The sequence below is a fragment of the Ochotona princeps genome, chromosome 2, assembly GCF_030435755.1.
Source record: "Ochotona princeps isolate mOchPri1 chromosome 2, mOchPri1.hap1, whole genome shotgun sequence".
Taxonomy (NCBI): domain Eukaryota; kingdom Metazoa; phylum Chordata; class Mammalia; order Lagomorpha; family Ochotonidae; genus Ochotona; species Ochotona princeps.
The window spans coordinates 5,734,422-6,299,331 of NC_080833.1; the positions used below are offsets into that span (position 1 = coordinate 5,734,422).

General features: G+C 52.0%; 8 protein-coding genes across 17 annotated transcripts; 5 read left to right on the forward strand and 3 right to left on the reverse strand.

Moving 5' to 3' along the window:
• The first annotated feature begins 390 nt into the window (after positions 1 to 390).
• KIF1B (kinesin family member 1B) lies at positions 391 to 147,488 on the forward strand. 6 transcript variants are annotated; one of them, XM_058674961.1, is made up of 48 exons: positions 406 to 789; positions 20,242 to 20,423; positions 44,409 to 44,485; positions 45,548 to 45,727; positions 48,345 to 48,410; positions 52,389 to 52,567; positions 53,109 to 53,220; positions 56,456 to 56,533; positions 57,546 to 57,611; positions 62,201 to 62,276; positions 62,984 to 63,062; positions 64,126 to 64,268; positions 65,125 to 65,166; positions 67,856 to 68,067; positions 76,848 to 76,927; positions 77,931 to 78,006; positions 81,151 to 81,230; positions 81,719 to 81,825; positions 82,615 to 82,698; positions 83,408 to 83,588; positions 84,652 to 84,724; positions 102,211 to 102,304; positions 103,863 to 104,011; positions 105,321 to 105,499; positions 106,383 to 106,520; positions 108,856 to 109,104; positions 114,552 to 114,670; positions 115,821 to 115,906; positions 116,378 to 116,507; positions 116,669 to 116,831; positions 120,741 to 120,831; positions 122,300 to 122,418; positions 123,464 to 123,519; positions 125,460 to 125,568; positions 127,037 to 127,103; positions 128,196 to 128,280; positions 129,976 to 130,081; positions 135,994 to 136,108; positions 136,645 to 136,778; positions 137,542 to 137,603; positions 140,035 to 140,180; positions 140,288 to 140,527; positions 143,123 to 143,194; positions 144,490 to 144,611; positions 145,678 to 145,827; positions 146,510 to 146,702; positions 146,849 to 146,967; positions 147,393 to 147,488. In XM_058674961.1, exons 2-48 carry the CDS (start codon positions 20,318 to 20,320, stop codon positions 147,433 to 147,435), a joined length of 5,433 nt encoding a protein of 1,810 aa, XP_058530944.1. In that variant the 5' UTR covers positions 406 to 789; positions 20,242 to 20,317; the 3' UTR covers positions 147,436 to 147,488. The 6 variants fall into 6 exon arrangements, with proteins under 6 accessions (XP_058530937.1, XP_058530944.1, XP_058530913.1 ...); XM_058674930.1 differs by lacking the exon at positions 65,125 to 65,166; XM_058674937.1 differs by lacking the exon at positions 65,125 to 65,166 and having other exon boundaries at positions 407 to 789; positions 67,934 to 68,067.
• A 10,922-nt stretch (positions 147,489 to 158,410) lies between these two features.
• Positions 158,411 to 161,002, reverse strand: LOC131479644 (PRAME family member 12-like). The gene is made up of 3 exons (XM_058661007.1): positions 160,844 to 161,002; positions 159,727 to 160,299; positions 158,411 to 158,994 (listed from the first exon to the last, which is right to left on the reverse strand). The coding sequence occupies exons 1-3, from the start codon at positions 160,966 to 160,968 to the stop codon at positions 158,418 to 158,420; spliced, it is 1,275 nt and encodes a 424-aa protein (XP_058516990.1). The 5' UTR covers positions 160,969 to 161,002; the 3' UTR covers positions 158,411 to 158,417.
• Positions 161,003 to 182,665: 21,663 nt separating this feature from the next.
• Positions 182,666 to 481,495, forward strand: PGD (phosphogluconate dehydrogenase). 2 transcript variants are annotated; one of them, XM_058675047.1, is made up of 14 exons: positions 182,666 to 182,812; positions 182,970 to 183,045; positions 183,304 to 183,483; positions 185,973 to 186,038; positions 186,512 to 186,630; positions 188,743 to 188,812; positions 190,959 to 191,093; positions 192,251 to 192,440; positions 194,021 to 194,151; positions 194,334 to 194,467; positions 195,030 to 195,129; positions 195,261 to 195,383; positions 195,468 to 195,590; positions 481,485 to 481,495. In XM_058675047.1, the coding sequence occupies exons 1-13, from the start codon at positions 182,805 to 182,807 to the stop codon at positions 195,585 to 195,587; spliced, it is 1,452 nt and encodes a 483-aa protein (XP_058531030.1). In that variant the 5' UTR covers positions 182,666 to 182,804; the 3' UTR covers positions 195,588 to 195,590; positions 481,485 to 481,495. The 2 variants fall into 2 exon arrangements, with proteins under 2 accessions (XP_058531030.1, XP_004596118.1); XM_004596061.3 differs by lacking the exon at positions 481,485 to 481,495 and having other exon boundaries at positions 195,468 to 195,896.
• On the forward strand, positions 202,327 to 215,368 carry CENPS (centromere protein S). Its single transcript, XM_004596060.2, has 5 exons — positions 202,327 to 202,418; positions 204,075 to 204,198; positions 206,542 to 206,575; positions 213,270 to 213,336; positions 215,187 to 215,368. Exons 1-5 carry the CDS (start codon positions 202,371 to 202,373, stop codon positions 215,316 to 215,318), a joined length of 405 nt encoding a protein of 134 aa, XP_004596117.2. The 5' UTR covers positions 202,327 to 202,370; the 3' UTR covers positions 215,319 to 215,368.
• CORT (cortistatin) lies at positions 221,060 to 222,253 on the forward strand. The gene is made up of 2 exons (XM_004596121.3): positions 221,060 to 221,173; positions 222,065 to 222,253. The coding sequence occupies exons 1-2, from the start codon at positions 221,060 to 221,062 to the stop codon at positions 222,251 to 222,253; spliced, it is 303 nt and encodes a 100-aa protein (XP_004596178.2).
• On the reverse strand, positions 223,330 to 244,115 carry DFFA (DNA fragmentation factor subunit alpha). Of its 2 annotated transcripts, none has more exons than XM_058675078.1 (6): positions 243,945 to 244,115; positions 241,394 to 241,555; positions 240,509 to 240,651; positions 237,698 to 237,887; positions 237,343 to 237,494; positions 223,330 to 223,479 (listed from the first exon to the last, which is right to left on the reverse strand). In XM_058675078.1, the coding sequence occupies exons 1-6, from the start codon at positions 244,078 to 244,080 to the stop codon at positions 223,471 to 223,473; spliced, it is 792 nt and encodes a 263-aa protein (XP_058531061.1). In that variant the 5' UTR covers positions 244,081 to 244,115; the 3' UTR covers positions 223,330 to 223,470. The 2 variants fall into 2 exon arrangements, with proteins under 2 accessions (XP_058531061.1, XP_004596116.3); XM_004596059.3 differs by lacking the exon at positions 223,330 to 223,479 and adding an exon at positions 236,224 to 236,661.
• Positions 249,215 to 403,337, forward strand: PEX14 (peroxisomal biogenesis factor 14). Of its 3 annotated transcripts, none has more exons than XM_058675056.1 (9): positions 249,215 to 249,311; positions 267,840 to 267,884; positions 304,011 to 304,095; positions 378,804 to 378,932; positions 392,982 to 393,067; positions 397,280 to 397,382; positions 398,448 to 398,545; positions 401,851 to 401,942; positions 402,312 to 403,337. In XM_058675056.1, exons 1-9 carry the CDS (start codon positions 249,276 to 249,278, stop codon positions 402,754 to 402,756), a joined length of 1,119 nt encoding a protein of 372 aa, XP_058531039.1. In that variant the 5' UTR covers positions 249,215 to 249,275; the 3' UTR covers positions 402,757 to 403,337. The 3 variants fall into 3 exon arrangements, with proteins under 3 accessions (XP_058531039.1, XP_058531046.1, XP_058531052.1); XM_058675063.1 differs by having other exon boundaries at positions 397,283 to 397,382; XM_058675069.1 differs by lacking the exons at positions 249,215 to 249,311; positions 267,840 to 267,884 and adding an exon at positions 294,261 to 294,309.
• On the reverse strand, positions 410,522 to 458,597 carry CASZ1 (castor zinc finger 1). Its single transcript, XM_058675030.1, has 19 exons — positions 458,428 to 458,597; positions 457,882 to 457,920; positions 432,052 to 432,540; positions 428,041 to 428,875; positions 427,061 to 427,129; positions 425,603 to 425,693; positions 424,732 to 424,896; positions 423,637 to 423,809; positions 422,576 to 423,411; positions 420,473 to 420,608; positions 420,227 to 420,290; positions 419,014 to 419,168; positions 418,801 to 418,923; positions 417,735 to 418,076; positions 416,196 to 416,394; positions 415,355 to 415,526; positions 413,956 to 414,107; positions 413,698 to 413,839; positions 410,522 to 411,621 (listed from the first exon to the last, which is right to left on the reverse strand). The coding sequence occupies exons 1-19, from the start codon at positions 458,474 to 458,476 to the stop codon at positions 410,528 to 410,530; spliced, it is 5,325 nt and encodes a 1,774-aa protein (XP_058531013.1). The 5' UTR covers positions 458,477 to 458,597; the 3' UTR covers positions 410,522 to 410,527.
• Positions 481,496 to 564,910: the final 83,415 nt, after the last annotated feature.

Sequence of the window (564,910 nt, forward strand, 5' to 3'; positions counted from 1 at the left end):
TGCCGCGCTCGGCGCCTTCAACGCCCGAGCCGTGCGTGGTCCCGGCGGACAATGACTCCACACTCGGCCGCCTCCCGCCGCCAACGGCTGGGCCTCGGCCCGCGGCCGCCACCCCGCCCCTCAGCAAGGCTTTTGTCCGCTGTCCAAGGCGGATTACCAGCCCGGCGAGGCGCGACGCCCTTTGGGGGTCACCCCGGAGGGAGCTGTGGGCGTCGCCTTGCCCACCACGCACCCAGCCCCCTCACCAGGGGGCGCTCTCGGGTTTCCACAGATCTTTTGGCGCATCGCTCCCCGCCTCGGCTCCTCAGCTCCCCCTGCGATTGGCCGGACGGCCCAAGATCTAAGTTCTGATTGGCGGCCTGCCGCGTCAGTCGCGGGCGCTGGGGTGGGCCCCGCTGACGCGCCGCGGTCCCGTTCGGGGCGGTGTCCGGCGCCGGCGACTGCGGGAGGAGTTTCGCGAAGAGCGACGCGGGGCGCTCAGAGGGTGGCGGTCCTGGGAGGTGCCCGCTCGAGCCCGACCCGGCCGCTGGCGCCTCTGCGGTAGCCACCGTCGGCCACCCGGCCGCCGCGCCCCCGACTTCCCGCGCTGCCCTGTGCCTGGCGCCGTCGTCTGTCGGCCCTCCATGCGGGGCCGGGTGGTTGCGTGATGGGGCTGCGGAGCGGCGTCCTGCGGCTCGCGGCAGCCGCTGCTCGCGCTCCGGTGCGTCGCTGCCAGGCCCTCCGCGCCCCCGCGCGCCGCGGCGCCTGCTGACCCGGCCTGCTTGCCCGTCGGTCCGCAGCGCGGCTGAGGTGAGACGGCGGCGCTGGCGGCGGTTGGCACCGCGACTGCGGGGCGGGGGCCGCTCCCGTGGGAGGGGGGTCCGGGCCGGGGTCCAGGGCGCCGGGGCAGCGGGTGGGCGAGGCTGCCAGGCACCGACGAGGGAGGGGAGAAAGGAATGCCCTCCCGGGGCCAGCAGCGAGCCTCCGGCTGGCGTCCAGCGGCCTTCGGGGTGCCCCGCAGCGGCCCGCCCCGGCCCTGGGCTGCCAGCGCCGGCTGTGCCCGGGGGTCGCCCGGCTCTGTGCGCGCATCCCCCGGCCCTGTTATGCTGGGGAGCCATCCTTTCTTGTCTCTCTTCATCCCTATTGTGATTGGCATCGGGGCTCGGGCTGGCAGTGTGCTGCTGTGCCAGACGATGACGATCTGAGAGGGACGTGGTTGGGCACCGAGAAGGCGCCGCGGGGGTCGGGGGCAGCAGAGGGTGCCAGGGCCGAAGGGGCGCGATGGGTAGGGAGTGGGCTCGTCGGAGGCTGGCCAGCTCGACGTGGGCTGCTGTGGTCAGGCGGTCGGCACAGCGGGATTACCCGGGCAGCCATATTGGGAGGATGATCTGACAAATCCTTTAGGAGGCCAGTCCGAGTGACAGCCCTGGCAGCTTTCAGGGTGACTGGCCGCGCCGGCAGCCAAGTGTGGGGGGTTGGGAGGCTGCCGGAGCAGGCTGGTCATTGTTCAGGCAACACAGCCTTCCCGACCCTGGTCCCAGATCGCTTTTATTTATTTATTTTTTCCTCCTGGCTCCTGGATTCCATTCTTGCCGGGGTGGATTCCGAGTGGTATTTGTATTCCTCTTTTGCGGCCGGGGGCTGGTGGCTGCCAGGCGTGGGAAGGCCCCTTTGCCAGCGTGCAGGCCTCGGCTTGGTGCTTGGCCTGGCACGCAGAGGTGTTAAGTCGATTCCGAGCGGGGCGGAGGCTCGGGCTGCCGTCCGTGTGGAATCTCCAAGCAGCCCACATTGTCAACAGATTCTTCGCTCGGGTCCCTCTCGGCTCCAGGCAGCTGTTGGGCTGGCGCTGAACATGCTGCTTTGTGCCCATGCCAGTGAGAGCGTGCTGGTGGGGTTTGAACGACTGGAAGAAGTGATATCATGGTGGATATTTTAGTTAAAGGCTGGCATTTTGTCCCCGTGGCTTAGTCATGATAACATCTTCGCTTGTGATCTCGAAGGAGGGAGGTAGTGTGCCCTGAGTCAGTGCGATGCTTGGGTAGGGAGGCAGGGAGTTGGGACTGGAGCGTTTGGGATGGGATGTCTGCTGGCGTTGGAAAGCAGAGCTGCAGAGCACAGGTACCTGGGCTCCGTTTCGTCCTTGCTGGTATGGGCAGGACCCCGAGAGAGGCCCGCCTGCCCTGCCTGCCTGCCTGCCCTGCCTGCCCTGCCTGCCCTGCCTGCCTTGCCTGGGCCCTTTGCCTCCATTCAAACCCTGCTCATGGATACGGTCTTCTAACTTGGAACAGCAGTAAAAATTCTTTGGGGCAGGATTTTCTAAGAAAAGCTTTCATACTTTTTTTTTTAAAGATTTATTTATTTTTATTGGAAAGGTGGATATACAGAGAGGAGGAGACAGAGAGAAAGATCTTCCGTCCGATGGTTCACTCCCCAAGTGACCACAGCGGCCGGTACTGCGCCTATCCGAAGCTGGGATCCAGGAGCTCTTCCGGGTCTCCCACGCGGGTGCAGGGTCCCAAAGCACTGGGCCGTCCTCGGCTGCTTTCCCAGGCCACAAGCAGGGAGCTGGATGGGAAGTGGAGCTGCCGGGTTAGAACCGGCGCCCATATGGGATCCCGGCGAGGACTTTAATCACTATGCTATCGTGCTGGGCTCTGTTTTTTGTTATTTTTATTTATCACATGTTGCCTTTAAATTTTGATCCAGTCAAATGTGGCGTCAATAAAAACTGGTGGGTTTGATAATTACATTAATATTGGAAGAAATACAGAATGGCTGTTGTAAAATTTCATTCCCCAAATAAGGGTCACTTGAGTCTTTCATGCTTAGTGTGAAGATCGGGGCCTGGGGTTGTGGTGCTGCCTAGGTGGACTGCACCCAGACTGGAGTGTCTAAGTCCTGGCTACTGCTTCCCATTCTGCCCCCTGGTGATGAGTCCTGGGGGCAGTGGGAGATGGCCCTGGGGCTTGGACCCCTGCCACCGTGGGTAGATGAGGAGGCAGTTCTGGGCTTCTGGCTGTTGAGAGAGTATTTAGGCACATGGGAGAGCTCTCTTTTCCCCTCTCTTGTTCTCCCTCTTTCTTTCGTTGCCTTTCAGGTAGATAAATACACTAAAAAACAAACCGACCTTGAGAGCTGTGATGTCACGTTTGGTCAGGTCAGGCCGGCGCGGTGCTCCCTGCTCAGCTGGGTGCGTTCACACAGTTTAGCCAATCAAGTCCTAATTCTAAACAGACCGTTTTTCCTTTTCTGTCTTTCCTCTTTTCCATTTTGAGTTTGGGCAGAGCAAAGACAGCTCAGGTCTGCCAGCGGAGTCACTTCAAGGCCAAGGCTTTGCAGCCCGTTTCCTGGCTCTGCTCCTGACTTGGGTGCAAAGTGAGGCCAACAGTGGCCCTTTCCTTCTGGTCAGTGAGCCCCTCCCCCAGCTGCTGAGCCCAGCGAGGAGTGAGCCTTGGGGCCTGCGGACCCGGATCACAGGCTCTGAAATTCTACCAGGGTGCTTCCTGGAGTTTTTTGAAAGATGACTTTGTTTGAACACCTGCTGAAGTATTTCTGGACTCCATTAAAGGGTGTGAATAAGTTATGCAAGTTTCCAGGACTTTGTGTACAATGTGTGAGGATAGAAGAGAAGTTAAACATATGGGACCATGCTAGGAAAACCCTGAGCAGGGTGCCTGTGGTACTAGGCTGGTGACTGCTGTGTGTCCCTTCCCTGTGGTTAGCAGCAGTTAGGGCACAGCTGCCCGGGAGTGCCCCATTGTGTGGGCGTGGTGAAGTGGCCACCCGGGGCAGCTTCGGGAACTGCCTGGCGGGCTCTGTGGTTTTCATGAAAGCCTCCTTCCTCCCTGTGGTGCTGCACACTGCTTGCTGTCTAGTGGCCAATGAGGATTTTAGGATTGTTTTGGCACCTGTTTGAAGTCACAGGTCGTGAATGATTTTTAGATTTTTAAATCTCGATTTACTTGAGAGCTAGATAAATAGATATCTGCTGGTTCATTTCCCAAATGCTGGCAGTGGTTACAGGCTGAGCTGTGCCATGATGCCAGTCTGGGCTTCCCACAGGGGTGGCAGGGACCCAGTTCCCTGGGCTACCACCTGCCGCCTCCACAAGAAGTTGGGTCTAGAATCCAGCATGCTGATGGGGATTTGGGTATCCCAACCTGTGATTTACCCACTAGGCTAACACCTGCCTACCAAATTTTAAATACATCTATTTGTTTATTTTTCTTAATTTTTAAAAAGCTTTATTTAAAAAAGCAGAGTTAGAGCGGGAGGTCTCCCATTTGCTGGGTTCGTCCTGCACAGCTGTCCCAGGCTCATTCATAGGGAGCTGGATCAGAAGTGGAGCAGATGGGTTTCAAACGGTGCCCGTGTGGGATGCTGGCAACGCAGGTGGTAGCTTCATGCTTTATGCCACAATGCTGTCTCCCATGACATTGATTGTTGTGTTATTTCTCCCCTCTGTCCAACTTTTGACATCACATTGGCAGATGTCAATGACTGTATGGTTAAATAATAATAATGAGAATGTTGGAATGAATTGATGTTGGGTTCTTCCCTTTATGTGCTGGGAGCTTTGCAAATTTTACATTATCAATTAATTTAATCTTATAAAACAGATTGTTCAGTTCCTATCTTACAGAGGAAGAGACTTAAAATTCTTTGATTTTAGCTCAGGAGTTGGCTGCTTCCCCCACTTTTTTTTTAATGTTTATTTGAAAAATATTTACAGGGAGAAAGTCTTCCCTCCGCTGGTTTACTCCCCAGATGGCCACATTGCCTGGAGCTGGACTGATCTGAAGCCAGGAGCTTCATCTGGGTATCCCACGTGGGTGCAGGTGCCCAAGGGCTTGGGCCATTTTTATGGCTTTCCCAGGCACATTAGCAGGGAGCTAGATGGGAAGTAGAGTAGCAGGGACTTGAACCAGTGCGCATGTGGGATGCTGACACTACAGGTGGCAGTTTTAACTTCTGTGCCACAATGCTGGTCCCTGTTTTTTTTTTTTTTCCTTTAAAGTGAGGTTCATTTATTTATTTGGAGCAAGAGGGGAGTGAGTGCCTGCAATTGAGCTTCCATCTGCTGGCTTGCTCTCAAGTAGCTACAGTGGTCAGGATTGGGCAGGCAGGAGCCAGGAGCTTTCCTCTGAGTCTCCCACAGGGATAACAAGGGCCCAGGCACTCGGACCGTCCTCTGATGCCTTCCCAGGCATATCAGCAGTGAGCTGGGTTGAAACTGGAGCAATCTGGACATGAAAGGAAACCCATTTGGGATACAGTAGCTTCCCTTTGTATCCCATAACACTGGCCTCATAGCCACACGTTCTGCAGTGACATCACCTTCAGATCCCAAACTCACCTTTAAAGCTTAAACCGTGACACTTGACAGCTCTCACTTGCAGGTATCTAACAGCCTCAGAGGGCTGTTGCTTGCTCCTCTTGTTAGCATTGCAGTTTCTGTTCTTCCAGCCCCATCAGCCCAGCTGTCCATGCTGTTCTTAGCTCTTTGTCATGGAGAGAGCTCACACTGCCGGGGGTTTGTACCCCTCTTAATGTGCAGTCTCAGGCCTCGCCTGAGTGTGTGTTGGGTGAAGGGAAGGTTGGACTCCTTGAACTTCCGCTTTTTCTGCTTAGAAACTTCTCTGCTCTCTCATCTAGAAAGAGGCCACTCTCATTGACTCCAGCTAATCCCTTGGCCTTGCTGTAGGTGCCGCTGCCCTCTGATCTCCAGGGATGTGCTGTGCTGGTTCTGCGTGGGTCCCTTTTCCTGATTTTCCCCACTGTTGCTGGTAGTCCTAGCTGAGGGTCCTCATTCTGATTTGCACCCAGATCTTCCTCCGAAATCTGCTCGGCTGGCCTCTCACCCCTGTCTAGTTTTCAGTCTTACCAGGCACCTGCTCAGCTTTCTTCAACGCTCCTTACAGCCTCTGCAGCTTCTTGATTGGTGTTGCTGTCCCTCCTCCCCTTCCTAGGCTGTAAGGAGGTTTATCTGTTTTGTTCATTGATTTTCCCAGGAGCTGCCTGTGACGTCATGGGCTGCCAATATATAACTGTAAAGTAGAGAAACATTAAAAAAGGGGAGGTAAATCCCTACTTCATTCCCACTCCCTGCATCCCTGTCACGGTCAAGGCAGTATGTTTTCATGTCCTCACCGAACCCTGACTTTGGATTCTACTTGCCCGGCGGTGGGTGGGTGGCTGCCGCTCCCAGCTGGCGGGCGCTCACTCTCTCTCTCCTGGCCTTCGGACTGCTGTTTGCTGAGCTCAGCCTCCATTCATATAGCTCTCAGATTCATAAAACAAATTTTGTGTTGCTTTTAAAAGCTTGCTTGTGGTTGATTTTTTTAAAATTGGTTTCCAACATTAAAAACAACAATCTATCACAGACAATTTTTTATTTGTTATGTGCCATATACTGCTTCTAGAAAGCATTTGCACCAAAATATACCATATAGATAGTAAGGCTATTAAAAGAAGAAAAGGTGAATACACACATTGCCTCATGTTTATTTATTTGAGAGGCAGAAACGGAGAGCTGCCATTTGCTCGCTCACTCCCCAGCGCGCACGAGAACTGGGCTGGACCTGAAGCAGGAACACGGTCCACGTCTCCCACGTGCGTGGCAGGAGCCCAGCTTCCTGCGTGGTCACGCTGCCTCCCCAGCCTGCGTTCCCAGGAGGGCGTCAGTGGGCCTTGTAGGGATGGTCCGCACGGCAGGGCTGAGGGTTTCCTCTGGCCGCTGCAGTTCTGTGGAAAGCTGGGCAAGGCAAAACAGAAGACAAGACAGCATGTGGAGTTTTCACTCTGGCGGAGGGATGAGAGATTCCTTCAGAGAACCCTTTCCCTGTGTCACATTCCGCAGAAATCAGCAAACCTGTTACAAATATCTGCCTGCTTCCCAAATGGAGAATATAATATTAAAATATAGTCGGACTCTTTGCTGTGAAGGATATGTCTAGCACGCATGGGCTCTGTGACTTCACGTAAAGCTGAGGCCACGTGCCCTTGCAGAGAGCTCGTTCCTCAGCTGGGATGAGAGCCTGCGCTCCTTGGGTTCTGTGTTGTCATGCTGATGACACTGTGAGGACTGGTCTGTCAGGTGGCCAGATTGACGCATTGTTGACACATCGGAGTCTGACCTACATTCCTGCCCAGACACGTGGTTGGAAAGGTGTGGTTGGGGCAGATTTCGGAATGAATCTTGATTGATGCCTGACTCGAATTTACCTATGATTGAAGGTTACTATTGCTATGCCATAGCTGGGCTAGGCTGAGTTTTCTTTAGCCTGGATAATCCCAAAAGTAGAGGTGGTCGCTCATTTTGGCAATAGAAGAACTTCAGTAGAATGTTGGGGTTGGTATTTGAGTGGCAGAGTTCTCAGTGGGTCTACATAGAAAGTGGTTTTGGATATTAGAATTAATTCACTTACTATATCAAATTTAGGATAAACTACTCAAACTTTGGATTTGGACTGGCCTTAGAAGTTAAAAGATGGGGACAGGAGCCCAGCATGGTAGCCTAATGGCTGAAGTCCTCATTTTGGTACACGTTGGGATCCTTTTTAGGCACTGGTGTGTGTCCTGGCTGCTACACTTCCCATCCAGCTCCCTGCTTATGGGCTGGGAAAGCAGTGAAGGACGGCCCAAAGCCTTGGAACCCTGCACCTGAGTGGGAGACCGAGAGGAGGCTCCTGGCTCCTGGCTTTGGATCAGCTCAGACTCAGCTGGTGAAACCACTTGGGAAGTGAACCAGTGGATGTAGTAACTCTCTCTCTGTCTCTTCTCTCTGTAAAATCTTCCTTTCCAATAAAATAAATTAAGTCTGCTTTGCGATTGCTTTTGAACTTTCTTTGGCTTATGGCTAACTTGTTCTTTTGCATATTTGTTTTGTTTATTTATCTGAAAGGCATTGAAAGAGACAGCTCACCTACCTGCTGGTTTATTTTTTTATTTTAAAAAAATATTTATTTTTATTGGAAAGATATACAGAGAGGAGGAGAGACAGAGAGGAAGATCTTCCATCCAATGGTTCACTCCCCAACCGTCCGCAACAGCTGGAGCTGAGCTGATCCAAAGCCAGGAGCCAGGAGCTTCTTCCAGGTCTACCACATGGGTACAGGCTTTGGGCCGTCCTTCACTGCTTTCCCAGGCCACAGGCAGGGAGCTGGATGGGAAGCAGGGCTGCCGGGATTAGAACAGAGGCCCATATGGGATCCTGGCACATGGAAGGGAGTTTAACCACTAGGCTAATGCACCGGTCCCCATGTCTATTTTTCTAGCTCTGTCAAAGAATAAATAAAAAAGTAGGAGAGTGGTGAAGGAGCCGGTATTGTGTGTGGGAAGACATTTTGGCTGTGGTAGTGGTCGCTTGGTGACGTGTTGGCGTGATAGGCTGAGGATGCAGTGATCTGTTCTAAGGACCTGAGGACAGCAGATGTCAGATGCGTTAGTATCCTCGTAGCTGGAAGTGTGGTACTTTTCTGTTTTTTAGAAAATTTATTACCAACATGTTCTGTTTTTAGAAGTGTGTTGTACTTTTTACGTAAGATGTAGAAGGGTGATTTCTCCCTTTGTCTTTTTGTTTGTGAGTCGGTCAGAAGTGTTCAACAAGTTGTTAGACTTGCAGTAGAACATAAAAAGTTTCATTGTGGTGCAAATATCTACAGTATTCCATAATTGGCAGTGTTTTAGCCATCCTGCCTCTTCTGTGATCCCTTAACATCCTTAATGCCCAGTCTGCGACCAGACTTCCCTGCATCCTAAAAAATGTGGCCCTAAACATGAAATTACTGCATCGGATCGACGAATAACCCGACTTCTCTCTATCTCCTCTGCGGTTGCTTGGTCGTGTCTTCCAAGAAGCTGAGTGTCCTGTGCTGTAGATGTTTCCATTTATTAGCTTTGATTACATGGTTGAAGTGTCATCCCAGTTACTTCTGTACTCTAGTCCATGTGTCTTGTAAACTTGTAGGCAGAGACAGGACTATTGTTAACCTATTTTGTTTCCATTTTTAAGATTTTTTTTTGAAGGGAAGAGTTGTGGAGAGACAAATTAAGTCTAGAACTGAGGTTGTGAGGATGACTAGCGAGTGTACTTATCCATTCTGCCTTTTCTGGTTCTTAAAAACTTGGAGACAGTGGCTGAAGTCCTTGCCTTGTAAGGGCCAGGATCCCATATGGGCGCCAGTTCTAATCCCGGCAGCTCCACTTCCCATCCAGCTCCCTACTTGTGGCCTGGGAAAGCAGTGGAGGATGGCCAAAGCCTTGGGATCCTGCACTTGTGTGGGAGACCCGAAAGAGGCTCCAGGCTCCTGGCTTCAGATCAGCTCAGCTGTAGCCGCTGCAACCACTTGGGGAATAAACCAGCGGATCTTTCTGTCTCTCCTCTCTGTAAATCTGACTTTCCACTAAAGATAAATAAATCTTAAAAAAAAAAACCCTACAACTTGGAGAATGTGCTTTTATGCTGATTATTAAGAAGTGTTGCTTTCCTGTAACTTTTAAAAGATAGTCTTTCTTTATTTGAAAGACAGTGTTGGAGAGAGGGAGGGAAGGAGGAGGGGCCCTTCCGTCCATTGCTTCAGTTTACAGATGGCTGCAACTGCTAGGTTGAAGCCAGGAGCTTCTTCTGGGTCTCTCATGTGAGTGGCAGCGACTCAGAGACGTGGGAGCCATTTTCTGGTGCTTTTCCCAAGCCATTGTCAGGGAGCTGGATCAAAAATGCAGCAGCGGAGAGAATCAAGATGGCGGAATAGGGTAAGGACACGTTTAAATGGATGGAGAAACACTGAATCAGGATGAAGCAGAGAGGACACATTCCAGGAAATATGAGAGGATAGAACAACAGCAGAGGGGCACCCGGAGACTGACAGACACAGGAAAGGATAGAAACAGCAGAGGGGCGCCCGGGGACTGACAGACACAGGAAAGGATAGAACAACAGCAGAGGGGTGCCTGGAGACTGACAGACACGGGAAAGGATAGAAACAGCAGAGGGGCACCCAGAGACTGATAGACACAGGAAAGCAGTGGACACAATGGTGTGCTGTTACAGTGACTGATACCCCAGTAGCATTCAGCTAATGACTATCTGACCCCCACCAGCAGCCAGAACTCCACCAGCAACCAGGTGGGAAGGGACTTTCACCAAGAGCACAGGAAGTGAACCCAGACAAAGAACTGTCCGTCCTGCTGGTCTGTTTGATTTGACTAGGAGCAGAGATAGAGTGACAGATCCTAGATGGGCAGTGCGGGGACAAGATAGATTTCATAGCCCAGTCAGCCTTCTAGCGCTGTATTGGGTGCCATTTTGTTTAGGGAGGCAAGGGCTATGGGGCAGGACTGAGCATATGCTGATCTGGGAGTGAACTCACTTCTGACTCAGTGAGCTGCAACAACGTGGTATCATACAAGTTCCACCCAAGGTAAGTATGGGTAGCCCTCAACCTGACAGCCAGCAGATCAAGAACACTAGTCGTGGTATGTTGGGCATTTTATACACTTTGGCAAACACTTTAGGACTGCAGGGGTCAACAGTGAACTGCGCATGTGCTGAGCTCACGAGAACTCACTGAGCTCAGTGGATTGCACTGGTCCCACAGGAAAATAATACTGATTGTGGCATCGTACGGGTCAAAAGAGGTCCATGTGGCACCCATATCTAATGGCCAACAGGTTCTGGCAAGATCAGTGCCACCAACAACCTAGCTATATAGGACACCTGGTATCTCCCTAATCCTGGGACCCGCTCCAGCCGGAAGTGGGAGAAAGGTTGTACAGACAGTGGTGCAGCCTTAGCACAGTATCACAGGAGGTGGAGACTGGTGAGCCAGGAGCTGGGGCTACGGAGTTCTTTGTTGAAATCTAACAAGAGAACCCAGACCTGGAACTCACTGGAGGAAGTGGTACAATTGGCTGCAAGCAAAGAGCCGTGTACCAACTGCAATAAGCAAAATAAAACTGTAGGCCTGTGGGTGACAGAGCTTAGAACCCTGCCCCAAGGAGAAGACTCTGCTAAGCAGAAGTGCAATGACCAAGAGCAAAAAGAGACAGAGTCACAGTGAATATTACTGAAGACTTTCCTGCAAAGGAACAAAACCCTATGCCAACCTCAGAGTTAACTGAGGATGACATTGAGAAAATGGGGGACACAGAATTCAGAAAACTCACTTTAAAGCTTCTGATCAACAATGAGAAGCACATACAAGAGTTCAAAAGAATTTAAGGAATATTTTACACAAGCAATAGCAGCAATAAAGCAAATCAAGACTGATATATCAGAAATGAAGAACACAGTAGAGCAAATAAAAAGTACAGTGGAGAGTCTCCAAAACAGAATGAAGCAAGCAGAAGAAAGAATCTTAGAATTAGGAGATATTTGCTGTCACCAGGGGAAACAAACAAAAAACTGGAAGCAGAGCTGGGTCTAACTAAAAAAGTGTTCAAGAATTGAGATACTACTAAAAGGCCAAATCTAAGAATTATGGGAGTCACAGAGGTGCAGAAAGAGAGGCTGGTTTTACAGCTGTGTTTAATGAAATAATAAAGGAAAATTTCCCTAATCTAGAGAGAGAATTGGGAAGCAAGATCCAGGAGGAGCACAGAACTTCCAACAGGCCTGATCAAAAGCGATCTTCACCACGACGCATGATAATTAAGTTCTCTTCAATTGAACATAAGGAAAATATCCTTAAATGTGCACGTGAAAAAATCAATTGACATAAAGGAATGCCAATTAAACTCACAGGAGATCTCTCACAGGAAACTCTACAGGCTAGAAGAGGATGGAGTGACATATTCCAGTTTCTAAAAGCAAAAATTGTTGGCCCAGGATAACATATCCAGCAAAGCTTTCTTTTGTCTTTGAAAATGAAATAAAATTCTTCCACAGTAAAGTTAAAAGAATTTGCCTCTTCCAAACCTGCCCTACAAAGGATACTTCAAGACATTCTCTTGACAGAGAAAAGGAGTAGTGCCTACCAAAACCAAAGGCAAATGTGAAGAACATTCCAGTAAAATGACAACAGAAAACTAAACCAATGAACAACTGCCGGAGTCCAGCTCCAGCTCAGTTCGGAGCTTGAGAAGGATGCTTGAAACAGGTGTAGAAAGAAGAAGAGAGATGGGCCACTACAATTCCAAGATCATTGTGGGCAATGCGAGAAAGCTGTCTGCTTTATTTATACAGAAGCAGTACACGATTTTCTTTTGGGGGCAATTTGACACAGCTTCAAGGGGGGCACAATTTACTACAGCTTGAGAGGTGAATGAGGAAGGATTCCACATTCCTTGCTTATCTCGGCTTGCCAGCCCCTACCTGCTCTCCTCAAGTCTGGATTCTATCCTTGGCACACCTGTGACAACCGGACCCCTACCTTGAATTATGTATGGGTTAGTAAGTCTGGGATCTTGGTTTATGGGCATTAGGGGCCATTGGCACCAAAGGCCATTAGGCCTGCAAGCTCACACAGTTTGTTAACTAAACAAGTAACGCAAGAGTTATAACAGTGGAAAGAATTGCAATTAGCGATGAGCCATGTTTACTCCATTCAAGTTTCAACTCTACAATGGACAAGTGAATGTTTCCAAAGACAGTTCTACAAATTGTTTCACCTTAAGACAGGGCATTATCCATTCTGACGTTGCAGCCAAGAATTTCTCAGTAGACAACACATCTTATTCAGTAATACACTCCTACTACAATTCTTATTCTACAACTTATCCATCACTTAATGGGAGAAATATATCGAAAGAGAAAAAACATAAAGACCTAAGACAAAAAGTTTCAAACATTAAATCCCTCTACAACTGCAGGTTCTACAACCTCATAAATGATCAAACAATAATCAAAAGTATATAGTGTTAGTAAAATCACCCTATACTTCCTCTAGTAAAAAAATTATGAAAGCAGCTAAAGCAACTACATTTTCTATGTTCTAAAGAGTTGCAAGGACAGGCTAACCTTTAAGGTCACAGTAACTATATTTTTTGCCTTAGCAGGATAGCCTTTAGGGTCACAGTAGCTATGTTTTTTTGTCATAGCAGTTTCAGCTCATACTCTCATTACTTCCGCTAGTTTGCAAAATTCTTATCAAGCCATTTCCCAGAAAGCATGCTAAATGTCTGGACCAGATTTTGTGGCAATGGGTAGGCACACAATAAGGTGTCTAGAAACAGCATGGGCTTAATCGTACTCCTGTGTGCAGTTAAAGGCCCACTCACCAAGACATTATCGATAACATTAACTCTCAAGCTCATGTTGGTTGCAAAAGCCATCTCACAGGGGCAAACAATGCCTCAATAGTTAAAAAATTCTTAGTGGGGTGGTTGAGTGTCCATGTGAAAAGGGCTGAAACTGTGTCAAGGTGGTCAGAGAGAAATCTGCCAGGTCCTGCCAAGCAGCTGGAAGCTCCCCCGGGCCCTGCCAAGCAGCTGGAAGCTCCCCCGGGCCCTGCCAAGCAGGGGAGCTGTTCTCTTCACACCTTCACATTATTCACATCTACTGCACGGACCCCAGCAAACAACCTATTCCTGAAAGGACAGGACCAAAGTACCACCCATACATATTAACCCTGAATGTAAATGGCTTACGCTCAATCAAACGTCATAGATTAGTAGACTGGATTAAAAAACAAAACTCATCTCTTTGTTGTCTAGAAGAGACACATTTCACCAACAAAAACCAGTGGAAACTGTATCTCATAGGTTTTGTTTTCTGTTAGTTTTTTCTCTTCATAACACTTTCTTCTGGTTAAATTCTTCAGTGACTCATAGATCATACAGCATCATCATGTTCTTCAAGAAGGTTCTTGACTTTCATTTCTTCAGCTACACGTTAGTCATTCAGTAGCATGTTATTTAACTTCATGGTGTTGTTCATTTCTTTTTTCTTCCTGATGTTGATTTTGTGGCTTTTCATTTAAGGGGATGTAAAATAGCTGTGTAATGAAGACTTTTGTATCTAGCAACATGTTATTTAACTTCATGGCATTGTAAATTTCTATTTTTCTTCCTATTGTTGATTTTGTATTATGACTTTTCATTTGAGGGGATGTACAGTAACTGTGAAATGGAGACTAACATCCAGATGTGAGGATACAATGTAGTATGCATTTCTACTTCCAGACAAAGATGTACTTAACAATGAAACTGTTTACTATAACTTGACAATAGGATTCTGGACTCTGCCATTGTCCATGCCCGCAATGATGGACATATGACTGTGTATGTAGAACTATACTTTAGTAATGATATAGAGGAACTAGGTGGTGGTGGGGAAATTGGGGCTGGGGTAAGGGAAATACCAGGAGCCTATGGAACTGTATCATCAAATGATAATAATACTAGTAACAATAGTAAAAAGAAGTAAAATGTAAAAAAAAAAAAAATGCAGCAGCCAGGACTTGAACCAGCAGCAGATGGTATGCTGGTGTGTCAACAGGCTGAGGCTTTACCTGATAGTCCACAACACTGATCCCTGAGGGTGTTTTTTTTGTTTTTCTTTTTTTTTTTAAGATTTCTTTTATTGCGTGTGATTCAGGCCTGGGTGTTGGTCAGGCTGGCCAAGGCAGCTCCACCCGTCGGCAAGCTGTGGATTGGTTCTGGAGGGGGCGGGGACTGGGCAGGGCCAGGCCAACCTTACTCCACTGGTAGGTGCAGGGCCAGCTGGAGTGTGGGTCATGCCTGGCTAAGCTATCCTATCTCCCGGGTTACATGGGGCGGGGATGGGAGCAGACTGAGCAGGACCAGGTTGCAACACCTGCCAATGGAAGTTGGGATTGGGGGCTGACTGGGTCAGGCCAGGCTGCAGCATCCGATAACAAAGGCCAAGACACGTGGAAATGAGCTGTGCCAAGCTGGGTCAGAGCAACCACTAACACATGCAAGATCTGTGGCTGGGAGCAGGCCTGGGCAGCTAAGGGGATGCCCTGGCTGGGTTGTGGTTTCACTGGTGAGTGTGAGAGCCAGAATGGGGGCAACGATCTGGGCTGAACATGCCTGTAGTGTTCCTTGGTACGAGTATGGACTGGGTTGGGCTAGACTGTAGCACTCACTGGTGTCACGAGAGCCAGGGTGGGTGTGGGATCTCCTGGGTTAGCACTCTGCCCACATATGAACCATGTCTGCGTGGACCAGGCTTGGCTGGGCTGTAACACCCAACAATAAGAACTGGAATGGGTATGGGCTGGTTGGGCAAGGCCACTGTTCCTGCCAGGACAGGAGGTAGACTAAGTTATGCTGGGTCAAGGACCCACTGGTGTTTATGAGACCTGCCACTGGTAGGTGACCTGATAGAGGAACTTGGAGAATTCCTCTCGCAGGATGTAGTCCCTGCGGGTGAGTGCAGGAACCAAGGCTGGGAGCAGCCCAGCCCAGCCCAGGCCAGGTTATGGTACCTGCTGGCATACGTGTGGGTCAGTTCTGGGTGCAGGATGGGCCGGGTCGGGCTGCAACATGAGTCAGTTCACGTTGGGGCCAAGATTGGGGTCTGGTTGGGCTGGGCTATGCTGCAGTGCTCACCAGCATGAACTGGAACTGGGGTAGGCCAGACCAGACCAGGCTACAGCACCGTTTGACAAATGCCGGAGGTGAGACAGGCCATGCAGACTGGGCTGCAGCACCTACCAGCACACATGAGACCTGGGAAAAGGGATGTGAGCCCTGGCAGGAGGGTTGCAGGGGCCTTCCCTGCTGGACCACTGCTCCCACTGTTAATTGTGAGAGCTAGGATCGGGAAATGAAAAGGCCAGGCAGGCCTGCAGCACCTGTTGGTTGTTGTATATTGCATAAGCCAGAGTGGGTGCAGTCTGGTTGGACTTTGCTGCAGCATCAGCTGGAATGTGTTAGGACTAGGGGCAAATCTGTCAAGCTAGACTGCAGAACCACCTGGAGAGTTTCTCGTAGCATTGCAGAACTGTCGAAGCTCCACACTGGGGACCCTGGGATGACATTGGGTGGCCATTCCCCATTCCCAGGTACTGAGGTGTTTGGGAGGCTAGATGTGCCTTCTCCTTACCTCTCCCCTTCCCTCAAATATAGAAAGAAGTAAAAAGGAAATGTGGAAACAGTGGTATTACCCACTTTCTCCTAACCCTCCATGCTTCGCAAACTAATCAACTATGTAAACATCATATAAAAAGGTCATATAAATATCTTTTAAGTAATAAAATGTATTTATGAAAAATATATGTATCTTATTTATTTGAAAGAGCGAGAGAGAATGCATACACGTGCTGAGTTTTTGCATTCATTGGTTTATTTGGGGCTGGTCCAGGCCTAAACTCATTTGTTCTCCCATGTGGGTGGCGGCCTAACTACTTGGGCCATCTTCTGCCTTTCTAGATGTTTTGACAGGGAGCTGGATTGAAGGAGCAGCCAGGACCGAAACTGGTGCCTCCAGGATGGGCTGTTGGCTCATAGTTGCGGCTTTAGCTGACTGTATACCACAATACCAGTCCACGTCAACTTTTTGTTTGTCCTGAAATATTTTACACAGGATATGTAGGTTAACTGTGTGTTTAATTCTTTTGTTTTATTTGCTAGTTTTTACCAGTTTTAAAAAGTATCGTTTTGAGAGGCTGGCATTGTGGTTCAGCAGGCCAAGCTACCACCTGTGGCTCTGCCCTCCCACGTGGGCACCCACTGGGATCCCAGCAGCCCCACATCGTCCCTGCTGGCCATCTGGGGAGTGAACCAGTGGACAGAAGATCTCGGTCTCTATGACTATGCCTTTCAATTTAATTTTTTTTTAAGATTTATTTATTTGTAAGACAGAGCCATTGAGAGGGAGAGTGAGACAGACACACAGAGATCCTTCATCCACTGATTCACTCTCCAGATGGCCGGAGTGCTTTCGGTAGGGTGGCAGGGGCCCAAGGACTTCGGCCATCTTCACAGGCAGACCGGCAGGGAGCTGGTTTGGAATTGGAGCAGCTGGGACCTGGAATGGTGCCAACATGGGCTGCTGGCAACACAGGCAGCAGCTCAGCCTGTGGAGCCATGATGCTGGTCCTGCAAATAGATTTTTTTTAAAGAAAAATGATCATTTTGAACTCATGCATTTATGTATATTTTTTCAATCCACCTGCCACTTTTCTTCCGTAAATAATCTGATCATCCTGTCTTTGACCAGTGAGCACCTCCATTGTCCTCGTTAAACCTCATTCATTTTTGATGGATTTCTTGGTTTGGGACCCAATGAAAGTATCCTAGCTGGGATCATCTTGAAATTTGCTGCCTGGACTTGAACTTTGCATTTTTTTCAAGGAGACTAAGCTTGGCGAGATCTTTGAAGGGACAGAATTAAACAGGCGTGTAAATTGTCAGCAATGTTCTTGTCATGTGTTTGAGGCTTTCTGTGCTCTAAGAAATACCACTAATTTCTGCAGGTTGGATTAGACATTTTAAGTCTGGAGCTGGGCAGCCAACATGGAAGGGAAGTGAAAACTCAGCAGCCCATTGCAGGAGAGAAATAATGAGGATGTGTGAAAGGACGTGCGTGGGGCATGGAGAGTCCACGAGGGAAGGTTCTTGTGTTTGGAATTGGCTTGGAGTCTTATTTCAGCAAGGTTGATCCCACATGAGGGATAAGCACTTAAAAGAGGGGCTCCTAGTTTAATAGTTTATTCTTTTTGAGATAGCATTTGTTTTTTTTAAAGCACGAGGTTCTCATATAGGAATTTGTAAGATATTTTTGAAAAATTAAGAGACTCGGGCCCAGCACAGTAGCCTAGCGGCTAAAGTCCTTGCCTTGCACTCACCAGATCCCACATGGGCACCAGTTCTAATCCTGGCAGCCCCGCTTCCCATCCAGCTGTCTGCTTGTGGCCTGGGAAAGCAGTCAAAGATGGCCCAAAGCCTTAGGGCGCTGCACCCATGTGGGAGACCCAGAGGAAGCTGCTGGCTCCTGGCTTCGGATTGGCTCAGCTTCCGCCGTTGCAGCCACTTGGGCAGTGAATCATCAGGTGGAAGATGTTCCTCTCTGTCTCTCCTCTGTGTATCTAGCTTTCCAATAAAAATAAAATAAATCTTCACACACACAAAAAAAAGAAACAGAAAAATTAAGAGACTCGCATCTGGGTCCTGTGTCAGAACTGCTGGATGCCTGATTGGTGAGTCTCGGTCCAGTTGCTCTTCAGAAGAGCCCACAGGATTCTGCTTTGTGCGCCTCTGTTGAAGGCCTGCTGGGCCAATGAGTAAAACCAAAGCAGTTCGTTAAGTGTGTGCACTTGCAGCAGTGAGGATTTGTGTTAGAGTCATGCAATAGGGTTGAAATGAAAAGAGGGGCAGAATAATGGAAATCTACATCCTAAAAGTTTTTGTGTAATATTGATGAACAATGTTAACATTAATGCAAGGGTTCGAAGAGGAGGAAACAAAGATGAGTCCCGTGATGGGAGGATGGTGTTGGTGGGCAGATGGGCAGACCTGCTGTTCCGGGGTGGACGGGGGGCTCTGTACCTGGGGGTGTGGAGGCTAGCAGTCTGTCAAAGGGGTGCGGGCTGATGTTTCTGTCCTTGTCTTGCTTTTTTTTTTTTTTTTTTTTTTTTGATGCTTCATTCTTTGTTGGCAAAGCGCTCCACTCCAGTGAATGTGCTGTGCTCCTTGGATCAGGAGTTTGACTGATGTTACCCAGCAGTATCCAGTATATTAAATAATGTAAATGGAAAAAAACAACATTGCAGCAAATTAAAAAATTAGTATCAAAATATACTCATTTGCCACAATAATCAGTAAACTAAGCAAGAAAGATTTATTTATTTGAAAGGCAGGGTTTTAAAGAGGGAAGGAGAGACCTAAAGATAGCTTCTATCTGCTGGCTTACTCCCCACATGCTCAAAATGGCCAGGTTGGGCCCAGCTGATGCTGGGAGCAAGGAACTCCTCCCAGGTCTTCCAGCAAGATGGCAGGGCCCTAAGCACTTGGACCATCTGCTGCCGCTTTCCCAGGCCCATTAGCAGGCAGCTGGATTGGAAGCAGAGCTCCCCGGGCAGTGGAATTAAAGAGGAATAGTTGATTAGTTCATTCCTTCAGCAAACGTTGGGCTCATTCTTCAGACACCAAGTGCTAGCACTCCAGACAGGCCTTCTCTTGCATATTTGGGTGCTGGTGTGAGGGCCAGGCAGCAGCCATGGTCCGAAACTCAAGGATACTAAAAGTGGTGAGGGACGTGAGCTGCTGTTGGAGGTGCTGGCAGATTCTGTGAGGGGGGGCCTGTTCGAGTCCAGCTCCTTTTCTGCTCTAGCTTCCTGCTGCTGTCTTAGGGAAGACACCCACCCAGGTCCTTACTACCCGTTAGGAGACCAGAATGAAATTCCTGGCTTCCGGCTTCTGCCTGGCCTGGCTCTGGCCATGGTGGCCACTGGAGAAGTAACCTGGTGGATGGAAGATCTTTCCTTTTCTGTCTGTCACTGTGCCTTTCAAATAGATAAAAAGAATAATGAGGTGTAGAGGGACATTCTCATTTTTGTTTACTTATTTTTGCCTTTTCTTGCAAAGCATTGGTAGTGAGAGGTTAGCATTCCTAATCTCTACTGAATTACACAGAAAAAAATTAGACTTAAGTTCTTTTAGGTTCTCTGATAGTTTGACTTCTCAGAGTTCTCCCTGTTTGGTTCCTCCTGAAATGTTTACATCATAGGCATTATTTAGATTTCTTCCTGACTAGGGAGATTGTTTGTTTCTGGTGGAAATTACTTGTGCATGTTCTTTTCACAGGATAGTGTTGGTTTTGTTTGGTCGAGAGGGAAACTGTTGCTCTGGAAAATGCAGCTTCATTCAGTGGTGAAGTGCAGTGGTTGGGTTCTGCCGTGGGCTGAACCTTTTCTGCCCATTGTTCTTGGTGTTTGGGGTTCTCCAGGCTAAAGCAGCTGGCTAGATCTCATCGCTTATTGCTATTTAATCCTATGCTGGTATCATGTAACTAAGTATTTCAGTCTTTAATTATAGAAGGCTTGGTGCATTTCTTGAAAAAAAAAGTTGCTTTGCAGATGGGAAGTTAACTGATTGAGGGACATTAACAGTTTTTTTACTGTATTACTAAAGATTGATATGGAAATACAGAAAGCAAGATGGACACTTGCTAGATTGTAGTTATATTTTCCATCAGTAAGTCCAGGGACTTGGTGTGAGTGGTAATGGACGTGGAGGAAGCATTGCGTTCGACACTTGTTCTGTTGGCGGCGTGATCCCAGGGAGGCTGGGCTGGTCATGTATTTCTTCGCTCTGACCACCCTGTATGATTTTTTTTTTTCCTTCTTCTTAAAGGAAACTTGTGCGTCACTGAGCAGAGACTTCACTTCTTTTCTTCTGGACTGCAGCTGTGTGTCCTGAGGCCGTCAGAATGTCGGGAGCCTCGGTGAAGGTGGCTGTGCGGGTGAGGCCCTTCAACTCCCGAGAGACCAGCAAGGAGTCCAAGTGCATCATCCAGATGCAAGGCAACTCGACCAGTGAGTGCACTGCTGCTGTTAGCGTTGTCGGTGCTGTGGCTGATCTGCTCACCGTCACCGCCCTCTCCTGGCGTCCCTTCCTGCCGTGGGCAGTCTAAACGAGTGTGTGTGTGTGTGTGTGTGTGTGTGTGTGTTGGCGCCTGAACTTGGCCACTGGATGTTGTCACTACTGGATATTTGCTGCAGTGTGCTTAATTCTTTATTGTTTACTCTTTACAGTTGTGAAACTGAGAAACTGAATTAATTTGGTGGTAATGTGTGTTAAGTTGAAATCTTAATGATAATGTTGTAAGTAGTGATTTGTGTTAAATCCGGATGGGACCAGCTTTGTCCCTACCTAACCACATCCCTACTAATATATACCTGGGAAGGCAACAGGGGGTGACTCAAGTGTGGGCCTCTATCCCTGGAGACAAGGCTGGAGCTCCTGGCTCCTGTTGGCAGCCTGACCCCTGCTGGCTTCTGTGGCCCTCTGGGGAGTGAACCAGTGGATGTGTGGTCTGCCTCTCTCCCTCTCTCCCTCCCCACCTTGTCTTCCTCCCCCTTCTCTCTTTCAAACAAATAGTCCCTACACAAAATATACTCTATATTTTATAAAGACCCTGGGGTTTGTTGTTTTTCTTTCTTCATTTGAAAATTATTTAGATTCATTTCTTGCTAAAGTACAAGCTTCTGCAGGGGCTTGGGATCCTGCCGGCCACCCCCATGGGAGACCCAGAGATTCCCGGCTCCTGAAGGTCTGGGTCTTGAACCTGTAGCTTTTTAAAACTACATAAATTTACTTATTTATTTGAAAGAGCGAAAGAGACAGAGAGGTTTTTCAGTCAATTGGTTCAGTCCCTAATTGGTCTTAACAGCTCCTGCTGGACCAGGGCAAAGCGGGGCACCTCGGACTCTGTCCAGGTCTTGCATGTTGAGTGGCTAGGGTCCACCTGCTTGGGCCATCTTCCACTGCTGTCCCAGGCACATTCGCCAGTATCCGGATCAGAAGTGAAGCGGTTGGGACTCAAAGCTGATGTTCTGAAATGGGATGCCAGCATCAGCCTGCTGTGGCAGTGCCTGCCTGGTAAATGTATATCTTTTTGGTAAAGTAGAGTTGTTACTTTTATTTTATTTTTTTTTGTTTTAAAGATTGATTTATATATTTTTATTGCAAAGTCAGATATACAGAGAGGAGGAGAGTCAGAGAGGAAGGTCTCCCATCCGATGATCTACTCCCCAAGTGACCGCAGTGGCTGGAGCCGCACTGATCCGAAGCAGGGAGCTAGGAACCTCCATGTCTCCCATGCGGGTGCAGGGTTCCTAGGGTTTAGGAGCCATCCTCAATTGCTTTCCCAGGCCACAAGCAGGGAGCTGGATGGGAAGTGGAGCTGCCGGGACACGAACTGGCGCCCATATGGGATCCCGGCGCCCCTGTGGGATAGCGGCTCGGCCACTGGGCTGGCCTGAATTGTTACACTTTCAGACAAGCTACTACTGAAGTAACTATTTTATCGTCATCTACTTGTGCCAATTGCCAGTATTCTTTATGGAGGAGTCTATCAGCCAGCAATGCTTGTTTCACAAAAAGCTATACTTTGTAGCCAGTATTTCAGAGTTAGTCACATACAGCTTTGAAGTTTTTCTTGTTCAGGATCTTCTGAATTTGATCATAGGGCTTGTAACAATGTTGTTTTTTCAAGATTACAAAGTAGCTGTCTAAGAAGCGGTAACATTGTATTTGTCAATTGTGCCAGTGATTTAGGAAATATTTAGGGATGAAACAGAAGCAAAAACCACTATGTTTATGATAGCAGTCGAAGTACTGCGGCTGGCGGGACAGCATAGTAAGTAAAGCCACTGCCTGCCATGCCGCCACTCCATGTGGGCATTCAAGACCTGCTGCTTCACTTCTGGTCCAACTCCCTTCTGGTGCGCCTGGAAAGTGTTTGGGAGACCCAGAAGAAGCTTTGAGCAGCTGGCTTCAGCCTGCCCCAAGCCCTGGCTGTTGCGGCCATTTGGGGAGTGAAGAAGTGGTTGGGAAATCTTTTTCTCTTCTTGGCTTGCCCTCTCTCTGTAGCTCTGCTTTTCAAATAAATAAAACTGATATTTAAATATTTTAAGAAGAGTGTGAAAAAGTAGTTTATTGATGATCCAGGAAAAAGGAGATTAGAATATGTAGTAAAATTTATAAGCCTTTTTGTAATTCTTGGTGTTTCTGATTTTGGGTGGCCATAAGGAATGAACCCGTTTGCTTCATCTCTTTTTTTCTTTAAAAATTTTTTTTTGAAAGAGAGAGGGAGGGAGGGAAGGAGGGGGAAGAGAGAGAGGGAGAGAGGAGAGAAAGGGAGAGAGAGAGAGATAGAGAGAGAGACAGACAGACAGACACGTAACAGAGACACAGAGAGAATGAGATCTTTCATCTGTTGATTCACTTCCTAAATGGCTGCAGTGCTTGGGGCTGAGCCATGCCAAGGCCAGGAGCCTGGAACTCCGTGTGGGTGTCCTGTGGAGGCCGAAGGGGTCCAAGTAATTGGGCCAGCATGGGCTGCTCTCCCAGGCACATTATGTAGGGGGAGCTGGCAGAGGTGGAGTAGCTGAGATGTGAACTAGTGTGGACATGGCAGGTTAAAGCTCCACCTGTTAAAAGCCCCTCGTTGTGCTTGATTTCTCATTTTGCTATTTATTGTGTATCTGAAGTAAGATAATAATAAATAATAAATAAGGTGTTGAAGTCTGTTTCTAAAATGTGTAATTCTTTTTTTGCCCTATTATTTTGATGTATGCAAACCAAATTGAGTTTAAAATAAACTAAAATAATCCAGATATTATATTCACTTAGGGTGAAGGGTTTTCACATGTTTTCATTTTGGTAGAAAAGAATCTGAAGAAGCTAGGCGTTTAGGGGTGACCTATGGGAGGTCTGGGCGGAGTTCCTGGCCGCGCCCTGAGCCCTGAGCACCGAGGCCATTTGGGGAGGGAACCAATAGATGGGAGAGTCTCCTTTTTACTCTCTCTCTCCTTTTCTGTCACTGTGCCTTTCAAATAAATGAGCAAATATTTAAACAAAAAAGGAAAATATGATGTTAAAAAATAGTGTTCCTAATTGCTTCCTTTTGCAAATAGGGATATAAAATTTGAGTTTGTAAGGATATGTAAGTTACCACCTTCAGAGTGTCTGGGATGTTTAAAAATGGGTGACCTAGTACAGAACTGCTTAATTTTTGCTGACAGTAATTACTCTGGTCCAAATGGGTTCTTTCTAGAACCATGAGCAGAGCTTCAGAAAGTTCATGGGAAAGACACATTTATATATATGTATGCACATACCTGTGTGTGTGTGTGGTATATAGTCATGTCTTTGCGGAGATCTCAGCATCGTACCACTCTTGTTAGTGGCAGACTTAAGGAGCAGATAATGGCACTCCTGACCCTCTTCCCTGTAATGCATTGCCTACTTGCATGTGAAATTTCAGCTGAATTCATATTCGTTTACTGACCTAGAATTCCTCATTGGATAAGTAAGCCTCGGGAAAGCTCTAGCTTAATGCTTTGTTGTGGTGCGCGGGGCTTCAGGCTATTTTGACTCTTTTGAAGGGTAAAGCAACTTGTAAGAAAACTGTCATATCTACTGGACGAGAAACTTTTCCTCTAGGAATTTTTGTACTTTCTGTTTTCAATTTTATGTGGCCATTTCTTAGTAATTTGATTCATCAAAATAGTTTGAGAGATTTTGAGAGGCATTTATAAGGAAGAAGCTATGTTTAGAAAGTATTCGTGATTTATTTTAAAAAGAAAAGCTTTTCACTTAGATTAGTAGAGTGCATGCATTGTGAGCATAGCATAGTTGCAAAAAAAAAAAAAAAAGATGAAATGAATGTGCCATAGCCACATGTGTGAGCTGCCTGATAACGGCTGCTGTGTGGGCAGCCTGGCGGGCCTGCTGCTCCCGCGAGCTGCAGCTGCCTGCAGATGGAATGCCGTGGAATGTTCCTGCAGAAAAGGGGGAAGAGCTCAAAGAACACTTTCAGGAATGTGCCGGAGCTGGAGACCGAGTACTGGCCCTTTATTTAAGAACTTTCTGGAGCAAACGTTTTCCACAGCACAGAGTGATGTCGGCATTTTGGCTTTGTTCAGTAATATCCTGTTAAGAGTCCAAGTTTCTTTCATTTAGGAAACTTTAAAAACATTATTTATTTGAAAGACAGGCAGAGAGAGACACGAGGAGAGACTGAGTGAGAGAGTTCCTGTGAGCTGTGGCCCCTGGGCTGGGGTCCTGGCGTAAACCGGACCCAGGGATGCGCTCCCAGGTGACAGAAGCTCAGTTCCTGCTGCCTGGAAGGGTCTACGTTAGTGGCAGGTGGTTCACACCCAGCAGTGCTGACGTGGGACCTAATTGTCACCAGGCCAGGCAACCAGCCCTGGAAGTATTTCTATTGTCTATTTTGCGAAAAGGAAATTAGGGCAAAGTTAATGATCTAAATGTTTACACTTACGGTTACAGAAGTATTCAACCTTCAGAAATTCTTTCAGTAAAACAAGTGAATAAAACTGGTTTTCACTTATGATGCTTTGTTTTAACTACCTTCTATCTCTTGCTTGCTGGTAAATCTTTATAATAGATTTATGAAAATACCATGCCTCGGTTCTTTTATCTTTCAATACTCAATATTAGTAGGAATAATAATAATTTTATTGCTCATATTGTCTTTTTCAAAGGCATTTTTAGCTCTAGCATATATATTTGTAGACCAAATACTGCATATCAGACTGATATCAAAGATGATTTCATCCCTGAAAATTTGGGCTGGAGCAAAGGCAGGGACGAAACAGAGGTCACAGATCAAGGGACTTAGAGAGGAATGCTTTTAAACTGGTTTGCCTTTTCTAACATACATTAGTGCAACTGCATGAAATAAGTGTAATTGTACATAGACTGTCCTTAGGGATATTCCAGATAATAAAGAAGTGGGGAAGAAAAATGGTCTCCTCTTTCCTCCTTACCATAGCCCGCTGCTGCCTTTGGGTGGATCTTGTTGCTCCAGTTGGTCAAATAGCTGGAGTATTTACATCATTTTGGTATCTATTCCCTTTCCTTCTCGTTAGTCTAACTCTCACTTGTATTTTAGTCTGGATTTCTTTTCTCAGGACCTGTAATTACACTTCTGTGTCTTTTGAGATGGGAGCCTCTTCAGTTCTCTGTAAAATGTGTTTTCCTGGGGAGGGGGTGGTTGTTCAGGACGCCCCTCGGCATCTGTACAAGGCTGAGAATCGGTACGAGGATAAGCCAGGAGGTGATGTGTTGAACCTGTAGCATTTAAATCCAGGTTGTTTCTGCTGGGCCAGCGCTGGGTGGAGCTGGCTCCTGAATTACTGCTTCTCCACAGTGAATGTTGCCATCTTATCACTACCAGGTGTGTGTGTGTGTGTGTGTGTGTGTGTTCCTTAATCTACCCTTAGCAGGCTTCACTGTGTGAGCAGCATATGTCGCTTGTGCCCAGTTGTGTATCTTTTTTTTTCTTTTGAAGATTGATTTATTTTTATTGGAAAGGTGGATTTACAGTGAGGAGATACAGAGAGAAAGATCTTTCATCAGCTGATTCACTCCCCAAGTGGCTGCAATGGCCAGAGCTGAGCCAATCCAAAGTCTGGATCATCTTCCAGGTCTCCCTTGGGGGTGAAGGATTGCAAGGCTTTGGGCCATCCTCTGCTGGACATTGGCCAGAGCTGAGCCGATTTGAAGCCAGAAGCCAGGAGCTTTCTCCAGGTCTCCCACATGGGTGCAGGGTTCCAAGGCCTTGGGCTGTCCTTTACTGCTTTCTCAGGCCACAAGCAGGGAGCTGGATGGGAAGTGGAGCAGCTGGGACACTAACCGGCACTCATGTGGAATCCTGGTGCAGGTACAGCCAGGATTTAGCCACTGAGCCATCATGCTTGGCCCCGGTTGTGTGTCTTTATAGCCTCTTCCTATGGAATATATTTCACTGGTAATAACTAAAGCTAATAAAGATTGTGTATCTCTTTTTTCAGTTCCTAGGCCTATGGCAATATATTGCAATAATTTATTCGTTATTTACATACATACTTATTATAGAGGCAGAGATATAGAGAATGGCAGATTGAGCTCCCAGCCAGCCTCCCAGCCGGCCGTCAGTTAATCCCCCAAGCACATGTTACAACTGTGTCATGCTGCTCTGAGGCCGGGAATTGGGAACTGCATGCAGATCTTTTGTGTGGTTGGCAGGCACCTGTGCGTCACTGCCTCTCCGGGCCTTGCCTTAGCAGGCAGCTGATAGGACGGCAGCCGGGTATTGAATGCAGGCATCCTACCTGGCATCTTCCCTTCCAGGCCTGATGCTGGTCCCTGAAGCACCATGAACCTTGCCCCTTGTGGCAGCTGGAGAACACAGGAAGATGCTTCTGACCCATTGCCTTGCAGTACTTGTTCCCTCATCTTGTCATTGTTTTCTTTATATTTGGAAAATGCTGAACTTGGAGTTTAGGCCAAAAACTTACTCTATATACTTGTCTTGACTATTTACTGGTTTCTCAGTAGAGTAAGTGGCATTGCTGTTTCCTGCAAAGTCCGCATCCCATCTGAGCACAGTTTGAATCTCAGCTGCTGCACTTCTAGCCCGTCTACTTACTAATGTGCTGGAAGAGCAGCAGAAGTTGAGCGAGTGCTTGGGCCCCTTCCACTTACGTGGGAGACCCAGGTGGGGTTACAGGCCCCTGGCCTCAGTCTGGCTCTGTCCTGACCACTGTGGCCATTTAGGGAGTAAGCTAGAGATGGAAGATCCTTCTTGTTCTCTCTGTTACTCTGCCTTTCAAATAAATAAGTAAACCTTAAGGAAACATATGTAGAATAAGTAGTGTGTTTGTGTCTTCTTGAGTGATTTTTTAATCTCATTGTAAGGGTGCTTCTCACTGTATTACTTTAGATATGGATGGTTGCACAAAGTGCTGATAAGCAGCTTTCCACCTTGCAAAAATGTATCTCATAAGGAAGACAGCTTGATGGGGAAAGGAGTTTATTCTGAGACTGTGCCTCCTGTCCCTCTTACTGTCCTAAAACGGTTGTTGGCACATAGTAGTGTTCAGTAAATTGAATTTGTCATAATTTGTCACACATATAATTTTACTTCTGGTTAGTAACTACTTTCTAATAGTACCTGCAGAATAATGACTGGTTTTAGGTCTTGGAAATGGAGGAAAGTGAGGTTTGGTGTCTCAGGGGCTCTTGTTTGAGGAGTGTCAATTTTTTGTAACAAATAATAACATCATTTTCCCAAAATACAGCTTCTCTTTTTTAAAAAAAATTTGTTTTTATATTTTTTCCTTCTCTAAGTCTTGATGGAGAGTTGTCCTCTAGTATTCCCTTTGCTTTTGTTCATCCTCATAGTTCACAAGTTTGTTTAGTAAAGGATCACTAAAGGAAGTTGTTACAGCACAGGCTATCCATATTCTTACTCTCTGTTCTCAAGTCATTTATTGAACATATTTAGTATATTCCTAAATAAATAATATAGAACGATCAGTTCTAAAATTGAAAAACAACATGTAGTAACTCTTAATCTGAAAACAAAAGAAATCTAAAGTTTGAAAAGCACAATTCCGGCCATTTCTCGCCTTCCTCCCGGGAGAGCCCTCGGGTTTGCACGTGTGAGATGGAGGTGTTGCAGATGGCTGCTCGGCGACACTGAGGCTCTTGGGAGGATCAGGTGAATCATGTGTGTCGCATGGGATGCTAGTTTCTTTCTTTTTTTAAAAAAAAAGTTTTATTTTTACTGGAAAGTCAGACATACAGAGAGGAGGAGAGACAGAGAGGAAGATCTTTTGTCTGTTCATTTCACTCCCCAAGTGGCTACAACGGCCGGAGCTGAGCCGATCCAGAGCCAGGAGCCAGGAGCTTCTTCCAGGTCTCCAACGTGGGTGCAGGGTCTAAGGCTTTGGGCCGTCCTTGACCCCTTTCCCAGACCACAAGTAGGGAGCTAGATGGGAAGCAGGGCCTCCAGGATTAGAACTGGTACCTGTATGAGATCCCAGCACGTGCAAGGTGAGGACTTTAGTTGCTAAGGTATGGTGCCTGGCCCACATGGGATGGTATTTTCAAAAATTATCTAAATTGTTGTGATTACTTTTAGTACATACATTATTGTTTCCTGCGGGAACATAAGCTTGTAGACAAAAATCATCGAGTCTGTCAGTTTAACGGAGCTTTTGCCATTGCATATTTGGTCTTGCTTTTTGCTATATTTGGCAATTTAAACTTCAACTGCATAAATTGTTTTCACAGCAGCACAGCTTAGAGGGACCACTGGATGTGATGGTGTCTGCAGCCAGGGTGGGTGTCTGGCACATGGCAGAGACTCTGCCTGGGAGGCCTGCCTTCCCCTTGGACGCCTGGGTTTGAGTCTTGGCTTCACTCAGACTCCTACTTCCTGCTCATCTGTGGCACCGAAAGCAGCAGATGACTCCAGTGCCTGGGTCCCTGCCACCCATGTGGGAAGCCTGGATTGGGCTCCTGGCCCATCTCAGCTCAGCTTCTCTGAGCATTTGGGTTGTGAACCAGTAGATGGAAGAGCTCTGTCTCTATTTCTGTGTCTTGCAGATAAAAATAAATGAGTGAATAATTTGTTTAAAAAAAAAAACAACCTTCTTATGGAAAACTCAGTCTTTGCTCGCTTGCGTTGTACTGCTCTCCCGCCTGTTCTCATGCTGCCGTTATCTGTGTGTGTCGGTCTCAGGGGAGGAGGCAGCTGAGCCCGGTTTCCTTTGCTTTGCTTTTTGAATGGCTTCTTTGCCACTCCCGAAGGATGGTTTGGAGTTCCATTTGTAAAAGTCCATGCCAATAACATGGTGCTGATTGCTTTGGTAGTTGCCCAGTCAAGTGTGAAGCGTTGTAAAGGAAGTTCGTGAGGTCTGGAGCCAGGGTGCCGGACTGTGAAAGGCACTGCTGCTTCCGGCGTTAATGTGGCAAAGCAGGCATTCCGAATTTTCTTTTTGGTGATGCATCCAGGAATGTGCATTGTGCCAGGCTGGAGACAGCCCTTGGCTCTACTGTGAAGAGATGAAGGCTGTGTCTAAGTGGTAGGAGTTTGAATGCTGAAATTAGGTCTGTTTTGTTTATACAGCAAGCTCAGGCTGCCCGAACGCCAAGATTTCAGAGTTTTAGTCTTGTCTGAAATAGAGACAAATCATCCCAACAGTGTGCTGACTGTTGGGAAGGCAGTGATTAACTGAGTGCTGGGATGGGAAAGGGAGGGCATGCTTTCTCTTTTGGCAGAATTATACGGCCAGGGCGCGCAGAAGCAAATCAGGAGGTGAGTTAACTGTGTTTACTGTGTCCCCGCCACGTTCTGTTTTGATACCAGAGAGTTCCCTTAACTGAATAAACTAGAAGAGGCAAATAGGTAAGGAAAAGAGCAGCAGAACGGTGATTGGTAAATAGGCACAGTTAGGCAGTTGTAGAATTTAGCTCAATGAATCTTCCCGGTAATCCTTTTGATTTTTCCATCCCGCAGATGGAGGAAATGTGCGTGCAGAGTGCTGGCTGACTTGCCTGGCCCACAGATTGAGGGAAAGGGACAGAGCACGGATGCACCACTTTGAGACCCTCATTCTGCTGTTGTGCTCCATGTAGCACCTCCCAGAATACCTCAGCTTCACTGTGCTGTGCTGTAAGACTGAATGTCTTGGGCCTGGCGGCGTGGCCTAGCGGCTAAAGTCCTCACCTTGAAAGCCCCAGGATCCCATATGGGCGCCGGTTCTTATCCCGGCAGCTCCACTTCCCATCCAGCTCCCTGCTTGTGGCCTGGGAAGGCAGTCGAGGACAGCCCAAAGCTTTGGGACCCTGCACCCGCGTGGGAGACCCGGAAGAGGTTCCTGGTTCCCGGCATCGGTTGCGGCTCATTGGGGAGTGAAACATCGGATGGAAGATCTTCCTCTCTGTCTCTTCTCCTTTCTGTATATCCGGCTTTCCAATAATAATAATAAAATCTTTAAAAAAAAAAAGACTGAATGTCTTAGGCTAGTTTGAGTTTAACTGTTAAACTTTATTTAGATGTCTGTGTCTTTTTTTTTTTTTTAAACAGTTAAAGAGAGTTACAGAGAGAAAGGGAGAGACAGAGCGCGCTTCCATCCGCTACCCTAATGGCTGCAATGGGCAAAACTGGGCCTGTCTCAAGTTAGGAGCTGAGAGCCGCCTCAGGCTCTCGCATGCAGGTGCAGGGGACTAAGCACTTGGGCCATCCTCCACAGCTTTCCTAGGTCATAAGTAGGGAGTTAGATTGAATGTGGAACAGCCAGGATTTGAACTGGCACTCCTGTGGGATGTCAGCACCACAGGTGGAGACTTACCTGCTTGTGTTATGGCACCTGCTCTTTGATGCCTCTTTTTGATGGGGAGGAATCATGAAGAAAATAATGGGTGTACTTACCAGTGCAGCAGTCTTTGGACCACTTAGATGGAATGTGATCTATCTTCCAAGGTATTTCCCTTTAAAATCATTTAAAATTTGCTTAAGAAGAACAATATTATTGTGAAGACTTTAATTAAAGTTCATTTTATATCAGAGTGACCGTGAAGAGTTGTATGGCTTTTTTTTAATCTATTATGTGTCATTAAAAAAAATACTCTGAGTTAACTCTGTGGTAAAGACATATGTATGTCATATACTCTTGCCTGTTTTATGAGATTAGAAATCTCAGATTATGATTTTAAATGAACAAAGTTGGAGAATCATGATGGCAGGATAGGGTAAGGACATGTTTAAACGGATGGAGAAACATTAGTCATCAGAGAGGACACATTCCAGAAAATAGGAGAAGACAGAACAACAGCAGAGGGGTACCTGCAGACTGACAGACACGGGAAAGCAGCGGACACAATGGTGTGCTGTTACAGTGACTGATACCCCAGCAGCATTCAGCTAATGACTATCTGACCCCCACCAGCAGCCAGAACTCCACCAGCAACCAGGTGGGAAGGGACTTTCACCAAGAGCACAGGAAGTGAACCCAGACAAAGAACTGTCCATCCTGCTGGTCTGTTTGATTTGACTAGGAGCAGAGATAGAGTGACAGATCCTAGATGGGCAGTGCGGGGACAAGATAGATTTCATAGCCCAGTCAGCCTTCTAGCGCTGTATTGGGTGCCATTTTGTTTAGGGAGGCAAGGGCTATGGGGCAGGACTGAGCATATGCTGATCTGGGAGTGAACTCACTTCTGACTCAGTGAGCTGCAACAACATGGCATCATACAGGTTCCACCCAAGGTAAGTATGGGTAGACCTCAACCTGACAGCCAGCAGATCAAGAACTCTAGTAGTGATGCAAAGGGTGCCATTTTGTATGGCGTGGCAAGGGCTTTGAGACTGTGGGGACAGTGCTGAGCTGAGCATGCTCTGAGCTTGGTGAGAACTCACTGAGCTCAGTGGATTGCACTGGTCCCACAGGAAAATAATACTGATTGTGGCATCGTATGGGTCAAAAGAGGTCCATGTGGCACCCATACCTAATGGCCAACAGGTTCTGGCAAGATCAGTGCCACCAACAACCTAGCTATATAGGACACCTGGTATCTCCCTAATCCTGGGACCCGCTCCAGCTGGAAGTGGGAGAAAGGTTGTACAGACAGTGGTGCAGCCTTAGCACAGTATCACAGGAGGTGGAGACTGGTGAGCCAGGAGCTGGGGCTACGGAGTTCTTTGTTGAAATCTAACAAGAGAACCCAGACCTGGAACTCACTGGAGGAAGTGGTACAATTGGCTGCAAGCAAAGAGCTATGTACCAACTGCAATAAGCAAAATCAAACTGTAGGCCTATGGGTGACAGAGCTTAGAACCCTGCCCCAAGGAGAAGACTCTGCTAAGCAGAAGTACAATGACCAAGAGCAAAAAAAGAGACAGAGTCACAATGAGTATTACTGGACTCTCCTGCAAAGGAACAAAACCCTATGCCAACCTCAGAGTTAACTGAGGATGACATTGAGAAAATGGGGACACAGAATTCAAAACACTTGTTATAAAGCTTCTGATCAACAATGAGAAGCTCGCAAGGCAGGCATTCAAGGAATTCAAGGAATATGTCACACTGGAAATAGATCAAATGAAAGCTGATATATCAGAAACTAAGAATACAGTGGAGCAAATTAAAAGTACAGTGGAGAGTCTCCAAAACAGAATGAAGCAAGCAGAAGAAAGAATCTTAGAATTAGGAGATATTTGCTGTCACCAGGGGAAACAAACAAAAAGCTAGAAGCAGAGCTGGGTCTAACTAAAAACGTGTTCAAGAATTGAAAGATACTACTAAAAGGCCAAATCCAAGAATTATGGGAGTCACAGAGGTGCAGAAAGAGAGGCTGGTTTTACAGCTGTGTTTAATGAAATAATAAAGGAAAATTTCCCTAATCTAGAGAGAGAATTGGGAAGCAAGATCCAGGAGGGAAACAGAACTCCTAGCAGATTTGACCAAAAACAATCTTCACCAAGACACATAGATAATCAAGCTGTCTTCAGTTGAACATAAGAAAAATATCCTTAAATGTGCACATGAAAAAAAGATCAATTGACATATAAAGGAATGTCAATTAAACTCATAGGAGACCTCTCATGGGACACTCTACAAGCCAGAATAGAATGCAGCGACGTGTTCCAGATTCTAAAAGCAAAAATTGTTGGCCCAGGATAACGTACCCAGCAAAGCTTTCTTTTGTCTTTGAAAATGAAATAAAATTCTTCCACAGTAAAGTTAAAAGAATATGCCTCTTCCAAACATGCCCTACAAATGATATTAAAGATATTCTCTTGACAGAGAAAAGGAGTAGTGCCTACCAAAACCAAAGGCAAACGGGAAGAACATCCCAGTAAAATAGCAACAGAAGACTAAATCAATGAACAACCCATTGCTAAAATAACAGGACCAAATTACCACCCACTCATATTAACCCTGAATGTAAATGCCTTAAACTCATCAATGAAACGGCACAGATGCACAGACTGGATTAAAAAATGAAACCCATCTATTTGTTGCCTACAAGAGACGTATTTCACCAGGAAAAATCAGTGTAAGCTATATCGCATGGATTTTGATTTTTTTATTTTAGTTTCATCTCTTCGAAAACACTTTTCTTTTGATTAAATTCTTCAGTGACTCTTAGACGATACAGTAGCATCATTTTCTTCAAGAAGGTTCTTGATTTTCTTTTTCATTTCTTCATGTTTATCATTTAGTAGCATGTTATTTAACTTCATGGTGTTGTTAATTTTTTTTTCTTCCTGTTGATTATGTTTTGTGGCTTTTCATTTAAGGGGCTGTGTAGTAACTGTGTAATGGAGACTATCATTCTAGCAGCGTGTTATTTAACATCATGGCATTGTAAATTTCTACTTCCTATTGTTGGTTTTGTATTGTGGCTTTTCATTAAAGGGGATGTACAGTAACTGTGTAGTGGAGACTATCATATTCAGATGTGAGGATACAATGTAGTATGTATCTTTCCTTCCAGACAAAGATGAACTCCCAATGAAATGGTTTACTATACCTTGACAATAAGATTCTGGACTCTCTGCCATTGTCCATGCTTGCAAAAATGGACATATGACTGTATGAAGAACTATACTATAATAATAATATAGGGGGACTTGGGGGGATGGTATAAGGGAAATCCCAGGGCCTATGGAACTGTATCATAAAATGATAATAATAATAAAAAGAAGTAAAATTTAAAAATAAATGAACAAAGTTTATGATTGTAGGTCCTTTGCTCTAATCTGCCTGACGACAGCTTGTTTTATACCATTTACTATGTTTCCAGAAATATGTTTCTGTGAGGAAGGGAGGGCCGCTTCCTATGGATTTTGGTTTTAATGGTTTTGAAATATAAGTGGCATATAAAATGTTTTTGTTGTGTGCTGGTTCTCCTAAGCTTTGGTGTGGGATGCTTTGGGTAACAGGTGACTGTGCTGAAGATGTTGCTAGGAGTTTTTAAAAGCCCCAAACATGCTTTGTTAGATAAGTTAATATGCAGTTACAGTCACCCCCGATATGTTAATTACAATTGCAGGCAAAATCCTTAGTAATTTACAACAACAGTATAATTGCTACATGGAGACTTTGAGATATTAGATAAACAAATTTATTCTGCAGAATAAAGAAGACTTGAAAGTATAAATTTTGTTTTGACTGCCTTATTTTCTGGGACTCACTAATTAAAGTGTTGTTCCTGCATCATTTACACTGAAGGAACAAAGCTATAAAGAAGGCAGAGAGATAGGGGGTAAAATTGAGAAATTTAGTGTATTTTGTTAGGCTGTTGTTGACTTAAAGTCGCTCTGAGAAAGTCAAGATGGTCAGTTGTAGCTTATCAAAAAGTGACACATTGGCATCGTGTGTGTTTAGTTCAAAGCCACTGCTGTGGTGGGCGAGGGTCTGCAGGCCGTCCTCTATGGGAAGGGTGTTGTCCTTTCCTGGCTCCTTGTCACTGATGCAGGAGTTCTGAACATACCTGCAAGACCAGAGCGGATTTGGGTGGCCACTGCACTAAGTCCAGAGGTGAGGGTGAGCAGTGGGAGAGCTGGTGACAGTCCTGAGGTACACAGCAGAGCCTCCTGGGCACCCCGAGGAAGGCCATGAGCACGGTCACTGGCGGTCAGAGTGGAGCTGCCCTGTCTTGGCGACTCTCTGGATTGCCTGCTTTCCTCGCAGGCCATGCTGAGCTCTTCCTCACCTCACAGGTTCCGAGCGAGGCAGGCCTTGGTATTTAGATCTGTCTCCTGAGCATCCTGCCCATGTGACTCAGCGGGCCACCTTGTAGGACCCGAGACTTGTCCGTGTTGCTTCCAGTCTGCTCTACCTGAAGGCCAAGAAGCATGTCAGTCATTTTGCCCAAATGGAGCTGTTGTTCTCCCTTCTCTGTTGGAGTGGCCCTTCCTTCCTCCCCTCCTCCCTCCTTTCCTCCCTTCTGATCCGTTCTTTTAGTTGCTCAGATATGGAATAGGAGAGTCGCCTGGCTGCTTTCACACCCACGGCCCCACTCACTGTATCAGGAGGTCCTGTCACCTCAGCTTTCTCAGTGCATGTCAGTGCGTGTCTTTAAAGCTGCTTTAGTCCGTACGTCAGGACTGCGGTGGCCTCCTGCCTGTGTGCTCTACCCACATTCCCACACAGTGTGTCTTAGCACACTTTCTGTTGCTATGACACAGTGCCTGAGATTGGGTCATTTCTAAAGAAACTAGGTTTATTTTGCAGACCTGGAGACTGGAGGGGCCAAGATTGGGCAGCCACATCTCCCTCAGCTTCTCCTGAGGGACTTACACTGTTTCAGCTCCTGGTGGGAAGCCAGTGGGCAAACAGGAACTTGTGAGAGACAGGGCCAGAGGGCTTGTCTCACTGTCTAACATCCTGCTCTTGCTCCCGAATGAGATGGCAGGGGTTGGACCTGTTTGGCAGATCTGGCCCAGGCAGCACAAGCAGTTCTTGCTGGGATCCACTGCCCAACACCGCTGCTTTGGGGACTCAGACTATGTGTGAGTTTTAGTGAGGAATAACCATATTCAAACTAGATAGCACAGAGGCCAGTCACTGTTTGGACATGTGAATCAGAATCATGCTCCTTGTTTTACTTAAAATCTTTTATTTCGGGCCTGGCGTGGTGGCCTAGCAGCTGAAGTCCTCTCCTTGAATGTGCCGGGATCGCATATGGCACCGGTTCTAATCCCGGCAGCCTCATTTTCCATCCAGCTCCCTGCTTGTGACCTGGGAAAGCGGTCCAGGACAGCCCAAAGCCTTGGGATCCTGCACCTGCGTTGGTGACCCAGAAGAAGCTCCTGGCTCCTAGCTTCAGATCGGCTCAGCTCTGGCCGCTGAGGCTGCTTGGAGAGTGAACCAGCAGATGGAAGCTTTTACTCTGTGTCTCTCCTCCTATCTGTATATCTGTCTTTCCAATAGAAAAAAAAAAAATCCTTCATTTGCTTATCTGAAAGGCAGACTTAGAGACAGGGAGAGACAGCTCTTTCATTACCTGGTTCACTCCTCAAACGGCTGCAACAGCCAGGCTGGACCAGGCCAAAGCCAGGAGCCAGAAGCATTTTCTGAGTGGCAGGGCCCCAGGTACTTGAGCCGTCCTCCACTGCTTTCCCAGGCCAGTTAGCAGGGAGCTGGATTGAAAGTGGAGCAACCAGGACTTGAATCGGCATCAACATGGGATGTTTAGCTGCAGGCAGCAATTCAGTTCCGAGCTAACAGTGCCATTGGATGGCATAACTTTCCTCTCTGGCTGTAGACTGTGCCCTTCTGTTCTGGCTTGGTCCTGGTCCTCATTCAGTTGTCCCCTCCAAGAAGGTAGTACCCACACTCTCTTATCTAAAGTAGCCCCCTCCGCTAACTCCAGCACCATGTCCTCTGTCCAGCTGTCTTATCTTTCTTTCCAACGTTGTGTGTACCACCTCTATTGGTTATGTCCGTCATTAGGATGCAGGCACCAAGACACTAGGAGCTTCACTGCGCTAGGTATCTCAAGGGCGGGCTGTGGAGGACTCTCAAATATATTTGTTAAATGATGGAATATTTTGACCATTTACTTTGTGCTAGGCCCTAGACTAAGACTTTATATGAGTTGGTCATGAATCCCTCGACAGCTCTATCAATTTGGACACTATTATTTTCGCACCCACGTTACACTAAGAAAGTTGAGGTTTGGGCCCGGCGGCGTGGCCTAGCGGCTAAAGTCCTCGCCTTGGAAGCCCCGGGATCCCATATGGGCGCCGGTTCTGGTTCCGGCAGCTCCACTTCCTATCAGCTCCCTGCTTGTGGCGTGGGAAAGCAGTTGAGGACGGCCCAATGCATTGGGACACTGCATCCGCGTGGGAGACCCGGAAGAGGTTCCAGGTTCCCGGCTTCGGATTGGCACAGCACCGGCCCGTTGCGGCTCACTTGGGGAGTGAGTCATTGGACGGAGGATCTTCCTGTCTGTCTCTCCTCCTCTGTGTATATCTGGCTGTAATAAACTGAATAAATCTTTAAAAAAAAAAAAAAAGAAAGTTGAGGTTTACAGAGTTTGTGTGCCCATGCTATAGATGGTAGTGAGATAATATTGGATATGTAGGTGTGGTCAGATTGAATACTTCGCAATATTCCCTGATGCAATTCTTAGAAAAAGTCTAGTAGAAATATTTTTTAGGTCATTTCACATTTATAAGGCAAAGTTCAGTGTTGGATTAAGAGGCACAGTGTTTTTTTTATGTGGGAATAGACATTTCTTTCTCCCCTGCTCCCCAAAACAACACTTAGGGATTTCTGATGCCAGTGCAGTTCTCACGGGAGTCAGGGTCATATTGTGCAAACTGCAAGGGGAGTTTCAAGGCATTCTGCAGAGGTTGGGTTGGTCTCTGCCCATCCGTTCACCCCTTGCCTGCAGTCCAGCCTCTGCATTCCAGTGAGGAGGTACTGCAGTCATCCATCTGGGAGAGATGTTAGTGGTGGTGAGAAGCGTGGAGTGAAGCGCACAGGGTTGGTGGGATGTGCAGTATGGCAGAAGAAAGACAACTCCTGCTTCATTTGTGAGAAGCTGCTCATGTGTGTGGGTGCAGGTCTAGTGGAACTTTAACAGGGTAAAGGCTCTTGGGTGTGGGAAGTTAACAGGGGCCTTGAAAGGTGGCACAGAAAGGTGTTATTAAAGGATGTAAAGCAGTGTGAAGTCTATGCTTAAAGTAGAGTTACGTTCTGACACTAGTTATCAGAAACAGGCCCGAGTCCATTCCTACAAGGGTGATTGGGCCCAGACGGAGCCTGCGTGCTAATGACGCATGGCCCTGAGGTTCGGTGCTGTATTAGTAACAGCTTTTATGTTGGTGGAAATATGGCTTGTATGTTCAGTGAATTCACTAATTACTATAATTTCATTCTTGTGTACATACTTTGAGAAGCAAATTAGAAGGCCTACACACTGTATTTTAGCTCAGTTGACCTTACTACAGGAACCACTGTGTGAATTATTGTCCAGTCTTTCAGTACCATGAGAATACTTCAGAAAGTTTGTGGAAAATTGAATTAGTTTATTTTGTTGTAAATTAATTTTTTTTAATTTGCAAAACAGAGCAACAGAGAGAGAGGGTGAGACAGAGATATTACATCTGTTAACTCACTCCCCAAATGGCTGCAGTGGTAGGGCCGGGACAGGCCAAACACAAGCTCAGACTCCCTCTGCAGAGCAGGCAGGAGCCCAAGCACTGGGACCCTCTGCTTTCTGAGGCACATAAATGAGGAGCTGCATTGGAAGCGAGGCAGCTGGGAGTTGGACGGGGGCTTCCATGTGGGATGCTGAGCTTGCAGGCAGTGGTTTAAGGGACAGAAGGACTATTGCCACGTTCTCCTGCTTTCCCAGGTGCATTAGCAGGGAGCTGGATCAAAGTGGAGCAGCCAAGCATGAGTGCATATAGCACAGTGCGCATGTGCTATGCTGCTGCCACAGGTAGCAGCTTTACCCACATCACCATAGTCCTGGTGCCTCAAATAAATCAATGTAAAAGTGTGTATTGTTTTGGAAAGTGAATGTTTTATAGTGATTTGCTCATTTAGTTTTCTGAAGTAGATATTTCAATTTTAAAGAGAACCAAAATACAGCAAAGTCCAAGGTCACACAAAAATCCCTGCTGTGAGAGGCAGAGAGACAGGTGAGCTGCCATCTGCTGGTTTAGTCACCAGGTGCCCCGCAGTGGGCAGGGGGCCAGGGTCGGAAGCTAGGCAGGGAAGCCGGCTCTTCTCAGGGCAGCAGGAGCCCAGTTCCTTGAACCTGATGTTGTCTGCTGGGAACCTGAGGTCAGGAGCTCTAGATGGAATGTGCGAGGTGGGCATGTTAAACCGCCACTCTTAGACAGATTTCCTGATTCGCCATGTTGCTGATACGAAAGGGCCCTGCCCTGTGCTTACCAGGATCTTATGTTCCTTATATTTCATGTGTTGTCCCTACCCCTGCCCTGCTTTGCTCAGGGGTTGGAAATGTCTTATTTCTTGGGTTAAAGAACATGAGTTAGGTCTCAGCTGTTATTTCAAAAAGAAGCATCCTTTGACATCTCTGAAAACACTGGCTCATCGTCCTTGGAAGTGATGGTGGAGTTTGTAGATTCCAGAAATTTCTGATGAGTTCAAATGCTGTTGTTAACATTTATTTTTTATTTATTTATTTTTAACGAAAAAGAAAAATTTATTGGGACCAGTGCGGTAGCACAGCATGCTGATGCTCCACCTTGTGCTGGCATCCCATGTGGGCACCAGTTCATGTCCCAGCCACTCCAGGTGGGCTGCCTTCTCCTGCAGGTTGCCAGCATCACAAGTGGTGGTTTTACCCACTGTGCCACAACACTGGCTCGTAACATTTGTCTTTATGCAACTCTTATTTTTTTTTTTAAAGATTTATTTTATTTTTATTACAAAGTCAGATATACTGAGAGGAGGAGAGATAGAGAGGAAGTGGAGCTGCCGGGATTAGAACCAGCGGTCATATGGGATCAAGGCGAGGACCTTAGCCACTAGGCCACACTGCCAAGCCCTATGCAACTCTTATTTTTTAAGTTCTAGGATTTTATGGTTGTTTATTAGGAAATAGTTCCTACATTCATAGTAATGCAGTGTGCATCCAGTATAGAATAGACAGCTCTGTAGATGCAGCTTAGAAATCAGCACTGAGGTTTTCACTAACTTCAAACCCCCTACGTCCAAAGAGGGAGCAATGATATTAAATCTTCGTTAGGCTAAAGGGGCTCGTGCTCATGTTTTTCATTTGGGAATTAAATGTTTAAAAATATTTCTTAAATAGATGTTGTATTTTGATTTACCAACTATAAAAATAAAAGAGGCTTGGGGCCTGGCATGGTGGCCTAGCGGCTAAATTTCTGTCCTTGAATGCACCAGGATCCCATATGGGCACCAGTTCTAACCCCGGCAGCTCTACTTCCCATCCAGCTCCCTGCTTCTGGCCTGGGAAAGCAGTGGAAGACGGCCCAATGCCTTGGGACCCTGCACCCACATGTGGGAGACGCAGAAGCTCCTGGCTCCTGGCTTTGGATCAGCTCAGTTCAAGCCATTGTGGTCACTTGGAAGTGAACCAGTGGACAGAGTTCTTTCTATAAATCTCATCTGCCTTTCCAATAAAATTCAAATAAATCTTTAAAAACTTTTTTTGGGAGAAAGGGCTATTGAAGAAGAGGAAAAGGACTTCAAAGGAACCCAGGAAGTAAATCATTATAGTTTTTCTTCATTAGGGAAAAGGGAGCAAAGACGACCAGAGACGCAGTCCTTTGTTAACCTGTCCAGGGTGCAGGTGGCGGCCGGAAGCCTGAGTGGAATGTGGCGGAGAGTTGTGTGGCAACGTGCGTGATGGAGGTTTCAAGTGTGTTTCTCAGGGCCAGCCTGCTTCCTGTGTCCCTGGGATCACCCTCACTGCTAGTCTCTCAGTAGAGGTTGGGTGGTCTTGCATGTCACAGGAAGTATGATCCTCATCCCCCCACACGTTTTTTTAAGATTTGCTTATCTTACTTGAAGGAGTTACAGAGGTGGGAAGTGGGGCCTGGGGAGAGACAGATAGATTGGTCTTCCATCCACTGGTTTACTCCCCAAGTGGCCACCATGACCAGAGCAGATCTGGTCTATCTGAAGCTGGAAGCCAGGGGATTCTTCTAGAACTCTCATATGTATGCAGGGGCTAGGATCTTGGGCCATCCTCTAGTGTTTTCCCAGGCACTTAGCAGGGAGCTGGGTTGGAAGTGGATCAGCCAGCACACAAATCAGCACCCTCATGGGATGCCAGTACTGCAGGTCCAGAATTAACACCCTAAGCCACTGCATCGGCTCCGTAGTTCCCAGTCTTAAATATGTCTGAGGAATAGTTTTTTTGGGGGAGTAGTCATGTAGATACGCAAGTTCATATGAATCTGCATAAAAATGCCTGACTGGTCCCAGCGGCGTGGCCTAGCGGCTAAAGTCCTCGCCCTGAACGCTCCGGGATCCCATATGGGCGCCGGTTCTAATCCCGGCAGCTCCACTTCCCATCCAGCTCCCTGCTTGTGGCCTGGGAAAGCAGTCGAGGACGGCCCAAAGCTTTGGGACCCTGCACCTGTGTGGGAGACCAGGAAGAGGTTCCTGGTTCCCGGCTTCGGATTGGCACAGCACCGGCCATGGTGGTCACTTGGGGAGTGAATCATCGGACGGAAGATCTTCCTCTCTGTCTCTCCTCCTCTCTGTATATCTGACTTTGTAATAAAACAAATAAATCTTTTAAAAAAAAATGCCTCACTGCCTTTAGCCTTGGCAATCACTGTATGTAAGAGACACACATTTAAGTGGTGGGGTATCGGCTAAGGATGTGAGCTCTGTTTACACATCCTGGATCCTCTGCTTAGCTAGCTGGTTCTGTGTTACTGGGTAAGTTACTTACCCTGTGATGCCTTCTTTACGGATGCACGGAGAGTCTTAGCAGGCGTCGGACACTTCTGGCCTCCGGCGAGTGCTGGCTAGTGCGTAGATCTGGTACGTGCTGTCTTTTGGACAGAAGCAACTTCTTTGCTTGTATCACCATTTGTGAGTGGGTAGGGAAATGTTCCTGCCAGAATCATGTCTGCTGGTCACACGGTTATGTGCAGTCTGAGCCTTAGTAATGCTGTCAGCATCTGGGGTTGGAACGTCCACGTGTGGCCATGCCCAGTGGAATCCAGCAAGAGAAAGAGCTAAGCACCATAGCAACGGTTGCTATTTGCATCCCGAGCCACAGTTGCCTGTGACAGATTTATTTTTTAATCCTGATCTCACAGATAGCCTGGGATGTGGCTGTGCTCTGAAGAAGTGGGTTGGTTGATCTGTCCAGGCTTTGAGAATTCAAGAGCACATGTTACAAGGATTCCCTTCCATGTGAAATGTGAGGTGTGCAAGCTTTGTGTGTGTGAGAAAGGAGGCAGTTGGGCTCTGACAAGGTCTGGCCGTGAGGTGTGTAGTGTTACAGGATGGCCGAGGCCAGAAAGCCCTGTTGGTGTGCCTGGGGAGACTGCATGTTTGTTAGTCAGAAAGTGACTTTGCTGTTTGTGGCACTCTACAAGTGATTTTGCAGTCTGCGATTCCCTTATAATAACTCAGAGTATATTACACATCTACACACACACACACATAATTGTGTAACAGCTTCCATACTGTGGTCTGTGAATTTCAGAAATAAGATTATCTTCACAATGAATGTTTTATTACTAAATGTCTTCCTGAAATAGATAACAAGACTTTTAAAAATGATATCTCAAGTAATGGTTAGATTAATTTATTAGTTCTCTACGTTTCATTTCTGATGTATTGAAATATTTTAAGCCTTAATGAGATGCTTTGAAATAGTAACACAGGGCTGGTGCTGTGCTGCCTGTCATGCTGGCATTCCATATGGACTCTAGTTTGAGTCCCAGCTGCTCCACTTCTTTTTTTTTTTTTAAGTTGTTTTTCAAGATTTTTTATTATTTTATTTGAAAGATATAGAAAGGAGAGACAGAGAGAAAGATCTTCCATCCACTGGTTCACTCTCCCAAATGGCTGCAGCAGCCGGAGCTGAGCCGATTTGAAGCCAGGAGCTGGGAGCTTCCTTTGGGTCAGCCTTGTATTAACAGGTGTCCACAGCCCTGGGGCGCCCTCTGCTGATTTACCCGATCATAGCAGGAAGCTGGATCAGAAGTGGAGCAGGACCCAAACAGGATGCTGATGCTGAGGATGGAAGCTTAGCTTGCTGCACTGTGTTGACAGCTCTGCCTCACTTCTGACCCAACTCCCTGCGAATGGACCTAGGAGAGCAGTGGAAGACATCCCAAGGTCTTGGGCTCCTGCACCCATGTAGGGGATCAGAAGAAACTGTGGGCTCCAGCCTGGCACAACGTTTACCATTGTGGACATTGGGGGAGTGAAACAGAGGATTAAAGATCTCTCACTTTCTGTGTCTGTAACTCTAAAATGAATGAAAGACACATTTTAAATAAACAAATAAACAAAAAGAAATAAAAATTCGGAACTCTGAGGGTAACAAATGCTAGTGAGGACGTGTTTGGAACACTTACCCGCCGTTGCTGGGAATGTAGATTACTGCAGCCACTGTGGAGAACAGGGTGGAAAATTCTTAGAAAACTAGAAATCATTTGCCATGTGATTTAGCAGTCCCGTTACTGTGTGTATACCCCCAAATATTTGAACACAGTGAGTTAAAAAGATACCCACGTTGCCATGTGTATAACAGTGTTGCTCACCAAAGCCAAGACCTGGAATCAACCAAGGTGTCCTCAGATGAATGGATAAAGAAAATGTGGCTGTATGCACAGTAGGATATTATTCAGCTATAAAAAAATCATAGAATGAAATTCTGTGATTTGCAACAGAATGGATCTTCATGTTGAGTGAAATAAACCAAACTCAGAAAAACGAATGCCACATGTCTGCCTTGTATGTGGGAGCTAAGATTTAAAAAACAAGCAAAAAAAAAAAAAAAGAAGTGTCTGTTTATGACCATTGCTAGAAATAGAGTTTTGTACCCTTGTCAAACTAATGGTCAAGAATGTTACACCTCTATAGTTTTAGTCTCTGATTACTTTAAAATTTACTGTATCTGAATGAAATGATCATTTTTTGTTCATTGTTTTGATCACTGTGTATAGCTAATACCTGTATCCCTGCTAAACCAAGGTCATTTTGCTTTTTACTTGTTAAACTTCTTGTTCAGTGGTACAACCGCTTCCCAGTTTTGACTGAGTAATCACTCAAGGTGTTAACTGAGTCTGTCCACCAGTTCTCAGTACTGGTACTGCTCACTAATGTTGATTTGATTCTTCTCAAGTTTCACATGTAAGTTGTCTTAAAAATGCAATTTTTGTTTTTGTTTTTTTGATAGCCTTATTCAGGTTGAATGTATTGATATTTTCTGATTTAGATGTTTTGAGCATATGTTGAGTTCAAGAGATACAAGGAGGCTTAAAATTGAACATTTTTGTCTTGTAGGTATTATTAACCCAAAGAATCCAAAGGAAGCTCCCAAATCCTTCAGCTTCGACTACTCCTATTGGTCTCACACCTCGGTGAGTGCCTCATGACAGCTCGCCGCCATCCTCAGGTCTCATTTCCCTGTCCACTCTTTTCTCCAAGTCAGAGCAGGTGCAATTCTGTTTTACGTGTGGTCCCACATAAGCTTATCTTTCATGCAGTGAATACTATCTGAATAATGAGTTATTATTCTCAGTATAGTATTTTGGCTAATGCAAAGTTTATGCATTCACATATACATATAAAACTGATTTCATTTATACTAGATTTATACTGATTTAGACATCCACAGAAAATTTAGCAGTATTTTAGGAATTTTATGATGGATATCTTTGTGCCAAAATAAAGATTTCTTAGTGTGCTATAAATTTGAGTTAAATTTTGAGTAACTGGCTGGCAGAGTTGGAGTGACCATAGCAACAACCTTTGTTCTTTTTTCTGCACTGAAGGAGAACCACACACTTTTTGAACAGTTTGAAGGAACCAACAGATCCATGGAGCCATCAGGTGGCTAAACATCTTGGAAGAGGGAGAGCAGGAGTGGCTGGGTGCTAAGCAGGGTTTGACTCTGCTACTGCACAGTCATCTTTGTTACCCGTGGGCCTCTGTTTCCCTGGGGATGTGTCAACCTGTCCCTAAAGCCTGATTGTCCAGGGAGGCATGGGGGACAGAAGCCCTCCTCACTGGGAGCCGTGTCGACCTGGAGTGGCCATGCTTGCTGGAGTGAGCTCAACAAAGGATTCCCATAGGAGGACTTAATCTTTGATTTTTCGATTCATGTTTTTGGCTTGAAAAAATCTTGAAGTTCCTGTGGATGGAAGGAGTGATATATTAAGATTGTAGAAACAAAATGTAGTTTCAACTAAATAATAAATAAATAAATTCATGAGGATTATTTTATATAAGGCTGACCTAGATAATTCTAATAACACGTGTGTTTAATGAGACAAAGAGACTCTGGGTAGGGGAACTTTGTAAATTGTGTATTGAAGGTGACTATTCTAATTCTAAACACTTGTTTATTTTGAAGGCAATAAAGTAAGCATGGGAAACAATAGGAATAAAATATCTCTTCGGCCTCTCTCTAATCCTGACAGCCTGAAGACCCCTGCTTTGCATCTCAGAATCGTGTGTACAATGACATCGGGAAGGAGATGCTCCTGCACGCCTTCGAAGGCTACAATGTGTGCATTTTCGCCTATGGACAGACAGGTGCTGGGAAGTCCTACACCATGATGGGCAAGCAGGAAGAGAGCCAGGCTGGCATCATCCCACAGGTAGACATGGGACTGGTAGAACCTTTGTGCCTCTTCACTCCCATTCTTAACTTGCTACAGTAAGTTCTTAAAGTTCTGGGTCTGAAGGGACATTCTGTTGATATTTTTGAAGTCTCACTTGTAAGTTATCCCTAAAGAATATAATAACTGTCAGGTTTTGATTTTTTAAATGAGGATCTTTATCTTTATTTGAAAGGCAGAGTAGGAAGGCAGGTGGGGAAGGAAGAAGCAGCAGCGAGAATGAGGGAAAGAACAGCTTGCACAGACAAGTTCATTCTTAGCTGGCCGCAGCAGCCAGGTGTAGGCCCCGCACAGGCGGCAGCAAGGGCTTCCACACTGGCCACCCCGCGTGGGAGGCAGCGGCCCACGTGCGCGGTCCACTCCTGCCTCCCCGGGATACTTGCAGTACAAGGAAGACTGGCAGCTGAGTTACCAGGGTGTAAAGCGGCACTCCCACTCCCAGGTTGCCAGGTTGTAAAGCGGCACTCCCACTGCAGGGTTGCCGGCTGCACTTCACCTCCCGTACTACATTAGCCCTTGGATTTGTTTTCCATTTCATTCAATATTATCGCTTTAAACTGAGATGTCTTTTGCTAAGATCAATTACTATCACTTCTTTTAATCTTCTATTGTTTTGGGAATGGTGAAGAGTTTTGACATTTCAAAGTGACTTTAGTCTTTAATAATAAAACTGGAGTTTTGTTGTATTAGTGATATTTGGAGCTGATTTCCAATTGTTCTTCTATGATATACCTAATGCCACCATTTATGTATTCTGAAAATATAAGGTGGCTTTTTTCTGATTTTTTACTGGACTACAAGTGTAAATTCAGCTACATAATAGAAAGAATCAGTTACCAATAAATAGGAAATTTTCAGGGAAAATTGAATGCGTATGTTTTCTTCTGTTAATGTCTGTGTGAAGACATGTTTGGGAGATATCCACTGTATACAGTGACGGCAAAGAACACCGCACTGATCAGGGCAGACGTGATGTGGCACTCGCTGTGTGCCGGGCGCAGGCCTGCGGGCTTACAGATGGTAGCTTGTCTGGCTGTCCTCGTGGGGCCTTACGAGGCAGGTGCTTTCCTCACCCCGTTCTGTGGACCGTGAAACCAAGGCCCTCTTGCATTTGCTCCAGTGAGAGGCAGGGCTGGGCCCCACCGGCCGCCCCGGGAGCTTGGAGTCTTTACATTCCCCACTGCGTACTACTCCTTTAGCAATAAAGGCATCCACCTTAGAGCGAGATGTAGTGTGTAGCTGGGTTGGTTTTGGCTTATTTTCTCCTGTTCTCCCTTGAATTTTAATATTTTTAATTCTAGTTCTAGTATAGTTTCATACCTATTTCTTGTCTGTCGATTTTTGGATCATTTTATATTAAAACAAAAGCGTTTTTTAAAATTATTTTTAAAAATTTATTTATTTTTATTAGAAAGGCAGATTTTCACAGAAAAGGAAAATAGATCTTCCATCTATTGGTTCACTCTCCAAATAGCCACAACTGCCACAGCTGAGCTGTTCCTGAAGCCAGGAGCCAGGAGCTTTTTCTGAGTCTCCCACGTGGGTGCAGGGTCCCAAGGCTTTGGTCCGTCCTCCTTTCTCAAGCAACAAGCAGGGAGCTGGATGGGAAGCGGGGCTGCCGGGACATGCACTAGCGCCCATGTGGGATGCCAGCGCTGCAAAGTGGAGGATTAGGCAATTAACTCATTGTACTGGCTCTAAGATTTATTTATTTTCATTTGAAAGGCAGTTTTTACAGAGAGAGAGTGAGAGAGAGAAAGGTTTTGCATTTGATGATTTACTGAGACCAACAACCTGGGCCTTGCTGCCTGTGTGGGAGACCCGATCAGACCTGCAGGCTCCTGGCTTCAGCCTGGCCCGACCCTGACCATTGAGGCCATTTGTGTGTGAACCAGTGGATGGAAGATCTGTCTCTGTATTTCTCCTTTTCAAATAAATAAATTGACTTAAATTTGTCTTTTTTAAAGATTTATTTTATTTTTATTACAAAGTCAGATATACTGAGAGGAGGAGAGATAGAGAGGAAGTGGAGCTGCCGGGATTAGAACCAGCAGCCATATGGGATCAAGGCGAGGACCTTAGCCACTAGGCCACGCTGCCGAGCCCCGACTTAAAATTTTTTTTAACATTCTTTCATTTACTTTCTCCTAATAGTATACTTGCATTTATGTATATTGTAAATGATAATATAAAATAAAAAATACTTTGGGTTGTCAGTAATAGTCACATACAAAATATGTAGTACAGATGGAAAAGCCATCTCATACTAGTTTTGTACTAGGAGTTGAACTTAAATAAATTTAAATAAATGCGAAGATTTCTCTTATGTATCCAATGACAAACTCTGTAAGAGATGCAGGGGCCCGTGTTGCGGACCCCGTTTCCTTCTAAGGAGACACTACGAGGTGCTGTTGTTGAATGAGGACAAAGATCAGACGAGAAGAGCATGTCCAAAGCTTTAAAATGTAATCCAGAATATTAACTATTCCTCGGAACTTACGGCATTCAAATTTTGAGAGACAAGGAGGAAAGGGGTTTTGCTAACTTGGTACTTGGTACTTGTTTAATTTGTGACTTCTCTGATTTGCTTCCCTAGTTATGTGAGGAGCTGTTTGAGAAAATCAATGACAACTGTAATGAAGAGATGTCCTACTCTGTGGAGGTGAGTACAGCCCAGGTCGGAAGTGGGGGTCTCTGCACCCCCTGCCCTCCAGGGCTGCTCTCCCAAGGCTTGGGGTCTCCACTGCTGCACGTCCCGTAACTGTGCCCGCAGTTTGGAATTTTGGAACTAAGTGACTGTAGTGAATGATGTTGCAATTAAACTTTGGTTTGTAGTCCATGCTTTTGTTTTTAGTTTTTACCTTCCCATGTGTCTTGGTCATTAGTACTTTTGAATTGTTAAATGACCTTTTAGGAAGAATCTGCGCTAACTGGATGAAGATTTCTCTTATGTAAATCTGAATTTCTTTACTAATGTGGTTGAGCAGCTGGTAGGTGATATATATACCTGACTGCATTTTGGGATCACAGTGTTTTTCTTATTCATTGGTGTGAACCTTTGCCTATTAATATTGTTAATAATGAGTTCTGAGAGATACAGGTTTTTTAAATATGTAGAATCAGAACTGCGCCGCCCGCCGCTGTTACAATCCTGTGTGGGCCTGGAGAGTTACTCTCCAGCTGATGTCCGCAGTGGCCCTTTCAGGGAGGGGTCTGGAGGGTTACTTTGTGCGCATTGACTTGTTGGACAAAATTGCCTCTGTGTGTGTGTGTTTAAAAATTTTTTTTTAAAAAATGTGTCCTGTGAACATGAACCTGCTGTTTTGAGAAGCTAAGTTGCCTTTCAGGCAAATTCTAGACTCTCTGAAATTTTTTGTTCTTCTGTAAGACTCATACAATTCCGAGTTGATTCATTTAATTTCTTTGATATTTTTCTTTATCTGTAAAGTGTTATATATACATTTACAAGTTGTTAAGAGTTATATCTTATTATTATACATCAAAAAGGGAATGTGCTACTTTAAGAATATTTATGCTAAAATGGATTTTGTAAATAGCCTGTTGGCTTTTGAACCAGACGAGAGAATATTTGATTATAGATGATAAAGAGGACACCGTTTTCCTTTGCATTAGCCTGAGAGTACAGGCTTGATTGGAGTTGAGAACAGCGTCTTCGTTGATACTGTGATTTCTTGCCACATTTGTGGGGCCTGTGCTGTCTGCTTTCCTACTTTCTGCCAAGGTACTTGTTGACTTTTGGCTCTGCCTTCAGTGCCCTCGTGTGCAGGGCTTTGCCCGCCAGGGTCTCAGCTCTCCGTTACGCTTGCCTGTACTGTCTCTCTGAGCGGGGCAGCTTTCCTCTGCTCCAGCGCTCCTTGCCCGGTTGTATTTCCTTTCTTTCATTGTGCCAATCGTGTTCTGCCGGTCTTTGCTGTTTGCTGTTTGCTGTCAGTCTCCTTTGCTGGACTGGTAAGAGAATGGGGCAGGGGCCTTTGTTTTAGTTGTTGATGTCTGCCAAGCACTTACAGCAGTGCCTGGAAGATAACGGTTGGCAGGGAGTTTCCTGTTGTAATTGCTTTAAAAGTCAAAGCAGCAGTGATGACTTGGGATAGATTCCCAGAGAGGAGCAGAGCGCAGTCGCCCTCACTTGGGTCATCCGGGACCTCTGGTTCTCCCAGAAGATCCTCTGTCTTACTGGGATTCTGTGTGTACATTTAGGTACAGCAGGATGATGAGGTGTCACATGACATTCTCAGATGACTCGCTGTTAGAAACAGTGTTTGTTGTGTTGTTTTACGCTCCTGATGGATGGCTTTATCTTTTAGGGTTCTCAGTTTTTGTAAATTGACATTTAAGTCCAGTGTGAAATCAGACTTAAAGAAAAGGCAATAGAAATGGAGATGTGGTTCCATTTTAGATGCTCTGTAGAAATTTAAAAGTGTAAAGTGTGTGTTATCTGCTTGAGTGATTCAGAGGGTCAAGTTCCTGGGAGAAGCACTGTGGTGCGCCCTGCGCCCTGCTTTACAAGTCTGACGTTATTGATATGTAAGCAGCAAAGCCACCCTTGATGGTCATGTTCATGAGTGAAGGCCTCTTAGCTGATTCGGTTTGTTATTTACCCAGCAGGAGTAACTGTTACCCCCACCAGTGCGTGCACACTTGGCAAGAGCAGTCTTAGTTTCCTGTGGGCAGACCTCTGGTGGAACCTTGTTGGTTGTTTGGTAATCATGGATTTTAAGGCATGCCAGCTGTTTCGGTTAATTAAATGTTTAATTTCTGTAAGTTAAGAAATGGTCGCCTGGGGTACGTGTGTGGCCTCGTGGTTGAGGCCGCTCGGAGGCCGCCATCCCACAGTCAGGGCCTGGGTTCAAGTCCTGCCTCTGTTCATGACTCCGGCTTCCTGCTGGCGCAGTGGGTGAAGACTCAGGGCGTTGTTTCCCTGCCGTCAGGTCGGGGACCTGGTTTGGGCTCTCAGCTCCTGGTTTTGGCCTGGCCCAGCTCCTGTTGAAATCATCTGAGACATGAACCAGCCGATGGGAGCTCTGTCATTCTGTTGGGGTGTGTATGTATGTGTGTACACTCTCTCAAATAAAATGAACAATTAGTTTAGTTTTTGTTTAAAGATTTATTTATTTTTATTGGAAAGGCAGATATACAGAGAGGAGGAGAGACAGAGAGGAAGATCTTCTGTCCATTGATTCGCTCCCCAAGTTACCACAACAGCTGGAGCTGAGCCGATCCGAAGCCAGGAGCCCAGAGCCTCTTCCAGGTCGCCTATAGGGATGCAGGGTCCCAAGGCTTTGGGCCATCCTTGACTGCTTTCCCAGGCCACAAACAGGGAGCTGGATGGGAAGCGGGGTTTCTGGGATTAGAACTGGCACCCATATGGGATCCTGGCACATTCAAGGTGAGGACTTCAGCTACTAGGCCAACACGCCAGGCCCATTTTATTTTTATTTTAAAGCAATGCTAGTCTAATGTATCCATCACAGTAATAGAACAGTCCTGCTAAGGGGACAGGAGTTTAGGATATACCATTTGAGGCTTCCACTTTGCCTCCAAGTGTTGGGAAGTTCTTGCCACTTTCTGTGGTAAGCCATCGCCCTTCCTGGGGGGGTGCACTTATCTGTAGTTAAGAGACAGTGTGGTTGGAGAGTCGTGGTCTCCAAGCTCGCTCGGCCTCTGTGCTCTGCAGTGTCGATATTATTTGTTAGTTCTGTCTTGGGTAGAAGTCTTACTTCCAAGCTCTTGGAGTGCCCTTAGTGGAAGTGCGTTACTGACAAAGATGAATTTGAGAAAATTTAGATAGCTGGTAAATTGCTACCAAAGTATGTTTCTAATGAAGTAGCAACCACACCACTGTGTGCCAGAGAGTCTGTGTCAGTTCCTTCTTCTTTCTGTGGAAGTGAGAAGGCTATACTTAAAAGCAAAACAAAATGAAAACATTTGTTTGCCAGAGCTGTGGCGGAGCACAGTGAGCTTCCACTTGCAGTGCCCACATCTCGTATGGGCTCTAGGTTGAGTTCCAGCTGCTCCACTTCTGGTCCTGCTGCTTGCTAGTGTGCCTGGGAAAGCAGCTGAAGATGGACCCCTACATCTGTGTGGGAAACAGAAGAAGCTCCTGGCTTTGGCCCGGCCCAGCCCTGAGTGGGCTGTCACTTGGGGATGAGACAGTAGATGGACGAGCTCTCTCTCTCTGTCTCTGAAAGGTGGGGTTACAGAGAGGGAGACCGTCTTCTATCGGGTAGCTTCGTCCCATGCGCTGCCACGGCGTGGGCTGCCAGGCTGAAGCCAAGGGCCTGGAGTTTCATGTAGGTCTCCCACAAGGGTGGCAGGGGCCCAAGCAGGCCACTGGAAGGGAGCTGGATGGGAAATGGGGCAGCTGGGACAGGAATACGAACTGGTGCCTGTACGGATGTGGCATCTTAGCTGGCAGCTTTGCCTGCCTCAGCACTGGCCCTGGGAGGCTGGAGCTTGTCTGCACAGTGCAGTCTCGGCCCCGAGGGCCTGGGAGGGCGGGGCTTCACTTTGTAAAGGATGCCGATCCCTAACTATGAGCTTTTGATAAAGATACAAGAAAATCTTTTACAGTATGTGATTTCTTTTTCCAACACTTGAATTCCCTTTTATGTGCTCCTAGGTGAGCTACATGGAGATTTACTGCGAGAGAGTACGAGATTTGCTGAATCCAAAGAACAAGGGCAACCTGCGAGTGCGTGAACACCCGCTCCTGGGACCGTATGTGGAGGACCTGTCCAAGCTGGCGGTCACTTCCTACACAGACATTGCGGACCTCATGGATGCTGGAAACAAGGCCAGGTATGGGGAAGGAAGTGAATGACTGGGTCTTTGGCGCGTTTGGAGGCCTTTCACCCCTGGTTAGGAGTTGGAGGCCATGTGTGTAACTAGAGACTTGCTTGATTGTGGGACCCTTTGATGCTGGGGCTCTGCTGGAGGGCCAAGGGCTTCAGTGTATCCAGGCCGTTGTGTCTCATCAAAACATTGGATCGCCAAAGCCTGCCAGGTTTACTCTTGGGTTTGATCAAGTTGTGGTAAAATGTTCCTGTTTATGAAAGTAACTGATTCCAGGACAGAGGAGCACCTAATGATAAAATCGAGTGCCTCAGTGGTTTCTACAAGGACTGCCGGAGTGGGAAACCTGGTTCCGTTGGGGCTGTTGCTGGAGTGGGTGGAGCCTGATTGGCTCACAGATAAGGCAGTACTGACAACAGTTGTGACAGTCCTGCAGTCTGCGAATAAATTTAAAACTATTGATTTTGTCATGCTCGTAATGTGAGATTGCTGTCCATTTTAACTCCAACCTGAGCATCCTTTTGTCATATGGTCCCTTTTTATGTAGGACCGTGGCTGCTACCAACATGAATGAGACGAGTAGCCGTTCCCATGCCGTGTTTACCATTGTTTTCACCCAGAAGAAACAAGATTCTGAGACCAACCTTTCCACAGAGAAGGTGGGAAAACGGCAGTCTCCAGGCTTGAATTCTGAAGGATGGAGTTTTCCTAAAAATGCATGAGTTCATTTCAACGGAAGAGAGAAATCTTTGCTCTGTTGGTCCACCCCAGAAACATTCTAGGCCTGGGCCAGTGGAAGTTGGGAGCCACGAGTTTCATCCCAGTCTCCCACATGGCACAAATTGATGTACTTCCCCTTCTTGGGTACAGTAGCAGGAATTGGTTCAGAAGTAGGGGTGTGGGTCCAGCACAGTAGCTTAGTAGCTAAAGTCCTCGCCTTGCATGTGCCGGGATCCCATATGGGCATTGGTTCCTATCCTGGCTGCTCCACTTCTCATCCAGCTCCCTGCTTGTGGCCTGGGAAAGTAGTTGAGGACAGCCCAAAGCCTTGGGATCCTGCACCCATGTGGGAGACTCGGAAGAAGCTCCTGGCTCTTGGCTTGGGATCAGCTTAGCTTTGGCCATTGTGGCCACTTGGAGAGTAATCCAGCCGATAGAAGATCTTTTTCTCTTTCTCTCCTTTCTGTAAATCTGACTTTGCAATAAAAATAGAACAAGTGTTAAAAAAAAAAAAAGAAAGAAAGAAAAAGAGGAAGTGGAGACGCTAAGACTCAAACTGGCATTCCAAAATAGGATGCAGGCGTTTCAAGCAGTAGCTTAATATGCAGTACCACAATGCTGTCCCAAGCGTGGGGATTTTAAAAACTCCCTTTTGCTACTGTCCCTACTAAGTGGAAGGGCGGATGAGGTATAACTCTGTTGATTGGAAGGGAAGGTGAGGTGCTCCTATGTTCATTGTAAGCTGTTTAGTAACCTGTGCTTAGCATTTTAACTCCATTCTACAACAAATTTTCAGCATGGGTGCTTAAATGAGACCACAAGGTAGAAAATAGAGTTAAGAAAAAGCAATCTTTGTGGCTGGCACGGTGGCTAAACAGGCTGACCCTCTATCTGCAAGTGCTGCCATCCCATATGAGTGCTGGTTTGTGTCACAGCTGCTCCACTTCCCATCGTCCCGGTCTGGGAAAGCAGTGGGAGATGGCGTGAGTCCTTTGGCCCCTGCAACATGTAGGACAGCTGGAAGAAGATCTAGGGTCCTGGCTTTAGATCAGCTCAGCTCTGGTCATTGTGGCTATTTGGGGAATGAGTCAGTGGGTGGAAGGTCTCTGTCTCTTCTCTTTCAAGATTGAAAAGTGCATTTCCTAGGGAGAGAGAGATCTCAGTTGTTGGCTCACTCCCCACATGGCTGTAATGTGTAGGACTGCACCAGCCTGAAGCCAGGGGTCAGTAGCTCCAGCTAGGGCTCCTGAGTGAGTGGCAGGGGCACAAGCCCCTGACTCGTTGTCCACTGCCCTCCAAGACACGTGAGCAGGAAGCTGGGTTAGAAGTAGAGCAACTAGAGCTCTAATTGTGACTCTGATTTGATGAGTCAAGCTTGACGTAACCCACTCTGCCCCAACCCCAGCCCTGGTTCCCGTTTTCTCTAGTGGGCATATGTTGTGTACATTACAGGGAGGCTACTTAGGTGCCTTCTGTGTGTGTGTGTTGTAAGATTTACTCGTTTTATTTAAAGATAGGATTCAAGAGAGGGAGAGGGAGAGGGAGAAGTCCCTCTCAATGACCACAATAGCCAAAGCTGGGCCAGGATAAAGCCAGGAGCCTGTGGCAGGCAGGGACCCAAGCCTGGGCCATCCTCCACTGTCTTCCTACGCATGTTTGCAGGGTCCTGGATCTGTAGTGGAACAGCTGGGACTTGAACTGTGCCCATAGGAGAGGCTGGTATTGCAGCTGGCAACTTGATCTGCTTTGCCATACACCAGCCCCTACACTACTTATTCTGAATCATGAAGATTTTAATTGTTGATATTTGAAAGAGTTAGAGGGAGAGAGGAGAGAGAGACTTCCTTCCACTGTTTCACTCCCCAAACAGCCCAAGCCAGGATCCAGGAGCTTCATGCAGGTCTCCCATGTAGATTACAGGGACTCTAGTACTCAGGCCATCTCCCGCTGCTTTCCCAGGGGCATTATTTTTTTTTAAAGATTTATTTATTACAAAGTCAGATATACAGAGAGGAGGAGAGACAGAGAGGAAGATGTTCTGTCTGATGATTCACTCCCCAAGTGAGCGCAACGGCCAGTTCTGTGCCAATCTGAAGCTAGGAACCAGGAACCTCTTCCTCCAGGTCTCCCACAAGGGTGCAGGGTCCCAAAGCAGGCCACAAGCAGGGAGCTGGATGGGAAGTGGAGCTGCTGGAATTAGAACCGGCGCCCATATGGGATCCCGGGGCATTCAAGGCGAGGACTTTAGCTGCTAGGCCACCATGCCAGGCCCCCCAGGGGCATTATTAACAGGGTGCCAGATGGAAAGTGGAGCTGCCAGGACTCAAACCTGTGCCCATATGGGATGCTGGCAATAGCTTAACCCAGTGTGCCACCATGCAGCCCTAAAAGGTTATTTTTCGATTTGTCTGTGTTGTGCATATCAAGAGCTCATTCCGTTTCATTGCTGGTAAATATTCCATTGCTTAAGTACTCCACAGTTTCTTTATCTGTGGGTGAACATCTAAATTATTTCCAATTTTTGGAGCTTTTGGGTTAGGGTTAGGGTTATTTCCAATTTTGGAAGCTTCCATAAATATTTGTGTATGAATCTGTGTGACTATTTATTTTGTTTCTCTTGGTAAATACCTTGTGGCAGGTATACATTTAACTTTTTAAGGAGCTGCCGAAGTGTTTGTATCATTTTGCATGCTCATTAGCAATATGTGAGAGGTCAAGTTAATCAAAACTTCATTTTTTAAAAAGATTGTTTACTTAATTATTTGAAGGGCAGTGAGGGAGCCCCAGGGAGAGATCTTCCATCCTCTGATTCCTTCCGCAAGAGCCTGCAGCAACAGAGCTGGGCCAGCATGCCCACCCTCACAGCTTCGTTTTCCGTGTTCCGTTTAGTGTGCTGATGAGTCTCATACATATTCTTATGATGCTCCGTAGTAAAACACGAAAGTGTTATGTTTGTACTAAAGTTGTTTGTTTTGAATGAAGATACTTGCTGTAGGCGTAGTGAATGTTCTTTAAATCGCAGTGTGTGTTGTCCATCTTCTTGGAACTATCCAGAAACTATACTAAGTATAATTTTCTCCATTATCTTAATCTTTTAAAAATGACTTGCCTTTAAATGTTGTCTGCTTCTTGCTTGCTTGCTTTCCAACTGCCCCTGTTCTTGTTCTTTCCCAGGTCAGTAAGATCAGCCTGGTAGATCTAGCGGGAAGTGAGCGAGCTGACTCAACTGGTGCCAAAGGAACTCGATTAAAGGTATCTGTATTAGCAGACAAGCGGCCTTGTCGGTGAATGTTCTGTAACACGGGTCAACAAGGAGAGCCAGTGGTCCAGAGCCAGGCTGCTTCTTGCCTGAGTACATAAAGCGAAACGCAGCAGCTCCTACTCATTTATGTGTTATCTGTGACCACTTGGGTACCAAATTGGCAGAGATTTGAAAGACTGAACAGCCCCCAGATGTACTTTTAAATTAATTTTATGATTTTTATTTGGAAGGTAGAATTAAACAGAGAAGAAAAAACAGTTTTTCTGTCCACTGCTTCTGTGCCTTAATGGCTGCAATGTCCAGAGTTGGGCTGATTGAAGCCAGGAGCCTGGAGGTTTGTCTGGGTCTCCCATGTGGCTGCGGAGGCACAAGGACCTGAACCTTCCTCCACTGCTTTCACAGGCCATGCTCAGGGAGCTGGGTTGGAAGTGGAGCAGCAGGACGTGAACCGGGGGGATGTCAGCACCACATGACGAGGCTTAGCTCACTATGCCATAACACTGGCCCTCAAACATATTATTGTCTAGTGTTTACAGAAAAAAATTTTGTGAATTCCTGATCTGTAATTTCATGCAAAATTACTGTATAGTACAAACGCTAGGAAGGACTTCATGATCGAGATGAGAGCAGAATTGCATTCTGAGAATTAGGCAAGATTTGGAAGTTGGAGACAGTGATGGGAACAGTCTGCCAAGATCTGGCTGAGAGGGCAGGCATGGACTTGGAGAGACACTGCTTTGCAGGAGCAGAAACTCCCTGTTGGTGGGCGAAGGTGGCCTCTGAGGGAACCCAAAGCTCCAATGTCCTGAAGATGCTTTGGGCATGTGGGTCAGGGTGTGATGCCAGTGTGTGAACAGGCAGAGAAGAGGAGTTTGAGGACCAGAGAACCTGTCACAACGAGCCCATACGAGCATTTGGCAAATGGGCGCTTGTTCTCTAGATAATGCGAACAGCAGTAGACATTTTTCGTCATAATTATTATCATGTTTGCTTTTATTTCAGGAAGGAGCAAATATTAATAAATCTCTTACGACTTTGGGCAAAGTCATCTCCGCTCTGGCAGAGGTGGTAAGTTGTAAACTTCGTCACTGAGGGGGAGTTTGTCCTCAGCAGGCATACTTGGTGAGCTGTCCTTTACAGAGCTCAGCTTTCTACTTCTGCAGCCTTTCAGATGAGATACTAAGTAGCCAGAGTTAGACTTTGTAACGAAAGAGATTAAGGAGAATGAAAGTAAAAACAGAATTATGTAAAGGCTAGAGGGAGAACCCAAAGTTTGGTGAATTTATTGTTTGCAAGGCAGAGTGGCAGAGGAGGTAGGATGGGGGTAGCGGGGAGAGAGCGGGCTCAGGACCTTGGGTATCATCTGCTGTTTTCCCAGGGACATTAACAGGATGCCGGGCAGTAGCACAGACGCCAGGACTTGAACTGCAACTTAACCTGTTAGTGCCGCAGTGCCTGCCTGCCCTTCATATTCCATAAAAACCGAGTGTATTAATTGTGTGTTCTTACCTTAGCATTTGGAGTCCATTGGGCAGTTTGGCCATGGTGAAAGCTGTCAGCTTGGAGGCCAGTTATACAGTCATGGGGCACTCCAGGTCAGGCTGTGCTTTGAGAAATGGGTCTTTGGGCAGGTCCCTCATGTCAGAGTAGACTTGTACAGCCACACTGGGTATAGGATGGTCAGCTGATGGAATACATCCGCTTACGTGTGAGGCTGCTGCCAGTAGATCCTGGCATATTGCCTTTCAGCCAACTTTTATGACCGGAGAGAGAATATTCTACAATGACAGCCAAAAGCACAGGACTGTCCACCAGAAGCAGTCACTGATAGCATCAAGTGTGTATGTGTATGTGACCGTGCTGGCCTGGCAGTGCAGCGGGCTTGTTGACCCTGGAATTGCTGTCAGTGCCTGAGGAATGCGTTGTGCCAAAACGCTGATGTGTGATGTCGTGGCATAGGATGTTTTCGGCTCCGTTGTAGTCTTTGGTACTCCTGTTAGAAGTGTGGTCTGTTAGCCTGTGGAACTGTGTCATAAAACAGTTAAAAAAAGAAAAACCCAAGATGAGACCACTGAGATGTGGAAAGGGATGAAAATTATGTGTAGCAAAAATACTTGGGCAGTGACTTCTATATCCTCCCCAATGGGAGTGCTTTCCACTGCAAAATACGTATGTCGATTCCTATACGTTCTTTTTTTTTTTTTTAAAGATTTATTTATTTTTAGTGGGAAGTCAGATATACAGAGAGGAGGAGAGATAGAGAAGAAGATCTTCTGTTCGATGATTCACTCCCCAAGTGAGCGCATCGGCCCGTGCTGCGCCGATCTGAAGCCGGGAACCAGGAACCTCTTCCAGGTCTCCCACGCGGGTGCAGGGTCCCAAGGCTTTGGGCCGTCCTCAACTGCTTTCCCAGGCCACAAGCAGGGAGCTGGATGGGAAGCAGGGCCTCCGGGATTAGAACTGGTGTGTGCAAGGCAAGGAGTTTAGTTGCTAGGCCACGCCGCCGGGCCCGTATACCTTCTTTCTAATCCCTGTTCACACAACTGGCACAGCTGGGGACCTGGATCACATTGCTAATCCTCAAAGTATCCTTTCTGCTAATTATTCCTTATAAAAGAAGCACAGTCTGCATTATCATGAAATTCACATTCAAGATGAAAAGAACATAGGGATCTGTGTGGATTTAGTGACGTCTCCTCAGTGAGAATTTTAACACTAATATATTTTAAGTATCACATTTTTATCAAATTAACAAAATAACTTTTTTCTTTAAAAAAAAAACAACCCAAAACACAATGTGGTCTGTTGTGTAGTCGAACGTCGTTATAAGGCGCTTGACTGCAGTTTTATTCTGTCTTATTCTTTCACAGAATATTTTTTTAAAGATTACTTATTTTTATTACAAAGTCAGATATACAGAGAGGAGGAGAGACAGAGAGGAAGATCTTCCGTCCGATGATTCACTCCCCAAGTGAGCGCAAAGGCTGGTGCTGCGCCAATCGGGAGCCGGGAGCCAGGAGCCAGGAACTTCCTCCAGGTCTCCCACACGGGTTCAGGGTCCCAAGGCTCTGGGCCATCCTCGACTGCTTTTCTAGGCTACAAGCAGGGAGCTGGATGGGAAGTGGAGCTGCTGGGATTAGAACCGGCACCCATATGGGATCCCGGGGCATTCAAGGTGAGGACTTTCGCTGCTAGGCCATGCCGCCGGGCCCCCACAGTAGAATATTAAAACTAAAGCAGTTTTTCTGTAAGTGGCTTAATCAGACAGCTTAGAAATTGAGAAGTATTATTCACTGTATGCTCTAACTTATTGTAATGCCTTGTTTCATTTGCTGTGACAATTAAATGCTTTCTCACTTGTCTGTCAGAAGTCATAGTTCATGGCTTAAAATTTAAGCAGAACTTTATGTTTCCGTTGGTGGCTTACCCTGCGCTCTGGTTTTCTCTCCTCAATGCTCTCGTGCGCAGGACAACTGCACCAGCAAGGTACGGTGGGCGCCGGCAGACGGGCTGGCCTGTCGGAACTGAGTGCTGGGGGTTCCATCTGAGCAGGCTGTGAATGCCTAAGCAGAAACCAGACTGTGAAAGAATCCTTCTGTCATTTGTTTTCTGGCTCTGGTCTGTTTGGAGTGACCATGAGTCATCAGGCTTCACACCAGAATCAATTTAGGAACATGCTGTGCTTTGGAGAAGGAATTAGCAATAAAGGAACCAGAGAGAAATTGAGGAAGCTTTCTGTGTGAGGACGCTTCTGCTGGTGATGTCCAGGGCTGTCTCTTGGCAGTTCCACAGGAAAGGGCAGTAAACTTAGTGTGGGAAGGGTAGCTTCCCAAAACATAGCTGGATTATTACAGATTTGATTACACTTCTTTATGCTTTGTACTGTCATGTCTTCATGTCTTGTTTCTTACCATGGACAGTCATGGATAATTTTTTTTTAAGATTTTATTTTTATTTTTTATTTTTTTGGAAAGGCAGACTTACAGAGAGTAGGAGATACAGAGAGAAAGATCTTCCGTCTGCTGGTTCACTGCCCAAGTGGCTGCAGTGACCAAAGCTGAGCTGATCTGAAGCCAAGTGCCAGGAGCTTCTTCCGGGTCTCCCACGCGGGTGCAGGGTTCCAAGGCTTCAGGCCATCCTCGACTGCTTTCCCAGGCCACAGGCAGGGAGCTGCATGAGAAGTGGAGCTGCTGGGACACGAACCTTTGTCCATATGGGATCCCGGCGTGTGCAAGGAGAGGACTTTAGCCGCAAGGCTACCGCACCCAGCCCCCTTGTAGTTTCTTAAAGCATCCCAACACAGCAGTCAGTCAGCAGGACATGAATAGCTGTTATCTACACAGCATTTACATTAATTTTACTTTCAGAGAATATAATTTCTTCCATTTGATCACTACCATTGGCACTTTTTGCTTTATCTTGTGGTGTATATGTGACATGCATATATGTATGTGCGTGTAATTCATTTTAGCATTTTATGAATCTCCAGAGTAAGCAAAGCCCCTTCCTTCGTCCCACCTGGTGCTGCGTGTAGTCTACAACAGTTTTCTTTAGAATGTTGCAGATGCGTATCACTTATGAGGGCATGCAACAACCACTTGATGGTTCGATTGCTTATTAAGAAATTGTCTTAAAGATTTATTTATTTAACATGAAAGGCAGAATTATAGAGAGAGGGGGAGTGACAGAAAAAGATCTTATGTCTGCTTGTTCACTCCCCACATGGCCACAGTGGCTGTAGCTGTGATAGTCTTAATCTGGGAGCCAGGAGCTCTTCTCGGTCTCCCCCCTGGGTACAGCATCCCAAGGCTTTGGGGCATTTTCTGCTGCTTTCCCAGACAACGGGTGGGGGCTGCCGGGACTCAGCTGACCTTCGTGTGGGATGCTGATACTTGAATTAGTCAGTTGAGCCATCTTGCTGGACTCCAAGGAACTCCGTTAATTTAAATGACTCGCTTCTTTATACCCAATCTGGGATGAACAGAATTCATTTTGCCCCTCTGAAAAGTAAAATTTATTATGTAGTATTGCTGTGATTAAGTAATTATTCTTATTTGTTAAGTGTGATAATGATTCTTAGGTTTCTTTTCTCTTTTCAAAAAGTCTGTTAAAGATACCTAAAATATTTATAGATGAAGTATTGGACTTGCTTTAAAACACAGATGCTGAAGACATATGAATAGAATATTAAATAATGGTATTGTATTGCTGTGATATTTCCTGTATTTGGTCATTGCAATCTGTATTTGAGAATAGCCATGTCTGTTGAGGTAGGTCCATGTCATGTGGGCAACTTACCCAGAATTGTTTCAGAAATATTGAAGAGTGTTTGGGGGAATAATTGAAAAGTAATGGGTAAAAGAAAAACAAACAAACAAACAAACAAAAGCAAAAAAAATCCTGCTGAAGTGGTTGAATCTGCCTGGTGGGTTTGCCCAGCTCTGAGAACTCTTCTTTTGGCTTTCATGTCCTACCCATTTTTCAGGAGGAAAAATGTTGCATGATTTTAGCTGTTGTGAAGAATTGAAACAACGCTAAATCCTCGTATGACGGGCTTCTCTTGTCATTCAGTTTACTTGGGGATTTTGGACTGATTTCATGTGAATTTCTCTCCTCCCCACCTGCTAGCACTAAGGCCATTCTTTTCTTTTCAACAGAGTAAAAAGAAGAAGAAAACGGATTTTATTCCCTACAGGGATTCTGTACTTACTTGGCTTCTTCGAGAAAATCTAGGTTTGTTGAGTGCTGGGGAAAGCTGCCTGTGTGGTTGTCTTTTTAAAGCCACTTGTGGATTACTGTTGGAGGTTGTCTGGGTCTGTTTGGGGGAAGAATAATGTCTAGGTGTTGATACTACTGACTTGTGTGTCCCATACTTGCTTGCGTTTTTTCCCCTGATTTCGAGTAGTTGGGCTTGCTCCCTATTAAATACTGCTTTTGTTCTGGGGTGTGAACCGCGTGTTTCTGACTCCTCACACCTGATTGAAATTCCTCGGTAAATTCGCGCTCATTGAGGTGCCTGGAGTCAGACATAGCCAGCCATATTCCTTCTGGCGCATGTTTTTCAACTTCATGTCACTGTGCCTTTATTCACTGCTGCTTAGCCAGGAAGAAGCAGTCAGGTCTTGGTGACAGAAGGAAGAGGATGAGAATGGGCTGTTGGGCTTAACCCCGGCACCTGCTGTTTCTCCCATTGCCAAGGGCAGTTTCGGTGGGGTGGCTGAGATCTAGATTGGAGTGAGTTCAGGAGTAGGAGTACAGACGTGAATGGAACCCAGACACCACAACTGGAGGATGGCAGTGCCTCTCAAGGGACCACTGAAGAAAACTGCTGACTTTTGATTAAATAGTAGGATTTGAGATCATGCCATCAGATTTTATACACCAAATGAAATTCATTCTAAATGGAGTGATTTGAGATGTTTGTGCTTCATCCCCCTTAGGTGGCAATTCTCGGACTGCAATGGTCGCTGCTCTGAGCCCGGCAGACATCAATTACGATGAGACCTTGAGCACTCTGAGGTACCCAAGCTTGCTCGTCGTGGCCGAATAGGTCACACTGCCATCACGCGTCATTTTGTTAGACCAAAGTGTTCTTAGGTTGTGTGTAGTCATTCATGGAAATGATAACCTCTTATAACATAATGCATGGGAAAAAGATCTTTGTTATAATGCAATTTACATATTGATAGTTTGTGATTTTTTTTTGGCCTAAGATTTATTTATTTTACTTGATAGAGTTATACATATAGGGAGATCTGCCATCTGCTTGTTCATCCCCAAATGATTGCAGCTGCTAAAGCTGGCTGATTCAACGCTGGGAGTCAAGAGCTTCTTGTAGGTCTCCCCCTTGGATGCAGGGGCCCGCTGCCCTGCCCTCCCCAGCTGCCTTCCCAGGCCGCCAGCAGGGAGCTGGGTCAGAAGTGGAGTAGCTGGGACTCAAACCGGTGCCCATGTGGATGCCTGCAGCACTGGCAGAGGATTAGCTCGCAGTTTGTCATTGGAGGATAGGAACATTTTCACAGGAAATAAGTTAAAATTATTCAAGTGAGATTTTTCAGATAATAATAAAATTGTCTCCGACCATTCACTTCTATAAAAATGAATGTTTCCTTCTTGTGTTTGTAGTCACAGTAGAAATGTTAGTGATGTGCAAGTGGTAGAAAGAAATAGATTTTGAGTATTGTATCATCAAGAAAACAGTGTGTGCACACTGTTCATTCACAGAGCATTTTTTAATGTGAATGGATCCTCTCCCATTAGTCTGGAACTCTGCACTCTTTCCATTAAAGGTGAATTTTATGTAAAAGGAGTGCTGGGTAGGCTGATCATTTCTGTTTGAGTCTCATGTCTGGTGTGTATTTCTGTTGTGATCTTGGAGAAATCATTTAAATTTGTCTGAAAGCTCCAATTACTGTCAAGGGTATACCTTTGAGCAAACATACTGTAGAGCTTAATACAATATCATCGAGGCTCATAAAACGTGTAAATACTGAACATGTTTTGTTTACAAATAACAATATGTCACTCAAAAGAAGCAGAGCATCTGAGAAATGGCAAGAGTGAATTTTCTTTCTGGATCTAGATATGCAGATCGTGCAAAACAAATTAAATGCAATGCTGTGATCAATGAGGACCCCAATGCCAAGCTGGTCCGGGAGCTGAAAGAGGAGGTTACGCGGCTCAAAGACCTTCTTCGCGCTCAGGGACTGGGCGACATCATCGACAGTAAGTAACTTTGGGCTCAGTACAAAAGCTAATCCCTTTCAACATTGTTCTATTGAAGATAAACTTGAATTCAAGGAACTTGAGGAAACTAGGTAGAAGTGAAATGGCTTTTTTTTCTTTAAAAAAAAAACCAATGAAAATTATATCAGGATTCGTTTATATGCAAGGTTCTCCATTTAAACTTAAGAAACTTGCTGTGAAACACAGATGTCACTACTTGTGTTTCTGTTACATTTCAGTTTAGCAGTGAAGTTTCTTTGAAATGTTGGGCTTATTCTCACACAATTGATGACTTCATAAAAAAGTTATATGAAATGTTTTTGTTGCATGGTTTCTGTGGATTAGTGTGGTGGGTGGAATGTTCTGTGGAAAGCCACTGTCTGAGTCTGCTTTCCAGAGACTCACCGTTGAAGGGGAAAATTTTAATTCCTTTCAAGTTTAAGAATTCAACTTCTAGAAAGTATTGTCCTGTATCATGTTTTTAACAAGGTTCCATGATCTGCCTGTATAATGTCTAATCGAAAGATTTCCCCAGGGGGTTCTTTAGCTGCAAAGTAATGTGGTAGAAGATGAGTTGGTTTAATAAAGTATATTTTTATGTTTGAGTGTGGAATTAACATTACAGTTCTCGACGTTCTGATGTCTCCAAGGCCTCTTCTGGTTAGTAGGTGTTCTTGGTTGCAGCCTCAGTCCAGGTGAAGCTGGTTTATAAACATGATAATATGTTCTCCATGTGCACTTTTTTGATTTTCCCAAATGCCAGCTACCGTTCTCTCCCCTTACTGTGTCACTGCTGAATCTGAACTTTGACCCTTCTCCTGTTTTCCCTCCTGCTTACCTGATTCAGTTGATTCAGTTGACCCATTGATCGATGATTACTCTGGAAGTGGAGGCAAATGTGTGTATTTCACATAGTGGTTATTTCCAGTGTTCTGCTGGATCAACCTTAAAATGAGCTTTGCATGCCAGCCATGCTAACTGGGAAATCCCAGACAGAGCACAGTGCATAACCCGCAGGGGTCCTGTACTGGGCTCCCCACTGCAGAGGCCTGGGAGTCGCTGCTACTCCTGCTGTAGGTCAGCTTCCTTGGGTGATAAAATTAAACGCAAAATTATAGATGGTGGTGATAGCAACTTCTAGTTTTGTGTTTTTTGTTTTTAAGATTTACATGTTTATCTGAGAAGCAGATTTATAGAGAGAGGGAGAGGCAGAGAGAAAGATTTTCTATCCCCTGGTTCACTTCCCAAATGATTGCAAAGACTGGGTCTGGGCCAGGCGGAAGCTGGGGGCCAGGAACTTCCTCTGGATCTCCCACATGGTGGCAGGGGCCCAAGCTCTTGGACTGTCCTCCACTGCTTTCCCAGGCACGTTAGCAGGGAACTGGATGGAAGTGGAGCAGTTAAGGATAGGAACTGATGCCCACATGGGATGTGGACATTGTAGGCCATGGCTTAACCAGCACTGGCCCCGCAGCTCAGGTTTTTTGGTTGTCCGTAGAATGTCAGAGGATTAGTTTGCCTGTGTTACCCACTCTAATCATTTTGGGTAGTGTTAAATTGCAGCCCTTCTTTTCAGCCATTTTTGTACTTGCATCTTTTTTTATTTTAAAGTTGTTTAAGTTGCTTCCTTTAGGGTCTGATTATTTAATTTAAAAACCTCTTTTAATTAGCACTATAGACCTGTGCCTTCTTGCGTATATAATGAAAACAAGTGTTTCCATTGGCAACGGCTGTATAGAGGTCCAGTCAGCACACTTGTGCTCATGCTGATTCGGTTTGCTCCATGTTATGGACCGTGGCTTATTAGATGATTACAGCATTTTTTTCCTTTTCATAAATTACACATTTTAAAAAAGCCACAGATGTGTAAGATGTCTAAAATGAAGACATTTTAAATGGGATCACATCTTACTATTCTCTCCATACATATCAAATGGGTGAAGAAATGTTTTATTGTTTCAAAACAATTCAGCCAAGAATTCTTATCTCAGAATAAATGAATCCTGATTTAGTGGTTAGCTGTTGGATTCTTACTGATTTATTTCTCTAAGCCATGTAACAAGGCCTGTTGGACAGTGAGAACACCGAATGTGATCCCAGATGTGGGGGTGAGGTTAGGTCTTGGAGGTGCTGTGATACCCTAAGCTTCAGGTGACTGTTGGACTGGAAGGCTCTGTCTGAGATTTCCAAAGCTGATGATGCCAAGGTGGAACCGATGCCCCCTGTTCTGGCTTCTGTGCTCCAGGTGTTGCTGCTACCAGCTTGTTGCCTACTGCTTTTCTGAACCAGCTTTGCATTTCCTGAAAAGCCATGCATGACCAAGTTTTACTTCTATATCCATGAAGGAAAACAGCCCAGTTGCTTCTCAGTTTCTGTTTTGACTGGCATCTCCAAACTCCATTCAGGACTTGCATGTGTTCGCCAGGCCTTCTAAACCACATCCCTCCCAGCCTTCCCACCTTGCTGCCGTCATCTGGTGGCTCATTTTTTGTTCCAGTTTCTGCTCCCGTTTTAAAAAGTGCCCCTAGCTTGTTTTCCTGTGTTCTAAACTTGCAGATGGTGGTTTTCAAACTGTCTTGAAGCAACCGCCGCCTACAAGGGGCTTCAAGAACTGGCTTTGATTAGATAGAGATTGGCAGCTGCTAAGAAAGCTAGTTTTTTTTCCAGCTACTTGTGTTATTTATTATATCCTTTAAGGAAAACTCAGTTTTGATATGAATTTTAAAAAATATTGATTTTTATCATATTTAAGAATGAAATTTTGTTTAATTAGGAATGCACAATAACTGGCTTTTCTCATTTGAAGTGCGTGACTAAGAAAAGAAAGCACAAGTAGCAAGGAATGAATTTATTTGGGTGACGGTGACTTGTTTGTTACCAAAGCTAAATTTAATTGCAGGATTGATAGTAAATTAGTCTTCTCAGAAAATTTATATCTTATACTAGGAGGTGGATTTACCAGTTCCTCCTTGCTGATCTTTCTGTTAGGCAAAACTAAGGGCCTTTCTTCAAGTGTACAACAGAAGGCCTGGTTTATCTTGCTCTGGTCAATGACTAGAAACTACATCAACCCTGTTTATCAAGTCTTCCTTATTGGTCCTGAGTTCTTAGTCAGGACTTACGTAAAATTCCTATCACATTCACAGTTCCCTCTCCTTTTAATGTAAAGCACATTTCAAGAATCCATGTAGTACAATGAAATGTTACTGTCCAGAAGACATTACTACATGCTCAGCTTGTGAGCATTGTAGACCTGGGGGACAGGAATGTAGTTTGGCTGTTTAGGGAGAGTTCTCAAGGAGCATCTCTGAGGCTCTGGCTCTCCCCTGCCAGATGTGGTGCAGTGGGATTTTTTGTTTCTACATTCAGATGGGGGTGTTGGCCTCTAGGATACCCACGTGTCGGTACTGGAGAGAGACATGTTTCAGAACTGCCATCTAGACTTGTCTTTGTGTTATAACGTGTCTTCGTCTTGGCGCTTTGAAGCTACCCTTTCTTATACTGGTCTTCCTTCCTGTCTTTTTTTTCTTCCTCTGCTCCCTGCCCACCTCTCCACTTTCCTGCCTTCCCTCTTTTCTGTCTCCCAGATCTGAAAGATTTTCAGAACAATAAGCATAGGTACTTGCTAGCCTCTGAGAATCAACGTCCTGGCAATTTCTCCACAGCGTCCATGGGGTCCCTTACTTCATCTCCATCTTCCTGCTCACTCAGTAGTCAGGTGGGCTTAGCATCTGTGACCAGTATTCAGGAGCGGATCATGTCTACACCCGGAGGAGAGGAGGCCATTGAACGTCTAAAGGTGAGCACCACCAGCTGGACGCAAGGTGCCAACTGGGACTGAGCGCCACCAGCTCTTAGGAATGCCCTGAAAGCACGTGAATTAATTTTCAATAAAATGCTTGAGTCTGACATAGCCGGGAAGAGGTGGGAAGACTCTACAGACAGGCAATAGGTTGACCATGCACAGTAACTGGTAAGTGGATATGTGTCTTAATTCTGAGGTACTTTTATTTTTTAGGTTATAGTAAAATTGTTTAGTTAGAATCTTAGTTGGACTTGAGATCTTTTTGGTTTCATTTGAAGATACAATTTGTGTAGAACCATCCTTTCATTAATGAAATTGATATATAGTTAAAACAAAGTTTTAACATTCAAGTATTATACCGGTTTGTTCAGATACATATGGAATGATGTCTTCTAGAAGTTCCCAGGAAGCCCTCCTTGACGTCTTGTGATCACTGTGGAGGAAGGAATTCTCTTCCCTTGCTGGCGCACGTGGGCCTCAGGGCCATGAGTTACCCATGCCACCCGCGACGCCCAGCTTTGCTGCTGGAGAGTCTTCCCATGCTATTGCAGGCTATTGGGGTCTTGCTAGTCCTTCTTCATGAACATGAAAGGACCAGCAAAGCCTCCGCCCCCCCACCTCTCGGTGCCTGCAGTTCTGGGACAAGCTGCCAGAAGTCCTGCCATCCCTCATAGGGATGTGGCATCTGCAAGTAGACCAGGCTCTGTCCCTGCTTGTCACCTCTGGGAGGAGCACTGCTTGCATACCCTCTGACCTTTGTATGCAGGAGTGGTGGGGCAGGGCACACAAAGAGTGTAGAAGATGTTCTCCAAGCTCAGCAGACTTGCAGTCATGCTGCCATGCGGTGCGTGGCACGTTTGCTCAGCCAGTGTCCCCATGAGCACTGCTCACGGAGGATGACCAAGAGGGGGACACTGATGGTGAAGGGAGGACTTGCCACATGTCGGCACCACCACATTAACTAAGTTTGGTAATTGAAGATGTCACAGGCTTTTGTTTGTATTTTCAACTGAGGCTGAAAAAGATCTTATATAAAGAAGAGGCTTCTGTATTTTCGTCATCAATTATCTTGCTTTCACCCTTTACTCACTTCAAAGAATGATCCAGTTCCTTCCTTCAGAACCTCTTAATGGAATGTAGGTGAAATTCTGAAATCTTGGGCAGTGAGAGAACGAATGAGAAATCTCTTTAAGTGTTGCAAGTTGCAGGTGACTACTCTGCTGGAAAAATTGAATTTCCAGTTTTACCAGGGACCACAGGGAAGCCTGAATGGAGAGGAAAGGTTCATCCATGTGTTTTCTCACTGTTGATGTTAGGGCTGTGAGCCTGTGCAAGGCTCTGTTAGAGCCGGAGTGGGAAATAGAGGGCTCTGTGGGAATGAGAAGTAATCCTACAGCTGAGGACCTCAGTAAGATGGCCTCCCTTAGAGGAGTTTGAATCTTACTGTTTGTTTACGCAAAGCCTTTGTGCCCAAATAAGGTTGCCATTTCCTTTGATGTTCATCTGTCATAAAGGAGAAATTTCTTCCTAATAACCAAATTAGACCAACTGAAAATAATATTGGATATCTAGAGTAAAGACATTAACCTTTATTTCCAAGAATTAATTCCCCTGTTGTCTCCTAAATCGTTTCTAGGAAGTCACACTTTGGTTCTTCTGCCAGTTTTCCCTTAAAGCAAAACAAAATTGTGTTACTTCATTTTTCCTTCAATGTTTATGTTCATTGTTATTTGAAAGGCAGAGAGACACAGAAAGGAGGGAGGGAGTAAAGAGTTTCCATCTGCTGGTTCATTCCCCAAATACCCAGCAGGCAGGCCCTGGGAGCCTGGAACACACTCCGGGCCTCCCACACGGGTCTCAGGACTCGAAGTGCTTGTCACCTGCTGCCTTCCAGGGTGCACATCAGCAGGAAGTGGATGAAGAGCAGAGGAGCGAGGCCTGAAACAGGCGTTTGATAAAGGCTACAGGTGGCTAAAGCAGCATCTTAGCCTCCCAAAGTGTCATATTTTGTCAGAAAATAAATTCCTTTTTAGTTTTAATTCTCTGATAAGCCTGCATTAATGAAATTGTCTCTTTTCCCTACGTCTGTTCTATTGAGAAGGCAGCTTTACCATTTATGTCCAGTGCAATTCTTTACAGCTTTACCCACAGTGCAGGGTGGTGAGTGTATGATGGAAATGCTTGAGAATGTCTAGAAGCTGCGTTCCTTAAGGCAAGACATTGCCTTAATAAAACAGTAAAGATTACTTTGTTTTCCTACATTTTATTCTAGTTTTCTTTTTCTTTTACTTTTATGGGAAAGTCAGATATACAGAGAGGAGAGACAGGAAGATCTTTTGTCCGTCGATTCACTCCCCCAGTGGTTGCAACAGCTGGAGCTGAGCCGATCCGAAGCCAGGAGCTTCTTCCGTGTCTCCTGTGTGGGTGCAGGGACCCAAGGCTTTGGACCATCCTTGACAGCTTTCCCAGACCACAAGCAGGGAGCTGGATGGGAAGTGGGGCTGCCAGAAATAGAACCGGCGTTGGGCCCCATTGTTCTTTATTTTTGCTTTCAGAAAGGATCCACTGGTAGGGTACTACTTTTTCATAGGGTGTTATTGCTGTTTTGTTCATTGAATAATTTCTTTTTTTTTTAAAGATTTATTCAGTTTATTACAAAGTCAGATATACAGAGAGGAGGAGAGACAGAGAGGAAGATCTTCCGTCCGATGATTCACTCCCCAAGTGAGCCGCAATGGCCGGTGCGTGCCAATACGAAGCCGGGAACCAGGAACCTCTTCTGGGTCTCCCTCACGGGTGCAGGGTCCCAATGCATTGGGCCGTCCTCGACTGCCTTCCCAGGCCACAAGCACAAGCAGGGAGCTGAATGGGAAATGGAGCAGCCGGGATTAGAACCGGCGCCCATATGGGATCCCGGGGCGTTCAAGGCGAGGACTTTAGCTGCTAGGCCACGCCGCCAGGCCCTGTTCATTGAATAATTTCATACACAAGACATTCATCATGAATATCTTGATCCTTCTTTAAACCTCTTTGACAAAAGACAGTGACCAGAAATTGTTTTCAGTTTTAAATCACAACTCACACTGAGTTAAACTGTTTGTATTATTGGTTTGCTTTCCTGTTCAGTAAAAAGGTTTTAATTCATGTGGCCTGTGCAGTGACTCCACTGGCTAATTCTCCACCTCCTCGCACCTATATCCTGTGTGGGCACCGGTTCATGTCCCGGCTGCACCACTTCCCATCTAGCTGCCTGTTATGACTTAAGAAAGCAGTGGAGGATGGCCCAAAATAAATAAATCTTTAAAAATAAAAAGTAAATCTTTAAAATTTTTACTTATTTTACTTGCAAGTCAGAATTAGAGAGAGAGATTTTCCATCTGCTGATTCATCTCCAAATGGCCGCAATAGCTGGAGCTGGGTCAGTCCAAAGTGGGGAGCCATTAGCTTCTTCTGGGTGTTCCATATAAGTTGAGGGGCCTAAGGAGTTGGGCCATCCTCTGCTGCCTTCCCGAGCCATTAGCAGAGAGCTTGATCAGAAGTGGAACAGCTTGGCCATGAACCAGTGCCCATATGGGATGCCTACACTGTAGGCAGAGGGTTAACTTGTCCACTACCATACTGGCCCCCTCAATAAGATTTTAAACATTTCATCTATAGCCACTATTTGTAATAGTCTGGTGTTTATAGTCTGGAATCGAAGTCAAGACTGTGAGTGCCATTGCTTAGGCTTGGCCTATAAATATCTACAAACATCCATCACAGACGTGGGCAAGGGCAGATGCTGTGCTAAGCAGCCCAGGGCCCTACACTGGAATGCACATACAAAGCAGGCCATGTTCGGTACAGTAAAAACCTTAGTCATCTGATGGCTCTAGGGAATGTTCCGTGTAGGAAGCACTTCATATTTTCAGTATTGACACTTAACACTGTGATTTATTTTCATGGAAATATTAGGGAGTCTCAAAAGTTTTCTGGAAAATTCATGTTACGAAAAAAACTGCATGGATTTAAAAATTTTCTTGGACCAAAAGAAATATCTTTAAATACCATTTTCCCGTGAACTTGTAAAAGTACTCTTAGATTTCTGACTCATGCTATGAATTTCTCTGACTCCTTAACTTGAATCTTCAAGAGGGATCTAAATTGATTAGCTATATAAAGACACTTGATCAGCCAGTGCCGTACAGACAGAAATGGCATGAGACAGAAGTGAATGCCACAACAACCCAGCTGTCCTTGGAGCTTACACAGAAGTTCCTGACACCTCCCTGCTTTCTGGAACCTTTTTAAAGGTTTTAAAGATTAAAGACCATGTCTTCAACTATCAAGTCCCATGAATCCCCATTTCAGTTTTGTCTTATGTCAAGTTCCTGGAGTGGGTCTTGAGCAGCCTTGAAATGTCTCAGAATGCATCAATAGTTCTCAGACTAAATGGGATCCTCCCTTGGCTTTTGTAGTTTTGAAAATATTTTGTTTATTTGAGAGAGACAGATTGTTTGCAACAGAAAGCACCATCTGGTGGTTCATTCCTCAGATGTTTGTAATGGCCTGGGCTGATGTGGCCAGAGCTGCTGACTCAGTTCAGATCTCTCAGGTCAGTGACAGGCCCCAAGTGTTTGAGCCATCACCCCGTGCCAGAGTCTGCACTTACAGAATTGTCCGGAGCTAGAGCAGGCACTCCCTGTGTTCCTCTGTCCCTCCTTTTGATGTATTTATTGGAGCGTTGTTGCTAGAGGAAAGGCGAGAGAAGGAAATACCATGCGTCTGCTGTTTCAGCCGCTGGGTGAGTGCAGTGGGGCTGAGCAAGGCAGAGAATTCCACTCGGGCTCCTAGGTGGGGGACAGACCCAGTTGGGCCATCCACTATGGCTTTCCTAGACCATGCTGGGACAGGGAGACATAAATCAGTGCCCAGATGGAGTACAGGTGTCTCAGGTGGCAGCTTTGTGTGCTATGCCATAATGTTGGATTGGCCACAGGTGTCTTCATCAGTGTCCTAGCTGCTAGGCCAACACTTCACCTTCCATGGGCGCCCAGATGGCCTCGGAAGAGCTCCCAGGAGCAGCAGGCTTGGCTCCGTGCCATCTTCAAGCTCCCTCTGACCACTGAGTCTGCCATGAGGAAGATGGAAGACAGTCACAGACTCTTGTTCATTGTGGATGACAAGGCCAACAAGCACCAGATCAGACAGACTGTGCAAAAACTCCATGGCATTGACACGGTCCTAACTTCTGGCTGTGCAACTTTGGGTGGCACCAACAAAATTAGGGTTATCTGAACAGAGTTCAGCTGAGTAATTCTAAATAGACTCAATATATGTCTTTTCACACACACACATCCTCCAAGCCAAAAAAAATAGAAGCTGCCCCTTTCTGGAGTTCTTCATTAAATTTCTTTTCTATAAAGAGCTCACGTCCTGCGTTGCCCTCAATGTGTGAAGTACAATTTGAAGTCACATTAAAGATGGCAGTAAATGATAAGAGGATTTTGCTGCAATAACTTTGCTTTCTTTGGGTAAGATCTATAGTCAACGTAAAATAAGATGTGGTCAGATAAACCACTGTTCTGAAGTGAGGAAAGCAAAGAGAAAGACAAGTGTTTTAGAGATACCTCATGGCTCAGCTCGTGTTCTGCAGTCACAGTAAGTGGTTTACAGACCACACTGGGAGAGTTCCTTGTTCAGGTGCTTTGATTTGGTCAGATGTATCAATTGCCCTACTGCTTTGTTTTCAGAGTTTTCTCTGGAATTTTAAAGGTTTCTACTCAGGTGTCCTTTTTTTTTAGGAAAAAAATTACTATTTGCAAAGCAGTGCAACAGATGAAAAAACCTCTTCCATTTGCTGATGTGCTCTCTAAACAGCTACAGTAACTGGGCTGAATCCAGCCGGAGCCTGGCATTCCATCTACATCTCCCAAGTGATGGGATAGACCCGAGTCCTTTTAGTGTTCTATTACTCTCATACTATTCTGGAACCAAAAGTTCCAGAAAGCCAAATTCTAGACCCCATAAAATTTTACTCTATTACACTTATTCATGCCTTTCTTCCATGTAGATAGTTAAGTTTGGGGCTTTCTGAGGCTTCTAACATTCTGGTAAATGAACCACACGATCACTATTTTGCGAACTTAAAACCTCTGCTACATCGTGAGCATCTGACTCCCTGGCTAGGGCTGCATTTTCTGCTCTTGCTCTGCTCCTCGCCTTGCCGTGGGTCCCCATCGTTCACCCAGTCACCGCCCTCACCGACCTGGGAGCACTGGGCCCTAACACTTGGCGCAGGTGTCTGCCCTGCTCTGCTGCCGTCCCAGTCCCAGGCTTCCGTCATGCTGTGCTGGCCACAGGCGTGTCTTAGAGAACCCCAGATGCTTTCCTACGTATTACCCACACCCACGTGGCAGCTCCTGCTCTTCATTGTTCCCCGCCCACAGGTAGCCTCATCAGCGAAGCCTTTCTTCACCTGTAATTTCTCCCTCACATACTCTCTTCTGTCACTCTTTCCCTCCCTTGTTTTATTTTTGTCCAGAACATTTTAGTGCAAGACTGGTTTAAATCGTCTCAATCTCCTTACTAGAATGTATGTTCAAGGAGCAGGCATCTGGCATGGGTAAAAGACACCCACAACCCACATCACAGTGCCTGAGTTAATTTCCTGGCCCTGGCTTCTGACTCTGGCTTCTTGCTAACCCAGATGCTGGGAGGGGCAATGATGGTTCCAGTAGTTGGTTCCTGCCCCCTTTTGGGACACCTGAACTGCATTCTCAGAGAATGGATTAGCATTTGGAAGCTACTCACCCTCCAAAAATAAACCAATAAATTTTTTGGTAAGTTTTTTTTTTTTTAAGATTTACTTATTTTTATTGGAAAGGCAGATGCACAGACAGGAGGAGAGGCAGAGACAGATCTTCCCCCTGATGGTTCACTCCCCAAGTGGCCTCAACGGCTGGAGTGAGCCAATCTGAAGCCAAAAGCCAGGAGCTTCTTCCAGGTCTCCCACATGGGTGCAAGGTCCCAGTGCTTTGGGCCATCTTCAACTGCTTTCCCAGCAGGGAGCTGGATGGGAAGTGGAGCTGCTGGGATTAGAACTGGCACCCACATGGGATCCCGGTAAGTTCAAGGCGAGGGCTTTAGCCACTAGGCTACCATGCTAGGCCCTAATTTAATTTTTATAAAGCCATAAAAGTCCCAGAAAGGAAGAGATTTTATTCTATGCCATATCATCAGTTGTCTAAAATCAAGCTCAGCAAATAATGGAAATTGTATTAATAAATTGTCAGTAGCTTCTCTTTTCCTGGTGGAAAGTAAGCTCCTTGACAATAGAAAGCATGCTATAGTTTTATAGTGAAGTTATTTAAGAGCAAAAGCAGGGGTACCTCTGGACATTTTAAAGTAGAAGTGGTTGCCCAAACAGATATCTTGCCTTTTGGAATGCTAGTAGTGTCAGCAGAGATGTGTGGAATCAGAGGTTCTTGCCTGTGAAAAAGAATCCAGATGTGTGACAGAGAGGAGTGGTTGGCAAGGTAAGGGGGTAGGGCATCCTTCAGGATGGATAGGCACTTCTCCACCTGAGAAAGAGCTTAGTTGAGTTTTAGGGTGGGTGAGAAAGGTCACGTAGTGCAGAGAATACGCCTAATAGACCAGGTGTGTATCTCAACAAAGAACTGCGAGACCTGAGAGCTGGCATGCACCTGACAGTCCAGGCAGGTGTCTCAGGAAAGGGCTGAGTGCCGTCTGTATGTCAGAATGGGATCCATTTCTTTGGCCATTTCTGCTTATCCCTACCCTCTTATCCTGGACAGAGTTTGGTAAGATGTGTTAGGTTTTATTACTTGATGTTATCAAGCTGGGTTGCTGCTTTGGCCCTGGGCAGAGGGAGTGCTGGGGTCTCCTGTGAAGTCACTGGGGATGATTTCAGTGGAAAGAACAGGCTGCCTCCTGGGTGTGCCTCAGAGGCTGCTGCCTTCCTTTCTGTGGGTGCTTCCCCACATACGCACAGGCCAATCTAGCTACAAACCTACTGAAGCAGTAGGCTCGCCTCTTACACAGACCACTGAAGTTTTCATTAAGACAGAGTTTGTATGTCTGGGTTGATTGAGTTTTAGGCCTGGGTCTTTATGTTCTTACCTTACAATTAAAAAAGAAGGGGGGAAAATCATGTTACCACATTGCATTCTACCTCATGTCCTGAAAGATCATAGTATGTTTTTGCTTTTCTTTCCCAAAGTTGTATGTTTGTGACTGAGCAACACCCCAAGCTAGTTGGAGGTGTTGCCATAGAACCCCCAAACTATTTCGCTCAACAGAAAGCCAGTCACTTACAGTGGATGGTGGAAGAAAGTAGGTGTTTACTGCTGAGAGCGCAGCGAGGAGCTGGAAGGGTGTCCTCCCCGGCTCCCTGAGGAGCAGCTTAGAGGTTCTGATAGATTCCAGTTGGGGCTTCAAGGCATATGATCAGCTCACGTCCAAGTTCCTGGTCAGCCAGTGGTGCTTGTGATCTTCCTGTGATTGGTTAGCAATGCTGTGTGCTTCACGATGTCCAGGTGGGCTTCAGTTGTCTGGGGGTTTGCTATGTAACAGATGGTGAAGACCTTCTGCCCCAGACCTGGCATTCCCTAAACAACCTCTCTGGACACTGTTGGCCATCGAGGGTTTGTCTATTGGAGAGTAGTTGACCTCTTGGGTCCGGTGTTGAGAACAGTGCTAAAGACAGGCAGGGACACCTTGGGCTGGGGGAAATAGACAACACTGCTGCCTTGACTGTGTGCTTCGTTTCTTAGGAATCAGAGAAAATCATTGCTGAATTGAACGAAACGTGGGAAGAGAAGCTTCGGAAAACAGAGGCCATCCGGATGGAGAGGTCAGGAGGTTGAAATCTGGCAACGTACCTGAGCTTTCTCAGGAATTAGAAATACTTTTATAGGAAGGAAAGATGAAACAGAAATTAGAAACAAGCCATGCCTCCTAAAACACAAAATAGCATGGCAGGGACTTGGGGCCAGTTGAATTTATTCTTTGAAGTGAAATACACAAATTTAAATATTCTCTAGAGAGTCACATAGGTAAAGTCACTCCGTTCTATAGTTTTTGTCTAAGGATCCATTAAAAAATGAAACATACTGAGGTATGGGGTTTTTCATTTGCACAAAGTGGTGATTTTTTAATAAAGGCCCCAATCTGAAACACTACCGTGAGTCCTGTTTGGATCTTCCTTGGCAGCAGGCTGAGTTCTTTCTGTCTCAACTGCTCTCAGTTCTCAGCCTTGCAGTTGCATAGTCCAAGGGAAGACTTTGATTAATGGAATCAATGTGTATTTTTAAAATGTCAATTTATATCTTCCCCCTGTGGGAAACATGAGGCAGAGTGGATTCGCATGTATTGATTTGTTACATGTAATAAAAAACTTTTTTTCTTAATTTGTATGGAAACTTAAAAGCAGTTGTTACTGAACCAAAATGATGATCATCAAAATGTAACATTTGAGAAAATCACATTTATAGACCCAAGTGTGTATAACTGAGTTATTGACTACTGTCTTAGATTCTGAAGGAATAGTTCCTTGATTTTGATGTATAGTCTTAAGAAATCAGCCTTTCTTTCCTTTTTTATATTCATTAATATACTCTGGGAATTATTATCTATTTCTACAGTCCGATGAGACAAAGCTTTTTTCTGGAAGTTTAATTTTTTTGATCTGTGCTCTTTTAAGTAGCTTTTTTCACCAATGAGATGAGCACATTATTTTTCATTTTCATTCTCCACTTTAAATGTGGCCAGTTGTTGTGCACAGCGTGCCTTGCAGTGTGTCAGCCTGCGGGAGTTGGTGTTGGGGTGTTGCTTTTCTGACGCGTTGCTTATTCCAGAGAGGCCCTGTTGGCAGAGATGGGAGTTGCCATTCGCGAAGATGGAGGAACACTGGGAGTTTTTTCACCTAAAAAGGTAGGAGACAGTGTTGTGAAGCTCAACCAAACCAACACCTGGCGCTGCATGGCTTTCAGGGCCAGCCTCTCTTCCCTTTGGTGTTTTGTTCCTTGACATCAGTTCATATTTTTCTGATTTCATGTTAGAGAAGGGATTCAGTCCAAGGGTAACCTATTTCTAACCTCCCTCACTTTTACAAGACATGAAAACGTAAGCAAGGAATCTGGCTTTTGGTTATGATTCAATATCCTTGGCCATCTTCCTTATTGTTGTCTCTCCAACTCTGAACCTGCCTTACCATATTCCTGGCTTCAGTTCTGCTTGCTCTTTCTGTGTGGTTTTCCACAGAATTCATCAACTCTGCTTTGTAACTTTTTGGAACCAGTTTCAGCTATTCAGGTTTGTGTAGCAAAGTATTGCTTCTGCGGTCGTTGTGTTAGGTGACTGTTGTTCTGAGTAACACAGTTCCCTTCCTCCCCTTCTAGTCTCCTCTGCTCCCTGGCTTTTGTTTTGCTTTATCACACCAGTAGTTATTTTCCTGTTTACGTAATCATAGTTGTAGATTGCTTAGGTGCCTTTTACTTAACTAGATATTGAGAATTAAAAAAAATAACTTAGTTGCTGCTTTGCCATTGTTGGATACTGGGAAGTTATTATCAAATGATTATTTTGTGTGCTTATTTAAATGATAGCAGTGGAACGTATATCGGTGTACAAAGCATATATATGTATTTTTTAAGATTTATTTACTTTTATTCCAAAGTCAAAGAGAAGAAAGATCGTCCATCTATAGGTTTACTCCCTAAGTGGCACAGGGCTGGAGCTGAGCCAATCCAAAGCCAGGAGCTTCTTCCGTGTCTCCTGTGTGGGTGCAGGGTCCCAAGACTTTGAGCCGTCCTTAACTGCTTTCCCAGGCCACAAGCAGGGAGCTGGATGGGAAGTGCAGCAGCCAGGATACAAATCAGTGCCCATATAGGATCCCAGCACATGCAAGGCTAGGACTTTAGCTACTGGACCACCACACTGGGCCTAGCAAAGCATGTATTTTAGACCACTAAAAAAATGGTCCTTTATTTTAAATGACTTTAGATTGGCCATTGGATACTTAAGCATTTTCATGCACACGTTCTGAAGGTAATGTCTCCAATCTAGAATAGGAGTATGGATTGATACTTTTGTTTTATGTAATACAGTATGTGATATTTATGTGATTTATTTTTCTAAAATGATTTATTTATTTATATGGAAATCAGATTTAGAGACAGCAAGATCTCTGTCTGCTTGTTGACTCTCCACGTGGCCAGAGCCAAGCCAGGATCCAGGAGCTCTGTCGATGTCTCCCACATGAATTGCAGGAGCCCAAACATTTAAGCCATCTGCTGCCACTCTCTCCAGACCACGATCAGGGAGCTGGGTCAGGAGTGGAGCAGCCGGACACACGTGGAGTGCTGGCATCTCAGACACCTTCACTCACTGTGTGACAAGGCCAGCTCCTCATGTGATTTTCGCTATTGCTTATTTTGGTTAGGCTTTTTCTAAGAAATGCTCATGTAACTTTTTAAAAAAAAACTTTTCATTGTATTTTCAATAGGAAATATTGATTTAATGACATTTTAGATGCATGTTTTTGAAAAATTACACTGAGATACTTTATGCTATTATAAAGCCACTAGGTTTCACTGATTTTATTTTTTATTTTTTTTTTGTAATTTGTTCTTAAGGTTTATTTATTTATTTATTTGAAATAATAACAGAGAGGGAGAGATAAGTAGAGAATTCTTTTCCATCCATTGGTTGACTCCCCAGAGTACTTGCACAAGCTGGGCCTCAGCCAGGCGAAAGTCAGGAGCCAGGAGCTCTCCCGGGTGCAGTGCAGACATCACGTGCTGCTTTCCAGCATCCTTAGCAGGAAGCTGGATCCGAAGTCTGACTGATCTGACTGAATCCAGTACTTGGAGATGGGATGCTGGCAGCCCAAGCAATTGGCTTAATTCACTGCTCCCAAGTCCTGTCCCAATACTTGTGGTCCTGCCTTGGCTTGTTATCTGAAGACATTTTATAACATCTTTCAGTATTTTAAAAATGTAGGAAACAGTTTTGTAACGATTTGTGATACATTGTGGAATTGAGCACAAATTGTAAATAACGTGAACAAGTGTTGTGGTAGAAAACGCACAGAACTCCAAACTAGGATCTCTGCCTCCAAAGCTTTCTGCTTAGTTTTCCCCTCTGCTTTAACGTGGTACCCTGCTTGGTGAGCGGCGGGGATGTGCCACTGAGCACGTGCAGGCGTGGGTGAGAGAAAGCCTGTCCTGGTCCTTTCCCTTGGCCGGTGCCCTCAGGAGCTCTCCAGGCCCCCGCCATCTGGGTTCTTAGCTCCCAGGTCCCTGCCGTGGAGGACGGGCCGGCTGGCCTTGCGTCTTCACCATGGTAACAGTGTCTTGCGACCCTTGTTCTTAAACTCCTCATCTGACTCTGTTTTCATTTTCCCACATCTGCTGGCACGATCTTGGGTAGGTTTGGGCCCCAAGACCATGTGACTTATTTTTGGATTCCAGTGGGGTATTTTCACCAAAACAGGTTGGTTTTTCAAAGATTTTTTTAAAATATTAGAGTTAGAGGAAGAGATTCTTTAGAAGATATTTATTTTATTGAATGTCAGTGTTTATATATTTTTTTTGTTAAAGACTAATAAACTAAAGGTGGTAACTAGAACTATGTAAAAACTATTGAACATTATAGAGGGAAATGTAATTAAATTAAATAGGGGGAAAGTGGGGACATTTTAATACCAGTCAATTAAAAATTAAATCATTCTTGAGATTTTTTTTTTGCCTAGGCATTCACAAAGATTATAATTAACTTACCCTGAGAATTGTCCTGTCCCTATTTTCGCTTTGTGCTTGCTGTATTTTGCTTTTAATCAAGAACTGTGCTTTGTTCATTATCCCAGAATTCATGTTTTTACTTAGAGTGCATTGGCACATGCTGGGGAGGCCTGAAGAGGGTCTTTTGTCTTGGTTACAGAATTCCCACTGTGAGTGAGAGTCTGTCTTTAGGCTCTGTGAGCCATGGGAGCAGCCTGGGCCCTGGAGGCCCCTGTTAGTGCCACATCTTCCTCATGGGTCCTTCTAGGAACTCATCATCCATAACCTTTTTCAGACCCCACATCTCGTTAACCTCAATGAAGACCCATTGATGTCCGAGTGCCTGCTTTATTACATCAAAGATGGAATTACCAGGTATATTTGTTTCTTAGTTAAGCCACTAGCTGTTCTCTTTTCTCTTAGATTGTTAGACTAACTAATAGGAATTTTTTGGTTGATAAATTTTGGTTGTAATGTAATGATTTGCTGTTTCTTCTGTCTTAAACAATTACAAACTGTCCTCCCCTTCCAAATTGTTTTAGTCAGTAGAAATAGTTAACTGAGTAGTTTTTCTCTAAAAGACTGAACATTTTTCTTTTAGCAACTTACATGCAAGCATTAGGGAGTTGACTTTTGCTTCTGTCTTTTTATAGTGCTGATGTATCACTCACTGCTCCTTGGCTTATTGTGATGTAGGGAGGTTGAGCATGTTTAAGAATAAAATTTGCAGCTGAAAGCTTGATACAAAAAGGCGATACCTTTTTTGCACATTCCAAAGGATATTCTTTAGGAAAAAGGGGCTCATTGTTGACCATGCTCTTTGTGTCTGAATTTCCCTGGGAAACACTTTCTCTTGTGTTCAGAGTTGGCCAGGCAGATGCGGAGCGGCGCCAGGACATAGTGCTGAGCGGGGCCCACATTAAAGAAGAGCATTGTATCTTCCGGAGCGAGAGAAACAACAGCGGTGAAGGTGCGAGTTTGAGCTTCTCCAGCCTCTCCATTCCGAGAAATCCTTCAGCTTTAGCAGTCCCTGTCCCTGTCAGTGGCACTTGTTTTGTATATTCTAATATTGAAAAATGGGAAAAAAACAAAAAAGCAAAAAAAACCTGGGCTGCTTGTAAATGCAGCTATTGCCACAGCTACTTTCCATGAAAATAGCCTAAACGAAAGGAGCCCTTTTGTTACTGCCAAGAACTGAGCTGGACATAGGCAATTAGGCTTGGTCCTGCATGTTAATTATTTTACTAGAAAAGTAAGGGAAGAACAGATACTTTGTGTAGTGAGAGGCTTATAAAGGGCCTCAGGTCTTAACCCAGTAGAATGTGTTTAAGTCTGAAAGTGAAGAAGTCAGTCTGATTTTTGCCTGGGTTATTGACAAAACATCAAGAATCTAGTGCATTTTAGTAGTGTGTAGTTTACACCTATCTTAATCAAAGTACTAATGTCTGGTCTTCAGTTTCAGTTATCACTTTTACCTCATACTGAGGATTTCTGAAGGTTTCAGTTCAATATTACTGAAATTAATACTTCCCATATTTTTCTTGTGAGGTTTGTTAAACTCAGTGCTTTTCTTTAGCCACAGTTCCTGATAACCTTTTATGTTGGGACTAATTGTGTTTTCCTGAAATGAGCTCCTGTGTGGGTTCTCTCATCACTGGATTGAGTAATGTAATGTGTAATGACCCTGACTCCGGATGGGTGGCTGTCTTCCCTGCCTTGATTCCTGTGGCTCATGATCGCATGTTTGTGTTTCTCTTAGTTATTGTGACTCTAGAGCCCTGTGAGCGCTCAGAAACCTACGTCAATGGCAAGAGGGTGGCCCAGCCTGTTCAGCTGCGCTCAGGTGAGCCCAGGAGAGGTTGGAAGTCCAGCAAAGCACCTCAGCTCGTGTGAGCCACTCTAATTTCTGATTCTGTTAGAGGCTCAAGTAGTTGGTAATTGACATTATAATTTGTTCTTGCAAAATTTCTAAAACTATCTTTCTGTTGGGGGGGTGGATTGAGGTTATTAAACTGTTGCGAATTGACCAAATCTATCCCAGAAATGAGTTGGAGGCAGACTATTAGAAACTAGGAGTTTTTAGTCAGCTGTGTTCAAGGGCTTTTAAGCAGTGATCATCCAGTCAGCTAGGAGAGCACAGGCACATTATGCCAGTCAGTCAGTCAGTCAGGCTTACATCAGTGTGGAAAGCAAATGATCCAGTCAGTATCCAGTTACATCATGCACTTTAGTGTCTCACATAGTAGCGAATAGCAGAACCAGGCAAGCAGGACCTTCCAGTTCTGTTTATAGGAAACAACATGGGTCAGTCAGCTTACTGCTTACTGCCTGAGCTGTAAGAGAAATGCAAGATCTCATCACGGAATGAGATAAACACTCTCATTTGTCTTTTGGGACTTTCTAAGAACTCAAAGTTATGACAAAGGTCAGGTTATGGACATGTCCCAGAAGTGCTTCAGAAGCTTTACTGTTGCCATTTTCTATAGTTTGGGCACAAAACTAGATATTATACATTTAAAAACATTTTTTAATTCAATTTTTGATTTTGCTAGGAAACCGTATCATCATGGGTAAAAACCATGTCTTTCGTTTCAACCACCCGGAACAAGCTCGCGCTGAACGAGAAAAGACGCCTTCTGCTGAGACACCCTCAGAGCCTGTGGACTGGACGTTTGCCCAGAGAGAACTTCTAGAAAAGCAAGGAATTGATATGAAACAAGAGATGGAGAAAAGGTAATATACAAATATCGTATGGCTCACAACAGTCCCTTCTTTTTTATTGTTTTTAAAATTGAGACACAGAGAGCAAATGTATGTGCACGAGAGCAAGCAAGGGCATGCTCCTACTCATTGGCTTAAACTCCTACGGGGCTAGACAAGGCTGACGCTATCACCCAGGAACTCAGTCCACATTTCCCACATGGTTAGCAGGGACCCAGATGTTTGAGCCAACACCACTGCCTCTCAGGGTCTTCTCGGTAGGTGCTGAAATTAGGAGCTAGAGCTGAGTGCCAAACCTAGGCACAGGATGCATATTGGCCATAACATCTTTTTTTTTTTTTTAAGATTTATTTTTATTGGAAAGGCAGATTTACAGAGAGAAGGAGAGACAAAGATCTTCTATCTGCTAGTTCACTCCCCAAATGACCATGATGGCTGGAACTGAGCTGATCCAAAGCCAAGAGCCTTCTCTGGGTCTCCTATGTGGGTGCAACGTCCCAAGGCTTTGGGCTGTCCTCTGCTGCTTTCCCAGGCCATAAGCAGGAAGCTGAATGGGAAGTATAGCGGCCAAGACACAAACTGGTGCCCATGTGGGATCCTAGCAGTGCTTGTAAGGGGACGATTAGCTAGCTGAGCAATTGCACTGGGCCAGGGTCACAAGATTGTAACCGCCAGGCCCAACATGCTCTCCTATGTCTTTTTAAAAGCATGTTGTGCTGGGGCTGGCGTTGTGACATAGCCAACTAAGCTACCTGCTGCACTGCCAGCATCCTTTATAGGTGCCTGTTCAAGTCCTGATCAATTTCTGTTCCAGTTCCATGTTAAGGTGCCTAAGAAAGCAACAGAAGATGGACTAAGTGTTTGCGCCCCTGCCCCCAGTATGAAGCCTTGATCTGGCCTTGCCCTGGCCATTGTGGCCACTTGGAGAGTGAGTCAGTGAATGGAAGACCTCTCTCCTTCTCTAATTCTGCCTTTCAAAAACAAACGAAATGTGTTTAAAAAAAAAAAAAACCAAACAGTTGTAGTAACAACGCAGTGATTCTGAAGTTTGTTCATCCGCATTTGTTTCTTCCAGGCTACAGGAGATGGAGATCCTATACAAAAAGGAGAAGGAGGAAGCAGATCTCCTCTTGGAGCAGCAGAGACTGGTAGGAATCCATCCTAAGCCTGCTCACTAGGAATAGCAAAAGGGCAGCTACTGCAGTGCATCGACTTACCTGACGGCTCTCATGGCCCCACACACTGTCCTTTTGTTTCTTAATGGAAAATGAACTCAAGTCCCCTGGTAGCCTTAGTCTGAACAGCTAGCTGTCCAGAGAAGTACTGTTTTGTGCCTTTTATGTAGTAAAGTCAAACCTTTATTTCTATCAGTCAGGTGCTTTCTGAGTAAGTAGTCAGAGCTTTTGTGGTGGCCCCTCCTCCGGATGGTCATTTCTGAATTTGTATCAGTGGTGGTTCTTTTAGTGATAATTGCTCTGAATACTGAATTTGGTGGAAGTTTGCCTTGGCTTTGTTTCTGATCACCTGATAGTACTAATTCTCTGCTCTTAGGCTGAAGTGGGGGTTGTTCCTATGCTGGGCAGGTTTTTTATTTTTTTATTTATTTATTTTTTAAGTCAAACTGTGTCTAAAAGTGTTGCTGCACAGTTGCATGTGTTAATCCTTTTCTGTCCCCTGCATGGAGTCTGAATTCTCGATAAGGATCTCATTGGCATGTGTGATAGCTGTGGGCATGGTAACGTGTGCCCAACCCCGACAGGAGAGGAGAAAGGACAGACAAAAGGATTTTGGAATGTTAACAAGTTTCCCAGGTTTGCTAGAAAATGAATCTCATGAATAAGTAGGTTGCTCCATTAGTCAGATTTTCATTTTAACAGCCAACCAATTTTGGTTGACAAAGCCTGGTTCTAAGAAGCTTCTGTGCATTCATTTAATTCAAAGAAAAAATGTGAAACCTGCGGGATACTGTGCATACAGCTTAGGAAGGTCTCCTGTCAAAGCTGGATGTTCTTCTCTGAAGTGACGGGAAAGCGTGTGGACCGACAGCCTGATTCTGTGCACCGGCTCCAGACAGGGGCTCGGGCAAAGCAGCCCCTCTCAGCGCCCTCAGTTCTTGGCCTTGACAGGGAGTTCAACCAGTTAGTTAGTTAGTTCTCTTGGAAATTATGGTAAAGCCTGGATAAGTATGGAGTGTAACAGTCAATCCAGTGTTTGGGGCAAGTTAGTAGTAGTGTTTTACCTAGGGATTCCTCGGGACACCCGTTTGGCATTTAGCCTTTAATGAAAACAAAGATTTAGCTACCATATGATTAGGCGCTTTAAATATTTGTGATACCTGAAGGAGCCTTTTATCTTAACAATGTAGTGTAACCTAATAACTTGCCTTTCTTGGTCTGAGAGAGCAGATGAGGACAGGTGTAATAAGGCTCTGTGTGCTATTAACAACAGTGCCTTGCATTTCTGTGGAACTTTGTAGAGAGATTTAACATCATCACATTTTTTGATCTTCTGAACAGTCCTCTTCCGTTGATGGTGTGCGAGTCAGATGTGTAACACTCCCTCCAGTTTGTAGGAGAGGAAATCAGGGCTACAAAAAACACAGCCTTGCCCACTCTTGGGACAAATCCTCGGCCAGGGACTGCAGCCTGGGGCTCCTGCCTGGGTTTGCTGTTGTGCCGTCGGAGCACTGCTGGGGTCTGGAGGTCTGGGGTGGGGACTGAAACTGCACTGCTCACAGGCTGCTGGGTGTTTGCCAGTGCTGCTGGTCTTAAGACCACACTAGGGTAGCTAGAAGCGGATAACAAGGCTGCCGAAAACAAAGTCATTGACCGTTAAATAACTGGCAAGTAAATACATGCTCTATATCAGATATAGTGTCTAGGGGGCAAACACAGACTCCAGGGAGTGGGGTTCACATTTGCTCTGTGTGCCTAAAAATCAACGAGCTCTTGAAAGCAGGGAAGCTGCGTTCCTCGGCAGAGTCCAGGTACCTGTGGTCGTTACTGTTCTTAACCTCAGGAGGGACTGATTTCTGACCCTTTCACCTGCAGAGTGTGTATCAGTTACCTTACTGAGTGTCAGCCGACGGAGAGACTCCTAATGCACAGTGAGAGAACACAGAGCAGTTATTTAATCAGTATGAAATGTAATCTTTATACATGCCGCATTAAAATGGCATTCGGTTCACGCATTCTGTGACGGCAGTTCCTCAAATGCATCTCGTTTTTACGCTGCTGAGCACGGTTCCCTCCTGGTCAGCGCTCAGTCCTAAGCTGGTCCTTTCTCTGCATGCTTTTTCACACTGCTGTGGGTGCCTTCTCTCATTTGCATTCAGTTCCTTGCAGAGGCCCCTCAGGAGGCCTGTTTTGCATCTGGTGTTTGATGAAGAAGGAAGGATCTTTTAATGCCATGTGAACTGTGAACGGCCAAAGCTGAGTAGTTTTTCTGACCCTGTAATGAAAGTCTGTAAATATCTTTAAAAAACATTTTTGGCATGAGATATACATCTTGGGACATTAACTTTGTATATAGAATTTTTAGTTTCATAACATATGAGAAAGAGTGATACACTTGAAATGTAAAAGAAATATTCTGCAGAAGAAATGTGGCAGCATTTTATAAAGAAAATTACTTGATTTTATTTGAAGTCTTTGGATTTGTTTAGATTCTTTTATGTTTTAAAGTTTTTAAAGGTACAACTTTACTCTCTCAAGCATGGATATTAAAGCAATGATTCAGGTATCATTTCCTAAATTTAAACAATATTAGTTTAATCCATGAACAATTTTAAGGGGAAAACAGAAACAGTAAAAGAAGTGGTAGTTGTTAATTATGTGACAAGAATCAAGTAGGTTTTTTGGTTGTTCTGTAAACTCAGTTTAAACACTTTTGCAATAATAAAAAAAAAAGATTTAGGCGTCAAGCATATTTTTGCCGTAGTGGTTATTAACGTCATCTTGTATCCTGAGGATCAGCCATTCCAGTTTTTAAAACTACGAGAAGTGAAAAGAAAACCAATGCAGATTATACATTCAGCTCTGTCTGCTCTTTGTTGCCAAGTTTTTAAAACATTGAAGATTATGAACGGGTTTAGTATCTATTATTTATTTATTTTTCTAATTTCACTTTATTACTTTAAAGACTTTCAAAATTTATTTGAGTTACAGACAGAGGAAGAGAAATAAAGATCTTCCATTCGCTGAGTCACTCCCCAAATGGTCAGAGTGGCTGGGGCTGTGCCAAACAGAAGCCAGGAGCCTGGAGCTTCTTCCAGATCTCCCACATGGTGCAGGGCTCCACTCATCTGGGCCGTCTTCTGCTGATTTCCCAGATGCATTAGCAGGGAGTTGGACCAGGACCTGTTTTTTTAAAGGCCAATAGAAATTAGGGCCCGACGCAGTGGTCTAGCAACTAAAGTCCTTGCCTTGAATGCGCTGGGATCCCATATAGGCACCGGTTCTAATCCCGGCAGCTCCACTTCCCGTCCAGCTCCCTGCTTGTGGCCTGGGAAAGCAGTCGAGGACGGCCTAGAGCCTTGGGACCCTGCACCCGCATGGGAGACCTGGAGGAAGTTCCTGGCTTCTGACTTTTGATCGGCACAGCACCGGCTGTTGCGCTCACTTGGGGAGTAAATCATCGGATGAAAGATCTTCCTCTCTGTCTCTCCTCCTCTTTGTATATCTGACTTTGTAATAAAAATAAATAAATCTTAAAAAAAGAAATTATATATATATATAATCAGTAACATCCCTTTTTAAAAAAAGTCTATTTATTTGCACCAGTTACAAAAGAGAGCAAGAGCTTGCAGTATTTTCCATTTTCTGGTTTACTCAGAGTTGGGTCAGGTCAAAGCCAGGAGCTCCATCCTGGTCTCCTACCTAGATGATAGGGACCGTACACTTCCAGCTTCCACTGCTTTCCTAGGCTTTTTATAAGGAGCTGCTTTGAAAGTGGAAAAGCTGAGACGGAACCCTGCACCTATATGTGATGCCAGGTACCACAGGTTGTATGGCCTTATCTCTGTGACAGCATCTTGAAATCCACAGACCATTATTAAGGTCTATTATTGGTAAAGTTGTTTTTTTTTTTTTTTTTGTCTCCTGGAACTTTTATAGAACTTTATTCCGTAAAGCAAAATACTATTTATCAGTATCAGTTCCTTTAAAAAAAGATAGAGGGGGGCCTGATGCAGTGGCCTAGCAGCTAAAGTCCTCACCTTGAATGCACTGGGATCCCATATGGGTGCCGGTTCTAATCCCGGCAGCTCAACTTCCCATCCAGCTCCCTGCTTGTGGCCTGGGAAAGCAGTCGAGGATGGCCCAAAGCCTTGGGACCCTGCATCTGCGTGGGAAACCCAGAGGAGGCTCTTGTCTCCTGGCTTTGGATCAGCACAGCACCGGCCATTGCGCTCACCTGGGGAGTGATTCATTAGACAGAAGATCTTCCTCTTTGTCTCTCCTCCTCATTGTATATCTGACTTTGCAATAAAATAAAAAAAGAATCTAAAAAAAAAAAGAGGTGAGAAAATACCCTTTACAGTTGATATTTTTGGTAGTCCTGACCAGGTGAAACATTAAGTCACAGTGTTTCCTTTTACCACATTCTTGTACCACTCATCCAGCTAGCTAATTTTCTTTTCCCAGCAGCTACTATTTCCTGGATAGAAAGTCTGCCTAATTTTGTCTTTTATGTGGAATTCTAAATCCAACTTGTTCTCGTGCAGATTTGACTGTGTCAGAAAAGAACGATTGATTACTCAGATAGTCTTTGAAACTGCATTACTGTGAAGCCAGGCTGCAATTTGATCTGAAGCAATGATGCAAAGACAGAAAACCGGAGCAACAAAGATACATTTTAAAGTGGATCCACTTTACACATTAGAACACTTGTGTAAGCTCTGCTTCGTGAATTTACTGAAAGGCTGGTCACCTAAAGTGGCATTCTTCACCTCCCAGAAACGCCATAGGTTTTCTAAATAGAAAACTTCTCTATGGTGTACTTATTAGACTGTATTGCTTGGGACACTTTAAACTATCTGATGGAGGTTTATTTTCTTAGATTAATTTTTCTTCTGGTAATTTATCAAAAACTTAGAGGTGACATATTGAAGTGTTTGGGAAAAATAGGAACAACTCATTACAATGATCCCTTTTTATGCTTTTATTGACTCAGGGATAACCAATCGAATTATACAAATGAACTGGAGTGACTTGATAGAGAAAAAAAGCTTAATAGCTGTGCATGGAAAAATTAGTTTGAGAACCCACTTGTCTTGAGGGAAAGAAACATTGTGATAAAAAGCTCACATGATCTTGAACAGGGTTTCTTAGCACTGTTAACATCATCCCTGTTTGACTGCTTCTTTTTCTACTTTCTTATCTAACTCTTCCCTAGGGCTGCTCTTTTTAGTAAAGCTAAACCACAGTTGCGTCTCCTACAGCCTTACTAACCTTGTTAACCCGCCTGCTCGCCACGTCTCTGTATGGCATCTGTGCTCACTCTGGGGGAAGGAGACTCTGGAGGAAGCCACAGCAATAACCAAGGCAAATGGGGCAGCGGCTGCTCGGGTCGGTGCGGGTCACAGGTGGCTGCTCACTTTCCTTGAGGGAGCAGAAGTGTTGTATCACACCGTTCTCTGTGGCCCAGGAGTGAGAAATCATTCCCTTTGTCCAGCCTTTGCAGATTTCATCACTTAAACTATAAAATGAAAAATTTGGATTAAAGATTATAGCTGACATATACAAGCATATGTCCGAATAGACTTCCACAGCATTTAGGGCTTTGGTTTTTGCTTTTTGTTTTGTCTTTAGTTTTTGGTTTTCTTTTTAAATTTGGTTACACTTTTTTTGCTTGCTTTTTTTCAATTTGATTTTCCTTTTTTGCATTTTAATTTTGGTTATTTGGGGGCCATTTTTTGATTTTGTTTTTCCAAAGGACGCGGACTCTGATAGCGGGGATGATTCAGACAAGAGGTCCTGTGAAGAGAGCTGGAAACTGATCACCTCTCTGAGAGAGAAGCTCCCTCCCAGCAAGCTGCAGACCATTGTGAAAAAATGTGGCCTCCCCAGCAGTGGCAAGAAACGGGAGCCCATCAAAATGTATCAGATCCCCCAGAGAAGGCGTCTGAGTAAAGATTCCAAGTGGGTCACCATCTCCGATCTTAAGATTCAGGCCGTTAAAGAGATCTGCTATGAGGTTGCTCTCAATGATTTCAGGCACAGTCGGCAGGAGATTGAGGCCCTGGCCATTGTTAAAATGAAAGAGCTTTGTGCCATGTATGGGAAGAAGGACCCCAACGAGCGGGACTCCTGGAGGGCAGTGGCCAGGGATGTCTGGGACACCGTGGGCGTTGGGGATGAGAAGGTTGAGGACATGATGGCCAGCAGTAAAGGTGGAACCGATGTGGATGACCTCAAGGTTCACATAGACAAGCTGGAAGATATTTTGCAGGAAGTCAAAAAGCAAAATAACATGAAAGATGAGGAGATAAAAGTCTTAAGAAACAAAATGCTGAAAATGGAGAAAGTCTTGCCACTAATTGGATCTCAGGAACAGAAAAGCCAGGGAGACCACAAGGCCAAGGAGCCCGGCAGTGCCGGGGTTGGCGGCCCCTCTGACAGGGGCACGGGTCGGGCAGACAGCGGAGAACTCGGGAAGGAAGAACGTGTTTCCCAGCTGATGAATGGAGATCCGGCTTTTAGACGTGGGCGTCTGCGTTGGATGAGGCAGGAGCAAATTCGGTTTAAAAACCTGCAGCAGCAGGAAATAACGAAGCAGCTGCGTCGGCAGAACGTACCTCATAGGTTCATCCCTCCGGAGAACCGGAAGCCCCGCTTTCCCTTTAAGAGCAACCCCAAACACAGAAACTCTTGGAGTCCTGGGACACACATCATCATAACGGAAGACGAGGTTATAGAGCTCCGGATTCCAAAGGAAGACGATGGAAGGAAAGGAAATAGAGATGAGAACCAAGAGGAAGGGGGGCAGGCAGCTTCCAAGGACCCCCAGTTAGCATGGGGCTCTCAAGGCCTGCGAAGTCCGGATCACATCCAAGTCATCAAGCAGCACATCAACGCCCAGCAGCAACCTTCTCCGCTGCGCTGGAGAAGCAATTCTCTCAACAACGGCCAGCCGAAGAGCACGCGCTGCCAGGCCGCTGCCTCTCCCGAGTCGTTGCCCTCGCACAGCCAGCCCAGCGCCGAGGTGCAGACTTTCCAGGCCAAGCGTCACATGCACCAACACCGCCAGTCCTACTGCAGTTCCAGCCCGGGAGGACAGCTGGAGGGCAGTGCGGCCAGTTCTTGTCAGAAGCAGACTGACAGAGCCAGCCACTGCAGCCAGTTTGTGACACCTCCACGGATGAGGAGACAGTTCTCAGCACCCAATCTCAAAGCTGGGCGAGAAACCACAGTTTAAATAACTTACTGGACATACTTGAAATCATGGTGGTAGAAAGAGGCCATGTTAGAATTGGAGTTGGGTCTGCCCTTGATTTTTTTAGTTCCTACTATTTGCATTCTGATTGTGATGTTGTCTCCCTACAGATATTAACTGGTCCTATATTGTTAAAACATGAAACACTGGTAAATGTTTGAACACCCTTTTGCTTGATGAATGGGCAGTTTCTGGGATTTTGGATAAAACATTGAGGCCTCTTCCCTTGGTGCCTACATAATGAGTATACTTCCTAACACCAGCTTGTCTTGTGTTGGCGTCAGTTGGTGTATGTTTTCCTAGTTCTGTATAGTGGTCAGATATCCAGAAAGACCTGCCTCTGAAGTTTTGGCAGACTCTGAAAAGGGAAGATGAGATATAGAAGTAGATGTCTATTTTTTCCCCCACAAATTTTAGAGATTGGCTTCAAAGCGACAGCATGCAACTATGTGGGGAGAGCTTTGCAATCCCATGCATGTCTGCTCGTTAAATGTCACTCGTCTTTAGAAGCCAGAGTTGGATGCTGTCGAAAGTATTTTGTAGTGCACAGCTTTATAGCATCCACATCTTTCTGAGTGATATTTTACTTAGTACTGAACCGATATTTTTTTGCTTTTAGATGTCTCAGAATAGATATGAAACTTGCCATACTACCGAAGTCTTTAAATTGGCCCTATGTCAAGGTTTGTGTTGGTGGTTTACGTTTTGAAGTTTGTTGTATCATTTGATACATACATACCCATACAGAACAAACTGTTCCCCAAAATCATGCCAGCAGGAATGCCAACAAAAATCTTATATGTCGTGAGTGGTGTATGTTGGCTCACAAGGAGTTTACTTGTTGGGTGAAGGCAGTGGTGGGGCACGAAGAGCATGTGGCTCTGTGCTGCTTTTTTCAATAATCGATGAAATAACAGTTGCCTTTGGGTTTGGAGTAAAGGTGGTGATGTAATAAACTGTTGCTTAGTTAACAATAGTAATGCAGGAAAGAGAAGTCCTGATGAACATTTATTTTTTTCAATACCTCATTGTTGTGCTGTGGTCTCAGTTTGCCACACTGGGGCATCCACTGAAAAAAGGCGGACTCAATGGAAAGCAAAGGATCGTTTTCTGCATCCTTCCTCATCTCTTGAACTTGAGAGAAACTTTCTGAGAGACGTGTGAAGAGCCAGCGATGTCTGGGATGGCTTGACTTCGTGCTGTTGAAGTAATTCTCAAGTTACACTGAATCATCTGTCAACCACTTGTCTTCCACGTGGTGTGAAATAATGCAGCCAAAATAGCAGAATTAGCATTCAAGGAAGCCTTCAAGACTGCGATTATGTGGTGATTTTTTTTTCCTTTGTGTGTGGGCACTATGCTTTATTAGAACACATTATTTTTAATCATGGTATTTTTTTTCTTTGCTTTAAAGAAAATGCTGTCTTAATGCACAGAAAAGTGCTTCCTATGAATTTGAATTTTTCCCCTTAGAAAAGAGGGGTGATATTGGGGGTGGAGTTAGTTTTGCTTCTGCAGCTGGAACCGCTGTATTCTACAGTTGAGGTTTTCTGGCAGTGTAGACTGAGTGGACGTTGCTTGTGCTGGGTTGAATAGAATTGAAAGGCTACTTCAATTTCTTCACTTCAGTGTGTCTCATGTGAATCTGTTGCCCTCCTTTTTACATCTTTAGACGTAAATGTGCTAACTGTTCCCTTTTGCCAAAAAAAATTCATTTTCTAATATTAAAGAAAACACAATTTCTGAACTTTCAGCTATCTAGCTTATATTATCTCTCACTTCCCTAAGTGGAGGCTGTCATTTTTGTGTGAGCCCTTTCGTCTTGCTCTAGACAGGGGCCTGCCTTCCCCACCAAGTGGTGGCAGTGAGTCACTCTACTCTGGTGATGGCCAGGTGGCAGTGTGGCAGGAAGACTTCTGTCACCTGTCCCTTACAGAGGCAGGTTGTGATGAGGACTCTGCCCACCGGCTGTGCTTCATCAGCCCATCCAGATGTCCTCATTTTCATATGACCAAGAAGACGTGAAGGCGGGTGCCGTCAACTGCTGTAGAGGTTCCTTTCGCGCATTCCAGACTAGATAAGTAGGGTGCTTATCTTAGAAAGTAACTGTGCGGATAGCATTGCTTCTTTTACTAAGCAACCAATGTCATGCTTTTACCTGTATTACTGTTTTTAAAATTTGACAGTATCTCTCCCTAATGTCAAATATTGTAAGACCAAAGAGAAATGGTCATTATTAAACCATTATTATATCATGAAGTATTCGTAACTGTTATTTACTGTTATTACATTGAAAGGAAAAAAAAGGTGGTTTTGCTATTGAAAAGTCCTAATTATAATTAATTGGTGTAGTTCCATAAACCAAATGGTAATCCTTGGAGAGTTATAGACATTTTGTTTATCTACTTAATCTAAACCAAAGGGCTTTTTCTTTATTTTTTATTCTAATTCTTTCTAGCACAGTGAATTATTCTGCCTTGCACTGGTAATGCAATAAATGAGAATTGTCAATTACACTGAAGTGACTTGAAGTAACCTTTTGTGCTTTTCATACAGGTTGATGTTAGAAAAACAAAACAAAACACTGAGTTTGTCGCACTGATGACCTCATTCAAGGCTGTCAGACTACAGGAAGTTGCATAGACGTCTAGGTCAGCTGCTGGTCCCCTGTGCCTTACTGGTCCTTTGTAGACTTTGCCTTAGTGGTTTGTACAAAAGACTGGAGGAAGGGGAAGCTGCCTGTGTCCTGGCACACCTGCAAGTTACACGGCCTCCTGAGGGGCAGTTCAAACCATGCGTATGTTCTACACAGAGCCCGAGTGTTATGTGTGATCTTGATAGTGTCCAGGTCTTGCCCCGTTTCCCAGACTTTCATATCTGCTTGAGGTGTGCTTAGTTTGAAGCATTTTAGTTTGTGAAACATGTTGTTTTTCTTCCCATGATTACTGTAAAAGGAATTATGATTCTTGCTGATGAACTGTGGATTTTCCCCTCGGTTTCTTAAGCCAATGAAGTGCTTGAACATTGTCTTTGGGTAGATGGTCTGCCTTTTCAGAGAGTGAGAGTGTTTTGAAAGGCTTCATTCAATAAAAACGGAAGTCATCTTTTGAGAGTGTACTTTCCCTCAGTATGTGGAAGGGGGGATGCCAACTAAACTTGGTCTTTGTTGCTTTTTCACCTGAAAATGATTACAAATCAATCTTTTTTCACATTTCCACATGAACTTGATTAAAACTTTTGCTCTCCTCTTTAACAAATTGCTGTCTTAAATGGAATCTTTAAACTCTAGTTTGTGCTATATTTCACGTAAATAAAACCATTTCTCATAAATAAGGTTATCACTTTTTAATTTTTTTGAGTACCTTAAACTGTGATTATTGTTGTGTAGTCTTATATGGATGTTGTGTTCCTTATATGGATATAAACTAAATCTTTTCTTTCTGTAAGATTATGTAGTTGAAGGTAAAGTGACGGAAGGGGAACTGTGAGCACACATGCACATACACACCACAGGAGATGTGAGCATGCGAACACACACACACACACACACACACTTCCTCCTCCCTCTCTCCCTGAATCCCTCCCTCTTTCCCTTCCATTGCTACGTCATTCCCCAGTGGCCATGATAGCTATGTCTGGATCAGACCAAAGCCAGGAATTAAAAATTCCATCCTGGTCTCCAACATAGGTAGCAAGGACCCAAGTATTTGGGCCATCTATCTTTCACAGCCTTCCTTGACATATTCAGCGTGAAGCTGGCCAGGAAGCATGGTAAGTGGAACTTGACCTGCTGCTCCAGGATGGGACCTCAGTGTCACAAGCAGCAGTTTAATTGATTGGGCCCCAACACCAGCACCAGAACTGAATTTCTAAAAAGCTTTGAGTAACCTAATGTGATTTTCTCTTTTCTCCTTTAACACCTGCTTTTCTTTACCCAGTGACTGGAGATACATTGGGGAGGAAACAGGAGGAAGTGAAGTGGACCATTAGTCTCATGACATCATTTTTTCTGTAGCGAAGCAATGCAGTCATACATCACAGTAGTAGAATATAAGATGTGTATGGGTTTGTAACAGGAAATTCAGGCCTTAGAGCAAGCTGTCCTTGACCTGACCCCTGCAGGCTTCGGAACCTTCCCAGCCAGGTATTTGCACTCTACCATTGGAGAAACTGGTGGAAATGTTTTCATGACCCTGCCACTGACAGGGAGAAGAGAGCATGCTAATGCAGTGTGATTTGTGTAGGAATCACTGCATGTCCCCCACATCTGAAGGGAGGGGAGATGGGAGAAGGTTTTTCTCTTTTTAAGTTTTATTTTACTTTTTATTGGAAAGGCAGATTTACATGAAAGGAGACAGAAAGCTCTTCCTGTCCACTGGTTCACTCCCCGAGTGGCTACAACAGCAGGAGATAAGCTGATCCGAAGCCATGAGCCCAGAGCCTCTTCCAGGTTTCCTACGTGGGTGCAGGGTCCCAAGGCTTTGGGCCGTCCTCCACTGCTTTCCCGGGCTACAGGCAGGGAGCTGGATGGGAAGTGGAGCAGCTGGGACACTAATCGGCACTCTTACGGGATCCTGTTACATGCAAAGCAAGGGTTTAGCCACCAGGCTATAGCACAGGTCCCAAGAAAAGATTTTTGAAAGAGGAAAACCTGAGCCAAGAATAGTTCGAAGTCTAATGAGAAATTCATCCAAGTGAAGAACAGCAGGGGGAGGAAGGAAGCGTGTCGGACTCCAGGTAACGGGTGGCTGATGAGAGCCTCAGGTGTTTTGGGAGGGAGTGGATAAGGAGGGGGCACAATGACCTGATCCTGGTATGGTAAGGAGTTGGGATTTTATCTTGACTGTGCTGTGCAGCTGCCACATGATTTTAAATGGGGAGGTTGCATTGTGACACTCACCTTTTACAAAGTTCACTTTGCCCAAAATACAGAGCATAGATTGCATGGAGGCAAATTCAGAATCAAAGCTGCCAGTTGAGAGGTCTCTCTTTGAAACAAATGTTAAGCAGTATCTTTCCAAACTAGGGGCTGCAGGAGGCGGGAGAAACAGAAGAGGGAATGACCCTGATTTGAGTATTGGGAAGTAGAATCAACCAGTTTGTGGGTGGGACAAACTTGCTATGTATAGTAAAGGCTCTTGCTTGGGTTGTGGCTGAAATGGGAAGTAACCGAGACCACAAGTCTTGATTCAGGGGTCTCCAAATAGGTGTTGGGGCCACAGGAGGGGGAGAGAGGAGACTAGGGCCACACAGTTGGCTGCTGGTAATGAGAAGCCGCATTGAGGTGTTGACAAGAACTTGGCTGCCATCTTGAGTGTGGCTATCCTCCCACCTGTTGCTCGCTAATTATAATCTGCCATGGAGAGCCATGACTAATGTCCAAATGGCCTAGCCTGAAAACTGAACTGTCACATTGATTTTTACCTGCTCACAGTGCCTTGATTCTGCCCCTGTCGGCTCTCACCTGGACTGCTGCAATAGCCTGACTTATCTTTGCTTCTGTTCTTGACCCTCATAATCCGTTATCTGCCTAGCACCCAACATTGTCTTAAAAACACAAGTCATAGCTCTCAGAGGCCTGAAGGGCTACCCACAAACATATACACCTGGACCTTAGGGTAGGCTTCGGGGCTGTCCTTGTTTTGACCTCTCTAACTCACACCACAGACACTCTGGTTTTTTTCCCCCACACATGCTAAGTTTGTTTCCACCTCGGGTCTCTTGCCCTTCCTCAAGACTGGAATTCTTTCCCGTCATCGTAGTTCTTCCGTCAGAGTGAGCTCTCCGTGCCACTCTCCCTGCCTGCTGCCATTGTGTTAATAACCGTAACCTGCACTTACCTGTTGTATGCTTATTTGGTTCTTCTGTGAGAATGTAAACTTATCTAGAACAAGCACCTCATCTGTCTTATTTCTTTCACCATTTATCTATATACCTAGAACCCAGAAGAATGATTCTGAAAACTGCAGTTTGCCTCAGAATCCCCTAGACATCTGCTGAGTCTTCAGGCTGTGGGAGTTTCTGATTCACTAAATCTAATAGGAAACCTCATTGTTAGATGCATCTCTGCCAAGTTCCCAGGCGGTACTGTTGCTGTTGGCGCAGCCACCACCTTGGAGAACACTGACCAACACATGCAGTTGACAGTTTTCTATAAGAAGGTAGAGGGTAAATAGCTCAGGCTTTGCAGCATTTGGTTTCTGTCACAGCTGGTAAGCTCCACTGTTGCTGCTTTGCAGGAAGGCAGCCATAAACCATAAGCAAACGAAGGGATGACTGTTGGGATCAGTTGTATTTACAACAGCAGGGTGTGGCTGAATCCAGTCAGATCTAGTACATGCAAGTATTCACTTTTTTTTTTTAAAGATTTATTTGTTTTATTACAAAGTCAGATATAGAGAGAGGAGGAGACAGAGAGGAAGATCTTCCGTCCGATGATTCACTCCCCAAGTGAGCCGCAACGGCTGGTGCGCGCTGATCTGAAGCCGGGAACCAGGAACCTCTTCCAGGTCTCCCACACGGGTGCAGGGTCCCAAAGCTTTGGGCCGTCCTCGACTGCTTTCCCAGGCCACAAGCAGGGAGCTGGATGGGAAGTGGAGCTGCCGGGATTAGAACCGGCACCCATATGGGACCCTGGGGCGTTCAAGGCGAGGACTTTAGCCACTAGGCCATGCCGCCGGGCCCATCAAGTATTCACTTTTGAGAATTGTTGCTGTGGAAGATCAGTACATGGCTGAGGATCAGGTCTGGAGGACAGATGTGGGCCAGCTGCTGGAGAGCAGTGGTGAATGACAGAGACATTGGTACTCAGATAACTGCATCCTTCAGATAAACACCCTGGGGTGCGGGTTGGGGAGTACAGGATGCCCTGAAAGGTGTTGACTGGCACCTCTGGGAAGCAAAGGTGCCTCTTCTTCCCAACTGCTGGATGGTCTTTGTGTTTCACTGAGGAAGCAAGAATCTCACAGAAGGAAACTCCCTTTCTTCTCACTTGTGGTTGTGCACGCACTCCACTGCAGCACTCCTGCGGTGGATGCACCGTCCACGGCCCGGGCCGCTAGCCTGCACTCCACGCCTGATCAGAGACCTCACTGGACATTGACCCTTGTTCGCATCGTTAGTCTCCTTGCTTGTGGATCTTTGCTTGCACTGCATGCACAGTTGACACACATGTTCTTTTCAGCAGTTTCAAAAAAGCCCTGCGTCCCCTGGGGCCTGCTATTCCATTTCTCCTTCCTTTTCAGACAACGGCTCCCTGAGAGCGTGGTCTGTACCTTTGGGTTCCCTCTTGCTCAGTCCCATTCTTCCCTTTTCCCTCCCTCCTCCCCATTCTTGGTAATACTGGAATAAGCCTGGTAACATGAGGAATAGATACACAAAATAGATCTAAAGACAAGAATGGGTGTCAAGGAGAGAATATTGCAGATGAGGGGACAGTTAGTGCTGTGCCTTTATAAACATGGTGTGTGTGTGTGTGTTGAATATGGACTTTTTGGAAATATAAATGACAGCTGAAAAACAGGATTATTTTGTTAGTGTGCTTTGCAAATCATCTTGGTTTTCACCCACCAGATGAATAGAACAATATGTGCATGAGCATGCATGGATTGAAAGAAAATCTTGTTTTTCTGGGGAAATAATGAATGTCCTGTTGAAAGCTCCTGTTAGGAGAAGGGGATCGCAACTGGAAATGGCGTTGATAGTTGGACTGTCCATTACTGGTTAAAATGCAGTCCAAGTTTTTAGGTTCACGGGTGTTGGGGATTCTTAGGTTAATTTTATTGCCATTAAAGGGCAGTCTAAACTTTAAGCCTCATTCCTGAACTGATCAGAGTCTAAAGCTTTGTTTTCTTCAGTAGTTTGATCAGCTTGTCAATTTCTTCTGGAAGAAATCCTCCCATGTAATACTAGTGTGTTTACCACTTGGTGATTTTTGAGTAAATCAGCAGCCTTTTCTATTTTTACTGAAAGAAACCCAGACAATATAGAGCTTCTTAGAGGGAAAAAAACCACCCTCTCCTATCTGAGACATTTCAAAGAATAGTGAAATGAACATTTATATATTCAGATTTACTGTGTTTTAAAAAACCACTTGAAGTTAACACATCATGACATTTTAGCCCTACATGCTTAAAATCAGGAATTATCTTCAGTACCATTTATCCCATCCATTTAATATACAGTATATACCATACAACCCATTTCAAGTTTATCTAATTATCTCAATTTTTTGGTAGTAGTATAAGAGAAGGTACAGCCTTGTGGTACAGTGAGCGAAGCCAGTGCCTGCTATACTGTTACCTAGCTTCCCATATGTGCTCTGCTTCAAATCCAGCTCCCTGCTAATACTCCTGGGAAAGTAACAGAGGATGGCACAAGTACTTGACCTCTGCTGCCCACGTGGGAGACCCAGAAGGAGTTCTGGCACATGGCATCTGGCTGACCCTGAACCAACCATTGTGGACATTTGGGGAGAGAAGCAGTGGGTGGAAGATCTCTTTTTCTCTTTCCCTTTTCTCTCTGGAGCTCTGCCTTTCAAATGAATTTTTTAAATCTTTTTTTTTAATTAGAATTTAATCTAAGATTGATTTGAAGTTAATGCATTATATTTAGTTAATTTTTGCTAAAATCATTTTTATTGCTGAGGAGAGGGAGCATTCCCATCCTTGGTACACTTCTCTTTGATACACAGTGGTTGGTGGGTGTGGGAGCACGGGAGTGCCGGAATTGGAAACTCAACCCAACTCTCAAATTGAGTGCTGAAGACCAACCCCTTAAGCCATCTCTGCTGCGTCCCAGGAGATGAGATGAGAATCCGGGCACTTGACTGTCCTAACCAACATCTTAACTGCTAGACTAAATGTTTCTTCTCTGAAATTTTAAATCTTACTATGTTGATATTTTTGAAGACTATAGGCCACCTTTGTGTCATTGTTTCCTCAGTGTTAGATTAAATGTTTTGTTAAGAATGCTGTAAAGGTGACCTTGAGTATTTTCCATTGAATCACATTGATATATAAAAAACATGAATTTGTCCTATTGACAATGTTGAAGTTTAATAAATTTACTTAATGTGGTGATTATCACTCTCTTCCTTGTAAATATATTACTGTCCTGATTAATAGGTGTCTGGGTAGACTTTGGATCATTTGAATATTCTGTTTTACATCTACTTTTCACTTGATTAATTTAGTATTTTTTAAAAATGATCCTTGCCTGATTCAGCTCCCACATCAGGGCTTGTAGATGTGTAAGTGTGATTTCTCAGTTGTCTTTTGCATTGATTTCCTGGCTTAGAAAGAAGAGCTTTCCCTGTTCTCTGCTTTTGTCACCGTGGGCTCATGGGTTCTTGCTTTACTTAAATGACCTGTGCGATCTTTTCTGCCAGAGGGTAGTCTCTGCTCACCTGGTACCTTCCTGGCTCTGAACTGGGGCATTGGCCATTTTTCCAAGGAACCCTGGGTCCTTTCAGTGGCGAATGCTGTTTAGAAACCAAATCTGGATGGTTGATATGCTTATAACATAAACTTTTAAGAAACATTACCTGTTATTTTGATAGTGTGTTGGAATTTAAGAAGGCTTTCAGGTGTTTTTGAAGTAGTTCATCTGTTGGTCCTTCTGTTAGGTAGGGAGTTAATACTCCACCAATCTCACCTGATGTAACCACATTGAACCTAGAAATTATGTCACTCGTAATAGCATCAGAAGCTTCCTGTTCCCGGAGGTTATCCTCACCAGTTCACTATTCCTCTGCAGAGCTAGTCATTTGACCACGGAGCGCTGCAGAGTCTACATTCCTAATTTTTGTTGTGGGTCTCACCTTTCCCAGTGTTGTCTGACTGTGAACTCTTCAGTGTGGACAGTCTGAGTGAAGTATGTCTCATGCTTGATAGGCACGCCCTTTTCTCCTTACCACCCCCTTCTCTGTCCGCAATGCCACTGAAAGAACACTGAGACAGGATGAACAGACTGCAGTTAAAAGCAGGTTTCCTCGCCTTTCACCCAGTCCGTGCTGTGACGTGAGCTCCTGTGTTTTCTCCTGAGCATTTCTCTACGTTCTGTCCTCTCACCGTGGTTTTTCCACCTCTTCTCATTCTCCATCTTTGTTTTTCTCTCTCCTTCCTTCCTTAGTCCTCTCACTTCTGTTTCTCCCTCGTAGTTCCTTTCTCTGCTACATGGCATCTCCTTTCTTTTTATTCAGGACTATGAAAGTAAATTGCAGGCCTTGCAGAAGCAGGTGGAGACCCGGTCCCTGACTGCAGAGACAACGGAAGAGGAAGAGGAAGAGGAAGAAGGTGAACTCTAGAGACTGCGAAGTTCTTTTGTGTCTTCTGGGTCCTGATTTTCAAATTTGTTCTTTATTCTGTGAACAAAGCTGGCCCTTCATTTCTAGTGACCAGTGAAATAAGGTTTGAAAGGCGGTTGGTGCTGAAGCTCCAGGTTCTGTGCTGTGAGGTGGGGGTGAGGTGGATACATTCCTTGGGGCTTCCCAAGGTTTCTGAGCACAGTCTTCATGCAGGTCACCTGGAAGTTTTATATGCACCATGTTAAATTACTGTAAAACGAAGTTCCTGTGTTCCAAAGCAAAGCAGAGCTGAATCGCTGAGCCAGTGTATTCAGTTTGCTGGTGTGTATCAGAGAGTCCCTCATGATGAGGACTTTAGAATGTGCCACTGGGGTGCTTTTGGCAATTTCTTAATTATACGACTTAGTTCTTAGCTGAGTTGGGGTTTTCATTGTTTTTAGTTTATAATTTAGTGCTCTTACCACACTTTTTCGGTAGTCTCAAGACTTCAGATCAACTTTGAAGGAACTCATAATTTGTGTATCAAATTGTTTTCTTTTTCATAAATGTTTTTTCGTCTTATTTCATCTATTTGAAAGAGCATCTACTAGTTCACCCCTACTAGTTACTAGTTCACTCCCTACTAGCTCACTAGTTCACTCCCTAAATGCCCACAAATAGGCCAAGCTGAAGCCAGGAGCCAGGAACTCCACCTGACTCACCCAGGTGGTGACAGGGCCACGTATTTGAGTTGTCAAGATGCATTAGCTTCCCCAGATGCCTTAGTAGGAAGCCAGATTGGAAGAAAGAGTAGCTGGGACTAAAACCAACGTGCCGTTATGGGATGCACATGTCCCAAGTGATAGCTTGACCTGCTACACCACCATAACTGAACCCAGGTTCTTTATTTTGAAATATCTGACTGATACTCTTGTACTAGAAGAAAAACAGAAATATACCAAACTATGCAACCTACAAAGGATGGGGGTTACTATTAAATATAATCACTCATTAAAATTATAGCCTTAAGAAAAAGAGAAAATCTATTTCTGCGATAGCCTGTTTAAAATAAATAGGACTTTTTCTAAGATTTTCTGAAATGTATATACTATCTTCATAAGGCCAACAAAATGTCGTGAACCTTTAAAATGGAAGAAAAAGAAAAGCAAAACGGGCAGATGAAGGTGTTGTGGGATGAGCTGCCTTCTGTGACTCCAGCATCCCATGGGGACTCCATTTTGTGTTCCACCTGCTTCAGTTTGGATCCACTTTGCTCATGGGAAGAGCAGGAGATGGCATCCGAAGCGTAGAGGCCTCTGCCACCCCGTGAGAGACCCAGATGCAGCTCTTAGCTTTGCCCTTGTATAGCATTGACTGTTGCAGCCATCTTTCTGCAACTCTAACTTTCACGTAAATAAATAAATAAAATCTCAAATGGCAAAAAAAGAAGGAAAACAAGCAACTGCATGAAGAAGAAACTGGAGAAATCCCTTAATGTGGTGAAAGTGCCGAGGGTAGAGGAGGGCGATGTGGGGTCCTCACTGAATCCACCCCCTGTGTCCTTTCAGTTGCTTGGACGCAGCATGAATTTGAGTTGGCCCAGTGGGCCTTCCGGAAGTGGAAGTCTCACCAGTTTACTTCATTAAGGGACTTACTCTGGGGCAATGCCGTGTACCTGAAGGAGGCCAACGCCATCAGTGTGGAATTGAAGAAGAAGGTATGGGCGGTGGGGAGGCACAGCTTTGTCTGCTGTGGGTTCATCCAGGCTCTGTGTGGACCTGGGTCTCCTTCGGGAGAACTCGGCTGCTAGGAGAGAGCCTCTCATGTTTGCCCAGAACGTAGGGAGCACTAATTAATTTTTATCTTATAAATATTTATCTCATATTTTGCATGTAGACGTTTTCTGTTTTTATAAATGAGGAGACTTATTTCTGATAAGTTGATGAGAACTAGAGAGGAATATTGGCAAAAGAATGCCTTTCTTGGGTTTCTGTACAAACAAAGCAAACTCAATTTTCATTTCGTTTTCTCCCATGAAGCTCGCCTCTGCAAGTCCTATGCCGGCCATTGCCACAGATTGGCTCCTCTTGGTAGGACCTGAGGAGCCCATCACATGGTGGACAGGTCCATGTGTTCTGGCCAGCCACAAGCCTCCATTCCCCCTATGAAAGGGCTTTCATCAGGACCTGCCACCTGGCAGGGTAGGGAGGGTGGTGGTAGCTGGGTGAAAGAATGAATTGACACAGCAAGTACCTAGAATAGTGCCTGGGCCAGGTCAATGACAGCAGACATTACCTGCTCTTGTAATTGTACCTCAGCTGCGCATGCGGCTGTTGAGTCCTCCTTCTCTGTGTCCCTGTGACAAGCAGCCTGTTGACTGGCGACCCAGGGGCAGGCACCATTGTGCGGGGCTAAGCACAGACTGCCCACCTGTGGGCAGAGTGTCCTCCTGGGCCTGTGCTCTGGCTCTGTGAGCTGGAGATGACTTTTCATTCATAATTTCAGTAACCCTTATTACCGCTGTGCCTTGCATTTTATGAATAGTTGTTGGTGAGAATGCAGGATAGTAGAGAGGAGAAGTTGACAGGATGCATGAAGGCACTGCTCAGATAGGAGCCCCTTTTCAGAGCAGTGCTTGGAATGCTTGGTGTTTCAGATGGGAAACCCAGAATGTGTTCATTGTCTCATTGGTGAGTGACTAGAGACCCATTCTTGGTCCGCCTTGTAGGCTATTGCGTGAGTTCTGCAAAGGTCTTCATTTAGATGACCAAAGTGTACTTACTGAGATGTAGTTTGTTCAAAAACAGTTTGCCAGGCTAGGAAAACAAAATCTATAAACAGTTTAATATGAAATTCAGCTTATTCCCTATGATTGCTATATAGACGACCTTTCTTTCCCCGCAACTAGGCACAGGCTGTTGAGCTCTTAAAACAGTTTGGCTACCTTCCCATGGGGCATGATTGCATGAGCTGGTCTTGAAGCCTTCCTGCTGGCAGCCACTCACTGGTCTATTCTTTCCACTCAGGTGCAGTTCCAGTTTGTCCTGCTGACGGACACGCTGTACTCCCCTCTGCCCCCTGACTTACTTCCCACCGAGATGGACAGAGCTCACGAGCACAGAGCTCTTCCCCGCACGGTAGTGGCCGTGGAAGTCCAGGATCTCAAGAACGGAGCCACACATTATTGGTCTCTGGAGAAGCTCAAGTATGCCCGTCCTCGTCCTGGCTGAGTGTTCCATTTGGGACTTGGAATGCAAGGCTTGGGTGGATTCCCTTGGGCTCTGCCCTCTGCAAACACCGTAGCTTTCTTTTCTGTGGTTTCCAGATTGCCATTGCTGGCTGGGAGTAGCAGCATTCATCCACACATTTTCAGTGAACAAATTCCACTCCTCAAACACCTTTGAAATTGGCAGATATTTAAATGTACTCTTCATTGACCCTCTTACATTTTAAATGTTCCAGTTCCATGATGTTAGATCTAGAAATTATTCAGATTTTCGGTCCTGGACCTCGCAGTGACCAGTAATAGAGGAGGAAATTGCAGACTGTCTTCCTTGGCATTCCATCTGGGGAGGTAATTCCCAGTGTGTCGGTGTGGCTGCGGGGTTGCACACTGTTGAACTGTGTCTTCCCTGCGAGTCAGCGAGGAGAGAGCAGGTGCCCATTCTGGTCTCTTAGTCACTTGTCTGTAGTCCCTGAGGTTTTAATTCCTGGGCATTTTAGAGCCTTCACTTTTGGCCTCCATTCTTTTTAATAATATTAAATGGAGGGAGCAGGTTCTTTTTTTGTTATTATTTTATTTCGATAATCTTTATATAGTTGATTAGGGCACAAAGGGTCAAGGGCTACAGGAAAGTGGGTAAGACTATTGTTTCTACATTATTTTTTCTTCTGTATCTGGGGTAAGAGGGGGAGGTAAAGGGAGAAGCCCCACCCAGTCTCCCACCCATCCCAGATCCCCAATGTGGGGCATGCTCCGGGGAGCAGGTTCTTTTAGGAAGAAAATTTGGTACGGAAAACACATTCTAAACAAGTGTTTATTGCAAGTTCATGGCATTAACCAAGTGCACTGTATGCTTACTGAACAGGCAGAGGCTGGACTTGATGCGAGAGATGTATGACAGGGCAGGGGAGATGGCCTCCAACGCCCAGGAAGACAGTGAAACCACCATGACTGGCAGTGATCCTTTCTATGATCGATTCCACTGGTTCAAACTTGTGGGAAGGTACGTGATAATTTTGTTGATGGTTCCTTTTTAAATAATGAATATGTTTAGTTTAAGTATCTAAAACCTCAGGTATTATAGGAAACTGTAAGAATAGAGTGATGAATCGGTCCCAGGTATAATCGACATAGATGAAGCTGGGTCACGTGGCGTAGACGCCCTCAGAGTCTCTCAACAAGCGTGTTGTTCCGATCTTCAACCAAATGTCCTGCCCAACCTCCCTGGCTCACTCATCCTGCTCATGAACACAAGTCTTTACAGCTGATGGAAGTAGATTTAGAAGAGAAAGGAAACTTGTATCAGCATCTTGCAGGTTGAAATCGTAGTATTGCCTTATCAGACTGCAATGTTGTCGTGATCTGATTTGTTCTTATTCTTTATTTTTTTAAAGATTTATTTATTTTTATTGGAAAGAAAAATTTACAGAGAGAAGGAGAGATAGGGAGACAGATCTTCCAGCTGTTGGTTCACTCCCCAAGCGACCACAACAGCCGGAGCTGAGCCAATGTGAAACCAGGAGCCTCTTCCAATCTCCCACATGGGTACAGGGTGCCAAGGCTTTGGGCCATCCTTGACTGCTTTCCCAGGTCACAAGCACAGAGCTGGATGGGAAGCGGGGCCGCCGGGATTAGAACCGGTGCCCATATGGGATCCCGGCATGTTCAAGGTAAGGACTAGACTACTGCGCCAGGCCCAAAGGTTTAGACTTTTTTAAAGCGGAGAGATTTTCAGTTGCAAAAAGCTTTTGATCTCTAAGGGGCTGGATAAGTTGCTGAATTTAGCACAGGAGTCAGCTTCTAGCTGCTCTGCCTCTGTCTGTTCTCTTGCAGTGAGTTCAGATTATACTAATAAATAGGAAAATAGTTATTGTAGTCAATATTTTGTATAGATGTAGTATGTCTTTTTCACACCATTCTGAAAGCTTTTAATTTTTTTTAAAAGGTTTAGTTATTTATTTAAAAAGGAGAGAAGAGATGAAGAGAGAGAAATATTCCATCTACCAGTTCACTTTGCAGACAGCCCCAATGGCTGAGGCTGGAACAGGTTAAAGCCAGGAGCCTAAAACTCCATCCTGGTCTCCTGTGTAGGTAGCAGAGATCCAAGCACCTGGCCCTTCTCTGCTGCTTTCCCAGACACATTAGCAGGGAGCTGGATGGGAAGTGGAGCAGCCGGAACTCCAGCAGTCAGTACAGGGTGGTGATGCTGCCCAGTGGCAACTTAATCTACTGTGTCACCACACTAACTTACTATTTATTTATTTATTTGATAAGGTTTTTTTGCTTATTGGAAAGCCAGAGTGACGGAGATGGAAACAAAGAGATCTTCCTTTCACTTCCTAAAGGGTTGTGTTAACCAGAGCTGAGCCAGGCCAAGGCTTAGCCAGGTCTCCCACATGAGTGGGAGGGTCCAGGTAATGGAATCACCATCTGCTGCTGCCCAGAGGTATTAAGGACACTGGGTTGGAAGCCAAGTAGCCGAGAATCATCCTGTACTCTGACATGGAAAGTGGCCATCCCAAAGGGCATCGCAACCCGCTCTACCATAATGCTGGCCCCTGTATTGGTATTTTTTTTAAAGATGAATTGGCCAGCCATGTCTGCTCTAGGTTATACCATCTCTTTTCTTTTTTGAAAGATTTGCTTGTTTATTTGAAAGGCAGAGTTAAAGAGAGGGAGTAACACAGATCTTCCATCCACTGGCTCACTCCCCAGATGGCCACAATGGCCAGGACTGAGCCAGGCTGAAGCCAGGAGCATCTTCCATTTGTGCCCACATGAGGGGCAAGGAATCAAGCACTTGGGCCATCCTCTGCTGCTTTCCCAGGCCGTTAGCAGGGAGCTGGATGGGAAGTGGAGCGTCCAGAACTCAAGCCGGAACCACATGGGATTCTGTTGTTGCTAGCAGCAGTTTTTACCCACTGTGCCACAGTGACAGCCCCCATCCGTTTTTTTTCTGCTCCAAGATGATGGAAGAATTTAAATAAATGCATAAAGAACAATTATTTTGTGTTAGTGTTTAAATTGATTCTTTTGAGGTCTGGAGGCTGACCTGTTGTATGAACTAAAGAATACAAATGTTTTACAGTGTGAGATTTACCAGATCTCCTTTGCTTTTCTTGTCCTAAGGATGCATCGTTGTAGAACCTTTTCAGATTGCCCCACTGCCTTTTACCTGATGCCGATGATTTAAAGTTATTTTTATCCTTTTGCTTTCTCAATTGCTTTTACTGTGTTAATTCTCCCAGTGGGTTCTGTCCTGTTGGCACGTGCAGCTTGTTTAACCAACTATTCCTCTCTCCTTGGCTATGTTAATTGGCATCTCACCTGGTATCTAGCTCCCCCATTTTCCACGGCTGTGTGAATGAGCGCCTTGCTGACCGCACACCCTCCCCTACCTTTTCCACGGCCGATTCCGACATCACTGAGCTGGCTGACGAGCAGCAAGATGAGATGGAGGATTTTGATGAGGAGGCATTCGTGGATGACACCGGCTCGGACGCAGGGACGGAGGAGGGGTCCGACCTCTTCAGTGACGGGCATGACCCGTTTTACGACCGATCCCCTTGGTTCATTTTAGTGGGAAGGTTGGTGAGGTTCTTGTGAGAAAGGCTAAAAGGGACCAGCTCTTGCTCTAAAGGCCTCTGCGGTTTTGGGTAACCTTGCTTCAGATTTCCATGAATGCTGACGGGGACATTGTGTGTGAGGTGCCCAGTCTGTTCCGTGCAAACGTCCACCAGGCTATGAGAACTGCACAGAAGATTCCATGTCCTAAATAGCCGGGTAATTTTGTTCTCAAGGAGAAAATTCTAAAGGAGAAATTAAAGCTAAGAGTTGAACATAATGAGTCCAGGGGTGGTGTTGTGGCCTAAATGTCTCCTTTCCAGTAGAGTGTGACTGAGGAAGCAAATGGGGGCGGTGTGAGAAAGCAGGCAGAGGAAGGCCAAGGCCGGACTTGTGACTCCTGAGGAGTCAGAGCAGAGTGGAGTCAACCATGGGGTGGGGGTTACTGTTTGCTTAGTCTGCCGAGTCCCAAGACAAAGCAAGCAAGCCAGATCTGCTTTTGGTTTGACGTGGCTGCCTTCCTCTGGCAGGTCCATGACGCCTAGCTTTAGGTCTCTGGATTCTGCTAAAATTTCACCTATAGGCCTTAGAATGATGAATCTCAAAAAAATGATCTATTGATACCTTCAACAATGAATATTTGTTCAGCACTACATGAAAGTGCTTTGTGTTGAGCTTGGGTCACCAAACTGGGGCATTGTCTGGCCCTTAGTCTGTATGTCCATCTGCAGTGACGCAGGCCTCTCCGGGCCCCTGCTCCAAAGACTGCCGTCTTTGTCTCAGTCCAGTCTTCACACTGCAGGAATTTTACTTACAAGTTCAATGGGAGAGCAGTTGCTGGATTAACCAAAAAGCATATCCAGGTTTCACAATATTAAATTTAATTGTGCATTTGAAAAATCACATATTTTTTAAAGATTTATTTATTTTTATTGCAAAGTCAGATATACAGAGAAGAAGAGAGGCAGAGGAAGATCTTCATCTGTTGATTCATTCCCTAAGTGACCTCAGTGGCCAGAGCTGCACCAAGAGCCCATAGCCTCTTCTGGGTCTCCCATGTGGTTGCAGGGTCCCAAAATTTTGTGTTGTCCTCTACTGCTTTCCCAGGCCACAAGCAGGGAGCTAGATGGGAAGCTGGGCTGCTGGGATTAGAACCGGCACCCATATGGGAGCCTGAGACACGTTTAAGGTGAGAATTTTAGCTGCTAGGCTACTGTGCCGAATCCAAAAATCACATATTTTTAGGTCTTTTAAAAATAAGAGAGTTGTGTCAGTGTTGCCTGGATGAATATGTTATCTAAAAATTAAAGCGCCTCCAGTCTCCTGTCCCAGTAGGGACTTAGATTCTAAAAGTTAGCTCTTAATTTGATGTTGGTCATCTGGTTAGGGGAATTTCATAAATAATGAAGAATGATCACCACCATGGAAAGGGGTAAGAAGAAACGGTTCTTGATCAAAGGTCTAAGTCATCAGAGACTCACAATACCGTGGAGACTCTGCGTTTTATAGTGGCAAGAGATGTTCAGAATTTGATATTTCTATGAATGAAAGGATTATATAGCAGTGAGCATTATTCTCTACTGTTCTGTCACCAGGAAGAAAGGCTTAGAATTTCAAGAAAACTGATTTGTATTAAAAATCAAGTTAGGGCCCGGCGGCGTGGCCTAGCAACTAAAGTCCTCACCTTGAACGCCCCGGGATCCCATATGGGCACCGGTTCTAATCCCGGTGGCCCTGCTTCCCATCCAGCTCCCTGCTTGTGGCCTGGGAAAACAGCCGAGGACGGCCCAAGTCTTTGGGACCTTGCACCCGCGAGGGAGACCCGGAAGAGGCTCCTGGTTCCCAGCTTCGCATCAGCGCACAACCGACCGTTGCGGTCACTTGGGGAGTGAATCATCGGATGGAAGATCTTTTTTTTTTTTTAAAGATTTATTTATTTTTATTACAAAGTCAGATATACAGAGAGGAGGAGAGACAGAGAGGAAGATCTTCCGTGTGATGATTCACTGTTGGAATGTTCTACGCTATCACCCAGGAAGCAGGAGGCAGCTTTCTCTTAGCGTGACAGGGAGTGCCCTGTCTGGAAGAGTGTTGGATCCTGGACCGTCTCTAACACCCGTTTGGCTCAGGGACTGTTCAGTTGTGAAAGGAAGAGCGGGAGAGGCGGCTTAGCGAGGTGAGATCCTGCGTAGGACTTCTCAGAAGCGTTCTTGTTTGAGTCCGTCGTGTGGAGACTGGAGTCAGAGTCCTGCCAGTGTGGACAGTAACTGGCACGGGAAATAGTGCTGTGTTCTAACCGTGCCCACTGTGATTGTGTCAGATAGCAAATGCGTGAGATCGAGTCTACCTTGACTTGCACGCAGCACACCTATGGAGCTATTTCAGGAGCTGGCCTTTCCAGGAATTTGGATTTCCAGGTTCTGGAACTGACTTCACTTGCATGAAAGACTGGGGAAGGAAGTGACATCATGACAGTCAGTGAAATGAAGGCTAGTGATCCAGATTTGCCCTTGGCCACATTTCTCCCCCACAAATAAAATTGACAATAATGCGGCATTGCCCAGTTGTGCAGTAGTCTAAGTGGAACGACTTCCTTCCTGCCTATGTGACTCACCTCATTGGACCCCTCCTCTTGGCACATAACTTCAAATATATTTGCCTGTAAAAATGTCTAGTTTCTTAGGAAATTCCGTTTGCGGGTTTCTGGGCTGTGGCTGCCTCTGGTGGATCTTTACATGCACTCGATAAGAGCTTGTCCCTTTAGCTGTTCTCTTAATGGCATGCTGGGATATCGTGGACCATCTACCATTCTGGGGGATGAATGTAAAATGGTTAAGCTAGTCTTCTGGGTTGAAAGGGGACAAAGGATGTAATTCTGTGACCTCTTAAATATCTGAACTGGCATTCTTTCTCTGAGTCTCCCCATAATCATAGTGTTTCTCATACCTTTATGTTGACAAATTTGTTTCTCTTTTTGGTGTAACCTCACCGAATTTCCTGCTAATATGTCCTTACATCTTCTCCCCTCATCCCTGTTCTCCTTCAGTCTGCTAGATCAAAATCTCAGGACTCAGAAATAGAAAATATGAAAATTCCAGTTTAAAAAGCTTCAGAAGAGACCTTTTTACCAAGCACTGATTTGGGGCTGGGGGCTGGGGTCTGCGTACACGACAGGGGCTGCCCGCCGAAGCTGTCATTGTGCAGATTCAGAGAATGCTCCTGTGGTCTTGCCATGGAATTGCAGAATTTTCTTTTCTCAGAAGGGGCTGTCTGCAGTGATGTCTTTAGTACTTGCGCATGTGGAGCAGCCCTTGCCACAGCCAGAAAAGAAATTCGTATCTTTGCTCTCAGAACGTCCTTCATTGTAATGTGGGTGAATTTGCTTTGTTTAAACAACACTTCTGCTTCTGAAAAGCTATTTGAAAGGTAACAAATTAGGTACAGTTAAGGAATCTAAATATGTTCCATGTAGGTGAGAACCACCATGAGTATGGTTTTGAAAAAAATGAGCATTAAGTTAGATGGCTTTACTATTCATTGCCTCTGATGGAACCCAATTATTGTTTTCTGGGCTATCTTCCAGCTCTGTGTAAAGTTCAAGGATACACCACTTTTGTGCTTTTTGTGTACATGGTTGTTCACGCACTAGCTGTTTACTAAGTGTGTTATGCCAAGCCCTCTACAAACTGGTGAGCAAAGCCAGACACAGTTCCTGCCTGCACTTCGGTGGGTGACACACGAGTTACAGCCGTGATGAATGCTGTGAGCTGCTGAAATCTTGCACCCTGGGGGGCCTGGCATTGTGGGGTTTCAGATGACACCCGCGGCTGGGAACTCTGAAGCCATGAGGTGGCACTGAGTGCAGAGCGTGCCAGGCCGGGAGCTTGCACTGGCCGAGGCGGTGAAAGAGGGCAGATTGGACTGCAGTGCCCTTCAAGAAGGCAGTCCACACCTGTATGGAAAGTGAAATTATACCTTACACCACAGTCTTCGTCTTCCAAACTCGGATAGTTGGTGTTTGATGGTTTTATTTGTCGTGCTTTTTAGGAGAATATTCATTTTCGCTTTGGGGGCCTGGACGCTGGTGCCCTCCATTTTGTACATGGCCTTCTGGCCTGCTTTGGCGCAGACTGAAGGGAAGCAGGCATCACGACCTGGTTCGATGTTCTCTGTCAATTATTTTTGTTGTAACTTTCATTCATATTTCATTTATGCCATAAAAGTTTTATTAACATTTGTTTTTTCCGTGTCACATTTTATCTGTTTTCAGAATTATTTTCATTACTTTGAGTTGAAGTCCCTACATCCACTCCCATCTTTCTTCTGTCTTTGTTTTAGAGTAGATTTCAGAGCAAGAACGGCAGGCAGGCATGTGTGGCACATTTAGTTGTGTTTGATTTCCTGATGCAAGTATTCATTCTTTGTCTTTTGTCTTGTGTTCAAAGATCAGCATATACCAGTGGGAAGACAGGAGTAACAGCAGGAACTAGATTCTGTTTCACATCTGCCAGTTGCCGTGAACATTCTCAAGCTTTGTGATTACCAGTTTCTGTTGCTAAGAAAAAAATTCACTAGGAGCAAAATTATGAAAGCAGAAAAAAATATGATAGGACTTTGGTAGTTTGATGATACATGGAGGTTGACATGTGACTTAACCTTTTTTTCAAAAATGATTTCTGATTAGTATGGAAACAATGATATTACCCACGTTTCTGTAGCCCTTGACCCTTTGTACCCTAATCAATTAAGTAAGCTTGTTTAAAAAAAAAGTAAAAAATAAAAAAAAAAAACCAACAATGGTTTCTGAATTAGGGTTTGTACTCTGGGAACAAAAGCAAAGCCTTTAGGGACCATCTGCTGCCCTTCCTCTCGGCTGTTCGTCTTGGTGCCCAGCCGGTCTTCTGTATTCTCGCAGCTCAGACGTTCTGGCTTGCAACCTCCGCTGTAAGTGTGTTCTCCTCACTCTGTCAGCCGCCAGGCCTGGAGATAATGTCTCCCTTTCCTGTGAGTGAAGTGGTGACCTGGAATGCTGGGATGGAATTTGGAGTTTGGAATCATTTGCTGTGCTCCAGTCACATGTTCCTGCCTCTGTCTCCTGATTTCTGTTTTCTCTACTGGGAAAAACGAAACATAACTTCCTTAGAAAACCTCTCTTTAAACTCCCGAGTGGGCTTCCCACCACGGCAGCAGTTGTCAGGACGCATTGTCTTGAAAGTCTACTTCCGATTGTTACTCTTCTCCCTGCAAGCCTAACTCTTGTAGAGGCACTTGGTGTAAGTTGGTCTTTGTCAACCATTGTGCCAAAGATTGGCATTTGTTCATCTGTTGCCTGTGCTGCAAAAGAGTACAGAACCAAGAGTGGTCCTAGGGCCCAGACGTCAGCTCAGTTGCAGGAAGGTGTTTTCAGTGAAGCTGGGTGGGCTTCCCTCTCGGTGGGTGCTCTGATGGTGGTCCCGGTTTCTGTCTCCAGGGCGTTTGTTTACCTCAGCAACCTGCTCTATCCTGTGCCCCTGATCCACCGAGCGGCCATCGTCAGTGAGAAGGGTGAAGTCCGGGGCTTCCTACGTGTGGCCGTACAGGCCATTGCAGGTGGGTGCCCTTCTTCTGAAGCGAGCCCTGTGGGTTCTCACTGGAGACGAGCTGAGCAGGCCCGTTCTGCAAAGGCCACACTGCACTGAGCCTACACTTGGTGGCAGGTTTGTGTGGCGTGAGGGAGGCCGCGGTGCTTCTGTTGCAGCTGCTGTTCTGAGTGATCGCAGAGTCTGCTTACTCACCTGCCGACATTTTGAAATAGTGAGGTAGAGACTGTCTTAAGCATGACTAGATCAACTTTGCAAAACACATTGGCATTTTAACTGCTTTGGAAGTGAAAAGAAAAGATTTTCAAGACTTTCCTGCCTAATTTTTTCCCCCTCTGGGTACTTCTAATAGACATTTTATTTTAAGATTAAATAAAAATAAATAATTTTTATTTCAAAGTCAGATATATAGAGAAGAGGAGAGACAGAGAGGAAGATCTTCCGTACGATGATTCACTCCCCAAGCGGCCACAACAGCCAGAGCTGAACCAATCTGAAGTCAGGAACCAGGAGCTTCTTCCGGGTCTCGCAAGCGGGTGCAGAATCGCAAGGCTTTGGGCCATCCTCCACTGCTTTCCCAGGCCACAAGCAGGGAGCTGGATGGGAAGCAGGGCCACTGGGATTAGAACCGGTGCCCATATGGGATTCTGGTGCATTCAAGGCAAGGGCTTTAGGTGCTAGGCTGCTGCGCCATTTTTAAGCTACTATTTTTTAATGCATTGATCAAAATTCTGTTCTTTTCCACTTCTGCATGCTCCAGCCTATATCTGGGGAAAGAATGTAGCTGTTTCCTATGATTCTCCTCTCCTTTGAAACGCCGTGCTGTCCCTGTGCTGACCTTTGGCCTTTCCTCCATGGAAGCCCATGCCACAGTCTCCACACGACAGTCTGTAGAGGTCTTTCCCACAGTCCGATGGAATATGTTCAAATACATGTGTCTTACGGAATGTACTGGCTCAAGCAGGGAGCGGGTTAGCATGCCTGCATACGCCATTCAAACTACCTCAAAAAGCCTCATTTGAGCCAAGGCGGTCGGTGAGGCTCCAGCGGCAGGGCTGCCTTTTCTTCTATGCGAAGAGACTTTTGCATTTGCCTTATCGTCCAGGAAGCGTCTCTGCACATGTGGTCTCATTTGATTCTTATCACTTTTTCTGGTTTAGCGGATGAAGAAGCTCCTGATTATGGCTCAGGAATCCGACAGTCAGGAACCGCTAAGATATCTTTTGACAACGAGGACTTTAATCAGGTGAGAAATCTTCAGGAAGAAAAACCTGTGGAAAGTGAAAGAACTAGATGGGTTTCTAAGGCACATATTCAGCATGAAAGTCCAGTGTTCCAACCGTGAATATTTTTGAATTTGGTAAACTGGTAAGCACAGCCCTGTCCAGCGGAGTACAGAATATGCCTGCTGCTACAGTAGTCAGGTCCCCCGGCCTCCCTGCCGCTATAGTAGTCAGGTCCCCTGGCCTCCCCACCGCTACAGTAGTCAGGTCCCCCGGCCTCCCCGCCGCTACAGTAGTCAGGCGGGCCTCTCTACTGCTCCAGTAGTCAGGCCTGCCTCTGTACTTCACTGCACTGTGTCTTCCCAGGCAGCTGTTACTTTGCATAATTTTGCAGTCACTGTTATTTTCTTGGCCAGGTATGCAGAAGTAAAGAAATTGGGGGGAAGTGCGTCTGTATGCTGCTGTCTCATGTGCCCTCCCTGCCATGTCCTCAGAGTGACTTTTCTTCTGTGGCCATGACACGTTCCGGTCTGTCCTTGGAGGAGCTGAGGATTGTGGAAGGCCAAGGTCAGAGCTCTGAGGTCATCACACCTCCAGAAGAAATTAATCGGATGAATGACTTGGGTACGTAGGCAGAGGGCCCTGTGGTGTGGGATGTTGGGAGACAGAGAGGACAGCGACTGCTGCCAAGGGCCATAGTTTATAACTAATGCGAAGGGAAAGAAACCATGACTCTCCTCTTTGCATTATTAGAACCATTTGTGTGTGTGTTTGCTCCTTTTTAGACTTGAAGTCAGGCGCTCTGCTGGATGGTAAGATGGTAATGGAAGGATTTTCTGACGAGATCGGCACCCACCTGAAACTGGGCAGCGCCTTCACTTTCCGCGTGACGGTGCTGCAGGCCAGTGGGATCCTCCCCGAGTATGCGGACATCTTCTGCCAGTTCAAGTAAGCCGCTGCCTTGCTGTGCTCCGTGCCTGTGAGCTGCTGGCAGGCTTGGGGACTACAGACTCCCGTTGCTGAAGGAGAGGCCAGAGTACAAACAAGAGACTCCACTGGGATGAGTGCAGGTCCTGGGCGCAGTGTGCCCGCATCCTGCTAGAGGGCTGTGTTGTGGCCCGCCCCCTCCCGCAGGAGCAGAGCCTCCCAGCCAGGCATGCCTGTCTTCTGAATGCCCTAAAACAAAGACAGATGGCGAGGTTGACTCATACATCTAAAAGCAGTGAATCATGTGGCCAGCATTTAAGCCTATTGTTTGCTCACTCCTGGGGAAAGGAGTGTCCACAGGACATGAAGAATCAAGTCTCCTCCCGTCAGAGCAGAGCTGCTCTCTAGAGTTGTGGCTGGCTTTAGTCCCCTTGGGAACTGCTGCTTCTCTGACCCTCGGGCCCCCTCTGCTGAGGGGGCTTTCCCAGATCCTCAGTGTGAATAGCTTCACATAGCCTAGTGTCTTTCCAATACTGGGAGAGGGCAGCAGTGCCAGAGGGAAGCTTCTAGCTTCGTGCCAAAGCCTCTCTGCCCGGCCTCGGCCTTGCTGAGCGTCCTAATGTGGTTTGCACAGCGATGCTGTGATACAGTCTTTAGCTACATCCTGAATGAAACGTGATCACTGAATTGTAAGCCAATGATGCCATTTGTTGCAACTCCTAGCTGTTGAAATCCTTCCCATCAATAGTTACTTTCTCTGTTTAGTGTGTTCTTGCCATCAGCTCCAAGTTTAGGGGAGGATGGAGTTGGCTAAGTGAATTCATTTTTTGGAACTTTTTGCTATTGTGTTCGGACAACTGATAGGTGTTATTAGGAAAGTCGTGCTCGCTTTACTGGTGTCTGCTAACAGTGATGTGATGTTCTCATATCTCCTGAGAACGAATTCCCCTCTTTGTGTTGGATTTGGAGGAGAGGACATGTGAACTTACAGAAAGACAGTCTCCCTGAGGGCAGATCTGGCCTAGCAGCTGCTACGCTGGTGCCGACAGCCCAGTCCAGTCAGGGCCTGGCTCTGAGAACACCAGCTCCTGCTAGTGCAGACTGTGGGAGGCAGAGGGGTGGCGCCAGTGAGTGGGTTCTGGCCAGCTGCGTGAGAGACCTGGACCGAGTTCCCAGTTTCTGGCTTCTGCCCGGGCAGGGTGGGGGAGCCTTTGGAGTATGAACCAACAGATGAGGGAGCTCTTACTGTCTGTCTCTCTGCCTGTTAAGTAAATAAACAAACACACTTAGAAACATCTGCTTCATATGTTTTCATAAACTCCCATGTGGCCTGTGTGTGCCTGAGTAGAGCTCCAGGGTGTTCGTGCCTCCTGCAGTGGCAGAATAGAGAGGAGTGTATAGGTGAGGTGTGCACTAATGCCCACGGTCAGAAGGACAGTGAGGAGGGAAGATACAGCTGGAAGGAGGGATGAGAAAGAAGGAGATGGGAAGGATGTGTGTAATCCAGAGCCCGCTGCACCAGCCGTGTGTGGGACCCGCGACCCAGAGCGCAGGTGACTGTGCCTCTGTCCCCAGACTCAGTGGAGCCATTAGGAGGACAAGGGGTTCATGCTGCTGTGGTCTCTCTCCCACACGAACAGTTCCCCCTGCCTTGTGTCGCTCAAGGGGGAGTTCTGATATCAGAATAGCAAGGGTCTTTTATAAAGTTCATGGAAAATGTGTGTTTTGAAAAAATTGCATATGGGCCCAGCGGCATGGCCTAGCGGCTAAAGTCCTCGCCTTGAACGCCCCGGGATCCCATATGGGCACCGGTTCTAATCCCGGCAGCTCCACTTCCCATTCAGCTCCCTGCTTGTGGCCTGGGAAAGCAGTGGAGGACGGCCCAAAGCATTGGGACCCTGCACCCCCGTGGGAGACCCGGAAGAGGTTCCTGGTTCCCGGCTTCGTATTGGCACGCACCGGCCATTGCGGCTCACTTGGGGAGTGAATCATTGTACGGAAGATCTTCCTCTCTGTCTCTCCTCCTCTCTGTATATCTGACTTTGTAATAAAATAAATAAATCTTTAAAAAAAAAAAAGAAAAGAAAAAACTACATACATTTCAAAATTCTTTTGTACCATCAATAAATTTAGCTTTTAGCAATCATTTTATTTGAAAAACAGAGAAAGAGAGGGAGAGATAAAGAGATCTTCCGTCTGTTGATTCACTCCCCAAATGGCTACAAGGTTGAGCCAGGACCAGGAACCTTGTTTGGGTTTCCCACATGGATGAAGTAACCGCAGCCCTTGGGCTGTCTGCTGCTGCTTTCCCTGGTGCATTAGCAGGGAGCTGGATCAGAAGTGGTGCAGCCGGGACTCGAACCAATGCCCACGTGGGATGCTGGTGTCACAGGCAGAGACTTACCCTGTTATGCCACAACACCAGCCCCTAAATTTACCTTTTAATTGCATTTGTGTACAAACTTCTTGAAGTACCTTTCTGTTTGTATCTGGCAGTAAATCTTCCTGTTGGATTTTTTCCCTCTGCTGTGAACAAAGAAGGAGAGCAGGCAGTACAAGTCACTGTGACAGCCCACCTAGCCTGTCAGTTCAGCAGGGACTTCTGGAGTCTTTGCTGCGTAAGCCCTGAGGGAAGACAGTTGCTGTTTGTTAGGGGGACAGCCATGTAAACATGCTACCAAAAGCAAGGAAGTCATTGATGCTGAGCAAAACTAGGTTCCCAGTGCTGTGAGAAACAGCCCTCTCAGGGTAAGGGAAGATGTAGTTCCCTCAAAAAAATGTTGACTTTACCCTTTTTTTATAAAGATTTATTTATTGGCTGTTGTTCTAACTCATATCAGTTGTTGACCTTGTTTCATGGCTTCTCAATTATGGAAATTTATAATGATGGACTACTGGGTCCACCATATCCAGATGTGGGGGTATAATACAACATGCATCCCTGCTTCCAGACGAAAGATGGATTCCCAATGAAACTGTTGGAAACGTGTAAACAATGGGATGCTGGACTGTCTGACTCCATCTGTACCAGCAGTGTTGGGGGACACTTAAATAAGAGACTGACGGAATTATGATTCCTTATGAAGGACTATACCATTGTAGTAAAATGGGGAAAATCTGTCAGGGGTGCGAGTTGGGGGGGAATCCCAGTCTATACGGAAAAATAAAAAATAAAAGGATTTTAAAAATTATTTATTTATTTATTTGGAAAGGCAGATATACAGAGAACGGGAGAGACAGAGAGAAAGATCTGTCCACTGGTTCACTCCCCAAGTGGCCACAATGGTTGGAGCTTCTTCTGGGTCTCCCACACAAGTGCAGAGTTCAAGGCTTTGGGCCGTCCTTGATTGCTTCCCCAAGCCACAAGCAGGGAGCTGGATGGGCAGTGGGGCAGCTGGGATATGAAACGGCGCCCATAAGGGATCCCGGGGCGTGCAAGGCAAGGATTTAGCACCAGACTCCAGTTGAATTTACTTCTCAACTGTCTTTAAGGCCTTCTTGTGCACACACCCGCACGGCTAAGCAGCAGTCAGATTTCCCAGCCCTTTATGATAAGAGCTGGAGTCAGTGTCACCATGCGCAGGTTAGGGCAGCATTCCAGACCAGAGTGCCAGCTCCAGTCCTGACCCGTGTCTGAGGCCGTGCTGCCCACGCACATCACATCTGAGTTCCACACTCCTGGTTTTGGCCTGACCCGTCCCTGGCCATTGTGACTTGGGGAGCTGAACCAGCAGAGGGGAATCAGTTCTCTCTTTTGTGTATGTTTCCTTTTCTCTTTCTCACTCTGCCTGTTAAATAAAATAAATCTTCAGTCTAAAATATGTGACACTACATAATGTTCTTGACAAGGAAGAGTAAATAGTTTAGAAGAATCTGCTTGAGTCAGACTCCTCTCCTCTCACATTGTTCTCATGTCTTCTTTTTATAAAGCTTTTTGCACCGCCATGATGAAGCGTTCTCCACAGAACCCCTCAAAAACAACGGCAGAGGAAGTCCCTTGGGCTTTTATCACGTGCAAAACGTAAGTCACAGGGCTGTTTTTGCCAAACCCGCCGGAGGGTGTGGTAAATAGGTTTTGAGTGAGTTAAGAGGGTACATTCTGTGAGGCCCCAGGAATTTTCTGTGTTGGGGAAGATCGGGACCAGTATGGACAATAGAGGGAGTAGCCAGAGCTGGGAGGTAATTCTCAAAGAATGAGCTGCCAGCCTTCTCTGGGTCATGGTGGGCCAGGACTCTGCTGGTAAACTCGCTCGTCAGCTTGAGTAAAGTGAATAGTTTTTATGTTTCTGGGGTTTTTTAAAGCAAAAACGTATTTAATACGAGTTTTGTTAACATTGCATTGTCCTTTAAGGCCTCAAATGCTTCTGTGGTGGGATTGCAGTAAATACCTCAGGTTCTGTAGAGTGATGCCGTAATGAACCCATTAGTGCCCCTTGCAGCTGTCCCCATCCTAGGATAAGGAAATAACCTTCTTTCTCATACCACATATCACTCAAACTCTAGGCAGAAGTCATCATTCATATCACTGAGGGTTTATTTAGTGTCACTGTTCTGAGCATTTTTATCTAATTTAATTGTCACCTTTGTACTGTAGATACTCATCATCTCTGTGCCACAGCTGGGATAAGTGAGAGATGGAGCATTTAGAGTTACTCCCAAGTTACAAAGCTGGGAAGATGCAGAGATGGGTTTGGAAGCCAGGATCTTCAGTGCTGTGTGAAAGGGTCACCTACTCTCTCGCTGTCCATGCTTCCTGCACAAAGAGAGCAAACATCAGCACCGTGACTTTAGCAAACACAAAACATGCTCTTCTCTCTTATGTTTAATATGAGCTTGCATATCCATGGCAAGTGATCACCAAGGTCTTCCTGAAACCTTGGGGAATGCCGGGGACTCAGATGCCCCCCAGGAACTTAGAAGGATGATGGTGGAATAAACTCCATACGTAATCAAGAGAGACGACATGAGAAAAGGGAAGGACCCAGATGCTGTAGGCATGGAGAAAGGGAATGTTACTTCCATATGGAAAGAGGTTTTAAGCATATTGTTTTTGCTGGGGACAAAGGTGAATGTAGAAGGGAGATGGGGGTTTTCTGGAGGAGGTTGTGTTAGTAAGAAAACATGTACCTGGCCTATAGTCCACAGTCAGTACTTGTTTTTCTTGTTGCTATGAAATATACAAATGGCTCAGGTGCATGGATGTCTTTATGGAAGGCCCTTCCAGGCTAGGATGCAGTGTGGCCTAACAGAAGGAGAAGCAGGTGTGCTGAATGAAAGCAGGAAGAGGCCTGGGTCAGTGGGGCCGATTGTGGAGCGGGGTGGAGTTACTTCAGAGTGAACACCAGAGGGAAGCTTCGACCTCTCGGTGCCTGTGTTCTGCGTGGCAAAATGCCCAGCATGCATTGGTGGTCCACCACACTAACGTTACGATTGAAAACAAAAGTGTTCACACTCTTTTAACAAAGCTTTTCTTTGGGCGTTCTGCTTAGATTGCAGTGGAGGTCACAGAATCCTTTGTGGACTATATCAAAACCAAGCCAATTGTGTTTGAAGTCTTTGGCCATTATCAGCAGCACCCGCTACATCTGCAAGGACAAGACCTTAACAGGTTTGGACCAGATTGCAAAGATTTTTGTTGTTATTACTGTTGATTTTTAGTTCGTCACTTACTGGAAAGGATTAACAGAACTTAGGTAACAGTTTTGTGTGTTGCCCTATATTTCCTCTTTAGAAATATCACCATGTTTCTCTAGTCACCTAACCAACTCAGATTAGATAGAGAAAATTGAATTTTCCCCAGGCAGCCTTTAATACCATTATTTTGTGGGAAGAACCAAATCAGGTAGAAGGTTGAGGCTCTAAGGCGAAACCATGAAGATTGTGTAGTTGTTATTCATGACCCACAACTTTGGGAAGCTCTGAGTGGATTCATCAAAGCTGAGGAGGATGGGTAGGCATTTGGCGTAGTGATGAAGACACCACTTGGTACACTCACATCCCGTATTGAGGGCTCTGCTCAGCGTCTGCTTCCAGCTTCCTGCTGATGCGTCACCTGCAGGCATCAGGTGGTGACTCAAGGACTTGGGGCTCTGGAAACCCAGGTGGAGATCCAGACGCCCGGCTGCAGCCTCACCCTGGCCCAGCCCTTTGGGGCATGGGAAAATAAACCAGGGGGAAATTTTTTCCCATCTCTATTCCTTTTAAATAAAATATAAATTTAAAAAAATAGAAAAATAGGGCTCAGCAACGTGACCTAGTGGCTAAGGTCCTCGCCTTGATCCCATATGGCCGCTGGTTCTAATCTCGGCGGCTCCACTTCCTCTCTATCTCTCCTCCTCTCAGTATATCTGACTTTGTAATAAAAATAAAAATAAATCTTTAAAAAAAATAGAAAAATAGACTAGCAGTGGAGACTTTGATGACAGCAGGATTGACGAGAATTTTCGTATTTCCTTTGTTAGATGGAACTTGTAGAGGACTTATCAAAACCTTCCAGTCTGTTAGATTGTATAGACCGTGTCTAGTATCTGATACACTATTCCAGAGTTAAAAATATAGGCAGTCTCTTCCCTTAAAGGCAATTTAAACTTGCCATTAATATCAACATCTGCTTTGTTTATGTGCTAAGGAAAATTCCCTGCCTTTCTTTGCAGCCCCCCTCAGCCGTCTCGCCGGTTCTTCCCTCCACCTATGCCGCTCTCCAAGCCAGGTGAGTACCGCATACACTCCTCACAGGATAGATGTGTCCCTGTGCACACATCTCCAGCTGTGAGTGCACACCCACTTCTCTGCATAGCCTGACTCCAGACTGCTCCAGAAAGCTCTTGGAAAACGGAAGGATCAATGTAGGGGCGTTGTTTGGCCTGGAGGTTAAGAGGCTGCATCCCTGTCGGAGAGAGACATACAGAGATCCTCAATCCATTGACTTACTCCCTAAATGTCCACGATGACTAGGGGCGGGCCAGCTCAAATGGAACCCTAGAGCTTGGTCTGTTCTCCCATATGAGTGGCAGGAACCCAAGTGCTTGGACCATCTTCCACTGCTTTCCCAGGTGCCTTAGCAGGGGGATGGGCAGGAAGCAGAGGAACCAGACCCCCAGTGTAGCCGTGCTCGTGTGTGTGTGTGTGTGTGTGTGTGTGTGTGTGTGTGTGTGTGATTAATGAATCACAGTTGGACATGTTTATGAGGTACAGTCGGATGTTACACATGTATGTATGTATGAGGGTAAGCACATACCCATCACCTTGCACAATCTCCGTTTTGTTGTGGAAAGGACATCCAGAATATTCTTTAGAAATGATTCGTCACTGTTCACTGTAATGGCCCTGCTGGGCAGTAGAACACCAGAACTTGTTCCTCTTCAGTTACCTTGTTTTGCTTTCTCTTTGTTTATTTCTACCCTTTTCCCTCATGGCCCACTTGCCAAATTCCCACCCCACCCTGTGCTCACTCTCCGCCCTCTGGATTCCTCACCTCCATCTGCCTTCAGACCATGAAAGAAAGATTGAGCTCATTCGGTTTCTCGTGTCTGGCTATGTGACTGTGCATGTGTTGGACACATTTTCTGAGCACGCCCGTGTGCTTGCGTCCTCCGCCGTTGCCACCTTCCAGAATGAGGCTGACCCACTGCTGCCTTTTCTCTTTCTGCCAGTTCCAAGCTGCCAGAGCGAGAGGGTGCCCAAACGAGATGGTTAGTAGTTCAGCTGGCTGTTAGATGTAGATCCAGCCCTGAGGGCTTGTGCCAAGGCCTGGCTCTCTTCCTGCTCGTTGAGCTGATTGTAGAGTAGCACACTGTGAGGGTGTATCCCATTTCCTTCAGAGGTGTTTCTCTACTTGGACCGCTGTCACGTCAACGCAGGGGTGAGGCGCTCTGTGTGTCTGTCTGAATTCTTTGCCACATTGTTTTAATTTTGAAGATATTTTACTAGTAGCTGGTTTTGTTGGGGTTCGGTTCCTAATACTCCTGACTTTGCCCTCTGACCCTCAGACATTTACCAGAAATAGTGAGACTATTCTCCTCTCCCCTGGCACCACTAGCTGAGGTGACATGCAGCTCGAGCGAATGCTACTGTACTTTTGAATGTACTATAGATTTATCAAGCCCACGACAGGTGTGATGTTAGTGGATCTTTGAGACAGCAGGCTACATATGCTAATCTACATCTTAGGAATGAGGAGACAGGTCACAGGGATTGAACACACGAAGTCACATAGCATCTGATTAATACGGATTTGGTGCCTGGGCTTTGGTACCTGTCACGTGCACAGAGGGCTGGAGGCGAGGTCTGCCGGCCGCCACTGGCTTGTGCTGTGTGAGGCTCTACCAGGCACTTCCCAAGCATGGTCTCTCCCACATGCCACAGACGGGGAGGCGCTAGCAGGGAACCGGTTAGATGGGACACTCTGCATTCTCATCTCTGGAGGCAGTGTGCAAAGAGGGAAACAGGCGTTGGCTCTTGGCTTTCCTTTCCTCTAAGTGGAGGTACCGAGGCAGTTCATGTGGAGGTTTCCCTGTGTCTCCCACGTTGAGACTTATCCCCAACTTGCTGCTTTCCCAAGTGCCTCTGTGAAAATTGACATTAGACAAGCTTGTACTTTTGCTAAGTAAACTTGGACCAGATTTTGACATTTTCTAAAATCTTTAAAAGTTCCAGCTACCAAGTTAAACACCATGAGCAAAACCAGCTTTGGCCAGAGCATGAGCAAGTATGATCTTCTGGTTTGGTTTGAGATCAGTGAGCTGGAGCCTACAGGAGAGTAAGTCCAACTTTCTATGTTTTTTAAATTTTATTAAAGATGTGTTTATTTATTAGACAGGCTGTGTACGTATGTGAATGAGAGAAAAGATCACTTCATCTACCAATACACTCTCAAACTTCCCCAAGCACTCGGACCATATTTTATCTCCCAGGCTCATTACCAATGATGGGACTAGAAGCAACAGAGACCCAAGGTGGCCCTCTGTCACAGGCAGCACTGACCCCCTGTGTCACCATGCTCCAGCCTCTCTACGTTCTTAAATAAGCCAAAGTAGTTCAATACTGGGGATATAATGCTGACTAAGTCTTGTGTTCGGTTTCATGAATCTTTTGCCGTGTCAAATTCCAGTTTTGAATTCAATTTTGATGATCTTCATATTTTTCTTTAAATTAGATGTTTGTTAGAGAACCAACCAGCATGGTATAAAAATTTGCTCTCCTGTTAGCAACAGCAAGAGCAGGATCATGCTGCACTTTGTCTCAAGCCCACCCGCATGATTTGCTTGATCAGAACAGGAAGCAGGTGGTGTGGGATGGAGTGTAGCCTGCAGGAGGAAGGAGGAAGCAGAGTGTCCCCCAGACCAGGGCTCTGCCGCTCAGCCCTGTTTCTGAGTTCATCGTTCCTTGTTGGGATGAGGCTGGAGCTGTCTCCTGCTTTGTCGGCTCTTTCATTCACAAAAGCCTTGCAAGCGTGGCCACCACAGATGTCTCCCAGCACCACCAAATGTTCCCTTGGAGTCGAAAACCACTGTTCTAGATCACAGTGGTTGACAGCAGCTCACTTCTCCCTGTGAGCTATGGTGTGACAGCGCGTGCTTCATGTGCGTATCGCTGTCGCCATCTCTGCCACGCTTTTGGAGAAACAGAGAAAAAGGAGCTGCTCCTAAGCAGCCAAGGGGCCGTCTCAGTGGTGTGCGGGGCGGCAGGCAAGCGGGTGCAGCCCCGAGAGATCCTGCTAGTGTCATCGCCAGGGGCTGCCCAGCACAGCGTGACGCACACATCCTGTGTGTAGCTGTCGTTAGTGAGCTTGCCTTGAGGAATTTGACTTTTCAGAGGCAGATCTGTAGCAAGATAACTAATTAGATAACTTGCATTATGATGAAGCAGTAATTACAGCAGTGGTTTCCACTGAATTAATTGTTGTCTGAATCCTAAAAAAATAAACCACAAAACTGTCTGGAATCTGAAATTGTGTCTGTTTCTTCTCTCCCGCCAATTGCTGCTGCAGTTACACACTATTTATTGAGTAGTAGCTCTGTTAGGAGCTGGAGCAGAACCGCAAGTCAGGGTCACAGGCCTGAGCACATGAGTCGGGTGAGGATGATGAGGCACGGACGTGCTGAGAAGCGCCAGGCTACAAGAGGAAGGCCGGTGCTCAGAGTGTGGAGAAGCACAGAGCCCGGGGCCGCGGGGCCTGATGGGTGAAGTAGCACTCACTGCTGTCTGTTGCATCTCTGTTTGTGTAGGTACATCCCAGCTGTGGTTGACCACACAGCCGGCTTGCCCTGCCAAGGAACGTTTTTGCTTCACCAGGTACTAATATGGGGACAAACTAGCACATAGGAGGGAATACCAAAGAGAGATTAGAATAGGCTAGGCTGTCATCCACTGCCTCCCCAGTCCGTTAGCAGAGACAGAGATGGGAGGCATGGCATCCTTCGGACTCCAGTTAGACACTCTGATATGGGATGTGGGTGTCTCTAGCAGTAGTTTAGCCCACTGTGCCACAGCAGCTGCTGCTATATGTGTGTTATTGGTTTCCCCCTAGACCTTGGCTTAGATCCACCTTGCTTCTGTATTTAAATATGTTTAGGAATAACTTTTGAAAAATAGTTTGTTTCACTTAGTTACTATCATGTGTACAGCTCCATATGATTTTTTGATGTTTTTCCTGATTTTCTGGAAGGTCTTTGCTTTTAGTCAGAAGTTCTGATTAGTGGGGGTAGAACAGTGATGCTTCCGGTGTCCTGAGCTCTGGTTTGAGATGTAGGTCCCCAGGTTGGGAAACCCAGAGTTCAGTCTGTCAGCGCTCAGAAGGGCTTCTGCCCTAGGCAGAGGTGGAGCTCGGGCTCCCACACTTCGGGGTATTCAGTCTTGGTTTCTAACCTGAACCTGTATCAGACTCTAATTCTTCCTCGGTTCATGACCCCTTCCCCCCTTAAAAAAATATTTATTTGTTTGAGAGATTAGCGAGAGAGAGGTAGAGAATTCTTTTATCTGCTACCTTACTCCTCAAATGGCCACGCACCAGATCTGGGAGGGTCTGAAGTCAGGAACCTCCCTGGAGCAGAATCTTCTGGGTCTCCCATGTTGGTGCAGGGGCCCGAGGAGTTGGGCCATCCTCTGCTGCTTCTCCAGGTATGTAACAGGAAACTGGTTCAACAATGGAGCAGGCAGAACTGGAACAAGCACCCATATGGGATGTCAGCACTGCAGGAAGAAGCTTTACCTGCTGTGCCACAGTGCTGCCTCCCACCCCTACCCTTCCCTTTGTTTGGAATGACAGTGTGGGCAACACCCACCTCTCCTGCCTGCCCATCCTCACACTGTCCAATCCAGAAAGCAGCCAGCAAAGGGAAATGATAGCTGGTTGGTGCTGCATTGCTATCCTGCCCCGTTCTCTAGGGTATCCAGCGGAGGATCACCGTGACCATCATCCACGAGAAGGGGAGTGAGCTGCACTGGAAGGATGTCCGGGAGCTGGTGGTGGGTGAGTACGTCCCTGCTGAGGAGCTGGTGGTGGGTGAGTACGTCCCTGCTGAGGAGCCTCCTGAGAGGCCCAGTCCCTGCGGGAGGACAGCCGGGCTGGGAGGGAGTAGAGAGCGTGAAGGTGGAGGCCTGGAGTTGGGAGCTCCACGTCTCTGGCTTAATTCCCGTGGAGGTCTGTGCCGGAGGCTGTGAGGGGCCTCTAGGAGCTTGCTGTTCAGTGGCAGAGACAGAGATGGCATTTGTGTGCAGAGTAATTTGAGGAATATGTGTGAAAAGGCTCAAGGTAACAAGAATGATCCGTGAACACTGGGTTAACTTTTGGGGAAAGAGTCTGCATAGGTTTGAGAAAAATGGGTAGGCTTTGATCTTACCCAACTTTGTGTGTACGAGTCTCCGGCCAGCCTACTAGCTAAGTTGTGTGAGCCTTAGAACAGGGGGCAGGATCAGAGCCCCTGTTTCCTCGACACCCCTGGGGGTGGGGAGGCCTCAGAATATGTACTTAGATATAGAAAATCAAGTGGGACAATAAAGGAAACTAGTAATTTGGAGTACAGTTGTCAAAATAGCAAACAGATTTGCAATGTAAGCTCTCCTGTATTGGTGCGATCAGTAGCAAGCCTCAACAGTAGGTCCAGTTGCCATCACTTCAAAATGGTGATAAATAAAAAAGATTTTACCTTCTTGTGATGGGGAAACCTCTGTGGTTTCTGCCTGATGTGGAGGCATGGGTTCCTACTCTTGTCTGTGGTTTATTGCTTTCCTTAATGAGAAAGGAAATGCCAACTTTCAGTTAAGGTTTATGAAAATAAAGACTTCCTTCTCCCCATCAACTGGGGGGGCCCTTGAGTACTGTGCACAGATTTCTTGTGGCTCAGTGGACAACTGACCCCAGCAAGGAGACCACTCCTGCCTGGGTGGTTTTCAGGCTCTTTCCAAGTTTCATTTTATAGGGAGCACTAATCTACAGAGCCGAAGAGATGCTCAGGCGGGTGCAGCGGCAGCGTGGCCTGGGCTGCTCTGCAGAACCCTCTGAGATCTGGCTGTTATTTTACTTAACATACTGTCAGACAATGTTTGCCATGCACCAGAGGCCTTTCTGAATGCTCTGGAAGGTTTAATCATCACATCACAGATGAGGAAACAGACCCAGGGGTTGTGCCCCTCTACCCAGGTGGCAAGAACAGTCCCGTGTCCCCCTGCGCAGTGCCGTCTCCCTAGGCTCAGTCTGAAAACAGCTGCACGATGAGATAGAGCCAGTGGCTTTGGAACTGTTAGGTAAGTGAGGATCAGGTGGCTGGACAGCAGGGAGGCCCGTCACATACCTGGCTGCTGCAGGTTCCAGAGCAGAGGGGAACGCGGCCCTCAGGAGCGACACCATGCTGCTGGCAGTGTGCGCTGCGATGCATGTGAGAGACTGTACAAAGAATCTTCTGGTCAACGAGAAGGCCACAGGCTAATCCAGCATTTTCCACCTGAGTTTAAATCTCCATCCTTTGGCTTAACCCACTCAGACCCTAATTCTCACTTCTGTGAATATTTCAAGATACAGTGTTTATTTCATAATTGTCATAAGTGGTATATGTATTGTTCAATTTGAATCTTTATGGATAGCCTGTAGATAGGACAGTGGGCCACCTGGGTTCATGCATCTGGTTATCAATGTGCTCATACCTGGTTTCTTGATCTGTTCCTGTAGGCCGGATTAGGAATAAGCCTGAGGTGGATGAGGCCGCCGTGGACGCCATCCTCTCCCTAAACATCATCTCTGCCAAGTACCTGAAGTCCTCCCACAACTCGAGCAGGTGGGCTCTGAGGCGCATGCGGGGTCTGCCCCAGTGGGGAGACCAGGACACCCCACGTTCCTTGTCAGTTAGTGACTCCAGGTGCCCTGAGGAAGCAGCTCCCTTCTCACCTCAGAATTGCACCTGTCTTCCCTCCACCCTGAGCGCCAACCAAAAGGAAAGAAGCAGACAGTGTTCTGTCTGCTGTGGAGTGTTGAGAAAGCCCAACATGCCCCCCGGAGGCTTGTCGCTGAGAGGAAGTGCTGTCCTGGGCAGTGGCCGCTGAGGAGAAAGGCCCCGGGAACACGTCCTGCAGCGCGCCAGTGCGGCTCTGGCATTTGGTCTCCCTGCTGCCACTGTGGGCTCATTCTCAGGGCTTACTGACTTGCCATTTATGTCTGAGGGGGACCAGGATGGGCTGCTATAAATAATTGTTTTTAGTTTTTACTTTTGGTTGATTCTGGCCAGGGTTAATTTCTTCTCTTGTGTGACAGTTTTGCATAGGAAGGAGAAAAACAAACCTCTGCTTGTCTTTTTGTTTATTTACATATTTTTTTGCATGTTTGAGAGGATGTAAGTGGCGGAGCCAAGAGGGATACTTGGGTGTCTGGGCGACATCAGGGACCATCTCTTTCTCAGGCTCCGCAGCAACTCCATGTGGCCACCTTCTGACAGAGATTCGAAGCCAGTGTTCAGCTGGAATTCATGAGAAACATCTATCGTAAATTTTCTTTTAGAGTAGTTTAGCATAACACATGGGGAAAGATGGTGTTTGTCACACTGCCGGCTGCCTGCCTCGGGTGACTGTGAGAAGTCCTTTGACCATGCCCAGCAGCAGGTCAGGAGCTTGGGCCGTGCCCAGCAGCAGGTCAGGAGCTTGGGCCGTGCCCAGCAGCAGGTCAGGAGCTTGGGCCGTGCCCAGCAGCAGGTCAGGAGCTTGGGCCGAGCCGCCAGAGACAGATTGGCTTTGTCAGAGCAGTTTATCCTGCTGAACAACAGTCAAATCATCTGAAAGTTGACTGAAGTAAAAAAATCATTATAGTTACCTTAAACATTTTCATTTTAGTTTCAACGAAGCATGTGCACATTTCTTAAGATCTTGTTACACAGCCAAGACCTTTTCTTTAACTGTAGGGAATTCTGATTGCATTTCTTATAAAACCTAAGCCATAATTCACCATCTGGTTTTCAGTTTGGTGGACCATAAACCACAAGCTTGTCAAAAAAATCTTATAAACTTCTGATCACTTATCATTAACATTTTATCATTTTCTTCTTTTTAAAAATAATTTTTATTTGAAAGACAGAGGAAGAGGCCGTGATCTTCCATCTGCTGGTTCACTCCACAAATGCCTGCAATAGCCAAGACTGAACCACGCAGAAGCCCACTCAGTCCAGGACTCACACGAGTGGCAGGGTCCTGAGCACGTGGCCCGTCGCCCGCTGCCACCCGTAATGGACATTAACAGGAGGCTGCAGTCAGAAGCAGAGCTGGTTCAGCCCTAGGCCCTCCGAGATCAGATGCTGCCGTGTAAAGCCACAGAGACTTAAATGACAGCTTCACTGCTACACCAAATTCCCCTCTTTTTCTCATGTTTGTCTACCTAAACTTAACAGCTATTTAATTTTGTAAGAAATATATTTGAGAGTGATCATACTGTCTGTTGATTCATTCCCCACATGCCTGGATGGGGCAGAACCAGAGTTTATTTAGTTGTTTGAAAGGCAGAGTCACAGAGAAAGAGACACAAAGCCAAGGAGAAATCTTACGTTGTCTGAGTCGCTCCCCAGATGGCTGCAGCTGCGGAAGCTGGGCCAGGCTGAAGGCAGGAGGCAGGAGCTCTTCCCTGCGGGTCCAGGAGCCCAATCACTTGGGCTGTTTCCAGTTGAGTTCCTAGTCCCTCTAGTAGGGAGCAGGATCAGAAGTGGAGCAGTGGGACCTGAACTGGCTCCCATGTGATCCAGCGTCACAGGCGGCAGCTTGGCTCAGAACACCCACATGGCCTTCTGCGGCAGCGTTTTCTTTACCTGGACGTCTCAGAAGAAAGGCGCACGTTGTTGTACGCCCTCTAGCAAACTGTGTCCCATGGAGTTCTCTCTCTGTTATCTGTCTGTCTGAATTTGTGTTGCATATTAGCAAATTTGTCCTTTTATTAATTTTTCCCTTCTGTCTTTTCCCTCACCCCTTTTGCCCTCTCTCTGTTTTATTTCTTACTGTACTAACAAAAGCCTTTTCTATGTTTTTTGCAGGCTCTTTCTTGATAAGGATATTCCTAGGTATTTTGTTTGTGTTTTTGCACATAAAGATTCTAATTTATCAGAATGCTTTATGTCTTCATTGCTTTGATAGCTTAGCGTCCTGTCGCCTGCACCCGCCTTCTAGAAAGCATAGTCTATACTGGAGGGAGATTGCTGTCTTCTCCTTGTCCCTGGCGTGTTCCCGTGTGGGTGTAATTTCACATGTAGCTTCTTAAGAGTTCTTACAATTCCGGATCATCCTCTCCTTCCATGAACCTTACTAGGCCTTCTTAGGCTCTCCGGTCACTCCTCTCCTGTTTTCTGTTTTCTCTGTCTGCCCCTCTTGGTCAAGAGTGTAAAAGGCTTGTCACGCTGAAGCTTTGCGTAACTGTTGACTTTCTTTGCTTTTTCCTGTGTGGTGTGAAAACCAAATTAGATTGCAGTCTCTGTGAGGACTCTTTGTCCTGTCAGTGTTTGTCTTCTATATTGATTTTGTTCTTTTGAAGTAGAAAAGAAAAAACCAGCTTTGGTGGTAGAGGTAGTTTTTCTCATCTCTGTCTCTGATTTAGGGAGAAACTCCAGTAAGTCTAAAATTATAACTATTTATGTGTTTGATGAATATTATTGATATAACGCATTTCATTCTTTTTTTATTTCAATTGCCTTTTTAAAAAATTTTTGTTTCTCATGATACAGTTCCATTGGCCCAGGAGTTTCCCCTTCCACCCTCCCATCCCCCCCACTGTTTTCTCCCATAACAATAGTGTAGTCCTTCAGCAACAGTCACAAGTCCATCACTGTGCTATTTAAGTGTGTCATGACGTTGTATAGAGACAGTTGTGTGAAGTCCAGCATCCTATTGTCAGGACATATTTAGCAGTTTCATTGGGGATCCATCTTTTGTTTCTTGATCCAAGCTCCACTTGGTTCACTGCAGAGAGTCCAGCTAGTATGACCACAGAGTTCTTCAAATTATTCACCATTAGCAAATCCCAGGGCCTGTCTGCTTCAGAGTAGTCACCCTCAGACCTCTTGCTTCCCCGGTGCTGTTGCCGCTCGGGACATGCCGGGGAATCCTCTCTAGCCAGCTTAGGTGTCACGGAGGGCTCGCTCCACTGCCAGGCCTGAATCCCCACGCAGCTTCGTGTGGTGGACACGTCACTGTGTGACTTACACCTGCCACTAAGAATCCCTGCTTCTGGTAGTTGCTCAGCAGGGCGCTGCAGCAGCTCCACAGAAAAACAGACAGGAAACTTGCTGTTCCAATTCAGGGATATTTTATTTTATTTTATATTTATTTGTTTGCAAGGCAGAGTCACGGAGACAGAGGGAGAGACAGGCAGAAAGAGATCTTCCATCTACTGGTTCACTTTCCAAATGTCCACCATATTCTGGCTCTTGGCCAGCCAGGAGCCAGGAGCCTGGAACTCCGCCAGGGTCTCTCAGGTGGGTGACAGAGGCCCACCTTGGGCCATCTTCCGCTGGTCACCCAGGTGCATTATCAGGAAGCTAGATTGGAACTAGAGCAGCCAGGGCTCATAACTGGCACCTCAACCTGCAACCCTACAACACTGCCCCCTACAGGATGGTTTTAGTGGAATTGGAATTTCCTTTCTATGAGCTAGGCTTCTGCCGGTGACATGCACTTTTTGAGTTAAATGAAAACATAAGATAGAAATATGCAGAGGTTTCCTATGCAAGTCCAAGCTCCCACCTCAGTTTGTGAACAGTGGCCTGTGGTGGCCCGTGATGGTGTTCACGTTGGGTGTGCAGCTTCGTGGCGCACAGGGATTGGGAGAGGGATTTATGTTGGAGAGCAGCACCCACGTTAAGAAAAAGGACTTACTTCACTTCCATGTCCAGCTGCTACAGTGAGACAGGCCAGCCACGTTCCAGGTTCCCGCCGAAGGCGGAGGTGCGAAGAGGCTCTGAGAATGGCCGTGTTCTCAAGGACTGCTCCTACACTAGCTCATGCTGACACTCAGCATTGCCTCAAACCAATCCGAGTGAAGACTGGCACTAAACAGGGCTTTGTGGCTGCAGGGTGCCAAGGAAAGGCTTCCTCTTACTCCTCTTACCTCCTTTCCGTCGCTGTTTGGGTTGCTTGGTGACTGCCTCATCGGTTGAATCTGTATTTCTTTGATGCCTTTGTGGAGAATTTCTTGGCCCATGCTCACTGCCCACAAGCTAGACATTTGAGGAAGTACCATTTGCTTGGACAAGACAGCAGGGAAAGGATCAGATCTGTACACTGGCCCTTGGAAGGTGAGGAATGACCGAAGCATTCCGGCTCAGAAATGGACTGTTTTTCTACTGGGAGAAGCAGCATAGGACTGTGTTGAGAGAGGGGATGCGGCAGGTGTTGGCCGTGGTAAGGCAGGAAAAGGCATCAGTGGGAAGCTCCGTGGGAAGGTGTTGGGCTGAGTGTTGTACAGGGAGTTCTGGGCAGTCTTGTGAGCCCTCTCTGCAGCGGGCAGGGGTGCTGGCTAAAGGAAGCGTCTTCCCTGAGAAGGGAAGCACGGGCTGCCAGCTGGACATCATCGCAGCTACCACTCCCTAACTCGCTAGTGTCAGCTGACACTTGGCTGCACTGATGGTTGAATGTCAGGGTCTGTGGTGTTTTACTAGTGGTAAAAGCAAACCACACTTATCACAATGGTTCAGAAAAGTCAGTTGGAATTTATTAAAATAATTTTATGGTTGTTATTTTTTTAAGATTGAATTATTTTTATTGGGAAAGTAGATCTTATAGAGACCGAGAGGGAAAGATCTCTGTCGCTCGTTTGCTGTCCAGGTGGCTGCAGCATTCAGAGCCGAGCTGATCCAAAGCCAGGAGCCAGGAATATGCTTCCAGGCCCCCCACATGAGTGCAGGGTCGCAAGGACTTGGGCCATCCTCTGCTGCTTTCCCAGGTCACAAGCTGGGAGCCATATGGAAAGTGGAGCAGCCAGGACTAGAACCAGCAACCATACAGGATGCCAACATTCGAAGACAGGATTAACCAGTTCAGCCTTTGCGCTGGTCTCTCTAGTTTGTTATTTAAATATAAGATTGGTTTTCAAATAGTTTTTCTTGGAAATTATCAAATGATAATTGTCAGGGTCTGGTGTTAAAAAAAATCACTTTTTTTTTTAACTGAAACATTAATTAAGAATCCTGGTTTATCTTATTACTGTATTTAGATCAAGACTCCTAGACTTAAATTCTGCCCAGGTTTCCAGCATTCACCTCCCATGGACATGTGCGGCGTTTCTGAGGCTCAGCAGAGCTGGGTAACGACCTCGAGGCGGCTAACGGCAGGAAGGCCCCAGTGCTCGGTCCTGCTGACTTCCTGCTCTCAGTGTTGACCGAAGGGAAACTTGCCGTGTTCATTCTTTCTTACACCTCTGTCCAACCTCACTGTCCTTCTCATCCTAATCCCTTGGACAGAGTTCACCATTCTTACGTTCATAGGCAGACAGAAGCGCATCAAAAATTTACCAGAGCAAATTAATACATCTGAATATTCTTTAAGGGGGGGCAGCAAGAGGATGGAGAGGCGCCCTTTTCCCCAGGGCGATGCTCCCCGCTGGGTGCGGATCCTGGCAGAGGCTGCAATAGTGGTTCGAGGGGACCTGGAGGATCCTGAGGGGCTCAGCGGGACTGTAGTCGCTAGAGCTGCTTTTGGGCGACTCCTCGTGTCTCTCTGTCCGTAGAACCTTCTACCGCTTTGAGGCTGTGTGGGACAGCTCCCTGCATAACTCCCTTCTCTTGAACCGAGTGACGCCCTACGGAGAGAAGATCTACATGACCCTGTCAGCTTACCTGGAGGTGAGGAACGCCAGGCGCCGCGCACAGCCCTGGGCAGTGGGCGATCAGAGACCCGCTTCTTCTTGGCATACCTGCCAGTACATCCTTACATTGCTTCATCTGCTTGTACTTTACTTACTGTTCAGATCATGTCACGTTCTGTTCCTGGGCTATAGTTAGTCAAGTCATCTGCTTTTTGTTTGTTTTACTAAGGCTTCAGCATTAGTAGCCTACTCAGCATTCGTGAAAGCATGTACAATTTTCAGAAACCCCTTCTTGTTTCTGAAGAACAGAGCTTGGTGGGGTTAACAGCCCAGCCCCTGCAGCCAGCCTGAGTTCAGGTCCCTGGGCTCCCCATCTCTGCCTGCTCCTCTCTGCGTGCCTCGGTTTGCTCACCTGTTAAGCAAGGATGACAGTCATTCCTCATTTCTCTGAGGAATGCAGCCTAATCTTGCATGTGGTGTCCCCTGAGTGGCTGTGGGAGTCCTTGCTGCCCCGGGATGCAGGCTCACAGCACAGGTCTCGCGGCGTCAGCACCCCTGCCTGTCTGCTCGCAGCTGGACCACTGCATCCAGCCAGCCGTCGTTACCAAGGACGTGTGCATGGTCTTCTACTCCCGTGACGCCAGGATCTCCCCGCCGCGCTCGCTGCGCAGCCTGTTCGGCAGCGGCTACTCCAAGTCGCCGGACTCGTAAGTTTCAGCACACAGCATGTGCTGCCCTTGGAGGTGCCCAGCGTGCTGCCCACAGTGAGTTCACAAGGAGCCATTTTGGTGACTGTTACGTGACTGTCATGGGATACAGTGCATTTAGCACGGTGTGGCTGAGTTAAGCAGGGAATGAAGAAATATCACCTGTGAGCTCTTCCAAGACAGTGTTGGAGGGACTGAATATTCTTTCCAATGACACCGTTACAATTTACAACAGTTGACTAGAGGAATTTCCCCTGTATAAGGTTTATTGTACATATTTCGGATATACCAGAATATGCTAAGAATAATACGGTAAATGCTTGTGCACACAGTGTTAGGACTGTTAATGATACAAAGGAAGGAAGGTTCCTCTTCCCTCGGAATCCCCAGAATTTGTTTGTCTTTTTATTACAGTCAGACTTTCCCTCTCGTCTCTTCTGTCTTATGGGAAGAAAATGAATTTTTAGATGTGTGTTTAATTTTTGTATTTGTGTTATAAATTTCCCAGTTTCTCATTCTAGCTTATTTATTCTGTTGAAACACCAGTGGCCAAAAGATTGAGATGAGAACAGCTCACTGCAGGGAAAAAAAAAATCTAGTGAAGTCTAGAATAGGAATAGAATAGTGACTGATAAGAAGTGTCTGCAGTTAAATCTTCAGATAGGTAGCAATTTTTACAGAGGAGGTGGTATTTTAATTTAGGAAGAATTGAGGTTTACCTGTTGTTCTACAAGAAATTGAACAATTGTTTTATTTTTAATAGCAATCGAGTCACTGGAATTTATGAACTCAGCTTATGCAAGATAGCAGACACAGGTAGTCCAGGTAAGTTCTTAGGCAACGGGGAGGTGCTTAGCCACCGCTGTGTGTTATGAGTGTATTACAGAAGATCTCAGAGCGTCTAGCTGAGGAGGCATGGGTGTAAAATCGCATAGGAGCTAGGTGTGTTTTACAAGTCAGATTTTTTTTTATTAAAGATTTATTTATTTAAAAGGCAGAGTTACAAAAAGAGAAATCTTGAATCTGCTGGTTCACTCCTTAAGTGGCTACAATGACCAGGACTTTGCCAGGCCAAAGCCGCAACTCCAGCTGGGTCTCCCACGTGGCCGGCAGGGCTCCCTAGCACTTGGGCTGCCCCCTGCTGCTTTCCCTGGATGGTGATAGGGCCTGAGGTGCTGTGAGCGCAGGCAGGGATTTTTTTTTTTTTTTAAAGATTTTATTGTTATTGGAAAGCCGGATATACAGAGAGGAGGAGAGACAGAGAGGAAGATCTTCCATCCGATGTTTCACTCCCTAAGTGAGCCGCAACTGGCCGGTGCGCGCCAATCCGATGCCGGGACCAGGAACCTCTTCCGGGTCTCCCACGCGGGTGCAGGGTTCCAAAACTTTGGGCAGTCCTCGACTGCTTTCCCAGGCCACAAGCAGGGAGCTGGATGGAAAGTGGAGCTGCCGGGATTAGAACCGGTGCCCATATGGGATCCCGGGGCTTTCAAGGCGAGGACTTTAGCCGCTAGGCCATGCCGCCGGGCCCAACAGGCAGGGATTTAATCCACTCCACCGCAGCACCAGCCCCTCGAGTGAGGTTTTGGTGGTGGTGAGTCAGAGTTGCAGTAATTTGGTTTCTGATGTGTGAAATAGTTGTAAAGAGGCCAGCCTTGGCACAGCAGGGTAAGCTGCAGCTAATGACTGGCATCCCGTAGGAAGTGCCAGTGTCAGCCCAGCTCCTCCACCCCTGATCCTTGTGCCTGGCAAGGCAGCAGAAGATGGCCCAAGTGTCTGGGTCCCCTCCACCCACAATGGGGGACCTGAGTGGAGTTCCAGGCTCCTGCCCTCACGGGCCTGGGTCTCTTGGGGAGTAAATCAGCAGAAGCAAAATGCTCTCCATAAGGAAGGACCTGGCACAATAGCCTAGTGGCTAAAGTCCTTGCCTTGCATGTGCTAGGATCCGATATGGGTGCCGGTTCTAATCCCGGCAGCTCCACTTCCCACCCAGCTCCCTGCGTGTGGCCTGGGAAAGCAGTGGGGGACGGCCCAAGTCCTTGGGACCCTGCCCCTGCGTCTACCTTTTGCAGCCACATGGGGAGTGAACCAGCAGATGAAGAGCTGTCTCCCTGTATCTCCTTCTCTCTAAAATCTGCCTTAAAAAAAAAAAAAAAGACTTTGGCAGTAGCCTGCATTCTTGCAAAAACGCATGAACAAGTCAGGCTTGTTCGTTTCTGTGTCTGTGAGCTGTGCAGTTCCTGCAGCCAAGTGGGCTTCGGCAGCACTTTGTCTGGAACCAAGAGCGGGAGCAGAAGTCAGGCGTCCTCATAACATTTGGTTAGTGTGAGTTTGAGTCACTTTAGCAAACATATATGGAGCTACAGGGGGGAGTTAGAGAAATGAAGATGACTTTGCATTGGATCCAAGTCCTATTAGCAGCTAGTTGTAAATGTCCACATAGTCCCTTCAGCAATTCTTAGAATCAGCCCAAACTCATGTATTTCTCTTTTAAAACAAGTATGACATTTCAAAAAGCAAATAGAGGGGGCCAGAATTAAGGTACAGTGGGTTAAACCTTACTGTGCCACACAGGGATCCCATGTGAGCTGGGGTTCAAGTCTGGCTGCTCCACCTCTGATCCGTCTCCTGGCATGCAGGGAGTGGAGGGGGAAGTGCTTGCTAATGGGAAGGCGGTGGAGGATGGCCCAGGGCTTGCATACCCCACCACCCGCCTGGGAGACCCCACGGCGTTCCAGGCTCCTGGCTTGGACTGGCCATTGCAGCCACTGGCAGCATGAACCAGCCGACTGAAGATCTCTGTCCTCTTTCCACCCCCACCCTCTTCCATCCTCCCTCCCTCCCTCCCTCCCTTACTCCTCCTTTCTGTGTCTCTCTCACTGTCTATAACTCTGCTTTTCAAATAAATCTGAAAAGCAATAATAAGAAAAACTAGTGGAGTGATGGGGATTAAGCCGGCCGTCACCTACCTACCACTGAGCTCCTGCTAGGGGGCATCTCTTCTCACTTTCTTCATGTGAGTGTATTTTTATGTATTTGGAATCATAGTGTATAAACTATTTAAAACTTAATTTTTAAAATCAGAGTTGTTTTGGGGAGAGGCATGGTTTTTTAAAATAAATGAATAAACAGAATCCCCTGCAGTTGAGACCAGACCGACTTCGTTTGCTGTGTTTGGTAGGAGTTACTAATTCCTTCTCACCGGATATCAGGACTGCATTCTGCTCTAAGAAAAGTGTGGTTCTCCTTTTCTTAGGCATGCAGAGAAGGAGAAGGAAGGTGCTGGACACGTCGGTGGCCTACGTACGAGGCGAGGAGAACCTGGCCGGCTGGCGGCCCCGTGGGGACAGCCTCATCCTGGAGCACCAGTGGGAGCTGGAAAAGCTGGAGCTCCTCCACGAGGTACGGGCCGCCAGCATGGGCTCCACCCTGCGCCCCCACTCCGGCTGGCCCCCGCGGGGTCTCGGTGAGCTCTGTGTGTGCAGAGGCGACAGTGTCCCTCTTCACAGGTGGAGAAAACACGCCACTTCCTGTTGCTGCGGGAGAGACTCGGGGACAGCGTGCCCAAGTCCCTGAGCGACTCGCTGTCGCCCAGCCTCAGCAGCGGGACCCTGAGCACCTCCACCAGCATCTCCTCGCAGATGTCAAGCACCACCTTCGAAAGCGCCGTCACCCCCAGTGAGAGCAGCGGCTACGACTCGGCAGACATCGAGAGCCTGGTGGATCGGGAAAAGGAGCTGGCCACCAAGGTGGGAGCCCTGGCTGCGCTGCCCACCGAGGGGCAGGACCTGCCGAGCCTTCTGATGAGTCCCTCTCGGTGCCTGTCTCGAAGGGCCTCTGGTTTAAGCCTGTGCTAGTACTGTAGATGGAAGTCAGTAGGACCCAGAGGCCTGCACTACGGCACTGCAGGTTCAGCCACCACCTGTGATACTGGCATCCCAGATGAGCGCCAGTTCGAGTCCTGGCTGTTCCACTTCCTACCCAGCTCCCTGCTGATGTGTCTGGGACAGCAGCAGAAGACCTGGATGGCACAGCAGGCTCCTGGCTTCGGCCTGGCCCAGCCCTCGCAGCGGCAGCCACTTGGAGAGTGAGCCAGAGAATGGAAAATGTCTCCATTCCTGCCTCTGTGTGTGTGTGTGTGTGTGTGTGTGTGTGTGTGTGTGTGTGTGTAACTCTGCCTTTCAAATAATGAAGTTTTTTTTGTTTTTAAGAGAAAGGTTTCTCTGGCTGTGAGGATAGATTTGCAGTGCAGAGGGCCCTCCGTGCAGTGGTCCCGTGAGAGACAGTCATGGTTTCCACACAGAGCAAAGAGGAAGTGAAATCGGAAGAGGAGGACACAGGCTCTTTGAGGATGAACGTCAAATAGCAACTGACTAAAAAGGAAATATAAAAACAGGAAGAGTTGTGTTTCTTTTCTAGGTTTTATTTACTTGAAAAGCAGAAACAGAGAACTCCCTCTGCTGGCTCACCCCCCAATAGCTAGTGAATGGCTATGGCTGGGCTAGGCCACCAAAGCCAGGTGTCTCCCACACAGGTGCAGGGACCAGGTCCTGGGCCCTTTGTTTGCTGCTGTCTGAAGCAGGAGTTGTGGAGTGCAGCCAAGAGGACCGAGTCCCGGCACTCCCAGTGGAGGGCAGGCATCTTCACTGTCGTACCAACATTTGCTTTTCAAGATTTATTTATTTGAAAGCCAGAAAGAGAGAGTGAGAGAAAGCTATTTGCCATCTGCTGGCTAATTCCTGAAATGGCAACAAGAGCCAAGACTAGGCCAGGAAGCTGAAAGTCGGTGTGCACCTCCCACATGCCTGGAGGGAATCTGGAGCGGAACAGCTGGGGCTTGAACCATTGCTCCAACATGGGATGCCAGCATCATAGACAGCTTAGCTTGCGTACCACAATGCCTGCTCCCCATCTTAAAAAAAAAAAAAAAAGTGACAGAGAGGGAGAAACAAAGAGACCTTCTGTCCAGTGGTTCACCTCCTAAATGCCCACAACAGTTCGGGCTGGGCCAGATGAAGCCAGGAGCCCAGAGCTGCATCAGAGTCTAGCACATGGTCACGTTGTCCCAGGGACTCGGGCCCTCGTCTGCTGCCTCCCAAATGCATGAGCTGGGAGCGAGGGTGCAAGTAGAAAGCCGAGACTCAGACCAACGCTGTGGTAGGGGATGGCGGGGTCACAGACAGCGGTTTAACACATGCTCTGCTCCACTGGCTCCCTCTCTGTTTTCATGGAATGATGGTCCGGTTTATTTGGGAAAATGCATCCTCCCAGAAGGCCCCTCACCTCTAGTACAGAATAGTCTGAGGAGGGATGCTTTGGCATTCTTAGCATTTCTAAACAGTGACATTTGCAGTAATTCACTCTTGTAGCCTTTAGAATGGCTTTTTAAATCCCTTTGCTTGGGGTTGGCATTGTGGCATAGTGGGCAAAGCTGACACCTCTGTTGCTGGCATTCCATAGAGATGCTGTTTCATTCCTTGATGACTACACTTCTGATCCACATTCCTGCTAAAGACCTGAGAGAAGTAGTGGAAGATGGCCCAAGTGGCTGGGCCCGTGCTGCTCACGTGCAAGGCCTGTACGCAGCCCCTGGCTCCTGTTTTGGGCGTGGCCCAATCCTGGCCATTGTGTCTGTCTGGAGAGAGACCCAGAGATGGAAGATCTCTCCTCTGCATCTTCCTCTCTCTAACACTTTCAAGTAAGACAAATAAGTCTTTAAAAAATTCCAAATACGTAAGTCTTTTCAAAATATCCATATGGTTTTATTATCTTTCTTGTAAGTTTTACAAATTTATTTATTTATTTAAAAGTCAAAGCGAAAGGGCAAATTGGAGCCAGCCATTCTGTCTGCTGGTTGACTCCTTAGGGCCGGGCCAGACCAGAGCCAGGAGCCAGGAGCTTCTTCCAGGTCTCTCACATGGATGACAGGGGCCCAGCCTTGGACCGTGTCCTGCTCTTCCCTGACTGTTACCAGGAGCTGGATGGGAAGTGGAGCAAGCAGGCAAACATTTGCTCACATGGGATGCCGGCATCGCAGGTGGTGGCCTTCCCTGCGCCTCCACAGTGCTGCTCCCTGTTGTCTTTCTTGATGTGTACTGGACTTCCCTTGCTATAGGAAACTATTTTGAAGCTACTTTGGGAAAAATATTATTTGATTCTACAATAAAATATATAGGTAAGAATTATCAATAAGCTTGGCCTAGATGCCAGGATTCACCATCCTAGGCACTGCTGACAGTGCACTCTCCAATGCTCAGCACGTGAGCGGCTCTGCTCCTTTGCCGCCTTTCTGCCCATGCCTCGTGTGATGGTCCGTGTGACTCGCTCTTCCCTCTCTCCTCCAGTGCCTGCAGCTTCTCACCCACACTTTCAACCGAGAATTCACCCGGGTGCACGGCAGCATCAGCGATTGCAAGGTGAGCACTTCACGCAGTGAGTGGGTGCTTGAGCTCTCCACAGCAGCTCAGGTTTCTGTTCCCAAATGATGCTGCTTTTCAGTGGCTTTAGAGGGACGTTGCATTGTGTTTGAACAGCGTGATATTTACTGTAGTTTCTCAGATGAGAAGTACCAACTTCTGAAGATAGAGTGACTGGCATGGGGGCCTACTTGGCAGTGTCATGTGGTTCTGGGGGCTGGGGCCCAGGAAAGCCTAAGTTCTTGGTGGCAGGAGGTCGTGCTGCCCTCAGCAAGGTGTGAAGTGAACACTCAGGGAACTTTAGTCTCGCTCACTCCGTCTGATCAGCCTGACCATCCTGCTGGTCCTTCACCACTCATCCTTGCCTGAAGGGGTGTGTATACTGACTGCTTCTTTGCCTGGAGTATCCTTCTTTTATTTTTTTTTTCTTTAAGATTTTTATCCATTTATTTAAAAGGAAGAGGGAGAGAGGTGGAGAAAGGTGGTGGAGAGAGATTCCAGCCACTATTCACTCCCACGTGGCCACAATTACCTGCTCCAATATAGGCCAAAGCCAGAAACCAGGAACTCCTTCCTGATCTCACAGGGGGTGGACAAACTCAACTACATTGGCTATCTTGGGCTGCTTTCCCAAGACACATTGGCAGGGAGCGCGATTGGAAGCATGGCAGCCAGGGCTTGACCCAGAGCTCTGACAGTGAGTGCCCTCCGAGCCCCAGCACTTGCCCTGGAGCAGCCTCCTTCCAGATTTTGCTCAAGGTTGGCCCCCTCTTGGCTTTGAGTTTTCTGCTCCAGTGTTGTCCCCTTGGAGTTGCCTTCCATCCCAACCAGAAAGGAGCTAGAAGCTCCCGAATCCCGAAGCACAGCCTTCCTGCGCAGCCCTTGTGAGGTCTTGGGGGACCAGCCTGTCCTCCGCCTTCTCCAAGCAGGCAGGGCGTCTGCCTTCTTCTTAGGATGCCAGCACCTGCCCTGTGGAGGGTGCTCAGATGTACGTGAGAGGTGCTGCAGCCTGTGCGAGTGGGCAGGTGGGGCAGTGGCCGTATAATAAGCTAGTTTTGCCTCTCATCATCTTGGTCCCTGATGGGACACTCAGGCTGTTAAGTATCTAGAGGTTTGTTTCTCTTTCATTTCTGTTTATCTCTTCATTGTGCTTAGAGGCTTCTTTGCCTGAAGACCTTGTGCGTCTTCATGCAGCGAACGTGTGGCGGAGGAGTGGTGAGCCGTCAGGAGCTGGTGGTGCAGGACCAGAGCAGCGTGCTCCCACCTGGTCTCACCAGCTGCCTCTGTTCTTCCAGCTGTCGGACATCTCTCCGATTGGCCGGGACGCCTCTGTGTCCAGTTTCAGCAGCGCTACCCTTACGCCCTCCTCCACCTGCCCCTCCCTGGTGGAATCAAGGAGCAGCTCCGTGGATCAGAAGTAAGTACCCCCGTTGCACCAGGAAAGCCAGCCTAAGGGGCAGGAGAGGGTCCACCCCCGCTCGGGGTGACACACGTGTTGGAGGCACAGGGCTGGAGAGACGCTCCATGAGTCACTGCTCAGCTGCTCCTCCGCATCCCTTTCGGCTCGGTCTGTCGTTCCGTCCCTGCCCCCACTCCTCACCGCGGTCACATTTTCAGACCTAAGAAACCCCATCTTGGGAAAAATGTTTTGAAATGACTTAAGAGAAAATGATGCCACAATAAAATCAATAAATTAGGCCTCAGTTCTCTGACCCACCATCAGGTCACTCTTCGGCAGTGCCCTCTCAGACTCCTGCCCAGCTCCAGACACTGGAAGCCACCTGTCAGAACCCGCCTGGGTCGCACTGACCTGTCCATCTTACTGTGCCAACCCTGATGCAGTTGAATGTGGCTGCAGACAGAGGAACAGCCCGGCCATTGTGTTAAATTTAGGGTGCCAGCAAATGTAAGGGATTATTTTGTGTGCTACTGAGAAGGAAAGCCAACTAAATTCAACATGCCATTGACTGTAAGATGTGTCCTAATTCAAGAAATAATAAGGTAGAAGAAGCAGGCCTTTAAAAATCAGACATGCCTAGGCAGCACTTCTCTAAGATGCCTTGCTGCGTGTGGGAGTTCACTGTTCACGTTGTAGCCCATAGGACTGGGCCGAGTCAGCAGGGCACCTCTGCCCGCTGGGACTAGGCACCGACAGCCCACCCCATCAGGGTTCTCTAACAGATTCCCAGACAGCCACCTGGCCGCTAGGGAGCACGCTCAGAGAAGCTGACACCCAGCTGGGTTTTTGAGGCTTCAAACAGGAAGGGAGACAGCCTCAGTGGTCATCGGTGGCCACCCCCTATAACTCCTGAAGGAGGACACCTGGGAAGTTCAGCGTGGACTTGGTGATGGCGGCTTGTCCTCTGCTGAGCACTCGCCAGCCAAGCTCACAGCCAACATCCAGGGAGAAACCTCATGTTCCCGCTGCAGGGACGGTGGTGCCCCTGGGCCTCTGTCCAACCTTAAACCTCTCTCTCTTCAAGGACCCCAGAAGCTAATTCGCGGGCCTCTAGTCCATGCCCGGAATTTGAGCAGTTTCAGATTATCCCAGTGGTGGAAACGCCCTATTTGGCCCGAGCGGGAAAACATGAATTTCTCAATCTCGTTCCAGATATTGAAGAAATTAGACCTGGGTGAGTACTGCATTGACCACAAGCACCAGGTATAACACCAACACGAGTCACTCACTTCCAGCTCCTCTATGATGTTGTATATGCGGTCTAGCACACCTTAAAAAATGCATTATTTTGGGATTATTGTTTCAACAGTCATCGTTTATTTAAAAGGCAAAGAAACAGGGAGAAGGAGAGGGGAAGGAAGGAGGGAGGGGGAAGAGGGATCCTCCATCTGCTGATTCACTTTGCAAATGCCTGACAGCCAGGACTGGGCCAGGTTGAAGCCAGAAGCCAGGAGCTCCATGCAGGATGCCCACAGGGATGTGCTGCCCTCCACTGCCTCACAGGTGCATGGCCAGGAAGCTGTGTTGGAAGCAGCACACATACTCAGATTGGAAGGGCAGTAGCCAGGACTTGAACTGGCACTCCAAGATGGTGCTGTGCCGCCACCCTTGCCTCCATCTAACGTGTGTTGGATCTGAGGAGGGAGGGGCTCAGCTGTGCCCCTCCCTCGTGCTTCTCCTGCCTGGGACAGCCGCTTGTGGTGCCAAGGGCTCTCAGCTTCACAAATGACCCTGCTGCCACGGGTCATTCGCCTGCTTGGTGGAACCTGGAGCCTTGACGTGGGAGAGATTTTTTGTTGGTCCTCAGCACGTCATTATTGCCTTTTTGTGAAAAGCTTTGGGGCTGTCTCTTTTAGCTCTGTGGTCTCGAAGAAAGGATACCTGCATTTCAAGGAGCCGCTATCCAGCAACTGGGCTAAACACTTTGTCGTGGTCCGTCGCCCTTATGTCTTCATCTATAACAGTGATAAGGACCCAGTGGAGCGTGGGATCATTAACCTGTCCACGGCACAGGTGGAGTACAGCGAGGACCAGCAGGCCATGGTGAAGGTGAGCCTTTCCCTGCCTTGGATTTCCATTGCCACCTACACCATTCCTTCTGCTGTGGAACGGCTCCTTTACGCAGTGCTGTGTGTCCTGTGGACATGGCCGGGTGGTCCCTGCAGTCACTTCTTTTCTGTCTGTGTTCCTTCCAGACACCCAACACCTTTGTCGTGTGCACAAAACACCGCGGGGTCCTTCTGCAGGCACTCAGCGACAAGGACATGAACGACTGGCTGTACGCCTTTAACCCACTTCTTGCTGGCACAATAAGGTGGGAAGTTGTCCTCTGCTTGCTCTGCTAGTCCTTGGCCTCAGGGCTAGCCAGGCAAAGAGGAAGGACAGTGTTGTAAAGGGTTTGAAAGTGAGGGGAGGAGAGACAGATGCAGAGGTGTGGCTGTAGGAGAGCAGCTGTGTCCCCAGCTACAGGGGAGACTTGGCTGCATTGCAGGGGTGAACCCCCTCTTTTCCTCTTGCAGAGGCCTGCAGAGGGGCTCAGGGGGTCTGAGTAGATAGAAGGTCTGAGTGCCCTGTGCTTCAGCCTCAGGTCCTCAGAGGGGCCTGAGATACTGGCATTTCCAGAGGCCCTGGAGACCTGGGCCTGCTGTGCCCAGTTGGAGGAAGCTGCCAAGGAAAGGGCTGTGAGGAGAGGAGCCCCCAATCCCAAGTTCTAACTCTGCCCCTCGTCTGTCGCCCCAGGTCTAAGCTCTCCCGCAGATGCCCAAGCCAGCTGAAGTACTGAGCGACTGCGGGGGCCCTCACTCGCCTCGGGTGATAAAGAAAGTGTTACCTCTCTCTCTCTCTGTTTCTCTTGCTGGGTTCTCCCGTGTCACCTGTGGCTTCACTGCTGCCCCCTCGCCCCCACTGGTGCCAGCTCGCGTGTGCCGTGGCCACTGCCCTGTGTTCGTTCTTCAGTGCTGAGACTCGTGTTAGTAGCATGTGGCCCAACAAAAGGAACAAGATTCACACACAGACACACAACACGCACAGGACGCCCCGGAGGGGACTGATGGCTTTCCGCATGATTGTTGGTGTCGTTTGGCTTCCTCTTGTACGCTAGGTCTGCCTCACCACCACTCTAATGTCTGTCCTGCTGGCTTTGGAGACCTTTGTGTTCCAAGGCAACAAATGACTCGTGCTTCTTTCCTCTGTGCCGTCACTGTCATGGTTCTTGGAGGGCTGAGAGACTAAGGAAGGACACGTCCAGCTTTGTAAGAACCTGAGAGAACAAAACCTCCTCCTCCCCCGCCCCATCTCTTTTTGCCATGGCCACTTCCTGCACCTCTGTTCAGGGACAAGGCTGCCGTGAGCCAGTCAAAATTGGACTTCCTTAGAGCATAGTCATGGAATGTTCCTCAGTGGAAGGGAAAAGAGAGACCTGCATGGCCCGGGCTACTGGCTGCTGCACTCCTGGCACTAGAAAGAGGACTTGAGAGGCCATGGACCGGGCAGTGGGCAGTGGGCAGTGGGAGCCTGTGACCCCTTCCACGGGGTCTCTGCCCACTGCCCTGCTCTTCAACAGCGTCCTGTTCTGCCTGGCCGCTGGCAGCGGTGCCATGGATTAGTTAGTATAGTGTCACACAAGTCTGCCAAGGGGGCCTGGCGTGATGGCTCTGGCCGATCTTAGAACTGACGTGCTGGGTGGCACCTCTGAGATGGTGTCACTCCTCTCTGAGTGTCTGCTGGGAAGCCTGCCTCCAAACCCGTGGCCGCCTGCAGGGACGCGTGCCACCCCCCAACTCATGAAGAAGCAGGCGTGGCAGCTGTCGCCCCCTCTGCCCCCATCCCGCCCCCACTCCAGGCAAAATCAAACACACGTCCCTGGGGCTGGCACTGTCCCCTGCCTGGAACTCCTCCTCTCCTGCCCCCTCCATCTAGCTCAGAGTGGTTGCCCCAGAAGAGTGGAGGAAGCTCTCCGCTGAGATGCCTTTTTCTTTGCCATCAGTGAATTTTCCAGGATGGGCATGGGCAGAACAGGGCTCCCGGGGTACCAGCTTCCCGGAGTGGTTTTATGCCATCCTGACTTCCCCTGCTCCCCAGTTTGACCACCGCCCTGGCCTCCAGAGGGGATCTGCTGCCCCACCCCTGACACCCACAGAAGGCACCAAGATGGCTTGGACCCTGGGCGGCTGGGGGTGTTCTGCCCTGCGCTGCCCAGGGCTCTGTCCTTGTGTCCAGCTCATGAGGCGGCTCCTTTCAGAAGGGCCGGGCTGCAGCTGCTGCTGGGGTTCTCTGCGCCAGGAGGAGGCAGCACATGCCGAAGCGCAGCGTCCTGATGCCCGTGACTCACACACCCTCCTCACCGGAAGTCGGCGACAGCTTGGGCTAGATCTGTAGACACTGTTGTCTGCTCCCAAAACCACGAGTCCGTAACAGTTAGTTCTTTGCTTCCTAAGCAGGCATGCATGTTTAACGTAGCTGGGAGTTTCCTCCTGTGTCATGGTTACAGTATGCCCTCTGCAGACCACACATGTCCAGCCAGCCTGTCTGTGTCGAGAGGCACTGCTGGCCTAGAATCAGATCTCCTTGCAGAAGGTTGCTTTGCAAGTGAATCACTCTCGATGCTGCTCTTAGGACCCACGTGGGGAGGTGGGAGGCGGAGGGGGTGCGAGGGGCTGTGGCACCCTGCAGGGCCTCTGGCATGTCCTCTGACTCCACACTGGCGGGAACGTCTTTGCTTTGGAAGTGTAAGACACTCAGACACACCACACTGCATTGGCTGCACACGGCGTGCCCGAGTGGGGAACATCGTGTCCTACAGGGACACCCAGGCAGGTGTGCACCCACACACAAGGAAAAGCGTGGCTACCAGACGCAGACCACTCCAAGTGCCCGCTTTTTCTAGGGGCACATTTCCAACATGGAACTGACACGGGTCGTGAGGTGGCACTGTGGGACAGTGGCTGAGGAAACTGCTCTGAGGAGGCTGTGGCTGCAGCCACAGTGACGAAAAAGCAAAGAAGTCCAACCTTCACAGGAACCACCTTTTAAGGTGACTTTTACTTCTATTACATTAATTTTGACTATTTTTAAATTTAATTTTTCTGAAAGCACTCCTTTAATAAGGCAATGAAGTGCATGAGTGATATGAATTAAAGAAAAATAAATGCTAATAAAAAAATCTCCTCCTCCCAACGGCCACTTGCTTTTCTTCCGCCAGAGTTAAACACAGCCTCACAAAATCCGCCTCGAAGCGGAGTGTCACCTGCCCTGCCTCTGCAGCTGCCTGGGAGTCAGCCAGCTCTCAGGCCCCCTGCGGGCCAGCCAGCCCTGCACCCAGAGGCAGGCAGGGCGGCCTCTGCAGGCCAGTGGGCCCTGCAACCAGCCACTGCTCAGTGAGGCACAGGCCAGGGAAGCCGAGCTACCCCAACTGGAAAATGAGTGTCATTGAGTGGAGTTCCACAGCAGCCAGGACTGTTAGAGCCACTCAGATTCCAGAAGGTTCCTTGTTTGCTTAAGAGGAAGAAGGAAATGGAAGCTTTCTGATAGCAAGAGGACTGTCCTGGCAGTCTTCCAGAGCCGTTCAGGTGTGCAAGGGGCATGTGTGTGGGAGTGCATGGGTGTCCGTGTGTGTGCAGGGGAGTGCATGTGTGTGGGAGTGCATGGGTGGGGGTGCGTGCGTGTGGCTTTGGCAGGGCATACTCAGGTACTCTGCCCCCAGGTTGCGTTCTCCCGGGCTTCCCCTGCACAGGGTTGGGCTTGCGTATGAACTGACTTGAGTGTTTCCGTACCCTCTGGATTTCCTTTTTAAGCTGTGATGTTAACCTGCTCCTTACTAAGAACAGACTAACTGTGTACTGCTCTCAGAGGGCCTGCGGAAGTACGTGCAGAGGCGCTGACATGCCCTGCTCCTGTCCCCCTGCGTGCCCTTGCTCCCCTAACCCCCTCTCTGTGGCTGAAGGACTCGCCTGGGTGTGAGGGGGTGTGAGGGCCACAGCAGCCTAAGGGGGGCACATGCGTACATTTTCTGCGTCTGCCTGGGAAAACTGATGTGTCCGCCGAGAGATGGGTTGCTGCTGCTGTTCAAAAGACCATTTATGAAATTAGAATTTGAGCTGAAAACCTTAGAAAAGCCATCAGTCATGTAAAGGAAGAAATTAGAGCTGATTAAAAGTTCATGTTACAAACCCACAGACGGGCTGTCCGAGCTGAGGGCAGTCTCCTGTCGGGCCCTGGCTGCTATGTGCTGTCGCTCATGTCTTCGAGTTCATTTGTTGTCTCCATGCCACTTGTCACATCAGTCACCTGAGGGCTCCACCAGCCTCCTCGTGTGTCAGGCATCGTCCTAGACCCCGTGGCTCTGAAGTCCTTGTCAAGACGCAAGTCTCTCGTCCCGTCCTCGCGCCCTCCCGCGAGCTCGTGAAGCGTAAGTGGCCTTCCGAACCAAGGACTTTGCAACCCACCTCCCCCATGGAGCTGAGCACATTAGCAACAATGTACATGATTGGTTGGGGATTTTCATTTTCATGTTTTATTTTGTAAATACGATCTGATGTTGGGAGCTTGAGTATACAGATTGTAAATACAGTTCTCGTATTTGTACTAACCTGGGTCCTTTGGCTGCACAGCCCTAGTTGTGCAGTGCAGACATCTGTGTGTGGAAACTTGCACCACAGAACTGTTAGGGAATGAGGGACCACTAATAAAGGCAGAACAAGTGCATCTCAGACACTTGTCGTGTTTGTCCCTGCGCCCTAGGCAGACGAATCATCAGGATGTGTTTCTCCTATTGCGAAGATAATGCTTTCTTTTCAAAAGCCATGGTGTCTGACCTAGACGTTCCTTTCTGTATTCAGAACAGATTTGCGCATACTCAGAGATGCTGGGACGCTGTATCTTTGCAAGAGCTTTCCCATCCCACCCAGCTGGTGGCTGGGTGCCCACCACACCACACCACTGCAGGCACCACCCCAACCAGGAGCCCCATCGTGTCACACAGAAGGGGTCTGAGGACAGATCAGAATGGGGGCCACTGAGGGCTTATTTGACATGTATAGGGTGATTTCTGCGTGCTTTCACAGACCAGACTACTGTACCAGCGGGCAGTTGGAAAAAGATGAGAGGGGGCATATTAGAGGACCTCCCTGGAGTGTGCACAGAAGCCAGGGCTGGGAGCGGACCAGGCCAAGCTAGGCTGCAGCACCCACGGCAGGTCTGGGGTCATTCCAACTAGACTACTGTGCCTGCCAGCATATGCATGAAAGCTGGGGCCAGAGTGGGCCAGCCGCAGCACCCATCAACACCTATGAAAACGGATTGGGGATGGGCCACACTGGCATGAGTTGCCACACCCACCAGTACCTGTGGGAATCAAACATGGAGGTGGCCCTGGTAGGGGTTCTTCAGGTTGCCCCTACTAGGCAGTAGCACCCACCAGTACACACAGCTGGAGCTAGAGGTGGGCTGGACTAGGCTGGGCTGCAGCACCTGCTGGCAAGAGTTAGGACTGGGGTCAGGCCAGTCCAGACCAGGTCATACCACCTACCAGCAAGTGCCGGGGCTGCAGGTAGGCCATGCTAAGTTGGGCAGCAATACCCAGCAAGGGTGAAGATCAGAGCTGAGGGCAGCCTTAGTAGGGGAACTTTGGGGAGGCTCCTGCTGAACTGAACTTTTTGCTAGTGCTTGCAAGACCCAAGGCTGGGAGTGGGCCAGACTGGGCTGGACTGCAGCACCCACCATCATGTACAGAAACCAGGGTTGGGGGCAGGTCTGGTGGTTCTTCAGGGTTACCCCAGCTAGACCGCAGCACTCCACTGTGTGTGCTTGAGCTGGACAGGGGATAGGCTGGGATGAGGTTAGGTGCAGCACCCACCAGTTCTGAAAGTTGGTGTGGGGAGCAGGACTGGCCAGCCAGTTGTTCTCAACAGTAAGTGTATTGGCTGGTGAAGGGAACAGGCCGAACCTGACCCTACACCAGCTAGCGCACGTGAGAGCCAGGTCTGGGAACCTCCCAGGGAAGGCTTTTAGGGCAGTCCGCAACAGAACCATCATGCTTGATCCCCGACCTCAGGAAAAATCTCAGACATGTGGTCCAATCCCGGATCGCAGGTTGCAAGGCTAGACCACCTCAGTTTCTGACACCTGTGCAACAGAGAACATACCTGGATACACACTAAAGATAAGACAGCCAGCTCATCTGAGCCAACAGAGGACCTCGAGTGCCTCTTCAAAGCATAAGAAGGGCAGGTTGAACAACACTCCAGGCCAGGCTGTACAGCCAGCACCTAGATTTGTGAGCACATGGAGGTAGACAAGGACGGCCAACAGCCCCTAGAATTCCTCACCTCTGATGCAACAAAGCTGGCAACTTGTCAAAATAATGAAGACCACTCAGGTAATGTCCTTGGAACATTCTTCTCCCCATTGGGTCTCAATGGTGACATCAAATGACCAACTCCATCCCCCGGCACTGCTGTAGTTTGACAGCAAGGAGTAGTGCATCCCCCCGACCCAGCAGACACAGGAGGGAAAATGAAAGCATTTATCTCACCCGCCTTTCCCTCAACCCCAACCCTCTCCATTGTAATCAAAGACTCCCAAAGGTCTGCAGCCTCCTCGCCTTTGTAATAAATACTAAAGTATAAAAAAGGAGAAAGAAAAGTGGTTTCCTCCCACATACGTTAGTGGCTCTTCTACCTGGAAGATTTGTCAGGTTCCTCTTGAAGCCTCTCGTTAAACATCGACCTGTGTGCAGAGTGGAAATAGGAGTTTGGAGAAGGCATTGTGCCAGCTTGGTTTAACCAACTCGTGCTGTGAGCAGAGCACGACCGGAATCTGTGCCCTGGGTGCCTGGGCAAACCCGGCCTCGGGCAGACCGCGGCATCCTTCATTGTACCGAGGGGCTCCGGGGTGCCAGCGATTCCACAGTGAGCAAAAAACCCTACACCTGCGCCCACCCATTCCAGGCAGGAAGGATGGACCTTAACAGCAGGTGGTGAAAAGTACAGAGCAAAACAAAACCCAATAAAAGGCAAGCGAGGAATGGGAAAGATATTTTGGAGCCAACCCAGAATGAAAGGACAGAGTAAGGCACACAGTTCCTGGACAGAGAGGGCTGAGGAGCGGGACGAGGCCGGCGAGGCAGTGGTGTCCTCAGGAGGTTCCAAAGGCACAGTGTGCACACAGAGCCCAGAAGAGGGAGAGCAACCAGGATGTCAGCAGGTAGCCAGGAGCGCAGTGGCCTGGGGACCAGGGTAGGATGTGGAAATCAAACAGTGGAGGGATGTGGAGGCCTGTGAAGGTGCTTGAGTAGTAGAGTCGCATGATTTGTACATTTTTTAAAAAGTATATTCCTTTCATACCTCTTAAATAAGAGGGAGATTTGATAGATCTTCCATCTGCTGGTTCACTCCCCAAGTGGCCGCAATGGCCAGAGCTGAGCCAACCCAAAGCCAGGAGCTTCTTCTTTGTCTTTCATATGGGTGCAGGAGCCCAAGGCTTTAGGTCATCCTCCACTGCTTCCCCAGGCCGCAAGCAGGGTGCTACATGGAAAGTGGAGCCGTCAGGACATAAACAGTGCCCATATGGTATGCTGGTGCTACAGGTGGAGGATTAGGCTGCCATGCTACTGCACCAGCCTCTCAGAACCCATCACAAAATGAAGATTACGGCAGAATGGGAGACCCAAATAATTTGCTGTGTCACCAATCAAAGCGCTCCAGAAGGCTGTGGCCCACATCTGCAGGAAACAGATTTTCTAGTACCGATCTTCCATGGGGCACTGCTCGCACAAAATTCTTTTGTTTCACAGCCAGCTCCCTTGTGCTGAGTCACTGCATCAGAGTCCATGGCGGCCAGAGCTGAACTGAATACAGAGGAGCAGTTGGTGCAGTGTGCCCTGAAGGCTCTGACGGGGAGGAGGAAAGGCCTGTGCCCTCCTGCCCTCGGGTACCTTCCAAGCTCTCAGGAGCAGCCCTGCCCTAGCAAGGCAGCTGGCGGCGATCTGAGCATGTTGGTGGGTGCTGCCGAGGAGAGCCTGTGTGCATGAGGCCAAAGAGGAAGTGGGAGGAAGAGGACAGACAGTTCTCTCGGAGAAACAAGGCTCCTGCAAGAGGTGGGAGTCAATGAAAGGGATTGATTGATTTGTGTAAATGTCATCTGTTTATTTGCAAGGCAGAGTCACAGAGCGACAGACCTTCCAGCTGCTGGTTCACTCCCCAGATGGCTGCCATGGCTGCCGCTGGGCCAAGCTGCACCAGAAGACAGGAACTCCAGGTCTCCCAAGCACTTGAGCCATCCTCTGCTGCTTCCCCGGGCACATCGCAGGGAGCTGGATTGGAAGTGGAACAGCCAGGACTTGAACCTATGTTCATATGAAATGTTGGCAACAGTGGGCTGCCGGAGTCCAGCTCCAGCCAAGAGTTCGGAGCTCGGGAAGGGTGCGTGGAGTCGGCGATAAAGAAAAACACAGACTCTTGATGACTTCTTGCTATATGCTTTATTCTCAAAAAGAAGCTGTCGTTTTTATTTACTTAGACATATCACTAGCCTCTGCACAAACATTTGATTTTTTATCTTTAACTTTAGAACTAAGACAGCATACACAGATGTTTAATTAATTTTTACTTCATGGTCAACCAGGTGCTCTTAAAGATAATTCTGTAAGTTACTATAATCAGTTTCTTTAAAGCAAGCCATTATTCATTCTTCAGAAGTAGCCATTAGGTGACAGCCAGAACTCCAAGTCCGAGGCACAGATGGTCACCTACTAATCAGTAAAATATTCCTACCTACTACATTTTATTTTCACAACTTATCTATCACTTAATGGGAAAAATACATCAAAAGAAAAAGAACATAAAGATTTAAGGCAAAAAGTTTCAAACATTAAGTCCCCCTACAACTGCAAACCCTACAACCCCATAAACAATTAAACAATAATCAAAAGTATATCTCTGTGATGTTAGTAGAATTGCCCTATATTTCCTCTAGTTAAAAAATTATAGAAGCGGCTAAAACAGCTACATTTTCTATGCTCTAAAAGTTGCAAGGACAGGGCCCGGCGGCGTAGCCTAGCAGCTAAAGTCCTCACCTTGAAAGCCCCGGGATCCCATATGGGCACCAGTTCTAATCCTGGCAGCTCCACGTCCCATCAGCTCTCTGCTTGTGGCCTCGGAAAGCAGTTGAGGACGGCCCAAAGCATTGGGACACTGCACCCACGTGGGAGACCCGGAAGAGGTTCCAGGTTTCCGGCTTCGGATCGGTGCATACCGGCCCGTTGCGGCTCACTTGGGGAGTGAATCATCGGCTGGAAGATCTTCCTCCTGTCTCTCCTCCTCTGTGTATATCTGGCTGTAATAAAATGAATAAATCTTAAAAAAAAAACTATAAAAAGTTGCAAGGACAGGCTAACCTTTAAGGTCACAGTAACTAGATTTTTTGCCATAGCAGTTTCCACTCATACTCCCATCAATTCTGTTAGTTTGTAAAATTCTTATTAAGCCATTTCCCAGAAGGCATGCTATATGTCTGGGCCAGATTTCAGGACAATGGGTAGGCACACAACAAGGTGTCCAGAAATGGCATGGGTTTAATTGTACTCCTGTGCGCAGTCAAAGGCCCACTCACCAAGACATTATCAGTAACATTAACTCTCAAGCTCATATTACTTGCCAAAGCCATCTCACAGGGGCAAACAATGCCTCAATAGATTACAGGATTCTTAGTGGGGTGCTTGAGTGTCCATGCAAAAGGGTGGTGAGACTGCATCAAGGTGGTCAGAGAGAAATCCGCCGGGCCCTGCCAAACAGCTGGAAGCTCCCCCGGGCCCTGCCAAGCAGGGGAGCTGTTCTCTTCACACCTTTGTGCCATCCACACCTACTGCACGGACCCCTGCAGTGGGCCATGACACTGGCACTAAAGGAGTGGGTTTTTTTGTTTGTTTGTTTTTACGCTTTATTTTTATTGGGAAGTGAGATATACAGAGATGAGGAGAGAGAGAGAGGAAGATCTTCCATGCATTGAGTCTCTCCCCTTGTGGCTGCAACATCTGGAGCTGAGCCAATCTGAAGCCAGGAGCCTGGAGCCTCTTCCAGGTGAAGGCAAAGCAGGAACAGGCCATTGCAGATGGATTCTGAAACCGGCAGGAAGGTGGAGACAGAATCGGAATACAGATAGAGTCGGATATACAGAGAGGAAGAGAGGCAGAGAGAGAAAGAATTTCCATCTAATGATTCACTCCGCGATAGCTGGAGCTGAGCCCAGGTGAAACCAGGAGCCAAAGAACTTCTTCCACGTCTCCCAATCAGGCGCAGCGTCCCAAGGCTTGGGGCCATCCTCAACTGAATTCCCCAGGCCACAAGCAGAGAGCTGGATGGGAAGCAGGGCCACCGAGACTCAAACCAATACCAATATGGGTCCTGGCGCTTGCAAAGTGAGGACTTCTCTAGTCTACCGTGCTGGACCCTGGATGTAGGTTTTATCCTCTGAAATTCACATGCATGTGGGTTCTCTCCTTAACTCAAATGTTCTATCCTCTGAACTTTTTCCTTGTACTCTGAACTAAGACATATTGATCAAGTGGATCTCAGGGTCAAGCCACAACTTGAAGGCAGAGTTGGAGCAATTAAAATCTGCTGGGGGAGACTGTAGTGTTGTGGAATAGCAAGTTAGGCTCTGGCTCCAGGCTTCGGCTTGGCCCAGGCCTGGCATTTGAGGCCACTTGAGGAGTGAGTGAGCAGATAGAAGACCTGGGGCTCTCTCCTCCAATGCCAGCAGCCCAATGGGTAGTGATTCAGCTCTCAGTTACTCCTCTTCAGATGCCTGCTGATGTGTCTGGGAAAGCAGTGCAAGAATGCTCAAGTGGTTGGGCCCCTGCACGCACAGGAATGACCCAGCGGGAGCTCTTGGTTTCTAGCTTAGCCATGGCTTAGGCCCACAATGCCTGCTTAGGGAGTGAACCAGCAAATGGAACATCTGTCTCTCCATTTTTCTTTCCCTGTCATTGAAACAAATTAATAATTGTCTAAAAACTGTTACAAGTATTTTTGTGGAAAAAGCAGCCAGGCAGCCTGGGCTGGCTGCATTCCTGAGCTGCCCAGGGCACTGATGGCTGGCAGTCCCAAGGCAGGGAGGGGCAGTGCAGGATGGGCACCTCTGGGGCCTCCACTCCCTCACAGACCCTCCTTTGTCACACAGGGGCCAGTGTTTCATTTGGAGCAGTGCAGCTACACCCAGGTGGCCTGGGTCTGAGGCTGAGTGGGGCCTGCCTTGTTTGATCTGGTCAAAGGGAGGCCAGCCCTGAGGCATCGGCTGTGTTCATGGACCTCAGGGTCTCCTGGCCTGGGCTCACTCCCTCTGCACTGGCACTGCAGTGAAGACAGGGATATCCGGCGTGTTGGGCCCCTGGAACACATTGAGGTTTCCACTGGAAAACCAGCTGGGAGCATCCTGGAGGTTGACCACATGAACAACATCAGACTGGCATTATGATGCTTTATTGGTTGCCACTGAGGACGGTGCAATGTTGACGACAGAACATGGAATGCAACACTTAGCCTACTCCACATGAAAACACAAGAACAACCTGGGCTCTGGCCAGATCATCCCATGCCAACTTTCCCAGCAACCCTCCACACTCAGACCAACCCCTGGGCCTGGCAAGCCCTGCTTCCCAGGCTGCTTTGCCCCTGCACGCTGCAGCTAGAGTCTGAGCCTGTCCTGCCCACCCCCATCCCACGTCCTCGCCGCAAGAGTTTGGAAGGAAGATCTGGCTTGTGTACACAATTAGTCCAGCAAGTAGCACTCACACCAACTACGGTGCTTTAAGCCAAACACCATCCATCGTGAACAATTAGAGCAGGGGACAGTGCTAAACAAAACTTGCTTAGGCTGTCTTATTCTTTTCAGCCTGAGCAACAGCTCTGTACAGTGCTGGAAAAACCTCGGCCCATGGGCAATGCCCTGGGTGTGGTAACTCTCCAGGGGAGCTGGGTACTGCTCGACTCTCAGCGCACTGAGGTTGCCTGTGTGCTCCAGCAGCTCCTCCATCATAGCCATGGAGATGCTGTTCCCAAAAAAATTGAAGGTGGTGAGCTGGTAGCACTGGCTCAGGGCGGGCAGCATGGCGTTGAGATGGGAGTCTGTGATCTCGCAGTGCAGCAAGTCCAGGGTCATGAGTGTGGCTGCCACTCTCTCCAGCAGGACTCTGAGCGGCTCCGGGCTGAGGTGGGTCAATGGGACATGACTCAGGTACAGGTGTTGGAGCTCACTGAGGCTTGGACACTGGGACAGACAGCAGACATCCACTTCAGAGAGCAGGCAGCCCGTTACAGAGAGCGCCTCCAGGGGGCTCTTCAGGCACCTGGGGAGACACCAAGAATGAGTCCTGCAGCATGACACCAAGGTGGGAGACATCTGTTTGGGCCAAACCCCAAAGCCCCAGATCCCACTCACGCCCACCCTCACCAACACTCAGTGTGCTCCAGCCCGAGTGCAGACCCATTCTTCGGGTTAACCACTCTCAGGCTGAGGCCTCCCACAATCACTGGAGTGACTGGGTCAAGTTCACAAAACCTCTCAAGGTACCTCTCCTCATCTGTCCAGCAGAGTGCCACATGTCTGGGCTGGGCCTGGCCACGGGGAGACATGAATAAAGCTCAGACCCTGACCAGCTATAGCACCAGCCCTGTGGGTGCCCTCCCAAAAGGACTCACTCACAGCCAGAACCCAAGAACCACCTGTCGCCTTTCACAAGCAGGTCTCACAGGTCACACACCTCCCTGGGGCTCAGGCACCAGACACAGGCTCACCCTGTCCACACAGGTGCTGAGTGGACAGCTGACATGTTACGGTGCCTTCTTCACTGACCTACTTTTTCCGACACACTTCTTGAAGAATTGCCAAACTCACCCTTCTGATCAGAACCTGCTCCCTCCCCCAGCCTGCCAGTTCCTGTCACTGAGCCCTCTGCCTCAGTACTCAGCCTCAGCATGCAGCAGCAGGCCTCGCGTGTGGCTCACTGGCCCGTGGCTGCAGGCTGCCCACGGTCAATGGCCACTCTGCCCTTGCAAGCCAGCTTGCCTTGGTCTCTCACCTGAGCACCTGCTCCAGGTTGTGCTCCAGGAAGCAGACAGAGGCCATATGAAGGCTGCGAAGGTGGGGCAGCTTGGCAAGCTGGGAGGCGAAATGTGAGTTGAACAGCTCCTGGTGCTCTGGGGTGACGTGGTTCAGTAGGCCGTAGTGGGAGACACACAGTGTGTGAAGGCTGCTCATCCCGTCCAGGTAGGGAGCCAACTCTCCCAGGGTGAAGAGGAGCTGGGCAGAGTCCACTTGCACCTCCTGGATGCAGCCGAGCTCCAGAACGTCCAGGACTCTGCTGAAGGTGTGGATGTTCTTCACCGAGATCTTCAGCTGGTGGCAGCACAGGTGCACCAGGCTGGCTCTCTCCTTCACCCACAGGAGCAGGTGGGGGAGGAACTCATCCTGAATGACCTCGGGGAGGCAGATGTTGGCTATGACCTTCAAGGCTGACTTGGGCCGCTTGTGCTCCACTGGCTGCCTCCTCAGCTTGGGCTTCGGAGAGCAGGCATCATCCAGGCTCTCGGCCCACACGTTCCAGATGTTCCGACCAGCATCCCGTAAATCCAGCACGTGCAGCTTCCCTCTCCTGGGGGTAAAACAGGGAAGACTCAGCGAGCAGCAGAGAGGATTCTGAGCTGGGGAGCCCTCACCTCACACCCTGCTGCTGGCTTTCTTCCCCTTTCCCCTTTTATGTATTTGTTTATTGGTTTGTTCATTTCTTGACTTCTTTCTTTCTTTCTTGATGCTGACAGAGGTGAGGGGATGGGGACTGCAGACCCCTGTGGGCCTCTGGTAAGGATGGAGAGGCTCAGGGAGGGGAGGAGGGCTGAGAGCCCTGAGTCTGCAGGGAGGGAAGGGACCCTCCCCTCTCCTCTGTGTCTGTCTTTCACTCATCCCCATTTGCGCAGAGCTCCTGCCTGGTCCCCACTACCCAGTGCCTTCGAGTGCCCCATGAGAACACTAAGGTCCATGTCCCCTCTGTCACCTCAGGAAGCCCTTCCCAAGAGGCACTCAGGGGACCCCACCTCTCTCAGCTGCCTCCCTTGCTATCCAAAGAAACTTCTGCAATGTCCTCGAGCCTCCACCCTTCCTGAGCCCAACTCTCTTGCCTGGACCTGTGTGTCAGTTACCTGAAGTCAGAGTTCTGGGCGCACATCAGGTCGATCCCATCCAACACAGCTTTCAGGTTGTCCACCTGCTTCCTCTTCATGAGGGGGCCCAGCCGCAGGAAGTCGAAGGGCCAGACCCTCACCATGGCCTTCAGGATGTTCAGGAGCCTCCTGTTGAAGGCCTCCAGTAATAGTGCAGGGAACATCTCTCTGGGAAGCTGGGCCAGACTAAGGATGGCCAAGGCCTCATTACCCAGCAGGCTCTTCTGCGCCAAGTGCAGGAGTCTCGGGGGGGGGGGGGGCGGACATGTTGCTCATCCTGCTGAGTCCTGAATGACAACCCTGAGGAAACATCCGGGGAGAGAAGACCTTTCAGGAGAGCTCCAAGCAAGCCCTGAGTCGCCCAGTCAAGGACCCCATCTCAGACTGCCTCATGGATGTGCAGGACTCCTGAGTCACCCCAATTCTCCTGAGCCTCTTGACCACACTTCACACGTCAGCCTCACCTGACACTCCTCAGGTCCTGAGGTGGCCATAAGGGGGCCTGTGGCCCATCTGTACTGACCACTGTGTCATCAAGGTGAGGACCAGTGAGGCAGTCTGCAAATGCCCTCTCCCTGGAAGGAACCTGTCTGACCATCATTCAAGGCCCTAAAGCAACAGAATCAGTCATGCCAGGTGGCCCACACTGCCAATCCACTCAGACACACTTTGGAAAAGGCAGAGTGGCAGAGAGGAAGAGACAGACTTTCCAGGCACTGCTCTGCTCCCCGAATGCCAACAACACTGGAGCGGTGCCAGGCCAAAGCCGGGAGCCAGGACCCACTCCCGTCCTGATCAAGAGGGCCATGAGGATCCAAGCACTTGGGCCTTAAGTTGCTCTTTCCCAGGTGCCCCAGCAGGAGGCTAACTGGAAACGGAGGCACTGAGAGGCATGTGGGCATCCCAAGCAGTGCTTGAACCTGCACACAAGTTCCAACACTTACCTAGAAAATCAAATTTTAAGATCCTCTGAAAATTTAAATGGAAAAAATGAAAAGCCAAAATAAGTTAAGAAGCTGCTTCCAGGGATGTAGTTAAACAGTTTTCCACTCATTACCAGGATGTGTAGAAGACCTGATACAATACCCATAGCATGCATGTTAAATATGTTTGAGTCAAACTGACTGCCAATCTTCCTTTTTTACAGCTTTTATTGGAAAACCAGATATACAGACAGGAGGAGAGACAGAGAGGAACAACTTCGGTGTGTTGATTCACTCCCCAAGTGGCTGCAATGGTGGAAGCAGAGCTGATCCGATGCCAGGTGTCTGAGCTTCTTCCTGGGCTTCCAGGCAGGTGCAGGGTCCCAAGGCTTTTGGCTGTGCTCCACTGCTCTCCCAGCTCACAAGCAGGGAACAGGGTGGGAGGTGGGCCACTGAGATTAGAACCATCACCTAGATGGGATCCAGAGCCAGCAAGGCAAGGACTTTAGCTGCTGGGCTACCATGTTGGACTCCAAATACTAATTCTTGAGCCCCGAAAGGCCAAGGACTATCTTTTCTCCCCATCAGAGCACAGGCAGTGTCTCACGCAGTCTCGTCCATAGAAGACTAGGAGGGAAGTCAATAAGAAAAAGTGTCTATAGCCCATCAGCATGGCGTAGCAGCTAAAGTCTTCGCCTTGAACGTGCCAGAATAACATGTGGGCGCCGGTTCTAATCACAGCAGCTCCACTTCCCATCCAGCTCCCTACTTGTGGCCTGGGAAAGCAGTCGAGGACATCCCATAGCCTTGGGACTCTGCACCCACGTGGCAGACCTGGAAGAAGTTCCTGGCTCCTGGCTCCAGATTGGCGCAGCAACAGCCATTGCAGCCTTGGGGAGTGAACCATCGGAAGGAAGATCTTCCTCTCTGTCTCTCCTCCTCCTTGTGCATCTGCCTTTCTAATAGAAATAAAATAAATCTTTAAAAAAAAAAAAGAAGGTAGTCTAAAAGAAAAAGTGTCTACAGCCCAGTGTGGTGGCCTGGTGGCAAAAGTCCTTGCTTTGCACGCACCTGAATCCATATGGGTGCCTCACTTCCTCCCTTGATCCCTGCTTCTGGCCTAGAAAGCTGTCGAGGATGGCCGAAAGCCTTGGGACTCTGCATCTGCAGGACAGACCTGTGCACACTCCTGGCACCTGGCTCCTGGCGTAGGATCCGACAGCTCTGGACATTGATGCCACTTGGGGAGCGAGTCAGCTGACAGGAGATCTTCCTGTCTCTCCTCCTCTTCTTTGCATATATTACTTTTTCTTAAAATTTATTTTTATTGGAAAATTGTATGAACAGACAGGAGGAGAGAAAGAGGAAGATCTTCCATCCAATGATTAGTTTCCAAAGTAGCTGCAACAGCCAGAGCTGTGCTGGTCCAAAACCAGGAGATTGTTCCACGTCTCTCATGTTAGTTCAGGTCCCAAGGCTTTGGGCCGTCCTCCGCTGCTTGTCCACAGCTCAAGCATAGAGCTGATACGTTAGAGCCGGCACCCATATGGGACCTTGGCACTTGCAAGTCACGGACCTTAGTTATTAGGCTACTGTACTTGGGCCTGTACATTTTACTTTCTAGTAAAAATAGATAAATATTTACAGAAGGAGTGTCTAAAAAATAGGAAGACCTTAAATTAGCCTAATACTGCATAAGGAACAAATCAAACAAAAATGCTACAACGAAGTGATTAAAAGATCCCAGCGAAAGAAGTCATTCGTAAATGAATTCAGTAAAGTTGCAGAATACAGCCCAGCTACTTGGGTCCCTGCCACCCACGTGGGAGGTTTGAATTCCATCCTACTCCAACTCTTCAGGTAGTTAGTGGGGAGTAAGGGACTGAATATCTGACTGTTTTCTCTGGCTTTCAAATGAAACAATGAATAATTAAAATAACAACAACAACAATAAAGTAATGGGCCCAGCACGGTAACCTAGTGTCCTAATCCTTGCCTTGCAAACACCAGGATCCCATAGGGGCACTGCTCTGTATCCCAGCTGCTCCCCTTCCCATCCAGCTCCTTCCTTGTGGCCTGGGAAAGCAGTAGAAGACGGCCCACGACCTTGGGACCCTGAACCTGTGTGAAACCTGCAGGAATCTTCTGGCTCCTGGCTTCAGATCGGCTCGGCCGTTGCCGCTGTGGCCACATGCAGAATGAATTAGTGGTTCTTTCTGCGTCTCCTCCTCTCTGTAAATCTGCCTTTCCAATAAATATAACTTTTTAGAAAACTTGAAAAAACAAACCATACTCTGTCCCGACCTGCAGGACAGGACGCTCAAACCCTGAGGGTGGACTGGGAATGCCGGGCTGCTGGCCCAGGGCTGCTGGCGCAACACTGGCACACATGTACTTGGTGAGAGTGCCTCATATGCTTTACTTCTCATATATATACTTTCTTCTCTAGGGAGGGGGAAAGGGGAGGGGTTTCCTGGAATTAATTATCTTCATTGAAACAGGGAAGGAACTAATTATCTGTTGAAACAGGAGGAACTAATCATCTATATTGAAACAGGGGAGGAACTAATGATTTGAACAGGAACAAGGGTGCAGGTTGCTCTACACAGGATGTTCTGGCCTAACATCCTGCTTGCTGTAGCCCTGCTTGCCCAAGGCAGGCTTTGCAATGCAACAGTCTGTCAGGTAGGCCAAGTCTAAGGCCCGTAAGTCTGTGGCTCCTAACAATACTTTAATGCTCCAAGACCTAAATGTAAGATCAATAATGCCGGACCTGGCGCGATAGCGTAGCAGTTAAGGTCCTTGCTTTGAATGCACCATGATCACATATGGGCGCCAGTTCTAATCCCTACAGCTGCGCTTGCCATCCAGTTCCTGTGTGTGGCCTGGGAAAGCAGTTGAGGACGGCCCAGAATCTTGGGACCCTACACCCACATGGGAGCTCTGGAGGAATCTTCTGGCTCCTGGCTCCAGATTGGCGCAGCCAACAGCCATTGCAGTCATTGTGGAGTGAATCATCTGATGGAAGATCTTCCTCTCTGTCTCTCCTCCTCTCTGTATATCTGACTTTGCAGTAAAAATAAATCTTAAAAAAAAAAAAAAAAAAAAAGACCAGAAATGTCAAAACCTGGGGAAACAATTCAAGGCATAGGATTAGCACTGATTCCTGGATCAATTACAACAACCCAGGCAACAAAAGCAAAAATAGGGCCCGGCAGCATAGCCTAGTGGCTTAAGTCCTCACCTTGAACGCGCCAGGATCCCATATGGGCGCTGGTTCTAATCCCAGTGGCTCCACTTCCCATCCAGCTCCCTGCTTGTGGCCTGGCAAAGCAGTCGAGGACAGCCCAGGGCTTTGGGACCCTGCACCCGCGTGGGAGACCCAGAAGAGGCTCCTGGTTCCTGGCATCGGATCGACGCAGCACCGGCCCATTGTGGCTCAATTGGAAGTGAATCATTGGACAGAAGATCTTCCTCTCTGTCTCTCCTCCTCTCTGTATATCCGGCTTTCCAATAATAAAATCTTAAAAAAAAAAAAAAAAAGCAAAAACAGACAATGGGACTAGAGAAAGCTGGGAAACCTCTGTGTAGTCCAGGAAGTGGAGTGCAGAGAACAGACAAGAAGAAAGCATTTGCAAACCAAAGAGTTACTATCCACTGTGTGAGCATGTGAGACCCCACACTACAACCAGATAATCCAGTTGCAGCAGGGCCAGGGCACAGATCCACCTGCAACACCCTTATCTCATTGGGGGAGTGAACCAGCAAGGACACAAGCCTCTCTCCCCCTCCCTGTAACTGCTTCCAAATGAATGGATCTTTCAAGAAAAAGGGAGGAAAAGGAAGGAGGAAATCTCTAGGGAGTGCTATTTGTTGATAAAGAATGAAATCTTGTCATTTGTAACACCATGGAGACAACTATGATATGAACTTGAAAAGTAAAATAGCCAGACCCAGAAATCAGCTGTGGTGATTCAGGGAGGTCAGTCCAGGTGTGGGAGAGCAATGATTAGAGGCTGGTAGGGGTGAGGGAGGAGGCTGGGGAGCAAGTGCTAAAAGTGAGAGGAGGGGAGGAGTCACAGTGTCCCACAGCATGATGGGAGCCTCGAGTTCAGAGTGAGGGACTCTGTACTTAAGCCCCATAAGAGAAGAGTTCAAGGGCTCCAAACACAGAGAAATGCTCATTGCCTGACCAGGCCAGGCCGTCCTGTACACACCGCTCAATTACTACACACAGCAGCCCTACAAGTGTGCCCATTTGCTATAGCTTAAACAAAGTTTCTCTTTAACATTTTAACAATCCGGGCCCGGCGGTGTGATCTAGTGGCTAAAGTCCTTTCGCTGAACATGCTAGGATCCCATATGGGCGCCGGTTCTAATCCCGGTGGCTCCACCTCCCATCCAGCTCCCTGCTTGTGGCCTGGGAAAGCAGTCGAGGACGGCCCAAAGCCTTGGGACCCTGCACCCGCGTGGGAGACCCGGAGGGGAGGTTCCAGATTCCTGGCTTCGGATCGGCACAGAACCGGCTGTTGCGGCTCACTTGGGGAGTGAATCATCGGACGGAAGATCTTCCTCTCTGTATATCTGACTTTGTAATATAAATTAAAAAGTCTTAAAAAAAAAAAAAGACATTTTAACAATCCAAGGCCCAGCGCAGTAGCCTAGTGGCTGAAGTCCTAACCTTGCACACACCAGCATCCCATATATGTTACTTATTTTAAAAACAGTTCAAGTTCTTACAGTTCTTATGTTATTATGCCAGATAATTCCCACAGACTGGTTCTTTTACCGTGACCGGAAGATACCACAGCAACCAGGCACTTCCAAAAATCCCCAGACAGAAGGAGGCACTTCAGGAGGTTTATTCCAGCGGGCAGGCACAGGACTGAAGCGCTGTTGGGCAGTGAGTGTAAGGCCAGATATAGGTACCTGGGGCTCATTATGTTCAGGTGAGCCCGCAAGGCACGGGGTGGCGGGATTGGGAGGGATTGAAGGCAGGTGCCAGGGGATTGGTGCCTGCAAATGAATGCCTGAGGATAATTGGTAAGATGGGAGGCTCAGGAAGGGGCTGGGAGATGGGGGCGGGATGAGATTCTCAGGTGATGCCAGATTGTCTGATTAATGGGCAGGTGGAATGACTCTGGGTCCAGGTGGCAGGGTCTCCATGCCAACCTTCAAATTGTTCCTTACATTCCTGCTTTTTGCTATATATGTAAGAAAAGGGGCGCTGTTTTCTTCTTTAGCTTCTTCGAGCTGAAATTGGGTGTAGTGTTCTCTAATCAGGGGTCTGGTGGTCGGGGGAGGAATGGGTGACTGGGAGAGACTCGTAACCATGCAAAAGGAGTTGGTTGGCAGTTTTGTTAACGATTTTTTCCATCTGGGTTATGGTAAACTTTTGAAGAAAATTGGTGAGGCAGGGGCCATGGTGAGTCCTGCCATGTGTGCTGTCAGAGGGGTGAAAGCGGGTAAGCGTGAACATCAGAGGAGACCGAGCCCAGGAAAACCAGGAGTTACTGTTCTAGGCTGTTGAAAGTGATCCCTGATACCCACCAGGTGTTGAACATTTTGCTCAACTACCCCTGGTTCTTTAATATAAAACAGGATTAGCAGGGCAAAGAAGGCCCTTTCTTAGCAGGTCAGAAATGATAGGTTTAAGGCCTGTGAGCTTTTGTAGTGAAAGAGGGTATTGGGACTGAACTGGGAATGAGTAGGATCTTCAAGCTGTGTTAGGGCTGGTGGGTGATGGGATGCAATGGAGGGTTTTGTATCCCAGACTGCAGGGTCCACCAAGGAACTGGGTTATGGCCATGGGGGGCTTACCTCAGCAGTTGGGAGATTGTGTAAGCTGAGGATGAAGTGGAGCGACGGCGAGCCGGAGGTGAGGTGAGTGTGAGAAGCAAATGAGATGGACGCTCCTAGCTTACCTAGGAGGTCTCTTCCTAGGAGAGGAACCGGGCAGTGGGGAATGATTAAAAATTTATGGGAGAAGGTTACCGAATTGAAAACACATGGCAAGGGGTGAGGTCTGAAAAGGTTGTTGGGGAATTCCCTCCACTCGACTATGGAGATGGAGGAGCGGAGGCTGGGTCCCCAAAACTCCCTTAACACGGAGTACGTGGCTCCAGTGTCTAATAAGAAGGACACGGGTCTACCAGCCACCGACATGGTGACCCGGGGCTCCTCTGGTGTGGTGAGAGTGATCAGTGGCAAGCTCCCCGGGCCTCCTCAGTCTTCTATCGTCATGCCCAGCAGTTCAGCGTGTGAAGGGATGCCAGTTGACAGCCCAGGGCCACTATGTGCCTGGGGACAATCGACTCCCCAATGTTCCACCTGCTGACATTCAGGACATGGTTTACGAGACTCCCAGGGGCCTGGCAGTTGTTGCCCCAATGTCCCTTCTGGCCACACCAGTAGCACGGACTAGTTAGAGACCTCGGGGTAGGGCACTCTTTGGCCCAACGTCCTCCTTAGCCACACCTCTAGCCTGAGTTGGGAGGAGACCTTACAGATCTCATCACCGGCCTGGAGCCCTTCTGGCCATCGATGTCCACAGAGGCTGGACGGCCTTAGTCAGCATCTGAAGATGTTGCTTCTGGGCCTGCAGGTTCTGTTTCTGCACCCTCGCGTCCCTCTCATTATGGACTTTAAAAGCCACCTGTAAGATCTTGGTGCAGTGGGTAAGAGGACCCCTCTCCAGCTTCCTGAGTTTATTTTGGACGTCTGGCAAACTCTGCGAAAAGAAATGAGACATTAGGAGTTGCCATCCTTCGGTGGTTTCAGGATCTAAGTTGGTATTGAAGAACCTCAGTATCAAAATCCCAACCATTTGTTCATGGTTGCCTGCTACTAAGAAACTGTGTGAGCTTGCAGGCCAAACAGCCTATGTGACCTTTAGCGGCCTATGTGACCTTTAGCACTGATGGGCCCCAATTCTTTTTTTTTCTTTTTTTTCTACTCATTTATTCATTAATTACATTCTATTACATAACACAATTTCATAGGTACTGGGATTCTCCCCTCTTCACCCCAAACCCTTCCCCCATGGTGGATTCCTTCATCTTGATGCATAACCACAGCTCAAGTTCCGTTGGGATTCCCTCATGGCAAGCATATACCATACACAGAGTCTAGCATCCTATTGTCCAGTCAAGTTCAACGACCTCTTAGGGAGGCCCTCTCAGGTTTGAAGGCAGAGCCAGCAGAGTGTCATCCCAATCAATTAGAAGCTCCAACATATCATCAGCAACAGTCCAGGTATGATGAGGCTGGTGCAGAGTCCACTGATTGACACAGTCCATCTTAGAGTTTCCCCTTGTCCAGTATTTCGCTGCCAACATATAGCTGTGGTAGTTGATTGATCTACTCCATCTTCCATCTTTTCTTGGTTAATGTTTTGATTCCTCCATTTTGTTCAGGGGAATCCCCAAAGAAACTTTGAGGTGTTCCCAGTCCAGGCTCCTACATGTACTAGTAAGCACAGTGCCCGCCATCATCCATCACCCTGATCAGCTGGTGGTTGCAACCACTGGGTTGGTTCTATTCTCAGCCCCGACCTCCATTGGAACCAATGAGTATTGCAGCCCTTCCCGGCTCTGCCCATCACACACTCGTCCCTCACCTAAACCAGTGGGAGGTGTGCTGGTTGGGTGCTGCATTCCTAACAGGCACAGGCCATTTCGCCTTGGCATTTTGTGTTTTGTACTGTTTTTATCGCAACCGAACCTGGCCAGACCCCCACACAGTTCCAGCGCTCGGACTTGACAGTGGATGATGCAAGCTGACTCAGCCTGGTCAGCCCCCAACCCGAGCCAAATGTATGCAAGTAGGACACTTTCCATAGCCTCTTCTGGGTTGTTTACCTGCATGCTTCCTGCATTTATTTGTAGGTCAGTGACCAGTCAGAGGAACTGTTCCTCCATCAGACCCCTTTCTGGTGTCAGGCTTCACGCATACCAGCAGGTCCTTGGGCCAGCACCGCTCTTCAACCCATTCTGGTTCCTGCTGTTGGAAGTTTCAGCCCAGCCACAGCTCGTCCATACCCACATATAGCTCATATAGGGCTCAGTTGGGGTTGAAACCTAGCCGAGCCCGTCCCACATCTACCCTGGTCCTCTGTAGCACCAAACTATGCTGCAGTCTAACCTGTCATGGTGCGTCAAGTCCCAATCCATATTTGTGCCAAGGGACTACAACTGTGACCCAACCAGAACTCAGCCCCCTTCCAGTTCCTGCGCCCCTTAGTGATAAGCTCCACCTAGCCAAGGACTCCCCCAAGCTCCCCAACCAGGCCTATTCCCAGCCAGTGTTAAGTATGCCAGAGGTTGCGCTGGGTCAGCCCAGCACGCCCCATAGACGGTCATGTCTCCTGCATAGTCTCCACCAGCCCTCCTAAACCATCCAGTGGGGTCAGAGTTTCCACGGGGATTGGTCCACACATGTCTGACACATTCTAGCCCCGGGTATGGTTCTCGAATGCCAGACAATGTCATAGTCTTGCTTTCTGTGACCCCTCTGCTGATCCCTCATCCTATCAGGTAATGGGGACATCCTGCTGGACAAGCCCGGAATTTTGCCTTTTGATTGAACTGGTGTTTGGCAATCTGCCATTGAGAATCTTAAGGACTAATACACGTTCCCAGAGCACTGTGGGTTCAGCATGGAGCCACTCATGCAGCATATCAAAGAACCCAAATTCCAGAACTTCCTGGCCGGGCGGCCAGCAGGCGCAGCCGTGCGCCAAATGGCGCACTGGCCACCTGGAAGCAGCTCACCCCATGTACGTACCTACGTGGTGGCAAGCGTGGCTGTGCCAGGCTGGAAACCTGGGCCCGCCGGGCAGCATGGCTGCTCAGAGGTTGAGACGCTCAGGCTTCAGCCCCGCCCCTCCTGGCTCCTCCTCCACTCCAGCCGCGTGGCGCACTGGGGAGGTCCAGATCCGCTTCTCAGAGTCCTGGGACCACCCTCCCACCCCAAAAGAGGGCCATCAATCAGGATTCTGGCAGATCTGGAAGCCGGATGGGTCCCAATTCTTATAAATTAAGGTCCTCCCAAGTCTGGTTATCTCACAGGTGGCTCCAAGTAATTAAGGGGGTGCTTGCCTTAGCTGCTGGCGGCATGGGCTGTCCAGCTGAGATAGGTTGGAAATGTGTGATATTTCCCCTCACTTTGCAGGCTATTGTGAATTGTCCCTGTTCAAGCTATTGCAGACTGCCCCTATAAAAACCCTATGAATGTGCTGTCTGGGGCCACACTCCAGTAAGGGGTGTTGGTCCTGGCTGGCTGGATGGCTGGCCAGTCAGTCGGCCAGCTGCCTGCTCTCAACCGAGAACCCAGGCTCGGACGTGCTGAGCTTGAATAAACCATCCTTGTGCACTTGGATCGACTTCTGGGGATCTCAAAATCTGGGCACCACTCTTGTACATGCGAGATCCAGAAAGGAGGTCCAGGACTGGCCCAGCTCCGGCCACTGCAGCCACCTGGCGAGAGCTAGTGCATGCAAGATTGGCTTTCTCTCTCAGTCTCTCTCTCCTGTTTCTGTAAATCTGCCTTTTACATAAAAATAAATAAACTTTTAAAAATAATTCTCCTTGGGCCCGGAGGCGTGGCCTAGCGGCTTAAGTCCTCGCCTTGAAAGCCCCGGGATCCCATATGGGCGCCGGTTCTAATCCTGGCAGCTCCACTTCCCATCCAGCTCCCTGCTTGTGGCCTGGGAAAGCAGTCGAGGACGGCCCAAAGCTTTGGGACGCTGCACCCGCGTGGGAGACCCGGAAGAAGTTCCAGGTTCCCGGCATCGGATTGGCGCACACCAGCCCATTGTGGCTCACTTGGGGAGTGAAACATCGGATGGAAGATCTTCCTCTCTGTCTCTCCTCCTCTGTGTATATCCGGCTTTACAATAATAATAATAAAAAAAAATGTTTAAAAAAAAAATAATTCTCCTTGTCCCCAGATCGGCTTGTCGCACTGCTCAGCAGCTCCCATACGGGCTGCCACTGGCTGCTGACCATGTGGTCTCGGGCCTTTTTCAGGATTGTTCTTCTCTCCGTAGCACGTTTCAACCCATTTGGGAACTGTGCACAGCTGGACTTTGCCGAGCTGCCTCTCCACACCCAGGAGCCTAAGGCTCTGCCCTGGGAGGGGTTGGGATCTGGGCCGGAAAGCCACCTAGTCTCCCGATGAACAGGAAACTGGGTTGATTCTCACGTACGATAAACCCACACGCAGGCTATCTAACTGCTTTTGCAGAAAGCGATGCCCAATCCGTGGTGAATGGCAAATCCAGATGTTTAGTCACATTGACTCAGCAGAATTTCTTCCTTGTTCAACCTCAGACCAGAGCAATCGAGCCCTGTCTGATGGCTGGCCTTCTCTGAGCCGGCAGAGAGGAAGTAGCTGCCAGGAAGTTGAAAGGTCACTCACTTTCTCTTGGGTGTGAAGTTTCACCTGAAAACTACCTTCCATGCTTTTGGGTCCTCACAGCTGGGCTTGGAAAGCTCATTTCAGTTCAGCTCTCCCTGCAAAGTCGCCTGAACAAGTGTCGGGCAGAGAGGCCCTGATGTAGGGTACACGTGACTGGGTCCTGCTAATCTTCTTAGGAGAGAGTGCTGGGTTTGGCCCTGAAGGTGTGGGTTAAAGTTCAGTTCCGCAGCTGACTGGCAGGAGACGCTAGCTTCCCAGGCCCAGTTCCTTTGTCACATCAGATCATGTTAATAATGGCATCTTAACCTTATACAGCAGGGGCTGCTGGTCACCCAGCTGTTGACAGCATTGTGGGTCTCATGTCAGAAGGCCCTGGCTGATGTGGCCATTTGGGGAGTGGAAGTAGTTGCTGGAAGATCTTTCTCTGCTTCTCCATCTTTCTCTATTACCACGCCTTTCAAATAAAGAAATCTATCAGAATAGAAAGATAGATCATGCAACCTACAACCCCATGTCAGTAGGAGCAGCTATTTTATCACCAACGAACGCAGACTTTTTTTCCCCCAAGTACTTCCTCATCCAGGTTACTCAACACAGAATTGAAGAAAAGAAATAACACAAAAAGGAATGCCACACAACGAGCCTGCCAGCCGCTGGGCAGGCGCACAGGGCCCCGTCGGTCCCACGGCAGCCAGGGCAGCAGCCACAGCACGGACAGGACAGACACCTGGCAAGTCGTGGCAAGGGCCAGAGCTTCCCCGAGCCCCAACAAGGCTGCAAGGGCCTAAGCTAGCCTGCCTCCTTAGTGACCAAGCACAGCAAGGGCTGTCTCACCTCAGCAAGTGTTCTGGAAGTTGTGCACTAGGCAAGGAAAATTCAAGACACACCGACAAAAAAGGAAGAAGGAGGACTCCACTCACAGATGACCGTGCCCATGAAATAAAACTGATATCTAAAACTTGCATTTGTGTGTACCAGTAATAGACAATCTGACAACAGAAAGATCTTCCATCCACTGGTTCAATCCCCAAGTGGCCACAGTGTCTTAGAGCAGGGCTGATCCGAAGCCAGGAGCCAAGAACTTCTTCTGGGTCTCCCATGCAGGTGTAGGGTCTCAAAGCCTTGGGCCGTCCTCCACTGCTTTCCCAGGCCACAAGCAGGGAGCTGGATGGGAAGCAGGCTACCGGAATTAGAACTGGCACCCATTTGGGATCCCAGCGCGTTCAAGGCAAGGACTTTAGCCGCTAGGCCACGCCGCCAGGCCCAAAATACATCTTTTCAAAAGTTACCAAAAGGAACAAAATATTTGGAATGTGTTTAGTGAAAAAGATGCAAAGCGTGCATGCCCACAACTCCTGAGTCCTTCGTCCGTGGAACCACTCCCCTTCCTCCGTGGAACCACTCTCCTTCGTCCGTGGAATCACTCCCCTTCCTCCGTGGAATCACTCTTTGTGACGCGTTGGGCACTGGGGGGCGGGGTGGGGGGGAAGACTCAGCATCGCCCCCAGGACAGGTGTCCCCCATCGTCGTCCCTGCTGGAGTCCGCATACTTCCTGTGAGACTCCAGCAGGCTGATATAGACACTGAAAACCTGACCCTAAAAGTTTATTTGGAAACAGAAAAAGATCTAAGAGAGCCAAAACGATGTTGGGAAAGAGGCCAAAGTCAGGAAACTTAAACATTACTTGGTTTCACAACTTACCCTAAAGCATCAGCCATCCAGAGTGTGGCGCTGGCCTGACCTCGGTGGTACCAGAACAGAAAACAGAAGAGCAGTGGACATGGGGCGGGCTGGGTGAAGCCCCTGCCTCCCTTGGGGCTTAGGTCCACCTCCACTTCCCATCCAGCTTCCTGCTAAGACACACAGGGGCAGCTGCTGCCGTCCCTGCATGCACAAGGTCGACCCTCCTAGGGCCCCTGACCCCTGCTTTGAGTTGGCATAGTCCTGGCTGCTTGGGTGCCTGTCTCATCCTCTGACATTCTGCCTCAAATCAACAAATTAAACTTGTTTGAACATGCAGGAACATTCCTATTGGTGGTTGTTTGATAGTAACTGTGGTGTCCAAGGCAACTCAGTGGGGTCTTTTCAAACGAACCTTGTTGAACAACTGATCTCCACACATGAAACCATGAACTCAGGCCTCTCATTACAGTCAAGATGGACTGCAGACATGCATGTCAGAGCTGAGACTGTAAAACATCTACAAGAAAATATCTGAGAAAAAATATCTTTGTGAGCCCAGCGTGGTGGCTGAGCAGCTTAAGTCCTTGCCTTGAACGTGCCGGGATCCCATATGGGCACTGGTTCTAATCCCGGCAGCTCCACTTCCCATCCAGCTCCCTGCTTGGGGCCTGGGAAAGCAGTGGAGGACGGCTTAAAGCCTTGGCACCCTGCACCCACATGGGAGCCCTGGACGAAGTTCCTGGCTCCTGGCTTCGGACTGGCGCAGCACCGGTCGTTGCGCTCACATGGGGAACGAATCATTGGACGGAAGATCTTCCCCTTCGTCTCTCCTCCTCTCTGTATATCTGACTTTGCAATAAAAATAAAATAGAATAAAAAGAATATCTTTGTAACTTAAGGGTTAACCAAGATTTTTTTTGGTGGTGTCATCAAAAACATAAATTAGAATGAAAATGACAAATTTTTGCTCCTTATAAGACATATAAATATATATATTTTATAACAGATTTATTTATTTGAACATCAGAGTTAGAGAGGTTTTCCATCCACTAGTTCACTCCCCAAATGGCTGCAATGGCTGAGGTTTGGCTAGGCCGGAGCCAGGAGCTTCTTCCCGGTCTCCCATGTGAGTACAGAGGCCAAGGACCAAGACTATCTTCTGCTTTTTCCAAAGCCGCTGGCAGGGAGCTGGAAGGGAAGTGGAGCAGTTAGGACTTGGAGCAACACTCACATGGAGCGCCATTGCAGTATATGGAAGCTTTACCGGCAACGCCACAACACTAGTCCCTCCTCAAAAGACACTGAGAACATGAAGACAAGCCGCAATATGGGAGAAAATATTTGCAAATTACATGTGGATACAGAATTTGTATAAAAATAAATTAAAATGTTTCTTTTACCTACTTGAAAAAGCAACAGATGGGGGGTGAAATTTCATCAGCTGGTTCAGTCCCCACATGCCTAACAACAGCCAAGAACGAGCCAGGCTGGTACCAGGAGCCAGGAACTCCAACCAGGTCTCCCCCGCAGGTGGCAGGGCCCAAGCACCCAGGCTGGTACCTGCTGCCCCACGGGCAGCATCAGCAGGAAGCTGGATGTGAAGAGGCACAGGACACAGGTGTCCCAAATGGCCACTCGGCCGGCTGAGTCATAGCACCCACCCCAGAACATGTACAACTCAGCAGTAAGACCAGCAACCCTAGTTCTTGCTTAGGAGACAGACAAAAGGTGCAACTACACACAGCAGGTCACAGGTCGCTTGCACTGTGAGCAGGAGCAGAGCTTGGCTCTGGAGCCCCAGGCCGTTTGCCTGTTGCTGATAAAGTAGAACAGACCCACTATGACATAGGAAACAGAGGTTAGGCCCATGGCTCTAAGGGTTCAAGGCCAAGGGGCCGCATCTGCGGGGGTCTCCAGATGGTCAGAGTACGGTGAGACAAAGCAGTGTCACGGCTGTGACCTCGCGTCTCCCTTCTCGCAGTCACCAGGCATTACTCACAGGCCGCACCCCGTGACCTCACTAATCCCAACCCCTAAGCACTCAGTCAGATTAAGTGCTCACCTTCCTAACACCTGACCCCAGAGATTAAACTGCCTTCTTCGGGGACAAACTTCACCCAGCAGGCACGAGTCACCCTGGCAGGTGAACAAAGCCCATAGGAACTGCCCAGTGTGGAAGCCATCTGGGTAAATCAGTACTTTTGGAAGGATTGCTCTGCACCGTGACATGACAGTCTTTTTATTTTTATTTTTATTTTTTTTAAGATTTATTTTTACTTGGAATGTAGATTTACAGAAAGAAGGAGACAGGGAGAGACATCTTCCATCTACTGATTCACTCCCCAAATGGATGCAACAGCTGACGTTAAGCAGGTCTGAAACCAGGGGCCGGGATCCTCCTCTGGGTCTCCCACACGGGTGCAGGGTCCCCAGGCTGCGGCCCATCCTCTGCCTCTTTCACAGCCCCAAGCAGGGAGCTGGAAGAGAAGTGGGCAGCTGGGGCTCAGAGCAGCTCCCTTATGAGATGCTGGGGCTTGCAGGGAGAGGATTAGCCTGCTGAGCCAATGCTTCACCCCCAACTCACCATTATTACTTTAAAAATTTTTCTTTTTCATTTTATTTTTTGGATACTAGGGGGTGGGAAGAGTCAAGGACCAGGGGAAAGTGGGTGATACTGTTAGAGTCCAGGCCAAAGCCCCCGGACGTCATGGTGCGAGCTAGTCAACCCCCAGAGAACGACAGAGTCTCACTGGTAATGCAAACAGCAAACAGAGTTCATTGCGCCAGCATGCTGGGGCCAGACTGCACTTGGGGCACGCAGGCCAGCCAAGCGGGCGGTCAGACCCCGAACAAGCCCAAGACAGAAGCTTATATAGGCCCTTTTGGGCTGGGAAATACATCAAAAGTAGCAACCTTAGACATATGGTCTTCAGGCACAGGCAACCTGTTCTGTTCCCATACCTATTATCTGTATGGCTCATTCCATTCTCACACCCTTATCTTCCTCCTGGTTTCTGGGACGGAGAAGAATTGCGCCCTTGTCATCACAAAGTTGCAAGGCAGCAAAGAACAGACTTATCCCTAAGGTGGAATCTTCCCAAAGTCCAGGCACCTCCTGGCCTAGCAAAGTAGCAGTTTTTCAGTACAAAGGAATCTCACACTGCCCAACAATAACATTTTACCCACACTCTAACAATACCATTGTTTTCAAATTTTCTTTTTCTTCCTCCTGTATCTGGGGGAAGAGGGGAGATAACAGGATAAGCCACACCCAGCCCCCCAGTTGCCTCCATAACCAGGGATGGGAAAGGGCCACCCAATATCTTCTCAAGGTCCCAATATGGAGCATGCTCCAAGGGTTCTGCTCAAGCAGTTTCAGTAGTTCTGAAATGCTGTCGATCTCGCCGACCCAAACATAAGGAAATCCTTCCAAGGTCCATTGGCTGACATAGTCCACCTTAGAGTCTCCATTCACCCAGTTATTTGCTGCCAACACTTGGCTGGGGTAGTAGTCCCATTTATTCTGTCCTTCCTCTGTTATGGCACCAGGTTTTGGTGTCCACTACTCCATCTAAGCCACTGAGAAGGCCCAGTTCTGACACATGCACTCCAAGGTCAGTCCATAGATCCTAAAATTCTCCCCATGGTTAGAGTTCTGAGTCCAGGAGTTCAGTTGGGAGGATCCCCCAAAGAAACCTCATCTGAGATGATCCCAGACCTGACTTGTGTGTGTGCTTGCTGGTATGGGGTCTGGCTCAGTCCTTCATCCACACCAGCCTACGCACACACTGTTAGTTGCAATTGCTAGCTCAGTGCCATCTCCAGCCCTCTTACGTAAACCAATGGATGTTGCAACCCAGCCCAACCCTGCCCACCACACACTTGGCCCTCACACATACCAGTGGGAACTACAGCCTAGTCAGAGCAACCCCCAATAACCTCACTAGGTCTGTCTCCAGCCCTGGTTCCTGGGCTTGCCAGTATGTGCAGCAGACTGGTCCAGTCTGTCTGTCCCACATCCCATTCAGTTCTCATGCACGTCAATGGGCACAGGAGCCTAGCTAAACCCAACCGACCCCACTATCCAGCCCACACTCATGCTGGCAGGTCTAGCCAAGCCTGCTCCCAGCCCTGGTCTCACACTCACCAGTGGGAGCAGTGGTCCAGCAGGAGAGGTCCCTGCAGCCCCCCTACTGGGTTCACACCCCTCCCCCTGGGTCTCATGCGTGCTGACAGATGCTGTGGCACAATCTGGCATGGCCCACCTTGGGATTTGCCAGCGGGTGCTGTAGCCTGGCCCAGCCCAGTCAGTCCCCAGTCCCAGCCCTAATGTGAACTGGCTGGTGTTGCAGCCCAACTTGTCCTGTCCAGCACTCTGTCCGAACTGACCCAGCCTGGCCTGACCCCAGACCTGAGCCACACATATGCCAATGGGTACCGTAAGCTGGCCTCGTCTCCAACACACTGTTATTCCACTAGGATGCCAATGTGATCCATCCTCCACGCTGGAAGCATATGGAGAATGAAAGCCGTTGTGTTCTCAGCTCTGCCAAAGAACGGGAGTGAGCAGCTCTGCTCAAGAACAGCCACTAAGAACAGCTCTCCTCTGGGCCTCTCGCGGAGAGCAGGGCTGGCCTGCAGCACCGCACCCCATATGCTCCATGAAAGGTTCCAGAGACATGAACAAGGCACACACAGCTGCCAACCTCAGACTTCAGGGTCATGAAGGAGAAGCAGGCAGGAGTGGACAGTGACACGCTCTCTGCTAGGGACACATTGGGGAGACCCACACACACACCCCATGTGGGACACCAGGGGTGCCCGGAATGGCAGGGTCCAGGGGGCAAAAGACATGGGGAGCTTTGCTCCAGGCCTGGGCCTGGCTCAGAAAGGAACCTGCAGGGCGCGGCATCCAGAATGAGACGGGGCCAGGGCCAGTGGACAGAGGGCTGGGAGCTCTGCAGAGAAAGGAACCCCCCCCACACACACACACAATATACCACACATCCTCCCAGCCCTGTCTAATTGGACAATCTTTCAGATCCATGCCCAGCCAGGGTCCTCATTCCCAGACATCAAACGTGGGACGCTCTGGAAACCACAGAAGCAAGGGGAGCGGGGAGCGGAGCCCTGAGCTGTGGCCTGTGACAGCAGCATGCCACGCGATGTCAGAGCATCATTTCCTGTCCCGGCCGCTCTCCGCTGACGCACCTGGGAAAGCAGTGGATGACGGCCCAAGTGCCTGCGTCCCTGCACTCACATGGGGGACCCAGATGGAGTTGCTGGTTCCTGGCTTTGGCCCTGGGCCGGACCTGGCTATTGCAGCCATTTGGGAAGTGAGCAGGCAGGTGGCAGGTTGATCGATTATCTCTGTCTCTCTCCTTCAGACAAATAAATAAACTTCAAAAAAATGTAAAAGTTATAACAGGACATTGCTATTACCCAAAGGAACAAGAGAGACGAGGACTATGGGGAGATGGGGAGATGCTGACATGCTCTTTGGCACGCAGTTGGGACCCTGCCCCGTATGTGCGAATTTCCCATCGCAAAGTCTTTGAGGAATGGCCAGCACCACCCTGGGCTGGATGTGGACTGTGGAGGCCACTCAGGAGAGCCTCTGAAGCACCTGACACCAGAGAGAGAGAGAGAGAGACAGAGAGAGAGAGAGAGAGAGGAGAGCTTATCTACCCATCCACCAACTGGTTCACTCCCTGAATTCTGCACAGCTGGGGCTGGGCCAGTTGGGAGTCAGGAACCAGGGACTCAAACTGGGTCTCCCATGTGGGCAGTGGGAACCAAGGACTTGAGTCACCACCTGCTCCTTCCTAGAATGCACATGGGCAGGGAGCTAGAATCGGAAGCCAAGCGGGGACTGGCACCCAGGCACCTGCCGGGGGACGTGGTCACCACAGCATCTGAGCTGCAAGTAAAACCCACAAGCTGCCTTCTGAATTTGGTACGCAGCTAGAGGGAGAGGCGTTCTGGTACTTTAACTCACTTTGGAGGAGATCAAGGAGTGGGAGGAAGTCGGGGAACCTCTCCTTCCGAGGTGTGTCCAAGCCCCGATTGGCCACAGTGGGGAACCTGGGAGACAGTGCACGGAGGGCCCCAGCAGCAGACAACACTATGTGGATTCAGAACACTATGAGGTTCAGAAGCAAGAGAGACAGAGAGAGAGAGAGAGAGAGAGAGAGAGAGAGAGAGAGAGGCTTCTAGTTCAGGGAAAGGATTTTATTAATCAGGGGAGAGTGACAGACTGCTCCCTGGTGGGAGACAGCCAGGGACCACTTCCTCTTGGCAGGGTGACCCCATGAAGGAGATGGCTGCCCAGGGTTTACAGCACTGGGCTTTTATACACCTTAGGTTCAGGGTATGGGAGAAGGCAGCAGCTCCCTGGTTTGTGCATGCCTGTCACCTATAGCACAGGGTATTCATCAGGGCAAGTGTTGATGTTATTACACTCTGAGGCATGGTCAGGGTGATTCAGCATTCCACATGTGCCTGGATGGGAGTGTCGGCTTTGGCTTTGGCAGCATGGGGAGTCACTTCTGCTGTGTCCAACCTAAAATTTCAGCCTTTGGCTTTAGGGTATTGGTGGGCACTGTTTGGAGCTGGAAAGCAGTGCCTTAGGGGATCAGGATGAAACATTAGTGGGCAACGGCTTATATTATTAGCCTTGGAAGAGTTGATTAAAAGATTAACTAGTGGGCCTGGCATGGTAGCCTAGTGGCTAAAGTCCTTGCCTTGAACGTGACGGGATCCCATATGGGCACTGGTTCTAATCCCAGCAGCTCCACTTCCCATCCAGCTCCCTGCTTGTGGCCTGGGAAAGCAGTCGAGGACGGCCCAAAGCCTTGGGATCCTACACCCCCTGGGAGCCCTGGAGGAAGTTCCTGGCTCCTGGCTTCAGATCGGCATAGCACCAGCGGTTGCGCTCACTTGGGGAGTGAATCATCGGACGGAACATCTTCCTCTCTGTCTCTCCTCCTCTCTGTATATCTGACTTTGTAATAAAAAAATAAATCTAAAAAAAAGATTAACTAATGGGGCTGGCACCATGGCTCAGTGGGCTGGTCTTCCACCTACAGGTGACAGCATCTCATATGGGTGCCGGTTCTAATCCCGGCAGCTCCACTTCCCATCCAGCTCCCTGCTGTGGCCCGGGAAAGCATCAGAGGATGGTCCAACGCCTATGGCCCCAGTACACATGTGGGAAACCAAGAGGAAGCTCTTGGCTTCAGATCAGCTTAGCTCCGGCTGTTGCAGCCCCTTTTGGGGTTAGCCAGCAGATGGAAGGTGTCACTTCTGCTCTCTGAAAGAGAGGACCCTGACACTCAACACCTTGCCCCCACAACTGCCCGGCTGGGAAGATCCAAGAGCAGAATGATTTCCCGGCCCACTGCCCACCATCAACAGCTTCAGACCAGGGACTGGTGCGATGACTCAACTGGCGAATCCTCTGTCTGCAAGCACCAGCACCCCGTGAGGGTGCCAGTTCGTGTTCTAGCTGCTACACTTCCCATCCAGTTCCCTGTTTATGGCATGGGTGCAGGAGCTGTGGCAAGCATAGGAGCCGTAGTGGGGGCAGGGACCATGAGCACACAGAGACCATGGTGGGCACGGGGGCTGTGATGGGCACGGGACCTGTGGTAGACACAGGGACAATGAGCACACAGAGACCATGGTGGGCATGGGGGCCATGGTGGACACGGGACCTGTGGTGGACACAGGGACCATGAGCGCACAGAGACCATGGTGGGCACTGGGGCTGTGGTGGACACGGGGCTGTGATGGGCATGGGGGTTATGTTAGGAGCAGGAGCTGTATTCAGAGCAGGAGCCATGGCTGGGCATGGGGGCTATGGTGGCAGAAGGGAGTTGTGGTGAGCATGATGGCTATAGTGGTCACAAGGGTATGATGGGCACCAGGGCTGCGGTGGGAGCAGGAGCCGTGGTGGGCACTGAAGTTGTGGTGGGCATGGAGGCCATGGTGGACAAGGAGACTGTGGCATGTTTAAGGACCATGGTGGGTGAGGGGACCATAGTGGGTGTGGGATAGGCAAGGGGCCACGATGGGCATGGGGACTGCAGTGGGAATAGTGGCCATGGTGGGCACAGGGTGGGTGCTGGGGCAGCGGTTGGCATGAGGATCATGCTGGGCACAAGCTCTGGGAACCCTTGCTCCAGCCTCTGAACAAGTGTGCAGCAGGAGCCAGCAGCGTGAGGCGCAGGTTACCTCACTGAGGCTCTCATCAGAGAATCCGGGTTCCAGCCCTGGCTGAGGACCCAAGTGCTTGGGTCCCCGCGGCCATGTGGGAGACCTGGTGCAGTTCCTGGCTCCAAGCTTCAGCCAGGCCTAGCCCTGGCTGCCATGGCCATGGTGACGTAAAACCCAAACACACTTTTTTTAAAAAAGAAAAGTTAAAACTGGGCTCTCATGACCCTAGCGCGTCCGGAACACCTTGTCCGCCCCTCGCGGGGACTGCATGTGCCCCCGGAGCCTGGCTGTGCGGGGAGGGAGTCGCGACCGATCCTCTGAGGGTGCAGAGCGCGGCTCCCCACGTCACCTACCGGGCCGGGAGCGGAGTCCGGGCCCTGACCACGAGCCCTCAGGCGGTCGGCCCCGCGACCCCTCACCCACGACTGCCTGGGGCCATCGATGTGCTCGGCTCTCCACTGATCCGGCCCCGCCGAGAGTGGGCGTGCCCGCTCGCCCTCAGGTGGTCTAACAGGCGCCGGAGAGAGCCAATGGCGTGGCGGCACAGCTCCGCCCCTGCTCCGGATTGGTTGGCGCCGGGCAGCCCTGGCTGAAGCCACGGCTGCCCGGGAGGCCAGGGGGACCCGCCGGCGCCGCCCGAGCCCCGCGCGCCGCTGCTCCTCGGACCTGCTCTGCTCGCCGCCCCGCAGCCGCCGCCATGGCCCAGTGAGTGGGTCGCCATGGCCAGCGAGGAGCTGCACCGGGGCCGGGGTCTCCTCGGGGCGCGGGCCCTGGCCGGGCGGCATCCCAGGGGCGCGGGCGGGCGAAAGCGCTGAGAACCGGGCCTGGCGCGCCGACACCCTTGTCTGGTTCTTCCTCCCAGGGCTGACATCGCGCTGATCGGACTGGCGGTCATGGGCCAGAACTTGATCCTGAACATGAATGACCACGGCTTCGTGGTGAGTGGCGGGGCGCGGGTCTCCTCCCCGCTGCCCGGGTTCCTCGGCCCCAGGAGGGTGTGCGCGCTGCAGGTGGCCGGGTCCAGCGGGAAGGGAGCCTCACCCTGGGCATCGCCAGCCAGAGGCCGAGGCCGGACCTGCTGAGCCGGCAGGTGGCCTTGGCCTCAGTTCCCCCCGGGCTCCTGCCACCGAAGGCCGCCCTGGCCCTCCTGGCTGCTGGCTGGCCCCCTGCCTCCTCAGCTCCCCCTGTCCTTCCAGGTGTGCGCGTTTAACAGGACGGTCTCCAAAGTGGACGAGTTCCTGGCCAACGAGGCCAAGGGCACCAAGGTGATCGGTGCTCAGTCCCTGAAGGAGATGGTGTCCAGCCTGAAGCGGCCGCGGCGGATCATCCTACTGGTCAAGGCCGGTCAGGCCGTGGACGACTTCATCGAGAAGCTGGTGAGGCCCGCCCTGCTCTTGGCAGCTGCCTGCCAGCAGAGGGTTTTCCTTCTTTTAGCTGTTTGATTCTTTTTCCCAAGTCGTTGATGTGGCCTGTTCAGTTTTGAGGAAAGAACTGCCTAAATGTTGCACAGCCGCTACCTTGGTTGGCGCTAATTAAGTAGCAGTGTATCCTTCCACATAAATGTCTCAGGGTGCTGATTTTCAGGGCAGGGGACCCAGCTGGGCTCCCCACCCCGGATGCAGGCTGCTACCGGAGGCGCCCTGGGAGCCGCAGGTGCTGCTGGAGACCTGGTTGAAATCTTTGGCTCTTGGCTTGCCCAGAATTGGAAGCCACAGGTGGGAGCTCCTTTTCCAAGGGAAAGACTGGGAGCAGCAGTGGTCTTGTTGGGCGCCAGGCCTCTGACGGGCAGGGTCGTTCCGTGGGGGCTGTGGACAGTACGGTGTTTCAGTCCCCGGAGAGTGAGTGTGCAAAGCCGAGAACACCCTGCTGTGAAACAGCTCCCAAAAGGCCCAGTAAGTGGGTGTGGACGGCAGGAGATCCGCTCAGGGAGTTCCAGGAACTGTGTAGACAGGCACGTGGAGAGAGGGCAGCTGGGGGCAGCAGCGGCTGCAGACCCGTCTAAAGGCACAGCTGCGGACCAGGGCAGGCTCCCCATTGAGAAGAAAGGCGGTGACAGCAGCCAGAGGGAGGGCGTGGTGTCCCAGATGTGGGGTGCTGACCAAGGGGCTGATAGTGCCCGAGGATTAGCGAGCGGGGCGCTGCCGCATTTCCGGTCAGTGACCGCAGAGAAAGCAAGAACACGCTGAGCTTTCTGCGTGTGAGGCACCAGGAGCCTGTGACCAAGTGGACGCAAAATGGCAGGTTTTAGATTTTATTTAGTTGAAAGGCAGAGAGAGAGAGAGAGAAAGCAGGCCTTTCATTTGCTCTCCAAAGGCATGCACTGACCAGGGAAGCGCCGGGCAGGAGCCGGGAGCTTCTTCCAGGGCTCCACACAGGTGCAGGGGCCCAAGGCTTTGGGCCGTTCTCAACTGCTTTCCCAGGCCACAAGCAGGAGCTGGATGGGAAGTGGAGCAGTCTGGACTCAAAATTGGCACCCATGTGGGATGCTGCCGCTGCAAGGCAGTTTAACCTGCTGCACCACAAAGCTGGCCCCAAAATGGCAGCTTCTTTTTCAGCATGGGAAAATATTAAGTAACTGTAACCGTGAACCTCACAGGGGAAGGTGGAGCAATCGGCAGCAGAGCCAGCCTGCTGGGTGTGCCAGGAAGTTCTCCCAGTACTGGCCTCTTCCTTTAAAGAATAAAAAAGATTTAGCTATTTGCAGACAGAGCTTTTCCACCCACTGGTTCACTCCTCACAAGGCTACAAAGGCCAGCCATGAGCCGGGAACCTCATCCAGGTGCCTCCATGTGCTACAGGGGCTCCAGCCCGTGGGTCGTCTCTCTGAGCAGGTGCATTCGCAGGGAGCTGGATTGGAAGTGGAACAGCTGGGACTTGACCTGGTGTCCATATGGAATGCTGGTGTTGCAGATGGAGGCTTCACAGCACCAGCCCGGCCTCTTCCTCACTTGGGGATGAAATAAAACCACGTGGGCTGTCATGTTCTAGACAGGGCCTATGTAACCAGGGCTCTGACTTTTTGGAGCAGGTCACAAGTAGTTGTCACATGATGAAAGTATTAACTCCAAGAAGGTGTTATTTGTTTTGCAAGGATATTTTAAAAACTTTATGGAAAAGTAGACTTAAAAGGTAAGTTTATTTTAGTGCAGATAATGAACATTAGGCCCAGCTTTGTCAGAACATGCATTCTGCAGTAATTTTTTTTTAATCCCTTGTAAAAGGTCTTAGGTTACTGTTGGGCATTTGTCCTCGTGGCCAGGAAGTGTGTAGGCACACTCTAGCCCCAGCTCCTGCCAAGGAGAGAGCAAGTGATAGCTCCAGCCCATGGGACCCTGGAAAGGCAGCCCACACACGAGCCTCCCCCCACCTCGGAAAGAATCTGTAAGCTATCTTGGAGTGGTTGACAGGAATTCTGTTATTTATGGGCCGTTCTGGATTTGAGAGGCCTATGCTTGTAAGAAGGCCGGATTCCTGAGGATTCCCGAGGATTAAGCGTGTCAGAAGGTTAGGGGATTAGTCGGCTTGAGCTCAGATTCCTGGGAGGAGCCACCTTGGTGTGAGCGCACAGTAGGGAGGTTTACAGGCAAGGTCAGGCTCTGGTGGGAGGGTGTGGAGGTGGGACCTCATGGTTAACAGGAAATAGAGGGGCAGGAAGGGACCTTGGCCCCCACATCCAGTCACTTCCCCAAGACCCCACCACTGTAAATGGGCTCACGCCTGTGTTTTAATAACTGTTGTGGTTCTGCCGTCTGCCTGTTTTGGGAACCAGATCCTATTCAATCCACAGCGAGTGATATGTGCTTTCATTAGGCTGTGTTTGTTCTGTTCGCTTGTGACCCACCCTAATGCCAGCATCTGGTTCCAGGTTCCGTTGCTAGACTCTGGGGACATCATCATTGATGGAGGGAACTCTGAATACAGGGACACCACGGTAAGTGGTGCGTGCTCTGGGAACACTCCAGAAACGAGTCCAAACGTCACACGTGTGGCTGAAGGTGCTGGGCCTTGAGGGGCTGAGTCCCAGGCGACTGGGGCCCGCCGTGGGGGAGGCTCGCAGTTGCTCACCAGAAGCAGAGGATCGACTGCGGTGGCTGCTGGCTCACCACCAGTGTGAGCCCGGCTCAGTCTGTGCCTTCGCTGCCAGCTGCACCACTAATGGCCTTGTGTGCGGGTCTCGGGTGGCTGAGAAGTGCCTAACAGTGGCTTGGCCCACAAGGCCACCGCTTGCCTTTCTGGCTGTCCTTTGACGCAGGGTCCACAGCTCTAGGCGCCCACGGGTGTTGGGTTTTATCAATGGAACAATAGCTCCTCAAAGAGCTTCGAATCACTTCCCCCAAATGTGGGCTGTCCCTTCCCCCACCTCATGCCTCCCTCCTCCCGTAAGATTGTTTTTCTCTCCTTTAGAGGCGGTGCCGAGACCTCAAGGCCAAGGGCATCTTGTTTGTGGGCAGTGGAGTCAGCGGCGGAGAGGAAGGGGCCCGGCACGGCCCATCACTCATGCCTGGAGGGAACAAAGAGGCCTGGTAAGTCCTGGGGGGCACCCGGTTTCCGCATGGAGGATGTGGCTAGAGGGGGGGCTGCTGGGGCTGTCGGGGGGCTGGCTGCAGGCTGTGTCCGTCTACACCCCTGGGGTGTGACAGATGCAGGGGTGAGTGTCTGGCCCAGTGTGACAGTACCCGCAGCCCAAATCCCAGGGCCCAGGTTCGGTCCGCAGCTCTGGCTTTTGATTCCAGCTGCCTGACCTTGCAGACCTTGGGGAATTGAGGGGTGGCGCTGGTAATCGGGTTTCTGACGCTCGCATGGGGAGCCCTGGGATGTGTGTCTGGCAAATCACACCCCAAATCTCTCTCTGAGAAGATTGGGAAATCTCTCTGAGAAGAAGTGGGAAATCTCTCTGCCTCTTAAATATAAATATTCAAAAAAAAGTAGTTCTCAGGAAAAAAAATGAAAGTTTTTAAAAGATACAGTTTGTTTTGGTGTGCTACACATATTCATAAACTTTCTGAAGCACCCTCCCGGACCCGTCTGACTTCTGTGGTTCTGTGGGACTGACACAGGGGGTTCTAAGCAGGTATGATGGAAGCAGCTGGGATGGGGCCACACGTGGGAGTGCGGGCGGCCTCTTGCCTGTGACATGTGCCCCACAGATAACTTTAGTAACTGTGAGTCATGGAAAACTCCGGCCTGGGACAGGGCAGAAAATGTGCACTTTGGGAAACCAGGCTTAGTGCTGGCTGGGGGAGCGCCGGCCCCGGGAGGCCACGGGCGCTGCTGCTGCGAAAGCAGGGCCGTGTGGGACCGTGTGGGACCGTGTGGCCGCAGCTCCACACAAGTGGAAAGGCACACGGGACGCCGACGGGGTCCTGCTGGGACTGTGGCAGGCGTGGAAGCTGCCTGGGGAGAGAGGTGGGCAGGCGAGAAGAAATAGCAAGAGGAACGAACCCTTTGAGGGAGCCGCAGGGGTGGCGGTTTTCTCAGCGAGTTTCCGATGTTCTAGAAGCATGCTGGGGGGAAGAGTCCCTGCTGATGTGGCTGCCCAGGCGGCCTCTCTGTGTTAACTCGCACTAAGACTTGCCTTTCTGGGAGAGGGTGGACAGGGTTGATCTTGAGGCGGGTGAAGCTGTGGCTTGTGATGCCCACGTCGCAGTGGTCCAAGTCCTGGCTGTTTTAGTTTACTTCACAAACATCACAGACAGCCAGGGCTGGACCAGGCCGAGGCCAGGAGCCAGGACCTTAGTCAGTGTCGCCTCCAGAAGAAAGGTGGGTGAGGACCCATCGCTCTGCCTCCTCGGGTGTGGAGCAGAAGAACTCTGGGGTGGCCTGCAAGTGCCGCAGGCGGCTCGGCACCCTCACTGCACAGTCCGCACCCAGCACTGTCTTCATGCTGACTTGGCAAGCTGCCGGGTTTTGTGTACAAGGGTGGTAGGGGGCAGGTATCGTGGCCACAACAGCACCCTGCATCCAGGCCCCTGTTCAAATCCTGGCTGTGCTGCTTCCAATCCACTAGCTCCCTGGAAAAGCAGCTGAATGTGGCCTGACACCCTCCTGGGAGACCTGGGTGCCATGCCAGGCTCCTGCCTGTTAGGCCATTTGGGGAGCAAACCAGTGGTTGGAAGATTCTTGCTCTCGCTCGGTTTTTCCCTCCCTGTCACTTTGCCTTAAAGTAAGTAAAATAAATCCTTATCCAAATTAGCTGGACAGGAGAAGGCTCAGTGTGAACACGGCCTGGGGGTGAAAACATGTCAAGGGGCCCCTCCCACACCGCCTGGCTTCTCCCTTCTGCCTTCCTTGCGACCTGAGTGTGAATGCTCCAGCTGCACCTGCTGTGGGCGGCCACGTGGGGATGCGGGCCACTCCCGAGCTCCCCCGTGCTTGCTGTGGGCAGTCAGGCTGCTCCCGAGGCTGCGAGGGCTTCTGGTGCTCGGGTGAGGCCACCGCCCAGCCCCTCCGTGTGTCAGTCACAGCAGGTCTGTGGCCCCGACCTGAAGACGCTCAGAGGGCAGGCCGCTAGGCGAGCGGGGACAGGGGCTTCGCTGAGGCCTTAGCTTCATCCCGGGCATACCCACTCCCGTAGAGGGCCAGTCCTTGAGGTGACGATCTTAACCCAGTGTCTGACCCATTGCTTCATCCCACAGGCCACACATCAAGACCATCTTCCAGAGCATCGCGGCCAAGGTCGGGACCGGAGAACCCTGCTGTGACTGGGCAAGTTCTGGGCTCGTCTTAAGGCTGGGCGCGACCTGGGCGTGGCAGAGTGACATGGCAGAGCAGAGGCCACCTCGGTCGGCGGTCACTCCGTGAGATAAGGTCTCTTGAGCTGCTGGCATAGCTGCTTCCTCAAGTGCATGCCTTTGCCTTAGCCTCCCGTTCCTGACCGTCACAAAGGCCTGAGCTGGGGCACTGCAAGGAAAGGGTTACTCAGCTCCCAATTCGGGGGCTTCAGGGCCATAGCCCTGGCTTCGGGTCAGCTGGGAAGGCCTCCCGGTGGATGCCACCACATCCTGGTGGATGCCACCACGTGGCTAGAGCATGTGGCAGAGGCTCTTGTGGCATTTACCCTCACTCGGGGTCCCTCAGTGACCAGAGGGTTCCCAGCAGGCCCCTCCCTCTTTAAGGACCGTCACCTCCCACAGCACCACATGGGGACCACACCTCCAATGCATGGACCCTTGGGGGACAGACCCTGTCATGCCCAGAGTACCTGGCCTTGTGTCTCAATGGACCCCTCCTAGCCTGGAGGTCGACGCTCAAGTGGCCTCCATCAGACTGTAGGAAAGAAAAAGGAAGGATGAGGTGACGTAAGGTGTTTTTTTAAGCCGTGTTACAACACAGCCCAAGTGAGAATGTCAAAATGGCAGTGGGGTTTGCAGGCTGGGGTGACAGGAAGGGTCCTCGTGGCTGCAGCGTGGCGGGCGCAGGTGGGCAGGCCTGTCCCTGGTGGGGCCCGGCGTCCTGCGTCTGGGGAAGGTGCAGGCCTCCCTGGAGGAGGCGGCGGCCAGGGCTTGTTCCCTGCCTCCTGTGCTGTCCAGAGCGACACTTCCTCCCATACCCCAGCTTCAACCCTCGCACGGGCTGGCTGTTGTGGGTGACGCCAGCAAGCCACTTCCCCCTCTGGGCTCCCAGTTCCTTGTCTGGAAACCATGAGGGTTGGGCTGGCAGTCCTAGGATTTCTTCAGCTCTTGATCCCCGTCATCTTAGACCGTCACTTCAGACGCATTGCTGATGTCACTTGCAGGTGCTGTAAAGGTGGAGGGGTGCAGACACGCTCTGCGACTGCCACACCAGGGGGCCCGCTGAGCTGAGAGTCGGGTGAGGGTGGGCAGGGCTGGAGCTGCTGGGCAGCAGAGGCTGGGGAAGGGACATCTCGTTCTGGTGACAGAGGACTGCAGTGCTAGAGCAGTGACAGGACGGTCGTGCAGACAAGGCAGCACCTGCCCCTGTGGAGCTTGCTCAGTCTCAGGTCCCTGAGGACGCTGCTGGGGTTGTTGTTGAAGCAGCCAGAAGGAGCAGTGGAGAGGGACTTGCTCACCTGAGTGCAGGGCAGAGTGGCCGAGCAGCAGGCGATGCAGGCCAGCGGGAGGAGCCAGCAGAGACAGTGCCTGGTGGGAGGTGGGAAGAAGTGACTCACACAGGCGGCCAGGCAGGTGCATCTCTGTCACAGAGCTGCGTGCACATGGCTGCGCTCATGTCCCGCCGTCCGGGCTGATTCCTTGCCTACTCCTTGCTTTTCTGACAGTCTGTCATCTCAGCTTGTCCTGAGGGCCAGAGCTGCTTATCTGTAACCCCGTGTTACAGAGCACGTGTAACCCCGAGGCTCACTGAGAAACACCGCGGTGCGGGCTCGGTCACCGGGTGCAGGTGTGTACAGGATGCCTGCCCAGGCCAGGGCGAGGACCTTACCCGTGGAGCAACCTCAGAGAAACCTGTCTCTGGGCTTCCAGGGTGGAGGGACGGCCAGACCTCGGCTGTTTACTGACCTGCGGCAACCACACAAACATTACCACACACATTCGTACTTTGAAAAATACCCAAGTGACTTAGTGAGCCAATGTACTTGAACTTCCAATTTGGGGAAAGTGGTCAGGAAAAAAAACACTATTTTCTGGCAGGGCTGGAGATGGCATTGGCTTAGCACCAGCGAGGAGGGGAGCTCTCAGCTGTAGGTCCTCCCAGTGCTGGGGGATTCTGAACGAACCTTTAGGGAATGTGCTGGAATTATTGCAGAAATAGCCTCCCACTGGGCTTGCGTTGGTTGCTGGAGGGTTTGTGTTTCAGAGATACCCTGCTGCCATCATGTTTGTTATTTCTGTGTGGGGAAGGGGCCTCTGCAATGATGTGTGTTGCCTGGCAGGTGGGCGAGGAGGGCGCCGGCCACTTTGTGAAGATGGTCCACAACGGGATAGAGTACGGGGACATGCAGCTCATCTGTGAGGCCTACCACCTGATGAAAGACGTGCTGGGCATGGGGCATGACGAGATGGCACAGGTAAGTGCCCGGACCCATGGGGAGGCCGCCTGGCAGGAAGCTCCCAAGAGCCCCGGGTCACCGCTGCCCCCGTGGCCAGCCTGGCTTTACATCAGGCACGTGTCGCTCGGCAGCCTTCATCTCGCCGAATCCTGCGGTTGTCCACACAGGGCTGTGGGACGCGCTGTGTCCCGCCACGTGGGACGGGCTTTGCCACACTCGATCAATTAGGGAGATAGTGGGCCCTCAGGAAAGGTTCTTCCCTCTGGATTCACTACTTGAATTCTCCGGTCAGCCTCGTGCCTTCCAGCCCTCCTGCCCAGCTGTCCATCTACTCGCGTTCTCTGGATGCTGTGCGCAGCAAATGCAGGACCCGCTGCTTTTGCCCCTAACTGCTTCAGCATCAGCAGGCAAAGCGCGTGCTCGCTGAGAGCTCGCGAAGGCACATCCGGCCGCCAGCCATTTCTCTGCAGAGCCCAGGTTGTTTGCTCAGTTCAGCCCTGCCGATTAGTGGCCTGGTCCTCTTTCTTGTCCTGCAGAATGTCAGATCCAGCCATAGTGCTTCTGGGTGGGACAGCAGCAAACGCCGCCACCAGCGTGCGCCACCAGCTGCTGGGAGGCTCCTTGGCTGAGTCCGTCTGCCTCCTCCTGGCCTGTTAGACCAGCTCTTGTTTCCACGCTTGCTTAGGGTGTCTTCCAGAACACACAGCAGCACTGTCACAGGAGCTGTGCTTTTCTCTTTTGGGGTCGCGTTCCGTTGGTTGACCCAGTACTTAACACATTCATTCCATTGTCCCTGAGCTGGGGAGACAGCCCCTCATCATCTAATATCTAATGTGAAGCTGGTTGGTAATGACCCGTGTAAGAGGTGAATGGGACAGAGGGGGGCTGTGGAGCAGGTAGGTATGAAAGGCTCCTGGGATTGACCAAGGGTAGCCCCAAGACTCAGGGAGGAGAGCGGTTGTAGTGCTGAGCCAAGGTCAGCATCAAGCACAGCCCCATCCCAGTTAACACAGGAGCAGGTGGGCGCTGGGGGGCGGGAATGTGGACACCCCCAGGATGCCTGGGCCACCCTGCCGGAGCATCATGAGTGCTGCTGTGGGTGCAGGAGGGGAGGACGGGGACGGGGCACGTCCTGGGGCTTCCTCACTGCATTTCCTGCGCTGTCCTACCCACAGGCCTTCGAGGAGTGGAATAAGACGGAGCTGGACTCATTCCTGATTGAAATCACAGCCAACATCCTCAAGTTCAAAGACTCCGATGGCAAACAGCTGCTGCCAAAGATCCGGGACAGCGCAGGGCAGAAGGGCACTGGGAAGTGGACAGCCATCTCGGCCCTGGAGTACGGCGTGCCTGTCACCCTCATCGGTACGTGCCACGCCGCCTCTGCTGTCGTGGGCATGTTGGTCTTGCTTGCCAGGGGGACCAGTGGATACAGGATTCTCTCCATATCTCAAATAAGTCTTTTTTTTTTTTTTTTTAAATACCCACCACCCTGGCACCATCTTCCCAACCATGCTCTTGTATTAGTGAAATCAAACTCTAAACTGGGGAGGGAAAGAAGAAAAAGTAGAAAAGAAAATAGAAAGAATGAGTATGAGCAGATAAATAAAGCTGGAAGCTGGTACTTTAAGAGAGAGGATCACGCGGGTGGGCAAGGAGCCAAAAGCAGTGCCGGCAGGTGCCACGCTGCGAGGGCCTCTCCCTCTGAGAACACACCCTCCCTCCCTGGTTTCCCGATTACTGTGGCCTCCCCAAGTCAGGAGCCGTGAGCTGAGGCCCAGAGGGAAGGGCAAGGGCAGTTCAGGGCCTCACTGGAGTACCCCAAGGGCAGGTGGCTGCTTTGTGCCAATCCAAGCGAGCAGGGAGCAGTTCCCCACTCCCGCCCAGACACACAGCAGGCTCAGGACCTCGGCCCTTCCCACCAGGCCTGGGGGGCGCCCACGGCTTCCCCGCCTGAGCTGTGGTCCCTTATACACATGCTCCTTCGCTGCTGGTCAAGACAGCCCTGGTGGGCATGCTCTCCTCCCCCCAAAGCACCGCCTCCCAGGGATCCTACTTTCATTTTGTCGGAGGCGAAAAATGGTTAGAGAGAAATGTATTATTTTTTTTTTTAGACTTATTTTTATTTTTGAAAAGTCAGATACACAGAGAGGAGGAGAGACAGAGAGGAAGATCTTCCATCCGATGAGTCATTCCCCAGGTGGCCACAATGGCTGGAGCTGAGCCGATGCAAAGTCAGGAGCCAGGAGCTTCCTCCAGGTCTCCCACGTGGGTGCAGCGTCCCAAGGCTTTGGGCCGTCCTCGACTGCTTTCCCAGGCCACAAGCATGGAGCTGGGCCACGGGGACACAAACCGGCGGCCATATGGGATTCTGGTTGCATGCAAGGGAAAGACTTTAGCCACTAGGTTAGCATGCCAGACCCAAGAGTAATGTATTCTAAGCCACCTGAGTAAGGAGTTTCTTACCAGGGATCACGTTTGACGATAGTGTTTTACTCTTAAGACGCCATGTTGAAGTGACTTGTTCAGATGTGGAGGCTGTGAATCTGCAGAAGCCATTCTGGACACCCTGGGCACTCTCGGGTGGCAGGGTCCCAGACGATGGGCGCTCCAGCTGACGGGCGCTTAGCGCCTCCACAGGCCCTGTGGAGTCCCGGAAACTGGACTTGAGCTTGCTGACCTGGGCCAGCGCCGAGAAGCTTCGAAGCCCGGCGACTTTAGGTCCGATTTCGCTGCAACCTGCCCTCGGAGGTCCCCGTGGAGCTGTGGGCTCGCGTGCCTGTGTCACTGGAGGCCCCACCTCCCGTTGGAGCTGAGCTGTCAGAGCCCCCGTGTGGAGCGTCTCCCATAGGCTGGCGTGCTGTGGCTAGGCTGGGCACTTGGGGCTCTTGGGGAGGTGGGGCAGTTCCCGCCCTGCGTCCCATCTACATCGCATGTCCCCACAGGAGAAGCCGTGTTCGCGCGGTGCCTGTCATCTCTGAAGGATGAGCGGACTCAGGCCAGCAGACTGCTGAAGGGACCCCCAAAGATGGCGTTTGGAGGGGACAAGGGGGCCTTCCTGGAGGACATTCGCAAGGTGGGGCCTGGGTGGCAGGCGGGGGGCGGGGCTGCGGTGACTGGGGCACAGGGGCCCGCCCCTCCCCTGCCCGAGGGACGGCAGCCCCCTGTGTTTCTGTCCTCCCACGAACGAGGCCTGGATGGCCTGTGGGGTGGCCACTGTGCTGGCCGTGACCCGGCTGTCTCCCTGTCACTGCCTAGGCCCTCTATGCTTCCAAGATCATCTCCTATGCCCAAGGCTTCATGCTGCTGAGGCAGGCGGCTGCGGAGTTCGGCTGGACCCTGAACTACGGCGGCATTGCCCTCATGTGGAGGGGCGGCTGTATCATCCGCAGGTGAGGGAGGGCAGCCGGGGTTACTGGGCCACAGGACTGGGGTCTCTGGAGTTGCCTGTGACGTCGCACTGCTTCCAATCCAGCTTCCTGCCAGTGCCCATCTGGGAAGGCCGCCGGTGATGCCTCCCTCCTGGGCTGCCTGGATGGACTTCCTGGCTCCTGCCTGAGCCTTGCCCAGACCTCGCTGTTACAGCCATCTGGGCAGTCAAACAGCAGGTTAATATCCTTCTGGCTCTCTCTCTCTCTGCCTTTCAATTACATAAAATCTTTAAGAGGCGAGAAGGTGGGGGAGCTGACATTGTGGCATAACAATACGCGTGGCATCCCATGGGGTGCTGGTTCATGTCCCGGCTGCTCCACATCTGATCCAGCTCCCTGCTGATGGCCTGGGAAGGCAGCAAAGAATGGGCCCAGTGTTTGGGCCCCTGCCACTCACAGGGAGACCAGGATGAGCTCCTGGCTACAGCCTGCCCAGCGCTGGCCGTTGCAGCAACCCAGCAGGTGAAAGTATCAGTGAATCTGTCTTCAGAGTCCCTGATCTGTTGCCTTGTGGTCGTTTCAGTGTGTTCCTGGGAAAGATAAAAGAAGCGTTTGACCGGAACCCAGAGCTTCAGAACCTGCTGTTGGATGACTTCTTCAAGTCGGCCGTGGAGAGCTGCCAGGTACGTGGCCCATCGTGGGGCAAGGTGCCTTCCCGTGGGCTCTGCTTCCGTGGAAGCACGGCTGGGCTTGGAGCCGTGGCTGGGTCTCAGGAGAGCAGGGTGCTCACCTCAGCTTCACCCACCCTGTGCAGGCCTCCTGGCGGCGGACAGTGAGCACTGGCGTCCAGGCGGGCATTCCCATGCCCTGCTTCACCACCGCCCTCTCCTTCTACGACGGCTACAGGCACGAGCTGCTGCCCGCCAACCTCATCCAGGTGAGCAGGTGCCGCCGTGCCCCCTGGGTGCCAAGGCCCCCAGGCCCGGGCTGGGTCCTCACCACCTCACTTGCTGTCTTGTAGGCTCAGCGGGATTACTTCGGGGCTCACACCTATGAACTCTTGGCCAAGCCAGGAGAGTTCATCCACACCAACTGGACGGGCCACGGCGGCAGCGTGTCCTCCTCCTCCTACAACGCCTAGGCGGCCCGGGGCCCTCCGCACCGCACACACTCCTCACGAGGCCCTCTCTCCTAGGTTCTGCTCAGGTCTTAGCAAAGCAAGCGTCGTGAGAGACCCCTCAGACAGGCAGCTTCAGGTACAGCAGCTCGGGGGAGCCGCCTGCCCTCTGCCCTTGCGTTTGACTGTGTGTGGGACAGCAGCAGCTGTGGTCACCTCGGCCTGGCAGTGGCCAGCTGTAAGCACACCGAGGGGAGGGGACATCAAGTGGCATCAGGGTCGTGCCGACGCCCCTCTGTGCTCCACTCAATAAAGCTACCTTGGGTTACGGCTTTTCTGCCGACCCGTCGTTGCCCCGACCCTGCTGGCACAAAGACTCGTGGATGTGTGTCATGTGAATCAGCCTCGTTCCAGCCTGGGGAGGCTCGGGTAGGCAGTGTGGACATGTCATCCCTCCCTAGGGTGACAGGCCGGGGAGGTGGCTTCCTTGGGGTGACTTAGACCCTATGCCCAGCCTAGCTGGCCGGCTTCCTCTCCCACACCCGTCTCGCAGTATTGTGGGGTCTTGAGCCGCCCCGCCTGCTCCTTGCACAGGCTCTTCTCGGCCTGCTGTGTGTGGCCTGGGGTCGTGGGACTGGTTCCTCTAGAGGATCAACCTCAGGATGATTTTCTGGAATGTTCCAGAAAGCCCACAGAGCAGCCTGCACACGGTGAGAGCAAACAGCCTCCATGTTTTCGCAGCTGGAGGATCTGTGACCTTGGGCCTCCAGCTCTGCAGGGCACAGGGCGGGCTGAGCTGGCTCCCTCCCGACCTCACCAGCAGCCTGGAGGGACCCGAGATGCCGCTGGAAGGGGCTCTTGCTGGATGAGGCGGATGGTTGTTTCTAGAACTGGAAGCATTCTGATAGGATGTGAGTGGGAGATGGAAGGTGTCGTCAGCTAGACTGCCCAGTGTGTGGAAGTCCTGACCTGAGCGTTCCTCCCGCCTGCCTTGGGAAGCCGTGTGTGCTGGCGTTTAGCTGCATGGCCCGCTCAGCTGTTATCTGTGAGATGGACAGCAGCCCCACGGTGGTCCCGCCTCCGTGGGGCTGTCCTGGGGACTAGCCAGGATCAGCACCTGCTGCTGGACTCCCTGGGGAGCAGAGCTGCCTCCTGCCCCACAGCGGTGTTCCCTGTGCACCCCAAGCTCCGGAGGCTCCTGGCAGGCCCCCTAGGCGCCACACAGTGGGTGTGCAGGCTAAGAATTGACTGGTGGCTCTCAGACTACCAAGTGTGACCCCCATCCCCTTTCTGGAACTCGGAAAAATGCAGATTCCAGGCCAACAGTCTGGGCTGGGGTACCCCAGCTGTGAAGTCTAGGGGCTCGCCAGGAATGGCACTAGAGTGCTGAGCTTCGGAGCCCCGACAGACCTGGGTCGAGTCCTACTTGTACCAAGGAGCCCATTGGCTCGGCCCTACGGAAGCCCTGTCTGAAGTGGGTTCCCAAGGACCTCCTCGGGCTGCTGTGCGGAAGCCGTGGTGCTTTCCACACAGCACGGTGACCAGAAGTCATGCTGCCTGGAGAGAGAACTGAGCAGTCCTCCACCCAGTCCTTAACCAGGAAACCTGTTTTTCCTTCTCTGTGTCATGTTCCACACACTTTAGGGATCCCCGGCTATGCCCCAGCCTTGCCAGACAACTCTGGGTGTGGGAGGAGTTGGAAGCCAAGGCCTCAGCCAAGCCTTAGCACGCGGGGATGCCCCACAGCAGAAACTGTAGGCCTGTGCCAACTGTAGCCACAGCTGCTTTCTGCTCCCTCAGGGACACGGGCGGGAATGCAGGCACGGCTCGCTGTGGGCGTCCAGGCCGGCAGTGGAAGGTGCAGGTCGCCAGGCCCATGCTCCCTGGCAGGGTCAGCGAGCCCAGCTCCCTGCTGCCCTGGCCCCTGCGGCAGCAGCGATGGTGCGGGCAGTGGGCTTCCTGATTCATCTCCACTGCACTCCCAGCTCTCAGCTTTGGCTTGGCGCGGCCCGGGGAGTGAGCCAGCAGACAGGAGCTCTCTAACAGAGTTTAAAAAGGAGGGCTGAGTGCGATAGCATAATGGCTAAATCCTCACCTTGCACGCGCCAAGATCCCACATGGGCTCCAGCTTACATCCTGGCTGCTCCACTTCCCATCCAGCTCCCTGCCTGTGGCCTGGGAAAGCAGTCAAGGACGGCCCAAAGCCTTGGGACTCTGCACCCGTGTGGGAGACCCCAAAGAACCTCCTGGCTCCTGGTTTCAGATTGGCTCAGCTGTGGCTGAGTGAACTAGCAAATGGAAGATCTTTCTGTTTCTCCTCTCTGGAAATGTGACTTTCTAATAAAAATAAGTGACTCTTGAAAACTAAAGTGGAAAGACCTGCTGATGCAGGTGGTTTGAAGAAAAGAGAAGTCTGCTCTGGGCGGCGGGTTAAGCCGCCACGCGCGATACCTGTTCCCGTGGCAGACTGTTGGATTTGCACCTGCTCTACTTCCCGTCCAAGTGCATCCTGGGAGACGGCACGGGACGTCTCAGACACCTGAGTGTCGCCATGCGGATGGAGGGGGCCGAGTTCCAGGCTCCTCAGCCCAGCCCTTGTCCCTGCAGGCACCTAGGGAGTTCATATTTTGGTTCTATTCTCCCATGAACCTTTGAAGCCCCCTTGTAGGAACAGGTAACAAGTGACAGAGTGTGTCCGCTTCCTATCAAGTTCCCTGCTTGTGGCCTGGGAAAGCAGTCGAGGACGGCCCAAAGCCTTGGGACCCTGCACCCACATGTGGGAGACCCCAAAGGGGCTTCTGGCTCCTGGCTCTGGATTGGCTCAGCTCCAGTAGTTGTGGCCACTTGGGGAGTGAACCGTCGGATGGAAGATCTTCCTCTCTCTCATCCTCTCTGTATATCTGCCTTTCCAATAAAAAATAAATATTAAAAAAAAATACATAAGGTGGCCAGCATGGTGGCGTAGTGGGTAAAGCTCCTGCGTATGGTGCTGGCATTCCATACGAGTATTGGTTCATGTTCCGGCTGTTCCACATCTGACCCAGCCCCCACTACTATGAATATGCCTCAGGAAGCAGTGGAGGATGGCTCAAGGCCTTGGGTCCCTGCACTCACATGGGAAACCCAGAAGCTCCTGGCTCCATTGTAGCCGTTTGGGGAATGAGCCAGTGGACAGAAGATCCTTATGTCTCTGTCTTTAACGCTGCCTTTTAAACACATAAATAAATACAACTTCCAAAAGTTAATCACTAGTTTCAAAAAAGAGAGAGAATATAAAAGGTAACAGAGACGGAAGCCAGCATTCTGCTGGAGTAGGTGAAGCTGCCCGCAGGACCAGCAGCCCACAGGGGTGCCAGTTTGAGTCCCGGCTGCTCCACTTCTGATTCAGCTCCCTGCTAACACACCTAGGAACACGATACGAGACGGCCCACATGCTTCGACCCCTGCACTCATGTAGGAGACCTGGGTGAAGCTCCTGGCTTTGGCCTGGTCCAGCCCTGATTATCTGGGGAATGAGCCAGCAGTGGAAAGATCTTTCTGTGTCTCTCCCTCTGTAAATACTTTTTTTTTAGGCATTTATTTGGTTAATTTGAAAGGAAGAGTTGTTCTACCTGCTGGTTCACTCCCCAAATGGTGGCAGTAGCCTGAGCTGGAGCCAGGAGCCAGGAACCTCATCTCAGGCTCCTGGCAGCACACAGGAGCCAAGCGCTCCGGCCATTTTCTGCTTTCCCAGGTCATTAGGAGGGAGTTGGAAGCGAAGTGGAGTGGCTGGAACCCGAACATGCGTCCATATGGGATGCTGGTGGTAAAGACAGCAGCTTTCCATGTTACGCCACAGCACTAGCCCATAAAATACCTTTTTTAAAAAAGTTAACAGATGTACTTTTGAACTGACATTTTACGGTCACACTTTACACATTTACATTTTAAGGAGGAATGAATGTGAGCTGCTGACAGGGTGTGTGACGTAACTGAAAGGACTCAGGGCACCTGCAAACACCTTATTCTTCATGGGGAAGGCAGAGGATGACCTGTGTGCTCTGAGCCCCCTGCCCAGAGCCTCACTGGGCTGTACCCCAGCCAGTGGTTTCACCTCCACGGAATCCCTTCTGCTTGGAGGCTGTGCTGCCTCAGGTATGATGAGGCTGGCAGGGTCTACCTTTAAGGGCAGGTGAGGTACAAAACCAGCACCCGAAACCAAGGCAGGTGCAAAGCAACCTTCTACAGTCGCTCTCCCAAGTGCCTGGCTGGGACCTTGTTTCCCAGGGTGGAGCCATGCTGACATCTAGTGGCTATCTCACACATATGCAGCAAATCCCATAGCTGCTACAGCTGGACCAGGCCAGACTCAGGAGCCAAGAGCCAGAAACTCCAGCCAGGGAGGCCACGGGGGCAGCAAAGGCCCGGGCACTTGGGCCATTGCTGCTGCCTTCCCAGAGGGCATGAGCAAGAAGCTGGATCAGAAACAGAGCAGCCAAGACTCAAACTGGCACCCTGAGGAAGGCAGACGGCAGCTTAGCGCACAGGGCCCCAGCGCTGACCCTGGAATGATCTTCCCTCTCCCTTTAACACGGGACAAGGAGCAGGTGCTCGGTATGGTGATTTAGGTGTTGCCTGGGACGCCGGCATCCCACACTGCAAGTGCCCAGGTTCAATTCCTTGCTCTGCTCCTCACCCCAGCTTCTTGCCCATGGCATTCTGGGAAAGCAGAGATGATGGTTCGAGTGCCTGAGTCCACCAGACAGGAGACCGATCGCGCTTCCGGTCAGGCTTGTCCTTGGGGCTTGCGGGTATGTGGGGAGTGAACTGAGAGATGGGAGGTCTCTATCTGCCCTTGAGATAAAATGAAAATAAATAAAACATTAAAACAAGAAGGCATGCAAGACCCAGAGCATGGACACCGTGTGCAAAGCTGGCGTCCCTGTCCCTCGAGCCCTGGGTGAGGCACTGACCTCGTGGAACCCCGTCCGCAAGGTGCCATCTGCAGATGGCTGCCCAGCGTCACCAGGCTTGCAGGAGTTCTGTAACCCAGGTCTGGCTCCGGAGAGTGGAGTAACAGCCCCGTGCCACCGCTCCGCCTGGCCTCACACATCCTGCCTGCCGCCCGAGGCCCAGGCAGCCCAGCAGCTACAGGGACAGTGGCCACAGAACAGAAGGCACTGCCCAGACACAGCTTGCCTGCAAGGGAAATGTTGACTGGGAACAGCCGAAGAGGCTGGAGGCACGGGTCATCGGTGGTCACCTGATGCCAGGCGGCGGAAGCTGACCAGCCTGGCGAGTCCTCTGCAGACGTGCCGCTGGGGATGCCAGGGATGGCCCTGTGCCCAGCTTTAGTCACAGAGCTTTTTTCATGTGGGAGGAAGAGACAGGGGTATCTCTCTTGCTGGTTTGCTCCCTAAATGCCCACAACAGGCTGGGTCTCCCACTTGCATGGCAGGGCCCCAAGGATGCGAGCGATCATCTTTCCAAGGTATATCAGAGAGGGTAGCTGGGATTAGGGGCAGGGCTGGATGCCGTGACGTGGGAGGCAGGTGCCCCAAGCTGTGACTCAACCATGGTGCCATGCTGTGGGCTTATAAGACATGGACAGAGGGCCCGGCACGATAGTGTAGTGGCTAAAGTCCTTCCCTTGCATGCACTAGGATCCCATATGGGCACCGATTCTAATTCCAGCAACCCTGCTTCCCATCTAGCTCCCTGCTTGTGACCCAGGAAAGCAGTCGAGGATAGCCCAAAGCCTTGGGAGCCTGCACCCGCGTGGGAGGCCCGGAAGAAGTTCCTGACTCCTGGCTTTGGATTAGCTCAACTCCAGCCATTTTGACTGCTTGGGGAGTGAACCATTGGACAGAAGATCTTCCCCTCTGTCTCTCCTCCTCTCTGTATATCTGCCTTTCAAAATAAATAAACAAACAAACCTTAAAACAGGGACAGAGTGAGAGCTGGATGTGCCCTCCTTGTCCTCCCCAAGGCCCAGGAGAGGCAACCATCGGTGGATGCTCTCTGAAGCTGTGCCATCTGCCCCATCTCTCCCAGCGTGGCTCCCCTGCACCCCAGCCAGGCCCGGCACTCAGGACCCTGCTGCAGCCAGGGACTGGCGACCCCAGGCTGAGAGTGGATTGTCTCCAAGAAGACTTGATGGATTCTTTTAAAATAACAACAACAAAGTTTTTTGGTTTTGTTGTTAAGGTTTATTTATTTGAGAATTAGATTTTACAGAGAGAGGAAGAGGGAAAGATCTTCCATCTGCTGGTTCAGTCCCCTGATGGCCACAATGGCCACAGCTGAGCCCATCTGAGCCAGGGGCTTCTTCTGGGCCTCCCACGTGGGTGCAGGGTCCCAAGGCCGTGGGCCATCCTGCATTGCCTTCCCAGGCCACAAGCAGGGAGCTGATGGGAAGTGCAGCAGCCAGGACACGAACCTGGAGTATGCAAGGTGAGGATTTAGTCACTGAGTCGTTGCACCAGGGCCTACGGCCAGAAAAGAGAGAGGAGAGCCAGAACAGAGTTCCTGACTCCTGACTCCAGTCCAGTCACCCGTGGCAGGTGTCAAGAGAGTGAGCCAGTGCATGGAAGACCTCTCTCTTCCTTTCAGTAAGTCACAGGTACTTTTTGAGGAGAGGGGCTTGCTCAGCACGCGCCCTGAGTCGGGTCTGGGGTGAGCAGTGGCCCTGGCCAGGCCCCGCACGGCCTGTTCGTCCCGCAGCCGCCGGCAGGGGGCGCGCGCGGGGCCGGGAGGAGCTTCTCACTGTGTCCCCTCGCGCGCCCCGTAGGCCGGCTCGGCGGCGGGAAAGGCGCGCGCGGCCGCGGGATGGAGGAGGCCGCGGCCGAGGAGCAGCAGCGACTGTCCTACCAGCAGGTAGCACAGGAGCCCAAAACTCCATCTGGGTCTCCTGCCGGGGTGGCGGGGACGTTGTAAGACTGTACCGTGCATTCCCGGGGCGCTTAGGGTGGGTGGCTTGGTATTCAGACATGTTTGCTCTCGGCTCCCTGCAGGATCCGGTCCATACCGGGAACGGGAACCCCTGCCAGGTGATGGCGGAGTGGGAGCGGCCGCCAGGGCCTTGGCTGGCTTGCTCTTTCTTTGTATCATGGGCTGCCAGCAGCAGAGCCTGACGCCCACACTGGATGGAGGAGGCCGTCAGGTGATGCGCCAACGAGCCCATCTTCCCGGCCGGGATTTGGCCTCTGAGTGCAGTGATGTCCGAAGAAGGGCACTCACCCCAACCCAGAGGTCACGGGGAAGGGAACGGGGTGGAGGAAACTTGTGGAGCCACCTGTGCCTAACAAGTGTGGCCCTCCTCCTCCCAGGTTGAAGGGTCGTGGTCCCTCCTACCAAAGGCCCCCGTGTCCTAGTCCTGTGATGTTGGCAGCTAAGGCCTCGCCCACCTACCCGGCCTCGCCCACCTGCCAGGCCGACCCTTGCAGTCCTTCTGGAAGCAGAGCAACCTCCTGCTGCTGCTTTTGCTTTTGTCCCCTGAGGAGGCTGCTCCCCACTTCATGTCGGCACCGCCCCTGCTGCGTGACAGCCCCACTGAGTGAGTGGGACAGGCAGGTGTATGGCACGCAGGCCTGGGAGTGCCAGGAGCTTGCCACAGAGGCCTGGCGTTAAGGTATTAACGTGAAGGGCAGCATCCCGTCTGGTTTCTCATCGTGTTCCCACATCTGCCTTACTCAGTATGACCCTGGCAGACACCTGTGGGATAGCAGGGCCTCGTCTGTCCATGCCCTGAATCACAAACTTTTCCTGAGCAGTGATGTTTCAGGAGCCTGCAATGAGGGAGCAGTAAGGCTGCTGTCTAGGATCCAAACATCCCATGTGGGCGCTGGTTCATGTCCCGGAAGCCCCACTTCCCATCCAGCTCCCTGCCTGTGGCCTGGGAAAGCAGTCGAGGACGGCCCAAGGCCTTGGGACCCTGTATCCTCTTGGATGACCCAGAAGAAGCTCCTGGCTACAGACTGGCTCAGCTCTGACTGCTGTAGTCACTTGGGGAGTGAACTAGCGGATGAAGGATCTTTCTCTCCTTCTCTCTGTAAATCTGCCTTTTCAATATAAATAAATAAAATGTCACAGAAAGGGAAATCAGAGTGAGGTCTTCTCTCTGCTGGTTCACTCTCCAAAAATGCCACAACGGCTGGAGCTGAGTCAGTTGAAGCCAGGAGCCAGGAGCCCCCCTCGGGGTCTTCCATGTGGGTGCAGGGTCCCAAGGCTTTGGGCCGGCCTCTACTGCTTCCCAGGCCACAGGCAGGGAGCTGGGTGGGAAGCCCAGCACGGGACATGAACCAGTGCCCTGTAGGATCCCAGCATGTACAAGGTGAGGATTTAGCCACTAGGTTATCATGCGGGCCCTGAAAGGAAATAGTGTTTGTACCAGCCCTGCACAGGGGGTCTTACTCAGCGATCCGCACACTGGAAGCAACCATGGGGTGGCTTCTCCTGGCCGTGGCTCCCAGCATGGAGAGCTCTCCCTGGCCACCTCACCCTCACCCACTGGACGTGTGGTTCCTTCCGCAGAGGCTGAAAGCTGCCGTTCACTACACGGTCGGCTGTCTGTGCCAGGAGGTGGCTGCCGAAAAAGAGATGCCCTTCAGCAGGCAAACCATCGCGGCCATTGCGGAGGTGACTTTCCGGCAGTGCGGTAGGTTCACGTCTTCATGGGGGTGAGGCAGGGGGCTGACGTGCGGGTGGGTGAGGGTGTGCGTGGCTGGGGGCTGGCGTGCGGGTGGGTGAGGGTGTACGTGGCTGGGGGCTGGCGTGCGGGTGGGTGAGGGTGTGCGTGACTGGGAGCTGGCATGGGAGTGAGTGAGGGTGTGCGTGGCTGGGGGCTGGCATGGGAGTGAGTGAGGGTGTGCGTGGCTGGGGGCTGGCGTGCGGGTGGGTGAGGGTGTGTGTGGCTGTGCCGGAGTCCAGCTCCAGCCGAGAGTTTGGAGCTCGGGAAGGGTGCGTGGCGTCGGCGATAAAGAAAGACACAGACACTGACACTTGGTGCGTTCTTGCTATATGCTTTATTCTCCAAAAGAAGCTGTCCTTTTTATTTACTTAGACACATCACTAGCCTCTGCACAAACGTTTGATTTTTTATCTTTAACTTTAGAACTAAGACAGCATACACAGATGTTCAATTAATTTTTACTTCATGGTCAACCAGGTGCTCTTAAAGATAATTCTGTAAGTTACTATAATCAGTTTCTTTAAAGCAAGCCATTATTCATTCTTCAGAAGTAGCCGTTAGGTGACAGCCAGAACTCCAAGTCCGAGGCACAGATGGTCACCTACTAATCAGTAAAACATTCCTACCTACTACATTTTATTTTCACAACTTATCTATCACTTAATGGGAAAAATACATCAAAAGAAAAAGAACATAAAGATCTAAGGCAAAAAGTTTCAAACATTAAATCCCCCTACAACTGCAAACCCTACAACCCCATAAACAATTAAACAATAATCAAAAGTATATCTCTGTGATGTTAGTAGAATTGCCCTATATTTCCTCTAGTTAAAAAATTATAAAAACGGCTAAAACAGCTGCATTTTCTATGCTCTAAAAGTTGCAAGGACAGGCTAACCTTTAAGGTCACAGTAACTATATTTTTTTTGCCATAGCAGTTTCCACTCATACTCCCATCAATTCTGTTAGTTTGTAAAATTCTTATTAAGCCATTTCCCAGAAGGCATGCTATATGTCTGGGCCAGATTTCAGGACAATGGGTAGGCACACAACAAGGTGTCCAGAAATGGCATGGGTTTAATTGTACTCCTGTGTGCAGTCAAAGGCCCACTCACCAAGACATTATCAGTAACATTAACTCTCAAGCTCATATTACTTGCCAAAGCCATCTCACAGGGGCAAACAATGCCTCAATAGATTACAGGATTCTTAGTGGGGTGCTTGAGTGTCCATGCAAAAGGGTGGTGAGACTGCATCAAGGTGGTCAGAGAGAAATCCGCCGGGCCCTGCCAAACAGCTGGAAGCTTCCCCGGGCCCTGCCAAGCAGGGGAGCTGTTCTCTTCACACCTTCGTGCCATCTACACCTACTGCACGGTCCCCTGCATGGCTGGGAGCTGGCATGGGAGTGAGTGAGGGTGTGCGTAGCTGGGCGCTGGCTTGCATGTGGGTGAGGGTGTGCGTGGCTGGGAGCCGGCGTGGGGATGGGTGAGGGTGTGCGTGGCTGGGAGCCAGCGTGGGGATGGGTGAGGGTATGTGTTGCTGTGGGCAGGTGTGGGAGTGGTGTGTGAGGATGTGTGTGGCTGGGAGCCGGCGTGGGGATGGGTGAGGGTGTGTGTTGCTGTGGGCAGGTGTGGGAGTGGTGTGTGAGGATGTGTGTGGCTGGGAGCCGGCGTGGGGATGGGTGAGGGTGTGTGTTGCTGTGGGCAGGTGTGGGAGTGGTGTGTGAGGATGTGTGTGGCTGGGAGCCGGCGTGGGGATGGGTGAGGGTGTGTGTTGCTGTGGGCAGGTGTGGGAGTGGTGTGTGAGGGTGTGTGTGGCTGGGAGCCCGGGCAGGTCTGACCTGCTGCGACTGAGCATCCTCACCGTAAGGTTGATGAAACTATCCTGGTGTAAGGTTTGGGCAGTTTACAGGAAGAACTGTGTAATTGTTTACACTGGCATCAGGGCACTAGCTGTGCTGCCCACAGGTTTGGCGTTGCGTTGGCTTTTAGGGATCTGTCCTGGTCTCATGTGTCGCACTGCCTGGCAGATGAACCCGCAGCCCCAGTATTCTCTTGAGTTCTGGGAAACAAATGTCCTCAGAGGCCCTAGCTTAGAGCAGATGTTAGAGGAGGATTTACAGGAACCAAAGGTGTGCCTCTGAAGTGGGGGTACAGGGTGCTGGGCGCTGGGGAGCGCAGGAGGGCCTGGTGAGTGCGAAAGCTGTCACCCAATGCCGGGCCGCCTGCAATGCCTCCTGCCACCTTCAGCCTGGCCCCCTGTTTGAAACTGGGCGAACAGTGGCTGAAGTATCTTTCTTTTCTTTTTCAGAAAATTTTGCCAAAGACCTTGAAATGTTTGCCAGGTGGGTGGTGGTCCTGCCGGGTGTGGCTGTGCACGGGGGGGTGGGGGGTGGGCGCGGTCTGTCTGTGGGGCGAGCAGGGCCGAGGCTGGCACTTTGCGGAGCCCCCGCGTGGGCCAGTGGCTCTGCAGGGATGCGGTGTCTGCCTTCACCATGCAAGTTGACTTGCTTTGCATTTTCTCAAGATTTTTCCAAGTGTTTTCTCGCTACAGAACTCGAGTTCTTTAGTTCCGGGTCAGGAGGGCCAGACGTGGGAGTTGGTGTGCAGTGCCCACCTCAGTGTTGGGGGACCTTGGGGACGGTCTCATGGCGAGGGGCCTGGGGGTGCCGGGGGGGTGGCAGTGGGTGTGCAGAGAACGCCATTCGTGGCCCACGCCCCGTGGCAGTGGACCAGCTCTCCAGCTTTCCGCTGCAGCTGTTGCAGGTGATTCATGCTTGGCTCCTCAATTAGCGCCACAGGTAATTGAGAACAATCGCCCGAATTGCTTTTACGGAGCTGGTGAATGACTGAGGCCTGAAAGGGCCACGCGGGCCAGTTGGCCGTGGTTCCTGACGTGGCGCCAGGCTCTCCCGGAGCCCATGCTTCTCACCTTGCTCCTGTTAGCTCTTTGTCTCCCGGATGGAAATCTTGAGTGAATTAGAGCCGTGGGTCCTCTGAGGGCAGGCTCTAAATCTTTGCTGTTCCTGTGTGTATCAGTGCCTAAAACCTGCTTAGCCTCGGCAGCCCGACCAAGAGAGAAGAGCGAGCTGCGGGGCCCGAGAGCCCCTCCGGCTCAGTGTGTTCAAGCCGTGGCCCCCAGCCACCACCCCAGGAATACATCTGTCACTTTTACTTGCCATTTCTGTGTTAACTGTGAAAAGCCACAATGAAATGTTTGTAAAAATCCTAAAATGAAAGAAGGAACAGCACAGCAACATGTCAAGCTCTCAGATCTTCTGTATTTTTGAAGCTTTATTTTTTAATTTTCCTTGAGAGACCAAGACCTTCCATCCGGATTCACTGCCCAAATGTCCCCAACAGCCAAGGCTGGGCCCGGTCGAATCCGAGCAAGAGCTCCGTCCAGGTCCTGCCGGGTGGGTGAGACCGCCATTTGCTGCCTCCCGTGTGTGTTGTGCCGGGTGGGTGAGACCGCCATTTGCTGCCTCCCATGTGTGTTGGGAAGCTATGGCAGACTCCATCGCAGGCACCCCAGGAGAGGACTAGGGGTCCCCAGGCAGTGGCTTATTCTGCTGCACCCAGTGCCTGCTCCTCAGGGCTTTAGTAACCTTAAGATTTTAATATTTATGTATTTTGGGCCCGATGTAATAGTGTAGTGGGTAAAGTCCTCACCTTGAATGCTGGGATCCCATATGGACACCGGTTCTAATCCCGGAGGCTCCACCTCCCATCTAGCTCCCTGCCTGTGGCCTGGGAAAGCAGTCGAGGGCAGCCTGGGCCTTTGAGACCCTGTACCCGCGTGGGGGACCTGAAGAAGCTCCTGACTCCTGGCTTCGGATTAGCTCAGTTCTAGCCATTGCAGCCACTTGGGGAGTGAACCATTGGATGGAAGATCTTCCTCTCTGTCTCTTGTCCTCTCTGTATATCTGCTTTTCCAATAAAAATAAATAAATCTTAAAAAAACAAGATTTATGTATTTTATTTGAAGGGTAGAGTTTCAGAACAAAGAAAGAAATGGATTGGTCTTTGTCTACTGCTCCACTCCCTAAAAGGCCACGGCAGCCAGCTGGAGTCAGGCATGGGCCAGGAACCTCACCTTGCTGGGTGGCAGGGCCCAAGCCCTGGGAACCCGGAGCAGGGCACACACCCCTTGTCCTGGCACAATCAGCAAGTGTCGCCGCCACCCAGCAGTGGCAACACTAAAACGACGAGGCACACTCTTGAGGGTCTGGGAAAAGCCGGAACCACAACCAGACCCCTACTGCCAAAAGCGGCCGCAATTAAATCCTTCTCTCTGCTGCTCCTGTCCCCATTGGTCCAAGCTTTCCTCTTTCCGCTTCTCCAGCCCTCTTTCCGCCACCCTTCTCCCCATATTTCTTCCCGTACTTTCTGCTGCATTTCTCCGTTCTTGTCCCCGTCTCTGTCCTGCTTTTACTGCTTCTGTATCCCTCTTTTCCAGCCGTCTCTCCGCCACCCTTCCTCCCGCCCGTCCTTCTCCCTCGTCCCGTCTTTCTCCGTCCGTCGCCTTTCTGTCTGTCCATCCATTCCTGGTCCCCTGTCGTCTGCGCCTAGCTTTTTTACCGGCTACTTTTATATAGTTCTCCACCAATCACTTCTCCCGTGGGTCCACTTGGCGCTACGTGATAGGCCAGTAATCACAGCGAGGGCATTAGCCTATCCCTGTGACTTCCTGTTTACCTGCTGGTGAGACCAACTCCACCTCCTGGCCCTGGGCCAGCCGCCATCTTGCAACATATGAAGGCATTAAAGAGACAGAGAGATGGGCCTGGTTCGATGGCTTTTATGTGCCAGGATCCCATCTGGGCGCCAGCTCGTGTCCCAGCTACTCCACTTCCCATCCAGCTCCCAGCTTGTGGCCTGGGAAAGCAGTGGAGGACGGCCCAAAGCCTTGGGATCCTGCACCCACGTGAGAGGCCCAGAAGAAGCTCCTCGTCTCTGGCTTTGCATCAGGCCACTTGGGCAGTGAACTAGCGGATGGAAGATCTTTCTCCCTGTCTCTCCTTCTCTCTGTAAATATCCCTTTAAAAAAAATAGAGAGATATCTTCCATCCACTGCTTCACTCCCCAAGTGGCCACAATGGCCAGAGCTGAGCTGGTCCAAAGCTAGAAGCCTGGTCACCCACATGGGTCCAGGGGCCCAAGGCCTTGGGCCATTCTAGCTGCCTTCCCAGGTACATTGGCAGGAGACTGGATTGGAAGTGGAGCAGCTGGGACTAGAACCGACACCCATGTGGGGTGCCAGTAGAGCAGCCAGTGGGGGTGATTGCTGTCTCAGTGCTGGCCTGTTACCTCCATATTGGATTCCTCTCCATGTACATCCCGGGAGGCAATGGTGATAGTCTGGTTACATGAGTCCCTGCCACTGATGGGGGTGATTCATACAGAATTCCTGGCTCCTGGCTGCAGTCTGGCCAGCCCCAACTGCTGAGGGCAATAAACCAATGGATGGAGTGTCTCTTTCAGTAAAGCAATGAATAGGAAGGAAATTCTCTTTTCTCTCTCTCTCTCTCTGCCTCTGCAGTTCTCTATTACTCTGCCTTTCAAATTAAATCAATAAAACTTTATAACTCAGTGGTTACAGTCCGAGCTGTTCCCCACGTGTCTGGCCTTCATTGCAGTGCTGTTTTCCCCTGATGCGGTTCCTCCTCCCCAGACTGTGATGACCTTGGCTCAAGAAATCTGAGATGGGGCCGTTTCAGGCCAGCTGCGGATTAAGTGGTCCTTGTAGGCTGGGAACTTACCAGCATGTATAAAGTTGTTTCCATGTGAAAACCGCATTCCAAATTCTAAATCATCAATTCATCTGCAACCTTTGGAAACCAACTTCCTATTTTGGAGTAAAAATTTCCTTTATTTAGGTATGAACTCTCTAGTCTTTCTCTACTATTATTAATAAATTAAAGATCAAACATTTGGAAGGTGTTATATTTTCTACAGCAGTTACATTTTAGGAACATTTTGGCAATGATCTTTTAATTTATTTCTATTGGCAAGGCAGATTTAACTTTTATGTATACATAGAGAGAAGGAGAGACAAAGAGAGGAAGATCTTCCATCTGCTGCTTCACTCCCCAAGCAGCTGCAACAGCCAGAGCTGAACCAATGTGAAGCCAGGAGCCAGGAGATTTTTCTAGGTCTTCCACACAGGTGCAGGGTCCCCAAGGCTTTGGGCCGTCCTCCACTGCTTTCCCAGGCCACAAGCAGGGAGCTGGATGGGAAGTGGAGCTGCCGGGATTAGAACCGGCGCCCATATGGGATCCTGGCATTCAAGGCCAAAACTGAGCCACTGAACCAGTGCACCACACCCAGCAATGTTCTTTCAAACCTGAACCCTAGAGTGAAGATGAGGCTGATGGTTAGGACTCATTGGAGAGCCTGGTTCAGTTGTAGCCCCAGCTCCTGACTCCAGCCGCCTGCCAGTGTACACCGGGGGAGGAAGCAATGAAGGCCCAGGTACCTGGATCCCTCTCTCCCTTGTTAGAGACCTGTTCCCGGCTGTCGCAGGCATCTAAGAAGTGGGGGAGTGAATCGGTGGGTGGGAACTCGGCCTAATTTGCATATATGTAATGTTTTAATGTAAAAGCCCGAACCTATAACACTAAGGGTGTTTTCTGCAAAGTTGCTTTCTTGTTTTCCCTGGAGTGGTTTTCTGGAGTCAGGCTTGACAGGTGTTGCAGATGTGCAGTGGCTGCCACAGGACGTACCTGCTGCTGTGGCTAGGCGAGTTCCTGGGAAAGCCTGGCACTGGGGCTAGAGTTGGAGCCCAGGTGTGGAGAGGCCTATGCCCTCTGTGGGCATACCCAGCTCTGATGCTGGCTCTGACCCCTGCCTGGCCCAGTGGCATACCAGGAGGCGATGGTGCTGGACTCGTCACCACATCGGAGACTCGGTTTGATTCCTGGCTGCAGCGTCAGCCTGGCCCACCTGGCCTCGGCAGGCACTTGGGGTGGGAACATTCTGTCTCTCTCTTTACTTAGAAAAAATAAAATAGAATGTATATGTATATATGTTTGTATAAAAATTTTATTGGAAAAGCATATTTACAGAGAAAAGGAGAAAGATTTTCCATCTGCCAGTTCTTTTCCCAAATGGCCACAACAGTGGGAGCTGAGCTGATTCTAAGCCAAGAGCCAGGAGCTTCTTCTGGGTCTCCCACATGGGCACAGGGTCACAAGGACTTAGCTGCTCTCCAGGTCATAAACAGAGAGCTGGATCAGAAGTGGAGCAGCTGGTGCCCATGTGGGATGCTGGTGCAACAGGCTGGAGGACTAGCCTGTTGAGGCATGGTGCTGGCCCCGTTTCCACCTTACACATCAAACAGGAGTCAGGGATGAGGGCTGCGCACCAGCAGAGTGGCGGAGACAACTGAGTGTGTTGTTTCCCCAAAACTTGCCGTATGTACAGGTCACTGTTTTTATTCCTGTATTGTAGGAAGAGTATAAACACGTTTATTTCTTCACAGAAGAAATTTATTTATTCACAGAAAATTGCTTAAAGGCCTTGTACACTTTTTTCACAAAGCGCTGTCACACAGGCCAAGCAGCTGGGTCGTGGGGTTGAAAAGGGCCACGTAGTGTCCCTGGCCACAGGTTCTTGTCCTTTGTAGCTGCCACCCTGTCACCTTTTCGTGTGTGTAAATGTATACATTTATTCCAAAGACAGAGTGGGGTGGGAGGCAGAAATGAAATCTTTCACCTGCTGGTTCACTCTCTGAATGTGCCAGGTGGAAGCCGGGTTGTCCATCCTGCTCTCTGCACGGGGGACCGTCCCCATCTGCCCTGCCGGGGACGTCAGCAGGAAGCTGGGTCCGAGGCACACTGACCTGGTGCCCCATGACTGGACACTGGCCTCCCAAGTGGTGGCTGAATCCTTTGCTGGCCACTGTGCCAGCCGCCTGTCACCTTCTGGCATTTTTTTCCGTGACCTTTCTCCTGGTTCTTCTGGGTTGGTGATTAGAAGTCGGCCCTAGCGGTGCAGATTATCTTATGACGAGTGAATGTCGCCAGAATGAGCTGGCACGATGTTTGCACACTTAGCAGGATGCAAATGAGTAACAACCACATGATGGAATTTCCGTGTGATTTTTGGTCTCCGAGTCAGCAGCTGTTCGGTAGGATTCAGTATGTGTGGGTCACTTTAGGTATTCAGGATACAAAAGTGCTAGCGTGTGGTGCCAACAGGTGGAACCACAGCTTGGGACGCCTGCTGCCCGCATCAGAGTGCCTGGGTTTGAGTGCCATCCCCGCCCTGATGAGCACCCTCAGAGACACTGGTGCAGGCTCAGGCACTTGGGCCCTGTACCCACACTCCTGAGTGGCACTCCAGGCGGAGTTTCTGGCTCCTGGCTTCAGCCTGACCGAGTTGTGGCTGTTGGTGCTTATCTGGGGAAGTGAACCAGCAGATAGAAGATATCTCTCTCTCTCTCTCCTTTGCATGCTTTCTCTCTCCTTTGCTCTGTCTTCAAAATAAATGAAATCTTTTTATTTAAAAAAAGATGCAAAGATTCACACTTGTTCTCACCCACCAAGTTCTTAGTGTTTGGGTGGAAGTTGAAAGGCTGTGAGCAGAGCTGTCATTGCACAGAGCTGGTTCTCTCAGCTCGAGGGTGGGAGGGCTGCAGGGGGAGTGGGAGCCCGAAGCAGGCTCCGGTTTGAAGGCTGCTCTTTGTTCTGCATGAACGGCTGGGTGAGCGATGGCGTGTTAGGAAGGGCTCACTCTCCGTGCCGCTCCGTCTCTGGAGCAAGAAGGGGTCTTTACACCCTGGCTGGCTGTGCTGGTTCCTGAGGCCCAGCAGGTGGCCCTGGGGAGGGATGGGCCCTGCTTCCTTTTGGTCTCTCCCTTTAATTGGTTTCTTGGCTGGCAACCCACGTCTGGGTGTCATTTAGCTTAATGACCATAATCTAAAACGAGGGGCTCCTCGGAGACCCCTGGCAGGTGGAGGTCTGGCCATGAACTTGCATGTTCCATGAGAACTTGAAGAGCGAACGTGCTGGTGACTTGTTTCTGCCCTTCCCACAGACATGCGAGGAGAAGCACAATTAACGCGGAAGACGTGAAGCTCTTAGCCAGGAGGAGTAATTCACTGGTGAGAGATGGATTTCCCGCCGCGCTCCCCTCTCCCAGCAGAATACATTATTCCCAATTAATCACTTGGAACCGTGAAGTTAGCCCTCAGGGCACCTTGCATTAAACACTGGAGATGGTTGAACCGTTTCAGACCTGCCTCTAATTTATGGTCTCTCTTGCACCATGATGGATCTTGCTAAGCCAATTTGAACTTTTCTAATCAGCACTCGGTGGATTTCGTAATTTGCCTTTTTTGTAATCCCTCACAACTTTGATCCCGTGCTTCATTCACAACATGATGGCAAAGACCAGTCAGAGGCCCGAGTCCACTGGAATAGCTTCATCATGCTGCCGTGGCCGTCATGACAGGCCAGGGAGAGAAGGACGAATCTGGGGGTCCGGAAGGGCAGGATAAACGTCCAGGTTTACATCTTTCCAAGTCTAAACATAATCTGAGTGACACGCCATTGTCCAGAAGACAGCAAGGTGCCAGAGATGCTGGGATCAATGTCCCCAGCGACAGGGATGTGGGCATGCCCGTGCCCTGGGCACATCCCATGGGCCCTGGCAGCCTTGGACACTGGCGGTTAAGACACCTGACAGCCCTCCCTCCCTGGCGAGAGGACAGGCTCCTCTCTCTCTCTGGTCCTGGGACACAGGGTGGGCTTTTTAAGAAGTTGTTGAGTTTACATAGCACTTCAGGTGGTTGGTGCGCGACAGCTGCTTTAGGTGCTGCTGCTAGAGGGCTCTCACTGCCGCCCTCTATGGGTGCCCACTTGCCAGGTCTACCACGGAGCTTTGTAGTGGATGGCTGCACCTGATCATCACTTCCTCCCTCCCCCCCAATCTCTTCTTCTTTTACATTATTTATTTGAATGGCAGACACACAGAGGGAGATCTCTCATCTGCTGTTTCACTTCCCAAATGCCCCAGGGGCGCAGGCTGGGCCAGGCTGATGTCAGAAGCCAATAGATCACTGCTCGGCTCTCCTGTGGGTGGCAGGGACCCCCAAGCGCCTGAGCTCCCAGTGTGCACATGAACAGGAAGCCTCACTCGGACCCTGTCCGCAGAGCTTGGCCTGCCATCCCAGCGTCTGCACCTGCACTTGACCTGGTCCCTGTGGCCCCAGGGCTGTGTGCATTGCGCTCCTCCTGCCTTACCCTCCTCTCCAGCAGAGTTAGGCCAGGCTCGAGGCCGACGCAAGATTCTCTTGGTGGGCTCTGTCCATGGGGCGCACCCCCCCATCTGGTCCCCAGCAGTGCCGTAGTTGGTACCCGCGCTGCGAGGGGCAGTTTCTGTCTTTCCGGAAGGTGTGACTGACTCAGCTGTCGGTTGGACAGTCATCTCCTTACTGCGTGTGTGTTGACGTCAGAAAGTGGTTTCTGTTTTGGGTTCTTAGTTTTTATTTCTTTCCCAAATGACTTCCTTGCCGAGGAGTGCCTACCGCTCGGCCTGTGCCCTTGACGCCCGTCCTCCATGAGGGCAGCGGCGTCCTGCTTGTCCTGTGGTCTGAGTCCTTGCTGCAGAGTAGCGACCCAGTAGGCTTTAAGTTCATCCACTAACGCCTACTGGCAGATGTGGGTTACGCTCTGTGATCGGCAGGCCTTCCACAAGGATCACGCTTCACACTCTCTCCTTAAAGTGCACACTGGGAAAATCGATGTTTCTAGCTGATTCCTTTTCCAGAAAAAAAAAATTGCAACTGTGTTTAATTTTTAGCGCTATGAGCCACCCAGGCTTTCCTACTCAGACTCACTGGGGGTGGGGGAGGTGACTGGGAAAATGCAGTTACTCTCTCGTTATTGTTGTTATTGTTTTTAATGTAAACATAGGTTTCTAGTCAATTTTGCTTTTCTGTTTTATTGGTAGCTAAAATACATCACAGAGAAAAGCGACGAAATTGCTCAGTTTAACCTGGAACAAAAGGCAAAGAAGAGAAAGAAGCCGGAGGCTGGCAGCAGAGTTTCCGAGGCGGCAGGAGTGGAGGAGAGCGAGAGCTGACGCCCAGAGCTGTGGGGGAGCGGCCGGAAGCAGCTGCGGGCCCGGCTGCCGACTGCCACCAGGCTGGGAGGAGGCCGGCAGCTCTGAGTCCTGACCGGGGCTGCTGCGGCCCCACGAGAGGCCTGGAGCGCCCCACGCCAGCACGGACTCCAGGAGATGAGGCCGTGCTGCAGGGGTGCACGGGGGAGCTGTGCCCACTGCTCGACGTGGCCAGCCCCTTCAAGGGCAAATGTCGGGCCCTGCTTCAATCCCTGACTCAGCTTTCCAGGCTCAAGTCAGTCTCTGGAAGCTGAATAAAGCCCTCCTAGCACTTCTCGGGAATCTTTGTGAGCTGGCAGTGCCTGTGAGCAGCGGGGACGGGGGTTCTAGGAACGCTCCTCGGGACCGTCGCAAGGCCGTGTGGTGATTCAGCTGCTTCTCTTGGCCAAGGCCTGATGGAGGGAGTCAAGCCGCATACCGCCCCCAGGCCCTGGCATCCCCTTACTACCCTCAAACCCTGGCATCCGCTTACTACCCCAGACCCTGGCATCCCCTTACTACCCCCAGACCCTGGTATCCGCTTTCTACCCCAGACCCGAAATCCACTTACCACCCCAGACCCTGGCATCCGTTTACCACCCCAGACCCCGGCATCCACTTACTACCCCAGGCCCTGGCCTGCTCCTCCCGTAGCTGTCCATGGAGCGAGGCTTGCGAGGGCCTCACTTCACTCTTCTTGTGTCAGTGCAGTTTCTTGGAAGCCATTGCCTTTGAGGGCAAGGGGCTGGCTGGCGCAGAGCCGGGCCCTGTGCCATGTGCTGTGTTTGTCGTCTTCCATGTTCTGTAGTTTGCAAGGGAAAGGATCTGTGCCCACGTGACCAATGAGCGAGCAGAAACTTCAGGAAGGTTAACTCACAGCCCGGGAGCTCAGGCTGTGACGATGGGCAGGGATGGAATTCACATTTGGGGGCACAGACTACAGAGTGGACAGGAGAGAAGGGCATGAGTTTTGAGTAGAATTTCTGGCATCTGTGCAGAAGGCACCCCACAACCTGACTCCTGAAGGGAGATGCTTGGCATGGTTAGAGTCAAAACCCTGCACTCAAACATCATGGCTCAGACTCAGCCACTTGTCACTGGGTCCCACATGTGTCACCTCAGAGGGAGGTGTGAGTCTCAAGGCCCTCCTTGCCCCTCTGGTCTCCAGCCAAGGCTCCCCAGTTGTCCTGGGGTCTCTGGCCAAGTCCCCCATCCCCCTGGAGTTCTCAGCCAAGGCCCCCTAACCATCTGAGGTCTCCAGCCAGGACCCCTCATCCTCCTGGGGCTCTCGGCCAAAATGCCCTAACTGCTGAGGTCTCCAGCCAGGACCCCCGCATCCTCCTGGGGTCTCCAGCCAAGGCCACCCGATCCCCCTGAGGTCTCCAGCCAAGGCCCCCATCTCCCTGAGGTCTCAAGCCAAGGATCCACCATCCTCCTGAGGTCTCCAGCCAAAGCCCCCATCCCCCTGAGGTCTCCAGCCAAGGCCCCCCATCCTCCTGAGGTCTCCAGTCAAGGCCCCCTGATCCCCCTGAGGTCTCCAGCCAAGGCCCCCATCCCCCTGAGGTCTCCAGCCAAGGCCCCCATCTCCCTGAGGTCTCCAGCCAAGGCCCCCATCCCCCTGAGGTCTCCAGCCAAGGCCCCCATCCCCCTGAGGTCTCCAGCCAAGGCCCCCATCTTCCTGAGGTCTCCAGCCAAGGCCCCCATCCCCCTGAGGTCTCCAGCCAAGGCCTCCATCCCCCTGAGGTCTCCAGCCAAGGCCCCCATCCTCCTGAGGTCTCCAGCCAAGGCCCCCATCCCCCTGAGGTCTCCAGCCAAGGCCCCCATCTCCCTGAGGTCTCCAGCCAAGGCCCCCCCATCCTCCTGAGGTCTCCAGCCAAGGCCCCTCATCTTCCTGAGGTCTCCAGCCAAGGCCCCCATCCCCCTGAGGTCTCCAGCCAAGGCCCCCATCTCCCTGAGGTCTCCAGCCAAGGCCCCTATCCCCCTGAGGTCTCCAGCCAAGGCCACCCGATCCTCCTGGGTTCTCCAGCCAAGGCCCCCCATCCCCCTGAGGTCTCCAGTCAAGGCCCCCTGATCCCCCTGAGGTCTCCAGCCAAGGCCCCCATCTCCCTGAGGTCTCCAGCCAAGGCCCCCATCTCCCTGAGGTCTCCAGCCAAGGCCCTCCCATCCCCCTGAGGTCTCCAGCCAAGGCCCCCGATCCCCCTGAGGTCTCCAGCCAAGGCCCCCATCCCCCTGAGGTCTCCAGCCAAGGCCCCCTATGTCGATGGCTTCTCCTTCAGGAGACCTGAGGCTCCACATTGGGAAGCACTGAGGGAATCAAGCCGTGCACACCCCAAGGTTGACAGGTCTAGCGCTGCAGCCCAGTTGCTGCTCTGGAGGCTGTGTGGCTTTCTGAACCTGCTCTTACTGCTGAAACGGTCCAAACCCCGGGCAGTGACGTTGTGACAGTGAGAAGGAACAGCAGAGCCACTCTAACGCATCTGTTCCTGTCTCCAAGTGACTCAATGTGATGAACCTGTGTGCCATCTGGTAGAATGGCAGTGGGCGCCTACCAGGTGATGTGAGTTTAAGATTTATTTACTTGTAAAGGCAGAATGACAGAGGGGGAGGAGAGAGAGAGCGATTGATCTTCCGTTCTCCGGCTCACTCCCCAAATGGCTGCAAAGCCAGGGCAGGGCCAAGCCAGAGCCAGGAGCCCCGTGCGTGGTGGGGCCTGAATGTTTGCACTGTGTCTGCTGTCTCCCCAGGGCACATGAACAGGAAAGCCAGAGTGGAAGTGGAGGAGCCAGGACTTCAGCCTGCTGAGCCACAACACCACCCCGCATGGGTACTGCAGTGGGACTTGCTGGCTAACAAAAAAACCAACTTGTGTTGGCGGTCATGCAAGATTTGAATTTATTTGTTACCTACTTATACATTTTTAAAGTGTGTTGTTTTGGGCCTGCTATGATGGCTCAGTGGTTAAATCCTTGCTTTGCACTCACCGGGATCCCATATAGGCGCTGGTGCACTTCCCGTCCAGCTCCCTGCTTGTGGCCTGGGAAGGCAGTAGGGGGTGACCCAAAGCCTTGGGACCCTGCACCCACATGGTAGGCCCAGAAGAAGCTCCTGGCTCCTGCTTCGGATTAGCCCAGCTCCGGCCATTGCAGCCAGTTGGGGAGTGAGCCAGCAGGTGGACGAGCTCTCTCCCTGTCTCCTCTCTGTATATTTGCCTTTCCAATAAAAATAAAATAAATATTTTTTAAAAGGTGTATTATTTTATTGGGAAGGTAGAGAAATACACAGAGGGTCCGAATGTGATTTCTCTTCCACTGGTTCATGCCTTGAATGTCCACAACAGCCGAGGCTGGGCCAGGCTGAAGCCAGGGGGTCTCTAAGTCTCCTGTGGGGGCGCCAGGGGGTGCAAGTTTTGGAGCAGTCACCTGCTATCTCCAGGAAGCTGCATCACAAGCAGAGGCAGGGATCAACCCTAGCACTAGCACTGTGGGTATCCTAGTCCCCTGCTGTGTTATGGTGGCTGCCCTAAGTTCTAACCGAGAGCCTGTCCACCCTAGGGTCTGTGCTGGGCCCCCACCTCCTCGGCAGCTACTGAGCTGTCACGGCGTCCTCCCCAGGCTACAGGCTCAGTCCTGTCCCCACAAGTCCACTTGCCTTTCACTTGGGGGGTGCGTGTGGCTTGGGCTTGGCATTTGCATTCTGTACCAGCTGTCAGGGTGTGGAAAGCGTGGGTTCTTTGTGATGTGCAAACTCTGGGCACCTGCTGGATACACATCCATCAAATAAAGCCTGCACTGTGCACTACAGGTCTAAGAAACTGGCTGAAGTGCCTGGCATGGCTCAAGGGTAAGAAGACCTCAAGTGATATACATGGCATTTGTGGGAGTTATTTCTTTTTATTATTGGAAAGTCAAATATAGAGAGGAGGAGAGACAGAGAGGGAGATCTTCCATCTGCTGATTCACTTCCCAAGCAGCCGCAACAGCTGGAGCTGATCTGACCCAAAGCCAGGAGCCTGGAATATCTTCCAGGTCTCCCGTGTGGGTACAGGATCCCAGGGCTTTGGGCTGTCCTCGACTGCTTTCCCAGGCCACAAGCAGGGAGCTGGATGGAAGTGGAGCAGCCAGGATACAAACCGGCGCCCATATGGGATCCTGAGGCATGCAAGACAAGGATTTCAGCCCGCTAGGCTGCTGCACCAGGCCCTGTGGGAGTTCTTAAAGCCCCCCACAGAAAGGGCCAGGGCCCTCAGACCATGCAAGCTCACCTGGAACGTTACATGAGCAAAGCCCGAGGAGATGACATGGAGGGCTGAGATCGGCCGGCGAGGGAAGCAGGTGGCTTAGAGCTAGAGGGAACTGAAATCAGCCACATTGGCTTCTGGACCGGTTATTTCTTGGTTGGGGTTGTCTTCAATGGGTTAAGGTGGACAGTTTAGACCCTACTGCCCTGTCACCTGGGGGAGGGGCATGCATTTGTAGGAATCAGGCCAGGCCCTGCAGGGAAGGCCAGGAGGTGGCTTGGGGCAGAACTCCACATTGGGCATGTCCAACAGATAGGAGAGGAGCATCCTGGGAGCTGGCCGAGGATGGGTCAGGTAGGAGAACAGTTCCTCTGGGGGAAGGCGTCTCACCCCGGACACTCCACACACTGTGGTCACTGCACATGACACATAAATCCCCTTCCTTCCTTTTTCTTTTCTTTCTTTTTTTTTCTAATTGTATTAATTTGAAAGGCAAAGTTACAAAACAGAACAGGAGAGACAGAGATCTTCCGCCTGCTGATTCATTCTCTAGATGGCCGCAGCGGCCAGGGCTGGACCAGGCCAAAGCCAGGAGCTTCTTTTGGGTTTCCCACAGAGCGCAGGAACCCAAGCACTTGGACCATGCTTTACTGCTTCCCCAGGTGCATTAGTGTGGAGCTGAGAGCTAGCATGGTAGCCAGGACTTGACCTGGCATTCCAATGGATGTCAGCGTCCCAGGACAACGCTGGCCCAATTTATTTCATCTGAATAAAAATCACTGCCCTGAGACCCTTGAGATGCTGGTCAGCAGCAGTGTGGGGACACCAGAGCCCGTGCTCTGGGAGCTGATCAGCTGTTGGGCTCTCAGCCTCCCCGATACCTGCTGTATCCTGAGCCTGCACTCAGGGTGACCTGGGGACACTTCACAGCTGGAGAAGCCAGGGGACAGTGGGCTGGGCCAGCGTCCTTGCCAACAGGTGACTGCATGAATGCTCCCTCTGAATGCTGGAGCCCTCAGCACCCCTTGTTTCCTGTGTAGAGGGCAGGTTCCTTTCCTCCTTGTCATGGCAGGACCTCCCATTTGCAGCCCCTCATCCAGGACTCATTCTGTACTTGGTGAAATCGCCTGCTTTGTCTTGTGGCTTCCTGCTTACGCACGGGGCCTGATGAGGAGGGGAGACAAGCGCACGTGCGTTCCCAATCAGAGCAGATTCACTCACAGGGCAGGAACAGACCCGAGGAGGTGCCAATTAAGGGGCTAAATCCAATCCCGGCACACTTCTGGGGGCCCTGATTGCTCTGGCTCGTGCGTCACTATACAACTGGGAGTGGAGAGGACACAGGTGGGAGACACAGAGACGCAAGCAGCAGCTGGCACCCGAACTTAAAATACCCAGGAGACCCACATCCAGAAGCGCCTCGCCGCCCGCGCAGTGAAGGACCTGCAGCAGCTAAGCCGGAGTGAAGTGTCCACCTGCCTGCGGAATGCTATCTGCAAATTTGCCCCTGCTACTGCTGCTGCTCTCGGGGGCAGCAGCCACGGCCATGGCTACAGCCACCCTTGCTCAGGAGAGTGGCACCGCTGGCCAGGACAGTGGGGTGAGTACAGCCCCGACCCAGCCAGAGGCTGGCCTGCTCTCTATCGTCTTCCCTGCAAACTCCCCAGCATCTGTGAGGCGCTCTGTGTGTGTGTGTGTGTGTGTGTGTGTGTTCACAAACAGAACAGAATAGTGGGCTGGACTCAGTGGTGTTCTGGGGCGTCCCTAACTGACAAGTGATGGCCATGTAGCCTCAGAGGGGACCACTTAGTGACATAAGCCTCTGTAGTCATGGACCACCTCCCTGTAGGGTTACTGCACCTGCCAGCCTGGGAAACCCTAAATGACCTTCCTGGCTATGATGGGGTGCAGCCACAGAGCTGCCGCCAGCATTGGCCACATCATGCTGTCTGCCAGAGTCTTAATTTATTACCTGTGTGGTGTGTGGATCATGGGCTCAGATGAACAGTGTTCGTGATGAGAATTCACATAATTTATTTCTGCCTCCCACCCCCCATTTTGAAAAAGTTCCAAGAAAGAGTATATAAAGTTGACCATTAAAAATGGATTTTTCTCTAAAACTGCAGGACAAGTCTGAGACACGTTATTCATCAGCAAGTTCTTCTGGGCAGATTTCTCTGGCACCTGGAAGGGCAGATGCCAATGGGGCCATCCCCTCCGTCCATGGGTGTCCTGGTGTGGCTGGTGCACCTGCCCAGCTCGGTGCTAGAGGGACAGTGGTGGATCTCCTGACCCACCCAACCCACCCGACCCACCCGATCATGGGTCTCACAGAGAGTTTCCCCTTGAAGGAAATGACCAGCTGTTGCGTTTCCCCGCTTGGGGACCCATCCTGCAGGTCTCGTGGATCCAGCAGGCTTAAGGAAAGGCAGGGCGCTGTCCGGGCGGGCTCCTGATGTCTCTCTCTGTGTCATCTGCTTCTCCTGCGCAGGAAGGCATGGAAACGCAGCCCAGCGGGCCCCAGACCTTTCTCGCCCGGTGGTACGAGTGGACCTCCCAGGCCCGGGGCGGGACCGATGCGGGGGCCGTGTCCCAGCGGCGGACAAGTCCTCCCGTGCCGCCACCCCGGCCTGCACCCTGCCGTACTTTCTTCTGGAAGACCTTCTCCTCCTGCAAGTAGGGCTAGGTCGGTGGTGACGCGTGGAAAACAGAATAAAATGTGAGCAGCATCTCAGTCTTCTCCAGGCACATCTTTCTGGGCCCCCGCATCCATGGACAGGTACTTGTGGCCTCAAGTCCAGGAACACCCGGTGCCCACAGGCTCTTGAGTGGTTTGGAACCCACAGGGGATATTTCTGGTTCCAGTTCCTGTGGGACTAATGCGGGAGGGGAGCCCCTAAGCTACCTCCCTTTCTACCTTCCTGCTCTTAGGAATAGTTGAAGGCCTCCTATGTAAAGAGAGCTCAGAACAGCGCCTGCTTTACATTTTTTTCCAAATGGGGTGTGGGAAAATGGGTTTCCTCGATGTTACAAAACAGGTTTTAAACAGTAAAAAACATTCAGGCATCTAGCCAATACTAAAACTAGTCTTTTTTTTAGAGAGAGAGACAACAGGACTGCTCTCATCCACAGGTTCTTTCCAAGCATTCACAATGGCCAGGGGCGGCTGGACCAAAGCTGGCAGCCAGGAGGCCGATTGGGTGTCCCAGGGGGACCTCAAGCCGTCACCTGTGCTTGCCAGGGTCTGCCATGGTACAGAGCTGGGATCAGGATCCAGAACTGGGACTTGAACACACACACTCTGAAACCAGCTCCCAAATGGGATACTGACCCCGCAGATGGAGGCTACATTCATGGCACCAGCCCCACCAGGGTTCTTTCTTTTTTTTTTTTTTTTAAGATTTATTATTTATTTCAAAATAGGAGTTACACAGAGAGAGGAAGAGAGAGAGAGAGAGCGTCTTCCAACTAGATCACTCCTTACACAGCAGCAATAGCCAGGAGCCAGGAGCTTCCTCCAGGTCTCCACACTGAGTTCAGGAGCCCAAGCACTTGGGCTGTCCTCTGCTGCTTTCCCAGGCACATTAGCAGGGAGCTGGATTGGAAGTGGAGCAGCTGGGCTTTGAATTGGCACCCCTATGGGATGTTGGTGTCACAGACAGTAGCTTTATTTGCTGTGCCACACTGCCAGCCCCAAGTACCAGGTTTTTTTTTAATTTATTTGGTTTTTATTTTATTTTATTTTTTATTGGAAAGGCAGATCTACAGAGAGATGGAGACACAGAGAGAAAGATCTTCGATCTGCTGGTTTATTTCCCAACTGAGCTGATGCGATCCGAAGCCAGGAGCCAGGAGCTTCTTGCAGGTTTCCCATACAGGTGCAGGGTCCCAGCATAATCACTTAGTCTATCAAAAAACAAAACAAAACAAGCATAACAGGATGGGGAGGGGCATGGTGGAGTGCCTGCCATGCCACTGTGAGCACATACCAGCCAAGGCCACTGCACTGCCATCACCACTGCCACAAGCTTGTCAGGCAGTGGGCATTGCTGGGCCATGGGAACAGGTCAGAATGGGGAACATGAGGGCTTGTTTGACATATATAGAATGATTTCTGGGGGCTTCCACAGATGGGGCCAGTGCATCCACAGGTAATTAAGGGGGATGAGATGGGGTGGATCAGAAGGGGGAAAGTTGGCTCAGGCCAAAACACCCACCCACATGCATAAGAGCCAGGCCTGGCGAGGGCAGGTGAGGTTGCAGCACCTGCTGGCACTCACAGGAGCTGTGTTTGGGGGCGGATCTCTGGTCAGGATTCCTAGGCTGCAGCATCTGCCGGTGAGTTTCAGGCTGAGAGCAGGCCTGATAAGGGAACTTTGGGGACACCTCTGCACGGCTGCGGGACCCATGGGTGAGTGTGAGAGCTGGGGGTGGGTCAGGTTGGGCTGCAGCACACGGCAGCACATGAGAAAGCCACTTACCCTTGTACAAGAGAGGAGAGACAAGACAGTTCATGCATCTAACTCAACAGAAGATTCTGAGCACCTCATCAAAAGATGGATAGGACAGACTACAACAGATGCTTAGGTCTGTGGGTGGACGGAGGCAGACAAGGACAGCCAGTGGGCTTTAGAAAGAATTCCTCACCTCCAGTGTAACAAAGACAGCATTTTCTCAAAACAATCAAGACCCCTCAAGTAACACCCTTGGAACAACCCTACCCACTTTGGGACCTGTAATGCCTGTCTCGGCCCCCAGGCACTGAGGTAGTGTGACAGCAAGGAATGGCCCACTTTCCCCCATGTACCCTCTGGCCCCAAACCTTCCCCCATGGACACAGCAAGCAAAACTGAGACATTTGTCTCATCTAGCCCACTACCCTCTCCATTCTGATTGATTTTGTAATCATATTAAAGTAAAGGGCCCGGCGGCATGGCCTAGCGGCTAAAGTCCTCGCCTTGAAAGCCCTGGGACCCCATATGGGTGCCGGTTCTAATCCTGGCAGCTCCACTTCCCATCCAGCTCCCTGCTTGTGGCCTGGGAAAGCAGTTGAGGACGGCCCAATGCATTGGGACACTGCACCTGCATGGGAAACCCGGAAGAGGTTCCAGGTTCCCGGAGCGCACTGGCCCGTTGCAGCTCACTTGGGGAGTGAATCATGGGACGGAAGATCTTCCTCTCTGTCTCTCCTCCTCTGTGTATATCTGGCTGTAATAAAATGAATAAATCTTTTAAAAAATCATATTAAAGTAAAAATTATAATAAATTAACACATTTATGGGGCTGGCACCATGGCATAGCAGGCTAAGCTTCTACCTTATGGCACTGGTTCCCAAATGGCATTGATTCTAGAACCAGCTGCTCTACTTCTGATCTAGCCCCTGCTAATATCTGGAAAAGCAGCCAAGGATAGGCCAGCAGCTGGGGCCTGCACCCATGTGGAGAGCCGAAAGAAGCTCCTGGCTCCTGCCCTAGATCAGCCCAGCTCCAGTCACTGTGGCCATCTGGGGAATGAACCAGCAGATACAACACCTCTCTCTGCCTTTCCTTCTCTCTCTGCGATTCTGTCTTTCAGAGTTTGTTTACTTTAACATTTTATTTATTGGAAAGGTAGACAGCGAAATAGACAGATATCCCATTTCTGGTCCACTTCCCAAACGCCTGCAGCTGGGACTGCGTCAGGTGGAAGCCAGCAGCCTGGAACTCCATCCGGGTCTCCCATGAAGGTCACAGGGACCAAAGCACTTGAGCCACCATCTGTTGCTTCCAGACTGCGCGCCAGCAGAAAGCAGGAGCTGGAAACCAAACTCAGGCACATTGCACGCAGACACCCAAAGTAGCATTTTAACCGCTACGCCAAGTGCGGTTAAAACCTCAACTGCCAGTATGAGGACCTCCAAGACCTCGGGAGCTGATTTGTTCAGGACCAGGTAGATATGGGTTACATGTGTCATGTTCACAGTGCTTCTCTCATGCCCCCATCATTTCCAGGGATCAATCCATTTCCTGTGATGTGACACAGCAGGTGAGCCCCACGTGGTCCAGGACTGTGGTCTGCTCAGGTGGATTCAGAGTAAGCATGTCACTCAACTCCAAAACCTTCATCAAGTGTCAGTTCCTTGTGATAGCACCAACATTGGCTCACGTGCCCATATCTGCTTAGCAGCGTCCAAACTCCCAAGCCCAGTGGTCCGTAACTTCAGCCTCAGTTTCCCAGGGCTAGGCCGTCTTTGCGGGAAGCCAGCAAGGGCTGGCCGGAGGAGGGCCCTGTTAATATCCTGCTATGCTCGGGGCTGCCGGAGTCCAGCTCCAGCCGAGGTTCAGAACTCGGGAAGGGTGCGTGGATGAGGCGTGAAGAGAGAAAGAAGGAGACGGACCACCAGATTTCTTGATCGTAGTGGACAAAACGAGAAAGCTGTCCGCTTTTTTTATACAGAAGCAGTACAAAGTTTTTTCTTAGGGGCATATTAACATAGCTTCAGGGAGGCACAATTTGCAACTTCCTGAGAAAGGATTGAGGAAGGATTCCACATTCCTTGCTTATCTTGGCTTGCCAGTCTTCATCTGCTCTCCTCAGGTCTGGGCTATAACCTAGGCGCCATCTGTATCAACCAGACCCCTATCTTGTATGAGTTAAAAGGACTGGGGCCTTGTTCTATGGGGATCAGGATTATTGACATTAGTTGGCCATAGGTCTGTAAGCTCACAGTTTGTTAACCAAACAAGTAAAGCAAGGGTAAAAACGGCGGAAAGAATTGCAGTTAGCAATGAGCTAAGTTACTCTATTTAAGTTTCAACTCTACAATGGGTGAGCGAGTGTTTCCAAAGACAATTCTACAAATTGTTTCAGTATTAGGCAAGGCATTATCCATTCCAACGTTGCAACCAAGAGTTTTTCAGTAGACAGCACATCTTATGCAGTAATACACTCCTAATACAATTCTTGTTCTACAACTTATCTATCACTAAATGGGAGAAATACATCAAGAGAGAAAAAACATGAAGATCTAAAACAAAAAGTTATAAACATTACATTCCTCCACAACTGCAGGCTTTACAACTTCATAAGTGATCAAACAATAATCAAAAATATCTCTTTATGATGTTAGTGAAATCACCCTATATTTCCTCTAGCTAAAAATTTATGAAAACAACTAAAACAGCTACATTTTCTATATTCTAAAGAATTGCAAGGACAGGCTAACCTTTAAGACCACAGTAACTATATTTTTTGCCTTAGCAGGATAGGCTTCAGGGTTACAGTAGCTATATTCTTCATCATAGCAGTATGGCCTTTAGGGTCATAGTAACTATATTCTTTGTCATAGCAGAATGACCTTTAGGGTTACAGTAACAGGATAACTTTTAGGGTTCCTCTTATCAAGCCATTCCCCAGAAAGCATGATAAATATCTGGGCCAGATTTTATGGCAATGGGTAAACAGCACAGGCTTAATTATACTCCTGTGTATAGTTAAAGGCCCACTCACCAGGACATCCTCAGTAACACTAACTCTTAAGCTCACGTTGGTTGTAAAAGCCATCTCACAGGGGCAGACAATGCCTCAATAGATTACATAGTGGGGTGGTTGAGAGTCCATGCGAGGGGGAGTGAAAACTGCGTCAAGGTGGTCAGAGATGAATCCACTTAGCCCTGCTAAGCAGCTGGTAGCTCCCCGGGCCCTGCCAGTCAGGGAGCTGTTCTCTTCACACCTTCGTGTTATACACACCTACTGCATGGCTTCCATCACGGGGCGCCACGGAGGCCGCCTCGCTGGAAATGACTGCTGACTGGGCTCATATTCATAATCACAGCTGAGCAAAGTCCAGCGGGATGCAAGAGGCTTAATGGGGTGTCGCTGTCGAGCACAGCAGCGTCAGGAGACCCGAAACTGGGTCAATACTCTAGTGGACAATGCCCAAGGATGCTGTGTGGGAGGCCCGCATCCCACATCCGAGGGCCCGGGTTTATGCCTCAAGCCCACTCCCCATTCCAGATTCCTGGTCACACACCCCACCGTGGGGCAGCGTGGGAGACCCAGATTTGGGGTCCTGACTCCCGGCGTGGCCTGGATGTGGTAGGTCTTTTCAGAGTGAACCAGCAGATGGGAAATCTGTCAAAAATCAATGAATCAGTCAATAAAAGGTTTTTATTTTTCCGGGAAGAAGAGTATGTTCATTATTTCTCAGTTTTCTTGAGAAAACTGAGAATGGGTCACTCCCATCTGCCCTTTAACTAGGTGGCAGCTGATGTCTCATGAGGCGCTAATGGCACTGGCAGGACTCTGTTGCATGTTGCCCCACCTTCCTTCTGCAGCCACTGCACAGTAGACTAAATCACTGGGCTCCAGGTGGAAAAATGAGGATGAGGCAGTAATCCTGGACCCCCTGGGGCTCGGTACCATCAGGTGGCAGCCAAGGTCCTGGGGCCCCGGGGTGCCGGCAATCTCAGCTTCCTCCTCTCCATAGTTCCATGCTTGGCCCCCTGTCGTACCCTCAGCTGCTGCCTTGCACCTGCTGGACGGCCCTTCTGGGTTCCTGTGCTCCCAGGCTGACAGTAAACCAGCCCTGGCTTGGGAGACGTCGGCCAGTGAGCTTGGTGGGCACTCACTCACAAGCAGCTCCTGCCAGAGGAAGGCCCATGGCTTAGAGACAGCGGTTCCATCTCTCCTAAACAAATCAGAGGAAAAGCACCCAGAGGTGAGTGAGAAGGAAAGTTGCTGTTTGCAGGCCGGCAAGGAAGGCACAGGTGTCCAGGAGCTGTTTGTAACCTTCCAGTACTCACAAAGGCCTTGAATCACCCGGTCCACGCGGCATCTTGATTATGCAGTTCAGTGCTTAAAAATGCATGGGTTGGTCTTAGTACAACAATTACAGGCTGGAAAAAAAATACTGCTTTAAGATTAATTCACTTTTATTGCAAAGTCTGATAGATATACAGAGAAGAGGAGAGATAGGAAGATCTTCCATCTGATAATTCACTCCCCAAGTGACCGCAATGGCCGGTGCTGAGCCGATCCGAAGCCAGGAACCAGGAGTTTCTTCCAGGTCTCCCACATGGGTGCAGGGTCCCAAGGCTTTGGGCCGTCCTCAACTGCTTTCCCAGGCCACAAGCAGGGAGCTGGAATGGGAAGTGGAGCAGCCAGGACTCAGAAGACAATATGGGATGCAGGTGCATGCAAGGTAAGGATTTAGCTGCTAGGCCACCGCGCCAGACCCGAAAAAGTATGCTTTTGATGACACATTTTAAGATTTACTTTTATTTATGTGAAAGGCAGAGTTACACAGAGAGAGAAGGAAAGAAAAAGAGGCCTTTTGTCTGCTGGTTCACTCCCCAAATAGTCACCATGGTCAAGGATGGGTCAGAACAAAGCCAAGAATTCAGGAGCTTCTTCAGAGCCTTCAACCTGGGTGATAGGGCCTCCGGTACTTGGGCCATCTGCTGCTGCTTCCCCAGGCACAACAGCAGGGAACAGGATGGAAAGTGGAACAGCCGGGACACGACTCAGCCCCCACATTGGATGCCAATGTCACAAGTGGTAGCTTAGCCCATGCCCTGTAACAGTGGTTCCCCTCAAATGGGGATTTTCAAGCAGGAGGAAGGTTTCCTTCTGGAGTGTGCAGAGGCTCAGGCAGCGAATGTCGGCTTGGACAAGGTCTTTTCTAAGGTCCTTAACTGTTCGCAGCAGGAAGCAATGATCAATGTTTAAGGACATGCAAATGCCGGCTACCATGGGCTGGGATGTCACATTACCATCTTAAGGGAACTCAAAACGCAGTAGTGTAAGTTATGTCCAAAATAATTCAGCATAAAACTCTTCAAATAAATCGGAGAGAAACATTTAAGGGGAAAGGAAAAAAAAGATAATTGGGAAATTAAACAGCTAAACAATTTGGTTAGGAAAGGCACATTAATAAGCCTTATAATTAATGCAGTAGGGTTTTTTTATTGTTGTTCTTTTAAAGATTACTATTATTTTATTCCTTTCTCCCTGGAAAATGAAAAATCCATTAGTTTCTTCCTTTTGCTTTTACTCAGAAATTAAAGGTTGGTAAGTGGTAATTAGCATAGCTCCCTTCAAAGCCAATTGCCTAATGGGGACCGACATTTGACTCAAGTTGAAAGAATGGAACACAGCTAATGGAGAGTTCATTAGTCCTGGCTGCTGTCTTTGACTTTTTTTTTTCTCTGCTAGCAGAACAGGCATGCCTGCTTGCCCTCCTCTTTCTACCCAGAATTCTGTGCGCCCAGGAGGCATGCTGGCGTAGGGAACACAGAAGGCAGGAGCTGTGGGACATCGCTCAGTCCACCCATCTGGGCTGGGTTATATAGCTACATGTCTCATCTCTCCACACCATGGCCTCCGCACCCACTGAAAGGGGTCCCCTGGTGGCTCAACAGGCTGATCCTCTGCTCACAATGCTGTTTCGGAGTCCCAGCTGCTCCACTTCCAATCTGGCTCACTGCTTATGACCTGGGGGTATAACGGAGGATGACTCAAGTCCTCCGGCCCCTGCACTCACATGAGAGACCTGGAAGAAGTTCCCAGCTTGGCTTCAAGTCAGTCAGCTCTGGCCATTGTGGCCCTTTGGGAAGTGAACTAGCACATGGAATCTCTCTCTCTCTCTCTCTTTTGCTCTGTAAATCTGCCTTTCAGATAAGAATAAATAAATCCTTTGGAAATTGCTTTTTAAAAAAGAAAGACCCGGGCCCAGCGGCGTGGCCTAGTGGCTAAAGTCCTCGCCTTGAATGCCCTGGGATCCCATATGGGTGCCGGTTCTAATCCCGGCTGCTCCACTTCCCATCCAGCTCCCTGCTTGTGGCCTGGGAAAGCAGTTGAGGACGGCCCAATGCATTGGGACACTGCACCCACATGGGAGACCCGGAATAGGTTCCTGGTTCCCAGCTTCGGATCGGCGCGCACCGGCCGTTGCGGCTCACTTGGGGAGTGAATCATCGGACGGAAGATCTTCCTCTCTGTCTCTCCTCCTCTGTATATCTGACTTTGTAATAAAATAAATAAATCTTAAAAAAAAAAAAAAGAAAGACCCCCTACCCTCATCTTTGCCCCACAAGTTGAGAAGAAACCTGGGAAACAATGGCTCAAGTTCCTGGGTCCCTGCCACCCATATACAAGTTCTAGACTGAGTTCCCAGCTCAGGCCTGGCCCAGCTCCAGCTGCGGGGAGTGAACCAAGAGTGGAAGACCGAGGTCTGTTGGTCTCTCCTTTTTTATTTTAATGTAGATTTCCTCAGGGGTATTATCTGAAGTATCCTGTGAATATTTTAGGTTTATTTACTTTTATTGGAAAGGCAGATCAGATTTACTGAGGAGAGTCAGAAAGGAAGATGTTTCATCTGCTGGTTGACTCCCCAAATGCCTACAACGGCCAACCCAAAGCCAGGAGCCAGGAGCTTCTTCTGGGTCTCCCACACAGTAGAGGAGCCGTCCTCGATTGCTTTCCCAGGCCACAAGCAGGGAGCTGGATGGGAAGTGGAGCAGCTGGGACAGGAACAGGCACCCATGTGGGATCCTGGCATGTGCAGGTGAGGATACAGCTATTAAGTCGTCATGCTGGGTCCCTTGGTTTACCTCTCAAACCAAAAATAATTTTTTTTAAATTTTTTTATTATTTAAGAAAAAATATCAACACTCAGACTAGTCAACCAAACATAAGCTGTACTGTATATCTGACAGAAATAAAAATATTTTTAATTCTGCAACGGCAAGATGCAGGTGTAAAATAATTGATGAGGGGCTGGCATGTTGTATCAAGTTAGGCCGCACTGCCTGTGATTGCCAGCATACCACAGACGCACTGCTTGAGGCCTGGCTGCTCCATTTCCAACCCAGCTTCCTGGGAAGGGGGCAGAAGACGCCCAGAGTACATGGACCCCTACTACTCACATGGGAGACCTGCATGAAATTTTAGGCTCCCGGCCTTGGCCTAATCCAGCCCTGACCACTGTGGCCACTTGGGGAGTGAAACAGCAAGTGGAAGATCTCTTAATCCTGTCTTTCAAATAAATAAATAAATCTTAGAAAAAGAAATAGTAACTGGTGGATCCAGTTTCCGGAACGTATTTCACTGTGTGTGAAGTCCTCACCTTGCATGCCAGGATCCCATGTGGGTGCCGGTTCTAATCCCGGCAGCACTGCTTCCCATCCAGTTCCCTGCCTGTGGCCTGGGAAAGCAGTTGAGGATAAACCAAAGCCTTGGGACCCTGCATCCCCGTGGGAGATCCAGAAGAGGCTCCTGGCTCCTGGTTTGGGATCAGTGCAGCACTGGCCAATGTGGTTGCTTGGGGAGTGAATCATCAGACGGAAGATCTTCCTCTCTGTTTCTCCTCTTCTATGTATATCTGACTTTCCAATAAATAAAAAAAATCTTTCAAAATTATTTATTGTTATTGGAAAGTCAGGTTGACAGAATCAGAGCTGACTGCAGGTAACAGAAGCCACCGAAGCAGTGGGCATGTCCAGGCACTGATTTCTATGTCACTCTATTGGAAACCATTTTGCTTTCGCTTCTGGAATTTTACCTTGGGGCATTTTATCAGTGTTTTTGAAAGCTGTGAGTGTAGGTAGATTATTAGCTAAGGTCTTTGTTTCAGGATAATTGAAGAGGTATTATAAAAAAAACAATAGGGTCCAGCGGCGTGGTCTAGCGGCTAAAGTCCTCGCCTTGAAAGCCCCGGGATCCCATATGGGCACCGGTTCTAATCCCGGCAGCTCCACTTCCCATCCAGCTCCCTGCTTGTGGCCTGGGAAAGCAGTTGAGGACGGCCCAATGCTTTGGGACACTGCACCCGCGTGGGAGACCCGGAAGAGGTTCCAGGTTCTCGGCATCGGATCGGCGTGCACCGGCCGTTGCGGCTCACTTGGGGAGTGAATCATCGGACGGAAGATCTTCCTCTCTGTCTCTCCTCCTCTGTGTATATCTGGCTGTAATAAAAAATGAATAAATCTTTAAAAAAAAAAAACAAAACAATAAAAGAGAAGTGGCGAGGCTACCAAGGGGGAACCATTGGTGGAAGGCGTGGGTCGAGTACGTTGACTGAGCGCACCTGTACCTGCTCGGGGTCCACACTCCTCCACCACGTTAGGCCGCACTGGTTGTGAAGTCACTGCTGAAGTAGCCTGTGGAACAGCATCCTGTTTTTCTCTGAGCATGAAGTCGGACACTTTGGTGGCAAGTCACCTTTCCCCTGTGAGCAGATGGCACCGCGTGGCATGAAGCCAGCAGAACAAGTGGACACAGAGCAGGGACAAGCTCGGCTTCGCGCCTGGAGAGGGGAGAGGCTCGGAGACACGCTGCAAGCAAACTGCTTTGATGGCCCTCCTGCCCCCTGCTGATGGAACATATTAGAAAACTGTCTCACAGTGGTAATGGGTCATTTTACGATGCTGAATGATATTAGAAATGGCGAATCAGACTTTTCCTGTGTCCCCATGGCCTGCACATCTCATGTGTGTCTTTAAACAAATTCATTAACTTGAGAAGGGAGTTTGAAGCCACAATCAAAAGTGCATGGCACTCTTCTACTGTTCTTTGTATTTTAACTTTTGTAGTTCTAGAATCTGTGCAGTTTTTGTCTTTACAACTGATGCGGATGCCTGGCAGGCATTCCAAGAGAGAGGAACGCAGAGGACACCCTGTGTCCAGGCAGGGCTGTACCTAGGCCTGGGGTCTGCAAAGACCTGACCCCAGAGTCTGACGTTTTGTCGTCCCTTGGAATGTTGCCTGATTTCTTCTTCCCACAGGAGAGCTACTTATCTACCCTTTGCTTGGAACTGTTAAGGGCAACTCTGACCTTGTGGACACTCGGCTAATCTGTGCTCTGCGCACCTGCTTTCCCACCACTTGCACTGTGTTATTGTAAAAGTATAAAAACTCTCCCTTTCTCTGTTTCAGCGAGTCATCCTGAGAGATGATGGCCACCACGCTACAGTAAGAAAAACTCAGTGCTGCATGACCTCTCATGTTTTCCATTAATTTATCTCTAACAAGAACACACGTCTTATGCATTGAAATTTTTCTGTTCTTAAGTCCTTTTTTTTTAAAAGACTCATTCATTTTGACCCTGGAACCTACCAGCATGGGGAGGGAGGCGGCAGGACCACACCGCGGGGGGTGCCATCTGGTCCTGGAACTGACTGGGTGCTGTGCATGTGGGGGCTGCCAATTTCCCAGGAAAGGGGGTCTGGAGACAAAACTGGAATAGGTGCTACCAAGGGCTTGACAGGTATGGAATAACATCTTGGGGTCTCCAAGGACCAGGACACCACACTCTCACATAATTAAGGGAGGTGAGATGGGGTGGTTGGGAAGGGGAATCCGGAGGCCATGTTTAGGTCAGGCCAAGGCACCTGCTTGTGTGCAAGAGCTGTGTCATGCTAGGCCACAGCACCACCCAGCTTGGCAGGTGCAAGCCACATCAGGCTGGGCCGCATTACCCACCCATACATGGGAGAACTGGGGTTGGGGGAGGGGGTCTGGTAAGGTATTTGTAGGTTTGCCCCTGCTGGGTTGCAGCACCCACTGCTGTGCCTGAGAGTTGGGGCTGGTGGTGGGCTAGGCTGAGCAAGATCATACCACTTGCTGAAACCCATGAGAGCTGGGCCTGGGAGCAGGCTGGACTGGGCCAGGCTGCAGCACCTGCTGGTACACCCAAGAACTGGGTCCAGGGGTGGACCAGGCTGGGCTAGGCCACAGCAACTGGTAGAACCATGCAAGAACCAGATTTGAGTGGGGTGGGCTGGGCTGTAGTATCCACTGGCAAGCACAAGAGTTCTAGCTGGGGGCGGTCCAACCCAGGCAGGATTGTAGCATCCCCTCAACACATGCGAGAACTGGGCTTAGAAATGGCCATGGTAGGGGTCACCCTAACCAGGCTGCAGCACCCACCAGTGTGCATGATAAATGAGGGGGGTGGAGGGCTGGGCTGAGCTAAACCACAGTACCCACTGGCATCACGAGAACCAGGACTGTGGTGGCTGTTGGTAAGGGTTCTGTGGGCTTGCCTCTGCTAGACTGCAGCACCCGCTGGTAGGCACAAGCACCAGAATTGAGGGGGAGCTGGGCTGGGCCACAGTATCCACAGGCTAGAGTTGGGACTGGGGGTTGGCTAGGCTGGACTACGCTGCAGCACCCACCATCTTGTGCAAAAACCAGGGCTGGGGTTGCCCTGACTAGGCCACAACATCCACTGGTATGCATGGGAGCTGGGTCTGGGTTGCGCTGGGCTAGGTCACAGCAGCAGCCAGTTTGTGTGAGAGCTGGGACTGGGGGTGGGACTAACCAGGTAACTGCATCTGTCGGTACATGCATTAGCTGGTATGCAGGAGATGGACCGAACCTGACCCTGCACTGGCTGGCGTACATAAGAGTCAAGTCTGAGGTTACTGCAGGCATTGGAGGACTCCCCAGCTAGCCTGCTGGACTCAAACCCTGACCGCGGGGAAAATCACAAGATATGTGGTCCTATCTTGGAGTGTCTTTGCTGGGACTGGGCCTCCCCGTGTGCGGATGCCCGTGCAGTGGAGAACATACCCAGATGCACAGAAAGGACTAGTCGGTTCATTTAAGCCAACACAGGACATCAAGTACCTCACCCAAACGGGGAAAGCAGAACAGGTCAGACAACTCTCCTGGCCAGGCTTTGCAGCAAACGTCTACGTCTACAGGTACACCCAGGTACGCCCGCTTAGCAAACAGACGCTGGTGCGACGAAGCTGACCACTCAACTAACACTCCACATCCGGGTCTCTAAGGTGCCACCCAGGGACCATCTCCACTCCGGGCACCGATGCAGTATGGTAGCAAGGACTGCCCTCCTCCCTTCCTCCTCTGCTCCATGGATACAGAACAGACACATACAAAAAAAACTGAAAACATTTATCTCAGCCACCTTCCTCTACACCCTGAACCGACCCCCTCCACCCTAATCAGAGGCCCACATGGGTATCGACCCTTTTAGCTAGGCCATCAATATTAAAAATAAAATTCTATCAAAACAGATGTATTTTTATTTGAAAGGCAGAGTCACAGAGAGGAGAGACAGAAATCTCCTATCTGTTGGATCACTCTCCAAATGGCTGTAATGGCAGAAGTCGGGGTGGTCTGAAATCATGAGCCAGGAGCACCCCTCGGGTCTCCCACGTGGTTGCAGGGGCCCAGGGATTTGGGCCATCTTCTGCTGCTTAGCCAGCCCATTAGCAGGTGGACAGATTGGAAGGGCAGTAGCCGGGACTGGACTAGTGCTTGCACGGGATGCTGGCACTGCCAATGGAAGCTCAGCCCACTATGCCATGGCACTGGCCCATGACGAGTGCTTTCAAACACAGGGTGAGAGTGCATATTAAGAGGTAGGACAGAATTTCTGGAGAGGCATGAAGCCTGGCTTCCAGCCCTGTGCCAGAACATTCTGGAAGGCAATGAGAGACCCATCAGGCTGAAGGTTTCTTTTCTTTTTTTTTTTTTTTAAGATTTATTTCATTTTTATTGGAAAGGCAGATATACAGAGGAGGACAGAGAGGAAGATCTTCCATCCGATGGTTCACTCCCCAAGCGGCCGCAACGGCCAGAGCTGAGCCGACCCGACGCTGGGAGCCAGGAGCTCTTCCAGGTCTCCCACATGGGTGCAGGGTCCCAAAGCTTTGGGCCGTCCTGGACTGCTTTCCCAGGCCACAGGCAGGGAGCTGGATGCGAAGCAGGGCTGCCGGGATTAGAACCGGCACCCATATGGGATCCTGAGGTGCTTGCAAGGGAAGAACTTTAACCACTGTGCTATTGCGCGGAGCCCAGGCTGAAGGTTTCTACCGAGACTGGAACACAAGGCCAGGGTCTTCCTCAGCATCTTCCCTCGGTCACTATGTTGGGTCTGGCCTGGCCCGTTTACTTCCGGCAGAAGGTTCCTCTGGCAGAAGATTCTTCCTGGTTGACACTTTCCTGAGGGCCCGCAGGCTGTGCACCTGCTGCAGGCGCATGGTGAGCTCCCGCTCACAGGCCCGCTGCAGGGCTTCCGTCTTCTCTCTGTCCCAGCTCAAAGCTGCGGCCAGCGCTGTGGGGTCTTCCTTGGCAACCAGCTGCGGTGAGAATGGGAAGCCCTCAGCACCGCAGCTCTGCCCCTTGGCAGCTGCTCTCGGAAGGTGGGGTGCTATCAGCTTGGCTTGCGGCTTCACGCTGACCTGCTGGGCTCCTTCACGGGAAGCCAGCCCAAGCCCTGGCTCACCAACCACAAAGGGTCATGCAGAGTGAGAACAATCGGCCAAGGTCAAGTGCCCGGCTCCTTCCTTTCATCCTCCTTTTGGAGGTCCACGACATAGCAGCAAGGACAGAGAGGCCGCAACACCCACCCACGGGCTTCCCTGGCCTGAGAGGCAGCACCCCATGGGCTCCTGGGGCCCCTGTTTCACACGGTCTCTTACAGGCCCCAGGAAAGGCTGGGGATCAGCTCTGGACTTCACTAGAAGCCCCGAGGTGGTCTGGGACGCCGCAGCCCTTGTGCTCGCAGTCTGCTAGGTGTGGGCACCTCATTCCTGACCCTGCTGGGAGTCCTGTTCTCCTGACGTGTCCCCTGGGGTCAAGGCCCTTCAGATATAGATGCCATGAGGGGTGTGACAGCACTTTGGCATAAAACGGGCAAATAGGCCATTTCAGGGTCTGCAAACAGGGGTAGAAAAATCCCACCCAAGCCTTTGCCTGGTGGTATGATACAAGCAGGGTGGGGTGCTTTTTGTGGCTCAGTGCCCCTGGCCCTCGCCCACCTCCAGCTCCTCACTGGATAAGCTCAGCTCTGGGGCAGGCTTCTCCCGCAGCGTGCAAAGCAGCCGGTCCTTGAGGGTCACCTCAGAGGAGAGCTTGCTGCTGACCCCTGTGTCGACCACATCCGTCTCTCCGCTGCAGGTGGCGCTGGTCTCTACAAAGCACACAGGCCGAGGGATCAGCGCACTGCTTCAAAGCAGAGCTGCTGGTGCGCCCATGCCGTCAGGCGCACAGCAGAAAACACCATGTCCCAGGTGTGGGCAGCACGGGCTTCAGTGCCCAGTGCGCTGCATGGCTCTCACAGGGCAGCCTCCCAGGACCTACATACGGGGTACGGCCCTCTGGGGACAGTCCTACCTTCCTGTCCTGACAAGATGCTGCCCTCCTTCTCTAGAGCCTCGAGATAGAGCTGCAGGAGCTGCCTCGACTGGCGTGCCTCCTCTCTCTGGTCCAGCACCTGCTGCAGCGTGTCCTGGAGTCCCTGCACGGCTGCACAGCTTTGGCGGAGTTCCTGAGCCAGCTCAGCACATGGCACATCCGCGAGCAGCTGGGTGAGCAAACACACCGACCTGGAGTCATCTACAAGTGCCTTCCCAACCTGGGGCTCCTTCCCTCAAACACACTCGGCTCAGAACTTGCTTCTGGGATCTGTCCACTGAACCCGGCCAGGAGGTAAGAGAGAAAAACATCGATTTTTTTCCCCAAATGGTCGCAATCACCAGAGCTGAGCCGACCCGACGCTGGGAGCTGGGAGCTTCTTCCGGGTCTCCCACGTGGGTGCAGGGTCCCAAGGCTTTGGTTATCCTCCACCGCGCTCCCAGGCCACAAGCAGGGAGCTGGACGGGAAGTGGAGCTGCCGGGACAAGAAACGGCACTCACATGGGATCCTGTGGTCCCATAGTTGCAGAGCAAGGATTTAACCACTAGGCCATCGGCTGAGCCCTCGCATCATCATTCTTTACAGAGGAAGGACATGAGGCGAGAGAAAACAGCTTCCAAGAATCATAACCGCCATTCCAGCTGCGATGACCCTGTGCCTGGGCCCCATGCTTGGCCCACCTCTCCGTCTGCCCTCACAGTCCTCGGTCGTCGTGACACAGGCGCTTTCTGCTGCACGCAGGTCAACCTCAAAGGCTTTCCTGGAGAGGCCCGAGCTCCCCCGTGGAAGTTTGGAGGTCAGGGGTCAGCATCGGTCATGCTCCCCTCTCATACTCTGGCACCCCTGTTTCGTTACAGCCCAATGTGCTCTACAATCTAAACACAGCCTGTTAGAGGGATAGGGGACCTCAGGAACCCTTGCTTCTTAAATTACCGTTTTAAACAAGAAATGAATTAATGAGGCTTGCTCCTGCCTTCCCTCTGCCTGCAACATTGGCCCCAACCTTCCCGAGGCTCCAGGTTTCGCGGGCACTCATGGAAGCCTACTACCGTTTTTCAGATGCATATGCCCTCTAAGCAGCAATGGACCTCTAGGAACCCACCCTCCACCCAGGCCTGCGGGCACAGGACCCCAGCGTGAGCCCGTGCAGCACCGCACGGCGACACGGATGCCAACCTGCTGGCGAGCGGGCTCATGACCTAAGTCCTGGTTCATCACGACGGGGGACAGCACGCGGTGGTGCAGACAAGGCTGACCTTTAGGTGCCACGTGAGAAGATCTGCAGACAAAGCGGCTACACCTCCATTTGTACAGAAAAGGAGAAAACATATACAAATTGTCTCTAAAATATCTCTGGAGGGGCTGGCACTGTGAGTTAGGTCGTGACCTGGGACACCAGCATCCCATGTGAGTGCTGGTTCAAGTCCCGGCCAGGCTGCTTCCGATCCAGTTCCCTGAGCGGGGGAAAGCCCACGTCTTCAGGCTCTTGCCTCTCAAGTGGAAATCCTAGCTTCAGTGTGGCCAGATTGGAGGTCACTGCTGTGGCCATTGGGGTCAATCCACAGATACAGGCTCTGTCCCTGCGCCTAGTGATTAAAAAAATGAATCTTTAACAAACAGACAGGGTGGTCGCCTGCAGGAGGCTCAGGGCTCAGATCTCTCTTCTGAGTCCTTTCTGTTCAAGTCTGCTGCACCAGAGCGTGCTGTGCAGTCAGCCCACAGCAAGCTCACACTTCAGTGGCTTTTCCGCTCTCTGGAGCTGTGCAACATTTTCACCACCTCCAGAAGGAAACCTACTGGCAGTTACGCCGCCTGTCTTCACCTTCCCTCCCCCGCCCCAGGCGACCCCTTCTCTGCATTCCAGTTCCGCAGATCTGCACTGCTGGCACACTCACTGGGCAGGCCCGGCCTCCCGTCTGGCCTCCACTCAGCATGGCGTTGCCCAGGCCCATCCATGCCACTGTCTTAGCCCACGGCACGGTTTACACAGACTGCCACCGTCTGCGTCGTGACAGACATCAGAGCCTGTGTACCCACTCTTCTGCGCCTCTTAGGATACCAAACTGTGTGAATACATTCATACTATCCAAACTAGATGTGTAAGTTCTTTAAACAGAGGTGTCCTCCACTTCCCAATGCACACGAGCGCCCAGCACCCACCCAGCAGGTTCACTCCTTGGATGCCTGCAAAGGTCAAGCCCAAGGCAGGAGCTGGGAACTCCATCTGGGACCCTGTGTGAGTGGCAGGGACCCAAGTCCTCGGGCCAGCCCGGCTGCCTCCCAGGGTCTGGTTCAGCAGGAAGTTGGAGTCAGAATCGGAGCCAGGGATGGATCACCCAGAGGCTAAACTCCTGGCTCGAAGCTGCAGTGACCTGGCTGAGAAGTGAATCCAGACCCCACGGCTCACCACTGCTAGCAGCACCCCGAGGCTTCCACAGCAGGCCCGGGGGTGTGTGGTCTCAGCATCTCGATTTGAAAACCCTTAAATGGGGGCAGGCACCATGGCACAGCAGCATAAGCCTTCACCTGTGGAACCAACACCTCATGGGGCACCAGATCGAGTCCCAGCTGCTCCATTTTTGATCCAACTCCCTGCTTGTGGCCTGGGAAAGCAGTAGAGGATGGTCCAAAGACTTGAGACTCTGCACCCGTGTGGGAGACCTGGAAGAAGCTCCCGGCTTAGAACTGGCTCAGCTCCGGCCATTGTGGCCACCTGGGGAGTGAATTAGTGGATGGAAGCTCTTCCTCTCCATAACTGTGGGGAATAGGGCGGTGCGGGGACGGCCTACCTGGAGGTCCCCCTCGGACAGGAGGACGATGCTAGACAGATCTTCTTTCAGCTGCCGGGCCACACTCTTCCACTTGAGCTCCGCTGCGCTGTCTGTCTCATCGACTTCGAAGGACTCCTGGGAAATCCACGCCGTGCCCCCATCTGCGGATGGCAGTGTGTGCGCATGAGGGTAGCTTGGGGCGCCCCTCTGACCTCCTCCCTGCCACCTCACAATCCCCGGCCTCCCGTGCTCCACTGGCTGCTGTCCCTGGGGCTAAGGAGCAGTGGCCTGGCCCGACTGCTGCTCGAGGCTGGGTTCTTCAGTGGGCGGCTCCACCACTCCCACCATCAGTGTCTCCAGGGTTGATGTTCTCCGTGACAAGCAACACTCACCATGCCCTTGCCGGGTGCCAGGGAAGACCCGAGGGCTTCCTGTGAGTGGCCAGGAGCAACTCTGTCCACCCAGGAGACACATGACAGCATCTGGGGACACTCTTGGTAGGCAGAGATCAACAGCAAGCTTTCCGCAACCAAGCCCTGGCACCTACAGTAGCATCACTGGGCGAAGCCTACTGGGACAGGTGCACCAGCGGTCTTTACAGAGCAGGTGCTGTGAGCATCACACCAAGCAGGCACTGAGGGGTTATGCCATGGGCCAGGCATCACCTGGTGAAGAAAGGACAGAGCCAGGACCCGAATCCCAACCGCAGCCTGCTGTGCCAAACTCCCGCCAGCAGCCCCCACCTGCCTGTGAATTCAGAATGGAGCTCGGGTCTCATGGATCCTTATTTCCAGGACTCAGCACATGGCAAGGACCCTTGAGTCAAGGTTTGAGCAGCCAGCTCCCCGTGACTCAACTGTCTTCATGGTGGATACTCTGCGGCTGACGGCCCTGGACTCCTACCTGAGTTGCTGTACGTCCACTTCTCGTTGCTGGCCAAGGCCACGAATTTCGTATTGGAAGGCAGACACAGGAAGTAGTCGTCATCATCCACTATGGTGCCATCCTCAGCCAGGACCAGAGTGACTGGGGTCAGGGACTCGTCGATGGCTAGAATGTCACAGGCTGAAAGAGAAGAGTCTTTGGCAACTGATGACGCCCACTGGGAGACAACATTATCCTTGCCCTCTTGGTATGGCTCTGCCCAGGGAGGGGCTGAACTGCTGGCAGGTGGCAGTAAAACCACTGACAAAGCCAGCAGCACTCGCCTAACACCTGGTGCCTGGTTCTGGTCTAGACACTTCTAGAATGACTGTCTGCCCATTGCACAAATGGTAAATCCTAAACTCTGAGAGGCTCAGCTAACTTGTCCAAAGTCACACAGTTCCTAAGAGGCACAGCTGGGATTTATTTGTTCATTTATGTATTTGAATGGAAAGGCAGATTTACAGAGAAGAGACAGAAAGATGTTCCATTTGCTGGTTCCCTCCCCAGAGCTGAGCCTATCTGAAGCCAGGAACCAGTAGCTTCTTCTCACCTTGATGCAGGGTCCCAAGGCTTTGGGGCGTCCTCCACTGCTTTCCCAGGCCACAAGCAGGGAGCTGGATGGAGCAGCCAGAACATGAACCAGCATCCACAAGGGATCCTAGCGCTTGCAAAGCGAGGATTTCGTCACTGAGTCATTGTGCCGGGTCCCATGCTGGGTTTTAAAACAAGTCTAGCTGCTGAAAATGTGCCTCCTACTGTGTCTATACACACAGGAAGAATTCGAGTCTTCACTTGAACACCAACCAACCAACCAACCAACCAACCACAGTCTGGTATGGTTTGTCAGGAACCAGGAATCATTCACTCATTTCTTCTGACATGCACTGTAACCACACGTGCAGGGTTGTCTTACTTGTTTAACTGGCATCAAACTGCCGTGAACAGAAGCGAGCACATTGGCTCAGCAGGCTAATCCTACCAAGCGCTGGCATCCGTAAGGGCACCGGTTTGTGTCCTGGCTGCTTCATTTGTGATCCAGCTCCCTGCTTATGGGCGGGAAAGCAGATTAGGATGGCCAAGTCCTTGGGACCCCACATCCATGTGAGAGATGTGGAAGGACCTCCTGGCTTTGGACTGGCTCAGGTCCGTTCACTGTGGCCATGTGGAGAATGAACTAGCGGATGTAAGTTCTTTCCTTCTCTGCTTCTATCTCTAAATCCTGCCTTTCCAATAAAAATAAATTAAGAATTAGATTCAAATTGCTTTGGATAAGCAAATTTTTGCTGTGAGCTAATACTATTTAATCATGTGAACATATCATCTCATGTGCACTAAATGTCAAGAAAGAAAAAGGTGGGGAGGAATGAGGGATAATACATTTTTGCTCTTGGTAGCATCTTTTACAAACCTATAGAAAAGGAAAACGGAAGTCCAGGCTCATTCCACTCTCATGACCACTGGACAAAAGGCAGGTCTGTACCGTGGCACTTATGTCCAGCAATTTCAAAAACTCCCATGGGCCGGGCCCGGCGCGGTGGCCTAGCGGCTAAAGTCCTCGCCTTGAACGCCCAGGGATCCCATATGGGCACTGGTTCCAATCCCGGCAGCCCCGCCTCAACTCCAGCTCCCTGTTGGTGGCCTGGGAAAGCAGTTGAGGACAGCCCAAAGCCTTGGGACCCTGCACCCACGTGGGAGACCCAGAAAAGGCTCCTGGCTCCTGGTTGGCTCAGCTCCAGCCACTGTGGCCGCTTGGAGAGTGAAACATCGGTTGGAAGATCTTCCTCTCTGTTTCCCCTCCTCTCTGTATATCTGACTTTCCAAACAAATAAATCTTAAAAAAAAAAAAAAAAAAAAAAGGAAAAATATGCTTCAGCAACACCACCGCCCCACTCAGGCAGAAAACAACAAACCGGGGCAGACTGAGCTCACACAACCAGTGGGTACCAAGACCAAGTGACAGGATGCCAGGAGAAAGCAAACAGTTCAGTGGCAAAAACCATGCCACCCATGCCCGCCCAGGGCCTGCCACTCCTTGGGGCTTTCAGACACCAGTTGATAGCGCCCTCACAGTGCGCCTACAGGACAGGTGCTCGCTCGCAGGCTTAACGTGCAAGAGCAGCTTCAGAGAGCCTGTTGCTACGGCTAATCCTACTTTTAAATCGCTCGAATATTATCATTTCAGAGTCTCGCAGGGCTTGCAGCAGGGACTGGAAGCAGATCTACCCTGCCAAAGAGGAAACTGCGTGTCCCCGTGCAGGTTTAAGCTGCATGGGGTCGGGGTCAGCGCTTCTCCCAGCTCAGATTCCAACCTCCTCCGGTCCTGGGAGCGTCAGCACGCGGCGGCAGCCCTTGCCCTTCCTGACCCATTCAGGCTCGGTGTGACCCCAGTCTCAATCATCTCAGGTAAGATACTGACTGACGACCGCTCTCCCCCATGGGGTCTCGCACCTGCTCCCAGGCGCCCCCCAAGAGCTGCCCGCCTCATCCTGCCCGCACCCAGCTCCCCGGCCCGGCCCCGCGTGCCAACCCTTGCTTCTGAGCTCCTCCAAGCAGGAGGCCGCCACGCCGTACTGCTCGAGGCTGTGGTTGCGGCGCAACAGACACGGTTTCAAAGGTCGCAGCTCGCCGTGCCCCTCAGGACCGGCGACCCCGGGAACCTCCATCCCGTCCAAGGTTGGCGCTTGACGACTCCCGGAAGTTGCGCGGCCTGCCGGGAGATGTAGTTCTCTCTGCGTGAGAGCAAAGCACACCGGGAAACGCAGTTTGGGTCGCTGCTCCCCTGCAAAGGCCCAGGGCAAGGCGAGAGCTGTATTTTCTGGGTGCAAAGTTTTTTAGCTTCTGCTTAGCAGTTGCAACGGCACGTTCACAAGTGGGTCGGTGGCGAGGTATTTTGCATTTGGAAGCACTTACATGTACTCTTTCTTGAAAATTTAGAGCATGTCTGTTTGCACCACTAGGTGCAAAACATTAAGAGTGTCGCTGTATTTTGTTTTTCACTTTGGAAGACGAAAAAGTTCCGTGAGATGTTCCAAGCTTCAAGCTGAATTGTAGCACAAGTCGAATTTGAGTGTAGTCTTCAGTCTACACCAGTCTACCCAGGTTTATGCTGTGGTTGAGCCTGGAACTCTACCAAATGCGTCAATCTACCGAAAACAGCAATCATAGGACACTGTTGTGTTGAGCTAAGCTCCTACACTAGGGCCCGACACATCTGGCAGAAAATCAAAAAGAGTTCTCGGGTCAGTGCTGTGGCGTTGTTGGTTAAGTCTCTGCCTGCACTGTTAGCATCACATACGGACACCACTTTGAGTTCAGCTGCTCCAGTTCCAGTCCAGTTCCCTACTAACACACCTGGGAAAGCGGCAGAGGATGGCCCAGTCTTGGGACCCCACATCCACTGGAAGACCCGGAAGAAGCTCCTGGCTCCTGGTTTTGGATCAACTCAGCTCCGACTATCGTGGCCACTTAGGACTAAACCAACAGATGGAAGATCTTTATGTTTGCCCATCTCTCCGTAAATCTGATCTGCCTTTCCAATTAAAACAAATTAAAAAATCTTTTAAAAAGTAACTTGAACACTCCGTACCTGCCTGTACCCCTGGCTTGGGCTTCTGCGCCGCAGCCCTGCCCCAAGGGACTCTAGGAAACCCAGAGTTGGCTGCTGGCTCAGGCAGGTGCAAGCATCTGTCTGTCTTTCTTTCTTTCTTTTTTTTTTTTTTTTAAGACTTATTATTATTGGAAAGCTGGATATACAGAGAGGAGGCGAGACAGAGAGGAAGATCTTCCATCTGATGTTTCACTCCCCAAGTGAGCCACAACGGCCGGTGCTGTGCCGATCCGAAGCCGGGAACCAGGAACCTCTTCCAGGTCTCCCACGTGGGTGCAGGGTCCCAAAGATTTGGGCCGTCCTTCACTGCTTTCCCAGGCCACAAGCAGGGAGCTGGATGGGAAGTGGAGCAGCTGGGATTAGAACCAGCACCCATATGGGATCCCGGGGCTTTCAAGGCGAGGACTTTAGCTGCTAGGCCAAGCTGCCGGGCCCAGCATCTGTCTTTCTGCCCTACTTCCTACTATTTCCTGTCCTGGGTAGACCCACCCCTTGGGGCTTGATAGGAACAGTCTGGTTATAAGTGTTTATTTACTCCCATCTGCATCTACACTGCTCCATCAATACATACTTAAAACGGGTATAGATAAAAATGAATCCATGGGAGATATGGGTAGTAATATTATCGATAATCTTAATTGTATCCTTAATATTACTACACTTTTATCTGAGATTGATGACCCAGAAATAGGTATAATAATAGACCTTTTATGTAAATTATGCTGTGACTTAATAATGGATATAGTATGTATGTTGGAGCTTTTGAACAGAGGTGACTCCATCTTCCTAAGCTCCCGGTGAAATGGGGCCACCTCTCCTGTCACTCCTGTCAAGAAACCCCAGTGTACGTGAGCGTGTCATAAAAAACAAGTTATGGTAAAAATGATAAAAGAAGAAGAAGAAAATGTGTCTTGACAAATGTGTAAAAAAGCATGTTTTAGAACTAAGAGAAAGCAGATGTTGCTGATAGATAACATGTAATAATCAATCAAAATGTTGTAATGACTGCTTGCTTGGCCCACTGAATTGTATATAAACCCATGCCTTGGTCCCAGTCACTGAAGCCAGCAGGCTCCCGCTAGACCGGAGCCAAACCTCTTGGGCTTCCACCGAAAGCCAGTAGGCTCCCACGAGACCGGAGCCAACGCCCAGCAGGTTCCCACTAGGCCGGAGCCAACGCCCAGCAGACTTCCATGGAACTGAAGTCAAGAGCGCTCTCGGTGGCTTCCCCGTCCTGTTTGGTGTGTGCTCGCTTAAATAAGCGCTTGGTAGCAAGCATCCATTCTCTCAACTCGGGCTTGGTGTTTGCGACAGGGCTCTGGCCGAGGGACTCATGGACAGAGGGAGGTGGCCATGTCCCACTACTCAGCTGCGGGCCCTGGAGCCTCTGGCCCTGGCTGCCCTCCCACCCCACAGGCTCCTCGCCCTGCCCTGGGGGCCTACCTGTTGTAATAAAGAATTCTGACAGCAAAAGAAACAAACAAACCAACCAACCTGAACAGCAACAACAACAACAACAAAAGTAACCTGATTTTAGGGGCCTGGCACAGTAGCCTAGTGGCTAAAGTCTTTGCCTTACATGCACCGGGATCCCACACGGGCGCCATTTCCAATCCTGGCAGCTCCCTGCTTGTGGCCTGGGAAAGCATTCAAAGACAGCCCAAAGCCTTGGGACCCTGCACCTGTGTGGGAGACCTGAAAGAAGCTCCTGGCTTCAGATTGGCGCAGCTCCGACCATTGCGGCTCACTTGGGGAGTGAATCAATGGGCAGAAGATCTTCCTCTGTCTCTCCTCCTGTGTGTTTATCTGACTTTGCAATAAAAAAAATAAATCTTAGAAAAACCCTGATTTAAAAAAAAAAAAAATAATAAAAGGAAAAGAAACAGTTAAGGAAACCAAAAAAAAAAAAATAAATAAATAAAAGGAAAAGAAACAGTTAAGGAAACCAAAAAAAAAAAAAAAAAATAAAAAAAAAATAAAAGGAAAAACCCTGATTTTAACAACTGGTCACTTTTCTACTACTGTTTCTCATGTCCCTATCACAAAGAAAGTAACTTCACAATGACCAATTCACTGTCTTGGTTTTTCCCGTTTTTTTTCAGCCCTTTTCAATCTACAGACATAACATTTCTGCTTGCTTGACTAAAACACTGCTTTTATTTTGTGGAACAATGTGTCACCTGACTGGAAAAAATCAAGAATAAAGCCATTTAAAAAGAAAAACAAAACAAAATATATATAAAAAAGAATAAAGCCATTTAAACTAAATCACCATAAACATATTTAGACAATTAAGGCCTCAAGTCAATCACAGAGGAAAGGGGAACCGTGGGTCTTTGTTGGAATTAGGTCAAACGCTGCTCCGTCCCTCCATCTTGGTTTTGTGTCTGTAAGATTTGTGTATTTGACAGCAGAGTGACAGAGATGGAGCAAATCAGACAGCTCTTCCGCCCTGCATGCTCAGAACAGCCAGGTGCCGGCAGTCTGAAGTCGGGGTTCAGGAGCTGCTCTCTCGTCTCCCACATGGAGGCACAGACCGAGCACTGGGACCACGGACATCAGCAGGAAGCGGGATGGGCAGTGGAGCATGTAGGGTTTGAACCAGCCGCTCTGATTCGGGATGGCACAGCACTAGTCTTCATTTTGATAGACTTCGAAAAAATGATTTATGTATTGATTTGAAAGAGGCACAGAGACAGAAAGAAGAGGAGAGAGATATCTTCCATTTGGTGGTTCACGCCCCAGGTGGATATAATACGAACTGAGAAGAAACTAAGCTTCAACAGGGTCTCCAGCATGGGTATCAGGATCCCAAACATTAGGCCATCTTCTGTGGCTTTCTCTAACCACCAGCAGAGAGCTGGATGGGAAGTGGAGTAGCCGGGACATGAACTGGCACCTATCTCATGTTACAGGTGGTCACTTCACACACAATGCCACAGTGCTGGTCCCAACGCTGTGGCTTAAAATGAAGAAAAGCCCATATTCTTTTTTTTTTTTTTTTTTGAGGCAACAATACCTTCCTTTTTTAAAAAGGATCAATTTATTTATTCATTTATTTATTTTAAAAGGAGGTTTTTTTTAAAAAAAGATTTTTTAAATTGCAAAGTCAGATAAGCAAAGAGGAGGAGAAAGAGAGGAAGATCTTTCATCCGATGGTTCACTCCTCATGTGGGCGCAATGGCCGGTGCTGCGCCGATCCAAATCAGGAGCCAGGAACTTCCTCCGGGTCTCCTACTTGGGTGCAGGGTCCCAAAGCTTTGGGCCGTCCTCGACTGCTTTCCCAGGCCACAAGCAGGGAGCTGGATGGGAAGTGGAGCTGCTGGGATTAGAACCAGTACCCATATAGGATCCTGGTGCGTTCAAGGCGAGGACTCTAGCTGCTAGGCCACCACGCCGGGCCCAGCCCATGTCCTTTATCCTGAAAAACTAACATTTAAGAAAAAAAAGTTATCAACCAGCTCCCCTTGGGGTTGCAACAGTGGAGTAGGCTAGTCCTCTGTCTGCACTGCCAATGGTTACCAGTCTGACTCCTAGCTGCTCCCCTTCGGACCCAGTCCCTGCTCGTGCACCTGGGACAGAGGCACAGGTGGCTCAAGTCCGTGTTCCTGCACTCAAGTTGGGGACCTGGAAGACGGTCCTGGCTTCCAGCTTCCGCTGGTGTGACCATCTGGGGAGTGAGCCTGCAGAAAGATCTCACTCCTTCTCCGTAACTTTCAAAATAAATTATTTCTAGTGTATGCAGCTTTTTAAAAATATATAACTTCAGAGTTCAGGTGCTATGAAGAAATGACAACAGGTAGAAGTTTCTTCCACCACCAGGCCCCCTCTTGTGAACCTGTTGCCAGGCGCACCTGTTACCAGAGACGGGTTTTTGTTAGGGCTGGGCTTGGAAGCCAGGGCTGGGTCTTAGGGCCTCTCAATTTTAGCGCTTAACAAAGTGCCTGGGAAGTAGTGGACACTTAGCTAATTGTACTGAAGTGAATGGTTAAAAAGTCATTTCCAAAACACTTTTTATTTTTAAAAAATTATTTGCCTCTGGCCTCGTGAGGGGACGGGCAGAGAGTTCGTTCAAGAAGAATCATGCGCACGTAGCAATCCCAACAGGATAAGCACTTTGCATCTTCCTGCGTCGACCCAGAGAAAACTCCCAAATCCTAGCCCCATCGACAGGCTCCGCTCCGGCTACTTTAGCCTGGGCGGGAGGGAGAAGCCGCGCGCGCGGCGATCGACTCGTCGGGCCTCACCAAGATGGCGTCCTCGGAGCAGGGAGAGCAGCCGGGCCAGGTGAGGGGAGCGCGACTTCCCCGGTCGGGGTGTCGGCGGGGGGATCCCGCCCGGGGGCCGTGGGCACGCGGCAGGGAGCCGGGCCGGGATCCCGAGGCTCGGGAGCCGGCGGCCTGCGGGCTCCGGGCCCCACCTGGCGAGCCCCGCCCCTCCCGGGTCCTCCCCCGGTGACCCCTCAGGGTGTCGGGGGGCTCGGGTGCCGCTTCTCCCCAGTCCATCTTGGACTTGGCAGGAGTCCCCGGGAGCCCCTCGCCTTGGGGCTCGGGCGTTCGGGGTCTCGCTCCCCATCCCACGACGGGGTCCTGCAGGGGTGGCCCCGCCGCCGGCCTCTGCGTCCTGAGGCACCTGTGCGCGCCGCGCTCTCCAAGTTGCCGGGTGGGAGAGGAGGGCGCAGCTGCCGGCGGACCTGCCGCCCTCGCCGTTGCCTGGGGCTTGGTTTTTAACTTATTTTTTTTTTTTTCTCCTCGGCCCAGGGCTGTACTTTGAGCGTTACACCACAGCTTTAACTGAGTGCCATTCCGGGTCGGTCAGGGCACGAGAGTGGCAGGCAGCGTGGGCACCTGTTACCGGGAGGTGGTGGTGATGATGATGATGATGACGAAGTTGTTTCTGAAGGGGCTTCCAGGCCACGCGTGGGGCAGGTGGGGTGAGGGGAAGGGTGCTGAGAGCGACCTACCGGGTGCCCTGACCCCGAGGGCAAATTTTGATCTCTGGTCTCCTTTCTAAACTTTGCCAAGTAGATAGGCTGTTAGACCCCTCCCAGCCCTCCCCCGCTGCTCTGAAGTGAGGACTAAAGGTAGATCAGAGTTGAAGCCGTGTGAGAACGTGTTCGTGGGCGCACCACTAAGTCAACCGTGTGCCAGAGGACCTGAGAAATTCCCAGAATGTGGAATGAAACAATTCACGTTTTCTGTGAAGTGTTTGGAACCCCCATGAATCTTTTTTTCGGATTAGAGTGAGCAGCTGTGCGTTTGCAGCAGTTCACGCCTTCCCAGGCAGCAGGGCAGTGTACTTAGGGTTTCCTGCCTGTCCCTAGAACGGCACTTAAAGGGGTGGGTGGGTCCCCTGAGAGCTGGGCGACGGTCCGCTCGCTGTGAAGCTCTGGGGCCTGGGGAGTGTCTTGAGAGGAGGGACCCTTCTTTCTCGCCTGTAATATGGGGGCTGCTCAGGGTCGGAGTTTCTCAGGGCACAAGCAGGGAACTGGATGGGAATTGGAGTAATCGGAACGTGAACCAGGGCCCCATTGTGGAACCACAGGTGGAGGATGAACTGGTTGAGCCACTGCACTTGCTTTTCAGCAGTGATTTCCTGAGGTTCTGGGAATTCTATGCCTCCTCCTGTTGACGTGTGTGAATGGGGCTAAGGTTCCTAAGTGGGGGCTAGGCCAGCGCTTGGGCTGTGGGTGTTCCATCCTGGCTGGCCTTTGCCCTGCTTTGTGAGGTTGGCGAAGGTGGGATTGCATCAGAGCTTGCTCCTGGCTGGGGGAATTTGACTCTCCAGGCCAGATTCTGTCGCTGTCAGTGAGCTCAGCTGCCGGCTTTCTCAGGCACCCACTGCGCTTCAGCACTGCCTTGTTCCTAATTTTCCACCTCCCCAGTCGGCATGTAGTGAGAGCCAAAGGACTTGCTGGAATACCATCTCTCCCCCCACAACACTGGTGGGTGTCTGAACGGAGCTGCTCACAGGGGTGGGCCTGTGGGCCTGCGGGCCTGCGTGTGTTTTCTGTGTCTCCCTGGACTTTTGTTGGTTGGCCTTGGGGCAGCCTCTGGTGTCCGTAGATCAAAGGTTAAGATTAAGAGAGCGAGAGGTGGTGGTTGGTTGAGAGCTGTTGTAGCACGGTTACAGGTGTGGGAGCTGAAGGCAGGCCCTCTGGCTTGGACTGCAACCCCACCACTTAGAACTGTGGGATACAGGAGGTGTTACTTTTTTCCTTTAGTTTCTTCATTTGTAGACTAGTGCCGGGTGGCCTCCCAGGGTTGCCCGGAGGGTTACATGAACCAGTTTATGTCAAAGTGCTTGGCAACACACCTGACACAATGTTTCTAGTATTTCATTTAATAAACTTACTTTTTATCTACAGATGGACCTGAACCTTTACACAGGTTCCCTTTAAAAAAAAAGATTTACTAATTTATTTGAAAGACAGTGTTAGAGAGAGAGAGAGATGGAGACAGGGAATGGCAGAGACCTTCCATCTGCTGGTTTGCTCCTCAAGTGGCTGTGTTGATAGGGCGGGAGAGAGAGAGGTTGATCTTCCATTTACTGACTCATTCCCCAAGTGGCTGCGTGGTCACAACGGCCAGGGCAGGGCGAGGCCAGACAGGAGCCAGGAACTCCATTGTGGTCTCCCATATGGGTGGTCAGGACCCAGTTATTGGGCCGTCACCCGCTTTTGCCCAGGTGCGTTCACGGCAGCTGGATTGGAAGTGGAGCAGCCTGGGCTCGAGCCTGTGCTGCAGTGTGGAACTGTCCACGTCTGAAGTAACGGCTCAGCCGCTGGCCCACAGTGCTGGATCCCCTGTTGGAACGTTTTAGCTGGTGCCTGCCGTGCTGCTGTTTTTTCCACATGGCCTGCTTTCTGGTTAATCTTTTCTCTAAGACCATACATATCATGGCACGTAACTTCTCAGTCTTCCACTGGCTTTTTTGATAGCACTGCAGAGCCAAAGCCTGGGTGTGTGTGCCAGGAGCCAGGAGCTCTTCCGAGTCCCTCACATGGGTGCAGGGTCCCAAGGCTTTGGGCTGTCCTGGACTGCTTTCCCAGGCCACAAGCAGGGAGCTGGAAGGAAAGTGGAGCAGCCGGAACATGAGTTGGCACCCATGTGGGATCCTGGCACATGCAAGGCCCCATTAGGCTATTGTGCCGGGCCCAGCTACTTTACTTCTGATCCAGCTCCCTGTTATTGCAGCTGGGAAGCTGTGCGATGGCCCGAGTCCTTGAATCCCTGCCATCTGTGTGAGAGATCCACATGGAGTGCTCAGCTCCTGGCTGTGGCCTTGCCTCACCTTGGCTGTTGCAGGCATCTGGGAAGCCAGATGGAAGGTCTTCCTCTCTCTCTCTCCTTCATATATGTGTGTGTGTGTGTGTGTGTGTGTGTATCGGAAAGCCTCTTCCTGATCTCCCACGTGGGTGCAGGGTCCCAAGGCTTCAGGCCACAAGCAGGGAGCTGGATGGGAAGTGGAGCAGCCAGGATACAAACCAGCGTCCATATGGGATCCTGGCGCATGCAAGGCAAGGACTTTAGCCACTAGGCTACTGCATCGGGCTACCCTCCTCCCCCCCCCCTTTTTTTACACATTTTTTAAAGGTTTATTTTTTTAATTCTTATTTTTATTTGAAAGGCAGAGTTAGAGAGAGAGAGTAGAGACAGAGATCCTCCATTTGCTGGTTCACTCTCCAAATGACTGCCATAGTTGCAGCGGAGCTGATCCAAACTCAGGAGCTGGGGGTTTCTTCTGGGTCTCCCATGTGAGTGCAGGGGCTCAAGGACTTTCCCAGGGGCTGAACGAGAAGTAGAGCATCTGGAACACCAACCTGCACACATGCGGGATCTCGGCACCACAAGCAGAGGTGTAGGCCCCGTAACCTTTCGTATTTTATGGGAGCATTACCTGAGTGACATTGTGTCCTCATTAAGTCAAGAGGCATGTGGTGCCAGTTCGTACTGTCGCTGAGGATAACAGATTTAGATGCTCAGCTGAGGTGGTGTCTGTCAGGTTTCCCCTTCACAACGGCAACTTGGTTCTCTGGCTGCCATCTCTGCAGCTGTGCTGGTGCTGCTAATGCTGAAGACTTGCTATTTTCTCTTATTTTAAAGATTTATTTGGATTTCAAAGGCAGGCTTACAGAGGAGAGACAGACAAGTCTTCCATTTGCTGAGTCCCTCCTGAAATGGCCACATGAGCCAGGGCTGGGCCAGTTTGAGTCGGGAGCCTGGGACTGCGGTTCTGGTCGCTCACGTGAGTGGCCGAGGGTGGCCGGGGCCCGGGCACTTGCCAGCTGGTGTTGCTTTCTCGCTGCAGCAGCAAGGAGCTGGAGCGGAAGTGGAGCAGGTGGGACCTGAAGCAGTGCTGGTGTTACAGGTGGCAAGTGTAGCTGGTTGTACCACATTGCTGGCCCGATGGATGCGTTCTTTTATGTCTCTCTCTCTTTTGTTTAGAAAACTGAAATTTACTCATGTTGTGTATATTAGTAACTTATTGCTTTTTAAAATAAGATTTATTTGTTTTTATTGGAAAGGCAGATTTACAGGGAAAAGGAGAGACAGATCTTTCATCTGCTGGTTCACTCTCCAAGTGGCCACAATCGCTAGAGCTGAGTTGATCTGAAGCCAGGAGCCAGGAGCTTCTTCTGGGCCTCCCACGCGGGTGCAGGGTCCCAAGGCTTTGAGCCGTCCTCGACTGCTTTCCCGGGCCACAAGCAGGGAGCTGGATGGGAAGTGGAGCAGCTGGGATTAGAACCAGCGCCCATATGGGATCCTGGCGCGTGCCAGGCGAGGATCTAGCCACTGAGCCGTCGGGCAGGGCACGAAACGGAGTGTTTTGAAAGGTTGTGCTTTTTCCTTCCTGCCGACACCACGTCAGAGTTCCTGTTGCCTGTATCCACATCTGTGTTTGGTGGTGTCCCTCTTTGGTTTTAACGTCTAGTGAGTGTGTAGTGATGTTTTATATGGTTTGAATTTGCATGTTTGTGATGACTAATCAGCGTTCAGCGTATTTTCCTGAGCTTACTGTGTCTTTCCCCCCCCAGTTTGATTATCAATTCCAGCATTTTTGGTTAAAAAAAAAAGGGCCCTTTCTCCATACAGTCATCTTGATACCCTTGGAAAAAAATCACAGGCTTGTGTGCGCATATGTCCCTTTCTGGACTTGCTCCGCTCGTCTGTGTCTGTCCCAGAGCAGGTGGCACTCAGTGTTGCTCGCTGTGACTTAACAGCAAATCTTGAAGTCAGATAGTACAAAGTCTTCTGATTTTAAGCTCTTTCAGAATAGTTTTAGGCTTTGGTCTTTTGTGTCATCATTTTAGAATCTCTCTTTCAGTTTGTACCAAAATATTTGCTAGAGTTTTTACTGAAATGAGTGGAAGCTGTAGATCAATTTGGGACAGAATCAATGTCTTAATATTGATGTTTCGGTTCCGTGCTGGAGGGGCTGGTGCTGTGGGGTAACTGGCAAAGTTGCAATTCCGTACTGGGCTATATTACATTTACTTAGGTCATCTTTGATTTTTCTTAGAGGATTTTTGTAGTTTTAAATATGTGAGTCATGGACACACTCTGTTAAATTTCCCTCTAAATATTTCAAATTTGGTAATTAGTTTTTTTTTAAAGACTTATTCATTTTATTACAGCCAGATATACAGAGAGGAGGAGAGACAGAGAGGAAGATCTTCCGTCCGATGATTCACTCCCCAAGTGAGCTGCAACGGGCCGATGTGCGCCGATCCGAAGCTGGGAACCCGGAACCTCCTCTGGGTCTCCCACGCGGGTGCAGTGTCCCAATGCACTGGGCCGTCCTCAACTGCTTTCTCAGGCCACAAGCAGGGAGCTGGATGGGAAGTGGAGCTGCCGAGATTAGAACCGGCGGCCATATGGGATCCCGGGGCGTTCAAGGCGAGGACTTTAGCCGCTAGGCCACGCCGCCGGGCCCGGTAATTATTTTTGTATTTTATCTTTACTTGTTGGGTGCTAGGATACAGAAATAAAATTGAGTTTTGTATATCTCCCTTGTATCTGTAGTTGTGTTAAATTCTGCTTGAATTCTGATAGCCTTTGTAAACTATTTTTTAAGTTTTATTTATTTTTATTGGAAAGGTAGATTTATAGAGAGAAGGCGAGACAAAGATCTTCCAACTGCTGGTTCATGCCACAAATGGCTGCAAGGGTCAGAGCTGAATTGATCTGAAGCCAGGAGCCAGGAGTTTTCCTCCTGGTGTTCCACGTGGGTGCAGGGTCCCGAGGCTTTGGGTCATTCTCCATTGCTTTTGCAGGCCGTAAGCCGGGAGGTGATGGGAAGTGGAGCAGCCGGGATTAGAACCGGCGCCCATATGGGATCCCGGGGCGTTCAAGGCGAGGACTTTAGCCGCTAGGCCACGCCGCCGGGCCCTCATTGTTTCTTTTACTTATTTATTTTTAAAGATATATTTATTTTTATTGGAAAGGCGTATATACAGAGAAGAGGAGAGACAGAGAGGAAGATCTTCCGTACAATGATTCACTCCCCAAGTGGGCCGCAACGGCTAGAACTGAGCGAAACCGAAGCCAGGAGCCAGAAACTTCTTCTAGGTCTCCCACGTGGGTGCAGGGTCCCAAGGGTTTGGGCTGTCCTCCACTGCTTTCCCAAGCCACAAGCAGGGAGCTGGATGGGAAGTGGAGCTGCCGAGATTAGAACTGGCGGCCATATGGGATCCCGGTGCGTGCAAGGCGAGGACTTTAGCCGCTAGGCTATCGCACTGGGCCCTAGTTGTTTCTTTTAGTAAGTCACACACCTTGGACGCTGCTAGGTGCTTTTTGGTATTTTCCAGTTGATCCCTTCTTCCCTTTATTCTGTTAACACATGATTGTGTTGATTGGGTTTGCTAATGTTCAAACAGTCCTGATCCATTCGATAAATTCCACTTTGTCATGATGTATTGCCCTCTTAATGTATTGTTGGATTTGATTAACCTTTATGTTTGTGAGGCATATTGAGCTGTTTTGTGTGTGTGTGTGTGTGTGTGTGTGAGAGAGAGAGAGAGAGAGAGAGAGAAAACTTTGGTTTTGGTATCACGGTAATCCTGATGTCACTGAATGAGTTGCAATATTTGACTTTTTTTTTTAAGGTTTCACCAGTGAAGCCATCTGGGCTAAACTTTTCTTTTTAAATTATGTATTTCAATCTTTTTCTTATTTACTTAGTTTAGCAGATGCAGAGAGTGGTGCAGTGGCCCATGGCTGGAGTCCTGGTGACTGCCTTGCAGTCAGCATCCTGTGGAGGACGAAGGCTGCAGCCTTGGACCCCCTCCCCGCGGCCATCCCTGCAGCCGCAGGTGCAGGTTCTCTGCTTGCTCTGGCCTGGCCCGTCCTGGCCTGCGTGAGCATCTGAGGAATGATTCAGTGGAAGAGTTCTGTTTTTCTGCCTCTCATACATAAAACAAATCTTTTTTTTTAAAGATTTATTTATATTGGAAAGGCAGATATACAAAGAGGAGAGACAGAGAGGAAGATCCGCCATCCAATGATTCACTCCCCAAGTGGCCGTAATGGCTGTAGCTGAGCCAATTCAAAGCCAGGAACCATGAGCTTCTTCAGGGCCTCCCACGTGGGTGCAGGGTCCGAAAGCTTTGGGCCATCCTCAAATGCATTCCCAGGCTAACTGCTACGCTGTTGTGCTAGGTCCACATAAAGCAAATCTTTCAAAACAAAACAAAACAAAACAAAAAAATAGGTGCATAGCCATTAAACCTCTTTACTTTTCCAAAGCCAGTTTTGTTATGTTGTGTGTCAAGGTGTTTGTCAATATCATTTCAGTTGTCAAATGCATAGCTTAAAAGGTTTTTTTTTTTTTAGATGTTAATGAGGGCTGTACCTTGCATGCGCCAGGATCACGTAGGGGTGCTTTTTCGTATCCCGGCTGTTCCACTTCCCTTTCAGCTCCTTGCTTGTGGCCTGGGAAAATAGTAGAACAAGCCCAAAACCTTGGGACCCTGCATCTGTTGGGGAGACCCAGAAGCAGATCCTGGCTCCTGGCTTTGGATGAGATCATCTTTGTTTTTTGTGACTACTTGGGGAGTGAACCAGTGGGCGGAAGATCTTTCTGTCTCTCCTTCTCTCTGTGTATCTAACTTTTCAATATAAAATAAATAAATCTTTAAAAAATGTTCATTAAATAGGGCCTGGCGGCGTGGCCTAGCGGCTGAAGTCCTCGCCTTGAACACGCCGGGATCCCATATGGGCACTGGTTCTAGTCCCGGCAGCTCCACTTCCCATCCAGCTCCCTGCTTGTGGCCTGAGAAAACAATCGAGGACGGCCCAAGTTCTTGGGACCCTGCACCAGCTTGGGACAACCGGAAGAAATTCCTGGTCCTTGGCTTCAGATTGGCTCAGCTCCAGCCGTTGTGGCCACTTGGACGGTGAATCAGCAAACAGAAAATCTTCCTCTCTGTCTCTTCTCCTCTCTGTTTATCCGTATATCTGACTTTCCAATAAAAATAAATAAATATTTTTTTAAATAAGACACTGATTTTTCAATATCAAGGATGAAAATCACTATATGTTATCCATATACTTAAAGGATCATTATTTCATAAACTTTTTTTTAAAGATTTAGTTATTTTTATTGGAAAGTCAGATATACAGAGAAGAGGAGAGACAGAGAGGAAGATCTTCATTCTGATGATTCACTCCCCAAGTGAGCCGCAACAGCCGATGATAAGCCGATCCGAAGCCAGGAGCCAGGAACCTCTTCCAGTTCTCCCACATGTGGGTGCAGGATCCCAAGGCTTTGGGCCGTCCTTGACTGCTTTCCCAGGCCACAAGCAGGGAGGTCAATGGGAATTGGGGCTGCGAAGACATGAACTGGCACCCATATGGGATCCAGGTGTGTGCAACTGAGGACTTTAGCCGCTGGGCTACTGCGCCGGTGTCTCTTTTATTGATTATGTTAGCTAGAGGTTTATCAGTCTTGCTGCTTTTTTTTTTTTTTTAAAGATTTATTCATTTTATTACAGCCAGATATACAGAGAGGAGGAGAGACAGAGAGGAAGATCTTCCGTCTGATGATTCACTCCCCAAGTGAGCCGCAACGGGCCGGTGCTGCGCCGATCCGAAGCCGGGAACCTGGAACCTCTTCCGGGTCTCCCACGTGGGTGCAGGGTCCCAATGCGTTGGGCCGTCCTTGACTGCTTTCCCAGGCCACAAGCAGGGAGCTGGATGGGAAGTGGAGCTGCCGGGATTAGAACCGGCGCCCATATGGGATCCCGGGGCTTTCAAGGCGAGGACTTTAGCCACTAGGCCACGCCGCCGGGCCCTGCTTTTTTTTTTTTTAAAGATTTATTTAGTTATTTTTTATTGCAAAGTCAGATATACAGAGAGGAGGAGAGACAGAGGGGAAGATCCACCATCTGATGATTCACTCCCCAAGTGAGCCCAACAGCTGTAGCTGAGCCAATTCAAAGCCAGGAGCCAGGTGCTCTTCCACGCGGGTGCAGGATCCCAATGCCTTGGACCATCCTCGACTGCTTTCCCAGGCCACAAGCAGGGAGCTGGATGGGAAGCAGGGCCGCTGGGATTAGAACTGGCGACCATATGGTATCCTGGTGAATTCAAGGCGGGGACTTTAACCATTACACTATCGCGCTGGGCCCAAGTTTCCTCTTTTTCTTAGCTTCTCCTATTTATATGTTTTCTTTTTAATATTGCTTGTATTGTTGAGAGCTCATGTGGGCCTCTGATTAGGGCGGGGAGGGTCAGGTGTGGAGGAAGGTGGGTGTGACAAATGTTTCAGTTTTTTTTTTTTTTCCTGCTGTGTCCACAGGGGAGGACAGGAAAGGGGCTGCTCCTTGCTGTCAAACCGTCAGCACCTGGGGCTAGGGGATGGTTGTGTGAGTATTCCTAGGGTGTTATTTGAGTGGTTTTGATAGTTCTAAGAAGTTGTTGATTTCGTTAATCCAAGATTGAGAAAATCTTTCCAAGGTCTGTTGGTTGACCAAGTCCATCTTAGGGCATCCCCAGACCCAGGAACACGCTGCGAAGCTTGGCCAGGAGAGTGGTCCATCCTGCCTGCTTTCCACCCTCTGCTGAGGCAGTAGACATCCCCTGCTGGCCCAGTGCACTGGCCGTCGTATCTGCCCTGTGCATCTGGGCATACTGTCCACTGCACAGGCATCAGCAACTGAGGAGGCCCGGTCCTGGGACACGCACACCAATGTCTAGCCACACATCCTGTGATTTTCTTTCCTTTTTTTTTTTTTTTTTTAATTTAAAAAAATTTTTTTTTATTACAAAGTCAGATATACTGAGAGGAGGAAAGATAGAGAGGAAGTGGAGCTGCTGGGATTAGAACCAGCGGCCATATGGACCTTAGCCACTAGGCCACGCTGCCGAGCCCCATCCTGTGATTTTCCTTGTGGCCAGTGTCCCCCAAGAAGCTTCACGTAGGGTGACCTCCAGTTTGACTCTTGTGTGAGCCAGCCAGTGCAGCAAAGGTTTGGTCTGTCTCTTGCATCAGCCAGTGCCTATACTGGTGGATGTAGCTGCCTGGTCAGTTCAGCCTCAGTCCCTTATTTCACTCAAACCGGTGGGTGCTGTGGCCCAGCCCAGCCAGCCTGCCCTAGACCTGGTCCTGTGCATACAAACAGGTACTGCAGCCTAGGTGGGATGGCCCCCTCCCCACCCCATAACTCCCACTGCACCTGCCCCCAGCTGTTTTTGCATGTGCCAGCTTCTGCTTTGGCCTACCCTGACCCAGCATGTATCCCAGCTGGCTCTTGTGCACACCTGTGGGTGCTATGGCTTAGCTCAGCCCATGCTGCTCCTGGCCGGCCCTCATGTGTGCTGGCAGGAGCTACCATCTTGTCCCACCATGGCCCGTCACCAGCCCTGGTTCTTGTGCTCACTAGCAAAATGTGCAGCCTAGCAGTGCAGTGCCCATGGGTCCCCTGTCAGACATGTTCGAGCCCTGGGTCTTGTGCCTGCCAAGGGGCACTGCTGTCCGGCCTGACAAGACGCGCACTTGCCAGCTGATGCTGCGGTCTGGCCTGGCTGGCCTGCACTCATTCTGGCTCTTGTATGCCAGCCTGGCCCACCTCCAGCCCCAGCTCTCACATTCATCCCTGGAAGCAGCCCAGCAGGGAGTCCTCGAAGTTCTCCTGCCAGGCTCCCCTCAGCCCTGGATCTCGTGTGTGCCAGTGGATGCTACAGCCCCACCTGACATGGCCCTCAGGTGAACTGGCAGGAGCCAAGACCTAGCCCGGCCCGTCCAGCCCACCTGCATGGTGACAGCCCTGCAGCTTTGGCTGCTGCTCTAAAGTTAGTATTTAAGCTGTAACTTCTCCTATAAGCACTGCTTTAATTCCATCCCACAAACTTGGATGTGTTGTGTTTTTATTTTTATTAGACTCAGAATATTTTCTTTTCCTTTTTTAAAAAAAAGATTTATTTCATTGGAAAGGCAGATGTACAGAGAGGAGAGACAGGAAGATCTGTCCGATGATTCACTCCCCAAGTGGCTGCAATGGCCAGAGCTGAGCCAATTCGAAGCCAGGAGCTCTTCTGGGTCTCCCACGCGGGTGCAGGGTCCCCAAGCTTTGGGCAGTCCTCGACTGCTTTCCCAGGTCACAAGCAGGGAGCTGGATGGGAAGTGGACTTGCCGGGATTAGAACTGGGGCCCACATGGGATCCCGGCGCATTCAAGGCGAGGACCTTAACCACTATGCTATTGCGCCGGGCCCAAACTAAGAATATTTTCTTAATTCACCAGTATGACTGTTTATTTTAAAGATTCACTTTTTTTTTTTTTTTTTGGAAGGTGGGATTACAAAAAGGAGGGAGAGAGCATGTGCACTTGAGAGAAATTTTCCTTCTGTTGTTTTACTTCCCACATGGCTGCAGTAGCTGGAGCTGAACCAGTTAAAAGTCAGGAGCCAGGAGCCTCTTCTGGGTCTCTCACACAGGTGCAGGGTCCCAAAGACCTGGTCCATCCTCTGCTGCTTTCTCAGGCCATTAGCAGGGAGCTGGATTGGCAGTAGAGCAGCCAGGATTCAAACATGTCTATGTGGGATGCTGGCACAGGGGTGGGATGGACAAAGGAGTAACATGACTGTGCCACCACACTGGCCCTGCAGTATGGTTAGTTAGAAATCTGTTTCATTTTCGAACACTTGGAAGTGGTTCTCTTTTTCTTGGTACCTGGGTTGGTTCCACTGTGGTCAGAGCACATGTTTCGGCTTGTCGGGTTTGAGGTTGGTGTTACGCTCTGTCTTGGTGACTTGGCTCGTGTACTTGAGGATAAGGTATATCCTCTGTCACCGGGTCGTGTGTTCTCTGAGCGTCAGAAGGATCGTGTTTGCTGATAGTTGTTCAAGTCTTCTACGTCTGGATTGATTTTTTTCATTAAAGACAGGGATATTAAAGTCTCTAGTGGCAGTTTTGGATTTTTTTTTTAAGTTCTTCATATATTTTAAAAAGTATTTGGTGTGGGCCTAGCATGATGACTCGGTGGCTAAAATCTTTGCCTTGCATATGCCAGGATCCCATGTAGGCGCTGGTTTGTATCCCACCTGCCCTGCTTCCCATCCAGCTCCCTGCCTGTGGCTTGGGAAAGCAGTCGAGGACGGCCCAAAGCCTTGGGACCCTGCACCTGTGTGGGAGACCTGGAAGAGATCCTGGCTCCTGGCTTCGAATTGGCTCAGCTCTGGCCGTTGTGGCCACTTGGGGAGTGAATCAGTGGATGGAAGATCTTCTTCTCTGTAGATCTGCTTTTGCAATAAAAAATTGTGAAAAACAAAACAAAACAAAATCAAGCGTATTTGGTGGATGCTTGTTGGGGACTGTACGTCTGTTGTATAGGATTTATTGCTGGTTATTACTCTTTCTGTTGTTGATTCTGGTTTATGGCTTTTCATCCAAGGGGAAGGATGGTGACTGTAACAGAAGCGATCACAGCCAGCTGAGAAGATGCTATGCAGTGTGCAGCTCTACTTCCAAATCAAAGATGACTTGCCAAAGAAGCTGCTAAGTCTGTGTTGATGGCACAGTGCTGCACACTCTGCCAGTGTCCATACCTGCACTGTAAGGTTACACTTAAATAGCAGAAGGAGGGACAGGTGACTGTTCATGAAGGACTATACTACTACAGCAATATGGGGAGATCAGTGAGGGGAAACCCGAGACCCCATGGAACCACACTGTGAAAAAGCAAAATAGCAATAATAATAGAAAAGAAAAAAATTATTAGTTGAAAGACAAAGGTAGAAAGAAAGATAAAGAGAAAAATAATTTTCCATCTACCGGTACATTCTCTAGATAGTTGCAATGGCTGTGACTGGGTCCCCAGAGGGGATGCAGGACGGGCCAAAGCTTTGGAGCCAGGAGTCAGGAGCTTCCTCTGGGTCAACCATGTGGGAGGCAGGTGTCCAAAGCACTTGAGCCATCTGCTGCTTTCCCAGGCACATCAGTAGAGGAGCAGCTGGGATTTGAACCGGCAACCGTATGGGATGCGGGGCAGCCGGATTCAGCCACTGTGCCACCGTGCTGATTCCTGCTGTCATCTCCTTGATTTATCTCTTAATTGTTTTGAAATGTGCCTCTGTAAATTTCTTTTTAAAAATGATTATTTTAAAAAAGTTACAGGGACATAGAGAAATCTGCCATCTGCCAATTTACTTCTCCAGAGGCCACTACAGGCAGAGCTGGGACAGGTGTCCGTGTGGGTGGCAGATGCCCCGTAACCTGAGCGGTCAGCTGCTGCCTTGCAGGGTCTGCTCTGGCAGGAACTTGGAGTTCGAAGCCAGAGCCGGGAGTTGCACTCAGGCGTTCCCGTGTGGGACCCAGACGTCTTGACTGCTAGAACAGATGTGTGCTGCTGCGCCGTGGGTCTTCTCAGGGTCACATGTGGAGCCTCTCACGGCCTGCTGTCTGTTACGGCCCTTCACGGATCGGGGAGGACCTGACAGCCGTGTGCGTCCAGGCCCCCTTGCTCGTGGGCTGTACTGGCAGCAGCACGGCTTTCACTCTTTTTTTTTTTTTTTTTTTTTTAAAGATTTTATTATTATTGGAAAGCCAGATATACAGAGAGGAGGAGAGACAGAGAGGAAGATCTTCCATCCGATGTTTCACTCCCCAAGTGAGCCGCAACAGGCTGGTGCGTCCCGATCCGAAGCCGGGAACCAGGAACCTCTTCCGGGTCTCCCACGCAGGTGCAGGGTCCCAAAGCTTTGGGCCGTCCTCAACTGCTTTCCCAGGCCACAGGCAGGGAGCTGGATGGGAAGTGGAGCTGCCGGGATTAGAACCGGTGCCCATATGGGATCCCGGGGCGTTCAAGGTGAGGACTTTAGCCGCTAGGCCACGCCTCCGGGCCCGGCTTTCACTCTTACATGTGTCACAAACCCCCAGCACATTCTTACTGTTTGTTTTGAAATAAAAAATATTTAAAATATAATTTATACACCAACGTATTTGCTGTTCTGGCATTCTTTTATGTACATTCAAGTTTCCATCTGGCATTGTTTTCCTCGTGTGTATAGAAATTCTTTTTTTTTTTTGGCAATGAAGAGACTGTGTGGTGGATCAACTGGCTAACTTTCTACCTCCAAGCGCCAGGATCCCATACAGGCGCTGGTTTATATCCCGGCTGCTCCTCTTCCCATCCAGCTCCCTGCTGGTGGCTTGGGAAAGCGGTGGAGGACAGGCCAAAGCTTTGGGACCCTGCACCCGCGTAGGAGACCTGGGAGAAGCTCCTGGCTCCTGATCGCCTCCGCTGTGTAGTTCACTTTGATTCTGAACTCTTCCGATGTTTTGGATGCCTTTAAGCTTTGTTTGGGTTCAACTAGGGTAATTTAACTCCTTCCCCTCCCCATAAGAGCCAAGACAGAGACCTTCCTGGGGTCTGGAATTCCCACTGGGCTGACTGGGAATGCTGGGAACTTTCGGATCCTAGCTTCTTGGTGCTTGATCTGTACTCCTGAGGCTTCGCCCTGTGTGTGCAGTCATTGTACATTCAGCAAAGACTGGGGGACTTCTAGAATTCTCCTCCGCATTGCCCCTTCCTCTCTGCCCCTCTGGCCCACAGTCTTCCCTGGGCTCTGTCTCCTTGGCCAAGCCCAGGCTCTGCTCTCCTGGGGCTCCCCTCCCTCCGGCAGAAGGCCAGAGCGACGGCCAAGCTCACCTCGGCTGTTCCACCCAGGCTCACGATCCCCCATCTGCAGAGCTTTTAGTTTTTTTTTTTTTTTTTTTTTTAAGATTTATTTATTTTCATTACAAAGTCAGATATACAGAGAGGAGGAGAGGAGGAGAGACAGAGAGGAAGATTTTCTGTCTGATGGTTCACTCCCCAAGTGACCACAATGGCTGGTGCTGCGCTGATCCGAAGCCGGGAACCTGGAACCTCTTCCAGGTCTCCCACACGGGTGCAGGGTCCCAAGGCATTGGGCCATCCTCGACTGCTTTCCCAGGCCACAAGCAGGGAGCTGGATGGGAAGTGGAGCTGCCGGGATTAGAACCGGCGCCCATATGGGATCCCAGGGCGTTCAAGGTGAGGACTTTAGCCGCTAGGCCACGCCTCCGGGGCCAGAGCTTTTAGTTTTTTGCCTAGTTTTCCAGTTTACCGAGGGAGGGCGACACTGGACCCTGTCAGTGCGTCATGACCAGCAGCCGATGGCTGTGGGTTGACCTTGAGCAGAGGCGTGGTGTGGCCCCAGTGGCATTGTCTGCGGTGGGCCTCAGTGTGAGGGGCTGCTGTCCCACAGATGAGCCCGAGGCTGAGAGGTGAAGCGCATGCGCACGGTCAGGCATTCAGCAATGCCCAAGGTCGTGGACGCACCCTGTCCTGCCTCCCGGAGAATACCTGCGCAGTGGCAGTTGTCCCCCCCGTGTGGGACATCGCACAGTGGCGTAGGAAGTGGCCAGCAGGATAAGCAGCCGCAGGCCTGGCAGGGCTGCCCTTTGCTCAGCCTGGGGGCCCTGGGTGCTGCAAGGCTGGTGCAGGGGGCCCGCCTTCCAGGTGGGGCAGGGCGTGGCGTGGCAGCAGGAGCAGAGCGCCTGTGTCTGTCGCCACGTGGCTGGCGTGGTATGGCGTGGTGTGGGTCGCCCTGTTCTGGAAAGCGTTCTTAAGCATAGGGTTGTTCCCTTGCTGTTGTCTCCTCTGGCCCTCGGTGATTCTGAATGTGGGGGCTTAGAGCCTTCTGCCTGTCCCTTCACACCTCATCTGTCGGTTTCTAAGCTTTACTTCTGTGAAGGTCTCCAGGGTCAAGTTTGAGTTCAGTTTGTAGGGCTCTGTCCCAAGCCATGTAACAGACTTGACACGCTGGGGGCCAGCACGGAGTGTTTGAGGCTGTATGGGGCTTCTCTGAGGCCGCAGCTGGGGGTACCCTGGAGCTGCGTGAGTGGGCAGCAGTCTGCGGCCTCCACCCGGCCCTCGGTCCTTCGTCGTATTCACCTGTTTCCAAAGCAGAGATAAATGAACAGGGAGCTCCCCCGCTTGCTTCTCGGATGCCCCGGAGGTGGAGTCGTGGTCCGGGTCTCCCTGTGGTGGCAGAGACCCAGTTATGGGGGCCAGCGGACCTGGGACAAAACCCCACGTCCTCTGAGAGGGGATGCAGGCCTCGCGGCTGGCTCTCACCCTGTTGGAAACGCAGTGACAGCAGAAACACCTCCTGTTTCCAGCTGTGTCCACCCCCAGGGTTAAGTGGTAGGGTCACAGATTGACATGAGGAGGAGACACATTCGGTTCCATGGCCTCTGCTTGCTTTGTTTGGGCTTGGAGATGCCAAGTGGTTCCTTTTAATTGTCTAAAAGCCTGTGGTCATACGTGCTTACTGAGTACCAGTGGCCACGTATGTATGGTCCTGAGGTAGTCAGGTGCCTGTCTGCAGGGGGCTTGGCATCCAGTGGTGGGGAGCGAGCAAGGGAGCGAACGAGTGACTCATGAACTGCCGATGGGATTGTCAGGATGGGAAGCCCGGAGAGGAGCCAGGGAGGAGCCAGGGCCTGCTCCCCAGAAACAGGGCTGTACAGGGCAGTGAGGTTGGGCCGGGCAGAGTCCCTCAGAGGAGCTGGGGGATCTGCTGCAGTGTTGTCAGTGTTGGGCAGACTGCTGAGAAGTCCTCTGGCAGCTCAGCGGGTAAGGCAGCAGAGTGGGAGGGGAGCCCGCTGGGCAGGGGCTGCTTCTCTTGCAGGGACTCTGGGTTGGCTCTGGGGTGCTAGGAGCCAGGGCCCTGCCAGCTGCAGGCTCGAGGAATCGGGACGGCGGTGCTGTTGGGGTTTCCTGGCCAGGGATGTGCGCAGGGGCTCTGCTCCACCCTGGGAAGTGTGGGTGGGGCTCGTGGCAGTCCCAGGGAGAAGCTTTCTGTTCCACTAGTAATATTTTGTGTGCATGTGTCTGTAATAGAATGCATTGACATAACGCACTGTTTCTAAAGGTGCTAACGTGAAGGATGGAGGAGGCCTGCTGGCATTGTTTCCGGTTCTTCCCTCAGGCCGGCCTTAGCTCTAGAGATGAACCAGTCTAAAGGGAAATTCTCTGGAGATAGTGATTCAGCTTTGAGGCTTCCTTTCCTGTGTGTATCTACTCAGATAACCCAGGTTGTTGCTTACTAAAATGTGGCCCCAGCGAAACCTGATTGTTTCAAGTAGAAGTGGAGCAGTTACCCGGTTTGTAGTTTGCGGAGGTTCGTGCTAGCCACGCCACGGGGAGTGCTGGACGGGGGCCTACTTGGCAGAGGGAGAGGACGGCAGGTCCCAGAGTGGGTGGAGGGCCGGTGGGGGAGAGCCGGATGGATCGGGCTGGACGGAGGAAAGCTTGCTCCAGTTCTAACCCACTCTTTGGGGCTGGCTTCTTGCGGCTGCTCTCCGTGTCCTGGGACAGTGAGGCTCTGGAGAGAGGACAGAGTCCTTGCCATGTGCCAGCCATGTGCTGGTAGCTGGGAGTTTGGGAAGCTTTGGGAACCCTTTGTTGGGCAAAGGACTCGCCTCTCCTGCCTTCACCCCTTTCCGGCACTGTGCCCCTCGCTGGCTGTTGAAGTAGCTTGGAGGAGAGCGGAGGCTGGAGGCTGGCTGCTGGCCCCGGGCACATGCGCATTAGCTGCACCTGTCTGGATAGTGTCTGTAGGTAATTGACAATTGGCTTTGAGCACTGGGACCTGGAAGCTGACCCTGAGTCACTCTCTCTGCCTGCTTTGCTCCTGGGGCTTGTGCATTTCTGCAGAGGCTGCTTCTCTTGCCCTTTCTGTGAGTTTTGGGCAGGTCATTCAGGGGTTGAAGGCTCTTGAGTTGTGGAACCAGACTGGTGGGCCACAGTGCTGCCTGCCTACATGGAGGTGGCTCTGGTCATCTGTCTGCCAGTAGCTGGTTTCCAAAAAGGATTAAGCCTAAGGCTTTCTTTCCTGTTGCGGGGCGGAGTCCTTAGTGACCCATAGTGGAAGTGAGATTGGCCCAGAAAATCCTGTGCACAGGAAACTGGCGCCCCGTTGTGCTTAAATCTGGTCCTCCACCTTGGCTAGTCTTGGTCAACTGGAGTTGGGGAGGTGGCCAAAGGGCATAGTACTGTCTTCAAGCCTTTTCTTGCTACTTCACTGTTCCAGGAATTCTGTGGTGGTCTGCAGATCTTGCCTCCCAGAGGCCCGTCATGGACCCTCCCCAGCATTAATGAGCCTTGCTCCTGCTGAGCTGTGATGTGAACCCAGAAACAATCTCTTTATGTTTCTCAGGGAATTCGACTCTCGGGGCTACCTGGGGCAGGTAGCTCGGGCGTTGCTTGAAAGCCGACTGGCCTGGGTCTTTTGCCGTCCATTGGGTGGCACTGTGATCTTATTTTTGTTTCTGTTTGTCTTTGCAGCCCAGCTCTTCTCCAGGAAGTGAAAATGTGTCCCGAGAGCCGCTGGTAAGTACCCGGGACGGTTGGATCCTCCTCTTGTGAAAGTCCCTTGCCCTGCAAAGACTCCTGGGATGTGCAGGTGGGTGTGAGCAGTGCCCCTGAACCATCTGGAAGGTGCCGCGTGGACACCACCAGGTTGTGGCTTCTGACTCCTCACTCTGACCTGCATGTCCTCTCCTTAGAGAAGCTTCTGGAAGCAGAAGTCGTCGTGAGGGAGATGACAGAGTACTTGAATTGAGGCACCTGGTGCTCCGTGTGTCCCCAGCGTCCATGCTCGGCTGTCCATCGCCTTGCATGGCTGCTCAGGGACAGCCAGGGAGGGGATCTGGACGCGCCTGGTTGCTAACTAGGTTTGTGTAGTCTTGACCATTGCTTAGGCTGTTAGCGAGGGGCCACAGTTGCTGCCTGTCCCCGCGTTTCCCTGTATTTTGCAGTTGGGGGCCTGTTGTAGAACCTTTAGTTCTGCACATGGCAGGTGTGTTTTAGCAGAGGGAGAGCTTTGGGTTCATCTGAGTAGTAACAGCAAGCTGCGGTGCACTGCCAGGGTGCTGCTTCCACAGGAGTGTCGCTTCACCCGTGCCTCTGCACTGTCCTGGCCCTTGTGGGGGGCCTGGCTGCTGCGGGCCAGCCTGAATGAGGCAGAGGGGAGCGGAGGAGGGCTGAGGGCACATCTCGCAGAGAGCAGGGTTGCAGCTGGGCCACCCGTGTCCCCTGTGAGAGGCACCCCTCCCCGCCCCGCCGGGCTCCTTGCGTTCTGTTTGCCTTGCCCGGGCTCTTCACGGAGGAGATGGCCACAGCCGTGCCTCGGAGCAGGAGCCCGGTGCCTCCCGTGGGCTCCCTGTGGGCCCTGCCCTTCCGGCGGAGGTTGTGGTTGGTTTTCCACCAAAGCCCGGATTGAGCCCCGGAGTCCAGTCCTTTCTTTCCCCAGCCTCTCCATGAATGCTGACTGACGGATCTGTTGCGGACGAGAAGGGAGGCCCACCCATCTTTGGGCGTGGTGGGAGAGCTCATTGGGAGCCCCCAGCACTTGGTGGGCTCTCTGGTCTCTGGCCTCTTTGCTCGGCTGACATGTTTGTCCACTGCTTTTTTCCTGTGTGCAGTGCATCTGATGTTGGTTGGCTGGTTGTATTTTTATTTTTATTTTTATTTCTGGGAGGCCCTAAGCAGTCTTCAAACCCTGGTGGCCTGTGATTGTCCAGAGTTCAGACTCATTCTCTCCAGGCCAACTCTACAATTACCTTATATTTAATTAATATTTTTCTCTTCTTTACGTACTTGCTGCATAATTGCTCAGAGAAAAGAAAACACATAGCAGCAATTTATATATATATAAAAAAAAAACAATAATTAAAAAAAACCCCTGAAATAAACTCCCATCTCATTTGGGCTGATCCTGTGAGTTGGGTAATTAGGGCCCTATTAAAAGATAGGCCCTTTCTCCTTCCCCCCCTTTTTTTTTATTAATTTTTTTATATTAAACTCCCACAGTCTCTCAGTCATGCCCTTATTGCTTTTGGCCAGCCATTTGCCGCAGCCTGATTAAATGAGGACACTGCCGAGTTGTATGGTCTTGTGCGAACCCCTTGTTGCTCCTGGGAATGGCTGTGAGGGTGTCTGGCGTGCTGGGGCTCTGTGGGCAGGTGGTGGTGAAAGGATGTGGCAGCCCACAGAGAGCGTTGAGCACCCCCACGCCCGCCGCCCGCTGGCTGTGGTCCTGGGGTAGTTTGCGGAGGCACTCGGTGCTCCCCCTGCTCCGTCCACAGGAGGGCGCTGTCGGATGCGTGTGTCGGCCTCTTCCCGGGCACCAGTGGAGGGCTAAGGTTGAACCTTCCTGGTGATTGATACAAACACGTTTAAATTGGGGGCTTAGAAGGGGCCTTTGTGCGCCTGAAGCAGGTAGCAGGCAAGGCCTGGCTGCACTTGGCTGTGGCCAGCAGCCGGCTACGGTTTGGTGCAGTTTACTGGATGCGAACTTAGAGCCGCTAGTGGTTTGGGGCAGTTCTGTGGAGGCTGGGAGGGAGGCCTAGGGCTTTTTCTTTTCTTGCCGGGGCTGAAGCCAGGACTGAAGGAATAAAGGAGACCAGTGGTTTCGGGGGAGGCATCCTCTCAGCTGTGCTGGGTTTTGTTTTGAACGGTGTGTATATTTTCTACAGTGTCTTAATGGAAGCTGTATTAAAACAGCTAAGTCTCTGGCTGCTGAAGGTTAAGAAGAATCTTATCTTATTCTTTATTCCAGAACTAGAAATCTTTTTTTTTTTTAAGGATTTATTTTTTTTTTTTTATTACAGTCAGATATACAGAGAGGAGGAGAGACAGAGAGGAAGATGTTCTGTCCGATGATTCGCTCCCCAAATGAGCCACAACGGCCGGTGCTGTGCCGATTCGAGCCGATCCGAAGCCGGGAACCAGGAACCTCCTCCGGGTCTCCCACGTGGGTGCAGGGTCCCAAGGCCTTGGGCCATCCTCGACTGCTTTCCCAGGCCACAAGCAGGGAGCTGGATGAGAAGTGGAGCTGCTGGGATTAGAACCGGCGCCCATATGGGATCCCGGGGCGTTCAAGGTGAGAACTTTAGCCGCTAGGCCACGCTGCCGGGCCCTAGAAATCTTTTTTTTAAGATTTATTTATTTTATTGGAAAGGCAGATATACAGAGAGGAGGAGAGACAGAGAGGAAGATCTTCCATCTGATGATTCACTCCCCAAGTGGCCGCCACGGCCGGTGCTGCGCCGATCCAAATCAGGAGCCAGGAACTTCCTTCAGGTCTCCCATGTGGGTGCAGGATCCCAAGGCTTTGGGCCGTCCTCGACTGCTTTCCCAGGCCACAAGCAGGGAGCTGGAAGGGAAGTGGAGCTGCCAGGATTAGAACCGGTGCTCATATGGGATCCCAGGGCGTGTTCAAGGTGAGGACCTATTGTGCCGGGGCCAAATTATTCATCTTCTTAAGCCACCACTTGGGACGTCCACATCTCTTATCAGGATGCCGAGTTTGAGTCCCGGCTGCTCCGCTTCTGGTCTAGCTTCCTGCTGATGCTTTTTGGATGGTAGTAGGTGATGGCTCAAGTGCCCGAGTCCCTGCCGGGCGTGTGGGAGAGCCAGCTGGAGCTGTGGGTGCCCGGCTGTGGCCTAACGCAGCTGCGGGGGCGTTGGAGAGTGACCAGTGGGTGCAGGAGCTCTGCCTTGTCTTTCAATAGACAGGTCAGTATAGCTTTAAACAGGAAGTGAGTCGTGACGGCACCGTCTGTGGGGGGGCAGCGGGTGCGGGTGACGTCGCCACGTCTGTATCTGTTCTTACCTTGCTTTCCTTACTCGGGAAGGGAGCAAGGCCTGGCTTTCGTTGCCGCTCTGGGCCCTGGAGCACTGCGGTGAGAAGGGCAGTCCTTCTGAGATGGCACCTTTGTGTTCTTAGCTGTCCGCTGGTGCCCATCCCAGCGTTTCCCTTTCTCTCTTCCTGGCCGGCTCTGCTCGCTCGTCCCCCAGCAAAGCCAGCTCTTGCAGTGGGTGGTTGCCTTCAGGCTGGGCTGTCCTGGAGGCTGCCTCGGTGCTCTGTGGCAGTGACAAGGCCTCTTTATTTTTATTTTATTTTTTTTAAAGGTTTATTTTGTTTTCTTTACAAAGTCAGATATACAGAGAGGAGGAGAGACAGAGAGGAAAATCTTCCGTCCGATGATTCACTCCCCAAGTGAGCCGCAACGGGCTGATGCGCGCCGATCCGAAGCCAGGAACCCGGAACCTCTTTCGGGTCTCCCACACGGGTGCAGTGTCCCAAAGCATTGGGCCGTCCTCAACTGCTTTCCCAGGCCACAAGCAGGGAGCTGGATGGGAAGTGGAGCTGCCGGAATCAGAACCAGCGCCCATATGGGATCCTGGGGCTTTCAAGGCGAGGACTCTAGCCACTAGGCCACAGCGCCGGGCCCGTGACAAGGCCTCTTTGCTAAAGCAAGACCTGCCGCTTGCTCCGTCCCCTCCCTGCACCTCCCAGGGCAAGGCGCTTGGCAGCCCTCCAGGTCCACCTGCCTTCCTCCCGGCCCGGCGGCACAGCCCCTGCCTTTCTGCTGGTTGTTGAGGAAGAGTTGTCTGCCTGGAGAAATTTAGCTCCCATCTTATTTGGATACTGAAACTAGGATTAAGTAACCTGGGAGTTCCTTGCAGTCATGTGATTTTTGGTCATTTGAAGTAGGCAGGAGATAAAGCTTCATTTACATGTTTGCTCATTTCAGCTTGGTTTCCTAACATTCAGCAATACCATTGCTCACCAACTTTACATAGTACTTTGGGGTTTTGGCTAAACTAGAATTGCAACTGTTTGGTTTTTAAGTTGATTAATCAGACGCTGGTAATCAGAAGTCCATTAACATCTTTTTTTGTTGTTTTTAAAGATTTATTTTAAAATTTTTATTGTAAAGTCAGATTTACAGAGAGGAGGAGAGAGAGAAAGATCTTCCATCTGCTGTTTCACTTCCCAAGTAGCTGCAATGGCCAGAGCTGAGCCAATCCAAAGCCAGGAGCCTGGAGCTCTTCCAGGTTTCCCATTCGGATGCAGGGACCCAAGGCTTTGGGCCGTCCTGGACTGCTTTCCCAGGCCACAAGCAGGGAGCTGGAAGGGAAGTGGAGCAGCCGGAATATGAACTGGTGCCCATATGGGATCCTGGCACATGCAAGACAAGGATTTAGCCTCTAGGCTATTGTGCTTGGCCCAAAAGTCCATTCATACCTTGATAAAATTCAGGGAGCTGGTCCTGGGACCCTCTCTTGCAGTGCCTGTGCCTGGTGCTGGCCTCCCGAGGACCCCAGAAGGCCCTCCTGGCGCAGTGTCCCCATGGCTGCATGGCTGGCGGCTGTGGTTCCAGTGCACCTGCTGGTCAGTGTGGCTAGGTGGTCCAAACCCTTTTGAAGGATAGCATTCACAAGCTTGGGGCCTTTCTTTGTGTACACTTGTGTGTGTAAACATGTAGATAGCAGGTAACACTCCCAAGGCTTTAGAAAATCCATGGAAAATAGAATTGAAAGAAAAATTTATTTTGATGCAAAAAAATTTAAATCAATGCAAAGCTTTTCATAAAATAGTCCAATATTATCTATTGGAGTGAGGGGCAGAACATAGAGAAAGAGATGAGAGACAGAGGCAAAGAGATTGCCCATCTGCTGCTTCGCTTCCCAGATGTCGGTGACAGCCAGGCTGGCCCAGGCCACAGCCAGGAGGCCAGCCTCGGTGGGTGTGCCCTGGGGAGCAGGAGCCCAGTCCTGCGAGTTGTCCCGGCCGGCCGCGGCAGCAGGAAGCTGGCCTGGACGTACAGCATCTGGGACTCAGACAGATGAGGCACTGTGACAAGGGACAGGCAGCCGCATGGCACAGTGCCTGACCCATTAGAAACGTCTTAAAGGCCCTGGGATGTGTGTATTTCAGAGGTGTGTTTTTTTTTTTTTTTTAACATCACCATGAACTTAGTTTTTGTCCCAGTTTCTAAAAGACTTCCTTTTTTTAATTGAGAGATATACAGAGAGGAGGGGAGACGGAGAGGAAGATCTTCTGTCCACTGGTTTACTCCCCAAGTGGCCGCAATGGCTGGAGCTGAACCAATCTGAAAGCCAGGAGCCTGGAGCCTCTTCCAGGTCTCCCATGCGGGTGCAGGGTCCCAAGGCCTGGGCCATCCTCGACTGCTTTCCCAGGCCACAGGCAGGGAGCTGGATGGGAAGCAGGGCTGCCAGGATTAGAACTGGCAACCATAAGGAATCCCAGTTCGTGCAGGGCAAGGACTTTAGCTGCTAGGCTACTGCGCAGGGCCCATTTCCTATGGATTTTAATGAAGCGTTCATATAAGCAAGTATTTGTAAGATTCAAAACATTTTTTGAAGAAATGAAATTGATTTTGATTTTTTCCATTTAGACATTTCAGGAAACTCATTTTTTTTCCCAGAAAAAACAAATACATACATGGGAAACCCAATTTTCAAGTATTCAGTCTTCAAAAGTGTGTGGTGGTTGGTTTCTGTGCACTTAGGTTTGCTCAAACTTCTGTACGTCAGTGTCTCTCTCAGGGCCTGTCTGTGGTCAGAGGAATAACCTGAAATTCTCTGCACGTGTGTTTCCAAGTAAATCCTCTAAATTCGTATGCTTCAACTATTGTTAGTGACATATACCTTGGGGTAGTTCACCTGCTCAACTGATAGAAACCTGGACACCAAAATCAGGGGTGAACTGCTGGGGCAGGAGAGGTGGACAATAGGGGAGCCTGGGGGGAGCCTGAGGGGGAGCTTGGGGGGAGCCTGAGGGGATGGGGAGCCTGGGAGGAGCCTTGGGGGGATGGGAGGGAGAATGAGGGGGAACCTGGGAGGAGCCTGGGGGGAGCCTGAGGGGGGAACCTGGGGGGATGGGAGGGAGAATGGGGTGGGGGAGCCTGGGAGGAGCCTGGAGGTAGCGAGCTGTGCCGTGGAGGGAGTCGCTGAGGCCTCCGCGTGTTCTGGGTGGCCGGGCTGCCTGGCCACTCGGGATTTGAAGGCCCCACTTGGTCCCACTATCCTTTGCCATACACCGGGGTGGGTTAGTGAAGAGAGGCGGTGCCCTTGAAGTTGTTTCCTCTTTCAGGTAAATGAAGAGGTTGTTTTTCAGTTTTAAGGTATCCTTTTACAAATAATTATTAGATGAATCGAAACTCTTAGGAGTGATAATTAAAGAAATGGAATTTGAAATAATTATTCACCTTTGTTTATACTCCGGGTTCCTGGCGTTCACAGTAATACTCTACCTTTGCTGTGATCCCTGTAATCACAGGCCCTGCTGGTCGGGGACTGAGCAGCGCCCTGATTTTGCATGTTGTGGGAACCGCGGCCTGAGCCCTCCTGGGCCGTTCTGGGAGCCACACAGTGATTGAGGGAGCTGGGTCTTTAATCTTGTCGCCAGCATCATTCCTTCCGAAGGAAGAGTTGCGTCCCCCGCTTCTCCTCGGGGGTGTTGATTGGCGAGTCCTTGTGGGCGCCCTGCTGGTTCTGCACAGCTCTTACGTGGGCAGAGGCACGCTCTTAGTTTGAGAGACTTTCCACGCGCAGGTGTCTTTGGAGTGTGACAGCAAGGGTAGCTAGCTGTTCCACATCCCGTGCAAGCTCAGGACACCCGAGCAGCACGTGCGCCCTGGCTGATTTCTTTCTCTTTTCTCTTTTCTCTCTTCTCTTCTCTCTCTTTTTTTTTTTAAAGATTTATCTTTTTTTATTAGAAAGGCAGATTTCCAGAGAGAGGGAGAGATACAAAGATCTTCCATTTGCTGGTTCACTCTGCAAATGGCTGGAGCAAATGATCTGTAGCCAGGAGCCAGAAGCCTCCTCTGGGTCGGCCGTGTGGTTCAGAGTCCCAAGGACCAGGACCGTCCTGCACTGCCCTCTCAGGCCACCAGCAGAGAGCTGGATGGGGAGTGGAGCAGCCAGGGCACGAACCAGTGACCATGTGGGATGCTGGCACTTAACACATAGAGGACTGGCCTCTGCAGCCACCACATCAGCCCTGGTAATGAAATCTTTCAGCCCATTGTCGATGCACGCAGGCTGATTTTGCCTTGAGAAACACGGTCTTGTAGTGGACCCCCCCTGGTGTGCTGTGAGGAGCCGCAGGAAAGCTGAGTGGTGCTTGGCAGAAGGGTGTGCTCACTGCCCTCCTCCCACCCAGCTCTCGTTTCTTTTACGGTTTGTAGTTATAGCCAAGATTTATGCCTGTTGCTCCACAAATCTTCACTTCGCCATTGTGAGTTTGTCTCAGCGGTCTCGAGATGGGGCCGACACTGAGTGATTCTCGAGGTAAATCTATCGGGGCCTCCCTGACAGCCGGAGGCTGAGAGCAGGTAACACATGGCCCCAGAGGCAGCTGCGGGTACACGACCCGCTGAGCAGACGTGCTGCCACTGCTGTGGCCTCGGCAGTGACCCTGGCACAGCTTTCCTGTGCCTGGGCACCATGTCCCTGGGATGTACCCGAGTCGGCTAATGCTTCCTGTACCTGGAGGTCAGCTGCGAGGCCTTGCTTTTGGACAGGGCCTCCGCAAGACGGTCTTTGGGGACAGGACCACTTTTCCTGCCTTGTGGTAGCAAGGAGCTGCTCCCAGAATCAAGCATGCAGGAAGGTTATTTGTATAACTGGTTTAGTTTTTGCACTCATGCCTGGGCCTGGGTTTCCCTGGGAAGCGGAGTGGATGCTCTGTGCAGTGCCCTGCTCCTCCCCGGAGCCTGTCTTCGCCGTGCGCTTCCTGTGTGTCCTGTGCACGTCCGAGCGTTGCTTTGAATCCCTTGTGAAATGAAGTGGAAGTATAAACAGATATATATGTTTGTATTTTAAACTTTGTTTCAAAGAGAGAGAGAGAGAGAAGGCCATCCATCTGTTGGTTCACTCCCGTAATGCCATAACTGACCAAATCTGGGCTGAACCAGAGCCAGGAGCCAGGAGTTTCTCCTGGTCTCCCACACAGGTGCAGGGTCCCAAGGCTTTGGGCTTTGGGCACTGCTTTCCCAGGCCACAGGCAGGGAGCCGGATGGGAAGTGGAGCAACTGGGACATGAATCAGCACATCCCTAGCATGCTGGTGCCAGAGATGGTGGCTTTACCCACAATTCCACAGAGCCGGCCCCGATACACTCCTGAAGCAGCTTGTCATTTGAGCAGGAATCTACCCGCCAGGCCCAGGCCTCTCATGCCTCCCCCAGAGGTCCTTGGGCTCTTCTGAAACTTTTGTGTACCGATTTTATTTGCTATTGAATCAGCCTTAATGTAAACAGATAAAATACAAATGTGAAGAGAGGATTCTGCAGATATAATGTGTCCTGTAGAGACCAATGCATGCACTCGCCAGCAGGAGTGCTGTGGGGTGAGGGGAGACAGCAGTTAACGCAGATCGGAAAGCATTCGGGACTTCACTTGCTCGGCCAGTCTTTCAGCTTCTCCCTTTGCTTGGACGGTGCATTCTGGGTGGGGTTTCTGCAGAAAAGAAGGCTGAGAACTTCAGGCTGTGGCCGCACGCAAAGAAAAGGCCTTGGCTCCACATCAGAAGATTAGCAAATGACTGTACCTTTATAGGGTTTCGGTGAATGTAACGTGTTCAGGGTATGTAGAGCAGGCCCCATTTTTAATGATCTTCTGCCGTAACTGATTTTTTGATTAACTGAACAATTGCTAGTGCCGATCACATGAGGCAGGAGGGTCGCTTCTGTCTCCTGCCAGCCCACTGGCATCTCGTTTTGGGGTCCGTGAGGCTACTCTCCACCTCACTTGACAGTGGAAGAAGTGGAAGCCAGGCCCGTGGAGTTCCTGTGGCTCAGGGTTGGCTGGCCTGGGCCCTGCTGAGTCCATCAGAGCAGGTGAGCAGGCCTGGGTCGCCCGTGGGCCTCTGGTGCAAGGCACGTCCTGGTGAGTGCGGGGACTGTGTGCGGGGACTGCGTGCGGGGACTGCGTGCGGGGCGGCAGAAAGCTCCAGCCTTGCCCTGGTTGGAGTCTTTTGTATGCATCGTGGCTGTTGAAAGGGCACCTATTAATTTATCACAGGAGATGTGTGCCTCCTCAGGCTTGGAGGAGGCGTCTGCACCCCTGCACCTCACTAATGACAGGTTAGAGGCTCCACAAGAGATAATAGGATCTTTTCATCTGCTGCCGGTAGAGCGAGGTGCCATGTTCCAGGTGGCTTCTAGGGGGCAGCAGCCGCTTGTCCGTTTGTGTGCCGCCTGCCGAGCCAAGGCTGGGGAGTTGGGCAATTTGCTCTTGGCTTTCGCCATGGAAGTGGTGCTGAATGGTCCCCAGGGACTGCCCTGCAGTCTGCATAAGGAAATGCAGTAACCAGGATCTTTCATTTCCTCCTCTCCTCCCCCTTGATCCGTGTCCCTGTCAACAGCCACGAATTCCTCACTGTGGGAGTTACGGCAGCAAAGTTCACCTGCTTTGAAGATAGGAGAATAGAGACGTCTTTAAGAAAGTAAAATCTTGTCACATCTCCCTCGTTGCCAGCCACTAGATACCTATAGCCCGCTCTGAGGATGTTAGAAGCTTTGAAACTTTGTGCCCTGGGCAGGTAGGTGTCTTTAGTGGTTAGGGAACACAGCCGTCTCATGGTTGATTCCCGTCCGGCTGTTGACCCTCCCTTCCTCCTAGCCAATCCAGGCTTCTAAAGGCTTCCCTTCGGTTCCAAACGACTTCTTTCAGAAGCACCTTGAGGTGAACACTTAGATTTGCCAATGTTTCAGCTTTTGGGGTCCCAGGCTACATAGAGGGCCACCTGTGCCTTGACAGGTATGGGTGGCTACCTGCCTTCCTCCCTTCTCCCCCATAGTTCTTCCTAGTCTGGGTGTCTGAAACAGGTGAGGAAAAGAAGAGTCACTTGCAGGCAGAACCTGATGTTTGCAGTCCACACAGATATGCAACTTGGCCACCACATTTCAACTGTGGGAGCTTTATATAGGATCAGCCAAGAATTCTGGGTCCTGACTAGGCCCATGAGGAATCGGTGGGGACCTGTGGCAACTTTGTATCGCCTGGGGATCCCAGGGAAGGCAGGAGTTTGTTCCCAGCTCCAACCCTGAGCTGTTTGTTGGCAGCCGAAGGCTTACCTCTTTGCTCTCCCCTCCCCTCTCCTCCCCTCACCTCTTCTCCTCTCTCCCCTCCTCTCTTCTCCTCTCTAACCTCCCCTCCCTTCCCCCGCCCTCCCCTCCCCTCCTCCCCTCTCTCCCGTACCCTCTGTTGCTTCTGAAACATGACAGTTAATAGACTCTGTTACCGAACAGGAGGAGTGACTAGAGATGCCGGCGAATCATTTGGCAGTGCAGTGGCTTATGATTTCTGCTTAGTATCATCATTAATGTTGGGGTTCTGGAAATTTCTGCCTGGTCCCCAGAGCCCCATTTATAAAAAGGCGTCTATTCCCCTTTTGCAGCATCCCAGAGTCCCGTTTCCAGTGCGATCTGGACCTGCAGCCTGCCTCCCCTGGTGGCTCTCCGCCTCCTCTCTGCGTCTTTGCCGTGGCCTCACCAGCTGTGTCAGGTGGGGCATCCCCCGCCGGCCAGCCTGACAGTGCCGGGCACTGGAGGAAGACTGTGGTGTTTGTTTTTGCAGTTCCTGGATTTGGTTTAATGTACAATTGATTTTTTAATGTATTTAATCATTTTTTTCTTGCCTCATAAGGATTAACCTGCACAAACCTCGTTTTATCCTAAATGTGGCTTTGGGAGGAAGGGAGAAGAGAATTGAGTTTCCCTAGTTTATTTCGGTCTTTCACTTTTTATTTTCTGAATGGCTTTTCCTGCTGAAGCAGCTCTGTAAAGTGCTACATGTTTTTGTGGCTGTAACTCACTTTGCCCTGGTCTCTGTTGCTTCCCTGTGTCTGTGAGCTAAGTACAGGGGGCTTAACACTAACTGGCAACTCTGTCACACTCGTCAGTTAGGGATCAGAGCCAGGGCAGCCTGGCCAGGGCTTGTGGTTGGCATGGGCTGCCCACCCAGCATATGCAAGTGACCGGTTCGTGTCAGCCATAGAGTTGGAGCCCACTGGGCTGGTCCTGTCCTCGTGGTTTGCCTCAGCTCACCTAGTTGCTTCACACTGTGACTGGATATGCAGATTTTAGTCTCATCTTATTCCTGCCTGTGGCACAGTGTGACTTCATGCCTCCCTGTCTGTACATGCAGTATGACTGCGTGGAGGTTTTCTGGTGCCCAGTTGAGCATCCTGTGTGCATGTCACCTGGAACCCCTCTTGGGCTGTTGCTCTGTCTTGTGTTCCAGCATGGAGGGAGAGCGTCCCGCAGCACTGCTGGCCTTCCAGGCACTTCTCGGGCACCACTTCTAGATGCCGAGGCGGACGGCGGTCCTGTCTGTGTGTCTAAACAGGATGTGTTTTGTGGACGTTTGCTTCCTGGGCACTTGGCTAAGCACTCTTTGGGATGGGTGTGTCCTGTATTGCTTAGCTCCCGGCCAAAGGGAGACACAACGCGCACTTGTGGAGGGCACATAGGAGGGTGCTGCTTCCGCAGGACGGGGCTGAGGGGGCACGGCTGCGGCCTGGCTTGCTGCTAGGGACTTAGGGTGCAGTGTCCCCGTCGGGACGCACAGACGCTGATGCGCAGCGAATCGTTGCCACAATGGCAACATAAAGAGGGCGTTTCATGAGAGGGGACATCAGAGGAAACATTACAGTGGCGACCTTTACAGCCTCTTCCATTGTTAGGGTTTAAATCTTGACAGTCTTTATTTGCAGCGACACTGGGACCAGTAAAAACAGTCCTCACTCCCACCTCCCAGTTCTGTCCCGCTCCTGCTCTGGGCTGGGGTGCACTGGTGGGCGGTGTGCAGCGTGCCACGGAGCTGCTCTCAGTTGTCTGAGAGTCCCCGGCACTCAAGCTGGAGACCAGGTGACTCGCCGTTCTGTTTGTTTTACTGCAAGTGTTGTTTCACAAAATGTCCCGAAAGCTTTAAACTGGCTGCCAAACCAAGGTTTCGTCTTCCTGTTGTATTTAGTTGCCTCTTCTGTGATCTCTGACTTCTTCAATGCGTCTCTTCTCCTTTCCCTTTCAGAATTGTTTTCTCTTTCATTCCCCTCTCTTTCTCTGCCCCTCCCTTGCTTCCTGCTCCCTCTTCCCTGTCTTTGATGATGAAAATGAAATCTGTAGTTGAAGTAGTTTTGCCAACATCATGGTGCATTCTCTCTAGGGCTAATGCTATCTGATTGAGAGTGTATATCCTGAAATTTTTATGTACGGTTTAGAAGCAAAAATGTCTGTGCATATCATAATTTATAAAATACTCATTGAGCTCAGCTCTGGAGGCTGATTGCCAAGTCACATCATAACAGTCATGACAGTAACTCTTTTCTTTCCTTTCTAAGATTTATTTGTATTTATTTGAAAGGAGGAGAGACTGAGAAATCTCTCATTAGCTGGTTCACTCCCCAAGTGATACAACATCCAGGGCCCATTCAGGCTGAAGCCAGGAGCCCAGAATTCCTTCGTGTCTCCCAGTTGGATGGCAGGGGCCCCAAGGACTTGTGCCACCTTCTGCTTTCCCAGGCGCATCAGCTGGGAGTGCGGGTGGAAGTGGAGTGTTTGGGACCAGTGCCCTGGTGTAGATGCCAGTGGTATAAGCAGCAGATCACTTTCAAAAATAATTTCATGTGTTTTATTTTCATTTTATTTGAGCATGGGGTGGGGGATGGGGAGGGAGGAGAATGAATCTTCCATTCTCTTATTCATTCCCCAAACGTCTGTAAAAGCTGGGGCTGGGACCAGGCTACAGCTAGAAAGAACTAGAAACTCAGTTTTCATTTCCCATAGAGTGACAGAACCCACACACTTGGGTTATTCTCTGCTGCCCCCGGTTACATATAGTCTTCCCTTATTAAATTGCTGCCAGGCTCACAAGAAGGTTCAGAATGTTAGAACTTCCTGGAAACATCCTGTTTGGACTGTGTGTGTGCTCTGCCTGCCAGGGCTGCGGGTCTGGGTGGGAGAGGATCTTGGTCGTGTCTGCCTTCTCCATGCCCCCTGGCCTGCCCCAGCCCTCACTTGGAGTACACAGGAGCAGGAAGCTAGAATGGAGAGTGGAGCTGAGTTGGACCTGGGGCCTTTAGTATGGGAGTCAGGCATCCCAAGTTTGCCCACAATGGCAAACACACATCCCATTTTTATTTTAGATTTTACAAAATATTGAGTGCTCCCCAAGTCTTTCTCTGTGAGATTTATGTTTTAGTTGAAATAGCATGAACGAGCAAGCAAGCCAGCTGCTAGTTCAAACTCCAAATGTCTACAATGGCTAGAGTGGGGCCGATCTAAAGCTGGGGGGTGTGGCGCAGAAGCTTCTTCTGGGTCTCCCATGTGGGTGCAGGGGCCCAAGGCCTTGGTCCATCCTTCTCTCCTGCCTTCCTAGGCCATTAGCAGGGAACTAGATCAGAAGTGAAGCAGCTGGGACTCAAACCAGAGCCCATGTTATGCTGCTGCTGCAGGAGGATTAGCTGGCCAAGCCACAGCTCCGTCCGCTCCCAGGCATCACTTACATATAGTCTTCTCTTATTAAATTGCTGCCAGGCTCACAAGAAGGCTCAGAATGTTACAACTTCCTGGAAACATCCTGTTTGGACTGTGGGTGCTCTGCCTGCCAGGGCTGCGGGTCTGGGTGGGAGAGGATCTTGGTTGTGTCTGCCTTCTCCATGCCCAGCCTTACGCTGGGCGGGGTCTTAGGATTCAGGGCCCTGAGTTCTCCGCCCAGATCTGCCAGGATCTTTCTTCCTCATGCCTGTCACCTGACTGATGACAGGAGCATCACTGGGGGTTAAACACCTGGCCAGGATATACCTGAAGGATGGCAGACAGATTGTTGGATGTTAATGAAGTTGGGGTGGGTTCCTGATGTGTGGTTCCTGGGGAGCAGAATGAAATCCCAGCATCCCTTCGGGAATGCTGGTTGGAAACCCGGGCTGGTGTCAGTGGTTATATTACACATTTGTCACATCCCCAAATCCAACCGAACTAATTTTAGAAGTAGTTAGTTCTAATGAAAAAGAACAGTAGCTTCAGAGACACAGGAGCTTATTTGAATCAGACGCTCTGGTCTTTCTCTCCTTTCCTGAAAGGCCTTTGGTCTGTTTGGTCTTCAGAGTAAGTGAGCCCCTGAATTCTATTTCAATACGACTTGCATTTTTAAAATACAAATTTATTTATTTTGGTTACTTACGTATTTATTTACTTGAAAAGTAGTGTTATAAAGAGGGGGAGAGAGTGATTGCTCTTCCATCACTCGTTCACTGCCCAAGTACCTTCCATGACAGACTGGGCCGGGCGGGAGCGCAGGAGCGTCACCCACGTGGTGGCAGGGGCTCAAGCCCTTGTGAATTGTTTTCCTCTGCTTTTCCAGACGCGCCAAGAGGAAACTGGGTTGGGAGTGGAGCAGCTGGGACTTGAACTGGCACCCACAAAGCATGGCAGCATTGTAGGCAGCTCAACTCGGTATGCCACAATACCAGACCGCTAAAGTGGATTTTCTGTGACAGAGGAGTGTTTTCCATGATTTGGTGGGGGGCAGGGGGAGATATGGTGTCATAACGATGTTCATTAGTAAGCAAACAAGTCAATGTATGTATGTATGTATGTATGTTCGTACTGGGTAGTATTCACAATGGAATGCTTTTTTTTTTTTAACGTACCTGTTTGAGTGTCTGATTCTGTCATGGCCATCATCTCTGATGCTGGAAAACAGAAAGCTGCAGGCGGTTAACTCAGTAGTCCAGCCTTTTGGGGTCAAGGGGGGAGCAGAGTTGGGGCAGGGAGTTCAAGTTAACACTCTCACTTCCCACTGCAGGCTCATGTTCCTCTGTTGCAGCTGTCCATTTGAACAAGGATTCCGTTTCTGGCCATTTTAATTAAACCTTGGTGAGGAGCGGCCCTGTAGCCTGGTTACGACCTGGGTGATGGCTGCTGAGGCTTGAGTCATGGCCACCCAGTGTCGCTTGCAGGCCTCCCTGAAGCTCCTGCCTGTGGGGAGTGGCTCCCCTGCCTGGCAGGGCCTCTCGGAGGAGCAGGATCGCAACACACATGGCCTCTTCATTCCTTGGCGTCTGCAGAGCTCTCCAGCAGGGGTGCCAATTCTTCCATTTAGCTGACTATTATATAGCCCTTAAAAGGGAAGAGTTTATTTTAGCTGGCTGCTATATTGATTGCTATAGGGACGTTTCTATTTTCACTGGCTGCTATATTGACTGGGAAAGGGAAAAGGGCCGTATTGCCGGGAGCTGTCATATTGACTGTTACAGAAAAGATGTGTATTTAAGCAGTACCAGAGCACTGGGATCTCCCAGGAAGGATATTAATGCTAATTCATCCGCTCACCCCCTGCTGCGAGTGTTATTTGTTTAAATCTGTAGATTCCCACAGTGCCTTTATATCCTCGCTAGAGTGAGCTCCGCTCCCTGTAATCATTTAACATTATATGCTGATATAAATTGTAACAGTTAAAGAATGGTAATGAGTAGCCAAAAAAGAGAAGAGGAGGGAAAAGGAAAAGGAGACAGGAAAAGCTAGAAAAAAAGGAAGAAAATATACAAGGTGGCATTTACCTATTATCTGTGTATGTATGTTTATATACATGCGCCATGACAAGTGGCAGCATCAAGTCTTAACACAGGGCAGCACAACTCCTGGCATCCTTTTTTCTTTTTAAAACATTTTTTTTTTTTTTTATTGGAAAGTCAGATATACAGAGAGCAGGAGAGACAGAAAGATCTCCCATCCACTGGCTTACTCCCCAAGTGGCCACAATGGCTGCAGCTGAGCCAAGCCAAAGCCAGGAGCCAGGAGCTCTTCCAGGTCTCCCACATGGGTGCAGGGTCCCAAGGCTTTGGGCCATCCTTGACTGCTTTCCCAGGCCACAAGCAGGGAACTGGATGGGAAGTGGAGCCTCTGGGATACAAACCAGTGCCTGTATGAGATCCTGGCACATGCAAGGCAAGGATTTAGCCACTAGGCTACTGTCCTGGGCCCTCCTGATATCCTTTATCCTACTCCCAAGTTGATTGTACGTTGTTGGTCAGCCCATGTATTGGACACCTGAGTGTGTGTGTGCCTGTGTACAGATGAGTTCAGGTGACCTGTACAGAGATGCTACTGATGATGTTTGCCGTGCTGGGCGACCTGTGTATATTACTGTGACTACGCGGGGTGTGCACGTGGTCTGTGGGGTTGGCCGTCTGGTCTCTGGAGGAGTAGCTGGCATCCGGGCTGTTTGATCGTCTGCCTTAGCAGGCACTCTGGGCCTGAGGCTTTCCCGGTGGTGTTGGTGGGAGAGCCTTTGGGGAACCCTCAGCTGGGATTGAACTAATAGGCCGTTGGGTGTCACTGTCGCTCTGCTGCCTGGTGTTGAAAGATTTTTCTGCTGGGGAAATGATTTCCTAAGAAAGTTATTCCTGTTCAAGTTGAAGGTGTTGTCTGTCTGAAGTGTTTATCTGCATTTTGAGACCCCTTTTAAAAAGTAGCTGTTTTGTTTGCTTGTTTTTGCTATGCTAAGCTTCCAGCATGTTTATTGTTCTCAGAAATTGTGTCTGGTGGTGAGCTCTGTTTGGGTATAAACACAGTGAATTCCCGCAAGGACCTTCCTTCCCTGAGCAGAAATCTGTCTCTGTCTCTCTCTCTCTTTTTTTTTAAGAGGGAGTAGTGTGCTGGGAACCTGTGGGACAAGGAGAGCTGATTTGGGCAAGAACTTGAAAAAGAGGAGGAAAGTGTCCCTAGAGAAGTGTGACTCGGCCGGGGCTCCTGCTGCCCTGCGCTTGCCTCGTGGCGGGGAGGAGCGGCGAGCAGCGGCCTGGCTGCGCCCTGCTGCTCCCGCAGGCTGCCTGCTCCTCCCGCAGGCTGCTCGGCAGCGTGGAGCCGTGCCAGGCTTCACCACAATTCATACTGTGTCAGTTTAATAAATGCACTACTTAAATTATGAAATTACAAAAGAAAAAAGAGAATGCACTTATTCAGACTCTTAATACATTAAAAATAAGGCATTAAAACTCTGACTTTTTTTTTCTTCCAGAATCAATAATGAACAGGAAGGGTTGTAGACATTAACAGTCATGGACATTCAAACTCTTATACATAAATTATCTTAGAAAAATGCACATAAGACTTGAATAATGTAAATACATTAATGCATTTAATAATTTAAACATTAAAGCGCAAGCAGGAGCTGGAGGCTGTTCTGAGGTAAGGGATTGGTCCTAGAATGCGTGTGTCCTAGGATCGATGGGTGATTTCCCCTTGGGACACCCTGGAAAGAGAGTGCCTGGCTGGAAGGTTTGGCCTCCAGTGCCAAGAATCCCTGGACATTCCAGACCTCAGCTACTCCCAGCCCTGGTTTTTGCATTTCCTGACCTTCGTCCTCAACTCTGTTTTCCAGCCCTGTTTCTAATTGTTAGAATATGAAATGCTTCCACGCAGGGGACAGTGAACTTCGAGAATGTCTTGAGTGGAAAACCAAGCCAAATTTTTGGACTCCTTTGCTCAGCCTCCAGCTTCTCGGGCTTTGGTGTAAGGAAGTGGCTTGCTTCTTTGAATGGAGCGGCATGTCGGCCTGGTCACTGGGGTGGGTCACAAGCAAGAGACAGCTAATGGGAGAACAGAAATGGTACTTGTGTCAGCTCTTGAGTGTTGGTCAGAAGAATGGCAGGTGGCCATGCCAGGGGACAAGAAAGTAGCTTGGAGTCAGCCTGTGGCCGGGGAGCGTGTCCATCTGTGCCGTGAGCATTACGTTGAGTGGTCTTGTTTGACATCTGCATCTGCACCGTGATAGTCCCTGGCAGGACTGGGAACCCAGTGTGCGTTAGTTCCCATCTGCTGACCCCAGCTTAGTTCCCTGCTTGCTCTGCAGCCTTGTTTTATAGTTCACATCGCACCTGAGAAGCTGGGGCGACTTCAGCAGGTGTGTTGCCGCTTGGTGCTCACTCCGAGAACTCCCTCTCCCTGTAGGAGGAGTGTGCTTCTTGGGTCAACAGTGTGTCCTACGAGTTTGCAGGGGTGGGGGAGGGCGGGGAGGCTTTGAGAAATAGCTAGCATGTGGTAGTGGCCGAACAGAGCCTTTTTCACTATTGTTGGAGGGTTGTTTTGTTTGTTTGTTTTGTTTTTTCCTCCCTCTTTAACCTGATCAGCCTTCTGCCTCTGAGACTCCACCTGGGATCATCTTGACCCGGGCCTTGTCTGATTGGGCAACTGTAACCGTGTTTACAAGTGTTTCCAGACTTGGTTGTGGCCAGAGAGCCTGCTTTCTCAGCTACCATGGTCACAAACCAGTTTAGAACCCTGTTCTGGAAAGGCTGTGGGCACGGGCAGCAGACACCAGCAGAGTGGGCTGGCCTGCCCGCAACAGCTGGAAGAGGAGCCTGTCGGGCAGCCAGGGGTCGGAGTAGAGTGGAGGTGGTGTGGGGCCCTGGCATGTGCTCAGCCCCTTCCCCAGCCTTGTCGGCAGCGGCTTCGCCGCACAGCCCTTCTCCACCTGTGCTTTCAGGCAGCAGAGCCTTTCCTACCAGTTTAATTTCTCGTGTGATGACGGTCACTCCCAAGCCTGTTACACAGCCCAGGCTCGCCTCCCTTGCATCCTGTCTAACCTGGACCAGTGGCCAGCTCTCTCACCTGCGTGCACTCGTCCTCGGTCCCGGCAGCACAGAGGGACAGGTAGGGGAGCACATGAACCAGAGAGAATTGAGCTGTTTTTGGATGTTGCTGTTCACACTCAGGAAATCCTCTTTCTCTTCTCCTGAAATATTTTATGGCCTTCTGCTGGATTAGGCTGCATGGAGCTGGGCAGTGACGTTAGGGGTGGGGAGCACCCACAGTCTGCTGTGTGCTGCGCCCAGCGAGCAGATGGAGTGATCAGAAAGCAGCATCGGGGCCCAGTCCACCCCTGTGATACATCCCGAATGCAGATTTCCTTTGAAGAGAGAGGAGTCAGGTTCATTAATTAAAGGCTCCTGGCTCGAGAGGCCTGTAATTAGAGGTGCTAGAAATCTGCATTTTAAGAGGTCTGTGCAGCTGCATTTTGAGAAACCTAGGGCGGCACTGAGAAGTACAGGCTGTGGGCAAGAATGTGGCTGAACCAGAATGGGGAGGTTCAGGCCTTGGCAGAATTCCCCTTCAAATTCATATTTATTCTTTCTATCATTCCTCCTCCTCTTCTTTTTAATGAGAAGTTGAACCTGTGAAGTTTTTCATTGTAGTTTGGTTGAAGATCACACCCTGTGACAAGAGGCTGAGTTTGTGAGCGCATGTGTGTGTATGAGAGTGTATGTGACTGTGTGTGTGTGTGTGTGTGTGTGTGTGTGTGTGTGTGAGAGAGAGAGAGTATGGTGGCCGTTAGCAGCCAATGTGAGGTGGATGGTGCAGAGAGGATTTTTGGGCCTTGGGAGTACAGCATTAGAAATAGTTACATAATTTCTTTCTTGATGTGAGAGGAGCAGAGAGCAGAAGCTACTTTGAATTCAGTTTACAGAGATGAAGTCCTGGGCAAGCATTGCTTCTAAAATATTTGCCCCGACTTCTCTCCCCGCAGCAGCGCCTCCTCCTTGGTGTCAGTTACAGCAGCATGCACCCGGAGCTGCGGCCGGCCGCGCTCAGGCCGCCATGCCACGTCCCGATCTCCCTGTTTCTCGTTTCCTCAGTGCTCTATAGGGTGACTGTTTCACTCTGTGGGCTTTCTCTCTCCCCCTCCTTTCAGCCTTCCCCATCCTTTTTTTTTTTTTTTTAAGATTTATTTATTTTATTGCAAAGTTAGATATACAGGGAGGAGGAGGGACAGAGAGGAAGATCTTCCATCCAATGATTCACTCCCCAAGTGACCGCAATGGCCGGTGCTGCGTTGATCCGAAGCCAGGAACCTGGAACCTCCTCCGGGTCTCCCACGCGGGTGCAGTGTCCCAATACATTGGGCCGTCCTCCACTGCTTTCCCAGGCCACAAGCAGGGAGCTGGATGGGAAGTGGAGCTGCTGGGACTAGAACTGGCTCCCATATGGGATCCCGGCATGTTCAAGGTGAGGAATTTAGCTGCTAGGCCATAGCGCCTGGCCCCATAATGTCCCTTTTGATTCTTGTCAGGAAACCTTTATTTTGGCCCATGACTGTTTGCATGTCTGCTAATTCACCATGGCTGATTTTGGGTGTAGACAGGAGCTGAGCAGGAAGAATTCAGGGCTAGATGAGTAGGGGTCCACTTCCCTCATCCAAGAAGGAAAGATCAGACTAATAGTGAGTGGGGGCACCCCAAGATCTGCAGCCCCGAGCAAGCCACACACCGGCAGCGGCCCTGATGCTCTCCTGTACCCCATTTTGCCTTCCTGGCGTGGTCTCCCTGAGGTTATTGCAAGGATAACCCATTTCACAGTCAGAACCGTCCGGGAAAGGGCTGTTCAGTTTACTGTGTCATCTTCCAAGCCCTGGTCTCTCACAGGACAGCCCTTAGCAGTCCCATAAATTGTGACATCCAGAAAGGTCGTGAACTGTAGGGTAAAGTCACAGCTGCAGGACTCTGACTTGGTACTTTGACAATATGCAGATTGCAATACCAGTTAGACTGAAGCTGCCATTTAGTAGAGTGGCTTTGTGAGATAACGAACTTCTGGAGAAGGCTGGCTGCATGTAATAAATACAAACATGTCTTGTGTTCAGTTGCATTCAGCAGCAGGCGGAACGCCCCGCCTGCTAGATCGCGCTCTGCCATGCTGATTCCCGAGCCGCCCCGCAGCTCTGGGCTCTTTACAGAGCGCGTGTCCTTCGCTTCCTGGCACAGGGATTTCATCCTTGATTTACGTGCTCAGCTTGTTAGCGCTGCGAAGGGGAGATGGTGTGAAGGTCGTTTTGTCCATTTTGTCCTTTCCGGGAGAAAGTGTGTGTGTGAGCCTGCATGCTTGTTGTGCCACTGGTGGGTTCGAATGCCCCCCGCCCCATCGGCAGTCGGCTCCACTCTTGCTCATCTCCTCATCCTCTCTGTGCGTCTTCCATGGGGTGAACGTTCTGAGCGCCTAATGCAGAATTTCAGGAAGACTAGCACACACCTAGTCAGGGCGCTCCTCCGCCCCCCCACCCCCGCTGCGTAATGTGACAAACTGACGGGTCATTAACAGCACAGGTCCTCCTGCTAGGCGCGTGCGGGTGCTTTCCGCAGGTCCTTCAGCTCTGCGCAGCTCGGGTGTAGCACTAAGTGGTCCGAGCAGAGAGCGCTGAGTGCTTTGGGAAAAGCAAACCCAACACTCTTTGCAAGAGAGTGCTTAAAAGAGCAGGGGCAGCAGGTGCCCGGCTTGAAAGCACCTGGTCTCAGGGTTGCTGTCCTGGGCACCCCCACCCGTCTCCGGGAATGGTGAGCTGGCTTCTAATAGGATGCCCGATTACAAAGAACATTTTGAAGGCCACTTAGTCTCAGGTCAGGCGATGCATTAGGCGCAGTAATCCTTTGCTGCTGCGCTGCACTGGAATTGCGAACGCGGAGCACATGGCCTGTTCTGCGTCAGACATTTGTGCGGGCGGCGCCCTCCTGTGTGGCTTTCGGACCTGCGACTTTCTTTCTGGAGCCGAGAAAAAACACGCACTGCCGGAGTGTTCTCTTCCACCTACCGGTGACTTCCTAAGACTACTTCCTTATCTTATGTGGTCATTTTCCTCCTCTTCATGATCTGAAATATTAACGTGGAAATAAATATAGCAATGTTTGAGGGCTGCACATGGGCTCGGGCCTGGCATGTCGGAGCAGAAAGGAACCGCCTAATTGCATCAAACCGCTCTAAGTTCATGTATGTGGAGCCCATCAAGCTGAAAGCATGCAGACAGCATCTGCCGTGATCAAATCACTCACGAATCCAGCTAATTAAAATAGAGCTTCATTTTTCTGAACCATTGTTTGGCAGGAATTCGAAACGGGTCTAACCCAATTTCTGTGTGTTTATGAGCCTTTATTATATCAGAGATACTTTTCTGTAAATGTACAGGGCAGCCTGAAATGAATTGATCCACACAGAATCACTGTAGACGTACTGTGCACTTGCTAATGATGCTTCCTCCAGCTTTCTGGTTTCCAGACATGCTCCCGAAAGCTGCATGTTCCCACTTCCCATCCTTTGTCTTTCTCTCTTACATTAACTTTTTACTTTTAACTTTCTCTTTTGAAACCAGGCGGCCTCTCTTTTCCTTCCCTCTGCTGGTCTTGCTCTCCCAGCGCCTGCGCCTGAGCCCTGGCCTTTTTCCCTCGTTGCGCACTGTCCTCTCTCCCCTTCTCCCTGGACATCTCCTTTCTTTTGGACATTTTTCGGCCATGTGTTTCTTCTGCTTTTTCCTTTTACTCTTTCCACCTCCTGCCGTTTTTCCCCCCTAATAAAGCCAAGTTCTGATACCACAGTCCCCACAGGGAAGTACAAATCGGAGCAAAGAGGATGCTTGTGCCCCTGGCCCCGGGCCTGAGTGACGGGGTGCCCACAGGAGATGTGGCCGCCCACCTTGCTTCACAGAACGTGCTCGTGTGCTTTATTTTCGAGTTTGAAAAGATTTTCAAACCACATCTACTCTAGTTTACAGTCTAGTAATCCCACTTTGAAGATGAAGAGTATTACCTAAATGCTAACTAATGATGCCTCATAGCGCTCTAAACACTCCAGTGCTGTTTTACAGCCCAGGAAGCAGAAACGGGGAGGCAGGGTGACTGCAGAAGGTCCTGACGCGGCCAGTGATGGGACTGAGTTAAGCCTGGGTCACTTTGGGCTTTGATGCTTGGTTACCGCCTCTGGCAGTCTGTTTCTGTGTCCATGAGAATCAATGTGTCAGGTACAGGAAAGAGGGTCCCCTCCCCCTGCCCCTGCTCTCTGCGTACTTTAAACCTTCTGAAGTTTCATTTGTAGTCTCTGGATGTTAAATGAATTTCTAGCTAATTCCTGGGAAAGAAGCATGCCAAACCACTTATGGGATAGTAAAAACCCTGTCCATTACAGTCTCAAAGCAGAGCACTCGCTTTCTGTTTGCAGCGGCTTCCAGTAAGTGGGCCCACGTCACATGCGCTGGCCCCAGTGACCACAGCGTTGTAGGAAGCGCTGCCATATTTGATTGAATTTAGCCATACTGGAATGACGTGTGTGTGAGGTCGCCTCTTGCATTACTGGGGCCTTTATTATTGCTAATGCATTTTGACATTACAGGTGTAGCCTTGGCTCTCCCTGAAAGGGCATGGCTTCCCTTCCCAAGGCAGGAAGGGAGTTCATGAAACTTGTATGGCGGGGACCAGTGTTTTCGTTTAGTTACTGGGCAGAGTAAGCAAAATGCTTTCATAACCGCCGGGGCCAAATGACAGTGGTGTGTCCTAATTCCTCACCCAGAATGTTTTCCAAAAACGGACGAGTAACTATTGTTCCCCTACTGAGAGCTGAGGCCACTGGATGGAAGGTTCACAAACATGGATTTCAGAGGGAGTGGGTTCCCTGTTGGCAGGGTGCATTTGAGTGGAGGTGGCTGAAGAGGCAAGTCCTGGGCTGAGTGTGGGACCGGGAGGCCCAAGGTTGCTTTTGGCCTCTTTCCTTGCTTTAGTTCGTGACAATAAAAGCCACATTGTCACTGGGTCTGTGTGATTTTGTGAGTGCCTGGTGTGCTGTGGGGGCCCTGTGAATACTCAGTAAGTATTCATTATTTAATCTTTGGCTTCATGCTTCCTAATCCAACCTGAATAAAAACTATTCTTGTTCAGTTTCAGGAAACCCACCATCTCTGGCTGTGGCCTGGAATGAGTCATTCTGGATGGCCATGTTTGCTGGATGGCCATTGAGATCCATCAGAGGACAGAGAAGCGAACTCTTTGCGAAACTTTTGACTGAGGATTATAAAAAATGGGTTATATACTTTCTTGCTTTATTAGGCGAAGAGTCTGGAATATAATTTCATCGTGATGAGTCAGTGTCATGGTTCTCGATGTAAATGTTTACGTCGCGCTCCGAGTGTGGCTCTGTCTTCAAAGCGTGCGGAGCGTGAGCCGTGTCGGGTGTTTGCCCCTGCTCCAGATGACCCTGTGTCCCCAGGCTAACAAGCTTTTTGGATTTTTTTTTTTTTTTTAGATTTATTTTATTTTTATTACAAAGTCAGATATACTAAGAGGAGGAGAGATGGAGAGGAAGTAGAGCTGCCGGGATTAGAACCAGCGGCCATATGGGATCAAGGCGAGGACCTTAGCCACTAGGCCACGCTGCCAAGCCCGCTTTTTGGATTTTTGTTTGCTTTTCATCCATGCTTTCCTTTCTTAACGCTCACCGTTAGGTTTTTTTTTTTTTTGCTTTCCCGTCTCTGGCCTGGCAGGGTCTCCGAGCTAGTTTGTCTCCCCAGTCCCAGCTTTGCCTCTCTCTGGTCTGGACACGAGCTGACGAAGCTTGTGTAGAGGTACCCAGGAAGCAGTGTGAGTGAAACTGCACGCTGTGTAAGGTGTGTGGACTCGTGGTGCCTGCCTTTCTCCTGAGTTGGGTGGGAGCTTGACGTGAAAACTCTGGACAAGCTGGTTCTTGTCCTTGATCCTCCTTAACCGAAGCCTCTCCCTAGTCCGGGACTCGCTTACAATAGGATGCTGGACTCTGCCATTGTCCATGCCCGCAGTGATGGACATATGACTGTATGAAGAAGTATCCTACTGTAATAATATAAGGGAACTCGGTGGGGGAGAAGGGAACTTGGGGTGGGGCTAAGGAAAATCCCAGGGCCTATGCAACCGTATCATAAAATGATGATGATGATAATAATAAAGGCATGGCTGGGGTCTCCTGGAGGTTTCCAGAAGAGAAGGCATCTGGGTAGAGTAGGCACATGAACATGTAGGGTGCAAAGGTTTGTCATTGTCACAGTTGTCTAGTTCCCCGGGGCCTTGTGACCCATCCTCTTTCGATCTTGCCTCCCTATCAGTTTTGTTCCCTACCGACTTGGCGCAAAATGACAGGTATTTGTACAAGGTTTAAAAAAAGAAAAAAAAGCGCAGAGAAAACCTCTCTGCTAACTCATGAGCAGACTGAGAACAAAAGTGCATAAACCAGAAAGCCTTCTGTTTGTGGCTTGTGTTTGCTCGTGTTTGCACTCAGGGCTGATATCGATATTGTGGGAGAAGCTTTAATTCTTTCATTCAAATTTACAAGAAATGCTGTTTCCTTTTAGTTAAAAAAAAAAAAAAGGTCTAAGAGAGCATTTGATTTGAGGAACCAAAAGTCTAGGAAATGTATCCGGAGTCCTCGTCAATTTGGGACATAATGAAATATAAAAAATACTCAATAAAAGCTCCTTTATTACTTTAACTGTTTAAATGTGGAGTTTTTAGCCATCAGGTTAATGTTTTGGTATCATTTTTTTATTTGATTGTGAGCACTTTTCCAGGTAGCTCTGCCACTCCAGCACTAATCAGATTCCCACAGATGAATGGTGCTAGCTGCAGCCTGACATCACTGCGTTTTTGCTTCGACATTATTTTATTTGTCTTTCCTGTAAAAGTTAATAACTCCGTGTTCATGCGTTTAAACAGGCAAGAAGACAGAGGAAGGAAATGCACAGAAAACAAGGAGGGTGTTGAGGGAGCTCAGGCTGCGGACGGTCAGGGAGTCTCACAGCCCCAGGGAGCTCAGGCTGCGGACGGTCAGGGAGTCTCACAGCCCCAGGGAGCTCAGGCTGCGGACGGTCAGGGAGTCTCACAGCCCCAGGGAGCTCAGGCTGCGGATGGTCAGGGAGTCTCACAGCCCCAGGGAGCTCAGGCTGCGGACGGTCAGGGAGTCTCACAGCCCCAGGCTTGCGCCTGGACAGGGTCTGGAGAGGCAAGATGGCTGCAGAGCAAGGTGGTAGCTCAGGTTTCTCAGATGACAGACAGTGTCTCTCTTTCCCAGGCAGCTGGAAGGAATTTGAAGTGAGTTACCATTGATTTAGAGAGGAAGGAGGAAGATGTCCGGCACGACTGATTTTGCTTGATGGTGAGAATTATATAAATTTTGTGTTAATTGTAAATAACTTACATGCTCATTTGCCATCTCCTGGATGACAAGGATTAGTGAAAGCATCAGAGGTGGGGCTCAAGGCCATCGTCCTCTCACATCCCCACCGTGGACAGCACACAGTGGCTCCTGGCCAGCATGGCTCTGGGACCTAGAAGGCCATTGTTGAATCACTTACTTTTTAAAGTGCGTGTTTTGCTCATTAGGAAGTGAGGATTGTTTAGGGTGTGTAGGGAGAGGTCAGTGAAGTACCATTTGCATCTTTGTGTGTAAAAGACTTCCTTGCTGAGCCTGTCTGAAGTGGGCCTTCTCAGAGGGGGCTGATAGCGCGCTGGCTGAGCTCCCCCTTCAGATTGCGCTGTGGACCTGAAGACAAGATTGTGGATACAAATCCCACCGTGGGTGTAGTCGTTATGTCAGTGCCTCTGAAAGATGTGCAGAAACAATTCGAATGTAACTTGCCTCGCTTCTATCACATGCTTTAAAAAAAAACATTTATTTATTTTTATTGCAAAGTCAGATATATAGAGAGGAGGAGAGACAGAGAGGAAGCTCTTCCATCCCTTGTTCCACTCACCTTTTGACCCAGATCAAGTGTAGTATCTGTTCTTGTCAGTTGGCTATCACATGCTTTGTGTAGGGAAGTTGCTTCTACAGCGACCTGCAGAGGTGTGGTCTGTGCTCAGTAGCCTGTCCTTGGGAAAGGGAAGCCGGCCGTGGACTGTCCTGTGGTCGCGTGGTGTATCACTGCCCCCACGGAGAACCTGCTGTTACCCGCGTGGTGGGGAGGGGGACTGTGTCCTGAGAGGACCTGATTGTATTTGGACCATTTGAATAACAGTAGCAGGTCCATGTTATCTCACTGTCAATTGAAAGGTTTTCGAGCCTGTCGGCTTACTCTCCTGAATCATACTTTTGGAACTCACCTCTTTTCACGTTTCCTCCCAGGCCATGACATGATCCAAGCCGCGGCCACAGCTAGGACTGGGTGGCCTTGTGTGGTGAGCAGAGCTTCACTGTTTACCTTCTGCCTCCCAGTGGACCTCAGGGTGACCCTCAGCTGTCCACGTCTGCCATTGCAAATTCTTGTCTTGCTGTCTTTTGATTGGAACCATTCAAAGTCACAACAGATTGTTTTGTTTTGAAATGTATTTGTTAACATGTAATGTTTTTCCCACATTCTTAAGGAATGTCTGTTAGAAACACGATTGAATGACCTCCCTGTGCTGGGCGGATCCCGTCCCCCCCTTTTGTTTTGTCCCTTCATGCGGGGAGATGACAGACACAATGACTTGGCCCAGAGCAGTCAGCCCTCTTCGTTGAGAGACCCTGCCGGCACCCCCTGGTGGACACCTAGTGAGTGGCTAACCCCGGCATGGCTTACTGCCCATGCGCTTCCTGGCTGGCTTGGCTAGAGAGCCCCACTAGCCTACCTGGCCAGAGGTAGGGGAAAGGCTGGGAAGGGAAGCAGCTCTTCAGCTGCTGAGTATCTGGAGGTGCCAGAGAAGTAACTGTCAGGAGGTGTGAAACCCGGCCTGTGAAGAAGAGAAAGGGCCAGTGGAGGCACTGGTGTCACCGGGAAGGGCCTAGAAAGTAGGGCCCGCTGCTGTAGCCTAGTGGCTAAAGTCCTCTCCTTGCATGCCCCGGGATACTATATGCTCACCAGTTTGTTTCCCGGCTGCTCCACTTCCTTCCAGCTCCCTGCTTGTGGCTTAGGAGAGTAGTAGAGTTTGGCCCGAAGCCTTGGGACCCTGTATCCATATGGAAGACCAGGAAGAAGCTCTTGGCTCCTGGCTTCGGATCAGTTCAGCTCTGGCTGTTGCAGCTGCTTGAGGAGTGAACCAGTCCCTCCTTCTCTCTGCCTTTCCAATAAAATAATTTTTTTAAAGATTTATTTATTTTATTACAAAGTCAGATATACAGAGAGGAGGAGAGACAGAGAGGAAGATCTTCCATCCGATGTTTCACTCCCCAAGTGAGCCGCAATGGCTGGTGCTGAGCCGATCCGAAGCCGGGAACCAGGAACCTCTTCCGGGTCTCCCACGTGGGTGCAGAGTCCCAAAGCATTGGGCCGTCCTCGACTGCTTTCCCAGGCCACAAGCAGGGAGCTGGATGGGAAGTGGAGCTGCCGGGATTAGAACCGGCGCCCATATGGGATCCCGGGGCTTTCAAGGCGAGGACGTTAGCTGCTAGGCCATGCCGCCGGGACCCCCAATAAAATAATTTTTAAAAAAATATTTAGATCTGCCTTTCCAAAAAGATAAAATAAATCTTAAGGAAAAGTTTTCCTTTTTTTTAAAATTCAGATTTACAGAGAAAAAGAGCAACAGAAAGATCTTCTGTCCGCTGCTTCACTGCCCAAGATCAGCTGAGCTGATCTGAAGCCAGGAGCCAGGAGCCAGGAGCTTCTTCTGGGTCTCCTGCATGGGCACAGGGTCCCAAGGCTTTGGGCCGTCCTCCCCTTCTTTCCCAGGCCACAAGCAGGGAGCTGGATGGGAAGTGGAGCTGCTGGGATTAGAACCGGCGTCCCTATGGGATCCCGGGGTAGGCAAGGTGAGGCTTTAACCACTAGGTTACTGTGCCAGGCTCAAAAAAGAAATTTTTTTTTCTTTCTTTCTTAAAAAAAATTAAGGTCATAGGAAGAGGAGACACGGTGTCATCTGGAAGGGCCTGGGGACTGAGTGCTGCTTATTTTTAGTGTTGGAGTCACCAGCCTCGTCACCACGTGAGCTCACCGTCGTCCTGGGGGGCATCAGGTCCTCACATTCCTTTGGAGTGATTCAGCGCAACAGCTTGACACCTTCATTAATTTTACAACACGAAGCTTCCTCTCTAACTGTGCAGCGAAAATAGAGAAATATTGAAAATATAAAACCCAGGGAAGCTGGAAGAAGGAGCTGCCAGGGGGCCGTGTGTGAGGAGAGATTGCTAAGAGACCAGCTCCCGGCCTTTAGACCTCTTGGGACCAAGCACCCGCTCGGGCCGCGCTGGCACAGCAGCCTGCGCTTTGCGTTCCTGGCACGCAGGCTGGAGCGCTGGCTGCGCAGCTCGCTGGCCTCCGCCGAGGTCACTGCTACCGGGCGGCCGAGTAGAATGCCATTCCCTCCTCTTTTCAGTGTGGAGGCTATTACAGTTTCTTCTCTAAACAGGACTTCAAACAGTTTGCTGCCAGTTCCATTTCAAAGCCACGGAGAAGGCAAATGTCATCCTTTTTTTCTCCCCGATTGGGTAACTGCTTTGTTGGCTGCATCAAAAATTAGAGGGACTGCCGTCTAAATTCAGGTGGGGGGAGCACAGGGACAAGACATTTAAATTTGCTTTTCTTTCTCCTTTAAGGAGAAAAACCCTTTTCCTTCTCAACCTTTCCTGAAAAGAAACTTTGATCTGCTGGGCCCAGAAGCGTCGGTTTCATTTCCTGCGCAGGGCGTGCTCTGCAGCTCTCGCGCGCTGTCACGGCACAGCCCGCCCACCCGCCCGGCTGCAGCTCTGCTCCTCGGCTGCTCGGGCCACACTTGCACAGCCCTCTAAAGTCACCTTTTCGGCCCTAAGGTCACTGTCACTTGTGTTTCAAGACTCCTTTTATTTCCACATGCGTTTCCGGAAGAACTACTTTAATAAAATAACAACACAAGGGCATTCTGGAAAGCAGTTCCTGCAGCCTTTCTAACTAGGGCCAGGAAGAAAGTAGTCAATGGCAGAGATACCTCACTGTGATAGGTAGCTTTGCTCATGTGGAAGTTACCACGTTCCTAAAGGTTTTCACTGCATATGTCGATGTGTTTTAAGAGAGATTGGGCTCAATATTACACACTTTGAAAATTCCCTACATACAGATGTACACAATAGACCTTAAAGTATTATGTTCTATCACGTCAACTCCTGTGCACTCTACCAGAGGCATTTTTTTTAATGTGAAAAACAAAAGGAGGGAGGAAAATAAAACAAAGGAAATTAGGGCCCACAAGCCTAATTAGTGGAGGGTTGTAACCCAAATTAACAATGGGAAGGACACAAAGACAAAAACCGGGAAATTCCAAGTTGCCAGAGAGACTCCTTCCTTTAACTCTTTGGGTGCTGGGATGCTTGCTAGTGCATGGCTTCTCCAGGTGCAGGATGCCAGCCCAAGTCCCTGCCTTTATTTTTGAACTTCCTGGCTTTTGTTAATTCCTAACTCCTTCTCCCCCACCCTCCCCAATGTAAATGAAACATACTGTGTGTGTGTGTGTAATTGTAGATAAATGGGCTAAAAGTACTTTTTGATTTTGTAACCCTGGGTGGGGGGAAGTACAAAAAAATCCTGTCACTGTCATCTGTTCATTTTTAATGAGCAATTTTAAAAAATTGAAAATAAAAGGGGAAAATGAATAGGTGTTGAACCAGCCCGTGATATGTAAATGCCAACTAGTAATTACCTAAAACCTCAATTTTCATTCTGTTTCATCTTGCAAAACATTTCATTTTCCCTGAGTGAAAACACTTAATTTGGGCTGTGTGAGTGAGCAGAGCGGCCGCTGCTGGCCTGCACCTCCGCAGCATCCGGCTAGGGGGCACTTTGGCTCTGCGTGTGGGCTCCGGCGTGGCTTGTCCACCTCAAGGTTATTCCCCTCTTGCCATTCCAGTGCTTTCGCGGCTTGCCCCTCCCCCAGGCCTGGTTTAGGGGAGCCAGTCCTCCTCCTCCTTGTCCTTGCAGAGGATCCTATTGAGTTTTGGCTGACCGAGCCTTCCTCTGCATATTAACTTTCGCCGCTTTACCTGGCTGTGAGTCCCTGGGCTCCTTCCCCTGAGCTGCGGGCAGCGGCGCTGGAAGCTCCCCACCCCCTGGGAGACTTCACACACTCTTCTGCTGCTTTTTCATTTTATGCACTTGGCGCCTCCGTGGACACTCACGTTGGCACCCCTGGCTGATGCTGGGTCTGAGGTGCCCTCTATTTGGCATGTTCCTCAGCTTTCCTTCTCTGGTTTTGGGGAGCTGTGCCCTTGTGACTGCATTTGGACAGTATTTTGGAGAGTGGCTTGTGGTTGCCTTGTGGCTGACCTAGCGAGAGATCAGACAGAATGGGGAACAGAGAACCCCAGAACTGGGAATGAAAGCTCTGCTAGGAGCCTGGATGCGGAAAAGCAGAATTCTGTTGTCCTAGGACCCTGGCTCTGAGCGCTGCCTGGCGTCTCGGGGAACGCGGCCTCTTTAGTGAGATATATAGCTTCATAATTAGCCCGTTGCATTTTTTCCCCGAGTGCTAGCATCAGCGTTCTACGATGTGTTTCTCTGATTAACAGCTGCTTTGCAACTATTTCCTTGTGCCACCGATGACCGTATTTGTCAAGGAACTCCTGACAGAGAAGGGATTTCTTCCTGAAATGCTGCCTTTCTGTTTGAAGAGGGCCCTCTCCTTCTCGGCAGTGCCCGGCTCTTAAAATCAGTCCTTGTTAAAACCCTGCTTGGCTTTGGTCGAATGCGTGTTAAGCAGAACTCTGGGTATCTACTTTAGAGCCCAAGCATAGGACCCTTTCTTTCACGGGCAGGTTAATGTGAGCGGCACCCTTGCAGTGTCAGGCGCGCACACTGGCCTTTTTGCCATTGCCTTGTGGTTGCCATCTCTCTAGGTTCAGAAGGACTTGGCTGTGGTTATTGCTGTCATTAATTTTTTAATATTCTTAATATTTTAAAATGGCTAATGAATGCTCACATTTGAGGAGATAGATGTGTAGGTAGTACGCGGGAGTCCTGGAATTGGTGGCTTTCCAAACAAATGTCACCGGAGACAATGCGTCAGGTTTACTTGTCAGTGCAAAGCGCTGAGGCTCCCTCCAACCCCAGGTTTGTCGTTGGCAGTCTGTGCTCTGCCGTCTCTCTTGTGCAGAAAATCCAGTGTGTGCTGCAGCTTGCGGTGAGCGGGTCTGCTGTGGAGAGTGGAGGAGGGCACCTGGGTAGCGAGGCTGTCAGGAAGCCCAGTTCCTCCCCCCAGGGCTTGCTTAACCCTCCACCAAGCATTTAGCAGCGTGTGGTTCATAGCAGATACCCCGTGGGTATACAGCATGCCGCTGGTTTGTACAGTTACAAAGCCTGGTCTCTCCAGCACCAGTCTCTTGCAATTGGCCGATCTGCTTAGGTCCCGAGATGTTTTTCAACCTGAAGCCCCCCCCCCCCCCCCCCCCCGCTTTTTCCAAGTTGCTGGCCATGACTCCAGTGTAAGCATCGTCTGAAGGATACAGAAACTAGAACTGACTCCTCTCTGCTCCTGCAGCTTCAGGGGACAGCAGGGAAAATCAGAATATCCCTGAAACTGTAAAGTGGGGAGTGGGTGACATGGAGGGGGCAGAAACGTGGAGCTTTAACTCTACCGCTCTCACTGCTGGTAACCGGAGGCACACTTGTTAAGGACTCGCATGAGAGGAGGGCAGCGGAAAGCTGGTTCTATGTCGTGAACGCAACAGCAAGTGGCTCGGACACGGCCTCAGGAGCTTTGTGCTTGCTGCACTCTTACCACATGTGCAATGAAGTTCCTGCCTGAGTTTGACATCTTCAACACTGAGGCGGAAGATTTGGCCTGAATTTATGTAATTTAGTTGGGCACAAATATAATCCATGAATAGTCACATTCATCTTCTAATTAGACAATCAAACGATAGCACAGGACAGGCCTCAGGCCCCCATCATTGAGCTCAACAAAAGCATGTTGTGTGTGTTGGACCTCTGCAGGTCAGGCAGTTGAGTTGCTTTATGAAGTTAATGAAAAATGTCCAGCGATAGGTGGGAGAAAGACACGCAGGGAGCACCCTGTCAGTTACCTAGTGTAGGAAGATCTCTGCGTTACGGGTGAGGAATTTGGGGCAATCTTTCCCCATCTCTGCGTGGAACATAAGGCTGCAGAACTCTGGATTGGACGGTCCCCTCCCCCTCCTCAGGGCAGTGGGGAGGAGAGAGGTGCTGGCGGAGGCACCTGCACGGAGCTGTTTGCTGGGTATCTTTCTTACTCAGCGCCTTATGCGGAGGCAGTTAGTTTGGGTGTATTTTTGCATCTGGCGTAGCGATATCGATGCTGTTAAATATGTGATTTGCCTGTCGCCTGCATTTTCAGACAGAGATCAAGAGGAACATAAACAAGTCCCAAAGATACTTTATGTAGGTGTTTGGCAGTATTGTTTTATATGACTTGAAATTAGTGAATGGAAACTTTCAAAGAAATTGTTCATATTTTTCCAAGTTTGTAGTGTGCCGGGACTTTGTCAAATTCCCGTTAAAATAAATACGTCAATTTCATCTCCCTTCCAAATTCATTTATCTTGCTTTTTTAAAAGGTGTTTTCTACTTTACCTGATGTTTAAATTGGATTCGCTCGTTGATGCTGTTCTTTGCTATATCCCCCACGTTTTCCTTAAATGAATTACTAATGACAGAACACTCCATCATTCCCTCTCCGCAGCCACTTTAAGGAAAGCATGGTGATCTAAACCTTTTAACCTATTAAAGATGATTTTTCCCAATTGAATCAGACCCACCACAGGTGTAATAACTAATCATTTAAACTACACCTGCTATTATGTATTTTTAAGCCATTATGCGTGTTGGATAGATGATAATTCATGTTTATTGCATTGTCCGATGGATCCGTTTTGCCTACACTAGGCTGATTAATGTATTTAAAGAAATAAGAGATGCAATTTTTAAAAAAAAAATTGATGGAATGCACCAAGCACTGCATTGAGTGCACCATTAAACCCATCAGAACTTTGCTCTCTGACCAGAAATGCATATAGCAAGGACTATATTAAAAAGGGAAGGTGAAACCTGTGCATTTTAGTGGTGGGATTCTGTTTTCTTTTTGTGCATGGAAAATTTTGGAAGGAAGAAGGAAAGGTTTCTGTGGGTGAATGATGGGAGCTGTTCTATTAGCATCTTCTTCTAAAACCTGTTCGCCCACATCGTCCTGACACCCGGGACGCATATCACAGTCCATGGAGCCTGTCGCATGACACGAGTACCATAATTTCCGTGTCTGGGGAAGGTGCATTTTTCCCTCCAGGTGAACGGCAGTTATGCCCAGGCCTTCCGTGGTTCCCCTGACCCTGTGATGGGAGCCTGTCCACCGTGCTCTCTGGGGCACGCGTCTCTCCTCTGTTCCTTGTTACTCCCCTGTCCTTTCCTGTATTCGTGTGTGTGTGTGTGTGTGTGTGCCTGTGTGTGTAGAAGGGGTCTGTGATCCACTTCTGGTTTATCTCCTCTTCTGTTGCCTTCTTTTTTCTCCTTTTCTTTCTTCCATCCAATTCCCTTTTTCTTTTCCCTTTTCTCTTTTTTTTCCCTACTCCTCCTCATCTCCCATCTTTAATGAAACACACTAGAGCTGTAGACATTTGATAGATTTTTCTTGATTTTTGGTGACAACTGGAGGAAATCTGGGTGAAGGGCAGAGGGGACAAGCCTGCAGCTTGGGGCTTCTGGAATCTCAAGCATTTTCGGGGTGGGGGTGCTGTTTGCAGCTTTAGTGAGTAGGTGGTGACCCCTAGGGGGCTGTGTTTGGCTCTCCAGGAACCTGGCGCGTCTTAGGGGTGTCAGACCTGGATCTGAGATGTTGGGGTACCAGTTCCTCCTTTAGGGAGGTGTCTAGGTTTAACTGCCCACAGAGGGGTTACCTGGAAAATGAAGAAGGGAGTTTCTCTGGCTTTTAATTTTTGTTCTTGTTGGGATTTGCCCTTGTGTGTTTTGTTACTGAGAAGTCTGTCTGGTCTCAGGATTAAATTCCTATGAAATATGGGGAAGGAGACACTTTGCAACTTGATTTTTATTTATAGTCACCATACTTTCTGTTTGAATCGCTACACAACCTTAGTTGGAAGGATCTGAAAAACTTCCTGACATCTGGCCCCTTTCAACAACTTAGGAGTGAATCAGAGGGCCTGTTGACTTTCCCTGTAACGTGAGACCATATTATCCCTTTGGTCTTGGCAAGGTGGAAAGTGTCAGTTGTTCAAAATGTGCCCTTGACTCCTTGGGGCAGTTGGAGTTGGCCTCCCACAGGAGCCGTGTCGGGTGGGGCACGAGCAAGCCAACTGCTTCCCTTCCGTCCTCTGCTCCGTGTCCTTGCAGATCTGGAGATTCCGTTCAGGGAGAATGTCAGAGGGAGGGTGGTCACCTGCAGGCTGTTAGAACCCCGAGCTTTGCTGCTTGAAGGCTTTTCAGAATTCAGCCCCATTGCTGTAGAGGGGCGGCGAGATGGGCCGTGTGTGTCTGTCGCTGCTTAGCAGGTCCCTGTGGCTGGCATCCGCTCAGCGCCTCGCCGGGCACTGTGCTGGCAGCGTGGTGCCTTCCGCTCAGTAGTTACACTGTGATTATGTCTTCAGTGGCGCGGTACAGGCCCCTCCATCAGAGAAGGCTGTGGAAGGGCTGAGCTGTGCTGGAGGGGTTGCACATGGGAGGGCTAACATTTAGACAGGTAGAACAGGAACACAGAAGCCCTCGTGGCACCTGCCTAGTGATGCACAGTGAGCCTGGCTGTCCTGCCCCGAGCTGGGATGAGTCGGCTTGGCTAGAGAAGGTAGGATGAAGCTGTGCAGGTCCAAGAAGCTGGGCCAAGGGGACGAGTTCTGATGGACTCCTTCTATTTAGGTAGATCTTGTATTTTCAGAAATAGTTTGACCAGAATGGAAATTTATGTCTCTTCCCTGCTTTTGCTCCCCACCAGATCGCCACCGCTGTGAAGTTTCTGCAGAATTCCCGAGTCCGCCAGAGCCCCCTGGCCACCAGGAGGGCATTCCTTCAGAAGAAAGGTACAGGTTTCTGCGGCCTCGCCGAGCAGGGGCAGGTGGAAGGCGTGGTGCTGAGCACGTGCGGCGTCACTATGGCTGTCCTCTTGCGTGGGGTGGGGTGTGGGGGTGATGCCAGCCACCCACTGAGGGATGCAGTCAGGGGTCGACGATGGAGCCAAGATATTATGTGGTTGGTACTATTACAAGATAGGACCTGACCAGAGGCCAAGGACTTAGCCCAGAGTGTCGTACCAAAGGCACTGTTCAATAGTAAAAGCAGCCCAAGCCCATGGGCTGGAACTCCGGGGCCTTGGCCTTTCCAGGCCGTTTTCCTGTCTGGGACTCTGGCTGCAGATTGACTGGCTCTCTGTTAGGTGGTCAGCTGTTTCAGTAAAGAATGAGGAAGAAAGACACAGAGCAGGGAAGCGAGATGACTGAATAAGGTCAGATTAAGGTCAAGCTTGGGGTCAGTCGATTCACGGATTGAAGTGGTAAATTACTGGGTTTATGGTATTTCTGTAAGTGGGGATAAAATTGGATCCTGACAAATTCAATATTGTCTGAAGCAGACAGAATCTATTCTGGTTCTGTTGGAATTTAGGGTATTTTTCCTTTTTGTAAAATGAAAACAAGTAAGCACCAAAAAAGGAACCTTACTTTCCATTCTGTGTACATTAAATTTTAAGAAATCTAGGAAGTTGTATAAAGACGTGTACGTGCCGGGGATGGCCACGGGAAGGAGTTTTCTTTCCCCACAATAAGTCTTTCCTCTCTTTGCCGGCATGTTGGCCCCTCGTTCTTGGGGTTGAGCTCCCAGTCGAGTTGGGTTAGAATGCAAGTTGGAGCAGCTGCTGGTCCTTCCCGGGACTGCAGGGGATGAAGACCCACTGGAGCGAAGCCCAAGGCCATGTTGGCACTTCACGTGGGAGTGTCGTAGGGCCACCTTCACAGGTTTGGGCAGAATAAGCTAAACCATTCCATCCATGGGCATCTGCTTGGCAGCAGTGTCAAGGCCAGTCCCCGTGGCAGGCTTGGTGAGGGGCTCTGCGCCTGTGCTGGCTGCTCTGTTCTCACTCCCCCCCCAATCATTAGGAGATTATTAAAATTTGGAGTGTGTTGGCTGGCTTCTCTACTCTGTAAGCATCATGCCATAAAAGAGTTTTTCCTTGAAATATGTGTACCTATGGGGAGTAATTAATCATAAAAGCTTAGGGATTTCAGCTCTCTCATCAAAGCATTGGAGCAGGGGAAAGCCGAGCCTAAAAGCTGAGCTGATTACCCGGGGTAACCTGAGACAAAATCTATGGTTGCTGAGAGATCCTCCACCCAGCACATTGTGCAGCCTTAGGACTGCCTGATCTTCCCCGCCGACAGTGACCAGCTAGTCCTCGGTTTCGCTCAAACGCAGCTGGGTTAGAATTTCATTTGCAGAAGGTATTTAGAGCAATTTAGAGACAAATGTCTCTGGTGTTTGCTCGGCACTTCCCCACCGCTGGCTTTGCTGAGCAGTTTAGTATCGGGAGCTCTATCTAATCTGTTTAATTTTAATAAATCCCTGACTGGGAAAAGGAAAGAAGAAAAGAGAGAGAAAAAAACTCTGGACCCAATAATGCTTCTTTTAGTTACTTGGCTTGTAATTGCTGTACAGAGGAAACTGTTTCGTGCAATTATGATTTGTTGTCTAAAAAAAAACCCATCATCAGTCGGCGAATTAGTGAAATCATCCAGGCATTGGATGGAATCCTGCCCTCCAAGAGCTTCGCCTCTGATGGCGGGGAGGCGGGCAGTTAACAAACGGGAAAATGAAATACGTAGTTTGTCAAAGGCAGGTGCCACAGTGGGGGAAAGAGGTGGATAATGTGGGGGGGAGGGGAGGAAGAGGGACACAGGGTGTGATGGGGCTGGATGGCGTGGGTTGTGATTTGAAAAAGGGTGAATGTCAGTGTCCCTAAGAGTGTGAACGGAGAGAGATCTGAAGGGGTGTTCTCTCTTGGCCGAGGGGTCTGGTTCCTCTGCTCCTCTCGCCTGGGTTGGAGTTCAGGCGTCCAGACGCCTGAGTGGTTAGCCTACCCCGCTTCCGCTCAGGAGAGCCACACGCATTCACGCCGGTGCTGAAACCCGGCATCACTGAAGTTAATCACCCGTCTCCATTATCCTCTGAAACACTGCTCAGTCAGTAATTATCCATTTCCGAGTTGAATCCCAATAGGGGAAGTTCTGGCAGGACCTTTTCTGGGCAGAGAATTCCAAGGTTTGATCGGTGTCTGGGGAAGAAAAGCCCCTTCGCGGATTTAAACTTCACTTTTCTAATTTCCTGCTGTTCCTTGGGTCAGGCTCACAGGATCAGCAGAGCCTGGCACCGTTGTGGGTGGGGTGGAGAGGAGCAACCACCCTGTTGCTGACAGTGGTTGTGGAAGGAAGGCGCTTAGGCTGGCTGGGCATGGGGCGGGAGGGACCAGGCCCTGGCTTCCCTGCAGGATCGCCGAGGCTCTGGGTGTGGAGGCCTGGCTGTGGGAGGGTGCTCAGCCCCTGGGCTCTGGCTTCCTAGCAATTGTCACTTCAGGGAATTACAGCAGAGCACTGACTTGAATTATAATCTTGATTTTTTTTTTAAATAAACATCTCTTTCCTGAAAAGGCAAATCCAATTTTGTTTTTCTTTTAATATTATTTAATATTTAATATAGAAGTTGAGGTCCCTGTAGTGCATGTCGGTTTAGTGGAAAATGAGGGTTACTTTAGGCACATCAAACTGAGTTTGTTTTATTGTGGAGCCAGGGCCTGGGGCCCAGGCTGCATCCGGCCTCTGGCCCCGACAGGTGTTGTGCTGTCTGATTTTGGGGACTGGGGCCCAGGCCATGTGAGAGCGAGTGGGTTGGGGAAGGGATAGCTTTGGTTTGCAAAGGTCTCTCCTGCTTAGGCTTTGTGTTTTTTGGTTTGGCAATGTCTTTTGGATGCTTTTGACTCTGAATGTGAAGTCATGAATGAGAAACATGGAGTTATTAGATTCATTTATCATTTTCTTTGAAGTTTGTACTGCCATTTTCTGTAATATACAACATTTTTTCCTTTTATTGGGGATGTTTTGGGATGAGAGAGAAAGCAGCTGTTCACCTTCAGAGTACCAGAAGAAATGCTTTTGTGTTCCTTCCAGCCACTGGGTTCTGCAGATGACAGGCCAACTGCGGAGTCAGCCACACATGGCGATAATTGGACTGTGTGTGGGGTGTGAGGCCTCACCAAACGGGGCTATATATAGAAGCAGTTCTTGCCAGGCAGGCATCATATCTGGAGCTTTACACAGGCTGCAATCCAGAACATTAGAGTAATGCACAAACAGCGGTAGAATCAGTCTGGAAGGTTAGAGGCTTGGAAGTTATTGTCAGTAAGGTTATGTTGATTCGACATCCTGTCAACCACAAAACCTAGGAGGCCGTCTGCTTCCTACCGTGCTTGGCAGGCTGAATATAAGGTGCCTGCTCATGGGGATGAGGTGGGGAGGCAACAAGGTGTCTGTTAACTTCCTCTGATACACCTGTTGAGAAGCTAGCTTCTAGAAAGGCTGAGGGTCACTTGCTCTTCTGTGTGGTCCTGGAGAGACAGACGGGGCTGGGGTTGCCGGCACTTTCGCTTTTTTTGCTCTGCTTAAGTGTATTAAGGAAAGGTTTTGGTTGTTTTTTCTGTTGTTGTTTTGTTTTGTTTTGTTTTTTTGCCTCCCTCATGGAATAAATAGTCCCCGGGTTTTGGGTGGGGGTGGAAAGGAGAAAGAAACAAACCAAACACACTTTTAAAAGGACTTTCTCATTCTAAGAGGTGAAACTAGATCTTACCTCTCTCTTACCTTTTACCGGAAGCAGAGCTGCCTCCTTGCTGAGAATGAACTTGAGGAAGAAAGCTGATGGTCTCAGCCTTGACGTGGGTGGAGGTGAAGGGCTCCTCTCACTGGAGTGGCTTAGGGGGAGTGAAACCTTACACAGATTCCAATTTAACTCTCTTTTATTACTTTTTTTTTTTTTATCATTTACCTCCATTTCATGAGGTAGTTTGCATGTCCTTGAATGGAATCTCGTTACCATGAAAGCTTTTTTAGCATTGATTTCATAACAGTCTTAATTTAATAGCTCCGTCATTACTGAGAAGCTCTGGGAGTGGGGCCCTGGCTTTCCAGGTCACTGACCTTTTAATTACAAACCTTGTTCTGATAGCCGGGTTATCGACTGGACAGCTCCCAGCTTGTGCCCCCAGGATGAAGACGAAAATAACTGTGTTTCCTCCCCCATCTCTAGGAAAAAAAAGTAACCTCTTGTGTTTCTAAAATTAATTTTCTTCTTCGACTTTACTTTATAATTAATTCTTTAATGTGTCTTCGTAAAGCCAGAAGTCTTTTTCCAAAGCTTTTGTTCCTGGAGCTGGGGTCCAGCGGATAGTTTGGGGGCAGGGGGCAGAGACCTTGCCAGCTCCCTCTGGTGCCCGACCGCGGCCGTTTCCACGTCCTCAGCAGCTCCCGTGGCCGAGCTGGAAGGCGTGCTGCTGCTTCCTTGGCGCTTCTGTCTTTGTTAATGAGACATGGATTGTGGGCTTCAAGACTTAGACTCAGGCCTTTTTTTGCTGGAGTAACTGAACCCGGTGTGTGCCCCTTGGATGTTTTTAAAAAGCCATCACTGTTCTGAGAAAAAGCAGACATAGAAGGCTTTCTCGTATGGCTTCTTATGTCGTTGTTAGCGAAGATGGCCGTGAGGAGGTCTTCCCCGTGAGGAGTCCACTCTCCGTCGTGAGCTTGAGCCGTTAATTGACCTAGGTCCCTTCTAGTGGACTCTTTTTTTTTTTTTTTTTAATTTAAGATTTATTTTATTTTTATTACAAAGTCAGATATACTGAGAGGAGGAGAGACAGAGAGGAAGTGGAGCTGCCGGGATTAGAACCAGCGGCCATATGGGATCAAGGCGAGGACCTTAGCCACTGGGCCACGCTGCCAAGCCCTCTAGTGGACTCTTGAGAAGAAGGGAAAGAGGGAGGGCAGTGGCCAGTAGGTAGGGTGACCGGGAAGACCCTGTGTCGTGGACATGCCCCTCTGTCCTGAGCAAACAAGCCACCTGATGGCACAAGCCTTCCTGCAGAGGGCAAGCTGCCCAGAGGGAGGAAGCGGATGTGTTTCTTTAAGGCGGAAGAAGGTAGAGGGAGAAGGGCCCTCTAGCAGGAAGTCCTGGGAGTCCAGTCGGCAGCAGCGTAGCATCTTCCTCACCCACTTCCTGCCCCTCCCATGCCCGGCATGTCCAGCCTGCCCTAGTGTGGGTCTGGACAGGAGCATCTGAGGAGTGGGGCAGGGTGCAGTGGCAGAGACTGGGGAGGGGAGTTGGCGCCCTGCAGGTGAGCGAGGAGCTGCCGGCCGCAGCAGCCGGGCCATGAGGATGATGGAGCATCTCCATCTGTTGTGTGCGGACTGTCTTCCCTCCCTGCCAGTCTTGCATCTGCATATCCGTCACCTGCTGTTCTGGACCAGCCCATTCATCACACTGACTGGTCCTCTCCCCCCACCATCAATTTTCCTGTTCCCCTTGTTATCCAAACTTGTCTTGGACTCCATAGATTCCTCTCCGCATCCGGGCAGGGCCCTGCAGCATCTAGAGCAGTAGATGCATTATGGTCTCCCCATCCCGTGAGGAGGCTGAGCCAGGTCTCCTCCCCGCACCCCGCCATGGCGGAGCAGCCCGCAGGAGCTGGAGGGAGGGCAGCTTGTGGATTTACCCAGTGACTGATGTTTTTCCCTGAAAATGAAGAGTGATTCTTTTTGTGAACTTATGTGTAAAGAAAAGCGAAGGGACCAAAATGACATTTCCTGTATCTTAGTATCAGTACAAATGACCTTTGTAGACTTTTTGACAAGGTAAGAGAGCCCCATTGTTTCAGAAGTTGAGTCGAGAAGGTTATGCAGTGAGATGCCAAGCTCCCGGCTCCTTCCTGACCCGGTCATCTTGCACAGAGAGTGCTGCTGTACGCAGTCGGACGTGGGTTGTTGCAGAGCATGGCTGCACATGAGCACACGTTACTGTGCTGCCGTGGGAGTCCTCGTGTACAGGGTTGCATAACTCCTTTCCTTGTGGATAGCTCTCCCATGGCGGAATGGCTGGATCCAGTGGTAGATGTGTATTTAAAGAAACTTGCATTCTGGTTTGAAAGTTGCTACTGTTTTATGTGCTACTAGTCACGTGTCAGTACCCTGCACTTTGGGTCTGTAGAATGGGAAGGGGCCAGGTTTCCCAGTCCTCACACTACTTGGCTTTGGAAGCAGTCCTCAGAGTGACTAAAGAATAGGTCGTGTTAGAATACAAGTGCCCGGGGAACACCAGAGCACAGGATTTGGGGTTCCAGGCCCAGCTCCACTGCAGAAAATGCCTGGCCTCCTGTGTCTCGGAGTTAATGTCATGTGAGGTAAAATGGGTTAAGGTATCTACTGTGAAGGTGCCTTGTGAAAATCACACAAAGATAACTGGACGTGCTTAGCCGAGCGCCTGGCACTAGAGCAGTGCTGACCAATAGTGTGTGTCCCCTGGAGGAGTGATTTCTTGGGGGCCGAACAGCTGGCCTTCCCATCTGTGGTCTTGTGTTCTACGCGTTCACGAATTCACATTTCACACCAGGGTGAGGCACATGGCCAAATCTCACTGTGCTCCTCCAGGATGGAGTAATCCTTTTGTCCAGCGTGTCCACACTGCATATTCTACCTTTCTGTTAGGCTAAGATATCGCTTAGCAGATGTCTTGGTTATCAGATTGGCTGTCCCAGAGCCCACACAGAGTAGGCGGATGTACAGTTTTTATTGTGGGCCTGTAGGAGACAGTGCAGTGTGCATCAAACTCTCAGTGTCCACTGGGCGTTTGGCAGTGTGCCTCCAGACATGGGGCACTGCTGCCTTCAGCTTGCTGGATGTTATGTTAAAAAAAACAAGTTTGCTGGTGTCATAAAAAAAACCCTTGCAGTGGGAAGCGCTAGGAATTTTGAGCAGAAAAGGGATTATTTTTAAAGACTTTTGTGTGTGTTGGGTAGGAGGAGGTTTCTTTTTTGAAAAGCAAAGTGACAGAGGAAAGACACACACACACACACACACATACACACACACACAGAGTTTTCTTTCTGCTGGCTCACTCCCTGGATGGCTGCAACAGTGAGGGATAGGCCAGGCCAAAGCCAGGAGCTGGGAGCCTCTTCCTGGTCCCCATGTGAGAGCAGAGGCCCAAGCACTTGGGCCATCTTGTGCTGCTTTCCTGGGTGCTGGATTGAAAGTGGAGCAGCTGAGACATGAACCAGTGCCTGGACGGAATGTTGGCATTATAGGCTGAAGCTTATCGTGCTGTGCCACTGTGTGAGCCCCATAAGAGGGATTTCATGTTGGTGAGGAAGGAGGTTGTAAGTTATCAAAAGGGCTAGAACCGTGGCTTACAGCTAGGCCTCCGGGAGAAACTTGCAGAACCTTTAAGAGCTAACTTGCCGTGGAACTGCTGCCCTTGCCTGGGTCAGGCATTTGCAGGGAGAAAGCTGTCCGTGGAACTGTTGAGTTCCAGAGATACCTCCGTAGCTCTGACCCTCAAGCACAGAAGTTGCTGCTGCGCCCATCCCTACCAGTGTCTCCTGGTACCCATAAAATCCATCAGATGACATTGGAGGGTGAACTTGTCCTTCACCTCTGCCAAAACTGCTTTGTGAGGTTGGACATTGGTCACTGCAATCAGAAACTGTCCTGTTTGTAATGGCTGCTGCTGTTTGCAGTTTCTAGAAGCAGCAAGGACAGGCTCCTTTACACTTTGCAAGTTTCCAGTGAGTGCTGCTGTTTGTTGTCCAGAGTTCTAGCTGCCAGGGAGTCTATAATGAGGGAATGCATACCACGCAGCGAGAGGAGTGGATGCTGGGCGAAGATGGGCAGGTACAGTGCATTTGTGCCATAGCAGACTACAGGCACGTTTATATGGTAAGCCTCTTTAAACATTATTTAAAATTATTTTATTTTTTGAAAGGTGGGTGGTAGGGAGGAAACACCTTCCACCTGCTGATTGATTCCTCAAATGCCAGTGACAGCTAGGACCGAGCCAGGTCGAAGCCAGCGGGTCTCCCACGCGGGTGGCAAGGGCACATCCCATGTCTGGGTCTTCCACGTAGGCGGGCAGGACCTGAATACCTCCCGGTTGCACAGTAATAGGAGCTGGGAGCTGGAAGTGGCTAGGGCTTGAACACGGGAATCCCCAGTGGTGACTTTTAACGGCTGTGCCCACTGACCAGCACTCTTTCTGAGTGCTTCACTTAAGGACAAAACCGTTTAGACGTTTGGTAAAGTGGGAGAAACATTTCATTCCACACAGAACAAATTATGTGTATATATGAGGGATGGGTGTTATTTTAGTCATCTACTTTTGTTTTTTTGAAAAGAGCTAGACCTTAATGGTTAGCAAAAACTATATTGCTAGATCTCCAGTTTGTACAGAAGATAAATATTGATATATTCTATGTTACCACTAGCTTTCTAAGGCGCTTTTAAGTAAACTTGTCCCTCTTACCTGGTTGTAGGGATGGGGGTTTCTTAAGGAAGTTCATGTGCTAAAGGTAGACAAGAAGTTTTCACCAAAGATACTGCATGATGCATGGGATTATTGGAACTGTTGGAAAATATTGGAAGCAGGGATTTAAAAAACTTAACAGAAGGTATAACATAAGGCAGTCTCTAATGAAAAAATATTTTATGTTGATTGGTCTGTAATTAGAAAGATTTGAAAATGACTTGGATGGTATCATTCACTTGCCAATCCATTGTTAACAGTCATCATTTTTGAGTCCATGCCTTATTTCAAAAAAATCTGTGGTATGTATGTGTGTATCAGAGTATCTATATTATGTATATACACACATGTGTGTATATATACATACACATATGTATGATGTATGTGAATACAAGATAGTGTGCTCTTTTTCCATTTTAAAAAAAGATTTATTTATTTTTATTGGAAAGGCAGATTTACAGAGAGAAGGAAATACAGGGAGAAAGATCCTCCATTCACCCATTCACTCCCCAAGTAGCCATAACGGCCGGAGCTGAGTTGATCCGAAGCTAAGAGTCAAGAACCTCCTCTGGGTTCCTACGCAGGTGCAGGCTCCCAAGGCTTTGGACCATCCTCCACTGCTTTCCCAGAGCACAAGCGGAGAGCTAAATGGGAAGTGGAGCAGCCAGGATCAGCACCCAGCGGGATCCCAGCGCGCACAAGGCGAGGACTTTAGCCACAAGGCCACCACACCGAGCCCTCTGCTTTTTATTTTTGAAGTAAATGGAGGTAATTCACTGAAGGGCTGCAGTAAATAGAGTAATGGGCTTATATTTAATTGTGTTGAGAACTAAACAGCTTGGGTAGTTTTTCTCTTCCGTCTCTGGGCAGACCTGTGTTTGGTTTCTTTTCTTTTCTCTCTTTTTTTTAAGATTTATTATTAATTTTTTTATTGGAAAGTGAGATATACAGAAAGGAGGAGAGACAGAGAGGAAGATCCTCTATCCGATAATTCAATCCGCTAGTGAGCGCAATGGTCAGAACTGAGCCAATCTGAAGCCAGGAGCCAGGAACCTCTTCTGGGTCTCCCACATGGGTGCAGGGTCCCAAGGCTTTGGGCCGTCCTCGACTGCTTTCCCAGGCTACAAGCAGGGAGCTGGATGGAAAGTGGAGCTGCCAGGGTTAGAACCAGAACCCATATGGGATCCCAGTGCGTGCAAGGCAAGGACTTTAGCTGCTAGGCCACCGCGTTGGGCCCCTGTGTTCGGTTTCTAAATTATCCTGATAGTAGCTGATCTCAGTGCTTGCCCCTGTATCAGACACGAGAGCTTGGGAATGCGTTAGTCGCTTACTGTTAATTATTCTTTTTAGTTGTAAAGTCCTTTAAAGTAATCTTTCTGTAATTAGATTGCTGAGTAGATTGTCTTCACTAACGTGTTTGTCTTTAAATTTTGAGTAGATTTTCGATTTGTTAAGCGATTGCAAGGGCTTTCATTCATAAAGTTGAAGTTTACCATATCATGGTATTTCAGCAGAAAAAAACATGACCCTCTGTGATAAATTAAATATCACAGCCACGTAAATGTCATCTTTTCAGTGAAACCTAAAGTGCACGGCAATGAGACTGTCCTCCACTGGTGTTGACTGCAAGCTGGATCTGTACTCTTACCTGATAAGAAAAGTGTTTTACCCCTGACAGTGGCGAAGGTGGGAATTACAGAAGAACAAAGTCAACCTGCCCAGTTTTGTGAGTCATAGACAGAATTGTGAATTAAATTATTCTAATTGCAAAATTTGAGGTCTTGGCCGAAAGGACACAGGTTGAGTTTGAAGAAGAGGCCGTGAGAAAATCGGTTTAACTTACAAGCAGAGATAATTTGCACAGAATGTAATTGGAAGAGAATAAATATGGAGCTCCATGATGCTCTCTATTTGTGATATTTACTTAAATTTTTTCCCCAAAGGCCCCTTCCTTTAGATAGCCTTGAAAAGAGGAGACTTAGCTGAAACCAAAGTAGGAATAGCAGAAACAACAGAAAATGGTAGTCTTCTTTGGAAGATCTTAGTAGCTAATTTTGAAAAGGCTTTGTCCATCTACCAAGCATTTATTGAGTGCATGTATTTTACTAGGCACTGGGAATACAGCAGTGAATAGGACAGACTCTTCCAGAAATGTGAATAAATAAGCACACTGACCAGAGCCAAGCAAGGTGCATGATAGACAATACTGGGAGGGCCGGTTGGGTTTGCAATAGTGGGTTCTGTGACCAATGAAAGAGCCTGGCCAGAGGGGATGGCAGATCTAGAGACCTCAGAGCTTGATTTGCTCCAGGAACTCACTGTGGGGCTTCAGTGTGGTGGAAAATGAGTGGTATTTTACAGCTTTCATCTGGAAATGCCATTGAGAAAAGCAAGCTCGCTGGGGGCAGGCATTTGGCTCAGCAGTCAAGACCCTGCTTGGGGTGCCTGTATTCATATTGGAGTCCCTGGGTTCTAGTCTGGCCTTGCTTTGTAATTCCAGTTTCCCATCAATGAGCACCCTGGAAGGCGGCAGGATGTGGTCAAGTACATGGGTCCCTGCCGTTGAGTCCTCAGCTGCTGGCTTTGGCCTGGCCCAACCCCGGCTGTTGTACACGTTTGATAAGTAAAGTATCAAATGGGAGATATTTGTCTCTCTGTCTCTCACCTTCCCCTTCTTTCTCTTTCAAGTAAAATAAGTTAATTACAAGGAGAGAAAAACTATCATAGGAGTCTCACATTTCCAAATGTGAATTTTCTCACGTGACCCCTGACCAGGGTCAGCTGAATGTGCCCAGCATCTCTGGTCTGCTCTCAGCCAGGTGCTGTGCTGGGTGCACCGAGGATGTAAATGGTGTGTGGCCTTCGCGGACTTGGAGGTGAGACGGTGGAAGCCACGAGTGACAGCGTCACTGTGATTTGTAAGCAGACGGGATGATATGATGCACACCTTGCAATCGTCACTGGTGCACCTGTTTGACTTTCGGGCTTAAAAGCATTCTCACGTGTGTTTGGCCATTTAACCTTCATGTAACCCCTTTCTTCAGAAGTGAACACATCAGCATGCAGAAGGAATCCCACCAGGTCTGAGGAGCATGTCTCTGTCTCCATCCTGTGGACTGCTCGCATAGACCAGGGAGCTCTGCTTGAGGACTCAGTGTTAGAAACGCAATCTGGAATGACCACAAGGTTGTTCCCCCTCCATACCTTTCATGCACGTCAACACTGCTCATGATCACGAATAGAAAATGGATTTAGTTCCTGCTGTCTGTAGTTCTCGAGGTTTCTGGGCCGCCTTCCGTGAGACTCCTCCTTGTGTTTGAGAAGGCGATGTCGTCTGGGCCTCGCCCTACTCAGCTCTGTTGAATAATGCTGCTGATGTTGTCCTGTAGGACGCTTGTATCAGGACACGAAGGGTAAACAGGGCGGTCTCCGCTCCTGCGGAGAGGTCGAATGGTTACATTACAGTCTTCCAGAGCGTCTTGCAGCAAATACATGGGTTATATTAAAAATTGCAATCATATCATTTTTTATAGCAAATTGCTGACCTTATGCAGTAGAATCAGCTTTATTGAATTTCGCCAAAAATGCGTTTATAATTCTGCCATACACACATGATGTTCATGTCCTTGCTGTCCATGTGGAAACGTCCCTTTTTATGATGCTAAACAAATTAAACCGGCTTCAAGAGCTGTGCTGCCTCGCCTTTCAGATCCGCTCTCAGGAGCTGCACCTGCACGGAGTGGCGCTCACCTCCATTACCACCGCATCTCCAGTGTCGCTGCAGAGCCCGGGAGGGTGGGAGCGGGGGGAGGGGAGCGCGAGGGCGTCCGGCCAGCCGAGGGGGAGGGGACTGCCGAGAGGGAGAGGCCGTTACAGGGCAGCCCCACACACCGGCAAGGCTCCACCATAATTACCTGGTTTGTTTGAGGAAAAGGTAGTCATTTGTTGAAAAGGATTTCTTGGTGACCCTAGAGTGCACAGGTGTGGCTAGTCCTCAGCTCTTCATTTGTGAATGATTCATTCCACACGTTTCTTCGTAAGCCGGTTTGCCTTCGCTTCTCTGCACGTGTATTCCCTTTGCAGCCACAGTGACTGCTGTGGCCGTTCCAACCATCCGATGTCAGGCGCTATCAGAAAGCCGTAGCGTGTATTTAAATGAGACAGACACTTTACAGTTATGCGCTCTGTGGAATTGTTAGCTCTGGGTTGATTTTGCTTTTCACATGTCTGCAAGCGTCGTCTATGTGTCTGTGGATGTATGTCTGCAAATCACTGCTTCCCAGATGCCTTCACACTTAGAGACCGTGTGATTCTGGGGAGAAAATCATCCCCTCGTTTACTAATCATTTATTAAATACCCATTTCCTGCATGTCCTGGTGTCTGTGTGAAACACAAGAATGCAAAGAGTAAGATTTCAAAGTGGTAGTTTGTGGGGCACCATGTTGTGTAAACACATGTACAACTAATAAAATATTGTCACAGTGTTCTAATAGGTGTCTGCATGGGTGCCTGGTGGGGATGCGTGTGTGAGGGCGAGAATGAGTGGGACGGAGTTCAACAGGTGTCTCCTGGAGGGGCCACCTTTCTCTGAGCCATCGGGGGATTCCGCTTCAGGTGGGGTGGCGGTCCAGCCCGTGCAGAGGATGAGGGGGCGGTGGTCTGTGTGTAGGAGGTTGGAGATGTGGTTGCGGCTCAGGTGATCGGAGGTCTTAACTCAAGGTTTTGGAGTTTGTGTGGACAGCAGAGAGGCCATTTTAGGGGCAGTAATGCTGTGTTGCCTTCAGAATGCCTTCCCTGAAGGGAGTGGGTGGTTAATAGGTGCCATGGGAGAGGAGAGGAGGTGTAGGGAGAGTGAGGAATCTCTGGGAACTGGTGACTGAGTGGATACAGAGTGAAGAGGGAGGTGGACAGCAGAGAGGGCTGTGGCTGGTGCTGTGCAGTGTTGGGGGAAGCACTGCCTGTGTTGCTGGTGTCCTGTGTGGGTGTCGCTTTGAGTTCTCTGCTTCTATCCAGCTCCAGCTATTGCACTTGGGAGAGCCGCAGCGGATGACCCAAGTCGTTGGAGAGACCTAGAAGTAGCTCTTGGCCCCTGACTAAAGTCATTTGAGAAGTGGATTGAAGATTTCTCTCTTTCTCCCTCTCTCTCTCTTACTGTCTTTTAGGTATATAAAATAAATCTTAAAGAGAGAGAGAGAGAGAGAGAAGAAAGGGCTGTAGTGAGAGTCAGCGGTGGTGGGTGGGAGAGTCCCAGAGGGGATCCTGGGCATCCAGTCCTGGGATCCCAGGGCAGGTGAGGGCGTGGAGACAGAGATGCTGCAGGCAGGCAGGGTCGTGGGCTTCTGACTTTCAGAGTTGCTTCCGGCCAGTGACTGGGAGGCTTCACATTGTTAAGTGATCTCACTGAGAGTTGAGGCTGTCTGAAGAAAGAGAAGATGGCTCTTGTGGAGCAAGTGTCATTTTATACTCAGTGACATGTCACATCACCTCCTGGGGAGACCTATCTCTCTTGCCAAAAAGAGAGGATCCTGTGGAATTAGATTGGGATGGAAGGCTGCCACTCCCTCTGCCCTTGACAGCTGAACCTCCAGAAAGAGCTCCCCCACCGCCGTGTCATTGCTTTCCAGCTGTCCTGGGCCTGCTTCCACTTTGCTTGTGACAAAAATGGTTTTCCCATCTGACCTGAGCATTTTTCAGGTCCACCCTGCACCTGACAGAGTGCCAGCAGGTGGATTTCCTGCGCCTTTGCTTTTCACTTGACGGAGCCCAGAGTAGAGGAGGCGTGTGAAGCTGAGAAAAAGCCTGAAAGATCGGAGCTCCAAGAGCAGTGAGGGTGAGAGCAGTGATCGCCCTGATCACCGGCTTCCCAGGAGCTGCCCAGCTTGGAGTGGTCAGTCGAGCGCCCGTGCAGAGATGCGCACAGGAAGGTTTGTTGCATCATTGGGCTCATCCTGTAGGTCCAGCCAGGCTTTGGAGCTCACTGAGTGTTGCTCTGTGTTTAAGTGACTGCACCCTTGGTTGGTCATGGAGTTCAGTCCAGATCTAATACCTGGGGCAGAAGGTGGACTCGTTTTGGTGGAGAGCTGTGATGTGCAGTTTTGTAAAGCATATGATTTCTTTCTTTTGTATGTGAGTGTCTCTGAAGGTGTGCTTCTCCTCTGTTGTCTTCTCGCTCAGCCTGCTGTTGTCCAGCTTCTCTATGAAAGGCTGGTTTTAGTTCTTTTGACGCTGCCGCAAGGCTGATCCCAACCACAGCAGCAGTTTACACATGGAACCTGGTTTCTTCATTTTCTCTGATGACGAATCTGAGGGAACCTGTTGATGGGGGTTTACTTATTTACTTGAAAAGCAGAGTCGCAGAGAGAGGACTCCGATCTGGTGGTTCACTCCCCAAATGACAGAAACAACCCGGACTGGGCCAGACTGGAGCCAGGAGCCTTGTCTGGGTCTCCCCCATGATTGGGCCATCTTCTGTTGCTTTCCCAGGCAGCAGGAAGAAAGGAAGCAGGAAGCTGGATCAGAAGTGGAGTAGCCAGAGCTGAACCTGCAATACATGGGACATCAGTGCTGCAGATGGCTTAACTTTGTCACAGCACCAGCCCCACAGGCAGGCTGTTTTGAAGAGGTGTTTATTTTGGCTTGCAGTTTTGGGGGTGATGGTCTTGTTGTTGATGCGCAGTGTCACTTGGCAGGAACTTGGGGGAACATGTTGTGTGTGTGTGTGTGTGGCCTCTCTCCATCTCCTTATAACGCCACCAGGATTCAGCTATGGGGGCTTCACTCTAGGACCTTTTCCAACCCTAATCCCACATGACCCCACGACTGAACACGGTCAAGTTAAATTCACACCAATGTTGATAACTTACCATGGGGATTGAATTTCAGTGTATCAAGCCTGGGGAACACTCAAGCCCCATCCAAGCACACCTACAGTATTTGTCTCCTCTCTCTCAAAGATAGATCTTTTTATTTGAGAGGGAAAGAGGATGAATCGGTCTTCTGTCTGCCTGCTGAAGCCAGGAGCCAGGAACTCCATCGAGTCTATACACGGCTTCCCCGGTGCAGCAGCTGGAAGCCGAGTTGGAAGCAGAGCAACTGGATCTCAGCAGGTGCTAGGGTATGGGATGCTGGTGTCCCGGGCTATGGCTACTCCACACACTGTGTCTGCCCTGCTCCCCACTCATGTCGCTCGTTGACCATATCCTTCGGAGTGTAGTCACTGTCCTCTACTTTGGTGGATGCTTACCTCTCCCTTCGTTTTTTTTTTTTAATTATTAATTAAAATATGAAATTTTAAAAAAATTGAATTACATGGCTTGGTTAGGTAGCGTTTGTTTTCCTTTGGCCTCTGGTAACTTGTCAGCATGTTGACCTGAGAGTGAGAAAGGATGAGGGAATGAGGCAGAGAGGCATGCTAATGATTTTCAGTAAAATAAGAGAGGGAAAAATTAATGTTTTCAGAAACCCCAAAAAAGCACCTCTCATTACCGTGATTAAATGGCAGCATTTAACCTATCAGAATGCCCTGCACATGTGAGAGACAAGCCAGGGAGCTGTGCGTTTGAAATCAGGGCTGTAATCCTCAGGGAAGAGAATGGTTAAATAATTTGTTTTTTGAGGTGTGAGAGCAGAGCTGGCAAGGTGTGTGTGGGTGTGTGTGTGTGTGTGTGTATGCCTTGGGGTGGGGGGTTTGGTACATGCCCGAGCGGGTGAGGGGCTGCCTTGCCGTGTTTACCCACAATTCCCTGAAGGTCGCTATTTACCTGCACCTGCGCGCTGTCGAGCAGCCCACAAGCTGCTGCTGCCCTTCATTAGCCTTCCCGAGGAGTCTGGGATTCACCTGTGGCCGGGGTTGCATCATGCCGGGCGAACTTGCTTCATTCTGGCCTTCTGGGACCCGCAGAAATAGATCTGAGAGACGAGACAGAGGGAGAAAACTGGGAATTGGGAGGGGGAAGACAGAATGTGCAGGATGTGGGTGGCTCAGCCCTGCAGGGCAGCGCATTCCTGGTGAGGGGCCGGAATCCGCCATTCACACAGCTCTGGGCCATGTGGGCAGCTCTGAGTGGACCGAGAGTAGCTCCCAGTGTCTTATCTGCCCTTTTAGAGGGAAAATCTTTGTCTTTTTTCAGCCTGGAGCCTAGACTGCAACTGGCATGCTTCCCCTGCCCCACCCCCAAAAGCTGCCCCACGGCTTCCTGGAAATTGCTGACTGTGGCAGCTGAGAGCAGAATTCCACAGGAGAGGCCAGCAGGTGGCTAGGGGAGCTGCACACCTCCCTGAACCCCTCACTGGGGACTTGGGGCGAGGGTTGTCTGCACACATGTGTTCTTTTTAGGGTGACATAGTCTGTTGGTCTCTTGGAGATCTTCAAGTGTTTCTATTATGCTAATAGGGAGCCCTGGGGACACTGGTGACAGTGGTAATGGTCCCCTTGGAGGGCCAGGGGCTGCCGATGTGCACTGGCCTCATCCCGGGGGAGTGCTGATGAAACTCTGCCTGGGCCTTGCGCCTGAGGGGGGTTGGGGAGCAGGTTGCCAGACGGCTCTGCTCCAGCTGTGTTATTACTGGGCTTGCCTGTCTTTGGGGCATTTCATCAAACTTCCTTAGTTTTACTTAAGAACTTAAAGAGCTGATGAACTTGATGGAAAATTTTCTGTAACGATTGTGGCAGCTTCACAAATACCAGCTAATTAATCCTCAGGGCACCCTCTTCACCATGGAGAGCGTGAGCACACACCAGGGTGTTTATCCCCATTTCATAGACCAAGAGACTGAGGTAGACGCAGAGGGAGGCCACAAACCTGGAAGCTGGTTCGAGCTCTTGGCCAAATGTCTGCAGTGACTGGAGCTCAGCCAAATCCAAAGTCAGGAACCAGGATCTGTGAGCCTCCTCTGCCAGGTCTCCCATGTGGGAGAGGAGTCCCGAGGACCTCGGCCATCCTCCACTGTTTTCCTGGTCTGTAAGGCTGGATCGTAAGTGGACCAGCCAGGCCTGGCACCTATATAGGATGTCTGCTGCAGACAGAGGCCCAACCTGCTACTCCATGGTGCCAGCCGCAGCCCTCAGCCTGGTGGCTTCTCTCTCGGCCTTAGGGTCTGATTTGGTAGTTGCTGAATCAACTGGGTTTTGTTTCCCCTGTCTTGTCTGTTTCCCTCTGCCTTTCATCTGACACTGAGCCATGACATGTACCTGTGAATGCTTCTCTCATCACTGTTAGTGAGTGGTGCTGTGCTGGGAATTTAGAACAGAATTCTGTGAATTAGGTATGACTTTTGTGATGACTTTTTTAGGGTGTTTACCTTGGGGTTGCTAGTCTTGGGCTTGAGAAAGTGGCCTTGTTTTCACTGTAACGTGCGTTCCCCAAAGTGCGCTTCGGGAAGGTCCTGCCACTGGACTGTCTTGGTCCCAGTGGACCAGCACTCTTGCATTTTAAATTTTCTCCTGCCAAGTTCTGTGTCTTCTCGGGCTTTAGCATAGAAAGGCCTTCCCCCATATTGCTATAAATATGGTTTTGTAAAACTGTTTTATGCTTTCGTCAAACCAGTGGTTAAAAATGTTATAGGGCCCGGCGGCGTGGCCTAGCGGCTAAAAGTTCTCGCCTTGAAAGCCCCGGGATCCCATATGGGCGCCGGTTCTAATCCCGGCAGCTCCACTTCCCATCCAGCTCCCTGCTTGTGGCCTGGGAAAGCAGTCGAGGACGGCCCAAAGCTTTGGGACCCTGCACCTGTGTGGGAGACCTGGAAGAGGTTCCTGGTTCCCGGCATCGGATTGGCGCGTACCGGCCCGTTGCGGCTCACTTGGGGAGTGAAACATCGGATGGAAGATCTTCCTCTCTGTCTCTCCTCCTCTCTGTATATCCGGCTTTCCAATAATAATAAAATCTTTTAAAAAAAAATGTTATAATAATACTATAGTCTTAATGATCTGTGATTACTTTATAATTTACCATCTATGGGTGAAAGGGTCATTTTTCTGTCCAATTATTTATAGTTGTTGCCTGTATTCCCACTAAACTAAGGTCTTTTTGGTTTTTACTTGTTAAACTTATTTTGTGAAGTATTAAGCCTTTTACTGTGGTATAAATCTAAAATGTTATCTCAAGTTAAAAAAAAAGGAAAAATGGAAAAGGAGGAAGGAGGAAGAAAGGGGAGCGATGGGGATGTGCTTGTGTTCTTAGGGTTGGTTCTAATCCGTTAAATATGAATTAAAATTAAAAAATGATCAAAAGTCCTTCCTCCACTTGAGAGCATAAACATACTGGCCTTCTGTTTTCTTTTTTGATCTTCAGTCTTCTTTTGTGGAGTTGGTTGTGTTGTTAGTTGAGCAGCCGGCCTGATCTGTTGCAGCATCACTTCTTGAGCACTGATTTCTCTCTCCATGCGTATGGCATGCCGCCTTGTTGCTGTACTCAGGTGCTAAGTGTACTGATGTGTGGCCAGGACAGTCTGTCCTCACTCACTGATGCACTTGCCTGTTGTCTGTGCTAATGCTGCAGTGTTTCTATTACTATAGAATTGTTACTTTTATTTCTTAGTGTAAATTGTATTCCTTCATTATTGTTCTTTAGAGTGTTCCTGGTTTTCTGGCCCCTTGTGCACTTCTTAAAGGCTGTTCGAGAATCACCTGAGTGGGTCTCCTCTTCTGGTCTTGATCCCACCCAACCCCCACCACTGCCAATCAGAACAGAGCATGTCTTTGGAATTTTGATTATAATCATAATCAGTGTAGAAATGATGCGGGAAGGAGCTGACATTTTTGTGGTATGCAGTCTTTCCAACGTATCTTTCAAGTGAAATATGTTGCTCATTGATGATTTTATGATGTTCTTGCATTGTTGCTGAAAATTTCATTTAAGTATTTTTTAATTGTTGTTGCTTTGGGATCCTTATTTCCATTATATTTTCTAACTGATCTGTGTTAAAATTTAGGAAAGCTATTGATTCCTATGTTTTTAAAGCTACCTTATATTGTATTCTTTTAATAGTCCTAATTGTTTTTATTGGTTCTCTGAGGTGTTCTTGGGAGCACATTACGGGGGAATCTTCGTTTGTTTTCCAGTGGTATGTGGCTGTGTTGCTGTTTCCACCAGCCCTTCCTGAACAGCCTTAGTTCACAATGAGGGGTCAAGCAGGTCAAGTGGGTGTATCCCCTCTGCCTCCTCGGCACAGCCCCAGCTCAGCCGTGCCGGGCCCTGGTGCTGGGCCCTGGACTCTCTGTGGGCCCCGTGGGCTCTGTGGGCTCTTGGAGGTACTTGCTCTTCAAGCCACTGTTTCTGGCCTGCTTGGGCCAGTGTTATTCCTTCACCAAAGCTGTTTGACACACTCCTCACCACCTAATCCAAGAGGAGAAATCCAACATGATTTTCACTTTTCAAGTGGAAACGCTGGAAGGCAGTGGAGTTACCTCCCAGAAGCACTTGGCAAGAGGTCAAAGACTAGACCCCATGGGAAGCCACGGCCTGAACCTCAGGAGCGCCTGGGGCAGCTGGGGCTCCACAGTCAGCTCCTGTAAGGGCCAGCAGCACCTAGCCCTCCTTCTCCTCCTCTCCCTGCTCCTCCTCTTCTTCCTCTTCCTCCTCTTTTTTTTTTTTTAAGATTTATTTATTTTTATTGGGAAGTCAAGTTTACAGAGAGAAGGGGAGACAGAGAGAGACATCTTCCATCTGCTGGTTCACTTCCCAAGTGGCTGCAACAGCCAGAGCTGAACTGAAGCCAGGAAGCAGGAGCCTCCTCCGGGTCTTCCACTTGGGTGCCAGATCCCATGGCCTTGGGCCATCCTCTACTGCTTTCCCAGGCCACAAGTAGAGATCTGGATGGGACTGGTGCCCGTATGGAATCCTGGCACATGCAAGGCAAGGATTTGGGCACTAGGCTACTGTGCTGGGCCACACCTAGCCCTTCTTATAAACAGTGTGGCACTGGAGTGTGCAGGAAGGTGGCTCTGTGGCAGCTGCAGCAGTCATGGCATGCAGTGGGACGTGAGGGGAGACTGCCCTGCTCTGAGAGGCCACCTGGCCAGCAGCAGCCTGTGCCTCGGGTGTGGATTAGCCTCCTGCCTCCCCAGGTAGGCTGGCCAGCGGTGGGGTGCACGGACCCTCAGCCTCATGGCTTGTAAGGCTCACTGTGTTGCCGTCAGGCGGTTAGAGCCGAGCTCTGCTCTCAGCTCTTCTCTCTGCCTGGAAACGGCTTCGTTTTCTTTGGGTGTGACCCACTGGATTGAGCCCCTCTGCTTGCACTCTTTCCTGCTTGTTTTTTTCCCCTCCCTATTCTTTATATTGATCAAGCTAGAAAGTTGGGTAGTCCACACACTCAGCCCTTCATCCAGCTTCTGAGGGCCAGTGTTCACCACACTGGCTTTCTCAGCTAGCTGTGCGCATGTGCAGAAATGCACCCACTTTAACTGTTTCTGACCATTTAGAAAGAATGTGTCAGTACTGAGCGCTTCAGCTCTGATTACTTCAGCATATCACTGATGCCTCCTTAATTAAAAAAAAGATTGATTTACTTTTATTTGAAAGGCAGAGTTAGAGAGAGAGAGAGAGAGAGTGGAGAAAGAGAGAGAGAGCAAGCTTCTATCATTGGTTCACTTCCCAAGTGGCTACAAAAGGCCAAAGTTGGGTCAGTCTGAAGCCAAGTCTCTGATCTCTCTCAAGGACTTAGGGCATCTCTTGCTGCTTTCTGGGCTCATGAGCAGGGAGCTGATTTGGAAGTGGAACAGCCAGGTCATGGGGGCTGCCGGGGCCTCAGAGGCTTACCCTAACACACCACAGAGCCAGCCCTGGGATCTCCTTTATTAAGGCATTCTCACACTGAAGACAATAAACACTAACTTACTTGATGTATTTTCCATATTCAAATTTTCCCAGTTATCCTCAAATATCCTTTGTAACCCATCTCCAGAGGAGAGGGTTCGTGCCCGTATTCACAGTTCTGAAATAGCTTCTCCATCTCTTAAAGATTAACTGATTGATTTGAAAGACAGATTATCTGTCACTGCATCAATCAATCAGTCAATCGTCTGACTCCTCATGCCCCAAACAGTTGGCTGCAGTGCTCGGGGCTGGTCGGGGCTGGTCGGGGCTGGTCAGGGCTGGTCAGGGCTGGTCGGGGCTGAAGCTAGGAGCCTACTAGAACTCCCTATAGGTCTCTCACACGGAGGCATCCACTGCTTTCTTATGCATATTAGTAAGGAACTTGATTGGAAGCAAAGCAGCCTTAACTTGAACTTAAAAGAGTGAAAATCATCCTCGGAAGCCAGGGTCTGGGCACCGCAGGGGCACTGAGGACCACCTGTGCTCAGAAGCCAGGGTCTGGGCACCGCAGGGGCACTGAGGACCACCTGTGCTCAGAAGCCAGGGTCTGGGCACCGCAGGGGCACTGAGGACCACCTGTGCTCAGAAGCCAGGGTCTGGGCATCGCAGGACCACCTGTGTGTACCACCTGCTGTAGATGTGTGTAGGTAGTATACATTCAGTTGAGTTTTACTTTAACAAAGTTTTCTTTATATCTCTCATTTGTACATTTTTATTTCTTTTCTCACAGTGAAAAACTTGGTTCATAAGTTTGGTATGCTTGTTATTTATTATGTCCTGGAATATAAATAGTTTTAAAATTATAAGCTAATATTATTATAGGCATTTATCTTACTGAGTCAGTACTTTTTGTCATTGGGCTAGATAAGTAGCTACCAGAGGGAGGTGTGTGGAGCCTTGGGGGCTCCGGAGACCCTGTCAGAGTGGGTGGGAGGCCGTGTTTGCCCTCCCCGGCGCTGACCTTTGCAGGGCTGCTGCAGAAGCCATGGCAGGCAGCGCAGCCGGCCCCTCACTGCGCTCTTCCTGCTGCGGGCCTGCCTGCCGCTGAGGCAGTAAAGCCCACCTCACCTCAGACTGTCCTTGGTGGAAGGTAAAGAGTATTAATTTTATGAATTCTCGTGACTTGAGTACACTTCTTTTTAATCTTCCCCTTGTTGAAACAATCAATCTACGGAAGGCTGCACTGCTACTGACCCAGGCCAGGAAGGGTCTGGAGAGAAAGCTGAGCGGGCTGCTGTCCCTCCCCGGGTGACTGACCGGAAAGCTGGTGTGTGTTGTTGCGTAGAGTGAAGTGAGCCTGGCATTTCAAGGAAGACAGCTGATGGTATTTGTTATCAGTAATAACAATTGAGCTTTCCAATGAAATTCGGATTTTGGGAAATACACGTGCAGTGCTGTGCGCTGACAGCTTGCTGTTGGGTCGACTTCTTGGAAGTACTGCTCACTAACTGCTGGTCCAGCCGTGCCTGCCGACTCCCACATCTCTGGCTCAGTCAGCGCTGGCATTGGTGATTTATTTATTCATTTTTGAAGATTTATTTTGAAAGAGTTTTTTTTTGAAAGAGTTACAGAGAAAGAGAGAGCGAGAGGGAGATCTTCCATCTGCCGTTTCACTCCCCAGAGGCCTACAGTGGTGAGGCCAGGCGGAGCCAGGAGCCAAGAGCTTCATTTGAGTCTCCCAAATGCGTGCAGGGTCCCGAATCCTTGAGTCATCCTCTGCTGCTTTGTCAGGCCATCAGCAGGGACCTGGGTTGGAAGTAGAGTAGCGGGGATACAAACTGACACCTGTATGGGATGCCAGCATCACAGGTGGCTGGTGAACATGCCACGTCATGATGCCACCCCCAGTACTTCAAAACATGAAGAAATATTTCAACATTTTGAAGATTTATACAAATCGATCAACTTGGCATTTTTAAAGAAGTAATCAATAGGTGATTTTACTTTCAAAATTATGCGAGTAAGGTATCTGTTCAAAGTGCAGAAGAAACCAGTGAATGGGACAGGCCCTTGCTGTGGTCAGCGCCCACACTGCGGCTTGTGCTGAAGAGACTGCTGCTTGTCGGGCCATGGGCGGCCTCACGGTCGGGTGGGACGGCCTCACAGGACGGCCTCACTGGACGGGTGGGACGGCCTCACGGAAGGCCTCACTGGACGGGTGGGACGGCCTCACGGGACGGCCTCACTGGACGGGTGGGACGGCCTCACGGAAGGCCTCACGGACGGCCTCACGGAAGGCCTCACTGGACGGGTGGGACGGCCTCACGGAAGGCCTCACTGGACGGGTGGGACGGCCTCACGGGACGGCCTCACTGGACGGGTGGGACGGCCTCACGGAAGGCCTCACGGGACAGCCCTGCAAGGAAGCCGCGGAGCGCACCTCGCTCCCTGCTGCGGATTGGTGCTCCTTTGTGTTTCCTGCGTCTGCTTTAGCCAAGCAGCGTTTTACAGCAAACCAAGTTACAGAAGCAGATGTGAGAATCCAGCCGACCTCTGTTAGCCCAGACCTCGGAGAATCACAGAAAAGTTCAACAGTACAAGGCTGCCCACTGATTAGTTTTTGTTTCAGAAACTAAGTCTTTTGTTATTGTTGTTAAAATGCTATTCGTTTCAGCATGTAATCAGTTAGTTATTTTTAAGTATTATTTTATTGTATTATTTATTTATTTTTAGGCTGTAAGGAGGAGTCTTTCTTAGCAAAGCTTGCTGGCAGCAACTTATGCTACGTTCCAGGAATCACTGCTTTAAGTGTTATTTTTAAGTTATATATAAAGGGCCCGGCACGATAGTACAATGGTTAAAGTCCTTGCCTTGCACGTGCCAGGATCCCAAATGGGCGCCGGTTCTAATCCTGGTGGCCCCGCTTCCCACCCAGCTCCCTGCGTGTTGCCTGGGAAAGCAGTTGAGGACGACCCAAAAGCTTTGGGACCCTGCACCCGCGTGGGAGACCCAGAAGAGGCTCCTGGCTCCTGGGTTCAGTTTGGCTGCTTGGGGAGTGAAACATCGGACGGAAGATCTTCCTCTCTGTCCCTCCTCCTCTCTGTATAGCCACCTTTCCAATAAAAATAAATCTTTAAAAAAATTATATATAAAATATTTTATTTATTTATTTGAAGGGTAGAGTTGAGAGAGAGAGAGAGAGAAAGAAAGAGAGATTCTAGCCTGTGGTTTACTTGCCAGGCAGTTTCAGTGGCCAGTGATCTGAACTGGAAGTGGAATAACCAGGCCTGGACAAGAGCCCTCTGGAATAGCAGTGTCATGGCAGCGGCCCAACCCACCACAGCACTGGAACCCATGTGTAATGAAGTTCTCAGTTGTTTTCTTTTTTGTTTTTTTTTTTAAAGATTTATTTATTTTATTACAAAGTCAGATATACAGAGAGGAGGAGAGACAGAGAGGAAGATCTTCCGTCCAATGATTCACTCCCCAAGTGAGCCGCAACGGGCCGGTGCGCGCCGATCCAAAGCCAGGAACCAGGAACCTCTTCCAGGTCTCCCACGCGGGTGCAGGGTCCCAAGGCATTGGGCCGTCCTCGACTGCTTTCCCAGGCCACAAGCAGGGAGCTGGATGGGAAGTGGAGCTGCCGGGATTAGAACCGGCGCCCATATGGGATCCCGGGGCGTTCAAGGCGAGGACTTTAGCCGCTAGGCCACGCCGCCGGGCCCGTCAGTTGTTTTCAATATGATGAAAATATACACAGTTCTCACTATCAGAAGTTCTTTGGGCAGCGATTTCATCATGCTTGGAATGGCAAGAATGGCAGCAATTCAGAACTGTTGAACTATCAGAACCACTTGAGCAAAACCCTCAGAGCATGCCCCACATCAGGGACCTGGGATGGGTGGGAGATTGGGTGGGGCTTCTCTCTTTGTTTCCCCCCTTGCCCCAGATACAGAAAAAAAAATTATATATATATATATATATATACATATATATATAAAATAATGTGGAAACAATAGTTTAAAAAAATTTTTTTTAAATTATATTGTTGACAATCTTTACATAGTTAATTACGGTAAAAAGGGTCACGGGTATAGGGAAGTGGGTAAGACTATTATGTCCATATTGTTTCCTTCTTGTATCTGAGGTAAAGAGGGATATTGAGGGAGAAGCCCCACCCAGTTTCCCACCCACCCCAAGTCCCGGATGTGGGGCATGCTCTGAGATCCTTGCTCAAGTGGTTTTAATAGTTCACCAGTTATGAATCGCTGCCAATCTCGCCACTCCCAGCTTCGTGAGGTCGTTGAAGAATCCACTGATTGACACAGACCATCATAGAGTCTTCATTTGCCCAGTATTTCGCTGCCAACATATAGCTGAGGTGGCTGATTGACTTGTTCTGTCTTCTGTCTTTTCTTGGCTAGGGTTCTGAGTCCAGCATTTCGACTGGGGAGATCCCCAAAGAAACTTTGAGGTATTCCCAGACCAGATTCTTGTATGTTCTAGCAAGCACAGGCCCGGCACAGTCCGTCTGCACGAACAGCGGGTGGTTGCAATTGCTGGGTTGGTTCTGTATTCAGTCCCGACTTCCACTGGAACCAATGGCTGTTGCAGTCCAGCCTGGTTCTACCCAGCACGTACTCGGCCCTCACATAAACCAGTGGGAGCTGCAGCCTAGTCGGAGCGACCCACAATAACCCCCACCAGGTCCGCCCCCTACCCTGGTTTGCCAGTATGTATAGCAGACTAGTCCAGTCTGTCCCACATCCCATTTGGTTCTGGTACTAGTCAATGGGTATTAAAGCTTAGTTCCATCTAACCAGCTCAATTATCCAGCCCTCACGAATGTTGTTGAGTGCCTCTCTGTCTAGCCATGGAAACAATAGTCTTACCCACTTTCCTGTAGCCCTTGACCCTTTGTGCCCTGATCAACTCTGTAAAGATGATCAAAACAAAATCATTACAAAAAAAAAGTTCTTTAGGGGTGCCATATGGACAGCTGCCCCAGTTCTGATCCAGCTTCTGGGAAAGCAGTAGAAGATGACCCAAATGTGTGGGCCCCTGCAGCCCACAGGGGAGACCCAGAAGAGGCTCATGGGTCCTGGCTGTGGCCTGGCTTGCCTACCCCCAGATTCTACTGTTGCAACCATTTGGGAAGTGAATCAGCAGATGGAAGATTCTGTCTCTACTTGCCAACTGCCGTCTCTCTCTCTCTCTCTCTCTCTCTCTCTCTCTCTCTCTCTCTCCCCCTCTTACCCTGTAACTCCTCCTTTCAGATGAATGAAGGAGCCATTTGGTGCTGGTGCTGTGATGCAGCAAGCTAATCCTCTAGCTGTGATGCCAGCATCTCTTACAGGTGTCAGCTTGAGTTCTGGCTGCACCAGCTCCCTGCTGATGGCCTAGGAAGCTGTGTGGGAGATCCGTGTGGGAGATCTGTAAGAAGCTCCTGGCTCTTGGATTTCAGACTGACCCTGCTGTGGTTGCTGCAGCTGTTTGGGGAGTGAGTCGGTGGATAAAAGACTCTGTCTCTCTCTGTTTCTCCTTCCTTCTCTGTCTTTCAGATAAATCTTTCTTAAAAATGTCAAGTTGTTGGCAATTCTTACTACTTTGCAGGAGTGAAGAGGGGCTATGGGACGTGTTTGAGACCCACTGCCCTGTAGAACTCCGAGTGCGTCTTGGATTCCTATGGGTTGTTCAATGAGTGCTGGCTGCTTTGAAGACTGTAATTACATTTGCTGTCTTGTGCCTGTGAGTTACTTGGGGGGACTTTCACAGGTTACTTGCACCACATAGATGTTAAACCCCAGAGAACATTGTTATCATTTTATATGGCCACTATTGATTCCTGCTTGCTTGCTTTTTCTCTATTTTTCCTGTAAGATTTATTTATTTGAGAGTCAGATTTAGATCTTGTATGCACTGGCTCATTCCCTAAGTGATCCCAATGGCGAGAGCTGAGCCTGAGAGCTTCCTGAGGGGTTCCCACATGGGTGCAGTGGCTGAAGCACCCTGGTCATCAGCAGGCAGCTGGAGGGAAATGGGCAGCCAGGGCGTGAACCAGCCTGTGTGCCGCTGGCATCCCAGGTGGAGACTCTGTGGCAAGGCCACAACCCCCGCCCTGCATCCCTGTATTTCTGTTCTTCCATCTAGGATGATTTCCTTCTGTTTGAAAAATTTCTTTCGGATTTCATGTGGTAGAAACCACTTGTGATGCATTCTTTGATTTTATTTTTCTGAAAATGAAAATTTCACTTAAGAATATGTTGAAGCAGAGATAAAGTTATCTAAATAATGTACTTTATAGCAAAAGAAGAAATTTTCCTATGCAACCTAGTCTGTGATCATGAGTTATGCATGGTTGTCATATTTCTTTAGCCAATGTTGGCTTGCAACATTGTAACTCAGTCTCAGTGTGATTATTGTGACATTCACATTTTTGTAGAGTAGAGTCAGTTTGGTGTGTGGTGCCTCCTGTTACATTAGCCTGATGTTTCATCATTAGTTTATGCATCTCAGACTCCAGCTATAATTATGTTAGTCCTTCTTTTTTCATTGTGTCTAAGCACCATCATATACCATTGATTTGTTCCATTTTTTATCTATTGATTGGGATGGGATTTTCCAAATTTCTCTACTGTGAAGTTACATTTTTCTTTCTTTATAATTACATTTTGAGCAGATACTTTGAGACTGTGTAAATATCCTGTTTTTCATTAACTTTCACCCATTATTTTTAGCAACTGTTAATGATCCTTAACTGAATCAATTATTTTGAAGATTGCTGAATATTCATAATAATTACTATGAGGATTATCAATGATGATTTTCTAATCCTGCTACTGTAGTATCCTAGATTGATAGTTATTTTTTTTTTAAAGATTTATTTATTTGTATTGGAAAGGCGGATATACATAGATGAGAAGAAACAGAGAGGAAGATCTTTCGTCCGTTGTTTCACTCCCCAGGTGGCCGCAACGGCTAGAGCTGAGCCAATCGAAAGCCAGGAGCCAGGAGCTCTTCCAGGTCTCCCACGCGGGTGCAGGTTCCCAAAGCTTTTGGGCCATCCTCGACTGCTTTCCCAGGCCACAAGCAGGGAGCTGGATGGGAAGCAGGGCTGCTGGGATTAGAACCGGCGCCCATTTGGGATCCTGGCACGTGCAAGGGAAGGACTTTAACCATTGTACTGTCGTGCTGGGCCCGATAGTTATTTTCTTTCAACACTTTAAAGATTTATTTATTTTGAGGGGTGGGAGAACCCAAGTATCCATGTAACTGTGTCACATAATACAATGTAATTAATGAAGTTAAATAATAAATAATTAAAAAAAAAGATTTATTTATTTATTGGAAAGGCAGATTTACAGAGAGAACGATACAAAGAGAAGGGTCATCCTCTGGCTCACTACCCAAGTGGCCCCTGGAGCTTCGCCGATCCGAAGCCAGAAGCCAGGAGCTTCCTCCAGATCTCCCACGCGGGTGCAGGATCCCAAGGCTTTGGGCCGTCCTTAACTGCTTTCCCAGGCCACAAGCAGGGAGCTGGAAGGGAAGTGGAGCAGCCGGGATATAAACCGGCTCCCATCTGGGATCACGGTGCATGCAAAGCATGGACTTTAGCTACCAGCCTACCATGCTGGGTCCTTTTTTCAACATTTTAGAGATGTCGATTCAGAGGCCTGCACTGTGGTATAATAGGCTAAGCCTCTGTCAGCGCCGCAGTGCAAATGGGTGCTAGTTCATGTCCTGGCTGTTCCATGTCCCATCCAGCTCCCTGCTTGTGGCCTGAGAAAGCAGTAGAGGATGGCTCAAGTCCTTGGGCCCTGCACCCGTGTGGGAGACCTGAAGAAGCTCCTGGCTCCTGGCTTTGTGCTGGCCCAGCCCCAGCCATTGCAGTCATTTGGGTAGTAAAATCAGCAAGTAGACGTTCTTTCTCTCTCTCTTTTTCTCTCTGTAGTTCTGCCTTTCAAATAAAAATAAAAAATAGAGTCTTCAGAAGAAAAGATGTCATTTCATGATTTTCTGATTTCTGTTACCTGTTAGTCTGGTTATTGGTCATTGGAGGGTGATCTGCCCTTATGTTCCCTTCTAACGTTATTCTCTCAACTTTTTTTTTGTAATTTATTTTTAAAAATTTTATTTGAAAGGCAGAATTACAGGGAGACAGAGAGAAATAAGTATCTTCTTTCCACTGGTTTACTCCAAAACAACTACAACATCGAGGCCTAAGGTTCAGCGAAAACGTGCTTCAATGCTATAAACTGCTAAATACTAAAATTGAAATAGGCATGAGGCAGCTGAATAGCAATCTAAGCCATTTTAAGGTGTATAGAACACGGTTGAATATAAACCAAAATTGAAATGTCTATGAAGAAGTCACAGGTTGTGGTTGAGAACCTGCATTTTCCTATTAATATATTGGTTAATCAATACCATGTCAATTAATGCCACAATGTTGTAAATGGTTGGAAATATTATGTTGGGGCTTTTAATTGATTGGGATGATACTCTGCCGGCTCTACCTTCAGACCAGAGATGGTCTCACCAAGAAACCATTGAACTTACCAGGACAGTAAGATGCTGGACTTTATGCTTGGTAAATACCTCCAATGAAAGAATGTCAACTGAATTTGAACTATGGAAATGCAACAAGGTGGAGCAATCCGCCGTGGGGGGAGGGTGTGGGGAGGGGCGGGGGGAATCCCAGTGCATAAAAAATGTATCACATAATGCAATGTAATTAATTAAAAAAATGAATTTCCAAAAAAAAAAAAAAAAAAGACATCGAGGCCTGGGCCAGGCCGAAGCTGGGGAGCGGGAGCTTTGTCAGCCCTCCTAGGAGGCTGCGGCGTCCCAAGCACCTGATCATCCTGCACTGCCTTCCTGGATGTGTTTGCAGGGAGTTGGATCAGAAGCGGAGAAGTGGAGCAGTCCACCTGCTACACTGTCGTGTCAGCCCCGCACTTTTTTTTTTGCTGCTAACATTTTAGTATGTGATTTTCCTCATGTGGTTTTCTCTGTAATTTTCCTGCTTGAGCTTTATTTTACCTTTTAGAATGTTTAATTGTTTTACTGGAAAGTCAGTTACAAGAGGGAGAGGAAGAGATAGACATGTATTTGCCGGTTCATTCCTCAAGTGGCTACCATGGCCAGAGCTGAGCCTATCCAAAGTGTGAAGCCAGGAGCTTCCTGCAGGTCTCCCATGTGGGCACAGGGTCCCAAGAACTTGAGCCCATTGTACCCTGCTTTCTGAAGCCATCAGCAGGCTGGCCTGGAAGTGGAGCAGCCAGGAACTGAACTGGCGTCAGTATGGGATATTGGTGACGCAGGTGAATGATTAGCCTGCTGATGGCTGGAGTTTTTTTTTTTAAGCTTATATTTTATTTTATTTATTTTTAAAAATAATCTTACTTAGTTGATTAGGGTACAAAGGGTCAAGGGCTACGGGAAAGTGGGTAATACCATTGTTTCCACACGAGTATCATTTTTTTCCCTGTATCTGGGGTAAGGAGGGAAACAAAGGGAGAAGCCCCACCCAGCCTCCCACCCATCCCAGGTCCCCGACGTGAGGCACGCTCTGAGGATCCTGTTCAAGTGGTTGTGAAAGTCCAACAGGTCTGAATTACTGCCAATCTCGCCATTCTAATCGTGATGAAACCTATTCAGAATCCACTGGCTGACATAGTCTGTTCATGGTTGGGGTTCTGAGATCAGCAGTTCAGTTGTAGGGATCTCCAAAGAAACTTCATCTGAGATGATCCCAAACCTGATTCTTGTGTGTGTTTGCCAGTACAGGGTGCGGCACAGTCTGTCGCCCCAAGCAGCTTATGCACATGCTGGTGGTTGCAATTGCTGGGTCAGTTCTGTTTCCAGCCCTGTCTTCCACTTGAACCAGTGGGTGTTGTAGTCCAGCTCGATCCTACCCACTTCATACTCGGTCCTCACGCAAACCAGTGGGAGCTGCAGCCTAGTTGGGGTGACTCCCCATAACCCCCACCAGGCCTGCTCCCTAGCCTGGTTCCCATGCATGCCAGTATGTACCACAGGCTTGTTCAGTCTCTCCCACATCCCATTTAGCTCTCTTACATGTCAGTGGGCATTGAAGCCTAGTTCAACCCAACCAACCTTCTATCCAGCCCACACACATACTGGCAGGTGCCTTTCTGTCTAGCCACCCCTGCCTTTGTCCTGGTTTTTGTGCTGTCCAGTGGGAGTGGTTACCCACGAGGGAGGTGTCCACTGTCTCCCTACTAGACCACTCCAACTTCTGGATTATGCACTCTCCAGGTTGTTCTGGCATTTAACTTAACAGACTTAGCCCCCAGTGCCAGCCTCTGTCAGCTGATGATGTGGCAAAGCCCAACCAACCCTCACCCACTCTAATTTTTGCTTGCACCAGTTAAAACAGTCAGCCCACCCTGGCCCTTCCCCAATCTAGCTCACCTGAGGCCCACAGGTGTCATAGCCTTGCCTGGTCTGGTCTGCCCCCATCCCAGCTCATGCTGTCCAGTGGGAGTGGTTGTGCAGCAGGGGAGCCCACATTCTCTGCCGGCTTTGCCTCCTCCCCCTCCCCCCTGGTTCTCACATGTGCTGTTTGGGCGCTGCAACCACATCTGGTACGGCCCACCTCACCTTGGCATTCCTTAATGTGCACTGGTATGTATGTGTTGCGACCGAAACTGGCCTGACCCACACTCTATGCTGGTGCTCAGATTCTCCAGTGGTTGATGTGAATGGGTTCAGCCTGGTCTGCCCCCCACCTATGCCATATGTATGATGGTGGGTATCTTCTTCTGGCCTGGTCTGGGTTGCTCCATATAGTGATTCTTGTGCTCACCTGTAGGGACTGTGTTCCAACAGAGAAGTTTCCCAAGCTCCTCCTTCAGAACCTCTCCCTATGCCAGATATTGTGGTGGTTCCATGGGCCAGCCTTCATTGCTGGTCTTCACTCCATTCCAGTTCTTGGTGTTGGCTGTTTCACCCCAGCCAAGGCTTGTCTATACCCAGACACTGCTCACACATGGCTCAGTAGGGGCAGAGACCCAGCCTAGTCCGCCCTACATCTACCCAGGTTCTCCAGAGCGCCAGATGATGCTGGCACCTAGCCAAGCTTGATGCACCCAGCCCCAATCCACATTTGTGCCTAGGGAGATTGCAGCCATATCCAGACCAGAATGCAGCCCCCACTCCAGGATGGCTGGAATTTTAAACATCTGTTGCCTCACTGATTAGTTGTTAGTTTTATGTGTTGCATTCATTTTATCCTCATTTGTGTATTTCATTCATTCTGTTCCCTCTCTTGGGCTCCATGTCCCACATATTGTGTTTGAGAGAGGGAGAGATCTGGGGTTGACCAGACTGTGGTCATGAGCAGGAGCTCCGTTCTTATCTCCTGTGTGGATGTGGGAGCCAAGCACTCAGGCCTTGTTTCACTGATTGCTTGGGAGCATGAACACTGATCAGCCAGGACTCAAACATTAATATGCTAACCTGTTGCACCACAATGCTGGTCCTCCACATGTATTATTTATTTAAAAGTCAAGAGTTACACACAGAGAGGGAGAGATCTCTATATGCTGGTTCAGTTCCCAGATGGCTGCCATGGTTGGAGTTGGGTCAGGCTGAAGCCAGGAGCTTCCTCTGGGTGTCTCACATGGTTGTTAGTGGCCCAAGCACTTGCAGGTGCATTAGCAGGGAGCTGGATTGGAAGTGGAGCTCCAGGACTCAAACAGGTGCCCACAAAGGATACCAGCCTTGCAGGCATGGCTTTACCTGGGACATCGATGCTGGTCCCCAATCCACTTTCCATGATCTGTGATTTTTTTTTTAAAGATTTATTTATTTTATTACAAAGTCAAATATACAGAGAGGAAGAGGAGAGAGAGGAAGATGTTCCGCCCGATGATTCACTCCCCAAATGACCACAACGGCCGGTGCTGCACCAGTCCGAAGCCGGGAACCCGGAACCTCCTCCGGGTCTCCCACGTGGGTGCAGGGTCCCAAAGCTTTGGGCCATCCTTGACTACTTTCCCAGGTCACAAGCAGGGAGCTGGATGGGAAGTGGAGCTGCCGGGATTAGAACCGGCACCCATATGGGATCCTGGCATGCTCAAGGCGAGGACTTTAGCCGCTAGGCCACGGCGCCGGGCCCTGTGCTTTTGTTTGTACTGCTTTTTCACCCCCTTGGTACTATTTCTTTTTGACCTTATATTTTGCTGTTTGTTTTATTCTTGAATGACAAACATTATTATATATGAATAATTAAGATGCTGAGAAAGATTGTCTTCTGTTTTGAAATTTATCCTGTCTGTCCTTGTGCAGGATAGGGCCTGAGCCAGCCCGGGGCGGAGGGTTGTTATTAAGTCTTGTTCTTCTTCATGTTGCTGCTAGGGGATCAGAATCCCAGCAGAGAATGGGAAGTGTTGAAAGTGGTAACTCAGCCCCGCTCCTCGGTGGCATCAGCTGTGCTTTTCGTCTACCTCGTACTGCCAAGTGAATGCGATTTTGTCCTTTCAGCTACTAACTGCTTTGCTGCTACTTTACCCTTACCTGATTCAGTTGAAGATTTTTTCTGTTGTCTCCAAGGGAAGACACAATGCTGTACCTCCCCCGCTTGCCTCCTGCTCCCAAGGATCTCATTCCTTCATGTCCCGTTGGCTCCGTGGACTCCATTTATTTGGATGCCTGTTTATACAGACTAAGTATCCCTTATCCAAAATGAGGCAGGAAGTTGTTCAGATGTTTTTATTTTGGAATATTTACATCTACATAATGAAATGTCTTAGGGATAGGACCCAAGTCTAAACAAACATGACATTTGTTTCATTTTTACTTTTCCTGCACGTTTACCTGGAGGTAATTTTACATAAACTTTTCAGCACACCTGTGTTTGACTGTGGCCATTTCCAGAGTTAGTTTTTTTGTATGTGTAGCATCATTTTGGAACCCAGAATGTTGGGTTCTGGAACATTGTGGGTTTTGGATTAAGGACGTCCATCCTGTGAAGTTCCCTGATTCAGCTCAAGGAGACAGAGCTAGGCATGGTGCTGTAGCCTAGTGGTTAAAGTCATTGCCTTACATGTGCTGGGATCCCATATGGGCACCGGTTTGTGTCCCGCCTACTCCACTTCCCTTCCATCTCCCTGATTTTGGCCTGGGAAGGCAGCAGAGGACGGCCCAAAGCCTTGGGACATTGCGGCTGCTTGAGGAGTGAAACAGTGAATGGAAGATCTTCCTCTTTGTCTCTCTTCTTTGTAAATCTGACTTCCCAATAAACATAAATAAATCTTAAGAAGCAGCAGCACAGAGGGCACCTTGGAGAGTCCTGTTCACCTCCTAGCATCCTTCTCTCTGCCTCCGGGCCCCTTAGAGAGTCCTGCTCACCTCCCAGCATTCTCCTCTCTTCCTCCAGGTACCTTAGAGAGTCCTGCTCACCTCCCAGCATTCTCCTCTCTGCCTCCGGGCACCTTAGAGAGTCCTGCTCACCTCCCAGCATCCTCCTCTCTGCCTCCAGGCACCTTAGAGAGTCCTGCTCACCTCCCAGCATCCTCCTCTCTGCCTCCGGGCCCCTTAGAGAGTCCTGCTCACCTCCCAGCATCCTCCTCTCTGCCTCCGGGCACCTTAGAGAGTCCTGCTCACCTCCCAGCATCCTCCTCTCTGCCTCCGGGCACCTTAGAGAGTCCTGCTCACCTCCCAGCATCCTCCTCTCTGCCTCCGGGCACCTTAGAGAGTCCTGCTCACCTCCCAGCATCCTCCTCTCTGCCTCCGGGCACCTTAGAGAGTCCTGCTCACCTCCCAGCATTCTCCTCTCTGCCTCCGGGCACCTTAGAGAGTCCTGCTCACCTCCCAGCATCCTCCTCTCTGCCTCCCAGCACCTTAGAGAGTCCTGCTCACCTCCCAGCATTCTCCTCTGTCTCAGAGCTTGCACCTGTAGGTCTTGGTTCCTTCAACAGTTCTGTGGTACCTTGGCTTTAGTGAGCTGATGTTTGGTTTTCAGTGGTTCTCAGCTGTCTCACTGGGTTTTACAAGAGACTTTATCCTGATTAAGCAGAAGCCCTCTTGGTTTTGTTTTGAGTCTCTCCTTTGAACTTAGGCGTCATTTTTATTGCCAGTACTAGAAATTGGCTTTTCCTGTGTTTTACTTCTTACGATTGGATGATTAATACTTTAAAATTGACTTATGATTTTGTGTGCTAAGCTCCACGTCTAGAATATGTGGTACAAATACGTGCTATCAGCTTGAAATTTGTCTCAACTTAAAACTGTTTTTAAACTTTATTTTTACAGAAGGAGACAAAGTTCCCATTTGCTGCTTCATACCTGAATGTGCGCAGCAGCCAGCCTGATGGTGGCCAGCCTGATGGTGGGCAGCCTGATGGTGGCCAGCCTGATGGTGGGCAGCGATCAAGCCAGGAGACGCGGATGCCCCCAGGTCTCCCACGTAGGAACCTGCTCACCTGTGCTTTTTTTAAAAAAAATTCTTTCACAGATTTATTTATTTTTATTGGAAAGGCAGATATACAGAGAACAGGAGAGACAGAGGAAGATCTTCGTCCGATGATTCACTCCCCAAGTGACCACAATGGCCGGTGCTGCGCTTATCTGAAGCCAGGAGCCAGGAACTTCTTCCAGGTCTCCCACGCAGGTGCAGGGTCCTCGACTGCTTTCCCAGGCCACAAGCAGGGAGCTGGAAGGGAAGTGAGGCTGCCGGGATTAGAACCTGTGCCCATATGGGCTCCCGGTGTGTTCAAGCAAGGCCACTGCACCAGGCCCTCACCTGGCAGAATTTTTTGTGTGTCCCTAATTTCCTTTATGATACCTGATTTTTTTATACTGCAGGTAGTCTTTCCTTGCACTGTGTTATTTATTGGTTTGGAAGGCAAAGAGACTTAGGGATGTAGTGGTCTCCCATCCGCTAGGTTACTCCTCAGATGTTCGCCCACCATCTGGGACTGGGCCAGGCTGAAGCCCTGGGCCAGAAACTCAATTCTAGGCCACCATGTTGGCTGCAGGGGCCCAAGTCCTTGAGCCTGTAAGGTGAGCCTGATGAAGCTAACACCTGGAGCAGGGTTGGGACTTGACTCAGGCCTCCAGTAAAGGGTGCAGTTAGCTTCGTCACCATGCCAAGGCATCCCCTCCAAGATTATTGTTTTAAAATTCCATTAGAAGCTTTCAACTTCAACTTTTTTTTTTTTTTTAAAGAGCCTATTCTGGGCGTGGCATGATGGCTCAGTGGCTAAATCCTCACCTGCAAGCATGGAGATTGCATATGGGCAGCAGTTTGTATCCCAGCTGCCTCGCTTCCCATCCAGCTCCCTGCTTGTGGCCTGGGAAGGCAGTGGAGGACGGCCCAAGGCCTTGGGACCCTGCACTAGTGTGGGAGACCCGGGAGAGGCTCCTGGCTCCTGGGTTGGGATTCATTTGGACAGGTCTTTCTCTCTGTCTCTGCTTTGTATAAATCTGCCTTTCCAATAAAAATAAATCAATCTAGTTTTTTTTTTTTTTTTTTTTTAAGATAGTCCAGTATCAATTATTGCAAGAATTGGCCAACTTTCTTCTATGAAGAGTGAGCCAGAATGTGTTCTGCTGTTTCCAGGCTGCCCTGTTGTTGGGTGTAAGTGCAGATGTGGACGGCTGTGTCGTGTGAACACTGACCCTGGGACTGTGTGTGTCTTTCATGGATCAAGGTAGATCATTTTTTTTCCCAACTGTTTGAAACTATCAAAACCGCTCTTGGATACAGAGCCTTCAGGAATCAACAGCAGGTCTGAATTTGGGCTTTCCTCTGCCCGTCGCTTCCACGCCCGCTGCTCCCTCTGCTGACTTGTTGTGAAGCCTTATTGCAGTGGGTCTGCCTGTAAACGCTTGAACTGACTCGGAGGGTTGATGGGTCACTTCCGGGGTCACGCTAAGTGTTAACTCCTGAAAGTAATTTTCCCTTATCTTTTTTAATTACTTGGGATTTTCTTAGCTATTTTTAAAATTTGTTTTTTGTTGGAAAGTCAGATTTACAGAGAGGAGTGACAGAAAGATCCTCTATCCTCTAGTTCATTCCCCAGTGGCCACAACAGCTGAAGCTGAGCTGATCCGAAGCCAGGAGCCAGGAGCTTCCCCTAGGTCTCCCACATGGGTGTAGGATCCCAAGGCCTGTCCTCTGCTGACAGGATCCCCATCCTCTGCTGCTTCCCAGGCCACAAGCAGAGAGCTGGAAGGGAAATGGGGCAGCTGGGACACGAACTGGCGCCCAGATGGGATCCTGAGGCATGCAAGGTGAGAACTTTAGTCTCCCTTTAGCTACCGCACTGGGCCCTTCTTAGCTATTCTTATTTATTACTGTGTAATTTTCAAAATTCCTTTGCCCAGTTATAAAAGAAAAATAAAGGCAGTAGATATCTTAAAATGAAGATGCACATTAAGCTCATAGATTAATGCAAGATTAAGGGCCTGTTTATTATATGGACACTGCCTGTGTAGGGTAAGACAGTCCTCTGTAGTCACTAAGGCTTTATTTCCTGTCTCTCAGGATACCTTGCAAATTCACTTTCTGAGTGTTCCTTTGACTACTTTAATGGACTCTTGTTCTTTCATTATATCTTCCAAGCAGAGGAGAGCCACCCCCCCTCACATCCACTGGTTCGTCCCCCAGTGCCCAGCTGGTGTGCCTGGGCCAGGCCAGAGTAGGGGCTGGGGGCTGCATCTCGGTTACCTGGGTGGGTGGCAGAGACCAAAGGCCTGAGGCGCTCGTGGCTGCCTCGCGGAGTACAGGCGAACAGGAAGCTGCAGTGAGAAGCCGAGCGGTGCTGTGGGCTGGGTGCCAGGGCTGCCCCCACCCCAAGTGGCTTCTTCACTGCTGTGGCACACACCTGCCCTAGCCAGTGTTCACTTGGGAGGCAGGTTTTACAACACATATTGAATGTAGACACTCAAGCATACGTTTCTATTGTGTTTAGAGTGTTAATTATTACCAGTACTCTGGGCGCCGCCTGGCAGTGCTCTTTTTACCTTCTCCTTTCTGTCGGTTATTCTTTTCTTCAGAGCAACTGCAGTAGCTCTGGCAAGCAGTGCCTCCAGAATAGGGACAAATAAAACGATGATTTTGAACATGCTTGTCCTATTCTTGCTTTAAGTAATATGTATTAGTATCCTTTAGGTGAAAATCAGGCCTGCTTTCGGAGCATGACGATGGAACACAGGCCAGGGGCTCCCCTCTGCTGAGCCTTCATCTCACACACTTCCATTTGTTCTTAGGAAGTATTGATGGATTCTTTTTTTTTTTTTTTAAGATTTATTTGTTTTTATTGGAAAGTCAGATACATAGAGATGAGGAGAGACAGAGAGGAAGATCTTCCATTCATTGATTCATTCCCTAAGTGACCACAGTAACTGGAGCTGAGCCGATCTGAAGCCAGGAGCCAGGAGCCAGGAGCTTCTTCCAGTCTCCCACGTGGGTGCAGGGTCCCAAGGCTTTTGATTGTCCTCTACTGTTTTCCCAGGCCACTGTCAGGGAGCTGGATGGGAAGTGGGGCTGCCAGGATTAAAACCAGCACCCACATGGGATCCTGGCACATGCAAGGCAAGGACTTTAACCACCAGACTACCGTGCTGGGTCCCACTGTTTTTGGAGATCATAAGCATGGAGGTGGATTGGAAGTATAGCAGCTGGGGCTTGAACTGGCATCCATGTGGGATGTCAGTGCTACAGGCAGAGGCTTAACGGAGCATGGAGAACTAGTTTGTTTTAGTGGTGTCAAGTGCATTAAATACTAAATATTGTGAATACCAAATTCAAAGCATTATGGTACTAAAACTTCATATTTTACTAAAACAGTGAATACTATTTATAATAAACGTGAAAAATACTATTTTGCAACTGAGCCATGTGGTGTGTGATGGTTGTGTTTTTGTAAAAAATAGAGTTAACAATGGGCTGTATTTGGGAGTAGCAGGCAGATTACTCATCACTAATTAATCCTCAAGCCCTCTACCAGAACTGTGCAGGCCCCTGGTCAGGGAGCTTCTGTTGGTGCGGTTCTGGGGGGCCCTCCACCTCTGGCCTCTGGAAAGACTTGTGGCTCTCTGGATTTGCTGTCCTGTGGTCAGCCTCTCTGCCCGACCTGGGAGCCCGGTTGTCTCTCCCCTGGGAGCCCAGTTGTTTGGGGGCCCCTTGTCTTCTGTCTTGGTTTGCACCTCCGAGTGGGTGGGACAGATGCCCTGGGACCCTCCTCAGGAGGGCTGGTGGGAAGCAAAGGAATAGATGTGTAGCGTGGCTAAGGATGCCTTTAGTCTACTTTCGTGTATCAGCTTTGGTTGGCTGGGTTTAGAATTCTGCATTAGAAATCATTCTTTATCAGAATGTTGAGGGCACGGCACACTCCCTTCTCAGGCTTGGTCCTGCCTCTGTATCTCCCTCCAAGAGCTTTCATCTCGTCTTCGTTACACAGAGGTGTGCATCAGAGAGGTTGTTTGCATTGACTCTGAAGCGAACAGCGTTCAGTTAGGGGCACGTTCCCGAATGAGTTCTTCAACGATTTCCTCTCTTGTTTGTGTTCTGTGTGCTGTTTTCCTAGAGCCCCTGCTAGTTGGATGATAATACTATCAGGTGACCCTCTAAAGAAAAAAGTTTTTTTTCCTATTTTTCACCCTTTTAAAAAATCCTCCTTTGTGTATAACATCTTCAGATATTCTCTCTCTTAGCAATTTTATCTGTGTTTCTCTTGAATCTTCTGCCAGTTCTGCATTTACAGGAGTGTTTAGTTGTTTCGTGTGTTTTCATTCCCCATGACTGTGTTCTTGTTTAGTGGATTCAACATCTCCTTATTTCTCTAAGAATATTACTATTTTGATTTTTCTGTGTTCTTTTTTTTCCAAATTTTTTGGGAGGTTGTGTTTTGTGCATGACTGTTTTCTACTTTTGAAGTTTGTCTCAATGTCTGGAAATCCTTCTATGTCTGTTATGCAAGATAATGACCCTAAAAATGACAGAAATTCCTGGGCATGATTGCTTTATGTCAAATAAACCTAAGATGAGGAAAGTCGACCAGAAGGGGCCAACATTGACACGGCAAGTGGAGCTGCTGCCTCCCACGGGGGCGCTGGCTCATGTCCCGCTGGCTCTACTTCTGATCCAGCTCCCTGCTGATGTCCCTGGGAAAGCAGTGGAGGGCGACCTAAGTGCATGGCCCCCTGCACCCATGTGGGAGACGCCCAGGCCATTGCGGCCGTTTGGGGAGTGGCTAATTGATAGAGGATCTCTCTGTCTCTCTCCACCTCTCTCTAATGCTGCCTTTCCAATTAATAAACAAATCTTTCCAAAGAAATTAACTAGAAGTCTGTATTTAAGCTGCTGTATCTAAGTGGACAGTTCCTTAAAAGAAACTTCAAAAGTAATTCTGACTATATGCTGTTCTCACTTTGCATATAACTTTCAAATGTAATTTCTGTTCCAGTGTCATTCAGTTTGGTATTCCAGATGTGAATCTGTTGTGGGTGTCGGGGTGTCGGTGGTAGTTCTCTGCCATGTGTGTGCACCTTCCTGATGATGACAGGTGGAGGATGTTCTCCAGGGCTGGGAGGAGGGAGAGAGGGAGTTGCCTGGTGCTACAAGGCTCTGGTAGAGAGATGCTTACACCGCAGTGTGTCTGTACTTACTGTCACTGAATCAACTTAAAAATGGTTAAGATGCTAAAGCTTTTGTTTGTTTCACTACAACTTTAAGATTTTTAGTTTTTGAGTAGTCATTAAGAAAAATAACCAAAGGAGCGAGTTGTTATAGTCCTGCCCTTAGAGCCCATCAGTTTATAAGCTATCTGGAAAAAATTAACATGACAGGGTGGGGCTTGCATTATGGCCATAACACTTGAGCCTTTGTTACCCATGGGGGAGGCCTAGAGGAAGCTCCTGGCTCCTGGCTTTGGCCTGGTCCAGTTCAGTCCATCGCAGCCATTTGGGGGAAGCAGTGGATGGAAGAGCTCGCTCTTTTGCCCTGTGTTTCAAATCTTATATACATGTATGTATATATGCACAAAATATACTATATACATTAAACTCATATGAGTTTAAAATTATACATTTGAAGTTAATAATTCACTTCAGAATTTAGTAAGTCTACAAACCTAAAATAAATACTATGAGATAACCGAGAAACATAATAAACTAGTTTAGGTATAAATAAATAGAATTTTACACATATAACAGAAGTACTACTAAGCTTTTCAATACATGGTGTGTTTATTAAAGGTTATATAAATTAGTCACCAAAAAAACCCTTAAGAACCATAACAACAGAAATCATGCAGCTGCCCTTCTAGGACCATGAAGCAATAAAACTAGAATTTACAATAAGAAGCCCTGCAAGAAACATAGGCCACTTGGAAAATTTAAAACACTCTTCGGCAGAACTCCTCTGATGTAGTTTGTTTAGGTTTTGCTGATGTTCTGCTACTTGCTTAAGATGAGCACTTGGTTTCTCTTTCTAACTTACTTACTTTCTCTCTTTCTCTCTTCTCTCTCTTCTCTCTTTTTCTCTCTATGTAAAGGAATTAGAAAAAAGAAAGCAGTGACTTGCCCTGTTTGATAGTCTCTCAAAATAGATTGCAGAAGAGAGGGTATACTAACTCAGAGAGAGTGTTTGTTTTAAGACTGAATGAATAGCGTTAGTTTTCCAAGTAGGGCATTCATTTCCTTCCCTAGAAAATGAGAATACGTCTTTTTCTCTCTCTCTCTTTTTAAAGATCTATTTATTTGAAACATAAAATTACAAAGAGAGAAGGAAAGACAGAGAATCTTCCATATGCGGGTTCACTCTCTGAATGGTTGCAATGGCCAGGACTGTACCAGGCTGAAGCCAAGACCCTGGAGCCTCTTCTGGGTCTCCCATATGGGTGCAGGAGTCTGAGCACTTGGCTGCTTTCCCAAGCGCATTATCAGGGAGCTGAATTGGACCTGGAGCACGCAGCACCCACCAGCTACACCCACCAGCACCCCTTGGTGGGTGTAGTGAGCCCCATTAGGGCCACTGCTCCTGCTGCCGAGTATGAGAGCTGGGACTTAGGGGTGGACCAGACTGGGAAGGGCTACAACACCCGTTGGCCTGCATGTGAGCTGGGTTGGGGGAGTGCCAGGCTGGGCTAAGCGACCATTTTCACTGGGGCACACATGAGCCAGAGTAAGTGCAGACCAGTCGGGCTTTACTGCAGCATGAGCTGGCAAATGCCAGGACTGGGAATAAGTCTTATCAGGCTAGACTGCAGTACCACTTGAAATATGCAAGATCTGGGGCTCAGAGCGGACCTAGTGGGGAAACTGTGGGCACCCCTCTGATGGGCTGCAGCTCCCACCTGTCAGCATAAGAACCATGGCTGGGGGTGGGCTTAGCTGGATAGACAGTAGCACCCACCAACATTAAATATGGGCTGGGTAGTGGGGTTAGTTAGGTTGAGCTCTGCTGCAGCACCAGCGGCTGTGTATGAAATCCAAATGGGATATGGGACAGACCAGACCACACCGATACACATACTAGCATGCGCAGGAACTGGGGCTGGGGACAGGCCAGGTTGGGGTTATTGGGGTTACTCGACTAGGCTGCAGTTCCTGCTGTTGTGTGTGTGAGGGACCAGGTGCATGGAGGGCAGAATTAGGCTGGACTGTGGCATCTGTTGTTTGCTTATGAGATGGGGTGTGGACAGAACTACTGGGCAACTGTGATCACCAGTGTATGTGTAGGCTGATGTGGATAATGGACTAACTGGACCCCACAATGGCTGGCATACACAGGAGTCAGGTCTGGGGTTACTTCTGGCGAGGTTTCTTTGGGGACCCCCCAAGTGGACCAAGGGACTCAAAACTGCAGCCATGGGGGGAAATGCCAGGGTCTGTGGAGTGCATGTATCAGAACTGGGGCCTGCTTGGTTGCGGAAGCTTGGGCAGTGGGCGGCATGCCCTGAAGCACATGGGGGACATGACAGCCAATTCACTGTGGCCTGCAGAAGATGGAGGGCAGAGCAGATTGAACGACTCTCTTGGCCAAGGTTGGATAGCAAGTGTCTGGGTGAGTGGAGCCTATAAGGTGGACTGTGCCAGCCAGTGGAGCTTGGGAGGAGTTGCTTAACCTTGGAGTGACAGGATCGCCGTCGTCTCAGGACTGCCAAAGGATGTAAGCAGCACCCGGCACAGACTCGCCTCACGGACCTAGGGTGACATCACAGACCTAGGGTGACATCAAGTGACTTTCCCAGTCCCCGGGCGCTGATGCGTTTGGCTGCGGGGGTGGCCCCTCCCCTCTCCCCACTCCCCCAGAAACAGGGAAAACAGAAAAAGGAAGCAGTTGTCGTGTCCACTTTCTTCTGTTGCTTGACCCTTCTCACCCTAATCAGTGGTTCACGTGGGTATACAGCCTTCTTGTCATCAAAGATAAAATAAAATTAAGAGAAAATTTAAAGGCAAAAAAAAAAAAAAAAGTGGAGTAGCCAGGACTTGAACTGGCACCGATCCCATAGGATGACTCGTAGCACTTCTCTGCCATGGTGTTGATTGCTTCTTCCTCAGCACCGCGGCTCTACTGGCTCATCTTCCACCTTCAAGCACCAGTGCCAGTTTGTGTCTCCAGCATCCCTGCTTCCCATCCAGCTCCCTGCTTGTGACCTGGGAAAGCAGTGGAGGATGGACCAAAGCCTTGGGACCCTGCACCCACATGGGAGACCTGGAAGAAGCTCCTGGCTCTTGGCTTCAGATTGGCTCAGCTACGGCCCTTGTGACCACTTGGGGATTAATCAGCAGATGGAAGATCATCCTCTGTCTCCTCTTCTCCTTAGATCTGACTTTCCAATAAAAATTAAAATAAAATGTTAAAAAAAAAAAAAAAGATCTTCTACCCACTGGTTCACTAACCAGATGGCTGCAACTACTGGAGCTGAGCTGATCTGAAGTTGGGAGTCAGGACCAGGGGCTTCTTTGGGGTCTCCCTCGTGGGTGCAGGGTCCCAAGGCTTTGGGCCCTCCTCGCCTGCTTTCCCAGGCCACCAGCAGCGAGCTGGACGGGAATGGAGCAGCCGGGTGCTGGTGCTTGAAGGTGGAAGAACAGCTGGTGGAGCCGTGGTGCCGGCCCCTCGAGTGGCTGTCTTCACGGAAGACTTGTGTATGATTGCAGCAAAGCAACCGAACCACATGCTTAGATGGTTGGCATTTGTATTATTTTGATTAGTAACACAATTGGACTGTTAAAATGTTTATTTCCTGGAAATGTTTGTTCAGTCTTTTTCTACCCTCTATTTTTACTGGGATATTAGTGCTTATTGATTTTTAAATGCCTTTTATATATTAAGAATATTAATTCTTTGTCATGTTTGCAAACGTTTTCCTCATTGTTCCTTGGCTTTTATGTTTTTAATATATAAAACTGATTATTTCCACATAATCGTATTTATCAATCTTTAGATATTTCCTGTTGTTTTTATGGTAAGAGATTTCTTCCCCATAATTATTAGATAATAATAATTACAGTACCAGCTAACATTTATTGAGGGTAGATTACGTGTCAGGCAGTGGACTAAGTGCCCTTATTGTAATTAATCGCAAAAACCCTATGAGGTAGATTTTTTTTATTATCTTCTTGCAATTGAGAGAAAAAAACTAAGAAAGATTAAATATTTGTCCATAAACACTGAACTAATGATAAGTTAAATATTCATTCATATTTTATTTGAATTTTTATGGCTTGTGCTTTTAGATTTAACTCTTTAATCCTGAAATTTATGAAGTAGTGTGAAGTGAAGATTCTTTCAAACGTTACTTTTTCCATGGCTGTGCTTCAGTGAATAAATCAGTTCTTTGCCCACTTGTTTGTTGCGCTTGCTTTATGATATATCACACTTTAATATATAGCAAGTTTTTTCCCGAGATAACAGTTCTGTTTTTATTGACCTTCTTACTCCTACAGAAAGCCACAGTGTTGAAATTGCTGTGTATTTATTATAACTTAAGTATGGACAAAAACAAGGCTCCCTTCATGCTTCTCTTTCAAGAACATTCTAAGAGTTTTGGCTTTCAGTAATGATGGAGTACCTTGTATCAGAAGAACATTCCCATGCATAACAAATATAAATTTTGGACAAAATGTTTTAAAGATGTCGTGTGAAGGCACTGCAGAGCCACCAACGGCCAGCAGAAATTGGAGTGGATTTGAAAGGGCCAATCCGGGAGAGCCGCCTTTATAAGGCTTTTTCTTCAAAGCATCCGCTAGCCTGTCAGGTGCTGGCAGATGGAACTCTGCAGGACACTGTTTGAGCTCGGCTTTGAGGGGGAAAGAAAAGGACCAGGCGGGGCGGGTGTGGTAATCCTGAGCTCCGGCAGACAGGCTCCTTGAAAGCTGGGCGAGCCCCGGCACCGCCCTGTATGCAAGGGGTGTTGTGGATGCTGCAGGGGTCTCCTGTTGAACTGTCTACTCAACATCTGGAGTATTTTTAAGTTAGAGGGAGCTTAGTAAACACCTTTGACTACCCTTGAAAGCCTCCAAAAGGTTACCTTTTCACAGGTTGTGATGTTTTTCCTAAGAATAAGGGCCAAAAGGGAATCGTTAAAGCATGCATGTGAGCCGGCAGCAGGTAAAGTGCTGCCCATGATGTGACTACCTGCTAGACACAGGTAGTGTGCTCGGGTCTGCACATGAAGCTCCCACCAGTTATCTTCCACAGTATCCAGTGTGGAATAAAGTTCTGAAAAGGAGAACGAGGAACCTCTGATCTGTACTGATGTGACAAGCAACACAGGCTCATGCAGACAAGGAGTGTGAAATAACTTCAGACACTTGTTGGAAGAACTTGTGTGAATAAAAATGAGCAAAAGAATGAAGAGAAGGGGAGTTGCAATGGGGACATAGATGTTGTAAAAAAGAATCAAATGGTTATCTTAGAAGTTAAAAACAAATCCCAACACTACTTTACTGGATGGGAGTGACAGCAGATTGGGCATAGCAGAGGAAGGAATCCATCAGAAATCATTAATCTGAAGTACCTGGGTGGGGAAAAAAGATTTTAAAGTTGGACCAAAGCCCCTTTGACCTGGGGGCTACAGTCAGGCTGCCTGACATAGGATAGTTTTAGGCCTCAAAAGAGAAGGGGGTTTGGTGGTGTGGTACTACAAGTCGAGCCTGAGCCTTCGGCATGCTGTAAGAGCTCCAATTCGAGTCCCAGCTGCCAGACTTCCCACCCAGCTCCCTACTGATGTACCTGGGAAGGCAGTGGAAGACGGCCCAGGTAATTGGGAGAGACCAAGATGGAGTTCCAGGCTCCTGGATTCTCCCTGGTCCAGCCCTGGGTGTCGTGGCTATTTTTTAAGCAAACCAGTGGATGGAAGGGCTCTCTGTCTATTCTTCTCTCTGTAACTATGTCTTTTAAATGAATATATATTTTAAAAAAGAGGGAATAAAGAGTGGGGAAAAATGTGAGAAAATGTTGGTTGAAATTTTTCTGATTTGGTTTAAAACATATAAACAGCAACCCAGGAAGTGCAGCCAACTGCAAATAGGAAGTATACCAAGAAGATTGTGTCTGCATTATCTTAGTCCAGCTGAGGAGCACCAAAGGCAGTGAACAAGAAATCATGTTCACAATTACATTTGATGTATAATCAGACACCATGAAGCTGTACAGACAATGGAATGACAACCTAGAATTGGGATACAGACCAAATATCCAGTAACATGAAGAAATAAAGACACTTCAGGACGAAAGCTGAGAGAAGTTGTCACCAGTGGTTATACATTTAATAGCTATCAACAGAAGATGTTCGTACTGAAGACCTTTGGATCCGATGGAGACGTGGATCCTCAGGATTGTAGGAAAAGGGAGTAAATACAAAATATGTTTTTAACTTGTGCTGTTAAGAGTCATTTGACGGGGGCGGGGAGAATCAAGATGGCAGAATAGGGTAAGGACACGTTTAAACGGATGGAAAAAACATTTAATGAGGATGAAGCAGAGAGGACATATTTCAGGAAGTAGGAAAGGACAGAACAACAGCAGAGGGGTACCTGGAGACTGACAGACACAGGAAAGCAGCGGGCACAGCAGTGTGGTGTTGCAGTGACTGATACTCCAGCACGGTGATCTCAACTCCACCACAGCAGCAGGAACTCCACCAGCAACCAGGTGGGAAGGGACTTTCACTGGGAGCTCGGGAGGTGAACCCAAAGACCTGTCTGTCCTGCTTGTCCATTTGATTTGACCAGGAGCAGAACAGCAGATCTCAGATGGGCAGTACGAGAACAGAGTGGATTTCACAGCCCAGTCAGCCCCCTAGAGCTGAATTGAGCGCCATTTTGCATAAGGGGGAAAGAGCGAGGGAGAGGACTGAGCATGCGCTGAGCTGGGAGTGAGCTCATTTCTGACTTGGTGAACTGCAACAATGTGGCATTCTACGGGTTCCACCTGGGGCAGGTCTGGGTAGCCCTCAGATCTGACGGCCAGCAGATCAAGAACTGTAGTGGTGGTACGTCAGGCGCCATTTTGCGCACTGTGGCAATAGCTTTGGGACTGCAGGGGACAACAGTGAACTGCGCATGTGCTGAGCTTGCGAGAACTTGCTGAAGTCCATGGATTGCACTGGTCCCACAGGAAAATAATACCAACTGTGGCATCGTACTAGCCAAAATAGGTCCGTGTGGCACCCAGGCCTAAAGTCCAACAGGTTCCGACAAGATCAGTGCCACCAACAACCTAATTATATAGGACACCTGGAGTCTCTAATCCTGGGACCTGCTCCAACCGGAAGTGGGAGAAAGGTTGCAGAGACCACGTTGCAGCCTCAGCATGGTATCACAGGAGGTGGAGAGTGGTGAGCCAAGAGCTGGGGCTGTGGAGACCATGGTGGAAATCTGACATAAGAACCCAGACCTGGAACTCGCTGGAGGTTGTGGCACAAGTGGCTACAAGCAAGAAGTTATGTACCAACCGCAATAAGTAAAATCAAACTGCAGACCTGTGGATGACACAGCTTAGAAACCTGCCCCAAGGAGAAGACTCTGCTAAGCAGAAGTACAATGAGCAAGAGCAAAAGAAGAGACAAAGGCACAATGAATATTACTGAAAACTCCCCTACAAAGGAGCAAAACCCTATGCCAACCTCAGAGTTAACTGAGGAAGACATCGAGAAAATGGGGCACACAGAATCCATAAGACTCATTTTAAAGATTCTGATCAACAATGAGAAGCTCATGCAAGAGTTCAAAGAATTTAAGGAAGCAACAAAGCAAATCAAGGCTGATACATCAGAAATTAAGAACACAGTAGAGCAAATTAAAAGTCCAGTGGAGAGTCTCCAAAATAGAATGAAGCAAGCAGAAGAAAGAATCTCAGAATTGGAAGATATTTCCTGTCATCGGGGGGAACAAACACAAAGCTGGAAGCAGAGCTGGATCAGGCCAAAAAAAGTATTCAAGAATTGAAAGACACTCTTAAGAGGCCAAATCTAAGAGTTATGGGAGTCCCAGAAGGTGCAGAAAGAGAAGCTGAGTTTGCAAATGTATTTAATGAAATAATAAAGGAAACTTTCCCTAATCTGGAGAAAGAATTGGGAAACAAGATCCAGGAGGGGCACAGAACTCCCAACAGGCTTGATCAAAAGCGATCTTCACCACAACATATGATAATCAAGCTCACTTCAATTGAACATAAGGAAAAGATCCTTTTTTTTTTTTTTAAAGATTTATTTATTTTTATTACAAAGTCAGATATACAGAGAGGAGGAGAGACAGGAAGATCTTCCATCCGATGATTCACTCCCCAAGTGAGCGCAACGGCCGGTGCTGCGCCGATCCGAAGCTGGGAACCAGGAACCTCTTCCGGGTCTCCCACACGGGTGCAGGGTCCCAATGCATTGGGCCATCCTCGGCTGTTTTCCCAGGCCACAAGCAGAGAGCTGAATGGGAAGTGGAGCTGCCGGGACTAGAACCGGCACCCATATGGGATCCCGGCGCGTTCAAGGCGAGGACTTTAGCCGCTAGGCCATGCTGCCGGGCCCAGGAAAAGATCCTTAAATGTGCACGTGAAAAAAATCAGTTGACATATAAAGGAATGCCAATTAAACTCACAGGAGATCTCTCACAGGAAACTCTACAGGCTTGAAGAGAATGGAGTAACATATTCCAGATTCTAAAAGCAAAAAATTGTCGGCCCAGGATGACATATTCAGCAAAGCTTTCTTTTGTCTTTGAAAATGAAATAAAATTCTTCCACAGTAAAAGAAAGTTAAAAGAATTTGCCTCTTTTTTTTTTTTTAAAGATTTCATTTATTTTATTACAAAGTCGGATATACAGAGGGGAGGAGAGACAGAGAGGAAGATCTTCCGCCCAATGATTCACTCCCCAAGTGACCGCAACAGCCAGTGCTGATGCTGTGCCGATCCGAAGCCGGGAACCAGGAACCTCTTCCAGGTCTCCCATGTGGGTGCAGGGTCCCAAGGTTTGTGCCATCCTCCACTGCAGGGAGCTGGATGGGAAGTGGAGCTGCCGGGATTAGAACCGGCACCCATATGGGATCCCGGGGCGTTCAAGGTGAGGACTTTAGCAGCTAGGCCACGCCGCCGGGCCCAAGAATTTGCCTGTTTCAAACCTGCCCTACAAATGATACTTTACGATGTTCTCTTGACAGAGAAGAGGAATAGCACCTACCAAAACCAAAGGCAAATGGGAAGAACATCCCAGTAAAATGACAACGGAAGACTAAACCAATGAACAACCCATTCCTAAAATGACAGGACCAAAGTACCAACCATACATATTAAACTCTGAATATAAATGGCTTAAGCTCAATCAAACGTCGTAGATTAGCAGACTGGATTAAAAAACAAAACCCATCTGTTTATTGTCTGGAGGAGACACACTTCAACAAAGATCAGCGTAAACTATATCACATGGGTTTTGTTGCTTTCTGTTGGTTTCATCTCTTCAAAACACTTTCTTCTGATTAAATCATTCAATGACTCGTAGATCATGCAGTGGCATCATTTTCTTCAAGAAGGTTCTTGATTTTCATTTCTTCAGCTACACATTAGTCATTTAATAGCATGTTATTTAACTTCTTGGTGTTGTTAATTTCTTTTTTCTCCCGGATGTTGATTTTGTTTTGTGGCTCTTCATTTAAGGGGATGTATAGTAGCTGTGTAATGGAGACTGTCATATGCAGTAACATGTCATTTAACTTCATGGCGTAAATTGCTATTTTTCTTTCTATTGTTGATTTTTTATCATGAGTTTTCATTTAAGGGGATGTCCAGTAGCTGTGAAATGGAGACTAACATCCAGATGTGAGGATGCAGTGTGGTATGCATTTCTGTTTCCAGACAAAGATGGACTTACAATGAAACTGTTTACTATATCTTGACAATGGATGCTGGACTCTCTGCCATTGTCCATGCCCGCAATGATGGACATATGACTGAGTATGAAGAACTATATGTTACTAATGATATGGAGGAACTAGGTGGGGGGGATAAGGGAATATGGAGCTGTATCATAAAAATGATAGCAATAATAATAAAATGTAAATGCATTTAAAAAAAAAAGAGTCATTTGACTGGGCCCGGCGTGATAGCCTGTGGCTAAAATCCTTGCTTGGCATGCGCTGGTATTCCATATGGACGCCAGTTTGTGTTCCGACTGCTCCACTTTCCTTCCAGCTCCCTCCTTGTGAGCCGGGAAAGGGAAAGCAGTCGAGGACAGCTCAAAGCCCTGGGACCCTGCATCCATGTGGGAGACCCTGAAGAAGCTCCTGGTTTCTGGCTTTGGATCGGCTCATCTCCAGCCATTGAGGCCACTTGGGGAGTAAATCAGTGGGTGGAAAATGTTTGTCTCTTCTTCTCTCTAAGTCTGACTTTCCAATAAAAATAAGTAAATCTTAGAAAAAATCATTTGACTGAAGCAAGAATGACAGTGTGTTAAATTTATGTAGAAAGTGTTCCCATACATTTCCGTCTCCTTTTCTCTTGATAAAGCTTCTCCTTAGGATTATCACGGGGGTGAATGTGAGGCATAGCAGGTAAACCGCTGCTTGGGATGCCTGCAGCCCCATTCAAGGGCCTGGGTGCGTCCCAGCAGTCTGTTTCCAGCCCAGCTTCCTGCCGATGCATTGTTGGGGGCAGGAGATGAGTGCTCAACCACCCAGCCAGCAGCATGTGAGAACCCCAAGGCTGCTGGCTTCAGGCTGGCCCAACTTGGCCCAAATGCAGGCATCTGGGGAGTGAACCAGGAGGTAGAAGAGCTCTACTTGTCTTTTTTAATAAACATTTTGAAAATTAAATTTGAAAATGATTATCATAATCATATTTCTCATGACTTCTGTGAGTGGAATTTCTACTTTTTAATTACTGTTGGTGCATAGGAGGATTGCTGATTTTTAAAAATGTTTCCTGCCTTAGTAAATGGTCTAGAATTTCAAGAATAATTTTAAATGTTAGTGGTGACAATGGTAATGATTTATGATAGATAACTTTCTTAAGAGTGCAGAAAGGGATTTGTGACTAAATGTTGCAACTGTATTTTATAGTTATTAAAGTCTGATTTAGTGCCAGGATGATGTGTCATGTTGTTTTGCACATGGAACAAATATTCAGTGAATGTGCAGTACGATCAACATTTTAGGTTTTTGTGGTTATAGTGATGAAGGAGACAGCCAGCATTAGAAATCCTTGGAAAAACCAAAGTGAGAGCTGCAAAGCAGCCTGCTTGACAGCCAGAGGACTACCATACAGATGTTAACAGCTGTTGCATGGCTCTTGATGGGGCAGTCAAGGAAAGCCGCGGTGCACAAGGTCACCCAGAACGAGGAACAAGTGCTGAGTGGCCTGTGGGGTCCTCAGCCCCGTGGGCGGAGCCCAGGGTGAGGGGCACTGTGGGGTACACGGCCCTGTGGGCGGAGCCCAGGCCCGAAGGCTGCCATCTCCAGAGGACCAGGTCTGGTCGGGCCTGAGGAATGAGGCAGTTTGCTCTGACACAGTTTTCATACTTGGCTTTGAGGGGTCGGAGGATGCCAGAGCAGTGTGTTAGGGCTCAGGAGCTCAGGAAGGGGGGACTCTGGATTCTGTGACCCTGCTGGGCTTCTCACACCTTGGCGAGCAGTACTCTATGTGTTTGGTGTGTTGGGTTTCCGTTTACTTCTGTTTCTACACGTTTTTGTTCAACATGTACTAAGTGCCAATAGAACCTCTGCCCACGGACCCACGGCTAAAATGGCCCCAAATCCTTCAGATTGCAGAGCAGTGAGAGGGCCCAGTAAATACAGTGAGATGTCAAGTTCATGTAAGTGCAGTCTGAGCGACGGAGAGTTTTGGGGAGGTTGTCATTTTAAACAGAGTGGTGTGGAAAGGCCTCCTCTAAGGTGACATTTTGAGCAAAAACTTCGAGAAAATGAGGAAATAAACCATGCAGGTTTCTGGGGAGAAGGAGTTCCGGGAAAAGGGAACAGCTTGTGCCCGAAGCAGCAGCAAGCCTGGCAAATTCTAGGAAGAGAAAGGAGAGCAGTGCGCAGGCCAGGAGGCGCTGAGTGGGAGGCAGGCTCGGGGCGTGAGCAGGAAGGCAGCGTGAATAGGGCATGCTGATCCCGGACAGGACCGTCGTTGGACTCTGGCTAGATTGAGAAATCATCCGTTTTAAGCAGAGGGACAGTTGTCTGATTTGAACCTTAGTGTGACCCACCTGACTGCTGTGTTGAGTGGACAGAGGGAGGACGAGGGTGAAAATGAGACATGGCCTCATGGCAGTGTGTTCTCAGAGAACTGGGTACTTTTTGAAAGTGAATCTAGGACCTGGTACGATGGCTCAGTGCTGAATTGTTGCCTGACAAATGCCAGCAGCCTTTAGGGGCACCTGTTTTTGTCCCACCTGCTCCGCTTCCCATCCAGCTCCCTGCTTGTGATCTGGAAAAGCGGTGGAAAATGGCTCAAGACCTTGGGACCTTGCACCTGGTGTGAGGCCCACAAGACACTCCTGGCTCCTGACTTCAGATCAGCTTAGCTCCAGCCATTATGGCCACTTGGGGAGTGAACCAGTGGATGGAAGATCTTTGTTTCTGTATCTCTTTCTCACCGTGAATCTGCCTTTCCAATATAAAAATAAAATAGATCTTAAAAAAAAAGAAAAGGAAAAAAAAGCACCAAGTGCAAGGAGAAATGAAGGGCAAAGGAGAGGGCGCATACGGACAAATATTGACTGTATCAAATGAAAAGATATCTCTTGAGGGTGGGACTTTAATGCATTGGACTGAAAATGCTAATATGTAAAAGGAGGGCTGGAGGGAAAGTGTTCTAAGAACTAGGGTTCTTCATTAATAGGAAACTGGTAAATTAAGATTGTATTGCAATAGCTGGAGCATTCGTTCTCAAACTTTTTAGTCTAGGACCCCTTTCACCCTCAGAAATTGAGACTCCCCCACTAGGGAGATGCTTGGTGATTATACTCAAAATGTGTCTGCTTTAAACAGCGGTATATGGAGCCTTGTGGTTAGCTGATAGAGCTAGAACTAAGTGTGAAAGTGTGATGAAAAGTAGAGTCGAGTCTCCCCCAAGCTAGTTAACCATTCGGACAAAAGCGAGAGTGGCTTGCTGTGGAGAAGCCCTTCAGAGCCACCGTGACTGCAAGCTCATAGAAAGAAAACTGGGCTAACAAGAAAATAGGTCAAAAAGTAAACAAATTGTAAGAACAGACTACATAAACCTCAGAGTTTCAGTATTTATATTAAATGTAAATGGGTTGGGGCTTGGCGGTGTGGCCTAGTGGCTAAGGTCCTCGCCTTGATCCCATATGGCCGCTGGTTCTAATCCCGGCAGCTCCACTTCCTCTCTATCTCTCCTCCTCTCAGTACATCTGACTTTGTAATAAAAATAAAAAAATAAATCTTAAAAAAAAATGTAAATGGGTTGCATAGTCCACTAAAATCAAAGTTTGTCAACATTACATTTTTTGAAAAAGGTTACTGTATTTCAGGCCCAGTGTGGTAGCCTAGCAACTAAATTCCTCACCTAGCATGCACCAGGATCCCATATGGATGTTGGTTCTAATCCCAGAAGCCCCACTTCCCATCCAGCTCTCTGCTTGTGGCCTGGGAAAGCAGTCGAGGACGGCCCAAAGCTTTGGGACCCTGTACCCGTGCGGGAGACCCAAAAGAAGCTCCTGGCTCCTGGTTTTGGATAGACTCAGCTCCGCCCATTATGGCCGCTTGGGGAGTGAATCAACAGATGGAAGATCTTCTCTGTCCTCTTCTCTGTATATCTAACTTTATAATAAGATAAATAAATGTTGGAAAAAATTTTGCTTTATTTGAAAGGCAGAAGGAAGAAAGATCTTTCTTCTTCTGGTTCACTCCTCAGATGAGCACAGTTGCCAGCGTGGTCAGGGGTAGGCCAGCCCCAGGTCTGGAGCCAGGAGCTGCATCTGGGTCTCTGACAGGTGTGCTAGGAGCCCAAGTAAGTGGGCCATCTCCCTGCTGCTTTTTTGCGTTAACAGGAAGGTGGATCCACGATGGGACAGTTGGAACACAAATAAGCAGCCAGGTGGGTTGCTGCTGCTGCTGCAGGCGGTACTGTTACTGCCATGGCTACATTGCTAACCGCAAGACTCCATATACTGCTGTTTAAAGCAGACACGTTTTGAGTATAAGGACACAAGATTAAAAGCAAAGAGGTGGAAAAAGAGATACGACGAAGTCAGTAACCAAAATGGAGTCCTGTTCTCCAGAGCAGGCTTGACATCATCCCGTATTTCAGAGTGCAAGTTCAAGTCTTGACTGCTCGTCTGGCTTCACAGTGGAAGATGACCCACCTGCGTGGGCCCCTGTCACCCGTGTGGTGGACTCAGGTGGAGTTCAAGGCTCTTTGCTTTAGTCTGGGCAGCTGTTGTGGCCGTTTTTTGAGTAATCAAAGTCTTTGTCGCTGTTGCCTTTCAAATCAACCAATCCATGGATCAATCTTTTTATTTTTCTCCAAGTAGAGTCTGATAGCATCAGAAAGAGACGTAAGAATCAGTCACTAGGCAAACTAGTATTTCTAAATCTGTACATATTTAACATGTAATGTACATAAAGCAAAACTGAATTGAAAGGAGAACTGGACACACCTGTCATAATGGTGGATTTAAAATACCCTTGTCAGGCCTGATGCAATGGCCAAGAGGCTAAATCCTCGTCTGTATCCACTGGGATCCCATATGGGTACTGGTTTGTATCCTGGCTGCTCCACTTCCCGTCCAGCTCCCTGCTTGTGGCCTGGGGAAGCAGTCGAGGACGGCCCATGACCTCGGGACCCTGCACCCATGTGGGAGATGGGAAGGAAGCTCCTGGTTCCTGGGTCTGGATTGGCTCAGCCTGACCATTACAGCCACTTGGGCAGTGAACCGACAGAGGAAAGATCTTTCTGTATTTCCTTCTCTTTATATATCTGCCTTTCCAATAAAAACAGACAAACAAAAAATCTAAAAAATAAACCCAATACCCTTTTCAGTACTTGGTGGTACAAACATAAAACGAACAAGTGAAGAGTTTTACCCTTGCTACCCACCTACCTTCCTGTGTTTACATTTAGAGAATGTTGTGCTCAATGAAAACAGTTGCAAAAAGGTGTTCAGACTCGTTAGACATCAGAGGAATTCAAGTTAAAATGAGGATGAGATGCCACTTCTTGCCCATTGACTGGCCAACAGAAACTTGGGTGTTGAACTTGGTGCAGCTGAAGTGTCCTACATGGCTGGTGGGAGTGTGAATCGGTGTGACACTGTGGAGACTGCTGATGGTATCTGCTGAAGCTTCTCATATGCATACCCTTTAATGCAACAAATTTCTCCCCTTCCTCTCAGTAGATGTCACAGGAAATCTACCAGACATTAGAAATGAATAGATAATTTATAGTTCATTGCTATACTAAGAAGACTGTACAGCCGTTAGAATGAGCAAACTGGGCTCACGTGTAGCAGTCTCTCACGTACGTGATGTTGAAGAAAGATATCCTTTTCAAATAATAGTTATTTATTTGAAAGGTATAGTGACAGAGAGAGGATGAAAGAAAGAGCACATCCATTCGCTGGTTCACTCCTCAGATGGCTGCCATGAATGGAGTTGGACCAGACTGGAGCCAGGAATCAGGAGCATCTTCTGGGTCTTCCACACGGGTGGCGGGGCCATCTTTTGCTGCTTTCCCAGGAGAACGAGCAGGGAGTTGGAACGAAAGTGGAAAAAGCGGGACTCGAACTGGTACTCTCATGAATGGGATGCTGGTTCTACAGGCATCAGCTTAACTGGCTGAGCCACAGAACTGGCCCCAAAGATATCTTTCATCATTGTAGTGTAGCAGGTGAAACTGCCACTTGCTATGCCAGTATCCCATGTGAACACCAGTTTGAGTCCTGGCCACTGTCGTTTTGATCCAGTTTCTTGCTAAATGGCCTGGGAAAAGCAACGGAGGATGACCCAAGTGCTTGGAGGCCCAGTGGAAGACCTTGGCTTTGGCTTGGCTCAGTCCTGGCTGTCACAGCCACTGGCAATGAACCAGCAGATGGAAGAAATCCCTCTGTGTAAATCTCTCAAGTAAATAAACAAATCTTTTTTTTAATTGGGAAGGCAGATGGACAGAGAGGAAGATCTCCCATCCGATGCTTCACTCCCCAAGCGGCCGCAACGGTGAGAGCTGAGCCAACAAATTGCTAAGAAAAGCTTTGTATGTACCACATTTCCATATAGGTACAAACCAAGCAAACTCAATCTGTAGTATTAGGTGGTGTCAGAATCATGTTATGAACATATAATGCAGTAACCACTAAATGTCTATTCAGAGGCCTGAATAGGTATTAAAAAGAAATGTTCTCCAAAACACATTTCAAAAAAGAAATGTGTCCAACAGTATGTATAACTTGCTTCCACTTGTATAGAGTCTATACATACACACATGTACGCCCATGCACATACAGGTACACACATGTACACAAGTGCTTTTGACGTAAGAAAGTTTTTGCCTCTGGGGGAGGTAACTGAATGGCCAGGCGCAGGAGTGGCAAAGAAATATGCTTTTCACTATATAACTTCTCTATCTGTAAATGTTTTACTATGGAAATATAGCTATTAATAATTATTTTAAAAATAATTTGTAGGGCCCGGCGGCATGGCCTAGCGGCTAAAGTCCTTGCCTTGAACGCCCTGGGATCCCATATGGGCGCTGGTTCTAATCCCGGCAGCTCCACTTCCCATTCAGCTCCCTGCTTGTGGCCTGGGAAAGCAGTCGAGGATGGCCCAAAGCTTTGGGACCCTACACCCGTGTGGGAAACCTGGAAGAGGTTCCTGGTTCCTGGCATCGGATTGGCGCGCACCGGCCCGTTGCGGCTCACTTGTGGAGTGAAACATCGGACGGAAGCTCTTCCTTTCTGTCTCTCCTCCTCTGTGTATATCCATCCGGCTTTCCAATAATAATAAAATCTAAAAAAATAATAATAATAATTTGTAAAATCGTTTAGAAGAATACCTGGTGAGTGATCTTCAGTAGGTTCAGTGTGGTCACGTTGCCCACACATTGAAACAAGTCTTCAGTTGAACTCACAGTTGCTTTGTACATGGGTGCTAGGCAGGATGGCGGAAACCACCTGGGCGGGTGCGTGGAGGGTGAGGCTGTGGGAATGCAGTAGGGAGGGGCTAACAAGGCCTTGAAGGCACAGCACCCAGGGACGGAGTGGTGGACCCTTGCCCACCATAGTGTCATCATGCTCTCCACATATATGCTAAATTCAGATGAAGTTTAAAATTATGTGACTGTACTTCCTTTTGTCTTTTTTTTTGTCTTGTCTGTCTAAACATAATATTCTTTTTTTTAAATTATTTATTATTTTTAATTCAGTAATTACATTGTATTATGTGACACAGTTTCATAGGTACTTGGGTTCTCCCACCCCTCCCCATACCCTCCCACCATGGTGGATTCCTCCACCTTGTTGCATAACCACAGCTCAAGTTCAGTTGAGATTCCCCCATTGCAAGCGTATACCAAACATAGAGTCCAGCATCTTATTGTCCAGTCAAGTTCAACGGCTTCTTAGGTATACCCCTTCTGATCTGAAGACAGAGCCAGCAGAGTATCATCCCAGTCAATTGAAAGCTCCAACATACCATCAGCAAAAATTTACATCATTATGGAATTGATTGACATAGTAATGAGTAACCAATATGTTAAAAGTAAATGCGAGTTCCCAGTCACCTTCTGTGACCATCTCACTTACATTTCGATTTTAGTTTATACACAACATATAACATTCAAAACATAACATGTTATACATAACATCATATCATCTTAAATTAAGGCAAACATGTGGTATTTAACCTTTTGGAATTGGCTCATTTCCCTTAGCATTATGGTTTCCAGTTTGGCCCATTTGGCCACAAAGAACTGCATTTTGTTTTTTTTAATAGCTGAGTAGTATTCCATGGAGTAGATGAACCATAGCTTTCTTATCCAATCCTCTGTTGATGGGCATTTTGGCTGCTTCCATGTTTTTGCAATTACTGATTGTGCTGCTATGAACATAGGAGTGCGTGTTGGTTTCTCATAAAACAAGTGTTCTGGATATATTCCTAGGAGTGCTATTGCTGGATCATACGGTATGTTGACTTTGAGTTGTTTGAATATTCTCCATACTGATTTCCATAGAGGCTGTACCAGCCTGCAGCCCCACCAGCAGTGGAGTAGGGATCCCTTTTCCCCGCAACCTCGCCAACAAGTGTTGTTGGTGCTTTTATTCATGTGGGCCAGTCTTACTGGCGTTAGGTGGTACCTCATTGATGTTTTAATTTGGATTTCCCTTATCGCCAGGGAACTTGAGCATTTTTTCATATGTTTATTTGCCATTTGGGTTTGTTCCTTTGTGAAGTGTTTGCCCATTTCCCGTGCCCATTTCTTGAGTGGCTTGTTTGTTTTGACATTTTGGTTGTTTTGTAGCTCTTTGTATATTCTGGATATTAGCCCTCTATCACCTATGTCGTGTGCGAAGATCTTCTCCCATTCTGTGGGTTGCCTTTTTACTTTGTTGATTGTTTCTCTAGCTGTACAGAAGCTTCTTAGTTTGATGAGGTCCCAATTGTTTATTTTGGTCTCGATTTCTACTGCTTTTGGAGTCTTTTTTAGGAAGTGAGGGCCTACCCCAAAGTGTTGCAGTGTGTTTCCAACATTTTCTTCCAAAAGTTTGAAGGTTTCTGGATGTAGGTTTAGATCTGTTATCCATTTAGATCTGATCTTAGTATATGGTGAGAGATGTGGATCTATCTTTTTGTTTCTGCAGGTATTAACCAGTTGTCCCAACAGCATTTATTGAACAGACCTTCCCATTTGCCTGGATTGTCGTTTGTCTTTTTGTCAAAGATTATTTGGCTGTATCTGTGTGGGTTTCCTTCTGGTGTTTCTATTCTGCTCCATTGATCTTCCTCTCTATCTTTGTGCCAGTACCAGGCTGTTTTGATAACCACTGCCCTATAGTATGTCCAGAGGTCCGGACTGTGATTCCCCCTGCTAACTTCCTGTTCTTCAGGATGGTTCTAGCTATCCGTGGTTTTTTGTGTTTCCAGATGAACCTTTGGATCATTGTTTCTAGTTCCATGAAGAATGTTTTGGGCAATTTGATTGGGATTGCGTTGAATGTATATATTGTTTTTGGGAGTATAGACATTTTAATGATATTGATTTTACCTATCCAGGAACATGGGATGTTATTCCATCTTTTGAGGTCTTGTTCAATTTCTTTTTTAAGTAGTTTGTAGTTTTCTTCAAATAGGTCTCCTACATTTTTGGTTAGATTTATTCCCAGATATTTCATACTTTTCTCTGTTATTTTGAATGGTATCTTGCTGGTTAAATCTTTCCATCTTGGGGCTGTTCGCATACACTATGGCTGTTGATTCATCCAGATCAAGTAGGATTCATCCCTGGAATGCAGGGATGGTTCAACATTCGGAAATCCATAAATGTGATACACCACATCCAAAAACTGAAAAACAAGAATCACATGATAGTATCAATAGATCAGAAAAAGCTTTCGACAAAATCCAACACCACTTCCTACTAAAAACCCTAACCAAGGTAGGCATAGATGGAAAAATCCACAACATAATTAAAGCCATATATGAAAAACCCAATGCCAGCATCATACTGAATGGAGAAAAACTGGAACCCTTCCCACTGAGATCTGGAACAAGACAGGGATGTCCACTTTCTTCACTACTATTCAACATAGTCCTAGAGGTACTCGCTGAGGCCATAAGACAAGAAAAAGAAATCAGAGGAATCCAAATGGGAAACGAAGAAGTCAAGCTCTCACTATATGCAGATGATATGATTCTTTATGTAGAAGAGCCAAGAGACTCAATACAGAGACTGCTAGAACTTTTACGAGAGTTTGGTAGAGTGGCAGGGTACAAATTAATGAACAAAAATCAACAGCCTTTTGTCTTTTTCAAAAGTATAATTGAGATCATACTGTGAATACAACATTTTTATGTCTCAACATATTAAAAGCATTTTCCCATATCAGAAATTGTTCATACAAATGTGAACATTGAAATAATATCACGTTATTGAAATGTAGCACAATTTACCTAATTCTTACTCTTTGGGTATTTATATTGTTTAATTTCCTTGTTATGAAGAATATGGCAATGGGGGCGGTGCCATGGGCAGCACGGTGAGCTTCCTCCTGGTGTGGGTAACCCATGTGGGCTCCAGCTGGAGTCCTGGCTGCCCACTCTAATCCAGCTCTCTGCACCCATGTGGGAGACCTGATGGGTGCTTGGCTTCTGGCTTTGGCCTAGCCCCGCCCAGCTGCTGTCATCAGCTGATTCACACCTCAAAAGGCCACAGTGGTTGGAGCTGAATTAGGCAGGAGCTTCATCTAGGTCTCCCACGTAGGTGCAGGAGCCCAAGGACTTGGTCATCCTTGACTGCCCTTCCAGGCACATCATCAGGGAACTGGACCAGGAATGGAGCAGCTGGGACTTGAATCGGGGCCCATCTGAGATGTCAGCATGGCAGGTAGTGGCTTAACTGGCGATGCTACAGCGTGACCCCTTTACATAAATTTTATACTACGGTTTCTTAGAAGTAAAATTATTGAGGTGGATGGTGTGGACATTTTAAAATTTGCTCTTCACAGGACCCTCAACAGCATCAAGCATTCTCATGCTAAAAGGTCATTTGTATTAAAAAAAAAAAAAATTCAATCCTGATAGTTTAACCAGTGTGACTGAAAAATGTATTGGAAGTCTGGGGGTTTCAGGGCTCGCTGTGAGCTAGGACAGAGTTCAGAGAATTCTTCCCCTGGTATGTTGGAGAGTGGATTCCAGCCCTGTCCTCCACCACAGTGCGGGGGACCTTAGGTAGACCGTTAAATGCCCACACAGCTCCGTTCCCCACCTGTAAGGGGAGGAGACTAAGGCACCTACCTCGTGGGGGTGGCCCTGTAGCCGCTGGGTGAAGCACCCCACACTGTGAGCGTGGGACCCCTAGTCAAGTGCTTGCAGTCCTGCATGGCATTGATGCTGGGATTCAGAAAATTCTCTGGAATTTCAGAGAGTATGTTTAGCCTGTTTTGGGGTGAAGAGTGGGAATGTGAGTGACTTTTTATATTTTTCCTTATTTTCCATGTTTTCCGCATTTGGTGTATGTGTGTGTTTAAGATTAATTTATTTCATTTCAGAGTTACAGAGAGACTCCAGTGTAGGCTGGTTTATCAGTCTGACCCACACAGATCCACTGGTCACCCCCCTCCGAACCACCAGGTCTCAGTCCCTCGCTTACCTACAAGTACGGTGGCTTTGTCGTTGAATCTCTCAGGATTCATTCCCCACCTACACATGAGTGGCCTTATCCATGGATGTTCCTAGGCAGCAATTCCACGCTCCCAAGACCCCAGAGCTCACTGCTGGGTGGCCAGCGGGTGGTCAGGGATGGAGCTCCAGAGAGCTCCAGAGAGATCCCTTCACAGTGTGCTTACCATGAAGGGAGAAAACTTTCTGGCCTAGGCAAGCCCTGAACTCACTCACCACTTGGCAGTGGTGGCTGGGGCTAAGGGCCCCAAGCATTGAGTCCGACCTGGCCCGGGTACCCCAGCAGCCTCCACACTGCTAGGAGCTCCCTCCACCCAAGCCCAGGGGCCAAACTCGCCTTGGTCCCTCCCGCTAAGATGGTGGCGGCGGGCAGAGCCCAATATCTATTATTGTTTTTAATAACATTTATGTAAAAGGTGAGGGGATCCCAAACTCATGGGTCACGTTGAGGGGTAAAGTGGGCCAGGAGCGGGGTAATGGGACACCGGGAAATGTATCTACCTTCCCGTCTCTTGGGAAGAGAGAGTGAGCACCCTTGGTGTTACCAGACTGTGTTCCTACGTGGGAGGGGAAGTGGTCACATGAGTCCACCCCTAGGTCTCCAGCAGAGAAGTGAGTCCTTAGGGAGGGGCCCTTTGATTGATAGATTAGTGGGTGGTATTTACAAAGAGCAGCAGGAGGTGTGGTTGCCAGCTCATGAGCCTAAGGTAGCTACCTGGTTGTTACCATTTAATTCCCTCCTCAGAGAGTTCCGCCATTTATGCTTAGAGGTTGCAGACTCATCCCATCTTCTGTAGTTATTTCCTGCTGGTTAGGGCTGTAGGGCTTGCCCATCCTGGGTTTGGAGATGTCTAGCTCTTGGATCCCTCTCATGAATTGGAGCACTTCTAGTTAGTGCCAATGGCTGTGTCCCCCACACCATTGTCGTTGCTTGAGAGGTCTTTGGCTTCTTTGCACAGGAGTCAGCAGTGCAGGTGGTCCAGTCATGCGACATGCGCTCCAAGGCCAAATCGCACCCAGGCTCCGGTCCCTGAGATTGGCAGTCTTGGCATGTCTGAGGCCAAGGGGACATGAAAGCACGGGCTGCTTGCTGATGCCAGAAGCCATTGGTGTCTGCCACACGCACCTCCCCCGCCCTGCCCCGCCCTGAGTAGGTGCTGTGGGCAGGCCGGGGAGTCCTGGTGCGCCAGCCTGCTCATGGTCCAGCCCCAGTTCTCATGCTCACTGGTGGGTACAGTGGCTTCAATCGGGGAAATGTGTGGCACTGTCCGCTCAGGCCCCACAGTCCTACTCATTCCAGCTCCAGCTCTTTTACACACTGGTGTGTGTCCTTGCCTGGCTTGGGAAGGTCCATGGCACCGGCCACAAAAAACATTTTAAAAAAAATGCATCTGTGCTATATGTGTAGACATTTTTCCTTGTCCTTATTCTCCAAATAATACACTGTAACTGTCTGTAGCATTTGCATTGTATTAGGCATTATAAATAATTTAAAGCAGATTTAAAACATACAGGAAACTGCATGGATAATATGCAAATACTTTACCCTTTCATATAAAGAACTTGAATATCTATGGATTTTGGTTGAGGGGGTGGTTTCTGGAACTAATTTCCTATAAATACCAAGTAGTGACTGTATTTTATTTTGAATAATATGAGGTGTATCAGTCATCTTTTCATCACTAAAACTAAAATATTTGAGAGAAGTTTCTTTTTTAATATTTATTTTTATTTATTTGAAAGGCAGAGTTACAGAGAAAAAGGGGAGGAGGAAAGAGAAACAGAAATAAAGAGTTGCATGTACTGGGTTCACTTGGTGAGCAGCTGCAGCCCAAGGGCCGGGCCAGGCGAAAGCCAGGAGCCGAGAAGTCTGGCTCTGCCACACGGGGGCAAGAGCCCAAGCACTTGGGCCACCCTGCGCTGTTTCCCCAGGCACGTAATCAGCGAGCTGGGTTGAGACTGGAGCGGGGATGCTGACACTGCAGGTGGCAGGGTAACCCACTGTGCCCCAAAGCTGGTTTTGAGGAACTTGTTAGGAAGGAAGGAGGTTTATTTGGCATTACAATTTTGTGAGTTCACAGCCCAAGATGTGGCGGTTCTGCCAGGTTAGGCATCTGGCGAGGCAGGGGATGCGGAAGGAGAGCTGTTAGGCTTATGTAACCAACCTCTTTCAACAGCTGTCTTCCGGGGCACGTCCCTGAGACCTGAAGATGTTTCATTAGCCTGTGTCCAGACTTCCCCACTGGATCCAGTCTCCACCATTGACATTAATCCACTACCATAAAATTCGGAGGTTTAAATGTCTACATGAGTCAGGGAGCCAGATTTTCTGCAAACCATAGCATGAGGCTATTTCAGAAAGTTCATGACAAAGTGGAATTGAAGGCTAAGTTAATTTTGATGCAAAGTTTTTTAACTTATACATCATTTGTTCGTAGTGGTAATTTTTCCATAGAATTTTTGAAGTACTGATGTGTATGTTTTATATATATGTGTGTGTGTGCGTGCACACACACACACACACACACACATCGTGTATACAGTGATAGGGAAATAGAAGAGATCCAACATGAAAAATTGGGAGGAAGGACTTCCAGGGAGGTTTCTATTTAGCTGGTAGGGAAGATGAGATCCTAGCTGTACCCCATTGCCTAGCAAATCAACACTCACATATTTTTGGATTTGGTTGAATATTGCATGTTTATAGCATGTTGACAATAGCAACTAAGACCAGTGACACCTGGGCCACACAAATCAATGCTGAGGATGTAATTTATGTGTCAACCTGCTAGGACATAGATTTTTGATATGTCAATATCAGATTATCATGAGGACTTAAACAATCTGATAACTCCAGTGGCAGTTTGAAACTATAGAAAACAGGTGGAATGCTACATCGTGACCCTTCTGATCGTGTATTTACAGTGTAATACCCCAGAGAAGCCCAAAGAGGGCTCAGGATGTGCCTTCTGCCCTGCCCACTCCTGAAGGAACTATGTTCTGCACCTGCTCTATGTCCAGGTGTGGAGTTGTTGCCGGAGTCAGGCTGCTTGTAGTACGTCCGGGTGTGGAGTTTGTTGCCGTCCAGGTGTGGAGTTGTTGCCGTCCGGGTGTGGAGTTGTGGCCGGAGTCAGGCTGCTTGTAGTACGTCCAGGTGTGGAGTTTGTTGCTGTCCAGGTGTGGAGTTGTTGCCGGAGTCAGGCTGCTTGTAGTACGTCCAGGTGTGGAGTTTGTTGCTGTCCAGGTGTGGAGTTGTGGCCGGAGTCAGGCTGCTTGTAGTACGTCCGGGTGTGGAATTTGTTGCTGTCCAGGTGTGGAGTTGTGGCCGGAGTCAGGCTGCTTGTAGTACGTCCGGGTGTGGAGTTGTTGCCGTCCGGGTGTGGAGTTGTGGCCGGAGTCAGGCTGCTTGTAGTACGTCCGGGTGTGGAGTTGTTGCCGTCCGGGTGTGGAGTTGTGGCCGGAGTCAGGCTGCTTGTAGTACGTCCAGGTGTGGAGTTTGTTGCTGTCCAGGTGTGGAGTTGTGGCCGGAGTCAGGCTGCTTGTAGTACGTCCAGGTGTGGAGTTTGTTGCTGTCCAGGTGTGGAGTTGTGGCCGGAGTCAGGCTGCTTGTAGTACGTCCAGGTGTGGAGTTTGTTGCTGTCCAGGTGTGGAGTTGTGGCCGGAGTCAGGCTGCTTGTAGTACGTCCGGGTGTGGAGTTGTGGCCGGAGTCAGGCTGCTTGTAGTACGTCCGGGTGTGGAGTTGTGGCCGGAGTCAGGCTGCTTGTAGTACGTCCGGGTGTGGAGTTGTGGCCGGAGTCAGGCTGCTTGTAGTACGTCCGGGTGTGGAGTTGTTGCCGGAGTCAGGCTGCTTGTAGTACGTCCGGGTGTGGAGTTGTGGCCGGAGTCAGGCTGCTTGTAGTATGTAGGAACATACGCAGCAGTGACTGCTGTCCTTGCCGAACAAATGTTTGTTTTGTTGCAATGACGGAAACATTTCCATTGGTGAAGCAAATATTTGGAACTGAGAGAAACATTTGGGCAGCCAGGATGTGTCAAATAGAACAGATGTCTGCTTTTAAAAACACATTAAAAAAAAAAAAGCTGCTGTGGTTATGGCCACAATGGGCTAAGAAATTGTAAATTGTGGATTCCGTAATCTCCTGTGATCTTTCTTTTCCAGAAGGTAGGAATAACCATTCTAACCATTTTGTTCAGATTTCAGGTAGTTGGTTTTTTTTTTTCTCTCCAAATATTTTCTTCTTAAAAATGAGTTTAATTTTTTTCTGTTGAATCAGAAATATGTTTCCACATGGAGCCATACCCTTAAAGGGGATGTACAGTGTAAAGCCTGTCCTCGCAGCTACTGGCCCCTTCTAGAACCTGTTTCACCTGTGTCTACCTTCACACACAACTCAGCATATATATGTGTGTGTTGTGTGTGTACAGAGATTCTTTTTATAAACAGAGGTCCTGTGTACCTGTTACCTAGTTCCCTGCCATGTTCCATATATCTATATGTATTTATTTAATTTTATGATATAGTTCCATAAGTTCTAGGATTTCCCCTCCCAGAATGTCCATAATATTCATTGCACCCCTGACTCTTCTTTTGTTCTTGCTATTCTGGTTAGCAGATTCCTCTCCTTAGGGCAGGTTTCAAAGCTGTGTTGGCCACGTGTCTACAGGTCAGTTTTACTGATTGTGTTCAGTACCCAGGTCTTCATTTGCAGTCACTTGTGCCACTCCCTCCAGTGAGTTTCAGTCCTGGGCTCTTGTGTTCAGCTTCTACACTGCCTGCACAGCCCCAGCTCCTGGCTTACCACTGTCCACCCCCTGTGGCCCTGTGCTGTGGCTGTACTACTCCCGGTTCAAGCAGGGCCCGGCATAGAGAGATGCCAACTGTTCTAAATCACAGGGCTGTTAGTGATGTTGGTCTTGCTGAAGCCTGCTGACTGTTAGGTCTGAATGCCACCCGAACCTATTTTGGGTGGAACCTGCAGATGCCAAGTCAGTACTATTTTCCCTGTGAGACCAGTGGAATGCGTTGAGCTGGAAGTGAGTTCTCTCCCAGCTCAGTGCCTGTGCAGTTCACTGTTATTCCTTCAGCCCCACAGCCTTTTCCTCAGTACACAAAATGGCACCTGATGTGGCACTGGTGGAGATCTGGGTCTGCTGGTTGTTAGGTCTGGACGCCACCTGGACCTGTCTTGGGTAGAACCTGTAGGATGCCGAGTGGGCATTGTTTTCCCTTTGGGACCAGTGTAATGCAAGGCAGAAATGAGCTGGCTGCTGGCTCAGTGCGTGTGCGGCTTGCTGTTGTCCCTCCAACCCCACAGGCTTTTCCTCAGTACACAAAATGGCACCTGATGTGGCACTGGCGTGGGGGTCTGAGCCATGAAATCCACCCTGTTCCTGCACACGCCTGCTTGGACTCTGCTAGTCTGCTTTTGCTGGTGTTTGAATCAAGCAAGTCAGCAGGATGGGCAGTTCTGTGATAGGGTTCAGCTCCTGAGCTCCTGGTGAACTCGCCTTTCCCCGGCTGCTGTTGGAGCGCTGTGGCCGATTGCCGACGCCGCTCGCCCAGCACTGCTCCGCTCTGCTGCTTCCTGTGCCCATGGGTCTCCAGCTGTCCCTCTCCTGTTTCTCAGGATCACGGCCTCTCAACTTCACCCTGGCTAATGATTCTCCATCTGTTTAAACGTGTCCTTACCCTATTCCACCATCTTGTTTCTCCCCATTCCATAAATTCTTGGTGGTTTTCTTCTTTTGCTGGATGCTGGCTTACTGAAATCATGCTGGCTGTGTCAGGTGGGAGCTGGGGGAGACTGGGCTGCCTGGCATGGCACAGGGAGCCCCAGGGGGCAGCCAGTCCGCCTCTGGGCCTCATCTCTGCTCCCCTGTATGCCCATTGTTCTTGGTATATAAGATGAAAGGAAAAGATCTTTGTGTGTGGGTGCGTGACGTTGCAACAGACAACCTTGACTGCCTCTGCTAAAACAGGAACAAGACTTCACTGTTAGTAAAAATGTGCTTGTAGATTTGGGTTTTCCACGCTTACACAGACACACATTGTACTTACCCAGTCTTTGGTGTGCAGGTTGCAGTTCCTGAATGCCGTGCTCTGGGTTTTTAGGACACAGGCACTTCCCTGGGACTTGCAGGGCGGGCTGTGAGGGCTCACCTCTCAGCTTGGTATGCAGACCTGCTGGGTTAGAGCCACTGTGACAGTGGCAACAGTGTTTCATCCTCTGGAATTGATGGTCAAACATACAAACTAACTCTGCTTTGCTTTTGTTTCCAATTTAGCCCAGAGGGAGTACAAAGAAAAAACAAAAAACACCTTTAGACGGTGTAGAGCTAAAAATAGACATCATGGCTGCTGATTGGAAACCCTCCCAGCCTTTCATATAAGAGATCTCAATTTGTGTTACACAGAGGGGCAGCTCGCTTCTGTCTTGTTCACCAGTTATACTACTCCCTAGAGAAGCTCAATAAATTTTATAGGGAAGTTTCCTCCTTCTGCGGAAGGAGCTGAGCTCAGTGCCTGGTGGGGCTGATGTAATTTAGGGCTGCAAGGGAGCTCGTGTGCCTTAAAGAATGACCATGACCAGACAAAAGTGAATGTGCAGAAACTTTGGCTCTTGGTTGATTTGGCTGTGTCATCAGTGCTGTTGGGTCGGCTTGGAAAGAAAACTACTTGCCCAAGCTTGCATGTGCTTCGCTAAGATGGTTCTTCTGCGTCTGTCACTAGTGGGTGGTGACATCAGAGCTTCCTGCCAGTGTTACAGTTTGCACCACCAATTCCTTGAGCTCTCCAAACCCAGACACGTCTGAAGCATTGCGCCCTCTTTTGCCTCCCTGAGAAACAGGTCCTCCTGTGCTGATGCTGGGGAAGCACACCTTCCCTTCTGGACTCACCTGGACAGGCCTGCCAGCTTTCAGCCTGAAGCCAGCAGTGAAACACACTTTGCACTGGCTTTTGCTTGGTGATTTATGGGAGACATGGTTGGGTGATATCCAGTGTCCTTTCGTCTTTGTGTTTATTTTTCTTCCACATTTAATGTATCTAAAGGATATATTGTCTTTATGGTTCACTGGGATGAGGAAGGGGCTGGTGCGAGTTTTCATGTGTTGAGATGAGAATTATACTCCTGGTTGGGTATCTTTCTTTCTCTCTTTCCTTAGGTGGCAGGAGGCAGTGTTTGGCTGCTTTGTGAAACAGCATTTCTACCTAATGATTTTAGAAGGGTACTGAGAGGACATTCAATTTCAGGACAGCATCAGCAACTTTTTCTCCTGTTGTTTGAACTTTTCCTCAGTTAAGGAGAAGGAAGAGTCACCGGCTGGCTCTTGCATTTACATATCAATAGCAAGCTGACGGGAGCTCACACCTCCCTCCCCATCAGATCAATTTTTATCAAAACTCCATCATTCAGGGTGATAGTGTTTGGAACTAGTTTTCTCAAAAACTGTTTATCTGCTTGGGAATAGTTAATCAGTGAAGAAGAGGACATTTGGCTTATTTGCTTAATATTTTAACCAAGTGAATTGGACAGGTTGGGGGGCTGGGGGAGGGGATGAGGACGTGGGTGGGGGAGGCCCCATAAACAAGGTGATATATAATATTTTTTTTGTTCTCCTTTTAAATAAATACCGATCAGCTTTATGTTCAGAGACAATAGGAGCCGTTGGCTTAAATTTGCAGTTTACTGTATTTATGGCTGTAATATCAAGGTGCTGCCGTCGTAATTTCATGCCCCAATGAGAAGAGCAAGGTCGAAGCAAATGCTTCCTTCGGCATCTGCTAACACACTAACTCATAAACAAGGCCCGGCTGGATCAGGTGGCACGGAATAATACAGGCTAATGAAATACAGCACAGCTTTCCATTACTGTTAGTTTTTACAGTGTCGTCATTACGTGTAATTTATGTTTAAAAAATTCAATTTTATACAAGGCACTGGGAAATAGGGGTCTACAGGTCATCCAACGCCTTCTAGAGGCTCTGGAGTCCTTATTGGACTCTCCTCTTCCAACAAAATGTTAATAAAATAAAATAAAAATACCTTCTCCCCTTCCCGTTCCCCTTGGCGAGTCTCTTGTGAGAGAGTTGGTTTTTCGTGTACTTTGGGAAGTATTTTACCAGCCGCCTTCTCTGCCTCCTCTCCTCCGGGTAACTAGCTGTGTTCCCAAAGAGGTGGCCATGCTCGGTGTCTGACAGTCCTGGGAGTAGGACTGCATGCAGATGGGAGAGGAAGAGCGCCGGGTTCCTGGCCCTTTAACCCGGGCGCGGTGCCCCCAGTCCTCTGGCCCTGTGCCCTTGAGCCCTGTCAGGGGCTGCGTTTTTCTTACAACATCCAGCCTGGGCTGGAAGGAGCTGCGGGACCTGCATTCCCATGTGTGTTCTCACACCGTCCCTCGTGATCCTGGCCCTGCTGTCCTGGCACTGTTTGGCCTGCTGTCTGCTGTCATCTGTCTCTGCTTCACCTGCTCAGGGCCAGCCCCAGCGCTCAGGGCGCAGCTCTGAGAATCCACTGCACAGCCCCCTTGGGGTGTCCGGTGTAGCATGACTCAAGGGAAGGTGCCTGGGGCAGCTCACCAAGGAGGCTGAGGCCTTCAGTTTAGCTTTGCTTGTATTTTTGACAGAAACCTTGAGAAAGAAAACCACTGCCTTATCTCCCAGGTGCTTAAATGGTGGCCACTGAGTTACTGTAGCCTAAACCCCGGCTGTGCTGATCTGAGAGGAAAACTGGCTCTTGCCGCGGGCAGCACATCTGTGCTGGCAAACAGGGCTGCTCCGGAGGCTTTGGAAGTAGATTGCAGAGACCGGGAGTCTGCCCTGGCTCACACTGAGTCGGAACCATGGGCTGTCGTCGGTGCACCTGGCAGCAGCGATGCCAACAGGTGGAGTGGCCTCTCCGCCTCCCCGGGGCCGTCCACATCCCGCCACTGTTCACACAGGATCCCTGGCTCCTTCTCTGCCTCCCCTTGGCTGAAGCTAGTGAGCGGATGGAGTAACTGAACCTGAACGGGACTTTCTCACTGTTACTCTTTATCAAACAATATCCTTTCGGTGTCAGCGCTGTAGAATGCTGGGGGGTGGGTGTGGGGAGCTGGCAGCTCCTTTAAATTGCCAAGTGGACAGGGGAAGCTACTGGAAGAAAATATCTGACTGCTAAGTGCTAGTGGTATCATGTGATACAAATTGACGTTCCAGCTAAAAGAAAATTTCAGCTGTTATTAAAATGGACTGATTCTTCCAAATGCAGCAGCTACGGGATGCCTTAAGCCTGCAGGGGAGGGGAGGAGGTCTGCAGGCCACTGGACAGAAGCCTTGTGCTCCCGTCTCGCTCTGCACAGCCATCGCCCGTCCCCTCTGCGCTTAGATTATTCCTCGCAGATAGCAATCAACTGGAAGGAAGTATGTGTGTCTAATTTGCATGAGATTATTTAAAACAAAAAAAAATAGGTCTGCATTAGTCAGGGTGATGGTAAACAATGCATGCGATGCCTTTTATAATATAGCCTGGGCCTCAGCTTTCAGCCAAATATAATTCACTTCCAATTGGCAGTTTCCTTTCTTATTCCTTCTAACCTTTTGGATTCGGCAAGGTCTCAAGCTAAGATCTGCAGTGTTTGTTTCAGTGGGGCTGGGTGGAAAGATGGGGTCAGGATGCCTGGATGTCTGATTCCTGGGTCCTGTGGCAGTGTCTTAGCCTCAAGGCAGCGCTGTCTCAACACCGGAGCCAATGACCGTGTAGCCGGAGAGCAGCGGGTGGGTGACCCTGCTCTGTCTTTGTCCCAGAGGAATCTGTTGAGTCCCACAAATCAAGTCCTAAGGTTGCTCAGTCTTGCCTGAAACTGGGACACTGTGGAGGTGCCGGCGCCTGTCTGGGGAGGTGCTTATGTTTGATGGAGGCTTAGGATATTAGAATGAACTTCAAGTGAGGACTTTCTACCTTTGTCACTCTGGGATTGCTCCAGAGGTTGTCTGGGTGTCATTTACAGGGAGGAGCCTCGGGGTTGACCCGTGTGTTATCTCAGTATGGTTCCTGCGTCATATTCCTGTACAGGTGGAGTACCTAGGGTAGAGATGGGAGAGGGACAGACAGGCCTGCTCTAAGCCCGTTAGCAAGTTCATTGGTATCCCGCCACTGCTGTGATCAGCAAAGTCACAAGCTGGAGAGGGGACCCCAGGCTGGCACTGATGACCCTCCTCTCAGGCACCGGGCACTCGGGCCATTAGTGTCACCCTCCTTATCTGTTAATTGAGGGCAATGACTGGGTAATGGTCCAGCTCTGAAATGGTATTGCCCAGTGAGATTGTTAGAATCAGAATCCTCCTGACCCTCCCCGAGTAGGGGCTGTCAGATCCCAGCCAGTGGCTGTTTAGAGCCTCAAACGATAAGGTCGCTGACAAACAAGACTTGGGAGGAAATGCTGATGCCCTCTGAGTCGAGGCCTCACTGGTGGGCCAGCTGTGATGAGGCCAGGCGCGTGTTTTATTAGGAAAGCAGGCTTCGTAAAAGCACAGGGCCAGAGGGCAGAGGAGCAGGCAGGAAGCCCTGTACCTTTAACCAGCGCCAGCACTCAGGGCCGCAGGCCGGCCTGTAGCGTAGTGTATATTTCCCCAGCGCTCAACATTATCGTACTTGTTTATATTTGAAAGAGCCAAAAGGGAAAATGAGAATGCAACTGAATGCTCCTTTTGGGAAAATTATCCTCATTTGCAGCCAGCGGCTGACAAGGCACACGAACCACCAGGTTGATGGAGTTGCGCAGTGTGCCAGTGACCATCCACCTCTGCTGACGTGGCAAATGCTGGTCTCCCCCAGTGGCTGATAATGAACTGGATAGAGCCACTCTTCCCTACTGGGACTCCAAAAGGGAGTGATTGACAGGCCCTCCTCAGGCTAGAGCCCCCAGGGCACAGAGAAGGGAGTCCCAGCCTTTCCCCAGCTCCTCCATCTCCTGGGAAGAGTGGTTCCTTTGCAGCAAGCCTGGCAGACGGGGACGAAGACGCCCTGCCCTGCCCTGCCCTGCCCCGCCGCACTGGACTCAAGTCGGGCTTTGTTACTCGGAAGGCAGTAAGTGCCAGGAAGCAGAATTCTTGGAACTCTAGATGCTTTCTCATCTGTCCACCTCCCCTCACCTTCCCACACCAGTGTAGTGAGCACCCAACACCCCGCAACCCTGCGGAGTTCCCAGGGCCTGCTCTGTGGAGGTGGCAGACCTTGGCTGCTCAGCTCAGAGCAGAGGGACCTGGGGCATGTAGAGCAGCTGCGGCGGGCTGAGAAGGCGTGAGGGATGGCAGTGGTCAGCCCGCAAACCAGGACGGTGCAGGGCAGAGCTGTGCCTCGGAGCATTCATGTGCAGCGTCTATTAGCCCCTTGGCACAGGGAGGAGGCACTGGCTCTGCAAGCTGCCGATCTGGACAACCTCCTCCACCCCGAGGGCAAGTGCACCATGCTGGCCCTAATGGAGAGCTGCTGGCCAGATGTGGAAAAGCGCTCAGGTTTCATTTTAAAAGCTCTGTGTTATAGATCGACTGGCTATTGGGCTTCCTGGGACAGCGTGGGCTTGCTGGCCAGAGTGACCTTTTGCAAACTAGCAGTGACCTCTCACCTGCCTTGCCAACTCTCACAGCTGTAGCACTTCTGTGCACACCGGTACTTCACGAGTGGGCCCCGTGGGAAAGTTTTTCTCGTGGCCTGGTACTCCCTGGTCTCCTGTTCTTTGGGTAGGTCAGTGCCCAAAAGTCGCCTGTCAGCCTCAGACCCGTTGCGGAGATCCCAGCTGTGTGCCCACTGGAAATACGGTCTTCATGGCCGTTTCCCTTGCCTTTCATTCCTCCACGGGCAAATCCTCTCCCCATGTTGTATCCAATGTGGATGGCGCCCTGCTGTTTCCTGGTGTCCCACGTGCCGCGTACTTTAGTGTGTTGGGAAGACTTAAAAAAAAGAGGGGGGGAAGCCAAAGCCGCCAAGGGCGATGTCGGCAGCCTGTGATAGGCTGGAGTAATGATCATCACAAAGTTTGGGCCTGGCCTTGTTTTGATCTGTTTTCTTGTTTTATTTTCTTCTTTACATTCTGTATCCCATTCATACTAATCACAGTCAGTCCTGATTTTTCTTTTTATTTCTGCATTTGTCATAAAATAAAGCAAATTATTCCCGTCTTCGGAAACGATCTAGACTAATTAGTCGTCTCACCCAATAATTAGTTTTTTGTTTCCCTGTCTGTTTTCATGCATTATTGTTAGTTTTTTCCCCTCTTTTTTTTTTTTAACACCATTACAGATTAAAATGAGCCACATTTGCAGTTGATGGTATCTGTTTTCGGGGGAAGAATGGAGAATTGCAGTACGGAGTGACTTGAAAAGCAGCAATAAACTCAAGGATAAATTAAGCAAATTGAATGAGCCACATTTGGAAGCAGTGTTGAGGCTAATATTCTGTCGCTTAAGGTTAAATTGCAACTGTGAGAGGTTCCGAGAATCCGAAATTGGGGAGGCAGCCTGTTCGGATGCCAGGCCCTGTGTGGCAGGAAGGCTGTCTCCTTGGGAAGTCTGGGGGGCTGCTAAGCACACTGGCTGGGGTGCTCCCCTAAACTCACCTGTTCTTCTCACCAGGGCTGACGGATGAAGAGATTGACCTGGCATTCCAGCAGTCCGGCACTGCCGCCGATGAGCCCACGTCCTTGGGCCCAGCTCCCCAGGTGCTTCCTGTCCAGTCCCCACAGCTCGTTGCCCAGCCATACAGTAAGTGGCCACCCCAGCTCCTGCTCTCACCATAACCACCTGTCGGGACGTGGCTGGCACGCCCAGTCTTCTCTCTCCCATCCTCGGCAGCCCCGCACACAGCAGGAGATCAGAGAGCTCTTTTTCTTTTCCAAAACAATGTGACATACCCAGATTTTTTTTTTAAGATTTATTTATTATGATTGGAAAGGCAGACTTACAGAGAGAAGGGGATGCAGAAGATCTTTCATCCACTGGTTCACTCCCCAGGTGGTCACAGGCTAGGGCTGGGCCCGCCCAAAGTCAGCAGCTTCATCAGGATCTCCCATGTGAGGAGCAGGGGTCCACCATATCCAGATGTGGGGGTATAACGCAACATGCATCCCTGCTTCCAGACGAAAGATGGATTCCCAATGAAACTGTTGGACATGTGTGGACAATGGGATGCTGGACTGTCTGACATTGTACCAACAATGTCGGGGGACACTTAAATAAGAGACTGATGGAATTACGATTCCTTATGAAGGATTATACCATTGTAGTAAAACGGGGAAAATCTGTCGGGGGGTGGGAGTTTGGGGGGAAATCCCAGTCTATTCGAAATTGTAACACATAATTCAAAAATTCAAAATGTATATCTGAAAAAAACAAAAATATTTTTTCTTAAGTTAGTAATCAATGTGCACTTTCAAAATAAAACCAGAAGGACCCGGCGCGATAGCGTAATGGTTAAGGTACCCGCCTTGCACGTGCCGGGATCCCATATGGGCGCCGGTTCTAATCCTGGCAGCTCCACTTCCCATCCAGCTCCCTGCTTGTGGCCTGGGAAAGCAGTCGAGGATGGCCCAGAGCACTGGGACCCTGCACCGTGTGGGAGACCTGGAGGAGGTTCCTGGCTCCTGGCTTAGGACTGTCACAGCACTGGCCGTTGCAGCTATTTGGGGAGTGAATCATTGGACGGAAGATCTTCCTCTCTGTCTCTCCTCCTCTCTGTATATCTGACTTCGCAATAAAAATAAATAAATCTTTAAAAAAAAAAACTAAATAAAAAAAAAAATAAGTAAATAAAACCAGAAACCATTTAAGTTACTTTCACAAAGCCTGAAAGATTAGTTTGAATCAACTACAAAGCTTTGAAAAGTAGCTTAATCTTCTTTCTTGCTTTTTTTTTTTAAATTAAGTATTAAGAAAGGCAGAGATAAAGTGAGAAAGGGATGTGAGAGATCTTCCATCTGCTCTCTAATTTCCACCTGGCCAGGACTAGGCCAGACTGAAGCCGGGAGCCTGGAACTCCATGCAGGTCTCCCACAGAGGCGATAGGAACTCAAGTTGCTGGCCGTCATCCACGGCCTTCCCGGGAACAAGAGAGCTGGGTTGGAAGTGGAGGAGCCGGGACTAAGACTGACACTCTAGAACCAGGTGCAAGTATTGGCCTGGCAGACTGTGGCTTCAGCTACTGTGCCAGCACACTGCCCCGTGACAGCCACGTTCTAACCCATCTTTCTCTGGCTTCACCATTGGTTCACTTGCAGGCGGATGGCTGTTGTAGCAGCCAGAACCAGTGGAGTTGTTCCTTCTCTGTTGTAGTCGAGGGTCTGGGGATCTGCTGGTGTGGCACAAGCCTCCTTGAGGGATCCTTTTCTTTAGTCTTTTGTGTGTGGCAAATGAATGATGGCAGCACTGCAGCGTCCCATTGGTTGGCGTCGGCATCGCCAATCCCAGTGGGCGGAGCCTCAGTGCCACCTTTGGTTTGGGCTCCTGGCTCAGCACCTGCAGCTCCTAGCGTGTCACTCTTTTCTCTTCCAGTCCTTGCTGTTTGCTTTGGGCCTGAACCCGCTACATGTTTCGTGTTCTTCACGTGTGGCTAAGTCACCACCTTCTTCCTTTGCTTGTATCACTGGGCCCAACCGTTCAATGGGATGTGTTGAGAAAAGGCTGTGGCAGCTGGGGTGCAGAATTTCTTAAGATGCACATCTGTTCTAGTCCAGCTGTGTCCTCCCATGCTTAATACCAAGCAGGTCTCTCGGCTCCTTGAAAACTTCTTTCTCAGAAGGAATTGTTCTGCTGGATCACAGAGTTAGCTAGCAGCATTAGCGCTCACCTGCTTCCCATAGTCACTAAGGGTTAAGCCCCTGGGCCTTTGAGAAAGAGACTGGGTGGGAGGGAGCATTTCAGCGGAGGCCAGAGCGCTCTGAGCCCGTTACACATTCTGTCCCCTGGCCCTGAAAATCAAATACTTTTTTTTCCCTCTGCTTCGACAGCAGCATAAGAATGGTGGTCAGGGTCATGTTAAGCACCTGAGGTTTTTGGTCGTCACCATCGCTTGCTCCGGCGTTACCTGTGCTCTGCTCCGGATGGCGCATGCTACCTCACTTCTGTACTTTTGCCAAGAGGTGTCAAAACTGCTCAAAAAAAAAAGAAAAGGCTTGATTTTGATTAATATAGAGAAACAAGACTTTGCCTGACTGATAATAAAACTGATAAATGACATTTGAATTACTTGTAGCGGTAATTTATTACATAAAATATCTTTTATTTGACATGCGATTAGTTGCTGGGAGCATCACTCAATCTGACTAGTTTAAACACGCTCTAAAATGAACCCCAGTCAAAACCAGGGCTGTCTGCTGCTGGCGTTATGAAATATACTGATCCTGGAGTGAGGAAAAAATCTGACTTTAAATATTTAAATGATTAATTGGGTTTATACATTTTTTTTACCTTTCTAACCCCCTTAATTACAAGCAAACTCAGGGGAGTTTCTGAACTGGGTGTGCAACCGGCATGCTTATCACCGAGGCATTGTCTGCGTCTGCGAGCGATTGATGGCCTCTGATCCTGTGTGTTCCTGCGGCTTCTCCACCTGCCTCGCAGCAGCCCCTTCCCTCCCATTGCTTGGCTTTTTAAGGTCGTTCCACCCCCAAGACCAGTCCTGGAGGCCGGGGTTGCCAGGGCCCCGTGCTTCTCCCGCCGTCTCTGTTCTCGCTGAACATGGTTCACCTCGAGATGATCGTAAAAGCCGGTTTGGGCAGAGAGCCTGGAGGCCAACCCGGATGGGAGCAGCTCAGTCCCCAGTGCTGCCGAGCACCCACTGGGTGTGCTGCGTGCTGTGTCATGGGAGAAGTTCAGTGGACGACCTTTAAGATCTGACGAGCCCTTTGGGAAGGGTAGGATAAACTCTCTGGAGAAGAATACTAATATAGAACATTGTGATATTATGACTGAATGCCAAAATTAATTATACCGACAAATTCCTCCAGAATACAGAAAAGGGAAAGATGAGTGTGGGCTATGGAAGTCAGGGAAGCTGTGTGTAAGAGCCGGGAGGTGACGCCCGGCGAAGCTTGGTGTCACCTGGAGCAAGGTTGCACCAGCGTCACACGGCTGAGAAGCAAGCTGGCTGAGCCCAGGAAAGTCAGGCCATGAGTCGAGGGGAGAGTGAACTCTTTCTTTCTCATTTTGGTTTCTTTTTGTTCACCTGTGTCAGGAATTTACAGGTGCATGTTGGTGTTGGTGCAAAGATATTGGCTGGCCAGTGAGTCCTGGGAGAAATGCTGTGTTTGGCCCGACTGCTACCCCATTGGTGGTCTCCCCTCCCAGAGAGACAAGCAACAAGGCAGCTTGAAGACCCAGAAGGGCCCATGTAGATTCTTCAGAGTAGTAATCATGTCTTGGGCTTGGCCATGTCCCCCTACTGGTTTTCATAAGCACTTTATGCCCGTTTAATCGAACATGTTGCTGCAGTTGCCTCTTACTCGGATAGAATGTTAATGTCCTGTGCTCCTGAGAGAGGGGGGCTTGACATCGCTGGATTAGAAATCCTGAAGGGGTGGGGTGGGGGCTTGCTTCCTTTGCAGCCTGTGGGAGAGCATGTGTGTGGTCCCATTGTCATCCGCCATACCTTTCTATGAAATGCCCGCTGTGTGCCTAGTGCTGTTAGGCCCTGGACCAGAGAAACCACCAAGGTGGCTGTCCCTGACCAGTAGAAAAGGTGGCTCAGCCAGCACAGTAGTGCTGGGGGGTTCCTGCCCCAGGAGGGCAGTGACCCTGAGAGGTGGAGCAAGCGTTCAGAGAGCAGGTATGTGACTGCATCTGGGGGCACAGGCTATCTGGGAGGGTCGAGGCAAGTGTGACCCAGGGGCACAGGGCCCTGGGTTAGGGCAGAGGCCATGAGGAAGTCTGGTGCCTTCCAGCAGGGCACAGCTGGAAAGTCAGTGATGCCTGACATTGAGGTGTGTCATCTGATTGTTTGAGACTCTGAGCTGTTTGATGAAGTCCTCTTTGTCACCTGGGCAGGTACCGCCTCCTCGGGCTTGCTCGGCAGCTGTCCCCACGCGCAGCTGGTGGTACTCTCTCTGCTGCCCTTCAGGTTATGAGTCAGTTGCCGCCTCCTCCAGGAAATCTTTCTAGGCGTTCCATTCTGACCAGGATAGAGGCTCTCCACTGCACCCCACACTTTGTTCAAACGTGTGTTCAAATGCTCAAATCAGCGTGTTCCCTGTTAAACTAAGTTCTGTTTTTTCCTGTTAAAGGAAAAAACTTTTAAAGATTACTTTTATTTTTTTTAAAAGATTTATTCATTTTATTACAGCCAGATATACACAGAGGAGAGACAGAGAGGAAGATCTTCCGTCCGATGATTCACTCCCCAAGTGAGCCGCAACGGGCCAATGCGCTCCGATCTGAAGCCGGAAACCTGGAACCTCTTCCGGGTCTCCCACGTGGGTGCAGTGTCCCAATGCACTGGGCCATCCTCGACTGCTTTCCCAGGCCACAAGCAGGGAGCTGGATGGGAAGTGGAGCAGCCGGGATTAGAACCGGCGCCCATATGGGATCCTGGAGCGTGCAAGACGAGGACCTTAACCATTAAGCTATCGCGCCGGGCCCTATTTTTATTTGAAAGGCAGATTTTACAAAGGGAAGGAGAGATGGAGAGAAGGTCTTCCGTCCACTCACTCCCCACATGGCCACAACAGCCAGAGCTGAGCCAATCTGAAGCTAGGAGCCAGGAGTTTCTTTCCAGTCTCCCACACGGGTGCAGGGTTCCAAGGACTTAGGCCGTCTCCCACTTCTTTCCCAGTGCCTAAGCAGGGAGCAGAATCAGAAGTGGAGCAACTAGGACTCAAACTGGTGTCCACATGGGATTCCAGCATCACAGGCAGAAGCTTAGGGTGCTGTGCCACCATGCCTACCCCTGAGAACATACTTTTGTCCACGTTGCTGGCTCAGCCGTGACAGCCTCTGAGGGGGAAGTTGCTTTCTGTTAGGTGACATAGTGTCTGCTGCACGGAGACCATGCCCTGTGTGCCCTTTGTGGCTGGTGGGGACCAGTTCCCCAGGGCAGAAGTGCATGAAGCTTGCTCAGGCTCCTCGGGCCGGAAGGAGCCTCCGCTGTTTGCTGGAGTCAGGTAGAAATGTGGTGTACTCATGGTGCATTGGTTTTATAAAAGTCTGCCACAAGCAATGGGAACCCCAAAATTCGAGGGGTTAGTTTGTCCAGGGCTCGGCGCTGTGGCCTAGCGGCTAAAGTCCTCATTTTGAACGCGCCGGGATCCCATATGGGCACCGGTTCTAATCCCGGCAGCCCCACTTCCCATCCAGCTCCCTGCTTGTGGCCTGGGAAAGCAGTCGAGGATGGTCCAAAGCTTTGGGACCCTGCACCTGTGTGGGAGACCTGGAAGAGGTTCCTGGTTCCCGGCATCGGATCGGCACAGCACCGGCTGTTGCGGCTCACTTGGGGAGTAAATCATCGGACGGAAGATCTTCCTCTCTGTCTCTCCTCCTCTCTGTACATCTGACTTTGTAATAAAAGTAAATAAATCTTAAAAAAAAAAAAAAAGAGTATGTCCAAACTTGCTGTCCCATAAAGGTGAGCAGTTCAGGTAGCCATGGGGCTCCTGGTCCTCAGGGCCCCCTGAAGCCTGCCTGTGTCCCTGGCTGGCGCCCATCTCGCAGGCCAGTAGGAGCACTCCAACTTCGATGTCCCATCTGCCATGCAGAGAGTAGGAGATGGGAAGAAGAAGGAGAGGGACCAGCTGCCTTCAGAGAACACCTGCTGGAACTTGCTCTCGTCACTTCTGCTCGGCCACGCCACGGGGAAGCCAGTGAATCCCGCAGCCCTGTTCTAGCCCTTCCTGCCCCGTGGACACTGAGTGGCACTGGTCACCCCTAGCTTGGGGAACACTTGGCCAGCCATAGCAGTCTTGGAAATTTTTACCAGCTCAATCAGGCCAGTTTAAGGTTGCTAATTTTATTATTTGTATAACATATAAATGTTCAATTTTTGCATTATTAGATACAATGATACTTCAAAAAGTTTATGGAAAATGGACTTGAGAGGCAAATATGGTGTGGAAGTTGAGATGCTGTGAGAGATGCTGAGGCCGCCTGCTGCCAGTGTCTGGTTCGAGCCCAGCCCCACCCACTTGCAATTTCAGCTTCATGCTCACGTGCACACATGGGGGGCTCAAGTACGGGGTAGATGCCACCTATGGGGGGCCTGGGTGTAAGTTCCAGGTTCTGACTTCACAGCCATTTGGGAAGTGAACAGAAGATGGAAGGTCTCCCCCTCTGTGTGAAATACATAAGTAAACAAGCAGGTTAACAAATGAGTGAGTCTTTTTTTTTAAGATTTATTTATTATTATTGGAAAGTCAGATATACAGAGAGGAGGAGAGACAGAGAGGAAGATGTTCCGTCCGGTGATTCACTCCCCAAGTGAGCCGCAACGGCCGGTGCTGTGCCGATGTGAAGCCAGGAGCCAGGAACCTCTTCCAGGTCTCCCACGCAGGTGCAGAGTCCCAATGCATTGAGCCGTCCTCGACTGCTTTCCCAGGCCACAAGCAGGGAGCTGGATGGGAAGTAGGGCTGCCAGGATTAGAACCGGCGTCCATATGAGATCCCGGGGCATTCAAGGTAAGGACTTTAGCTGCTAGGCCACAGCACTGGGCCCTTAATGAGTCTTTAAAGCAAAGGTTGAGTTGGGATTTGCAGGTCTTGCTTCCTCACTGGGTTAGTGAGCAGAGGGAGACCCGGCGCCCATATGGGATCCCGGCGCGTGCAAGGCGAGGACTTTAGCTGCTAGGCTACTGCGCCAGGCTCTCTGTTGCTTTTTCTTTCTCCTTCCTTCCCTCCATCTGCTGTTTTCTTTTGCCCCTCTTCCTCTTCCTCTTCTCCCTTCCCCATCACCACATCCTTTAAAATGTGATAACCATATTAGCTCATGGCTGTCTGACAACAGGCTGCGTGTTGGTCAGTTGGCTGCGGCTAGCACTACTGCTTCCTGTGCACAAATACACATGGCCTTTGGCTTCTAATGCTTGCCCTGAACTGCGCTCTACAGGAGCACACGAGGAGTGCGTTCAGTAGAAACCATGCTTCTGATTTTGAACTTGGCACTTTCTGGACTGATATGCAGCCCCACCACTGCTGGCCGTGCTGTGCGCTGGTGCTGAGGACGGCTCCCTGGTGGCCTGTGGCCACGGGGGAAACGGCAAGCCGTCTGCCGTGTGCTGTGATGCTCGTGCCATTTGGGTTTTGTTTTGTTTTCTCATCCATCACACCTTCGTAGTGCTCACCCGGGTCTGTGCACGAGGTGGAACAGGCCACCTGTGGGATGCGGCTGACCGGCCGTAGGCTTGTGCTTCGACGTGTGTTTAGGTCGGCAAGGCCAGACTGTCATGCACGGGAGCTTAGGTGTATGAAGCGCCGTGTCAGCTTCGTGACCCTGGGTGTATCGGTGGGAGTGGTGGCAGCGCGGTGTGCTTGGCCTGTTGGCAGGTGGCAGTGGTTGGGGCTGTGAACATTCGTGTCTAAGCCCTTGTGTGTGCGTTGGCTTTCATTGCTCTCGGGTGAATCCCTGGGAGTGAAAAGGCTTGGTCACATGTTTGGAGTGTGTTTAACTTTTGAACTCTTTGCAAAAATGGTTGTGCCATTTCCTGTTCCTGTTAGTAGTGTGTGAGTTCAGTCGCTCCCGTATCTTTACCAACATTTTTGTCTTCTGTGTGTGTGTGCTTTAATATTTATTTGCTGATTTTTATTTGAAAAAGTTGAGTTACAGAGAAAGAAGGAGAAACCAAGCTCTTCCAGCCACTGGCTCACTCCCCAGAGGCAGGCGCTTCCTCCATGTCATCCAAGCGTTTTTGTTATTTTCTCCTGCCTTCTCAACCAGGTTAGCAGGGAGCTGGATTAGCTGGATTCGAAGCGGTGCAGCTGGGACTTGAATCAGCACCCATGTGGGATGCCAGCGCTGCAGGTAGCGGCTTAACTCCCTGTGCCACACTGCCAGCCCCGTTGTCCTGGTTTCTACCATTAGGCACTCTCTTGTGAATGGTAGAACCATATTGGGCTTTTCACTTGCATTTCTCTGGTGGCTAGTCATGTGAAGCTGTACCTCGCTGTTCATACATCTTTTGGGAAGAGTTTCTTCAATCCTTTGCCCTCCTTTTTCTTTTCAATTATTCAACTACTAGAACTCTTTATATATTCTAGCTACAAATCCTGTGTCAGATATCTATTTGATCGATGCTTTCTCCCAGCCCTCAGCATGCATTTTCATTTTCTTGACAGTGCCTTTGAAAATTATGAATTTTGATGGTGTACATTTTATCAGTTTTTTCTTCTTATGGTTCTTGCTTTTTGTATCTTGACGGTTTTGCCTACCCCAGACCTTTGCTACTTCATTTTATGACATATAAGCTTCATAGTTTCTATTTTTTTATGTAGGTGTAGGATCCATTTTGATGAGTTTCTGTGTATGGTGACTTGGAGGGTCGAGGTTTGGCCCAGCCCTTCACGGGTGTCCACTTGTTCCAGGGCCATGGTTGCGAAGGAGTTGCCTTGGCCTCTTCAGTAAAGAAGTAGTTGACCATGGAAGCACAGATCTACTTCTGGGCTCCTCCCAACAGCGTGGTGGCAGCTCACGGTCTCGGTCTCTGGAAGGGGCTGTGGCTGGGTGTGCCTCTCGGTGTCCTGTGTGCCCGCAGACACTGCTGACAGCACCGCAGCCCACGGGCAGTGGGGAGGTGGTCTTCGCAGGCTGCACATGGGAAGGCAGCACGGGCCCGTCCTCGACAGGCTGCCCAGGTGCTCCTGCAACTGCTGCCAGCCAACCCCAGCACCACACCCGGCCAGCCGCCCCCAGCTGTGTCCCTTTACGTCCATGCACGCCTTTAGTCCAGCTGTAGCCAGCACTGATTCGCTGGGAGTGAGCCTGTCTTAGCGTTGAGTTCCAGGGCAGCTTTTGGGCGAAGCTGGTGGACAGACCCCAGTGAGCTCTCTGCTCGGCACTGCAGTGTGGGATTTCCACAGCTGAGGCGCCCTCGGCCCTCCTGGGATGCCTGCAGAGTTCCCGCACCTGAGCGCTGGCTTGTTGATGGTGTTGGTGCTCAGGGTGAGCCGCTCTTGGCTGAGGAACTACAGTTAAGGAAATGACCTAAACAAAAAATAAAGTGAAACAAAAGGACCACCTTTGTTGCCTTTGCCATGTTCAGTGAAGAGTTAAGTGCTATGGGATGCAGCGTGCTGTCGCTGATTCAGGCACTGTCCTCTGTGGACACTGTCCACCGGGGCCTCCCCTGGGCCACCCATCTCCACGAGAACTGGAGTCCAGGAACGTGAAGGAAGCTGTTGAGTTTCAAAGAGCTTCGTGTCCCTTCCATCTCAGTGTGTCCCCTCCTTGTTTTAGTCACAGCCGAGGCACGGCCTCAGACATACGGTGAGCTAAAGGATGATCGCCAGTCGGTCACCTGGTCCTTCATGGAGACACCAAGGCCAGCCCTGGGGAGCGTGACTGTGAGAGGCATTCTTGCATTGTGGGGTCTAGCACAATTGCCACTGTCAGTCAGGCAGACATAGTGGAGCTTGGAACCGTATGCTTTGGGGTGGCATCAGTTGGGGTCTCGATCCCGGGCTTCTAGCGCGCTTGCCCGGTGTCTGCCTCTCCGCACACAGGAGGCCTCAGCGTGCAGAGAGCTCAGTGTGCGCACTTCTTCCCTCCCAGCTGAGCAGCAGAACCAGCCCCACTTTCCACTCTTGTCTGTTCCTGGGGAGCGTGGTGACAGGGCAGCCTGGTGGGACCTGCACCGAACCTGTCAGAAGGGGCTGAGCTGCTCTGCGCGGCGCCAGGGATCTTGCAGGAGCCCCGGCTTGCTGCCCTCTGACAGCCACGCAGGGCACGGGTTTCTCTATCCGAGTTTTCCTCTTTTCTTCATTTTGCCACAAGACAGGATTGTGCCGCACAGCTCTGCAACGAGTCAAATGGCATTTCAGCTTCTTGTCTTTATAGACTCTCTGAACTTTAGGAAAGATCATTCTGGTCCCTTTTCATTAATAATGAAAATCAGGGGCAATAAAATGTTCTTAACAGGAGCCTGGCAGGAACGGAGGAGGCGTGCGAGGTGAAGGGTGAGCCGGAGGCGACCACAGGTGCGTCTCGGCCTGGCTGAGGGTAGAGCCCCGGATCGGGCACCACTGCCGGAGGGCTGTGACTCCCAGGCCCCAGGCTGCCACCCCTTAGGGGATGCAGGGAGGCCCTGCAGGCCAGGGTGGGGTCCAGCTTCGAGGCCAGCTGCAGCTGCTTGCTGGGAAGGTGGCCAGTGCGTATCTGAGAAGTGGTCAGTGTCTCGTCCTGCAGTATGTCCCAGTTGCTGTTGTTTTGAAAGACAAAGTGGCAGAGGTGATAGAGATCTTCCATCACTGGTTCCATCTCGACATGGTTTGAGCTGGAGCTGAGCTGATCCGAAGCCAGGAGCCAGGAGCTTCTCCCTGGTCTCCTACATGGCTGCATGGGACCAAGGACTTGGGCCATCCTCTACTGCTTTTGCAGGCTGTTAACAGGGAGCTGGATCAGAAGTGGAACAGCTGGGACCTGACCCAGGACCCTTGTGGGTCCCAGCACCACAGGTGGGTGATCATGCCCAGTTTTGAAGGTGCCCTGAGGACCCGGCCGCACAGATTGGTATGGGCCATGAACTCCAGCCGCCTGAGCAGGGACTGGCTAAAAAGGCAAGTCGCTCCTTCCTGGTTTCCTCCTTGGGAGTGAACTTGCATTAGGATTTGGATTTTGCACCTAGCAGGCAAAACTAAGCTGAGTGGGAAAAAGAGGAGGCAGAAGCCCCAGCCAGACCCACGCCAGGTCCTCAGGGTCAGCCTCTGTGGTCTCTGAGAGAGCCCCAGAGGGTGTGTCCCATGGCAGGGGGCGGGGTGGACAGCTCCCTTCCCAAGACGCTGCGCACACCTGAGCACTGACCCTCTCAGCCCAGGACGGGGGTGGGACAGCCTTCCCAACTGCCACACAGCCCTTGGGGCCATGACAGTGGATGCCTGTGTTCACAGAAACGCGAGCGTCTGCAGGCCACAAACCCCGTGGGCAGGGCCCGGGGATGAGGGGCTGGAGAAGGTGTGTGTGACTGCTGTCAGAGGCTGGGACGTCCCTGCTGAGGAAAACGGCTCTCTGAAATGTGGGGAAAGAAAGCGAGTGGCCAAGGGGCCAGTGTGATGGCTTAACTGGCTAATCCTCTGCCAACATCCCATGTGGGCATCGTCGGTTCATGTCCCAGCTGCTCCACTTTCCATCCAGCTCCCTGCTGTGGCCTGGGAAAGCAGTGGAGACCTGGAGGAGGGTCCTGGCTTCAGATCAGCTCTGAAGGCAACTCCAGCCATTTGGAGAGTGAAGCATCAGGTGGAAGAACTTTTTCCCTGTAAAGTCTGCTTTACCAATAAAAATAAGTAAATCTTTTTTTAAAAAAGATTTATTTATTTTATTACAAAGTCAGATATACAGAGAGGAGGAGAGACAGAGAGGAAGATCTTCCACCCAATGATTCACTCCCCAAGTGACCGCGATGATCAGTGCTGCGCCGATCTGAAGCTGGGAACCAGGAACCTCTTCCGGGTTTCCTACACGGGTGCAGGGTCCCAAAGCTTTGGGCCGTCCTTGACTGCTTTCCCAGGCCACAAGCAGGGAGCTGGATGGGAAGTGGAGCTGCCGGGATTAGAACCGGCGCCCATATGGGATCCCGGGGCTTTCAAGGCGAGGACTTTAGCCGCTAGGCCACGCCGCCGGGCCCAAAAATAAGTAAATCTTTAAAGGAAAAAAAAAAAAGGAAGAAAGTGATCAAGTGGAGATTGCGCAGTACACGTCCCACTCAGCTCTGACTGCGGGGCCGTGTTGGGGAGTGAACAAGTGGATGAAGCATTTTTCTCCTCTTCCTGTAAAATCTTGCCTTTCAAATGAAAATAAATCTTAAAAAAAAAAAAGACTTGCCCTCTTTCAAAGCAAGGTCAAGTGACACTGGACCACCAGTGTGTGGCCGTCTTGCCACAGTGGTGTGGGAGACAGCTGGCGCCTGCTGTATGCATTGTGTGACAGGAGGGCTAGTGCTGGGCATAAGCTCGTGTGTCTCAGAAGTGCCCGTGTGGGCCCAGCACAGTAGCCTAGCAGCTAAAGTCCTTGCCTTGTACACGTCAGGATTCCATATGGGCGCCAGTTCTAATCCCAGCAGCCCGCTTCCCTTCCAGCTCCCTGCTTATGGCCTGGGAAAGCAGTCAAGGACGGCCCAGGGCCTTGAAACCCTACACCCGCGTGCATGGGAGACCCAGAGGAGTCTCTGGGCTCCTTTCTTTGGATTGGCTCAGCTCTGGCCATTGAGGCTGCTTGGGGAGTGAGTCAACAGATGGAAGATCTTCCTCTCTTTCTCTCTGTATATCTGACTTTCAATTAAAAAAAAAAACGTGCCCATGCACCTTGTGACCCAGCACTCTGTCAGCCCTCCTCGTACCCGTGGGGGAGGTGACATGCGTGCTGTGGGCGAAGCTGGGAGGAAGTGAGCCACGTGTCCCCGTGTAGGGAGAGGTCAGACACTACGCAGCTAGACAAAAGGTGAGAGGAGAAAGGGAGAGGGAAGCAGGCTGTGTCTGGTGTCCCTCCTGCATGCTCTGGACGGGCAGACCTGAGCCTGCGCTGTGAGTCGGGCTGTGGCCCTTGCTGAGAGGGGACGGTTCTGACTGTGTGTCACCTGGAAAAGTGGACATCACCGCAGGTTAATTGTCTCCTCCAACCCTGGCATCCCAAGAGGGTGCCGGTTCAAATCCCAACTGCTTTACTTCCAATCCAGCTGCCTACTGGCGCGCCTGGAAAACAGCAGCAAATGGCTCGTGTGTGGGCCCCTGCCATGCGTGTCAGAGACCCGGGCTATGCTGCACTCTCCTGGCTTGACCTGGCCTAGGGAGTGACCCAGTGAATGGAAGTTTGAGCTGTCTCCCTCCCCCTCTCGCTATAACTCTGGTTTTCAAACAAAGCAAAAAATGTTTAAGGGTTCACCAGAAATGGAAGTTGAGGGGCTGGGAGAGGCCTGGGCTGAAGATAGCTCTGTGGTGGAGACTCCTGTGCTGGGCCAGGAGGTCCTCTTCCCATGTGCCCATGTGCTGCCACAGAGCTTACCGAGCAGTTCCTGTCCTGTCCTGAGACACCAGGAGCTGGCAGGCACAGGTGGGAGGTGAAGGCGGGAAGCGTCACGTGTCCCTACTTTGCCCATCCAGGCTGTGAGGCTCTTGGTGAGAGTGGCCAGGTGCAGCCACTCTCCTCCTCCGCTCATCTGCCAGGTTTACCCCCAGGACCCGGCTACTCAGAGCCCTGGGACTTCCCACTGGCACTGTGGGCTCCTTCCTTGTCTGGTCTCTGTGTCCCACATGCCCTGGGCGTGCGGATCTTTGCCGCCACGCCACCTCTGCCAAGGCCCTCCTGACCCTGCTGAGACCCCTCCTGCCCACCTCCCCGGCCTACCCTTCTGGCTTTCTGTCTGTCTCTGCAGTTCCGTGCCTTGGAGCCTGTGTCGTCTTTCTCCTTGGCTCTACAGGAGAGCAGAGCGGGGGCTTGGTTCACCCTGTGGACCTGGCTGTCACTTGTGTCCCAGGGGTTGCAAATGACTGAGGGCCTGGACAGAGGTGATGTTCCTGATGGTCAGATGCTGTCTTCCTACTGCCGTGTGTCCCAGGGCATGTGTGTTTGACCATGTGTCCCTGGGAGGCCGTTGCTGTGTGCCCGTCCTCACTGTATGTTCCCACTCCTAGGCCCTGTGGGCTCCCGATGGCGAGATTACGGCGCCTTGGCCATCATCATGGCTGGAATCACGTTTGGCCTTCACCAACTCTACAAGGTAAGTCGCCTTCCTGGTGGCAGTAGGTGCCATGCCCCTGGCACCCTTAGGCTGCTCTAGAGCTCTGTGCCAGGGGCAGGCACTGCCTCTGCACACCTGGGAGGCAGTGGTCAGGCCCTCGTTGGTGCCCGCGGCCGGGCACCTGCCTCTCCTGCAAGCACCTCGCCCCTCACCGGTGACTGGAGGCTGAGCCTCAATGGCGCCTGCATGTGGCAAGCAGTGTGTGCGTGTGTGAGAGGCTCAGGCAGACACTGCCCCCGCTGCCCTGCTGGAGTTGGCGTGACTGGCTGTGCTCATTTCTGGGGTTGGCAGAGTGACCCCAGCAGTCCTGGCTCCTTGAGAAAGTGCCCAGGGTTGGGCCCCTGCCCCGGGCAGCCCCATCTGTGCCGTTGCTCATTGGAAGCCACGTTGCAGGAGTCCGTGTAGTCAGTTGCTGAGCTCCACCTTTTGTCACCTGTAGCTCGGGGTGGGGGGTTCCCTCGGGCTTGGGAAGTCAGCCCTCTGCACCCCAGGGGTTGGTGCTGAGCATGGAGCCTTAGGCATTGAGTGAGCGTGCCCTTGCCTGGTGCCAGGGTGGAGCTCCCACTTGAATCGGAGGAAGCAAGCTTGTCCTGGAGGGCAGGGCTGGCCAGGAGTCCTCTGGCCCTGGCGAGAGGCCCCCTCTGCTAAAACCGCCAGCTCCTTCACCCCTTATTTGGACCTGAGTGAGCACCCAGACTCACGCTGTAACTTTCAGCATGTGAAACATGTTTAAACATTGCTCTCTGGGATTCTTAATTTTTTACTTAATACAAAAGTTAATGACAGAATTATAGCACAATGTAATTTTTTCATCTATTCCTGGAGTTGGAAGTTTCCATGTCAGAAATCCAGAAACAAACTGTGCTGGGGCCCGGGACGTGTCCATCTAGGCTGATGCCTTCCTCACCTTCCCAGGCCCCAAATGCACTCGACACCAGGAGAGTGAGGCAGTCATTAACCTCTCCCAAGTACCTCAGCCCTGCTGAGTGGTGCACACGTGGCCAGTGTGTAGCTGCTCCAGGTAGCCTGAGCCCTACAGCACTGCCCTGGGTGGCCTGGGCTCTGTGGAGCTGCCCTGGGTAACCTGAGCCCTGTAGAGCTGCCCAGGGTGGCCTGTGCCCTGCAGAGCCACCCCCGGTGGCCTGTGCCCTACAGAGCTGCCCCAGTGGCCTGGGCCCTCCAGAGCTGTCCTGGGTGGTCTGTGCCCTGGAGAGCCACCCCCAGTAGCCTCTGCCCTGCAGAGCCACCCCCGGTGGTCTGGGCCCTGCAGAGCTGCCCCGAATGGCCTGGGCCCTGGGTGGAATTCCCAAGACAGGTGTTTCTGCCATGCCCTGCTTTGCCCTAGGAAAGAAGAGACCCCGAAATACAAATTGAGAGAATGGCTAGAACATCTCTTTAAATTTTTTTTATTATTTTATTGGAAAGTGAGATTTACAGAGAGAAAAGACAGAAAGATCTTCTATCTGCTGGTTCACTCCCCAAGTGGCTGCAATGGCTGGACCCAAGCTGATTCAAAGCCTGGAGCCAGGAGCTTCTTCCAGGTCTCCCACATGGGTCCAGGGCACTAGAAGGGAAGTGGAGCAGCCAGGATACGAACCAGTGCCCATATGGGATCCTGGCGCGTGCAAGGCGAGGACTTGAGGCACTAGGGCCCTTGAGAACATTTCTTTCCTTTTTTTTTTTTTTAAGATTTATTTATTTTTATTACAAAGTCAGATATACAGAGAACTGGAGAGATAGAGAGGAAGATCTTCCGCCCGATGATTCACTCCCCAAGTGAGTGCAACTGCCAGTGCTGTGCCAATCTGAAGCCAGGAACCAGGAACCTCCTCCAGGTCTCCCACACGGGTGCAGGGTCTCAAGGCTTCGGGCCGTCCTCGACTGCTTTCCCAGGCCACAAGCAGGGAGCTGGATGGGAAGTGGAGCTGCCGGGATTAGAACCAGCACCCATATGGGATCCTGGCGCGTTGAAGGTGAGGACTTAAGCCGCTAGGCCACGCCGCCGGGCCCCCTTGAGAACGTTTCTAAAGCTTCAGCAGATCGTTTATTTAAATTGAAAACAATGGCAGGAGGAGCAGTAAGAAGTCATCCTGGTGTTTTGTCAGTACCTGAAGACGGCCCCTGGGGCGGCAGCTCTGCTCCTGCCCTGCCCTGGCATTTGCGATGTCAGGATGGCATTGTTAGCTGAGTTCACCTGTGGGGTGTGTTGTCTTTGATGCTTGGGAAGTTTTCCACGTGAAGTGAGAGGCTAAAGGCTATACTTGATGAGTTTCAGTTCAGTTGTGAATGAGAATTCACTGGGCTTAAGAGCACTTCACTTAAAAAAAAAATTGTTGTTTATTAAAATGCAGGGATAGAGAGAGGTGGAGAAACAGAATCTTCCCTTCACTGGTTCAACTCTTCAGATGGCCACACAGCTGGGGCAGTGCTGGGCGGGCCAGGGCCAGGGGCCAGGGGCCCTGCCACAACAGCTGGGGCAGTGCTAGGCGGGCCAGGGCCAGGGCCAGGGGCCAGGAGCCCTGCCACAACAGCTGGGGCAGTGCTGGGCGGGCCAGGGCCAGGGGCCAGGAGCCCTGCCACAACAGCTGGGGCAGTGCTGGGCGGGCCAGGACCAGGGGCCAGGAGCCCTGCCACAACAGCTGGGGCAGTGCTGGGCGGGCCGGGGCCAGGGGCCAGGAGCCCTGCCACAACAGCTGGGGCAGTGCTGGGCGGGCCGGGGCCAGGGGCCAGGGGCCCTGCCACAACAGCTGGGGCAGTGCTGGGCGGGCCGGGGCCAGGGGCCAGGGGCCAGGGGCCCTGCCACAACAGCTGGGGCAGTGCTAGGCGGGCCAGGGGCAGGGGCCAGGGGCCAGGAGCCCTGCCACAATAGCTGGGGCAGTGCTGGGCGGGCCAGGGCCAGGGCCAGGGGCCAGGAGCCCTGCCACAACAGCTGGGGCAGTGCTAGGCGGGCCAGGGCCAGGGGCCAGGAGCCCTGCCACAACAGCTGGGGCAGTGCTAGGCGGGCCAGGGCCAGTGCCAGGGGCCAGGAGCCCTGCCACAACAGCTGGGGCAGTGCTGGGCGGGCCAGGACCAGGGGCCAGGAGCCCTGCCACAACAGCTGGGGCAGTGCTGGGCGGGCCAGGGCCAGGGGCCAGGAGCCCTGCCACAACAGCTGGAGCAGTGCTGGGCGGGCCAGGGGCAGGGGCCAGGGGCCAGGGGCCAGGAGCCCTGCCACAACAGCTGGGGCAGTGCTAGGCGGGCCAGGGCCAGGAGCTTCTGGGTCTCCCACGTGGTTGCAGGGGCCCTTGAGCTACGTCCCCGTGTGCATTGGCAGGCAGCTGAATTGGAAGTGAACCGGAGCTCATATTGGTTCCGACATCACAGCAGCCTCCCACCTACATCTCCGGTGGAGACCACCTGCTCCCCTGACCCCCCTCCCACCTCCAGGACGGCAGCCTTAGCAGGCTCACCTTCGGTAATGCCCGCCAGGCCTGAGGTGCACTCGCTGTGGCACCACCTGTGGGAGTTGAACTTGACCATGTCTCACTACCTTGGGCGCAGGCCTGCACTCCCAGACCCTTGGCCAGGTGACCTCTGCCCGCACTCCCGGGGACCAAGGCTGGCCCTGCAGCTTTACCCAGCACTGGTTTCTTTGGGGGCTGCCCAGCCCCTCTCCCCTTTGGCCTGAATTCCAGTTGTTGAGGAGCTGGGATGCTTGTGGCTCAGCAGTGAGGGAAGGTTTTTCAGGGGCCATGGCCTTTAAGACTGAGGTGCCTCCTGCAGCTGCCCTCAGCTGCCTCACCCCAGCCCCGGAGGAGCAGGCCAGGGCCAGCCGTCCTGGCTCTCGGTACCCTGGGGCTCTCTCTGGTGTTCTGGTTTCTTCAATTTCCTTCATTTTTCTTCTGAGTGAGTGAGCACTCAAAGTGTTGAGGACTCTCTCGAGCTCGCGGCCCACTCCCCAGAGACCGGCAGCGGTATGCGCTTCTGTGCCTCCTGCCTCATCTTGGGCCTGCTAAAGCAGGATGTAAGTGTGCTTGTCAAAGAAGTATCAAGACCCCCGTGGAAACTGTGGGAAAGGAGCCGCATGGTCTGTGTCTGCTCTGCGTGCCTGTGCTTGCCGCGGTCACACCCGGAGCTCCCGTGGCCTTGTCCGTCAGCGTGGGGACGGGGTGGGGGGCTGGAGAAGGGCCTCACCCACCCCACTTGTCACAGCAGTACCTGCTCCCCCTCATCCTGGGTGGCCGCGAGGACCGGAAGCAACTGGGCAGGATGGAGGCGAGCCTCTCGGAGCTGAGTGGCAGCGTGGCCCAGACAGGTAAAGATTAATGACTCCATCAAGTCACCCTCGGAGCTCCTGCGCGCGGCCCCTCCGCGGCCCCCGCCCCTCGCCCTCCGTCTCCACTTTATGTGGTGACTTCATTTATCTGCTCTCAGAATCTGTTCACATTTGCAAATGAAGCCGCCGTCATTTCGGTTTAATTTGAAATTGCTTGTTTACTGTCGGCGCGGCCTCAATTAATTATGTTTTTACGGAAAGGCTCCCAACCTCAGAATATTAATAAGGGGAATAAAATGACAGCCTTTCTAAGGGCTGGAAAGTTCATTTTTAATTTCTGCTTCTAGGAGGTTTACAGGGGGGTTTTCAGTGATTTTCCCCCTTCCCTCGAAGAATCCAACATGGGGTCAAGAGAGTCTGTAATTACTGTGGCTCCCGGGACCCCAGCACCTCCTCTGTCACCGACTCCAGCGGGCTTGCCTGCGTTACCCGGTGCCCGGTGATGGCCCAGATTAGCTGGGACCTGTCGCGCCCGCGGTGGCTTTTTCTCTGCTGTATAAATCTGTTCACTGGATAGAAGCTCTGGGTCTGAGAACTCCAAGCAAGCGTGGGCGCCCGCCGCCCGACAGGACCCTGGCTTCCTGTGGGGCATCCGTGTTTGCCGGCTGTCCCTCGGGCGTCTGCCGAGCGGGAGCCGAGGTCTGCTGTGCTGCGGTCGCTGTTCCTGGAGGCAGCCAAGAACCTGAGCTGCACTTTGGGGGTCCAAGGTTCCTAGGGCCCCCAAGATGAGTGACTCCGCCGTGCTGCAGAAGCCAGGGCAGCCAAGCACATCACAAGCAGACATAATTAGAGGGGAGAGGTTTTGGACGGATATACTGTTGACCACGGACAACTCCACAATGGAAAGATAAAGTAGAAATACTGGAGGTTAGATACAGTGCAGGTGGATTACCCAGGGCACAGATAAATTATCCGGCTGGCACGCTGGGGGTGTCTGCCGATGAGTCGCCTGCGGCAGGAAGCCGGGCAGCTCCGAGCTGTGTGGACTGCGGGGAGGGGAGGCTGCTGGCCGGCTCTAACAGGCGCACCTGCTCCTTCCCCCAGTGACCCAGCTGCAGACGACGCTCGCCGCGCTCCAGGAGCTGCTGCTCCAGCAGCAGCAGAAGGTGCAGGAGCTTGCCCACGAGCTGGCCGCTGCCAAGGTACTTGACCCTGACTCCGGGTCCGGGGACCTGCCCACTCTGACTCCGCATGCTCTCTGTGTCCACACGGTCTCCCCCCGTGGATGGTGTGCGTGTGACCACTGCGGCTGCTCGGCCCGTCGCTGTCACCACCTACTACCCGTGGGCCTGTTGTGACAGCCACACACACTTAGCGCCAGAGGCTGTCGGTGTAGCGAACAGCTAGAGAAGGCTGCAAGGGTGTTAGCAGGTCAAGGCATTGCTGGGGTGGGCTCGAGGGGATGGTGAACAAGTGTGCACCATTTGTTGCACTAGGCCGCACCCTGCACTGGGCTGCACCCCTGCACTGGGCTGCACCGCTGCACTGGGCCGCAACCCTGCACTGGGCCGCACCCCTGCACTGGGCTGCACCGCTGCACTGGGCCGCACCGCTGCACTGGGCTGCACCCCTGCACTGGGCAGAGTCTGGAAACTTGGGTTTTGCAGGTTTAGGGGGCCCTAAAGGTGTTGGCACCAGCCAGGACCTCTGGGTGGGAGTCAGTTGTAGTGGTGAGAGTCAGGACTTGGACCCCTTGGGTTAGAATTCTGGCTCTGTGGCTGGAGCTGTGTAGCTGCAGGTGGGCCATCTACATCTGTGTCGGAGCCAGAGTGGCACCTGCCTCATTCAGCCTGTAGGGATGTGCTGTGATGCCTTGCCTGGCTATAGCTGGCTCCCAGGTTGCTGTTCTCAGAGTCCGTGGGTGTGAGACACGGGTTGCCCCTGATGCTGCCTCACACAGAACATGCCCAAGTGCATGCTCTGTGGCTCTGTGCTGTGCTGGGTGCACCCATTTCCCTAGAGCCTTCTCCATGGCTCTGAGCTAAGCAGGGGCTGCAGCCCTCCCCTGAGCCACTCCTCCATGGGAGGTGGGGAGCTCTTGTGAAAAGGCCCCAATCAGCCCCTCCCTGCATGCTTGCACACTTGGTCACAGCCTGCACGTCCATACCCATGGTGGCTGTCCGGGTCCTGCAGCTGCCAAGGGACTCCTACCAGGCGGCTGGCCCATAAAGGGGGCACATGCCCTGATATTGTCAATGAATGCAATCTGCCGGTTGCCAAAAGCCATTCCGGAAATTGGAAAACTGTTTTCAGGCGTCAAGCGTCAAAATTAAGACCACATGTTGCAACTGGGAAGGGGCAGGCTGGGTCCTGGGCCTGGCTGCACTGCCTCCAGGAGCCTCTGCCGGGGGCTCTCAGGACCCCCAGCCCCTCCACACCCCCTGTTAAGCAGGGTTCACTGGCCTGGCTGCCAAGCCCATGTATATGAGGACTCGGGTTACCCTGTAAATCCAGAGCCCCGGAGCTGTGTTTGTTCAGCTGTAATGTGAGGTTTTAGATCTGGCTTCCCAAATTCTACTGGCACACTGTAAAAAATTTAAAAAGAAGAGCTTTAAGTAATTAACAAACCTACATAAAACTGAAGGCTGTGAGTTTTCTACAACTGTGTTTTAAAGAGGCTGGCTACAAAGCCCAGATGTCACATTTTATTTCTAAATCCTGGCATCTGGCACCATATGCGTTTGGAAATCCGAGTCATCGGGAGGCCGGTGAGTGGCAGTGGCTTCCTCGTTAACGGGCTGCAGGCTCTCTGGGCTTCGAGCGGCAGGGCAGCGGCGGTGGGCTCCTTGCTCTCAGGTGGTCTGGAGAGGGGCCCCGAGGGCACGTGAAGGAGGGCAGCTGGTGTGTTCTGGCCATTCCTCCCCCACTGCCTGGCTCCTGCTTTTGCTTCTGGGATGCGTGAAGCCCCCCCCCGCCCCACCAGGCATAGGCCTGCTCCCTGCACCTCAGGTCTGCAGTGAAAGCGCCAGGTGCCCCCTCCGACCTGGGGCCACCCGCCATCAAGCACAGTGCCCCCATGTGCACGCTGAGGCCTGCGCCCCTCCAGCAGTTCCCTGGGGCTGCAGCCCAGAAAGCCAGGGTCGGTCCGAGAGGGGAGTCGGGGACGAGGTGGTGCTGCAGAGAGAGGATTGCCCTGGCCTGCCTGGAGCCACCTGCCCTGCTGTGCCCTTGCGCCATCTATGGCTGGGGCAGCCCCTGGGGATCTGAGCTATGGACCCATGCCGTGGCTCAGTGAGGCATGGCCTGGCTCAGCCCCTCTCCTGGGGCTGCGTGACAAGCTGAGGGCTGTAGGGACAGGGTGAGCAGCCCAAGGCACCAAGGTGGTGTCCACGTGCCACTGGGTGCTCGCTGGGCTGCTCCACCAGCGGGGGCAGCCCTGAGGAGCGAGGCAGCTGGTCGGGGGATGGGCGGGCTTGTCCCTTGTCAGGACTGCTAGCCTCACAGCCAGAGTGGTCCTTGTTGTCACCAGGTACCCAAACCGTGTGGGCAGGTCGGCTGCAGGGGTGGCGGGGTTTTAGCTGCAACATGAGACTTGCACTGTGCTCTGTCCCCTTCCCCCTGCTCTGACCCCTGACCCCTGTTCTGTTTCCCTCCCTGCTGCCCTGCCCCATTTCCCCTGCCCTGTCTCCCCTTACCCCTGCCCTGCCTCCCCCTGCTCTGCCCCCATCTCCCCTGCCCTGCCCCCCTCCCCTTGCTCTGCCCCATCTCCCCTGCCCTGCCCCCATCTCCCCTGCCCTGCCCCCCTCCCCCTGCTCTGCCTCCCTCCCCCTTGGTCTGCCCCCATCTCCCCTGCCCTGCCCCATCTCCCCTGCCCTGCCCCCATCTCCCCTGCCCTGCTCCCCATCTCCCCTGCCCTGCCCCCTCCCCCTGCTCTGCCCATCTCCCCTGCCCTGCCTCCCTCCCCCTTGGTCTGCCCCCCATCATCCCTTCCCTGCCCCCTCCCCTCTGGTCTGCCCCCCATCTCCCCTGCCCTGCCCCCCTCCCCCTGCTCTGCTCCCATCTCCCCTGCCCTGCCCCCTCCCCCTGCCCTGCTCCCATCTCCCCTGCCCTGCCCCCTCCCCCTGCTCTGCCCCCATCTCCCCTGCCCTGCCCCCTCCCCCTGCTCTGCCCATCTCCCCTGCCCTGCCTCCCTCCCCCTTGGTCTGCCCCCCATCATCCCTTCCCTGCCCCCTCCCCCTGGTCTGCCCCCCATCTCCCCTGCCCCCTCCCCCTGGTCTGCCCCCCATCTCCCCTGCCCTGCCTCCCTCCTCCTTGGTCTGCCCCCCATCTCCCCTGCCCTGCCCCCTCCCCCCTGGTCTGCCCCCCATCTCCCCTGCCCTGCCTCCTTCCTCCCTGGTCTGCCCCCCATCATCCCTGCCCTGCCCCCTCCCCCCTGCTCTGCCCATCTCCCCTGCCCTGCCCCCTCCCCCCTGCTCTGACTCCTGTCCCTCTGTGCTCTGACTTTCAGGCCACCACATCCACCAACTGGCTCCTGGAGTCCCAGAACATCAATGAGCTCAAGTCGGAAATTAACTCCCTGAAAGGGCTGCTTTTGAACCGGTAGGAAATACGGCGAGACTCCGAGATGAGAAGATGGGATGGGGGAGGATGCGTTCTGGGCCACTGGCCTTGTGGACGCTGCTGGGCCCCAGGGGTCTCCAGCACAGTGCTCGGACATCCCCCTTGTGGTTCTGAGGTCTCAACCACCCTGGCCAGGGCCCAGGGCTCCCCCTGCCATCCTTGCCCGGGCCATCAGCATGCCTCCCCCTTGCCGGCCCACTGGGGCTCCTGCCTGCTCCCAAGGCCCCATTGTCCCCACGGCTGCCAAGGCAGGTAGCATCCCCTGGGGCAGAGTGCCAATGCAGTCAGCTGGGAGGGCGGGAGTCCTGGACACGGTCACCATTCTCTGCCCTGCATGTCCCCTGCCAGGAGACAGTTCCCGCCTTCCCCCTCAGCCCCGAAGATCCCCTCCTGGCAGATGCCCGTGCAGTCAGCGGCACCATCCAGCCCTGCAGCCGTGAGCCACCACAGCAGCAGCGACATCTCGCCTGTCAGCAACGAGTCTGCGTCACCCTCCCCGGGCAAGGAGAGCCACAGCCCCGAGGGCTCCACAGCCACCTACCACCTGCTGGGCCCCCAGGAGGCCGGCGAGGGGGCGGTGGATGTGAAGGGCCAGGTGCGGATGGAGGTGCAGGGCGAGGAGGAGAAGAGGGAGGACGAGGAGGATGAGGAGGACGACGTGGGCCATGTGGACGAGGAGGACTGCCTGGGAGTGCAGAGGGAGGACCGCCGGGGTGGTGACGGGCAGATCAACGAGCAGGTGGAGAAGCTGCGGCGGCCTGAGGGCGCGAGCAATGAGCATGAGCGTGACTAGTGCCGTGGACCACATCCGGCAGGTGGGCCTGTGGCTCCGCCCCTCATCTCTGGCTTGGGGAAGTCGGAGCAGAGCTGTCCCCAGCTGTGGCAGTGGACAGTCGTGATTCTGTCCCCCAGCCTCTCTCGGGCGCACACCTTGTCCCTGCGTGCTGGCTCGCTAACACCCGCATGGCGAGAGCTCGTGTCCTGCCTGCCTGTCCAGCAGGGGCACTGCGGCCCCTCTGGCCTCCGCTGTGCTTGTCCCCTGGGCCGCAGCTCCTTCTCTCCCTGTGGCCCAAGGCCAGCGCCCTGGCTCCCTCCCTGGTCAGGGGCTGTCAGGGCCCTGGATCCCACGAGGATTGCCATCCTTGGGCACCTGTGCCCAGCCCCACTGGCTGTTCCCGCCATCCTCCCAGATGATGGGCCCTGCCTTGACACGTGTACCCCGCGCCCATGTGGAGCTGGCAGAGGGCCCTGCTGACCGCTGGCCTCGCCGTTCCCCCACCAGAACACGTGTCCGTCAGTGTGATCATGTATAGATTTCAGAGGATCAGACATGACTGTATATAATTGTAATAAATCCGAATTACTGCTGTTTAACTCCTGCCTGGTACTCCCTGTCTGCTCCTCTCCCCCATCCACCCCATGTGGGTGTTGAGGCTCACCTGGGCAGGGACCCCTGAGGGGCATGAGGAGGGAAGAGCCAGCCGGGCAGCTCCAGGCCCTCCCCCAGGGCTAGCTGCCACCAGGGGCATGTCTGGCTGCGGGAGTGGGACCTCCTGTTGCTGTATTTAGACCTGCCGCTGGGAGATGAGCCGCCTGCCTTAAATGGTTCAGCATTGCCTGGGGAGGGCCCGTGTCTCCTCTCTGCCTCCCACACCACACCCACGGCCTCCCTGTGTCCTTTTAACTGGTCCCGAACCCCAGAGCTAGAAGCCTCTTCCGAGTGGCTGTGGTCCCATGGGGCTGTGCTTGCTGGAAGTGGGCAGCCCTGGTGCCTCTGCACCTGCAGGCCCCTGCACCTGACATGAAGGTGTGGCCCGATGGGCCCTCCCTCGCTTGCAGCTGGCCTAGTACCAGCCCTTAGCTCGTGTCTTCCAGGCAAGCCCCAGCACTGCCAGTCAGTTCTCCAGCCACGTGTTCTGAGGAAAGTCAAGTGCACAGTGAGCAGGTCCCTCAGGTCCCAAGGGCATATTTGACTGCCACAGGGAGTGGTTCTGTGCCCACCCAGGGCCATGGGATGGGCCAGCAGAGGGCCACAGGTGGCCAAGCCAGGAGCTAGCCTAGAGGCCGGGAACTGACCTTCCATGCCACCCTCCCTCTGCTGGACCCTCTTCTGGTGACTGCTGGCTGGGCTTGCAGGGGGCCCTGCCCTGTGGGATGGGAAGGAAACACTAGAGGGCAGATGCCCTGGGGCCGCCCTGCAGAGCTGGCCCTGTGCGGAGGGAGCCCCGGGCAGGCAGGCTGACAGGTGCCTGGGCTCGGGGTGGAGGAGGGCAGGGCAGCCTCGGGACCCTGTGGACCGAGTTGGGCTCCTGTGGACCGAGCGCCTGGCGCGATTTCAGGGAGAGAAAACCCCTCCCCAGGACGGCGTGAGCGCTGCCTAATAAAGGCAGCTGTGCTGGCCAAGGGCAGGCAGCCTTTGAAAAAAGGCTTTCATTAGGAAAATAATGCATTTCATCCAAATAAGGTAAAAATATTTGGAATGGGGCAGAAGTGAGCAGCAGGCAGCGCCTGTCAGGCCCTTTCTGGAAGGGAGCAGATTATTAAACTCAATTACAATGTCTTTTTATAAAGTGTCTTTTCAGATGGAGCCAGCCCAGCGCTCTTTCCGAGGCCCCGGGCCGGCTGTCCTGACCTCTCCCTGCGTGGCGGGCCCTGGACCCGGGGCCCTCCCCACCCGTCCCCATCACCTGCTGCTCCCTGGGGACCCTCCTTGGCATTGCCGATGCTCCGGAAGCAAGCCAGGTGGCCTGGGCAGCACAGGCCCTAGAGCGATGCCGAGGCCTGCGGCCCCATGGCCAGACACCTCCTCCTTCTTACCCCCAGCTAAGAACAAGGCACGTTCTGGGTCAGGGAAAGGGCTGCGAGTTTGTGTTCAAAAACGTGGTTTTTTTTCCCCTGTTGTGGAAGTCCGCATCCGATGTTTAAAAGAGCTGGACTGAGGCAGTGGAGGGCTTGCAGAGCCTTTGGGGGTCCTGCTGTCCCCTCGCCCGCAGGGCGCCAGGCCGTGCGCTGGCTCTCCCCTGCCCATCTGGTCATTGGCAAAACCTGAGCTCTGCATCTGGGCTGTGCGACTTGCTGCCCTTCTGGACAGCGAGTTGTGCTTGACCCTGCGTGGATGTGGAGTTTTCTAGAAGGTCCTGCTAGAAGTGCCCTCTGGCTGCAGCCCAGGAGCACCAAAGCACTGGGCCACTGCCCTGTCCCCACCCCGTCCCTTGCCCACTGCCCTGCCCCCATTCAGAGTCAGGAGGGAGGAGGGTGCGGCAGCAGCCACTGGAGGGGACCCCACTCCCCCACCCCAGGATTCCTCCCATCTACACTGCTTTCAGTGAGGCCCCAGAAAAGAGGGTTGGGATCACCCCATCAGGGGCTGTAGCTGCCGGTTTTTTGAAGTGCTCCCCTGGGGAGGTGGCACTCCCCTTCTCGGGGGCCCTTACCCTCCCCCATAGCAGGTGACCCTGGTCTGTCCCCTGGCAGGTGGCCCTAGTCTGTCCCCTGGCGGGTGGCCCTGGTCTGTCCCCTGGCAGGTGGCCCTAGTCCGTCCCCTGGCGGGTGGCCCTGGTCCGTCCCCTGGCAGGTGGGTCTGTCCCCTGTGGCAGGTGGCCCCTAGTTGTTGATCTTGCATTGTCTGCCCAGAACAAGTGTGACCAACCACTACTTGCCTAAGGGGAGCCCTGCAGGGGGGTAGGGTGTGCAGGCCACCACACTTGCTTTTATTTGTTTTAATTTTATTTATCTTTTTTATAGACTTGTTTGTTTGAAAGGCAGAGTGGCTGAGATAAGGGACACACACACACACACACACACACACACACCCCTTCCGCCCACTGTTTCATTCCCCGACAGCCAAGGCTGGGCTAAGCCAGGCCGAGGTTGGAGCCTGGAGCTTCATCCGGGTCTCCCCCATGTACTTGGGGCACTTCCGCTGTGTTCCCAGGTGCACTAGCAGGGAGCTGGACTGGAAGCGGAGCAGCAGCCAGGCACTTGGAGTGGTACCCTGACACGAGAGGCTGACCTCTCCAGCAGCAGCCTGACCTGCTTCTCCCGGGAGCCCGCACACACCAGCCACACCTGCACACTCATGCCAAAACCCTGGGCCTTGGCCTCTCCTGACTCCACAGCAGCCCCGAGAAAGTTGGCAGTCTCACCCAGCATCATGGGGCAGCTTCACCAAGTCCTGAACAAGCCGTAGGAGCCAGCATGGAGGTGGGGTTACTCTAGCGTCCTGAGAGAGTCTTCCATGACTCCAAGGCCACAGACAGGGCAGGGGTGGGCTGGCATTGTGGCCCGATAGATTAAGCTGCTGCTTGGACCCTGTGACAAAATGTGTATTCCTCCCAGCTAGTCTGCACTTCCCATCCAACTCCCTGCGGATGTGCCCGACGGGGCAGCTGGTGATAAGGACCTGGGTCCTGCTGTCCACACGGGGCACCTGGCAGAGCTCCTGGCTCCTGGCTTCAGCCTGGCCTAGCCCTGGTTGTTGGAGGCATCTGGGGAAGTTGACCAGTCTCTACCTTTTCCTTCTCTCTTTCTGTGTGACTGTGTCCTTCAGTTAGACAAATAAATCTATGGCAAAGTGAGGGTAGTGGTATGTGGTGAAGTGGACCCGAGGCACGATGCCCGTGCCCTAAATTGAACATCGGTTCAGAGACACACGGAACACCGTAACCTGCCACCAGCCTCAGCTCAGCTCAGCTCAGCTCAGCTCAGCTCCACCACGCACAGGGCACCATGGGGTGGCAGCGGCTGCCCTCGAGCCCACGGGGCTGAGCAGAGCTGTGGGTGCCATCATCGGCCTCAGCCCTGGCCTGCAAGATCTCCGTGCCACAGCGGCCAAGGGCGATCGCTGGCATTCCAGGGCATTTCCTGGGTATCCAGCGGCCTGGCTGCCCCCCACAGTGTGGAGGCCAGGGTCTCCAGGACAGCGTGCCACTGGTTCTGCCTCTGCAAGAGGCAGCTGAACTCGCAGGTTTGCCCCCGTCTGGGAGTCAGAGCCACATTATTACCTGAGTGCAGGGCTGGCATGGTGGCCTAGCAGCTGAAGTCCTTGCCTTGCACACACTGTAATCCCATATGGGCGCTGGTTCACGTCCCAGCGGCCCCGTTTCCCATCCAGCTCCCTGCTTGTGGCCTGGGAAAGCAGTCAGGGATGGCCCAAAGTCTGGGACCCTGCACCTGTGTAGGAGACCTGGAAGAGTCTCCGGGCTCTTGGCTTCGGATTGGCTCAGCTGCAGCCATTGTGGCCACTTGGGGAGTAAATCATCAGATGGAACATCTTCCTGTCTCTCCTCCTCTCTGTATATCTATCTTTCCAATAATAAATAAATAAATTTTAAAAAATTAAGCCTGAGTGTAACGTCTTCCTGCATTTCCTGCCTAGTCCAGCAAACCCTGGGCAGCGCCATAGGGTCTGGGGTCACTCTCCCTTCCCTGGGTGGCAGCTTCTCCACACCTCATGCCCAGCGACAGCAAGTTCCAGGTGGCACGTGGTCTCAGGCGGGCACCTCTCCTGCCCTCCGGGTACAGCCTCCTCTTTCTGGGACACAGTGCCCACTGCCCTAGCTTGGGCTCAGGGTCGCTATGGGCTGGGGGGCTGCTGCATGGCTGGTGTGCTGAGACCTGCGGCCCCCACCACCAGACTTCCCATCCCTCCTCTTTGGCCCCAGGAATCCCACCGCTGGCCCCGCCAGCCCCCTCGCCCCCAGTGGGCATCCTGTGGCCGTCCTGCCCACGGGCAGCCCTCCTAGGGGCTTGGTTCTCTGCCTCTTCCCACCCCCAGCCCTCCGGGGAGGGCCGCGCGGCCCACCAGCAGCCCCAGTAATGGTTTTCATTTGTTGAACTTGTGTTTTAGCCATAAATTAGTCACTGTTTTATTTAACAGAATTGAGATATCCACAAACAGTAAGCGAGTTCCAACTTGAACATTTTAATAAGACGGAGAGCAGCCTGGATGTTCGCGTCTGTTACAAACTTATTTATGTAAATAGCCTGTGGGCCGCTGGCCAGGGGGAAGACGAGCGGGGCCTCCTGGCGCAAGGCCGGGCAGGGGCCGCTCCTGCCGCTGTCCCATCGTGGCAGGCGTGGGCCCGGCCAGCGGTGCTCCCCCAGGGACCCACACATGGTAGCCGCGTGGCCTGGGCTGAGATGCTGGGTTGTGGGTGTGTGTGACCAGCAGGCGTGGGAGGGCAGGGGCCCTGGGCCCCCAGGCAGTGGTGAGCGCTCCCGGCTTCACCACATCTCCCAGGGGACCCCTAAGCCTCGTACCACCAGGACCCAGTGGCCACAGCCCCAGGACTGACAGTCTCTGGCTGTGCCAGCGTGTGCTGCAGGCAGGCACCCACCATCATCCTGAAGGGATCCTGGTACACGCAGTTCCCAGGCCTGGCAGGTCCTCGCAGGAAGGTGGAAGGAGCCAAGGGAGCGGGCAGGGGGTGGCCCTGCCTAGTGCCAGCCAAGCAGCCCCGGCTGGGAGGGTGGGGTGGGCAGGACGGGGGTCCTGGCCCACAGCCCGGCTGGGAGGGTGGCTCCTGGGCCTTAAGCAGGTCTGGGGGGAGGGGGCAGCACCCAAGGCCCCCCACCATCTGTGCCCGGCAGTCTGGCGGAACCTGGCCTCGTGCCCAGGGGCAAGCTGGCTCGGGGCCCACTTTCCTAGCAGGTTGGAGGTGACCAACCTTCCCCGACACCACTTTGCCACGCACGGCCGGGTGCCACTGGGTGCAGGGCCAGCAGCTTGGAGGAGAATTTCAAAAATAAAAAAGATATCTTGATATTTTTTTTCCAGTTTTTATTGAGTGAAAATGTCAAACCTTGCATCAGTCATGCAAAAAAAAATCAAATAAATAAAACACATATATTAAATTTCTAATAGCACTAAATTCAAGTGGAAAAATATTCAGTTCTTAATAACCAGGTGCCGAGGAGAGCAGATTCAAGTATCGGGAGCGCGCTGTCAGCTCCCACGCTGCGCGGCTTGCGTCTCGAGCCCCCGCTGCACGGCTCTATAGATCTATATATGTATATACATATAGATATATACACACGCGCTGTGCATACATGGTATTTTATATTTATATATATACACATACATAGCTATAAAACATTAAAAAGAGCATCGCTGGATCAAGCATTGTCTTCCCCACAGAAACAAAACTACACGTTAAAATTCAAAATGAGCTAGCAATGGCTTGTAGTCCTAGTGTGCAACACGAACGCCAGCGGCCCCTCCGCTCGGCCTGGCCGCCCTTCTTTTGCCTTCGATTTTGCTACATTGAAAACTGTGGGTTGATTTGTTTCCTTAACAAATGCCTGGGTGTGTGGGGCACCCACATGGGAGCTTGGGGAGCAAACCTGGCTTCCTGGGCCCCCCATCCCACCCCTGCAGGCCAGCCGGCCCTGGCTTTCTGGCTGTGGGCAGCCGAGAGGACAAACGGAAAGAATAAAGAACAAGGGACCTGCAGAAACTCCCCCCCCCAGGACTCCCCAACCGGTTCCCACCCCCCTCCCCCCGCCCTGGTCTAACCTGATGGGCTGGTGGCCTGGGGAACAAAGGTACCCCCCGGGGTGGGGGCCTCACTGGGGCCCCCGACCCCGGACTGCTGGCGAGGTGTTCTTGTGTGCAGGCCAGGCCTGGGCCAATCCCGTGGCGGCCAGCAGGTGCATTGGGGGGGGGGGTCGGGTTAGAAGGAAACCAAGCCCGACTGGCCGCATCAGCACAGAAGCGTCCCAAACAATAATAAAAATAAACCCGGGGCTTGGGGGGCGGGAGAGAAGCCCTATAAAGCCACACGCATAACCAAGAGATAGAGAGAGAGAGAAAAAAAAAACTCCAATGTTAAATTAACTACAAACTGGTATCAACAGTAATAGTCCTTTTTCCTCGTCTACAAAATTCAAGTTGAAAGTTGGACTCGCGCAGCTCAGTGCCAGGGTGGACACAGCCTCCGCTGCGAAGGCCCAGCACCCCAGCACCCCAGGCCTGGCCGGCGCCGCGTGCCCCCGCCTGCCACACTTTTTTTTTCCTTTTTGTTCTACATAGAATAATAACCTTTACAGGAAAAAATACTGTACAACTTTCGTGTGTGTGTGTGTTTTCCCAAGCCCCAGACAGGTGCGCCTTCCTGTGCCCGCGGCCAGCACCAGTGAGGCTGCCCTCCCGGCCGGGCAGCAGGTGCAGCGCCCTGCAGGGGGCTGTCCTCGGGGCTCAGCTGCCCGGGAGGCCCGCGGGGGCTGCAGGTGCCCGGCCGGCCCTGAGCGAGCGGGCGCCCGGCGGGTGCGGGGAGGCTCCCCGGCCGCTCCCCGCACGAGAGCACCTTCGTTTCCCTGAAGATCCCGAACTCCAGCTAGGAGAGGGCCGCCGGGCAGCCGTGTCCTTCAGCCGCCGAGCTGCGGCCCCGGGCGGCCGCGGAGCACCAGAGGGTCCCCGCCTCGGTCCTGAGACGGACTCGGGGGTCCGGAAGCACCGGCGGGGCCGGGCCGGGGAGCCCGGGCCCGGGGCTCTGGGAGAGGGGCAAGCTTGACGTATAAATAGCATTTCCGTAGAAACAACCACCGCTCCCGCGCGCGGGCGGCTAGGGCGAGGCGGCGGCGGGCGCGGGGCCGGGCGCGGGGCCGCCCAGGGTGGCCAGCCCCGGGGTCCCGGGCGCCGCCGCGGCCTCGGGCAGCGACTCCTCCGAGTCGGTGCGCAGGTCCTCGTCCTCCTCCTCGTCTTCGTCCTCGTCGTCCTCGTCCTCGTCTTCGTCCTCCTCGTCGTCGTCGTCCTCGGCCTCCTCCTCCTGCAGCGCCAGCTCCTCCTCCTCGTCGTCCTGGGAGGACTCCCCGGCGGCGGCGGCCGGGCCGGGCGCGGAGGGGGCTGCGCCGGGGGGCCCGGGGTCGCCCGCCTCGCCCAGCGCCAGCCCCAGGCCCGCGGCCGCCGACTGCAGGAAGAGCAGCGAGCCCGGCTCGGCGCCCAGCGTGAGCGAGCCGTCCAGGCCGCCGGGCGCGGGGCCCTCGGCGCCCCCGGGGGACGCGGCTGCGGGGGGCTCCCCGCGCTCCTGCTTCTCGTGCTTGCGCTTGTGCGAGTCCATCTGCGACATGCCCACCACCGTGTGGCGGCAGCCCGGGTGCGTGCAGTGGAAGTGCGAGCACTTGAGCTTGTACTTGCACTCGGGCACGGCGCAGTCGGCGCTCGAGCTGAACTGGCGGAAGCCCGCGGCGCTGATCACGTCCTGCTTGCCGTGGTGCTTGCGGTGCGCCGTGACCTTGGTGCTGTCCGTGCAGCGAAAGCGGCAGCGCAGGCAGTGGAAGTGCGTGCTGGTGCCCGAGAAGGGGCAGTCGGCGAAGTGGCAGCTCAGCGACGCCTTGAAGCGCTTGAAGTCGTCGAGCACGAGGTTGTCCACGCGGTCGTGGTGCTGCGCGTGCTTGTACATGTGCGTGCGCCCGCAGAACTTGTAGCCGCAGTTCTCGCGCGTGCAGTGGTAGTGCGTGACCTTGAGCGAGAACTGGCACGCCGCGTCCTTGCAGTCCTCGTACAGGTCGAAGCGCCGGAAGCCGTCCAGCATCATGCCCTCGTCCAGCATCTTGCGCGACGCCGCCGTCTTCCGGCGCTTGCCGAACGGCGACATGTCCTCGATGATCCAGAAGCGCTTCTTGGCCCCCGACGCGGCGGGCATGGAGATGGTGTTCCCTGCGCAGGACGGACGGTGGTCAGCGCGAGGGGCCGCCCCGGGCCCCCGGCTGCACACCCCGCGAGAAAAAGCAGGGGCGCGGGCCTCCCCGGCAGCCAGTTGGGGGCAGCTGAAGCTGAAGGGGCAGTGGGGGTCACCCCGGGCCAGGCGCCATGCCGCCTGTCTCTAACGAGGGCCCGACGGCAACCTTCCCCGCACCCGGTGCCCTGGCTGCCGCCTGCAGGGGCACCTGCCCCTTGCTGCGGGGATGCCAAAGGCCTCGGGCCGTGGGGGGTTCCAGAAGATTCTCTCAGGTCTCCTTGGGATTTTGGGCTCCCCACCTCTCCCACTCCGTGGGCCTGAGGTGCCTAAGCCAGGCAAATCCCAAGAAGGCACTGTTGCCTGGCCGCTCGGACCCTCCTGCCTGGCATGGACCACCCTCCTGCACTTAGGGAGGGGGCTGAGCCACTGGCTGGCTGCATGGGGGAGGCCGGGCAGCCGGTCCTGCCCCCACCTTCAGGCCCAGCTGCGTCTGCAGTGGGTAGTGAGCATCCTGACCACCCTGGGAGGAGGGGAGAAAAGGCAGGCCTGCCATGGGGTGGAGGTGCCCGGGTGTGGGGCGGGGGAGGGCCTGGAGCCACAAGTCCAGCAGGGAGAGGTGCAGGGGTGTTGGGTCAGAGGTCACGCCCGGGGCTCTGCCTGGCTGGACTCCAGGCGGGGACCTCCCTGCCCTGCCCTGCCTGCGGCCTTGGTCCCGAGAGACACAGTGCCTGCTGTCAGAACGTCAGGGGAGCGAGCCAAGAGGGCCTGAGCTGGAGCGGAGGCTGTTCCCGGGAGGGAGGGGGCGTGCAGCCCCCTGAGCCTGGCGTGAGCCCCCTGAGCCTGAGCCTGGTGTGCAGCCCCCTGAGCCTGGCGTGAGGCCACACGGTTTCCTTCCCTGCTCAGGTACTGGGCGTGGTGGTGTGGGGTGTGGTGGCACTCAGGTCCCTGGCATCAGCAAACCTCTCAAGAGCGTCTGTCTTCCCCTGAGGCCAGGTGCCAGGTGAGCTCCTGTGAGCAGAAGGCCTAGGCTGTGCCCTGCCCAGGCCCAGGCTGGTAGCACCTTCCCTGCCCTCCCAGGCATCCAGCGCAGCCACTCTGGGCACACTGGCCACACTGGCCTGGCCAGGGCTGAGTGGGAGCTCCGAGGCCCTGTGCTAGGACCAGGAGCAGGCTTGGTGGCAGGGGCTGCCCGCCACCCAGCAGGCCGCAGCCAAGGCTGGAGTCCTGGCTTGTGGCTTCAGGGGGCAGTTGGGGTGACAGGTGACAGGAGGCACGCGTGAGTTACCTGCAGCGTCCTGAACTAGGGGGACATCGCTTTTGACTGCAGTTGGAGTGGCAGTGATGGGCGGGAAGCTGGGCGGGCTGCTGATGGGGTGGGCCAGGCCGCGGCTGGCTCCGAGAGCGGCCCCGAGCAGAGAGTATGAGAGACAGGGCGGAGAGAAGAGGTATGGGAGGGCGGGAGGGGGCGGCCGGAGCACAGCCGCGGAGGATGGAGCCCCGGGCGCAGCCTCGTCGCCAGCAGGAGGAGGAAGAGGAGGAGGAGGAGGAGCCGCGCAGCCTGGAGAGGGTGGAGAAAGGCAGAAAAAAAAAAAAAAAAAAAGGAAAAAGAAAACAAACAGAACAAACAAAAAGAACCAAAATGAGAAACCTGATGGCAGAAGCGAGTATGATATGAAAATACGTGGACGGAGGAGCAGACAGAGTGTGACAAAGAGGAGGGCCAGGAGGAGAGGAAGGCCGGGGGCTCAGGGTGGGCAACTTGGGGGGCGGTGCCCGGCGGGCAGGAGCCATCCTGGGCCCAGGGGCTGCGCCCGCCTGTCCCTCTGGCTGGGGGCCCCGTGCTGTGCCCTGTGGCTTTCAGAGCAGACAAGCCAAGGGTGTCTCCTGGAAACGGAAGTGCCTGGGAGGTGGGCAGGGCAACGGGCGGTGGCCTTGGGGACTCACAGCCCACAGACCCATGGTTGGCCACTCGCTCGCAGCCTGGCCACTGCTGGACCAGGAGCCCGCGCCGAGGCGGGCCCGCGGGGTCGGCCCCAGCCCGGCCTGCCGCTCACCTGCCGCCGTGCTCTCGTTGCCCACGGGCGTGCTGGAGCAGCTGCGGTCCATGGTGGATGACTCGGAGGACACGGCGCCGGGGCTGCAGCCCGTGTAATCCATGTACTCGTCCGTCTCCGTGTCCAGCAGGCTGGGGGCGCCCTGGGGACAAGTGGGGATTGCTACAGGAGCCGCCTGGGGCCAGCGGGGGGGCGGTCAGAGGGTGGGACAGACCGCCTGGTGGGGAAGCCCAGGCACATGGGGGAGGGAGCGCCCACCTGCGACGGGGGCACGCGGTCGAAGTTCTTGCCCAGCATCCTACGCATGTGCTTCCGGGCATGCGAGGTCATCTGGTGCTTGAGGAGGAAGGAGAACTGGCAGCCTTCCCGGATGCAGTGGAAGTGACTGTTGACCTGGTTGTACTTGCAGCCTGTGGACACAGCGTGTGTTGGGCCCTGTTCTGGGCACTGCGGGAGGAGGGCGCGTGCGGCCAGCAAGGTGCAGACATGGCAGCTGGGGAGCGGGCACTGCCAGACCTGCAAGGCCGCGTGCCCCTCCACTGGGCTAGACAAGGCCTGGGTTCCACCCTGGCTTATCACGCAGGCACGGGAGGGTGGCAGGCTGGTCCCGCCTCTGGCCTGGACACTGGACGGTCTACAAGTGGTCCCAGTCCACCAGGTCAGCCACAGGCCAGCAAGCCACCTGTCCCCACCCTTCCTCTGGGGAGGGCTGTGGGCTGGTCCTGGTCAGCCTTGCACCTGCCTCCCAGCCCCCACTGCCATGTTCTGGGCTGAGAACAGAGCAGAGGGGATTGAAACGGTATCACGGAGGGCAGGTGAGGGCCTGCCCGTTGCCAAGGCACCTGAGGTGGTCAGGTGTCTCCTCTCCTCCCCCAGCTTTGTTTGGCCCCAGCTACCACCAAAAACACCAAAGTTGAGTTGGTAACGGCCACTGCAGAGCACCCTGACGCCTGTAAGCTGAGCCCGGGCAGCAGAGGCCTCCGAGTGTTGACACCCGTTGCCATGGTTTCCGGCCCTCTCCCGGGTCAAGAGTCTGTCCTCTTCAAGGGAAGGTTGGTCTCCCTTTCTGGCCGTTGGCTTACCCGTTGGCTTACTTCATCCGGAAGGGCCGGACTGCAGCAGGAGACGAGCGGCCCCAGCCGGCCCCTCAGCCCCTAAGGGGCTCCCAGCAAACCTCCAGTTTCTGGAGGGGTGTCTGCTCTGGCCCATGAGCACATGGTTGGTCCTGGAACTCCCTCCCCGCTGGGGCCAGCAAGCTCCAGGGCCCACCAGCTCCCTGGCACACGGTGGATGCTCCTACATGAACACAGGGCACTGCAGCCGCCACCACCCGCAGCACCGACAGCTGACTGGCCGAGCGGACCAAGCAGCTGTGCCCAGAAACACCTCAGAACCTTCAGGAGGCCTTAAGGCTCAACCTGCAAGTGCTTGGCAAGGGAAAGGGAGTGAGCCTTCAGCCAGGGCCCCCGGGCCTGTGTGTGGGCCAGAGAGGGGCATCCCTGAGGCCACCCTCGCCTGGTTCTGACTCCACCAAGCTCCACAATGCCCGGCTTGGGATAGCTTTGAATAACACATGAGCCCGAGGAGGGAGGTGGCGCCAAGACAGGAGGCCAGCCAGGCTGCACCCGCAGGCCAGTCCCGCCAGCCCTGCTCCTACCTAGCCTGCCGCACTCCTCGCGCTTGGTGAAGTACTTGAAGCCATTGGCTGCCCGCCGCTCTGCCTTCTCATGCTTCTTTATGTGCCACGGCAGCTTGGTGGTGATGTTGGTCACGAAGTAGCAGCCGGCCCGGAGGCAGTGGTAGTGGCCGCGCATCCGGAACTCGCAGTGCTGCGGGGAGGCAGGGCAGGGGCTGCTGTCAGGGCTGGGGCGACGGCTGGGAGCCCCCGGCTGCCCGGGCCCCCTGCAATGTGGCCATGGTCCAAATCAGAAAACAAAATTGTGTGAAGAAAGAGCTTTCACAGGCTAGAAGGTACCATGTCTCCTTTCTTCCTCTATGGAAATATCTTACCCGGCATTTTCGCGATATCTAACCCCACCCCAGACCATAAGCCACGGGCCAGGTGTAGGCCATCAGCCACCCCGTGTGAGACCCAGACCAGGGCAGACATCACTAATCTATCCCAGCACCCTGCCCTCTATGCCTGCATCCAGATTCCAACTTCATCTCGGGCAGCCACCAGCAGTCCTGGCAGGAGTCCTTCCGGGCACGGTCATCCTGGCTATGTGTCTGTTCAGTGATTCTATTTTGACATTCTAGGCCTCTGGGGGAAAGGCAACACAGAGCAGGGCACCACGGCTGCCCAGCACGGCGGGGCTGCAGAGCCACGTGGCTCTGATTTAGCACCAATCTGAGCCCTGCCCAGCGGCCTCAGGGGTCCAGGGGCAGGCAGTGTCTGTTCCAGACTGGGTGTCGGCCAACTTCAGAAGGGTGTGAATGACGGTGTCTGCCAGGAGGAGGGTGTCCCGGCCCCGCCCCAGCCTGCCCATCATGCTGACCTGGTTGGGACAGAGACACTGCAGAGAGTAGTAGGCAAACTGGTCTCGCACGTTCACCAGGTTGTTGTTGGGGTTGATGTGGTCCAGACAGTGGGACTCGGCCTTGCCGGAGGTCTTACAGACGTATTTGCAGTTCCCGAAGAGACAGTGGAAGTGGAACTTGTTGGCGTACTTGCAGTCCGTGGCCAGGCAAGGATCACTGGAAGGAAACCACAGCCCAGAAGGTCATTGGCATTCCCAAGTCCTCCCCGTGGGTGTCCTGATTTGGCTCATGCTGGGGTTCACTCCCTAGTCCCCAATGGTGCAATCAAGAGGCACGGGCACTTGGGCTGCTTGCCTGCTCACCAGGATGATTCAGCCAGAGACTACACATCCCAGCATGCATTCCTGCCTTTCAGGAGCACTGTGTGGTGCCCAGGGATTGCAAATCCCGGGTGCACAGAGCATTGCATGCTGGGACACGTAGTTTCCATGGCCACACCTCAGGATTATAGATAAGGATGGCCGATGGGGAAGTAAGGGATGGTGTTGCCAGCCCTGGCAAGCTGCCAGGGAGGGCCTGGCTGGCTTGGCACAGGCCACGCCTTGGATATGGCCTACTAGCAGACTGCAGGTGGGTGGGCAGCCCTGCCAGGAAGCTCTGCTTCTAGGGGGCCCTGGGCAAGCGGAAACATGTGCCTGGTGTCGTGTCCCGCTGAGGCCTGTGGCTTCCCGGGTCAGCCTCACCCCTCGGAGTGGAGGGAAGTGCCACCCCTCGTGGCTGTCCGGCCTGGGATGCCACACAGGGGTGCAAGCACATGCGGGGCTCCTGCCTCGGCTCTGGTTGGTCTCACCTCCAACAGGGGACCACAGTGAGGACCAGGAACCCGGCAGAGCTGCTACTTGGAGGGAGGGGGAAGAGCAAGGGAAGTCGAGGAGGGACTGAGAGGAGTCATGCCACGGGCCCGGTCCCAGGTGTCAGAGAGGGAGGACAGCTGCCACTCAGGCGGTATAAATAATCCAATTTATTACTTTTATTGAGAACAGGAAGCCGCACACATTACGATACAAAGTAACCGTTCTCGCCGCAAGGAGCCACCACCGTGCAGTGAGGAGGTTGCTTTCCACCCAGAGGAGCTCAGGCCACCACGCCGTGGGCACGGGCCTGGAGGGGGCTAGCCCCCGCATGCCCACCCGTGACTTCCCACGCTTGTACACTCAGCAGCCATAGAGGCGGCAAACAGGGGCCCTGGAAGGAGAAATGCCACTCTCCTTGTTGGGCCAACAAGTGGCCCCTGAGGGACTCGCCACTCACATGGCCAGTCCTCGCAGGGTCACCACCGGCCTGGCCAGGACAGCAGCCTCGACCACCACCCCTTCCCCGCCCCGGCTGCCCGCCCCGGGGGCAGGCGGTGAGGTATAAACAGCAGCATCTTTGGCTAGAAGACATCACTGGGCGACTGGGTCCCAGAGAAGCTGGGGCTGACCAGTGCGCAGAGCGGCGGCAGCCCTCACTACGCCCGAACCCACGCGGGGCTCCCGGCTCGGCGCGGGACTCACTTCTCCTGGAACTGCAGGAATCCGGGTTTGACCTGGGGCTTGGCGTTCTCTAGAGAAGTCGTTGCCAAGGGCGACGCGGGCAGGTGAGGCACTGATGCTGGGATCTGAGGCATCTGAGGTATGGCGGAAGCCAGCTGCTTCCAGGCAAGCAGGGTGGGGGTGGAGGGCACCGAGGCTGGGCTGGGCGTGGGCCCCTCCAGGGAGGACCCCGCCGGGGCTGCGCTGACCGCCGGCGCTGGAGGGGGCGACGGGGCCAAGGAAGCTTTGGTCTCAGCAGCTGAGGCCGGGAAGGCAGCCTCTGGGTTGCCTTTAGCCGCTCCTCCCTCCGTCCGGAAGTGGAAGCTGTGGAGGGCAGAAGAGGGCAGGTCAGCTGGAGGTTAAGGCCCCGCCTCCCGCAGGTCAGCTCTGCCCCCGCTGTGCTGGCCTCCTGTGCCCTGGTGGCAAGCCCAGGAGCCCGCGGATCTCAGGGGAAAGGATGGAAGGCAAGCTGCTGTGTGTTGTGAACATGGGCTCCTGGCTGGGCCTTCACACCCAGTGTGTGCATGCGCGTGTGCCTGTGTCGTGTGTGTGTGTGTGTGTGTGTGTGTGTGTGTGTGGCAGCATGCCCTGCCTCGTGGAGCCCTTTCCTTCTGGAACCTGCCCTGAGGTTGGGAGGGCGGGACCCTCAGCACTCCTTAGCAGGTCTGTCTCCAAGGTTAGTTCTGAGTTCCAGTTGAAGGAGGTGGCTGGGTTTGCTGCCTTGGACCTCACAGCGGTGACAGGTTAATTTCACTGTTTGCAGGTGAAAGAATGCAACGGTGGAAGAGTGGCTCTGAAACCTTCACCCAGGGGCCCACCTGCCCTGCAGCAGGGCTCACGGCCCCCCACGACTACTACTTGGTCTCAAGGCAGGAGACCCCGGGGCGCCTGCCTGCAGGCATGGAGGGAGGCTAGGGACCTGTGTCTGAGAAGCTCTGTGGCCTGCGGGGACCCATCCCAGGGCGCTGGGGGAGCGCAGCCCCAGCCTCCAGGCAGCTAGGACCAAGCTCGGCTCTGTGGAAATGGGTGCCCGAGGACCCGCACTCACTTGGCATGCTTGATAGCCCCGTCCAGGGTGCTGAAGAGCGCGCCACACTCCTCCACCACGCAGTGGAAGTGGGCCTTGTGCAAGAAGTCACACTGGGCGTCGCAGAAGTCCTTGGTGCCAAACCTAGCCAGAAGAGCCAGGTGGTTAGAGGCCAGCCAGGGCACTTGGGCTCCTGCGCCCCGCCCTCGCCACCGCCCTCCGCCAGCCCCTCACCTGCGCAGGTACACCTTCCAGGGCTCTGAGAGCTTCTCCGGGACCAAGGCCTTCACGGCCTTGTTCACGAAGGGCGAGGACTCGGCCGCAGGGCTTCCCTCTGCGTCTGTCTTGATGTTCAACAGGCTGCCGATGCTGGGGTTGCCCTGAGACACCTGCAGGGAGAGGGGCCAGGTGTGGGGCGGGGGGGACTGGGGACACAGCTCTGGCTGCCCGGGGCCACTCAGCCCTCAGCTGTGCCCTTGGCTGTGGCTCCAGCAGGCCCGTTCACACAAACTCAGGCCAGGGCTGCGGCTTGGGGCACGGGCTTATAGCCCTCTCACCCCAGACTTTGCGGCTTCCTGGCTATTTTCCTGCCAGAAGGTTTTCAAAAGCAGATCGGGAGGAGGAGTAGGGGGAACCCCTACGAATTCCTTGAGAACAAGAGAAGACACACAAGATCAAGACCCAGCCACTGCTGCACAGTGGTAGGGCACCCCGGGCAGGGGTGGGGGGTGCTGGGGGCTGTGGCTGAGAGAGAGAACCTGAGGGTAGCGTGGTAGCGGGGGGGGATGGAGGACACGGGCAGCAGGAAGCAGAGGCTCCTGTCCCACCAAGGGCCAGGCGGGACGCCGCCCCCTGAGGTCGGGCCCAAGCCTGGCTCCGTGTACAACAGTCACTTGTGTACAGTGACCAAATTAATCTTGCTGTAGTCAAATTTATCATGTGAAGGGGAAAAATATATTTGAGATGATGTATAATTTACAAAGACCCTGCATTATTTAAAATAAATATTCCAGTGTGCCCTCTCCGGAAGACGTCCGAGAACATTACTCAACCCGAAAAGTGGAAATTGATGCCTTGCCTTTACTTTCGCACCCTTCCCCCACCCCTTTTTGAACAAACAAAAAATAGATAAAATAAATAAATAAAATTAATAACTAAGAGCGAAAAGAAGTTAAAGGGCTCTGGAAAAGCTTCTGGAACCTTCCATCTGAAGGGAAAAAAAAAAGGTGTCAGAGGCTGGGATATATTTCTTCAGCCAGTTCATTAAATTAATTTGTAAGCAGTGGCTCTGAAATTATATCCGATGAAAAATGGCCTCAAAATTTAAATGGTACAAACTCATCTTATTAGAGGGAAAACATTAAAAAACAAACACCTCCCCCCAGCCCCCAGCCCAGCTTTAATTTCTCTGGGTGGGAAATGGGAGGCGAGTGATGGATGTTCTTACCTTATTCATAAGCGAGGATAAAAGAGATGAATTTGCCGGGACTGCGTGGCCATTTGATTCATTACTGGAACACACAAACCAGGGTGCTTCAGCTCCACCGGGTCGGTCACCCTCCCAGCCCCTCCCAGGGCACCCTGCAGCTGCCCAGGCTTTGCTGGGAGGGCTGAGCCCCAGCTGCCCCTCTGGGGTGCAGCTCGAAGGGCGCTGCGCCTGGAGCTGCAGCCTGGCATCCAGGCCTCGCCTCACCTCAGCTCCTTCACAGTCAGGTCCCGACTGCGGTCCTGGGAGGCCTCGTGGGGGCCCAGGGGGCCAGGGTTCTCACTGGGCTCTTGCTTCACCTGGGCCGGGGGGAACCTGGCGGGGGCGGCCTGCTGTCCGCTTCCTACAGGGGAAGGGAAGGGAAGGGAAGAGGGGTTCGGCCTGTTCCCGCCCTGGTCACCCTGCAGTGAGGGCAGTGGGCCGGCCTGGGGAGATCTGACCGCCCCCAGCACCTGACGGGATTGTCTGCGACGCATACCCCTGTGTGGCAATTCTTCAAGTGATAATTATTGCAAAATTATGTCAAAGTTGTCCTGGCTCGGGGCCTCCTGGAGGAGCAGGGCGGGAGGCTGGGGAGCGGGCTGGGGCCCTTCATTTTCTCCACCAACTGTCACAGTCAATTTGTGGGGCTGCCGCTTAGGCTTTTATTAAAGACACTGTTAACGCTGAGGGAAAGTGGCAGCTCTGGACTGGGAGCGGCCCCTGCACGGTCCTGGCCCGCTTGTTGCCGGGGCGACGGCCCTGCACACTGAGCATGCCCGGGAAGGGCATCTGCTATGTCAGGGCTATCAGAGCTGACGGCCAATCAGGGCAGTTCAAACAGAGTGACCTCGGCCGTCAAGCTGTCCGGGGCAGGGAGATGGGAGGCCAGCGGGCCGGGCTGGGTCCGAGGGGGCGTTGGGCGGGAAGAGGCCGCAGGAGGCCCGGCGGAGCGGGGCAAAGAGAAGTTGCTGACAGCAACGTGTCCACTGCGCCTTCCTCCCCAATCCCCAAGTGACTGAAATATTAATCTGCCCCAAGGCGCTACAGCTGACAGAGAGCGGCTTCACAGACAGCAAGTGGCATTTTATTAAAAATCAAGGAAAAAGGCCCCCCTCCCCTTGACCTTTCTCTTAGGGAAAGGAGAGTTTTCTGAGGCAAAGAAAGTACTTGAGAGGCAGGCCACAGAGGCCAGCGTGGCCCTGGAGTGGCCCTTGCCCTGCTCAAGGCACTGGCTCGAGGCATGTGGCCAGGCCAGGACCCCTGGAGAGGAGGGTCAGCTACTTCCAACCAGGAATATGAGATCCGAGTGTCTGACTGGGGACCCGTCTGTTTCTGCCAGCAGCTCCTGTGCCGAGCAGAGGCCAGAGGCAGGCTCCCGGCTGGTTCCCAGCTGGTCTACAAGGACGCAGGGCATCCTTGGAGGCCATGCCTCCGTCACTGCCTAGCCGGCTGTCTGGGGGCACTGCAGAGTGGCCTTTTGTTTGTAGTCCTGCCAGCTTGGGCCTGGCTCCCAGTGAGCACCCGGCAGGCCACTTTTACCCGCATCAGCGGTTGTCGAATGACTAAATGAGACAAGCTGCATCCCAGACAGGAGTGGAACCCTCTAACAAGGATTTGATCACCCAGGTGGGGCCCAGCACCGTGGCCTAGCGGCTAAAGTCCTCACCTTGAGGTGAGGTGGGGAGACACAGGGACAGAAAGGAGAGAAACAAAAACCCTTACAGAAAAATTTCAGGAAAAGTAGGGGACGAGGTGGGGACTGGCCTGGAGTGAAGAGAACTGTGATTCCAGGGCCCGGCACCCCCTGGCCAGGTGACCCTATTTCAAATTCAACTAATGTCGGTTAAGATGCAGTTTCTCTGTCATACCAACCAGCCAGCTCTAAGTGCTCAGTAGGCAACACGTGGCTAGTGGCTACCACGCCATACAGTGCAGGCCAGGCTTCAGTCACCGCAGACAGGCTCTACTTGGGGAGAGAGCCGCGTGGCCCTTGGCCCTGGCAGGCGTCCACCCTGCCAGGCCAGCTGAGCGATCCTGGGGACGCAGGTCCTCAGCAGGCTTCACCTGACATGAAAGATGCGAAGACGGGTGGGGGGCCCGACTGCCCCCATTCCACAAATGGGGAAGCAGAGGCTAGAGCTGTCTGGGGTGGGTGGGGCAGGTAGACCTTATCAAGGGCCCTAAAGAGTAAACAGACAGAGGCAGACACCAGCCAAGAGAGGGTGCTGGTGGGCAGGAGTCTGTCAACACCCCCTGCACCACTTTGCAACCTGGGGCCACTGGGGTTCGGAGCGTGTGTGCTTCCTGGGCAGGGTCCAGGCTGCTCACCTGGGTCAAAGGTGGCAGAGGGCTTGAGGGCAGCTGCGGCCAGTCTGGCCATCATGGGTGAGATGAGGCCCTTGCTTGCAGAAATCCTCTCCATGATGGAGGCGGGGGGCACAGAGACAGAGCTGACAGTGCCCGGGGCCGAGTCTGCCGCTCCTGAGGCCACCAGAGCAGGGGTGTCGGGGGTGGCTGAGGCTGTGGGCCCAGAGGACATGGTCCCCAGGAGGCCGGGGGCGCTGGTGGGCAGGGAGGCACTGCCACGGCCGGGAAGGAGAGGGAAGTAGGGTGTGGTGGAGGGCAGGCCAGAGTTGGAGAGGGCCAGGGCCAGGGGGACGGAGCCAGGCAGGCCCTGGGGCAGCAGCCCCGGGATCTTGCTGTTGGGAGGCTTGGCGGCGGCACCGGGCACAGCCTCGGCCGTGGAGGCCAGGGGAGCCGAGGACTGCTGGCTGGTGGGAGAGGCGCTCAGGCTCGAGTTCTTGCTGCTCAGGGCGGAGAAGTCGACCAGGTCGTCGTTGCTGGACTCCTCGTGCTCCGTGTCCTTGGTGCCCAGCAGCGAGGGCGGCAGCCCCAGCACGCCCGAGGCGCGGATGTGCCGGCGCTCATGCTTGCGCTTGTGCGAGGTCATCTGGCTGGTGGAGGTGAAGGTGAAGCCGCAGCCAGCACGGATGCAGTGGAAGTGGTTGGTGGCCTTGCTGTACATGCAGCCCTCGTACTTGCACTCCTCATACTTGTAGAACTTCTTGAAGCCGTCCTTGGCGTAGGCATCGTCCTTGATGTGGTAGCTTTTGTGCTTCTCGATGTCACACTTGTTCTTGAAGGTGAAAGTACAGCCGGGGCGCCTGGATGGCGACATCACGGGCCGGTCATGGGGCTGGATGGGACCCAGAGCAGGCCCTGCACCCCCTCAGCCCTCGGAGGGACGGTCCCCGGGACAGAAGACAAGGCTGGACATAGAGGCAGGGTCTCCAAGCAGCCTCCACTTCCCGTCCCTGCTCCCCTGGAGGAGGCAGGGCCCTCAGCTGCCCTGGCAGTCCAGCAAGTGCCCCGGCCAGGCCCCCGCTGACCTGCAGTGGAAGTGTGTGGTCTTCTGCCCGTAGAACTGGCAGTCTGCCGTGCCGCAGTCCTCGGTGGCCCGGAAGCGCTGGAAGCCGTCGTTGATGAGCTGTGTGTTCTTCTTGTGGAAGTTCTCGTGGGTCATGACGTCTGAGGTGCTGGTGTAAACCTTGTTACAGCCCACCTGCATGGGCCAGAACATGGTCAAGGCGACGGAGCCTGACACGTGGGGCCAAGGTCGAGGCTGGGGTCACAGGAGAGTTTGGCAGTGGCTCCAGACCTCCAACTGGGGGCTTTGGGAAGTCGCTGGAGGCACCAAAGTAGAAAACTTGGAGTACCTGGGCAGTGTCCCTGACCTGTGCTGGAGACCGAGCTGTCTCCAGAGACCCTGGACCCTTCTCAGCCCAGCTGAGGAAGTCGGGCTCTGACCGAACTGGTCGGGAGTCCCACAGTGCATCCGACCTCTCAATCCCCAGCACTGGCCGGGGACTGGACCCTGGAGGTCACTTTTAGCCTGGGGACTTGCTCAGTGGATGGTTCTTGGCCTGGGGCCCTCCCACCCCACCGCAGCTGGGGCAGGCAGGCAACGTTGCCATATTGAGTAAAAACCAGTGGAATCTGAACACTCGTGCAGGCTGGCCTGTGCCAGCGTCTGCACCATCTCAGAGCCCAGCGGGTGGCCCCCCTCTCCTCGTGGCCCAGGTTGTTTCAGAGAGGCCATAACAACCCCTGCCAAATACCGGGGGGGAGGCACGGCGGCTGCTATTGCAACCCAAGTCGCTCCTCCTAGGCCTGACACCTTGAAAAAGCCCAGACTCGGCGTGGCATTAAAACAAAGAATTAAACAAAAACCTCCTCAGGAATCATCTGCAATGCTGCTCTTGGTGTTAAAGCCTGAAAAATGTCGGTCTGTATAAACAGCTCACTGAATTTTACCCACACCAAGTATGGCCATGGGAAGGTCCCGCCCTGGGCCCACCAGACGCTACCCAAAGCCCGAGCCCCCGAGGCTCTCTCAGCACACCGGGCGGCCCCGTCTCAGGATCGGGGGCAAAGGGAGGCCCCTGGCCAGCAGGGGCAGGTGGCGGGGCAGGGGTGGCGGGCACCTGCATGCAGTGGTAGTGGGTGCTCTTCCCGTTCAGGTGGCAGCCGTGGTAGTAGACACTGCAGTCGTCCAGAGGGCTGAAGCGCATGAAGCCGTGCTGCAGCGAGTTGTCGCGCTTCTTGTGCATGTTGTAGTGCCGGATCACGTCCTGCTTACTCGTGAACCTCTGCCACGAGACAAGGCCGAGTTGGCAGGAGCCCGCCGGCGCCCCACCCCCCATGGCCCCTGCCCCGTGTGCCAAGTGCGCCGGGGCCGGTGGTGGCCCCAGTGCCCTCAGGTCACTCTATAAATAACCCTGCTCAGGGCTGCGGCAGTCCAGGCTGCCTAAGGCCACTTCCCGGCATGCTGGCCCCGGAGGGAGCAGCTACCCAAGGTTCCAGCATCACAGACCCTCCTCCTGGAAGTTGAGTCAGGCCAGATGTTGAAGGCAGGGGCCCTGACAGGTAGAAGCTGTCTGTTGGGTGCAGACTGCCCAGGTCCCACCTCCTCACTGGTGCCATGCTTGCCACAGGTGGATTTACACATAAGCAACAGTCAATCTGAGCCTCAGTTTCATCATTCTTAAAGTTGAGCAGCTACTCCCAACTTCGCAAGGCCACCAGAAAGACAGAATGAGGCAATGCCCGGGGCTGGCAGGCGCAGTCCTTGGTGCGCGGCACACTCCATGGCAGGCAGCTTGGATTAGCACCCCAGGGCACAGATGGCAGCAGACCCTCTTCACTTGCTTTGTCAGCAGGAATCAGGGGTGGAGGCATGCTGCCTCCCTGGACAGGTGGCTGAGTACAACTGAGCACCCCGGACCCCACTTCCAGAAAGAGCCTTTCCCACAAGGGCCATGGTAGGGGAACAGAGCCTGTGCAACAGCCCGGTACCTGGTAGTTGCACTCGGGGTCCAGGCAGTGGTAGTGCTCGCGGTACTGGTAGGCGCAGTGGATGTGCCCACAGTGCTGACTGCCGGAGAACCTGAGGACAGGAAGGAACGGGTCAGGCCGTTCAGTGGTACCCGCCCCCTCTCCAGGGAGGATCTTACAGGGCCCTGGGCCTGAGCAGCCTGTGCCTGGGGCCCCGGGTGGGGGGTGCAGGAGGGAAGGGGCCACTGGCAGTGCAGCTCTATCCTGCTGGCTCAACACTTGCCAGCACTGGTTTGGGAGCGAGTGCCGGTAGGAGGAAAACCCTTGGGGGTAGGCCCCGAGTCTGCTACAGACACAGGAGGGGGTGATGCGGAGTCCGGATGGTGGCCTTTTCTACAGCTGTTGGACCAACCCCCCACCCACTACCCATCCTGCTCTGGCACGGCCAGCCTGGGCCTAGCCGCTGAGCGGTGTTACGGGGCTCTCTCTGTCCCGGGCTTTTCCCGACACTTGAAACAGTGCAGAGTTATGAATTTTTAAAGCCTAGCATCTGTTTGGCTTCCTGCAGCAGGGAGCTCTCTCCCCAGCCAACTCCACAGCCAGGAGCCCGCACCGCCTGCCTCTGCCTGCCTCCCAGGAAACCCCAGTGTGCCCGCAGGCTCTGCCACTCTGGTTGTGGTTCTGAGCCTCTGCGATGGCCGGCCCAGGGAAGGTGGTCTGAGCAGCCTACCTGTCCCCACTGAGGATGGTGGGGCAGTGAGGTGGGGACAGAAACCCCTCCTTAAGGGGGAAGCTGCTTGCAAATAAATATTGGAGCTAAAGCTGCCAAAGGGGGCCATCTGCTGATGCACTAATAATGATGATAATAATAACGAAGAGGAGACGGGACAGAGCAAAGCTGAACAGACACACAGGCTGAGGGAGGCAGAAGGCCGAGAGGGGTGCAAGCATGATCTGGTCATGCGCTGCCCCACCAGGTACTGGCAGCGAGGGCCTAACCTGGGGCAGACTGTGAGGCAAAGAGTACTGTATCTACCAATCTTGCTGTCTTTGGGATGCAAAGGGCTTGCTCTTGGGTCAGAGGTGTCAGAGCCTGGGAGAGCCATTTGGCCACACGTCACAAAGGACAACTGCCCATATCCCGCCTCTACCCCAGAGGCCACTGTGACCTGTACCTTCCTCAAGATTCCATGTGGAGGCAAGACCCAGGTCAGTCAGGGGGTCTGTGTACTCAGCTGCAGCTGGACTCTGTCATGGGGTCCCTTCCCCTCTCCTACACCTACCTGAGGTATAAGGTACTTAAAAGACTGTGTGGCCTGGACCACCTCCCAGGGCAGGATCTGAGAAGGCACGTGGGGAGAGTCGGGGACAGGGAGCGGGGATGGCCCACTCTGGCCCTGGCGAAGATGGCAGGCCCCTGGATACCCTTGCCCTCCACCCCACCTTCTCTCCATGCATGCTCCTCTCTGAGCGATATACCTGGCGATATATTTCTGGTAAATGTTTACATCTTCACTGACAGCGGGTTTATCTGTGGGCAGTCCATTCCTGGTGAGAGACACACGGGGCGCAGCGATTAGCAGGAGTGGTCTCAGGCCCCTGGTGCGGCCGAGGGCAGCTCCATGCCTCGGGCCCTGGCTTTCTTGCTCTGTGGTGTTCCCAGGCGCTCAGGCCTGACCTGGCCTTGAGTCCACCTGGGCTCAGAGCCTTGGAAGCAAAGGGGCTTTCTAGCACAAAGGGAAATGAGGAGGCTGCTAGCAGGAAGGGTTACTAGACCCCCCCTCAAGGAGGAAGGGGAGGACGGCACCAGCAAGTGCAGCTGGACAGAAAAGGCCCGCCAACCTCCAGCCAGAGGGTCTGCCTATGCTGACAGCCACCGCCAGGGTCACTGTGTGTGTGGACGGAAGCGGGGGCCCAGCCACTCCCCGACCATGGTGATACATTCAGGGTGTCTGTTTCCCAACTCCAGCGCTCTATCTTCCCTCACTGCCTCTCCAAGAGGCCAGGCCTTGAGCCCAGGAGCTGAGGCCACCACACGGACCCTCGAACCGCCACTCAAGGCAGGCTTTTCTCTGCCCAGCACGAGGCTGCACTAGGCCCTTGCAGCCCAGGTGAGGGAAGCCTGCCGGTGTGTGCTTGCCGGCAGCTGAGCGGCACACTCAAGTCCCTGGATGGTGAGGACACAAGGCTGTACCGGACGATGTGGCATGAACAGTGTGTGACCACCACTGAGCACATGTCACCTTGGGGGAGGGCAGAGTGGTTACATAGATGCAGGAGTAAGCATGTGTGTGTGCATATAAGTACGTGTGCACGCAGCTGAGCGGGTACACCGGAGGTGGGCGCAGGGTGTGAGCCACCTGTGTGTCCACGTGTGACAGTGTGACAGTAGGGAAATGGGCCTCCTGCTCGGCCCCGGCCCAGGATCTGTGTGGCAGCGGGGGTGGGGGGCACCTTACTTGACAGTAGAGACGGTCCCAGTGGTGATGGAGTCTGTTTTGGAGAAGGTTGACTTCAGGTACTCAGGAGTGTTGAAGGACAGGGAGGCAGGTGGCTCAGGCCCCGGGCCAGGGGCACTGGGAGTGCTGGGCCCACTGGCCAGGGGTGCAGGAGGCAGGCTGGGGGTAGGCGGGACCTTGGTGGGGCCTGGCTTCTGGATGCCCCGGACGTCGTATTTGGAAGGGCGCCCCACCTTGCCTGTCTTGAAGGCAATGGCCCCGCCCATGTCGGGGCTGCCCTCTCCCGGTTTGAACAGGTGCAGGTACTTGACGTTCTCCAGGTCGTACTTGGATGGCTTCTTGTAGGTGCTCCCGTTCTGGGGCCGGAGGTTCTCGCCCGTCTTCAGTTTGTGGATGAAGAAGTCGTACTTGGAGGCCCGGGCCACTAGGCTCTGCATCTGGACGCTGCTGTGGGATGGCAGGGGCAGTATGGTGGCCTTGGTCTCCAGGTGCGTGGTGTTGCCTGGCAGCCGCAGGCCCGGCAGGGGGCCCACCACCTCCTTGCCCGCCCGCTCCTCGGCCTTGGCTCCATGGGCTGGCCAGGAGAGCTGCTCGCCAGCTTTGAGCTTGCGGATATATTCCTCGTACTTGGAGAAACGCGCCCTCTTGCTGAGGGTCTCCTCCGAGGCGGGCGGCATGGAGGAAGTGGCCGCCTCAGGGGTGGAGCCAGCATGCAGTTTTTCGAAGCTGATCTTTCTGGCCAGTTCGTCCCTTGTGTTCTGGTCATCGTAGCCAAACATGCCCAGGAACTCAGTCATGGTGGAGGCTGCGTAGTCCCGCAGTGAGGAGGCCTCTCCTGTTGGAGGGTGTGGAGGAGAGGGGTGAGCCACCTCTGGGAGGGAGTAGGTGCAGAAGGGACAGCAGGGCCCCCACCCATAGGTGGCAGGGGCCAGCTCTGGGAGGGGGCGGGGCAGGACATGATCTATGGACATTTGGCTCACTTGTTAGGTTTTACGACTCTTAAATTAATTTGTTTTAAAAAAAAGTAATTAATACTGGGGTAAAATAAAACGAGTTCATCAATGCCAGGAAAATCAATTTCCTAAATGTTCTGGCCGATGGCTTTTCAGTACATTAAACAAAGTTTCATAAATGTCTCCGCTCTCTCGCCTTGTCCTAATATGAAAGAGAAGTCATTTTACTGGAAGTAAGGTCAAATCCCAACCTGCATCCTGGGGAGGGGGCAGTGGGCACAGGGGCTGGGCACAAGAGGCCATGACAGGCAGTGACCAGGTGGTCAGGAGCATGCCAGGAGCTGAGGCAGATGCTTGAGTGGAGCCAGGGTGGGCCTGGCTGGGGACCCTTCCCTGACCCCTCACATGGAGCCCTGGTGGGTGAGGGGCCACCCGTTCCCAAGTTGCTGAAGGTCCCAGGAACAGAGCCGAGGGGGCCCCCCTGACTCGCTTAGGGTCCCCAACTCTGGTCCAGATTTAAGCGTCCTTCAGACTTCACTGTCACTTCCAGATTCTGCGTTCACACACAAGACATGGTCACCCGGGAAACGTGGGGGTCAGGGCAGGCAGGAGAGGTGGCCCTGCTGGGCCCCGGGCAGCACCTCTGAGCTTGGTCCACCCTTCCTCTCCCACATCTCCACCCAGGCTAGAGTTGAGAACCCTGCCGCGGCCTCCTGTCAGTCTGTCTGTCTCTCCCTGCCACCCCCTCCAGCTTATTCACACAGCACACACACACACATTATCATACCTACGTATACACTTATACACACATCCTCACCCACAGAACATACACATTCACAGCCACACATTCACACTCTGTGTGCACACATAACCTCACCTATGACACACACATTTACACACTCACAATCACATACACACATCCTCTCCTACGACACACATACACACATTTATAGCTACACATTCACATACTCTGTGAGCACACACATATTTTCACAGGTTCTAACCCATACAACTTCACAAACTCCACGCCCTGCTCCCTAACATGAACCTGTGGTCTATGTCGGGAGGCAACGCCACTGCAATCCCTCAACCTCTCACCACCACGGCTCACCAGGGACACTCATTCCTCCACTAACGCTAACATCCCATTGTGTGCCACACCAACACCACTGTCCTGTGTGGGGTGTACACAGGACAGTGGTCCCACATGGTCCCAGGAAGGCTCCACATTCTCTTCCCCTCCTGTATACGCCAGCCCGTCTTGGCACACTCAGTTCGTGTTTCCAGGCTGGCAGGGGGCAGGGGTGAGTGGTCTTACAGCAAGGGGAGGTGTTGAGCTGGTTTCCTTGTGTCCCTACTCAAACCTGTCAGGTGTGGGATTCTCAGAGCACACCCAGAGGGGATGTTGGGCAGGAGCAAACAAAACCCAACAGGATGTCAGAGGCCCAGTGCTGAGCTCCTGGGAGTGAGGGGAGGACACTCACAGAGAGTCCCCTGGCACCCAGACTGGACAGAGCAACTTGAGGACCGACAGCCAGCCATTTCCCTGCAGAAGGCCAATGGGTCAGGTGCTGCCCTGACCTCAGGCTCTGGAGGATGGGGGGCCAGCTGGGAGGGGTGGGCTGTGGCTGCTGCATGCAGTGGCTCAGGGACCAGGGAAAGGGGCTAAAAATAGCTGGAGGCAGCTGCACCCTCGCTATATATGGCAGGGAGACAGAAGGCTCTGAAGGGCAGGCAGCTCTGAGCAGCCAAGGGGCCAAGTGAGGGTCCCGGGGGCAGTTCAGAATCCTGACGTCCTGACACAGTAGCAAGGCAGGAAGGTGGCAGAGCTTGGCAGGACTCTCTCAGTGCCCAGGGCCAAGGCCTGGGGCCAGGAAACCACCAGCAGTTCAGGCCCTGCCTCTTCTGCCACGGCGGCTCTCCACGTCCCCAGGCCCAGGGAAGGAGGCTGCAGGTGAGGCCTGCTCTCCTCCAACATGGCAGGGCTGGGTGCGGGTACGGACGGGTGTTGAAGGGACAACTGCCATGGCCTTAAGTCCCTGTCCCTCCCCTCTCCGCAGGCCCTGCACAATCACCTTGTGTCTGGCAGCGGCAAGGGCTTTCCCTATCAGAGGAAACTGAAGGTCATACTTTTCCTCATTGATCTTGCAATGTTTGTTAATTACTCTGTCACTGATGTGGCGAAGGATAATTAAACAGCTCTGTTTATATCTTATATGCATAATTATGTGGCTGCGCAGGGCTCCCCGCACAGGGAGGAGATGTGCCCCTCATCGCAGGGGGAAAGGGATAGGGGAGCCTGGGAGGGAGGCTGGGGCTGCAGCAGAGGCCCCAGTGCTCACCAGGGGCACCCATGCCCCACCTTAATCCCAGGCCAGCTTCCTCCAGAGGAGGAGCTGCAGGCTGCTGGGGCAAAGGATCTGGGGATGCTGGAGGAGGAGGGCCTCAGCCACCCTGTGGGAGACAGGGCAGCTGGAGGGTTCCAGCCAAGGTGGTTGGGCAAGGCCCATCCTCATGGCCCAGGAAGACAGAGTCACAGGGAGGAAGACCGAGGGGAGGGGTAGAGAGCAGAGACTATTCTAGACCCATTAAGAGGCCTCTCAGTGTTTGCTGAGAGATTAGCTCAGGATGCTGCCTGCTACCCTGCCCCGCCCCACCCCCTCCTTGCCAGTTCATTTTCCTGCAGGAGTACCTAGAGGGAGTGCCCCTCCCACCCACCCCACCTCTCCATTCGTCTTTGCCATCTGGCTGTGTGCTCATTGTCCGTCCATCCATCCATTTACACAACCATCCCGCCTCTTCCCCATCCACTCATTCACCCACCCGGCCCTCCAGCCATTATTTCTTAAAGACCCACTGGGTGCTGGGCAACTCCATTCTTGGGAAGCTGCCTTCTCCATCCTCTCCTCTCTCCCTGAGCGTGGATGTGGAAACAGCACTGGGGACGGTGTGAGGAAATGGGTGTGCTCCCTGGAGACACTTCCCTTTCCCTGCTGGGTCCCCCTGGGGGACAGTGCCCTGGCCCGGTCCTCACTCTCCCCGCAAGGCTAACGCTCACCTGAAGGCTGCTTGGCGCTGGGCCCGCTGTCATCCTTGGAGGCCGCCCCGTCCGACGCCTTCTCTTCCAGGACACCGCCGTCCTTGGGGGGCTCTTCCGCGTGGTCTTCCTCATCACTGCAGCCCTGGGGCTGGACCATGTAGACACCCTCGGGTGGCAGCTCCAGGCCCTCACGGGACAGTCGCCCCAGCAGGGGGGTAGGTGCTGGCTCTTCGCTGTACTCCCCGTTGACCCACTTCTCGATCACTGCCCGCCTCTTGTCTTCTTCACTGCGGGCCACGCGGGCCGCCCCCGACTCAGGGCCACTGTGCTCCTTGTCCCGGGGCCGCAGAGGACTGCCCTCGGGCAAGGAGCTGGCCTCGGCTCCCTTCTCCACCACCACCTGGCGGCTCAGCTTGGCACAGATGGCGTTGAGCTTCAAGCCGCCCTTGCGTTTGGCCGCCATCGCGGGCTTGCCTGTGGGCGGGTCAGTGCACCGGGTACCTTCAGCTGTGGGCAGTCAGGGCACAGAGGTGAGAAGTCAGCATGGCCCCCACAACCCCGGCCCCTCCCAACTCCATCCAGCTGCTCCGAGGAGGCTGTGCTCATGTGTTTGTCCCACCCCCCCCACGGGACGCCAAGTTCCGTGCCCAGCGCGCAAATCACTCAACCCTCAGAGCCCAGCACAGAGTCTGACACACAGCGCAGTCTCGGAAGGAAGGAAGAACGGATGGACCCTATGGACATGAGGGACAGCTTTCTTTCCCATCACCAGGTTCTTCAGAGCGCTTCCTAGTCTGGTTGGGCCCTAACCAGCTCCTCTGAAGGTGCTACACCCTCTGACACGTGAGAAACCGAGGCACTGGTGATGGGGGGGGGTGGATAGGTGCCCGGCCAAGTTGACACATGACAGCACCACACGCACACATCTCCAGGGAGCAGCCAGCCTGGAGCTAGGGCCAGCCTGTGCCAACCTCTTGTTCAATCGTCCTGGCAGCACTGGGGGCACTTCCCCACCCGAGCATCTTGCCTCCGGTAGCTCCTCTCCTGGCCAAGTCTGCCTCACCCTTGGCCCCTGAGACAGCAACAGTCTCACTGGACCCCCTCACTTCCAGCCCCTCAGGGTCCTCCAGTTTTCCTCAGTCTCTTTCACCCGACTGTTAGTCTTTCCTGGCCCTTCACTGTCTCTCTTGGGCCGTTTTCTATTGCCCCGCCCTTTCCCTAAGCCTTAGTAAGCAGTACCCAGGCATGGAGGTCTCCCTAGCTCCTGCTAGGGCCCCTTGTATTACAGCACCCCTCTTTGGCTATGGCTGGCTCCTGCAGTCCTGGTAGGCCTGGCTGTCCCTGGGGAGTCCACTTCACAGCCCTGTGGAACCCCAGTTGGCACAAGGCTGGGCATCCTCAGATCGTGTGGGTAAGGCTAGAAGCCACGTTTATAGCACCTAATCCCTGAACATGACAGCTTGCCACAAACAGAAACCTAATTCAGCTACTGAGTGCTGGCCACCCCCCTCATGGCTGCCTCGCCTGCCCCTGTTGTTGACTGAGGTCCTGAGGGTCCTGGGTGTGGGGGCGGGGCATGTGGTCAACTCCATCACCCAGCAGCCTGGGGCCTGCTTAAGGACAGAAGGGCTGGGCATACGCCAAGTGCCCACACAATGTGCACACATCTGTTCATTGGTCCACAGAGCCTGTGGTGGCACCTGGCTGATGCAGTCTGAGCACACACTCTGTACAGGGACCCACCTCCTGGCACTCTGAGCTCAGGGCAGGAGCCACTGGAGCCTTCATGTTCCATGAGCGTCAGAAGGCTGAGTGGAGGCAGCTCTGCTCCCCAGCTCCGCGGTCAGAAGAGGTGTCTTCCTAATGGACTGACACCATGAAACCCACACAGCTGGAGCCCACGAAGAGACAGACTTACAAAGCAGCAGCCACACCTGTGTATCCTGAGCTGCCCCACGAGTGAACTTGATGGTGCATGTAGATAAGGCCAGAGCCTCGTCCTGTAGCCAGTGGCCAGCATGCATGGCTTCGTGGCCTTGAGCCCCGCTGTGCCCCGCAGAGGGCCAGAGGAGGGTCTGTACGGTGCTCCTGTCCTCTCAGTCTTGGGTCCCAGACCCTCGTCCCGGTTGGAGGCCCACCCTACCCTGTTGGTCACATCTCCAAGTCCCCAGGCACCAAGGCCAGTCTCTTCTCAAGCTGGTCGGGGGAGCCTGACCATCGCATCGTCTCCCTTGACTTCCGGGGAACCAGTAGGCCTGCAGAGGAGGAGGCCTCACCTGGTCCCCTTTGTCCCCTACCCTGGATGGGGAAGGGAAATGAGGGGGTAGGGAAGCCTGCACTATTTTTACCAGGAGGTAAGCAGCCAAGTGTGTATGGCAGACGGCAAATGAATCTATAAATATTTATCCTAAGGAAGAGGGAAGCAAAGCTCCCAGGGCTGCACTTGCTGTAGTGACACCCCCCCACCGGCCCCCACCCATCCTGGAGCCTCCCCACATTTCGGCCCACCCAGTCCAGCCCAGCCTACCCACTCCTGGTCCAGCCTCTGTGCCTGGCTTGGGCCTGCCTGGGCCCCCACCGGCTGTGATGCATCTGTGCATCGAGGGTCCCCCCCTCCAGTCCCCAGGCCCCTTTGCTCCTGCCGACTCCCCTTACACCTGCCCTCCAGCTGCTGCTTGGCCCCAGCCCACCTGCCTTCCAGATGTTGCCCTCCCTCTGACTCCACTGCCGGTCCCAGGGGTGGAGTGGAGGCGGCGCGTGGGCCTGGGACACAGGGGCATGAGCAGAGGCAGGCCTGTGCTCCTAAGTGGTAGCACGTGCGAGGCCAGAGCAGCAGGAGGCGGGCGTGGGCAAGTGTGGGCTGCGGGCTGAGCTGCCTGCTGCCCGCCTTCCGGCCCACCCGTCGGGTCTGGCTCTTTGCGACTCTATCAGAGCCCTGAGACCTATAGACCCCCACGCCCCCATGCTCTGACCCCAGACTCCTATCCATGTAAACATTCCTCTGACTTTCTTCCCTAAAATATAAACGCTGGGCCAGGCCTCAATGGAAGGAAGCCATCCGTCCCCGGTCCTGTCACCGCCCCTTTCATCTCCTTCCCGCCACCAGCCTGCCCGCTGGTCTATTTACACTGGACACTTCCTCTGGGAACAATACTGCCCAGGAGGCAAGCTTGGGCCGGAGGGTGGGAAGGCAAAGGGACTCATGTTCTGTTCACCCAGGGACAGCAGACGTGGGGGTGAAGCGAGGGCGGGGAGGGGCAGGCGAAGTGGGCCTGGCAAGGCCTGGCACCTGGCTATGGGCAGAGGGCCCTCTCTGCTGCTGGCTGCTCTCCCAGCCTCTAGCATGTGGTCCCAGTGGCTCTGCACTGGCCAGGGTGAACCTTGGGAGGTGGCACAGGACCAGGTGGTAGCCTGGCCACTGGGGTCAGAGAGTCAGGAGCTCATGCCTGGCTCTGGGCCTGGGCAAGTGCCAACACTCCTTGCAGAAGGGTGGCAGGACTGTGAGGTGAGCGGGCACATGTCTGTGCCAAGCACAGGGCTTGGTAAGCAAGGACTGAGGTGAAGGCAGCTGAGTCCTGGGAGGGGATGAGAGTTGGATGCAGTACCACATATGGCCCAAGATCCTAGGCCCGGGAACCCTCACCTAGCCTGAAGAGGCAGTGCGGAAGGAATGTCAGGAGACTTGGGGAGGCTGCCCCACTGCAGCCTGAACTGTCCCTGCTGGGGATCCAGACTCAGAAAGCCCCAACTGGGTCTGTTCCATTTGAAACCAGAGCTGCCTGCTGGGGGTTAGGGAGAGGCCAGAACTGGACTCTGCTTTCCGAACCTGTGATCTCAATCATGCCTCCCACCACCCAGAGGTGCAGGGTCTACCACTATCCCATTGGACAGAGATGGAGGCCAATCCCAGAGCTGCAGACACATCCGGCCTGAGCTTACCCTGGCCAGAAGCTCAGAGGACCAGGGTTCAGCGCCAGCCCCACTGATGATCCTGGGAGAGTTCCAAAGGGTCCTAGGCCTCCCCTTGGGGGATTCCTTCTATCCCTGCCCCATTTCTTCCTCACTCTCACTTCCTGTTCCCATAACATGAAGCCCCCTAAAGTGTTAACTGTGATGGATAAAATGGTGCAGCAGATTGCTACAATAAATAATTTACTGATATTTATAAATATTCAAATCAGCCAGCTTCAGAAATCCAATGAAGGGAGGGCCTCAGGAGAAGGGGCCCGTTATGGCATGGAACTCATCACTCCCTCTGAAGGCTGGGCAAGGCCAAGGCTCCTGCCAGTTCTCTCTGAGGAAGGGGGGCTCCTGTAGTTGCAGCTGGGCCCCTGGGCTCCTCATCTCCCCACTCTCTGGGGGGTAAAGGGTAATGATGGCGAGAAGGACTGTCCCCATTCTCATGATCAGGGCCCTGTCCCCAGGCAGCCTGGGCTCAAGAGCAGCAGAGGCACAGTGCCCACTGCCCATGGCCCTGGGTCTCAGAGTTGCTTGTCTGGTAACTGGCAGGGGGCGGCAGTCCCAGGGGGCTGGGCTGGCCTGGCAGCCCCTCCCAGCTGTGAGTAATGCGTGTCGGGGCCGGGCTGCCTGTCAGCTACCAGGCTCCGGGTGCTTTATGGGCTCTGCCTGGTGGCTCTGAACTCCCTGGTAGGAAATAAAGTTCTCCCTGCGCGTCCCTTCTAAACATTTCACTCAGTGGAAACGGTGTTTAAGAAAAATGAGGGCATATTTCTTCCTAAGGATGCAGTATCCCCTTTGGGCGGCCTAATGCCCGCTGTATATCAGGAGGTGGGGAGGCAGGGGCCAGGAGCCAGTCCCCTGGGGTGGGAGCTGGAGGCCAAGGCAACTCAGGGGACATGGGCACTACCAAGCCGCTCTGGTGGCTGCCCTGGCCAGTGGCATCTAGAACCCATGTCCCTTCTGAGCCCCTCCTGGGCCGGGGAGCAGGCTGTGCAGTTTGCAGTGTCACTGTGGTGATGGCCCAGCAGCTCTGTAACTGTCCTGTCCTCGTTTCCAGACAAGGAAGCAGAGGTGGCAAGATTGGTAACTGCTTGTGGTCAGCTACATCTAGTGCTGGAGCCCAACTCTCCAGGCTCAGGTGCCCAAGGTCACGGTCTCAGATCCACTCACGCCTCCCTCCCACAGCCTTCATAATAGCTGTCCCAAGTCTCAGGGGTGGCTATGTTCCCCTGTAAGAACGGCCATCCAGTACTCTTGGCACATTCTGCCAGCGAGAATCCTGAGGCTGCCATGTTATTGAGACAGGCACTTCTGACTCTTACGACACAGACTGTACAGTTTGGACGAGGGGATGGGTGTTACACAGTCTCGGTAAGAGCCATCATCATGATAAAAATGTCACAGAGGCAGCAGGTCTGCAATCGAGGGAGGGTGGCCAGACTTGCGCTCCCCACAAGCAGAGGCCAGGCCACCCTCCAGCCCTCTGCTCCGCCCCCTCACAGTCATCGCCATCTAAGCAGCTTCCTCCTGGCTCCTCTGCGGGGCCTTCCCCCACAGCATCTGCTCTCTGGGACACGACCCCACCTCCCCTCTTGGCCCACTGCTCGTCAGGACGGGGAGGCACCTCCGAAGGAGCATGCTCACTGGGGGGTCCTCAACAGCTCCAAGTCAGGGAGTAGGAGGGGCTCACCTCTAGGCCCTAGCTTGCCCCCCTTGTTTATTTATTTATTATGATTTTTTAGTCCAGTTAAAAGGTTTACTATCCAGACGCGTCTAAGTGGCCTCACTTAGCGTAAGTAACTCTATAAATCAGGGAAACTGTTAGCACCCACTGCACAGGCAGGCTATCAATCTCCCAACAGGAAGGGGAGAAAAAAAAAAGAGAGTTACCACCCAGGGGAGATTTAAAACACGCACACAGCGAGCAAACGCACGTGGACTGTGTGCGCCTGTGAGTTCACACACACTTGGCTGTGAGTGGATATGTACAATCCTATCACACACACATGAGCACAGGTGCAGCAGGCCAGAGACGCAGTGCTGCGTGTGGTCGTGCTAACAGAACACAAACACAGTCTGAGCAGGGGAGCCTCCTGGGGGAGCCAGGCCCCCCAGCACCAGGCTCTCAGTGCCCACAGCACCCTATCTGCTGGGTGGTTTTGGAAGGGGTCTGTTTGGTCCACTCTGCGCTTGGTGGCCCCACTCTGCAAACCAAAAGGGACTGAGCAGAGAAACTGTGAGCGGCAGGCCACCGTGAAGCCCAGGCATGTGGTCCTCCCACGGTCGTGCACACCCCACACACAGCACTGAGCTGCAGAAGGACAACACCACAGGGACAGGTGGTTGGCTGCCCTGCAGAGAATCAGAGGCCACGAGGCTAGCACCAGCGTCCAGGGAGCTGTCCTCCGAGGAGCCACAAAAATGCCCCAGCTTCTTCCTGCTGTGGGTGTGGCTGGGTGGCCACGCCACACACACCCCAGCCCTAGACGGCCCCACTAGCTGAGCCACACCAGGGTCTGGAAGAGAGGAGGCTGCTCCCGGAATCATCTCCGGGTCCCCGGGCAGATGCAGGTGAGGCAGTAGGGGTTGGGGGGCAACCTGTCCAGGCCCACCTCCCCTCCCTGGTTGCCTGCCCGGCCCGGGTGCTCACCCGCTTGCCTGCCCAATGCATTCCCCCCATGAACTCTATTTCTCTTTCCTCTCTGAAAACAACTGAGCTGTAAATACTGTTTAACCTTCTCCCCCCATCCCCTCCCAACACCCCCTCCCCTCCGCACTATAAAAACACAAATATGCCATAACTCAGCCGGCCCGGCCGCCCAGCCTCCAACATGCCCCGCGCCCGGGCCTCTCCGGAAGGTCATTACAAACGACTTTCCGATTCACTGCTCCTGAAATAATTTTGTGTATTAAAACCTGAATCTGCACTTTCTGGGGCCGAAAGCCTCGCTTAATTATGGCGGGTGTCCTTGGGACGGACAGTGATCCCTCACTCGCCAGCCCGCGCTCCAGCCCTCCGCCCGCCAGCCCGCCCCCCTCCCCGGGCCCAATCTGTTTTCAAAGTGTGTCTGTCCTTTATTAAATTGTTTTCTTTTCCACATTATCAGTTGCCATGGAGACCTCATCTCTCGGATTATTTGAATTTCATTATATCTATTGATTTGGGAGCATTTCATCTTTTTTATTGTTTTTCTGTCAATTTTCAAAACGAATAACCATCTAATTTGCGTCAGTGCTGATTATGTTTGTCCCTCAATAGAGGTCGGCAGCTGCGCTGGGGAAACAAATCAATGAGAAACCATCATAAAACTCCCCACTCCGGGCTCCGGGATGTGTGGGTGACATTCCACGCCTGCGAGAGACACACTCAGCAGCTCCAACTTGGGCTAGGGTGGCGGCAGCTCTGCTCCACGTCCGCCTCCTTTGGCCTTAATATTTAATTTCGCGATTTGGGGCATTATTAGTGGTGTTTTTATTAGTGCGTGTGAGTGTTTGCTGGTGGGCTGGCCGTTTCATTAATTTGTGGGTGAGGCAGGGAAACCCCAGAGGAGGGCAGGGCAGACGGTGTCGGGGGTGCGGCGGGAAGTGGAGGACTGGGGGGGAAGCCCCAAGGAGGAGGAGAGAATGAGATGGGAGTCTGGGGACCCCGAGGGCCCAGCGGGGGCTTGCGGGAAAAGGGGGGACTGAGTGAAGGGGAGGAAAAGAGGGAATTCAAATTGCTTACTTTGTTGGTTTTTTTTAAATAATTTATGCAATTTTAAGCATTTATGTATAAATTTTTTAATAAGCCACCCTGGAGCAGGATGGCCATTAACATCGCAACGTCCTTCTGTCCAATGGGCTGGCGGAGAGGATCAATTTCTGAGAGTACTTTCCCTTTTTTATGACATGATAAAATGCTTTTAAAGCAACTTACACAAATATGGAAATTTTTTTCTTTTTTTTTTTCCGTCCCCTCTGCTTTCCCCTAACAGCCTCCTTACCCACTAGGGAGGGGGTGCGCGCGCACGCACACACACACACACACACACACACACACACACACACATGCACACTTGTGCTCACGCGCTGTCCCCGCTGGGGAGGGTCTGCGGGGCTGGCAAGGAGACAGCCCCAGTTCTAACTGGAACCGGCCGCCTGTCCTTCTAACAAGGGCATAAACTTTCATTACCCATGCACGCAGTCAAAGACAATTTAGGGAAACGCACTGCTCGGAAAAGGAAAACCTCAGCGATTCGCGGCCCACACCGCCACCGCCAACTGGGGGCTCTCTCTCCAGCTCCAGGGCATCCGGGCCCTGGCCCGCTGGCCCTGCCCAACAGGAGGAGGCGAGTGTGGGGTAGGCCAGGGGCAGCTTGCAGGTGGAGTCCTCAGTGGAAGGCAGCCTGAACTAGGTACCAGCCTAGACAAGGATCTTCCTCCCTGGCTAGACTGGCTCATGCTGGCTTTGGACAGGAGCTGGCCCTTTTGTAACCCCAGACATGTGAGGGTCCCCAAGGGCAAGCACAGGGCTCCTTCACTGGAGCACAGCAGCAGGTGCCCTGTATGGACAGGTGGACAGAGGGATGGACAGAGAGCAGACCAGGCAGAGAAAAAGGCCCCAAGGTGACCTGAGGACCCCACAGCAGTCTCACAGATACCAGCAGGCAAGATGCCCTCCCCGGGCCCCTACTGTGGAAGCAAGTCTAGGACAGATGTGTCTCTGGGAGCAGAGCCGGGGGCAGCACCTGCCATCAGCCCCACCCTGAACTGAGCCCCAGAATTCCTCGGCGATGGAGGCAAATGCCCCACTCCCCAGATCTCACATGACCCTGAGCCCACTTTTAAAATCCTCCTCTTAGGAACAAGGAGGGACCTGATGGTGAGCCCTGCCCTGCTGCCATGGGGCAGTGTCCAGCTCCCAGAACTCACTCCAGGCCACTGGGCTTCGGCCACTTCTGAGTGAGACAAAGCGACCCTAGAGACTTGGCCCCCTCATGAGCTGCAGGTGTCCTCTGCCCTAGGCCTCAGGGTCCTCATCTGTCAGGCAGCATGCGCGAGGGGTGATGTGTCTGGCACATGGTGCCTGCCACGCTGCTTGGCTGTAGGCAGCTGCTTCCTTGGCAACTGTGCTACCCGGCCCTGCCTGCCTCTGCCGGGTACCAGAGGTCTGTGTGTGCCTCCTGACCACCCAGCCCTTCAAAGCCTGAATTTCCTCTTGGGCCTTCACTTCCCCAGGTCTCCAGGTCCGGGCCTGTCCACCTTAGAAGCCCCAGACTCCCAGGAAGGCTCCTCTGGAGTGAGCTGCTTGCCGGGTACCAGCCAAGCTGACCAACAGGACAGCCAGCGCTCAGATCCTCTGCTGTGGTCAGGCCAGGCTCCCCCAAACTCTGTGGGGATGTGAAGAGAATGTCCACCCCTCCGCCTTCTCTGTGCTCAGATCCCCCCCAACTGTCATTAAAATAACAAGTTTCTGTTACAATCTAAACATTCCCACAACGCATAAAGGGTTATATTACACCCGAGTCACTCCCGGCCGTGTTTGCACAGAAAAGCTCACGGCAGGTCCCCCCTCCTGACGAAGTGACTTATTAAAGTTTAAACAGTAATTAACAGAACAATAAAAATAAAGGGATGTTTGGGGAGTCGTAGCACACACAGGGTTTTGGCAGTGCCAGCAGTTTTTCAGTGCCCTGCGCTGGCAGCAAAATGTGACTGTGAAGCCAGGGGGACAGAGCCCGGACCGGGCTTGGGCCAGGGAGGCGTGCAGCCTGACGGTGAGGGAACCAGAGGCCAGAATGCAGGACTGACGAAGGGCCTGGAGTAACAGGGTAGGCACGCTGCGAACAGAAGCTCTGACAGAGCAGACAGTCCACTGTGCCTGGGTGGCAAGGCTCCGCGAGGCTGGGAGGGGCCATGGTGGAACTCAGCTTGGCCCCGGGCACTTCCGGGAGCCTATGCCGTGGACACATCCGGCCAACTCCAGCTTGGATCTGGCTGAAGGAGGTATGGGTTCATCCACCCCTGTGGGTGTCGTAAGACCCTGCGTAATGAGTCCTGGGGCTAGATTCTGGCCCCTCTGGGCTTCTTACCTTCCTCTCCCAGCTTCCCGGGCCAGGGTATGCTGGGAATTCTCTGGAAGCCAGTAATCTCTTTTAAGCATAAGTAAGGACTTGGGAGAGAAAGGCCTGCCTCTTGGGGATCTTGGAGAGGTGCACCATAGAGGCTAACAGAAGCACCCATCTGCTAAGCCAGGCAGGTTCCACTGGGTACAGCTTCTCATTCCCAGGTTCACAGGAGCTGGGCCTGGGGAGTCCATCAAAGCCAGAGCTAAGCCAGCTGTCCTCAGACACTCAGCTAGAGCGGAAGGCAGAGAGGCAGGGGAAGGCTGAGAGACACGGGTGCTTTTCTTGAGAGCATGGGAGGCTCTGGGTAACGCACGGCAGGAGCCCCCGGCAGCCACCACAGACATCTCAGGGAAGACCAACCACGACACCAAGGCACTGGGGGCTTGGCACAGACCCAAAGCCCTGAGCTGCCTCTCCGTCTTTCCTCTCCAAAGGGAGTCAGTGTAGGGTCAAGATTCTCTTCTCAGCACCGAGGGTTAGTTCCAAAACTGAATACTTCAGTAGACCACTGCTCACTGCTTTCCCTGCCTACAGGTTTGTTCCTGCACCAACACAGACCTTGTGAGCATGCAATGACAGGCAACCAGGAAAAATACTGAGAAATCAGGGAACCACGAGGAGGCCTCTCCATCTGTCCCAATGCCTCAGTGCACCAAGACACTCAGGTCTCCTTCCATCCCAGTGCCTGCCTTCAGCAGCCTTGGGCCACCATCAAGCTGGGAAAAAAAACCCTGGCCACGGGCAAGCAGCCATGACGGACCCCTGGCACAGGCTCCCAGGCTGCTCCTCCACACCCCAGAAACACAGGCCGATGTGAGCAACACACGAAAGGGAAAGGCTGGCCTGGGGCCAGAGGCCCTTTCCAACCTCCTGTCTCTAGGGGCTAGATTCTGGACAACTAGGGGGCACAAGGGGGCAGGGACTCCGGCTCTGGTCGGGAACCCATGGTGCCCAGTCCTCTCACTGCCTCTCATCAAGAGCCCTGGTGACACAGCCAGCAGGGGAGTGCAGGTCCCAGAGACCCAGACACTGTGTCCTGAGACCCTGCAGCAAGGCCAACAGCATTTTTTCCCATTTCTCCTGGGCACAGGCGCTTGGGGCAGTTTGAACTCGAGGGGCCAGGCGATGCTTCCCCGGCCTCCAGCCGGAAGGAAGGATGGGAGCCTGGCTCCCTTGCTGCTGAAGAAGGCAGACTGAGTCCCTGGCTCTGAGGCTAGGATGGACAGGGGCACCCTCAAGGGCTGGAGGACAAGGCAGGACAAGGTGACACTGAGCCTGGCAGCGAGGGACACAGTCCTGATGCGTTTGCTCCAAGGTGGGTGAGCAGACGAGAGCCAGTGGCTCTTCCTAACCTGCTGTTTCTAGGACCGCTCCTCTCCCCGCTCCTGCACTCAGGTGCTACCTAGCCTCAGAACAAGGGCTATTCCAGATGTGCACACAACTTTAGAACTGAAAAGAGCCCAAGGCTTGTGAGTGAGAGACTTGGGAAGAGCTGCAGCTACTCCCTGGTGGCCAGCTGCTTAAGCGACGGTGCATGCTGTTTCCAGGGGGGAGTGGCCTACAGCCTTGGAGATGGTTCCAGGGCCCCCAAAACTCCAAACACCATGCCCTTCTACTGCTGAGGGTTTATGCCACATGCTGGGTCCCCTGGCAAGGACCCCAAACAGCTCTGAATCTGCAACTCCTGCTCCAGGATCTGGAAGCCCCCCCCCCCTTTGCCCGCACCAAGCTCTTCCAGGGAAGGCAAGTGGAGGCTGGTTCTGTGGCCTAGCTTAGCCACCAGAAATGGATGGGATGTGTGAGGGGAAGCCAGGAGTCTTCCTCCTGCAGGGATTAAGACGCCCCCAAACCAGACCTTGCGATGACAGGGACCCAGGCAAGCACTGTTATGGGATTAGAGGAAGGGCTGAGACCAGAGGGGCCTGGGGTGGAAAGAAGAGCCCAGGAGAGGCGGTGGGGAGGGCAGCAGGTGGCAGGGGACGCTGTGGACGAACACCACCCTGCCCTCCCTACAGCCCATTTCCACAATCCCTTGGTAAGGCCAACCATGACACGAGGGGACTAATTTAGGAGTATTTTTAAAACTGTGGCCCTGGTGGAGGGGTTTAGCATTTGTCAGCCATCTGGAATAAGGAATTACAGTCACCTCCCTAATCCTATATTCCCTAAACCCTAAAGCTGGTTACAGTGTGAGGAAGAGGCAGCAGGTGGGTAGGGTGGGGGGTCTGCTCCAGTAAAAGGGACAGAGCCCAGGAAGGTGCCCACAGGCAGGCGTAGCATGCCCCTTCCCCCTGAAGGGTGCCTGGGGCCAGGCCAGTGGCAGGAGAGTTGCCAGCCTCAGTGCCCACTCAGCTCCCCCACCCGCTCACGCACGCTCACTCCCTGGGCCGCGCCGGCTCGCGCAGAGGCCGTCAGGTAAATTAGATCTGAAAGCTGACAATTTCTGACCATATTTCCTTGATTATTTCAAACAAATGCACAGCAGCCGCTGTAAGGAGATTAAAGTGACATAAACGTCCCGGGTGGGAGGGGGGAGGGCAGAGGATTCAGGTCACCCCCATCCGTCCCCCGCCTGACAGACGCTATATCGCTATCCAATCCAATAAAAAATCCCCCCCTTTTGGTTTAATTAATTTTACAGCTAGCTTGCTTAATTACTTTCAATCAAAATCCTCCTGCCATCGCAAAATTAGAGATGGTTGAGCTCCATTAGCCTAAATTCTTCATTTCCATATAGAAAAGAGGCTGTCTGCAGAGCCAGTCCGGGCCCCTAGCAGGACAGACGCCCGTCTGCACGCTCGCTGCCAGCCAGCCCGCTCCGGCTCCTGCTCACTGGCCAGCTCCGTTCTAGGCATCCCTTCATTCTTCTTCACCACTGCCCCCTGGGCTGAGAGGAGTTGGGGTCCAGGTGGGGTGCATCCCTCAGCCCCCCACCTCTGCCCCAAGGTTCACCAGGAGCTGCAGGGTTGGGCTGACCTAAGGAGCTAAGGTAACCAGGGCCAGCAGCTTCTGGGGGAAGGAATGGCTGGCGCTCGGATCCCCTGCCAAGGGGTCCCTGCTGCTTCCTGGACACAGCCTAACTCCCCTGGCTGCCCAGAGCCAGGCCAGAGAGGGCTCCGTGGCCTTCTGCAGAGACCAGCTCCTGGCGTGGCAGAAACACCCAACATCACCCAGGGTTCCTGTGCGGAGTCCTGCTGGAACAAGTCGGCCCCGCTGTCTCCATGGTGCCAGGAGGCAAAGGAGCAGCCCCTACAGACTCTGGTGTTCTGGGGCCTCCACGTGGGATGCCCACCCCCGCCACCCCAAAGCCCTGGTTCCCGGCCTGCAGCAGCTGCTCCTCCACCCGCCGCGTGGGTCGGTGGCGGGTGGCTCCCGGCTCTGTCCACATCCTGTGCCTGCACTGGCTGGTTGTCCACCTGCCTCATCCTCACAACCCCCAACCCCAACTCCGGAAGCTCCACTTCAGGTTTTCCATGCTACAGCCCTGAGTGTCGCCACAGGGTCCAGCCCAACCTGGGCTCCAGCTGATTAAGGATCTGCAACAGGATGTAGGGATTACGGTAAAACCTGGCTCCGGATCTACAGGGGCAGCAGGCCAAGGCCTGGCGCCGGGACTCCCCACACCTTCCCTGTCGGCACACCTCCTTCCCCGGCCAAGCCTGGCAGGAAGGCAGGGCTGGGGTGAGGTGGGAGGGGAAGGAGAGTTAGGGTCCAACAGATAAAGTTCAGGGCTGAAATCTCTCCTGGGTTTTTATGGCGCTCTGGGGGCAGGAAGGCAACCTGACTTCCTCCAGAGGTGGGTAGCCCCAGGGCTGCCAGCTGGCAAAGGCTCAGCAGCGGGGAAGACCTCCTCAAAGTGAGCAGGCTGTCCCAGCTCTGAGAAGCTGCGACCACTGTCCCCTGGTCGTAGCTGACTGAGGCTGGGGTGGGAGGAACGCAGGAACCCATGGGTCACTCTGCAGGCTCCTCGCCGGGTCTGATCTGAGGGTCCACTCAAGTCCTTACGGCTTGGTGGAGTTTCTCAGCTGCATCCTGCTGCCACTGGCCCTCGGTTTCCTGGGAGAATGATTTCAGGCCTCAGGGAGACACAGCCCCCAGCTGTTCACAGCAGAGGGGAGGCAGCTGCGCTTCAGGGGGCTGACCTGGAGCCCACCTCTGCTGGCTCCTGAGGTCAGCAGGGAAGCCAGGAGGGGGGGGTGAGCCTGCCCTGGACACCAGAGGAGCCCCAGCCAGGCTCCTCCACGTCCTGGGGACACCTCCTGACCTCCCAGGCACTCTCCCTGAACATGAGCCCAGGGGGCTCAAGGTGGAAGGGCCCATGGGAGAGCAAGTTTGGGTCAGTTGCCCAGAGACCAAGGGCATAGCTTCTGGGAGGTGGCACAGCGCCAACTACTGCATGGCAGCTGTTGCCCCTCCTGTTCTCAAGGTGGACACATTGCTCCTTCAGTTCAGGGCTTGGCTTGTCCTCTTCCTACTACACATCCCGCAGGGGTCCTGGCTGACAATCCCCTTGGGATTGGTAGTCACTTGCTCTGTCCTCTCTGTAACACAGTGGCACCTCTGCAGTAACTTGTCTCATGACCCCTCAGTCTCACAGGACTGTAGGATCCACAAGACGCGGTCACTGCTGTAGCTCAGTGTCTGGTCCAATAAATATTTACAGAATGAACACAAAAAACTAAGTGCTTTTTGAGTTCCTTGGGGCTGAGACAGGGTGCAGGGGTGGGGCCTGACTTCCGCACCAAACTCCCCTGGAGTTGTAGGGGTGCCCAGGTCTTCCAGGGCAGGGAGTCCCTGGCTGGGTTGAACTCATGCCCTCCCTCCTCCCCTGGACTCCTGCCCTCTTGAGCCTCAGGCTCACCTCCAAATGCCCTTCACAGGGCTCTGCCCAGAGAACAAAAGAGTGCCCAGCTGTCCCCACGCTTCTCTGAGAAACAACTGTTACCGGCCAATCCCTTTCTGAATAAATCCGGCAACTGTTTGCACTGAACTGCTACCCTCGCCCTCCACCTCCTATCCCCTGTCCCAAAAAAGGAGAAAAGGGGATTGAAAAAAAGATGGGGGAAAAAAATCCCACACCAAGCCCTACAATCTGCCTACACCCGCTCCCATGTCTGTCTGGCAGCAAAGAGGGCACAGGGACAGCCACCTGCTGTCCCAGACAACTGGGACAGCCGTGGCTCAGGGAGAGGCTGTGAGATCAGGGCCCAAAAAAAGGAAGTGAGAGTGAAGGATGGAGGGGAGGCGGGGGCAGCAGAAAGATCAAAGAGAGAGGCAGGCACAGGCCAGTGCCCACCTGGGCCCTGCAGGTGGAGCAAGGGCACAGGCTCCTGGAAGCCAGGCCCAAGGGGAGCAGGAGACCTGTGTGGGGCCAGAGATATGGACAGTGTGTGTGTTAAGGGAGCAGGCGAGCAGAGAAACGAGGGAGAGAGAAGTTGACTGGGGAAGAGGAGCGAGGTCTATTAAAAACCTCTCAGTGCATAACACAAAATGTCAGGGTTTATAGCTTCATTCTTGGCTTTGCTGGGACTGCGGACCCTGAACAGAAATGTCACCGCTTGTCATGTTTAATCACCTGCTGTTTGTTAACACCTTCCCTGCAAGGAGCCTGTCTTCAATCTGCCCCTGGGCCCCTGAGGGACCCGAAAACAGAAAACGGTCCTTGGCTCCTTCTGGGGGCAGGTGAGGAGGCTCTTGGCCCTACTGAGGGCCCTGCAGGGAGCAGCTCCATCCTCCTGTTAGCCTCCTGTTGGCAGGCCAGGGGCAGGAATCCCACGAGGTGTGGTCATGGGGCCGTGACCTCACGACAGTGTGCTTGGAGCGGCTGGGCTTTCCAGGCCTGCTTGTCCACTCCAGCCACTCCACCCAGGGGTAAGAGAAGAAACAGATGGGTGGGTCTGCTTTGGTCCCCGCGGGCCGGAATTCGCTAACCTGTCTGCTCATAACAGCAACTGCTACCTCACATATGACAGTGCAGGTCCCCGTCCCCATTTCGCGCCCGCTCACACCATCTGTGCCTCTGGCCTTGCTCCCTCTCAGCACACTCTCCTGGATTGTCTAGACTAGCAATTCACAGTGCCCGATGACTCCTCCCCTGGCCTGGAAGAGTGCAACAGGCCACTCAGCAGCTCAAGTCTTCCTGGGAACACCTGGCTGCCCCCCAGCTCTGACACCACGCAGGGAAGATGCTGTGTGGTCTGCTGGCCAGCAGAGACCCGGGCAAGCTCAGTGCAGCCCCTGGGGCAGCTGTCCGCAAAGGCGGCGTGTTTACGTCATCGTGTGCAGTTCCTGAGGTAGCTCCTGGGCCTTCTGGTATCAGTGCAGGCCGGGGCAATCCTTGGGCTGGAACTGAGCTGAAACGGTCTCCTGGAAAACCAGGGACAAACGTCCCCATCTCCTCGTCCAACAAAGTCTCTGCTTCCAGGGAAACATTGACAACGGCAACCCTATCTCCTCGGAGCACGCCCGCTCATCTGGATGCACTTCCTGAAGCGCCTAGTCTTCAGACTGCTCACGTCCACTTCAGCAGACACAAGCCAGAGCGGGCCGAAGCCTTCGCTGCAGGTCAGCGGAAGTGCCCCTTCCTCGGGAGATGAGCAAGCATGGACGCCTTCAGAGAAGGCTCTCCTCCAAAGGCTCAGAGAACACGGCATCAGCTGCTGTGTTTTCTCACGCAGGGGAGGCCACGCACCTGCGAGCACAGGCGTGCTCTACACGGGGTGCAAAGCTGGGGAAGTGGGCAGCAGGCGCCCCTCAGCAGCGGGCCTGTGCATCCTGTACTCAGCACTGCCACTAGAAACTGCCCTGCCCGGGAGGGAGGTCCTGCCCCAGGTCTGCCTCCGCATTAGCAGGCAACCTGAGCCTCGTGTTTTCCCGCCTTCCATTCCCTGCACCACTTTCAGAAGCAGGCGCAGCTCGAAATCCTGGAGGGGGAGCTGTTGACCAGAGACCCTACCACGGTGGGTGAACCCCATGCTGGGGAGGGGGCTCAATGGTGAAGGGGTGAAGGGGCGTCTCCAGGCAGTGTCCTGCTGTGCCTAGAGAGGCGTGGGCACAGGCCGCTGAACACAGCAGCTCTCAGGGCAAGCTCCGGTGAGTGAGGGGCAGTGTGAGGCGGAGCCAGCTCTGTCACGCAGCCTGGACAGAGACACTGGGCTTAGTAGGCGCCTACGCTCTCGGGCCCTGAGGGAGGGCTCATGTTGAGTGCCCCGCTCTCCAGGCTACACACAGAACTGGCCAATGAACAGTCCAGTTGGCCTGGGCCTGCTGGGATTCTCAGGATGTGGTCACCTGGTCGTGGGGTCCTCACGCTGCTGAAGATAGAGTTATTTCTGCTGGTAACTCTGCCCAGCCTCCTCCATCACATAACTACCCTGGAGGTCCCTCTGTCTGACGTGTCATTGCAGTCAGGCCTGGGCCTCTCGCACCTGGGGTTCGGACACGCTGGTCCTCTCATAGTGTGGGAACTCATCCTCCCTACTTAGCAGGCCATGCCGGAGCCCCAGGGGAGCCCAGAAGCAGACCCCGTTCAGGAGCCAGGCTCAGGAGCCTCGAGGTCTAGCGCTGGGTTGCTGGAGACCCCTGGATTTATCGGATGAGCACAGCCTCCCAGCCAGGCCCACTGGTATAATCCTTTCATTAATTTACTATTAGATGGGAAATTACTCCTCACCCAGGAATATAAGTTTTCATCTTATTTTAAGTTAGATTCTTAAAGCAATTACCAAGGCATCTGGCGATGACTTCACCGCTGCGGCTGGGCCCTGGAGGGGAGAAGGGCAGCCCTGAGGTTGCACAGGCCCCTGGCTCTGGGCCCGAGGGGCGTCTGGGGGAGAACTGGAAGCCCCCAAACACCTGTCCTGGGTCCTGGGCGGGGAGTAGGTGGGGGCACGTGGTAATCTCTGATATTTGCTGTTTGTGGAAAAACTTCTCTCCAGCAGCACCTGCCCCATGAACTCGCTGGTGACAGTTGCTGAAAAGCCTCCGCAGCTGGTGCCACAGGAGCATGTTCTATTTTTAATTGTTTGATCGGAATATTAACTCATCTAGGCCCATTCCCCAGACACAGTTTCCAGCCAGAGGGTTTCCCTATTTCCCATCCCTTCCCTTTCTGGCTCTACGTCTCAAGTCAGAAATGAACTCTGAAATTAATAACACAAGACAGATACCTTTGTGAGTCTGCAGGGACCACAGCACAGGAGAGAGCCCCTGAGGCTGGCCTGGCATCCACAGACCCCGCCATTCCCACCTGACCCTCTTCTTGGGGGTCCTGGGGGTGCTGGAAGACCTCAGGCGCTACTCACCCCTCCCCTGACTATATGCCCACTCACCAACTTCAAGGGCAAAGCAGAGGGCAGGGGGTCCCAAGGATAGGGGGTCGCTAGGAGGTTAACCTGCCTCCTGGAGCTCAGAAGGACCGAGCAAGGAATTCTGTTTCAGCCTTCACCGCCAAGAAGAAGGGTGCCAGTAGGAGACAGGGTCAGCACCACCCCCATGGGCAGCACCTACGGCTCCCAACCTGTGCACCCATGGGCCTGGCCCCACACCTGAGTCTGAGTGCTTGAGACAGCCCTGACCTCATCCCAGCAAAGGAACTGCAGGCCATGGGCCGTGTGGCCTCCAGCCCTGGGCTCCCTGCATGCCCTTGGCCCCCACTGCTGTGCTCTTCCCTTTCAAGGTCACAGGTCTGTCCACATCAGGAATATTTACTCACCAGACTGGCCCTGTTAGCAACACTCACCACAAATATGCTTTCTGATAAAGTTGGCAGGAAAAATTCTAGAGCGCAAAACAATGTGAGAAGCCATCCCCGCCTCGTGAGGACACCGCGGGGGCTGGAAACGGGTCACAGGACAGCTGCAGATGGGCCTGCGCTGGGGGGCTCCTGCCACTCTTGCTGTTCTACCTTCCAACACCCAGCCTGTTGCCCAGGGCACCGAGGGCCCTGGTGGCCCAAGCGGAGCACTGGGTCTTGGGGAGCAGGTCTCTCCTGGCCAGGAGAGAACAGGGTGGGCCGCCTCTTACCTTGGCTGCTCCCTGGGCCGTCTCACCTCACTGAGCCCCCTCCCCCGCCCTGCCTCCCTCTGTGCACATGGGCTTTAATGTTTTTATTACCTGTTTGACTCGCTGCCTTATTGCTTCTCCCCTTAATGGGGCCGTAACCGTGGAAACGAGGAATAAACGGCCACCAGAAAATGAGATGATTAAACAGGTCACCCTGGCAAAACAAACTCAGGCAAGGAACCTCGGGGCTGGGGAGGGTAGGCTCCCCCTCCCCCACCTATGGCCAGAAGGCTTGGACCAGGTCGGGAGGACACTGGTCAGTGCCTAGGACTGGGGCTGACACAATATGGCGCCCCCTACTGGCAGTGCAGTGCCTAGCCAGTCCTCCCATGAGGCCACCGGCTCTGGGGCTGCAGGAGTGTGGGCAGCCTGGAAGCAGGCGGGGGTCACAGCCAAGGAGGAGCAGCAATTCTTCCAGGAGTCCATCCTTGCAGACCCCCTGCTTCCTCCAGCCTTCGCTTCTCCAGCAACACCTGCCCTCCTGGAGGCCTGCTACATCACAGAGAAAGCGCAATAGGAAAAGGCCAGTGCAGGCTACGGTTTAACTTGGAGAGCTCCAGGAATTCGGAGCCACAACATTTGTCTATTTCTTTCCATCCCCTCCCTCCAAAGCCAGGCTGTGCCCTGGCCTCAGCCCAGGAGAACAGGGAAGCCCCTGTTGGCTCTAGGAAGGGGTCCTAGCAGCCAAGTATCTGTGGCGCTGACAGAGCCTCTGGGACCGGAACTGTCAAAGGGACCAAGGGCAGGCTTGCAGGATGCTCTGACATAGCACAGAAGCAGCCCGACATGGTACCACGCCTGAGGGCCAAAGTCTGCAACCTGGGCTTTGACATGCCTCCTTGCACCCGGCCCGCCAGCCGGAGGGTCCTGGGCCAGAGAGGACAGACACACAGCTGTGCGCCACCCTCTAGCCACTGCCTTCCAGCCCCTGATCTGGCAGCACACGGACCTCACGGTCGTGGTTGGCAGCTCTTGCAGGAGCACCATCCAACCGCTCAATGCCTCTCTGCAACCACGGGTCCCTGTGACCCCCTCACGTCATCACGCCTGATCCCAGCCTCTCTCCTTCCTTCCGGGGAAAGCTCTCCAGGAGCTAAAACCCAGGTCCCAGGAGAACCGGCCAACATTTCCTGCTCTCCTCCTTCTGCCCCCACTCAGAAGCTTGGGAAGCACTTGGGGAAGAGGCACATCAATCAATCAATCCATCCACCAGCACTTACAGTGGGAAAGCCCGGGCCCCAGCCCTGTACCAAGCCCAGGGAAGAGAGGTCCACATGGCAGCTAATGGTCATGCCTAATGGTCACCATTAGGAGCAACGGCATTAGAAGAAAACAAAGTCCCTGGCCTTGGCCTCCTGGGGACCAGAGCACAGGAGCCTGAGTGCTGCCCCGGCACACCAAAGTCATGGGCAAAACCAGGCCCTCACAGCAGCAGGCCTCCAGCCAGCCTCTTATCTCTTATCTCTTCTCAAGGCCAACTGGGTGTGAGGCTGGCGAGGAGGGTAGAGAGGGCAGGGCAAGCAGGTAAGCTGGAAGGGCCTGGATCCAGGGAACGGGGTAGCCTGGGCAAAAAAAGGCTGAAAAATGTGGTTGCACAATGGCAGCGCGTAGGGCAGACAAGGTGGAGAAGGGCAGGGGTGGCATGTAGGAGCTGTGGGAAGTCCCACAGGCCCACTGCTCCCCAAAGCTTGTTGGGTCCTCACGCTGGCACAAGAGAGAAGCATAGCCCTCTCTCCTCCCCACGCCAGGTCCTGCCAACCTGGGGACACCGGCCAGGCTTCATCCCCACAGCTCTATCACCAGATGCCTGCTGGCTGAACTCTAGTTTCCCTACCTGCCTAGGGGTGTTTCCTCCACAAGGGACCCCTGTCTCAATGAGAGTGAGATGAAGGCACCCCTCTACAGCCAGGAGCCAGAATGCTGTGCTTGGGGCCACCAAGCTGCGGCCTTGCACAAGCCACCCCAGGAAAGCAGTCTGGGGCACCCAGCCCTCCTCCTCCTCCTTGTCATCCTTACGGCCCTTCCGCTCTGCCTGGTCTAGCGACCTGGGACAGGTGCTGCCTGCTTCAGCACCCACCAGGCAGCAGCCAGGGCAAAAGATGTAGAGCCCGTTCAGGGAAGATGGCCTGGGGCGGCATGGACGACTGGGCTCACCTCGGTCAGAATGGCAAGCCGGCCAGAGGAGGTGGACGCAGGGGGTGGGAATGTACCATCACCTGGCAGGGGCCAGGAGGGAGAGAAGTCGGGGCCAAGAACCCTCCCCGGCCCCACCCGGCCCCTGCCCGGGCAGTGGGCAGGGACTGGAGCCAGGGCAGCTGTAATGAGGAGATGCTGCTGTGACTCAGCCCTGCAAAGGTGCCTCCATTTATTTTATTTTTCCATCATAAAAACTGAGTTGCAACTGAGCCAATTCCCTGGCTGTGGGGGGTAGGGAAGATCCCGGAGGTGGGCAGGAGAGAGGTCTAACAGCGCCCAGCCCCTGCCCTGTGTCTATCCTGGAGAGGAGAGTGGGTGGGTGCCCTGGCTGGTGCCCCCCAGGGACACTGCCCTTGCTGCCCCTGGTCGTGCTGGGGGTGGGGCGCTTACACTCTCATCCAAACTTTGCTCTCCCAACTGACAGCTGCTGTCACGGCTGCCTCGGACTTGGGGCGTCAGGGGGCCTTCTCAGCCAAGCACTGCCCACCTCAAACATTTTTCAGCACGCAAACCCACATGTGGACTTCTCACCTAGCTCACTTCCCTCCAAGACTGCCCCACAACAAACTGAAGCTGGGAGCCAGCGAGTCATCGGATGCTCATGTCCCTCCAAATGGCCCTGCCAGCTGCTCGGCCAAGCTCTGTTTGAATGGTACCAGGAAACTCACTATTTCCGAGACGGCCCATTCTGTCCTTGGCTCTGACAGCTCCTTCCTGCCAAGATGGCACCAAGTGCACCTACCCCCCCACGGCAGACTGGCAGAACCGGTGCCCAGCATGACTGCAGGGGCTGGCCCCGGCTGAGACTGGTCGAGTGGGTGTATCGGGCCAAGTATAGGCTGGAGGAAGGGAAATTGAGGGCAATGAGCTCTACCCCAAAGCCGGTGGAGAACCACTTCCTCCAGAAATAGCTCAAGACCCTTCTCAAGACCCAGTGCGTGCTGGCTGAGGGCAAGACCAGAGCTAGCAAGGTTCCTAGAAACCTCTGCTCTGGGCAGAGCACTGGCCTTGAACCAGCAGCTCACCGAAGCTCGGGGAGTCTGGAGCTGGGGTAGCCAGGCTCTCGGCTCCTTGGGCTCAGACATCACCCCTGGAAGAAGTCCACTTCTCTGCACCCTGCACAGTATGCGGCTACTGGGAGACTCTGCGTGAGAAGCAGGCCGGCAAGGCCACTTGGCCCAGCTCCTCATCCTTTGTGGCCGGCCACAGCTGCGGCCTAGGGTGGGATGCAAGAGTGTGGGGAACGCGGGGGAGACTGCCTGCCTGCTGGTCTGGACCCTCAGCCAGGGAGAGAAGCAAGCCCAGGTCACAGAGTGGCACCAACTCCTGCTGCCTCGCTTCCATGGCCTGGCTGCAGCCACAGAGCCAGGAAGGCAGTGCCACCCCTGACTGGCAGCCCCGCGGGTGTCTGCCTGCTCTCTCTGAACTGGCCCTCTTTGCTTGGTTGGTCCTATACCTGGATCACCTACTGGGCAGCCCTAGCCCCGGACCGCCCCTCCCCTTCCTCGAGCAATTACAAGCAGATCCCCATAATCAAGGACAAGCTTTTTCTCAAAGTCTCACAGCCATTTTCACACCCGCTTCCAGTGGTGTTGGGGCCTAGCAGTCAGCCGGGGGGTGGGGGCTAATTCTGGGAGCTCCCCAACTGCAGGATGGATTTACCTGTGCCTCAGAGTGGCCTCCCCTCCCTCCTTCTCCTCCCCCATCTCCCCTAGGGAAATCACTCTAAAAGGGCCTAATGGAACTAGGTCCTCTCTCTTCCTCTCCCTTCCCTCCCTCCCTCTCTCTCTTTCCCCCCTTTTTTTATTAGCATTTGTGGAATTTATTCCCAAACTCTCCTAATCTTCCGTACACAACCATTTGATTTGCATAACCCAACCCCCTCTCATAAAAACTGGCTGCTAGTTTAATTAAAAAATGTAAATTTGCTGTCATCTCGGGGCCTGGTGAATTAGGACGACATCGGCATTTTTTATTGCTAAAGACGTCCAGATTGATCCAGCCCTTGGCTGAACCACGGTGGGGGAAAGGGGTCCAACATGGCCCCCGAGGGTCTTAAGACCCTGCCGAGCCCTCCTGAGACATCACTGAGCTGCTCACGTCTGGAGTGTCTCAGGGCCCCGACCCGACTGGAGTCAGCAGGGTGTTAACCCATGTGAACTGGTGCCCATTGGTCTCGGGTGCTGGCAGCCCTTTGGGGCCTGCATCCCCAGCCGTGGGCTGGGCTAGGGATGCCCTCGACTGAAGCTGCCATGCTGATCCCTGAAAAGAAAGAAGCCCTTCTCCCGTGGTACCAGTCCTGAGTACTCAGAGGCTCAGCCTGCCCCTGGAGTGTCCTTGTGTGGGGGTCAGAAGAGTGGTCCAGGCCCCTGAGGATGCCTGCACCAGGCCCAGAGCCCGGCTCCAGGGGCATCTCAGAGGCCCCATCTTCTTCCCTTTTTGAGTGAAGTGGGGGTGGGGGAGAGTGTGTTTCTTCTGAAGTTCTAAGATTAATTAAGTGAAACTTCCAAGTTCAAAGAAGAGGTTGAGATGCTATCACTGGATGACTCCTCCGGAAGCAGTCAGAAGTTTGATACCTTGGCACTTGGCTCGCGAGTGGCCACAGGCCTGGGTCCCACTGGGAGTGCCCGGCTCCAGCTGTAGGAGGGACGGGCTGACCTCAGGGGCCCTGCTGGCTTCTAGGAAAAGTTTCCAGAGCCTGTCTCCGAGTGCTGGGGGAAGTGAAGGATCCCTAAAACTCGGCAGCAAGGCCACAGAGGCTGCGTCACCCACGTCCTGCAGACCTGGGAGGTCCCTGCTCTCATGGGAACACCCCTCAGCTGAAGGGTCCTGGAGTGGCACCTACACTGCAGACAGGGAGGCCTGGTTGGCGAACGGCAGGAAGATGGGTGTCACCTCCAGTTGGCACCAACCAGGCGAGCAGGAGGAAGACGAGCAGGGCCCGCCTCCCAGCTGAGTAATGCCTCGCCCGGCGTGCCCGCCCACATGCCAGCGGCAGGTAGGGGTGGTGCCTCAGCTTCAGGCCCATCTCAGGTCTGCTTCTTGGCTGGGATGGGTGGGGACCCTGTTTCTGAAGAAAGGGGGTGTGGCCTGAGAGGGAGTTGATGACACACCTGATGAGAAGTGGGGGCGGGCTGGCTCTCCGTGGGCGTTCGGGGCAGGGAGGGGCAGGGTGGCAGCGGCTGTCTTAGGCACCTGTGCCCGGCAGGGGGCGTCACACCCTCCCTGGGCCCAGAGGTCCTGAGGCCCTCCAAACACATCCCATCAGCAACATCACACCTGGCAGGGACTGTCTGACACCTGCTCACAACCCGTCCTCCAGACACACACAGACACATGCTCAGGTGTGACCTCTGCTTGAAGCTGGCCCCGAGGTGGCCTACCTTGGGTCCCCCAGAGCTGTCTACGGCCCTTCTGCCTGCTCCCCTTTGCCCTCAGGAGGTCAAATGCTAGCTCATGGGTCCCCAGGGGTGATGCTGTGAACTTGGCCCTATTACAAACAACCACACTTAACAGCACCTTTACCACCTAGCCTTCCATAAACGCAATGGGAACGTTCAGAGATGAGCCCCAATCGAAGATCAACTTTTCAAACACGAAGGAAGTAGACAGCTGCTTTTGTCCACCCACGAGGTGGGGGGAGGGAGTTGGGGGGGTAGGTCTTACTCAAGATCTGGTGTCATGGAATAGGGGAGTTTGAGGCCAAGTTCGGGCACCCACACGGGAAGGGAAGACAAACAGCAAGATGAGATTAAAACCCATGGTGACACCCCTCAAATCTCAGGGTTCAACTCACGGGGGGGGGGCGGGCAGCACTGTGCTATCTGGAGCCCCAGCCCAGCCCTAGCCTGGTCTGCTGGGGCCCCAGGCCCAGATGCCTAAATTTAGTAGTGTGGCCCATCACCAGTGCCCGGGTGGGGACTCAGAAGGGGAGACAGGGGAAAGAGAGTCTTGGGCCCCTCACTTTGAACTGATAACAGCGCCTCAGCCCACAGACTCTCAGGTGAAAAACACTCATTAGCCATAATAAGTAGCTTGATCATCCGACACAGCCTTGTCCCAAATAAATTAAATTCCTTTACCTTGAGACAGTCGCCCCGAAACCAGACTAACCACCTTTCCCAACAGGACGCTGCTTTCAAAAACTAAACCACCCCCCACTAAAAAAAAAATAATAAAAACACATACACACACACACCCAGACTGCACGGGGGGGGGGGACACAAAACACACGGAGCCATACTACCCCAACACGGAGCCCAACAAGAAAAAACCCTCGAAAAGCCCCGAGAGCGCGCTCGGCCCCCCAGGCCCCCGGTGCTCTCGCAATGACAAGCCCGGGGTTAGTCACAGCCCCCGGCGGGGACACGGCGCCCGGTGCCCGGTGCCGCCCGCGCCCCGACCCTCCAGCCGCCCCCACCCCCTGCTCAGCTGCCACCTCATTGGGCTAAAAATAAGAACTTCCGTAAAAGAAGCGAAAGAAAAGTGAAAGAGCCGCCCCGGGGTTCCCACCGGCCCGTACCTGTTCCAAGATCCATTCTCCTCTCCTTGGTCCCAAACTCTTCGAGGAACGCCACCACGAAAAGAAACAAAAGGGGGGAAAAGAAAAAAAAAGATAGAAAACAGGCTGTTGAGTCTCTCGCAGGTCCCCGATCTCCTCCCCTCCCTCCAGCCCGCCGCCCCCCAGCCCGCCCCGGGAGGACCGACCCGACCCGGGGCTGCGAGGCCGCCCAGGGCCGGGAGGCGGCGGGCGCCGGGCGAAACTTTGCCTCGGCTCGCTCGCTCGCTCGCTCGCTTCTCACTCTCCGGCACCCGCACGCTCCTCGCCGCTCCCGACTTTAGTCAACTCAAACAGAAAGTATTGGTGGAGCGCGGCCCCCCCACCCCCGGGCCGGGCCGGGCTGGGATGGGGTGGCCGGGGGTGGGCGGGGGGCACCGGGCCGGCGCCAGCGAAGCCCGAGGGGCTCCCCGGCCCCGCCCCGCGCCCGCACCCCGCACCCCCGCCGGGGTCGCCCCGCGAGCGCCCGCCGCCCCCCGGCCCTCCCCCCGCCCCGCTGCCGGTACTCACCATAGTCGGAGAGTCGAAAGCCGAATTCACTTAAATAATCAACTTTCATAATACTTAATTAATGCCTAATTGCAACTGATTACTCCCCGAATAACAAGTTGTTTTAAAACCCTGATGTCATTGCTCCTGACGGTAACACTCAGGGTAACAGTTTGGCAGGAGGGAGCGGGGCGGGCGGGAGCGGCCCGGGCGCTGCCAGGCGCCGCGGTGATTGGCAGGGCGGCCGCGGCGCCGCCTCCTCAGCCAGGCCCGCGCCGGCTCCCGGCAGGTGAAAGATCAGAGCTCGGCCCGCCCGCCCGCGCGCGCGCCCGGCTGCGGCGCTGAGGGGCTGAGGCGCTGAGGCGCTGAGGTGAATGGGCGCGCGCTCGGCCGTGCCGGCGCGCCCGCCTCTCTCTGTCTCTCTCTCTCCCTCTCTCGTGCGCGCGCCCTCAGCGCACCGGCTAAGGGCTGCCGGCCGGCCTTATTGGCTCAGTGAGTCCCCAAACCTTGGACTTCGAGAAGAGGGAGGCGGGGACTCGGGGCCCGGCGGGAGGAGGGAGGGGTCGCGCGGAGCCGAGCGGGTCGGAGATGCGGGAGGAGGAGAAGGCGGGGGAGATGTCGTGCGGTCCCGAGCGAGGCGCGGGCACAGCGCTCGTGCGCGCGCACCGAGGCTCGCCGGCCGTCGCGGGAGCGCGCTCGTCAGCTCCACTCGGCCGCGCGCTCCGACGGCCGCCGCGCGCTCCCGCGCCCCCACGCACCGCACCGCGCGGCCGCGCAAACTTTTCCGCGAGCGCGGGTACAGGTGTGTGAGGCGCCCCAGGACTGCGCTCACTCGGTCGCGCGCTCCAGGGTTCCCATCCGTGCGACTCGGGGCTCCTGGAGTAGCGCAGTGGTGGTGTTTGCCCCTCGCGCCCGGATTCCCTCATTTTATTGTGGCTTCCTGAGTTCCGGGAAGAAGAGAATCGCAGGCGCCCGATCAGGGCTGGTCGGGCCACACGCGCCCTTCTGCCTCGCTCTCCCCTGCCGGCTGGCTGCCGGCTTGGAGGAGCGTGTGTGGCGGGGGAGAAGCACACTGGGGGCGGGGGTCTCTGCTGCCCCTCATCTGGGCCGTGGCTCTCCGCACCTGCCGCGCGCCTCCTGGACACAGCGTCCCTGGCCACTCTCTTCCTGCCTCACGGTCCTCGGGGCCCCAGGTCCCTGACAAGAGCGACTGGAGCAGGCGGCCCGGCTTCCCTCTCAGCTTCTCCAGGGAGCCCGCCACCAATGATCTGCTCATCATTTGGGGCTACTCCCCACTCCCTGCCGTGACCTCTGACAGCAGAACCCATCCTGGCCCTGGCCACCTGATGGTGGGACCGGGCACTTTTCTCAGAGTGAAAGCAGTGAAGTCCTGGCCATGGTCTCCGTTCAGCCCCGCATGTCCCCGTGGTAGCCATGTATGTGGGCACTCCTGGAATGTTGGTGGCCCAAGTTTCCCACTGGGTTTGGAGGGGCACACAAGGCTAAGGGGTGGCCAGCAGGGTCAGCAGCAGCCTGGGCATTTCTGCTGAAGGAGGACGTGGCTCCCACATGGTCCCCAGCCCTCCCTCTGTCCCTTCTTGGACCTTCCTGCCGTCTCCCTCCCTGTCCCTATGTTTCTCCTGTTCCAGGAGCCCACCCTCCCCCCCTTGCAGTGGGTGAGGGACGGGAACAGGGTGCCGGCTGCTTCTGGTCTTTGGGCAGCATTCAGTAACACGGCACTGGCCTATTTTTGCAATATTTCTATTTTGCAAAGGGAGGGGCCCAGAGAGGCCTTGGGGCAAAGAAGTCAGGGAAGTTAACAATCTACTCTTTCTCCTACTTTCCCCTTATTTTTCTTGTCTGTTTTTTTTTTTTTTACCCCTTCAGATTGTTTTTTAGGGCCAAGTGCCCTCCTGTGTAGTGTAGCATTCCTCCGGCCACCTCCCCTCTGTAACCCTGTTCCTCGCTGTCCCACAGCCCTCCCCTCTCAGGCCTCTTCTCAGCCTTCTGTGACAGTGGCAGCCAGAAAGTTTTTTCGAACTTCCCCGAGCCCATGATCCTGGAATCTGGAGCAAGCCACTCCACCACTCCACGAACGCCCCAAACGCGTTCGTTGACCTACCTGCCAAGTGCCACTGCCTGCTCCCCATCTGGGAACTCAGAGCTGGCATCTCAGCAGCCTCTGGGTGCTGCCACCCATGATGCCCCAGACAAGGGTTCCATCCCCTTGCAGATCTGGTTATCAGGCTCGTACCGCATCCTCTGCCGTTCCATTCAAGCACCCGGATGTAGTAGGATGCCTGAAGACATGGGGATGGAGAGGGGTTTTCTGGGTGTACAGGGAGCCTCTGCCTCTGGGCTCCCCATTCAGCTCTTGGCTCTGAATGTGCTTTGGGGGTTCTATGATGGTTGTCAGGGTTGGGAGGGGACTGGGAAAGCACCTCCTTCCCCGCAGCCCTCCCCAGGTCCTTAGGTAGGGCCAACTGTCTGGGCTTCGCGAGGACTCTGGGGCCTCTGGTGGGCAAAGCAGGTGAGGCATGGCTGAAGGGGAGGAACAGAGAGTGGGAGGAAGGAGTGCCAGCAGGGCCAGCTGGAGGGGCCCGGTGAGGGTAGCGCAGGGGCTGCCTGGAAGCATGCGCGGGCTCAGACTGTGGGCTCAGCAGGCCCTGCCCAGGAAACAGGGCTCTGGCAGGGAGAGCAGGCCGGAGAGGCCCAGTGGTCTGAGGTGACAATGCAGGCCTTGAGCTCATGGGGGCATGTGTCAGAGGCTGGGAAAGCAGAGCTTCCCAGACCTCCTCTCTCTAGCTCTGCAACTGGACGCTCCTATCAAGTGAGAGGCCTAGAACGCAGGGCTTTCTTGAGGCTTTGGCCCATTCTTGGCCTTGGCAACCCTGCTGTGGTGACACCTGTGAGACCGGGAGGCCAGGCTACAGGGAGGAAGGACATTCGTGCCCGAGACTCGGGAGATGAACACGCCATGCCCAGAGCGTCCAGCTCCTCCTCAGACACCCCTAGGACAAAAAGCAGACACCTCGATAGCCATTCCGCCCACCCACCCACCCCGGCACCCGGCAGCAGCACTGGGGGAGCTGCTCCCCCACCCAAGCTGGCTCCCGGCTCCTGGCACCCCCGCTTGCCCTCTCATTCTCTCCTCCCAAGCCTGGGGCCCTCTCACTCACCAGCCTGTTTACACACCAGGTATCTCCTGCTTTATCTGCTCTCATTTTGAATTTGTAACTTTCACATAAACTTGAACAAAGCTCCTTTTGTTCCCGCACCCCACCCCAGGATCCCAATAAACTGGTTCCCTCGGAGGCGACTGGGCCAGGGCACAGAATTCTCGGCCAAGGGACTGCGTGTGCATGTGAGCCAGCATGTTTGCACCTGTGAGGGAGTCCGCATGTTTGCGTGTGAGCACTCCCAGGCCGATCGATGGAGGGTGGGGGTCGGGGGAGAAGGGGATGCCGGTTATGGGGAGGGGGAGGCGCAGGAGTGCACAGCCCTCTGTGGCCTGGGCGTGAGAGGGCACGGCCGTGCACAGGTAGCTATGAGAGCAGGGCCAGATAAGGATGAGAGAAACAAAGGGGGGAGGCGTGGCAGGGAGAGTGGTGCTGCGAGGGGCTGAGGCCACGCTAAGTGTCAGGCGGACCCAGGGATTGCATTATGGCAGTGTAGGGGCTGGCACAGCCGCACGCTCGGCCCCATAATCCTGTTAGCCAGCAATCTCCATTCCGAAAGAGCTTCATTTCTTTGTGAATATTTGTAAACTAGATATCTAATGGAAAATTATAGGAAAATTATAGTGAAATTCATGACGGAGAAATCCGATTATCCCTAATTCAATTATGCCATCTTAGCCCACACAGCACATTTCCCATTTTTTTCCCATAAATACCGATGCCAGGGGTCCCGGTAATCAAATAAAATTGAAAATCATCTTCCCATTAAATTCAATTAGCCGCAATTTCTAAAGCCTATCAGAGATTTTAATTACTAAATTATAAAATTCTCCAATGCTAAATTGAAACCAAAAAAATTGCACATCCTTATATTTCAGAGAAAAAAAAAGGGGGGCCAACAAAGCTTTGACAAATGCCCTCTCCTCTGTGTCCAGCTGTAAAGCAGACTCCCTACCTGGAGGGACCTGGCAATAGTGACCTACCTGCCGGGCTGGGATGAGGCCTAGGGACAGAGGACAGGGCCCTGGCATGGGAGGGGCAGGCCACGCCCCCAACCCCAGACAGCTCTGGCCACCCTGGTCTCCCTCACTCTGGCTGTCCCAGCTCCCCCCAGTGCCACCTTCTTGTCCTGGGGACTGGCTCTGGCTCATGTCACAGCTTGAACTCGGGGCTCTATAGTTCTGGGGCAGTTGACCGGAGGCACCCAGATTCTTACCCCAGTCCCAGGCTCGCTGACCACTCCTTGGCTAGCTCGGTGGGTGGGAGGTGGGAGCAGGGCAGAAGCTAGTACCAAGTGTAGACAGATCAGGGGTAGACAGCTAGCATGAGCTGGTTCTGTGGCCCAGGGTGTTCTCCAGGGCATTCCCAGAGGCCATGGGTCCTGGCAGTGTACCAGCCGCCTGGGAGAAGAGCTGAGGAGCCGCTTGGCCCAAATCCGGCCTCTCCCTGCACTTCCAGCCATTCTCCACTCTGTTTTCTCTCTTCTGGGAGGCCGACAGCGCCAAAATGGCCCAAAAGAAGCCCCTTGTCCGCAGAGAGGCCCACAGTCCCCTCACCGTCTCCTTTTAGAGAAGCTCTGGCCACAGCCCCAAACAGCAGCCCCTTCTCTCCCAGTCCCCACTGAAGACTTACCCTGCTCTAAAGGGTGTTCTTGGAATCAGCAGGGCCTAGGAGAGGGGACATCGGTGATGGCATAAGGTGACCCAGGGTCTGAAACCCAAGGTGGTGGCAGGGTGGGCAGCTGACGGGCCCCTGGCGGACTCGGGGCAGCCAGCAACAGCCTTGCCGGCAGCTCAGCACCCAGAGCAGGGAGCGGTTTAATTTGCCAGGCAGTCAGGAGTGCCAGCAGGGGAGGCACCCGCAAACAAAACAAAAACAAAAAAGTTAATTATCTTTGGCTTTTTCTTAATAAATATCCAAACTGGCCCGGCCGGATCCTCCGCTTTGGAGGGAGAGAGGAGGAAAAAAAAAAAAAAAGCCAAACCAAATCCAACAGACTCCCTTTCCTGTGTGCCTACCTGTCCCCGGGTCTAGCTCTCACCAAAAGTGGTTATAGTTCCACTTTAGTTCACAAATTTTGCAAGTCCGAGAGGGTGGTCACAAAGCCTTTTTTCCTCCATTTTAAAAAAAAAGTTTAAGGGTGGGAAAACAAAAGATGAGAGGGGGGGAAGGAAAAAGGCTGAGAAGCAGCGGCCCAGGTGCGACAATGACAGAAGGAAGGGCCCAAAGAACTGGTGGGGTCACCCTTGTGGCCTGGCCCAGCCTGCAGCCCCATCCGCGGAAAGCATCTGTTCTGGAATATTGTGTGGACATAGTATTTCAGTTCTGCCATCAGCTGCAAGAGATCTTGGGTTCTCATCTAAAACTCTGAAATCACCTTCTTTCCCCAGGCTACTTCTGCTACCCTATGGCTGCCACTGCCTTGCCTAGCGCCACATAGCTCCCTGCCTCCAGGAGTGCAGCTGCGGAAGCGAAGCAGAGAGGGGCGGAGGGGAGGAGCGACTGGCTCTCTATGGAGGGATGTGGGGGGGTTCTGTGTATGTGAGTGTACCTGGTGAGAAGACAGCTGAATGGGGTCCAGGCCCATGTGTTTGCGTATACAAGTCTAGGCCTGGGTTATCAGAAACACACGATACACACTTGCACACGCTGGAGTGGGGGCAGCTGCGACATCGAACACTGGAGTCACACTACATGGTTCAAACTCCAGCCCCATCTCTTTCCTGCTGTGTGTCCTTAGCCAAGTCCCTGACCCTCTCTGGCCTTCCACTTTCTCAGCCTCCAAAGGGAATGCTGGCATGAAGAGTGACGGACCCTGAGTCTTGGGTTTCTTTCTACGGGGATGAAGAGGCTTGAAAAGTTGAGAAGTGAGCATCACCCACCTTGTGAAGGGGCTTCAAGTCACATTTTAAGAGGGTGAACTTCACCTTGATTGAGTGGTTACAGAGAAGCAGGGGGAGAAGGCGAAGAGCTCTCATGGCACAGACTCGTCATGGAAACACGGCACAAGCCTGGCACAGAGTACTGCTCAACAAGGCTTAGCTCTGGACGCAGATCTGGGTGGGGGCTCCGCATCCCCAGGCCTGGACTACTGTGTGCCAACAAATGTATACCACTGGTGCTTACAAATGCCTCCCTGGCTCCCTGGTGTGGGCCAGCAGGTGGTCAAGCAGTTGAGCTGCCCCCTGTCCTCTCCCCTACTTGGGGCTCCTGGGCAGCTGCTCCTGGGCAGGGATGGAGAGCACGTCTTTCTCCTCCCCCCACCCCCAACCCCGCCGCCAGCCTGGGTCTCTGGGGAGGAGGCTGCCCGTTGTGGCAGGCGGGCTCTGGGCTGCACACCCTCCCGTCTCCCAGACACTCATGTTCTCCGTGTGCAGCAGACCGTGAATTCACCTTCATACTAGTTACAGGGTTATTTAGCTTCTCTTGACACTGACAATCACAAACTTTAATTCGCTGCTCGGCTTCTCCCTGCTGTGCCCTCTGTCCACCTCCCAAATCCTTGGGAGAGGAGGGGAAGGACCCAGGGTTGGCCCCCTCTTGCCAAAGTTTGCCCTTCGGAGTGATGGAGTGATAGCAGGGGGTGGGGGTGGTTGGGAGAAGACAGCGTGCAGAGGGCGGGGGCGAGGGAAGGACCACTGGGCTAATGGAAGCTTCCGACCAGCTCTTGCAGCCTGACACTAATATATTCAACCTGACATCCCATCCTGTCCTGAGTGAAGACCCGGCTGAGCAGGCTGCCAGGCCAAGGACTGGCAGTCCGGCCAGAATCCACAGGGGCCAGGACTCAGGCCTGGGGCTGAGCTCCCAGGACCAGGCAGTTGGCACAGGGTGGGATCCTCCGCCTGCTAACAAACTAGCAGGTGCCTATCAGCGCCTGCACCAAGGGAGCCCATTGCTGCTCATCCAAGAAGCATTTTCTCCTGGTCAGTCTTGCCGGTCTCCTGGCAGACTATGCCCGGTTTTCTGCCTTGCTGCCTGTGTCACATCTCCCGTCTATGGGGAAGGTAGGTGGGTGTGAAAAAGAGGCTCAGACATGTCTTAGCAGGTGCCTGAATCACACTGTACAGAGCAAGGTAGGAAAACCAGATGTGGCTTTGACCACTGGGAAAAGTCGCTTCTGCCCTGCTCACCCACAGTCAGCCGTGGCAGGGCCTGAACGATTCTCCTCTGTGTCTCTGGGAGATGCCCTTCCTCCTCCTCCCACACTCCCACATGCTTCCCAGGAACGGGCCTGGGTTCTAGAAGGTTTACAGAGGCCTCCTGTTGGCCAGTCAGCTGTCTTGAAGCGGTCACTGACGCCCTTCTCCTGGGACAGAGCAGAACAGGGCACATATACTTTTCTCCATAAACCCCAGATCAGTGTGTCAGGCAGAGAGTCCAGGCAGCAGAGGGCCAAGCTGAGCAGCCTCACCACAGCCAGAGCCTGGGCCAGAGAGCTTGGAAAAGCAAGATGCAGAGCCCGAGGTGCATCCTGCAGAGGAGGGGCAGGGAGATCCATCGCTGGGGCCCAGCTTGTGTCTGCTTCCTGCCCCACCCCTGGCTGCCAGGGAAGTGGCCATGGCCTGGGCAAGAGAGATGTCAACGGGACCGATGGGAGAAGGGGCTTGTTGACTGCAAACTGTCCATTATGGCTCAGATTATAAGCATATTGCACAGGGCTCTCTGCACGATGCCGGGGAAATCCAATACGCTGAAAGGTTAATGCAATCAATTAGGGTGACAAGGAAGTAAAGTAAAGCCTTCCGAGTAGATGAAAAGGAGAGAGAGAGAGGGAGAGAGCACACAAGCCCTGGAGTTGTGGGGGGCGGCATTGTGGGTGGTGGAGAGGCCAAGAGCAAGAGGAACTGGTGGGATGCAGAGGAGAGGCACTTTAAGGGCTGGGGTGCTGCAGGGAGAGGCTGCAGCTGAAGCGGCAGGAGGGGCTGGTGGTGCAGCACACTGGGGTAAACCATCAGCTGCGATGCCAGCATCCCACATGAGCGCTGCTTCAACCTGTGGCTGCTCCACTTCCCAGCCAGCTCGCTTGACTAATGTGCCTGGGAAAGCAGTAGAAGATGACCCAAGTGCTTGGGCCCCTACCACCTGTGTGGGAGATCCGGATGGAGTTCCAGGCTCCTGGCTTTGACCTGGTCCAGCATCCCCAGCAGTTACAGCCATCTGAGGAATGAACCAGCAGATGGAAGATTTCTCCGTGTGTGTATGTGTGCGCACGTGCAAGCATACACGCATGCGTATGTCTCCCTCTCTATGCAACTCTGCCTTTCAAGGAATTAATCTGAAAAACGAGCAGCGTCTCCACAGCAGCAGGAGAGGGTGGCCCCTGCGCCAGGCACAGTAGCTCTCATGCCAGACCTCTGCATGGCTCCCTTCTCGTCCGTTCCTGCCAGGAATTCCTCGTGAGCTTGCAGCCTGGCTCCTGGGGGGGCCACAGCAGCAGGGGGCAATGCATAGCAGTCGTGGTCTCTGATACAGGACAGCTGCCCACCAGGCCCTTCTCAGCCTTCTTCCCACCCTTGCCCCCTCCTGGGCCCAGGCTCAGCCCTAGCCTCTCCTGTTCCACACGTGATCAGAAGCCTGTGCCCTTTTTCAGGGCCTGCAACAGATAGCGCAAGGTTGGCGACTCCTTCCATGAGCCGCACCTTTTTACGCTCACGGGACCTCTGAGCAGAGGGTAGAGATCTTCACAGACCCTGCCCAAAGATGCTGCTGCCTTCTACAGCAACTGTGACCCCAGGCTAGCCATCGCCAGTCACAACAGCTGACTGCTGCAGGAGAGAGGGCCCCACCCGGGATGCTGCTGGGAGCCAGGGCTCTGAGGCAGCAGGGGCTATCGGGAAGAAGAGGAGCAGGGACTTTGGGGTGACCGGGCATGGACAGAGGCTGGGGCCCTAAGCAGAGGCAGTGAGGGTGCTGTGGGACAGAGCAGGACTGTGGGCAGCCTCGCAGTGAGTGCCCAGCACAGGGCTCCCCAAGCAGTCGCACTGGAGCAAGAGCCCAGGGGATGGCACAAGCATGGTCACAGAGGGAGGCTGAACGTTGGGTATAGTTCATCACAGAAGACAGAGTGAGCAAGCAGGGGACAACGTTCTGAATGGTATTTTAGGCTTTGATTTTTTTTTTTTTTTAAGGCACCCAGCCTGCCACTCTGAGTGAAAGCACCACAGACAACAATGAATGAGCATGGCTGTGTTCCAATAAAACTTTACTTACAAAAGTGGGCTGTGATTTGCCCAGCCCTACGCTAGGAGACAGAAGTAGCTGGGGCTGACTTTCAGGACTTGGGATGCCTGGGAGCCGAGGCATCTGGACCTTCTGCAGGAACACAGAACACAGCAAGCAGCGAGAGTGAGCAGCTCATGGGCAACAACGCAGGGAGGAGAAAGAGTCGGGCCAGAGAGGGAGAGCAGTGAGGCAAGCTGCTATCCAGGAACGGCTCTCAGTGGGGAAGAGGGGAGTGGCCAGAAGGCAGTGGACGGGGGCGCCAGGGAGAGAAAGGCAGAGGAGAGGACAACCGACCGGGAGCAGGGCTGTAACCAGGGTGGTGCTGGCAGCAAAGGGAGGAATCCACGGGCCTCAGCGAGAGCGCAGGGCGCGGGCCGGGCCTGCCCTACACCGGGCCGCCTCTGATCACGTTTTCAGGGCCACTGCCCGCCGACGCAGACAATGCTGGGGGATCCTTTGAAGTCCGAAAGGGCTGCCGCGGTGGTGGGAGCCTGGCGAATTTCTTCCCTTCCCCCCCTGTCCTCCCGGGGTGGCTTGGGGGGGGGGAGACGGGGAGGAGGGGGCCGGCAGGACAAAACCCGGAGCCCCGTCGTCGCAGCGGGCCCCCGCAACGTGAGAGACAAAGGGAAAACAAACAGGTTTGGAGCCAAGCGCACGGTGCCGCGTCTGTCCCCGCCCCGCCGAGCGAGATGATGGATGGCTGTAGCCAGCCGGCTGGCCCACCGGGCAGCCCCGCTATTTACATAACACTGGCGTTCCACCGGCCACCTCTGACACCGCACCGCCTGGGGCCCGAGGCCCGGTGGCCCCGTGGTTCCTCGTGCTGCTAGGGGACCGAGATGGCCTGCGGAGGCCAGGGCAGCTCCAGCCTTCATGGCAGTCCTGGGCCTGGGGAAAAGCGGGTTGCACCAGCCAGCCTCTACAGGAAGAAGGCAGACAGGCAGAGCCAGAGATGGGACTTGTGCGGGGAGCCGGTGGCGGCCACCATGGCAGGCAAACTGCTGTGACGAGGGAGTGCAGGCCTTGATGGTCAGAGCACGGTCCTGGCCCAGAGCCTGCAGTCCTTGTGGCGCCCCTGCCCCTGCCCCTGCCAGCTGAAGAACCAAGCAGAAACTCCCATGAAGACCTGCCTTTTGCTCTCAGGCCCCAGTTGGCAGTGCAGTAGAGCTGACTTAGAACAAGGTGATGTCTGTGTCAGGTGACGGCTCACGAGTGGGTGAGAAGGCTCAGGTCTTACCTTTATAGGGGTTCCTAGAGGCGCCTCAATTGCAGCAGGGGGCGTCACTTCATCCTGGGGAGACAGGCGGGGCGGGGGGGACAGAGACTTGTTAGCCCTTCTGCCTGTGCGCCCAAGCGTCCCCACCTCCCTAGGGGCTGAGGGGCTGATGCTCCGGGGATAGCCATGGTGGGTGGCTGGGTGGGGAGGGCAGAAATCCAGATACACTGAGTGGGTTCTGCCTCTGGCCCATGTAAGCACATGGCGCCATAAGTCGTGGGAGATTCAGGAAGTGGCAGAGGCCGGCTGTGGGCCCTGTGGTGGAGAGTTTTGGCTCTCAGGACACCTCTGGGCAAAGGTCAGCACACTGCTTGGTAGATGGGGTTCAGCATAGGGGTACTGCTATGGGGGCCCCCTGGGGACAAGGACCAAATTCAGCAGCCATCGCTCCTCTGCCCTTTTCCACTGGCCCCGAAAAACACAAATGACAGATGCCAAGCTATTTGCTGTGGCATATGGGCAACAGAGATGGGGTGGGCCGAGGCTGGGCACCAGGAAGATGCAGGCCCACAGCAACAGGCTGCAGACAGCCCCTTCCGCCCTGGGGTCCCCAACTGTGAGCCACAGCACTCCCTGCCTGGGTTCCAGGATAGGAAGGACCATGACTCAACCATATCTTTGACCAACATTCAACTCGGCCCAGACCTTCTAGCTCTGAGCAGCAGTTCTGGGGGACAGGTTCAAATGCACCAGGACTCTGGACGTAGAGGGAAAGCCCCAGGAACTCCCCTCTACCTGCTGCCTTGGCCCCTCTATGCCTCCGCCCCACCCCTGCACACACCTCGGAGTGCACCCCGAGAAAACTCGCTCAGGGAGAGTTTTCTATTTGTCTCTCCTCTCGCTCATTTGGGGCTTATCAATGATGCAAGAGGAATAAACGGCAATTTCCTTAGGCTGTGTAATCCCCAAATCAGATTGGGGGGATTGCCGAAGATGAGGTGACCTTGCACAGGGCCCTCGGAAAGCCACCCAGACCTGGTACCCGCTCTCCTGTTCCCGGGACACATTTAGATAGATAATGCTAATTATACTTGACATGCCCTGCTAGGGAGGGCTCCGTCCTCAGCCAGGGGTTCCCACCTGTGCAGCTGGGCTGCCTAGGGCAGAAGGTGCCCACCAGAGTGGAGCCCACCCTGTGGCACACGGGGCTCAGGGAGGGCTGCGGTCCTGGTGGGCATCAAGTGGTTAGAGGGAAGGCCTGCCCATGACAGCCTGGAGTGTAGGTGAGCACTCCACAGGGAACAAGGAGGACCATGAAGATAGGGGGCAGCAGAGAGGAAGGGGGCGGCACCCACGTAGAGGCTGAGGTGGGCACAGAGGGGAGTAGGAGAGGGAAAGACTGAGAAGCGTATGACTTGAAGAAGCTTTGCTGGCAGCAGGGGCAGGCCACGGGGCCAGACGCACAACCCCGCAGGCCTCCTCTGTGGCGAAGTATGCAGAACCCGATGGGCAGTCTGGGAGCCCGGCCGCAGTGTCACCACTGTCCTGTCCAGCCCAAGCTCTCGGGCCCAGGATCTCTCAAGGTGCCCCAGCCAAGCCTCCCTTGAACCCCCAAAGCCCCCCAACCCCACAACTCCAGTATCTCCCTTCTACCACCTTTCTCTCCCCTCCCAGCCTCCCCGGCAACTGTGCATTTATTAATTCATGAGGCACTAATTAGTTCTTTGTTTAATTTTGTGTTAAACAGACTGACCGGAATGATAACGACTTGCAGTGCGGTGTTGCCGTCCCCAACCACCCCTGTTTTCTGACAACAAGGGAGCGCGGGAGACCAGAGCGCTGAACCCAAATCCCTCAGCAGTTGCACTTCATTAAGTCAAAATGTGACAAGAAGCTTAGAGAGCAACTTGCAGATCTGATCACACACAACAATCGGGGAGGAAACTTTCCCGGAGTTGGTTGGGGCTGCACCAGGCGGGGGTTGGGGGAGGGGAGAGCAGGAATGTGTGCAGACCAGGACGTGCATGGGGGTCCGGTCAGTTGCCTGCCAGGCAGGCCGCCTGGCCAATGAGTACAGGGAGGCTGTCTCTGATGGGAGCAGAGACCTCAGAAGTACCCAAGGGGTCATAGGGGTCATCTTCAGCTCTTTTCTTGCCTGGGCATCCTCTGCTATCCCTGCCCCTCACTGTCCCTGGATGCCTGGTCCTGGCTTGTGTGAATGAGTGACTGGCACACCCAGTGCCTGGGACAATCAGAAAGTTGATGCAATTCAAAGGGGGTGGGGTGGGGGGTGGAGGTGGGTTCTGGAGGGCTAGGGGCTGGAAACTCCAGAGGAGGACCGGGCCCCACCCTTGGGGAAGCTCAAGGTAAGAAAGAAAAGAAACTTGTTCATGGGTTCCTGGTAGGACACCCACTTGAATGCCACCTGCCCAGCTGTCCATTGCCCCAACCACCCATGCACCTGTTCAGCATCACCCGTCAGTCCCTCTAACACATTGAATCAATCCTTCCTATTCTGATCAGACAGCAGAGGCCACAGAGGTTCACAGTTCTGTGCTGAAGTGTCTGGGAAGTCAGGAATAGAGCCGGGGCCGGCAGCTCGCGGGCTGTGACGGCTGCTGGTTGGCAGGTGGCCGAAAGCACAGCGACAACAGCCTTGTGACCTCCTCCCTCCTGACCATGCGAAAGAGCAGGATCCTGGCCCCAGAAGTGTCAAGTTCCCAACCCTGTCACCCATGGCACAGGAAGGAGGATGAGGTCTCAAAGCCTCTGCCTGCCTTCTCCTCCCCGACCCTGCCTCTCCAAAGACCAGGGCTCGGGAGCAAATGTGGAGCATGAAATACAGACAATGGCACACAGCGCGAGGGGACCGGCCTGACCCCTCGTGGAAAGCCCTCTTCGCTCTTTCCCACTCGTAAAGCCTCCCCCTTGCTCCCAGAGCTCACTGGCCAAGACGTGAGCCTCTGGGTCAGCCTTGGCCAGCCCAGTTTGGAAGCATAGAGCCCCCACCCCTCCCCACACCCCAGCTTAGCAGCCGTGGGTTGGCGTCCGTTAATTTGCTGTCGGGCTGCCTAAGCAAACCAATTAAAACTAATCATTAATTATAAAAGAGTGAGAAGAGTAGGAGAGAGGAGAGGGTGAACATCAGAGAGGGGAAGGAAGAGGAGGGGAAGCGGTCCAGAGAGGGAAGACACCGAGGGCCTGCAGGGAGCACGGGTGGGGAGAGTGGGGGGCTGGGGGAGGCAGGAAGGAAGCTGAGGGTGATGGAGGGGCTGCCAAGTTCTCAGGGGCAAGGAGCACAGGGACCGGCATACCAGGGCCTGATGCGACACGGTCCATCTGCACAACCTGTTGGCTGGTGCTCCTGCCTGGCCTTCACCCACACTGCCCAGCTTCCAGGTCGGGAGGCTCGGCTGGCATAGTAGCAGATACTCTACCTGCTGCGCCCCACACCTCTCAGGCCCTGGGACCCAGGGCAGCTGTCAGGGCTGCCATGCCTACACATCTCCCCCCAGTGTGGCTCCTTCTCCCTTCCCCCAGCCCACCGCCCTGTCCCCCCACACACACAGCCTCACCCCGGCAGCCCAGTCCTCTCACAGGAGCTGGGGCCGTGTCCACGGCGGCTTGAGGAGGGGCAGCATGGACAACAAGGGCAGCGTCATGGAAACGGGCACTTTCCCCGGGAACTATTCTGTTTGGCCTCCTTCCTGCAGCGAGGAGCTGTCAGGAGCCTGAGTGAGAGTCACATTACCCCGGGACCAGGCGTGACAAAACCTATTTTCTGCCTCAAATTTGATTGATTAAAAAACTTTTTAGGAAAACCATGTTAAAAGAATGAGGGAAAAAAAAGAGGAGAATGAGGAGAGAGAAATAGAGAAAAGGAGAGAGGGAGAGAGAAAGAGAGAGAAATAAAAAAGAATAGAGCCCTGCTGGACAGAAGGCTGGGTGAGAAAGGCCGCAGGCCGGGCCCAAGCATCCTTGGACGGTCGATGTGCCAGGAGATGTGTGCCCGTGGGACAGCCCAGAACAACCAGGCAACGAGCAGAGGTCAGAGGAAGTCTGAAACTTTCACACAGTGGTCAGCAGGACCTTGTGGGGGCCTTAGGGCCTGCACAAGTCTAGCAGATGCCGGTGTCAGGCAGGGAGGCAGCTCGGGTTGCTTGGGCTGGCTTCAGGACCACTAGGAAGGGTGGGACAGGGAGAGGGGCACTGTCTAGCAACACGCATCAGAGCAGGCCTCTGGACCAGCTCTGGGGTTTTTCTAAACAGTCTTGGTTGATTGGCATTTGGCCAGAATCCTGACAACTCTGTGCAGAGTCCAGAGGTTGGATCCAGTGGCCTGGGGACAGGACTGGGGTTGACCAACTGTTCTCTTCAGTCCTAGCTTTTAATCAGCATGAAAAGCAGGGAGGTGCCCTGTTGGACACCTCCATCCTTGGCTGCTGGCTTTGGATCCTCAAACCCGCTCTACATTTGGACCCTTCCCCACTCAGGCCCCCGGGGTCCTTTACTGAGCCTGGTGAGGATGATGCTCCAAGAAAAATGCCACCCTGCCTCCCCTCTCCTGAGACCCCGGACTGGAATCCGGTGGCTCTCCCCAGGAAGAAAGGAGCCAGCACGAACATCATCTTGGGCCCGGTGGCGTGGCCTAGCGGCTGGCGCCGGTTCAAATCCCGGCAGCCCCGCTTCCCATCCAGCTCCCTGCTTGTGGCCTGGAAAGCAGTCGAGGACGGCCCAAGGCTTTGGGACCCTGCACCCGCGTGGGAGACCTGGAAGAGGTTCCCGGCTTCAGATCAGCACAGCACCGGCCGTTGCGCTCACTTGGGGAGTGAATCATCGGACGGAGGATCTTCCTCTCTGTCTCTCCTCCTCTCTGTATATCTGACTTTGTAATAAAAATAAATAAATCTTAAAAAAAAAAAAAAGAACATCTTCTCAGGGGCTGTAGGGTGCTGGGCTGGGTGTCATGCACTGTGTGATCCAAGTGGGACAGGCCATGCCTCCTCTCCACAGCACCTGCTCTGAGTCCTTCCCTGGACCCTCTGCAGGGAAAATGCTTGCTCCACAATGAACATCAGGTGTCTGCTGAGCTCGCACTATGTTGCTTGCAGGTCCCTGTGCCAGGCCCAGGGAAGGTAAAACAAGACAGAGTGCTGTGCGGTTTGGTCGGACAGGCTGCCTGGCCTCGACAGAGTGGGCGGATATGAACACCTGCCTCCAGTGAGCACCTACTATGTGTGAGACATATGCCCTAGACCTAGGGGATGGAGGCCAACTGAAGCCGCGAGACTCACAGAGCATCCATCCCTGGGGCTGCTATGAGAACCCATCAGGGGCACGTGAAGTGCCGGATTAGCTTCCAGGGCTCCTGCCTTTTCCCCTCCTGGGGACGTGAAGCAGAAACGTAAGTACAGAAGGCATGTGCAGAAAGCGTGTGCCAGCACCATGCCCGGTAGCCAAAAAATAGACACACCCCAAATCGGCCATAGTAGAAAGTCGAGTAAACATGGAGTCCACGCAGACATGGGAATATTATCCAGCTAAGGGAGGAGTGACATTCTGATGGCACGCCGTAGCATGGATGCACCTACCAAACAACATGCTGAAAGGAAGATGCCAGACACAAAAGGCTGCAGATTGCATGATGCCATCTGTATGAAATATCTAGGGCAGGAGCCAGGCAAAGGGGACAGTGGGGAGTGACTGTTAATGGATACAAGGCTTCTGTTTGAGGTCATAGCAGGTACTGGACCTAGATGTCGATGATGGCTGCACAGCACTGTGAATGTACTGAACACCACCGGCGCGTGCGCTTTACAGCAGTTACGGCAGTTAAAATGCCTCTTGGGATGCTGTGTACCCCTTCAGAGCACCTTGATTCAATATCCAGCTCTGCTTCCCATCCAGCTGGGACGCAGTAGATAATATTCCAAGTACTGGATACCTTGTCGCTCACGTGTGCCAGGCCCAGGTTTCAGCCTGGCCCAGCCCTGTCTGATGCAAGCATCTGGGGGTGAACCAACACACAGGAGAGCTCCCCTTATATCCACCTTAACACAATGAGAATGCAAAAATACAATGAAAACTGATCATTTAATTTGAAAAAAATAATTGGCTCCATGGGGGCCAGGGAAAAAGAAACAGAGGCTACTAAGTAGCAACACCTTGTCTTTCAAATGGGTCCTTTTTCCCTCTGGTCTCTGAGCACAAGGCGAATTGCTGCTTGGGGACATTCCCAGGCCACCACAGGAGCCCTGGCAAGGTGGCCACCCTGTAGGACATCCCCGCTTGAGGGCCTATCCTCCTTCTCTGCGGCTCCCGTGTGCAGGCCCAGCTGGCACACCTCTTGACTGTGCTCCTCAGGGAACTTCAGCTGCCACCTGGCATTTCGGGGGTGACCAGCTCCCTGCTCAGGTGGGCCTGAGCTGTTGCCTTCCCTGCCTACTGGGTTCTCCCCAAGTTCAGGGAGCCCCACCTGGAAGGGAAAGGCCGGACCATCCGGGGAGCAGAGGACCCACAGGAGGACGGCTTCTCACCTCTCACCACCAGACCCCTGCCCACTCCTGAACGCATGTGCATACAGACGCCCCTGGCTCGGCCCAGGAACTGTCAGGAGATCAACAAACAAAAGCTGCTGCTTGACAGGGAGTCATTTATATTTTAGCTTCGTTCCATTATCCTAACGAATCCTTCATCAGCAGATGCAATATTAACAGCAGAAAATCAGCTCATTACATCCGGGGGGATTTCATCAAGCCGGCAATCATGTGTGCCGCTCCCCAAGCCTTCAACAGGCCAGTGGGGCTGTTATTTATTTATTTTGCTACTTATTTATTTCATTTTTTTGGGTTCTTTCCACATAATTGCACCGCATCTCAGATCTTTAATAAATAATTTGTAGGTCCTGAACTGCACACAGCTCTACTCTCTGCTGTGAGAGCCCATGTTGCGCCAAAATATTTACCAATATTTAGAAGTCATTAAAATCTGGAAGGGAGCAGGGAGGGGTGCTGGATACAGCCTGGGTTGGGACTACAGGGCCTGGTCATCAGTCTCCCACCCTAGCTCTTGGTTCAAGGGCAGCTATGAGGCCTGGAGGAGTCAGAAGGGAGGGCCCACTCCTGCCACCCTTGGGCTGGGAGGTGGGAGATTTCCTGGGAACTCAGCAATGGGCAAGGTCATCCTCGTCTAAGGTCACTGCCAACTCCTCAAGGTGCTGGCCAATGAGAAGGCACACCTGATGCAGGAACTGGGGTCTCCTACAGGCCTGAGCTGCGGCACCCCAAGTGGTGGGCCTCCCTGCAAGAGGAGCTCTGTCTCTCTCAGCAAGCCGTGCTCTGCCACAGCTGAGGGTGGAGAGCAGTTCCACTCGCCTCCCTGACCTGCCCAAGATTATGCCAACGACTTAAATCAAAGTTCTAGGGGTCTTGCTCCATTTGACAGATTCAGAAACCAAGGCTCTGCACACTCCAGTCTCGTGCCACAGCTGGGCAAAGGCTGGAAACCGGGCTTGGCTCCATTCTTCCTACTGCCGGAGCCTTCCAGCAACGCTGCCTGCCTCCCAGAGGTGCCTCCTGGCTCCACGAGGCTGGAGCGGCACCCCTGCTGCCACCACGGCCTGCCACCAGGGCCAGCCATGCTTTCACAGGTTTTTCCCAGCGGGGGCTGGATTTGTGCCCAGCCAGGAATGTGCTCCCAGGATGTCAGTTCTAATCTCCCCAGTGCTCTGACAGAATTAAGCTCCAGTTTGTCCGACAACATCCCAAAGTTTCAAAAATCCAGGGCAGACTCTCTAATCAGGCTGCAGGACAAAGGTCTGGCCTGACCCTGTCACTTCCATTTACTCCTCCTGTCTGTCTCCCGACTCAGCCTTTCTGCAGCTTCCTCCACCCTCCGCCCCTACTCTGGCCAGCCAGCCCAGCCCCCACGTGCTCCTCCCTGCTGCCCTGGGCTTTTCTCCGCCCAACCCAGCCCTTCCCCTCCCCAGGTTGTGGGCTAATCCTCTGCTCCACGAGGGAAAGCCACGGGATTCCCAGTCTGGCCCATGCTAGCACTTGGCCTGCTGGCCTCGCCCGTGGTCAGCGCTGCCTTCTGCTCACCGTCTTGCCAGGAGGGCTGCTCTGCTCCATGCAACGTCACCCTTAAGGCCTGACCTTTGCCCTGGACTCCCCATAACTGCTTGGAAGCATCCATCCATGGAAGTGCCTCCATCCTGTTTGAGGGCTCACCTCACAGCCTCTATGTTACTCTTGGGGGCACCTATGTGGACCTCTCCTTAACTAACTTGGCTGGTCACCAAGAAGAGGCTATCCATGGTAACAGACAACCTAAGCCTCTGGGTGGCAGAGCTGGCAGAGAGGAGGCAGAAATACCCCCTCTTTCTGAGGCTGGCGTGGTAACTCAACAGGCTAATCCTCCACCTGTAAGTGCCAGCATCCCATATGGACACTGGCTTGTATCCCGGCTGTTCCACTTTCCATCCAGCTCCCTGCTTTTGGCCTGGGAAGGCAGCAGAGGGTGACCAAAGTCCTGGGGTCCCTAGACCCATATGGGAGACCCAGAAGAAGCTCTTGGCTTCTGCCTTCGGATAAGTTCAACTCTGTCCATTTGGGGAGTGAACCAGCAGATGGAAGATCTTTACCTCTGTGTAAATCTGCCTTTCTATAAAAATAAATTTTAAAAAAGGAATATCCCTTCATCCACCACCCATGACATGCCATCCGCAACCCTTCCACATGGCTCTGATGTGGGCACACAGAGCCAATGCCTGGCCCCCTTCTGGAGGAAGCCACATGCATAGCTGGACAGCGCACATGAGGTGTCGCTGGGGGCCATGTCTCGGGCAGGTGTGTGGGGGGGCTCCCAAGGTCCACGGAGAGCAGAGGACCCAGGCAGAGCAGTGGGCTACAGCGCCAGCTGGGGCTGCCGCACTCAGCTGGCACGCTCAGCAGCGAGAAGATCAAGATCCAATGAAGGGGCTGCCCAGGAGGGGCAGGAAAACAAACAATATACATGGAAATGTCGTTTGGCCGCTGTGCTGACCTTCTAGAAGGCAGGAGAAATCTAGACCGGGCGGGGCTGCTCTCCAAGAGCTGCCCAGTGGGCAGGTGGCACGGAAAGTCCTGGAATGCCGCAGGTAGGCAGGGCAAAGCCACAGCGCCTCTGGCCTTCACATGTGACCCAGGGCCTCACCCCAAGCTCAGAGCTTGGCTCTCTCCACAGGCTCTCTCCAGCCCTCCCCTCTGCTGCTGGCTTCCTAGCCACGCAGGATGCTGGACAGAGTGGAGACCTCCCTCCGGCAATGCTGTAATGAGGGCCAGTTCTCGGACAGGCCTTGCTGGACTCTTCTCCTAGATCAGGGCTGGCCCTGTCCGCACAGCACAGCCAGCTGTCCCAGGACCCCCACTGGGACCTTTCAGGGTGGACACTGGGAAGGGCCAGTTGGTGGGGGCACAGGACCAGTAGATAAAGGTGGCCTGGGGATAGAGCCTGGGGTGACCTGGGATAGAGCCTGACCGAAGGAATTAAACACATCATTGGATTTTCACCTAGTAACAGAAAAAAAAAAAAAATCTATGCCCGCCTGTCAACAGTTTCCAGAAAGCCTCTGCCCCAGCTCCCGGGGCGCCCACCCAGCCCTCAGTACCCCTGTGGTAGCCCAGTGCCCCCACACGTCCAGTGAAGCCTCCCGCTCCCCATCCTGCTCCCTTCCCTCCCTGGCACACTGGCTTGCCGCTGAGTTGTTGGGGCTTTTTCCTTTTCTTTTTAGCAATTTATCAGCAGATTGTGTGGAGCTGAGTGGTGTGAGCCTCACCCTGCTAAATAAAGCTTTGGTATTTCTGATAAAGCCATCAAATTCCTTATCACGCTGACACAAAGTGCATTTAAAGAGACAGACACCCTGTCCCCTCCCTGCCCACTGGCCCCTGCCCGCTCCACTCAGCTCAGATTTCCAGGTGCTCAGACACTTCAGCTGAGACACCAAATATGGCTGCTGAGGAGGGCGCTGGTGGCCTTCCAGCCCCCACCCACTCAGCCGGCTCAGGGCTGCCAGGCCCCTGGCTGCACCAGGGACTGGGGCCCAGCAGGTGCCCTGCTTCTCCCTAACCCAGCCCTGGGACCAGGGGAGAGCTAGCCACAGAAACTGAGCATCCACAGAACCACCTAAGTGGTGAGGGAGAATCCCAGAGAAACAGACGGGCATATGAAGCAGCTGGGGCGACATGACCAATTCTAGCTGCCCTGGCCACAGCCAGTACCCAAACAGGTGCAGGGAAGGACCCAGAGAGGCCTGCTCAGCAGGGGGCCAGTGAGGGTCTTCAGAGACACTGCCCAGCATTGTGGAGCATCCCATGGTTCCCCAGCTGCCCCTGGCAAACCCTGGCTCCTCACACAGCCAGGGCTGTCACCCCATTGACAGGTGAGGAAACCGAGGTTGGCCCATGGCCACAGAGCTGGGGCAGGCCCGGCTGGGAGTTCAGGCCAGGCTTGCGCATGGCTCTGCCAATGAATTACACTCCTGCCCCAATCAGTCTGCGGAGCTGACCTCTAGGCTGGGTCTCGTCCACCTTTGTGTTTACAATCCCACAAAGACCGTCCTTCCTGGTCCTGCTGCCTCCTCCTACCTCCTCGGCCCTAGCCCTGCAGCCCCGGCCCAGAGCCCACACACGGCCTGTTGGTTGAGGAATCAAATTTATTATTTTTAATTATTTTGATTTATCAAAGCAGCAGCTACAATCATATTAAACCAACTTGGCTTCTTGGCATTTAACAGATACGGCTGCCGAAGGACTCCCCCAGACTCCATAAAACACTCGGCCCGTCCACCTGTTCCCCAAAAAGGGCACCTTAGGCTGCTTCTAGAAGAATCCCAAATTAGAGGGTCATGAGACCCTCACCTCAGTGCCTGCCCAGCCAGAAGCACATGTGGCTAATGTCACTGAAGGGCAGAGGGTGGGAAAGGGGTAAAAGCTGGGGGCAAAGCTTAGCCCAAGTGCTCAGGACATCAGCACCTCCATCTCCCAACGTAGGGAATCCTTCTGGTGTGTTCGCCCGCGGGGTGGTGGGTAGCAGACCCAAGCATGCCACCCTTGCAGCCGGCATCTGCAGGGCTCACCCCACCCAGGCCTGTGTGTGTTTGGGCACTTAGTACAGCTGAGCCAAACATTCCACAGACCCTGCACGTAGCAGAAATGACTGTCGCTTTCTTGCTTGGGAAGAAACTGGCTGAGAGAAGGGAGAGGACCTGCCAGAACGGCACAGTTTCTAGCAACCCGAGCAAGGTCAGAGTTCATACTGATTTGCTTTGAGCTAAGAGCTGCAGTTACTGCCTTCCGTTGGCACCCGGGAGCCGTGTCCTGCTGGGACACACTGGCTGCTAGGAGCAGGTGGCTGCAGAGAAGGACCCTGACGTTCAAGGTGAAGACCCAAGTGCATACACCGGGCGTTTAGATTCTGACTCCCTGGAAGGCAGCATCAAACCAGCAGGCTTCTGTGGGTCACCAGGGCCGCACCAGGTCAGGACAGACTGGTCCGCTTGCATGGTACTGGATTGGCAGACAGATTCACATCTTGGCCATGGGGCCAGTTCCAGGGTCGCTGAGTCCAGGAGGCTGGCACCATGAGGGTGATATGAGAACAGAGGAACTGGGCACTTCAAAACTGAAAGTCAAACAGTGGGCAAAGAGCACAGAGTTGTGCAGGCTTTGCGAAGGAGCCTGTGGCACTGGAGGGCCACGGCTGTCCCTAGAGCAGCTCCCAGCCCTGTAGGCTGAAGCGCATCTTGCTGTCTGGATGGGGAGGGCAGAGGGACAATCCACTACAAACCAGGGATCAGACTGCAAGCTGGTGACCACAGCCAGCACCCAAAGGTGGTGGCTACAAAGTTTCGAGTCCTGATAAGTATCTCAAAGGGTTGTGCATTTGGGAGAGTCAGAAGTACCAAGCTCTGAGTGAAGCATCAACATGCTAGCTGTGGGCACAGAACACAGTTCCTCATTTCCCAGACACCTGCAGAACTAGCTGGGAGACTGCAACCAGGGAGCGCTTCGCAGGAAGGCAGTGTCTGAGCAAGCTGAAGCGGCGGTCACCCCTCTGCCTGTCCAGAGAAGTGCCAATGCAGCGAACAAGCACCTAGAGAGTAAGGCAGGAGGGGCATGAGGCTGCCTCGGGCGGCCACATTTGCCTATCGAAAACCGGACATTCCCTCAGCTTTCCAAGGGGACTCATGCCCTAATATGGGGCCTGCAGCTTTCTGGGTTATTTCGAGTGCATGTGATAATGACCACAGCCCTCACTGCTGCTGCCCCCAGAGCACTTTCCAGCTGGAGACAGGGGGGACGACTGGCAAAGAACAAGCAGGGCACACGGGAAGCCCAAGGTCGGAGAGGATGGGATGGTGGACCGGGAGGGCTGGGCAGGACAGACCCAGTGCTGCTCTGAGACCAGACACGTGAGGTGGGCCCTCCGCCACTCCCTCCGCCTACTACCCACCCAGTGCCCCAGGGGATATGCCAGAGCCAAAGGGAGGAACCAGGGAGCAAGGCCAGAGGGGCCAGCAGCCCGCCTCCTCTCCAGGACTCCGGTGTTGCCAAGCTGGGTTCCCGGCTCTTGGGCCACCGCCCAGTGCCCAGGGGCCCCACTGGCTGGCTCCTGGGCTGACAGACATCTTTGAGATCTTTCTGAGTGCGGCCCAGCAACTCCAGGCTGCACAGGGTTAACGCAGATGGAGGACTCACTGGCTCTGCCTTCGCTCTACCTCAATTTCTACTGCTCCGATCACCTTCCTCCCCCACCCCCTGATCTTAGGAAAAAAAACCCATCAAAATAACTATTTTATGTCTCCAAATATGCAGATCATTTTCTTTAATGAAAGATGCTTGACGTCTCCGATCCAATTAATATGCAAATGCAGGAGAGGATTTATTTGTGACATTCTGTCTGGGTGAGAGAAAACAAAAAAGGCCTGTTAACCAAAACACTAATTGCTGTGACTGATTGTCACATATCATCATTTTCATAGGATCTCCTCCACTCCCGGCTTGCAGGGAGCCTCAAACCAGGACTCACTCCACGCAGGCATCAAGGAGAAACAGGGCAACGGACTACCTGCCAGCATGTCCCCCCTCGTCGGCTGACCCCCGGCCGGCCGACCTCTGGTCCCCTGGGAGCCGTCTCCCACCTGCCCACTGGCCTTGGCCAGTCAGCAGCCCTCCTAGGCTCTACTTGTCCCCTTAGGGGCTGACCCATAAACCAGGAGGAGCAAGGTCTGGCCTCTCTAGGATCCAGCAGGACGGATATCCAGCAAATCTTCCAGCTGTGGCCGTTGTGTTTTTGCTGCCGAATCCTACCTGCCAGGCAGCACAAGCAGGTTTGGGAATGCAGAGGGGCCCAGGTGGCCCGTGGGTCCTCTGGGACACTGCTCCCCACGTCTCACTGCCTCTCATGCTGCTATGTGTTATCGTAAGGTTATACGGTGCCTGTCAGGCCACTGAGGGAAACTGAGGCACCGCAGGCCTCCTCTCCTTCAGATGATCTGGGGAGCCCATGGGAAGATTTTTAAGCTGATGTTTTATTAGACCTGAATGTCTTGAACTTAAGTATTTTTATTTATTTGAAGGACAAAGTGACAGAGAAAGAAAGCAATGGAGAAAGCTTATATCCACTGATTCACTTGCAAAATGCCCTCAACAGCCAAAGCTGGGCTGGGATGAAACCAGGAGCTAGGATCCCATCTGGTCTCCCACCCGGCAGCAGGGACTCAAGTGCTTGGACAGCACAGCTGGCTCTCAGCTGCAACAGCAGGGAGCTGGATGGGAAGTAGAGGGGGCACTCAAACCCAGGCACTTAGCTATGGGATATGGTATCTTATGCTCACAACACCACAAAGCCCATCCCTAGGGAAGATATTTTTTTAAATCAACTGATTATTTATTTAATGTATTTGAAAGGCCAGTGATATCTGTTGGTTCACTCCCCAAATGCCTGCAATGACCAGGGCCGGGCCAGGCCAAAGCCAAGATGCTCAATCCAGGTCCCCCAAATAGGTGGCAGGGACCTAACCACTTAACCATCATCTCCTGCCTGCTGCCCCAGGCGTACATTAGCAGGAAGGCAGGAGTTACAGCAGTACTGAGACCAGAACCCAGGCACGAGGAGTTGGAATCCAACATCCCAACTAGAAATCTTTGAAGGCCACTAGGCTCCTATTGAAGCTGGGCGGACCCTTGCACACTGACCCCAGGGAAGCGGGACAGGGCATGTGGCCACAGCCACCATCTCTCCCTAGGCCTCCTGAGAAGGGACATAGAACTTTCTTTACCTCCTGGGTTTCGGGACAGCAGGAAATCCTAGCACTCGTGGGCAGCTCTGGTCCCAAAGCCCAGGGGAGACCAAAGGAGAAGCAAGTCTTGCTGGAGACACAAAAGCAAACCCATGCGGGTTCTGGGGGTCACGTGGTTCCAAACTCAAGGCCAAACGGTGGGAAAGGACTGTCCCCTGCACTCTTTCCACCCAGGGGCTGCAGCATGGACAGGATCCCACAGGGCACGGACTGGGCCCAAGCACATGGGAAGGCTGATCTGCCATTCATGTGCACACACCAGGGCCCACCAGAGACCTCTTCTACCTCACCGCGTGCCAGACTTCTCCAAGTTCCCAAGGACCTCCAAAAACTGGGGTTTGGAGAACCCAACAGGATGAGCCTGTGAGCTACAAGGGCCCTCCAGCCTTGTGTTGGGCACAGGGTGGGGCTCTGCATCCTGTAGGAAGGGAGGAATTCCAGATGCACAGGGCACCAAGCAACATGCCCAGGGGTCCCTGGCTGCTCCTATGGGCAGCAGTGAGGGCGGGAGATGGCCGCGCCCCACTCGACTCCCCGTCTCCTGCTCTGGCCCAGCTGTCTCCCTCCGGCAACTCCACCATGGGTCTCCAGCAAGAGCTGGCGCCAGCGCAGCATGGGCAGACACTCTCCCCCCAAGAAGGCCTGCCCCCGCACCCCAAGAACAGGCTCAACAGGATGCCATGCTGAGGAGCTTGGAAGCCTTCCGGGAAGAGCACAGCCCTGGCACCAGGCCGGCCGGGAAGGAGGTGAGCCGGGTCTACCACTCTGTCTGCTGCTCACCTGACTCGCGCCCACGGCGGCTGAGCACCAATGGGCTCTGCGTGGGTGCAGACAGGAGGCGCACATCATGGCGCCAGGAACCTGAGGAGGAACGGCAGGCGGCTGGGCGTGGCACCAGGTGGCTGGTCAGCTCGAGGGCTCTGGCTCTAAGTGGCAGGTGAAAAGGTCCCACACACCAGTGGGGACAAGAGGAAGGGTCCTTGTGGGAACATGGAGCCCGTATTACCCACCTGGCCATCCCCAGCTGAGTGGCCATGCAGGCCTTGCTCCTGCTTGGCTGGCGCCTACCCTGTGGACGCTCACACACCAGCCTGCCGGGTCCTGGGTTGTGGGGAACCATGATCAGTTCTCATTGCACCATGATTGAGGGTTCCTTAAAACTAGCCCACTTGGGCCCTAAAACCACTCATAAAAGAGGTGCGGCTCTGAGCCATCCATTTAGGCCAGACGCCTTCCCCATGCACCCACCTACCGCCTCTCCTTGTTCCCTGGTGCCCAGCCTGGGGTGTATATAGGTCTGACTGTCCCAGTCCTCTGCTTTGTGGACACCCTGGCCACAGCTTGGGGGGACGGCCCAAACCCTAGGACACCAAAGTTACAATCCCTGGCTGGAAGCTCCCTCTCCTGCTCTGTCAACCAAATGCCTAGAAAAGCCCTCCGACAGTCGCCCTTCTCCCTAGCCCCGCTGTAACCACCCAGTGCCAGCTCTTCTCTCGGGTGCTTCTCCCCCTTCCCTCGGCCGGCTCCACACCAACTGGCTTCATGCCCCCCACCTCAGTGGGCTCCTCACTCATACCTCCTGCTCCCCCAACCGCCCCAGAGGGCTGTTCCCAAGTTCAAACCACATCGGCAGGGGGTCCATTCAAACCCAACCACCAGCACCTGCCCCAAGTCTCCTAGCTCCCTTCCGGGTGTGGGAGCTAGCAAGACCAGTTCCTCCAATCCGGGGCCTCTCATCACAGGATGCCACTGGAGAAGGTGGCACACGCTGCCCACCTTTGCCAGCTATCGTCACTCCAGCGTTAAAAATACTCCAGTCTACGACACACGGGGTCAGCGCAAAGGCCGCGTGGTCAGAACCTGACTATAAATAACCAGCAGATCGCTGCCCGGAGCCCCGGCCCCCTCCCCATGGCGAGAACCTTCCCGAGGAAATCAAAGTGAACACAACTGTTACCAAGTCACTACTAAAATATTTACCAGCCTGGCCAAGTGCCGAAGGTGCTTGGCACCGAGTGTTTGCTTATTTACAAGGCTGTTTTAAAGGGTAGAAAGCAAAATAAGGTAACCTGAGCTATTAAACCAAGGGGGCCAGGTGGTACCCACCAGCTGTCAGCTGTCCCAGGCGCGGCCGGAGTTGGAACAGCACAGTGAGAGAATTCCCCCTGATGTGGGCCCAGCAAGCGAACAGATCGGCTTTGGAGCCTAGGAACAACCCAACCGGCGGGAGTGTGGGGGTTCAGGGGGTGGTAGCCAAAAGAGCACCCAAAGTTAGTCAGGGAGCCCGTCAGGCCCCAGCGCGAGCCCCAGAATCGTTCTCCCCTGGCCCCAGCTGTGGGCACTCTGGCTCAGAGGGGTAAACAGAAAGCTCTTCCTTGCCTGAGGCAGGGGGAGGCAGGCTGGCAGGGATGGGGGAGGAGCGGAGGGCTGGGGGGCTGGGGGCAGGCAGTGTGCGCGGGGTGGCCAGGATCCTCAGAGGGGGACAGAAAGGGGAACATATCTGATCTAGAGAAGAAAAGAAGGCCCTCAAGTTTGCTCTTCCTCCTCTTTCTTTGAAGTTTCCTTGTGGTTTGAATTTAATTTTGATTTTCTCAACTTTAGCAGATTGAAGTTGAAATAACCTACAAATTACTTAATGTGTTGTAAATCTGGGGGAATTCAGGAGTAATGGGGACCACATGTTGGCTGGGAGGGAGCCCACAAAAGGCTGAGTGAAGGCAGCCCCTGGCAGCCACGCAGGTAGCTGTCCCAGGCAGGGCTGCTGGGTGACGCCTGGGCGCCCCTCCAGGAAGGGGGCATGGAATGGGGGGTGGCGGTAGTGAGAGGGGTGAGGGTGGGATTCCAGGCAGGTGCCGGAGCCCTGGCCGAACCCAAGGGGAAAGTGTTAAGACTGTGGAGCAGCCTGGGGACCGAGGTCGCGGGGCAGCCAAGCAGGCTGTGTGCCAGGCATCCGCCAGGCCCCTCTGCCTTGCCAATGCCAGCGCCACAGCCAGCGCTGCACGCGTGTGGCTGTCAGCTGGGCTCCCACCGCCCGCCTCCCCCGCCCGCCCGCCCTCTCTCTTCAGCAGACTTCTCTCAAGTACTGAGCCATATGGTTCCAGTTAAGCTCCATATTTTTCCTTGTCGATTGAAGAGACACACTTTCCTCTTTGCCAGACACTTTGCAGATTGCTCTGTTGGCTCAATTTCTTATTGGATTTCTCAAAAAACCTGACATTTTAAATTAATTTACAGCCACAACAAAAAGAGTTCAGAATTTTAATGGTGTTGTAAGTAATTTTTAGGTAATCCACTCCAGATTTTGATATTAACCTTTGAAAGCGGAGTTCATTCAGCTACTATGTTACAATACAGTCAGACTCCAGGCCTGGGGGAGCCCAGCTGGCATGGGTGGGGGGAGGAGGAAGAAAAACTGGGGTCTGGGGGAGCCTGGGAAGCCCCCCTTTTCCTAGGAAACCCCAGAGAACCTGATTCCTGGGGAACGCTGAACGATGAGTGACAGGAAGTGACCATGGGGTTGGGAGGGGTGACGTGGGTGGAAGGGGTGTATTAGGATAGCAGGGCAAGTGTTGGACAGGAACTACAGGAGCAAGGACCCCTGCTGAATGTCCTAGAAGGTTCTAGAATAGGCTGGATTCAGCATGGACAGCCTTCTCAGAGTTCCTTGATAGCAACAGCTGAGGCTCCACTTCATCATGCTAGAAATAATACCAATGCCAGTAATAGTACTGACGACAGCAAACATCTGCTGACTGCTCGCTCTGCGCCAGGCACTGCAGGAAGTGCTTCCCTGTCGATGGGGCAGGCCCTGCGGCTGCCACTGCCGACCCCTGGTGCCATTACCTGCCATGGCCTACCCAGGGCTGGCCGAGCCTTTGGGTTCCTGACCGCACCAAGGGCGGCAGAAAATCCACAAGCCGACCTGTTGATTTACACACTGAGACTGGGGGAGGGGACATGGGTCCCTCCCCTTCAAGCCCCTGACTGGCACACAGTTAGTTGCAGCTCTGGGCACCTTTGACCTCGCCTGCCTCATTTCTCCTTTCCAAGGATGGATTGGAAACCTTCCCCTTGTGGGAGCTGGGGCAGAAGGAAGCCCTGGAGGAGGTGTGGCTGCTGGGGCCTGCCGAAGAGGCCACCACCTCCTCTTCCTTGGCTGCCCCAGGCCGAGCTAAAGGGGCCGCATGCCAACCCGGCCGGAGGAAACTCCGGGCGTGGGGAAGGCAGCCCTCGCCAGCGTCTTTACTAGGCTCTGGCACGGCACGGCCCCTGCCTCGGTGCACTGCCAGCTCTCTGTGCAGCAGATTGCTAGCATTCCTGGCCTGTAGGAGCTTCCCGGGGCACCCAGGAAAGGAGCTGGAAGAGCGGGGCACTGGCCAAGGCTGCTCTGATCCCTGGGGGTTCTGGCTTGAGCAGGCATCTGGAGCTCCAGAGGGAGGCCGGGACAGCGAGGCCGGGGGCTGCTGAGAAGCTGGGGTCCCCCTAAGTCTGCCTCTTCTGGTCTTGAGGGAAATAGTTCAAGGAGTGAGTCAGCTCCCATGAACCCAACTGAGATGTCACTAAATAGCCTCGATCAGGGCTCTTGGCCGACTTCCCTGCCACTGCTAACACTGGGGACACAGCAAGGTGGCCTAGAGGGGTTTCGCTTTCCCTGTTTTGGAAGTAAACAGCATATATGAGTGAGACAGCCTCAGATCTGGGCAAAGGTAGAGGCAGAGCCCCAGGAGCCAGCAGCCAGCCCTGGTAGAATGGAAGGACCAGGGATGGATGGCAGCACCAGGAGGAACGGTTGTGGGAGAGCTGACAGCAGCAGGATGTGGCCCATAGTGGAAGCTTAGGGGACCAGGATGCCACGGCCACAGGACTGCGGAGCCAGGAGGCACCTGTTGCTGGAGCCCTGCCTCAGGCCAGGATGCTGCTGTGCCTTCATTTTTTCATTCCTGACCAGCTATGCTTGCACTGCTGGGGCCTTGCGCAGTCATTGGAAGCCCAGAGAAAAAGCCCACCTCCCTCAAAGTCACAAACGGCAACCGCCCAGTGCCATTAGCCCCCGCCCAGCCCCACAGGATCCCAAGCTGACACTTCATCACCCACGCTCAGAAAGGTTCTGGAAGCTTTTGCGGAGAGGGCAGGGTGTTCTGCTCCCAAGAATTCCTTTCCTTGTTTCCGCCCCCCCCACCCCCTCCCCACCGCTCCCTCACCCCCAGTCCCAGTCTTGGCTTCCACACTCTGAGAATGAGAAAAGCTCTCTCCAAGACCTCAGGAGCCCTGACTGGCACTCCTGTCTTCTCTTCCAGCAAGAGAAAGCGAGGGCTGCCACCATCTCTCCTTCCTGATTGGAGCCAGCGGAAAGGCTGGTCAGCAGCTGCCAGGGCTGCCCACGGCCCGTGCCCAGACTATGCAGACCTGGGCACCTGTGGAGCCTCTGGCTAGCAGCCAGACAGCATGGATGAGTGTCAGGGGGCGAGACAGTGGGGAGTACTCGGGCTTGCCATGTCCCGGCGCCGTGCCAGCACTCGGAAGGCTGAACTCACCCCGGGCGCGATGCCACGTGCCCAGGAAATGGGCATCTGTTGGCACGGCGACATGAGAAGGACGAGGGGTCCTGTCACCTGCGGTTCCCCCTCGACTGCCTCACGGCGGTAGGTCTGCCCCTTCCCGTAAGGCTTTGGGCATGGGACCCCTCGAGTGGCCCCTTGGCATCATGCCCACCACCTACTGTGGGCTATCCCATTGGCATCGGGCCACAGATGGAAGGACTCGGACACCCTGCTGGACTCGGGCCACGTGCAGAATGGCTCTCCCTGCTGGCTGGAAGCCATTAACTGGGCACCTCTGGGCTTGAACCCACAGTACCTTTTAGTAACTCTAAGGGCTCTCCCTGCCACCTGATGCCCACCAATAGCTAGCCACATTCCAGCGCCTGATGGACCACAGGCTTCAGGAAATCACTGGCAATGTCTGAACTATGTGTTAAAATCAAAATGAACGTCTTCCGTTCGTGTTCCAACAGAGGGTGCAAACCCCAGAAATTTTCTGAATGGTTTTCCTCCCCAGTTGTCTACTGGTCTCTCGCTCTCTTCCCAACTCTTTCTTTCTTGGCTTCTTTATTATCATCATCATCATTATTATTATTTTATTTTTTATTTCCCCCTCTTGGTCAGGCTAAAGCACTCCTAAGGGGTGATTGACGGCAGTTGCCATGGAGACCCCGTTTTGAAAAAAAGCCTCGTTAGTTGCCAACTCTGTGTGTTGTTGTTTTACAACTGTGACCGACTGTCACATGAGAGGGGGGACAGCTGGGGGCCGGGCAGCACAAAAGGAATGGCTTTTTAATGGAGTGCCTCGCCTGGCTTGAAGACTCAATAGAGGGTTGCTGGTGAGTCCCCTTGCTGGGCCTGGCCCGCGCACGGGGCCGCTGGCCCTTTGTTCCTCTGGAGCTGGGCTGGGAAAGTTGGGAAGCCAGTGCTGAGAGGTGAAAACAAGAGGTCCCCCCTACCCCCACTCACTGGACAGCTATTTGCCCTCTCTCTCAGGGTGCCCGGATCGAGGGGACAAAACCCAGTGTCTGGGACAGGCTGCCTTGCTGGGGCAGGCGGCTGGGAGGCAGCTGGGGGAAGGGGAAGTTGGGGCGGGGTGGGGGAGGAGGGGAGGAAAGGGGGAGGGGGCAGCGGTGGCAGGCCTGTGTGCCACTCAGGCCCTTGGCGTGGCGGCAGGTGGCTGATGGGAAGCAGGCGAGGGAGACCCTTTGGGGCCTGAGCCCTCATGGGGCACAAGCTGGTTGCACAGGAGCATTCCGGGGGCAGGGAGCCAAGTCTGTGTATTATTCTGTGGGCCAAGCAGAAGGGAGTCGCCCATACATACACGGAGCATGGGGGCTCTTCCATGCCCCCGCTGTTTCTCTCCACTGCGGCCTCAGGCCAGCCCTGCCCTGGAACAGCGGCCCAGAATCAGGAGGGAGTACTAGGCCTGCAGATTCTGGCCGGGAACCTGGGCCTTTCTCACGGCCAAACAAGTGCTGGAGCTTGTGACCAGAGAGCCCACGAAGGACAGACCTACGGATGGATGTGTGAATGGAGCGAAGGTGGCGGTTCTCACAGCGTGATGTCTGTACCTCTGGGTGTTCCTGAGATTCTTTGCAAGGTACCCCAATGGTGACCTGCCATTCCCCCCTTGCGGTACCTCAAACCACGGGCATCCCACTCTTCAACCCCAAATAGTTAAACCTCGAAAAAAAAAAAAAGCAAACACCAAAAAAGCCATTTTCACTTAAAAATGTCCTTGAGGAAGCTACATATACTGTTATGTTTCTGAATGCTGGCCCTTGAGGTTGGGCCTTTTTACTGTGCTAAGGGACTGAGAAGGAAACATCCCCCTGCCAGGACCCCAGTCCACCGCCCAGCTGCGAGCACAAGGGGCCGCATTCTCACGGACTTGGTTTGACGGGAAGAGCAGCGATGCTTGTTCAGATTCAAGCATTTAATCGCTATTTCCTTGAACATGAATGAAGGGATGCTACCTCTTTGGCGCGGGGACAGGGAGGGACACTTGTCCATGGCCGATGCTGAACGGAGCTTTTAAGTGAAACTTAGCCTTTGCAGCCTTCTTATCAGCCACCGAGTCCGATGGTATCAGGACACAGAACTGCCCTCCGATGATAGGGGGTGATGCTGACAGTTACCATACACCAGCACAGCGGCTGAAGTCCCTGCTTGGGACGCCCATATCCCAGAATCCCAGTGCCTGCTCTGCTTCCAACCCAACTTCCTGCTCACTTGCAACCTGCAAGGCAGCAGGTGACAGTCAAAGTACCTCTGCCACCCCGATGGGAGACCCTGATGAAGTTCTGGCTTTGGTCCAGACCTGGCTATTGTGGGTATGTGGGCAGTGAATCAGTAGATGAAAGGTCTCCCTGCCTTCCAAAAATGAAAACAAATAAATAAAAATTAAACATTAGACAAGAGCAGGCCCCAAAGGAGCACTCTTTTTATAGATTAAAAAAGATCATATAGTGAAACGGGCCAGCCTTTTAGCTTCCCCCGAAGAGCCCCATGTGGGCTCACGGAGTCTTGCAGCAATGGGAAATGGGTCATGCAGAGGGCAGGACAGCCCACCAGCTTACACCGTAGCAGAACATGCAAACTTGTGCCTCCAAATTCCACATCAGAGTCCTGGAGCAGCTGCCTCCTGTGGAGGCTACAGTGTCAGAGGGCAGCGTGGCAGCCGGGACACCTCCCAGGCTCCCAGTACCTCACATTGAAGTGCCTGGTCTGGATACCCAGCTGCCAGCTTCCTCATGAATACAGACCCTGGGGTTGGGGGCAGCAGGGATGAGCCAAGCCATTGGGTTCCTGAAGCCACGTGAGAGACCTAGGTTGGGCTCCCAGCTCCTGGCTTCAGTCCCCCCCTTAACCCCCCATCCCCAAAGCTCAGGTCTGACTCCACAGTGGCTATTGTGGGCTTTTGGTGGGATGAAAGTAGGGGTGGGGAAGGGTGTCTGCCTCCCAAATAAATAAGCAGAAATCAAAGAAAAACAGTAAATGCACCTCCCTTTCCCAAGTCCTCATGAGTGTGATGCGGGACCGGATTTTTTTTCAGAAACTTCAACCAAAACAGGCAGAGGCAGACGGACAACTGAGCAATTAATTCAAACACTGCAGAAACCTCCAAAACGCAACATCCTTCTCTTCAGAATTGTTTTGGGGATGGTCTTGTGTCACAGTGGGTAAAGCCGCTGCCTGTGAGGTTGACATTCCACAGGGACACCAATGAGAGTTGTGGCTGCTCCACTTCTGATCCAGCTCCCTGCTAATGTGCTTGTGACAGCAACGCATGCACATAGGACACCAGCAAGAAGCCCCTGGCTTTGGCTTGACCCAACCCTGGCCATAAGGGCCATTTGGGGAGAAGACCAGCACATGGGAGATCTCTCTGTGTGTCTCTTCTTCTCTATTATAACTGACTTTCAAACAGACAAATATTGGTTTTTTAAAAGAGAACTTTGTGTTGGAAAATATAGTCATTCGAGTAAAACATTATTTCTGTCAATGTAATTACTTTATCACAGTGTTATTTTTTAAGATTAAAAAAAAATTAGTTGAAAGGCAGAGCTACTGAGAGAGAGAGATCTTCTTATCCACTGATGATGTAACAGCTGGGGGAGGGTTAGATTGAAGCCAAGGTTGAAGAACTCCAACTGGGCCTCCCCTGTGGTGGAGAGGGACCCCAGCACTTGGGCCACCTTCCACTGCCTGAGCAGGTATATGAGCAAGATGCTGGATCAGCAGCGGAGTAGCTGGGACTGTGATACGAGATGCCCATGTCGCAAGCAACAGTTTAACCCCCTAGGTCACAACACCAGCCCCTACAGTTATTTTTAAAGAAATGTTCCAAAAACAGTTAACAGGGTGATTTCCTAATGTGGTAAACGCTGAAGGGTTTGATCCATAAAAACTTGGTGTCCTCAGTACTTTCTGAACGTGTGACAGGAAATTGAGACCAATAAGCTTGACAACCACTGTCTGGGTACTAGACCCAGAAAATAAACACACAGGAGGATTTTAAAAAGCTCATGGTAAATGTAAAAAATGGAATTTTTGGTATAAACCTCCAAAAGTTCACAGGAAGGGGCTGGCATTACGGCATAGAAGGCATCGTTGCCACCTGTGGCACTGGCATCCCATCTGGGCACTGGTTCATGTCCCGGCTGTTCCACTTGCCATCCAACTCCCTGCTGATGGCCGGGAGAGCAGCGGAGAATGAACGGCCCAAACCTCTGGACCCCTGTGCCCACATGGGAGACCTGGAAGAAGCCGCTGGCTTCAGATCGGCTCAGCTGTAGCTACTGTGGCCATGTGGGAGTGAAGCAGCAGACAGAAGATCTCTCATCTCTCCTCGCCGTAACTGTCTTTCAAATAAAAATTACATACAAATCTTTAATAAAAGTTCATGAGAAGCATGTGTTATGAGAAAACCATGCATGAATTTCCATTTTCCTTTACATCAAAATAACTCTTATTTTTGGAAAGATTACTTGTTTATTTGAGAGGCACAGCCACAGAGACAGAGAGGCAGGGAAGATCTCTCATCCACTGCTGTACCAGGCTGTTAGGCACTCTTCTCCCAGGCTGGGCCAGGCGGAAGGCGAGCTCTGGGTGCTGCCTCGGGCCTCCCTCGCCAGCAGCAGGAACCCAAGCTCTGAGCCATCATCTCTGCTTCCCAGGCTCCTTAGTAGGAAGATCAGTAGGAAGCAGAGTTGCCAGACTCCAAAAGCCAGTCCAATGCAGGATCCTGGTGTTGCAAACGGCAGCTTAACCTGCTGCCCCACAGCCTCTGTCAATAGATCTTTTAACTCCCTTTTTTTTTTTAATTTTGAATTTTGAATTATGTGTTACAATTTCGTATAGGTTGGGATTCTCCCCCAAACTCCCACCCCCCGACAGATTTTCCCCATTTTACACAACGGTGTAGTCCTTCATAAGGAATCATAATTCTATCAGTCTCTTATTTAAGTGTACCCCGACATTGTTGGTACAGACAATGTCAGACAGTCCAGCATCTCATTTTCTTCACATGTCCAACAGTTTCATTGAGAATCCGTCTTTCTTCTGGAAGCAGGGATGCACGTTCTATTACACCCCCACATCTCTATATGATAGACCCCAGTAGTCCATCACTATACATTTTCATAATTGAGAAGCCATGAAACAAGGTCAACAACTGGTATGAGTTAGAACAGCCACAACGACAACAACACATTACAGCACCATGACAAAACCTGCCACTGAGTAACCAGCACAGGAGTGACAAAAAGGAAACACAAGTTTCTTGTTAACTCCAATTTTCTCGCCAACTTTGGGAAATATCCCAGGATACAGTTCGGACTCAGGGAAAACTGTGTGGCCCACTGTTGGCCTTGGATTTGATGCCGCTGCCCGGCACTGGAGCGGATCACACCTCATCCCATGGGAGGGATACGGGGTGTCTTTCCTTACCCAAAACGTGTGGGACCAGCAGTATTTCACATTTCTGATTTTTTTTTCCAGGTTGGATATCTGCATAGGTGGGATATTGGCATAAGTGAGATATTTTAAGGGAGGGAATCCAAGTTGAAATGTAAAACTCATTTACGGTTCACATACACTCTCTACACAAGCTAAGGGTTATTTTATATGGTGCTTTCCCAGTGCCTGTGTGTGTTTAAGATTTACTTATTTTTTATTTGTAATCAGAGCTACAGAGAAAGAGAGAGAGAGAGATCTTTCATCTGCTAGTTCACTCCTCAAATGACCACAATGGCCAGAGCTAGGTCAGTCTAGAAGTAAAGGACTTTTCCAGGTTTCCCACATGGGAACCATCCTTTGCTGTTTTCCCAGGTCATTAGCAGGGAGCTGGATTGGAAGTGGAGCAGCAGAGCAGCTGGGACCAGAACCAGTTCCCATTTGGGATGCTGACACCACAGGTGGAGGATTAGCTTGCGGCACCACCACCACACCAGGCCAGTGCCCGTGTTTGGACACAGACCTGTCACGTGAGATCAGGTATGGAATTTTCCCCCTGTCAGGGCTCAGTTTTGGCTTTGGGCATATTTCCAATTTCAGATGTCTGGATGAGGGATGCTGAGCCTGGAGTGGCTGCTGACCCTGGGCTGGTACTGGCAAGTATTTGAAGACTCACCAAGGCCGAGAAGGACACTGCTAGAGATGCCTACGACCCATTCCCGAATGCCTGGGTTCAAGCCTGACTCTGATCCCAATTCCGGCTCCCTGCCAATGAACATGCTGGGAGGCAGCAGGTGGTTGGCCAAGTGAGAAACTGGCCAAGTGAGAAACTGGGATTGGGTTTTAGGCTCCTGGGTATGCAGGGAGCGCCCCTGGGTGGTGGCTCCCCTCTGTGCCTGTCTCTGGGCCTCTCAAATAAAACAACATAAAATAATAAAGCATACAAGGTAATGTTAAAAAAAAAAAAAAGACACCCCGGGCCTGGCACAGTAGCCTAGTGGCTAGAGTCCTTGTCTTGCACACACTAGGGTACCATACGGGCACCGGTTAGTGTCCCAGAGGCCCTGCATCCTATCCAGCTCCCTGCTTGTGGCCTGGGAAAGCAGTCAAGGACAACTCAAAGTCTTGCGCCCATGTGGGAGACCCGGAAGAAGTTCCTGGCTCCTGGCTTTGGATTGGCGCAGCACCGGCCATTGCAGCCACTTAGAGAATGAATCTTCCTCTCTGTATCTGAGTTTCAAAAAAAAAAAAAAAAGACATCCCCACCATGAAGCAGCCACTTTTGGCTTCAGGGCCTGGCCAGCCATTGGGCGGCAGGGGGGGAGCAGCAGCTTGGCGGGGCCCCGGGGGGTGGGTGCTGCTAGGAGGTAGCACTCTCCAGGCCACTCTGCCTCCCACAAAAGACCTAAAGAGGAGCCAGCCTAAGAATTTCGAGTGGAACAGAGTATCCTCCCACCAGCTTGTGATTCACACATGCCCCCACCCCTTGCTCCTTCCTAGGGACCTGCTAATCACCCCCCCCCCACGGGCCCCTGGGAGCCGGGCTGCAAAGGAGCAAGGCTGGCTCCAGCTCATGCCTAGACCCATGGCCCCTGGCTGGGCTCTAGGACAGAGCTGTGGAATTTTCCAGGAAAACTTCAGAATCACCACTGAGAGGTAAAGACATGTGAAACTCCATCTGATTAAAAGGAAAAAGGGGCAAGTGAGGTTTTCCGGCCTGAGGTGTGGGGCTGGAGGAGCCATTTTACACATGGGGGTCCCAGGACGTGACCCAGCCTTGACCTAGAACCCCAGGGAATCCCTGCCTGCAGGAACTAGGAGTTCTGCCAAACTTTTGCTGACAGCTGCAGCTGCCAGGGGTCTCTCTGACCAGCAGAGCTGTGCCTCGTGGTACTGATCCCTGACATGGCAGGAGCAGGTCCAAGAGCAATCCAGACACATCTGCATGCCCACCCACCCCACAAACTTTCCTCAGAGCCAGGTTAGGGCCAGGGACCACCACGGCCAAAGCCGGGGTTCTTCTGAGGCCCCGGCAGAAAGTCCTGCAGCCTCACTGGTCCCCACGCTTGGGGACCACTGGGTAACTGGCACATCAGGAGGATGGGCACTAAGTCCGTGAGGCTGTAGTCACACAGACAGCCCTAACTTGGTCACAAGCAATCTGGGAAGACTTTGAGGAGGAGGTGACGTTGCAGTCAGAGGGAGGCTGGGTGCAGAGACAGGTTTGGTGTTGGATCTTTGGCTGTGACTTCTTAGCAGCGTGACGGCAGCCTTGAGCCCATCCCTTGTCGCCTTAGAGATGTCAGCGCTGCTGAGGGGTTAGCAGGAAGGTCCAGGCCTTGGCACGTTCTCTGCCCTCAGCGGGTGTTAACTGTTACAGCTATAACCAAGCCAGGCACAACACTCTTCTCACCTCCAACAGGTCCACCCTGGCCAGATGCCCAGACAGAGCCACACACCAGCCCCAAAGAGCAGCACAGGCAGCCCCCGGACACCCAGCGCCTGGCCCGACCAGCCCCGGCACACTCAGGCAGGCAGAGATGGCACGGCTGCCTGGGGCCTGGCCAAGCAGGTGCCGGCCGGAGGTGGCAGCTGTCCACCTGCATGGGCTTGTGCAGCGTGGAACACGGCTCAAGGCTGATCTTAAGGAGCAGGCCTTCCAGCCCTTGAAATGCCAATTCACCTGCCTGAGAAGAGGCGGGGAAAAAAAAAATCCCACAGCCATGCCCTCCCCCGGAAAAAAAAAATCTAGGAAACAAAATACAACGACATCTTTTTATTTTGTTTTTTTCGATAATTATACTAAAGATGAAAAACTCATAATAAACATCTCCCAGTCCCCACCTGCTAACAGTAATTATAATAGACTCAACAATAAATGGTAAAGCAGGGCAGAGCTGCATCTCGGGAATTCTCCAGGGCATGTGGATTAGCTCGGAAAGCCTGAATGATTAAAATACACTAATTAAAATTTTGTGTTCCTTGGTAACTCGTCTGCCTGGGCCCCTGGTGTTGGCAAAATGGGAATTAACGTGACAAAAGCAACACAGAGGGTTTTTGTTTTAAATAAAGAAAAAAAGAGAGAGAGAGAAAGAGAGAGAGGGGGAGAAGGGAAGATCTATATAAACAAGTTAGACATCAGGAGAGAAGAAAGGAGGACGCAGTTTCTCTCTCTCTCTCCTCTCTCCTCTCTCTCCGAAATGGAGCGCAGAAATGTTTGGGTGAGAAAGCATTCCGGGCAGGTCTGCTCACCCCGGGGTCCTGCAAGGGGACATGGGAGCATGTGTCCAGTGGCCACTGGTTTGAAGCCACTGCTGCAGATGAGAGGGTAGGAGGCATGAAGAGGCAGCAGACGCCCACCCAGCCCAGCTTGCTAACGGCCTTCCTCCATGGCGGGCCCTGGACCCCTGGCTCCCCGCCCCACAGTCGATGGGACCCAGGGAGGACACAAGGGAGCTTCTACCCCACTGCAGTTGCACAAAAGAAATTGAACACTTTTGAGTTGCCCTTAGCAACCTAATTGCATCAGTACATTGCACACAGGAGCCAAAGTAACTGAATTTTGATGAAAAGACGGCGGTAATTTACGGCATCACAAAATTAGTTGTCATGGCGACGGGTTAATTACATCTCAAATTAACAATGCAAGTGTGGTGAAATTAAATATAAATCATATTTTCTGCATAAATTATAGGGGTTGATTAGACCGGGGCTCTGGGAGAGGGAAAGGTTGAGCCGCCACGGGCCCCAAGCTGCATTCTGAGCTGACGAGAGAGGCGCCTGCAAACGCGGGCGCGGACCGGGAGCCCTGGGAGGGGATGGGGGACCGCGGAGTCAGGCGCCAGGGCTGCCGGGGCTGCCTCCCTACGCTCTCGCCGCCACTCCACAGGCTCAGCCCGCTCCGCACGGCGCCACGGCTGGCCCCAAAGTTTGCTTCTGCTAGCATCCAACTTTGGCTGGGGGAGGGGTGGGCTGGTTTCTTAGCTGCGCGCTGGCCGCGCGCACAATCCTGGCTCTGCACCCAGCCCTGGCACTTCCGGTTTCTGTGCCCTCAGCCCTCGAGAAGCCACCACAGATGGCCGGCTTAACCCCAAGTCCCTGCAGTCAAATGTGGTCAAATGATTCTCTAGTTAGAAGTGCAGGGGATAGGGCTGGGTCACCAGGAGCAGCCCCAGGTTGCTCCAAGGGGAGCAGCTTGTGGCCCTGCCCAGCTGTAGGACATCTGGCTGAACACTGCTTTTCCAGCTAGCTCTGGTCAGGTGGCACACTACCCATGCTGTTCTCTCCCGCTCAGGGACCTGGTACTTTGCCTCTTGCCTGCCTTGGACAGGGCAATAGTAACCAAGAGTCAGGTGTACCCGACCCCTTCCCTGCCCTCAACAATCCCTGTGTCCATGACCCCGCAGTCTGTGTTCAGGCTGTGGATCCACGCCGCAGGCCCACCCACCTGTCGCTGATGGGTGGCGGCGGTGGCCTTAAAGCCCCCAATGTAGAGTGTCACTAGAAGAGCCAGTGACAAGGAGCTCTAGAGTGCCGGGTCTCCCCTCACATTCCTGGCCCCACGTCGCAGGGTTGCCAGAACACCAAGTGGCAATCTATGTTCAGCACTGGACGGCTGCTGCTGGACTTATGGCGAGGCCGAAATCCTACACCTAAGTGAGCACACACCACGGAGATGCCTCAGGAACCTGGGTGGGCCTGCATTACTGGGAGGGAGTCCGCTTCCGCCGGCCCACACGTAAGAAGACACTCCCCACCATACGCTTCATCCCACTTTGCAGACCAGGAGCCTGAGTCCAGGCAGAAGCAGCTGTTCACCGAGACAGGGCACAGCTGGGACGCCAGTCCACCTCTGAGGGTCACCCGTCGCAGGACACTGCAGGCACTGGGCCAGGCCATGTGCGAGATGCAGGGAGGAACAAACCACAAGCTGATTCTTAAGGAGCACAAGGTCAAGCAACACCACGGCGCCCACCTGTCCAATCAGATGACATGAGACCCGGTGTGGGCGCAGTCGGCAGCCCAGGCCCACAGGTGCCCCTTTGCACCTGGCCCCAGGTAGGCAGACTTCCTGCACAGTGATGGGCTGAGGAAGGAGGGGCAGGCCCCTGGCAGTTCCCCTGACCGCAGATGCACACGTAAAGTTCATGAATATTTCAGCCGCCATTTATTTATCCCTGCCCCATCCAGCTGCTGGGGCCCCAGACCCAAGGTGGATAAATATAGCCACTGTGCGATCAATGAGGCATCCGTTCCCCCCACCAGCCACATCCATTAAGGCCCCTTGTTCCCACAACCTGCTGGCTGGGCACCTTGTCCTGCTCCGATGGTTTCCGATTTTCATTAGTGGTAGGAGGCACAGCCCCGCTCCAAGCCTGGGCATCCCCTCTCGTCACCCCTTGTGCCCTCCCCCTTCAGGCTGGGCAGGGAGCCTGACGCTGCTGTCAGTGTTGAGGTGCGGGGTGGGGGGGGTGGGGGGGGTGGGGGAGACGCTGAGCAAGCCCAGCCCACCAGACTGGGGAGGATGGGGGGTGCCTGCTCGGCCGCCAGACCTCACTTCCCGGGCTGCCCTCCTGGAATGCAGAGAGGCCCCGGGGTTTCCCCAGGCCTCGGGCAGCAAGTGCAGTCTGGTTTCGGAGAGCTGTGGTGGAGGCAGCTCTGGCTCACTTACACGCTGAGACTTCCAAAGGACCTCCCCTGCCTGGAAGAAGGCTGCTCCAAGGAGTGCTACAAAGCCGGAGGGGCTGGGGTTCCTGGTGCTGCCACAAGGGACTCTTGATCCCATCGTGGCCTCCTGCCCATCAAGAGCAGCCCCCACATCAACCTGGAAGGACCTGGTCAGTTCCAGACTACACTCTCTGAGCTGAACTGAGGACATGCGCAGTGGGCACTAGGGTACAGTGCCATGGGATGCTGGACACAGGCTGGGCCCCAGCTGGATCCAGCCACCTGTCCCTCCTTTGACAAACACGCGCTTGACAACGTCCACAGCCTGTCCACAGCCCTGCTTCTGTGGCATTCTCTCGGAGCCAGGTGAGGGTGTGGGCAGATGACCAAGGAAACAATGAATGAGTTCTAGAAGGAGGGCCTCCCCTGCCCCCCAAAAGAAGGAAATGGATCAAGTGATTGAGCAGCAAGCTGGGGCAATTTGAGGTGCCATTTGAACAGAGGCCAGGAGGACACCTAGGAGACACAGATTCCACGAGTGGGCTGTGTCCTTCCCGGCAGGGGCAGGATATGGGTGCTCAGGCCTTGGAGAGAATCCCCAAGGCCTGAGACACACGGCACAGGAAGAGCCAAGGGGGAAGGACAATGCCCTGTGTGAAGCCACCTGCCTGGGTCAGGAGGCACAGGGCTGATGGCCAGGACAAGACTCTAGCCCTGGGAACCGGCTCCCAGCAGGTGGGGCCCAGCCCCTCCCCAGCCACTCACAGTGAGGACACAAAGGTGGGGCTGGAGGAGAGGAAGACAGGAAGCATAAATCCCAGGGGAAGAGGCAGAGGGAGACAGGCCTGTGCCTTTAAAAGAATTTTCATTTAAAGGCTCTTCTCTCTTCCACCATTTCAGTGATCTATATGCAAATATGCTAATGCATGCAAATTAAGACACCACTTTTAGTCCCAATTTAATAGAAAGCATTAAAATACCATTTTTTTTTCCAAAAAACTCCATATGCATGAAGGAAGGATTTTTTTTTTTTTTTTTTACTTTTCGCTAAAGTCACATTCCAGCAGCAATTTTATGCTGTCAAAATGTTCTCAACCAGGGGAGGTTTGACTGGCTTCTCTGCCAGCCAGTCACAGGCAAGCCTGCTCTCTGCTTCTCGTGGAGTTCTTCTTTTCAAATTTTGCGAGGGGTTGCAGGGGTTGGGGGTGGGGTAGAAGAAAGAAATGAACAGCAATGGCAACAACAGCAAGTTAAAACAGCAAGCCCGAGTCACCTGGGGGCTTTGGGAGGGAGGCTGCCACTGGCAGGCCTGTGGCCAGCCCCTGGGAACCGCGTGTCCCGAGAGCCACTGGCATGGAGGAGGCACACCTGCACTGTGTCCCTAACCAGCTCACAGTCACATAAGCTTGCAGTGAGGCTGTGTGTCCCAGCTGGGACTGGCCACTGGCCTTCCCACTCCCCACGGTGCCACGGACAGCCACAAACATGGAGATCCCTTGGTGAGCACAAGGAGGGTGTCAGGCCAGGGGAGAGGTGTGGGGTGCACCACATGTGGAAGAGGTCCTGCTCAGCCTCAGCTGTGCACTCGGCTGGCTGTTTGCACTTCAACCCTGCTCTGGGATCAAGCTCATCTGCTCCTCTTGGGCTCCCAGAGCTTTCCTGAGCCCCCTACCCCATCCTGCCCCATCCTGCCCCATCCTACCCATCCTTCAGGAGGAAAGGGCTACTGGGTACACTCAGATCCAAAGGTCCTAACATGGGGCCGGGGCTAGGTCTCCTGGCGGGGGCTCCAGGCCCATGCATTCCATCAGCCACTCCCTGCTCCCCAACACACACACACACCTGGCTGGGGTTAATGCAGGTGCCTGAGTCCAACCACACCAGCAGAGGCCAGGGCAGTCCCGGCACACAGGCAGAGCCCTGTGGACATGGCTCACTCCAGCAATACCATGCGATTGTTTTGTAGTTGGGGTGAACGCCCAGTGCCACTGCCCTCTGGGGAGCCCACCCCTGCTCCTCACACTTAATCTCACTCACTTCTCTCTTGGGAACCCTACAGCACAGGACAGCCTAATTCCCTACTCCAGAGCCAGGCCAGGTAGGGTGGGTGGGGTGAGGCTGCGTACCTAGAGCTTCCGTGGGAATGTGGAGGACAAGGGACTGGGCTTCTGCCTTAGCTCTTTGCTCGCCCATCCCACGCCAGGACCCCAGAGCTAGGCTGGCCATCCCAGGACCCCAGCTGCCCCAACTCCACATCTGTAGAATGGGAGCAAGAGGTCACAGTGGTCAGTGGCTCCTTCTGGCACCATCTGTTCTCAATTGTGGGACAGATGGAAGAGAAACAAGGGCTTGCGGGGGTTGGGAGGCCTGCTCAAGCCAGGGGTCCAGACAAGCTGGCTCCCCAGGGCTGTGCGGCCTGCAGGCAATAGGCCGAAGTCAGTTCAAGGTGGGAAAGGTGGCCAGAGAAAGGTCTAGAAGTAGGAAGTGAAGGAAGAGAACTTTACAGTTGGGAGTAGGAAGTGTTTGGTAAACCAGACACATAGTGGGAGCAGAGGGGTACCTCGTTCTTCTCCCCAAGGGAGAAGTTCTGAGGGAAGGAGCAGTGGTCCTGGGCTGGGTGTGGATGGAGGTGGGGGTCCCGGAGCCCTGGAGCACCGCTGTGGGGCTGGGAGCTCAGGCCCGGGGTGCGGCAGGGCAGGGAATGCCGCACCATTTCCCCAGTGACACACAAAGGCGGGAGGGGAGAGTGGGCTGAGGTGATGGGCTGACGTGATGGGACCCGTCTCATGGCGCTCGGGGTGGAAAGAAGAGATTTAGCTATTTACGGGAAACCCGTTTGTTGGTGCCAAAGTCCTGGTTTTATTGTCAGGGAAAAAACAAACCCAACCACCGAAACTCGTCTTCAACCGAGAATCCACAGCAAGGCAAACGATTTCCCCATCAAACCAGTTTTATTGGATATAAATATCTAATTATTCGTACCCGGCCCTGGAATGCCAGACACTCCGCAGCTTTTATAACATGTGTGGGAGTCTTCACAAACGACTTTTATGTATGTTATATATTTACAGTCATATATTAGCAAACCTGATTTGAATTGCATCTGAATTATTTTTTTTGCTTACTAGGCAGTTTTTTGTTTTGTTTTGCCAACCCGGAAAAGATCTAGAATGTTCTGGCACTGTTCATCCGCACCCTCTTTCAGAAGTAATGTTTCTTATGAAACTTGGTGCGCCACGCCAGAAGACGCCAGGGACAGGGGACCGTTGCGATTCAGAGGGTCCTCTGTGAGGGTTCCCAGAAAAAAATGAACAAGTACACTTTGGGGCGAAGCCTCCTCAACTCCATGTACAAGTTCATGGAGAAGGCACACTGTGGATTCCCAAGTAGTTTGCACTCAAAGAAACTTACATTTCGACTCTTGTTTCTTATGAACTTTTGGAAGCACTCTGCACGTGTCTGCCTTTCCCCCACCACAGTCACGGCCATGGTCCCTCTGAGACCCTGAAGCACGCAGTGGCTGCCAGCGCCGGCGGATAAATCAATACTGCATCCCGGACACAAGCATGATGTCCAGAGAGACAAACCAAAGTCTTGACTCCTGCTCACACTCAAGGCCCATGTCTGCACTGCAGGCCACCCCTGCGTGAGCTGATCACAAAACCAGGACCAGGGACAGTGACAAAGAGCCAGGCCAAGGGGGCAGGGGGAAGGAGGAGGGAGAAGGGTGTGGCCTCACAGGGAATAATGTGTCTCTGGCGTCATCTGGAGACCCATCTTCATCCCGAATTCATGCACTAAAGTTCTTTGTTTTTCCTCTAAATGGGTTTAAAGAGACAGTGAATTCGCTTGATGTGCAGCTGGCCCCGGGGGGGCTTGGGAGGGTGAAAAGGCAGGCTGAGGTCCCCCTAGCCCACCCCACTCTGCGTACCAGCCATGGTTGCCCCAACCTCCCCGCCATGGGCTTTCTCCCAGCTTGTCACGAGAAACAAAGTCAGACACCAACTGTCTTTGTGGCTGCCCACAAAAGGCCTGAGCATGAACGCCAAGAGCCGGGCACACGGAGGGAAGGGGAGCAGCAGTGATGGCTGGACAGGACTTGGGGGCCCCTGAACAAAGTGCCTGGGTCACTTGGCACAGCCCCTAAACAGCAGGGCTGAGGGAGGGGGACACTGTAAGAGTAGGAGCCCACCCAGTGCCCTGAAACTTCCTGAGGGCTTTGCAGCCCTTGGGGCAGAGGAGCAAAGGAGCAGAGAATATTGGGGGGGCCCCCCAAGGGAAATCAGGTCGAGGAAACCCCTGGATGATTTGGGGGTGGCAGGATTCTAGCCAGAGGTCGGCTGTCTGTGAGGATAGTGAGAAGAAGTCACGGATCCACACGCCACTTGCTTGGCCCTATCGATTGGCAGCGAGGAAAGGGCTCAAGATGAAGGACAGCCCTGGGCTTCCACCAGGAACCTTCTAAGAAAGCTCACACATCCTCCGCTCAGAGACCCAGGCTCAGGGGACGGGCTGGGGGCCGAGAACAAACAGCAGCAACAGGAACAGAGTTGAGCCATTTCAATTATTCATACGCCAGATGGATTCCTTTCCTGCCTTTTTTTTTCTATAAAAATAAGGGGGAAGGGAGTAGGTCTCTGAAATGGGGGAGGAGGTGGGGGGGAAGGGGACGTAAAAAGAGAAGAGAAGCTCCCCCCTTTGGACCCCTCCTCAGCCCTGGAGACCCTAAAGGGAGGGCAGGAGGGGACGGACTGTTCTGTCTCTGCCAAGCACCAGGACGGCTGTCGGTTCCAATGAGCAGGGAGCAGGCGGCGAGGGAACTGCCGAGGCAGGGGCGGGGTGAGTGAGCGAGGAGCAGGGACACGGGGTGGTGGGGGAGGCGGGCAGAAGAGGGTTCTAACCTTCTGAGAAGGATATAAAAAATCCAGCCGCCTCGGGGGACACCCAACTATCTAGCATATTGCTGTTAAAATGTCTGCAGAATTTAATACACTTGGCATACCATCTAATCAGTCCTTGGGAAACCCGGGCACTCTCTCCCTCCTGCCTGTGCACTGCCCCTCCTCGGTTTGGGAGAGGTAGCCCCTCCTGAGGAAGTAGTCGCTGGACCTCCAGGACCCCTGTTCTCCTGAGGCTGGCCTGTGAGCCACAATCTAGAAGTTTCCTAGCAAGCAGGGGTTGGAGGGATAAAGTGGAGAGAGCCGAAGTGGGGTCCTGAGGCCAGGACTTCAGTAGTGGGGCCCGTGTGCACTTGGTCCCAGGTGGCCAGGCACAGGCTGATCAGCCAGGGAAGCCAGCAAGAGCCATTCATTCTGGGCTCATTCCAAGTGCTGCCAGGTTCACAGGTAAGCCATGTCCTCCCAAGTGCGCACACACACACACACTCCAAGCATGCACACTCATACATACTTATATACACACACACACATCCACAGCAGCACAACATGTATACATGCATCTCAGTGCATACACATGTTCCATGCCCAAGCACACACATGCACTCCAAAACCCACAGACTGCCGTGTGCCCAAATGCCTCTGGTCCCCCCACCCAGCCATTAGCCCGGAGCCCATTCCAGCAGATCCCCGTCACCAGCTGGGGAACGTCCCTGATTTGCACGGGGAGCAGGCTGCCTGACCTTCCACCCCAGGAATGACAAGTCTAGGCTGGGATCACCCAGATATGTTTGGCAGGTCACCCATCACTTGCTTCAGTGACCCAGGGTTCATAGTGCTGCTCAACAGGACAGGGCAAATGAGGTCCCTGAAGCTTCACTCTTGCTTCAAGGCAACTGAGTTCCCCGCAAACCCTCTTTGAGTTCCTTATCCCTGACTGATTTCAGGTGCCCAAAGTGGGCCTGAAGGACACGGAGGGTCTTGGGGAGCCCCTGAAAGCTTCAGCACACTCTCTGTAAGAAGTTGGATGGGGGAAGGTCTGGCACAGTGGCTCAACAAGCTGGCATCCCATAGCGGCACTAGTTCGAATCCCAGCTGTTCCACTTCTCATCCAGCTCCCTGCTTGTGGCCTGGGAAGGCAGCAGAAGATGGCCCAAAGCCTTGGGATCCTGCATCTCCATGGGAGACCCCAAATAAGCTCCTGGTTCCGGGCTTCAATTGGCTCAGCTCCGGCGGTTGTGGCCATCTGGGGAGCGAACCAGTGGATGGAAGATCTTTCTCTTTGTCTCCCTTTCTCTCTGTAAATGTCCCTTTCAAATAAAAATAAATCTTTAAAAAAACAAAAATGCAAAAAACCAAGAAGTTGGAGGGGTGTGGCTGGGAAGGCCCAGAGACCTCTCCCAGCAGGTTCTCAGAGCTCTGGGTACCCCCTGGGCACACCTGCCCTTTGCCACTCAGGCAGGCACGGAGGTAAGCAGAAGTGGACTCGGGGGACCAGGTTCCTGGGTGGGCGTACAGCACAGGCACATGCATGCAGGCCCCATGCTCACAAGGCATGTCACTATCATGAACATTTGAAGCATTTTAGAAACAAGAGGGCCCCATGTTCTCACTGTGCGCTGGGGATTCGCAAATTACAGAGTGTGGATTTCAGGGCATCACAGGCCCTGGGTTTAAATCCCAAGGCTCTGTCCCCTACAAGGAGGTGACATCAGAAAAGCCACTTGTTTTTTTCTGGTGACAGGGGTCCTTGTCCAAAAAGCAGGGTGGTGGCATCTGGTCTCTCAGCGCTTGGGAGAAGCGAGGGGCATCAAGTGGGGAAAGCTTCATGAACATGATACTATGCCCCCCTGAAGTGCAAGGTGTATGACCAAGACAGGAGGGGGAGACCAGGTGGGGACAGTGATGGTGATGGCAGACAGTGGCTCCTTCCCCTCAAGGGAATCACCATGCCATGTGGGACACAGAGCCACTTCCAAGTGGCACAGGGGAAAAGCCTCTGGCAGGCCCAGCCCCTGGCCCCATTCTCAGGTGAAGGAACTGGGACATAGTCAACAGATGACCTCCCTCTTGTCCCAGAGCTGCCTGGAGGCAGGGCAAGGCATCCTGTCCCTGCTGCCCCGGCCTCTCCTCCTTGGCCACAGACACTTGAGATGGGGACAGTGACAAGAAGGTGGATTTTGGAATAGGGAGGAGGAAAACGCCTGCTTCCGCTCCATCACACACACACATGCACACCCACAGTAAAATTAAAGCTGAGAACTTGGCCAAAAAAGACAAATCCTACCCCTGTTCCATCGAAACTTATTTTAGGGCAGTAGGTAATTGCCAAGGATCCAAATAAAAACGCAACCACAGGCTGTAAACGGCTCCAAGTCTTTAATTAGACCCCACGGAAAGGGAATTAAAAAAAAAAAAAAAAACAGTGGCAAAAAGAAAATGAAAGTAGAAGCAGCTCCCGAGGAGGGAATCCATCTGTGACCCTTTGGGCCTTCCAAGCCCGGTGGCTCCAGCGGATAGCTGCCTGCATCGGAGTGTCTGGGAGACAGACTGGCACTACCCATTGCAGGGGGTGGGCACAGTGCCAAGACACCACCTCACACCCACTCAAGGACTGGCACTCGGCCTGGCACCATGTCTTGGGGCCTTCCTACAGTGCAGGCCAGAGGCTGACCTCAAAAAGAAACTGCGCTGGCCCTGGACTGGCTTTTGACTCACTAAAAGGTGTGCCCAGCAGGCCAACAGCCCAGCCCTGTCCCCTTCCCTCTACCCACACACCACCTCCCTCTCTTCCTTGGAGCTGCCGGAGGGTTCCCCCCAACCAGAAGAGGATGCTTGGAAATTTTCATTAATGACAAGGCATGCAGGCCACGCCATTCCCCTCTGCAGGGCAAGCACCTGATGGCCCCTCACCCAGGATACATTGGCTGCCCTATGGCCGAGCCTCAAGCCTCTGCTGAACCTCTGGCCTTGGGAAATACATGAGACCTCTTGTATCAACAGAAGCAGCCCAGGGGCTCAGGAGACCCCAAGGGCAGGGGTTCAAACAGTGTCAGATCCCACACAGACATCAGGCCAGGCAGAAGCTACTATTGCAGAGTGAGGAATGTGAAATGGGCCCACAACCCACAGCCCAGACCCTGCCAGTGGGCACGCACATGTTGTGCGGTGGCAGGGGGAGGAGGGCGCCTCCCCACAGGTGACAGCAAAGGCCACCGGAATGAAGACTTCAACCTAGTCTGGGCACAGAGGTGCTGCATTCACATCTTGCTCCTCAGCTGGGAGTGGGGTACCTCGCACCCCACCTTCCAAAGACCACACCCACCTGCTGCTGTCAGGGTGCCCGCTTCCCTCCCATTCCTCAAACAGCACAAGGTGCAGGCAGAGACCTGCTGGGGACAATTGGGGCAGCTCTCCCTCGGTACCTGCAGGGCACCCCCAGGCATTCTAGAGAAGGTGACGTTCTTGCAGGGCATGGAGTGTGTGTCCCCCGGCGCAGCCTGGTCTAAAGCCTGTCTCTCTCCGTCTCCTCCTCTCTTACCGCTCCTTCTCCCACTCAGCACTGGCTTCAAGCAGGGGCGGACTTTTGGGGGTTCTCTGGCCACTGGCTCAGGGCAATCATGGCTATGCCTCGGATGCCCAGTTGCTGGCCCCGGCCCAGGTTTGAGTGACCGGAAGAAGCTGGAACCAGGTGACTGTCAGACCTCCCAGCACAGCCCCAACGGCACCAAGGGAGGCTCCTGTGTGCTTTTCCCTCGGTGCACGGAGGAAGGAGGTGGTCACGTTCCCGCCATCAGGCTGGGAAGTGAAGGAGGAACCCCGTGGCTGCCTGCTGCTTCCCAACTTCCTTGCCGGCTGGGGGTGCTCTGGGAGCCACAGTCCCAGTCAGCCTGCCTGGGCAGCAGGAGGCTGCTAATTAATTAGCTCTCTTTCTTCCCCAAGTGCTCACCAGACACAACCAGATGCTCCCAGCCACGTACCCTCTGGCCCATCTTCTCCTTGGAATCATTTGCCCTTCCTTCCCTTCTCTATGCAAACCCACCAGAGAGCCTGGCACAGCCCGGGCAGCCATGGAAGCGCAGGGCCGATCCCAGGAACCCCGGTTCCAGTCCCAAAGGATGAGAAATAGGTGGGACCGCCTAGCTACTTGCAGTCAGTACAGTTAAGGGGCTGAGCCTGCCTCTGTCCCCTGAAAGTGTTAAGAGGTGACCTTATGGGCCCGGCGGAGTGGCCTAGCGGCTAAAGTCCTCGCCTTGAATGCCCCGGGATCCCATATGGGCGCCGGTTCTAATCCCGGCAGCTCCACTTCCCATCCAGCTCCCTGCTTGTGGCCTGGGAAAGCAGTTGAGGACAGCCCAGTGCATTGGGATCCTGCACCCTTGTGGGAGACCCGGAAGAGGTTCCAGGTTCCTGGCTTCGGATCGGTACGCATCGGTCCGTTGCGGTTCACTTGGGGAGTGAATCATGGGATGGAAGATCTTCCTCTCTGTCTCTCCTCCTCTCTGTATATCTGACTTTGTAATAAAAAATAAATAAATCTTTAAAAAGAAATAAAATAAGAGGTGACCTTATGTCCCCAGAAACACCACCTGAAACCCAAGTCACCAGCTGGTACCTGCTCCATAAGAGAGCAGTCACGTTGCTCCAATTAGAAGAAGGCCACACAGGTGTTGTGGCACAGCAGTCAAACCACCACTTGCAACACCAGCATCTCATCTCGAAGTGCCAGTTCAAGACCCAGCTGCTCCGCTTCCAATCTAGCTCCCTCCCTGCTAATGTTTCCGGAACACAGCAGACGACGATGCAAGCACTTAGGCCCCTGCCACCTATGTGAGAGACCTGGATGGAGTTCCTGGCTCCCAGCTTCAGCCTGGCCCAGCTCCAGCTGTTGTAGCCTTTAGAGTGAAAGATCTAAAGATGGAAGATCTCCTTTTCTCTCTGTCATTGTGCCTTTCAAATAAATAAATAGATTTTTAGAAAAAGAAAGGAGAAAGTTGACTGGAGTCTTCACTTATCAGGCTCACCACAGACACCTCTGCTGGCTCTTGACCCACATTTCTGAGTTTTATGGGGGGTGGTAGCTTGCGGGGTGCATGACGGTGCCCTTGGGGAGCCGGTCTGGGTGCCACATGCCTACCTAGGCAGTGGCATATCGTTCTGAGTGGTGGGCTCCCAAGGGCAGGGAACTTTAGAGAGTTAAGCCAAGGTCAGGGCCGCAGCCCTAAGACCTGGCAGGTTTGCGACCTCCAGGAGCCAGGGCCACTCCGTCTGGAGGAGGAAGGGGTTGATGGGTTGGCCTCATGACTGTGTGATATGAGTCCCATCTGGTCATCAGATTCCCCACTTGCAAAACTGAGGATCATTCCCGGGGTGGCCAGGAGGACAGCAGAACTTGGAGCGAAGTGGCTGCCTTGGTTGGTGCCTGGCGAACACGAGCCGGCTGCTGCTGTTATCACAAACAGCATTTTTCACAAGCACCTTTTTTTTTTAATCCTTTCAGATAAAACTCCAAAGACACAGGGGAAACCCTAGAAAAGCCACATTCCCTAAATTCTTGATCTCCAGCATCCAAGCCAGTGAGGAGAGGTGGAGGAGGACTCAACTGCAGGCTGTGTTGGGGGTCCGGCCAGGTTGTAGACCCAACACACACTGGGCTCCCAGTAGCCAGCAGAGGGCGGCCACGTGACCGGCCCTCCCAGCCCCAGTGTAAGGGAATGATCTTTGGGGTGAAGCACATTTCTCTAGGGCAGGAAGGGTTAATGCCGGGGCTAGGAGAGGCCAGGCAGCACGGAGCACTCCCTGTTTATTAATAAGCTATTTATCACCAGCTTCGCTTTTAATGGCATTTGGACTTAATGTTGTTAATGAAATATAAATACCCACGCTAACGATGTCGGTCAGGCAGCACGGGCGGCAGACGGCTCGAGAACCAGGGCCAAACCACCAAGCACACTGGGGAAGAGTCTAAGAGCTTGGGGAGCGGAAGGCACTCCCTCCGGCTCGGCACCCCCAGCCCCTGTGCTGGGAAGGGCAGGGCCCAAGCTACTATTAACTCCCACAGCACAGCCCTGGATGAGAGAGCTCCCACAGTGGGACAGTGCCCGCCTAGCATCGGGCCTCTGGCCTTCCAGAACGCTGGACTAACACCAGCTGGCAAAAGGCCTCTCTCGCTGTGTTGGGCTTCCTGACCACACGGGGCATGAAGCCAGGGTGTCAGGGGTCACCAGCAGGAGACGTAAGGACCCCACTGAGTTTCCCAATAAAGACCAGCCCTTTCCCACTCTGTCCCAGGAGGATCCCTGGGCAGCCCTACCTGGGAAACTGGCATAGACTGCTTGTGACCTGGGCTGGGTATACAGAGTTTGGAAGCTGGGCATCTCTGCTTGGTGCCCTACAGCAGAGCGGCTTGCTGACCCTGACCTTGTGCTTGATCTGACCTGCCCCCCTCCCACATGGTGGACCATCCCTGGGTTCAGAACAGATGCTCTTAGCTGCTGACTGTCCATCCCTAATTATCCCAGCAACTTCAGGCCTGGTTCCCAGGAGAGGGCCCCAGACTGTTGCTGCATACCACTCTGGGGGAGAGGCCCTGGATACCCAGCCCACCCCACCCCAGCCCAGCCCAGGGCCTACAGAGGCCCCCAGGGGGATGGTGTCCACTGGGTCCCATGAGGCTGGGAGGCTGGCAAAGAGCCAACCTCTCCCTGAACTTTGGCCCCACCTCCTAATAAAATCACCAGGGCAAGTGGCTCCCCAAGGAGTCCACTCCAGGTTGCCCTCCGGAGGAAACCCCACAGCTTCCGGTCCTCCCTGATCAGTTGCTGGAGAAAACTCAGGACTCTCAGTGAAATGTGAACTTCTGAAAAAACGAGAACTCACCCTACCCAGCTCCTGAGCAGGCGCAGCGGGAGGGGGGAGGGGGGAGGGGGAGGAAGCCTGGGGATGGCAGGGGAGGACGCCTGGGGATGGCAGGAGGGACAGTGATGGTCACTGTCCATCTCCAGGACAGCATCTCCTTTCAACAAGTTCTTCTCTTAACTGTCCCTCCTGGCCATCTCTCCCTGTCACTATCACCCCATACACCGCCCCACGCTAGGGATCACTTGGAGGGTCCTCTCTCCTGGCACCCCCCAAAGTCACCTCCGTGTCCCCAAGGAGTACAGGGCTCATTTGCTGGGGCTTGGTGCAGCTCAGCGCAGCAGCTAATCCCCTGGGTGGCTCCTGTCAGATTATTAATTAGCTAAAGCGGATCGTCCTGCAAAAACACGAGCTTGGACTTCAGATAAAGCAGGACAGGGACAGTGGATGGGGGGCTGCTTAAAGGGACAAGACCCCCTTTCTGGAGGGCTCCCCAGGAGAGCTGGGCAGGTGGGTTTCAGACAGAGCCCTGGCTACCAATCCTGGCAGCTCCCTTGGGAGTGACCAGGGGGTACATCCCAGCAAGAGACCCCAGGACGGGCTTGCTGACAACAGCTCTGACTTCGAGTGAATAATTTGTGCCTTATCAGATCTCAGATGGCGTCACTTGGAACCCTTCAAAGAACCACAGATTGCACTTGGAGTAAAAACCAGAGTGGTTCTTATGGCCTCCCAGGCCTTGCTCCCCTCTGGTGGGGGCATCACCCTCAGGATTTCCCACCCACAGGCATGTTCACCCCCAGATACCCGTAGCTGGCTCCTTCCCTTGCCCACTTTCTGTCCTCACCCAGACATCACCAGCTCCCTCCTGCTATGTCTAAAATCCCAACACCTTTCCCCACCCCAGCCACCCTGAGTTCTCCCCTTGACACCTGTTGCCAACAAGCATCTACTCTATTCCTTGATTTCATTTATCACTTCCATCTCAGCCTCCCTCCCCTCCAACAGGAATTCAGTGCTGTGCCTCCAGCACCCACACCGATGGCTAAGTGGTGTCGCTCAGTAAAGGCAGACACCTGACTTGAGTGGATAACCCATGAGCAGAGGTCAGAGGTCGGGACTCGGACCCACCACAACTTCTCGCTCTAAGTCCCGGATGGCAGAACGTGGGTTCCTCCTCTACTCGTTTCCCCTCCCTGACTCCACCTGACTTTTCACTGTCCTAGTTCTGCCCCTAGGGCCACCCTCAGCTCCATGTCCAAGCACTGTCACTCAGGTGCAGTCCCAGACTGTGGCTCTTTTGGAAGGCGCCCTGGGAGAGCCCTTCCGCTGGGACTGTGGCTCTCTGTCAGGGACAGCCCTGGTGGGACGCCAGTGATGACGGGGACTAGGATGCTCGGCTGCTGCTTCCCTGGGGCCCCGCTCAGCCGCTGGCAAACTCCTGGGTTTGGGTTGTTTTGACTTGAGTCGGTGAAGCTGAAATATTGAGTCACAACGGCCCTAAACTTCATTACCAGCTCTTAACACAGATTACTAAGGGAAAAAAGTTGCTTTTAATTGCTTTTCCTGATTAGCATTTTTGGAGAAGAAACCAATGTTTAATTACACCTTCCCCTGCCTCTCCTGCCTTGGCCACAGGAGTCCCAGCCACTGGCCACAGGAGTTCCAGCCACTGGCCCCTGTAGTGGAGGCTCTTGCTCTCATGAGAGGCCAAGGCACTAAACCAAAGAGAGAAGTATTTGGGAAACGGAAGGCGAGGGGCACCCCGGGGCTTAAGAGAACAGTAGAGTAGTGGCAAACGAAATAATGTGTGGTGGCCCATGTGGCCATCCCTCAGGGGTCCCAGGGAAGCCAAGCTGCTCAGGGGCCACTAGCTACCCTAGGCCTCAGGTGGTGGCACCTCTGAGCTAAAGGACTTTCCCACCTGGGCCAGGGCCATATCTGGGCAGATTCCAGAATGCGAGACACTGGGTGAAGCTGCTAGAAGACCAAACAGGAGGTGGTTGGAGGTCGCCGTGACACGACAGTGTGGCCACAAAGGCTGGGACCCCTCTGGTGTGCTCAGCCTGCACTGCCATCCAATGCCCGCGTGGTCTCACCAGGAAGGGTGACATCAACCCTCCCAAAGCTGTGCCTCATCCTACTTCTGGGGCAATCGCAACCGCCAGCAAAAAGCACTCCCTCAGTGTCCCACTCCCCTGACAGCATCAGCAGGTGCTGCTGGCTTGCTCCCTCAGACCTCTTCCCTCAGGCCTGTGTCTGCAGGCACCCAGGGGCTTTCCAAGTCCCCCTAAGAAGCTGGGAGCCCCCCGGGAGACATGAGGAAGAAGGGTGGGGACATCGATCAGGACATCTGGCAAAGCTGTGTACCACGATCAGAAACCCAGGGGAGGCACGGAGGCAGCGGCTGAGCCAGGCCAGGATGCCCGAGCCCCCACAGAGTGTCTGGGCTCAGTGTCCAGCTCAACCTCCCGCCAATGCAGGGCTGGTCCTCAGGTTCCACTTGGGTGGGGTTCCAGCCTCTGGCTTTGGCCCCAGCCACTGTGGCCATTTGGAGAATGAACCAGATAGGCGCTTCCCTGCCCCCTTCTCTGTCTCTCAGATGGAAAAAAAAAATACATTGAATATAAAAGAAAAACAGAAAGATCAGGAACTCTTCCTAAACGACCCCTTGACTCGTCTCAAGGCCACCAGCCCAAAGAGCTGTGGAGCCTGGTGTTATCTGCTGGACATGGTGTTACCAGGATGGCCGAGAACTGGGGCCCCTGACTCTCCGCCAGCCAGGGCCTCCCTCTCCTGCCCCCTGGCCCTCGCAGCCCCTCTGGAAGCTGTGTGTTCTGGAGCTGCCGGCATCCCATCAGATCAAAGACCCGGAGGACGGCATTAGAACTGTCCAGTCCAGTTAGGAGTGAAGGTCACAGATCTAGTGCAGACCATGCAGGCAGAAATAATAATAATAATAAAATATATATATATATATATATATATATATGTGAAATAAACCTCCCACATGTGCACAGACACACACCCCCGCCTGCCTGCCCGTCTGCTCTCCCCCAGGGCCAGCTCTGAGTGTTGCCACTGGCAGGCACACCCAGGAAGACAGGCTGACACACCTAGCTAGCCAGGCCTGGGTTCCAGCTATGGGCCTGGGACCTCCCTGGCATCCCTGCGAGACACCCTCCTGCCCAGGCCTGTGCAGCTTGCTGGAGGCTGAGCCACTGTGTCACACGTGGCTTCCTGCTTGGGACTCCCCAAAGGCCCCCCTCAAGACGTCACCAGCTTGCCCTTGCTGTCACTCCCCCCTGGGGGTCAGGCCTCCAGAGCTTTCCTGGAGGACTGAGCTGGCCCATATGGCTGGGAAACTGTTGCCAGCTCAGGCAAGCGCTCGGGCCCGGCAGCCAGCGGTGACAGCTTCACGCTTGCGCCAGCCAGCGCTCTGGCTTGCCTCAGCGCCCAGGGCTGTGTTGAGCCTGTCCTTGGGGCCAGGGATCACCTGGCTATTACAGCATCCATGCTGGGAATGCCTGCCCTGACGTGGTGCACGTGGGTGATGTCAGCCCCCAAGTGAGCGTGTAGCCTTCTCCTGCAAGAGGCCCTGGAAGGAGTGGCCGTGGCCCAGGCTCCTAGGGCAGAGAACGGGGTCAGAGTGACAACGCCTAAGACAAGTCACACCTTTATTTATGGAGTGACTGGCCTGGTGTGGGTGAGGTCTCAGACAGACCCTTTTCTCAGCTCTTAATGTTAACTGCCCATGGTTCTTGCTGACCAGACATGAGGGGATCCAGCCCTAGCTGGGTCAGTCTTGAGAACGCATTGACAACAACCCGGTGGACTTGCAGGCCTGACCTCAGAGCCAGCCCAGAGCCCACGGTGCCAAGGTGCAGCCCTGGCTTTTGTGCAGTCCGAGGACCAGAAGGACACCAAGAGTGGGCGTGTCTACCCACCTGCTCCCCAGCCAACTTAGATCTCGGACAAGACCTCCCTAGCACCCAGCACCATGGGACGTCTGCCTCCATCCACAGGCTCCAGCCCTCTCGGAGCCAGGCAGCAGACATAGGCCACACTTGCCCCTGCCCATTCAGTACACAAAGTCCAACTAAGCACCCCTCTATACCACAGTGGGGAGCAGTTTATTCTGCCAAAGGCCATCTGGATATTCCGTAGCATTATTCGTGGGCTGTACAAAAGGATCAACTTAGAGATTCACCTGCTATAACCATACTCAATTTTGAGTCCCACCTGTGGATGCCTTGGCAGGGCCAGATCTTGTGACTGTGCCGGCTTCGTATGGCCTGTGACCCCAACATTCCTTACCCCTGCACACACGCACATACACATGTATGCACACACGTGTGCTGACCCCATCTCTGCACCCCAAGACCCCCAGCAGCTGCCCTTCTCACTTCTGAGTACCCTTCCTGCAATCCCCCAGCCTCCTTTGAAAACACTTTGCCTCCTTGCCTAACCTTCCCCCCACAGTGGCTTCCTATCATCCAGGAATAAAAACTCAACTTCTCCCCAGGCATATTTTGGCTTGGGCCCCGCCCATCTGCTGGTCATACGGCCTTTCTATCTGGTGTGACTCCAGGTACTAGGTTCATTCCACCTTGGAACCTTGAACATGAGTTGCTTTCACTTTCTGGAATGTTCTCCCTCTTCATCTGGCTCTTCAGACGGCTGTCCAGTTCCTGTCACTCAATCATGGCTAAATGGCCTCACCATATTCTCCCTCCCCATGGAGGTCTTCCTTGCTCACTCAGATGTGCCTACTCCTACTGGGATACTGTGAGAGCCAGGGCTTCCTTGCGTAATCTGTCCGCTGGGGAGGGACTGGCAGGCCCCAGACCCTCTGCTACCAGTGAACCAAGGCAGCCAAGGCCAGTCTGTGGGGGTCCCCACAGGACATGCGGCATCACATCCCAAGCCAGGTGCAAATTCTAGCTGACTTGGCCCCTTGGAGTCAATTGGGAGTGGGAACTCAGAAAAGGAAAAAAATGAATGGGCACGTTTTGCCCAGGCAAAGCAGCAAACCCAAAGGGGCCTCTACGAAGGAAACAGTCAAGCATCACCCCTTGGGGGTGGGGGGAGGAGGGCCTCTGCTGGGCACAGGGCAGGGGGCAGGGGGCAGGGGACAGGGGGCAGGGGTGGGACCATCCAGGACTTCCGACCGGCCAGCGCAGGAAGCAGAGTCGGATGAGGAGAGCCTAGCGAGGCAGCAAAGAGGCACAGATGCTCACGCCGAATCCAAGCCAGACTTGCGCACAACCAAACTGCCACGCAGCCTTTTCCAGGCGACAGTCTGAACAACGCTGTCGCAATGCCGGGACGCCGCGGCAGTGCGTCTTACAGACGGACCGATTCCCGGGGTGTGATTGCACGCTGGATCCTGGGAAGGGAGCCTCAGCCGTGCGCGGCTGCTCCACCACAGTAACCAAAGGCCACATTTGCATCTGATTTGCAAATCCCTGAGCTGCACCCAGGGTTTCTGCTCATCCTCACCCCCCTCACCTCCACCCCTCCAGGAGGGTGCCAGCTCAAAGAGGCAGGTCTGCAGCTTTGCAGACCTGTCACCTTCCCCACCCCCCTCGCCGCCCCGGGTAGCACGCAGGCACCCATTTCTTCAAGGGCTCCTCCCTGCCAGTTCGAAGTCCAGAGTCCCGGAGCCTGGTGGCCCAGGGAGGGACAGGGCACGCCTGCCTAGGGCGTCCAGCTGGGAGGCAGAGCACAGGCGGGTAAGCTGGGCATGGCATTCAGGAGGAGCAGCCCCCAACCTTACCCTCCCCAAATATGCCCTCTAGGGGCCCTGCGCCCTGGCCTCCACCCTAAGGCCTTGGCCATCAACTTGACAAACACCCAACCCCTCAGGATCTCAAAAGAATCCTGAGTAATGGCCACTGCGCCATGAGTCACCTGCCGTATGTCAACCCCCACCCCAATAACCGCCACGCTTGAGACCTGCAGGTAAACAGCAGGCAGTGCCAGTCTGGAGTGACCCATCACTGGCCTAAATCACTTGCCCAGGGTGAGGGCTGTTTCTAAGCCTGGATCAAAAAGGCACCTGCAACTCTTCTAAGGAGTGTCCTACCTGGGGCTGAAGAACCACCAACAGCAAGGCCTTTCCAGGCCAGATCCTACCACACAGCTGTCCAGAGCAGAGTCAGCTCTGGACAGCAGAAAGGCCGCACCCAGCTCCCCAAGATAAAGGCCAGCAATGTCCCAGTGCTGAGGTCTCCTCTGTGCCACCTTGGGGCTCACTCGGGCCCAGATGCCTGCACCCGCATTGTCTGCACCCATCGTCATGATTGTTACCCCAGCCTCTTTGACTGGCGAGGAAACCAAGACCCACAGGGGAACATAGCTGCGAATCCAAAGCAAGACCACGGCCAAAATGGCAGCTTTGGACCCTCTTTTTTTTCACTTTCACCTGTTGTGTCGAAGCCTCCACCAGGCAGATCAAAAGCCACAAAGAAGGGCAAGTCTGAGTCGACCCAAGTTCCCACCCCAAGAGCAACCGGGGCAGCTACCTTTGTATCCCAAGAGGCCAGAATCCAAAGTCCATTCCAAGGCTGCTGGAGCCCGACTGCGGAGCTGCAGGCTCCTAGGTGGAGGGCTGTGGCGAGTGGCTGGAGTGGGCCTTTGCCTTGTGTTGGCAATGTCTGTCCGCCTACCCGAGGGAGAAGGGAAAGCAAAGTTAGCCGGCAATCCGCACCCACAAAGTGGCCGCGCATGAGGGAGGGCTGTTGCGGCCCAGTGGCTGGAACCACCACTTGCGATGCCCCCATCTCATCCCAGCTTGAGTCCCGGCTGTTCCACCTCGGATCCAGCTCCCTGCTTGCGTGCCTGTGAGGGAGCAGCTGACAACTCACCCACATGGGAGACCTGGATGGAGTTCCTGGCTCCTGACTTGGACCTGCCCAGCCCCAACTACTGCGGTCATTTGGGGAGCAAACTAGTAGATGGAAGATTTTTCTATGTTATTATGCCTTTCAGATAAACAAACATGCACACATGTATGTACATATTATATATATATGTGTGTGTATATATATATATATATATATATATTTTAAAGCCACTGCACACAGGAGGCCGACGGAGGGAGGGAGGTTTCTGGCACCTGTGTGGTGTCACCTAACGCTGGTGGGACATTCCTGGGCGCTGCCTGGCAATCTACAAGTAGCATTACCAAGGAGCAATGCCAGGCCTGACCATGCAACCAATGTGCCCTTTGCACAATTATTAGTCAATCACTACGAGACCGTCGCACCTAATAAAAGCAGCGCTGGGCCAGGCAGGTGCCAGCCCTGATAATGATAGGGGGATGGCACTTCAGGTTCAGAACCTAGGGTGAAAGGTCATCCTGGCCACGGATAACACCAGTCCCGGAGACAGCTCAGACTCATGCCACGGAACCATTTCCTGGGCACCCCAGCCCCAGCTCCCTCCAGGTTCTCAGTTCCCAGCTGCTGACATGACCCCTGGTGGCCTCATGGGAGTCTCTAAAAATGGAATCAACAGGTATCCCTGCAGCTACCACCATGGTGAATTGGGTTTCTTCTCCGCCCCATGCCCTCGGCCCTCGGCCGGCCGTCTCTTAGGGGGAGATTGGCTAAGGGCGAAGGCTGCGACGCACAGGTGAAGGTGTGAGGCCAGAAAACGTGGTCAAAGAGTCGGTGCCCTGCTACGAGCAACCTTTGTGTCATTTTAAGCAAATATTGTGGCGTTTCCATGGTGATTCCTGTTTTGAATATCCACTACACTTACTTTTTAAAGGGCTTTTCCTGTTTGCGTTTCAACTTCAAACCTGTAAATATTTTCAGCCTTTTGGGGAAAAAAGCAAGCTTGTGTGCGTGCAAACACAGTAACACACATCCGACTCTGGTGTACAAGCCCCCAGGCCAGGAGGCACGGGGGTGGGGGGCTCTGACACAGGGGTGTGGGGAACCCCAAGGGGGCTCTTGGCCACTTGCCCCTCTCGCACAAGGAAGCAGCAGCAGGGTGAGCGGCTCTTTCCTCGCTCTGGGCTGGGTTTTCAGCATCCGTGGCAGCTGCGTGTTCCCCACGGCGACTGACTCCACAGGATGGCATGGGGTGGACAGTTGCCTGGCAGGTTCTCCCACTTGACCCAGCCCTTGGAGTCCCGAGGGGCCTTCCTGGAGTACACGACCCCCTCCTCTCCTGCCTCCCACAAGGAAGGGGCAGTGCATGGGCACAAGCTTCCGGCATCGGAGGAGGGGGGAGTCGCTGCCAGGTCTGGCTGAGAGGCACCCAGGCCCTCCCCTCCAGCACCACACAGGGTTAACAGCGGGTTTCCTGGTTTCCATGGATTCCCGCCAGGCCCCTAATGTGAGTTTCGTGTGATTTGGGGGAAGTGGATTTCCTTTGTTTTCCAGTTTGGGAATATTTTTTTTTTCTTTAAAAAAGAGGAAAAAACACTTTAATGGGAACTTCAGGGCCACTGGGAGCTTCACTCCTCTGGGCTGGCACTCCCCTCTGCCTGTGAGCCCAGAATCCCCCGTGGCCCGAACCAGCAGCAAACATCTCAGCTCCCCAACCCCATATACACACAATACCCCAATACCAGGATATTATTCAGCAGGGAGGAGTGGGGGTGTCAGGGCCAATACCCCCCCAGGCCACTCATCTTCCAGAGGGGTTGACATTCTTTGCTTAAAGCTCATGACAAGCACGACCCGGGACAAAACCAGGAAGACCTGAATCCAGCCACGTGCCGACATCTAGCCACCCTGGATTTGGTCCTGGTTCAGACAGGGGAAGCAGGAGTGGCAGACCCTGGGCTGGGGAAAGGCCAGTGGACGGGGGTAGGGTCCTGTCTGGGCCCCTTCCCCACCGACAGAAGAACCTGCCCAGAGTACATGGAGCTCCTCAGCTTCGGCAGCAAGAACACTTGAAGCCAGGGTGTGGCTGGGCCTTCTCCACAGGCTGCCCCTTCCCGCCACCCCCAGCCATGCCTGGGCGTTGCCTTGCTCTGGGACTGTCCCCAGCTAAGCGGCCTGACCCATTTACCAAACCAGGCCACAGGCCCTGCCCGGGGGCTCTCTCTGGACAGGCCCCGGGGCCACCGTCACTGTGGGAATGCAGTCAGGAGAGGGACGAGCCTAGAGGAGGGCTCCCTCTCACCAGCAAGCAGCTCCGGGGGAGGAGGGAGAAGCCAGCATGGGGCCAGAAATAACACGAGGCCCAGAGTCAGGAGACACGGGCCCCAGGCCCGGATCTGTCAGTTACCCTGCCTGAGCCCTTGGCCGAGCTGGCTTGTCTCCCTACAGCCCAGTGCCCTAGCAGTCAATGGAAGGAGGAAGGAAGGCAGGTAACGCTGATCTCCCGCCTGCCCAGGGAGGATCAACAAGGGTGCTGAACAGGGCCGGCAGGTGCTTGGGAAACATTCTGGGTTACCACCACCCTCTGTGAGAGAACTGTCTAGAATCCACCCTAGGCAGGTTCCTGGCCTCCTCTGCTCTGCCTCTAGAACATCCCTCAACACAGCCGGTAAAACCCACACTGCACAGAATCAAGTTGCTCACAAGCCTGTCTCCACCACAACACATGGTTTAACCCCTCAATGGCAGAGAGCAAATTTTTAATTTCTTTGCATCCCCGCGTTTAGCACAACAGCTGGCCCACAACGGGCAGTCTGGAAGTTGCTGGAACTGAACCAGTCCTGGACAGCAGGTGGGCCCCAGGCGGGCCTGGTCAGCTCTTCTCCCTCCTTGTCGGCCATTTCCGCTCTCCCTCTGTACCGTTCTCTGCGTCTTGATCTCTCCCCCAACTCCCACTCTGTTAGCCCCACAAATTAATGCAGTTCTGGTTTAAGGGGACCACTCGCTGAGCACCTGCGAGGTGCCAGGTGCCACGCAGGGAGCATGTACAAGAACCGACACTATGAATTCACCAGATACCCTCTACCTGCCAGGCTACCAGACCTTTACAACACAGAGGTAGGAAGACTCACGGTCCCCACAGGTGACACAGCAAGAGTAGGCATCAAGGGTCTCACTGTTCACAGGTGTCGAGCCAGGCCTGCACTGACGGCTCGAAGCCTGGTTCTTCCCAAAGTTCTGTTCCTCCCATGCCCATGATCTCATGGCTTGCCCACACCTGATGGCATTTCCCTCCTGCCTCTCAGTGCTCCTGGCCACAAAGCTATCCCTCCACAGCCACCAGAAAGGGATCAGGGCTCACAGCCAAAGGCCAGGGCTGGGCTCCGATGCTGTGCCCAGGATGGGCAGAAAGCCTGTGTGGCCGGGGGTGGGCTGGGCTGGGGTGGGGGCAAGGCCCCTGGGAACCCGAGCCCCCCTGCATGCTCCATGGCTGCCTGTCATCTGACGGGATGGAGACAAGGGAGCCACACAGCACAGGCCCCCATTCTGTTTCTTCTTTCCAAAGGACAGAGCTAAGGGGCTTTATCCTGGGCACCGGTGAGGGGCACTCAAGATGACCAATGCCTGCCTCACATGGGGCACTCTGGTCACAACCACAACAGAGAACACCTGCCTTGAAGACACAGACGGGGAGCAGGGCCGCGGGAACCCTCTGATTCTCAGCCGAGTGAAGGTGCGTGAGGGGAGCCGATGGAGAAAGATTTCCACCTGGGAGGACGGAACGCGCCAGCTTCAGTGGGGAGGGAAGACACAACACTAATGAGCAGATTTCATAAACCACCCAGAGTGAAAACAAAAACACAGACGTGCCCATTGCCCAACTCCACAGGGCTGTGTGGAACAGGGGGAGGAAAAAAAACAATAAAAAATCCACATCTTAATACAAAAATCCTGCATGATGTGTTGTGGCACGAAAGTGTTTTTCACTGCATTTTTCATCCGTGATCTCACACAGCCTACGTCGGGTACGCCCAACACAGCAGGCATTTGATGGTACACAAACAGAGCAAACACACACACACTGAACCCAAACAAGGGCCGTCAATACTCTGAATGCTCCGCCTTGGCATCTCCTGGTGGCGGGCATCCTGTGGGGGTGCCTCTGCCCGTGAGAGCCCCTCTGGGACAACACAAAGAGCAAGGTGCCAGTGGAAGGAAACATGTAGGTTCACTTCTCAGAAGCCCGCGAGCGGAACTCCCGGCCAGCTGGTTAGGTGGCCTTTATGCACCAAGGCACTGCTGCTCTGGACAGGGAGGGGACCCACAGCCCTGGGGCCCTTTGCTACGTGTCACTCACCCCACAGTTGCTATCTGTCTCCTTGGTTCCACCCCTCCTCCTTTTTAATTGTTGGATGAATGTGCGACGCCGTGTGCCAAAAACAATCAACTCCAGGGAACAGTTACACAAAAAGGGCGTGTCACTGAAGGGAGACCATATCCATGGCAACCACCACCTTTTTACAGTGGCCTGGGGGGGGGGGGGGAGGAGGGTAGAGGCACTGGGAGGACTGGAGGCACACTCTAACCAGAACGGGACCCCTAGAAAATGCTGGGGTCTCTGACAGTCTGATGGTGGTGCTGGCCAGAGGTGGTATCAGACAGGAACCACCAAGTCAGTGTGTACACATACACACACACACACATACACAGGTACCCAAGATTGTGCAGGTACAAATCCAGGCTCTGCCACTTAGAAGCTGTGGAACCTAGACAGCTTGGCTGGGCCTCGCTGGGCCTCTGTTTCCCCACCAATAAATAGGAGATCTGTGCACACATATGAGAGCAAACATGCTGAGAGAAGTGCCCAGCACACAGCACCTGCCATGAAGCCCTTGTGCTACACAACAAAACATCCAAATCAACAGAAGGTCGGGAGGGAGTGCTTGGAGAGCCTGCTGTAGCAGAAGAGGAAATGAACGCTGCGTAGTAGGGGTGCTAAGATGCTCACATGGGGACTTCCAGTAGGAACTCTAGGGGGTGGCTCCTCACCCCCGGCCATGCTCCATACAGTGAGCTGTAAGCAGAATTGCGCACACCTGGGTGGCTCTGAGGCGTGCCAAGGAGAGAGGAGCAAGCAAGGGAGGATGGGCTGCCTACAGACTGGACAAAAGGAACTGAACTCAGCCCGGAGGCTGAATGGACAAAGCCAAGAGCAGGGCCAAGATAAGGCATCCGCATTCCCCAGACCTGACCCCAGGACACCCTCCCCTCTGCCTAGGCTGGTGTCTCCAGAATGGGGGAGTGGTCCTTAAAGAGGCAGTGGACCCCCTTAGCCCAAGACCTGGGGAAACTCCTCTGTTGGGTCACAACTCCTTAAATCATCCAGTCTCTGCTTTCTGAGAACGTAGGCAGGTCCGTGAAAGGGGCAGGTATACAGTCCCTTCCCGGCCCACGACAAGGCCTGGCCTGGGAACCCCTGGTTTGAGCTAGAGGCTGCTCATCCTGGCTCGGTCCTCGGCCTGCGGGGAGACCAGGCTTGGTGGCTCGGCCCTTTCTGCCATCGACCACCCAAACTCATTCAGATATTTCCTCTCTCACTTGCTTTTTAAAAAAAAAAATTTTAATGTTCTCTATAATTCATCCGTCCCAGAAAATAATCGATAGAACCCGTAATGAAAATCTGAGCCATATTTTATGATCTGCTGCGAGCAGAAAGGGCCACATCAGCAGGTCCAGCTTCGCCCCCTGCATCCGTCTTGCCCCTGCCCCAGGGAGGCCTCTCCCTGCCCTGCCCACTGCATTCACCTGGCAGCCCAATCCCTGCCCTGCCAGAACCAGTCCCAGAGTGGGCATCACCCCTGCCAGGTATTCCTGGAACAACACGCCTGGGATCGCGACCCGCCAAGTACCCACTCTCTTCAATCAGGGTCCTACCCTACTGGGAGGCTGGAGACCATGGGAGGTCACCCAAGCTACTCCCCCGCCATGCATTCAATACCAAGAGGGGCTGCCCCCTCCCTGGGAGGGTCCTCCTGGTGCCATCAGCTCCTTCTGGTCCATGCTGGGGGTTCATCCCTCATCTCCCTCGTCCCTGGTCCCCTGAGATGAGGGTGTGGCTGAGCCAGGCTGAGGGGGTGCTGAGAGGTGAACAAAGCCCTGCCCATTGCCCTGGCGCCACAACTGGCAACTTACTAGCAGGCGGGGCCTGACCCTCCCAGAATCCCTCACTGCTTGTGGAAGGTCACAGTTCAAGTGCCAAAAGGAACAAACCCAGTGCAGCCAATCAGAGCCTGGAACCTCCCAGGAAGAGACATTCAGGCCAATAGGAAGAAGGAATGGGCTAGACGTAGACTACTACGCAGATGCTATGAGACCTTAGCAAAAATTGGGGAATGTTTTTGTGCCAAGGGCCAAAATTAGCTGCACTGCGTAGAAAATCACCCAAGTGCACATTGCCCGTCCAGTCATACCAGCCACATGTGGTTGCTGAGCGCTCAGAATGTGGTGCGTGGGATCAAGCAACTGAATTTGTCATTTGATTTCATCATGATCAATTTGGTTTAAACAGCCACATGTGGCCAGAGGCTAGTGTCCTGTCCAGCACTGGGGTTAGATAATTTCACTGATGAACAAAAAATTTTCTTTTGGTTCTTACTAAAAAATTTAAAAGCCAATTATCTCAAGGCCGGGGGGAATAAGCATTCTAAACTCTCGTAACACAGTCACTATCGAAGCGAGCTGAGCTTAGCTCAGGGCTAATTGTGTTAAAGGGATCACCACGTTACATCCTCCCTACTGATAAGATGCATACCCCCAAGACACCCACTTAATAGTCAGACATGCTGAGGTTCAGAAGTGTTCACTAACTCACCCTAACCACACTTCCATGCAACTCCTACATCACATACTTTGAGATTCTTTTTTTTTTTTACATGTTTCTGTTTTCCAGTGAGCATGCATGTACAGTCAGAGAGCAAATACATTTTTTCAGAAGATTCCCAATGGTGACTACAGGAGGTTGCAGATAGGTGGAGAAACGCAGCTGGCAGGGTGCCCCCAAGTCCCACCCACTCTCGCTGGGCAGATGCCCTGCGCCCCAAAAGCACACAACCGAGGCTGGGCCCCGCAGCTTGCAGCCCCTCCCTAGCTCTCCTCCTGCCAGCTGTCAGCAATTTTGCAGTTGGCACCTTTGAGATGGCAGTGGGCCGTGGGGATGTAGGACTATAGGACTGAAGGCAAAAGTCAGCACGCACGTCTCTTACCTCGGAAGCCCACCTGTCCCCTCCACTCCAGCGCCCTTCGTGCTGCCTTCTGAGGGCTTTCCTCACGGCCAAGAAGGCTGGCAACCCTGGCCTGGTACAGCTGCACACCTGCCCTGGCCCGTGGTCTGGATAGACCTGCCTCTCCTGGGAGCCTAGGCATCATCTTGAAAACCCACATAGGGGTGAGGGCAGAGGGGCAGAGAAACGACGGAGCTGCAGAGCAGCCGCCCCACTTGGTCTGCCTTTTCCTGCAGAGTGGCCCAGGGTGGGGCGGGCGGGCACGACAAACGGCCTTACTTAGGAGACTGTTGTCATTAGGATCTACTTTGGGGGTCCCTGCGTCTGCAGTTTCTATCTTCTCCACTCTATGCTCCCTTGAATTTCTAATATTTGTTTTTTGGGTTGGTTTCAGGTGCTTCTATTTTATCAAACCATCAGCCCTGTGAGGTATGCTGGGTGTTTCCAGGAATTACATCACAAAAAATCATGCAATTAAAGTGTAAGGGGAAAAAAAAACATAGCTGTTGCTTAATTTTATATTTTAATTAGCGACTTATTGTAAATGTAGACTTTTAAGATGGAGGCGCCTAAGCAAAGACAGTACACAAGTTTTTCTAATGAATTAATTTCACCTCTTCTCTCTGCCTTCCCGCCCCCTCTTCCTCCCCTTCTTCCTTCTGCTCCTCCTCAGCCCAACTGTCCTTCCAGGGCTTTCTTTGCCCCCGTTCTACTCCACTTCTTGATCTTTTCCCAATACACATGAGAAAAAGAACAACCCCTAAGGAAAATCGGGAACGCAGCCCCCCTCCCACAGGAACCCCCACTATAGCCTTGAGGGTGAGGGTGCTGGCTGAGGACGGCACCCCTGGCAGGGGTCGCGGGTGGGTGCCAGGGACCCCTGTGTGTGTCAGGGCACTAGCTGGCAAAGGCACAGAGAGAGGCCCCTGAGCAGTGCTCACTGCCAAGGCAACCGCGGGAAGGTGGAGCCCTGAGCCACCTGGAGCCAGGCAGCAACACAGTGAGGGGACCTGGAGAGAGAAGGAGGCTGGGCTGTTGACAAACCCAGGAGACACGCCGTTGCCTGGAGGAAGGAGGAGAAGGCATGCCAAGGGAGAAAGAAGACATGGAGTGTCGAGCCCGGAAGGGCCTGCGCAGGTCATGTGACCTCTCCAAGGGCAAGAACGCCCCAGCCCTGCTGCTCACGCTCCCCTCCCCACACGCAGAAACTGTCCAATTTGGGGGGTGGAGGCAGATGAGGAGCAAGCCCCTGAGGCCCCTGCAGTCCAGCTCCTGGGCGACACTGGCTGTTCCCTCCCAGATCTGAGCAAGGACAGTTGAGTTTCCTGATGTTCTACAGATCAGAAAGCCCATAACTGCCTCCACCCCGCGTCACAACAGAGACCTGAGCGCTCATAGGATCAGCCCGAGGGTTGCCATTGTAACAAGGACAGGTGTCCCTGTCCCAGCCCCAAACACAGCTAGTGCTGGCATTGGCAGAACCAACGTGCAGACCCAGGGTGAGGGACAGGACAAGCCAGGAGCAGAGCCCCACCCAGCCACTCACACACGGGGCTCTAAACAGCATGCGGAGAAAAGAAACCAACAGATTGGGTTATCTTGGTACAAAAAAAGATGAAATATTTTATGAATACTTTTGTCATAACACAAGTGCTTGTGAACTTTCTGAATACTTCTCACACACATGTATTTCAAAACTTTTTTTTGCACCGAAAGAAACATCTTTCTAATGCTATTGAAGGCTTGCAAGCACCCTCGTGTTGAGCCTAAAATCTTGCCGGGTTCATAAAAGGTCCATGATCTCTGCTCACCTGTGTCTTCAATCCCTGCTGTCTGGCTGCCCTGGCCCTGAGGCCCAGCCCCATCTGGGAACACGCGATGACAGCAGGTGGCCTCAGAGCCACACAGGAAAGGGGTTCCAGCAGGCCCCAGAACACCTGCTGGGAGAATCCTGCTCCCCCCATCCCAAAGAAAGGAAAGACTGGAGGAAGGAAGGACGAAGGAGAGGAAGGGGCTGCATGCCCGTGTCTTCATGTACCGGTGGGAACCCAGACCCGACCCCACGACAGATCCTGCTCGGTTCAGCTTTAATCGGAAAAGAAAGCTCCCATCAAACATTGGCTGTGCGGGGGATGTGGGCACGGAGATTAGGGATTGGAAAGCCATCTGAGGAACCCAGGCCTGGGAAGACAGCAACAGGATTTAATACCTTATCCTGGCTGTCTGGTAAACACCCTGAACTGTGCCCACACTCCACTAGCAGCCTTGGTTCCTCAGGTGTGCCGGCGCGGGGCAGGTAGAGACAGCCATGAGCAGAGACAGGAAGGGAGGGGTGTGGGCGGGGGGGTGGTGTGTGGGCGAAGGGGAGCTGGCCTGGGAGGACAGGATGGGTGGCTGCCAAGCCAGACAGTCAGTGAGACAGCTGACAGGTGCAGGGAGGGGGAGGGGAAGGTGAGTGGGGGGTTCGAGGCGGCAGCCTGGGGATGCCGCCACAGTCACAGCCCTGGGGGAGAGAAGGGGGCAAGGAGCCGTGTGTTCTGGCCTCCCTTCCTCCTGCTGAAAAGGGAACATGGGGAGCTGCTGTGGACAAGAAAGCACCCCCCAAAAAATGAAGAGCCAGCAGGTGCAGTTTCCTGGCAGTGTGAAACCATGTGTCAGGATCACACCCTACACACACACTCCCCCCCTTACACACACACACCCATCCATGCCCTACGCCAAAAGCAAAGTCAAAGCAATCAAAATGGAGCTTCCTTCCAGGCCAGGCCGGAGCAGCTGTGTGTGCTAGGAGGAGGGGATGAGGACCAGAGGGAAGCAGTACAGCCCTGGAGCTGCTTGGGAGGGAGCTCTAGGCCCCAGACGTTAGGCCAGAGACAAGTAGAAAAGAGGTGCCTGGCAGAGGAGTGGGTGAAGGTGGCCCTGGCTGTCCCAGGGGATTCACTTCTGCTCTGAGCCAAGCCGGGGCAGGTGCCTATCCTGAGGCCAGCACTCTTGGTACTACTCCCATCAACACCACCACCAGGCCCACACTGGACACCTCACGAACCCTCTTCTATTTTCACTTGCTCCTAGACACAATTATAGTCTGGGTGCGAATCCACCTGGAGTATAGCCCTCTTGCCTGAGTACCCAGCAGAGCATCTGCCCACTCCCATAAACTCAAGACCCAGTCTCCAAACTACACAAAAAGAATCACTTTTTAATAAAAGATGGCATATTTGTTTTTAAGGTAGACAGAGATCTCCCACCCACTGATTCATTCCCCTACATGCCCTCAACAACTAGGGCTGAGCCAGGTCAAAGCCAGGAGCTGGGCACCCAACCCACGTCTCCCAGGTGGGTGTCAGGGAATCAGCTGTTTAAGCCATTGCTTACTGCCTCCCAGTAAGCATCAACAGGGGCATGACTGTAACTTGAACCCACGTACTCCGACATGGCATTCAGGTAGCCCAAGCTGGGTGCTGGCCGGCAGGTCACACTCCTGCCCGAGAAGACACAGCGCTTTCCTGCACTGCCAGCTTCGTCTGTCAGGGTCTCCCTCACTCTCTCTGCTCCTTGACTAAAGGCCTATCCGTACCTTCCTGCCCTAAGGCCCCCAGGGTGTCCGGCAGCAGGGACGCAGCAGTCCCTGGGCTGTTGCCCAGTCCCTACACCCTGCCATCTCACAGCCTTTTGTTCCAAAACACCCCAAGAGGCCCAGGCCAGGTTGGGGGAAATAGTTTCTCTGCACATCCCCAAGGCCAAGGGGCACTGGCCCTGCTGCAGGTAACCTGACCCGACCCTCAGGGGTTCCTGCCACCTGAGGCGGGGCACGCCAGCTATGCTCCAGCTGGGATGCCACCAGGGAGGTTGGTGACCCAGGCATCTCTCCTCGCAAGGCCCCAGCACCACACCCCGGTCCCCGGCCTTGCCTCAGGCAGGGCTCCTGTTGCTTGTAGGCCAGGGTAACCACTTCTGTCCTGGCTTCTGCAGATGTGCGGGGTTTCTGCACTCAGCGCACGCACACACAAGGGAGTCAGCATGCGCCAAGAAAAGCCCCACGGGACACAGGGTTGGGGTGGAAACCGGTGACACAGCTCATCATTTCCCCCGCTCCAGGCAGGCGGCAGAAAACCCTAGGCACTACATGTGGCCGACTGCGGCAGACATTCGAACACTTGTTCGTTTCCCTGCTCTGTTGGAAGTGGGTGCCCCAGCGCATCGCTTTGGGCCACGGCTGCCGATAATTTTTCAGAGATAAACAAACCGGTTTGGATAAAACAAGATCCAACCTGAATTCTTTACCCAAAACTCAAAATGAAACTCCTCTCTCATCCTGTTCCTTTCCTATCACCTACCTACACCCTCCTCCAGTTCCCGAAAATTCAGACAACCTGAATCTTTTGTAAAAGCTGCATCCTTGTTTGGTTCACCGACACTGCCATACCTGCCACCACTGTACCCAACTTGAAAGGAGGCTATTGAGCAAGCCCTGCCCCAGTTTCCCAAGTGTGCCCGGGCAGGCAGGAAGGAGGGAAAAGGTTTACGTGTCTGGGAAGCTCCCTGAGGCTGCTGTCATGCCTTGGTCTTTTCCCCCCAATTCTTACAGGCTCCGGGACTTTGCTCCAAGTTTCTATTCTGTGGCCCTTCAATCAGCAGCCCTTTACAGATAACTGGTCTACCAGCCCTTCCTAGGCACAAAGGGTCTCAGTGCTCTTGGGGTTCCCAGGCCCAGGACAGGAAGGTCCAAGGGCCGGGAGGTCTTTCCTAGGTAGCGCAAGGTGTGACATATACCTACACCCAGACTCATTCATGCCTGACACACCCTCACCCCCTATCCTGTCCCACCCAACTGGGCACCCGAGTATCCCCAGTGTCTCCATGAACTGCACCCCACTTTCTGCCCGACGCTTGTCTAGAATCTTTGCTGCCTCCCACGTCCCCAACCGTAGGGGTCTGCTCGGTCTCCGCAGCTAATTTACACCCGTCAGGGTTTAAAATAGCAGAGGCATAAATGAAAAGTCCAATTTCTTCAAATTTGCATTGTAAAACCATCCTTCAACTTCCTTGAAATAAATTTTACTATTTTATTAGTGCAAACAAAATGGTAATAAAACACTAATACAGCGTCTTGTATCCAGGGGAAGAGCTAAAATTAACATAGAGCGAGCAGTGTTTGCTATTACATTCAATTACCTTTTTACTTGAGATTTACATTCTCATCCCCTTAATCTCCATAGTAGTGGCTTCAAAACCATTCCTCCCCTGCTCTGCCCTTCCGGAGCCCCCCACAGCTGGAAGCCAGGTCTCCTGCCCAGCTGTGCTCTCCTCGGGAGAGTGGGCATGGAGCTGGCCCCTCTTGCCACAGCTGCCTCTGCTCCCTGGGGTCCCAACTTCTCGCCCCTGCTTGTCACTTCCTCAACAGCTCGGCCGCTCTGTACAAGGCAAGTTCAAACCCAAGAGCTCTGGCCCGAGCTACACGCAGATGCTGGCAGTTATCAAAAAAAAAAAAAAAAAAAAAAAAAAGCAGGTGCATGGGACCCGGACTAGGGGCACTGCCCGCCAAGCCTGCAGAGGCTCAGCCTGGCACAGGACGGGGGTGGGGAGCTTCTGGGAGGCCTAGAAAAACTGGCCTCTCTGGTTTGACAGGTTGTGGGAGAGGGCTCCCAGCATGGCACAGCTGGAGACTCCAAATGGTGGCTGGGAGAGATGAGAAACCCCTGCGTCTCCCAGACTCCAGCTGTTGTATCTATGAGGCCAAGCCCAGCTCTGGGGGTGTGGCTGTTAGTGAGTGGTGCAGGTGGGGCTACAGCCCCCTCACCCATGTCACCCACCATCAAGGTTCTTTCTCACAACCAGAGAAAGAGGGGCAGACGCTCCTGGCCAGAGGCGGCATAGGATCTGATGTCCCAGGAGAAGAGTCCATTTGTTTCCCCAGAAGCAGATGACTGGTCAGCTGCACGCCGGTCCTGGCTGCAGGGTCTGAGCTTGGGCCCCCTCACCTCTTGGGGACCGAAGGCTTCTACACTTGTACCAGACACAAGAGCCTGGAGCTGTCTTCCTGTAGGAACAATCGCCGGAATGACCAAAGGGTCACCACAGGGCTCCGCGTCCCCACCAGCCTCAGAAGATCCACAGCGAATGTGATCCCAGGGGACTGGGCAGAGGCCTACAGGCGCGGGTCCTTCCCGGGGCCACAGGCCTGGGCATCCAAATCCCAGACCACGCCACTCACGACTTCGTCTTGTCCCCACAAGCCTCTTCTCTCTGACTGCTCAAAACCCCGCAGGAATCTCACAAAATCATCCGAGCCACTCGGGCAGGAAGCCTCATCCAGCAGGCCAGGAGCCTGCCACTCACAGGAGCACCCCCAGAGAACAGGTCTGGGGTCCCTGGGGGAAAAGTGCTGTGGAGAAGGAACAGATGGAAGGCTCCACAAATGGCTCCCTACCTGGCATTACAACAGGGAAAAGGGATTAAGCCTAAGGGACACACACACACACACACAGCCCCATGCATGGGCTCACAGACACCACACACAGTGTTCACATGACACAGACTCCCACACTGTCACCCAGGATCACATACAATTGCCTGTAGTGCCACACCCCAACACCCACCTTCCCACACACTCAGACAGCCCTACAAGTTGATATCCCACATTCATACACACATTTCACACATGCGTCCACATCCACATTCACACACACAACCACACAAAGCATACACCCACCCAATCTCCTCAGAGTCACACCCATGACACTGACCATCTCACACACACAACCGCACGTCACCCACATTCACACACACCCACACATGGTACACTCACATGGTCTCCTCCCAAGGTCTCACACACAGTGACACTGTGCATCTCACGCAATAATACACAATGTCTCACACAGCCATTCCCAACCTCCCCATGATCTTTCCTCCTGACTCTTACTCTTCACGAGTCTTCCAGGGAACATTTGGGGGAAAGCGCTTCAGCCAAAGCGGGCCAAGGGAGACCTGTCCTTTCCCCTGGTCCGTATGGAACTGAGAGTCTTTAGGAACACGAGGAGGTAAGGCCTCACCAGATCAGAATTGAGAGTCACCCTGCACAGGAAGTGAGGATCTTCCTGGATGGAAGTGAGGGCAGTGTCGGGCGGTGTGCTCCAGCCTGCTTCTCCTGGGGCCCTCCACACCAGCCCATCACCTGTGGCGGGGCAGGTCAAGTGTGACACCCCTATCCCGTGCAGCTACGCAGATCACAAGGACATTGATTTGGGGTGAGCGGGTCCCCTGCACCGGCCCCTTCTGAGTTTTCACCTCCCCGACCCATGAAACAAAAGAAAGTTTGTTGTAGAGGTTCCAGCAGCTTCTTGTACCCTCTCCCACCTTGTTTTTCTTTGTCTTCTGTCTCTCCCCACCCCTAGCCCGCCTCCCCTGCCTCCCCACCTTGAATAAATAAAGGCACCAGAAGCTGGCACCGGCTGGTAAGGAAAGAACAAACTATCTCATAATTTTATAATTTTTTTTTCTTTTCACACACCGGCCCCGGGTTTTGGGCAAAGGACAAAAGCTATTGTTGAGCAGCGCCCCGCGAAGGTCTGAGTCACGGTTACGCCTCGGCTCCTCGGGAGCTCATAGGTCCCCGTGCTGGCACGGGGGTGAGCTCAGCAGCCTGCGGGGGCTGTGGGTGCTGGCGCCCTCCCCCCACCACTCCTGCCAGGGCTCCCTGCCGAGCTCTGTTGGTTTTTAATCACAGAGGGGTGAGGGGCGGGAGGGGGGATTTAAATAAAATGTTGTGAAACAAAAAACAAATCACTCTGGTCCCACTGGCCTGGAGGATCACCTTTCAAGTTCGGTGCCCGCGTGTGGTGCTGGCTTATACACAGGTTTCTGTTGTCAGCGGTGTTGGCGACACTGAGTGTGTGTGTGGCGGAGCGGGGGGGGGGGGGGGGGGGGGAGGGGAGCTGTTTGTTGCTTTTTAAACTTGTATAATAAACAGTTTCCTACATTTCGAGATGGTCTTCAAGATGCTGATTTGTGTGGGTGCCACGAAATGTTTTCCACCAGGGTCATTCTCAGATTGGCACTAGGATGGGAGCGCCCCCTCCTTGAACTCTTATCCATCACCGTGGGCCTTTGCCCGAGTGACCCAGAGCCCCTTCACCTGCAGGGGTGGAGGTTAGATGTGGCCTTAGAGAATGCACCTGCGGGATGAGTTCACCAGAACCCTGCCCATCGGCAGCAACAGGGGTTTGGCTACAGAGATGGCCGTCACTCTGAAGTTGACCTTCAACCCGCGTACACACACACACACACACTGCGTACACTTCCTCTTTACAAAGCGCGCTGGCAGCAAAATGCCCATGACAACATTCTGCTCTCTCTCTCCCCGTCTTCCCTTGGAATATCTCAAAGCACTTAGTGCAGACTTTCATTTTCTCATTACCCCAAGGAGAGGAGGTCATTCGGGAAAATGGTACAAATCTTCCCATTCGTCAAAAGGCAGGAGGAAGTGAGTAAAGAGGAAAATTCTAGCACTTAACGGAGCAAAGGCAATCCAGGAGAGCACCCCTCCCCTGCCGGGGCGGGAGGGGTCTCACACACCCACCTCTCCCTTCATCCAGTATACCTTTCCCAACGCAGGGACTCCGTGACTCGCAAAAACACTCAAGCCAAACCTTGGTTTCCACTTGGCCAGGAAGGAATCACACCCACCCCCAGGTGGCCCCAGCTTGCCTCTGGCCTCATCTGGGGTCTCCCCGATGACCCTGACCCTCTCCGGTTATAACCATGCAGGGCACAGATGGCACACCTACAGCCACTGACAGGAGATTCAAGGCCAGAGGAGGAAACACACGAAATGCTATGCAGTCAAGCTACAAGGGATTGTTTTCTCTGTTTTGGAACCTGCTGGGTGTTGCAGTCACAACCTGTGTGCATAGGCCGCTGCCTCCCCGCTAAGGCTTGGGCTGAATTCGGGGTATCAGCTTTGCCTCCTGCCAAGGATGGCAAGATTACACTTTTTCCCAGCCTCGTGCACCCCGATCTTCCAAGGCATCACAGCCATAGCACAGCCTCCGACACACAGCTGAAACCCGGCAGCTCCCTAACCTCTTCCTCTTTCTATAAAACTAGAAAGTCAGATCAAGCCAGACTGGCTGCCCCTAGGGGCCCAAGGCAAGACCCTTCACCTGCACCTGCTGTGGCTTCCTCCCCACCCCTCCGTGTCTCCTCCCTCTGTACCACCTCCGACTCCCCGCTCGCCCAGCTCCCCACGAGCTCCTGGCACACACACCTCAGGATGCTGGTTCCAGGGCCGCCATGACTCACCTGGAGGACAAGGGTGGGGCGCCGTGATGAGGGCATAAGCCCCTCCTGGAGACCCCCCACCTGGTTCACCTCCAGGCCAGGCCCACCAGACGGCACAGTGGCCCCTGTGCAGCGACTTGAAGCACACACAGCACGCTCCCTGGGTTTGCACCTTCCTGGCAGCCTTCCTCCAGGGAACAGGTGCCAGGCTGCAAAGGCCACCTGCTCCTGGGGGAGGGCAAGGGCCACGCGCCCGCCTGCCAAGGAGAGGCCTAGAAGAATCAAGATGGCGGCAGCGTCTGGGAGCGGCCTCCGCCCTGGGCAACGGAAGTGTTTTCCCTGCTCCCTCCAGGGCTCCAGACTGGGCAGACCCGTTGGCCTTGCTGGTCTGGCAAGTGCGCACTTCACCTGGCGTGTGGGTTGAGGCTCCAGCCTGGGCCATGGAGAGGGGCAGTGTGTGTGTGTACATGAGGGTGTTCAGAAGCCCAATACACAGAGAGGTTTGAGCTCTCCACTTCCCTACCCTCCCGGGGACACACAGCGAGGAGGAAGCAATGGTGGCAGCACTGCCACCCCTGCTGTTGCATCAGGCCCGTGCCAAGCCCCCACCTGAGTCGTCCAGTCCCCACACCACAGGCACTCTTAGGAAGGAGAAACGGGGCTCAGAGAGTTAGTGATTCGCCAACGGACTTGTGATCTGATATCCTGGACGTTACCACCATTTCAGGGCCACGGGGTGGGGGCACCCACACACCTAAGGAGCAAAGTGAGCACTTCCTTCTCTTTGACACATCTGCAGCCACTGTGCACAGAGGGTGTAGGCAGCAGGGTGGCAATGGTTCCCTCCCGGGGGCTCTTGGGAAGGGCTGGGGACAAGGGGGTAACATGTCAGCTGGAGTGGGCACAGCCGTGAGAACTACGGGAGTGAGGCAAGGACAGGGCCCCTGGCACCCACACAGCCTCCGACAGCACCTTTCCAAACCGGGGCTTCTATCAGGTCCTGCCTTCTACAAAAGGATTCGGTCCCTGACAAAGGACTGGGCGCAAGGAGGGCACTAGGCCAGCCTCAGCGCCCCTCACTCTTACCACACTCCCTAGCGCAGCAAGGGCCACCTGCTCGCTACGGCCAGGAGAGAGGTCCTAAGGGCCGGCGGCAGGTCCCGTGGAAGTTGTTGGTGTGCAGCAGGGTGGGGCCTTGGGTCATGGAGGCAGACAGTCTCCAGTGGTGCTGAGCACAGCACATCGCTTCATTCAGGAGCCGGGAGTGAGATGTGCAGCAGGATCTAGAGTTGATTCAGCCCTTAACTCTTGCGGGATCACTGCCGGAGCCAACGTGGCGGCTTGGGGGGCCCGAGGGAGCCCCGGGGGAGGCAGGGGGCGGGCTGTCCCGGGAGCAGCATTCTCTCCCCTCACTGCCACACCCACATGTCCATACACACAAAAAAGAAAAGTTGTAATTCTTTTCAAAATCCCTCTAAAAACCAAACCAGCCCTGGGAGTTCGGGGAGGGAGGACGGAGTCTGGGTTAGGTTGGGGGTGGGTGGAAGCGTGTTTTCTACCCACTGCCAAATACTCATTTACTGTCAGCTCCAATCCATTCCACATTCACTGACTCAATTGCCTTTTCACGGGGGAAGGAGCCTGCACAATACGGGGGACTTTTCAGCTGCACATTAGCACACAGGGCACTGGGCAATGTCCGGGAACAAATACACACACACACACACATGCCAGCCAGGGCCACCCCCAAACAGGCTGGCCAACCTGCCAGCCAGGGCCACCCTGGGCCTCCTCTCTTTTAGTACCTTGGGCTCCTGTTTGTTTTTAGCATGGCTTGGCCCGCGGAGTGGGGTGTGCATACGTAACATTTGTATATGTGCTGGAGAGACGGATCTGTACGCCACAACAGGAAGCCCTGCAGGAGTTAACCCTAGGACGGTTCCAGGAAAGGTAGGGATGAATGGGTGATATCCACAAGAGGTTTGTCAGAAGACAGGGATTTGGGCAGGAGGAGTATTTTCACTCTGGAGATGGCTGATTAGGGCTAAGTCCACCTTGTGTGGCAGGGGAATGTCCCCCAGGCACTTGGCAGTCACGAATGCTCTTCAACAATCCTTAGGAAGACAGCATCCACAATGATCACGGTCAAGGGCACTGATGTGGGGACCCCAATGTTCAAGTGCTCTCTGTGTGTGCTCTGTTGTCACAAGAACTACAGGAGCCCAAGGAGGCAGGTGCTAGCTGCTTGCTGTCCGTTCCCATCCACAGGCTCAAGGTTGTAAGCTCCTAAGCCGGTAAAGAGGGTTTCAGTCCTTAGCTGCCTTACTCTGAATACGCACCCAGCCCTGCTCCTGGGGACAGGAAAACAGCTGTGGAACCAGAAGGCACGTGGTGCCAGCCACCCACCCCACCAGGCCTTGGCTCCAAATATGGAACCCCATGGACGTCTTTGACTTTGGGCTGTGCCCAGGCCCCACACTTGATCTCCATGACTGCCCTGCAGGACTCATCCGTGTAGCCCACGCCCTGCGGGAGAACTCTGCAGTGTTGGACAGCTGAGTGGCGGTGCTGTCCTGGCCACGTGCAGCCGAGGAGTGCTCGGGATGCGGCAAGTTCGCCTCCTCTAACTCTGCCACGGAGGCTAGTGCCTCCTGGGATACCAGGATCCAACACCCTCTCGCCAACCCCTCCCTCCTCCCAGCCGGAGAGCCACTTTGGAAACAAACTAAAAAACGTCATTAGACCGCACCAGGAAGGCCACCCCACTATGACCCCAGAAGCTCCTGACCCCCCAAGGCCCACGGTCAGCTTGTGTGCTCACTTGGCTCCCTCCTTCGCCTCCTTCTTCTTCTTCCTTCCTCACCTCCCCTCTCTCATTCTCGCCTTCCTTCTCTCCTCGCCTACTCCCTCCTTATGTCTGCCTGTCTTCTTTCTTTTTCTTTCCCTCTTCTCTCCTTCTCTTCCTTCCTTTTCTTTCTGAGCAAAAAGCATCAATCTAATTAAGATAAATCCTCCAAGCACGTGGCCTGGAGTTCGTCATGGAAATTAACCCGCTCCCAGATCTCAGATAGTGAAACAAGAACCGGGCTGTTTAGCGCAGCGCAGTGAAATGGGAGAGGCCGATGGAGTTTCACACACCTCATCCCCTCCGTAAGTGCCCCTCGCCCCTCCAGTGCCCCCCGCCCCACAGCCTGATGCCCTTGGCGTCTCAGGTCACCGTGTATCGCCCCCGGCCTGCACAGGCTCCATCCCGGCTAGGGACACAGAGCCCCAGGCTGCCACAGCTCGGTCCTTGGGCTGAGCACCACACAGCTTCTGCCTGTGAGGCTGGGGCGCCCAGGGACCCATTTGAAGCTGAGCCCCACGCTGGCTAATGATCCTGTCTTCTTCTCTCTCTGCAGCCCTACTGTGTGCTTCCCCCAGGGCTAAGCACATGTGTAAAAGAATCCTCCATGTGGAACCTTTGCTAATGCAGCCTGCCGCCTGCTCCTACAGGATCAGCGCTCTGACCCCCCCATTTCACAGATGTGGAAATAAAGGATTAGAGGAACTAATTTCCCCAAGTAGGAGAAACATGATTCACACGTGTCTCCGCCCAGCTGCAGAGCCCATGCGCAAGCTCTCCTCCAGCTACCGTGACGCCACCAGAGGCACCTCACAGGCAGTACGCGGTTCCCACAGCAGAGGCTGTGGCACCCAGGGCCACTTCCCAGCATCTGCCCCAGCCCCAGCTTCTTGTCCCTGGCCCTGGGCCCCAAGCGGCTCCCAGGGGAAACCTCTCCACCCCGTGGGGCTCCCCAGAACCTCCAATCTGGCCACAGTGGGACAGAGAGAGAGACCAGTCTGGGGACTGACTCCACCTGGCTGATTCCTCACCCATCACCCAAAGTGACAAGGCAGCCAGAGAGGTGTGATCCCATCAGGACCACATTACCTGATGGAGTCCTGGCCCCCACCTGTATGCGGGCTCTCCCTGGCTCCCACACCCAGCAACCCCTGGCAGCAGCAGGTTCCACAGTCACCCCCACATGGCTCTGAAATACTCTCAGGCATCAGACCTGTCTGAGACCCTTCACGTACCACAGCTCCCCTGACCCTGACCTCAGCCCTGTGGGAGTGGGGGGATAGCAGGTACTAGTGTCTCCATTTCACAGAGGGGGAAAACTGAGGCACGGCTCCAGGTCACAGGATGTCCATTCCAGCCAAGCCTGCAGGCCTCATGTGCAGGGAGCTCCTCCCAAGTTTTGTTTTCAAAACAAACATCTTTGTCCATTCCATTTCGCACAAGCTTTTGGACTCATACTCGGAAGACAGCTCTTCCATGGAAGCCCACGGGCTCCAGAGGTTCCCAACAGCTCAGCGGCGCCCTACCTGCTGAGGCAGAACCCCCATTCTGCTTAAAAAGCCACCCCTCAGCTCTGCACCCAGCGCCTCTGTGAGCACAGAGCTCAGCAGTTCGGAGTGCACACAGGCCCATCCGGGCCATGGGCTTCCTGGAATGGCTCACAGGGTCCCCTCAGAGACAGGTGCCACCATCTCAGCTCAGCTGACCACAGGGACACCCTGCACTTGACAACATGGCCATGATAAATTCTTCATTACGTTTAATTACTTTCAAAGGACCTTCACAGCTATGAGCCAGGGTGACCGGCAGCATAAACCCTTAGGAAAGCAACAGGGTCAGGGGGCCGTGCATGGGGGGGAAGGGGAAACTGAGGCCCAGTTGACTCGCTCAAGGCCACAGAAGTCCACGGGGGTCTGTTGAAGCCCTGCCCTGCCAGCCACGCCTCATGAGCCCCTAAGTGGGTGCAGAGATGTGCAGCCTGGGGGGAGGTCCTGGAGTGGGGGTATTGAGAAGTCAACAAAAACGCTGGGCCCTTTGTGTCTTACCCTGTTCTCCACACCGGACCAGAGAGGCAGGGGCTTGACCTGTGGGCTCTCCAAAGATCAGATTTCCCTGAAATTCCCCAAGGAACCCCTGGGACTCCTGGGCCCGGAAATGGCCCTCATACAGCAAGCTGCACAGCTGAGCTCCCCCGGGGGCGAGGGGGGCGGGAGAAGCTGGAGACGCTGGCACAGCCCCCGTGGGTACTCTGCCAGCAATTAGTGCTGGGGAAGGGTGCCAGCCTGGCACAGCTCATTCCCCACCCCTTCTTGTCATTTACACACGCGCCTGCCCACACACACACACACACACACACACACTCGCGCGCTCACCCACCCAGAGACCAGCCGCGGAGAGCAGAGCAGCACGGCTTCCCTTTCGGTAAACCTTGTCAGCAGGCACACGCAGGGCATGCAATTTGGCCATTACTGCTCTTAAACAACAGAAAAGCAGAATCCACCCGCCATTAACCCATCCTGCTCCCCCTCTGGGCTGCGCACCAGGGCAGTCACCAGCTTTCACCCCGAACTCCCACACACCCCTCTGCCAGCTCCCCACGAGTTGTTTTCCCAAAGAAACAGAGTTTAAGCAATTTTTTTCCTTCCAACTGACTATCTTAAGTCAAAAGGGAAGCATGTAGTCCTTCTGCCTGCCTGCCTTTCCCCTGGAGAATCCACAGCACGTACCTGACCTTGGCTGAGACCTTTCCCCCAAACCTCCTAGGGACCCTGGAGAATGCTAGCAGGACGTGGCCTGGCACACGGCATCCCCCAAGCAAGCCGCGTGCTGGCCCCCATCCATCGGCAGGGTCTCCTATGTGACAATCTGATGGCATCAGCTTCTCCCAGTACTGGAAGCAGGCAGGTGGGAGGGGCAGTGAGGACCATCCTTGCTCGCCCCCTATAACTGCACCCTTCCCCAATTCTGGAAAATCATGAAAAAGCCAACCACCACAAGGATCCCGGCTGGGTCTATCAAATCATGAGACTCCCTCTAAGCTCAGCAGTTTGAGAGTGTTTTGTTCTGTTTTAATGTTAAGAGGATTCTCAAAGGGAACCCTTGAATTCAAAAGCTGGGAAAACACAGCCTAGAGTCACCCCTTCCCTGGAGTGCAGGGGGTTCCTCACACTCAGGTGGCTGAAGACACAGCCTGGATGCTGATCCTCACTATCTGCAAGTGCCCCTGGCCGGCCACCTGCACCCTGGGGAGGCTGCCCCAGCCTCTTCCTCCTCGGTTTGCCCGGATGCTGGTCACTGGGAAGGCCAGCCTGGGAGCCGAGCCATGCTCCTGGGCCGGTGCCCACCTGCCCTCCTCTATGTCTGCCAGGGCTGCCCCTGAGCTGGCAGAGGCAACGCATGGCAGAGCCCACCAGCACAGAGCAACGGGCACGCCAGCGACCGCTGTCTTGGAAAACCTCTGAGATCTTATAAGCCAGCTCGTGTCCGGAGCCGAGCTCGGGCTGCCACTGCCTCCGCAGCCACTACAGGCCCTCTCTGTTCCCTGGGGCAGCCACTGCCAAGAGTGGTTGGGAAGAACCCAAGAGGGCAGGGAGGGAAGCCTGGAGCAGAACAAGCCCCCTCTACCCTTGCACACCTCCTCCAGGCACCTGGGGCCAGGGCGGGGCAGGGGCCAAACAGGCTGAGGGCACAGGGCTCCGAGGCAGGGCTGTGCCCATCATCTGTGCTCCCTGCCACAGCAAGTCACCCCATTGGGAAGACCCCCGCCAGCCGTCATCCTGCAGGGAACTTCTGGAGGGATATGGGGGGGTTCCCCCCCACCCTGGCCTCCAGGCCTGCCTCTGCCCTAGGGCCTCCAGCCCCTCCTTCCTGCCCCCTCCTCTGCTCGCTCTTCCCTCTGCACGTCCTGAAGACTCCTCTCACCTTGAGAAGTGTTAGGATTACCCAGCATTTACACTCTATGCTCTTCTTTATTCCTTAAGACTTATTAAGAATGATAATGAGTTCCGAAGGAGCGACGCGTCTCTCTCTCCTCCTTCTCCATCCTTCTCTCTCTCTCTTCCCACCACCCCCAGCACAGCCCTCCTCTGCTCTCTCCCCCACCCCCATGTGTCTTTCCCATCAAAGACACACAGGACAAACTCAGACCAAAAGGAAAAAATCAAATCCAGCAACATGGGCCAGGTGAACGGCGACTTCGTTCTAATAAATCCATCTCTCTTCTTCACTTTCCCCACTGTCTCAATTATCCTGATTAAACAAACAACAAGTCCCCCTTTCCCTTCTCAGATCCAGGCCACCCCTTGTGCTGTGGGACTGGGGACAGGCGAGGACTGCCCCCCGCCCCCCAGAAGGTCCCAGCTTGTCTGCCAAACCTCGTTAGCGCACTGCTCTTAACGGTTGATTAATTTTTGCAAATTTACGACAGGCTTTTGGTGCCCCCCCATCAACCGGCCCTGCCACTAACCCCGGCTGTGGCCTCGCCACCAGCACGCCTGGGTGATACTGAAGAGCGGAGGGCGGGGGGGGGGGGTAGACAGGGTGCACCCCCCAACCCCAGGCTGGCCTCTTAGCCTTGCAGTCACAGGCAGTCGGGCAGCAGACCCAGCTGCCACCACTCACTCGGGGATTCAGCGCTTGGCACCCAGAGGACAGATTGCAGTGCGGCCTGCTGTGGCCATTTGGGACTTTCTCATTTCAGACTGAGGAAGGCGGATGAAAACGGGTGGAGAGGGCCCAGGCCGGGGCAGCCGCCAGCCCAGCCTCATGTCCTGGGCAGAGGACCTGCCTTATCGGCCGGCTGCGCTGCCCTTCAGAGAGAAGCGAAGAGCAGATCCTAATGAAATTACGGTTTTTAAAATGTCTATAAATTAAATCTCTCCCTCTCTCCATCTCCCCTGAACTCCCTCCTCTCCCAGGCTTGTTTGCCTGCCTCCTGTTCCCTCTGCTCATGTCTGTTTTTCTGATATAGACATCAAGAGGTACCCAGCTCAATTACAGCTCCGCTCTAGTCTCAGCCTCAGCTTGCCTGGCCTGAGCGTCCCCTCGACTTCAGAACCCAGAGACCAAATAAATCTCTCTCCTTTAATATTTTTATTTGTCATGCCAAAAGCCTAAAGATTCATGCGGTTGACTCACAGGCGGGTTTTCTGCTCCCCCCCCCCAGTTCAGATGGGGCACACAGTCTTTTTAATTGCGTCTGAGGACAACACAAATGCTCTTCTCTTTATCTCATCCTCCTTTAGGAAGGACGGAGACACCACCAGGCCGGCCGTGACATTTTTAAAGGGAGGGGGCAGCTATCCCCTCCCCAGGCTTAAGGTTTGTTCATCTTGGCAGGGACCAGGAGACCTACAGGAGGACCTGAGTGGACACCTGGCCAGTTCTACAGTTAAATGGGCAGGGGGGACATCGGGAGGCTTCCGATCAGCAGAGGCCTCTGTGGAAAGGGCAGGACATAAAAAGTGATTTAAAATTTAAAAAAAAAAAAAAAAAAAAGGAAAAAAATTGCTTCCACTTTCCCCCAACACTGTCAGCAGAGAAACAGAGAGAAAATAGAACAAGTTGGACAAGCGAGAGACCACCTGCACCGCTGCGGCCTGACTTCGTCGGAAGCAGCCAGCCAGCCGGGAGTGACAGGGCCAAAGCACCAGGCAAAAAAGCCTAAGCCCCACCAACGTTCTGGAACTGTGAACCCGAGGGGATTCCAAAAGTGACTTGTTTTCCGGAAAAAGCACTGGAGACGAAGCCTGGACAAGGTTGGAAATGAAGGGGACTCCAAAAGAAAAACTTTGTTTTTCCAATAAACCAGAGTGGGGGGGGGCAAGGAAACACAGGACAACCAACTCATTAATTCTTTGCCTGTAAACAATGTAATTAAATTCTGCTAAAGAGGAGAGAAATACTCATTTTGGAGTGCTGACCCCCCCCACCTTACAAATTCCTGCAGGTTCCTCCCCTCCCTGGGTCTCCCTGGGCCTCCACACTTCTCAACCTGCCAATGGGTTGCCAGCCCAGCCCGGGGCTGCCGGAACCAAAGCTCCCAGCTCTGGAGGCTGACACTTGAGCTCCTCAAAGAAAAGACGCTGCTGACTTCTTGATTTAGGTATTTTCTTGTTCTAACTCATGTTCTTAAGTCACTGGGCTAAAAAGAGAGAGAGAGAGAGAGAGAAGAGGAGAGAGATATGACTTTCCTTGAATGATCTGTTTAACCTAAGCCAGAGGAAAAAAAAGAAAGTCATTAATTACTTATGTGAGCTATTGCTCCAGAAAGACAATAAACCTGCCCGGTCGCCATGGATATGACATATTTGCTCTGAAAACAACACAATAATTAGCAAAGGGGAAAGATACAAGGAGAATATGCAAACTCCTGAGTTTAAAGCCACAGTACTCCTTTCTGCTCGTAAACCTCTGTCTGTTTGCAATCCAAATCAAACAAATTTTTAAAATATAGCAAAGAGGGAAATCACACAGCAGGTCCCCTCTCCTCTGAGCTGAAAAACGACAACCACTCAGACTCCCTTCAAAATAAAATAAATATTAAAAAAAAGAAGAAGAAGAAGAACCAAGACCACAATAAGGAGGAGAAAAAAAACAGTCAAGTATTGCCTCTGTTTTATTTCCTATAGCAGGGGTGGAGTCTGAGGTTTTTCTTTTTTTTTTTTTTTTTTTTAAGTGTTCTCCTATTTAGCACTGGACCTTCTGGGCAGATATGAATTTATTTATGAAAGCCAAGTGCCCTGTGTGGCTCACCCCTCCCCAAAGCAAATGGAAGTGTGCAGGGGTGAAGGGGCGGGAGTACTCCAGGCAGCACACATGGAGAACACCCTCTCTGCAGAGGTCCACTCCCCCTACCTTTAAGAAAATGGAACCTGGGCCTTACTTTAATATTAAAAATGCATTAAATGGTTTTACCTACAACTTGGTCCCAGAGGGTCATTAGGAAATGCAATCGCTTTGTATCCTATCTGTCAGCGTGATAAATATCAGAGGCAGACCAAGTTCACAGTTAGGCGGACTGTCACAACCCGAGAGAATTCCTGGCTGCCTGAGTTTCTTCTTTCACTGTATCACCCTTCCCCACATCCCAAGTTCATGGAGAAAGACGTGAGCAGGGGAGAAAAGGCGGCTACACTTCCACCCAGAGCTTACTGATGTTTTCTCCAAAGAAGCAGGGGAGATGGAACTTAAAAATACATATATATTTGGATGCCTACTAAAAACAAAACAAAATCACTCTATCAAGTTGGAGTAAAAAAACTCCTTCTTCACTCTTCCTAGTGGCAAATTTCTCCCCAAACAGATGGTCAGGATCTAAAAGAAGCAAATATACCTCGATCCCTACAGGCAGATAAATCTAACTTTGAACTTCTTTTTAAATTAAAAAAGGGGAGGGGTTAAGATAAGCTATTAAGTATGAAAAAATTAGTTGAGTTGCAAGTTTTGTTTTTCTTCTTCAAAACATTATTCCAACATAAGGAGCACCTATTTAAGAGCAGGTTCCTATTTAACTGACTTTCCTACTTTTTTAACAATAGTTTTTTTTTTTTAATGGGAGTCTTTGATCTTGAAAGAATTTTGCTCTTATATGATGGAGGGAAGGGGGTGGTGGTGAAGTGATCTGTTTTAAATGATGATGCAACTTGGGGATCAAAGCCTTCACTTTCTTGTAGCCATAATAAGCTGTACTTGCCACAAGCCCCTAGTCTTCCCGGCTCCCTTACTGCTTCGTAAGAAGGAAATAAAATGCGCCAAGGCTCAAGGCAAGACGCTGAGTCGCTGCAAGGTGCAAAGTCTAAAAAAAAAAAAAAAAAAAAAAAAAAGGAAAGAAAGGGCAAGGGGAAAAAAAGAGGGAGGGACGGTCTGCCCCTTTAAACGTTTTAGTGCATATGGAGTTTGATTTCTGAAAGAGATCAGTTTAACATCTCCATAGAAACCAGCAACAGATTATCATCAACAGAATAAATAACTAGTCTAATAAATTAAACAGGAGGCATAAGATCGCTGGAAACCTGATTACTGAAGTTCAACAATATTCCCCATAAACTCTCGTTAACCGCCCCTAAGGTGGTGAACAAGATGGGTGAGGGGGGAGGAATCTCTCCAATCGGCCAGATCCCCGGGTGAGAGAGCGAGCGAGCGTGGCTGCCGCCGAGCGAGCAGAAGTTCCCCAGCCCTCTCCGGAGACCATCCAAGTGCTGCAGTGAGGGCCAAACCCTAAAAAGGCCAAGTTAGGGAAGTGGGACAGCGGCTGGGGGCCGGGGGCGGGGGCGGAGAGGCGGCGAGGGTCGCGCCGCTCGCTGGGGACGCAGCGGCTGGCCGCCACCAGGACGCACACCCGGGTGGCGCTTTGCGCTCGGGCGCCGCACAGCCCAGCGCCCCCTCCGGGCACGTGGAGCGCAGCCCGGGCGCAGCCCCCTGGGGACCCAGACCCCCCTCCCCATGCCCGGCGCAGCTGCTCCTGATCAGCCGGGACAGCTCCTTTAGGTCGGCGACGAGAGAGAGAGAGAGTGTGTGTGTGTGTGTGTGTGTGTGTGTGTGTGTGTACGAGCGCCTCTGGGTGGGCGGCGGAGCAGTACGGGAATGGGGGACACCAACATTTCGCAGCCATCTGTTTTCCGGTCCCACCGCGCGCTCTCACTGCGCGCCTGCACCGGCTTGGCGATATCCTAAATTGGCCAACTTTTGCCCAGCGACTACCCTGGCCTTGTCGCCTTCGTCGGTCCCCACCTCCGCGAGGGGGACAGTCAACCACACACAGCCGCGCCCCTGGGCTCAGCTCCGGCCGCGAGGCTCACACGCCCCCTCCCGACCCCGGCCCGAGGGTGGCCCGGCAGGGTCTGCGGGTAGCTCCGGGACTCCGAGGGCGGGGTGCTGGCGGACTGATCACGCACACAGGCACACGCACCTGGCACCCTTCCCGGCGTGCCTACAAAGGGGTTCTCGCCGTACCGAGCGCCGGCTTGCCAAGTGAGGCCGGGTCCGGAGGAACTTGGGGGCAGGCAACTGCGGCCCCTCTGCCTCTCTCCGCGCGCCACTCCTCCCCCAACTCCGGACCCGGGTCGGGGACGACTGTAAAGAAGAATCCTCGCCCACCCCCTAGAGAGAAATCTATTATTATTATCTTAATCTACGCCCCCAAAGTGTCCCTCCGCCGTGATTGACGGCGCATACACCTGTTTCCCTTGCCGAAGCGCTTCCAACGCTGGGGACAGACGTTCGCCCGCTCGCTCGGTTCGCAGCGGCCAGCGCTGCGCGCCCGCTCGCTCGCCTACCAAACCCGGCAAGCCCCCCGACCCCCGGGACGTATCTCCACACCTCAGTAGCCACCCCCCTCCTCTCCCAGGCCCGGCCGCCCCGGCCCGCCCGCTCCCGGCCGCACCGGCTTCGGAAAGGGAGAGAAAGAACAGAAAGCAAAACTTCTGGCGGCCGACGGCTATCAGCTGCGCATTCTGCAAATGCCACCGAGTAAAAATAAACTGGCCGCCGCTCCGCCCGGCCGGCTCACCCCGGGCGCACGGCTCGGCCCCCTGCCCCAGGGAGCTCCCTGGCCGTGGGTCTGACTCGAGCCCGCAAGCCCGAGCACCCCGTTGAAGTCCCGCTCCCCGACACTCCCTCTTCCAGCCACCACACACTTCTTCCTTGCCCAGAAGCCTGACCCCAAGGGACCGGGGTAGGCCGACCACCTCCCCATTCGGGGTCCCTTACACCCCCACAAGTGACTTTCCTTTCTGTCCTTCCCCAGGTGCCTGTTTCAGTCCTGAGCCCTCGGATTCAGGGGGCTCCCTCCTCCCCTGAGCGAAGTTACCCTCTGCCTACCCTGGTGGCACCAACCCCGTCCGACCCTCTCCCACCGCCCCGAGTCCTCCTTTCCCCAGCCCGGGAGAGCGCCGCGCCACCCACCCGCAGGTCCGCTAGCCCAGTGTCCCACGTTCCCGGGCGCAATTTCTCTCCCAGCGCACAAAGTCGCGGCGGCAACTCCTACGAACTTTTCCCCGGCCCAGGCGGGCTCCGCGGACAGCCGGGCAGCTCCGAGCCGGCACTTGGGCTCTCAGTGCCAGGGGTTGCCAGCCCCGAGCCCGGGGAGGTTGGGGGATGGGGAAGAAAGAGGAGCGCCACTTGCCGCTCCTTGGAGCGGGCGCACTTGAGATAAACTTCCCAGGCACGGATGGAAAAAGGGGGCGCCGCTCCCCCATCCCAGAAGTCTCCTGCTTACGTCTCTCCACCTGGAGTAAGCACCTCCAGTCACCCCAAGCCTAAGTGAGCACTGCCTCTCTGCCCGCAGTACGAGTTCCGGGCTCAAGCGCCGGTTAGAGGGGCTCCCTACCCACCCTCTCCCCTGGGCAAAGTCTTGCAAAGTCACCCTGGGCGCCTCTCACCCCTGCCTCCCTCTGGGCCCCGGGGAGCGCACGACCCTCTTGCAACTGGGTGGGTGGGGGGGGTTCGAGCGCAAAGAAAGGAGGGCCGGGTATTGGCGAACACTTGCCCCCCCACGGCGCCCACGGCGCGGGGGCGCCCCCACCCTATTCGCAAAGTCCTGAACTCGGCGCCTGGCACCTCCCCTCATCTCCCCTACCCCGCTGCCCCCCCTCAATAGGAATAAGTGACCCCTGGGCGCAGCAGCCCTCCCGTCCCTTGGAGCCACGCGCCGGGCATTCCCCTGGCCACAGCGGGCGACGCGCCGCCCCGCGCCCAGGTGCCAGCCCTCGGTGCCCTCTGCTTCCCGCACGACTGGAGTTGGGTGGCAGCCGCCGCTCCAAGACTGCCTGGCTGGCTGGCTGGCTGGCTCGTTCGCTCGCTCGCTCGCCCGCTCCCTGCTGCAAGCGGCAGCCCTGGGGGTGGTGGTGGGGGCTGTGCCGGGACAGGGGGAGAAGCGGGAAGGTGGCCCGGGAGGCCCGCGGAGCCGGGGGCCAGGGGGGAGCCGCGGCGGAGGCAGCGCAGAGTCTCTTACCTGCACTTGGGGCGGCTTTGGGTGACTTTCCAAGTCCGGGGGAAAAATGTGTGTGTGTTTGGGATGGAGCGCCGCGGGCGCGCATGCGCTGCCCAAAGTTGCCGGATCCCGGATTTTTCGCTCCCAGTCTCCGCTCTCGCCCGCTGTGATTATGGAATTCTCCGCGGCCGAGCGGACTAGTGGGTGGTATGCAAAACCCGGGCCGGATCGCGGGGCCGGGCTCCGCTCCACCCTCCCCCCACCCCCACCCCCAGACCTTCCCCTCCCAGATTCTTCCCACCCACCGCCCTGGCGAGCTCTGCGCTAGCGCCCGGCAACACGCGGCCTGCGGACGAGCATCTGAGCGCGCCTCTCGCGTCCGCGGCTCCGGAGGCGTCTACACCCGGCGGGTGGACCGAGTGGGGCTGAGGCTGGGGCAGGAGAGAGAGAAGGGACCAAGAGGTGTGTGGGGGGCACCGGGGAGGAGTGACTTTCCACCTGTTCTGAAACCAGAGGGATTCCAAGTTTCGTTCCTACTTTTCCACAGAAATGGCTTTTTATTTTCTTTTTGCAAGTTGGAATGGTGGACGCCTAAGGAACATGACGTCCTCACTGTGGTGTGCGCTTTACACTTAATTCTTTGCAAGAGAGTTTTTCATTCAGTCGCAATTTCAGAGAGGGGGAAGGCTCCACGCCACGGAGAAAATCAAGCAGGGCAATCCCACGGTGGGCGCTTGGTGGCCATTACCCGGTCCCCTCTCACCTCCACCCCCCAGGGGAGAGCCTCTTTGAGTAGCACCTTGCAACCTTCACTGAAGAGCCTTGCCCCCACCCCCAGCACACACACATCCTTCCCGGTGTCCACCTGCCCACACCTCATCGGCTGGGGGTCATGAAGCTCTGGCCCTGTCCTTCTCAAGCAGGCCGCGGGGCCGCTTCCTAGGACTGAGTTACTAGATTTTCCTGCCAGGGCAGGACAGAAAGAACTGGGAACCCAAAGGACGATCTATGATGGTGAGATGCGCGGGGAGGGGGGCGGGAATGACCCTCCATGGTAAACTAAACAGATAAACGAAGAGGCGCATGAATCCATAAAGCTAGGCTCTTGGCTCTAGGCAGCGAAGGCTGTGCCACAGGTTGGGCCATGTCCTTGTAGGCCAGCAGGTGCACATGGGGGCCTGACAGTCAACCCCAACCATTCAGCAAAGCCTCCCCGAGGCTGGAAGGGACTGGAAGCCTTGTGTGATGATGGCAAAACCAAGGCAGACACCTGCTGTGATGCCAGCTGTGCCCTGGGGTGGGCTGGAAATTCATTGGTCCCAAAGCCAGGGGACAGAGAGCCCTGCCACCACACCCCCCCCCCCCCCCCCCGGGATCAGGATATGCTCTTATCCTGCACTGAGTCTCCAGATTCGGGGCTGGAGGCCTCAGATGCTGCGTAACATCTCCCTGCTGGGGGCTGCTCACAAAGCACGCTCTTCTGTCCTGGAACAGGGGCTGGGGCTGGGTGAAGAGAGGCGAGGGTGGGGCACCTATGCAAGGATCTCTTGGCTTCCCTTCAGTCCCTCCTTGGTTCACTCACTCACCGGAAGTAACCAAACGGCCCCCTGATCCCTGCATCACCACCACCATCCTCAGAGGTGTCCTTGGCTCCCAGGGTTCGGCTCTTGACCTTTGACCCCTCAATGCAGTCACTCAGCAGAACGCGCAGCCTGTTTCTGCCCCACCCCTCCCCTGTGTGCCTCAGTTGCCTCAACAGGAAAATGGGGGTAATAATAGTGGTGAGTGCCTGGGCCTGTTGAGAGGCTGGGTTAATGTAGGGAAGGAGCCTGGGCCAAGGCTTGATCGATAGCTGCCAGTAATCGTCACTGCTCCTGGGGACACTCTGCTCCCACCGCTTCCGGTCCTCTCCTAGCCTCCTTCCCCGCCCCCGCCCTCCCTCCAGCCTGGCGTTTCCTGCATCAAGCAGCTGGGCTCAGGAGTGCATTTGGCAAGCCCCAGTAAAGAACGGTTCCATGGGGAGACCCCAGCCACCCAGACATGGGGAGTCTGCTCGCCTCTCCCTGTTGGGCTCCCAGCGCACCCCTGCCCTGTCCCCTGCACCCAGTATCTGCTTCAGGTGCACGTCACTTGCCAAATTCCCTCTCTCCGTTTTCTCCCACCCCCAGATACCTCACCATTCCCGCCCTGGCCCAGCCTGTGGGCGGCTTCCCTCACTCTTCCAAAAGGACTCTTGCCCAGAATGGGGGAAGCAGAGCTGGGAGGAGGGCAGGGGACAACAGCCACCCCGCCAAAAGAAATTAAAACAGAGGGAGGGGCTGGGACCAGCGCCCCTCCAGCACCTCGGGCCTCAGGCCGGCCAAACTCCCAGCCATGAAATCAACCATTCCTTTTTGCCGTCTTCACTTTAGCATGTCCCGAGCTAAAATCAACTCTGGGTCAACAAAGAAGGCCTTCAAGATCTTGTCCCTTGCTTGCCCCTGCCCTCACCTCCCTTCCCTGTATCCTTATTTTGCATAGCTCTCCACTCACTTTCTTCTAGCTGTCCATGCCTGTCCCCCCCCCTCATCCACCCCAGGGCCTTTGCACATGCTGTCTCTGTTGTGGGAAGCTCAGGTCTGCAGACTGCTGCCTCCCAGCGGGACTGCATCATTCAGATGGCTATTTGTACCTCACTTGCTCTCTGCAGGGCCTCCCGCCTGCCCCTCTCCCTTGACCCTGTGTGCGTGCTCACCATTATTTTGCTTATTCATTCGTGCCCGTACTTCCTTGCTGCCTGCCCTGATCAGCATGGGAGTTTCTTAGACAAGAGGACTTTGTTCTGAGTCCTCAGGTTCTCAGACCCTGGTGTATATCAAGCTTGCTCTCTCTCCTCTCTGAGTCAGGCACTGCATCAAGATAATCCCGGGCCATCCCTGCCCTCAGACTGCTTGTGATGCGGGAGGATGAAGAGGAAGCTGTGGAACAAAGCTTTGGGGAGGGGAGAGGAGTTGGCACAACTGCCAGCTGCCCCAGGTGGCCTTGCCAGGTGCTTGGCAGTAGAGAGGCAGGAGCGCTGGGCCCACTGAGGTTGTCCCTTTTGGCCCTGTCCGCAGCAGACTGTTCACCGTCAAGAATATGCCCCTCCCTCCTTTGTAAGATTTGTTTATTTGAAAAACAGGGTTACAGAGAGAAGGGGAGACACACAGAAACATAGAGAGATCTTCCACATGTTGATTCACTCTTGAAATGGCCACCAGGGCCAGGCCAAGTGTAGGTGCCCGGGACTCCATCTGAGTCTCCCGCATGGCTGCAGGGGTCCAACGCTTGGGCCGTCTTCCGCTGCTTTTCCAGGCACGTTCGCAGGAGGCTGGATCAGAAGTGTCTCAAATCAGTGCTAAGGTGGGAAGCCAGCGTTGCAGCGAGGGGTGTGAGCTGATGTACCACAGCTCTGGCCACTCCTGTCTATCTGAGCCTCCAGGGAAGACACACACACACACTTGCCCTCACTCACTGCACAGTATGGACCTGCATCTCACACCCAGGAGTTGAGCACAGTGCCTGGCACCTGGCAGATTCTGCATGATTCCCTGCCCAGCAAAGACATTTTAGTCTTTCCCCAGGCTGTCAGCAACCACAGCTCAGCATCCGGGGCCCTAGGCTTTGCTTTCAGGTCCTCCCCAGTGATGGAGCGTGGTCCCTGATGGCTGAGGGGGGACTGTGTGTCCAGCACCACAGAAAGGGCTTGTGTTACCACACTGGGCTCTCTAATAGCAGCGTGAGAAGGTGCGATTCTTAATACACCCATTGTACAGATGGGAACACTGAGGCACAGGGACCCACTTTCCCTAGATGGAGTCAGGCAGTCTGACTGCCTCTAGTACCAGCTCCTGGGATAGCAAAGCAATAGAAGCATCACACCCACACTTAACTTGGTGCACCAAGTGTCCCTATCTTTGAAAGAGAGGCAACTTCAGTGGGAGAAGAGGAGGGGCAGCAGACCCAACCTGTCCTTTAATGGGGGACTTGTATTTCCATCCAATCAAAGCCAGAAGACGCTAAGAAATGATAGTGGTGGGCCTGGCACAGCAGGCTAATCCTTTACCTCCAAGCACCACGATCCCATACGAGTGCCAGCCCGGGGCCCAACTGTTCCACTTCCCATGCAGCCCCCTGCATGTGGCCTGGGAAAGCAACAGAGGACAGCCTAAAGCCTTGGGACCCTGCACCCACATGGGAGACCCAGAAGAGGCTCCTGGCTCGGATCAGCTCAGCTTCAGCCATCGCGGCCAGGTGGGGAGTAAACCAGCGAACCAGTGGATGGAAGACCTTTCTCTTTCTCTCCTCTCCGTAAATCTGCCTTTTCGGTAAGAATAAATAATTCTCAATAGGGGAACTGGGAGGAGGAGGAGAGGAAGGAGGAGGAGGAGGAGTGTTGACAGTGCAGGGCCTCGGATCACGTGCACAGTTAGCGCTGACAGTGAAACAACAATTTTAAACCCCAAGCTGACGGGTGACATCCTCTTCCTGCCTGTCTCCCAGGCTGCTCTTCCTTTTGAGGCTCTCCTTGGGTGGTGTCTGTGTTTTTTTGGGTCCACAGGGCCTCTCGCTGTGCCAGCATCACACAGGTAGTCAGTGGATGCTTAGTAACTGAATAATTAAGCCAGACCCTGAGATAAGTGATGATGGTGATTACTGGGCAAGTTGTAATAAAAATAAAAAGAAAAGCTGACTTCATTCATCTGCTTCATGAGTGACCGTGTTGGGAGGGTCCTGGCGAGGGAACCGGGCCGAGAGACGGCGCCCCGAACTCTGAGCCCACCCAGGTGCCACGTTGCCACCCTCCCCCAAATCCTCTCTTTTGGCAAAGTACATCATGATTTGTTTCTGGTTTCATACTCCATAGATATTCGTTGTAGGAAATTTGAAAAATATACAGATGAACAGGCAGAAGAAAATGTAAATCATTTTTAGTTCTACCAGCCACGAAAAAAAAAGACACTGTTGAAGTCTTGATGTGTGTCTGCCCAACTTAAGATTTTTGTTTCTTTCTCGTTCTCATTGTAGAAAATCAGACAACATAGAAGCTGGTGACTGGCAGGGCTGTGTTTTCCAGCACGCCTGCTGTCCCACGCCATCAAATATCCTCCTCTGGCCCGACTTTTCATGCCTGCGTATTATAGTCTGCTCATAATTCACCTTTACTGTTCCTCACTATTGGAAATTTTGGACATGGAACTGGTTTCTAATTCTTTTCATCATTATAAATAACTCTAATGAATATCCTTGTCCATGAGTAATAATGCCCCGTTCTTACAGTGGAGTGGTTGGGTTCAAGAGGGTGTATGTGAATGGAGGACCTGCCACCCAGGTCAGCTGGCCTCTCGGGGGTTCCTGGGCTTCTGTGCCCTCCACACAGTGGCCGCAAAACCCACCCTCTCCACACTCCCAGCCTTCTGTCTCTCTGTGTCTCTCTTAACCCTTGCTAATTTAATGGGTGAAGGAGCTTGTGATTCCAATAATGAGTCCCTATTAGAAGGGTGCTGGCCACAAGCAGGAGCTATTACAAGGTTTGAGCGGCCTTGGTGAAAGCCACAACCTTGGGCAAGGCAAGGGAGAAGGGCTGGCACTCCCTGGAGCCAGTGCGCTGTGGCAGGTTTGCAGAAGCTTCCAGAACAGCCCGCTGAGTGCCTGCCCAGCCAAGGGGTCTGGCGGGGTAGGGTCCATCGCAGTCCCACAGCCACTGAACCGCCTGGCTTTCTGCCATTCCTCCGCCCACACCTTCTAGAATCTGTTGGTGGAAAAGCCTTAAGGATGCCGAAGCCATGAACACTACGTCCTTCGCAAGCCTCCAGTTCTGCTGGCTTTAATTTTTCCTCAGCCTGAGCTTGCCACCCAGCTCCAAGCGAGGGAGCGGCTGGTTTTGCTCCCAGCCGTCTCCTTTTCTGGTTTGTTCTAAATCATGGACATCTTTGGTGTTCATCCCTGCCTGGGACCCAGGAGAGTCGCAGGTGACTAATCTTTTCCTTTTAGGAAAACAATGCCTAGACTTGGATCTCTAACCTCTGCCACCTCGCTTGCAGTTTTCACTACCCACTTTAAAACAACAGTGCTGGGGTCGGTGGGAAGGGGGGGTCATTCAGAACAAGGCTTCTGCACATGTACCGCAAACGATCAATCCGCCTGCCCCCACGGGCCTGGGGTTCGGTGTGCGCTGGACTGACACACGTACAGAATGACCTGGAATGAAATCTACCTTCCTGGGGAGACGCGGGGGAGCATGTGCTCAGGCATGATGGAGAGTGTGTGGGGAGCGACAGGGCCCGGTTCCCTGGTGTGCCCTGCACCATGTTTGTCAGCAGAAGCCAGTAAGTGGCTGCGGTCTGTTGACATCACCTCCTGCCCCTGCGAGAGCCACAGGCCAACACCTGAGCTCCACCCACACCTGCCGGGGCAGGGCAGGCCTGGCACGGGGACCATGCTGAACAGGAAAAGATGGAGGCACCAGCTTCCTCTTCTCTCTTTACTCCGTGGCCTTGTTATTCCTGCCACGGACACCCCACCATCCCTCCCCTGTGGGCCACGTCGGCCCCCACCCCTTCTCCTCCCTGAAACCACCAGCTTCCGGGAGTCAGGGCTCCGGAGGCGATGCCTCCTGGGGTTTGGCGTGGCCAGGCGGCGGCCAGAGGGAACCTGCCTGGGACTCCGGAAGCGGCCCGGCCGCCTCCCGACAGGCACCTGTTTGGTGGTGCCAGCTGCCGCCCATGGCAATGCCTCACGGAGGGCGGGGCTGGAAAAGCTCTTTTGCTGATGAGGTGCCCCAGTGTCACGCGGGCAGGAGTGCCAGGGAGCTGAATGCCGCGGGGGAGGCTGGCCCGGATGTGCCGTCTATGAGGCCTCGCCTCTCCCGCTCCCTCCTCACCCATTACACACGTGCTGTCGCCAGTCCCCCACTCCAGGCCTTCATCCAGGCTCTTCCTCCTCCTCCCACCCCCAAGGCCTCTCCTCCTCCCACTCGCCCATTAAGACCAAACAGGTCTCACCGCCTCAGTGGAGCCTTCCCTGATTTCCCATTGCCCAAGGCACGGTCCCTGCCCATGTTCCTGAAGCCAGCTTGTTTGCTCTGTCCCAGCACACGTCATAACCATCCTCTCCCCACCCCCGCCTCCTCCATCAGGCTACGTGTGTCTCTTTTTTTTTTTTTTACTTTTGTAAACTATATTTAAATAAGCAGTAAATGTGGAGCGTGGGTTTCTGAACTTGGGCAGCTGGATTCAAAGGAGCGTGACCCCGGGCTGAGGTGGAGCTGCCAGCCTCACTCAGACCCAGTGTCTCCACTGTGGAAGGGCCACCCAAACCGGGGTCTGTCTTGCAGCCCTATAGGATTCAGCATGCGTTCAGACCAAATAACCGCTGGTACCACCAGCATTGAACCAAATACTTAGTACCCAAGCAGCCGAGCGGCCTGTGTGGGAACACCTGGTGTGCCCCAGAACCTGAGGGGTGAAGGAGGGAGGGGAGCCCAACAGCCGAGAGTCTGCACTCACTCCATAGGGTAATGGGTCTCTTATTTATGGTCAGGGCTAAAAAAGAAAAAAAAAAGAAAAAAAAAAAGGAAGGAAGAAACCAGTGTTCAGTAATGACAAAGTAATTACCTTTTTATTATTTTTTCAATAGGATTCATAGGGAGTGTGGGCCCGGATGCCCAGCCCGGTTTCCCCGATCCTCTCAGTACAACCCCCATTTCCCATCACCCCACCCAGGAGTAGGCTAGGGTGGAGAGGGCCCCTCGATATTGAAGGGCTAGGGCTGGGGGGGCAGGCTGCCTGGGCCATAGAACAAGGGAGGGGCCAAGTGATCCCACAGAGGGGGCCAGACCCAGAGCGAAAATGAGGCGGATGGGAGAGAGAAGGCACTCGCTCCCCTGTGCCCCTGCACCAGGTTAGTGGCAGAACTAGGTCCTGTGACTCCTGGGGCACCTGGCTTACGTGGAGGCCGAGTTCTGCCCGGGCCCCAGAGCTTTGTTTCAAATGTGCACCTGCTTTCCTAGGCAAGACTTTCGAAGGATCACCTCATCTCAAGGCATCAGGACTTCAGATGCTAAACAGACACGGCGGCCTTGGCATCCGCTCCCCAGCCAGGGCTGCCACCGCTCCAGCCTGTGAAAGAACAGAGTGAACCCGAGCTTCTCGGGCAGTCAGCCAGCCGTCCCTCCAAGCAGGACTCAAGCAAACATTTGGTGCATGCCTGTGTGTGCTGGACACCTGGCAGGGGCCTAAGGGTCTCGGGACACAGAGATGCATGAAACAACACAGCAGGAAGAGTGAGTCGCTGAGGACCAGTCAGTAGCGTGGACAGCATCTTGGAGACACAAGCAGAGAGGTCGGAGTGGAGGAAGGCCATCCCGAAGGGGAGTCCAGCTCCTCAGTCGTGTCCTGACCCCATCCCCTGCTTGCAAGTCCCTGTGTCCTCCTCCCTGCGGTTCCTGCCTCTCCTGGGGAATCGGGAGAGATGGAGCCCGGCTCGTGGGGCAGGTGCACACCCCACTGGCACGGAGCCCAAGGGGTCAGAGGATGGGACCGAGGTCACCACCATGGCCCCCAAGCCCTTTGTCATCGACCCCAAACCTCCCAGCCCCCACCTCCCCACTGCCGCAATAACCCACACGTAGCACTTTGCCCTCTGGAATTTATTTTAAGGTCTCTGCTTGTTTATTTATTTTATTTAGAGATTTCCCGGTGCTTTGTGGGGAGGAAAATTCGAATGGGGTGATTATGAAATACTATTTCACCTCGCTGTTCATTCACAACAAACAAAGAGAAATGATTGGTGATTAAAAATGCATTCTCTCTGCTTGTTTTCTTTTGTTTTACCATTATGGAAATATTATAAATACTGAATACTAATCTGGACCTGCAAAGACCTTACGGGCCTTCTTCTTTGGGGCAACCTGTTGGGCCCAAAGCCTTACTGATTCTGGGGCCTTGGGGCCACATCATCCACCCAGGGCAGCCCCACTGGGCCTTCACCCTCAGGGACAGGCCTCCCCTGCCCTCCTTGTCCTGGTGCCCTGCTCGCCAGTGAAGGTGAGCACATGGTATTCTGAGTCATCTGCCACTCTGTGTCCAGCTCTGCCTTCTGCCCGGCTGTGTGATCTTGGACCAGTTACCTGGCCTCTCTGAACGTCTGCATTGCCTGTGGTGAGATGGGAAGGAAGGTGCTTCACTCCATGCAGATGTGCCATCAAATGGGGGCCCTGGCATCTTAGCAGAGGCCCATGCCAGCACAGGGGCTGAGGAGGTGTGCAGGCTCAAAGGTGCCCCTTCCCAATCCGGGCCTCAGTCCCTCTGACCCCTGGTTGCTGGCCCCGCTACCACCTGCTCTGATCAGGCACAGTGGGGCCGTCCGTCCTCCCGTAGCTTGACTTTCTCCAAGACCTTGACTCCTTCCAAGGAATACAGCCTATTCCTGTCCCCACCCCCTTGGGCCTCCTAAGCAGCATCTGTTCCCCTTGTATCTCCCTGGGTTCTGGAACCACTGCTTCCCCATTTCGCCCCACTGCAAGCCCATCAGCCTGAGTCCTGGGGCCGCACCGCCTCCAGGGTGTGCCACCAAGTCCAGATTCCCAGCTCGTGCGGCCCGTGATGTCCTGTGACTTTTCTCTCTCACTTTCTTTAACCAAATTAACTGCTCTCTGTGTCCCCTGCGTGCGAGTGTCTCTCTCTGTCATATAAAATACAATCACGCTTGCTTGCTACATGTTTCAGATACTTTATCATTAACATCAATTCCAGCCAAATTAGGAGTTTCTCCCAACATAATTGCCCTTCCCATTATCCAGCACTTTATTTTTTCAAAGCACTTTCCGACCATTAATTAGTTAACCCTTAGGACGCCCCAGAGCTGACGCTCAATGTCACCCTCCCTGTCTCCCAGCTGGGAAGGGGAGGGTGTGGGGGTGGAGGCTCAGGTGGTTTATTGGATGTCCCTCCTGGCTGTGGGGGCTGGGGGCTCTGGTGGGACCTTGGGAATCTTTCCCCCTCAACCTCAGGTTCCCTCCAGACCTGGCGGGGGGCAGGGCTGGGCTGGGACAGGTTGTCATCTAACTGGAGCAGGTGCAAGGTCCCCCAAATCTTTATACTCCAAGCACTAAGCCCCCTGGCATCTGGTTCTCACTGTGGCCTGTGCAACAAGGAGGGGGCAGGATAGGAGATGATGGCTGGATGGTGACAGCTTGAGACACAAAGGAATGATGCCCCTCAGACAAAGGGACATGCAGGTGCTGTGTCTCTGACATACAGCATTTCTGTGTGCTTGCGGCCAATGAGCACCCATGGAGCTCCTGGAAGGTGCCATGGGACAGGCCCCGCCTCCGCTGGAACATCGTTAAGTCAGATGCCCTTGGCTTGATGCTTCCGATCACGAACAACCCGAGTGAGGGCAGACTTGGGGGCTGTCCGGAAAATTGAATCTCTTGGGCACCATTCCAGAAGTGGCTGCGGCTACCCCTGGGGCCCAGCTGCCTCCATAATTCTGTCAGCGCTGTCTCCTTTCCTGGTGTGGGGCAGCCGCTGCCTCGTGGGTCCTGGGAGAAGGTGGGTGATCTGAAGCTTGAGTGCAGGCCCCTTGGGGAGATGGGCAGGGAGCCCCCTCGGGACCACAGAGGGAGTCTTCTCTCACCCAACTTCTGCTTATGGCTGCTGGGGAGCCTGTCAAAGCCCTGATATTCCACATGGGCAGCCTCTTCGGAGTCCTCACTTCTTCAATGATTGTGTCTTAAAATACACAAGCTGGCTCCTGCAGAGGCCTTGCCAGGAACCCTGAGAGGTTTTTCAGGACATGCGTTGACATGGAGCTGGTGTGTTCCGCAGTTCCTCCGGCAGCTCACCACCCCACACATCAGTGACCGCCCAGAGCTCCCGCCCCAGCCCCTGTCTGCACCTGCCCACAACTACTCCCTGGTGAACAAGTGCTGGTGGAAAGTTCTGTCTACCCAGGAACGCACCGGCGGCGTGTGTGTGCCGGGGGGATACCTGTTCTTTGCAGGTGGACAGCACTGGTCTGGATCCCGGCTCTGCCACTGAGGAGCATTTGACCTTGGGCAAGGTGACCTCTCCGTCCTGTGGCTTTCCTCTTGTGCACCATGCAGGACAAGTGTGCGGCCGCCTCGGCGTGGGGCCAGGCTGTGGGTGCAGGCTCAGGGGCCCTCGGCTGTCATGTTGGCAAGAAGAGGATTTAGCTCTCAGGAGGAGCATGACTCCGTTTCTTCCGTTCTCTCCCTCTCATCCACACATACACACATTCTTTCTTGGAAGGCAGATACAGACACAGACATATTCTCTCTGCTGATTCACTCTCCAAATGTCCACAGCAGCCCTGGCTGGGCCGGGCCAAAGCCAGGAGCCTGGAACTCCAGTGGGGTCTCCCATGTGGGTGGCAGGGACCCACATACTTGGGTCATCACCCCCTGCCTCACAGGGAATGCAGGAGCAGGAAGCTGGATTAAAAGCAGAGTCGGGACTTGAACCCAGATCCTCTGAAAACAGGATGCAGGGCTCCCAAGCAGTATTGGTTCTACAGGCAGTGTGGTGGCTTAACACCTTGGCTCTCATAGAGGAGGAAAATACACACAGGGGGAGAGATCCAGAGGCCCCTAGTGTGACCTTCCAGGTGCTGACACACTTCAAGTTCAGCCCCGTCACCTGTCCCCACGAGCACCATGAGAAGAGGACACGACTGGCCTGTCCACGGCTATGTCCCCTGTTCCCACCCAAGGGACTGGCACATGGCAGGTGTGCTGTCAGGACCAGCTGACGACTTGAATCGTCCTAGGACAGCACACTTTCTTCTGGCCTGGGATTTATTTTTCATGTCTCTTAAACTTTTGGAACTCCGTGTGACAATACAAGTTGCAAGCTGCCAAAAACCCTGGGGACCTTTGGTCACTGTCACTGCCTCAATGCCCTCACTCTTCACTCACACTTCTCCCCTCGCCCAGGACACTCCCACCACCCTGCATTTCATTTGCTCATTTATTTGTTCAATTAATATTTACCGAATAGCAAGCGCAACTGACCTGGATTTGAGTCTTGGTGCCACCACTTCCCAACTGGGAGAACCTGGGTAGAGGGGCTTAACCAAGTGGAGCCTCAACCCCTCACTGGTGAGCGGGGTGGGTGAGCTCCACTGTGTTTCCTGGGAGGAGCTGATAACACAGGACAGATGTGCTTAGCACAGAGCCTGGCACCCAGCAGGCCATACATAAAAGGCAGGTGCTACATTTCAGGCTTATGCATTTGCTTTTATTTCACAAAAAAGCAGAGTGACAGAGAAACAGAGATCATCTATGTGCTGGTTCACTCCCCAAATACCCAGAACAGCTAGAGCTGGACCAGGCTGAAGCCAGGAGCCCAGAACTACATCTGGGTCTCCCACATGGGTGTCAGGCAGCTAAGTGCTTGAGCCAGCATCACCTGCTACCTGCCAGGATAGATGCCAGGAGGAAACTGACTTGGAAGCAAAGCTGGGACTGAAAACAAAGCTGGGACTCGAACTATGTACTCTGAAATCTGGGTAGGCTTCACCCGCTTTCAAAGAACAGCCTGAGCTCCTGTCCGCACCCATTTGCTGTTGTCATAACAGAATACCATGGATTGAGATCTTGTAAAGCAAAAAAGTTGGGGCATTGTGGCACAGCAGCTTAAGCCACGGTGTACAATGCTAGCATTTTATACCTGAGCACAAGTTCAAGTTCCGACTGCTATGCATACAGAGCCCTGCTAATGCACCTGGGAGAGCAACAGAACATGGTCCAACTGACTGTACCCCTGGCACCCACAGGAGAGATCAAAATGGAGTTCCACGCTCCTGACTTGGTCCTGGCCCAACCCTGGCCATTGCAGCCATTTGCAGTGAACCAGTAGGTGGAAGATCTCTCCTGCCCCCCACCGACACTCTGCCTCTCAAATGCGATCTTCATGAAAAGTGAAAGCATATTTATTTAGCTGGAGGCTGGATGCCCCAGACCAAGCAGCTGCACGTGCACGTGTGAGACCCACATGGATGTCTAGGCTGCTGCCTTTGGCTTGGCCTGGCCCAGCCGTGGCCGTGGCGGCCATTGGAGGAGTGAGCCGGAAGATGAAAGGTTTTCTCTCCTGTACTCTCTCTTTCAAATAAAATAGAAAACAAAGACTTTTAAAACTCTGCTTTTGTAATAATGAACTCACTACTACTGGAGAAGCATAAATCCCACCTGCCACCTAAACCTGTCCTAAAGATGCCACCTCCCTCACCGCCCCAGGCATCTCCCAGGTCCCAGGGCAGCACCAGTAGGCAAGCGGTGGGGTCACCTTCCAGGTGCGCCAGAGCTGGGGCCATCTTGTCCGCCCTGAGGCCACTGCTCCTCCTCCCACCAGGGGCCAGAGGGCTTTGGCCGGCACCCTCTCATTTAAACCTGACTCCACCCTTCAGAGTTGGAGTCTGTCATCATCCCCATTTCCAAGACGGAGGCCGAAGTACTCCCTCCACTCAGCCCCCAGCACCTGGGCCTGTGTCCAGCAGGTGCACAGGAGACACTTGATAGACATTTGCTGAATAAATAAAAACATCCCAAGAGGGTGAGCACGTGAAAGGTGATAGCTCTCACCCCCGGGGCCTGGTGTGCATCAGCCAAGTTCTATGGGCTTTCTCCATGTTAGCTCATCTCTGCAGTCACCCTGTGGGACAGCCAGCACCTCCATGCATACCAATCAAGGCCTCGGGAGATGGAGCGACTCTCTCGGGGGGTGCACAGTGGCAGGTGGCGGTTGTGCCCAGGCAGTGGCTTCAGTGCCAACAGCCTTGCTACTCTTCGATGCTGGGGTGAGGCTTTTGGGGCCTCCAGGTAAATTGGGGGAGGCATAGAATTTGGGGGTCCAGGAGCTCTGCTCCTCAGCTCGCTCGCGCTCTCTCTCTCTCTCTGCCTCACATTTGTTTTCTGCATCCAGGCAAGGAGGAAGTGGGACATTTCCTCCCCAGCCAACGGTTCTCCCAGGCGCAGTCCCACCATCACCTACACAGGGAATTAAGACTCAAATCCGCGTTTGACACGATGCAGGAGGATGCTAAGTACTTAAGCGCTAATTAATTAGCGAGCTGTACCCGCTGCCACCAGCCGCTGGAGGAAACCTCAGACAGACCCCTAGAGTGCCAGTGCCCTCCCCGCCACCCAGGCCAAGCACCTGCCATGCTTGGGGACAGGGAGGCAGGGCCCGTGGAGCAACCCCAGGCTCAGCCTTGGGAGCGAAACGGATGGGTCCAGACCAGCAGAAACGGGGACCCTACAGAGCTCAACTACAACTCTCAGATTTGCAGTCTGCTCTGTGCTGTATGTCAGGGGTGCTTTCTGGGGCCACCTCAGGCCTTGGAGAGGCATCACCGCCTGTGCCTTTAGAGGCTAGGCCCGGGCCCCCCAGGCCTTCCAACGCAGGCAGGCAGGGACCCTCAAAAGCCAGCCTCCCCCGAGGGAGGCTCAGCTCTCTTGACTTTAACTTTCACCACCTATGGCTGGCCATAGCCCTTCTCCCAGATGAGACAGATGGCAATCCAAGCTTTGGGCTTGGGCATCAGCCTGGAGTGCGTTGGCTTTGTCACCTCCTGGTTATGTGACGGTGCACAACCTTCCTGAACCTTGGTTTTCTCAGCTGTCCAATGGGACTGCCTGCTCCCAGAGGCCCATCGAGGCACCTGAGGATGACACAGGTGTGGCACCTGGTGTGGTGCCAGGCGCCTGATGATGGCTCCATCGTTGTCTAGTCATGGCCTAAGGATTCTGTTCATGTGGCTGTCGTCATGCTCCCTGTGGGGCATGCAGTCATCCCAAACTGCTCGACATTATCTTGGGTCCGGCACTAAATGTCCCACATCACAAGGAACCCAAGGACGGTCAGCTGAGTTCCCTGGTGACCCCAACAGGATGGAGAGAAAGAGGGCGACCTTGGCCGTGCTGGACAGAATGGGTCTCTGTTACGCCTTCTCCTAGGATCCCCGACCCTGATGCCCCTCACAGATACAACTAGATTTGCAAAGGGCCAACCAGAGAGCCAGAGACCATGGCTGGAACAGCAGCTGGCAGTGCCCAGACCCTGCCACTGATGACGCCCCAGCCTGCGTCAGCTCTAGGGCCTGCTATATGTGCTTAACAATTAGCCCAGAAATGGCATTGTTCAGGATAAAAGTAAGCAACATTAGGCCGGGGCTTGTTTTTCCTTAAACTGCCCAAATTCCTCCGGGCCTTTGGAGGGGGAGATGCCATCTTGGCAGTGCCACCCTGAGGACTGAGTGAGCCGGGAGTCAGGTCTCCCTGCTGCCATCTTGCCTCTCTCTACCACTGTTTTTGGGGGGCAGAAGCTCAGCACCATTGGGCTGGAGGTTCAGTGAGGCAGGAGGGCATCAGAGGAAGCAGAAACAGCTGTCAATCTCGGCCCCATTTTCAGAGTTGGGACTCGCCCGAGTCAACATCAGAACCCAAACCAGGGGCCAGCACTGTGGCATTCCAGGTTAAGCCTCTGCCTGTGGTGTCCCCATCTCAAATAGGTACCAGTTCAAGCTCCGGCAGCTCTACTTCCCATCCAGCTCCCTGTTTGTTGCCTGGGAAAGCAGTGGAGGATGACCAAAAATCTTAGGCCCCTGTACCTGTGTGGGAGACTCAGAAGAAGCTCCTGGCTCATGGCTCCTGACTTAGGATCAAACCAGTTCCAGCTGTTGTGGCTATGTGGGGAGTGAACCAGCGGATGAAAGAGCTTTCTGTCTCTATAAGTCTGCCTTTCAAATAAAAAAAAATCATAATAAATAAGTCTTTAAAAGGAGCAAAGCCCAGGGCAGGTGCTGGGCCTCAGGATAAAGATGCCCATTAATCCACCTGCAACAGAACATCTGAGTTCAATGCCCACCTCCGGCTCTTGAGCCAGCTTCCTGCTGTGGCTGATCCT

Excerpts from the sequence above, each read along its gene's own strand:
- KIF1B (XM_058674961.1), top strand. The coding sequence starts at position 20,318 with ATGTCGGGAGCCTCGGTGAAGGTGGCTGTGCGGGTGAGGCCCTTCAAC. Across the intron at positions 76,928-77,930 it reads GAGGCCATCCGGATGGAGAG|AGAGGCCCTGTTGGCAGAGA; the intron begins GTCAGGAGGTTG and ends TGCTTATTCCAG. Across the intron at positions 104,012-105,320 it reads GTGTGGAATTGAAGAAGAAG|GTGCAGTTCCAGTTTGTCCT; the intron begins GTATGGGCGGTG and ends CTTTCCACTCAG.
- LOC131479644 (XM_058661007.1), bottom strand. The coding sequence starts at position 160,968 with ATGGTGAGGGTCTGGCCCTTCGACTTCCTGCGGCTGGGCCCCCTCATG. Across the intron at positions 160,300-160,843 it reads GCCCAGAACTCTGACTTCAG|GAGAGGGAAGCTGCACGTGC; the intron begins GTAACTGACACA and ends TTTTACCCCCAG. Across the intron at positions 158,995-159,726 it reads AACCTGGAGCAGGTGCTCAG|GTGCCTGAAGAGCCCCCTGG; the intron begins GTGAGAGACCAA and ends GTGTCTCCCCAG.
- PGD (XM_058675047.1), top strand. Across the intron at positions 183,484-185,972 it reads ACGACTTCATCGAGAAGCTG|GTTCCGTTGCTAGACTCTGG; the intron begins GTGAGGCCCGCC and ends ATCTGGTTCCAG. Across the intron at positions 195,130-195,260 it reads CGGCCGTGGAGAGCTGCCAG|GCCTCCTGGCGGCGGACAGT; the intron begins GTACGTGGCCCA and ends CACCCTGTGCAG.
- CENPS (XM_004596060.2), top strand. The coding sequence starts at position 202,371 with ATGGAGGAGGCCGCGGCCGAGGAGCAGCAGCGACTGTCCTACCAGCAG. Across the intron at positions 204,199-206,541 it reads GGTGACTTTCCGGCAGTGCG|AAAATTTTGCCAAAGACCTT; the intron begins GTAGGTTCACGT and ends TTTCTTTTTCAG. Across the intron at positions 213,337-215,186 it reads CCAGGAGGAGTAATTCACTG|CTAAAATACATCACAGAGAA; the intron begins GTGAGAGATGGA and ends TTTTATTGGTAG.
- CORT (XM_004596121.3), top strand. The coding sequence starts at position 221,060 with ATGCTATCTGCAAATTTGCCCCTGCTACTGCTGCTGCTCTCGGGGGCA. Across the intron at positions 221,174-222,064 it reads CCGCTGGCCAGGACAGTGGG|GAAGGCATGGAAACGCAGCC; the intron begins GTGAGTACAGCC and ends TCTCCTGCGCAG.
- DFFA (XM_004596059.3), bottom strand. The coding sequence starts at position 244,080 with ATGGAGGTTCCCGGGGTCGCCGGTCCTGAGGGGCACGGCGAGCTGCGA. Across the intron at positions 241,556-243,944 it reads GGAGGAGCTCAGAAGCAAGG|CCTGTGACATTCTAGCCATC; the intron begins GTTGGCACGCGG and ends CTTCTCTTTCAG. Across the intron at positions 240,652-241,393 it reads GTGGACGTACAGCAACTCAG|ATGGGGGCACGGCGTGGATT; the intron begins GTAGGAGTCCAG and ends TGCCATCCGCAG.
- PEX14 (XM_058675056.1), top strand. The coding sequence starts at position 249,276 with ATGGCGTCCTCGGAGCAGGGAGAGCAGCCGGGCCAG. Across the intron at positions 249,312-267,839 it reads AGGGAGAGCAGCCGGGCCAG|CCCAGCTCTTCTCCAGGAAG; the intron begins GTGAGGGGAGCG and ends TTGTCTTTGCAG. Across the intron at positions 397,383-398,447 it reads TGGCAGCGTGGCCCAGACAG|TGACCCAGCTGCAGACGACG; the intron begins GTAAAGATTAAT and ends TCCTTCCCCCAG.
- CASZ1 (XM_058675030.1), bottom strand. The coding sequence starts at position 458,476 with ATGAAAGTTGATTATTTAAGTGAATTCGGCTTTCGACTCTCCGACTAT. Across the intron at positions 419,169-420,226 it reads TATCCTCGCTTATGAATAAG|GTGTCTCAGGGCAACCCCAG; the intron begins GTAAGAACATCC and ends CTCTCCCTGCAG. Across the intron at positions 416,395-417,734 it reads TTCCTGCAGTTCCAGGAGAA|TGATCCTTGCCTGGCCACGG; the intron begins GTGAGTCCCGCG and ends GTTTCCTTCCAG.